Below are 574364 nucleotides of genomic sequence, written 5' to 3' on the forward strand. Positions count from 1 at the left end.
CTCCCCACTGCTAAATTCTGCGCCATTGCAATTAAAATACACAAAAATAGGGTGGGGAAAAAAACCGTTAAACTCTTTCACACTTTTATATTTTTAGTAATCTTAAATTGGCAAGCTACTTTTGTGTCATGCACTAATTTTGTAAAAAAAAAAAAAAAAAGTAAAGGTCCCCTGTGCAAGCACCGGGTCATTCCTGACCCATGGGGTGACGTCACATCCCGACGTTTCCTAGGCAGACTTTGTTTACAGGGTGGTTTGCCAGTGCCTTACCCAGTCATCTTCCCTTTACCCCCAGCAAGCCGGGTACTCATTTTACCGACCTTGGAAGATTGGAAGGCTGAGTTCACCTTGAGCCGGCTACCTGAAACCAACTTCCGTCAGGATTTGGAAATTCACAACTACCTCCCCCCCACACCCCCAATGACCCCTACTCCATGCCCAGAAGATGGCCAAGATGCCTTCCCTCTCATGATCTGCCTAAGGTCAGAGAATCAGCATTGCTGACAGATGGCCATCTAGCCTTTGCTCCCATTATTACAACTGATCTCCTGATGAGACAGATCAGTTCACCTGGAGAAAATTGCCACTTTGGTAGGTGGACTCTATGGCATTATACCCCGCTGAGGTCCCTCCCCAAAGCCTGCCCTCCTCAGGCTCCACCCACAAAATCTCCAGATATTTCCCAACCCGGAGTTGGCAACCCTAGTGGTGGTAAAGCAAGCCTTCGCACTTACAGGAAACTAAATCTGGGAGTCTGGGTACATATTTGGAAGTTGGTCTTCTAGACTTCCTAGACATCCGGAATCCTTGACTGCCCACCCTCCACACAAATCTACTTTATACCGAGTCAGATCATTGATCTATCAAAGTCAGTCCTGACTGCTCGGACTGGCAGTGATTCTGCAGGCTCCAGGTCTTTCCCATCATCTATTAGCTGATCATTTAACTACAGACGCCAGGAATTGAACCTAGGGCCTCCGCTCTACTACTGAGCGACGGCTCCCACTTGTTTATAGCAGCCCTAACCCACATTTCGCCCTTGCCACCAAAGGACAAGTCAGTCATAATAAAGGGAGGGGGGAAGCGCTCCCTTTCTTCTTCCATCCTCCTTCACCAAGGGCTCTTTCCCCAGAGAGCCAGCGTGGTGTAGTGGTTAAGAACAGTGGTTTGGAGCGGTGGAGTCTGATCTAGAGAACCGGGTTTGATTCCCCACTCCTCCACATGAGCGGCGGAGGCGAATCTGGTGAACTGGATTTGTTTCCCCACTCCTACACACAAAGCCAGCTGGGTGACCTTGGGCTAATCACAGCTCTTTCAGCCTCACCTACCTCACAGGATGTCTGTTGTGGGGAAGGGAAGGTGATTGTAAGCCGGTTTGATTCTCCCTTAAGTGGCAGAGAAAGTCGGCTTATAAAAATCAACCTCCTCCTTCTTCTAACCCATATGCAATGCACTAATTTTCCATTTCCCAGTTCAATAGTTTGGGCAGAGTTCTTGCATTCAAAATGAGACGTTGGCTTCTCTTAAGGCCTAATAGCGGAATTGGGGGAGGGAGGCAAAGACCAGAGGTTTTTGGATTTGCCGGGCAACATATAAGCCAGAGGTAGCCAGCATATTCTGTCCCGTGTATCTTTTCTAGAAGCAGAGGATTTAAAACAGGGCAACTCTGCTGCCTCGTGGCCCACGAACGCACTCCGCTTTTCTTCCCGATGTGCACCCTCCCCGCTCCAACTGACAAAAGCCACAAATGTTTTTTTTTCATAAGATCTCCCACCCGGTGGTTTTATTCACATCAGTAATTGCAGCAAACCAAAACAGAGGTGGGGGGGAACCCCAACCTTTTAGCAAGCCGATTCTCCCTCCCCCCACAAAGGCATTCTATACTCTACAAAACGCTTCAGTAGGCTTAAGATGGCTTTTCACCGCAAGACACTATTGGGGGTGGGGGTCGTGTTGCTCCAGAAACAGAAAGGGACAGGCGATAAGGAATAATGTTCCCCGCCCTCCCTCCAAACATCCATCTGCCAGGCTTCAGACATTCAGTGGCAGCCACCTGGACAGGATCCTTCAAAAGGGAAGTGCGGACAAGGAGACGCAGCCCAGCTGCTGGAGACTCAGGTTGGCTGGGTGTGAAAAGAAGAATTTCTTGGGTGCGGAGGACCCTCCGTCAAAACACGCTGGAAACCCAGGAGAAGGCAGGTTCCCAAATGCCAAACTCTTTTGTGTTATAATCCAAGCCCATTTTCACGTGCCCCGGGGAAGGAGGGGTGGAAATCTGGTTTTAGGCTCCACCCGTCGAACCTCAGCAACCCTAAAAACACGGAGGTGCACTGGAGGATCATTTGCCCAAGGGTCTTGGGTATCCAGATAGGGTCCAACTCCTCCTTCCCCCGAAAGGAAGAGTAGCAGACTATCCTGTCCCACTTCTGTGCTTGCAGCAAACCTCAGGCCTGCCCCCTGTATGTTCCTCCCCTCCCCTGCAGACGTCCCTGCAGATCAGAGACTAGACAAAGGCGCTCAAGGTGCGTCTCGATTGCCAGCTGAGCATCCTGCCGGCATTTATTCAGTCACTTGCCGCTGCCGCCGGGGGAGCTTTTGTCCAGTTGGAACAAGGCCAAGATGTCGAGCATTGCTTGCTGAATGTGGGATCCCAACCGGTGTGCATCCTGTAGAAGAAAGGAGAGGAAACAAGGAGGGCTAGAAACTTGCACCGCATGAGGTGGAATATTCTTGGGTTTGATGCCCCACTCCTCCACATGAGCAGCGGACTCTAATCTGGTGAACCAGGTTGGTTTCCCCACTCCTCCACATGAAGCCAGGTGGGTGACCTTGGGCTAGTCACAGTTCTCTGAGCCCCACCTGCCTCACAAGGTGTCTAATGTGGGGAGAGGAAGGGAAGGAGATTGTAAGCCAGTTTGATTCGCTTTAAAAGGTAGAATCATAGAATCATAGAGTTGGAAGGGACCACCAGGGTCATCTAGTCCAACCCCCTGCACAATGCAGGAAATTCACACTACCTCCCCCACACACACCCAGTGCCCAGAAGATGGCCAAGATGCCCTCCATCTCAGGAACTGCCTAAGGTAATAGAATCAGCATTGCTGACAGATGGCCATCTAGCCTCTGCTTAAAAACCTCCAGGGAAAGAGAGCTTACCACCTCCCGAGGAAGCCTGTTCCACTGAGGAACCGCTCTAACTGTTAGAAAACTGTTAGGTAGAAAAAGTTGGCATATAAAAACGAACTCTTCTTCAAAAGAAGACTCCCTCCAGACACTAGCCCATTTGGCCTGAAGGAGAAATCTTTCCTGACCCTCAGCACTTACTGCAACCTGCGATAATGGCTTGTGGAAGCTTGGATACGTATTAGACCCTGATTCCTGCCTAGGCCTCAAGAACTCCTTATCCACACTCCTCCCCCTTCCCACAGAATCCAGGATTCGTGGCCCTCACTCACCGTCTCTCGACTGGAGATTTTGCAGGACACGTGGAAGTTAATGAGATCTTCGCCGACAATGATGTATGACACTCCGTATCCATTATCATCCACCTGTCCAGGGGTGGAAAGAAGGGAAAGAACAACCTGAGAGGGAACCCCAGATTCCAAAGTTCCGCCCTCCACCATAGATAAGCACTCCTAAGATAAAGGTAAAGGTCCCCTGTGCAAGCACCGGGTCATTCCTGACCCATGGGGTGACATCACATCATGACGTTTCCTAGGCAGACTTTGTTTGCGGGGTGGTTTGCCAGTGCCTTCCCCAGTCATCTTCCCTTTACCCCCAGCAAGCTGGGTCCTCATTTGACCAACCTCGGAAGGATGGAAGGCTGAGTCGACCTTGAGCCGGCTACCTGAAACCAACTTCCGTTGGGATCGAACTCAGGTGAGCAGAGCTTGGACTGCAGTGCTGCAGCTGACCACTCTGCTCCACGGGGCTCCTAAGCACTCCTAGAGAACCCAAAGGAATCCTGGCTCTCAGGCCACTCCATCACTAGGCCTCCCTCCTCCAGAGAACCGAGCAACCCCGGCTCTGCTCACCGGCCCAAATCCACCTCCACACGAAACGTAGTCTGGATGGTTCTTGAGATCAAACAGCTCCAGTTGCTGGATGGGGGTTTGGCTTGTGGAGAGGCGCCACGGCTCAGACAGCACCTGGCCGAGAGGAGAAAGGCATCAGGAACCTCTGCCAGTGCTCCTCCCCTGCTCCCTCCGTATGGCTACTGTCCACAGAAACGTTTGTCCTATCGTAATATTTCAAGGGTTATGTAACTTCAGCCAAATATCCCTCAGGATAAATAAATTGCGATTCTAGTCCATATTAAGGGGTGTGGTTACAAAACAAGCAGATAATATCTGTAGGAGCACAACAGATATCATGTCAGTGCAGAGTCTAAGCATACAGGAGCCTGAGGAGGTGACATATGGTGTGTGGGGGAGGATAAAGGTAATATTGCTAGAAGTTACTTCTATATATGCCATGTGTGCATATGCCATCCTTTTCTTAAAAAGGTAAAGGTCCCCGGTGCAAGCACCGGGTCATTCCTGACCCATGGGGTGACGTCACATCCCGACGTTTCCAAGGCAGACTTTGTTTGCGGGGTGGTTTGCCAGTGCCTTCCCCGGTCCTCTTCCCTTTACCCCCAGCGAGCTGGGTGCTCATTTGACCGACCTCGGAAGTATGGAAGGCTGAGTCAACCTTGAGCGGGCTACCTGAAACCGACTTCCGTCGGGATCGAACTCAGGTCGTGAGCAGAGCTTTTGACTGCAGTACTGCAGCTTAACACTCTGCGCCTGGGGCTCCTTGCGCCACGGGGCTCCTTTCTAGCAGGACATTTTCTTAGCAGGACGGTGCCAGCCGCATATTTTAATAGTATAATATTTTAATGTTAATATTTTATATTTGTTATTTGTTTTATTGTTGTTTTTTAACTCATTTATGCTGCCTCCTGGAGCATGCTCAGTCCTCATCAGGCCAGTTAATCTGGTTAATTGGCAAAGTCACATTCTCCTGCTCACCTGAGGGGGACCCTGGGGTATCCAAAACCCTCTTTGTGGACGGCCTGGGTTTGCTTCTTTCATGATTAGCAAAGGGGCCACCCCAGTGTGAGTTATGGAGATGCCTAGACAAAGATCCCTGGGAAATGGAGCCTATGCAGGAAAAAGGCCCACTAAAAGATTGTTTAACAAGAGAAAAGGAGAGAGGAGATGCACAACAACTTGGCGAACACAGCTTCATGCTTGGCTTTGATGGGGGAAGTATATATGAGATGGTGGATGGGTGCAGAGACTGGTATTCTCTCTTTCCTGGCTGGCTCAAAATACAACATGGGAATAGAGGAGTCAGTGCATACGCATACCCTCGCCACACCGGCACCAAACAAAACCTCAACCCAACAAGACATACCTCACGCAGGAAGGGAGAGTCCAGGCAAAGATATCTGGAGACGACATAGAGGCAGAAGAGATGGCGATCGATGCCCTCGCCCGTCATGGCCTGCCTGTAAAGGTTCTGGTGTTTTTCAGCTGCCACACGGAACAGGTGGAGTCTTGTGCCAATCTGGGATCAGAGACAGGTGAGGATTTTGTGGATGATTTGGACATTCTTGGTTTCATTCAGGCAGTTATACTGGGGAATCCAAAGCGCCTTGCAACATTTGCCCCTCCTCCATTTTATCCTCGCAGGAAACAATCTGTGAGGTATGTTAAGCTGAGGGACTCATCCTAGGTCACCCAGCAAGCCTCCGGGGCAGGGTGGGGATTCAAACCTGGGTCTCCCAGATCACAGTTCAACTCTCTAACCATGGCACATCACTCTCTTCATTTATCTATTTCACAAATTGCAATTAACCTCTTCCCGCTCCCTTATCAATCTCAGTGGCCAGACAAAGCCAGCCCAGAACCTCAGACCTGAGTCATCATAGGAAAACAAATCTATTATTTGCTTATGCTTGATCAGTCTAATAATCAGTTTTCTCTACATGCACCATACATTTCCCCCCAATTACATCCCAGCATTTATAACTCCTACTAACGGCCTCGGGATGTGGAATATATTAGAATATATAGTATAACCTGATCTCATCAGATTTTGGAAGCTAAGCTGGGCCATACTTGGAAGGGAGACCTCCAAGGAAGCCTCTGCATAGGAAGGCAATGGACAAACCACCTCGACTTAATCGCTTGCATTGAAAACTCCACCAGGGATCGCTATAAGTTGGCTGAGACTTGACACCACTTTACACACACGCTAAAGGCCGCAGCACGGTATACATCTCCCCTCCCCATTTTAAGCATGCAAAAACCTTAGGTGGTGACACAAGGGTGCTGAATTTATAAAGATAAAAGTAAAGGTCCCCTGTGCAAGCACCAGGTCATTCTTGACCCATGGGGTGACGTCACATCCCGACATTTTCTAGGCAGACTTTGTTTACGGGGTGGTTTGCCAGTGCCTTCCCCAGTCATCTTCCCTTTGCCCAAACTGGGTACTCATTTTCCCGACCTCGGAAGGATGGAAGGCTGAGTCAACCTTGAGCCGGCTACTTGAAACCAACTTCTGTTGGGATCGAACTCAGGTCGAGAGCAGAGCTTGGACTGCAGTACTGTAGCTTACCACTCTGCACCACGGGGCTCCTTTCCAAAAACCTTAGGTGGTGCCAAAAGGGTGCTGAATTTATAGCTTAACAGAGCTATTCCACCAGGCCTATGGCTGAGGCCTGCTACCGTTTTCCAACAGTCTTGGCCTCCCTATTGCCCCTGCCCACATACACACTTCCAACTGGATTTATTACATTCCATGTGGGGAGATTTGACTGCCCAGAAGCCCTGCTGTGGATTTCATGCTATCGGGAGCGCCATCCTAAACATTTTGCGGATGTTTTACTGATTATGTTTGGGGCAGGTTTTTATTTGTGTGTGTGTGTAAAGTGCCGTCAAGTCGAAGCCGACTTATGGCGACCCCCTTTTTTGGGATTTTCATGGCAAGAGACTAACAGAGGTGGTTTGCCAGTGCCTTCCTCTGCACAGGTTTTTATTTACAGCCTTTTTAACATGAGTTGATTGTAATTTTAGTGTATGTGTTGGTATTGAATTAATGCTGCGTAAGCCGCCCTGAGCCCAGGGGGATATAAGATCAACAAATAATAATAGTAAGTGACCCCTTGCCTGGCTGCATAGTCCCCCAGGATGATCAGCGCCCCTAGGTTTTTGTCCCCTTAGGACCTCTCATCTTTGCAGCTTTGGGAAACCAGCTAGGAATCCATGCCACTGTAGCCCTCTACGCACAAGTCCGAACATGCAGAGAAGAGTAGGCATGAGCATGCTAGCCCTACTCCGTGCCTCTGCATGGCCACTGGCTCGTGAGCACAGATGCCTAGGCGCAGAGGCAGTATCCATGCCATTACCCCCTTCCCATGATGCTTTCTGAACATTGCTGATCATAGAAGGGAGCATATGCGTAGACATTGCGCCTCCACATGTATGCACCATGTTCACAAGCTAGTGATGGCATAGAGGCAGGGGGTGGGGCCAGTATTAGGGTTGCCAGGGGTTTGGGGAGGGGAGGGACTTCAATGCCTTAGAGTTCAATTGCCCAAGCGGCCATTTTTCTCCAGGTGATCTGATCTCTATCGGCTGGAGATCAGTTGAATTAGCAGGAGATCTCCTGCTACTAGCTGGCAGTTGGCAACCCTAGCCAGTATGCTCTTGTCGGCGCTCCCTTTCTGCATGTTCAGTGATTGTGCAGAGGGATCGTGTGCAGAGGGCTTCCACGATAAAGAGCAGAGTATGAAAACTAATCAGTGCAATCGTGAAAATCTAGCCAAGTCTCTAGTCCTCAAGGACATGGTCCAAATTAAGAATTTCGGATTGTTGTAAATCAAACTTTAGTCTTGATTCCAGGGCTTTTGTTTTTGTTTTTTTGTAACTTCACTCTGATTCTGGGACTCACGCTCTGGGTAGGATCCACCATGGCCCTGACAAAGTTGCAAGACTCGATTGTGCAGGAACGGACGGTCTCCGTGCGGCCCTCCCGAAAGAGACGTGTCATGGACGCTTCGTAAGTGAGGCAGAACTTTTTCTTGTCCTGGAAGAGCAGGAGGAAGGAATGCCAGTTAGGGAGAGAGGAGCCACAGCTGAAAACTGAATCAAGGTTGCCCCCTGACCAGGGACGGGGCAAGTTTTTATAGTCTTTCCATCCCTATCTCAATAGCAAGGCATGTAGGGCAGGAGTAAACGTAATAATTCCCCCACCCCTTGCAGGTTGGAACCCAGAACTGGTCATTATAGACTCCTAAAAGCAAACCCACTCATTCATTCACCCATTCTTAGAACTGTGGGGCCAAACCCATCCATTCATAAAACGGTGGGACTAAACGCACCCTAAGTCATTGATGACCTGGGACCTTGACCAAGCATCATAGGACTGTGTTCACTTGCCTGCCTGCCTAGCAACAATTTTCTCATTCACACCTAGTGTCATACCCGAAAATGAGCCAGTTGCAGGACAAGTTGGATGAAGCTGTCCGGACTGCAGCGGCATTTCTTGATCAGGCCTTTGCCAAACTCTTTGAAGGGGAAGATGTAGAAATCGATGTCGTTGGCCAGAGCCTGGGCCACAGAGAAGGATTGCAGGATCACCTTTTGGCACTGCGGACAAAGGCGGGCGGAAGGCATTAAGAAGGCACACAGCAGAAAACAGGAAACCTCCCAATAAACTCCCCATTCAGCCATGACCCTCCCTGGCTGGTCAGGAGCCAGTCACTACTGCTGAAGCGGAGTGTCCGTCATGATTCTGCAAGAATGCAGGAATGTAGGGGAAAGCACAGCAGAGGATATATATTGGGCACTGTGACGGCCAGGAGATTGTCCTACCCTGAAGTTGACCCGAATGGCACAAGAAAGGGAAGAGAGAGAGGCCCAAAGGCAACATAAAGTCAAATTAAATAAATTAAAAATGGGAGAATTAAGATTAAGGGCTGAGTTGGGAAATACTAGGCTAGGTGATGAAGCCTGCTACGCTGACCAAAAGAAAGTTCCAAAATTTCTAAAAGGAGATAATATTGAAGCCTTAATTCCAATCTCACCTCTGGTGGGATCTCCCACTGCAGTTTTTGGGGTGCAGGAATGCCAGGTTCGATGTCACCTTTGCAGTTCCCATTGGCATCATAGCCCAGCTGGAATGAATCTGTGGCAAGGGTATACTAGGAAGAAAGCAAATTAAGAAGAAACAGTGTAGCTGAGCTTTTGCCATCTCTTGCCCTGAGGGCTCAGCTACACATTATGGATGATTTCTTCCATTTTAACACTATTTTTTTTTCTCTTTTTTTTCTCTTTTGCAAATTTAGCTGCCAGGATTGCTTTACCAAAAAGAGACAAAGGGAAACTTCAGCCCTTTCCTTCTCTGTTGTTTTCTCAATGGAAAAGACCACCAGCCTTGAATTGCTTTTTCCTCGCTGGGGGAAACTTGGTACCTATACTTTTTCTCCAGCAGGTGGAAGAAGCAGTTTGAGAGTGGCTTTCTCCAGCAAGAAAACAGCAGCAGAGAAAAGAGTTAAAGGCCTTTTATGTAGGGACGTTTCCCCGCGGTCACCCCCGCCGACTGCTTCGGGGCTTCCTTTTGATTATGCAGGCCTTTTCCGCCCGTCAGAGGTCGCCTCGCTCTCCCCACACGTTTTGCCGGTGTTTTCCAGATGCTGTTTTAAGCCAGAATCTGGAAAATGCAGGCAAAACGCGGCCCCCGACAGGTGGAAAAGGCATGCATAATCAAAAGGAAACCCTGAAGCAGTCTGCGGGGGTGACCATGGAGAAACGTCCCTGAATAAAAGGCCTCAACGTTTCCCTCTCTCCTCCTCCTTGATAAAAGCAATCCTGGAAGCTAAAAGCCCTACTTGGGAACTCATCCACAGGGTCCCTTTCCCTGATACAAACCACACTCCATTCCCCTGGACCTCACCGCAACCCTACCCCAAATGGAGCACTGTATTTATTACATTTATATCCTGCCTTAACAAAATTTAAGGTGGCATCCAAAGGAATCCCAGGTGCCTTCCCATCCGGGAAACTGATCAGATCCAGACCCGCTCGATATCAGAAAGACTATACCTCCCAGGAGCCAGCATGGTGTAGTGGTTAAAGTGTCAGACTAGGATCTGGGAAACCCAGGTTCGAATTCCCACTCTGCCACAGAAACTTGCTGGGTGACCTTGGGCCAGTCACACACTCTCAGCCTCGACCCTGGCAAGTATTTGGATGGGAGACCTCCAAGGAATACCAGGGGCATTACTGCAGAGGGAAGCAATGGCAAACCACCTCTGAACGTCTCTTGCCTTGAAAACCCTACAGGGCCACCATGTCTGCTTGACTTAAAGGCATTTTACATCACACATACCTCCCATAGGTGACCAATGACAGGCGCATCAGCCCAGGAGTGTTCGGCATTCAAGCCAGACTTCCCGTTGCGGTAAACTATCAGCGTAAAAGATTTGTCAAACCACCTGTTGGGAAAGAGCCTGGAATTGTGATCCTTCCCGTGGTTATGACATTCCTAATGAGAATCCCAAGCATCGCCAGGGCTTGCAAGAAAGGAGGCGGGGGAACTAGGCTGTGGAAACAGTAGTATGTGGCGGGGGGAGCTTCCTCCCCTCACGGCAGAGTCCCAACCCAAACTGAGGTCCTTCTCACTTGATTTATAAAGGGGGGGAAACAACTCTTGCGAACAGAACTCCCAGAGACACATCTGGTTTGTGATGCCTTGAGGGTGGGGATGGGGTTGCCAGGTCCCTCTTCACGACCGGCGGGAGGTTTTTGGGGCGAAGCCTAAGGAGGGCGGGGTTTGGGGAGGGGAGGGACTTCAATGCCGAAGAGTCCAATTGCCAAAGTGGCCATTTTCTCCAGGTGAACTGATCTCGATCGGCTGGAGATCAGTTGCAATAGCAGGAGATCTCCTGCCACCATCTGGAGGTTGGCAACCCTAGGTGGAGAAGGACAATAAAAACAGAGGAGAAAGCAAGATGGGGAGGGGAATGGGATGGGGCGGGACAGCTGAAAAGGGCTTCTTTCCAAAGTGGGGTGGAGCTGGAAGGAAACAGCCCCCCCTTTCCCATAACATGCTGCCCAGAAAGGCTTTTGGCAAGTGGGTGGGAGGCACATTTCATCTGTCTGGCATGTGATAAGAGAGCTCCATAGTTCCAACTTGGGGGGGGGGGGAAGGGGAGAAGATTTTTTTGAAACCAATGCAGAACTCTCCACATGTGGCACACCAGCTGTGCTGGGGAAAGTTTAATACTGTCACTCATTCAGATTGCAGAAGTACACCCCCACCGGGGAAAAGCAGCACAGTTTGGAGAGGTTGGCAGATTACATGCAGCGGAGCAAGCCTGTAAAGGGGTTACCACATTATGTATTCCCAGCGATGTATTAAGAGTTGGAAAATGTTATAAAAAACATCACTTTAAAAGGGTTTTTGGATGCCGTGGCTAAAAAATGGTTGGAAGACGTCTTCACAGCTAAAGGGGCCAAACGAAGTGCGAACAGTATTTTTTTATAACAGTTTCAAACTCTTAATACATCGATGGGAAAGCTGCGTACCCAAGGTTGGGTGAAAGAAAAAAAATATATAAGTCTACGTATAAATACTGAAAGTATAATTTATTAGAAGCGCTATATAAAAGTTAAAATTATTTAAAAGCATTAAAATAGCACAATGGCATTTCCTGAGGTTGATAACCATAACCACATACCAAACGCGTTTCGGTCTATGGGGCCTTCATCAGTGGTTAATTAAAACTTGCACACATTTACAGAAATACAGTAATAAATACAAATACAAATACAAACAATTCAAACCCAACCAGGCATGTGTATATGCTGTAAATTCTATTCTCAATTACTCAAACATCTGGTATAATAGGTTCTTGTTGTAATACTGGTTAGTATAAGTCTCTCAAATACTATGTGTGCAGGTATCAACCTAGTAAAGCTTATATATATTTTTTTCTTTCACCCAACCTTGGGTACCCAGCTTTTGTTTTTAGGTTGGGTTTTATTCCCTTCCTTTTTTCTTCCACTACATTGATGGGAATACATAGAAAGTGCAAACAGTATTTTTTATAACATTTTCAAACTCTTAATACATCGCTGGGAATACATAATGCGGTAACCCCCTAAGTTTCGTGCACTAAAACATTCCAGTGGGGAGTCACAGGGGCCACACTGAAGCTGGGGCTTATGGCCTCGCCGTGGGAAAACCAGCAGAAAGACCTGCGAAAGGGAAAGGGTTAAGAATCTCCTTTCCCAGTGCCATTGCTCTGATCAGATTTGGAGCCTTCTGCATGGACCTATTTGTTTTTAAAACCAGGTAAAAAGGGGGCAAGTTGCTGGATAATGCACTTCCAATCCACTTTCAATGCACTTTAATGACAGTTTGCAAGTTGATTTTGCCGTTCCGCACAGTAAAATCCAGCTTCAAAGTGCATTGAAACCGGATTGAAAGTGCATTATTCGGCATATGCGGAAGTGCCCATTGTAAAGTCCATGTGGAAGATGCACAGGTTGTTGATCAGATACACTGTGGGATATCTGTTCTCAGAACTTAATTTCCAGGCACGTGGGGGCCTGATTTGGATCAAGACCACAGCCCGTGGACTACAAAGGTGTATGAACATGATTGGCACTCTGCTTCCCGTAGTACCCCCAATCAGGAAATGGGATAGTGCCCCCTGCAACATCGCTAGGACCATGTTCCCAAAGGGAAGACTCAGCAGAGCGCTATCCCCATGGGATCTGCTTCTCCCACTGTTGCCCAGAGCTTCTCCTATTGGGAAATGGGCGACCAGCCCAGCTTCGCCAGTCAGGCATGGGTTCTTGTCAGGCTGTGGGCCACGGCAGGTGAACAGACATGCCCACCTAATGCCATCCCAAATGGGAAAGTTTGACAGCTTTTTCTCATGAAAAACACGCAATGCCATCTGGATGGCCCAAGCAGCGGCACCCACCTGTCACAGCATTGCCCATGTAGCAGGGACTTGGCGTAGGCGTCCAGCGCCTGAGCTGGCTTGGGGCCCTGCAGCCCTTGTTCGCTGGTGTCCAGGGTGACAAAGAAGGCGGCTTTCTCCACTATGCTCAGAGACTGTTGGTTCTTCCCCGACTGGAAGTAGGCTTGCCGGGCCCGGGCCCAGGGGTCTCTGCAAAGAAGACGACGACAATTAATTAGTTTTTATATGCCGTCTTTGAGGCTTATTGCACCAACAATTTACAGCATATTATCATTGGGCTTGGTGTGTGTGTTTTGGATGCGTATTCTTCATTTCTGATCGCACCGTGCCTGTTAAGACTGCTCCCAAGACGGTTTATCGTCATATCGACATATCGCGTGGGGGAGCACTGCGTCATGTCTACGTCGCTGATGCTTCCCCGCCTCCCCTCCCCTTTGTGCCAGCAGGAGAGCCCTGACTTGTGTGTGTGTGTGTGTGAGTGTGTGCGGGCGCTCTCTTTATCCCTCAGTCTCTCCCTCTCCCCCATCTGCTGCTCGCAGCAATTTTGCTACTTTTCCAGCCCTTGCCCTCCTCTGCATTCCTTCCCCCTCAAGCCCATGAACCGTTTACAAAATCCACTTCAAGGACATTCCATACGAGGGAAATGTTTGATTGGGACCCTGCATAAATAAAAATGGTTTCAATGTTCCAACGTTCCCGTGTTCCTTTGTAAGACCACAAGCACTGGGGGGGGGGGGGATTAAGCAACAATAATGATTGGTGGATGCAAACGGGAGGGGAGGGGGAAGGTGGGATGGGAGGAGAAAGGCTTTTCATTGGGTGTTGCAAAAAGAGAGGAGGAGAACTGAATGGCGTATATAACTGAACGCACCCCTTGGATTGCCGGTTTTGAAACGACATAACGAAATACATCATGGTATAGACCCAACAAGAGATGGATTGACTCAATAAAGGAAGCCACAGCCTTCAATTTGCAAGATCTGAGCAAGGCTGTCAAAGATAGGACGTTTTGGAGGACTTTTATTCATAGGGTCGCCATGAGTCGGAAGCGAATTGACGGCACTTAACACGCACACATAGGCGTTTTGGGGAAAAACAGATGTCTGACGCTTCCAAAGCATTTCCAAGCCGAAATGGGAGGTCTGAGGTGCAATCTAACCTGGATAACACTTTTTTAAAACGTAGTATATACTGAGTGCATTAGGTCCCTTTCTCTACCTTTTAAGGAGAATCAAACCGGCTTACAATCTCCTGCCCTTCCTCTCCCCACAACAGACACCTTGTGATGTAGGTGAGGCTGAGAAAGTTCGGAGAAAGCTGTGACTAGCCCAAGGTCACCCAGCAGGCTTCACGTGGAAGAGTGGGGGAACCAACACAGTTCTCCAGATTAGTCCGCCGCTCATGTGGAGGAGTGGGGAATCAAACCTGGTTCTTCAGACTAGAGTCCACTGCTCTTAACCACTACACCAGGGGTGGGGAACCTTTTTCCTGCCAAGGGCCATTTGCACATTTATAACATCATTTGGGGGCCATACCAGGTGTAGATCTCTGAGTGGGGGGGAGAGGCTAGGGTTGCCAGGTCTCCGGCCACCACCTGGAGGTTGGCAACCCCAGGGGAGGCCATGCAGAAAAGGCCTGGAGGGCGCCCCCACTCCCCTGGTCCTCCCCCCTCCCAGGCAGGAGGGCAGCCAGCAGTGGGCCCGAGCAAACGAGGCGCCAGGGGGGCACAGCCCGCGGTCGATCAGCAAGGGAGGAAGGGAGGAAAGGGAAGAAGGAAGGAAAACAGAGAAAGAGGAAAAGGGAGAGAGGGAGAAAAAAATGGAAAGGGGGGGAGAAAGAAAAGGACGGAGGGAGACAGACAAAGAAAGAGACAGAAAGAGAGGGAGAGATAAAAGCCTTCCCTCCCCACACACACACACCTGCCGGCCCCATGCAACTGGACCCCAGGCCCTCCCCCCAAGAGTCCACAAAAGGCCCCCTGAAGACCAATCGGCTTTTGCGCGCATGCTCTGCCGCCGGGAGCCGCAGGCCTCTTCCCCCCCTCTCGCTGCTCAACAGCCGACAGGCAGCTAGAGGGGCTTACAGTGTGACCCGGCGTTCCTGCATGCTGCAGCAATAGGGGGCAGCCTTGGGGGAAGCGTCCCTCCCCCTCCTCTCGCCGACCAACACCAGTCAGCGAGAGGAGGTCCAAAGGGCGCTGCAGCGCCCCTGCAAGCCGTGGCCCGTGGAACACCCTCGGGGAGGGCCGCCCTGTGCTGTGCCTCAGCGGCAGGGCCCTGGAGCTCCCGAGGGCCACAAAAAATGTCCTCAGGGGCCGCATATGGCCCTCGGGCCTGAGGTTCCCCATCCCTGCACTACACTATACTGGCTAACAAGAGCTGTTGGGGTTAGTGGTTAGAATACTGGATGGCCTTGGGAGACCTGGGGGACCTTAGGAGGCTTGGGAGACCAGATCCATGCTCAGCCACTTTGGGTGCCATTTATCTCACAGAATTGTTCGAATAAAAGAGCATGGATACAATCAACGTACCCTGCTGGGTATGCTGGCCATCTGTGGAAAGGCCTAGTTGTTCTGGGTTTGAAAATTAGGGTCTTTCTTCCTTCGATTATGGGAGGAGCCAGCCAACCCCTTTGACCCTGCTAGGGGGGCTCTGGTAAAACAGAGCGATTCAAGGGGGAGAAGTATCGAGGGCCAAGCCGAGCCGCATAGTGGGCCTGGTACATGTGTCCTGTGGAGCTATGGGGATGCAGTCATCCCACGAAACCTCCACAAAAGGTGCAACGCTTTGTTCACTCCACAACACCTCCTATTTTACTGGTTTTTCAACAAGACCACCTGTGCTTTCAATCCCCGCATTTGGGGTTTCAAAGAACTGAAGCAGTGCTAAGAAAGATACAAACAGCAGGCTCTGCTCCTCGCATCAGGAGAAGGGAGTGAAAGAAAGGATAAGAGAGAGTAAAGTCACCAACTTTTGAACTGGTTCCTCCAGCTGTCCTTTTGATATCGGTTTACTCTGCGAGCCAAAATCAAGTGATAGTATGCCATGAAAAGCTTAATTTGCCCACTCATTAAACTCTCTACTAAGAACATTTTTAACCTGTCCACTGGCAACCTTATAAAAACAGTCCCGCCAGATCCCTCTTGCTCACACCACCCAAGCAAGGGCATCCCGTCTTCTTTAGAAGAAAGGAAGTGTTTTCTGAACACACACACACACACACACACACACACACTTCTCCATTAGGGGGACCATCTGTGAATTGGCCCTAGGATGGAGTTACAGGAATATACATTTGAGAGCCGTTCTTATCATAGAATTACAAAAAAGGTTCTTTCTGATTCTGTCTCAACAATTCTTTAAAGGATATTATAAAGAGAAAAACTGATCAATTATATATGCATTGTCATTCATCTGTAACTTAACATTAAACACACACCTCTAGAGGGGGATAAAAGGACTGACTGTATTTAAACCTGTTCTTTCCAAGTTTATATATTGGCTTTGAGCTGCAGAGCCTGAACTATTCCCTGATTCCACTGGAAGAAAATCAAGCACATTTCTCCTTCCTTGAAGAGTTGATAGGAAAGAGGGGATATAGAAGGGTCAGGTAAGGATGTGGGGAAGGGCTTTAGCTCAGTGGTAGAGCATCTGCCTGGCATGCAGAAGGTCCCAGGTTCAATCCCCGGCATCTCCAGTTAAAGGGACAAGGCAAGTAGGTGATGTGAAAGACCTCTGCCTGAGACCCTGGAGAGCCGCTGCCCGTCTGAATAGACAATACTGACTTTGATGGACCAAGGGTCTGATTTAGTATAAGGCAGCTTCATGTGTTCAGTGTTCAGGACCACGGGAACATAGGGAGTTGCTGTTGCCGGAGCATTAGAGAGGTGGGTCAAGGCAAGGGTGGTCTACCTCTCTCCAGCAGTCATGACCGGCAGCTTCTCTTCGCCAGGCAGAGGTGGCGTCGAGTCGTCCAGAATCGACTGAAACTGCGCCTGAAGCTCCCGAGGTTGCAGCAGCCTCCCGTTGTGGTACAACCAGACCCGAAAGAAGCGCCCGGCGTGGTATACTGCGATGTGCTTGCTGTCTCTCAAATGCTGTATTCGGTCTGGGGGTGGGGGGTGGGGAGGAAAGGCAGTGGGTGTGAAGGCTAGCGATTTGCGGTAAAGCACTAGCTTCGCAGGCGGTTTCAAGTTCAATCCCCTGGCATTTGTGGTTAAACAGGATCCTGAGCGGGTTTACATATGCAGGAGAATGAGGAGGCGGTGTCAAGAGTCATGCCAAGAGTCATGCTTATTCATGCTTATTTCTGTTCAAGTGTATCTATTGGTTTTACTGTTCAAGTGTATCGAGTGGTTTTGTTTCTCTGAGATGTTCAAGCTGTCAGGAGTCATGCTGTCCATGGCTCTTGACATGAGTTAGGCCCATTGCTGTTCAAGTGTTAACCTTTGGTTTCGCTTCTCTGAACCGTTCAAGCTGTCTCCGCTCCTTTCCTCCCTCCCTGCTCTGCCCCCCTGCTCTGACTTTGAGTCTCTAGCAGGCAACTTCAGTATTATGGCTTGCTCACTCCCTACGTCCTACCAGGCACCGTTATCTCCTAATTCCCAGGCCGCTTGGTTTTGTACCTGGGATGACTCTGTGCTTAAAGTTATGCTTTGTAGTTTGGTTTGTCATCAGCAGCTTTGAACCTGTGGATTGCTTAATGCTGTATCTGCGGCTCCTGAATAAACGTTTACCTGCTTTAGACCTGCCTGTCTGAGCGAGTGACTTTTTGGGATTGCCGAGGTTGGCTGGAGAACCTCACAGGCGGTGCGGAAGCAGAACGCTGAGGTGGCAAAAGGCACCCCCTTCAGATCGCAGGAAGTAGATTCCAGCGTTGGACGTTCCTTCGCATTGAAAAATGAAACTCGCACGTAGAAAAGTAGCACATGGAGTTGCTAGCTCCGGTTGGGAAATTACTGGAGATTTGAGGGGGGAAACTGGGGTGGGGGCTCAGCAGGGATGTGCTGCCGTATGGCGCACCCTGCTGCTAGGTTCCAGGTGGAGGCTGAAATTCTGGAATTACAATTGATCTCCAGGCTACAGATTAGCTGCTTCTTTGCCAGGGACCTTCTTGTGGGAATCAGCGAGTTCTCACAGTGAAGGACCCATTGGAGATTTCAGCATCGTCATTCCTCCCCTGATATCCTCACTGGCAACTCATTCCACATAGTTTTTCGAGCCCCCGCTATTTTCCGAGCCTCATTTATCAACCGATCCTAACCTCCCCGTCCACGGGCACGCCATCTGCCTCAATCTCCTGCCTACTTACATCTCCCCCACACTTTCACTTCTGCCCTGGCTAATGTTCTCCCCGATTCCCCACTCTTTGCCAGTCCCCTTTCGCCCTTTAGCCAAACCCGTTCCCTCACATCCTCGTCATTATCACAGAATGGAAATTTGAGGGAAAGAACGTCATTTTCCCCCCTTCCTGTGAAACCACCTCTGCTGTTTTGGGAGAAGGTGACAATAAAAGGAACTGCCCCACTCCAAGGGGCCCAACTCCAAGTAGGGAGGGGCTGTGGCTCAACGGTAAAACATCTGCTTTGCATGCAGAAGGTCCCGGGTTCAAGCCCCACCATCTCCAGTTGAAAATGAATGGGAAGGACCCCTGCCAGAGACCTTGGAGAGCCACTGCCTGCCAGAGTAAACAATACTGACCTGGACAGACCAATAGTCTTACTCAGTATAAGGCAGCCTCATGTGTTCAGTTTCGGTTCCCCCATTCCTGAAGGGCCCTCCCCCCATTCTTGAGGGAGAGAACTGAGTTCCCCAAAACAGCAAAGGGAAGGGTTCAAAAAAGAAGGGGAGAATGTTTCAAGCACTCCCCAGCAGGTTCTTGAGGGGGGAATAAAGTGCGCTGGAGCATCATACCTCCCTCCATGGCTGGGATGCGGGTTGTATTAAACATGCGTTCAAATTGAGCCGAGCACATGGGCAGGCAGCCCTGGATCATCATCTGGGGGAAGCAGAGGCAGAAGGGGGGAAAGAGAGAAATGGAGAGAGAAGCAGTCAAGATGTTATGCCTGCAAAGCTGCCTTGGGGGGGGGGGATACTCTCAGCCCCCAGACAACATCAAGAACCCTCCAACACAAGTGCCCAGATCCCTTCTCCCAAAAAGTTAGAAAGGTCAAGCCAAAGCATGCAGGGCAAAGCTCAAAATGTAATATCCAAGACTGCAAAATGTAATATCCAAGACGGGGGCATCTGAGCCTTGCATGCGCGTGTCCTCATGACGCACAGCAGGGGCAGCAAGAGATCCAGAAAGGCTGCGGGTGGCGACAGATTTGTAGAATTCAACCTTTATCTAGGACAGTGGGGTTCTCAAGAGTAAAATTCTGGCATCTCAGAATTCGGAACCGGATCAGAAAGCCCGTCAAGAGACACCACAAAGCAGAGGCACCCTGCAAAAGGCCCCTGGCCGGGGGGTAGGGTGGGGGGTTTGTTTCACAGTGCCTCCTGAGTCACTTACCCAGCCCCACCCCAGGTATCCGGGTGGTGTTGAAGAGACGTTCCCACTGAACTGCACAGAGGGGGATGCAGGAAGAAGGGATTGTGTTCTGTTTTGAGATGGGAGGGGACCCCAGGATTAGATTGGGAGAAAACATACAAAAACGGGGGGCGAGGAATCAATGATGGTTACCGCACTTGTATTCCCAGCGATGTATTAAGAGTTTGAAAATGTTATAAAAAATACTGTTCACACTTTCTATGTATTCCCACCGATGTATAAAGAGTTTGACAACGTTATACTGTTTGCACTTTGTTTGGCCCCTTTAGCTGTGAAGACTTCTTCCAACCATTTATAAGCCGTGGTATCCAAAACCCCTTTTAAAGCAATGTTTTTTATAACATTTTCAAACTCTTAATACATCGCTGGGAATACAAAGTGCGGTAACCCCCAATGAACAACACACAGTTAAGGACCGTTTAAAGTCAACTGAGAAAGGATTTGTTAAATAAGTAAGGAACAAGAAGAGTTGGTTTTTATATGCCGACTTTCTCTACACTTAAGGGAGACTCATACTGGCTTACAATCACCTTCCCTTCCCCTCCCCGTAGCAGACACCCTGTGAGGTGGGTGAGGCTGAGAGAGTGTGACTTGCCCAAGGTCACCCAGCTGGCTTTGTGTGTAGGAGTGGGGAAACCAATCCAGTTCATCAGATTAGCGTCCACCGCTCATGTGGAGGAGTGGGGAATCAAACCTGGTTCTCCAGATCAGACTCCACCACTCCAAACCACTGCTCTTAACCACAACACCACGCTGGCTCTCTCTCTCTCAAGAGAACCAAAACCTGAAAATTTTAGGCCACGCACACCCCTCCAATTAACACAAGGCATGCTGGCTAGAAAAGGAACTTCTGAAAACTACTGTCATGGTGTCCTTGATGTAGCTTTGACTGCACACAGAGTGACTTAAAGTTCAGATCCTGCACACAGGGCAAAATTTGCTGTATTCCCTTTATAAGAGCTGAGTAAAAATATTGTGATGGCAGTTTAGGTTCATGCTTGAACATGACTGAGTCCAGAACTTTAGCAGAGAGACCTCTGGGAAAAGTGACCCAAGGGAAAAATATCTAGGTAGGAACATAAGAAAAGCCCCGCTGGATCAGACCAGGGTCCATCAAGTCCAGCAGTCTGTTCACACGGCGGCCAACCAGGTGCCTCTAGGAAGCCACAAACAAGGCGACTGCAGCAGCACCATCCTGCCTGTGTTTTACAGCACCTAATATATTTTGCATGTTCCTCTGATCCTGGAGAGAATAGGTATGCATCATGAATAGTATTCATTTGGACTAGTAGCCATGGATAGCCCTCTCCTCCATGAACATGTCCACTCCCCTCTCAAAGCCTTCCAAGTTGGCAGCCATCAACACATCCAGGGGCAGGGAGTTTCGCAATTTAACTATGTGTCGTGTGAAGAAATACTTCCTTTTATCTGTTTTGAATCTCTCACCCTCCAGCTTAAGCGGATGACACCGCGTTCTAGTATGATGAGAGAGGGAGAAAAGGTAGGTTGGGTCTACGCTGAATTCCAACACGGCCCAATCTCTACCTCAACATTTTGGGAGCAAAAAGCTTCCAGCTGCTCCACCCCCCACCCCCAATCCACCACAGTTACCCAGATTTTGTTCTCACTTACAGGCTTGATCTCCTCTCGGGTGAGCTTCCGTCGGTACAACAACATGGCATAGACAAGGTTCCCAGCGCGAGCGGCCTGGACTGGAGTTGGGGTAACAAATAGGAAATCCTACAAAACGAGTGCACAGGAAGGGGTCAAAGAAGCTGGAAGTATCCCCCCACACCAACGTACACACTGAAGCCAATCTGCTATGGTGCTTAGTGGTTAGGATTATAGAATTTATCTCTCCCTAAGGAGAAATGTTATCTTACTTAACGTAACCACCTCAGGCACAGATACAACTTCTGCTTGGCATGCAGAAGGTCCCAGGTTCAGTCCTCAGCATCTCCAGTTAAAGGGAGTAGGCAAGTAGGTGATGTGAAAGACCCCTGCCTGAGACCCTGGAAAGCTGCTACCAGTCTGAGTAGACAATACTTACTTTGATGGACCGAGGGTCTGATTCAGTATAAGGCAGCTTCATGTGTTCATGTGTTCAACTTATTTGAACTGTTAAAGTTCTTTTTATTTTGACAAAGCTTCAGAATAATAAATGTAAGATAAAAGCAATGAAATATATGAAAAGACGAAAAAAATTCAACAGATCTGAATAAAAGGCCTTTTACATAATAATGTAAAATATTAATTTAAAATGTTATATTAAAATAGATTATATAAATGAAAAATATGTTTATGAAAGGTATGTTTTGAGCCTTTTATAGGGCTGAACCCTGGTTAGTATTTGGATGGGAGACCACCAAGGAAGACCAGGGTTGCTGTGCAGGGGAAGGCACTGGCAAACCACCTCTGTTCGTCTCTTGCCATGAAAACCCCAAAAGGGGTTGCCATAAGTCGGCTGCGACTTGACGGCACTTTACACACACACATAGGGCTGAATCCTATGACAACACAAAATCTTTTCCCGGTTTCTGAACACTCACCATCGCATAATAGTTGCTATTGACCATCAGAGGGCCTCGTGAGCTGAGGTAAATGTACTGTTCCCACCAGTCACTCACCTGGGGAGGTCAGAAAGGAGAATTGAAACAGACAGACACACACACACACTCGCGTTCTGTTTGTATACTCAGAGGAGCATCCTCTCCTCCCCCTTTTTTAATATATATTTTATTTATTTTATATTAGGGGTACAGAAGGGGGAAAAAGGGATGGGTCGTAACGGGATGTCCGTCTAAAGATAAAAAGAAGAACCGCATAAACACTTCGGCTTGAAAGATTAATCTAGCAGACTATGTTGTAACTTTCATAACTTTTGTTGTTAGCGATTATCCGGGCAAGAATATAAATGCATTCAAAGGATAACCATCTTATGTGTTTTATAACCATCCAAACAATTTTTCTGTCTTATGGTTTTATAGTGTTTGATTTTTAACGTTGTTTCGATTAACTTTCATCCTCAAAGTATCTGTAAAACAGTTTCCATTTATCAGTATATCGATCGTAAGTCACATCGTCAGTTTTGTTCATCATATGGGCCATTTTGGCCATAACTGCATACTACATTAGTTTATCCTTCCATTCCTCCACATCTGGGAGGGATGGTTGTTTCCATCTTTTTGCAAGAATAACTCTAGCCGCAGTAGCAGCATACTTAAACAAGTCTTTCAGCTGTGGAGACAATTCCATTGGCATTACACCTAGCAACAAATTCTTAGGATCCAGGGTAAATTTTTGTTGGAACATCTTCTGTAGTTCTTTATGAATCGCTTTCCAATAAGACTGCAACTTCAGACAAGTCCACCATCCATGGTAATAAGAACCTTCCGAGGTTTTACATCCCTCTCCCCCTTTTGAGGACCACTCACATAGTTGGACGCCCACCAAGACTTAAGCTTGAGGTACCACTGCAAACGAGGTCCCAGGGACCGTTCGAAGTCGCGGACGAGACACGTCATACGCTGGAACTCGTCATCCGTCATAAGAGGCCGTACGGACTCAAGGTACTGGGGGAAGGGGGAGAAAGGCATGGGATCAAGAGACTGTGGCAGCAAAGAACCATTGATTTGCTTCAGTCCAACCAGCAACCTGTTCTTGCACATCTGCTCTGTGAAAACCAGTTTGGACAAGAAGGTCCTATAGAAGAGGAGGTGGGGCAAGCTGGCTTGTTATCCTGTTTGGAGAGTTCCCTATCGGAACCTGCCTTGGAAGGCTGTGAAAGCAAGGCTAGACAAGCCTTAGTGGTGCTGTTCGGACCCAACCAGTAGCAGCCGCACAGGCGGAGGCAATAGGGAAGCCAAGTGACCACCATCGTCACCAGGGCCTGGGCTCCACTGAAGCAACTCTCCAAGGCTATAGCACTGCAGTCTGCAGTGAGAGGGGCTATGGCTCAGTGGTAGAGCACCTGCTTGGCATGCAGAAGGTCCCAGGTTCTGTACCCGGCATCTCCAGTTAAAGGGACCATGCAAGTAGGTGACGTGAAAGACCTCTGCCTGAGACCCTGGAGAGCCACTGCCGGTCTGAGTAGACAGTGCTGACTTAACTGGCAATACCAGGGAGGGGCTGTGGCTCAGTGGTAGAGCATCTGCTTGGCATGCAGAAGGTCCCAGGTCCAATCCCCGGCATCTTCAGTTAAAGGAACCAGGCAAGTAGGTGATGTGAAAGACCTCCGCCTGAGACCCTGGAGAGCTGCTGCCGGTCTGAGTAGACAATACTGACTTGGATGGACCGAGGGTCTGATTCAGTATAAGGCAGCTTCATGTGTGTATTCATGTGTGTTCACAGGTGGGGAATAATATGTCTGAATGCTACCCCTCTAAAAGGAAATTTTAAAAGCCTCCCCACATTTAGAAATCTAGCATCACAGAGTTTTATCCCAGCCATCTCCATGGCATGTTGCTTTTCTATGTGAAGGCATTGAGGGTTTTTGTTGTTTTTGTTTTTTTTAAATAATTCAGGCATGAGCCTTGCTTCAGCCTAAAGTATTAAACCTGAAAAGGGCTCTCCATGCAGTTAGCCCTCTGATGGCTTCTTCAAAGAGGGAAGGGTGCAGAACACAATCAGACTAGGATTGCCAGCCCTGGGTTGGAAAAAACCTGGAGATTTTGGGGGTGGAGCCTGAGAGGGCTAGGTATGGTGAGGGGAGGGACCTCAGCGTGATATAGTATCATAGAGTCCACCCACCCGAGCAGCCATTTTCTCCCGGGGAAAATGATCTCTGTAGTCTGGAGATCAGTTGTAAAAGCAGCTCTCCAGGTCACACCTGGAGGGTGGCAACCCTAAATCAGACTCACCCAGCAGATAGTATCTTTGATAGCCAGGACAGGCAGACAATACTTAAAAGGATTTGTAGTTTCTTCCGATACGGAGTTAGTCTCAGTTTTGCTGACAGCTGCTAAGATGGTTATTGTCAAATAATGAAAAAACAAACCTATGCTGAACAAAACTAATTAAAAAACACACACAGCACGATGGCCCCAGCGATTCTACTAGGTAAACATATTTGTAAAAATATTTGTGAACGTTGCTTACCTAGTAGAATCATATGCTGTGGTTTTTTTTTAAGATGGTTATTGTGGCATATTGGAAGCTCTCTATAAAAGACTGGCTTACTTGCATTTGGAATGTAGTTTTATTAGCTCAATTAACATATTACCCAAGGGTGCAAAGAAATAATTTGCAGTGTACAGATAAGTTTTGTGAAAGTCAGGCATTTGGGAAAAAAAAGATACTATAATGGGGGGGAAAAGAGATTAAACATGCGCTTTTGCTTTTTGAATTAATCGTTATAAAAACCCTTCTTTTCTCTTTATGTATTAAGGATTATGTAATATAATTAGGCTTACCAATTCCAGGTTGGAAATATTTTGGAGATTTGGGGGCTAAGCTTGGGCAAGGTGGGGTTTGGGGAACGGAGGGTCCTTGGCGGGGTTATAACGCCATAGAGTCCACCTTCCAAAGCAGCCATTTTCTTCAGGGGAACTGATCTCTGTAGTCTGGAGATCAGCTGTAATTCTGGGAGATCTCCAGGCCTCACCTGGGGGATGGCTTTCTCTAAATATAATATATGGTATTTTAAAAAGAGAGGGCAGGGTGCAGAACGCAAATGGACTCACTCGTCTCACAGTATCCTTGATAGCCGGCACAGGCAGACGAGGCAGCGAGGCTTGATAGCTATACAGCATGGGCTTCCGACCAGCAAAGATTTTCACCAGAGCCTGCAAGGAGGGAAAAACATAAATGAGTTTTCAGTTGGAACAAAACTCTGTTTTCCCTTCCATCCCCCTACTTAATTCTTTCCATCAGGTCCTCTCCCCGCCTCTTTCCCAAGTGGTAAACCCAGGATTGCCCTGACCTGGATGGCCCAGGCTAGCCTGATCTCACCAGATCTCAGAAGCTAAGCAGGGTCAGCCCTGGTTAGTACTTGGATGGGAGACCACCAAGGAAGACCAGGGTTGCTGTGCAGAGGAAGGCACTGGCAAACCACCTCTGGTCGTCTCTTGCCATGAAAACCCCCAAAAGGGGTTGCCATAAGTTGGCTGCGACTTGACAGCACTTTACTCACACACAAACCCAGGGTAAGAACTGAATGTTCCTCCACACAAAAAGAAGAAGAAGAAGAGTTGGTTTTTATATGCCGACGTGCTCTACCACTTAAGGCCGACTCAAACCGGCTTACAATAACCTTCCCTTCCCCTCTCACAACAGACACCCTGTGAGGTAGGTGGGGCTGAAAGAGTTCTCAATAGAACTGTGAGTAGCCCGAGGTCACCAAGAAGGCTTCATGCGGAGGAGTGGGGAAACCAACCCGGTTCACCAGATTAGCGCCTGCCGCTCATGTAGAGGGGTGGGGAATCGAACCTGGTTCTCCTGATCAGAGTCCACCACTCCAAACCACCACTCTTAACCACTACACCATGTCTACAGAAGTCAGAGGGAGGGTTCTAAGCACAGTCTTCTCCCTAACATGCTATGTTTTCTAAGTACAGGAATTATGTGTGTGTGAGAGAGAGAGAGACAGACAGACAGACAGACAGAGAGAAAGAGAGAACAGAGAGAGGGTATTCCACCCTGTGAGACCACACCTTCCATCGGAAGTGGTACCACTCAGCTGTAGGCTTACCAGCTCCTTGAGAACCAACCTACTACTAATGCGATAATTCTCTATCGGCAGGTGGCTTCCCCAAAGCATCTCACCTGGCTTTGTTCCTCTGTATATATCTCTCTTCCCTATGCGGTTTGTTCTCCTTACCCCTCTACCTTTGCACCATGGTGATAGTGTAGCATCCACAGGTGGGTTCATACTCCATTTATTCACTCGCTTCCCAAAAGTGAATTCATGAAGCTGCCCTATACTTGAATCAGACCCTTGGTCCATCACAGTCAGTATTGTCAACTCAGACAGGCCCAGCTCTGCATAGATCTTTCACATTACCTGCTGCCGTATCCTTTTAACTGCAGAGCTGGCAATTGAACCTGGGACCTTCTGCATGCTACAGCCCCTCCCTGAAAAGGGAGGAGGCCACGGCTGTCTTGCAATACATCCCACCCCTTCAACGGAGGGCATTTATGCTTGCCAGGCTTAATGCGCTTCCTTCGGTGATATTAAATGGTAGGTTTAAAAATATTCCCTTTGAGGAAAGATTATGTGTAGGCGGCTTGAGTCAACACGATACACTACAGCATATAATCTTAAATTGTCATCTGCACGATGGCCCTCATAAGAAAACAATTCTACCCTTGATTGATAAAATGAAATCTAGCCAAGAATCCTCAGTATGCCAGTTTTTAATGAATAATTCTATTCCTGAAGTCACTTCAAAGGTGGTGGAAATTCTGATGGAAGTCATCAACATTAGGACCAAAGGTTAAGCTATATTTAAACTGAAAATGTATCGACAGAGAATTTTGTACACTGCTTATGCTACGTCTCTGAGTATATGCCAATAAAGCAGGGATGAGTACGTCAGGCCCGGGGGCCGTTTAAGGCCTGCGAAATCATTTGATATGGATCTTTGTGGGTCCTGGCAGATCTCTAGCTCGTAAGGATCTAAGACTGGTGATCCACACCCTTCCACGGACAGGAATAGCCTCTATTCAAGGCAGATATGTGTTTATTTTGCCAAGAAAAGGAACCTTTCCCCCCCCTTGCAGAAGAGTCGTGAGCTATGGAGCTGCTAGGACCGCCCAAGAAACTGTGTTAATCCTTTCCCACCCGGGCCGTGGAGAAACTTATTGGCCAGCTAATTTTTAAGTTGATGATTTTGTATGGCCCGCGAATGATGTTATAAATATCCAAATGGCCCTTGGCGGAAAAAAGGTTCCCCACCCCTGCAATAAAGGTTGATTGATTAACTGATTGATTGACATACCAGCCAGATCTTGGTGACGTTGGACATCTTGCCATATTCCTCGTACATCCATCCATGGTAGCACAAGAGCAGCCTGAGAATGCTGCGCATAGTCACAATGAGGGCCAGCCATAGCCCCGTGGAAAAGGCCAAGGCACTGAGTATGTTCTGACCCTGATCTGACAGGTAGTCACTGGGGGTCAGTGTGATGGAGAAGAGAAACGAGAGAGAGGTAGAATTTTTTTAAAAACCAGACCATATAGCAAATGGACCCATCTTACAAAAACATAATCCCCAACTCTAGATTTCAGCCCCTCTGTTCTAGACTACACAAACACACACCCCTATTGCAGTCATTCTATTTCAAACCATCTACTCCAGCACTTCCTCAACAGTGGCCAAAAAATGACCCTGGGAAGCTCACAACAAGAATAGCATGGATAAAGATTAGTAAATAAGTAAATAAATATTTATTTGTGGCTGGTATGCCAGATAAAACAGGTAAAACAGAAACTGGCCATACAGAGTAGATGTTTACAACCAAGGCCAACAAAAGTAGAAATCACCCAATTTTACAATTCCACAGATTAAGGAAGTACGGTACATTAAGGCGACGTAGCTTCATTCCCACGGCACAATATTTTGCAACCTGGGGGGTGACTGGTGAGCTGTCTCCCAGCAGAAACCTTTTGGTCCATTCACCCTCCTCACCAGAGCCCATTTCCCTAGTCAAAGTGTCAATAATATTGAAGTGGGCTGACTTGTAGAGGGGATAAAGATTAGTATTTGGGAATCAGATAAACTATCCATGAAAAGGGAAGGTCTGTAAGAGCTATTGCATCTAATGGCCATTGATAAGATCTTATTTGATTACTTCATTGATTTCACACTTTCCTGAATGTTCTCATGACTACCACTTTATCTATCTGATATCTAATAATGATAAGGCTGTTACTCTATCAGTAGTTTACTACTTAACAGCCGCTTTGAAGATACGCCGAAAGTTATAATCAAGTTACGCCTCAATGTTCGTTTGCATACAGACCCTCTTTTTGCATTGGAACTGGGTAAGATTTATCCTCTGTGAATTTCCCCCTAGTCCTTTTCTAAAGTAAGCCAGTAGAATCCTCTGGCTATGAAGTACATCAGTTAATTCACAATCCCTTGTTGCTTATGATGGTTGATCATCATAATGTAATTTCAACATAGCATATGGATAGACAAATTCATTATGGAAGCACACAAAAAAAGTACAAAGCTGAAAAAGTCCCTCCAGGGGAGCAGAAAGCATTATTTCTAAATCAACTGATTACTTGTATAGTTTACAGCAATGATCATGTCTCTCTGGTGCTACAGAAAACAATGGGTTGGATCCAAAGGAGGGTTTCTACAGACAGAAGGATCTCTGTCCATGCAGCACAGTTTTCTGGCCTCCTCCCTCCCACTGCAGCCCAAAATGAGCCCCAAAATGCTGTCCCTGAGAGTCCCCTGGACAGAAAATCTCCTTATCCTTCTGTGTTTGACACATCTCTGGAGTGTGTTTGTGTGTGATTTTAATTAATCTTCTCCAAAGAGCATCTTACAGCCTAACAACATGGTATATTGTTTCCAGGTCTGTCCCCAGGTCCCCGTTCAGTCCTGTCAAGCAGAGGCATGCTGACAGTTCTCAGGTGAAGCTTGATTCCCAGGCGCATGGGGCCTGATTCAGATTGGGACTGTATAGCATGCAGAGAGAGTGAGCTTAAGCCATCCCCATGTGGTTTTTCCGATCTGAAACAGCCGCAGGGAACCACTATTTGCCCTGTTGGGGGCTACATATGTACCTATGGGGTGAACAGCAGCTGCCTGGGGCTATTTCAGATTGGGAAAGCCCCCTCTCCCCACGCATTACAGTCCTGATCTGAATTGGGCCCACACACACCTGAGAATCAAGTTTCACCCTGGACAGCCAAGCGGATGTCTGCTTGACAGAACGGGGGATGGACTTGAGGAGGGAACAATGTATTACAAGTTAGGCCTTTAGTGTAACTTCCCGCGGGTCACTCAGCAACTACCCCCCTGTTCTTTCTCAGCACCATACCTGACCGGCAGGTGTTCCTTGATCTTTCCAATCATGCCCATGGAGGGGTCAAGCCGAGAGTATTGGGTCACCAAGATAGCAGTAACCATGAACAGCCAACTGGAAGGGCTGGCAGGGTATACTCCTGTCACAAAACTGTTCTGTAGGAAGAGGGTCACAAAAAGAGAGACATGAGGGGTCGGGAAACTAAGAGCAGGTTACAACAATTCACAGCATGGCCATCTTCCTGCTCCCTGTCAAACCCCTACCAAACCTCTACCAAGCTCTACCCTCCTTCAATGTGCTTTATGGGTGGAAGGTTTCAATCTGTGATTCTGAAGAACACTCTGTATTTATGGTACATATCAGCTTTAGGTGCCCAAAGTACATAATATAAATCATTCATAGCATGTCTTTCACTTCACTTAAAATAATAACCCTGTAGGTACTTTTGTATGATTACCATGTTATAAATACAGTTTTGGGGGAGGGCTGCCTAAGGCCATCTAATGGGTTCATGGCATAAGCAGGATTGAAGCCAGGGACCAGATTTGTAGCTCCTAGCTATTATTCCATCACACATTTTCTCAGATGTTATCTTCACAACAACCCTCTCCGTTAGATCAGTCTTATCACCACCATCATCCCGCTGGAGAGAGCGGCTTTCCCAGAGTCACTTCCTGGGTAGCAGCAGTTATTGAATTTTAATTATTGCAGAACAAAACAAACAAAACCAAAAACACGTGGTCCTCTTTATGCCCCTCGGCCAGCTTCATCCTCTCAGTAACCCTTGGCTGACTTCCAAGAGGCCTAGTAATAAAATGTCACAGAGTCTTGCAAGGCTCCCAAACCCCTCTGCCCTGACTTGTCAAAACTCTTCCACTCTGCAAGAATCTTGAATCCTCATCTTCCAGACTCTTGCTTTATGAGACTCTTTCTCTTTCTGAGAGCTCAGAATTCCTTATTCTCAAGGCTCAAGCACAACTCTCTTTCAGCCTCCTAGCTTCCCTGAGATTACAAATCAATTCTTAATACAGCGGCAAAATGGTAGACTTGGGGCGAAAACGCATGGTCGCTTTATCCTCCTTCAATCCCTGTTTCAGCCAGGATTCAGCCAGGATTCAACGCATGCGTTTCACCTAATGTGCGTTCGATCTTGGCTAAAACAGGGATTAAAGGAGGATAAAGCGACCATGCGTTTTCGCCCATAGGTAACTTCCACACGGAGTGGGACAGTACCCCGTTTGTGTCTGGTTTCAATCCTTGCATTTACAGCAGTGATGGAACCTCCACATGATGGAGCCACTGATTTTTTAAAGCTGGATTTTGGATGTCATCCTTTCCCCAAACCCACTTGGAGTATTATTTTTATTTTTTTGGGAAAGATTGTATCAAAGCTGCTTTTGTTCAACTGGGATAAAAACAAACAAAAGGGAAACGACCAGCTATCAATTGCATATGGAATGCCCCAGAAGAACTGCAGCAGTTTGTGGCGTGGAACACAGAGGAACATCCCTGGGTGAAAGCAACCTTGGAGTCCCTGGAGTAAACCAAGATCCCCCAGCCACCCCTGTCTTACCCGCAACTTGTTGATTTTCTTCTTCCAGGACCGCAGGCCCGACAGATAGACCTGCTTGAGGGCTTCATGGCTCAGCTGAAGGTCAAAGCCCTCTGGAGAGATAGTGAACTGGAATGCCACGGCCTGGTGAGCCTCCGCCATCTCGGGACGGTTCTAGCTTCTTGGCTAAGGGAAGACATAGCAAACCATCACATAAGCCCAGATTGAATGTCCCTACAGAAACTCCTTGGGAGTAGAATCAGAGCTAAGGAGCTAGCAAAGGTGGAAGGTGGGGGAGAGGAACAGCAGGGGCATCTGAAATTTTGAAAAAGATAGCCCATGTTTCAGCCCTTGATGTATGGATCAAAACCCTACGTGTACAACACCCTCTCCTAGAGCCCTCTTCTCATGTGACAATCTCATGAGTTCTTGTAGGTTATCTGGGCTGTGTGACCGTGGTCTTGGTATTTTCTTTCCTGACGTTTCGCCAGCAGCTGTGGCAGGCATCTTCAGAGGAGTAACACTGAGGCCATTTATTCATGGAAGGTTTTGCATTGGATTTGTCACTCTATAGATGCACATTTTCCCCATCTGAAGTCTCAAAACTCTGCATGGCGGCTTATTGTTGAGTTTTGAGAATATGGATGGGGGGAAAGTGCATCTAAAGGGTGGCAAATTCAATGCAAAACCTTCCATGAATAAATGGCCTGAAGGACAGTGTCTCTGTCCTTCAGTGTTACTCCTCTGAAGATGCCTGCCACAGCTGCTGGCGAAACGTCAGGAAAGAAAATACCAAGACCACGGTTACACAGCCCGGATAACCTACAAGAACCAATGAACTCTGACCGTGAAAGCCTTCGACAATCTCTCATGAATTCACACTCCCAACTGCAGAACATTTAGACAGCAGGACAGCCATTTTCTGAATCAGACAATTACAGCAGCTATTATCATTCTCCTGTTTCTGGTTTAGGATGAAATCTTTTCCTTCGCAATGGGTCCAAAGAATATTCGACGCTGAGCTCCAGCAAATTTCCAGGGAAACAAACTTCCCCAGCTGTATGCGAATGCTTCTCTGCATGTCTTTGGCTGTACAAAGCTAGCTCATGGTGGGAATCTTCAAATAAAGCTATTCTCAGTTGATTTTTCCAATAGTTATGGGACAGACACCTTGCAGTCTGCTTTTTCTGGGAAAGAAAATACCCTGGTCAGGCCTGTAATATCATGTGTCACAATTATATACACAGGAGCTACTGTAAAAAGAACAGCCACTGCTAGAGGGTGCATTAACAACATGCGACCACACGTCATTTCCAAAACCATTATCTCTCTCACCTACTTTTATTAAACATTGCAACAAAAAAAGGGATCTACTAGAAACAGAACAAGGTGGAATTCACAAACGCAACATTAAAAAATTGCCTGCACGTCGTTGTATCAACCTTTGCGGGTACTCTAGTGTCAGCTGTAAAAACAGGAGAGCCGAGTCAGATCTATTGTGCTGAGACTGACAGAAAACCAGGACCAAAACACTAGCTTGTGTACAACATTACAATAGGTCGGGGCCAAGTTGACACTGTGACTTAACCAATAAATCCGAATTTTCTCAGGTGCCCCCAAACTCCTTGTTTTTTTTCATGATGATGAGGAGGAGGAGGAGGAGGAAGAACAGAAAGAAGAAGAATGGCAGACTGAAAAAGGAACTCCACAGAAGTGAAAAGGACACTAAATCCCCAGCATTCCACCATTAATACGATCAAATAAAGTATTGGGCGCGCAGATTAGACAGAGAGCAGGTTGTAGAGATGCAAAACCCCTGATACAAAACCATAAACATTAAATCCGGCTCAGAATCAGCTGCATCTCAGCATTGGGAAAGATATAACTATCAGCAAGTCAGCTTCACTTTCATATACAGCACTGGTTCCCAACCGGGGTCCATGGACCCCCAGGGGTCCGCAAGAACTGAATTAAGGTCCGCGAAACAAAGTTATAAACCCATAATAAATTAATATTTTCAATTAAAAGTTTTCTATTATAAAATATATATATTCAAATATTATTCTAAGTTTAACGTTTAATGAACAGTTATGATTAAAGTTTATTTTCAAATTCTCGGAATTTTTATTTTGGACCTTGAGGTCCCTGCACCGAACAAAAAAGTCCTAGTGGTCCCTGGTCAAAAAAAGGTTGGGAACCACTGATATACAGTGACTTTTTTGCATCAGGCCAGGGGCCCAAAAACATCTGGTATCCCATGTGTGGTTTTTTTCCTGCAAAGGATACACATGAGAGAATCAACTCCATGTGAGAGATGCTGGCTTTGTGCACAAAATTTGCCACACGCCTCTGACATGTTACCAAGGTGAGACTTGTAAGGTTGGCTGCTATGGCAACAGAAGATTATTGCCAGGCAATTAAGGGGGTTTGAAGAAAGAGCAGACCTCACTCTCCCTCAAAAGTGGAAGGTTTGAACACCTTGAGCAGCTTTGAGTCACACCACACCTGCAACCCCAGGAATTCTGGCACTGATACTGATTCCATCTCTTACCAAGAACTCAGAAATCTCTGTTTGCAGACACAACTTCCACCCACTGGAGTCTATCATTCCCTATGAGAAAATCAGGGATACTGGTTCCCCAAATCCACCCTGCTATCTGTACCATCCTCTAAAATACTCCAAAGCCATGGTGTCTTACAGTTGTTCCTGGGCTCCCTTCCCCAGCTCTAAGCAAACTCACCGCCCCACACACACACACACAACTGTGCTGACTTCATTGCCAATGCTAGTGTGAGGTCACAATATTAGGTGTGGGTAAAGAGGACCAAAAGGGGCTAAAGTTTCATAGTCATACTGTCTATGACAGTGGTTCCCACAGTGGGCAGTACCACCCCGTGGGGGGCAGTGGGATTGCCTAGGGAAGAAGAAGAGTTGGTTTTTATATGCCGACTTTCTCTACCACTTAAGGGAGAATCAAAGCGGCTTACAATCACCTTCCCTTCCCCTCCCCACAACAGACACCCTGTGAGGTAGGTGGGGTTGAGTGAGCTCTAAGAGAACTGTGACTAGCTCAAGGTCACCCAGCTGGCCTCGTGTGTAGCAGTGGGGAAACCAACTTAGTTCACCAGATTAGCCTCCGCCGCTCATGTGGAGGAGTGGGGGAATCAAACCCGGTTCTCCAGATTAGAGTCCACCGCTCCAAACCACCGCTCTTAACCATTATACCAACTGGCTCTTAGGGGGGCACTAAGAGGCAAGAAGGCAGTGGGCGGGTGCTAGAGGTGGGCCCCTTCAACTGTGTTGTTCGCTAATTTACAATAGATCAAGCTATGGCACCATGCTGGCAAATCTAGTGGAAATGATCAGAATTTTTTCCCCCCAGACTTTGAAGAGCTGGTACTACTGGATCAAGTTCATCAGTTTTGTTGAATACATTTCAACTAAAAAGTTTTAATTTGATTTTGAATAGATGTGCAATTAATTGTTACTGTTTTGAAATTTTATTGTTATTATCTTTAGTGAGTCATGCAAACCCCTATTTTGAATAATGCTTTTTATAGGATAGGGTAGGGGGCGCTGGGGTTGAGTTTGTGGAACTGAGGGGGCAGTGGCCCGAAAAGTTTGGGAACCACTGGTCTATGGTATAGGGAGGAGAGATTGAGTTGGTGCTCAAGCTGTCTCTGGGGCACACCTGGGTATATGATACAGACTCCTTTCTCCAGAGAATACCAGTCCCGACGGGGACCATAGTTAACACCAGTGGCATCTTGCTGCCCATACCATAGCTATGTGGATACAAACTGGTGTAGTGGTTAAGAGCAGCGGACTCTAATCTGGAGAACTGGGTTCGATTCCCCCCTCCTCCACGTGAAGCCTGCTGGGTGACCTTGGGCCAGTCACGGTTCTCTCGGAACTCTCTCAGCCCATGTGGAGGCAGCCGGCAGGCAATGGCAAACCACCTTCGAAGGTCTCTTGTCTTGAAAACCCTACAGGGTCGCCATAAGTCAGCTGTGACTAGACAGTAATCAGAAGGAGATTGAGACTGGGAAGGGCAGCCATGAAGGAGCTAGAAAAGATTCTAAAGTGTAAGTATGAGTCATTCGCGACCAAGATCAAGTCATGCCATCATATTCCCCATTACTATGTATGGGTGTGAACGCTGGAAAATGAAGGAAGTAGACAGGAAGAAAGTTGATTCCTTTGAAATGTGGTTTCAGAGGAAAGTTTTATGGATACCATGGACCGCTAAAAAGACAACTAAGTGGGTTCTAGATCAAATCAAGCCTGAACTTTCCCTAGAAGCTACAATGACTAAACTGAGGTCCACGTACTTTGGTCACATTGTAAGAAGATAAGACTCACAGGTAAAAGCAATAATGCTAAGAAAAGTTGAAGGCAGCAGGAAAAGAGGAGCATGGAGTAGGGGTCACTGGGGGTGTGTGGGGGAGGTATTGTGAGATTCCTGCATTGCGCAGGGGGTTGGACTAGATGACCCTGGTGGTCCCTTCCAAATCTGATTCTATGAAGACCCAACATGAGATAGACTGACTTTATAAAGGAAGCCACGGCCCTCAGTCTGCAAGACCTGAACAAGGCTGTTCATGATAGGACATTTTGGAGGACACTAATCAATAGGGTTGCCATAAATCAGAAGCGACTTGATTGCACTTAACACATACACACACACACACACACAAGATTTCTGGATTCTGTCTTCTTCCTGTTTACAGGCCCACCTCCTGACCGCTTCCCACCACTCTGTGCTGTACAGCTCTCCGCCTGCACAGAATTATCAGAAGGAATGCTGAGATTCGGAGCGTTTATTGCACGGTGTTGCTGGGGTGAGCTCCAAGAGATCCCCAAACTAGATTGCAACGCTTCACAGCAAATGCCAGTACAGAAGACAACATCTCTGGGAGGCCTCCCACACAACTGGAGCGATTGAGATGCTGGGAAAGAAAGCTTGGCACAGTTACCTGTGATGGAGCACCGCCAATTAGGAAAGGCAGGAGCTTCCGTGCCTAGTTCTTCTGGCCATTTGAAACCTTCCCAGAGAACTCTAATACAGCCATTGACTCAAACAGACCTCTAAGGTAGCCAGTGCGATGTAACAGTTGAAAGAGTGCAGATCAGGGAGACACTAGGTTAAAATCCCCACTCGCTCTTGAAAGTGACTGGATGACATTGGACAATCAAATGGGCCTTTAGACAAACGGTATGCAAGCGAATGACTTCCAGAGGTGTTTAGGCTGCCGCTGAAAAATTAAATAGGAGTCCGGCAGCACCCTAAAGACTAGTAGAAGAAGTTGGTTTTTATATGCTGACTTTATCTTTTAAGGAGAATCAAACCGGATAACTCCAACTCAGATAAAACCCATCCACAGAGAAGTTTTCCAATGCGCGACAACGGTGGCCAGAATTTTATTTGCGAAGTACTGGAAAGCTAAGAACATCCCAGAATTATCAGAATGGATTACAAAAGTACATGAGTGTGCAACTATGTCGAGACTAACAAATCTGCTCCGAAGAAAGTTGATTGACGACCACAAGCAGCGATGTCAATCATTTTTTGATAGATACGCACGATAAAACCATGTTTAAAAGTTATTTTAAATAGATATGATTATTGCATGTATAATAACGGGGCTAGTTTTATAAAATGGAAATACAGATACAGCTATTAGTAGAGGTTCATTCTATAATACTTTTATAGAATAGAAACGAAGTATTATTGAGTTGTGAATATCAGTCCAATGTTGTATTCCTATAAGAGATCTTATATTGGGGGGAAGAATGAGTTGACGGACGGGTTATCTTGGGCACGGACAAAATGAAATGCCAAAATTTCCCCATCTGTCTTTTCCCCTTTTCTTTTTCTGTACCCTTTTAAAAATAAATAAAAATTATTTTTTTAAAAAAAGAAGAATCAAACCATCATACAATCTCCTTCCCTTCCTCTCCCCACAACAGACCCCTCGTCAGGTAGCCAGGGCTGAGAGAATTCAGAGAGAACTGTGACTAGCCCAAGGTCACCCAGCTGGCTTCATGTGGAGGAGTGGGGAAACCAACCCGGCTCACCAGATTAGAGTCCGCCGCTCATGTGGAGGAGTGGGGAATCAAACCCGGTTCTCCAGATTAGCGTCCACCGCTCTTAACCACTACACCCCGCTGGCTCTTGACGAACAAAATGTATTCCAGCATGAGGCTTTCATGAGTCAGAGACATTCTTCCTCTGTGAAGAACGCACCTGTGGAAATGAGCTCTGTCTCAGGAGAGATTATGCAGGAATAAATTGTGCTTGTCTTTAAAGTGCCACGGGACTTCTCTTTTAAGGAAGAGGCTATTTTGATCCAACACAAGTTTGGGGCCACATTTCCCCCCTTTTGGTTAATTTTCAAAGTCATGTCTTTCTGCATACCTGAGGAGTTGCTGGCGTAGGTGCGGACCTTTCTCTGTTATGGGACTGGTTTTGCTGCTTTCATCCTTCACACAAGGGCCAGTCACTTTGCCATTAGATATGGTGATTCATGTTGTCTTTGCAGTTCGTTTGCTGCTTTGAGCACCAGTATTGCTCGGGATGTAGGAGATACATTTTTTAAAAATGCTTTGCGGCTCCTTCCTCTGCTCCATTCGTGTCCAGACAGTGCGCAACAAGTCAATTAATTAATTGGCAGCTCTTATAAGGCAAGCATACTGATATCCACGATTGATTCACTGCTCTGGTATCTTTATTATCTCACCGTTCTCTCAAGGAGTTCAGGGTGGCGTCCATGGCTTCCCACACCCCAGCTGACTCTCATAACAACTTTGTAAGGTGGGGTTGATGTTAGGCTGAGCAATAGCAAAATTGGCCCACAGTCACCAATGCCGGAAAGGGGGAATTCGAACCCAGGCTCCCAACCTTCTGTCCCAATAACGGCCACGTCGGCCTGGCTCGAGTAGCAGGTAATTTCGTTGTGTTGCTGCCTCAGCTGTGACCGGCTCAATGAAGCTAGGGACCGATTCAAGCGCAGCAGCACAGAAGGTTAGCTGCCTACTCAGAGGAGGCTCAGAGGAGGCTGCGTATTATGTCTCTGCATGAATTACCACTCTAGGATCGCCTTCTTCTTCCAGGGAACCAAATGGGGCTCCAAGATTATGGAAAGAATGCTTAGAAGCATCCACGTCAACTACCCATGTTTTAGAGCTGTGGTTACACTTTTTAATGTATACCTATTGTTATAGTTTTTATATATTATTAATTTATTTTATTCTGTGTTGTGAACCGCCCTGCCTTGATATTTATCATGATTATCATTATTATTACTCATCTCTGATTAGCCAAGGCTGTGACAGGAGCTTCAGCGATGTCAGTAGGAAACTCCCTAAAGGCTTGAAAGAATCCATCTGGCTCCATTAGCCTACAGCAGAGGTTCCCAAACTTTTTGAGTCACGGAGCACTTTTCAGGAGAGAAATTCGTCACGGAGCACCAATTTTCACCTTGCACCTATACACTAAACCGAATGACAGTAGTATTTTTTCTTTCCAGTCTCTTCATGGAGCACCAGGAGATGTTTCGCGGAGCGCCAAGTGCTCCACCGAGCACAGTTTGGGAACCTCTGGCCTACGGGGCCAGACCATTTTAATAGATTCATCGTTCCTAGCCAAGATTACAAGACAGCAGCAGTCTGAACATCACCCAGTCATGGCTAGTCCAAGATAAACCATGGGTGGTCAAAGAAACTTTCCTCACTGAACCATACAATTCCAAGTCAGTACAAAAAACACAAGATGGCGTGAATGACAGGCTGACTTCATAAGGACCATGATATATGAGGACAGCCCGTGGCTATCATGGCAGCCATGAAATCTTGGGCCACAAATGGGCCTTGGCACGGAAGATGAATTTCCCAGGGACCAAAAGCTTGAAGGACCTCTACATGGAGTCCAAGACCAGCTCGATCTTCCCGGCTACCACTGCATGTGATTTAACAGGCTGATAGCTGGGCCCCCAAAGGAGCAGCCAGCCAACCCAGAAGCTGGTCTCAATTGCCTTGGCACAGCAACGAGAGAAATTCACTCCTGAGACAGTCATGGCGAGCGTGTCCCATTCTCCCTGTTATTTGTGTTGATTGTCATTATATGGATTTCCATGCATGAAGTTGATCCCGTTTTAAGCCATTAAACTGCCCCTGAGTCAGGGACAAAGGGGTTATCTTTTCCCATTTAGCAGAACATACTGGGGTGGAAAATGCAGGCATCAAAAAGAGGTTTACCTGTCTGCTTGGAGTATGTCCTGTTGTAGGATCCTGGGCCCAGCTCTCTCTTGACTTTGCCTTTGTATGAACCTTTTATCAGAATTCTTACTACAGCAGCAGCACATACTTGTGCTGAAAATCTTACACCTCATTTAGTCTGGAGAAGAGCATGGTTGAGGGGGGACATGATTGCTCTCTTTAAGTATTTGAAGGGCTATCATTTAGAGGAGGGCAGGGAGCTTTTCCTGTTGGCAGCAGAGGATAGGACGTGCAATAATGGATTTAAATTGCAGGCGGAAAGGTACCTGCAATTTATTAGGGATATTAGGGAAATTATTTTTACATGTTCGACAGTAGAATCAGCTCCCTAGGGAGGTGGTGAGCTCCCCCTCACTGACAGATTTTAAGCAGCAGCTGGACAAGCACTTGTCAGGGATGCTCTAGGCTGATCCCGCTTTAAGCAGGGGGTTGGACTAGATAGCCTGTATGGCCCCTTCCAACTCTATGATTCTATGGTCAGCTTGGGCTGAGTGGCATCCTACCCTTGAGAAGGGAAAGTACCTGTAGAGAATGCTGTAGACCCTGAAGAAGGCACAGCAGGGGCTTGCCACCGGAGTGGCAATGATAAGGAACAAAAGCAACCTCTAAACCCAGCAAAACATGAAGACCGGTGATCAGCCCAGTATGAGATAAAATGCACTTTCACCTTCAAGTCAGGGTGTGAACACATCTGTCCTGGACAGATCCCAACTGGGTAAAAGTTGGCACTCTTTGACCTGGATCCCTCCCCTACAAAGGTATGATGCAACCTTGTTGTTATTCTCACACACATTCAGCTGTTCAATCAACAGGTTCAGAGATGCTCATCTCAGTACTGCCACGGAAGCGTCACTGGACGACTTTGGGCCTGCCACAATCTCTCAGCTCAACCTACCCCACGGGGTAATTATTGTGATGAAGGATGGAAGAATGATGTGATAAGTAGGGTTGCCAACCTCCAGGTAATAGCTGGTAATCTCCTGCTATTACAACTGATCTCCAGCCGATAGAGATCAGTTCACCTGGAGAAAATGGCAGCTTTGGGAATTGGACTCTATGGCATTGAAGTCCCTCCCCTCCCCAAACCCTGCCCTCCTCAGGCTCCGCCCCAAAAAACATCCCGTCGGTTGCCAAGAGGGACCTGGCAACCCTAATGATAAGCTGTGTGGGTTGCCACGAAAATGAAAAGAGGGAGAGAAGTTTAAAAAAATAAGCAGAAATAAATAAGAATCTGCATTACAGTGTTATCGTAAGCAGAGAGTGCTATGCAAAGAATTAACCACATTCCTTTCTTAGTCCTCATTCTTGTATGCTCGGTTGCTCTGCACCCCAGAAGCAGTCGCATCTCAACATGTGCTGTAAAAACCACAAGAGCATAAAAGCGTGATGTTAATTGGTTAACATCTGCCATGCACTGCCTGCCAAGGACCGGATGCAGCTGGGCTAGAACATAAAGGAAGAAACTGATGTGTTGTAGGTTTTTCCCCCCTCTGACATAAGCAAATATTGTTGCCTTGAACTCAGCCTGCACCACCGGAAGGTTTAAAAATAGTTAAGATTTGCTGCATGGCTGTAGGGTTAAGGTGAGTGAAAATGGTGAGACAGGACTCCTGGGTTTTCTGGGAGGGGAAATGGAGCATAAGAGTGCTAGAGAGACCCAAACACCTTTGCTTGGGATGGCAGCCCTCTTGGTTCCCCACCACAGAAAATGCCTTTGGGCCTCATATTGTTCCAAACTTTGACAAGATCTTCTTATCACCTGGATTAACTCTTGCCCACTGACAAAGGGCAGAAAGAGATCCTAACTGGTTTAGGTTTTAGACAGGGAAATCTGGGTGGCTCAGATCCCCACCCTGCCATGGAAGCTCACTGGGCCAGCCATGCATTCTCAGCCTAACCTACCTCGTGGGGTTGTTGTGAGGATAAAATGGAGAAGGGGAGAACGATGTTGTAAGCTGCTTTGGGACCCTGTTGGGGAGAAAAGTATAAATACCTAAATAAAATAAGGCAAGTCTCCACGATGTAAGAGTTCTTTTGGATACCATTCTGATCAACGAGAGTAGCTGATCAGGAAGCACAACACAAAAAAACATGATATTGCAGTAGGGTTTAGAGACACTATCACCATGTTGGCTTGCAGACAGGACTGTTCCATCTATATGGATGCAACACTAGGCCCATTGGCACACAGTGTTTTCCTGTCGTATTTGGACATACTCTGAGAAGACAAGAGTCACTGGAAAAGACAGTCATGCTAGGAAAAGCTGAGGGCAGCAGGAAAGGAGGAAGACCCAACAAGAGATGGACTGACTCAATAAAGGAAGCCACAGCCCTCAATTTGCAGGATCTGAGCAAGGCTGTTAGGGTTAGGACACTTTGGAGGACATTGATTCATAGGGTCGCCATGAGTTGGAAACAATTTGACGGCACTTAACACACACACACACACACACACACACACACACACACACACAAACTCACGGGCTGGAAAGCCAAAGCACACAAATTGCCAGCTTAGCAATTGGCATACTTGTCCTGCAAGGAAATACTCCTGTGGGCAGCAGCCTACTGAAGGAGCAGTCAAGAGGGGGAGTTTGACGTCTTAAGGTCTATGGTAGTGATTATTTTTTAATAGCATGTGCTCTTCCTCCGCTTAAAACAGTAATAAAATGCTTAAAAACCAAAGGGAACTGAGCATGGTTTTCCAGAGTCACCTATAACCTTTAAAGGGATGGTCCAGTTCTTATATCCTTGAGGGCTGCTGCCTTCTCTAGACCAAAGCTTCTTAAACTGTGGTAACTGAATCTGGGGGTCATGAAAAATTTGGCAATAGTATGCAGATTAGTATGCAGATTTGCTTTCGTCTTTAATAAATTGTAAAATTATATGTATACCAAAGAAGTGTTTTAATTTTTTCTTTATGATTATCAGTAAAAGTTTGCTTTGTATACCTATATTATATACTTATATACCCGGGGTCGCGTAAAAATTTCTCGGGCGAAAAGGGGTCACGAATGGAAAACGTTTAAGAAGCCCTGGTCTTGATCACAGTCTTTAATTCACTACATAAGACAATCCTCTACTAAGTCAGACCCCTTAATAAAGTTGCTGCTATCTAAGACAGCAGAGAACGCCCGCTCAAATAATGACATATCTAGAAACCATAAGAAGTGCCCTGCCCTGTTTGGTCAGGCCAGTGGTCCATCTAGATCATCACCCTGTTTCACACAGTGAATAACAGGCTACTCTAAAAGGCCAACAAACAGGGCAGAGATGCCAAGACGCCTCCCAGAAGTGGCATTCAGAGGTTTGTTGTCACTGGATATGAAGCCTCCCTGTAGCCACCATGGCTGGTAGCCCTTGACAGACCTCTCCTCCATGAGATACAGAAGTTGAATCTATTCTAAAAGTTGCCAATAGCTTATGCCTTAAGGCAAGGATAGTCAAAGGCATTTGGCATACATAGGTAATTAATTTCCATATATTTTAGAGGCCGGACATCAGGATTCTTTGAAAGGGACTAGCAGCTGGTTAGAATTGGCCGTTCACAGATAGGCTGATACCATGCTGTTTGCTTTCATTTATACAAAGTGATAATGATATAAAACTATGTAAGGTACCGTACATTGTCATGATTTCAAGCAGGATCCCTCTAAATTGATTAAAATTTTTGCTCTTTCCCTTTGTTTTCTAGGCCAGCGTGGTGTAGTGGTTAAGAGTGGCGGATTCTAATCTGGAGGACCGGGTTCGATTCCCCCCTCCTCCACATGAAACCTGCTGGGTGACCTTGGGCCAGTCACAGTTCTCTCGGAACTTTCTCAGCCCCACCTACCTCACAAGGTGTCTGTTGTGGGGAGGGGAAGGGAAGGCGATAGTAAGCCACTTTGAGTCTCCTTAAAGGTAGAGAAAAGTGGGGTATATAAAAACCAACTCTTCTTCCTCCTCTGGCCTCTTCAGCTGGTATAGGATTAGAGTTGTTCCCCACCCTGATGGGCAGCTCCAGGGCATTGACTGACAGAGCCTGGGAGAAGTGCAGGGAGGGGGAGAATTTTTTTCAATCCTCCCCCATAATATATTTCTATTTTTTTAAGTGTAAGAAGATCCTTTCATAGCTGTGCTGGGTGCATTAAGCTTGGCACTTCTCTGGCCTGTTGACGGGCAACGAAATTGACATCTTCTACAGGAGATGCTGTCCATGGACAGCAGGTGCTGATCCACCCAGACAGCAGGGGCTGATTTCAGTTGGGGCCGAGATGTAGGACTTCCTTGATCTACGGCCTTTGTAAAGATTTTACATTTTCGTTGCGGTATCTTGCAAATTGTCTCAAGCACAATTGGACAAGTGGAGAAGACCCCATAAATCATCCCCCTGTTTAATAAGATTCCAGTTTCGTTTAGCATTTTCAGAGTGAGAAGAGACGCTGAAGGCGGGTGCTCTCGGGGGACAAAACCTGAGGTACCCCCTGGTCACCTGGGGCCAAGGGAGTTGGGAGGGTCATGTGATTTGCTTTCAAATGGTTTGGATTCAATCTGGGTTGGGAGAGGGAAAGGGAAATTTACCAGGGGCCATCAGTTTATTGTCCCTAAGGGGGAATCTTCCAGAATCACACACATTCCTTATCCACCCCGCCCCCCCATCCCCAGCCACACAATGGATGGCCTTACATTGCTCCAAATGCATTTGAAACCCTTACCACTAGGGGATGCCAGGTTTATTACATAGCCTGATTGATGAAGGGATCAGAATGTTCTTACCCCCAGGCCCGATATCTGGAAAAAATAAGTCGGTCCTTGAGAGGCTTTGTGATTGCAAACCTGGAAAAATAGACATGATTTGGCATTTCTTTATTGACTGCAACAAATATGCTACTGCTCGAGATAAGTGGATCACAATGTACATTCAAAAAGGGACCCCCAGCTCCAGAGGTGGAGATTGTAGCTAAATGGTTTATGCATGGTATGGAGAGAGTGGACAGGGAGAAACTTTTCTCCCGCTCTCATAATACCAGAACGCAGGGTCATCTGCTGAAGCTGGAGGGTGAGAGATTCAAAACAGATAGAAGGAAGTATTTCTTCACACATAGTTGAATTGTGAAACTCCCTGCCCCAGGATGTGGTGATGGCTGCCAACTTGGAAGGCATTAAGAGGGGATTGGACATGTTCATAGAGGAGAGGGATATCCATGGCTACTAGTTAAAATGGATACTAGTCATGATGCATACCTATTTTCTCTGGTATCAGAGGAGCATGGCTGTTATATTAGGTGCTGTGGAACACAGGCAGGATGGTGCTGCTGCAGTCGTCTTGTTTGGGGGCTTCCGAGAAGCACCTGTTGGCCACTGTGTGAACAGACTGCTGGACTTGATGGGCCTTGGTCTGATCCAGCATGATCTTTGTTATGTTCTTATGGTTAGCTGATGTCGATCCTCATGTGACTCTTGAAGTGGCAAAATTCCTGTCTATGGCATTCAACAATAACAATGATGTCTCATAATGTAACTGTATCATTTATAATTATGCACCTTGTTTTTCCCCCTAAATTTGCTTATGACCAATTGTTCTGCAAGCATAAATAAAGAAATGAAGCATACTGGCCCTCCATTGGTGGACCATCTTTGTTGAAAACTTGACAGGATGCCTCAAGTCACATGTCATAATAGGAAGCTGCTAAACCCCAGATGCAACGAGGTGAATAGCTCACACACACGCATGCACACACCCTGTCTTTGCTGACACCCTCAGGCCTTCCATAATTACCAGGGAAGGGAGAAGCACAGGAATATAGGTGAAACGTCAAGCAACTGTAGCTAGATTGCACAAGCTCTTGTTCCCCCACCCCAGGACTTTCCACTGGCAAGAGAAAGACAGTTTGCAAACTGAGCATCAACTCAGATGAAAAAGATGAAGAAGAGGATGATAAAGATGAAGAAGAAGAAAATGAAGAGTTGGTTTTTATATCCCAATTTTCTCTACCTTTAAAGGAGAATCAAACTGGCTTACAATCTCTTTCCCTTCCCCTCCCCACAACAGGCACCTTGTGAGGCAGCTGGGGCTGAGACAGTTCAATGAGAATTGTGACTAGCCCCAGGTCACCAAGCAGGTTTCATGTGGAGGAGTGGGGAAACCAACCTGGTTCACCAGATTAGAGTCTGCTGCTCATGTGGAGGAGTGGGGAATCAAACCTGGTTCTTCAGATCAGAGTCCACCACTCCAAACCACTACACCACGCTGGTTCACGGCAAGCTCAGTACAAAGAGAGCTTGGAGGAGGCTGGCTTACAGCACCATCTCCTCAGGCCCCAAAAGTGGCATTTCCCGCTCAAAATGAATCCAAAATCCTTGGACTCCGCTCTTGTAGTTCCCGATCCCTCTAAACAACCAAAGCTCCGCTTCCTTTTCCAAGAATCCCGGCGTGACAGACTCTCCCAATTCCATCTTCTAGTCCACTGAATGTTACCACTCTTCCCACAAAGGCTTCATCATCTATAACTTGCAGCGGTTAGCGCAGCGTTAAAAGTGTCGATGCAGCAAAGAAACGGCTGATTTACTAACCCAAACCCTGCAGCTGGCACCGACCAAACAGCTCAAATTCACAGCACAGGATAAAGGCTGCAAATCTCCATCCCCACCCCAAATATCCCTCCCCTTGTTTTGTTCCAATGAAATTGCCCTGCCCCACACCCAGTCCTTGCAGAATTTAAGACTATTTTGTGCCAAGATGGGAAGGAGCACTAAAGAAAGACAAGGGCTTTAGACAGGTATGGAGTAACTGGGATATAGCTCCTCTCCTTAGTCGCTAGGAACTCAGTCTTTGCTTTCAGCCCGACATCAGCCAACATTTTTCCTTCACATTTTTTTGTGTAGCCTGAAACTCTTTCAGTAACTTATGTTCGGCGTTTCATTCGTTTCATTCATTCAAGGAAAGAAAAGTATCAGCTGTTATCCTCATAAACCTCTCTCTCATTCAAGAATGAGGAAGCAAGCATATTTCAAGAGCGCTTAGGGATCAGAAAAAGGAGGGAGATATTATTTTGGCTCCAGAAGGAGTGATCCTCCCACTAGCACCAAGATCTTTAGACCATAACTATGACGCTATGTCCTTTCTGCCTCTCAGCAGTAAAACCTACGTCACATAAACCCACAGTGGTGAAAGCAGCGAAATAAGAATAAAAAATGCAGGTCAGGTTTTTTAAAAAAGAAAAACCTGAACATAATAGGTCCAAAAAAGAAAAGGGGATGAACCAAAAGTCTGGGGAGGGGGGCAGTAATGTTTGCACTTGGATTTAAACTTGCCACTGGGAAAGCACCTATGGGGAGAAAGTTCCAAAGTCAAGGGGCAACAACAGAAAAGGCCCTGTCTCGAGCAGCCACCCCCCTTACCTTTGAAAGTGGGTGCATGTAGAATCAGACCTCTGTAGATTATCTTTGCTGATCGGCAGGTTCATATAGAAGCAAGGGATCCTTTATCATGGGTTCACATACTCCACCGGTATCAGGTCTTTGGGACCCAGCCAGTGAAAACGACACTCTAGTAAACAAAGTTGATGGACTGCAAACCCTCCCCCATTAATTTAATTTTGAAATCACTGAGACTTCTTCCCTTGAGACACCTTCCCATCAGCCTTTAACTGGAGATGCTGGGGATTGAACCTGGGACCTTCTGCATGCCAACCAGATGCTCTACCACTGAGCCACAGCCCCTCCCCTGGCAGAAAGTTACATCTTCCCCCACAACTCTCCCTAGCTAACCCCATTTCCGAAGATACAGATCAGTTGAATGCCAGAAAAATCTCCTAAAACCTAAGGGTTTTTAATCCCATCCACAGACTATTTTTGTTTAGAGAAGCTACTCCAAAATCTTGCTTCATGGTCCCTTCCCAATTCTGGCTAAGACCACCCATGCCTCTTCCACAGAGCTCCAAAACCTGAATTGCAGCCCAATGATATGTGGTCCTTAAATCCTTTTTAATTTCCTCCAACAGACAATTCTCAGGAAACTCCCAAGTAATTCCACTCGCAGCCTCTAAGATCCCACTATATATGACCATCACCACAATCACCAGCAACAGGGTACCGCGCTGCAGATCCTTCAGCTCCACATCCGTTCCTACCTGGGCAAGGGTTTAGATCTTCTCCACATCAACAGTAACCCTCACCTGCTCCCTAAAGCCTCTGCCAGGGACTGTACTCTCAGAACTCTTCTTCCTCAAATACCTTCTCATCTCAAAACAAGCTGAACTTGTTTTCCTTGGTAGGGTTGAGGCTGCGGCTGGTAAAGTACCCACTCAACACACACCCTGCACAAGGCAGGAGGATAAAAGAGAGGGTGGGGGAACACTCTGGGATGGGTGAGAGAGATGTGCGGCAGGCTAAGGCAAGGGGGCTTTGCCCCACTTAATATACAATGACAGGATGGAGCTCAGCATCCTTGTTCCCCACCATCTCAAAGTCATGCTCGCTTTATCCCAGAACCGAGAGCATCCAGTTATAATATTTTACTTCAGGGGTCCCCAACGTGGTCCCCATGGGTGCCATGGCACCTGCCAACACCTTTTCTGGCATCCGCCATGGGTTTTCAGGAAGTGGGTGGGGCCAGGTATGGCTTTTGCTCGGCAAGGCTTCTAATTGATGACTGGAGATTTTAAAAGAAGAGTTGGTTTTGATATGCCGATTTTCTCTACTATTTTAAGGAGCCTCAAACCGGCTGACAATCTCCTTCCCTTCCTCTCCCCACAACAGACACCTTATGAGGTAGGCGGGGCTGAGAGAGTTCGGACAGAGCTGTAACTAGCCCAAGGTCACCCAGCAGGCTTCATGTGGAGGAGTGGGGAGTCAAACCCAGTTCTCTAGATTAGAGTCCATCGCTCCTAACCGCTACACCATGCTGGCTGCGCAGATTAAAAAAAATATATATTTCTTTGGTAGCAGTTGCCAACACAACACAAGGATCTGCACTGTGTTACTGAAGTTAAGCTGTGGCAACCGTTTTGTGGCTGGCTCCGCCTCCTGCGGCAGCCATGCTGTTGCTGCGCCCATCATGCCGTGTCGCTGGCTCAAGAAGGTTGGGGACCCCTGCTTTACTGCACCCTCATAAGGTTGGGTTTTTTTAAAAAAAAATGCTGAATAATCAGTCTGGGATACTCACCATCTACAGATCCATGCTCAAAATGGACCACCCCTCACTCTACACCCATTCATTATAACACCTGAGTTACAACACCGCTGCTGAGCCTGTTAAAGCACCGTCTGCTGTACAACTACTGGCTTGTTCTGAACTTGCACAACTGCCAACAGGACCTGCCTTACCTAAGACTCTACAAGTGACATTTACTCTTCAGATTACAAAATGCTGAAGATTCTGGGAATACTATGGGAAGCATTAAAAAGGTACATGCGTTATGTCAGCCGGATGTGAAAAGACCCTTTCCGAGAGATCATGAAATGCACACTTCTAATTTGATATTTCAAAAGTTCTTTGCTGCAGCTCTAAAGAAATGTCACACTCAGTTAAGGTTTTGCACCACCAAGCTGCGGATCCCTTATTTGCTTGATACAGGCTTGCCTGGAGCAAATAAGAGTCAAAGCTGACATTACATGGCAGATGTCTGTAACCGTCTCTCGATTTCTTTTCAGTGAGTCAGTGTGGTATAGTGGTTAGAATGTCAGACTAGGATCTGGGAGACCCAGGTTTGAATCCCCACTCTGCAGTGGAAACTTGCTGGGTCACCTTGGGTCAGTCATACCCTTTCTACCAAGTGGGGAGACCCACACAGCGTGTGGTGTAGTGGTTAAGAGCGGTGGTTTGGAGCGGTGAAGTCTGATCTGGAGAACCGGGTTCTATTCCCCACTCCTCCACATTAGTGGCGGAGGCTAATCTGGTGAACTGGATTTGTTTCCCCACTCCTCCACACGAAGCCAGCTGGGTGACCTTGGGCTAGTCACAGCTCTCTCAGCCCCACCTACCTCACAGGGGGTCTGTTGTGGGGAGGGGAAGGTGCTTGTAAGCCGGTTTGATTCTGCCTTAAGTGGTAGAGAAAGTTGGCATATAAAAACTAACTCTTTCCTTCTTCCTTTCTTCTTATGATTTTGGGGTACAGGGAGAGTATCCCTTATCCGGAAATCCCATCTCCAGACTCATCCAAAAACTGGACCCTTCGAGCCAGCATGCAGGCAGATGTGTGCCACCTGCTTCCAGTGTTTCACCCATAGAAATAAAATACAGTGTACACTGCATTGTAGATGGAGACGGAAATCAACCTCCAAGGCCAAAGGTTATGAATTATAAAGGTTATGTCAATACAAAATATGTGTATATATTTATTAGAAGCTAAAATCAATAACATATATAAGGCCCTGCCACAGCCTACCAAACCAACATGCTCATGTAAACACGCAATGTAAATAAACATAAAATCACAAAATGAAACTTTGACCACACCAAACGCGTTTCGGCCAAACGGCCTTCTTCATTGGTCAAAGCAATCACAGTGGAGACTGAAAGCCTGCCGTTGTCAGTCTGTTTGCTGTTGCTCTTGTTTAGCTGCTGATACAGGTATTCAGGTGAGATGGTTACACCTTTGCTGTCTGATGGTTCAATGTACACAACATTATTAAAATATTGTTTAAAATTACATTCAGCCTATGCGTATAAAGTGCGTTTAAAACATAAATGAATTTGAATCCCATCCCCAAGATATCTCATTACGTATATGCAAAAATTCCAAAATATTCCAGTATACGGAAAGATCCGAAATACGGACCCACTTCTGGTCCCAAGCAGTCCGGATAAGAGATACTCAACTTGTACCAGGTTTGTTTTGAACTGTAAACCTTCCCCTCAGTTACAAGCTGTTCTTAGGGTAGCAAATGTAAGGCTTTGGATTTGCTTGCCGCGAGGCAAGTTTTGAAGTGAGCAAGAACACGGAAATCACTGGGGCAGAAACAAATAAGATGCCTTATTTGTGTACAGGTTGTTCTTTAGAGAACAGATTAGCAGCACAGGTCTCCGGATCGTCAAATGAGAAACCTGGCTGAAGCACATAAAGGTTACGCTAGTTATGGCTTGAGAGTGTTTTGAATTCTCTTTAACGCTTGCAGGTACAAACAGGATCCCACCCACACCACCCTACCCTTTCCCAAGAGTCCGACTAAATGGTATCAGGGCTGCTCATCACCGCAGACAGGCCTCACAACCGGGGTACTCTGTACTCTCCCAGAGGTAGAGTTAAACCAACCCTGCAGGCAGAGCTACCCTCCAACCTGTTCTCTTGCGGAGGTAGACCCAAACGATCACTGCCTTCTCGCGGAGGCGGATCTGAACTAAGACAGTGCCTTTATGCTTTCCTACAACATCCCCCCAACCCCCGAAAGGGGACTGGATGCTGGACCAGGCTCCCAAAGGTTCAGGGATGAAATAGCGGAGTGGCTGTTTTGCCTTTCAGGGGCAGGGCAACCTCCTGTCAAGTACACATATACTCTCGGCCTAACCTGCCTCACAGGGTTGTTGTGAGGATAGAAGGGAGGAGATGAGAACGATGCAAGACGCTTTGGGTCCACCTTGGGGAGAAAGAGGGGGTATAAATGAAAATAAATCAATAAAATACTCCTCCCTTTGTTGTCCACAGCAGGAAGGGGATTTTATTCAGAAAAACAGCCCCCTGTGAAAGAGTTAAATGAGCTTTCCTCCAGTTGGCGCTTTTCATTTTCAAAGGCTAGGAGAGTCAAATGTGGTCCTTAAATCGCCTCCAAACAATCACACAAGGAAACATTTGTAAAATAGAAAAGAGCCCTCCCCTTTGAGGCCATCAGGATGCTAAAAATGACAAGACACGACAGCAATCCTAAGCAGGTCTACTCAAAATCTTATTCAGGTCTAGTCAGTGGTTTTTAGGATTGCATTGTAACTAAGGGATGTATGAGCAAATGAACTTGCAACTTTTATGGACTTACTTCCAAACCTGATTTTTTTAATGCAGAATTGTTTATTTAGTTCATTTATACTCTGTCTCTCTCCCCCCACCCATGGAGACTCAAAGCAACTTACATAATTCCTCCATTTTATCCTCATAACAACCCTTTGAAGTAGATTAGGCTGACAGTGTATGACCAGCCAAGCAAGCTTCGATGCCAGAGTGGGGATTCGAACCTGGGTCTCCCAGATCCTTGTCTGGCATTCTAACTTCCACCACACTGCCTCCAATGTGGTGCAGTCCTGTAAATGAACTCCAATATTCTTATGGGATTTTTTAAAGAGGGGAGGAGAAAGGGGGAATGTTTTTCCACAGTAAGGGCCTAAAGAGGTAGATACCCAAGCCATAGCACAGATTCCCCAGCCGACTTGTAATTAGGGGATGAACAAACACATAAATGCAGATTCCCATTTTGGAGATCATCTTTGGGGGTATTCCAGGCAAATACATTTGATGCCCCAAACCTCTCTTATTACCGTATGAAGACAAGCAAAAATGGAATACCTCTGAAAACCAATGTTCACTGAGCAAAACCACTGGTTCAGTGTACCCCCCCCCAGTCTCCCCACCCCCAAAACACCAATCTCCCTCCTGCCAATGAAACATCGATCACTCCCTGCCTCAGCAGAAGCACCACAGACCAGTTTATAAATAGTATCCATCCAGTGCAGTGATGCCCTTAGGGTCCCCAAGACAAACTGTACAGAGACCAATTCCTCTCTCCCCCTCCCAAACAGTTGGCACCCCCCAACACAGTCTCCATCCCTGCCTTGGTAATTTACCTACCTGTCCCACCAGCAAAGCCAGGAAGAGAGTTCATTGGAACCCCCTTGAGGGACGTCAGGCAGTCAGCTCTGGGAAAATAAAATACACAGTGGCAGAGGGTGGAAAGTGCTGTCAGGTTGCAGCTGATTTATGGTGACCCCATAGGGTTTTCAAGGCAAAAGATAAACAAAGGAGGTTTGCCATTGCCATCTACATGGCAGCCCTGGACTTCCTTGGGGGTTTCCCACCCAAGTACTAACTAGGGCCTGCTTTAAGCCCATCCCGGTCACACCAGAATCCTCTTGCTCCTTCTAAACTAACCCCTTTCTTAGCAACCCAACATTCGTGGCACCCACTAGACTACAAACATTTCCCCCTCATACGGTATACGGTTAGTGTGAGTTGACTAGGATCTGGGTTCAAATCTGCCCACTGCTATGGAAGCTTGCTGGGTGACCCTGGCCCAGTTACACTCTCTCAGGCTAACTTACTTCACAAGGTTGTTGTAAGGAAAAAATGGGGGGGGGGAGACCGGAGCATGCCTGAGATCGCTGGGGGAAGGGTGGGATTAAAATGAGATAGACAGATATCTCTTCTGACTGACAGCAGCTTTCTAGGGCAGAGGAAGGCCTTTCGTAACACCTCCTACCTCAACTGGAGACTATCCAGGGAAGCATCCTATCTGCTAAACCGGTAGCTAGCTTTCTAAAGAGCCTACCAGTCCTGGCTTCCAGCCTCCTTCCACCTCCCCTTTCCCTGCGCTGCCCTCCAGCTTCCTCAAACCCAGCAGGGCCCATGTCAGCCCCGACCCTACTGGGTTCGAGGAAGCTGGAGGGCAGCGCAGGGGAAAGGGTGCCAATTCCCTTTCGAGCCCACCCAGACAACCAGGATTCCCGACTCCCCTCCCCTTGCAGAAAGGTACTCAACTTTGCAGCTGGTTCGGGGGGCATCCCCCAGTCAAACGCATCCTGACCCACAGCTAGGGAGAAGTGCTTCCCCCAGGCTCAGCAGGCCTCCCTCCCTGCCAGCCCGATTTCTTGGGGCGGGGTTGGTGGGGGATCAGCAGCACCCTTCCTCCTTTTTAGCCCTCCTCCTCCTCCTGTCCTCCATCACCCCCGTTCCTCCTGCCTCCCTCGACTCCCCTCGCCCTTGCCTGGCTGTCCCGGACAAGCTGCTCCACCTCCACCGGCCCCTCTCTTTACTCGCCCTCCCGCCCTCTGGCTCGCCGGCCTCGAGCATCGCGCATCCTCCAGCGGTCCATGCCGGCTCCGTCCCTACAAAGATTTTCCCACAATCCCTCGCGCCGCTTTATGCTTCCTTACCTTTGCTGATGGTCGCCGCTTCCGGGGCGCCTGGAAACGTGCAGCTGATCCCAGGACCGGCCTCCCGCCAGCTAGGCGATCCCTTCCAGCCCCCGTTGATCTACTTCTGAATCTGGAGGCGTCGCTTGCCTAGGAAGCCGGAGATCCCCCCCCTGCCGGACTCCCTCCCTCCCTCCCTTCTCTGGACCCAGGGGCGATTAGTAGTGGATTTCCAAAAACAGATGCGCAAAGAGTCACACTTTGGCCATTTATGCATGGGCGGTTTTGCCTTGGATTTGCCGCTCAGTAGATGCACATTTTTCCCATCCAAAATTCTCAGAACTCAAAAATAAGCCCCCATGCAGAGTTTTGAGAATTCGGATGGGGAAAATGTTCATCTAGAGCACTGGTTCCCAACCGGGGGGCCGTGGACCCCCAGGGGTCCACGAGAACTAAATGAAGGTCCGCGAAACAAAGTTATAAACCCACAATAAATTAATGTTTTCAATTAAAAGTTCTCTATTATAAAAATAGATATTCAAATATTATTCTAAGTGTAATGTTCAACTAACAGTTATGATTAAAGTTTATTTTCAAATTCTCGGAATTTTTATTTTGAACCTTGGGGTCCCTGCACCGAACAAAAAAAGTCCTAGTGGTCCCTGGTCAAAAAAAGGTTGGGAACCACTGATCTAGAGAGTGGCAAATCCAAGGCAAAACCTCCCATGCATCTTCTAACCTGGAAGGCACTCCCTTCCACTCCCCAACTGACTGAGATCAAGTTTGTTGTGGTTGTAGGAAAGGCACTCTGCATATGTTCAGAAACCTTTCAGGGGAAGTATGTTACTACGTAGTTTCCCTGTTCAGTCCCGAAAGAAATATTATACTTTAAAAAAAATGTAGCACCTTAGAACAGGGCTTCTTAAGCTTTTTCCACTCGCGACCCCTTTTTGCCCAAGAAATTTTTACGCGACCCAGGGTGTACAGGTACATAAATTAGGTATACAAATCAAACATTTACCAATACAAATCATAAAGAAATTTATTTTAAAACAATTCTTTGGTATACGTATAATTTCACTATTTATTGAAGACAAAAGCAAATGTGCATACTAATTTGCACAGTTGCCAAATTTTTCACGACCCCCCACCCACATTCAGTTACACGACCCCATAGGGGGTTGCGACCCATAGTTTAAGAAACTCTGCCTTAGAACATGGATGTAAAACATAAGGCCCAGGGGCCGGATGTGGGCTCTTATCAGGCATGCGAGCCAGCCAAGCCAGCCCCCCATCAGTCTGGGCTTGTGAGCTCACCAGCTGAGGCAGCCACCTCCCCCAGACCCAAGGTGTCAATTATCAAAGACCTTAAAACAGAAGAAAATACTGTAAGTATTATTGTTTTAAGCACATTTGTATTTTAAGTAAAAAATATATCATTAATTGGCTTTGCCTGTGTCTTCTATAAAGTTTGTATGGCCTGTCCCTGGCATTCAATTTTATGGTACATATGGCCTGACCAAGTGACATTTATGTCATATCCGGCCCTCGTAACAAACGAGTTCGACACTGCTGTCTTAGAAGTCTAAAAAATATATATTTGTGTGTGTGCTGTCAAGTCACAGCTGACTTACGGTGACCCTGTAGGGTTTTCAAGGCAAGAAATTTTCAGAGGTGGTTTGCCATTGCCTGCCTCCACGTGGGCTGAGAGAGTTCTGAAAGAATTGTGGCTGGCAGACTAGCTCTTTCTCCACACACACTCAACTGGGAACAAAATGCCCAGTAGAAAAATGTACAGATCCAAAAGAACATCCGTGCAGTTCAAAAATTCACATCTGCATGGGTGCTGTCAAATGTCCAGTACTGCTGAGTTCTCCTGCTCTATGTAGGCTATGAAGGAAGAAGGAAGAAAGTAGATTCCTTTGAAATGTGGTGTTGGAGGAGAGCGTTGCGGATACCGTGGACCGCCAAAAAAACAAAAAAATAAATGGGTTATAGATCAAATCAAGCCTGAACTGACCCTAGAAGCTAAAATGACTAAACTGAGGCTATCGTATTTTGGTCACATTATGAGAAGACGAGAGTCATTGGAGAAGACAATCACGATAGGAAAAGTTGAGGGCAGCAGGAAAAGAGGAAGACCCAACAAGAGATGGATTGACTCTATAAAGGAAGCCACAGCCCTCAATTTGCAAGATCTGAGCCAGGCTGACAAAGATAGGACATTTTGGAGGACGTTAATTCATAGGGTCGCCATGAGTCAGAAGCAACTTGACAGCACTTAGTACACACACATGTAGGCTTTTTACAGTAAACAGTCAATGAACTCTGCTTAGGATGGCACTTTAAACATCAAATAATGTTTCTGTAAACAACAAAGTAGGTACACACACTCAGAAAATACACCAGTGTGTCAGAGCAGGCGGAGCAATGTGTGTGATTCACAATCACATACCAACAAATAATTCCATTTTTAAAAAGCCCAGATTGCATCTGAGTAATCTTGCAACCGATTAAAGATTATATCGCAATAAATCTGTTGGTCTCTATGGTGTCACAAAACTGTGTTGTTGTTGTTGTTGTTTTAGCAACAGGATCATACGTCTAAATGGCTGGAAATCCTATCTTGGAAAGAAGATGCACTTAACTGGATCACCATATCTCAAAAAGGACATCGCAGAGCAGGAAAAAGTACAGAAGAGGGCAACCAAAATGATTTTCTAACCATCAGAGGTTGCCTCGCTCTCCCCCTGCCTTTCCCCAGATTTTGCCCGCCTTTTCAAATTTGAAATAAACAGGTCCCTGAAAATGTGGGCAAAATGCAGGGAAACGCAGGGGGAGAGCGAGGCGACCTCTGACATTCAGAAACGGCATGCATAATCAAAATAAAGACCTGAAGTCGTCAGAGGGGTGACTGTGAGGAAAACAGCCATGCGTAAAAGGCCATGGTGACTAAAGGAAAACTCCATGTTCAGAGGCAACATGTTCTGAATACCAGTGCTAAGAGGCAACATCAGTTGAAGGACTTCAGCCTCTATGCACTGTTGTCCCTCCAAGGCAACTGGTTGGCCATTGTGTGAGACAGGATGCTGGACTAGATGGACCACTGGTCTGATCCTGCGGGACTCTTCTTATTTTCTTAAATTTTTTATGGAGCATATACTTATGATGAACCTGAATAAATTTGGGGTGTACTCTGGTGCTCTGGATTTCACTTCCCAAGAATCCAGGAGTTAGAATCATAGAATCATAGAATCACAGAGTTGGAAGGGACCACCAGGGTCATCTAGTCCAACCCCCCTGCACAATGCAGGAAATTCACAACTACCTCCCCCACACATCCCCAGTGACCCCTATTCCATGCCCAGGAGATGGCCAAGATGCCCTCCTTCTCGTGAACTGCCTAAGTTAATAGAATCAGCATTGCAACTGACTCCCCAGGTGCTGCCACCTGACTCCCCAATACACTTCCCTGTAGTCATTCCCCTAAGACGTTGTCCTACAAGCCCTAAACCATCAAATTCCTGGTGTATTAAACCACATTCACCTGCTCAGGAATCTCAGCTCACAGATCTCTAGCGCTCTAACCCGTCGCTTCATTTCTGCCTCCCTCATTAGAGGAGGTGGCATCTTAGACTTCTCTGACCCATTCCATCCCCTGAATTTTCAAGCCGGGAATAATTCGGTTCCTGTAGGTTATCCAGGCTGTGTGACCGTGGTCTTGGTATTTTCTTTCCTGACGTTTTGTCAGCAGCTGTGGCAGGCATCTTCAGAAGAGTAACGCTGAAGGACAGTGTCTCTGTCGAAAAGCCTTCGACAATACCAGGAATAATTGATTGACTTGCCTGGGTGGGAAGCGAGACTGGAGAGAGGCTGTGCAAGGAAATGGGGAAGAGAAACAGATAGGGCTTCAGTGATCACAGGGTGGGCAGATTGCCCAAGCTGGTTTAAACTTCTTGTGCCCTGCCTCTTGCAAGATGTCCTCCAGATTTCATGATGGATACAATCCTCCGGTCTCCCTGCAATCCCTGTTCCCCTCCCCTCCCGAGGGGATCACGTATTTTCTCCCTTTGATGTAGATTATGCTTGGACTTGAAATCAAAAGAAATCAGATTTTTTGATCACTTCCAATTATTTAGAAGTGTATTGGAAAGAAGCAGGCAAGCAATGGGTAGGATCCAGCCAGCATTTGGCTCAACCTTGCCCAGTCTTCCTCCTCACTACAGTCTCCCTGCTGCCACACGGCTTTTGGCCATACAGGTACAGTTCTGGTCACCGCACCTAAAAAAGAATATTGCCAAGCTTGAGAAGGTACAGAAAAGAGCAACCAAAATGATCAGGGGGCTAGAGCAACTGCCCTATGAGCAGCAGTGGAATGCTTAGGACTGTTCAGACATGATAGAGGTCTATAAAATTATGCATGGTATGGAGAGAGTGGGCAGGGAGAAACTTTTCTCCCTCTCTCATAATACCAGTACACGGGGTCGTCTGCTGAAGCTGGAGGATGAGACATTCAAAACCGATAAAAGGAATTATTTCTTCACACAACACATAGTTAAATTGGGAACTCTCTGCCCCAGGATGCGGTGATGCCTGCCAACTTGGAAGGCTTTATGAGGGGAGTGGACATGTTCATGGAGGAGAGGGGTATTCATGGCTACTAGTCAAAATGGATACTAGTCATGATGCATACCTATTCTCTCCAGGATCAGAGGAGCATGCCTATTACATTAGGTGCCGTGGAACACAGGCAGGATGGTGCTGCTGCAGTCGTCTTGTTTGTGGCTTCCTAGAGGCACCTGGTTGGCCACTGTGTGAACAGACTGCTGGACTTGATGGGCCTTGGTCTGATCCAGCAGGGCCTTTCTTATGTTCTATATATTCTTCCCTTCAAAGCATCCTTTTTTTCCAGGGGAAGTGATCTCTGTAGTCTGGAGATGAGCTGTAATTCTGGGGCATCCCTATTGCCCAGAATTGCTTATGTTTTTATGTTCTTGTGCAGGTCCCAGGATCCTAAGCTGAGCCTTTTTGAGTGCTCAAAGGAGATCTGACAAGATTGGGCTATACCATGCTGCCTTCACTCTCTTCCCTCTTTTACCAACTGAAAAGTTGGTTGGATCCCACCTATTCATTTGCTGTGTTGGAAAGGGGGGAAATACAGCATAAAAACACAATTAAAAGAAACAAAATACCCTGAATTAAAACCAATCAACCTCTAGATGAAAAACAGATGGCACTCATTTACCAGGACACTTCCATTAACCTTTTTTGTTCTTCTTGTTTACAGCAAACCTTCAGCAAGGTACCAAGAAGAGGAAATCCATAGAAGAAGGGGATATGGCCGTTTCGGATTCTTCTTCAGTCCCACTTCCAATCAATATGATGCTCTAAGATCTCAGTACTAGGTCCATATTCTGAGGTACAAATAACGTTAATTTATTTTTCCAAATCTCTGCTTAGGGATAGTGAGCTGACTTCCCCCCCTTGGGGGAAGTGGAATGTCTTAATGGAATGTCTTACCTGTCTGGATGTTAACTATTGCTCGTTGGACTTAACCAAAGTTGAATGCAATGTTTTGCACAATGGACTGAGATGTATGCAATATAAGTCTGGGATAGGTGTATATATTGTAGAGTATCAGTAATTTGCATTGTATGATTGTTGTAGCGCCTTAATAGAATTTTTGCACTTTGTAATAATTACTCGCTCCTGTGCTGATTTCCTAATCACTGGGATATATGCACAGAGGTGTCTGTTTTCAGTACCTGGAGGTTGGCAACCCTAAGTCTAGGTTCCTGGGAGAGGTGTGGCTTGGACATAAAATTGAGGAGTGCCAGGGAAGAGAAACAAACACCTATCCCCTCTCCCTCCTTTCTCCTGCACACAGAACAACCTCTCTCGAGACGGAGTAACACAAATACACCACTAGGATTCCAGGTCTATAAATCTCTTTAATCGTCTCTCAAACAAAATCCATGTGCACAAATGAAGTAAACAGAGGAACAAGTCGAGGGATGCCTCTAGGTGCTTTTGTTTCTGCTCCTCCGCTCCTCCACTCTGCCTACAACGTCTTTTGTGGGTAATATCAGCTTCCACTTTCCAGAGGAGTTGCCCACAATGCGGCGATGTTCTGTTAATCCACAGAAGAAAAGAGAGACCTTCTGCTTTCCAGGAATCCTGCCATCCTGTCTTTTCCTGCTTTCTTGACTTCTGAGTCTTGACCTCTGCCCCAGCAAAGGGCAGGCTTGGCCACAACAAGCACAACTCCATGGCATAGGAACGGATTGAGAAGGTGTGTGGGAGGAGCGCAGAGTCACAGATGATTCCTACTGGGCATCCACACCTGAGTCTGCATGCTGCCGAAGTTTGGAGTGGACGTCATCTGTGGATTTTGGAGTGGATGCCAGAACCACCCCCATTCTCAGGTCAAGCACCTAGCTACCCGCTTCGCCAAGAAAGCTTCTGTAGATTCTCATTGCTCTTTCTGGAGCAGAACCTCCAAGCGCTGATGGCCATCCAACCAGTTCTGCAGGCCCTTGCGGAAGCCCGGGGCCCAATTTTGTTAATGCCGATATTTCCTTCAGACAGGGGCTGTTAAGTGGGCACGCCGGTCGCCTGACGTTTCCTGCGGCCGTAGCCCATGGGATCAGTCGCTCCCTTGTTGTTCTTACTGGATTCGTCTTTCTGGTTGTTGCCCCCATAACGGTAGAGTAGGTTGGCAAGGTTCTGGATCTGGCAAGTGCCAAGGTGGCACCCCCGCATGGGAGGTGAAGCGAGTAGGTGGCGGGGGAAACGGTGTCCTGGAATGGAGCTGTGGGCGAAAAACAGACTTTAAGGAACTCTGGAGTCTCAGGGAGGACTGAGAAATAGTCTCCTAGATGTCTCTGGGAGAAAATAGGAGATGAATAGTCTGAGTGCCTTAGTCCATAGCTTTGGACTGGGGTAGTCACTGGTTTTAGCACTCTGAATGTATAACTCAATGGGTTCAGTTCTGGGGTGACTTTAAATCAGTGGTTCCCAAACGTTTCGGGCCACCGCTCCCTTGGTTCCACAAACTCAACCCCAGCACCCCCTACCCTATCCAACAACACATTTGAAGGGTCCCACCTCTAGCGTCCCTCAGCTGCCCCTTTGCCTCTTAGTGCCCCCCTAGGTAATCCCACTGCCCCCAAGGGAGTGGTACTGCCCACTTTGGTAACCACTGCGTTAAATAAACAAGAAGATTGGTAACCTAGCTCATGTTTTGATTTTCACCTAAACTTGGGGCCAGCAGCAACCACATCATTTAGGTATAGGGTTGCCAACCACCAGATGGTGGCTGGAGATCTCCTGCTATTACAGCTGATCTCCAGCCGATAGAGATCAGATCACCTGGAGAAAATGGCCACTTTGGCAATTGGACTCTATGGCATTGAAGTCCCTCCCCTCTCCAAATCCTGCTGTCCTCAGGCTCTGCCCCCAAAATCTCCCACCGGTGGCAAAGAGGGACCTGGCAACCCTACCAGCTGTCCTCAACCAGGGCCAGGGTGATTTCAGCCCTGGCTCTGGCCTGGTGGAACTCTCTAATGAGACCAGGGTCCAAAATCTCCAGATATTTCCCAACCCAGAGCTGGCAACCCTATCCGGGTAGGATAGTTAGTAACCACAAACATAGGAATCACTAGTATCACCAAGAAGTGTACACACTATCATACTTGGAAGAATGCATTAAATAGAGCTTACTTAAAGTAAGCATTCATAGGACTACAGCTAGGGTTGCCAGGTCCCTCTTTTCTACTGGCGGGAGGTTTTTGGGGTGGTGCCTAAGGAGGGCAGGGTTTGGGGAGGGGAGGGACTTCAATGCCATAGAGTCCAATTGCCAAGGCAGCCATTTGCTCCAGGCAAACTGATTTATATCGGCTGGAGATCAGTTGTAATAGCAGGAGATCGCCAGTTAGTTCCTGGAGGTTGGCAACCCTAACTACAGCTTGCACATAGATGGTGGCCTTAAACAAAGGGTAGGATCCCACCAGATTTTCTGCTGACCCAGAAGGGAGAAAGAGCGATCTCAGCCAATTCTCCTCCTCACTGAAGCCACTGTCTACATTGGCCCATCAATCCCCAGCATTATTGGGGGGGGGGGCTTCTCGCTCTTGCACCATTGGAAAAGCTGGTAGGCTCTAACCCAACATCTGTTTCATTTATCATTTAAGTCAGGCCCAGGGCCAAAGACAGAAGGAAAATACTTAGGAAGAGTTCACTAACAATTTTGTTAGGAAGACTCCCAACAAATCCCTTCATGCCAGGAAAACCTTTGACAGCGAACTTTCTCCCTCTCTGGTAGTGATTAAAAGCACAACAGCCTTACCAGAGGGTGGGGGTGAGGAACGGCAGGAAGTATTTGTAGGGGGGGGGGGCAAAAATAAGTGCTGGGTGACTTGAATATACAACTGCCAGTCTGGTATTTCACAACCTCTTGCTCTGAAGCAAAGAGCGATTGACATTCCAAGAATAGTTGCAAGAGGTGTCAATCAAGCAAAAATCTTGATTTCAATATATTTTATATCCCAGATCTGGGTCACAGAGATCCTATGGGGATAAAGCCGTGAAATCAGGAATGAGTCTGGACTCTTGGATTCACTGGGAAGGACTGAGTTCTTTTGGACTCGACAGCTGTCTAGAGCCATACAAAATCTAGCAGGTTACAGAAAAGCAGAGAGGGTTCTCTGGAAAGAGGAGAGAGCTCTAGAGATTTAAAGGGCCAAACTATACATGACGCTGGGAACAGAGGAGCAGATCCCCAGACATGTAATTTAACAATAGTTGTGAAGGGGAGTCAATAGGGTCAGGGACACATTGCTGGGGAAACCGAGGTTATTTTAACTCACGCTTAGCCACTAGTTTAATCATAAATGTCCCCTTAGTGCTTTGAGCAATGGCAGGGAGAAAAGACAAATACTCTATGTTGTGCCTGTTGGTTCCCCCTTTGGTGCTTAAAGCAGTGGGGAGGGACAGATTTTTAGAGGAAAAACCATGCAGGGGCAACCCCCCCACACACACACACTCCAGATCTGAACCACATCACTCCCTTCCCACAGCTGTTTTTCTACAGTTGGGTCTGATCACGGCTTGCGTGTTGTTTGGCCTTTGGCACAGCTGGGCTTGCCTGAGGGAAAGACCCCCATTCCTCACATACCCACCCGCTCTCCCATACCGCCCCAGAGTGTCACTTACCTCCTAACCAGGTTGAGTTGGCTCCTTGCTTCCTCCGACGGTGCCCACCATGGGGGTCTTTCCCCTGCCTCCAATCCAGGCTCCTGAGGTACCCGGACATCTGCTTCTCCGTGGATTTTCTGGAGGTGTTCCAAGAAGGAGACGACAGGTGGAGGCTGCCTCCTGGAAGGGAGAATGAGCAGGAAGGGAGAATGAGCAGTTAGAACTATGAGAAAGCCATATATCGTCACTGGGGAAGGATCACTCACTTGCCTTTTTCTACCTGACCCTTCTCCTCTATCATATCATTAATGAACACATGAAGCTGCCTTATACTGAATCAGACCCTTTGTCCATCAAAGTCAGTATTGTCTACTCAGACCGGCAGCGGCTCTCCAGGGTTTCAGGCAGAGGTCTTTCACATCACCTACTTGCCTAGTCCCTTTAACTGGAGAGGCCAGGGAATGAACCTGGGACCTTCTGCATGCCAAGCAGAGGCTCTACCACTGAGCCACAGCCCTTCCCTTCATCCCATATCTCCTTCTGCCCACCACATTTACCTGTCTGGCATCAACCAGGTCCTCCAAGGTTGACAGAAGGATGTTGTCAGCAAACAGAGCAACAGGAGCACACTTCTGGAATCCATGATCCTGAGCTGGAGAAAAAGAGGCACAGATTTACCTGAGATCAATCATATCACAGTTTTCAGTGCCAAGGCATTGAGGACAGCAATGGTTTATCATCAGAGCTGGCCTCCCTACCCCGCCCTCTTTTTATGCTGTTATTACTTTATATTTGGGGGCTCTAACCGCTTCTTCAGTCCATAAGAACATAAGAAAGGCCCTGCTGGATCAGACCAAGGCCCATCAAGTCCAGCCGTCTGCTCACACAGTGGCCAACCTGGTGCCTCTAGGAAGCCACAAACAAGACGACTGCAGCAGCACCATCCTGCCCGTGTTCCACCGCACCCAAAACGTCCACTATGGCCTTATGCTTTTATGATGGGTGCCATCTGTTTTACTTGTTCGATAGTTTAATTGTCTGATGGATTTTTAGCTTAAATTAATTTTAACACATTTTAAAGTATATATGATTTTATTATTGTATATGTTAATCTGCCCTGAGCCTGGCCTCGGCCAGTGATTGAGGGCAGGTTATAAGTCGAACTATAAATAAATAAAATAAATCTGAATGACCGCTGTCTCTGAACATGGGCAGATTGCCTTTCCCGTTCATTTCGAATAACCACAACACTCCAGTCCTGGACATCAGAAGGCTCTGAGAGTCATGGAGTGGTGGGATCTCTTTGTAATTAATTAAAGTGTAACAGCTTCATGGCCCCGTATCTTTTAGGGAGCGTACATCTTTGGCTGTCATTCAGGAAGTGGGCATCTGTTGACCAAATCCAGATTGCGTGATTGGGATATTGCCGTTGCTCCGCGGCAGAGCACCTGCTTTGCATGCAGAAGGCCCCAAGTTCAATCTTCAACATCTCCCATTTTTTTTAAAAAAGAATCTGGAAGTAGTTGACGAGAAAGACCTCTGCACAAGACCCTGGAAACCTTCTTCCAGTCAGAAGAGACATTACTAAACCAAAGGTCTGACTCAGTATAAGCCAATGTCATGGGTAAGCATTCAGCCCTTCGCTCTTGCCTTATTATTTTTATAACCACCCCATCCATGAGCTCGGGGTAGGTGATAGCAGTTTTTACCCTAGGAAACCTGAGGGGCATTGAAAAGCGTTTCAGACCAAGCCCGAGAAGCCAATGTGCCCCACTGCCTTTCCCAGAAAACCCAGGAAGCCTGGAGAGATGTACCCACCTGATATTCCCAGTTGTTCTGTTCCAGTTCAGTTCTCTTCAGCAAATGTCTCTGTCCAGCAGTAGCTGAGCGTTTGTGTCAAGACAGGCAGTGGAGTGAGGTTTATATTCTCTCTGGTGCGGAGGTGGAGCCATTGAGGGAGGTCTTTGCAACCAGAAAGGATGGGTGCGGGGGGGGGGGAGTCCTCCCTCCTTGCTTGGTAGGATGCCTGTGTCTTTTCCCCACCCCACCCCCAGCTGCCTTTCATGTTTTCTGCTATGCACACGGGGTCATGCTGACTCATAATGAACCCAGGCATCCGGTCTGACACCACTTGGGTTTCTTCCCCTTCCCCACCATCGTATTCACCTGCCTCCTTACAGGAATGCTTGTATGTTGAAGTAGGACAGAAGTCGGAATTTAGGAAAGCTGGCGTTTACATGTGTGTCTGTGTGCTTGTGTGTTTGTGTGACACACAGGCACACAAACACGCAAGTGCAGACACACATGTAAACCTCGGCCGTCCTAAATTCCGACTTCTCTCCTGCTTCAAGCATTCCTGTTCTCTCCAATCCATCCTTATCTGCAGATGCACAAAAATCCTATTCCAAAAGTTAACCCAGAACACATCTAGAGTTACCAGTAGGGTTGCCAGGTTCCTCTTTGCCACCGGCGGGAGGTTTTTAGGGCAGAGCCTGAGGAGGGCAGGGTTTGGAGAGGGGAGGGACTTCAATGCCATAGAGTCCGATTGCCAAAGCGGCCATTTTCTCCAGGGGAACTGGAGATCAGTTGTAATAGCAGGAGATCTCCATTTAGTACCTGGAGGATGGCAACCCTAGTTAACAGTCATTCAGAGTGGGAAAGGCTCACTTTTTTATTTGTTAAGATCCTGTTTGTTTACATGCACATTGCCAGCAAAACAAAAGGTGAGGCTAGGATAGTTGGAGTGTTTTGTGGAAAGTAGTGGGTGGACATACAGCTTTAATATTGGGCTCTGCCCTAAACCAGGCAAACAGTGATGGATTCCACCCCCAGATACACTGAGATCCACATAGCTCTACTTGCCACGGCATCTGGGGCCAAATGACATGCAGTGGGGGTGATCTATGTGTTGGGTTGCCAGCCTCCAGGTACTGGATTCAATACAAAGTTAGCCCGTTGTTACAAAGGTTATGAACAAAAAAACAACAGGAAGGCAAAGTCACAAGTAGTATGCAAAAGTGTGAACGTTGTTGTAAGAGTATCAAGAACTATGTCAAATACAAAGTGCAATAATATATTAAAAAGTACAGCAGGTATACAAAATGTAGGAATGTCCAAGAAAGAAAGTCCTTTTAGGTCACAGAATAAACCTTGTAGGAGTTTACTTCAAGGCAGTAAATCAGCTTGCTATATAGCATGCAATCTTGGACAATGATGCTGTTTCTGAGTTCCCTTGACCTGTATCAAGAGTGTTGGCTCCCTTGACCTGTATCAAGGGTGTTGGCAACAGGGATCCGGTAATCTTCCGGTTTCGATGATTAATCTTCCTCAGATAAGGACATGGACCACTCAGTGGCTGGCTCACATGTCATAATGAGAGAAATTCTTTGGCAATTGGACTCCATGGCATTGAAGTCCCTCCCCTCCCTAAACCCCACCCTCCTTAGGCTCCACCCGCTGGTGGCGAAGAAGAACCTGGCAACACTATCTATGTGTATTTATTCACATGTAAAGTGGATGTGGAGTATTCTTCTCCCCCTAGGGTTGCCAGGTGACGGTCCCTCTTCGCCACCAGCAGGAGGTTTTGGGGGCAGAGCCTGAGGAGGGCATTGCGGGGGGGAGGGACTTCAATGCCACAGAGTCCAATTGCCGAAGAGGCCGTTTTCTTCAGGTGAACTGATCTCTTTCGGCTAGAGGTCAGTTGTAATAGCAGGAGATCTCCAGCTATCACCTGGAGGTTGGCAACCCTGTCTCCCCCCCAAAAAAAAACCAGAGCAGAAGGTAACATATACCCTGTCCTTACATTACTGCACTCCACGGCTTTTTAATTTTTCTTTCTTCAGCCCAGGTCACTTCTGGATTGGAACCAGACAGGGGGGGGCGAAAAAATGCTTTAAAGAACATAACTAGTAAGGTGGGGAAGGTCAGAGCAGAGGTTAGCTCCCCTTACCTGCATGCTCCATTTTGTCTGAAAATAATAGACCCTCACCCGCTGTTTTCTACAGAAACAGGCAAATACATATGACTTGCCCTATATCATATCTGAGTTCTGGTTCATTATGCTCCACTCCGCTCAGAAAGACTCCTTATTTATGCAGAAAAATATGACTTAAAAGGGGGGGGATTAAAATATCAGATCGTCTACAAATACACCAGAAAGGGTGGAATGTTGAGTGACAGTAAAAGGGGTAAAGGCAGGAAAGAGAAACAAGCCTTCTCAAGCCCATAAGAGCTTGTGGGGGTCTTTTGATGGGTGGGATTTCCAAATGGTTCTCCCTTCCTGCGATTCCTTGCAGGTCCCCATCCTACAGCTATATCCCATAGTGGCCGGCCCCGATTAAACAATAAGGGAAACAACAAAATCAGTTTGGGGACTTCCAAGCACGCCAGGAAAATAAATAAACCCAAAGAAAAATAAATATATCTTTTAAAGAAAAGCTCAGCCTGATGTGGGCTGAAAACATGCCAGATAGTTAAGGCAGTTAAAGGGGGGGACCAGCCTACTCATAACCCTTGAGAGTTCCCAGAATTCTTGAGGAGGGGATCTGGGGAACTTCCAAATTGCTTCTCCCATCTGCAATTCCTCGCAGGCCCCCATCTCATTTTGAAAAATGCACTGGTACTAGGGATGCCAGCCTCCAGGTGGGACCTGGGGATCCTCCAGAATTGCAGCTCATCTCTAGACTACAGAGACCTGGAGAAAATTGATGCTTTGGAGGTAGGGTTGCCAGGTCCCTCTTGGCCATCGGCAGGAGGTTTTTAGGGCAGAGCCTGTGGAGGGCGGGGTTTGGGGAGGGGAGGGAGTTCAAGAGCCCAATTGCCAAAGCGGCCGTTTTCTCCAGGTGAACTGATCTCTATCGGCTGGAGATCAGTTGTAATAGCAGGAGATCTCCAGCTAGTACCTGGAGGCTGGCAACCCTTCTGGTACCCCAGGTGTCGTCCACAGAGGCATACCCACTGTCCCCCACAACTAAACATGTTTAAAGTGCAGTTCAAGGAAGCCAAGGTGAAGCCTTTTTAGATCAGACTCCTGGGGGTTCTTCTGGAAGAAACTGGATCGGATTTGAAAGCCAGGATGTGTAGGTACACCCTCCCCTCCCCCTTTCCTGTCCAGCTTATTCTTAGCTATGGGACATGTCGAAGATGTGGACTCTTCGGTCATCTGCTCACGTTTCAAGGGCTGACTCACACCTTTGGTTGGTGGGAGATTTAGGAAAGGATGTGCCTGAAAACACGAAAGTCCCAGCTGGGAAGCAGAAAGAGGGACCTCAACTATAGTAATGGGGTGGGGAGGGTGAGAATCAGGAAAATGGAATAACAATCAGGATGTGGGAACCATGTAAGGAGATACTCAAGGTCAAACTGGACGAGAAGGAGATCACGGATCTCTCTTTAAAAGTTCCGTTTACACACACATACCCAAAGTTCAGCTACTGATTTTTAAAAAGAGAGTGGCAGGAATGCAAGAATGTTTGGAAGCTGGTCAATTCGATAGAACACCAATTTTTATCAAGCGCAAAAAAACTGCAGGGAGAAACACTTCATTTAAAGCTGTGTGCTGTTGAATTGACCATGAGAGGGAGGGGGAAAACCAGGGAAACAAGAAGTTAGACACGAGGAAACTGAAAATGCATAAAAGCCTTTGGATGTGTACCCAACCCCACATATTTAGAGATGGGGTATTCAGTAGGGAAGAGAAATATACTCTGCACACACTCAGACATCTCTTTATTAAAGATAATTACTTCATAGGTTTATTCATGACATTAATATCCCACCTTTCTTCCATCACAGAAATTAAGGCAGCATGCAGAGGGTTTCCCGGAGGTCTCCCTCTAGCTTCAGCAAAGTTGTTGGATCATGGAATTCCTAACCACCCTCTGGGGATCATTCTAGGCCCTTTCTCCAGCACCAAGAGTAGGTTCTGAGCTTTCATGAGTCCTGATCATCATTGAGTGATGATGTTAGGCAGATTAACCCCCAGAAACCCCACTCAACTGCCAAGCATTGAGCATGACCTCCCTACTCTTCTGCACATTAGATCCTTTTCCAAGAAAAGACCACAGAAAACGTAGCCGAAGTACTGAATGCATGAAACCGTCTAATACTGAATCAGACCATTTGCCTATCTGGGTCAGTAGTATCTTCTCAGACTGGCAGGGTCTTAGGTAGGAATCCTTGATATCACTTCTGACCTCTTCCTTTTAACTGGAAGTGCCGGGGATTGAACCTGGGACCCTCTGCATGCAAAGCAGATGCTCCAAGACTGAGCAACGGCCCCTCCCTTCTTATACCTAATTTTCCTTCAGTGAATGACAGTGCAACCCTATGTGGAGTGACTTCATTGTAAGCCCATTGTAATCCTTGGGTAAGACCGTAAGAGTACTCATTACACTAGAGTAACTGCACAGGATTGCACCGTCAGAATCTGCTTTCCATGACTTCTGCACAAAACCCATGTGACTGCTTTTTAGGTGTACATCTACAAACACAATGTGTGAATGAGACAAACCCATGTTTGTAAATGTGAGTCCTACAAGTACACTCAGCAGTGATACAGAAATGAGTCCAGTCCCCCGCCGTGTGTGTAGACTTTGCGGCAAACTTGGGTTTCATCATGCCATGTAATGTGTGGAATGGCCCCAAAAGATCCTGGCTGAGTTTGGAGGTGAATAATTAAATTTTTCTAGACTCCTCTGGTGAGATGAAATTTCACCAGAGCATCTCTTCATTCCATTAACTCTGTGGAAAGGAGGGAGCATGAGGGGAGCATGTTTTTCGTCCTGTCCTTGGCTGTTTACGGTTCTCCTCGGCAGCTGGAAAGAGCCGGAAAAAATATGACGTTTATGCTGCAGTGACAATGGGGGGCCTGAAGCGGGTGTCAAGAAGGAAACAGCTGGTCTTCAGCGTTGGGGGGGGGAGCGAAAGACCAAACAGGGGAAGGCTGGTAATGGGGAAGGCCTGAGAAAGCCCTTCAGACAGGGCTGGTGGAGCATCTCTTCATTCCAAGGAAGAGTAGTCAAGGGTTGGAAATGCCGCAAGGGAAATAAAGGCTTAATGGATGAACAGAGGAGGGAAAGGATATGGAGAATGATCCTTTTCTGAGCAGCTGGAGGTGGACCAATGGTCCAGAGTGTTTACAAATAGAGGCATTACCAGAGGTCACAACAACCCTTGTGTCTCATATGTATATTCGGTTTAGTCATGTTTGGCTAAATCCCTTCTGCCCAAGAAGCCCAGAACTGGCCATATGGTCAAGAAGGAAAACAGCTCAAAATTTGTCATGAATAAGTCAGCAAACCCTCAGGAAACGCTTCGTAGCTGTGTGGGGAAGAGGTGACTACCCTCTTTTTCCCTAGAAGTACGCAATGGGGTTCACGACTTGGGAGAAGAACTAGGAGCTTCCTCTCCTATTTGGAATGATCTGTTTTCGCATGAACTGAGTAACAGCTGCTGAATCGTGTCCTTCTGGCCTGGGAAGATATGTAATAGCAAAACACATCAACTAGCCATGCTCAGGCCAAACTAGATGTGATCTCGGGGAAAAGCACAGTTGGGATTTGCCACGAGTTTTGTTTTAGAAAGCTAAAAGCAGAAGTAGGGGGCTCGGTTTGATTTGGATTGTGGTACCAGCGGAGGGGGCATTTAATCCTTTTCCTTGTGCCATTTTTCTGGCGCAAACCTGAGCTCGGAACTGGTATTTGTGCTGTGCCAGACTACATAAAAATAGAAGCTCCATGGTAAAGGAAGATTGAAAGGGAAATGTGGTGGGGTAGGGTAGTTAAATCCTGTGCTCCAAAACAGCAGTTCTGATCCAAATCCCCCTCCATGCAACAACATTTCTTTAAAAATGGTGGAAAATCCTAATCATCAGTCTCCTGAGTCACATCTAGTTTGATCCTTTGAGAAGAAAGCCAGGCAAAATAGATGAGAGAGAAGAGATGTTTCCAGATATAAGACAGGACTTTCCATCACTTTTTCCCAGCTTTTGATCATTCTTGCCAAGAGCAGATGTAAAGCAAGCTGCTAGAGAATGCAGTAGTTCGTGGACTTGATTTGCATAACTGGCCAAAAGTTTGGGTCTAATATGCCAATTAAGATGCCAGGATTTCAGGGAACTGCAACCGGGGAATCTTAAGGTAAAGGTGCAAGCACCAGGCCATTACTGACCCATGGGGTGACCTCACAACATGACGTTTACTAGGCAAATTATGTTTATGGGGTGGTTTGCCATTGCCTTCCCCAGGTCATCTACACTTTACCCCCAGCAAGCTCAGTACTCATTTTACCGACCTCGGAAGGATGGGAGGCTGAGTCAACCTTGAGCCGGCTACCTGGAACCGACTTCTGTTGGGATCGAACTCAGGTCGTGAGCAGAACTTTGGCTGCATTACTGTGGCTTACCTTAGTGTTACCTAAATGGCAGGCCTGGTTTGGGATTAGGCTCCAAAACTCAGAATCACAGAAAAGTCAAAGAAGAAGGAGGAGGAGGAGGAGGAGGAGTTGGTTTTTATATGTTGACTTTCTCTACCACTTAAGGAAGAATCAAACCAACTTACAATCACCTTCCCTTCCCCACAACAGACACCCTGTGAGGTAGGTTGGGCTGAGAGAGCTCTAAGAGCTGCGACTAGCCCAAGGTCACCCAGCTAGCTTCATGTGCAGAAGTGGGGAAACAAATCCAGTTCACCAGATCATCCTCCGCCGCTCATGTGGAGGAGTGGGGAATCAAACCCGGTTCTCCAGATCAGAGTCCACCGCTCCTAACCACTAAACCACACTGGGTACAGAAAAAGGAAATCAGTACAGAAAAAGGAAATCTTTACAGGTGCAGTGCATTGGGGGAGGATGCTCCCGGATGGAAGGAATGAGGGTGCAAAATGGACCTAAAGGCACACTCACAGGCATAGCTTTTAGTCCAGAAGCCGTCTTTCCCTGCGCTTTAGCATCCCGGGCCCCCGCTCACGTTCCACCGCAACACGGTGCACTCCCACCCCCAGAAAGGAAGCTGCGGTTCCCTTGCTGCATCCTCCATTTAGAAACCACCTGCGTGTTTTGCCAGCAATAGTATTGTGGTGGCTATTTCCAGAGCTCGGGACCTTGTCTATATTTGTGTTGAGCCTGAGCGTTCCTTGAACTTTAAAAATGCATGTTTGGATGGACAAAGGAGAGGAAACGGATGAGGAAGCTTACAAGAACACGTCAAGGGAGGGCCAATTGTATTCAAGCAGATTCTCGTAACTGGGGTAGGGGGGAATTTGTCTTGTGAGGCATTCCAGCAATGCAATGTGTGGATTTGTGGGGTTGGAGGGAAGAGGCACCTTGCAGGGCTTGAATAAATGCAACACCTGTTTTCAGCTCTTTGTGTGTGTGCACAAAGATGAGCTTTTCTTCCCTGACTTCTTGACTTAAAAATCCCAACAATTTCAGTCTCGACTAGGTTTTGGACCCTTCAGAGCGCATATTATTTAACAAAAAAGAACACCAATGAATTTATATATGCCCATGAATGGCAGCTTTGTCTTTTTACCTTTGGGGAGGGGCTGTGGTTCAGTGGTAGAGCCTCTGCTTGGCATGCAGAAGGTCCCAGGTTCACTCCCTGGCATCTCCAGTTAAAGGGAGTAGGCAAGGAGGTGATGCAAAAGACCTTTCTCTGCCTGAGACCCTGGAGAGCCGCTGCCGGTCTGAGTAGACAATACTGACCTTGATGGACCAAGGGTGAGAGATTCAAAACTGATAAAAGGAAGTATGTCTTGATGCAATGCATAGTTAAATTGTGGAACTCCCTCCCCCAGGATGTGGTGATGGCTACCAACTTGGAAGGCTTTAAGAGGAATGTGCTGCCTCGGAGGGAGGTGGAGTCCCCGTCTTTGGAAGTCTTTAAGCAGAGGCTAGATGGCCATCTGTCGGGAGTACTTTGATTGTGGGATCCTGCATGGCGGAGGGAGGGTTGGGGTCACTGGGGATGTGGGGGGAGGTAGTTGTTAATTTCCTGCATTGTGCAGGGGGTTGGACTAGATGACCCTGGTGGTCCCTTCCAACTCTATGATTCTAGGGGAGTGGACATGTTCATGGAGGAGAGGGCTATTCATGGCTACTAATAAAAATGGATGCTAGTCATGATGCATACCTATTCTCTCCAGGATCAGAGGAGCATGCCTATTATCTTAGTTGCTGTGGAACACAGGCAGGATGGTGCTGCTGCAGTCATCTTGTTTGTGGGCTTCCTAGAGGCACCTGGTTGGCCACTGTGTGATCAGAGTGCTGGACTTGATAGGCCTTGGTCTGATCCAGCAGGGCTTTTCTTATGTTCTTAAGGGTCTGATTCAGTATAAGGCAGCTTCATGTGTTCATGTGTACCTGGGAGATTTAGCAATCCTGGAGCCTTGGCAGAGAAGTGGATGAGTGCCCCAGGTATGGAAATAGTAGGTTAACTGAAGGGCAGTCCCCGCCATCGTGCAGATGGGATGCCTGTCCAGTTTTGACACTAGTACCAGTCCTGAAGTTGGAGACCATTATGAAGTCCTTGTGTCCCCCACATGACCTGTTGACAGTTGTGTTCTGGGAATTCTGTGCTCAGAACCTGGCATGGATGGGCCAAATTCAGATCAGGACTGTGGCATGTGGGGGAGGGGATTTAGCCCCCACCCAGGTGCCTGTTGCCTAACATGAAACACACTGGGAGCCCTTACAGGCAGAGCATCCCTTATCCGGACATCCCATATCCACTCTGACCTGAAAACCATAGCCATCGACCCAGCATGCAGGCAGAGCCATGCTACCTGCTTTCAATGTTTCCTCTCATCTAAAAAAAAAAAAATACAGTGTACACTGCATCATAGGTGGAGACTGAAATCCTGCCGTTGTCAGTTTGTTCATTGTTGCTGTTGTTTAATAGCTGATACAGGTATTCTGGTGAGATAGTTATACCTTTTCTTTCTGATGGTTCAATGTATACAAAATTATTTTAAAAATATTGTTTAAAATTACATTCAGGCTATGTGTAAAAAGTGTAGGTAAAACAGAAAGGAATTTGGGTCCCATTCCCCAAGATATCTCATTATGTATATGCAAAAATTCCAAAATATTCCAATATATGGAACAATTCAAAATACAGACCACTTCTGGTCCCAAGCAGTCCAGATAAGGGATACTCATAGGGTTGCCAACCTCCAGGTACTACCTGGAGCTCTCCTGCTATTACAACTGATCTCCAGCCAATAGAGATCAGTTCACCTGGAGAAAATGGTCGCTTTGGCCATTGGACTCTATGGCATCGGTCCCTCCCCTCCATAAGCCCCGCCCTCCTCAGGCTCTGCCCCAAAAACCTCCTGCCGGTGGCTAAGAGGGACCTGGCAACCCTAGATACTCAACCTGTATTTACACTGTTGGGGAACTCACACGGAGTCTATCAGAACATGTACATTTCCCCAGCAGGGCAAACAGCAGTTCCCTGGGACCATTGCCGACCAAGAAATAAGAGGGAAGAGGAAATTATTGTTGCAATGCTTCTCTCTTCCACAAGCTATGCAAAGATTCAGGGGCAGCACTACCCACATCTGGTTTCCTTTACGAATTAGAGAGCTCTAAAGATTTATGGGGTCATTGTAATATTTGCTTTGTTAACAAATACATAAGGATAGCATCAGCAGAGCATAAGGACTCTTACACAGCAGTGAATCTTGCTACTCCAAAATCAGATCTCCAAGGAGAGTAATTGTTCCTGAAAATATAGAATAAAATGAAAACACAATAAAACAAAGGAAAATAATGACAGTAGGCGGAAAAGATTTCTGAAAATGGCACTCAAGTGGGTGTACTTAAGATCAGTTCCCCTGGAGAAAATGGCAGCTTTGGAGAATGGAGACAATATACCTTATTGATAGGGTTGCCAACCTCCAGGTACTTGCTGTACATCTCCACCTATTACAACTGATTCCAGCCAAGAGAGATCAGTTCACCTAGAGAAAATGGATGCTTTGACAACTGGGCTCTATGGCATTGAAGTCCCTCTCCAAATCCTACCCTCCTTAGGCTCCGCCCCCAAAACCTACTCATTGAGAGAGAGGGGTTGCTTAAGGCCACCTGGTGAATCCATGGTAAAAGTGAGATTCAAACCTGTAAGGAAAGGTTGAAGGAGATGGGTATGTTTAGCCTGAAGAGAAGACTGAGAAGGGATATGATAACCATCTTCAGGTACTTGAAGGGCTGTCATATAGAGGAGGGTGCCGAGTTGTTTTCTGTTGCCCCAGAAGGTCAGACCAGAACCAACGGGTTGAAATTAAATCAAAAGAGTTTCCATCTAGTCATTAGGCAGAATTTTCTGACAGTTAGAGCAGTTCCTCAGTGGAACAGGCTTCCTCGGGAGGTGGTAAGCGCTCCTTCCCTGGAAGCTTTTAAGCAGAGGCTAGATGGCCATCTGTCAGCAATGCTGATTCTATGACCTTAGGAAGGTGTCACTGGGGGTGTTGGGGTGAGGAGGTAGTTGTGAATTTCCTGCATTGTGCAGGGGGTTGGACTAGATGGCCCTGGTGGACCCTTCCAACTCTATGATTCCATGATTCTATGAAACCAGACAGTTCCTGTTCACCCGAAGCACGACATCAGTTCTTAGTGCTATGCTCCAAGTCACGCTTCCTGTATCCTTTTGGCATTCTGGTTGACAGCACGTTCCCGTGGCACTTCCCAGAACCATGAGGAAACGGGTCACAACATCACACATCATCTGCATCCAGTGGATAAATATTTATTCTTGGTGCAAAACCCAAACTCTTTTGAGTCACAGGATGCTCGTGGACATGCATATATTGTGGAAAACACTCTCCGTTTTGGTCAGTCTGAGATGAGGAAGCGTTTTCCTCCTGAAGGAAGTCTTAATATAAAAACAGAAATGTCAAGAGACCCCCGAGTACTGTGAAGAGTTGAACTGCTATATTCTGGATGTTTACCACAAAGGCCAAAAAGGTTCATTAAAATGTGGCCCGAAGTTGCACTGGTTGTATTCAATAGCCATAATTTAGGGGGGAGCATTGATTTAACGAACTGATCTTGTTAGATTCAGTGCCAAAAACTACATAGCACTTTGTTATATGATCTATGTTATATGTTATAACATAGATCTATATGTTTTATGTTATACCTTTGCAATCTTGTTGTTAGCCAAAATGGAACCTCCTTGTCTAGAAGCCACAGAGATCCAGCGAGCTGTCGCAATTGAAGAGTTGGATTAGCATCTGAGAGACCCAAGTTTGAATCCCTGCTGTGCCATGGAAGCTCGCTGGGTGACCCGGGGCCACTCTCTGTCTCACACAGCCCAGGGTTGTTGTTCTGTGGATAAAATGGAGGCGGAAAGATGAATATTGTAAGGTGAATGGGTTTCTGTTAGGATTGCCAGGTCCCTCTTCACCACCAGCAGGGTTTTTTGGGGATGGGGCCTGAGGAGGGTGGGGTTTGGGGAAGAGAGGGACTTCAATGCCATAGAGTCCAATGGCCAAAGCGGCCATTTTCTCCAGGTGAATTGATCTCTATTGGCTGGAGATCAGTTGTTATAGCAGGAGATCTCCAGCTAGTACCTGGAGATTATGCAACAAAAATAAACCAGCACTAGACTAAACCTCTCAACATGTATTATATATCTTCAATTACTAGGGTTCCAACTGCCAGGTAGTATCAGGAGATCTCCTGCTAATTCAACTGATCTCCAGCCGATAAAGATCAGATCATCTGGAGAAAAATGGCCGCTTTGGCCATTGAACTCTATGGCATTGAAGTCCCTCCCCTCCCCAAACCTCGCCCTCTTCAGGCTCCGCCCCCAAAATCTCCCACCGGTTGAGAAGAGGGACCTGGCAACCCTGTCAATTACGATGTGCAAACACTTACAACATACAACCTGCTATTTTGGACTGCTATTTTGTCAGCAAAAGAATTGATTTGTTACCTTTGCAATCTTGATGAAGTGCTAGTTGTTCAAGTTTATGGAAACACAGGATCTGTATGGACTTATTTCTTCTGTTTTGTACTGTTGTAAGAGTAGGTTTTCTTATGTGTATAGTATGTTTATAGGTTGTATGTTGTGTTTGCACATTGTAATTGAAGATATATAATACATGTTGAGAGTAGGTTTTCTTATGTGTATAGTATGTTTATAGGTTGTATGTTGTGTTTGCACATTGTAATTGAAGATATATAATACATGTTGAGAGTAGGTTTTCTTATGTGTATAGTATGTTTATAGGTTGTATGTTGTGTTTGCACATTGTAATTGAAGATATATAATACATGTTGAGAGGTTTGCTCTAGTGCTGGTTTATTTTTATTGCATAGCCTACATATAGCACTGGCGAATTATTCTTTTGAAAGTACCTGGAGGTTGGCAACCCTAGTTTCTATGGCAATTGGAACATGGCCCCTGACACCCATATAATTTCAGCTATACTCCAGTGTGCAGCGCTAAAAGTCCCTCCTCTTTTGGTACCAACTGAGTGCGACCTGCAGATAGAGGAATTCCTGTGGCCTGGATAAGAAACGAGGCAGAATGTGTAAAAGTAAAAGATACTTGTGTTCTCGCAGAAGGCAAAAATCCCTCTCCTCAAAAACAGACCAGGTGCTCAATAGAAACCAACAATGGAATTGGAAAGGTAAACGCTCTCCTAGTGATTTCAATGGGCTGTGCTTGATAGCATGTCTACTCAAGTGCATTCTTCATGGCTGAAGGCCTTGGATACAAGGGAAAGTCAAGCCTTGATGGTAGTATGATAAAGCGGCTCTTCTAATGGGGGGGAGGGTCATATTAGGGAATAAACACAACTTTTTGGTACTCTCCGATTTTTGCCAGGAGAGGAAGGCCATCCCATCTCCTTCCCCACCCAGCTCTGTCCCACTGCTTGCTTGGCTTGGGAAGTCCCTTCAGAACAGAAATTAACTCCGAAGTAAATGTCCTCTGTTCCCAGAAAAAGATGGTAGGGAAGTGATCATTAAATACATCCTACAAGCACTCACCCTGACCTGGATTGCCCAGGCTAGCCTGATCTCGCCAGATCTCAGAAACTAAGCAGGGTCAGCCCTGGTTAGTATTTGGATGGGAGACCACCAAGGAAGTCCAGGGTTGCTGTGCAGAGGAAGGCACTGGCAAACCACCTCTGGTAGTCTCTTGCCATGAAAACCCCAAAAGGGGTCGCCATAAGTCGGCTGCGACTTGACGGCACTTTACACACACACACAAGCGCTCACAGACACACACTCCTGAATCCTCATTCCTATGGTGTTAGAAAGCATCTTCAAGCACACCTTCTCCTCACCTCACCAGCAATTTCAGCCTTGCTAGAATATAGAAGTGTTTTCCAAACACTATCGCAAGTTCATCTTCAGCTAGGGCTGCCAGCCTCCAGGTACTAGCTGGAGATCTCCTGCTATTACAACTGCTCTCCAGCCAACAGAGTTCACCTGGAGAAAATGGCTTCTTTCGCCATTGGACTCCATGGCATTGAAGTCCCTCCCCAAACCCCACCCTCCTCAGGCTCCGCCCCAAAATCTCCAGGTATTTCCCAAGCCAGAGCTGGCAACCCTCTTTGCAACCCGCCCTGTTCCCGTGGCACCTCCGTGGCACCTCAGATGGGAATGAGGGAGATTTGTCAGGGTCCAAAGTCCTGTTTTTTGATACATTCAAAACACACTACCAGCATTTATTTATGATTCATTTATAATAAATTCTAACTGAAGCAATGTTAGCAAACACATATTGAGAGCCCAACCTCCCTCTTTTTTTCCCTAATCAAAGGATTTTTGCCTTTGGCAGACATACAGAACCAACTGAAACACAGTGTACATTTCTTCAAGGTAATGGATATTTGATCTTTCTGCAATTGACATAGGCTTGCCAGGCCCCTCTTCGCCCTCTTGGGGCGGAGCATGATGAGGGAGGGGGAGGGACTTCAATGCTATAGAGTCCAATTGCCAAAGCGGCCGTTTTCTCCAGATGAACTTATCTCTCTAGGCTGGAGATCAGTTGTAACAGCAGATCTCCAGCTAGTCCCTGGAGGTTGGCAACCCTAAATTGACCCAATCACCTGAGAAGGGGAAGGGGGATTTAATGAGGAAAGAGACGGGAAAGGGTGCTAGAGAAGGTAGGCCAAACCTGTAGATATTATTAACCCCACGAAACACTTTAGGGTCAGTGTCCATATTTCCTCAGAAATTTCCAGGTTGTTCCTTTTAGAGGAAGTGATGCAGGATATTATTAGTTCCTGTAGATGCCAAGTTGCTAATTTTAACAAGATAATAAATAAACTCAGAAATGTGTGCTATAGCTGGGGCCCAAACACGCTTAGGGACAGAGCTGGATTTATGCACAATTTAAGTAAACTGTTGTAACTTTAAATCCTACAATTATGATGCTCCTTTAAAAATACTTTTTAAAAACTAAAATTAGTAAAATACCACTTTGCGGCAATGCTAAGGGGACAAACTTAAGAGTCTCCAAATTTGTCACAGTTGGAGGCCGTCATAACCATGTCATAACCTTAGGGTTGCCAACCCCCAGGTACTAGCTGGAGATCTCCTGCTATTACAATTGATCTCCAGCCAATAGACATCAGTTCACCTGGAGAAAATGGCCACTTTGGCAATTGGACTCTATGGCATTGAAGTCCCTCCCCTCTCCAAACCCCACCCACCTTAGGCTCCGCCCCAAAACCTCCCGCCGGTGGCAAAGAGGGACCCTACATAACCTGGCCTAGTTTTACCTGAAGCATAAAGGTCAAACAGTGTAATGCTAAGCAGAGTTACATCTTTCAAAGTTCACTGACATGCAGTCCTCTTGTTAGTGGCTTCCTAGAGGCACCTGGTTGGCCACTGTGTGAACAGACTGCTGGACTTGATGGGCCTTGGTCTGATCCAGCAGGGCCTTTCTTATGTTCTTATGACTTCCAAAGGTTGAAATTAGGGTTGCCAACCTCCAGGTACTAGCCGGAGATCTTCTGCTATTACAATTGATCTCCAGTTGATACTGATCAGTTCACCTGGAGAAAATGGCTGCTTCTTTTTTCTTTTTTTGCTTGCATTTTCAGATACCTGTTTCATTTCAAATTTGATAACATGGGCAAAACGCTGGAAAATGCAGGGGGAGAGCGATGCGACCTCTGACGTTCGGAAACGGCATGCATAATCAAAAAAAAGACCTGATTTCATCGGAGGGGTGATGGCGAGTGAAACAGCTAGGCGTAAAAGTCCATAGGCAAGAGCAAGCCGGTGAATCAGATGCTTAAAGTAGACAGGGAATGAGGCACAAGATATCAAGGAAAATGGAATCTCGGTTACTTTGAAATGTGATTAGGTCCGGTAGAAACTACTGCCCTTCAGTGGCCATTCTGAAGATTTTTATTACCGTTTGTGCAGAATGTAGAGAACATTCACGGACGTGTTTTGCTACTATTTCAGTCTTTGACAGGCATTCTCATCCCTTTTTTCCAGACTGTTAAGCTTGATTTAGAGAATCTGAAGGGAGCCAGAGTGTGATGCCTTCATAATTCTTTTTTTGCTGCTTTTCAGACAAAAATGGCCTCCGAAAGTAGCTCAGGGCCATTAGAATTCACCACACCAGCCTGGTAGCAGGCTAGAACTGCCAGCTCCAGGTTGGGAAATACCTGGAGATTTTGGGGGCAGAGCCTGAGGAGGGCGGGGTTCAGGGAGGGGAGGGACTTCAATGCCATAAAGTCCAATTGCCAAAGCAGCCATTTTCTTCAGGTGAACTGATCTCTAATGGCTGGAGATCAGTTGTAATTGTGCAAGATCTCCAGCTAGTACCTGGAGGCTGGCAACCCTATAGCAGGCCTAAATGAAAAATAATATATGCCCTGCCCTAGTCTTTACAAACTAAAGGTCTCAAAGCAGAGCCTGAACATGCATATTTGTTTATGGGGGTGGGTGTAAAGTACCTTACCTTCAAGATCCATAATTTACTCTTTTGTTACTGTAATGGGACATGAAGTGCATGTGGTGTAAACAGAGAGAGAACAGAGGCAAGTCAGTTCAGTTGGGGAGAGGGAAGATCCTTTTGAGCCTTCAAAGATAGAGGAAGGTGTGCAGAAAGGGAGGCCAAAGGAACTAAATTGTTTCTGGGCCCACAACATAGCTGCCCATGCCACCTATAGTTAGTGGACAAAGAAGTCTGGACCTATCTGATCTTTCTCCTTTGACATAAAGAAGAAGAGTTGGTTTTTATATCTCACTTTTCTCTATTGAGGAGTCTCAAAGCAGCCTACAATCGTTTTCCCTTCCACTCCTCACAAGAGATACCTTGTGAGGCAGGTGGGGCTGAGAAGGTTCTGAGAGAACTGTGACTAGCTTGAGGTCAGCCAGCAGGCTTCATGTGGAGGAGTGGGGAATCAAACCAGGTTGTCCAGGTTAGAGTCTGCTGCTCTGAACCACTACGCCATGCTGGCTGTCATGAACACATGAAATTGTCTTATACCAAGTCAGACCACTGGCCATCCAGTACCATGTACTCAGACTGGCAGCGGCTCTCCAGGGTCTCAGGCAGAGATCTTTCACATCACTTATTCTTATCCTTTTAACTGGAGATGCCAGCGATTGAACGAAGGGCCTTTTGCTTACCAACAGATGCTGTAACACTGAGCCACAGCCCCTTCCTGACGTTCAAGACAGTTCTTTATAGCATCAAACTGGAAACCTACCTGCTATCTGCTGTCAGCATTCAGAATATTTTTATAATAGATATGTGTTAAACTAGTGGTAACATTAAAATCCATATGTGAATGAGGAGATACTTTAAAGCTAGATAAAGTGGAGTTTACTGTTGTAAGTTTCATAGAAGAATTTTATATGCCAGTAAGAATAAGGGTTTATATTTTATGGAATTATTAACAAATATGACAAACTTGATAAATTTAAACCTTTTTTCACCTCTCCTATTAAAGCTGCATAGAAAGACAAGTAATACTAAAGTTAATTAGTAATGATTTATGTTAAAAAAAATTGATGTTGATGAGGGCCTGGAATGGACACCGACCCAACAATGTTATCTTGTCCCCCCTCCTTTCTTTTTTCCTTTCTGTATCCTTAAAAACTCAATAAAATATTATTTTTTAATACTTAATACATTTATCATAATTGTGTGTGTGTTAAGTGCCGTCAAGTCGCTTCCGACTCATGGCGACCCTATGAATGAAAGTCCTCCAAAATGTCCTATCTTTGACAGCCTTGCTCAGATCTTGCAAACTGAAGGCTGTGGCTTCCTTTATTGAGTCAATCCATCTCTTGTTGGGTCTTCCTCTTTTCCTGCTGCCCTCACCTTTTCCTAGCATGACTGTCTTTCCCAGTGACTCTTGTCGTCTCATGATGTGACCAAAATACGATAGCCTCATTTTAGTCCTTTTAGCTTCTAGGGTCAGTTCAGCCTTGATTTGATCTATAAACCACTGATTTGCTTTTTTGGCAGTCCATGGAATCTGTAACACTCTCCTCCAACATCATTTCAAAGGAATCTATTTTCTTCCTGTCAGTTTTCTTCACTGTCCAGCTTTCACACCCATACATAGTAATAGGGAATATGATGGCATGAATTATTCTAGTCTTTGTGGCCAGTGACACATCCTTACACTTCAAAATATTTTCTAGCTCCTTCATGGCTGCCCTTCCCAGTCTCAATCTCCTTCTGATTTCTTGGCTGCAGTCTCCCTTTTGGTTGATGGTGGAGCCAAGGAATAGAAAGTCTTGAACAATTTCAATTTCCTCATTGTGTAATTGTGTAATTCTCCTGTAGACATTACTTTTGTTTTCTTGATGTTCAGCTAATTACTATTTAATAAATTTATTATTTTGATATTCCATGTACATAAACAATGTTATACTTTCTGTTGACAGTGTTTAGAGGAGAGCACCTAGAAGTCTATATTTCACCCAGGTGCTCCGTCTGAAGGTGCGGGTACAAGGAAGGCACCGCTGGGGTTCATGCGACCATGAGTTCATTTATTTATTTCATTTACACACTGTTTTTCTCTCCAGTGGGAACCCAAAGTAGCTTACATCATTCTCTTCTCTTCTATTTTAGCCTCACAACAACCCTGTGAGGTAGATCACGATGGGTAGCCGTGTTAGTCGGTAGCAGTAGAAAAGAGCAAGAGTCCAGTAGCACCTTAAAGACTAACAAAAATTTCTGGCAGGGTATGAGCTTTCATGAGTCACAGCTCACTTCATCTACCTGTGAGGTAGGTTAGGCTGTGTGTATGACTGGCCCAAGGTCACCTAGCAAGCTTCCATGGCAGAGTGGGGATTCAAACCTGAGTCTCCCAGATCCTAATCCAGCACTGTAGCAGCTCATGAGAAGAGAAGGAGCAGAAGCTTGAAACTGGAACAACAGGACTAAGTGGAACTGGGGTAACAGGCAGCAAAGTCCTCTTGGAAAGAAAGTATCCACCTGTACATAAAAATTAATTGTCCGTGAATAAGTGTTCAAGCCACTCCCTGCTATGGAAAGAAGAAAACTGTGCAAACAGAGGAAAAACTAACACATGCAGATGAAACACAGCCAAAATAATTACCGTAAGAATGGAAGTAGAGGCAGTTACTGTCAGCAGACAGATAAACCTCAAAGGGAAAACCTAACGGGGAAATTGTCAAATTAATACATTCAATCATTAACAAATTCAAGACAATGTTTCCCCCAGGCTTAATAAGGCTCTGGGATTCCTAACACAGTATAGGTGCTAATATCTTGCATATACCATCGCTTACATATGTTAATTACTTCAGCTATACAGCTATAACTTCCTACCTGATCTGGAGAACCGGGTTTGATTCCCCACTCCTACACATGAAACCAGCTGGGTGACCTTGGGCTAGTCACAGCTCTCTTAGAGCTCTCTCAGCCCTACCTACCTCATAGGGTGTCTGTTGTGGGGAGGGGAAGGGAAGGTGATTGTGAACCGGTTTGAGGGGGTTACCGCATTATGTATTCCCAGTGATGTATTAAGAGTTTGAAAATGTTATAAAAAACATCGCTTTAAAAGGGTTTTTGGATGCCATGGCTAAAAAATGGTTGGAAGACGTCTTCACAGCTAAAGGGGCCAAACAAAGTGCGAACAGTATTTTTTATAACAGTTTCAAACTCTTAATACATTGGTGGGAATTCATAGAAAGTGCGAACAGTATTTTTTATAACATTTTCAAACTCTTAATACATCGGTGGGAATACATAGAAAGTGCGAGCAGTATTTTTTATAACATTTTCAAACTCTTAATACATCGCTGGGGATACATAATGCGGTAACCCCCAAAAAGTCTCCCTTAAGTGGTAGAGAAAGTCGGCATATAAAAACCAACTCTTTTCTTCTATCATTACCTGTTTCCCTCATTTCACCCTGCGCTAGATTTGCCACTTTTGACGATCAAGCTACAGTCGGAAGGGTCTCTCATCCACTCTGAGCAAACACTTTAGATCTTGTTTTGAACTGGCCTTTCCCCCCCCCCCTTTGATAGCACCAATATCCTCCCCCACTGGAGTTTATTCTGGAATCAATTGCCTTAGTGTTGACGGTGCTACTGGAATCCTGAATTCTGCTGCAACATACTAACACAGCTACCCATCTGGAATTTCCTCTTCGTTCATTATCCTGACCCAGTTCACAGAAAAGGCCCCTGGGTGGCAGTGCGTAGCAAGAGATTGAAAACAGCCAAGCCCTGAAAGGACTTTCTGCCAAACTAAAATGGTTTGTCAGATGAAAACAGTTTAATTTAGCCTAGATTCGTCAAGACTCGTCCGTAGAATACACGGCACTCTGCCCCAAGACCTTATTTCGAGAGCAGAGCTCGTCTCTATAAAATGCAAGTGCTTCTGTGCACGTGCAGAATGCCTTTCCCTTCACACCATGCACAAATGGGCTCTGAAGGGTGAATTAGAATTCACTGGGTACAGTGTCCTGCTAGAATCATAGAGTTGGAAGGGACCACCAGGGTCATCTAGTCCAACCCTCTGCACAATGCAGGGAATTCACTACTACCTCCCCCCACACACACACACCCAGTGACCCCTGCTCCATGCCCAGAAGATGGCTAAGATGCCCTACCTCTCATCATCTGCTTAAGGTCATAGAATCAGCTTTGCTGACAGATGGCCATCTAACCTCTTCTTAAAGACCTCCAGAGAAGGAGAGCTTACCACCTCCCGAGGAAGCCTGTTCCACCAAGGAACCGGTCTGTTAGAAAATTCTTCCTAACTCTCTTTTGATTTAAACTTTTGATTTAGACTTCAGTCTCAGCACTGAACAGCCTGCTAGTGAGCAAAGAGAAAAGATCCTAGGTCCTTACATTGCCTAGCAGGCCTGTCACAGATCAGTTGTTTTGTCAATTGTCCCTCCTACAGCTGTGCAAATGAGTGGCATTACCTTTTTTTTTTTTTGGACCGCTCTGCTACCTAGCAGGGAGTTGTGGCCAGTGACCATACCAGGTGCTTTAAAATCAAGGTTTCAGCAAGTGGTTCTCCAGGCCAGGGCTGGCATGCTTAGCAGGTCACAGATACTGCAAGAAGCATCTTTTGTGATCCTCTTGTTTTTTGGGGGGGGGGGAGCAGGGGGGTGCATGAGCTCACTCAGGGAGGAGTTGTGGCTCAGTGGTAGAGCCTCTGCTTTGCATGCAGAAGATCGCAACTTCAGACCCAGGCATCTCAAGAGGGATCAGATAGATGACAGATCTCTGATGGAGAGCGACTGTCAGAGAGGTCAAGACTGACCTCGGTAGACAAATGGTCTAACTTAAGAGTGATGGTTGTGGGGAAGAGATGTTTATGTACAATTCTTTTCGCATTGCTTTATCTTCAGACCTTTATCTTCAGAACTCCCTGCCCCAGGAAGTGGTGATGGCTACCAACCTGGAAGGCTTTACGAGGGGAGTGGACATGTTCATGGAGGAGAGGGGTATTCATGGCTGTTAGTTAGAGTGGATACTAGTCATGCAGCATACCTATTCTCTCTAGTATCAGAGGAGCAGGCCTATTATTTTGGGTGCGGTGGAACACAGGCAGGGTGGTGCTGCTGCAGTCGTCTTGTTTGTGGGCTTCCTAGAGGCACCTGGTTGGCCACCTGTGAACAGACTGCTGGACTTGATGGGCCTTGGTCTGATCCTGCATGGCTTCCCTTATGTTCTTAAAAGGGGCAGTGTTTGGTAGTGGGGTTAAGAGTGTCAGGGTAGGCTCTCAGCCTAACTGACTTCACAAGGTTGGGGTAAGAATAAAATGGGAAATCAGAATGATGTAAGCTGTTTTGGGTCCCCACTGAAGAGAAAGGCAGGGCATAAAATGAAAATAAATACACTTGCATCAGCCTATAATTGCCATGTGGATTATTCTCAGGCTGTGGATCCACATTCATTCAGGGCAGACTTACTAGATATAGGGTGACCAGGCACAGGCTTCAATATGGATAGGGTGTGGCTGGCAGGCAGGCACCAGATTGCATCTGCTGGGACCAAGGGGATGGGGGGAAATGGAAGACCTCCCATTGAACTACCAATCTTTTCTGATCCTAAATGCATAGGGGCCATGGCTCAGTGGTAGAGCATCTGCTTGGCGTGCAGAAGGTCCCAGGTTCAATCCCCAGCATCTCCAGTTAAAAGGACTAGGCAAGTAGGTGATGTGAAAGACCCCTGCCTGAGACCCTGGAGAGCCGCTGCCGGTCTGAGTAGACAAGACTGACTTTGATGGACCAAGGGTCTGATTCAGTATAAGGCAGCTTTATGTTCCCATGTGTTCAAATGGAATATGTGAGCCCCTTAAAAGGCTGAGGGCAAAGAAAGAGCGTAGCAGTCCTTAGAGTAACAATAATGGAAATTTAATTTTAGTGTATGCATTAAGTCAAACGTTTGCTGATCAGATTGGGGCAATATTGCCTAGTGAAAACTCCCAGGTTCTTATTCTTCTTCCGCACCCCTCCTCGCAAATAGCCTATAATACATAGGACACACACACATTCTCTCTCCCCACCCCCTGCCAATGCCACAGGGTTGCCAGCTCTGTGTGGGGAAATACCTGGAGATTTGGGGGGAGAAGCCTGGAAAGGGTGGGGTTTGGGAAAGGGAGGGGCTTCAGCATGGCACAATGCTATGGAGTCCCCCCGCCCCCGTCCAGAGCAGCCATTTTCTCCAGGGGAACTGATCTCTTATTGCCTGGAGATCAACTGTAATAGCAGGAGATTTCCAGGCCCCACCTGGAGGTTGGCAACCCTACAATGCCACCATATTGATTCTGAATGCGCCTAGGAGCTGCCCTGAATGTTAAAGCATTCCCGCAGCAAACTGAGCCAAGGGGCCCTTGCGCGCAGGCAGTGATCCAGCGGCTGCTCGGCCTGGACTCAGGCTGTGGTTACTATGGCGACGGGTCTCAGCTCACCCAAGCAGACATCCCTTCCCACCATCACCATGATCCAGTTCAAGTGGGCAGCGCCTGCATCACAGGGGGCATGGGGATTGCCTTGTTCCTGGCTGCCAGTAGCCTTCCACTGGGCAGGGGCCCACTGGGAACTTTCGTACTAAAGGAAAAGGGGTCAGCCTTCCCTGGCCGTACCCTGTGCCCTGCTGGTCCTCCCAACCACAACCCGCATCCCCAGCCAGAGTTATCCGCGTGCTTCCAACAAGCAGAATTCCACTAATCGCTTTGTGTCTGACATAAGACATTTTTAGACAGATAAAAGGAAGTATTTTTTCACACAACGCATAGTTAAATTGTGGAACTCCCTGCCCCAGGATGTAGTGATGGCTGCCAGCTTGGAGGGCTTTAAGAGGGGAGTGGACATGTTCATGGAGGAAAGGTGTATTCATGGCTATTAGTCAAAATGGATACTAGTCATGATGCATACCTATTCTCTCTAGTATGAGGAACATGCCTATTATCTTAGGTGCTGTGGAACACAGGTAGGACGGTGCTGCTGCAGTCGTCTTGTTTGTGGTCTTCCTAGAGGCACCTGGTTGGCCACTGTGTGAACAGACTGCTGGACTTGATGGGCCTTGGTCTGATCCAGCAGGGCCTTTCTGATGTTCTTATGATGCATACCTATTCTCTCCAAGATCACAGGAGCATGTGTAATATATTAGGTGCTGTGGAGCACAGGCAGGACGGGGCTGCTGCAGTCGTCTTGCTTGTGGGCTTCCTAGAGGCCCCTGGTTGGCTACTGTGTGAACAAACTGCTGGACTTGATGGGCCTTGGTCTGATCCAGCAGGGCCTTTCTGATGTTCTTATTGCGCTCACAGGTACAACTGGAAGAGTGTGTGATGGCAGGAACAGAAAGAAGGTAGTCTTTGTTGGATTTAACGCTGGGCCTAGTTTGATTGGCAGGGGGCTCTGTGCTCTTGTGGAGTCGGCCCCTCCCTCCAAGTGGCAGTTACTTCTAATGGACGCTTCCAACTGTCATTCACTCAGCTCTCAGGATCCTGTCAGAAGTGTAACTCTGAGTTAGCTCTCTGCCTCACACTCAAGAAGAAGTAACAATGGCTGTTACCGCACTTGTATTCCCCCCGATGTATCAAGAGTTTGAAAACGTTATAAAAAATACTGTTCGCACTTTGTTTGGCCCCTTTAGCTGTGAAGACGTCTTCCAACCATTTATAAGCCGGGGTATCCAAACACCCTTTTAAAGCGATGTTTTTTTATAACGTTTTCAAACTTAATACATCGCTGGGAATACAAAGTGCGGTAACCCCCATAGAGGGGGTTACCGCACTTGTATTCCCAGCAATGTATTAAGAGTTTGAAAATGTTATAAAAAATACTGTTTGCACTTTCTATGTATTCCCACCGATGTATTAAGAGTTTGAAAACGTTATAAAAAATACTGTTTGCACTTTGTTTGGCCCCTTTAGCTGTGAAGACGTCTTCCAACCATTTATAAGCCGGGGTATCCAAAAACCCTTTTAAAGCGATGTTTTTTATAACATTTTCAAACTCTTAATACATCGCTGGGAATACAAAGTGCGGTAACCCCCAATGTTTCAGTAAAGAAAAGTAGGACAAACCTCTTAAGGAAAAAATGTTGTTTATTTACAGAACCGTATAATATTTTATTAAATTCAGTTTTCTTTATCTTAAATACGTGTGCTGTTAATATTCCTCCACTTCGCTTCTGGCTGTTTTTAACTCTGCTGATCTACAAAGGTGGTATATCCTGCGACAAGTGAGTGCTGGGATATTGCCCCACATAAGGGACTGGATTAACTTCCGTTTTCTCCCCTACAGTCTTCGAACAAGCAGGAAGAGAACCGAGATTGGGTGAGTGGCACAGCCTACAGGTCCCTTGCAAAGAAGAAGTGTACAACCGGCTTGCAACACCGGTTGAAGGAAAAGGGGTCCTGCAGATGGATCTGCGCCCTGGTTCAGACTTCATCTAAGCAGAAATGAGGCACAGAGCCGCCCTGTCTCTGCACCACCCTACCCTCCATCCTCTGTACCAGTGGGGTCCAATTAGCACTGGTACAAGGGTTGGGAGAGAGGGGGGAGAGAGGTGTGTGCTCGAATCCTGACACAGCAGGTGGGAAGAGATGTCATTCTTCGTGGCTCTAGAAGACAAAAGGACAGAGAACATTTGTAGTAGACAAAAAAAAATCTTCTTTGAGCCCGTATTTTTTTAACAGCACAACAAATTTGCCATTTGTACAATCAGGCACACGAAACGGCACACGCCAACTTGTGCTTGAGGAACCCGGGCTTCATATCAGCCAGTGGTTAGATGCCACGCCTGATACACCTGAGGGTGGTGCCTAATCTCATAGCCACCGCATATTCAGAAAATGAGCACAGGTGCTCTCCGTGGCAGAGTTCTAGCCTAACACAGCAGAGTCTAAGGAAGTTTAAAGAACCATGAACTTGAGTGCAGATCTAGTGTGGTCATACCACAAAGGAACTTCAGGGCTTTGCTAACAACAATCACGATTAACTCTTGCAAGGAACAGAAACTGCAAGCCCGTTTGCCATCGCGTGGTCATAACCACAAAGGAACCTCAGGGCTTCGCTAACAACAAACACGCTTAACTCTTGCAAGGAACAGAAACTGCAAGCCCATTTGCCATTGCCGGTTAGTTTCTCCTCAGCTTGCCTCTGTTTAATAGACATGCTTTAAGCGTTTTGGCTTGATCGAGAGTTTGATGTACCACTCTTGCCCAAGGTCTCCTGTGGCTTTACAGCCCAATCCTATGCAGAGTCACTCCAGTCTAAACCCACTGAAATGAATGGGCTTAGACGGGAGTAACTCTCTTTAGGATTGTACTGTTAATGAGGGACTCTTCCCCCCCACCCCCCGACTGTAACTGGTTCTTCAAATGTGATTTTATGGATGGTAGCATTGATATTGTTTTATGTTTTTGAAATTGAACAAGCTGATTACTTTGGTATTAAAACAACTGCTCTTAACCCAGTACACTACACTGGATCCAAAAGGAACTGTAGCATAATCCATCTATCTTCCTCTTTTCCTGCTGCCCTCAACTTTTCCTAGCATGACTGTCTTTTCCAGTGTCGTCTCATGATGTGACCAAAATACGATAGCCTCAGTTTAGTCATTTTAGCTTCTAGGGTCAGTTCAGGCTTGATTTGATCTATAACCCACTGATTTGTTGTTGTTTTTTGGCAACCCACGGTATCCGTAACACTCTCTTCCAACACCACATTTCAAAGGAATCTATTTTCTTCCTATCGACTTTCTTCACTGTCCACCTTTACTGTTACCTTTTTTAAAGTTAAGATGCTCACTTTTCTGTGAGCTCTACAAAACACCTTGAATAACCCTTAGCCTCATCACTTTACCAAAGCTGTATGCGCCTGTGTACCGGGGAAACCTTGAGTCTGCAGTGATACGGTTGAAGACCTACTCTTCCGTTATGCAAAATGGGCACCTATCTTGCTGAGATTTTTTGTATAAACTGACACTTGATTAAGCACCAGGTGTTTCCGGGACTTAACACATTTATAAGCCAGTCTTCCAGTCAGGCAAGGTGATAACAGATTTACAAACCAAATCCATTGCAGAAACTTTGAAACATCAAACTAGTCGTTATAATAATAATAATAATAAATTTATTACAAACACCAAAGGTTGCGTTAAATGGGCTCTTAAGTAATGCGAAGCAGGTATGTGCCGGCTGGGGGCAATTCAGCCTGGAACGCGCTGCTAATTAATATGCATAAATGGCCAGAGGCAGAAAGGACAGGTTGCTCAATCTGAATTTGACTCAAGACAAAGCAACTCTTCTGTGCTCTTCTCTTTAGATACCCAAGGTGCTCCTATTAACTTGCTTACTACCTTGTCAACCAGTATGTGCGGGCATCCAGTATGTGTGCGCGCACCAACAGATATTACAAAGGCACCCTTTTCAGTCTCCTGTATTCTCTTCACAAAGAAATCTGAACGTACAGATGATGAAGAAGAGTTGGTTTTTACATGCCGACTTTCTCTACCACTTAAGGAAGAATCAAACCAGTTTACAATCTCCTTCCTTTCCCCTCCCCACAACAGACACCTTGCTAGGTTGGTGGGGCAGAGAGAGTTCAGAGTGAACTGTGACTAGCCCAGGGTCACCCAGCTGGCTTCATGTGTAGGAGTGGGGAAACCAACCCGGTTCACCAGATTAGAGTCCACCACTCATGTGGAGGAGTGGGGAATCAAACCCGGTTCTCCAGATTAGAGTCCACCGCCCTTAACCACTACCCCACACTGGCTCACTCTTTTAAAAAATTCCCACCACTCAGGGCGACATGAAATCATGAACTGATGCTCCCCATTAACTAATATTCCTTTCTCCATCCACCTTTCTTTGGACATCTGACACAAAATGGAACTTTTCCTCTCATAATACCTTTCACGGACTCCCAAGGAGTTAGCGTTCCTCTCCATAACCTCGCACTTTCCCCCTTAATCTCCTCTGGCACTTTTCAGAGCAGGTCTATCCTCGGCCTTCCATCTTAAAACCATCCTTCCCTGTGTCAGCCGTTATTTTGACACAGCTTGCGATGCTGTAAAGGGGAGGATACATGTACACGCATTCGAGCACCCCATTTTGGAATCAACACCTTCCTTTTAGCGTCTGTCTTGTACATTTTTCATCCCACATTCCTCCAAGGAGTTCAGGGAAGCATACATAGCTCTCTACACCCACCCCGTTTTGTCCTCACAACAACCCTGTGAGGTGGGGGCAGAGGAGAGGGAAAGACTGGTCCAAAGTCGCAAAGTGATCATTCTGGGATACACAGCTGAGCCATACCTAGAAAAAACATTGACTCTTCTGAGGGAGAAAATGGATTCCGGCGCTACTGGGAGTGTGCCAAGTTGTATTTGAATCAGGATACTAGAACTCAAACATCCTTTAGAAAAACCCTACTTAAAACGATTCTATGCCATCTTTTGACCCAACTCAGGAAATTCAGGCTCCTACAAAGCACCCTTCCTGAAACCTGTTGAATTTCCTGTAAAAAATCATGCTGTGGTCCAAGAAAGTCACCTCTGGGCACTCCTCAATAGTCGTGGATAATACCCCACCAGTTTCTACCATGTACTTTTATCACACACATAATTCAAAAAATAAAGTACAATTATTACACTTACCTCTTAAGATCAGAGCACTGATGACTATTTTCCTACAGGTTATCTTTTAATCTACCACCCTGCCCCAAGGCAAGGTAGCCTTTAATTAAATCATGCCCCACAGGGCAGCTTTTTCAAGGAGGCAATGCGCTGAACACCTTATCGGGGTTCAAAAATCTTTCCTGAGTGGTCTGCCTACAGGCAGTTTCACATTTAAGGCCGAAATCAAGTCTCGCCATCTACTGCATTTGTCTTGCAAATATAAAAACCTACATTGGCTAGGATCTGCACTCGGGGGCGTTTGTTTTTTTGTTTTTTAATCTCTCTGCTTTCTAGCCCACATTAACACATATGCCCAAATAAGCATCCGAGAAAGAGACAGCGGCCCCCTTAGTTTGCTTGTGGCTGAGGTGAGGTTTGTAGAGGAACTTCTCAGCTCAGCCTCTTTGCTATGCTAGCTGTGAGCATGGCAATACTTCATGTGTGCAAATATCAACGATAGAGTTTTGCTCTGGACCTCTGAATTCAGCACACAGCCCAGGCTCACCTACAGTACAACTGGACTCGAACCGAGCTGTCATTAATTATATTTATTACTGTAGTGGGGCAGGCAGAAAGCGGCACTATCTGGATTTTTTTTTTACTCAGATGCCAGTTTTAGGCAGATCTTTCAAAATATATATAGATACAGGTCAGTTATTTCTTTAAAATATGGCATCGAGGAGAAGAGAAAGGAAGGCAGGGATCATGGCTCCATGGTAAAGCATGTGCTTGCCATGAAGAAGATTCCAAGTTCAATTCCCACCATCTTCAGTTAAAAGTATCAGGTAGATAGTTAGATAGAATTTACGGCCCTTGGCCAGATAAAACAAAATACATGGACTAAAATAGTATCAGGTAGTAGGTGATGGGAAGGATCTCCACCTGAGACCCTGGAGAGCTCCTGTCAGCCTGAGTCGACAATTTACTACCCTGAAGGACCAATGGCATGAATGGTCTGACTCAGAATAAGGCAGGTGTGTGTGTGTGTGTGTGTGTGTGTGTGTGTGTGTGTGTGTGTTCAAGGTCAGTCCCTCTCAAGTGGGTGAAAAATGGAGACTTCACCTGCCTTCCTCTCTAGTCTTTCTCTCCAGAAGCAGCTGGTACCATGAGGACTTATAATAGGGAAGACAGAATACACACTGCTGCTCTTCCTCTATGCTTTGTGGCTCCCCGCAGCTTATTTTTAGGCATGCACACAAGAGAGAAACAAGCTGTATATGTGCTTCAAATGCACAACAGGAGGCAAGATGAGTCTCAGAGTTTGGTTGGAGAGTTCATCAGCTCCAGCACCTTTTGCTGAAGCCAAGCAGCTCTGGGTCTGAAGTGATGGTATCTCTTTACTCTGCTCTGGTTAGACCTCACCTTGAGTATTGTGCTCAGTTTTGGGAACCCCAATTTAAGAAAGATGTAAATAAGCTGGAACATGTCCAGAGGAGGGCAACAAAGATGGTGAAGGATCTGGAGACCAAGTCCTATGAGGAAAGGTTGAAGGAGCTGGGTGTGTTTAGCCTGAAGAGGAGAGGGGATATGATTACCATCTTCAAGTACCTGAAGGGCTGTCATATGGAGGATGGTGCCGAGTTGTTTTCTGTTGCCTCAGAAGGTCGGACCAGAACCAACAGGTTAAAATTAAACCAGAAGAGTTTCCATCTAGACATTAGGAAGAACTTTCTAACTGTTAGAGCGGTTCCTCAGTGGAACAGGCTTCCTGGGGAGATGGTGAGCTCTCCTTCCCTGGAGGTTTTTAAACAGAGGCTAGATGGCCATCTGTCAGCAATGCTGATTCTATGACCTTAGGCAGTTCATGGGAGGGAAGGCATCTTGGCCATCTTCTGGGCATGAAGTAGGGGTCACTGGGTGTGTGTGGGGGAGGTAGTTGTGAAATTCCTGCATTGTGCAGGAGGTTGGACTAGATGACCCTGGTGGTTCCTTCCAACTCTATGATTCTATGGGTCAGGTCGATGCTTGGAAGGGAGGACTCCCGGAAACCTTACCTAAGCCATTTTGAGCTGCACAGTGGAATAAAAGCAAGGTATTCATGTGAATAAATGAACACTCCCTACCTCCCAAACTATTACTTGCTCCCTGCTACAGAGAACCACTTCCCTAACCACTCATTCACCCTCTAACAGGAAACTACTTTGCCCTGGTACTAAATGGGTACCAACAGGCCCACAATATGAGCTTGTACTAGACCCAGAAAAATCATTAACACATGAAGTGGTCCTCTGGTTCACAGGACATACTGTGATGCAATCCTATGGCAAGAGTACACTCAACCTATTTTCAACCCATTCAACAGCAGGGGAAGACAGACGATTTAACTGTCAGGGAAAGGTCCTGGTGGGTTGCTGCCCCAGAGGACCATCGGCAGCCAGAAACAAGGAGGGCCAAGGCTTGGCAAGTCTGCCAGCACTTGAGGGCCCACCTTGCTAAGACCCTTCAGTGGCAATGACATGTTGGCACCAGCTCACCAGCTGCCCCCATAAGACTACTTCCACTTTGAGGGAGGAGGCCCTGGGCAGGGCAATTGCCCACTGCTAGCATCGCTGATCAGGTCTGAGCGGAGTGCCCTTTGCAGAAGTGGCTTCTAATGTTCCAGGGACTACTCAGCTTGGCTGGCTCCTGGGCCATTCTGGCTTTCCATATCCCACCTGCTCGAACGCGAGTTTTGTGTTGAGAACACGGCCCACATTTTGTTCTTGCCAGGACACTTAAACAGCCCCATTCCGGAATGATGTCCCATCCCGATGTAAGAAGAAGAGTTGGTTGTTATATGCTGACTTCCTGTACCACTTATGGAAGAATCAAACCGGCTTACAATCACTTTCCCCTCCCCACAACAAACAACCTGTGAGGTAGGTGAGGCTGAGAGAGTGTGACTAGCCCAAAGTCACCCAGCTGGCTTCATGTGTAGGAGTGGGGAAACAAATCCAGTTCACCAGATTAGCCTCCGCCGCTCATGTGGAGGAGTGGGGAATCAAACCCGGTTCTCCAGATCAGAGTCCACTGCTCTTAACCACTACACCACGCTGGCTCTCTGGATAGGTGCGGTTGGTTTTAGGGAATGGTTGTTCCTTCCTGTAAACAAAATAAAAGGGGGGAGGTAATGTGCAATTGCACTGACACAAACAGCGCTACAGCCCTGAAATGCCAACATTTAAAAAGGAGAAGAAATAAGGATGAGGTGGGACATGCCAGAGATCATCCATAGCAGAGTGGGGATCCAATGCACAAACTAATAATGTTCTTTTAACATGCCAAGCAGAGAGATAATTTACCAAGTTCCTGAATAGCCTGCTACTTGAAGAAGAGTTGGTTTTTATATGCCGACTTTCTCTACCACTTAAGGGAAACTCAAACCGGCTTGCAATCACCTTCCCTTCCCCTCCCCACAACAGACACCCTGTGAGGTAGGTGGGGCTGAGAGAGCTCTAACAGAGCTATAACTTGCCCAAGGTCACCCAGCTGGCTTCGTGTGTAGGAGTGGGGAAACAAATCCAGTTCACCAGATTAGCCTCCGCCACTCACGTGGAGGAGTGGGGAATCAAACCTGGTTCTCCAGATCAGACTCCACCGCTCCAAACCACCGCTCTTAACCACTGCACCACGTTGACTCCCTTGAAGGTGAACACAAGGTGTTTCACAAATGGTCAGTTCTGGTCTATCATGTTAACTTTTTATTTAAAAACCAGGAGTCAGTGTGGAATAGCAGTTAGAGTATCAGAACCTGGAAGACCCAGGTTTGAATCTCCACTCTGCCATAGGAGCTTGTGGGTAACCTTGGGCACTTCACGGTCTTTCAGTCTAACCTACATCACAGGATTGTTGCGAGGACGAAACAGAAGAGGGAAGAACGATGCTGTCAGCCGCACAGGGCCCTCAACGGGATGTGCTTTACATCATACCTGTCTATGCAGCAGGGACTGAAAGAAAATATTTTAGCAGGTGAACAAGACTCAATGCCATTATTGGAAACTGACAGTACTTTGACATTGTAATTGACGCAGGAAACCACTTTAGACATTGGGGAGAGATAATGCTAGGGTTATCAGTTAAAAATTCAGAGGGGTCTAAATTCTTTCTAAAAACAAAAATCAGGAACAAAATGTATTAACAGGAGTGAGAATGGCCACAAGATTCAGTACTGCTTCTATTAAGATTAAAAATGTTGTATAGTATTTGCAACATTAACCACCACAAAAAAGATGGAAATCAGCTACCAGGAAAAGAGGTTTACATCTGTGGTTAGAATTTCCAAAGCATAAATATTGTGTGTGTTTTAAGTGCCATCAAGTTGCTTCCGACTCATGGCGACCTTCTGAATCAATGTCCTCCAAAATGCTCAGATCTTGCAAATTGAGGGCTGTGGCTTCCTTTCATTGAGTCAATCCATCTCTTGTTGGGGCTTCCTCTTTTCCTGCTGCCCTCAACCTTTCCTAGCATGATTGTCTTTTCCATAAATATTGAGGAGGGGGGATTTACATAAGAATAACAGAGGATCTATTATTATACTCCAAGTTGATGCTTCAGGGTTTTTTTTTTAATGACTGTGTATTAAGTTTTCTTTATTCTATGATATTGGATCCATTGACAGTAGCAAAGTTGACTACTGCAAAGAATGGGAGCAGCTCAGAAACTATTTATTAAAGACTGGATCAAGTATTGCAAGTCACAAAATTATCAAATAAAGTGAAATGGTAAAATTAAAAAGACAGTAGCACAGATAAGGTTCACAAATCTGAAAACAACCTATAATTTCTGTAAAAGGATATTTAAAAGTGACTAATATTAATGCTCTCCCCCCCCACACCCAAATTAAGCAATTTCCTGCTCACTGTATTCTCAGATCTCTTCACCTGTTACTTGGTTACTTTTTCTTTCTACAGGTAAAGGATAAACCGTGTATATATTGGTTCTTGTAGGTTATCTGGGCTGTGTGACCGTGGTCTTGGTATTTTCTTTCCTGACGTTTCGCCAGCAGCTGTGGCAGGCATCTTCAGAGGAGTCCTGTGTTACTCCTCTGAAGATGCCTGCCACAGCTGCTGGCGAAACGTCAGGAAAGAAAATACCAAGACCACGGTCACACAGCCCGGATAAATGAACTCTGACCGTGAAAGCCTTCAACAATATTTTGTATATTGTTTTTAATTGTAAATTGTATTTAAATGCTATGCTTTCAGAAGATTCCTATTTACAAGATTTATGTTTTGATTAGTAACTTGAATAAACGGACTTATTTTCCTAAAACCTGTACATGATAAGGACTTATTTTCCTAAAACCTACATGATAAGGACTGAAAGGAAGTGCTTGAGCAGTTCAATTTGTGCAGAAAAAGTTTGAGACTTTGCAGCTAGATGGCAAAAGGCATCTTCAGTGGGTTCCTGGAGGTGTGCTGCTGCTGCTTCAGATTATCACCTTAGGCCTGCTTGCTTCTCACCTGTTCTACCAGTATATTGCAAAAAGAAAAAAAAGAAAAAAAAACTACAAGCTTTCAACACTGTCCCCTTATAAAGAAACTGACCCTGGACTTCCTATACTGGGGTAGTCAGGTGTAAATGAAATCCTTACTCGATGCTATGCAATTTTTTAAAGAGTAGAATATAAAGAAATTATACTAAGGCCATTTATGCATGGGAGGTTTGGCCTTGGATTTGCTGCTCTCCAGATGCATATTTACCCCATCCAAATTCTGAAAACTTAAAAATAAGACCCTATGTAGTTTTAGGGATTCGGATGGGGAAAATGTGCATCTCGAGAGCAGCAAATCCAAGGCAAAATCTCTCATGCATAAATGGCCTAAAATACAACTGTTACATCTGGGATACATGCAAGGGAATTAGAAGTTCTAACTGGGAAATAAAACACAGTTCAGTAGTGTATTAGCTATAAATTCATACGTTTAATGAGAAAATAGGGATCATGGCTCTAAAGTGACATAACTAGGTTCAATACTGGGGCTGCCAACTGGCCAAGGGGGAAAATATTAATATTACTATTATTAATAATAATCCATGATTGTTCAACCAAAATCCAATATGCAGAAACCAGCAGATGAAGCAATGTCTGGCATGGTACTATTAACAGATGATCAGCACTGCATACCAAATCTCCCTGCAAAGGGCAGAAGTGGGCAACCTAGTCAAAATGTCTTTTTTTAAGGGATCCTGCTCTCATGTTTTAACAGAAGAACAAAACCATCTACATTTTCCCTAACATGGACAGAAGAAATGGGAGAGACGTTAGCAACTAAATTCGGGACAGAAGCAATGAAAGAGACTTTAGCCATAGTACTAAATTTTGGGCACCAGGCTTCTTTCAGTTCCAAGGCAGAGAAGCATAGCCAAAAAAACCGGTGGCAACCCTACATGCAGTTCATCTCAGCAGCTCTGCAGGAGACACAAACTTGGGAGTAAGAACATAAGAAAGGCCCCGCTGGGTCAGACCAAGGCCCATCAAGTCCAGCAGTCTGTTCACACAAACAAGACAACTGCAACAGCATCAGCCTGCCTGTGTTCCACAGCACCTAACATATTCGGCATGCTCCTCTGATCCTGGAGAAAATAGGTATGCATCATGACTAGTAGCCATGAATAGCCCTTTCCTCCAAGAACATGTCCACTCCCCTCTTCAAGCCATCCAAGTTGGCAGCCATCACCACATCCTGAGGCAGGGAGCTCCACAATTTAACTATGCTTCGTCGTGTGAAGAAATACTTCCTTTTATCTCTTTTGAATCTCTCACCCTCCAGCTTCAGCAGATGACCCCGCATTCTAGTATTATGAGAGTGGGAGTCTAACACTAATGCTTGAAGGAAAGGCCTTTCCTTGAACAAATGCCAAGGCAGGAACTCCCCTATCTCTGGGCATCTCCGTGCTTCCCTCTAAGGAATCGCCCTACTCAGCTGGCTCAGCCCATTATCTGGAGGAGGAGAACTGGAAGTCGGGCCGAGCCCTGGAAAGCAGCGATTCTTGGATACTCTTAACATGGGAGTGGAGGTTTAGTAAGAAATACATGATTTACGCAATTCTAGCAAACTTGGGAGAGGCGAGATCTGGGAGCTTTTCAAAAGGACGAGGCGGTTAGCGGGGAAGAGAAGCAGAGTGGAATGCAAAGAGTGGAATGCAAAGGCCATTTATTCGTGGAAGGTTTTGCCTTGGATTTGCCACTCTCTAGATGCACATTTCCCCCATCCGAAGTCTCAAAACTCTGCATGGGGGCTTATGGTTGAGTTTTGAGAATATGGATGGGGGGGGGGGAGGGAAGTGCATCTAAAGAGTGGCAAATCCAAGGCAAAACCTCCCCTGTATTAGTAGAAAAGGGCAAGAGTCCAGGAGCACCTTAAAGACTAACAAGAATATTTTCTGGTAGGGTATGAGCTTCCGTGAGCCACAACTCACTTCTTCAGATCTGAAGAAGTGGGTAGCCGTGTCAGTCTGTCTGCAGTAGCAGAAAAGGGCAAGAGTCCAGGAGCACCTTGAAGACTAACAAGAATATTTTCTGGTAGGGTATGAGCTTCTGTGAGCCACAGCTCATTTCTTCAGATCTGAAGAAGTGGGTAGCCGTGTCAGTAGTAGACAAGGGCAAGAGTCCAGGAGCACCTTAAAGACTAACAAGAATATTTTCTGGTAGGGTATGAGCTTCAGATCTGAAGAAGTGAGCTGTGGCTCATGAAAGCTCATACCTTACCAGAAAATATTCTTGTTAGTCTTTAAGGTGCTCCTGGACTCTTTCCCTTTTCTACTACTGCAGACAGACTGACACGGCTACCCACTTCTTCAGATCTGAAGAAGTGAGCTGTGGCTCATGGAAACTCATACCCTACCAGAAAATATTCGTGTTAGTCTTTAAGGTGCTCCTGGACTCTTGCCCTTTTCTACCACTGCAGACAGACTAACACGGCCACCCACTGCGAACTACCTCCCATGTATAAATGGCAAAAAAGAGTTGCATGCAAAGCAACCAAGGGACCCCAGCGTCCGCGACCAAGGAGCGGGATCCAGTAGATTCCAGCAAAGACCCCCCCCCCCCAACACCAATTAGGAGAACGGTACAAGATCCCTCCCCCGCCGCCCCTCATCTTACCCTTTCCGGCTCCTGCCTTTTTGCAGCGCTTCGCCACCCCGCAGCACAGCCCGAGCGCCCTGGGGCCGAGCCCTTTAAAGCCCAACCCGCGGCTCCCCCCGACCCCACCCCGGCCGATGGGGTGTGGCGGGAAGCTGGAGCCCTGCAAAGCTTCCTGTTGGGGGGGAAGTGAGCTCAGAACCCACCCATTGAGCGCTCCGGCTTAGTCAACAGGAAACAGCAGCTGCGGGGTCTTGGGAGGACAGGCGAGGGTGGGGCGGCATCCTGGCCAGAGATGTTGGGGGGGGGGGATAGAGGTACAGAGAAGCACAGCATTGGAAGGGAGCACCAGGGTCATCTAGTCAACCCCCCCTGCACAATGCAGGAAATTCACAACTACCCCCCCATGCACACACCCCACCAGTGACCCCTACTCCATGCCCAGAAGATGGCCAAGATGCCCTCCCTCTCGTGATCATAGATTCATGGTTGGAAGGGACCACCAGGGTCATCTAGTCCAACCCCCTGCCCAATGCAGGAAATTCGCAACTACCTCCCCCCCCACGCACACACACCCCACCAGTGACCCCTACTCCATGCCCAGAAGATGGCCAAGGTGCTCTCCCTCTCATGATCATAGATTCATGGTTGGAATGGAACAAAAGGGTCATCTAGTCCACCCCCCTGCCCAATGCAGGAAATTCACAGCTACCTCCCTCACACACACACACACACCACCAGTGACCCCTACTCCATGCCCAGAAGATGGCCAAGGTGCCCTCCCTCTCATTTTTTAAATAATTTTTTTATTATTTTTCCAAAATTAATAATCACAAAGTTTAACAATAACATAAAAAATAAAAACTAATAGGTAACATTATTAAAAAAAAACTATATATAATAAAAAATTGTGAACTTCCCCTACACCTCCCTTCATCTTGTGATGAATTAGTAATCTCCTTTGCACAAAATTCTATACCCTCCCTCTCGTGATCATAGATTCATGGTTGGAAGGGACCACCAGGGTCATCTAGTCCAACCCCCTGCCCAATGCAGGAAATTCGCAACTACCTCCCCCCCCACACACACACACCACCAGTGACCCCTACTCCATGCCCAGAAGATGGCCAAGATGCCCTCCCTCTCGTGATCATAGATTCATGGTTGGAATGGAACAAAAGGGTCATCTAGTCCACCCCCCTGCCCAATGCAGGAAATTCACAACTACCTCCCCCCCACACACACACCACCAGTGACCCCTACTCAATGCTCAGAAGATGGCCAAGATGCCCTCCCTCTCATGATCATAGAATCATGGTTGGAATGGAACAAAAGGGTCATCTAGTCCACCCCCCTGCCCAATGCAGGAAATTCACAACTACCTCCCCACCCATTGCACACACACCCCACCAGTGACCCCCTACTCCATGCCCAGAAGATGGCCAAGATGCCCTCCCTCTCATGATCATAGAATCATGGTTGGAAGGGACCACCAGGCCGGGTCATCTAGTCCAACCCCCTGCCCAATGCAAGAAATTCACAACTCCCCTCCAGCAGTCCTGCCTTTCAAAACCGTTCAAGATTTCTGATGGCAGAGAGGCCCTGCCTCTCAAACTTCTGGAGGGGCCCGGGGCTCAGTGGCAGAGCCTCTGCTTGGCACACAGGAGGCCCCAGGTTCAATCCCCGGCATCTCCAGTTAAAGGGACTAGGCAAGTAGGTGATAGAATCTTAGAGTTGGAAGGGACCACCAGGGTCATCTAGTCCAACCCCCTGCACAATGCAGGAATTTCATAACTACCTCCCCCCCTCCACACACACAAACCCCTACTCCATGCCCAGAAGATGGCCAAGATGCCCTCCCTCTCATGAACTGCCTACCTGATGTGAAAGGTCTCTGCCTTTTTGCATCATCATGAACTGATGTGAAACACCTCTGCCTGAGACCCTGGAGAGCTGCTGCCAGTCTGAGTAGACAATACTGACTTTGATGGACCGAGGGCCTGATTCAGTATGAGGCAGCTTCATGTGTTCATGTGGGCTACCTGTTCCCTCCTTCCAGTGAAAATAAAGCCTGCTTAATACAGATTGGTAATTCGTTGTGGGACTCATCCTGAACATGTGTACTTGGAAACAAATGCCATTTTATTCAACGGGGCACACTCCTAGGAAAGTGTTTTTTAGGATTGCAGCATTATGTGTGGTAATTTATTGCAAACTGCTAATTAATCTCGATGGGGAGCCGTGTTAGTCTGTCACTAGCAGTAGAAAAGAGCAAGAGTCCAGTAGCACCTGAAAATTTCGTTAGTCTTTAAGGAGCTACTGGACTCTAACTCATTTCTACTGCTAATGAATCTGCACGTGAAGTTATTGGAATTTGTGTGGGCTAACGTAGATGCACATATAGTACCAGTCACAAGCAAAAAGAGAGAAAGCTGTATTAAATTGTTTTTTTTTAATGTTTCTGTGCATTTTAAAAGAGCCCTGATTGGTTTAAACTATGAATGGTCACAGACATAGCCCCTAAAGCAGGGGTGGGGAACCTTTTTTCTGCCAAGGGCCATTTGGATACTTATAACATCATTTGTGGGCCATACAAAATTATCAACTTAAAAATTAGCCAACCAATACGTTTCTCCACGGCCCAGGTGGGAAAGGGTTAACACAGTTTCTTGGGTGATCCTAGCAGCTCCACAGCTAATGACTCTTCTGCAAGGGGGAAAAGGGGTTCCTTTTCTTGGCAAAACAAACTCACATCTGCCTTGAATACAGGCTATTCCTGTCCGTGGGAGGGGGTGGATCGCGCCTTAGATCCTTCTGAGCTAGAGATCTGCCAGGACCCACGAAGGGCCAGACCAAATGACTCCGCGGGCCTTAAAAGGCCCCCGGGCCTGACGTTCCCCACCCCTGCCCTAAAGGCATATGGTAAATTGCATCTGATTATTATGCACCCATTCTCTGTCCCAAGGAACAATATGGGGGTGGGGGACACTCGATCCTCTCCCCTCCCAACCCAATGTGGTTTTAGGGTTTATGCAGTTAGTAAGAGAGCCTGTGTGGCATAGTAATTATGGTGTCAGAGTAGGACTGGGGACAGCCAGTTTCAGTTCCTGACTTTGCTGCGTCGGTGACTGTGGGCACACCACATTCTCTCAGTCTAAGCTACCTTGTAGGGCTGTTGTTGGAAAGATAGGGTGGAGGAGGGGAGAATGATGTGATAAGCCATTTTGAGTCCCCACTAGGAGAAAAGGGGGATATAAATAATTTTTAAAAGATGTTTCCTCACACAAAATGCTCCAGCCCCTTCTCTGTCATGCCTATGCCCACAACCCTGTGGTAGAAATGCCACGGTGAACTGGGCTATACATAGATACAACATGGAAATGTGCTTTCCAGTAGCCATGTCCATGTAATTCCTACAAAACGTTGTGGGAATGGTTGTGACTGTATCTTTGTACAGTTCAATTTGTGCACTTGTGCATCGGTTGATCGCTATGTGCTTGATGGGCTATTTTAAACATATTAGTGCTTTTACCCATTTAATAGGATACCTATATTCTTGTAAGCCCGGGAGAGCAGGGTAGTAAGTGGAAATAATAAATAAATAGATATGCCTGGCAACTGAATGTGTGAAGCGATTCCATTGGAAAGCATGGAGTTTTAGGTGAGGAGGTGAACATTCGGATAGGCAACCTTTCTGACCTGTCAAAGACATCTCCCTGTGAAGATGTTGGTGTGCCATCAAATGGGGGTGTAGTGGTTTGGAGCGGTGGACTCTGAGCTGGAGAACCGGGTTTGATTCCCCATTCCTCCACATGAGCGGCGGCTAATCTGGTGAACTGGATTTGTTTCCCCGCTCGTACACATGAAGCCAGCTGGGTGACCTTGGGCTAGTCACAGCTCTCTCTGCCCCACCTACCTCACAGGGTGTCTGTTGTGGGGAGGGGAAGGTGATTGTAAGCCAGTTTGAGTCTCCCTTAAGTGGTAGAGAAAATCGGCATAAGAAAACCAACTCTTCTTCTACTACTACTTGGCCACCCACACTAGGTGGCTATACAGGTCTGGGAGGCAATAATGAACATAAACTGGTTGGCCGGTGTGTGAACAGACTGCTGGACTTGATGGGCCTTGGTCTGATCCAGCATGGCTTTTCTTATGTTCTTATTATGTCTCTGACTTTTTTGAGCCTGTGGGCACACACGTTGGCAAGGCACATGTGTGGGCAAGAAGGGGCTGAAACGGTTTGTATGTAGAGGCCTATGTTCAATTTCTTCATGTAATGGAAATGAACAATGGGGCAACGCAAGATGGGTGGTTAGGATTGCCAGCTCTTGGTGGGGAAATACCTGGAGCCTGGGGAGGGCGGGGTTTGGGGTGGGGAGGGGCTTCAGCAGTGTATAATGCCATTGAGTCTACCCTCCAAAGCAGCCCTTTTCTCCTGGGGAACTGATCTCTGTGGTCTGGAGGCCAGTTGTAATAGCAGGAGATCTCCAGGCCCTACCTGGGGATTGGCAACCCTGGTTACAGTGCACTTACAAGCTTACCCGTAATTTCTATCACAGGCACGGCATGTGAGCACGCTCTGGGGATGGAGAATTATGACATTGGAAGCATTCCTGGCTGCAGAATGTGGGAGAGAAGATCAGGTGTCCTCTAAAAATGGTACTCTGCAATAGGTCCCCAGAGGGTTGGCACGTGTTTTCCCACCGTCCCTTGCTCCATTTCCCAGGGAGGCTGGCATACATTCCTTCTATAATTATTATTTTTTTAATCCATCTCAGATCTTAAAGGACATTTCATACAGAACGCTGCACCAGCTCTCAGGTAAAGAAAGTGCCCTCTTCCCACAAGAAAAAATAATGATAGGGTCATTTGTCAATATAGTTTTGCGGCTGCAAGAATTGTAATAGCTAAAGTTTGGAAGCAAGTGAATAAGCCTTCAATTCGTGACTGGAGAGGGAAACTATGGATGTATATGAGGATGGCCAAATTAACAGAATTCCTACATGGAAAAGATATGGAAGAATTCAAAAAAACGTGGGCAAAGGCCATCACATATTGGGACAAACTGGGACTATTTTAGTTAGTGAGTTTTAGAAACAAGTTTATTTACTTTTCTATTATTATTATTAACAACTTTCAAAACTGTTTAGACGCTTCTGCGGAAGTCAGGTGATGGGTCCCTTTTTAAGGCGGGTGGAGGGTCAAAAGGGTATTTTTGCTTTGTTGAACTTTATAACTTTGTATAATTGTAATTGATACTCTTTTGTATTTTCTTTTCATTTTTTTGTTATTATTGTATTTGTGTGTTTGGCTTTATATTATAAAAATAAAAAAAATTAAAATTAAAAAAAAGAAAGAAAGAAAGTTCCCTCTGCCTTAAAATCAGTGTCTAAAAGGAAGGGCAGGTTTTCTCCCACAATCCTTTGGTCTGAACGAAGTTGGTACTCTTTGAGAATGTGCATCAATTCATTCCCCGGTCAATCTTGGCACACGAAAGATGTATAAAAAGTGGTCCCACACCCTTGGCCAACCGCCTCCAACCGCTTCCTTCGGGCAGGTGCTCCAATCTCAGGAGGGTGTGGTGTTTTGTGGTTCTCACAAGTTGCTGTTGGGAGGGGGGGTTGTGAATAAACAGGAACTAAGAACAGATCCAGCCATGAGAAGAAAAGCTTAGCAAACTCATACAAATTACCTTTGGCAGAAAACCGTCCAACAACGTTCGTTACGGGTGGGTGGGGGGACTCTGGGCTCGGATTAAGGGCCTGAAATTGGGAAGGAATATTCCCCCTCCCTGGCAGTCCTCGTTCCTATTAATTTTAGGGACAACGCCTTTTCCAGACCGAGCCCCCATACCTTTAGCAAGCTTGAGTCAGGCAGAAATTTCGCCGGTGCAGCTTTCCCTTCAAAATGGAGGTGCAGTAATGGCAACAGCTTTGCCTGTTGAATTTCTGCCCTACTGTGGGGCCGTTAGAAGCACAGCAGGGGATGCCCTTGCAAAACCACATGGATGAAGGATTGACAGGGGAGAACAACACTCCATCATCTTAACTCCCACCCCCCTGCCATCTTGTCCAGATTTTCGTCTTTCATTGTGATGCAAATTCTTCTACCTACCTGTGATGTGGGAGGTGAGTACAAATAAGCAATTTCTGTTCCCTCTGTGTTAGTTAATGGGATATTTTAAACTGGCTATCATGGAATAAGGTGATGTGCGTGTGTGTTAAGTGCCGTCAAGTCGCTTCCGACTCATGGCCACCCTATGAATGAAAGTCCTCCAAAATGTCCTGTCTTTGACAGCCTTGCTCAGATTTGCAAATTGAAGGCTGTGGCTTCCTTTGAGTCAACCCATCTCTTGTTGGGTCTTCCTCTTTTCCTGCTGCCCTCAACTTTTCCTAGCTTGACTGTCTTTTCCAGTGGCCAAAATACGATAGTCATTTTAGCTTCTAGGGTCAGTTCAGGCTTGATTTGATCTATAACCCACTGATTTGTTTTTTTGGCAGTCCACGGCATCCATAACACGGAATAAGGTGATAAGCCTGTGATAAGGTGATAAGATATAACCATGTGATCTCCCCCCCACACACACTTCCTTGCCATAGTGTTAAGGCCAAACTAGACGTGATGGCATTCTCATGGCAACCATGAGGGTTAAGTCACCATTTAAAAGTGATTTTTAAATACTGTGAGGGCCTGATCTGGATTGGGCCCACAGTGGGGTGCTCTTATGTCCCCCCTCATGCCTTTTCAAGTGCCAAAGCAGCCGCAGGGGTACAGTTGCCAACCTCCAAGTGGGTACTGGCTATCTTCCAGAATTAGAACTGGTCTCCAGGTGATACAGATCCGTTCCCCTGGACAAAAATGACTGCTTCGGAGGGTAGGGCATTATACCCCACTGAAGTCCCTCCCCTCCTCAGGCCCCACCCCACAAAATCTCCAGGTGTTTCCCAACCCAGGGTTGGCAACCCTACGTGGGGGTGCGTGCAGCCATTTCAGCATCTGATAAAGGGCGGGGGGGGGGGGAACGCCTCAGCCCGCCATGCTGCAGACCTGATCCATTGCAGCATTTTGAAATTACTTTAAAATGGCGTTGCCATCATCACGACAGCCATGAGGATGCCAGCATGGATAGTGTGACCCTTAGCCAGAAGGGAAAGCTCTGAAGACTTGAAAGCAATGGGCCTGTTTGGAATTAAAAGCCCAGCCAGCCCCGAGGCAGCGATGGATGGTTCATCAAATCCAGCATCCTTTTTCCTACAGTAGCCAACAAGATGTCCCCGGAAGGCGTATCACACACGTCACAACGGTGAAAGCCACCTCCTCTTGTTCTGCTCCAGCATTAGCAGAGGGACACGAGCTCTAAAGATGGAAGTTACATTTAGCAATCTTGGCTGACAGCCACTGATGGACCAAACCTCCATGAATCTGTCTAATCCACTTTTAAAACTGCATGGTGTAGTGGTTAAGACGTTGGTTTGGAGCGGTGGACTCTGGAGAACCGGGTTAGATTCTCCTCCACACGAGCAACGGAGGCTAATCTGGTGAACTGGATTTGTTTCCCCACTCCTACACATGAAGCCAGCTGGGTGACCTTAGGCTAGTCACTCTCTCCGCGGCACCTACCTCACAGGGTGTTTGTTGTGGGGAGGGGAAGGGAAGGAGATTGTAAGCTGGTTTGATTCTTCCTTAAGAGGTAGAGGAAGTCGGCATGTAAAAACCAGCTCTTCTTCTTCGAAGGCCTTTTATGCAGGGACGTTTCCCCACGGTCACCCCTGCCGACTGCTTCGGGGCTTCCTTCCTGGTTATGTATGGCTTTTCCGCCCATCACAGATCACCTTGCTCTCTCCACGCGTTTTGCCCATGTTTCTCAGATGCTGTTTTAGCCAGAATCTGGAAAACGCGGGCATAACATGCAGGGACAGCGAGGCGACCTCTGATGAGCAGAAGAGGCATGCTTAATCAAAAGGAAGCTTTGAAGCAGTCGGTGACCGCAGGGAAACGTCCCAGCATAAAAGGCCTAAGCTAGCAGCTACCGTATAAGGTCATTATGCAGGATGTGGAGTACTTCTTTTTGCCTGTTTGAATTTGCTGCCCATGGAAGGCGTAGATGTCTAATTGTTTTGCTCTCCATCTAGGATGTCGTCAGTTAACCAGGTAGTTGTGTTGCCACAGAGCTGAGCTGGTTGCAGCTCTGAATAAAACAGGTGTCCAGTGGCACCTTAAAGACTAACAACATTTATTCTATCATGAGCTTTCATGGGTCAGAGCTCACTTCTTCAGATGCTGCGAAGAGAAAATCATATTCCACATATTTATAGAGAAAATTATCAGAGAGGAGGGAGAAAAAGGAAGTAGCTCTGCTGCAGCTCTGAAAATTAAGAGCGGCATCCCACTAACAATTTATGCCAGTGTAAATTTATGCTGGAATAAATTATGTTAGCCTTTAAGAGGCCAACACACTCTTATTTTATGCTGTGCCTTTCCAAGTGAGTCCAAATTCTGAATCCAGGATCCAAATGAAGAGTATTTCCTTAAATCAATATTTTCTCTCCCCCCCCCTTTTTTGGCCCAATTTATTCGGGGCAGATTTCACCCGCGATCTTGAGCACAACACATAGCTAAGAACCACAGCACCCTTTCTGCCGCTCAACACCCTTAACCACTGACTCGGCTGTTTTTCCTTCTCATGAGCATAAGGAAAAAAACCACAAAAGCGGGGGGGGGGTTGGAGGGCAGGAGGAGTATCACTAAGCAAGGTATAACACATAAATAAACGTATTGATGTACAACGAGTTATGGGTGGGGGACAGGAAGATCTGTAAAAAGACAAACACCTCACAGAGCAGTAAAAGTTCATGCAACACAAATAACCTTCTGTAGGCAAAACCAAGGGAAAGAGCACCTGCTTTGCATGCAGAAGATCCCAGGTTCAATCCTCAGCATCTCCAATTAAAAAGTTCGGATAGTAAACGATATAAAAGACCTCCATCTAAGACTCTGTAGAGCCCCTGCCAGTCAGAGTAGATGATACTGACCTCAATAGACAAATGCTCTGAAGGCCACTTCATGTATAACAGTGCATAACCATGCTGCATGAAGTTTCATGTTATTTGGTTTTGAACCTTTCCCATTATGTCTTTTAAAGGTTGCTATTGCAAATCTCTCTTTTGTGTGTTTTATGATGTACATAAATTGTGTGAAATGCATAAAGAAAGAGAGAGCTGTTGGCCACACGTGCTGAGGGCTATGCGTAAGTTTGCACAACGGGACAATCTGTGGTTCCATAGAGCCATTTCAGGTAGGGAAATAGGCATGGGGGAAGGCTTAAGCCCCCTGTTCCCCTGTGCTACAGTCCCAGTCTGATTTGGGCCCATGCATGCCTGGGAATTAAGTTCTCAGCACAGATCTCCTAGACCACAGGGGGTTACCGCATTATGTATTCCCAGCGATGTATTAAGAGTTTGAAAATGTTATTAAAAATACTGTTCGCACTTTGTTTGGCCCCTTTAGCTGTGAAGACGTCTTCTAACCATTTATAAGCCGTGGTATCCAAAAACCCTTTTAAAGCGATGTTTTTTATAACATTTTCAAACTCTTAATACATCGCTGGGAATATGAAGTGCGGTAACCCCCAATGTTATAAAAAACATCAGTTTTAAAAGGGTTTTTGGATGCCACGCCTAAAAAATGGTTGGAAGATGTCTTCACAGCTAAAGGGGCCAAACAAAATGCGAACAGTATTTTTTATAACATTTTCAAACTCTTAATACATCGCTGGGAATACATAATGCGGTAATCTGTCGACAGTCCACAGTTCCAACACATGGACTTTGTAATGTGTGAATTGGCCCTGAGAGGGACTAATTGGTTGATGGCCAATAGATTCAGGAGGGGCTGAAGGAAGTGCTTCTGTATTCAACGAATAATTAAATGGTGGAATTCAATACCATTGGATGTAGCAATGGCCACACAATGTAGTAATAGCTTTCAAAGGGGATTAGACAGATTCATAGAGGATAGGCCCATAAATGGCTATTAGCCATGGAGACTAAAGAAAATCTACATAGTAAAAGGCAGTACTCCTCAGAATACCAGTGCTAGGAGGCAACTTCAGGGGGTCGGTCTTGGCCTCTATGTAGGGTTGCCAACCTCCAGGTACTAGCTGGAGATCTCCTGCTATTTCAACTGATCTCCAGCCAACAGAGATCAGTTCCCCTGGAGAAAATGGCCACTTTGGCAATTGGACTCTATGGCTCAGAAGTCCCTCCCCTCCCCAAACCCTGCCCTCCCCAGGCTCAACCCCAAAAAACTCCCGCCAGTGGCGAAGAGGGACCTGGCAACCCTACCTCTATGCCCTTTTTCTTGACTCTCCAGGGCAACTGGTCGACCACTGTGACAAGCAGGATGCTGGACTCGATGGGCCAACGATCTAATCCAGAAGGGCCCTTTTAATGTTCCGTTTGCATTGCACACACAAGATGAAGAGGTACACTTGTTATTTACACAGGTCCTTTATTAACACACTTGAAAACACAGTTTGAAACAACAAGTGGTGTGTGTGTGTGTGTGTGTGTGTGTGTGTGTGCTGAGGGGGGCATTTTGTATAGATCAGAGGTCACTAGCCCTCTGGGATCCATGTGAAACCCAGCTAAGTGAATTCCATGCAGGGAAGGAAAGAGGTGGGTTAAAGTGAGCGGGAGTGGCCAAGGTGGTAGGTGGATCGGATAAAGGGCAACCTTGCCGGGAGAAACTCCCAATGGACACCACACACCCAAGAAGTGAGGCTAGCGCCCTCCCCAAACTGCAGGTGAAGCCATACACAAACACCGTCTATCCCACGATGCTCTAGGAAGGTGAAAGACAGGAAAGGTGAGTGCTTTCTTCCCCACAATCCTTTGCAGCAAGGGGTAGAGGTGGGTTTTTTGGGGGGTGGGGGTTAGACTTCCTTGCAACACCATGAAAGGGGATTAGTGTTTCAGGTTTCTTCATGGACTCTTTTGCTGATCTCTTTTCTCCTCCTCTCTACCAATCCGTTTCCGAAGAATTTCAATGTATTGCTGGTTCCCCCCCTCCCAAGATGTGCTCTAGCTTCCACTTTTCCATTCGTTTTTTTGTCTTTTAGGCTCCTATTATTATGTGTATCAGTTCCCCAAGGGGAGGATTGATTCTTTTTTCCCTCCACCCCACAATTATTTTGTGCTGGCTCCCTAACGAAGTTGGCTTTCTTCCTCTTCCCATCTTGCTTGCGGAAACTTTTTCCCAGTCCTCGCTGCCTTTTTTAAGGATGGGAAAGGAAGGGCGGGCAGGGAAGGGAAGAAGAAAGTCATGGGACAGAATGGAAGAACGGGGAAGGGACAGACGACCGAGGGACTGTCCTCTTTCCTCTATGGCACGCGTGTGCACCCATCGAGGGGAAGGGGACGGCTCGGCCCCAACAAAGACATGGTTGCTTAACACAGATACATGAAGCTGAGGAAGGCTCCCCTTCTCTACTGTCCCCTACCCCCAGATATTGTGACCCACAGCTGTTTTAACCCTGTGGATAAAAAGCCCCTTCCTCTTCACTCATCTCCGGCTTTCATTCTGCCTTCCACTTTCCACCTTCATGTCTTCCCTCACTGCAGCCTTGGCCAATACTGGGAAAGATCGGGGTCCCCGCCTGGGACTTGTACAGGAACTGACACTCCTGGAGAGATTAACCCTAGAAAGAGAGAAAGGAAGACGTCGTCAGGAATCCCAAAGTGATCTGTTATTGTGCGTTGTTGTGGTTCCGCAGGTGAAAAATAAATAGGGTTGCCAACTTCCAGGTACTAGCTGGAGATCTCCTGCTATTACCACTCTACAGCTGATATCAGTTCCCCTGGAGAAAATGGCCGCTTTGGCAATTGGACTCTATGGCATTGAAGTCCCTCCCCTCCCCAAACCCCGCCCTCCTCAGGCTCTGCCCAAAAAACCTCCTGCTGGTGGCAAAGAGGGACCTGGCAACCCTAAAAATGGAGAAGAGAGATCCTGTTTGGCCACCCAAAAAGGCTACGCTGGGGATCATGGGTAGGGTTGCCAGGTTCCCCTTTGCCACCAGTGGGAGGTTTTTGGGGCAGAGCCTGAGGTGGGTGGGGTTTGGGGAGGGGAGGGACTTCAATGCCATAGAGTCCAATTGTCAAAGCGGCCATTTTCTCCAGGGGAACTGATCTCTATCGGCTGGAGATCTCCAGCTAGTACCTGGAGGTTGGCAGCCCTAATCTAGTACCAAAGGAGGTCAAGACTCACCGTCTTGTTTGGGGGCTTCCTAGAGGCACCTGGCTGGCCACTGTGTGAACAGACTGCTGGACTTGATGGGCCTTGGTCTGACAGCAGGGCTTTTCTTATGTTCTTACGTTCTGCTTATTTTTCTTACTCTGGGCAAGTTATTGCTGAGGGGAAAGCTCTTTCCTACAAACCCTCTGTACTCCAGGATTTTGGGCTCACTCAGAGCTCTAGAAGTCCATATTAATGACAGGGTACCAAACTAAAGATGGGGGCTGGAGTTGTCCCAGAATTAAAACTGATCTCCAGACTACAGAGATCGCTTCCCTTGGAGAAAATGCCTGCTTTGGAGGGTGGATTCTATGGAAGTGCTCCCCAACATGGTGCCATGTTTCCTGGTGCCCACGTGCTTCTTCCTAAAGTAAAGAGCCCATTGTGGCTTTCCTCCACTTCACTGGAGTAGGACTCGCTGACCCACATCCCCATTCGATCCACTCCCCATCCCCATTCCCAGTGACCTTCCACCCTTCCATTACCAGTCGAGGCCCCGTTGCTGGCGCTCAGGTTATGAGACGGGAGCTGGGAGGGCGCGTAAGAATCGTAGCTCCGCACCGACGAACTTCCAGGCAGCATGCAGGAATAAGACGACGTCTGGCTAGCCACAGGGGGCACGGCCTGCTGTCGTCGAGGGCAAGAGGAGATGCAACACAGGGGGGGGGGGGGAATGAAGATTAACAAAAGCAGGACGGTCAATAGCAGCCCTCCCCACTCTTTCCCCCACCCCTGGTCTGTTTTAGCCTTGGCTCATCCTTTTAATTTAGGAGCCCCGTGGCGCAGAGCGGGAAGCTGCAGTCCTGCAGTCCAAGCTCTGCTCACAACCTGAGTTCAATCCCGACGGAAGTCGGTTTCAGGTAGCCGGCTCCAGGTGGACTCAGCCTTCCATCCTCCTGAGGTCAGTCAAATGAGTACCCGGCTTGCGGGGGTAAAGGGAAGATGACTGGGGAAGGCAACGGCAAACCACCCCATAAAACAAAGTCTGCCTAGGAAACGTCGGGATGTGACGTCACTCCATGGGTCAGGAATCACCCGGTGCTTGCACAGGGGACCTTCACCTTTTTTTTAACCATCTTTTTAAAGCTTACCTGGATAGGGAGGCTGTTGGCCATGGAGAAAGTGGGTAAGGGTGGAAGGGCACCGTAGTTATTGCTGAGGGCACTTTCTGTACGGCTCAACATAGTGCCTGGAAAGAAGGACGAGACGGGACATGTGACACAGGGTGGGAACCTGCTGAGTCCCCAGGGAAAGGGAGGAAGGACGTGGATCTCCCAACAAGTAAAAGTCCTGGGGATGCAGTCTCAGGTAAATTTACATACAAGCTAAGTAAACTACAGGAGCCCCGTGGCGCAGAGTGGTAAGCTGCTGTACTGCAGTCCAAGCTCTGCTCATGACCTGAGTTTGATCTCTAGGGAAGATGGTTTCAGGTAGCCGGCTCAAGGTTGACTCAGCCTTCCATCCTTCCGAGGTCGGTGAAATGAGGACCCAGCTTGCTGGGGGTAAAGGGAAGATGACTGGGGAAGGCACTAGCAAACCACCCCGCAAACAAAGTCTGCCTAGTAAACATCAGGATGTGATGTCACCCCATGGGTCAGGAATGACCCGGTGCTTACCTTTACTTAAGCAAACTACAGCGCAGGGTTAAGAGGGGCTTCTAAACACATACAAAATACTAAAAATCACTAAATTACCATTTTTGGGGTAATGCTATATGTACCAGTGAATTGCAGCTGATTTATGGCGACCTCAGCAAGGGGCTTTCAAGGCAAGGGAGAAGCAGAGGTGGTTCGCTATCGCCTTCACATGAACACATGAAGCTGCTTTATACTGAATCAGACACTTGGTCCATCAAAGTCAGTATTGTCCACTCAGACCGGCAGCGGCTCTCCAGGGTCTCAGGCGGAGGTCTTTCACATCACCTACTTGCCTGGTCCCTTTAAGTGGAGATGCCAGGGATTGAACCTGGGACCTTCTGCATGCCAAGCAGATGCTCTACCACTGAGCCATGGTCCCTTCCCCCTTCAGAGTCTTTCTTGTTGGTCTCCCATCCAAGTGCCGACCCTACTTAGCTTCTGAGGCCTGACGAGATGGGGCTATACCATGCCGCCTTCCTTCCAGGTAATGCTATGGGGCTTCTTAAACTTAACATGGTTTAGGGCCTCACCATGCCTTAATCTAGCACTGGATACCATGCCCTGCTGAATATAATCTCTGAAATAGACATGGGGTAGTCAATGGGGACTAACTGCACTAACTGAGTCCATGGCCCCTACCTGATCCAGTAGGTTGTGGGAGGGACTGGTAGACGCTGCTACCCCCAGTGCCAAAGCTGCTGTTTATGGCCAGGTGACCCCCAGCGCCCCCCGCCTGGCGCCTTTGGTTCCGCAGTTTCTCCTCCCGACGCCACTTGGCACGGCGGTTGGAGAACCAGACCTGGAGGGACAATGGAAAGTAACCAATTGCCACAGGGAGAGAAGAGGGGAGGGGCAGTTTTTACAGTTTCCCTCTGCCCCAACCCAGCCATAAGACCCCCTTCCCACTACCTGAATCCGGGCTTCTGGGAGATCGATTTTTGCTGCCAGGCGTTCACGGGCAAAGACGTCAGGGTAATGAGTGCGTTCGAACTCTGAAGAACATTGGGGGGGGGAGTCAAGTTCAGGAGACAAATTCCCTTTTCTCTCCCCCCCCCCTGCCCCATCTTTCACATCCTTTGCATGCAAGGCATCCATTTCCAGTCTCCCACAACGGGACCAATATCTTGGGACAACCTAGCAGCTATCTTCAGGATGCTGTCTTTCTTATATTACTTTTGCTAATCCTTGTATTCCTTATCATGTCAACAAAATATATTTTAAATGATAATTGCATCATACCTCCCTTTCCCTGTATACCCCTCTGTTGGACACTAATTGGGCACAGCAGACATGCATCCTCTGGGTTCTTCACTGCCATTCACTGGGCTCTGAAATTATTGGGATCCCTTATGCTGACATCTGGGATTCAGCAGTACCTGCTGACATTCTGTCCAATACTGTGTCATAGAATCATAGAGTTGGAAGTGACCACCAGGGTCATCTAGTCCAACCCCCTGCACAATGCAGGAAACTCACAAGTACCTCCCCCACACACACCCAGTGACCCCTACTCCATGCCCAGAAGATGGCCAAGATGCCCTCCCTCTCATGATCCGCCTAAGTTCATAGAATCAGCATTGCTGACAGATGGCCATCTAGCCTGTGCTTAAAAACCTCCAGGGGAAGGAGAGCTCACCACCTCCCGAGGAAGCCTGTTCCACTGAGGAACTGCTCTAACTAATATCAAGATGGAAACTCTTCTGATTTAATTTTAACCCGTTGGTTCTGGTCCGACCTTCTGGGGCAACAGAAAACAACGCGGCACCATCCTCTATATGACAGCCCTTCAAGTACTTGAAGATGGTTATCATATCCCCTCTCAGTCTTCTCCTCTGCAGGCTAAACATACCCAGCTCCTTCAGCCTTTCCTTATAGGACTTGGTCTCCAGACCCCTCACCATCTTTGTTGCCCTCCTCTGGACACGTGCCCAAATTCACCCTCCTCTCTGGTGGACCTAACAAATCTCTGCACGGATTCTTCCTTTTTACCACCTGGCTTGCAGGAGGCATGGCATATGGAAACACTAGAACTCTTTACTGGGCGCTACGGATGCTGTGCCTCTGATAAAAAACAGGACTGAGAAGCAGCACAGCTGAAAAGCTTGTAAGAAAAAGCAGTTAAAGGTGTGTCAAAGCTGCAATGTTGCTAAAGTCCACTAGATGGCCATGCATACCTTTGGCCTCCTAACAGACCAAACCCACAACATCATTGGAATTATTCTGTGGAAGGCACTCTTTTCACTGGGACATTCCAAAAATTCTAGCTTCATCTGCAGAGTGCCTCTGAGTATGTACAGAGTGATTTTCTGCTTCTTTGGAGTATGTACAGAGTGATTTTCTGCTTCTTTGGAAAAAATTAGATCAAAGGACTGGCTAAATTGTCTCAAAATACCATCCTAATAAACAAAAATGTCCTAAGTAAGGAACGCCATCTGATGGGTTAGATCCAACCGGCTTTTCTGCTGGTGAAAAGAGGGGAGGGATCCCCTCTGACCTCACAAATGAAAAAAGGCAACGCTGGGGATCTGCTTGCATGGGTGGAATCCATATGGGACAGGAGCTATAGTATAGAGGGGAACTGGGCAAGATTGAGTGAAAAAGCTGGCTAGATCCATCCTCATGCCTACAAGAACCAACATCCTCATGCCGTTTATTACTCAGAATATCTCTGTTCTTCCTACTGAATATAACCACAGTCCCAAAAAAGCTACCTCAAAAGGAGAATTCCCCACAAATCTTGCTTCTCCCACCATGCCCCCTGCCACCCTTTCAAAAGGGGCATTCTTTAGATGCAATTTCAGTTGGACAGCACATCTGCATCTTTAAGATTTGCAAAGAGAGGAAAACCCTGCCCTGTGGGTTTTGGGTTTATTTTTATTTTTATTTTTTATTTTTTTGAGGCAGGGTTGAAGCTTTATCTCCATACGCTTCGATAGATGGTGTGAGATAACAAGGCGTTGTGTGTGTAACAGGAGGGAACAGACCACAGGAGCCAATGGATAGATGGCTTCTCTGCTGGTATGAGTTTTACAGGAAACAAATTTACATTTGGAGGGAGCTGCATTTTGTAGAGAGTGAGATCTGGTAGAGCTCCAAGATGGTGGAAGTAGGGTTGCCAGGTCCCTCTTCACCACCGGGAGGAGGTTTTGGGGGCAGAGCCTGAGGAGGGCAGGGTTTGGGGAGGGGAGGGACTTCAGTGCCATAGAGCCCAATTGTCAAAGCGGCCATTTTCTCCAGGTGAACTGATCTCTATTGGCTGGAGATCAGTTGTAATAGCAGGAGATCTCCAGCTAGTACCTGGAGGTAGGCAACCCTAGGCACGGCTGGGGCGATGACGTCCCTTCCGGGTTGACTTACGGAAGTGCTACATCGCTGGGCCACTTTAGCACTCAAACCCCAAAATTTTGAGTGCTAAAGCAGCCAGGGCGATGCAGCGCTTCTGGGGAGTAAACCGGAAGTGATGTCATCGCGTGTGAACACACACCCGATCGCCACTCCGGAGCACCTGGGTGGATTGGTGGGCAATTGCCCGCCGAAACCACCCACCTGGCAACCCTAATTGGACCTCTTAATGAAGTTTTAGATCCGCAGCACACCAATCAGTTCCCTTTCTCATTACCGGCTGCCTCTCTAGTTTATGTTTACGCACTTGCATGACCGTCCGTGGGAAAACGAACAGTCATCTGCCAGCGATCCTCAGAAGCTTTGCAGCGGCTCACTGAAAAAGCCAGTCAGGCTGAAGGCAAACAGGCTTGATTTCCAAAGCTGCTGAGCTGACTGGATTAGCTGTGTAACCGCAGCATAACCAGCACACGGCAGCCCATAGAGGCAGCCCATAGAGACAGCGCATCGACTCGCCTCTTTCGTTGGTGTAGCGCATATTCGTTGGTGTAGCACATGTTCACACTCCACATTAGAGCTTCCACTCATCTCAAAGGCACATTATTGCACATGCATGATGGAGCTCATTGTGCATATGAGAACAACGACACCCACCATTTCTTACTGGTCTTCTACTTTCCTTCCATACCCACAGGAGGAAAATTGGCCTAGCTGACAACCCCAACCCAACAGCCCAGAATCTCCCCATTGATGCCTTCGTCCTTTTGCTCCTCACCTTTCTCCAGCGCCTCTATCTGCTCCTGCGTAAAAGATGTCCTGTTCCTTTGCAGTTTGCGCTTCAGTTGCAACCGGATTTGGGACTCATCTAGGTCTTGGCTGCTTGCACCTTGGGGGTGTTCAGGGTCCAGCCCACTGTCCAGTTGCTGGCAGCTGTCTGGGGTTGGGGGGTGGGAAACACACACGAACACATGAAGCTGCCTTATACTGAATCAGACCCTTGGTCCATCAAAGTCAGTATTGTCTACTCAGAATGGGAAGCGGCTCTCCAGGGTCTTGGGCAGAGGTCTTTCACATCACCTCCTTGCCTGGTTCCTTTAACTGGAGATGCCGGGGATTGAACCTGGGACCTTCAGCATGCCAAGCAGATGCTCTACCACTGAGCCACAGCCTCTTCCAAACATGAAACAAAGAAGAACCCTGTACTACCTTTGTAATCTGTTTTCCATCCTATCTGGCCGCTAGCTCCATTGATAGGAACCTAATAATTCCAAGGTTACGGGTCTGAGACCCACACTAGGAATATCAAGCCTCGGGGGGCATGGCTGTAGCTCAGTAGCAAAGCATAGACAGAAGTCCCAGATCTCATTCCTGGGCTCTCAGGAGACATCTGACCTTTCTCTGCCTGATGCCAGTTAGAGTAGATAATACTGACCAAGATGCGATCCAGAGGACGGACTCCCACAACGGCGTCCTCAGATCAAATTACATGTCTGTAATCCCAGTGATGGAACTCCAGCATCATGCGCAGTTCTGCCCCCGGCCCTATTCCTCACACACCACAGATGCTCCTTTTCCGGGCCAACCCCTGACCCCCCCCCTCCTGTTCTCTCAGGCCTTCTGTTCCTCCTGGCTGTCCATGTGGAATTTGTTCACAGCGACAGACATTTATTAATAGTTTATAAAAAGAGTTAATGAATGATTAATTAGCAAGTGTTAAGACATTGTTAATCCATCGCTGCACACCCAATATGTAGGGGGTCTCGCCTCGTGATGCACTTGGTGGGGGGACAGAAGGGCCTGAGGCCTACAAGGGTCTGTGATCCTGAAGCCTGTGGGGGTAAAGCAAAGGGGAGGGCACAAAAACGGAAAGCCAGGACGCCTGGGTTCTCTGAACTGAGCTGATTAGACTTGAGAGCCAGCGTGGTGTAGTGGTTAAGAGCAGTGGTTTGGAGAGGTGGACTCTGGTCTGGAGAACCGGGTTTGGTTCCCCGCTCCTCCACATGAGCAGTGGATGCTAATCTGGTGAACTGGATTTTTTCCCCCACTCCTACACACGAAGCCAGCTGGGTGACCTTGAGCTAGTCACAGCTCTCTCAGCCCCACCTACCTCACAGGGTGTCTGTTGTGGGGAGGGGAAGGGAAGGTGATTGTAAGCCCGTTTGATTCTTCCATAAAGTGTTAGAGAAAGTCGGCATATAAAAGCCAACTCTTCTTTTTCTTCTTAGACTTAAGATACCAGGAAGGCATCTGAAATATCTGGAAAATACAAGTTCTGAGGTTTTCTGAGACGGGAGGGAGTCCAAGAGGTTGGCACAGAACTGAAGAAGGAGGGAAGCTGGATACCCCGGGTCTAGGATTCTCTAGGAGAAGAACAACGGGCTGGGGAAAACGGGGGATTTTGGGGGAGCCCACGAGGGCTTAACCTTTTATCCCGGGGAGCTGTGGTCTGAACAGTGACCTTTCTTTGCTTCTGCAAAGCCAGGCACTCGGATCTCCGCGGGCGACGCGAAGCCACGGCGTCAGCCACAGTGCCCTAATGCGAGGCGACACTGCCAACCCCCTCCCCCCCGCCTCGCCGAATCCTTTGCAGCCCCTGAAGCGATGAGATCCAAAAGGCCCCCTCGGTGAAGAGTGTCTCTGCTTGGCCCCGGCCCAGACGGTAGGGTTGTCACGATGCCTCCCCCCCCACCCTGCGCCTGCCATGGCCAAATCCAGCTCGCCTGCCCAACCCCCAACCCTGCTCTCTCGCTCTCCCCCCACATCCCCATCAGCGCTGTTTTGCTGAGAGATCTTTGCAGAATGCAAAGGGAGGAAACACACTTGCATAAGCCTAGAGGGGAAATGGGGTGGGGAAGAGGTTGATGAGAGAAGAGAAGGGAAGTGTGGGGAGGGGGAGGCCCTGCACAGTATCTAAAAACAGCACAGATGGAGAGAGAGAGAGAGAGAGAGAGAGAGAGACGCAGAAACAGCCAGCTCGATTCCTGGATCACAGCGCCAGTTAGGTCCAACTTCTTGGATGGATGGCAAAAGTCAGAACCCAGAATTCCTTTCCTTGACCTTTATCCCTTAGAACAGGGGTGGGGAACCTTTTTTCTGCCAAGCCTACAAACTATACTATGCCAATAAAGGTATTTGAATTTGAATTCTGCCAAGGGCCATTTGGATATTCATAACATCGTTCGCGGACCATACAAAATTATCAACTTAAAAATTTGCCTGCTATGTTTGGTCAAACATTTAGCCAAGAGGCACAACCGGAGACGGCTCCGAGTGTCTGCCACATAGAGCGACTCGCTTTTGAGCTCTGCTGTCCCCAGTTGGGCCCAAGAGATTCAGGCAGGGCAGCATCCTTCTGAGCTAGAGATCTGTCAGGACCCATGAAGGGCCAGACCGAATGATTTCACGGGCCTTATACGGCCCCCGGGCCTGACGTTCCCCACCCTTGCCTTAGAAGCGCCTTGATCCATTGATCCTGAGCAGCGTAAATCTAATGTTTGAGGGATATAAGGACTGAAACGAATCTTGCCACTGACAATGTAGCTTTGGGATCCCTGTCACTTAATAAAAAAGGCATTGTGTCAGAGACAGAGGCATTAGATTTGTATGTTAAAAGGGGAGAGATATAACGAGGAGTTCCTCGTAAAAGCGGCATTCCAAGAGGGCAGGAGCTAATGAATCGATAAAGCCAGAAGAGCAAGGACAGGTCCTTTCTGGGTATGGTATGTTCAAAGTCCTGCCCTGCATAACCATAGAGGGGTTAGCATTCAGTCTAGCTAAACAGAAGGCTCTAGAAAGACGAGGGACTGTCAAATAATAAATATAAGCGGGCAAACTGTGTGGTGGAACCCAGAATTCCAGCAGGGGAATGGATGTTTAGCGGATAGTAGCAGAACCAGGACAGGTCAACAAGGGTGTAAGCCCCTGGAACTATTTGGGTGGGGACATAAAATGGGTCTTAAATCTGGATCTTTGGGATAATCAAGCAAACATTTCCGAAATAGCAAATGAAAAGCCAGAAACTGGCCGCCTTTCCGGGAGGCTTAGTGAGGGCAGCAGGCTAGATGCTACAGCATCGGCAGCATTACAGCTTATTGTTCTGCATCTGCAGTTTGACGCAGTGCCAAGTATATTCCTCTAGCGTGAAAACGTGCCCCTGCCGTAGCAGCACCAAATGGCGTGGGAATGGGTGGGAAAGACATCCACATATCCCCGTTCCCACGCTGCTTGCAGGATGGGAATATTTGTCTGTCTCATGATAAAAGAAGGCAGGAAAAGCTGATCCGCCCATTAGACAGTTTGTTTCTAATTGAATTCAATGAACTACTATTTACAGAGTAATAATTTAAAGGCTGCAATTAAATGTGCTTAAAATATATGAAATCCTATTATCACCTTGAAAAAATTAATAGTTAGCGGAAAACATTCTAAAATAACAGATTAGGTTCTAGAGAAACACCAAAGGGCCATGTTATAGCACCCCACACACACACACAGCAGGGTTGTAACTATACATATACACAGTCTCAACAGTCTTGTTTTTAAAAAAAATATTAGCTGTGTGACTGCACATAGAAAATAATAATATGAACTTACGAAGCTGTCTTAGGCTGAGTCAGACCACTGAGCCACCCAGCCTAGAATCACAGAATCAAAGAGTTGGAAGTGGCCATAAAGGCCATCTAGTCCAACCCCCTGCTCAATGCAGGGCCAGCCCAGAGCATCCCTGACAAGTGTTCGTCCAGCCAATGCTTGAAGACTGCCAGAGAAGAGGCGCTCACCACCTCCCTAGACAGCCGATTCCACTACTGAAGTACTCTTACTTTAAAAAAATTCTTCCTAATGTCCAGCTGGTACCTTTCTGCCCATAATTTAAATCCATTATTGCAAGTCCTATCCGCTGCCACCAACAAGAACAGCTCCCTGCCCTCCTCTAAGTGACAGCCTTTCAAATACGTAGTCCCGATCTCTATGATTGGCAGCAGTTCTCCAGGGTTTAGGAAGGGAGGAGGTCTTTACCAGGTAGGGTTGCCAGGTCCCTCTTCGCCAACGGCAGAAGGTTTTGGGGGCGGAGCCTGAGGAGGGCAGGGTTGGGAAGGGGAGGGACTTCAATGCCATAGAGCTCAATTGCCAAAGCATCCATTTTCTCCAGGGTAACTGATTTCTATTGGCCGGAGATCAGATGTAATAGCGGGAGAGATCTCCAGCTAGTACCTGGAGGTTGGCAACCCTATTCCCAGCCCCCCCCCCCAGCTACCAGCAGGGGATGGAGGGGTAGGGTTACCAGATCCAGGTTGGGAAACCCCTGGAGATTTAGGGATGGAGCCTGGGGAGGACAGGGACCTCAGTGGGGTACAATTCCATAGAGTTCACCCTCCAAAGCACCCATTTTCTCTAGGGGAACTGATCTCTGTAGTTTGGAGATGAGCTGTAATTCTGGGGGATCCCCAGGTCACACCTGGAGGCTGGCATCTCTATTACCAACCCAGCATCCCCCAGCTAGAGATGCCAGGGAGTGAACGTGGGGCATTCTGCGTTCACCCAAATACTTTGCTGGGCAACTGAGCCCCTCCCTAATCCTATAATGGTCACGAAACAATAGGTCTTTCCGTTGCAAACAAGAGGGTTATTTTTTCTGGCCTGCTAAAGAAATTTCCTTCCATTGTTCATGGTGTAAAGTTGAACAGGGTGGGGAGACAGCTAGGTGGCAGCACTCCGAAGCTGGCTTCTTATGTCTCTTGTCCGCCATGGAGCTCCCCAAACTGATGTATGCAGAAAGGTGTGTCTAGTTCTGCTCCCATCTGAAAAACCCATTAACTTGTGAGGCATACCATGGAGAAACAGTGGCTTAGATCTGCTGGAGCACTTTTGTGGATGAAAGGCTTTTCACCCATGGAGAGTGACTTTCTCCCGTGGGTTGCCAACCTCCAGGTAGGGACTGGAGATCTTCCAGAATTACAACTGATCTCTATGCTACAGAGATAAGTCTCCCACACCGTAGAAAATGGCTGCTTTGGAAGGTGGACTGAATGGTTGCCAGCTCTGGGTTGGGAAACACCTGGAGCTTTTGGGGGTGAAGCCAGAGGGGAGAGGGATTGGAGGGTGGGAGGGACTTCAGTGGGATATAATGCCATAGAGTTCACTTTTCAAAGCAGCCATTTTCTCCAGGTGAACTGATCTCTGTCACTTGGAGATCTGTTGTAATAGTGGGAGATCTCCAGCTATAGGGCTGCCAGCTCCGGGTTGGGAAATACCTGGAGATTTTGGGGGTGGAGTCTGAGGAGGGTGGGGTTTGGAGAGGGGAGGGACTTCAATGCCATAGAGTCCAATTGCCAAAGTGGCCCTTTCCTCCAGGGGAACTGATTTCTACCACCTGGAGATCAGTTGTATTAGCGGAAGATCTCTAGCCACCACTTGAAGGTTGGGCAACCCTATACTATGCTTGGCGTTTAGAGGGTCCCCGGTTCCCAGCATCTCCAGTTGAAGGGGCCGGGCAAGTAGGTGATGTGAAAGACCTCTACCTAAGACCCTGGAGAGCCGCTGCCGGTCTGAGTAGACAGTACTGACTTGGATGGACCAAGGGTCTGATTCAGTAGAAGGCAGCTTCATGTGTATACTCTGCCAAGGTTGTTCCCCTTTCCAAGTCCTCTCCAGGCTCCACCCGCAAATCTCCAGGAATTTCCCAACCTGGAGTTGGCACACCTATGTCCTGCTGCAGTTCCAAATGCCCCCTCACATTTCGGGGGAGGAATTTTTGGCTACAAGAAGAAATACTTCAGTCCATGGAAAGATTCCAATGGATCCAAGGCTGTATGGGGTGGGACAATCAATCCAAGCCTTCCTCCACACATTGGACATTATGCATAAGTGGTGCTTATGTATGGCTCTCAACCTCCTGGTGGGGCCTGGAGATCTCCCAGAATTACAACAGACCTCCTGCTTTGGAGGGTGGACTCTATGTTATTGTACCCTGAGGAGGCCCTTCCTCTTCCCAAACCCCACCTTCCCCAAGCTCCAACTCCACATCTCCAGGAATTTCCCAACCAAGAGTTGGCAACCCTAGGTAAGCCTTCTTAGGGTCTAGCTATCTGGCATGTAAAATAAGCATAACAGAGCCCTGAAAATAAAAGGCTGGCAACCAAAGGCCTTCCTAGGGTTGCCAGGTCTGCCACTGGTGGGAGGTTTTTGGGGCGGAGAGTCCAATGGCCAAAGTGGCCATTTTCTCCAGGTGAACTAGGGTTTCCAGGTTCTTCTTTGCCACTAGTGGGAGGTTTTTGGGGCAGAGCCTGAGGAGGGCAGGGTTTGGGGAGGGGAGAGACTTCAATGCTATAGAGTCAAATTGTCAAAGCGGCCATTTTCTCCAGGTGAACTGATCTCTATCGGCTGGAGATCAGTTGTAATGGCAGTTCTCCTGCTAGTGCCTGGAGGTTGGCAACCCCAGGCCTACCTAACATTCAGCATTCCACAAAGGATTTTGCAATGGGGTAGACTGTATGTGGGAAATAGTATGTTTTTGTTTGCGTGTTTCATACCTGGGTTGGGGGGCCCTGTCACCAAGCTGTCTTGGTACCACTCCTGGCGACTGCCCCATGCGCTATTCTGGATGTTCAGCATTCTGCTCTTCTCATACATGCCATCCACCCCCATGGAATGGAGCCGAAGACCAGAGGGGTAGGGAAAAGGGAAGTGGGGCTGGTGGGTGGGTGACCCCCAGCCGGAAGACGGTGAGCTGCAGGGCACACGCCCTGCCCCAGATAAACCTGAAAGAAACAGCAAGAAAGAAACAATAAATCAACAGAAGCTGAATGTTGTTCAGAGGCGTGCACAACTCAGAGGTAGAATGTTAAAAGCAAAGCCCCCCAACTAGGGTTGCCAACCTCCAGGTGGTGGCTGGAGAGCTCCTGCTATTACAACTTATTTCCAGCCAATAGAGATCAGTTCACCTGGAGAAAATGGCTGCTTTGGCAACTGGACTCTATGGCATTGAAGTCCCCCCTCCCCAGACCCCCCCTCCTCAGGCTCCGCCCCCAAAATCTCCAGGTATTTTCCAATCTTGAGCTAGCAATCCTGCCCCCAACCCAGTGATCTATCAGGGTGGCCATCTCAGGGCTGGGAAATAGCTTGAGATTTTGGGGGTGGAGCCTGAGGAGGGTGGGGTTTGGGAGGGGAGGGACTTCGATGGGGTATAATGCCATAGAGTCTACCTTTCAAAGCAGCCACTTTCTCCAGGCTTTCTCTGTCGCCTGGAGATCAGTTGTAATAGCGGGAGATCGCCAGCCTCCACCTGGAGGTTGGCAACCCTTAGTATGGTGTAGTGGTTAGAATGTCAGACTCGGTTCTGAGAGACCCAGCTCTGAATCTCCACGCTACCTTGGGCAGGTCAGTCTCTTTCAGCCTAACCTACCTCACCAGATTGTGAAAATAAAGAGGAGGTAACAATTATGTTGTAAGATGCACAGGGTCCCTATTAGGGAGAAAGAGAGAAAAATGTGTTGGCGAGATGCAACCAGCTCATGGCAACCTCATCCACTGGGCATTCCAGGAAACTCAGGTGAACTCAGAGAAACTGAGGTGGTTTGTCATTGCCTTCCATCGAATAGCAACCCAGTCTTCCCTTGCGGCCTCCCACCCAACTACTGACCAAGACCAACCCTGCTTAGCTTTCAAGCCCTGACAAACTCTGGCTAAACTGGGCCATGGGGACAGGGAATCACACTTGAAAGATTTATGACAGGATTTACACCGGGCATCTCTCTCCTCCAGTGTCTCTTCTTTCTCTCCCCCTCTTCTGTGAATTTCTTTCTTTTCTTTTCTTTTAAATCCGCAAAATAATTTTCTTCTTTCACATCTCACACAAGCTCGTGCTGGAATAAATGTTGTTAGTCTTTAAGGTGCCACTGGACTTCAGTTTTGTTCTCCCAAACTCTAGTGTGGCATGCTAACTGCTACATGTGGACATGTTCATTGAAGAGAGGGGTATGCATGGCTACTAGTTAAAATGGATACTGGTCATGATGCATACCTATTCTCTCCAGGATCAGAGGAGCCTGCCTGTTATATTAGGTGCATTGGAACATAGGCAGGAGAATGCTGCTGCAGTTGTCTTGTTTGTGGACTTCCTAGAGGCACCCGGTTGGCCACTGTGTGAACAGACTGCTGGACTTGATGGGCCTTGGTCTGATCCAGCATGGCTTATCTTATGTTCTTACATCACACTCCTTAGGTTTTATCCTTTCCATGAACACAGGAACCCATGAAGCTGCCTTATACTGAACCAGACCCTTGGTCCATCAAAGTCAGTATTGTCTACTCAGACCGGCAGCGGCTCTCCAGGGTCTCAGGCAGAGGTCTTTCACATCACCTACTTGCCTGGTTCCTTTAACTAGAGATGCCGGGGATTGAACCTGGGGCCTTTTGCATGCCAAGCAGATGCTCTACCACTGAGACACTCAGACAAATCATGCTGGGTCTGCTTCCTAATCGTGTGGAGGACAGTTCATCTAAGCAGACTCAATCACCTCCAGGTAAATCGAAATAAGCCTTTAAACCTACTTTGCAGTGTTTACAGAATACACAGCTGTGTTCCGTAACAGAAGCAGAGATGTTTTATTTTAATCCAGTTCCTAGGGAAAAGGTTTGAGGTGATCTTTGGCTTCCTGTCCACTGAGTTAGCTGAAGGGAAATAATATCCCATTAAAAGGACATGACATTTTTGTCCAGGCCTGTTAGCAACCTTAAATTTGTATATGCCATCAGCAATCATCTGGACTGAATCGAGATCTTCAGCTATTTGAATTATGAATTGAGAAGAGTCTCTGTCTCACTTGTTCTCATTCCTTTCCCTATCCCTTGAGTAATGCTACTGTACATTGGGGAGGGGGTTCAGGGATGTCCAGACCCCTACTTTCTACATGTCTATGCTCATACCACAGTAGTGTTTCCTCCAGGTACTAGCTGGAGATCTCCTGCTATTACAACTGATCTCCAGGTGACAGAGATCAGTTCCCCTGGAGAAAATGGCCGCTTTGGCAATTGGACTCTATTGAATTGAAGTCCCACCCCTCCCCAAACCCCATCCTCCTCAGGCTCCGCCTCAAAAACCTCCCGCTGGTGGCGAAGAATGACCTGGCAACCCTATACTGCAGCCAAAGGAAAACTCCATCGTAGGGACCTGTTTTTCTCCCAACATGTCAAGGACCTCTTTATTTGTCCTTGAAAGCTGCAGATGGGGTGTGTGTCCTTGTGTGTGTGAACAAGGGGGAAGCCTAGGCTTTGTCCCATTGCTCCCACCCACCCTCTATACCCCCAACATTTGACATGAAAAGCCTAAGAAACACAAAGTTCTCGCTTTGCCAATCTCCATTCCCAGTTACAGTGTCTAGATTTGTCTAGATCTCATGTCCTTCCTTCATAGGGTTGCCAGCTCCAGGTTGGGAAATACCGGGATGTTTTGGGGGGCAGAGCCTGGGGAGGGGAGGGATTTCAATACTATAGAGTCCAATTGCCAAAGCGGCCATTTTCTCCAGGTGAACGGATCTCTATCAGCTGGAGATCAGTTGTAACAGCAGGAGATCTCCAGCTACTACCTGGCGGTTGGCAACTCTATTCCTTCAGGCCCTTCTAGATTTTTCTAGTTAGTGTCTGGATTTTTCTAGATCTCCTGTCCTTTCCCCAGGTCCCTCTGGGCAGCTGTCACTGTCACCTTCCCCACGCAACCTGTCCCGTCCCCCAGCTAAAGCCTGATTGAAATGTGATGCCAGCGAGGCAGAAGATCCCAACCGTGCAACGTTATTTTATTTACTTCATTTCTACCCACCTTTCTCCATAATGGGAACCCAAAGCAGCTTGTCTAGTTGTTCTGTCCTCCATTTTATCCTCACAACAACCCTGTAAGGTAGGTTAGGCCGAGAGCATGTGACTGGCCCAAGGCCACCCGGCGAGCTTCCGTAGCAGAGTGTGGATTTGAACCTGGGGTCTCGCAGATCCTAGTCGGACACTCTAACCACTGTACCGCATTTTGCACTTGGGCCGCATATTGCTTGAACTGGGATATCTGCTTCTCACAGGGGGCTGCCCCAGTTTAAATGAGAAGCCCTGTGAGGGCAAAGTTGCGGGGGTGAGATCTTCCATCTCACCAACATCACATAACTAAATATTTATGGCTGGCGGGGGGGGGGATATTTGGGGTGGAAATAAGGAGGAACTGAAGGAAGGAGCCACAAGAAGATTGGCAGAAGGATAGATACCCTGTGCGCAGGTGGATAAATAAGGACGAGCAGACCAACAGATATAAGCTGCAAGGGAACCGCTAGATGAAATATTCGCTGACAGTGAATACAAGAGATGGGCAGACATTGCACAGAAGTGTTGACAGGGTACTTTCCTGCCTCAGGCTTTTCCTTGCCAACTATCAGCGCCCATCTAGATAGGCCCTAACAACCAACACCTTGAAATCCAGCCTCTAAAACACTTAGCTTTCTCCACTGTGTAGAGTTGCCAGGTCCCTCTTTGCAACTTGTGGGAGATTTTTGGGGCGAAGCCTGAGGGGGGTGGGGTTTGGGGAGGGACTTCAATGCCATAGAGTCCAGTTGTCAAAGCAGCCATTTTCTCCAGGTGAACAGATCTCAGTTGTAATAGCAGGAGATCTCCAGCTAGTACCTGTTGGTTGGCAACCCTACCACTGTGAGATGTTTAAACTTGGGCGTGCGTATTTCTTCTATTTACTGTTTGGCTATTTGGATTTTGAAGTGTGCATAGCCAAGCTATGTCTCAGGGACTTTAAACAGCCCCTGAGCAATCCCACCATCACTGAAATTCGGAAGGCGGGCCTTTCTTCTTTCCAGCCAGAGGACCAAATGACAGAAGATGCTCCTGACCCCAAAAAAGTAGCCTGGGTTTTTTTTTTACTAATATGGATTGAGGTGCAGCACAGAGGAAGGGGGGGGGGTTAGCAGTTTTCTCCATGCCTTACCCTGTATCCAACATGCCTCCCACCAGCTTACTTTAAGCCCCAGCAAGGAAAAATCGAGGTATTCATATTATGCCAGTCTGTAACATAGTCCAGGGGAGAGGCAATTATCAATTGGGAAAATTGAGGCTGGGGGACAAAGAGCTACATCTTTCTCCCGCAGTACCACAAGCCCAGTCCAACTTTTTTTTCCCCTTCTTCTCCCCACACACACCTTGGTGGTTTACTCAAAGCCAAATTACATCCGGGTTTCTGTTCACGGAATCACACGTAGTTTGCCCTTGAAGACTGGGTTTATGTGTGCTGGAGAATGAAGTGGTGGAACGTTGAGGCGGATGGATACTAGTCATGATGCATACCTATTCTCTCTAGTCTCAGAGGAGCATGCCTATTGTATTAGGTGCTATGGAACACAGGTAGGAGAATGCTGCTGCAGTTGTCTTGTTTGTGGGCTTCCTAGAGGCACCTGGTTGGCCACTGTGTGAACAGGCTGCTGGACTTGATGGGCCTCGGTCTGATCCAGCATGACTTTTCTTACGTTCTTATGTATGTGCAGGAGAATTAGGTGGTGGGATGCTAGGGTTGCCAGGTCCCCGGATGGGGGAGTAGGGTTGCCAGATCCAGGAGGGGAAATTCTTAGAGATTTGGGGATGGAGCCTGGGGAAGAAAGGGACCTCTACAAGGGCAGAGAGTCCACCCTCCAAAGCATCCTTTTTCTCCAGGGGAACTGATCTCTGTAGTCTAGATATGAGCTGTAATTCTGGGGAATCCCCAGGTCCCACCTGGAGGCTGGCATCCCTATGGAATGCTGAGGTGGGCGAATGTGCAAGAGAATAGTGGAATGCTGAGGGGGACACACGTGCAGGAGAATTAGATGGTGTGCAGCTGATCGTATCACTTTGGACTACAGGAGGACACCTCTTTTTGAATGCTCCCCTGTGTAAACAAATGTTTGAGAGAGACATTCCAAATCTACCCAAACCTTTGCTTGTTGTTCTCTCCCCCCACCCCTCTATTTTCAGGGAGTATTTATCTTTAAATCCTCAGGATGCTACCACCTTTGTTCTGCTCATGGTTGCTGACTTCCAGGTAGTGGCTGGAGATCTCCCGGAATTACAGCTACAGAGATCAATTCCCCTGGAGAAAATGCCTGCTTTGGAAGGTAGACTCTATATGGCATTATACCTTGCTGAGGTTCCTCCCTTCCCCCAAACCCCACCCTTTCCAGGATCTACTCCACAAATCTCCAGGAATTTCCCAACCCAGAGATGGCAACCCTAGTTCTGCAGTACATGCAGTCCTGGCTAAGGCTGGGAACAGGGGTTGAAAACAAGGCAGTCCTGGGCTGGAGGAAAGGTGAGGAGGGCCAGCAGCCACCAGGGAACACACTGGCATGGTTATGGGCCAAAGGGGCAGGATGGAGAGACAGATTGACTGGGAGCTGCTGCAAGAAATGGGGAAGCCAAGAGAGGCTGAAGGAATACACATAGAGGAGCATACTTTGGAGTACAGCGCCAGGTTGAGGTGTGTAGGGGGGAATGTTAAAGAGGAAGACAGGGTTGCCAACCTCCAGGTAGTAGCTGGAGATTGCCTGCTATTACAACTCATCTCCAGCCGATAGAGATCAGTTCCCCTGGAGAAAACGGCCACTTTGGCAATTGGACTTTATGGCATTGAAGTCCCTCCCCTCCCCAAACCTGCCCTCCTCAGGCTCCGCCCCAAAAACTTTCTGCAGGTGGCGCAGAGGGACCTGGCAACCCTAGAAGAAGAAGAAGAAGAAGAAGAAGAAGAAGAAGAAGAAGAAGAAGAAGAAGAAGAAGAAGAAGAAGAAGAAGAAGAAGAAGAAGAAGTTGCAAGAGAGGAGTTGGTAGAAGGGGACTTGGTTATGCGAAAGCGGCATCCACCAGGGATTGACCAGATGTGTGATACTTTGCCACTCATTCACTCCTCACAGTTCTATTCCTCCAAGAAGCTCAGGATCGGGTACATCAACAGGATTATCCTCTACCCCACAAACAGTGACCACCTTGGAAAGGCAGTTAGACCTGAAGGCAAGTGACTGGCCCAAAGGGAGCTTCATAAGCTCTAGTAAAGATTCAAACCCAGGTCTCCCCAATCAGTCTGGTACACCGCTAGGGTAGCCAGGTCCCTCTTCGCCACCGGGGGGAGATTTATGGGGCAGAGCCTGAGGAGGGCAGAGTTTGGGGAGGGGAGGGGCTTCAATACCATGGAGTTCAATTGCCAAAGTGGCCATTTTTCTCCAGGTGATCTGATCTTTATCGGCTGGAGATCAGTTGAATTAGCAGAAGATCTCCTGCTACTACCTGGCAGTTGGCAACCCTATTCACCACACTGTCTTTCCCTTTGCCCTCCGTGCGATTTTACCCCCTATTGCTGGAGGCAGCATTCTGGGCCAGCTGCTCCATTGCTCACAGCGATTTTTCATGCTCGTACTTTCGGCTTCCTGTTTTGAAGGGTGTACAATCCCCATCTCTTTCTGCAAGGTCAGGCCGGCGACAGGAAATTAAGGCCAAGAGGGGATCGTTTTGACTTGACATTTGATTTGTTTGATATTTTTTATTGTTGTATGACATGCGCCTCAGGATTTTGGGATACCAATTTAAATATAACCAAGTTCCGTTGATTTATTTATCAAAACATTTCTATCCCTCCTTCCCTTGTGTTTCAAGGTGGCTTACAGTAATAGTTGAAATAGGGTTGCCAGGTCCCCCCTTTTTTGGGCAGAGCCTGAGAAGGGTGGGGTTGAGGGAGGGGAGGGACTTCAATGCCATAGAGACCAATTGCCAAAGCGGCTATTTTCTCCAGGTGAGCGGATCTCTATCGGTTGGAGATCAGTTATAATAGCAGGAGATTTTCTGCTATTACCTGGAGGTTGGCAACCCTAAGTTGAAAGCAAAAATAAAATACCAAACCCTGAATCTGCCCCTACCCTAGTCTTGCCCAGTCTGATGCTATTTTCTGGATTATGTTTTCATTGCCCCCTGCCTTCAAGGAGCTCTTAGAGATTTTCCCTTTCCAAAACTGCTCTATGAGTTAAATTAGTCTGAGGGAGAATAATATATCCTCCCACTGTGAGTAGGGTTGCCAGGTCCCTCTTTGCCATCGGTGGGAGGTTTATGGGGCGGAGCCTGAGGGGGGTGGGATTTGGGGAGGGACTTCAATGTCATAGAGTCCAATTGCCAAAGCGGCCATTCTCTCCAGGGGAACTGATCTCTGTCGGCTGGAGATCAGTTGTAATAGCAGGAGATCTCCAGCTAGTACCTGGAGGTTGGCAACCCTAACTGTGAGAGATGTGAACCTGATTTTTCCGCAACTAACTATATGCATTCTAGTCACTACGATAGATAACTAAATATTTTGAACTCTTTTACGAAAGGTTTTGCTGCTCTTTCCCCATTCAAGAGATATAAAGAAAAGAAGAAGGGGAGAGGATTTTAAACGAGAATTCTAGAGAAGGAAATTAGAAAAGGATGGCTAGATTGTAAACAGATAGAGAGACTGCAAAGTGATCCACCTAAGCTATTATTTCATTCTTTTTTGCCACAGAAAGTAATAAAACAAAGCAGCTGAACCAGACACAGAAAATAAAACAAAGCGATCTCTACAAGGCCACCTTTTGTGAAAAGCTGTCGCCTGTATGGAATCGCTATAACGTTATTCAGGCAATCTCACATTATCCTAATGGCTCTGCGTCTCATCACTCTGTCTTCTAGCTATGGCTGAATTCAGATTATCCTGATTCAAAAATGCTCTCTAAACCATGGTTTGATCAAACTCACTTTAGCAGTTATGTCTGACTGCAGATGGTTCTACAAACTGGGTAGGCAGCAAATTAGGATTTAAAATTAGAGTTTGTAGTGGTATTAACCACTGTTTGTAGCAGTTGTTTCCTGTAATGTCTTAGTACAAAAACCACAGTTTTTTGAACACAGATATTGCAGTGGAGAGAGGATGTTCACCCAAATACAAGGGAAGAGAAAGGCAAGAAACAGTCAAACCAGAAGCTGCTAGCTTGGAAGACTTGAAGAGGGGAGTGGACATGTTATGGAGGATAGGGCTATCCATAGTTACTGGTCAAAATGGATACTAGTCGTCATTAGGGTTGCCAACCTCCAGGTACTAGCTGGAGCTCTCCCGCTGTTACGACTGAACTCCAACCGATAGAGATCTGTTCACCTGGAGAAAATGGCTGCTTTGGCCATTGGACTGTATGGCATTGAAGCCCCTCCCCTCCCCAAACCCTGCCCTCCTCAGGCTCCACCCAAAAAACCTCCAGCCAGTGGCAAAGAGGGACCTGGCAACCCTATGGGGCCACTGAGCTGCACTAATCTGGAAATGCCAAGTCTTCAGACATTTATCTATCCTGGCCAATGACATTTAAAAAATCCAATTTTTTTCTCTATTTAGAGAGCACGAGATTTCATAGTACCTCTTTATGAAAATGCATGCTGTCGATTTAAAAAAAAGTTTGTCTTAAAAGTGCATCTGGATTGTCTTAATATTATTTTCTATAAAGACGTAGACTGGCCGCACTGGAAAAATTATTCTAGGCAATGCTAACCCCAGCATTCCCGTGCCACAGAATATACATCTCCAGTTCCATAAAGTTCCATGAAGCAGGCATTCTGATTTCCCAAAAGTGTCACAGGCAACCTCCATCTTTTGCGGGGGCTCCAAGGCTGGGTACCTTGTCATCTGAAACTACTGTAGGGTTGCCAGGTCCCTCTTCCCCACTGGCGGGAGATTTGGGGGTCTGCTTCAGTACATGTTACGTTTAATATTGGTCCTATGTCTTTAAGTTTGTTACAGCTGTTTGTTCTGTTATTGTAAATGCCAATAAAGGTTCTGTTTATTGTACTGTTGTTACAGCTGCTTTCAAACCTGCAGCCCATTTGTCTGGCAACATTTCTTTAACATACGGTCCGTTTAGCTGCATTCATTACTTTCCCTAGTTTGGAGACCGTGGCAAACATTAAGGACTGAGCTACTCTTAGCCTTATGAAATTTGCGTGTTCCATTGTGACTGCTAAAGAGACTTAATGCTGATAATGTATTATCCACATCCTGTGGGCTTCATCGTTATTGTTATTTTTATGGGTTACAATGACTTTTTGTAACTTACAATGTGTGAACATATCTGTGCACACTTTTTCAGTGGCTATAAGACCATGTTTGGTTCAGATGTTAATTTTAAATGCCTAACCTTCTGTATGGACAAGTTGTAAACTAATTTTTGACACTATGAGACTATTGTACATTCTATATTTTGCATTATAGGCTGAAGAAGCCAATGTATATTGGTAAAAACGCTACACATCCAGAAGGCGTTCCCTGAGCACCACCAGGCACTTCGTGCTGCGCTCTTGTATATTTCACATGCCTTATACTTTGACACGCAATTTGCGAGCAAATCGAGACAGTTCATTGTTTGAGCCTTATGAGCCCTTTACTCGTGGGTTTCTTCGTCCTCTTGTTTGGATGGTTAATGTATTGTGTGGTCTTTGTTGATGTTGTTGTATACTTTCAGTTTGCACATTTACACTGTTGTCATTGTGTTTGCACTGTTGTGTATCTTTGGAGAAATATACAAAATTTGTTTATTGATTTTCAATTCAGTATACATTGGCTTAGTACTGGTTCTTCTTAGGAACCCCATGGCACAGAGTGGTAAGCTGCAGTACTGCAGTCCAAAGCTTTGCTCATGACCTGAGTTCGATCCCAACGGAAGTTGATTTCAGGTAGCCGGCTCAGGGTTGACTCAGCCTTCCATCCTTCCGAGGTCGGTCAAATGAGTACCCAGCTTGCTGGGGGTAAAGGGAAGATGACTGGGGAAGGCACTGGCAAACCACCCCGTAAAACAGTCTGCCTAGAAAACGTCAGGATGTGACGTTACCCCATGGATCAGGAATGACCCGGTGCTTGCACAGGGGACCTTTACTTTTTTACTGGTTCTTCTTAGCAACTAACTTAGCAGTATTGGTGATATTTTGTAACCATTACCTGGAGGTTGGCAACCCTAGTTGCCAGGCCCCTCTTCACCATTGGCGGGAGGTTTTGGGGGCAAAGCCTGGGGAGGGTGGGGTTTGGGGAGGGGAGGCACTTCAATGCCATAGAGTCCAACTGCCAAAGCAGCCATTTTTTCCGGGTGAACTGATCTCTGTCGCCTGGAGACCAGTTGTAATAGCGGGAGATCTCCAGCTAGTACTTGGAGGTTGGCAACCCTAAACTACAGTCTAGCCTATGCCTTTGCACTATTATGTGATGAGGCTTTCGAGCACTGGTTGGGCACAGCAGGAAACCAAGTGTGCAGTTTAAGCCCCTCTGATTGGCAGGCAGTGTGGAGCCTCTCAATTGCCCGGGTCAGGCATAAACAATAGGAGCGTGACACCAGGGTCACAGAACAATACTTTCCCCTTATCACTACTGTCCTCAGCTCAAGCCAATGGCCATTTATGGCTGGCTGTTTCCTCTCGGTCACCTCGCAGGGGTTTTGCTTTGTTTGTGCTTGAATTTTTCTGACAGTCAGAGGTTGCCTTGCTCTCCCCGTGTGTTTTGCCCGTGTTTTCTGGATTTGTGTTTATCCGGCATCCAGAAAATGCTGGGGAAACAGCCAGGGAGAGCGAGGTGACCTCTGATGGTCGGGAAATGCATGCATAATCAAAGCAAAGCCCAGAAGTAGTCGGCGGGGTGACCACGAGGAAACAGCCATGCATAAATGGCCCTAGAGTTTGGAGACATGGATCTGAAAAGACCTACATTGGGGGTATGGCCAACCATAGCCTTGCCCTGGTAATCATTTAACAAGACTGTTCCCCTTCAGTGTTCATTTTTAAATTTAAGTTTATGGCCTCCAGATTTAGAGGAAACTCCTCCCATTCCCATTTGCCCAGAAAAGGCCCCCAGCAGAGTTCTTTGTATCCAGAATATCTAGGGATGGCTGCAATTTTGATGGGCCTTGTGGATACAGTGTGTCCAATTGAAGCAACTGGGGTCTTCCCCAGTTGCTAGGGTTGCCAACCTCCAGGTACTAGCTGGAGATCTCCTGCTATCACAACTGATCTCCAGCTTGCTTTGACAATTGGACTCTATGGCATTGAAGTCCCTCCTTTCCCCAAACCCCGCCCTCCTCAGGCTCTGCCCCAAAAACTTCCCGCCAGTGGCGAAGAGGGATCCTGGCAACAGTACCAGTTGCGGCCCCTTTATTCCCTCCAGTTGCAGCTTGATTTTCTGGCCCCTTCACTTGCAAATACTGGAGAGAGTGGAGTAGGGCTGGAGTAGGGATTTCACCCTCTTGGTGGGACCTTCACAACAGAAAGCTCACAGCCACATTCATACCATGGTGATCATGGGTAGGGTTGCCAACCTCCAGGTGGAAAAGGAAGAAATTTGTGCTGAAATAAGCATGACCAGCAAAAAAATAAAATAAATAAACAGCACGGTGGCCAAGAAATAGAAGTGCAGTAACAGAGTGGTCAGCTGCAGTATTGCAGTCTAAGCTCTGCTCAAGACCTGATTTCAATCCCAACGGAAGTTGGTTTCAGGTAGCCGGCTCAAGGTTGACTCAGCCTTTCATCCTTCCAAGGTTGGTCAAACGAGTACCCAGCTTGCTGGGGGTAAAGGGGAGATGACTGAGGAAGGCACTGGCAAACCACCCAGTAAACACAGTCTGCCTAGTAAACGTCGGGATGTGACATCACCCCATGGGTCAGGAATGACCCGGTGCTTGCACAGGGGACCTTTACCTTTACCTTTTTAACAATGTACTGTAAAGTCATAAACATACATACATACAATTTGTAACAAGCATGCACAAACCTACAATATCCAGCTACACCAATATGCAAGTCCTAAGCAATAGCAAATGTCATAAATAAACATGCTGTCTAGCACACTGAAAGGACAATTGCAAATGATAGTAATGCACAAGCCTTCGAACGGCAATAGTATGATGAGACGGCGTCAGTGTCCGAATATGGACGCAAAAGGGCAAGGCCGGCTTCTTGGTCCCTTTCGAGCCATGAAGCTTCCTTCATCAGTCACTTTGAGAGATGAAATTGACATGTGCCGCGTCTGCGTGCTCTTGTGCATGAAGCGAATTCTCATGAAGATGATTTTAGCACTTAATGCTAAATGTATGTATGTTTATGACTTTACAGTACATTGTTACTACACTTCTATTTCTTGGCCACCGTGCTGTTTTCCTTTTTGCTAACCCCCAGGTGGTGGCAGGAGATCTCCTGCTATTACAACTGATCTCCAGCCGACAGAGATCAGTTCACCTGGAGAAAATGGCCGCTTTGGCAATTGGACTCTATGGCATTGAAGTCCCTCCCATCCCCAAACCCCATCCTCCTTAGCTCTGCCCCAAAAACCTCCTGCCAATGGCGGGACCTGGCAACTCTAATCATGAGCCAACTTCCATCACGACCACGTGGCATGCAGAATAAGACACAGTGCTTTCTAAGCTGTGATCACAAAAGAATACTGAGCACCCATAAAAACATTACTAAACCCAGCACAATAATATGCATTACACAAGTATCGCAATGTGCAGATACCAATATCCATTGCATGGCCTGAAGGATACAAAGGCTCATCAGCTCCACTGGAATTCGCAAGCAACGTATATGGTTTTTTAAAAAAGCACTACTAAAGATAGAGATTCTAGATCGCTTCTCCGCAACTAGAGTTTGGCCGAGCAGTTTATTTTAAAATAGCACTTTCTTTCTTTGCAGAGGTTTGTTTCCTTGATGGCTTCACACTTGTGGCCAAGTTCAACATGTGTTCTTTTTTCTTCTTTTTTTTGCCTCTGGGCAAAGATTTCAATCTGTAATGCTACAGCGGAGCAATGCATAATACATACTGTAGCAATACCACAAGAAGTGCACGTTGGCCTCTTTTAACTCTTCTCACCAAGGCTCTTAGGGAAACCAGGCATTCCTCCCCCATTTTTCTAAACCAGTCTCAGTGCTACTTTACATTTGATTGTAAATTAACATACATGGGAAAGAATGAATGGGTCTCACCAGGGTTGCCATTTCCAAAAGATTGGCACTATATAATCCGTCGGCCAAGAAAATTAGGGAAAAGCAAACTATGAAGGGTAGCAAAGTTGGTTAGAGTCGACTGGGCGTATTTTAATTTTTAAATTTTTGTATTCTTTAAAGATTCTGTTCTGCCTATTTTAACCTGTTACTATACTGTTTTAGATTGTAATGGCCTATGGCCTTATATAATAAACTTGACTTGACTTGACTAGGGTTGCCAGGTCCCTCTTTGTCACCGGTGGGAGGTTTTTGGGGCAGAGCCTGAGGAGGACAGGGTCTGGGGAGGGGAGGGACTTCAATGCCATAGAGTCCAATGGCCAAAGCGGCCATTTTCTCCAGGGGAGCTGATCTCTATCAGCTGGAGATCAGTTGTAATAGCAGGAGGTCTCCAGCTATTACCTGGAGGTTGGCAACCCTAGATCTGACCCACAGACTTTTGCTGCTTGTGGAGAAAATCCAAATGGAATCTGCTCAGCTGTGATAATGGGGGGAAAGAGGAAGCCCCCTTAGTAAAAGCACATGCACGCACACACACACACACACACAGAGAAAAAAATACTGTGACAAATTTTTCTCCACAACAATGTGGGCGAAACAAAAATTCAAGAGATGCACACCAAAACACAGGTCATGGCATGCACACCCAGACATTACAGGTTCACATCATGTTTGTGAACATCATGGTGCAGTCACACCGAAGGATGCACTGCAGCAACTCGCAATCCTACAAATGCCAGAGGCATACAATCACACAAAGGAAAGAGTGATCCATTACAATGTTGTTCAGAGCCTAGCTGTGCAGAAGGGAATAATATGGGTCAGAGAAAGCTTCTTACTCCATCGCTTCATCCTTGCAGGAGAGAGAGAGAGAACTTGTCGGAATTCTCTCTTCTACATAATAAATGTGCCCTCTGTTTAAAACAGCTATCGTAGCCTTAGGAATCCCCAATTCAAACTAGCCTTGAGGTTCCCAAGGAGACTTTGGGCAAGTTTATCAGAACAAGACCTCTCCGCAAACCCCAAACACGATAATCCATAAAACAAACATTTTGGTGTTTTAAAGGTCCGTGAGTTGTGAGCCTGAATTTGAAATCGGCTGAAGCTTATTTACAGGGCAAACCTAAACAGAGCTACACCCTTTTAAGTCCATTGAAGAGAGACGTAACTCATTCAGGGTTGCCCTGCTAACTTCACACAAGCTGGTTTCTTACATACTAGAAATCCAGGGTATTTGTTTTACGGGAGTCACAGAAACTGGGATTATTATTTTTTGACCAGTTTATTGCCCTTTATTTCACTTACGAACTGTGGAATTGTGAAACATTAAATGACAGTAAAATAGTCATCAAATCAGTATCTGTGATCGATGTACAATTAATTTAAACACAATTAATTTAAACACATCCTTTATCAAGGATGATGACAGATGGGAAAAAATCTCAATTCAGTGTAAGAGATAACAAATTATCTCTGCTTTCATCTGAGTTCAATTGATACAAGCAAATTTGCACTCAGTCCTACCAGAAGCTTTTTTTAAAAAGTAAATAGTAGAGTTGTGGGGTCAAATAAAAACACTTCAACAGCTTCAAATGCGGGGTGGGGACGGGGATCCCATTTGAATGAGAATCTTGAATTTGGAACCCATGATTTGTCCTGACAACATCAGCAATACATAAAGCAGTGTGTGGGAGACTGTCCAGTTATGCTCTATATAGGCAGAAAGCCTACAAAGCACAATTTGCTAAAACCAGCACCACAAATGCAGAGAGGCACAGCTATGCTCCCACAATAGCAGGCCAACAAGCATACTACAGTTCAAAAAATGTGCACGATCCGCACAAAACAAACAGAAGACAAGCAGAGCACAATCGACAACATGCACAAGCAAGGAAAGATCAACACGGTACATCAGAACCAGGCTCTCTTTGTAACACCCCCACCTACAAACGCATATTTCTGTTGTGTATATAAATTGGGCTGATGGATGTACACTGCCAGCATCTGACGAAGTGAGTTCTGGCTCACGAAAGCTTACGCTGGAGTAAATTTTGTTAGTCTTTAAAGTGCCGTTAGATGCCTGTTTTATTCTGCTGCTACAGATTAACATGGCTACCCGTCTGGAATAATACATCAAATTGTAACTCAACAGGAAGAAGACAGGGAGATATACATGCACCTAGTGTAAATTATACCTAGACACACACTTCCCTGCAGTAGAAATATATTTCCCACATTTTCCTCTTCCCAATTTCTTAGCCTGATTTTTTTCCCTTAGATGAATAGAATTCTTCTAATTCTGCGTGTGCCATATTTAAGGAAGGTTAAAATCTCATTAGATTGAAGACTTACATAAATGTATTATTTTTTAAATTAAGAAAACAGTTTTTTTCAAAATTCTTTGGAACAAGATGTTTTCTTCTCCCATCCCCAGCATGAACAACAGCCTTGAAAACACACACAGAGTATGCTTCTTCCTTCATCTGTGAAGCAACGCAAGCACCACATGCACAATCAACACCGCCAGTTTGAGACAGAAGAAGCCAACCAAAGGACAATGAGGTTGGAATAAGTGTGGGTCCGATTCATTTCTCTGGGGTGCTTGCAGCATGACTGAATGAGCTGATTCAGTCCTTCTGTACCCCTGATACTTGGAGAAGTATGCTCACCCTTGCCTAGCACAATCCCCCTTTTGAGTATCTGTCCATCCATCCCACGATCCAAGACCCTCCCTTCCACATGATACCTCTCCTTTTTCTCTGCGTTCGTTTAACCACAATATTTCTTCCCCTGAATCTTCTATACGCATACCTTTTCATAATTTAATTCCAATTCTCAGGATTACATTTCCTCAACAGAACTGAAATACTGATTTTAGAGTTGTCACGTAGTTCCACACTAGGACCTTTTTGTACAGCTGAACTTTGGCCCCTTTGCACTTGGCAAATGCCAGGGCCCTTATTTCTGGGGCACCCAGTGTTGGGGGTATCCCAGGATGTATTGGCCACACCTATCCTGGCACAGGCCACACCCCCATACACCATTATAACTTTACTGATGATACACAAAGCAATACAAAAGCAGTGTCTTATGTAGAAACCACAGTGTCTTATATAGAAAACACAGACCTCCCACCAATACACCCAGCAACACAAACAATAAGTTAGCTACAGCTCTGAATTCTAGTTCTGAATACAATCTCTGTCATGATCCTCCACAAACATTAAAAAGAACTGCACCAATCTCTCATGCTCACCTAGATCTATGAGCTCATGGAGCACATCACACACAAATATGGGTGCCAACCAAGTATGACATACCCTGACAAAGCCACATTATTGAAAACAAACCGTGTCCGTGGAGTGCATGGTCACATCATTTTTATTGTATGCATACAGAAACATACATGAAAATACCCTCATGACATTTCTCTCCCATGTATTTCATTAATAACTGGCATTTTCTTTATGGCTGTTAAGATTTCTTTCTTTTGTCCTCTCCCCACAGGCTCAGTAGTTCCGCCACACAGCGGCACCACAAAGCCCCACATGTTTCTTTTCCTCAGCATTAACTAATGCCACCTTTCCCCCCTCAACCTGGAGGTCAATCACCCCAAACTGCAACCGATAGTAGAAAGGGAGCATTTGTTCCCAGCCCCTTAAATACACACCCCAAAATGGCTGCCCTGCCTAGCCCACTGCATAGTAAGATGGGCGCAATAAGCTTTTCTGACCTAAGATGACAACATTGAGGAGGGAAAGAGCAAATCTGGATTCTGAAGAAAGACGAGAAGGATAAACGGACCAAAAGTAAAGGTTGGGGGAATCACACAAACGCACAATTTTGAATGGAAATGGAATGTGGGACTTGAGGTTATATAATACCCCCACAAACATATATTTCCCCCCAATCGCTTCCATATGGAGCAGTGTCTTCCCCAAAATCCAACAGCTAGCCCAGACTCTTGGCTCTTGGCTCTTAGGACTGCGGTTCATTCTTGCCTTCTCGCCAGAAGGATCCGCAGAATCTACTCCCCATCCCTCTGTGATCCATTCCCAAAAGCTGGGGTCTGCAACAACTCTAAGTGAATTTGTGTTTTAGCATCAACAGAAAAACTCCAATCCAAACCATCTGCCTTCTTCCAAGAATTCTTTAGTAGGGAGTTTATCAATATCCTGCTCCCTTTGATGGAGATCTTGATTATTTTCTACATGGTACATCCTAGCATAAATAATACAATCATTAATACCTGGAATCCTCTGGTTCTGAAAACTGCGAACGAGCGAAACTGGAGCGGGCACGGGGGTAGAACCTGGTTGTAAACAGTCAGCGATGGGCAATATTTGGGTCTGTACCAGTTAGTTATTTACAAACGGAGGTTCGATCCACCTGCGGTAAAAGAGCACATTTGTTAGTTGGGGGTCAACTGCATTTTCAAAGGCTGCAGTCCTGCCCACAGATTGTTCGCTTAAATAAACCAGTGGGGTTTAGGGAAGTGAACTGCGCTCAGGATATGCAACACTCATGCCTAACCTGGGGGTACATATTTGGGGGTGGGTGGAAGGAGGACGCAAGAAGAGAAGGAGCCTGAAGAATAAACATCGATGGGCACTGTGTTGCCTGGGCTCAGAGACAAGAAAAGTGGCCCCGGTGCCTTTTTTGCCCACAATCAGCCACCCCCTTCCACACTTTGATCTCCAGCACCCATTCCCAGTGCCTACCTGTTTGTCAGAAGCCAAGCAGTCTTGTGGGCATAAGTTCTCCAATCCCTCCTTTGTTTCCCTGCCACCCAGTTGTAATCCCCCCTGCCTTAGTCTTACTTCCTGGGGTGTCCCTGGCCTTTACGATTCTTTTCTCAGCATCTGATTAGCAGGAGTCCCACCAAACTGCTTCTGATAACTAATACCTATGCTGTCTTTGTCTAAGCAATACCTACCAGACTGTGCCTTGATAGCTGCCTGTTGTCGCTGCCAGCTTTCACCTTGTGCCCAGTCTGTATGCCACCCTCGAACCCCTTGAATACTTCCACCACTTTTCTCTCCTCTCACTCCCTAGCTTTGCTGTGTACTCCACTCAAATGCCCGTCCTTTCTGCCCTTAATTGGGGTTTCGCTTTTGGGAGATCCTGCCCGCTACCCTTTTCCCACCGCCTCTTGATGCCCACTCTACTTGGTCTCCCAACAATGGATTCTATGCCCCTTGCAGTGCCTGCTGCCCATACCCACACTCTCTTGTTTGGCGCTGTGAGTGGTTCTTGGGCGGGCGTAGTACAGGAATAAATATCATTCCTGGGCACTGTGATTGGGGGGGGGGAGGCTGGGATGCGCTGGGGGGGGAACGCAATGCTGCTGTGACATTTGTGCTAAGTTGTCGTGTCAGATTTGAACTTAATTCCCTCCAATGGATCTGGGGGGGGGGAGCAGAGAGAGAGAAGTCCCCAGCTATACACCCATGCGCCGTTGCTTGCAGAAATCATAGAGAAGGAGCCTGTCATAGCCAGTCAGGGCTACAGGGTATGGCGGGGATGGGGGGGGGGGAAACGGGACAGACGGCACAGAGAGAGAGGCGTGGAGCTGCTGCACCTTGTAGTCAAAGGCTGCAGGGATGGAAAAACGAAAAGCTGGGATTTGGGGCTCCAAGCCCCCATCTGCTGCCGCCTCCGAGGACCTTAGGGTGCAGGTCCGTGGGTCCCGCTCACTCTAGTCATACAGGCCCTAGAGACTCCATTCTCACCAAAACCTAGGAACCCTAGTTCCCCATGCCTCAAACCTATCTGTGCACAATGCTCAAAGGATCCTGACTCTTAAGCCCCTGGCCCCCACAATGTTCCAGCAGGCTACCCAGTACATCCAAACCCTAAATGATGTTCCATCCTACGGTTGCCAACTCTGGGATGGGAATTCCTGGAGATTTAGGAATACAGCCTGGGGAGGGGAGGGTTTGGAGAGGGGAGGGACTTCAATGCCATAGAGCCCAATGGCCAAAGCGGCCATTATCTCCAGGGGAACCTTTCTCTGTCACCTGGAGATCAGTTTTAATAGCAGGAAATCTCCAGCCACCACCTGGAGGTTGACAACCCTATGGTCATCTGGGACCAGCTCAAGGAAAGCAGAAAAGCAGGTTGAGTTGGAGCACTGGACCAGGGCCTATTGAGAAGGAAACAGAAGGCAAGAGGCCCTAACTTACCTACTTGTAGGGTTGCCAGGTTCCTCTTCGCCACCGGCGGAAGGTTTTGGGGGCAGACCCTGAGGAGGGCGGGGTTTGGGGAGGGGAGGGACTTCAATGCCATAGAGTCCAATTGCCAAAGCAGCCATTTTCTCCAGGTGAACTGATCTCTATCGGCTGGAGATCAGTTGTAATAGCAGGAGATCTCCAGCTAGTACCTGGAGGTTGGCAACCCTACCTGCTTGAAATCGTAGACAGGATGAGAGGGGAAGGAAGAGGGTCAAGTCTGAACAGCTTGGAAGGCAAAACACTAGAACTGGTTCAGGAGGACCAAGCCATGGTGACTAAAGGGAACCTCCACATTCACAGGCAATAAACCTCTCAGTGCCAGGAGGCAACACCAGGGAAAGGCCTCGGACTCTATGCCCGGTTGTTGGCCTTCTGGAGTGACTGTCCGGGCACTGTGTGAGACAGGATGCTGGACTAGGTGGACCACTAGTCTTATCCAGCTGGGCTGTTCTTATGATCTGCCATTCCAAGAAAAAGGGGGAAAGTAGACAAGATTGGCACCCTCGGTCAAAACCATTCTATCTGAGACAGGAGAAAAGTAGTTAGGGCGAGAGCACGGTGTTGGAATCTGCCAGCCTATGACAGCAGGGTTCCAGAATCAAGTCAGAGCCAAGAGCCCATGGGCAGTGCTATCTGCAGGACTGTGTCGGTGTGGGATGCGAGCAAGAAATGAAGCTGGTTTAGGTCCAGTTGGACAAAGACCGTGGGGGGGGGGTTACCGCACTTGTATTCCCAGCGATGTATTAAGAGTTTGAAAACGTTATTAAAAAAAATACTGTTCGCACTTTCTATGTATTCCCACCGATGTATTAAGTGTTTGAAAACATTACAAAAAATACTGTTCGCACTTTGTTTGGCCCCTTTAGCTGTGAAAACGTCTTCCAACCATTTATAAGCCGTGGTATCCAAAAACCCTTTTAAAGTGATGTTTTTTATAACGTTTTCACACTGGGAATACAAAGTGCAGTAACCCCCCCCCCCAGAGAAACAGCCAGGAAAGAAGCATCCGCTTAGGATAATACTCCTTCCCAGACACTGTGATTGCATGTTAGTGGATTCTGTCAACCACATGTAGCAGGAGTGCTCGCTACCAACAATGCGCCTGATGCCATGCGGCGTGAAAGGGTCAATGTGAAGATTCTGCATGCACGTACAAACTGCACGCTACACAAAACCCTGATTTTTCAGGGTTCTGGTTCACATATACCAGTGCTGAAAATCCACACAGGCATTGCCTCTTTCTGACAACATGGGGACTGCACAAATGCAGGAGAATGTACACAAGGCTGCCAACTAGGGTTGCCAACCTCCAGGTACTAGCTGGAGATCTCCTGCTATTACAACTGATCTCCAGTCGATACAGATCAGTTCACCTGGAGAAAATGGCCGCATTGGCCATTGGACTCTATGGCATTGAAGACCCCCCTCCCCAAACCCTGCCCTCCTCAGGCTCCACCCCAAAAACCTCTCGCCGGAGGGAAGAGGGACCTGGCAACCCTACATTTTCTCCAGGGGTATGGCTCTCTGTAGGCTGGAGATCAATTCTTATTCTGGGAGATCTGCAGGCCCCACTTGGAGGTTGGCAAGCAACCCCAGCATATCAGAGCAGAGACGCATGTAGGACACTGAGTCAGAATTCAGGGTTTTGCACAAAAGCAGAAGAATCAGGTGGGACCAGTTTCATAAGATCAGGGTCAAACAGCACACGGTCGGGAAGAGAGAGAGAGGAAAAAACCAGGACGGTGTCACCCTTGGTCAGGACCGAATGGCCCAGAATAGAAAAAGGCTCCTGGGTGATCTGGTCATCTTATGGCTGGAACGGAGAGGCAAAATATCTCCTTCAGGTTCCCAAGGGGCCTGGTAGTTGGCAGCAGCATTATGAAAAGTATGTTGTGTGTGGGGTAGGTGGGGGGGAATTGTCCATGTGGTCTGGGAGGGGGGAGCTAAGTACAAATTTCTGTTGCTGCGACATGCCGTCAATTAAAAATGCAAAGCAGATTGACTCATGTGTGAAGGGGGCCTGGGGGGAGTCAGGGACTGTCAGGCCCGATCTATCCGCCCGGCGACACACGATTGGGGAGGGGGGGGGTTGGCTGGCGAAGGGGTGGGCGATGCCCGGAGGGGATGGATTGCTGAGGAGGTTTACGGCACATAATCCCTCGGTGCTGTCCCCCACCAACGCTGGATGGGGAGGGAGAGCAAAACGAAACCACCTCCAAACCCATCAGTGCCCGGCTCCCAAATATTCCCCTTTCTATTATAGTGATGGGTAAGAAAGTCACTTCCTGGACGTCCCCCCACGGACTTCGATCCAGAATAGCCGCCTCCCCGAGAAGCCCAAAACCTGCCCGCACATGGAAATGGGGGATCCCTGTATCCCCTGTCTCGGTCCATGTCCTTCCCTGCCCTCCCCTGTGCAGCCCCCCCAGCCCCATCGCTTTGGATTATCTCCCGCCACTGACAGGGCCCTGATTTTGTTAATTGTGACTTTAAGGTGGTTCCATTCCAAGCTCTGACTTTACCCCCCCCCCTCCACCCCGGCAAATGCTCCTCTCTCAAGGCTGCCCCAGAAATATCAGTCCAGGGGGGGCGGAGGAGATTCAGATCCTCAGCCGCATCCCTTGAGGCCAGGCAGATAAGGAAGTTCAGCAGCAACCAGCGATTTCATAGGTCCAGATGCAGCCCAGCACGAAAGGGGAGCTGTGGCTAGACATGTTGTGTGTGCGTGCGCGCATCTTTGGCACACTGTGGGGGAAGGAAGGGTGCTTGCACACTTGAGGAGGGCCACAGGACTGAAAGGTATCGAAGAGGCCATATCGGAGAGTTTGGTGGCCTCGGCAGCCGCCACCCACCCCCATCTCTACCCATGTCAAGAAAGCTCCAAGCAGAGGACTTGGCGCTCATTGCTTTCCGTCACACGGCTCAAGCCCTTCCCCCCACAACCAGATCCCCGGCACGTGTCACTTCGATGTGAGTCACAGACTGGGCCGGGGCGATCCAGCGCGGCGGAGCGGACTGCCTTTTCCCTTCTCCAGCCGTCTCTCGGGGTCCTGGGGGGTGCCCAACACATCATGTCAAAGGGATTGGAAAACGCTCTTCTCTCTCCCCGCTCCTCCCCGTTCTGTGAGCTGCCCTCTAATCTCCAGCTGCAACTGTCCCACATCCCAGACCTGGCCTGCCGCTAGGGTTGCCAACCTCCAGGTATTAGCTGGAGATCTCCTGCTGTTACAACTGATCTCCAGCCGACAGAGGTCAGTTCACCTGGAGGAAAAGGCCGCTTTGGCAATTGGACTCTATGGGTTGAAGTCCCCTCCCCTCCTCAAACCCCGCCCTCCTTGGGCTCTGCCCCCAACATCTCCCACCGGTGGCGAAGAGGGACCAGGCTATCCTACCTTCCACCTTCTTACCCCAATTGTCCTCCCACCCCCCATCTCCAGCAATAAGCAGCCACAACCTGTTTCCCAGCATAAGGTTCCCTGTACTGGTTTAGCCGCTACATCCCTCAGTCCCAAATCCCTCAATCTCAAATTGTGTCCCCTGCCTCAGCTCTGCCACTGTAATTCAGACTTTACTCAAAACCTTCCCATATCCGGGCCTCACCTGGCAACGCTGTCAAGGCTAGGGTTGTCAACCTCCAGGTACTAGCTGGAGACCTCCTGCTATTACAACTGATCTCCAGCCGATAGAGATCAATTCACCTGGAGAAAACGGCCACTTTGGCAATTGGACTCTATGGCATTGAAGTCCCTCCCCAAACTCGACCCTCCTCGGGCTCCGCCCCAAAAACCTCCCACTGGTGGCGAAGAGGGACCTGACAACCTTAGTCAAGGGCCTTAATCATGATCCACAGCCTCCTACTATTCTGGCCTGCCCACCAGGCCTGCCAAATTCCTGGACCCACATTTTTCTGATATCTGCCTCACACACCACCTCAACTGAGGCCTCCTCAGAGAGTCAGCATGGTGTAGTGGTTCAGAGCGGTGGTTAGGAGCGGTGGACTCTAATCTGGAGAACCTCCTCCGAATGAGTGGCAGACACTAATCTGGTGAACTGGGTTGGTTTCCCCACACCTACACATGAAGCCAGCTGGGTGACCTTGGGCCAGTCACAGCTCTCTTAGATCTCCCTCAGCCCCACCTACCTCACAGGGAGTCTGTTGTGGGGAGGGGAAGAGAAGGTGATTGTAAGCCGGTTTGAGTCTCCCTTAAGTGGTAGAGAAAGTCGGCATATAAAAACCAACTCTTCTTCTTCTTCTAAGTCTGACTCTGTAGATCCCTACATCTCCCTACTGGTGCTTTTAAGACTTGGTCCCGCTTGTGCTCCAGGCAACCCATTTTCTACTCCCCCAACATACACGGAGCGATGCCCCAAGGCATCTCGGTGGCCTAAAAATCCCAAGTCTGCCCTATGGGCTTGTCCCGCCTGGGGCCGACCCAGAAAATGCAGCTGGAGGCAGGGAATGTGGGGAGGAGGGAGAAAAAGAGGTATATCTTTCCAGCCGGGAGTGGATGCCATCAGCTGGTGTCGAGGACCCCTTGGGAAGACACGGCAGGAGCGTGCCAGATGGAGCCCCTCCATGTCCTCGCTCTCCACAGGGATGGAACAGGACGAAAGAACCAGATGGGCAGCATGGACCAGCAGTGGGAGAGGAGCAGGGAAGAGATTTAAGATGTGAAATACTGAGAATCAGGAGATAAGTTGGGATGATCAGGGGAGTTACCAAAAGGAACTGAGGGATATTCAGCCAGACAGAGGAAGAGGGATGTCACAGCGGGCACCGTCGCAGCTGCCTTTTCTTCTTCACCTTTGTTCTGAATGGGGAGGGAACCCAGCTCAGTGGCAGGAAGAACCAGGTTTAATTCCTGGTATCTCCAAGAGATCTTGGTCAGGGTAGACAACATTGGGCCATTTGTGTCCTGAAACAGGGTTATCTGGTAGGGTTGCCAGGTCCCTCTTCACCACCGGCGGGAGGTTTTTGGGGCAAAGCCTGAGGAGGGTGGGGTTTGGGGAGGAGAGGGACTTCAGTGCCATAGAGTCCAATTGCCAAAGTGGTCATTTTCTCCAGGGGAGCTGATCTCTATCGGCTGGAGATCGGTTGTAATCGCAGGATATCTCCAGCGAGTACCTGGAGGTTGGCAACCCTAGTTATCTGGGGAAAGCGACATGTTCCTTAAGATACACATGGCATCCCCCAACAGGCCAAATAGCACTTCCTGGGATTGTTTCAAGTTGGGAAACTGGCGCAAGGGGGAAAGGTGAAGCTCCTTCTTCACAAATGCTCCAGTCCTGATAAGAATCGGGGACCATGCACACGGGAATTGAGGAGAATTTGCAACTCACATCTGACTGAGTTTGTCTGACACAGCATGTAGACTCCAGACCCAAACTGCATACTCTGTAATGTACGAATCTGGCCTCAGTATAAGGCAGCTTTGTATACTGTCCATAGCTGCTGATAACTATTCCTTTGGTTAGACTGTTTTAGATTGTAATGGCCTATGGCTGCAGCAGAAAAGAGGAAGTCCTAACAAGAGATGGATTGACTCAATAAAGGAAGCCACAGCCCTCAGTTTGCAAGATCTGAGCAAGGCTGTCAAAGATACGACATTTTGGAGGACTTTCATTCATAGGGTCACCATGACTCGGGAGTGACTTGACGGCACTTAACACACACACACACACGGCCTTATACAATAAGCTTGACTTGACTATTCCTTTGGTTAACAGCCCTTTAACTCAGCTTGAAAAGGAGGCAGGGTTGGTTCAAAGTATTCTGCCACCCATGCCATTCTGGGGCCATGCTGGGACACTTCTGTGGCAGCCCCTAAGGAGATGTCTAGGGTTGCCATTTGCCTACTCCCTTGCTGGTTCTTCCTCGTACTCCACTGGTACTCAGTGTGGCGGTATAGGCAAAATGTGGTGGGGGGACAACCCACAATGCCACTCCTGGCTATTGAATCAGAAGTGATGTCACCATGTTGTACAAGGATTCACCTGAAACTCTATGGTTTTTACCACTGAGTTTCGGGTCAGTCCTAGAGCATCCCACAAGTGACCTGGAGAGGTCACTTCCAGTTATGCAGCCAGAAGTGAGGTCGCAGTTGCACTGTTGTGGGATGCAATTGGGGTAAGTCCTACCCTGCCAGTCTCCCAGGGTTGCCAGCCAAGAGATTTAGCCACCAGTGGTTCAGGCCCAGGAAAGGAAGCCAATTACCTCGGAACTGATGGCTGGAAGTGAGCAGAGCCCCCATAGTGCATCAGTACCCTACTCAATGTGTCATCCCAAATAGTTGCTTACATTGTTTGACTGGAGAATCAGCCCTAAAACAAGGAAACAAATAGCAGAGCATATGGTTACCAGGTCCCTCTTCTCCATCAGTGGGAGGTTTTTGGGGCGGAGCCTGAGGAGGGCAGGGTTTGGGGAGGGACTTCGATGCCATAGAGTCCAATTGCCAAAGCAGCCATTTTCTCCAGGTGAACGGATCTCTATCGGCTGGAGATCAGTTGTAATAGCAGGAGATCTTCTGCTATTACCTGGAGGTTTGCAAACAACTCACTATACTGTTAACCAACGATTGTAGCAAAGAAACAGTACAGACTCAATCTCCAAAGGAAGGTAAAGACGACCTGTTGGTTTCAGCAGCCCATTCTTAATGGGAGCTAAAAAAGCTAAAACTAAAAATCAAAAATCAAAAACCATAACTTTGAAGACAACTACATTAACTTTTAAAGACTATGAACCTCCCAGACATGTATGATATTGTTTCAAATGGGCTTTATCCTCTAACCTTGAACTCCCTTCCCCAGGATGTGGTGATGGCTACCAGCTTGGAGGGCTTTAAGAGGGGAGTGGACATATTCATGGAGGAGAGGGGTATTCATTGCTATTAGTTAGAATGGATACTGGTCATGCTGCATACCTATCTAGTATCAGAGGAGCATGCCTATTATTTTGGGTGCGGTGGAACACAGGCAGGATGGTGCTGCTGCAGTCGTCTTGTTTGTGGGCTTCCTAGAGGCACCCGGTTGGCCACTGTGTGAACAGACTGCTGGACTTGATGGGCCTTGGTCTGATCCAGCAGGGCCGTTCTTATGTTCTTAACCTTTGAGGCTGATGAAGCTATGCTGTGGTGAAAGCGCTACGAATATCCGGAATAGCGTTTCCTCTTCTGTTCTTTGCTTTTCCATAGAACATTTTGGAGCAACTTTATGCCATCATAGACGCTAGGTGATTTACCATCGTCTATTAATTGGACTTTTTTGCCTTTATCTTCCTTTGGAGATAGCTATTACTGCTTAAAGCGCCGTTGCCTCATTTTGGTATATATTTTTGTAATTTAATGTTTCTTGTATGTAATCACTTGTATTGTCTTTGCTGCACTTAGTTAAATTGAATACAGTGTTTGTTATATATTGAGTCTGTACTGTTTCTTTGCTACAATTACCTGGAGGTTGGCAACCCTAGCAGAGCGGGGTAGGTAGGTTACCTCTGGTGCCGCAGAGCTGTCTGTAAACAGGAGTGGCCTGTGACCGACGCAAGAAAGTTAAATATTTTGGGAGCTTCCAGTTAGTTCACACGGAAGCTGTTGTTTTAGGTCCCCAGCCTTGAGTCAATAGCCTCTGAAAACAATTCCCTGTCACAATACACTCCCCTGCTCAGTTCCTGGTCCGTAGACCCTACTGTAAGTCTAAATCCTGACATATATGGACTGAGGCCTGAAATACCGTCGTTATCAAATCCAGTTTGCCCTTCAGCATGCTGCATCAAAAAGGACAAAGGCTACCCAAAACCAGAGTAATCCAAATCCAGGTCAGTGGGCCAGAGTAAGGGATTCAGAACTTGCACCTGTAATACAACTTTAGATTCTCTACACTCTTGTGAGCCAAATACGGTAATTACCAGATATTAAGGACGGGAGATGGCTACTGTTAAGAATGGTGCTCTGGAAGTGATGGAAGAGAAAAAAGAGAAAAGCAGAGAGAATGGGGGGGGGAGAAGGTGGTGCTAGGCTGACACCGTGTGGATGCAATTGTTACTACTGGGGCACAGTCCAGATCCACGAACACATAAAGCAGTTTTCAGTCAGACCATTGGCCTACTCTGACTGGCAGCAGAGAGCCAGCGTGGTGTAGTGTTTAAGAGCGGTTGTTTGGAGCGACAGACTCTAATCTGGAGAACCGGGTTTGATTCCCCACTCCTCCACATGAGCGGCGGAGGCTAATCTGGTGAACCGGTTGGTTTCCCCACTCCTCCACATGAAGCCAGCTGGGTGACCTTGGGCCAGTCACAGCTCTCTTAGAGCCTTCTCAGCCCCACCTACCTCACAGGGTGCCTGTTGTGGGGAGGGGAAGGGAAGGGGATTGTAAGCCGGTTTGATTCTCCTTAAAAGGTAGAGAAAAATAGCATATAAAAATCAACGTCTTCTTCTTCTCCTTCTCCAGGGTCTCAGAGGTCTTTCCTATCTCCTACTACCTAATCCTTTTAACTGGAAAGGCTCTGGATTGAACCTGGGATCTTCTACAAGCCAAGCAGATGGGCAGCCGCTGAACCCCAACCTTTCCCCGTGCCACTAACCAGTGATATGATTGCTGGAAAGAAGGCATTTTATGCTTCCTTTGGGCTTCCTTTTGATTATGCATGCCTTTTCCGACCATCAGAGGCCGCCTCACTCTCCCCGTGCATTTTGCCTGCATTTTTCAGATTCTGGCTAAAACAGCATCTGGGAAACACGGGCAAAGCGCGGGGAGAGCAAGGTGACCTCTGACAGGCGGAAAAGGCATGCATAATCGCACATACTACTCCACGCCCTTAACCACTACACCACACTAGCAGGAGATCTCCAGCCACCACCTGGAGGTTGGCAACCCTAATAATGGATCTGAAGCAAAACTGAGCACATACAATCCTCAGTATGTATACTCAGAAATAGGTCCCACTGAATTCAACAGGCCTTACTCTCTAGTAAGTGTCCTTAGGATTGCATCCTAAATCTGTTTCTGACACCCAACATGACCTTCCTTCTCTGACCCAGTTTCATAAGAATATATCCTAAAGGGCTTACTTCTCACAGGAAGAAAGGAAAACTTTGTGGTTTCCTCTGCCCTATCATTCTCCACACGTCTAGAATTGTGTGTCCTGAAGTGTGGACAGATGTTTCCAAGCAGTAGGAGAGACAAGATGGTTCATATTGAAGCAGAAAGTGTCCTTAGGATGTGTGTTTAGGAAAGTACAGGCAAAATGGCTGTATAGATGGCAGAACTGGGGAGAGGAGGATGGATGGATGGATGGATGGATGGATGGATGGATGGATGGATGGATGGAAGGAAGGAAGGAAGGAAGGAAGGAAGGAAGGAAGGAAGGAAGGAAGGAAGGAAGGAAGGAAGGAAGGAAGGAAGGAAGGAAGGAAGGAAGGAAGATAATTTTGTTGGAAGGTAATATTTATGAAAACTAGATGGAAGAGAAAAAAGAAACAGTGGAAATTGCTAGATGCAAAGCATGGCAACACGGTGTAGTAATCAGAGTGTTGGACGAGGATCTGGGAAGCCCAGGTTTGTATCCCTGCCCTGCCATGGAAACTTTCTGGGCAAACTTGGGCCAGTCTCACACTCTTAGACTAACATACCTCACAAGGTTGCTGTGAGGATAAAATGGAGGACAGGGGAACAATGAAGCTGCTTTGGGTCCCCAATGGGGAGAAAGCTGGGGTCCAAAGGAAGTAAGTAAAAATACCTTTGGCATATTGGGGTCCCAGAAAAAAATTGTTTCCCAGTCTTCCACACAATAGACCTCCTGGATCCAGCAGCTCCTCCACAACTCATCTCCTCCCTCCACCCTTCAACTGCCCCGTTTGCAGTGCTCACAGCTCTCCCTGCTGTCCCCAACTTGGCTTGCTCCCTCCCCTTCAAGTCTCTGGGTGGATCATAATGGTGCTTCCCCCACTAGTCTGCTGTGGCTCAGTGGTAGAGCATCTGCTCGGCATGCAGGTCCCAGGTTCAATCCCCGGCATCTCCAGTTAAAGGGACTAGGCAAGTAGGTGATGTGAAAGAGCTCTGCCTGAGACCCTGGAGAGTCACTGCTGGTCTGAGTAGACAATACTGACTTTGATGGATCAAGGTTCCGATTCAGTATAAGGCAGCTTCGTGTGTTCATGTGACCCTCTTCAGGACAATCTGCTGCGATCCCCTGGCCTGTGAGCATTACGGCTGCCTCCCGCCTTTGGTGAGCTCCCGCAGAGGAGTGCATGCGACATGGTGGTGCTATTGGGAAAGGAAAAGCCTTCCCACCCACAGAATGCTTTCTGCCAAGGGTCACTCTGGCTCAGGTCACCCAGCAACTGGACAGAGGCCCAGTCAGGTTCTTCTCCTGGCCCAGGGTGCTGAGAGTGTTTTGGAGCCACTCCAAGCTATTTGGACATTCAGTCTGTGGACTCCTCCCGTGCCCCAGAGAAGGAAGAAAAAATCCTTCTGCATTCACATAGCCTTGGATTTACAGCTTCCGCCTCCTGTTACCAGCGTGGTGTAGTGGTTAAAAGTGGTGGACTCTAATCTGGAGAAGAGGGTTTGATACCCCACCCCTCCACATCAGCGGCGGAGGTTAATCTGGTGAACTGGATTTGTTTCCCCACTCCTACACATGAAGCCAGCTGGGTGACCTTGGGCTAGTCACAGTTCTATTAAGAGCTCTCTCAGCCTCACCTACCTCACAGGGTATCTGTTGTGGGGAGGGGAAGGGAAGGTGATTGTAAATCGGTTTGATTCTCCCTTAAGTGGTAGAGAACGTTGGCATACAAAAATCAACTCTTCTTCTCCAGGGTCTCAGAGGTCTTTCCAATCACCTACTACCTGATCCTTTTAACTGGAAAGGCTCTGGATTGAACCTGGGATCTTCTACAAGCCAAGCAGATGGGCAGCCACCTTTCCCCGTGCCGCTAACCAGTGATATGATTGCTGGAAAGAAGGCAATTTTATGTTTCATTGGGGCTTCCCCACTCCTCCACATGAAGCCTGCTGGGTGACCTTGGGCTAGTCACAGTTCTCTCAGAACTCTCTCAGCCCCACCTACCTCACAAGGTGTCTGTTGTTGGGAGAGGAAGGGAAGGAGATTGTAAACCGGTTTGATTCTCCTTAAAAGGTAGAGAAAGTTGGCATATAAAAAACCAACTCTTCTTCTTCTTACTCCCAGTTGACCTGGGTAAACCATTAGGACAAGCAGACCTTTCTACCGGAAACTAAATGATACTTCCCCTGGCCTAACATGCAGCGGAGTGAGGTGGCAGAACCTTGGGGTAGTTGTAGGGTGTTGTCTGCGGGTTGGGAGATTTCTGTAGATTTGGGGACAGAGCCTGGGGAGGGTCGAATTTGGGAAGGAGAGGGAGTTCAACAGGGATGCTGCAGAATCCAACCTGTGAAGCTATCGTTTCACGACATCCTGTGAGGTAGGTGGGGCTGAGAGAGCTCTAAGAGAGCTGAGACTAGCCCAAGGTCACCCAGCTGGATTCATGTGGAGGAGTGAGGAAACCAACCTGGTTCACCAGATTAGCCTTCGCTGCTCATGTGGAGGAGTGGGGAATCAAACCCGGTTCTCCAGATCAGAGCCCACTGCTCCTAACTACTGCTCTTAACCACTACACCACGCTGGCTCTCCACGCTGGAATTTTCTTAACAGTTCCTCAGTGGAGCAGGCCTCCTCAGGAGGTGGTAAGCTCTCCTTCCCTGGAGGTTTTTAAGCAGAGCCTAGATGGCCATCTGTCAGCAATGCTGATTCTATGACCTTAGGCAGATGATGAAAGGGAGGGCATCTTGGCCATCTTCTGGGCATGGGGAGGCAGTTGTGAATTTCCGGCATTGTGCAGGGGGTTGGAATAGATGACTCTGGTGGTCCCTTCCAACTCTATGGGCGAAAATGCATGGGAGGTTTTGCCTTGGATTTGCAGCTCTCTAAAGGTACATTTCCCCCAGCCAAATTCTCAAAACTCAAAAAGAAGCCCCCATGCAGATTTCTGAGAATTCAGATGAGGAAAAGATGCCTTTAGAAAGCGGCAAATCCAAGGTAAAACCTCCCCTGCGTTTTTACCCATATGATTCTATGAGGTTGAGCAGACCTGGGGATTGCAACCTGAGGCCTACTGAGGGCAAGCTGGTGTGAAATACTGAGGGCAAGCTGGTGTGGAAGGCTTTAAGAGGGGAGTGGGCATGTTCATGGAGGAAAGGGGTATTCATAGCTACTAGTTAAAATGGATATTGGTCATGATGCATACCTATTCTCTCCAGGATCAGAGGAGCATGCCGATTATATTAGGTGCTGTGGAACACAGGCAGGCTGCTGCTGATGCAGTTGTCTTGTTTGTGTGAACAGACTGCTGGACTTAACAGGCCTTGATCTGATCCAGCAGGGCCCTTCTTATGTTCTTACTCCCAAGTTTGTGTCTCCTGCAGAGATGAACTGCATGTAGGGCTGCCACCGCTTTTACTGGCTATGCTTCTCTGCCTTGGAACCGAAAGCAGCCTGGTGCCCAAAATTTAGTACTACGGCTAAAGTCTCTTTCATTGCTTCTGTCCCGAATTTAGTTGCTAACGTCTCTCCCATTTCTTCTGTCCATGTTAGGGAAAATGTAGATGGGTTTGTTCTCCTGTTAAAACATGAGAGCAGGATCCCTTAAAAAAAAAAAAAGACATTTTGACTAGGTTGCCCACTTCTGCCCCTTGCAGGGAGATTTGCTATTATCTTGGGAGCTGTGGAACACAGGCAGGATGGTGCTGCCGCAGTCGTCTTGTTTGGGGGCTTCCTAGAGTCATCTGGTTGGCCACTGTGTGAACAGACTGCTGGACTTGACGGGCCTGGGTCTGATCCAGCAGGGCCTTTCTTATGTTCTTACTCCCAAGTCTCCTGCAGAGCTGCTGAGATGAACTGCATGTAGGATTGCCACCGCTTTTACTGGCTATGCTTCTCTGCCTTGGAACCGAAAGCAGCCTGGTGCCCAAAATGTAGCGTGTGTGTGTTAAGTGCCGTCAAGTCGCTTCCGACTCATGGCGACCCTATGAATGAAAGTCCTCCAAAACGTCCTATCTTTGACAGCCTTGCTCCGATCTTGCAAATTGAAGGCCGTGGTTTCCTTTATTGAGTCAGCCCATCTCTTGTTGGGTCTTCCTCTTTTCCTGCTGCCCTCAACTTTTCCTAGCATGGGAAACTTTTCCTAGCCTGGGTCTGATCCAGCGTGGCTTTCCTTATGTTCTTCTCCCCCACCCCTCCCCGATGGGGGCACCCCTGACCACCAAAGGGGCGGACCCTCCCCTCCAGGATGCGCAGGGGAGGGGTCGCCTGAGCGCCCTGCCAAGTAAGGCGCCGCAGGAGCAAAGTTTGGGAAGCGTCAAACTTTTGTGTCAACGTGGCGCGCCTCGGCCAGTCCGAGCGCTCGGCGGCCACGCCTCTCGCCCGGCGGCGCCCTCCCATTGGCCTCCGCCGGGAGGAGGGGCGTGGCCAGGAGACACCAGGTGGGGCCGGGGATGAGCCCGGGCTGCATTTGGAGGGAGGGGCGCCACGCTGGTCGGGTTAAAGGTAAGACAAGGGACGGGGAGACTCGGGGATCGGGGCTGGCTGGGAGGCATATTGGGGAGGGGGGGTGATCTGGGGTGTTTTTTGGGGGCGCGAGGAAGAGCTGCCCTGGTTGCAATAGGGCGTGGGTTCTCAACAAGGGGAATTTCCCCCCCGGGGGGGATTTTAGGGTTCCGGGGGGTGGGATTGGGGCCACTATTCAGCAAAGCGTCCTGTCGATTATGTGCAATCTGCACAATTGTAGTTTGTTTTTAATGTCATCTGCGACATTCAATAAAGTTTACGGCCATTTATGCGCTGGAGGTTTTGCCTTGGATTTGCTGCTCTCTAGATGCTCGTTTCCCCCCCCCCCCGAATTCTCAAAAATAAGCCCCCATGTAGAGTTTTGAGAATTTGGATAGGACAGATGTGCATCTACAGAGTGGCAAATCCAAGGCAAACCCGCCCGTGCATAAATAGTCTAGGACTATCTTGGGAAGGGGAGGGAATTATATTCCGAACAATGGTGGAAGGGGGGAATGAGAACCACTTTAATAGAGAATTGGTGGGAAGGCACCCCGCCCGGGGCGCAGACTGGAGTGGGATGGTGTCCCACCGTGGGAGCTTTGCAATAACTGACCTTAGGCAGATGATGAGAGGGAGGGCATCTTGGCCATCTTCTGGGCATGGAGTAGGGGTCGCTGGGGGTGTGTGGGGGGGGAGGTCGTTGTGAATTTCCTGCATTGTGCAGGGGGCTGGACTAGATGACCCTGCTGGTCCCTTCCAACTCCATGATTCTAACTGGGATGCTTTGTTTTGAGAGTAGGAAACCGGGGCTGCGGGAATTGGGTATGGCCGGGCTTGGGGAGGGCCGAGCTGGCGTGTAGACGCGGTAGGTGCTGCCGTTTGCTACTTGGAAAAGGTGGATCTTTACGGTTCAGGAAAGGACGATGTGGACAATCGGTGGGTGAGTTGCCTTCCAAAATAACAAATTCGGCAAAGAAGGGATAGCGGTGAAATGCGCAGATCTTTGCTCCGGAATGGAATTCTAGATCTCCACCGCAGCTCAGTTGCTGAAGCAGGATGCCAGTTCCGTTGTTCCTCTCCTTTGTTTTTGGATTAGTTATGCCTTCCTAACCATCTCTGTCTTGGGTGTGACCAATGAACACATGGAGCTGCCTTATACTGAATCAGACCTTTGGTCCATCAAAGTCAGTATTGTCTGACTGGCAGCGGCTCTCCAGGGTCTCAGGCAGGGGTCTTTCACATCACCTACTTGCCTAGTCACTTTAACTGGAGATGCCGGGGATTGAAGCTGGGACCTTCTGCATGCCAAGCAGATTCTCTACCACTGAGCCATAGCCCCCTATCTTAAGGTGCCTTCTAGTTTAAGGACTTTTTGGGTCAAGTGTCTGGGATGCTGGAGGGGAAACCCCCCTGTCCTGGTTGTCTTTCTGGGGCTTTGGTGCCTAAAGATGAGGCTTCCATTGGTGGGGGGGGGGGTACTCGCTCTCCATTTGGTGGGAGCCTGTCTTCGTTTTGGGCATTTCACTGTAGCGGAGCAACCTGCAAGTTGTGTCTTTTGTGCAGGGGCAGGAGAAACTCTGGTTTTGTTCTCAGCCCACTCGGCTAGTGGTCCAAGCGATTTGGCACCCGCTGGGTTCTCTCTGTACCACAAGACCAGGAAGTCATGGGGAGTTCTCGGCCGTTGCTTTCAACCTCTCTGGCTTTGTTCTGAACTGAGTGGGGACAGTTTTAATTGAGATGCCTTCAGGAATTGAACGTTCTGTATCTTGAGTAGCACAATTGGGAACTGGCCTACTTCTGTGCTACTGGGATTCGAATCGCGACATTCTTATGTTTGCACAGTTTGCCTTTAGAACAGCAGGTACAGTCCTGTTTTTCTCCTACTGTTGGTGCCCCCCTTGCTGCCCCCACCATCTTTCCCTAAAGCTCCTTACAGATCAAGATTGAGGTCTGGTTGGCGTGGATTAGAGTTGTGAGCAGGTAGGATTCCTCGATTTTATTAGGAAGGGCAGTCAGAACTCTGGTTCTCCGGAGCCATGTCTTAATGTATGTTTGTGGGTGCTTGTTTGAGGCTGGTAGGAGAGGATTGAAAGAAATGATGCAATGTGGCAGAAAAGGTGATCGGGGGCGACATGGGTTGAATTTGGCAGGAGCCTGTCTTCGTTTGGGGCATTTCACTGTAGGGAAGCGATCAGCGTTTACTTTTGTGCCGTGGCAGGAGAAAGTCCAGTTTGGTGTGGTATGTATTAAGCAGAGGCTAGTTGGCCATCTGTCAGCAATGCTGATTCTGTGACCTTAGGCAGATTATGAGAGGGAGGGCAGGAAGGTTTGCACCAGTGTTTGGCTCTCGTGGCCCTTTCTTGCATGGCCAGGGTAGTGCCGATCACCACTTTGGGGTCAGGAAGCAATTTTCCTCCAGGCCAGATTGGCCAGGGATCCTGGAGGAATTTATTTTATTGTTGTTTCCATCTTCTGGGCGTGGAGTAGGGAGTCACGGGGGGGGGGGGAGGTAGTTGTGAATTTTCTGCATTGTGTAGGGGGTTGGACTAGACAGTTCTGGTGATCCCTTCCAACTCTGATTCTATGGGAGAAGAAGGCCTTGTGGGGTGAAACAGGTGATGTGCTTGGCAGATACCTTACAGGGAAGAGATGTGGCCTAATGATAGTGCTTTGCATAGAGCAAATCCTGTGGATCCCAGGAATCTCCAAGATCTTGCTTTGCAAAGGTTGTCTAGTTTCTCTTCTTGAGACCCTGGAGAGTGGCTGCTGGTCAGTGTAATACTAATGAGTTAGATGTATCAATGGCTTACATTTTTAAAAAGGGAGAAGTGGGATGAAGCCCATTGGGAGAAGGAACCATCGGGACTGGCCATTTCCTGAGCAGTGGGGAATAAATTTCAAATTAAAGGTAGGAGTCAGAAGGTGGACTCCCAACCACCTTTTTCATTAAGTCTCACGCAGGTCTTCTCCTTACTTCATCTCCTGTCCCATATGGCTTTTCTCCAAGCAGGTCCCGTGATCCCCAGCCAAGCCTTTTTTGGGGTAGACATAAGAACATAAGAAAGGCCATGCTGGATCAGACCAAAGTCCAGCAGTCTGTTCACATAGTGGCCAACCAGGTGCTTCTAGGCAGCCCACAAATAAGACAACTGCAGCAGCACCATCATGCCTGTGTTCCACAGCACCTAATAGAATAGGCCTGCTCTTCTGGTCCTGGAGAGAATAGGTATGCATCATGACTAGTATCCATGGATAGCCCTCTCCTCCATGTCCACTCCCTTCTTAAAGCCTTCCAAGTTGGCAGCCATCACCACATCCTGGGGCAGGGAGTTCCACAATTTAACTTTTTAACAATTTAACTAGTCAAAAGAGATCCTTCCTTTATTCACCAGCAGAAAAGCTGGGTGGATCCAACCCAGAATCTGGAAACCAGGACGGGCTGGGGAGTCTTGCACTGATGCTGGAGGTGGTGGGGACATAAGGGTGAACAGGGTCAATCCTCTTTGATTTTAAGCCTCAGGTTTGGAAGGAGACATCCATCTGAGTGCCCCGGCTTCTGGCGTTGTGAGAAGGAGTGTCTCTTTCCTCGCTAATGTGTTCCTTTTTTTCCTCCCAAGATCGTGTGAGCTATGGCTTGGCAAAAGATGCTCTATTCCTGCTGCCTCTTGACTGCGTGCCTCATTTATGTCCTGGCCAAGCCACAGCCGGACAAGAAGGACCGTGTCCACCTCGGCCAGGACCTCAGTGACCATCTCCACGACGACAAGCAGGATTTCCAGTATGATCACGAAGCCTTCTTGGGCAAAGAGGATGCCAAGACGTTTGATCAGCTGACTCCCGAAGAGAGCAAAGAGCGGCTGGGGTAAGGGGAGAGCCGAGTGTGTTCTGCCATCGTGTTGCATGAGCGAGGAACTGAGCAGCTGGCTGCAGAATTCTGCGTTCTGACATGCAGAGGGGAAAGCAAGGTTCTAGTCCCTGATGTAGGTGTCACATGCTGACAGGGGGAGCTTGAGTTGGATTTCCGCAACAAAATGAGTATAGGCGAACATACCATCAAATGACAGTAACAATCTGATAATTCAGTTTACAGTCATATAAGAAACACATATGGCTGTGAAATGTACATGCATTTAGCAGGGTTTGAGCGTGATATGGTTTTCTTGTTGTGTTAAAAATTGTACAATTGTGGGACACATTGTTGAGGTGTAAGGAACTATAGCTAAGTGGTGTATACGTGTTTCTTATATGATTGTAAACTGAATTATCAGATTGTTACTGTAATTTGATGGTGTGTTAGCCTATACTCATTTTGTTGCTGTAATTTTTGGTATAGAGGTGTTTCTTTATAGCTTGAGTTGGATTTCCAACAGGGCTGGAAATACCTGGGTCCAAATCCTCTTTTGGCCCTATGAAGCTCTCTGGGTGGTCCTGGGCAAATCGTTTTGTCAGCCTCAGCTACCTGCAGGGTTGTTGTGAAGGCAAAAGGGTTACTTCCATCTCTGCCACCCTGGAGACAATTTTGCTTATATCCCTGAGGATTATATAAGATGGGCCTTCTGTATCCCTACCTTGAGCCTGCAAGGGCACCCTCTGTCTTGCCCTTTCTCAGATTGCCCTATATTTATTCATTTATTCATTTATTTATTTGCAACCATGTTCTGCCTTGCAGGAAGATTGTCGATCGGATTGACCGGGACGGGGATGGCTTTGTGACTCAGCCTGAGCTGAAGGACTGGATCAAGCACACTCAGAACCGCTACATTTATGAGAATGTAGACAAGAACTGGAAAGATTATGACAAAAATAATGACGGACACATCGCCTGGGAGGAGTTCAAGAATGCCACTTATGGTTACTATGAAGGTGGGAACAGAGGAAGGGAAGTTGTGTGTGATGGAGGAGCAATATGATGCCTGGGAAAAACCACTTGGAGTTCTAGAGCAGCAAGGGGGGGTTCTGAAGAGGGAAATGGCTCCTATTTACAAGGTCTAGTAGAGTGCTGTGTAGTTGTTAGAGTATCAGGTTAGGACCTGGAAGACCCAGGATCAAATCCCTGCATGCCATCAGAGTCTCAGGGTGACTGGGCAGTCTCTCTCTCAGCCTTACCCACCTTGCAGGGTTGTTTTTCAGAGCAAAACGGGAGAATCATGTAAGCTAGGGAGAGTGGGATAGAAAATGTGATACTTGGCACAGGGGCGGAGAGCAAGGACTTCTTCAAGCAGGGCAGTGAGACATTAGATCCCTTTGGAAGTTGGAGGGTTTGTAGACACTCAGGAGCAGTCCTGGGATTGGAAATCAGGACAGTCTTGGAAGTGAAGCAAGTCTCATAGACTGAGCTTCAGGCCTGTTTACATGCACAGTTAGCTGGAGCCTCCGAACTCGCAACCAATTCTGAGGCGTTTGCCCCCTTAGGTCCTGTGTCTGATGGACACAGAAATGAGGGTCCGATTTTTCCTTCCCATCTCTCACTCGTTGCTAGTAGCAGCATTGTTGTAGCTGGCTGGGGTTGAAAGCACCAGGCTGGCATGCTGCCTGACCTGGGAAGGGAAAGAGGCCTTGGTCTTTGTGCTTCTGGCATTTTCGCCTCCTTCTGGAGCCAGCTTTGGGGAGGTTGGCTGAGAAGCCAGTTGTCAGCTACTGGGACAGAACAGGGGAGATATGTGCCGATTGTTCGTTGCCAGAAGCCAGTGAACCCAGCAGTTCCTGATTCCCGGGGAGGAGGTGCAGTTGCTCCATCCTTACATAAGCGGAAAGCAGCAGCACTGTCATAATGTTTCTGTTGATCGGCAGAAGCACAGAGTGACCTGTACAAAGGAACCCGGCAGGATTTCTTCTAGGATCTGTCTAATCTAGTATCCTGCTTCTGTCAGTGGCAAGCTAGATGCCCTCAGAAATCTCACGAGCAGGGCATAAAGGCAAGAGTTTGTCTCCAGAATCTGGCATTGCAGAGGTATATTGCCTCTGAATGTGGAGGCTCTGCTTATCTACCCTTGCTAATAGCCAGGTGCTGTATATACGCAAATGAAAGGCTAGATTTCCCCCCCCCAGTATACCATAAAAAAGAGGGTGCCATCTTATATTTGCATACAAGTTACTGTTATGTTCAATAACTTTTTTTGTGTAGAAAAGAGCAAGAGTCCAGCAGCACCTTAAAGACTAACCAAATTTCTGGCAGGGTGTGAGCTTTCCTGAGCCACAGCTCACTTCTTCAGATACAGCTAGAATGTGAGTCCATCTATCCTTAAGTAGGGAACAGCGAATTAGACACACAATGGCAATGTAAATGTCAAAAGCAAGTAAATTACATTAGCATGCATGATTGGATTAGGTGTGATATGCGTGTAACACTTTCATTGGGATTGTCATTTTCCTTTTGAGTAAATACAGTATACCCTCCAGGGATTTCTCTTATCCCCTTTTGAAACCATCTGGGGATCATTGCCACACTTTACGGTAGCGAGCTCTGTAAGATGCATTCTGCAAAATTATTATGCTTGTTCGGAATCTCCTGATTCTCCTTAAAAGGTAGAGAAAATCAGTATATAAAAACCAACTTCTAGCACCGGTCCTGGTACAGATCCTTGGGGAACCCTGCTGTTGACATCCTTCTATTGTTTCTACTTACCGAATCACTCACTTCAAGAAATCTACTGCACCCCTAAAAGTGTATTTTTGGTACAGGAAGTAGAAATTCATTGCTTAAGAAATGGGTCCACTTTAAGGGCTTGTTTCCTTCTCCCTTGGACTGATGCCCTTCCATCCCATTAGTGACACAAGATAGAAAACAAGGGAGTGTGTTTTTCTTGTAGAAGACTCTCCGGCTCTTGAGTGTGTGAGGAAGCCCCCCGTGGACCTCCGTGTTGTCCTTTTGCTTTTAGGTGAGGCGTTTGGCGATGTTGAAAACAAAGAGACGTACAGGAAGATGCTGGAGCGGGATGAGCGGCGATTCAAGGCAGCCGACAAAGACGGGGACTTGATCGCTACGAGGGAAGAGTTTACAGCCTTCCTTCACCCTGAGGAATTTGACTACATGAAAGATTTGGTAGTGTCGGTAAGAATGGGGGTGCTTGACTCTTGGAAAAGAAGGAGGCTGCAATAGCATCAATTAGGGGTGATTTCTATTCTCTTCCAAGCTGTGTACTGAGTACTACAGTTGGGGTAATGTACACAGCGGAAACCAAATCCTTTTTGTCCCAGCGGAAACCAAATCATTTCAGGATAACCGAGCCGCCGCCATCCACGAACCACGCAACCCTTTGTGCCCAATTATTTCATTTAATTACTTCAACTACACCACACTTTTCTCCCCCATGGGGATCCAAGGTGGCTTAGAACATGCTCCCTATCTCTGTTTTATCCTCCCAACAACCTTGTGAGGTAGGTTAGGTAGAGTGTGTGTGACTGGCCTGAGGTCATCCAGTGAACTTCCATTGCAGAGTGGGGATTTGAACCGGGGTCTCCCCGATCCTGCTTGGACCCAAGGCATATGGGATGGGGCTGTATTTGGGAGGGGAATTGGGTGTGGCAGAGTGGGGAAAAGCTAGCAGAATCCAACCCCAAAACCTCACTTCTGCCTGTACTTGCAGACCTGTTTTGGGGATCCCTTCTAATCTCCTTCAGTCTAGACTCTGAAGCCAGGAGGAAAGTTCCTTGCTTGCATTGCTAAGACTCGAGGGGCACCCCGCACACACACACAAGAAAAAGAAGAGTTGGTTTTTATATGCTGACTTTCTCTTCTAAGGAAGAATCAAACCGGCTTACAATCACCTTCTCTTCCCCTCCCTACAACAGACACCTTGTGAGGTAGGTGGGGCTGAGAGTGCTGTGACTAGCCCAAGGTCACCCAGCAGGCTTCATGAGTAGGAGTGGGGAAACAAATCCATTTCACCAGATTAGCCTCCGCCGCTCATGTGAAGGAGTGGGAAATCAAACCCGGTTCTCCAGATCAGAGTCCACCACTCCAAACCACCTCTCCTAACCACTACGCCATGCTGGCTCTTAGCCACTATGTACACACTGTTCAACCATGACGCAGCTTGTCTGATGTATCCCAGAGCCAGCGTGGTGCAGTGGTTAACTGCGGTGGTTTGGAGTGGTGGACTCTAATCTGGAGAACTGGGTTTGATTCCCCACTCCTACACATGAGCGGCGGACACTAATCTGATGAACTGGATTTGTTTCCCCACTCCTCCGCATGAAGCCCAGCTGGGTGACCTTGGGCTTGTCACAGTTCTCTCTGAACTCTCTCAGCCCCACCTACCTCCCAGGGTGTCTGTTGTGGGGAGGGGAAGGGAAGGTGATTGTTAGCTGGTTTGATTCTTCCTTAAGTGGTAGAGAAAGTCGGCATATAAAAACCAACTCTTCTTCCCTTTGCTAGAAAACAGGTGAAAACAAAGGTCAAATCTTGTTAACAAGCACTGTTTTCGCCCATTTGGCAAGGCTCTGATGCCTGTTGTGCACAGGCTGTCAAAGGAGGATAGGCCTATTCCCCCTTTCTCAAGACTGATCGCACTATCGCCGGGCCTTTCCTGTTTTCCAGGAAACCATCGAAGACATCGACAAGAACAAGGATGGCTTTGTAGGAGTGGACGAATATCTTGGTAAGAAAAAGAAGGTTTATAAGTGCATGAGGTCGGCTTCCTGAGTTGACTGTGTCCATACTGGGAAGAGGACTATTCTTAAGATGTGGTAGTCCCTGCCATTTTGATATCGGCCCCCCGCACCATTTTTTAAGGTCCTGATACTGTTGTGTGAGGGCAACACCAGGAAAAAAAGGTTTTCAGGCTTTGTGGAGTCCTTAATTTTTGCCCCACCTGACGCACCCAGTCTTGCTTTTCTCTTTTTGTTTAAAGCAGTTGTTACCAAACTTTTCGGCCCGCTGCTCCCTTGGTTCCACAAACTCATCTCCACCGCCCCCTGCCCTATCCAACAACACAGTTGAAGGGCCCCACCTCTAGCACCCCCCTGCTGCCCCCTTGCCTCTTAGTGCCTCCCTAGGTAATCCCACCGCCCCCCAGTGGGTGGGTACTGGCCACTTTGGGAACCACTGGTTTAAAGGCTCTTCTTTTAAAATTTGAAGCCTTGAGGAGGGAGGTCTGGAATCACCTTATGACATCATGGCCTGTTATTAGGACAAGGTTGTAGCCTTTTTCAGGGTGATGGTCAAAAGGGGCTAAGAATGTCCCAGACTCCCCAGCAGCCACCAAGCACGCCTAGAAGTAACTATGGGTGTCTTAGCTGGGGCAAGCTCTCTGCAGTCCTCAACTGATGGGAGACTATCAGGATCTTCAATGTCCCTTTTGATAATGGCATCCTACAGGGCTTTCTCTCTCCTTCCCAGGCGACATGTATTCTCCTGAATCGGGAGAGCCAGAACCCGACTGGGTGAAGACCGAGCGCCAACAGTTCTTGGATTTCCGGGACCTCAACAAAGATGGGAAAATGGATCGCGAGGAGATAGGGCATTGGATCCTGCCGCCGGACTATGACCATGCCGAGGTGGAGTCAAAGCACCTCCTCTTTGAGTCGGACAAGGATAAGGTGAGGACCAATCTAGTCAAGAGGAGGAAGCTGCAGGCAGTGCCTTGGGAAGGAAACTGTGGAGGAAGAGGTGTTTCCCTCCCCCAGTAGGAGTGCAAAATAGGAGAGAGAGAGGTGGGCTGCAAGCATTTGCAGTGAGGAATGGGAATGTGGAAGGACAGGACAGGCACTCAAGGGGCAAAAACGCATGGTCGCTTTAGCCTCCTTTATTCCCTGTTTCATCCAGGATTCAGCCAGGATCGAACGCATGCGTTTCGCCGAACGTGCAATCAATCCTGGCTGATTGTTGGCTAAAACAGAGAATAAAGGAGGCTAAAGCGACCATGTGTTTTCGCCCACTATGTATCCTTAGGTGCCTTTAAACTTCCAACGTGGTGCAGAGAGCCAGTGTTGGTTTCCCCACTCATACACATGAAGCCAGCTGGGTGACCTTTGGCTAGTCACAGTTCTCTTAGAGCTCTCTCAACCCCACCTACCTCACTGGGTGTCTGTTGTGGGGAAGGGAAGGGAAGGTGATTGTAAGCCGGTCTGATTCTTCCTTAAGTGGTAGAGAAAGTCAGCATATGAAAACTAACTCTTCTTCTTCCTCCTCCAATAAGAACATTAAAAAGCCCTGCTGGATCAGACTAGTGGTTCATTTAGACCGGCATCCTGTCTCACGCAGTGGCCAGCCGGTTCTTCTCGAGGTCCAGCAATGGGCCATAGAGGCAAAAGCTTTCCCCTGATGTCGTCTCCTGGCACTGGGATTCAGAGGTTTACGACACCAGGGCTAGTAGCCACTAACAGTGCATTCCTAAAGAAAGTTACTCCAGTCTAAGCCCATTGAAATGAATGAGCTTAGACTGGAGTAACTCTCCTTAGGAATGCACTGTAAGAGACCTGTCCTCCATGAACCTGTCTAATCCCCTGTTAAAGCTGACGGAGCCTCTGGCCATCACCCCATCCTCTGGCAGCAAATTCCACATTTTAATCATTTGCTGCATAAAGAAATATTTTCTTTCGTCCGTCCCGGATCTGTGTGTGTGTTAAGTGCCGTCAAGTCGCCTCCGACTCATGACGACCCTATGAATGAAAGTCCTCCAAAATGTCCCATCTTGACAGCCTTGCTCAGATCTTGCAAATTGAAGGCTGTGGCTTCCTTTATTGAGTCAATTCATCTCTTGCTGGGTCTTCCTCTTTTCCTGCTGCCCTCAACTTTTCCTAGCATTACTGTCTTTTCCAGCCACTCTTGTCATCTCATGACGTGACGAAAATACGACAGCCTCAGTTTAGTCATTTTAGCTTCTAGGGTCAGTTCAGGCTTGATTTGATCTATAACCCACTGATTTGTTTTTTTGTTTTTTGGTGGTCCACGATATCTGTAACACTCTCCTCCAACACCACATTTCAAAGGAATCTATTTTCTTCCTATCAGCTTTCTTCACTATCCAGCTTTCACACCCATACATAGTAATAGGGAATACGATGGCATGAATTAATCTAGTCTTGGTGGCCAGTGACACATCCTTACATTTCAGAATCTTTTCTAGCTCCTTCATGGCTGCCCTTCCCAGTCTCAATCTCCTTCTGATTTCTTGGCTGCAGTCTCCCTTTTGGTTGATGGATCTACTGTCTACCAATCTCGTGTTGGTAGGATAGCACTAATTCACAGATCTCGAAGTGAAACCTGATTTGACAGACTTTAATCTTCTCTACCACGGTGCTGGGTGTTATTTCTCCATTCCAAATTATGCTCCCCCCCCTTTGGGCATTCCCCCTACAGTGTTCTATTTTTATGTGTATGTTTTGAACCTTGTGATAGAGGTAGGGTTGCCAACCTCAAGGTAATTCAATCAAGTAGCAGAAAGCCAAAAAAGCAGAACTTGTCTGACAAATATAACAACACTCTGTCAGTATGCTAAAGTTGTATTGTGTCAAACCTGACAAAATACTAGTTACAATCACAATGAGCTTATAACACCATAGTGTCAAAGAGTTACAAACAGATGCAAAGAAGCTTAACATATAACACCGTAGTGTCAGAAAAGAGAAACCAAAATGATTAGGGGACTAGAGCAACTGTCCTATGGGGAGCGGTTAAGACGCTTAGGGCTGTTTAGCTTGGAAAGAAGGCGGCTGAGGGGAGACATGATAGAGGTCTATAAAATTATGCATGGTTTGGAGAGAGTGGACAGGGAGAAGTTTTTCTCCCTCTCCCATAATACTAGAACACGGGGTCATCTGCTAAAGCTGGAGGGTGAGAGATTCAAAACAGATGAAGTATTTTTTCACACAACGCATAGTTAAATTGTGGAACTCCCTGCCCCAGGACATGGTGATGGCTGCCGGCTTGGAGGGCTTTAAGAGGGTAGTGGACATATTCATGGAGGAGAGGGGTATTCATGGCTGTTGGTTGGAATGGATACTAGTCATGCTGCATACCTATTCTCTCTAGTATCAGAGGAGCATGCCTATTATTTTGGGTGCGGTGGAACACAGGCAGGAGAATGCTGCTGCAGTCGTCTTGTTTGTGGGCTTCCTGGAGGCACCTGGTTGGCCACTGTGTGAACAGAATGCTGGACTTGATGGGCTTTGGTCTGACCCAGCAGGGCCTTTCTTATGTTCTTATGTCAGTAATGTGCAAAGCGATCCAAAAGAAAACAGCAATAGGTTTCTGGTAAATATTCCTATTTCGCTTCAGCTTCATCAAACTTTGAAATCCTCAAATTGCTTGGAATTTATTCATTTCCAAGATAAAGGAGTGTGCCTTCAATATGCAAACGGACGGTAATAGCAGAAGAACTCCTGCTATTACAACTGTTCTCCAGCCGACAGATCAGTTCACCTGGAGAAAATGGCCGCTTTGGCCATTGGACTGTATGGCATTTAAGTCCCTCCCCTCCCAAACCCTTCCCTCCTCAACCCCCCCCCCAAAACAGACCAAAAACCTCTCCCCACAGCATCACGGCCCCCAGTTCAGTAAGCTGAGCTGTCTTCTTCACACAAATTATTTCTTCTTACAACGCATAGTTCAATTGTGGAACTCCCTTCCCCAGGATGTGGTGATGGCTGCCGACTTGGAAGGCTTTAAGAGGGGAGTGGACATGTTCATGGAGGAGAGGGGCTTTTCGTGACTATCTAGTCATGAATACTAGTCATGATGCATGCCTATTCTCTCCAGGGTCAGAGGAGTATGCCTATTATATTAGGTGCTATGGAACACAGGCAAGACAATGCTGCCGTCTTGTTTGGGGGCTTCCTAGAGGCCCCTGGTTGGCCACTGTGTGAACAGACAGCTGGACTTGATGGGCCTTGGTCTGATCCGGCATGGCCTTTCTTACGTTCTTCACTGAATGGAGGAGAACCAAGGCAGCCATTTTGAGGCAAGGTGTTGTCTGTGTGAAAAAGCCTCCTCGGTGCTTACTGGGAGGGAGAAAGCCAGCCCTGCTGGTGCTTGCCGATGCCCTCCTGCCTCAGTCATCCAGAGGCTGTTTTGTGAGTCCTCGAAAGATGGAGGCTGTTCTGTCATTGCTAAGCAACCAGCGGACATGTCTTTGGGAAACCAATGCTAACAGGCCGCACAGAGAGTCGGGCTCCATCAACGGATGCAGGCCCAGCTCTATTTTCAACTCCTTTCGGACAGCCTACCTGTTCGGCTGGAAGCCAAAAGTTTTCTGGGGCAAGAAATCTAGATCAGTGATGCCTGATGTTCAATGTCAGATAAGACGCAGATTTCATCTGTAGGGAGGAAAATTTCAATTTGCCGTCGATTGAGCTCATTAAAGTTAGGACGGAACCTGCTTCAGGAAAGCCTTTTAATTCCCCATGTGCTGATAACCTTCCGCTTTACCTTGCCAGGGGAAGAGCCAAAAAGTTGATTTCCTCGGCAGGCTGCTTTTGGAGATTACCGTGCACCTCTTTATAGATCTTTAAATGGAATATCAGGAACTCGGTTCCGGCTGTTGACTATAATGGGTGTTCGGTCCAGGCTGTGCCCCAGCATCTCTCTCCATAATGGCCAAGCTTTTTTGTTTCAGCTACCAGTTTTTGGGGATGAAATAGTAGGAAGGAAGAGGAAATAGTTGGCAATTGGCAGCCGCTGGTTCTCCCCCACTTGTCTCCTTCTAAAACAAAATAGCTGCCCGTGGCATGCAAAAAATGAATTGCAAGTACAATCTTAGCCTACTGAGAAGTCCAGTATTTAGGGGAGGGGCTGTGTCTCAGTAGTGGAGCACCTGCTTGGCATGCAGAAGGTCCCAAGTTCAATCCCTGGCATCTCCAGTTAAAGGGACTAAGCAAGTAGGTGATGTGAAAGACCTCTCTGCCTGAGACCCTGGAGAGCCGCTGCCGGTCTGAGTAGACAACACTGACTTGGATGGACCAAGGATCTGATTCAGTATAAGGCAACTTCATTTGTTCATGTGTTCATTATTCAACGGAACTCACTCCCAGGAAAGTTGCTAGGGATAGGGAAAGCAGAGTGGCAGATACTTAGCTCAGGAGCTTTTTTGGGGGGGTCATTCCTAGTCTCCCTACTCCCCGCTCTCTCCACCTCTGAAATTATTCCAATCAATAAATATGTTAATTAATACGTAATCAACTAACGGTACAGGAACAATGTTGAGGTGGGTGGGGGAGTTACAAAGCAATCATTTGGGGGTGTAATTGAGTTGTAATTTTGTACTTCTCTCCTTTTTCTGTCTCCCCCCCCTTTTTTTTCATTTCTTCTTTTCCCTCCCCCAAATCCGTCTCAGGATAACAAAATAACCAAGCAGGAGATTTTGGACAATTGGAACATGTTTGTGGGCAGCCAGGCCACCAATTACGGCGAAGATTTGACAAAGGAACATGACGAGTTGTGATCTGAGCGGGTTGGAAAGGAGGGTGTTCATTAGGATACCCTCCCTTAATTGAGGGGGGAGAGAACACTCCAAAAGGGAATGATTGTCTTATTTATTGGTGGGAGGGCCTGCTTAAATTATCCAAGAAGCTACGGTGGCTGGCATACCTGGGCAGCCGAAGGGGAAGCGGCTGGTAGAATTCTCTCTCAACAGCTGTCTTTCGGATCCATCCAGTTCAGCCGTACACTCCCATCTCCCCAAAGCACTGTGAAGCTTTCTGCACTACCACATGCCAAGAGAGCTGGAGGAGAGGCGTCCGCTTTCAATACACCCTGTTCGCTCCTCAAAAGTATTTGACCTAGGCTTCGTATCATTACTTCCGTGAATTGCAAGACAGCCACTTACACCCAGGTTTTACACCAGTTTGGCATCCAAACTGGAGCTTGCTTGGTGTTTTTTAGTTTTTTGGAAAGATGGCAACCTTTGCGCACCACGTAGATGGGAAAGTGTCTTTTTGAGGGTCCAAACTACATCGGCACTTCAACCTTTCCCCCCCCCCCCCACCGCATCTCTAGAGTGCTTTAAAAAATCAGCAATTGCTAGATCATTATATCATTATAAAATAACATTCTATTGCCACAATCTATTGCTTATAGCCCTTTTCATTTCGGAGCCATAAGTGGAAAAGTGCATATCTCTGCAATGAAAAGGTCTAGAGCCTTTTTTTAAAAAAGGAAAGCAAATTGAGAATACAGTGGAATTTGTGGCAATAGGTCACTACATTGCAATGATGTTGTAACGATCTACCAATTGCAATTTTTTTAAAAAATCCCTCTGTTGGTATCAGGAGAAATGGTGGCGATGAAGGGGTGAGATTAAAAAAAAAAGTAGGGGGGAACCGCCATATGGATACTGACTAGCCATTGCAAATACTGTGTAGAAGCAGCCTGAGTGAACCCCAAAGTGCTTCTTCTGTAAGGGGAAACATACATCTTCACCCCATTTTCTTCCTTTTTGGAGTTAAGATGCATGCTTCCGCTTACAAATTCCCATCAGGAACCTTGGCAGAATGGAGGCATCTGGGAGGTAATAAACAAATCCAGTCACTGGATTCATGATCACCCTTCCCCCAAGCTGCCTGTAAAGACCGAACAGACTTCACGACATACATTTGCAAGGGCCACGTCATCGCTAACCCTGACCCCTCGCACAGCTGTTGCTCCTACGGGCTTGTCCTTCTTCTGTCCCCCTTCCTCTCTCCAGGACGGCAAGTTGTCGCTGGAGGAGATGATGGACAGTTACCAGCGTGAGCTTGACGATGCCAAAAGTTACAATGAAATGGTGAAGCAGCTGAACCCTCACCAAGAGCTGTGACCTCACACCTGTAACACTCTGCGTTAGTAATAAAACTATTCTTCTCCCCCCCAACCCTCTCCTGGATATTTTGCGGCCTGGATTGTAAAAGGGCAAACGGCAAATCAGAGGACAGGTGGCTCTAATCCCAACAAGAGGCAGGCTCTCTCCAACTAGAGGTGTTGTCTAGAGAGCCAGCGTGGTGTAGTGGTTTGGAGCGGTGGACTCTAATCCGGAGAACCAGGTTTGGTTCTCCACTCATCCACATGAGCGGCAGGCGCTAATCTGGTGAACCGGCTTGGTTTCCCTGCTCCTACACACGAAGCCAGCTGGGTGACCTTGGGCTAGTCACAGCTCTCTTAGGCTGCATTTTGAATCAGCTGAGCTGGGGACTACAGGCAGGGGTAAGACCTAACTTTGCCTAATTAAGCTGAGAAATAACTGTGGTTTGCTGGGAGAGCACTGTGTTTGTTGTGGCAGAGGATGAGTGGGTGCTTAAAGCTTGATTGCTGCTTCTAAAGATGGTTTTTTGTGATTGGTGCTGGGTGGAGCTTGTGTGTGAGAGGTGGGGGCTGTGAGCAAATAAATTGCAAAGGCTCCTGCTTGCCAGAGGCTGCATTTTGAATCAGCTGAGCTGGGGACTGCAGGCAGGGGTAAGTCCTAACTTTGCCTAATTAAACTGATAAATAACTAAGTGTGGTTTGCTGGGAGAGCACTGTGTTTGTTGTGCCAGAGGATGGATGTGTGTGTGTGTTAAGTGCCGTCAAGTCACTTCCGACTCATGGCGACCCTATGAATGAAAGTCCTCCAAAACTTCCTATCTTTAACAGCCTTGCTCAGATCTTGCAAACTAAGGGCTGTGGCTTTCTTAATTGAGTCAGTCCATCTCTTGTTGGGTCTTCCTCTTTTCCTGCTGCCCTCAACTTTTCCTAGCATTACTGTCTTTTCCAGTGACTCTTGTGTTCTCATGATGTGACCAAAATACGATAGCCTCAGTTTAGTCATTTTAGCTTCTAGGGTCAGTTCAGGCTTGATTTGATCTATAACCCACTGATTGGTTTTTTTGTGTGTGTGTTTTTTGTGGTGGTCCATGGTATCTGTAACACTGTCCTCCAACACCACATTTCAAAGGAATCTATTTTCTTCCTATCAGCTTTCTTCACTGTCCAGCTTTCACACCCATACATAGTAATAAGAAATACGATAGCATGAATTAATCTAGTCTTGGTGGCCAGTGACACATCCTTACACTTCAGAATCTTTTCTAGCTCCTTCATGGCTGCCTTTCCTAGTCTCAATCTCCTTCTGATTTCTTGGCTGCAATCTCCCTCTTGGTTGATGGTGGAGCTAAGGAACAGAAAGTCTTGAACAATTTCAATTTCCTCATTGTCAACCTTAAAGTTGTGTAATTCTCCTGTAGTCATTACTTTTGTTTTCTTGATGTTCAGCTGTAGTCCTGCTTTGGCACTTTCTCTTTTGACTTTCAGCAGTAGTCGTTTCAAATCTTGACTATTTTCTGCCAATACTGTAGTGTCATCTGCATATCTCAAATTATTAATGTTCCTCCCTCCAATTTTCACTCCACCTTCAGCCAGAGGGTGAGTGGGTGCTTAAAGCTTGATTGCTGTCTTAAAGCTTGATTGCTGCTTCTAAAGAGTGTGAGATGTGGATGTAGTTGAGCCAGTTGGCAATAGTGACCACAATGGCATCAAATTTAAGTTATATGTAAGTGGGAAAGTGACTGGGAAATCTCACACAATTATTTTTGACTTTAAAAGAGGGAACTTCACTAAAATGAGAAACCTGGTAAAGAGGAAGTTGAAAGGAACAGTTAGGAGGGTTAAATCTCTGGAAAAGGCTTGGGGGTTATTCAAGTCCACATTACTAGAGGCTCAGCTAGCTTGTATACCGCAGGTCAGGAAAGGTAGTAATAAGTCCAAGAGGTCACCACCATGGCTAATGGGTAAGGTGAAGGAAGCAATTAGAGAGAGAGAGAGAGGCTTTTTTCAGAGACTGGAAGGATTGCCCAAACGAGGCAAACAAAAGCAAACGCAAACTTGCACAAAGGAAATGCAAGCAGATAATTAGAGATGCAAAAAAAGTTTTTGAGGGGCATATTGCTAAACACATCAAAACAAACAATAAAAAATTCTTTAAGTATATTAGGAGTAGGAAACCAGCTAGGGAAGTGGTTTGACCATTGGATGACAATGGGAGTAAAGGAACACTAAGGGAGGATAAAGCGATTGCTGAGAAACTAAATAAATTCTTCTCATCTGTCTTCACTGTTGAAGATATAGGGCAGATTCCTTCTCCTGAACAGAGATTTTGGAGAGGGGAGAATGAGAAACGGGGGCAAATAGTGGTAACAAGGCATGAAGTCCTAGACCGTCTAGACAAACTGCAAACTAACAAGTCACAGGGACCAGATAGTATTCATCCTAGAGTTCTTCAAGAACTCAAATGGGAAATTGCTGAACTCCCGACAAAGATATGTAATATGTCCCTTCGATCAGCCTCTGTACCAGAGGACTGGAGAATGGCCAATGTAACACCCATTTATAAAAAAGGTTCCAGAGGGGACCCAGGAAATTACAGGCCAGTTAGCTTAACGTCTGTTCCAGGTAAATTGATGGAAAGCTTTATTAAAGATAGAATTGTCAAGCATATAGAAGGGCAAGGCCTCCTGAGCAAAACCCAACATGGCTTCTGTAAAGGTAGGTCCTGTCTCACTAACCTCTTAAGAGTTTTTTTTAAAGTGTGAGTAAGCATGTAGACAGGAATGAGCCTGTGGACATTGTCAGAAGCCTTTTGGAAATCCAAATACACAAAGTCCCCCACTAAAGACTGCTAAGCAAACTTCATAGTCATGGGGTAAGAGGACAAGTCCTCTTATGGGTTGAGAGCTGGCTGAAAAATAGGAAGCAGAGAGTAGGAATCAATGGTCAGTTCTCACAATGGCGGGATCAGGATGTGAGCAGTGGGGTCCCTCGGGGATCTGTGTTGGGACTGGTACTTTTCAACCTGTTCATCAATGACCTGGAGTTGGGGTTGAACAGCGAAGTAGCCAAGTTGGCAGATGACACCCAATTATTTAGGGAGGTTAAAAGAAAATCAGACTGTGAAGAGCTCCAAAAAGATCTCTACAAACTGGAAGACAGGGCATTAAAATGGCAAATGAGATTCAATGCGAGCAAGTGTAAAGTGATGCATATTGGGGCAAAAAATCCCAACTTCACATATACACTGATGGGATCTGTGCTGGCAGCGACAGACCAAGAAAGGTATCTTGGGGTGGTAGTGGATAGCTCGATGAAGATGTCAACCCAGTGTGCAGCTGCTGTAAAAAAGGTAACTTCCATGCTGGCCATAATTAGACGAGGAATTGAGAATAAAACTGCTGATATCATACTGCCCTTGTACAAATCTATGATGAGAACACACTTGGTCACCACACCTAAAAAAGGATATTACAGAGCTTGAGAAGGTGCAGAAAAGAGCAACCAAAATGATTAGGGGACTAGAGCAACTGTCCTATGGGGAGTGGTTAAGACGCTTAGGGCTTGGAAAAAAGGCGGCTGAGGGGAGACATGATAGAGGTCTATAAGATTATGCATGGCTTGAAGAGAGTGGACAGGGAGAAGTTTTTCTCCCTCTCCCAAAATACTAGAACGCGGGGTCATCTGCTGAAGCTGGAGGGTGAGAGTTTCAAAACAGATTAAAAGGAAGTATTTTTTCACACCACGCAGAGTTCAATGGTGGAACTCTCTGCCCCAAACTGTGGTGATGGCTGCCAACTTGGAAGGCTTTAAGAGGGGAGTGGACATGTTCATGGAGGAAAGGGGTGTTCATGGCTACTAGTTAAAATGGCTACTAGTCATGATGCATACCCTCTCCAGGATCAGAGGATTATATTATGCCTATTATCTTAGGTGCTGTGGAATAGAGGCAGGATGGTGCTGCTGCAGTCATCTTGTTTGTGGGCTTCCTAGAGGCACCTGGTTGGCCACTGTGTGAACAGACTGCTGGACTTCATGGGCCTTGGTCTGATCCAGCAGGGCTTTTCTTATGTTCTAGCGCTCTCAGGACCACCTACCTCACAGGGTGTCTGTTGTGGGGAAGGGAAGGGGATTGGAAGCCGGTTTGATTCTTCCTGAAGAGGTAGAGAAAGTTGGCATATAAAAACCAGCTCTTCTTTTTCTGATCAAGCCATATGCATGTTCCTTCTGCTATGAATTCTGAGCCAGAACATGTTCCAGGCCTGTAAGACTTAGGAGGTGGTTGTGGTACTAGCCCGATACCAGCCTGCGTAGCTTAGTTTTTACCAGAAGTCACACATGAGGCCCATGTCAAAACTTAAGACCAAAACACAGCACAGTGGAGGACAAAGGAAGCAATTGAATGGCTGGGAGGGGTGGGAACTGGGCAGCCACTGTGTTCAATTTTGAACATGTTTACTAAGAAGTAAGTCTCATTGAGGTCCATGTAGCCTAAACTGCTGCTTAAACCACTCGCCCATGTGGTGAGGCCCTGTTCTCTGGCTTGAACGCACATGCATGACACTGCGTTATTCAGAATCAGACCCCTGGCCTACCAGAGTGTATCTTGTCTACTCAGACTGACAGTGGCTCTCCAGGGTCTTGAGCATCACCCGTGTGTGCACGTGGCTAAGTCACAACTGACTTATGGCGACCCTGTACAGTTTCCAAGGCCAGAGACGTTCGGAGGTGGTTTGCCGTCGACTGCCTCCGCGTAGGCTGAGAGAGTACTGAGAGAACTGTGACTGGCCCAAGGTCACCCACCAGGCTTCATGTGGAGAAGTGCAGAATCAAACCCGGTTCTCCAGATCAGAGTCCGCCGCTCTTAACCGCTACGCCAGCTCTTGAACATCACCTTCTATCCTTTATTTGAAGATGCTGGGGATTGAACCTGGGGCCATCTGCACGCCAAGCAGGTGCTACATCCCTGAGCCATGGCTGCTTTTGCTGGCTTCACAACCACTCTTTGCCCTCAATATCTGCTTCTCAAAATGCAGTTTCCCCTGCTTTTTGCCCTCCCCTCATTCATTCTGGACACGTTTCATTTTGGCAAGTTTTAAGCTGAAGTGTGCTCCAGCTATTTAAAATGTGAGATGTACCACATTATAGCCCTATCGTGCTTACACAGAAACAACACTGCGGTTTAGTGCAAATTAAGTGAACCTGTAAAGGCTGCCTTAAAAGTGACTACTAGTGTCCAAAGTGATACAAGATCACAGCAAAACCTGATGTACCAGAAACCTTCCTTGGTAACTGGGAGGTAGGAGGGGAAGCTATTCATACAACTACAAACATGGATGAAATGCTGCTACAAGTAAGTGTTCCACCAGGTAAAAGTAGTCCCTGTGCAAGCACCGGGTCATTCTTGACCCATGGGGTGATGTCACATCCCAACATTTTCTAGGCAGACTTTGTTTACGGGGTGGTTTGCCAGTGCCTTCCCCAGTCATCTTCCCTTTACCCCCAGCAAGCTGGGTACTCATTTTGCCGACCTCAGAAGGATGGAAGGCTGAGTCAACCTTGAGCCGGCTACCTGAAACCGACTTCCGTAGAGATCGAACTCAGGTCATGAGCAGAGCTTGAACTGCAGTACTGCAGCTTACCATTCTGTGCCACAGGGCTCTGTTCCACCAGCTTACAAACACCTTATTACCAAGAGGGCTTCTCAACTCTCTTTTCATTTGCTCAAGAAGGCTTAAGAGCAAAATATGGCAAAATGGAGGGAGACTCCGTCACCAGGGAACCCACTGAAGGAAAGCTATTGACCTGCCACTTCCAACTTGACAACACACACACACACAAATCACCCTTTCACCCACAGATACACAAAAAACCCACTTTATTCACAAAAGGACACAAAGCTGTCGCAGCCACTTCACCGCATGCGACATTCTCCATTTGGCAGGAAGCCCAGAGCGGCGGAGCAGCTGTGCCATGCCTCTGGGCACGTTAAGCTTGCATAACAGGGCGGGACTTCTTGGCCTCCAGCCCCATGCCAGACCCTGAAAAGCCGGTGCCACCCTAGAAGAGGAGAGAAGGCTCGTAAGGAAGGCTGGGTAGCCATGGCCTCAGACCCAGAATCTGCTGGTCTAGAATGCTTGGAGCGTTCTTGGCCAACATCTGCTCAGATGGCCAACAAAAGGGCTGGAACCCAAGCCCCTCGGCAGCCACAAATCCAGCCTCGTTCCCTAAACCCAGACTGGGAGGCAAGGATGGTTACTGGGGGAAGGCAGGGAGGGCAAGTGCAAAGGAAAAGAATCCGTGCGAGCTCAGAAGGATTTCCTGTTTTTAGCCAGCTTGCAAGGGCAAAGAAAAGCAGTTCCAGCTAGTCCGTGTTCTGGAGCATGTCCCTGCTTCTAAGACCCATCAGCTGAACTCAAGCATAACTCTCAATATTCTAGCTGTGTAGAGGAAAAACGACATTTTAAAGAGCCAAACGCAGGGATCGCAACAATGGGCTTGCCTTGCTAATGTGGTGGGGGGAGGTGTATTTGCAGGGGAGAGCTGGCAAGTGTCAGGGATGCGCAACCCTTCTCTGTTCTACTCTGCAAAGACCTCTTCAGGCTGCCCACCCACCCACCCTTGAGCCATTTTATCCCAAGTGGCTGAAAAACCATCACATCGGAAGTAACTCCAGAATTCCTACTTTTGCTGCAGATTTGATTCTGGAATGTGGAAGAAAGGGAAACTATTGACAACCCTCTATAAATTTAACTTTTTTTTTTAATGGGAACGAAAGAAAATTCTGACAAAGAAAATCTGTTTTATTATTTTACAATAAACTTCTGTCAAACTTCTTTCCTGTGTCTTGTCTATCAAAATCTCCCTTCCCCTGGTTACAGCTGTGGTTTTCTCTATTCTGGGTCCATCCGTCCCCTCATTTCCCTCTGCAATATTTTGTATATAATGCACTGTTTTGAGGCCTGGATTGGCACCTCTAAAGAAAAAAAATGAAAAAAAATCCCCTTCCTCTTCCTCTGTGAAACTCTTTTTCATAGAGCTTTCCCCACACCATTGTATCCTTTCACGTTTGGTATGCAATTTTAAAGTTAAATTTTAGAGTTAATGTACTCAGGAAACCTGGATGCAAGAGAGAGATATTGACATGTATTGTTATGTAAGGTGTAATAAAGAACATTTTTAAAAAGGAAGTAACTCCAGAAGGAACCCTGTTTAATATGGCTTCAAGTCTTGTGAGTGGTGTGATGCAGGCATTATTTTTTTAATCACCCTGTTTTTGACACAGGCGGGGGACCTAGGGAGTTTTTGTCATTCCCAGTGGCTTCTCATCTCTAATTGAGTGTAGGAAACAGGGGCTGCGGGAATTGGGTACGGCCCGGCTTGGGAAGGGCCGAGCTGGCGTGCAGACGCGGTAGGTGGTGCGGTTTGGTACTTGGAAAAGGTGGGTCTTATGGTTCTGGAAAGGGCGATATGGACAAGCGGCGGGTGGGTCGCCTTCCAAAATAACGAATACGGCAAAGAAGGGATTGCGGCGGAATGTGCAGATCTTTGCTCCGGAATGGAATTCTAATGTGCATTTGTGTGTGTGTGTGTGTGTGTGAAGTGCCGTCAAGTCACAACCGACTTATGGCGACCCCTTTTAGGGTTTTCATGGCAAGAGACTATCAGAGGTGGTTTGCCAGTGCCTTCCTCTGCACAGCCACCCTGGTCTTCCTTGGTGGTCTCCCATCCAAATACTAACCAGGGCTGACCCTGTTTAGCTTCTGAGATCTGACGAGATCAGGCTAGCCTGGGCCATCCAGGTCAGGGTAATGTGCATTTAGAGAGTGGCAAAGCCAAGGCAAAACCTCCCATGCATAAATGGGATCTCCATCGCGGCTCAGTTGCTGAAGCAGGATGCCGGTTCCGTTGTTCCTTTCCTTTGTTTTAGGATTAGTTATGCCTTCCTGGCCATCTCTGTCTTGGGTGTGACCAATCTTCGGGTGTCTTCCAGTTTAAGGACTCTTTTTTTTTTTTTTGTAAAGTGTCTGGGACGTTGGAGGAGAAACCCTCCTGACCCAGTTGTCTTTCTGGGACTTTGGCACCTAAAGATGATGCTTCCATGGTGCAGGGGGGAGGGGGGGCTCGCCTTTAGAACAGCAGGTACAGTCCTGATTTCAAAAGTTTTTCTCCTACTGTGGGCACCCCCCTTGCTGCCCCCACCATCTTTCCCTAAAGATCCTTAAAGATCAAGACTGAGGTCTGGTTGGCGTGGATTAGAGTTGTGAGCAGGTAGGATTCCTCTGTTTTGTTAGGAGGGGCAATCAGAACTCCGGTTCTCCGGAACCGTGTCTTAATGTGTGTTTGTGGGTGCTTGTTTGAGGCTGGTGGGAGAGGATCGAAGGAAATGATGCAACGTGGCAGAAAAGGTGATCGGGGCAACATGGGTTGAATTTGGCAGGAGCCTGTCTTCATTTGGGGCATTTCACTGTAGGGAAGCGATCAGCTTTTACTTTTGTGCCGTGGCAGGAGAAAGTCCAGTTTTGGGTATAGTATGTATTAAGCAGAGGCTAGATGGCCATCTGTCAGCAATGCTGATTCTGTGTCCTTAGGCAGATCATGAGGGGTGGGGGCAAGAAGGTTTGCATCAGGTTTGGCTCTCGGGCCCTTTCTTGCATGGCCAGGGTAGTGCTGATAGCCACTTTTGGGTCAGGAAGCAATTTTCCTCCAGGCCAGTTTGGCCAGGGATCCTGGAGGAGGTTTTTTTGTTGCCATCTTCTGGGCGTGGAGTAGGGGTCACTGGGTGTGTGGGGGGGAGGTAGTTGAGAATTTCCTGCATTGTGCAGAGGGTTGGACTAGATGACCCTGGTGGTCCCTTCCAACTCTATGACTCTATGAGAGAAGAAGGCCTTGTGGGGTGAAACAGGTGATGTGTTTGCCTCTAGGACATGGGTTCTCAATAAGGGGGAAATTTTCCCAGGGGGAGGGGATTTCAGGGTTCCAGGGGTGGAATTGGGACCACTATTCAGCAAAGTGTGATGAACTGTAGGTTATGTACAATCTATAAAATGGTGTGTGTGCTAAGTGCCGTCAAGTCGCCTCCGACTCATGGCGACCCTATGAATCAAAGTCCTCCAAAATGTCCTATCCTTGACAGCCTTGCTCAGAAATAAAATTGTAGTTTGTTTTTAATTTAATCTGCGACATTCAATAAAGGTTATGACCACCTTGGGAGGGGGGAATTATATTCTGAACAATGGTGAAAGGGGGAAATGGAGCAAAAAAGGTTGAGAACCACTGCTCTAGGAGGTCCACAAACAAGACGACTGCGGCAGTATTGTCCTGCTTGTGTTCCACAGCACCTAATAGAACAGGCATGCTCCTCTGATCCTGGAGATAATAAGTATGCATCATGACTAGTATCCATTTTGACTGGTAGCCATGAATAGCCCTCTCCTCCATGAACATGTCCACTCCCCTCTTAAAGCCTTCCAGGTTGGCAGCCGTCACCACATCCTGGGGCAGGGAGTTCCACAAATTAACTATTTAACAATTTAACTAGTCAAAAGGGACCCTTCCTTTATTCACCTGCAGAAAAGCTAGTTGGATCCAGTCCAGAATCTGGAACCCAGGAGGGGCTAGGCCAGGAGTCTTGCACTGATGCTGCTGGTGGTGGGGACATAAGGGTGAACAGGGTCAATCCTTGGTTCTTGTAGGTTATCCGGGCTGTGTAACCGTGGTCTTGGAATTTTCTTTCCTGACGTTTCGCCAGCAACTGTGGCAGGCATCTTCAGAGTAGTAACACTGAAGGACAGTGTCTCTCAGTGTCAAGGGTGTAGGAAGAGTAATATATAGTCAGAAAGGGGTTGGGTTTGAGCTGAGTATTGTCCTGCAAAAGTATTGTCCTGTAAGTATCAAGATAATGTGCTAATGAGGGTATGGTATGTTAATATGGAACCATTGTATCCTGAAGTGATCTGTTAATGTGTATAATCCAAAGCTAATCTGTATGGCTATTGTTGAATGTTGTCTTTGTCTGGAGGTTTTTCAGGGCAGGAAGCCAAGCCTTATTCATTCTTAAACTCTCCTCTTTTCTGTTAAAGTTGTGCTGATGTTTATGAATTTCAATGGCTTCTCTGTACAATCTGACAAAATAGTTGGTAGAATTGTCCAGTCTTTCAGTGTCTTGGAATAAGACCCTGTGTCCTGTTTGTGTCAGTCCATGTTCAGCCACTGCTGATTTCTCAGGTTGGCCAAGTCTGCAGTATCTTTCATGTTCTTTTATCCTTGTTTGTATGCTGCGTTTTGTGGTCCCGATGTAAACTTCTCCACAGCTGCAAGGTATACGATATACTCCTGCAGAGGTGAGGGGGTCTCTTTTGTCTTTTGCTGATCGTAGCATTTGGTGTATTTTCTTGGTGGGTTTAAACACTGTTTGTAGGTTATGTTTTTTCAAAAGTTTCTCCATCCTATCAGTGACTCCTTTAATAAATGGCAAGAATACCTTTCCTATGGGAGACTGTTTTTCTTGAGTTTTCTGATTTTTGTTTGGTTTAATGGCCCTTCTGATTTCATTCTTGGAGTAGCCGTTTGCTAGCAGTGCGTGATTTAGATGATTAGTTTCTTCCTTGAGAAACTGTGGTTCACAGATCCGTCTTGCACGGTCCATTAATGTTTTGATTATTCCTCTTTTCTGTCGGGGGTGGTGGTTGGAGTTTTTGTGTAAGTAGCGATCTGTGTGAGCTGGTTTCCGGTAGACCTTGTGACCTAACTGAAGGTTTGATTTACGGATGACAAGGGTATCAAGAAATGGGAGTTTACCCTCAATTTCCTTTTCCATGGTAAACTGAATGTTTGGATGGATATTATTAAGATGGTTTAGAAAGTCCATTAATTTTTCTTCACCATGGCTCCAAATGGTAAATGTATCATCTACGAACCTGAACCAGACTGTAGGTTTGTAAGGTGCTGATTCTAATGCTGTCTTTTCAAAATATTCCATGTAAAAGTTTGCTATTACTGGACTGAGTGGACTTCCCATAGCTACTCCATCAATCTGTTCATAAAATTCTTGATCCCATAGGAAATAACTTGTTGTCAAACAATGGTGAAATAAGGCTGTTATATCTTCTGGAAAAATCTGGTTAATCAATGAGATTGTGTCTTTAACTGGAACCTTGGTAAAGAGGGATACAACATCAAAACTGATTAATATATCCTTTGGCTTGAGTCTTAACGGACTGATTTTGTTGATGAAGTGAGTTGAATCTTTGATGTAAGAAGTGGTTTTTCCAATGTGGTCCTGTAGGAGGGTGGTCAAATATTTAGCTAATTCATATGTTGGGGAACCAATGGCACTCACGATGGGTCGGAGTGGAACGGAATCCTTATGAATTTTAGGTAGTCCATATAATCGTGGTGGTTGTGCTTCAGTCTTGCATAGTTTTCTGTGTGTGTCGGGATGAAGAGTGGAATTCTTGATCAGAATGCTAGTTTTCCTGGTAATTTTGCAAGTTGGATCTCGTTTTAGTTTTTTGTATGTGGCAGGGTCCAGAAGTTTCTCAATCTTCTTTTTGTATTCTTCTGTTTTCATGATCACTGTGGCATTGCCTTTGTCAGCTGGTAGAATAATGATTTCTGGATCTGCATTGAGGGTCTTGATGGCGTTTCTCTCCTTGCGTGTTATATTGCTAGCAGGGGGCTTTGCTTTTCGTAGAATTCTTGCTGTCTCTCCTCTTATTTCCTCAGCATCTTCTTCAGGTAGATTACGAAGGGCAGATTCTACATTTGCAATGATGTCTTCCACTGGAATTTGGGTGGGAGTGACTGCAAAGTTTCCTCCCTTAGCTAAGATGGAAGTTTCTTCAGGTGAGAGTTGTCGGTCTGTCAGATTGAAGATAATCCGTTTGTTGTCAAGTTTTGGACTGTTCTGTCTTCTTTCCTGTAATTTGTTAAACTTTTGCTTCTGTCTGGAAGTACGGCTGGTTAACCCCTGTTCCATTTTTCTGTAGGTGAGATTATCAATCTTGTCCCAATCATGGCTTCTCATTTTGTGGCTAGTATTGATATGTAAGGAAAACAACTCCTTGTCTGTGGCAGCAAGTTCTCTGCGGGTAGTGTGAATTCTCTCTCGTAAGAGAGCCCGTTCTAGATGGTCATAAATGCGGTTAGCTCGGGAAGTTTTAAAGATTCTTTTACTTGTGAGAAAAGATGGAATGGTTCCAGTGTCTCTGCATCGCAGTAGAAAAGTTAAAGAACAAAGTAGATGTGCTTTCTTGTTCCGAAGTGTTTCCAATCTCCGGGTCTGTTGAAATATTTCCTCCCCGTAGAGGCGTTCAAAATATTGTCGAAGGCTTTCACGGTCAGAGTTCATTGGTTCTTGTAGGTTATCCGGGCTGTGTAACCGTGGTCTTGGAATTTTCTTTCCTGACGTTTCGCCAGCAACTGTGGCAGGCATCTTCAGAGTAGTAACACTGCAGGACAATACTCAGCTCAAACCCAACTATATATTACTCTTCCTACACCCTTGACACTGAGAGACACTGTCCTTCAGTGTTACTACTCTGAAGATGCCTGCCACAGTTGCTGGCGAAACGTCAGGAAAGAAAATTCCAAGACCACGGTTACACAGCCCGGATAACCTACAAGAACCAATGAACTCTGACCGTGAAAGCCTTCGACAAGGGTCAATCCTGTTTGGATTTTAAGCCTCTGATTTGGAAGGAGACTTCCAGCTGAGTGCCCTGGCTTCTGGCGTTGTGTGTAGGAGTGTCTCTTTCCTCGCTAACATGTTCCTTTTTTTCCTCCCAAGGTCGTGTGAGCTATGGCAAAAGCTTGGCAAAAGATGCTCTATTCCTGCTGCCTCTTGACTGCGTGCCTGACTTATGTCCTGGCCAAGTCGCAACCGGACAAGCAGGACCGCGTCCACCACGGCCAGGACCTCAGTGACCACCCCCATGACGACAAGCAGGATTTCCAGTATGATCATGATGCCTTCTTGGGCAAAGAGGAGGACAATACGTTTGAGGAGCTGTTTCATTTAGAGAGCAAAGAGCGACTAGGGTAAGGGGAGAGCTGAGTGTGTTCTGCCATCGTGTTGCGTGAGCGAGGAACTGAGTTCTGACACGCAGAGGGAAAAGCAAGGTTCTAGTCCATGATGTAGGTGTCACATGCTGACAGGGGGTGCTTGAGTTGGATTTCCAACAGGGCTGGAAATACCTGGGTTCCAATCCTCTTTTGGCTCTACGAAGCTCTCTGGGTGGTCCTGGGCAAATCATTGTATCAGCATCTGCTACCTGCAGGGTTGTTGTGAAGGCAAAAGGGGGTCACTTCCATCTCTGCCACCCTGGAGACAATTTCGCTTATATCCCTGAGAATTATATAATATGGGCTTTCTGTATCCCTACCTTGAGCCTGCAAGGGCATCCTCTAGGCCAGTGGTTCCCAAAGTGGGCAGTATCACCCCCATTGGGAGGTCACTAAGAGGCAAGAGGGCAGCAGGGGGCGCTAGAGGCAAGCCCCTTCAACTATGTTGTTTACTAATAGATCAAGCTATGGCACCAGGCTGGCAAATGTGGTGGAAACTATCAGCTGGATCAAGTTCATCATTAAAAAAAAAATACATTTCAACTAAAAAAGTTTTAATTTGATTTTGAATAGATGTGCAATTAATTGTTACTGTTTTATTGTTATTATCTTTAGTGAGTCATGCAAACCCCTAGTTTGTATAATTCTCTTTATAGGCTAGGGGGCACTGGGTGGGTGGCTGCCCGAAAAGTTTGGGAACCACTGCTCTAGCCCTTTCTCAGATTGCCCTATATTTATTAATTTGTTTATTTGCAACCATTTTTCTGCCTTGCAGGAAGCTTGTCGATCAGATTGACCGGGACGGGGATGGCTTTGTGACTCAGCCTGAGCTGAAGGACTGGATCAAGCATGCTGAGGACCGCCACAATTCTGAGACTATGGACAAGACCTGGAAAATGTATGACAAAAATAATGACGGACACATCGCCTGGGAGGAGTTCAAGAATGTCACTTACAATTACTTTGAAGGTGGGAACAGAGGAAGGGAAGTTGTGTGTGATGGAGGAGCAATATGATGCCTGGGAAAACCCACTTGGAGTTCTAGAGCAGCAAGGGGGGGAGTTCTGAAGAGGGGAATGGCTCCTATTTACAAGGTTTAATAAAGCGCTGTGTAGTGGTTAGAGCAGTGGTTCCCAACCTTTTTTTGGCCATGCCCCATCTTAGCATCTCTAAAATCCTGATGCCCCCCCGTGACATTGTCACCAGCTGACTGCCGTGTACATTCTGATTTTAATTTAAAAAATGTATATGTATATGAGGCCCCTAGAACCATAAGAAATGCAAAACATTCACTGTTAATAACTCATTCTCTAATTGCCCCCCTTAAAAATCAAATTGTCCCCGTGGGGTGTGTGCCCCACGTTGGGAACCGCTGGGTTAGAATATTAGGTTAGGACCTGGGAGACCCAGGATCAAATCCCTGCACACCATCCAAGTCTCAGGGTGACTGGGCAGTCTCTCTCTCAGCCTTACCCACCTTGCAAGGTTGTTGTGAGGGCAAAACCGAGGAGAATCATGTAAACTAGGGAGAGTGGGATAGAAAATGTGATACTTGGCATAGAGGCGGAGAGCAAGGGCTTCTTCAAGCAGGGCAGTGAGAGATTAGATCCCTTTGGAAGTTTGATGATTTGTAGACCCTCTGGAGCACAGTCCTGGGATTGGAAATCAGGACAGTCTTGGAAGTGAAGCAAGTCTCATAGACTGAGCTTCAGGCCTGTTTACATGCGCAGTTATCTGGAGCCTCCGAACTCGCAACCAATTCTAAGGCGTTTGCCCCCTTAGGTCCTGTGTCTGATGGGCACAGAGACGAGGGTCCGATTTTTCCTTCCCATCTCTCACTCGTTGCTAGTAGCAGCATTGTTGTAGCTGGCTGGGGTTGAAAGCACCAGGCTGGCATGCTGCCTGACCTGGGAAGGGAAAGAGGCCTTGGCCTTTGGGCTTCTGGCATTTTCGCCTCCTTCTGGAGCCAGCTTTGGGGAGGTTGGCTGAGAAGCCAGTTGTCAGCTGCTGGGACAGAACAGGGGAGATATGTGCCGATTGTTCGTTGCCAGAAGCCAGTGAACCCAGCAGTTCTTGATTCCCGGGGAGGAGGTGCAGTTGCTCCATCCTTACATAAGCGGAAAGCAGCAGCACTGTCATAATGTTTCTGTTGAACAGCAGAAGCACAGAGTGACCTGTACTAAGGAACCCGGCAGGATCTCTTCTAGGATCTGTCTAATCTAGTATCCTGCTTCTGTCAGTGGCAAGCTAGATGCCTTCAGAAATCTCACGAGCAGGGCGTACAGGCAAGAGTTTGTCCCCAGAATCTGGCACTGCAGAGGTACATTACCTCTGAATGTGGAGGCTCCACTAATCTGCCCTTGCTAACAGCCAGGTGCGGTATTTAAATGCAAGGCTAAAAAAGAGGGGGCCGTCTTACATTTGCATACAAGGCTATTACCGCACTAGGTATTCCCAGCGATGTATTAAGAGTTTGAAAATGTTATAAAAAATACTGTTCGCACTTCCTATGGGGGTTACCGCACTTTGTATTCCCAGCGATGTATTAAGAGTTTGAAAACGTTATAAAAAACATTGCTTTAAAAGGGTTTTTGGATACCATGGCTTATAAATGGCTGGAAGACATCTTCACAGCTAAAGGGGCCAAACAAAGTGCGAACAGTGTTTTTTATAATGTTTTCAAACTCTTAATACATCGCTGGGAATACAAGTGCGGTATCCCCCAAAGTATTCCCACCGATGTATTAAGAGTTTGAAACTGTTATAAAAAATACTTTTCGCACTTTGTTTGGCCCCTTTAGCTATGAAGACATCTTCCAACCATTTTTTAGCCATGGCATCCAAAAACCCTTTTAAAGCGCTGTTTTTTATAACATTTCCAAACTCTTGGTACATCACTAGGAATGCCTAGTGCGGAAACAGCCCATGTCACTGTAATGATCAATAACTTTTTTTGTGTAGAAAAGATCAAGAGCCCAGTAGCACCTTAAAGACTAACAAAATTTCTGGCAGGATATGAGCTTTCGTGAGCCACAGCTCACTTCTTCAGATTCAGCTAGAATGTGAATCCCTCTATCCTTAAGTAAGGAACAGTGAATTAGACACAGGATGGCAATGTAATTGTCAAAAGCAAGTCAATTACATTAGCAGGCATGATTGGATTAGGTGTGATATGCAGATAACACTTTTAGTGGGATTGTCTTACATTCACGGTCACTTTCCTTTCGAGTAAATACAGTATACCCTCCAGGGATTTCTCTCATCCCCTTTTGAAACCATCTTGGGATCATTGCCACATTTTGTGGTAGCGAGCTTTGAAAGATGCATTCTGCAAAATTATTATGCTTGTTCGGAATCTCCTGCCATAGGTGTCATTGGGAGATGCCGAGTTCTAGCATTTCTGTGAACGAGTGGGGAAAAAAATCTGTTTCTCTCCACACTCTTCATACCGTTCATGATTTCATAAACCTCAGTTGTATCATTCTTGATTGTATTTTTTTATTGCATATTTATAATAAATCAAAACAAACAAAAAAGAAAAAGAAAAAAAGTATACATATAAAAAGAGAAAAAAATACATATACATATATAGAGCGTAAGATTCTGTTATACATTGTTATTCATATAAAACTATATTTTACGCCCTAAATCAAAAACCCTCCCCCCACCACTGTGCCCATCACCAATGGACTTCCGATGAGGTGTCATGACAAAGATTAATAAATCACATTGTTATAGATTAGTTAAAATCACTTTATACTATAATTCGTTAACTAAATTTTTAAGATCCGTTTTTGCCGATTTATCCCAATATGCAGTGGCCTTTGACCATGTAATTTTAAATTCCTCCATATCTTTACCATGTAAAGATGCTGTAATTTTGGCCATCCGCATATACATCCATAGTTTCTCTCTCCATTCTTTAATTGAAGGTTTATTTGTTTGCTTCCATTTTTTAGCAGTATTTTTTTTTCTAAACCAACCAACCCCTGAACTGCATCAATCATTTTGGTTACCCTTTTTCAGCCCTTTGTGAGATAGTACAACCAGACCTATACATTTGGTATGCGACTGCATTATAGATTTACGTAAAGGGGAGTGTCTCTTTCTTTATCCAAATGTGCATCACATTAGACTTGGCCACCTCACTTCTCACCACTTCTCACCATCATTTATGAATGAATTAAATAGCCAGCATGGTGTAGTGGTTAAGAGCAGTATAAACCAGGTTTGATTCCCCACTCCTCTGCATGAGCAGCAAACTCTAAGCTGGTGAACCAGGTTGGTTAACCCACTCCTCCACATGAAGCCAGCTGGGTGACCTTGGGCTGGTCACAGTTCGCTCAGAACTCTCTCAGCCCCACCTACCTCTGTTGTGGGGAGAGGAAGGGAAGGAAATTGTAAGCCGGTTTGATTCTCCTTAAAAGGTAGAGAAAACTAGCATATAAAAACCAACTTCTTCTAGCACTGGTCCTGCTAGAGGTCCTTGGGGATCCCTGCTGTTGACAACCTTCTATTGTTTCTAGTTACCATATCACCCACTTCAAGAAATCTACTGCACCCCTAAAAGTGTATTTTTGGTACACGAAGTAGCATTGCTTAAGAAATGGGTCTATTCTAAGGGCTTGTTTCCTTCTCCCTTGGTCTGATGCCCTTCTGTCCCATGAATGAGAAGAAGAGTTGACTTTTATATGCCGACTTTCTCTACCACTCAAGGAAGAATCAAACCAGCTTGCAATCACCTTCCCCTCCCCACAACAGTCACCCTGTGAAGTAGGTGGGGCTGAGAGTATGACTAGCCCAAGGTCACCCAGCTGGCTTCATGTGTAGGAGTGGGGAAATAAATCCAGTTCACCAGCTTAGCCTCTGCTGCTCATATGAAGGAGCAGGGAATCAAACCCAGTTCTCCAGATCAGAGTCCATCGCTCCAAACCACCGTTCTTAACTGCTACACCACACTGACTCTAGTAAGCAAGGGAGTGTGTTTTTCTTGTAGAAGATTCTTCGGCTCTTGAGTGTGTGAGGAAGCCCCCCGTGGACCTCCCTGTTGTCTTTTGCTTTTAGGTGAGGCATCTGCCGATGTTGAAAACAAAGAGAGGTACATGAAGATGCTGGAGCGGTCCGAGCTGCGATTCAAGGCTGCTGACAAAGACGGGGACTTGATCGCTACGAGGGAAGAGTTCAGAGCCTTCCTTCACCCTGAGCAATTTGACTACATGAAAGATTTGATAGTGTCGGTAAGAATGGGGGTGCTTGACTCTTGGAAAAGAAGGAGGCTGCAGTAGCATCAATTAGGGGTGATTTCCATTCTCTTCCAAGCTGTGTACTGAGTACTACAGTTGGGGTAATGTACACAGCGGAAACCAAATCCTTTCAGGATAACTGAGCCACCTCCATCCACGAACCACACAACCCTTTGTGCCCAATTATTTAATTTAATTACTTCATTTATACCACACTTTTCTCCCCCATGGGGATCCAAGGTGGCTTAGAACACGCTCCCTATCTCTGTTTTATCCTCCCAACAACCTTGTGAGGTAGGTTAGGTAGAGTGTGTGTGACTGGCCTGAGGTCATCCAGTGAACTTCCATTGCAGAGTGGGGATTTGAACCGGGGTCTCCCCGATCCTGCTTGGACCCAAGGCATATGGGATGGAGCTGTATTTGGGAGGGGAATTGGCCGTGGCAGAGTGTGGAAAAGCTAGCAGAATCCAACCACAAAACCTCACTTCTGCCTGTACTTGCAGAAGCCCTTCTAAGTTCCTTCAGTCTAGACACTGAAGTCAGGGAGAAAGTTCCTTGCTTGCATTGTTAGGACTCCAGGGGCAAACCCCCCCCCCCACATACACAAACACACTGTACAGCCGTGATGCAGCTTGTCTGATGTATCCCAGAGCCAGCATGGTACAGAAGAAGAGGAAGAGTTGGTTTTTATATGCCAACTTTCTCTACCACTTAAGGAAGAATCCAGCCAGCTTACAATCACCTTCCCTTCCCCACAACAGACACCCTGTGAGGTCGGTGGGGCTGAGAAAACTCTGACTAGCCCTAGGTCGCCCAGCAGGCTTCATATGTAGGAGTGCGGAATCAAACCCAGTTCTCCAGATTAGAGTCCACTGCTCCAAACGACCACTCTTAACCACTGCACCACGCTGGCTCTCCTACACCACGCTGGCTCTCAGCAATAGTGATTAAGAGTGGTGGTTTGGAGTGGTGGACTCGAATCTGGAGAACTGGGTTGGTTTCCCCACTCCTACACATGAAGCCCAGCTAGGTGACCTTGGGCTAGTCAGAGTTCTCTCTGAAGTCTCTCAGCCTCAACTACCTCACAGGGTGTCTGTTGTGGGGAGGGGAAAGGGAAGGTGATAGTAAGCCAGTTTGATTCTTTCTTAAGTGGTAGAGAAAGTCCCCGTATAAAAACCCTACTTCTTCTTTTTCACTTTGCTAGAAAACAGGTGAAAACAAGGGTCAAAACTTGTTAACAAGCACCGTTTTCGCCCATTTGGCAAGATGCTGATGCTTGTTGGGCACAGGCTGTCAAAGGAGGATAGTTCTATTCCCCCTTTATTGAGACTGACCGCACTATCACTGGGTCTTTCCTGTTTTCCAGGACACCATGGAGAGCATGGACAAAGACAAGGATGGCTTTGTAGGAGTGGACGAATATATTGGTAAGAAAAAGGTTTATAAGAGCATGTGGTCGGTTTCTGGCGTTGACTTTCTCCATACTGGGAAGAGGACTATTCTTCAGATGTCGTAGTCCCTGCCATTTTTTACACTGGGCCCCCGCATAGGGTTGCCAGGTGCCCGCTGGTGGCGGGCCTTCCCCCGGCCATTTACCCCTCTGCCCGCCGACCATCTGAGGGTCGGCAGGCAAACGTGCACGCGTGCATGCATATGGTGCGTGGCACTTCCTGTTTAGAACCGGAAGTGATACCTCGCAAGGGGCCTTATACTTCATAGTTTGAGTGGTAAAGGGCCACTCAAGCTAAGAGGTAAAGGCCCTTGCAAGGAGGCACTTCCGGTTCGAAAACAAGGGTCAAATCTAAAACAAGGGTCACATTCCGGTTCTAAACCGGAAGTGCCGCTTGTGCGTCGGCACGTGCATGTGCGCATGCGCAATTACAAAGAAAAGCCTCCCGTCGGAGGAGAGGAGGCACCTGGCAACTCTACCCCCGCACCATTTTCTAAGGTCCTGATACTGTTGTGTGAGGGCAACACCAGGAAAAATGGTTTTCAGGTTTTGTGGAGTCCTTAATTTTTGCCCCACCCGACACACCCAGTCTTTTCTCTTTTTGTTTAAAGCAGTTGTTACCAAACGTTTCGGCCTGCTGCTCCCTTGGTTCCACAAACTCATCTCCACCGCTCCCTACCCTACCCAACAACACAGTTGAAGGGCCCCACCTCTAGCACCCCCCTGCTGCCCCCTTGCCTCGTAGTGCCCCCCTAGGTAACCCCACCCATCCCCTGTGGGTGGTACTGCCCACTTTGGGAACCACTGGTTTAAAGGCTCTTCTTTTAAAATTTGAAGCCTTGAGGAGGGAGGTCTGGAATCACCTTATGACATCATGGCCTGTTCTTAGGACAAGGTTGTAGCCTTTTTCAGGGTGATGGTCAAAAGGGGCTAAGAATGTCCCAGACTCCCCAGCAGCCACCAAGCACGCCTAGAAGAAACTACAGGTTTCAGCTGGGGCAAGCTCTCTGCAGTCCTCAACCGATGGGAAACTATCAGGATCTTCAATGTCCCTTTTGAAAATGGCATCCTACAGGGCTTTCTCTCTCTTTCCCAGAAAACATGTATTCTCCTGAATCGGGGGAACCAGAACCCGACTGGGTGAAGGACGCGCGCCAACGGTTCTTCAATGACTGGGACCTCAATAAAGATGGGGAAATGGATCGCGAGGAGATAAGGAGCTGGATCCACCCACCCGACTATGATAATGCCGAGGAGGAGGCGAAGCTCCTCCTCTTTGAGTCGGACAAGGATAAGGTGAGGACCAATCTGGTTAAGAGGAGGAAGCTGCAGGCAGTGCCTTGGGGAGGAAGCTGCGGAGGAAGAGGTGTTCCTTCTCCCAGTAGGAGTGCAAAATAGGAGAGGAGAGAGGGAAGAGTGGGCTGCAAGCATTTGCAGTGAGGAATAGGAGTGTGGAAGGACGGGACAGACTCTCAAGATGTATCCTTAGGTGCCTTTAAACTTCTAGTGTGGCGCAGAGAGCCAGTGTGGTATAGTGGTTAGGACTGGTGGATTCTAATCTGGAGAACCAGGTTGGTTTCCCCACTCCTCCACATGAAGCCTGCTGGGTGACCTTGGGCTAGTCACAGCCTTCTTCGCTCTCTCTCAGCCCCACCTACCTCACTGGGTGTCTGTTGTGGGGAAGGGAAGGTGATTGTAAGCCGGTCTGATTCTTCCTTAAGTGGTAGAGAAAGTCAGCATATGAAAACCAACTCTTCTTCCTCCTCCTCCAATAAGAACATTAAAAAGCCCTGCTGGATCAGACTAGTGGCCAGCCGGTTCCTCTCGAGGTCCAGCAATGGGCCATAGAGGCAAAAGGTCCCTTGATGTCTCCTGGCACTGGAATTCAGAGGTTAGCTGACTCTGAATGTGGAAGTTCCCTGTGTCCGAGGTGCTTTGGAGGCTACTAAAACACTGCATGGAGAAAGGGTTGAAGACCTTTTATGGTCTTGTCTCCTGAAAATGTTTGTCTTCAACCCCCCAAAAAACAGACCAACCCCCCCCCACCACCACCACCACAACCACAGCATCAGGGGCCCCAGTTCAGTAAGCTGAGCTGTCTTCTTCACAAAAGTTATTTCTTCATGCAATGCATAGTTCTCCCTTCCCCAGGATGTGGTGATATGGCTGCCACCTTGGAAGGCTTTAAGAGAGGAGTGGACAAGTTCATGGAGGAGAGGGCTATTCATGGCTACTAGTCAAAATGGATACTAGTCATGATGCATACCTATTCTCTCTGGTATCAGAGGAGCATGCCTATTACACTAGGTGCTGTGGAACACAGGCAGGACAATGCTGCCGCAGTCTTCTTGTTGGTGGACTTCCTAGAGCAGTGGTTCTCAACCATTTTTTGCTCCATTTTACCATGCCAGGGGAAGAGCCAAAAATTGATTTCCTTGGCAGGCTGGTTTTGGAGATTACCGTGCACCTCTTTATACATCTTTAAATAGAATATCAGGAACTCAGTTCCGGCTATTGACTATAATGGGTCCAGGCTGTGCCCCAGCTCTCGCCCCATAATGGCCAAGCTTTTTTTTTTCAGCTGCCAGTTTTTTGGGATGAAATAGTAGGAAGGAAGAGGAAATAGTTGGCAATTGACAGCTGCCGGTTCCCCCAAACCTTCTAGAACAAAATAGCTGCCCATGGCATGCAAAAATGAATCATAGGTGCAATCGAAGTGAGCCTACTGAGAAGAGGGGCCATGGCTCAGAGGTAGAGCATCTGCTTGGCATGCAGAAGGTCCCAGGTTCAATCCACGGCATCTCCAGTTAAAGGGACTAGGCAAGTATGTGATGTGAAAGACCTCTGCTTGAGACCCTGGAGAGCTGCTACCGGTCAGAGTAGACAGTACTGACTTGGATGAACCAAGGGGCTGATTCAGTATAAGGCAGCTTCATGTGTTCATTATTCAACGGAACTCACACCCAGGATAGACTTCTTAAGATTGCAGCCTATATCTCTTTTAAACAGTCCTTCCTAATTTTGGATGTTGCTAGGGGTAGAGAAAGTAGATATGTAGCTCAGGAGCTTTTTGTGTGTGGGGGGGTCATTCCTAGTCTCCCTACTCCCCCCTCCCTCCACCTTTGAAATTACTCCAATCAATAAATATGTTAATAAATATGTAATCAACTAAAAGGGTACAGGAACAATTTTGAGGTGGATGGGGGAGTTAGAAAGCAATCATTTGTGGGTGCAATTGAGTTGTAATTTTGTACTTCTTGTTTTCTGTCCCGTCCCCCCCTCTTTTCCATTTCTTCTTTTCCCTCCCCCAAATCTGTCGCAGGATAACAAAATAACCAAGCAGGAGATTTTGGACAATTTGGAAATGTTTATGGACAGCCAGGCCACCAATTATGGCAAATATTTGACAAAGGAACATGATGAGTTGTGATCTGAGGGGGTTGGGAAGGAGGGTGTTCATTAGAATACCCTCCCTTAATTGAGGGGGAAAGAACACTCCAAAAGGGAATTGTTGTCTTATTTATTGGTGGAAGGGCCTGCTTAAGTTATCCAAGAAGCTACGGTGGCTGGCATACCTGGGCAGTTGAAGGGAAAGCGGCTGGTCGAATTCCCTCTCGACAGCTGTCTTTTGGATCCATCCCGTTCAGCCGTACACTCCCGTCTCCCCAGAGCACTGTGAAGCTTTCTGCACTACCACATGCCAAGAGAGCTGGAGGAGAGGAGTCTGCTTTCAATGCATCCTGTTCGCTCCTCAAAAGAATTTGACCTAGGCTTCATGTCATTATTTCTGTGGATTGCAAGACAGCCACTTACACCCAGGTTTTACACCAGTTTGGCATCCAAACTGGAGCTTGCTTGGTGTTTTTTGGAAAGAGGGCAACCTTTGTGTACCACGTGGATGGGAAAGTGTATTTTTGAGGGTCCAAACTACATCAGCACTTCAACCTCCCCCCCCCCCGGCATCTCTAGAGGGCTTTGAAAAATCAGCAATTGCTAGATCATTAAAGCATTATAAAATAAGTCCATTGCCACAATCTAGTGCTTATAGCCCTTTTCATTTCAGAGCTATAAGGGGAAAAGTGCATCTCTCGGCAATTAAAAGGTCTAGAGCCTTTTTTTAAAAAAAGCAAATTGAGAATGCAGTGGAATTTGTGGCAATAGGTTACTATATTGCAATGATGTTTTAACGATCTACCAATTGCAATTTTAAAAAATCCCTCTGTTGGTATCAGGAGAAATGGTGGCGATCAGGAGCTGAGATAAGAAGGTGTGGTGTGTGTTGGGGGAACTGCCATATGGACACTCAATAGCCATTCCAAATACTGTGTAGAAGCAGCCTGCATGAACCCCAAATTGCTTCTTCTTTAAGGGAAAATGTACATCTTCCTCCTCTTTGGATTTAAGATGCGTGCTTCCTCTTACAAATTCCCATCAGGAAACTTAGGAGGAAGGCATCAGGGAGGCCATAAATAAATCCAGTCACTGGATTCATGATCACCCTTCCCCAAAGATGCTTATAAAGACCAAACGGACTTCACAACATGCATTTGCCAGGGCCACGTCCTCCAGCTCTGACCCTCCCACGGCTATTGCTCCTACGGGCTTGTCCTTCTTCTGTCCCCCTTCCTCTCTCCAGGACAGCAAGTTGTCACCGGAGGAGTTGATAGAGAGTTACCAGCATTACCATGATGATGCCAAAAGTTACAATGAAATGGTGAAGCAGCTGAACCCTCACCAAGAGCTGTGACCTCACACCTGTAACTGCTCTGTGTTAGTAATAAAACTATTCTTCTCCCCCCGACCCTTTCCTGGATTCTTTGCAGCCTGGACCGCAAAAGGGCAAACAGCAAGTCAGAGGACAGGTGGCTCTAATCCCAACAAGAGATGGGCTCTCTCCAACTAGAGGTGTTGTCTAGAGAGCCAGTGTGGTATAGTGGTTAAGAGCGGTGGACTCTAATCCGGAGAACCAGGTTTGATTCCCCTCTCCTCATGAGCGGCAGGCGCTAATCTGGTGAACTGGGTTGGTTTTCCCACTCCTACACACGAAGCCAGCTGGGTGACCTTAGGCTAGTCACAGCTCTCTCAGCACCACCTACCTCACAGGGTGTCTGTTGTGGGGAAGGTGATTGGAAGCCAGTTTGATTCTTCATTAATAGGTAGAGAAAGTCGGCATATAAAAACCAACTTCCTCTTTTTCTAGATCAAGCTATATGCATGTTCCTTCTGCTATGAATTCTGAGCCAGAACATGTTCCAGGCCTGTAAGTCATCTTGTTTGGGGGCTTCCTAGAGGCACCTGGCTGGCCACTGTGTGAACAGACTGCTGGACTTAATGGGCCCTGGTCTGATCCAGCAGGGCTTTTCATATGTTCTTACTTAGGTGGTAGTTGTGGTACTAGCCCGATACCAGCCTGCGTGGCTTTGTTTTTACCAGAAGTCACACATGAGGCCCATGTCAAAACTTAAGACCAAAACACAGCACAGTGGAGGACAAAGGAAGTAATTGAATGGCTGGGAGGGGTGGAAACTGGGCAGCCACCGGGGCTCTGGTGTAATGGTTAGCATTCTGACTAGGGAGACCCAGGTTCAAACCCCTACCTGTTGTCAAGCTTGCACTCTCTGCCTAACCTTCCTCACTGAGTTGTTATGAAAGTAAAAAGGGAAAGCGAAAACCACGTGGGCTGCCCTGAAGTCTTTGGATGACACTGAAAACAGGCGGCTTGTGTCAATTGGAAATAGTAGCCATTCTGTCAACCTTGCATAGTCTTCAAGAAGTATATTAATAGTCAGTGAACATAAGAAAAACCCTGCTGGATCAGACCAAGGCCCATCAAGTCCAGCAGTCTGTTCACACAGTGGCCAACCAGGTGCCTCTAGGAAGCCCACAAACAAGACGACCGCAGCAGCACCATCCTGCCTGTGTTCCACAGCACCTAAGATAATAGGCATGCTCCTCGAGAGAATAGGTATGCTTCATGACTAGCATTCATTTTAACTAGCAGCCATGAATAGCCCTCTCCTCCATGAACGTGTCCACTCCCCTCTTAAAGCCCTCCAAGTTGGCAGCCATCATCACATCCTGGGGCAGGGAGTTCCACAATTTAACTATGCGTTGTGTGAAGAAGTACTTCATCAGTTTTGAATCTCTCCCCCTCCAGCTTCCGCAGATGACCCCGCGTTCTAGTATTGTGAGGGAGAAAAGCTTCTAAGTGTTTTGGTTTCTTTACTATTCTAACTCACCTTGCATGGAAAGGGACACTTGATGTACATAAAAACCAAGTAACAAGCTCCTTAGATAAGGTGGTCATGCACACACCCACATCCTACCGGTGGACTGTATAATAACAGAAAAAGCCAAAGCTCAGGAAGGGTGATAGCAATAACAGGACAGAGGTCATCTCGCTGTCCAGTCACCTCCAGGTGGAACCTGGTGGAGATTCTGAGCACTTCCTGATGAAAGCAGATTCACAGAGCAATCCTAAACATGTTTACTAAGAAGTCTCATTGAGCTCCATGTAGCCTAAACTGCAGCTTAAACCACTCGCCAATATTGAGGTTGTCTGGTGCAGTGGTGGGGACCCTGTTCTCTGGCTTGAACGTATAAGCATGACACTGCGTTATACAGAATCAGACCCCTGGCCTACCAGAGTGTGTCTTCTCAGACTGACAGCGGCTCTCCAGGGACTTGAGCATCACACATGTGTGCGTGCTGCCAAGTCACAACTGACTTATGGCGACCCTGTATGGTTTCCAAGGCAAGAGATGTTCGGCGGTGGTTTGCCATCGCCTGCCTCCGCGTGGGCTGAGAGAGTTTGGAGAGAACTGTGACTGGCCCAAGGTCACCCACCAGGCTTCACGTGGAGGAGCAGGGAATCGAACCTGGTTCTCCAGATTAGAGTCCGCCGCTCTTAACCACTACACCACACTAGCTCTTGAACATCACCTGCTATCCTTTATTTGAAGATTCTGGGGATTGAACCTGGGGCCATCTGCACGCCAAGCAAGTGCTACATCCCTGAGCCATGGCTGCTTTTGCTGGCTTCACTACCACTCTTTGCCTTCAGTATCTGCTTCTCAAAATGCAGTTTCCCCTGCTCTTTGCCCTCCCCTCATTCATTCATTCCGGATATGTTTCATTTTGGCAAGTTTTAAGTTGAAGTGCCCTCCAGCTATTTAAAATGTGGGACGTACCACCTTACAGTCCCATCATGCTTACACAGAAATAACACTCACTCACTGCAATTTAGTGCAAAGTAAGTGCAGCTATAAAGGTTGCCATAAAAGTGACTACTAGTGTCCAAAGCGATACAAGATCACAGCAAAACCTGACCTACCAGAGACCTTCCTTGGTAACTCTGGGAGGTAGGAGGGGAAGCTATTCATGTAACTGCAAACATGGATGAAATGCTGCTACAAGCAAGTGTTTCACCAGTTAGGTAGTCCCTTGTGCAAGCACCGGGTCATTCCTGACCCAGGGGGTGACGTCACATCCCGACGTTTACTAGGCAGACTTCGTTTACAGGGTGGTTTGCCAGTGCCTTCCCCAGTCATCTTCCCTTTACTTCCAGCAAGCTGGGTACTCATTTTACTGACCTCAGAAGGATGGAAGGCTGAGTCAACCTTGAAACCAAATTCCGCCGGGAGCAAACTCGGGTAGAGAGCAGAGCTTGGACTGCAGTACTGCAGCTGACCACTCTGCGCCACGGGGCTCTGTCCCACCAGTTACAAACACCTTGTTACCTCAACAACAACAAAAAGGCAACGAAGAGGGCTTCTCAGCTGCACCCACCCACCCTTTTCATTTGCTTAAGAGCAAAATATGGCAAAACGAGGGAGAAGCCATCACCAGGGAACCTGCTGAAGGAAAGCTATTGACTCCACCACTTCCAACTTGACAACACACACAAAAAAATCACCCTTTCACCACAGATACACAAAAAACCCACTTTATTCACAAAAGGACACAAAGCTGTCGCTGCCGCTTCACAAGCAATATCCTCCATTTGGCAGGAAGCCCGGAGCAGCGGTGCCATGCCTCTGGGCATGTTAAGCTTGCATAACAGGGCGCGACTTCTTGGCCTCCAGCCCCACGCCAGACCCTGAAAAGCCGGTGCCACCCTAGAAGAGGAGAGAAGGCTCATAAGACAGGCTGGGCAGCAATGGCCTGAGATCCAGAATTTGCTGGTCTAGAATGCCTGGAGCATTCTTGTTCTGCTCAGATGGCCAACAGAACGGCCTGGAACCCAAGCCCCTTGGCAGCCACAAAGCCAGCCTTGTTCCCTAAACCCAGATTGGGAGGCAAGTCTGGTTACTGGGCGGGGGGGAAGGCATACCCAAGACAAGGCCGTGCTAATGTGTACACGTGCCCGCCTGCCTAATAAAACAGGAGTCTGAGAACTCCTAGTTATCCAGGACTTAAAAAAACTCATTTTGCCTACTGAAGAAACATATTGAATGAGTAAACAAATACTTGACCAAAGTAAATTGACAGTGCTGTGTAAGATAAAGCTTAAGGGTTCTCTTCACAAGACAGGTAAACAAGCAATAAAAGGATTAGTAATGGTAAGACAACTTGGCTGTCTAGAATACGGTCTCCTAAGTACACTACACAGACCTCCAAATCATAGGAGAAAGGATTCTAAAGGCATATCTGGAGAAATGCATTGAGGGATATCTACCTACAATGCAATTGGTGATAGGTTAAGGTCTAAGTCAGGAGTGTCAAACATAAGGCCCGAGGGCTGGAGCCGGCCCCTTGAGAGCTCTTATCTGGGCTAGAGAGGTCTGGCCCGGCCCAACCGAGTGACATTTATGTCACATCCGGCCCTAATCACAATTGAGTTCGACACCTCTGGTCTAAGTCATTCAGCATTTCTAATAGTAAAAACGGCAATCATGGGACCCACATATACAAAAGCAATGGGGGACAGTGGCTGTAATGAGGAGGAGGACTGGGCAAGATTTAGTGGGAAAGGTAGCTGGATCCAAACTACGGTTGCCGGCACCTAATGGGAGACAGAAGGGGTGGAATTGTGGTAACACCGTGACATCACTTCCGGCTTTGCCCTGGAAGTGTCGTCATCATGTTGGCATGATGCTCTAGGATACATCCCAAACTCAGTGGTTTTACCATGGTTTTGGGTGAATCCCAGAGTGTGGGCGAATCCCAGAGTGTAGAGATACCATTTCTAGGTTTGTCCCGGAAGTGATGTCACAGTGTCCCCGTAATGCCAGTTCCCCCACCCCGATGCCCTTCTGAGCAGTGGTGGGGTTGGGGGGCTGCTGGCGGAAGGTCTCCTGCTATAGCAGGGGAGACCTGGCAGCCCTAATCCAAACCGAAGTCTTAACCATGAATAAGCAATATCCTGACACCTGGGATGCAGCACAGAGTAATGGTAGGACGGTCACTCTCACCCGCTGTAGGACAATGATGTCTTTGTCTGTTAGCTTCTCTCCATTCACTGGATCAACCATGTCCTTCTTGATGAGTTTCTCCACACACTCCAGAGTCACCACAGAGCCCCTTTGAGAAAGGATGCTGGTCAATTGTAGGGCAAGTAACCCAGGACCCTCGTATCTGCGAGGCCGCCTCTCCCAATACCCTCCACCCAGAGAGCATTACGCATTGCAGATACAACCCGCTGAAGGTCCCCGGCCTGAGAAGCTGTCCTCAACTAAGGCCGGGGCTTTTTTGGCCCTGCTCTGGTGAAACTCTCTGAAGATACCAAGGCGGGATCTTACTCAGTTCCCAGTGCCTTCTCATCTCCAATTGCTCTCTGGTCAAAAAATTGCTAGCACCAAATGCTGCCCTGTTCTGCATACCCTGCAAGATTGAGATGTTCTGCCAGGCCTATGGTTGAGGGCAGCCCCATCGGAGCTGGCCTCCCTATCTCCCTCACCCCCGCACACCTTTTTATTATTTAAGTGGGGAAGCCTGGCTGTTCTTTCCGAATTGGTCAAAGACCTTGAGCGCCATCTGTGTTTGATTTTAAACGGCTTTTAACTGAGAATTGTTATTTTTAAGTATACTGCATGGATTTGGATGTTTTGTTGTATTTCTATGGTATGGTATGGAAAGCCAGCGTGGTGTAGTGGTTAGCAGCAGTGGTTTGGAGCGGTGAGTCTGATCTGGAGAACCAGGTTTGATTCCCCACTCCTCCACATGAGTGGCGGACGCTAATTTGGTGAACCGTGTTGGTTTCCCCACTCCTACGCATGAAGCCAGCTGGGTGACCTTGGGCTAGTCACAGCTCTCGCTGAACTCTCTCAGCCCCATCTACCTCACAGGGTGTCTGTTGTGGGGAGGGGAAGGGAAGGGAAGGTGATTGGAAGCTGGTTTGATTCTCCCTTAAGTGGTAGTGAAAGTCAGCATATAAAAACCAACTCTTCTTCCTCCTCCTCCAATATGAACATTAAAAAGCTGGGTCAGACTAGTGGTTCATTTAGTCCGGCATCCTGTCTCACACAGTGGCCAACCATTTATTTATTTAAGTGGGGAAACCTGGCTGTTCTTTCTGAATTGACCCTGCGCACCACAGTTGAGCGCCATCTCTCTTTGATTTTAAACTCCTTTTAACTGACAATTGTTGTTTTTAGCTATATTATATGGGTTTGGATGTTTCATTGTATTTCTAGGATATGTTGTTACTTGCCCTGAGCCTGGCCTTGACCGGGATAGAAGGCGGGATATAAATCCAAAAAACAAATAAATACAAATAATTACAAATCCCCACCCTCTCTTCTCCCCATAGCGTGGATGACACCACCACCCAGCCACCACGTGAAAGGCTCCTCGGTCCTCAATCTGGACGCTCCCCAGCCCGGCACTCACGAAGGTCGGAGCACAGCGCAAGGGACGGAGTTGCCGAGCATGTCCCGCGTGACGGCGCACACGTAGCGGTCCTGCCGGTTGATCAGCCCGACGCGATCCACGCCGGGGTCCACGGGGGTGAAGTGCACCGGGATCAGATCCTTCAGCTTCAGGGGTCTCCCGCTCATGGGACAATAAACACACTTGTCCTGAAACGACAAGAGCGGGGCAAATTGGGAAAGCCAGGCTGCAAACTCCTCTAGAAGAAAATGCGGATTAGTGGATGAGAAACAATGCTGGAAAACCTACCAACCAATTTCTGCCCAAAGCTACTGACATCAGCCAAAATACAACACTGGTTTCCTAAGGTTTGCTATGCAAAAAGGAATGTGCGCAAGCATGCATGCATGCACACAGAGGTTATTCACAATCAGAAAACAAAACAGACAAAAACCAGGAAGGGCATTAAACATCGCAAGCGACGCAAACTTTCTGTAGGGGGAAACATACCAAACATCTGAAATTTTGAAAAGGGGTTAATTCTAGAGAATGGTAAAAGAGAGGCAAAGTCAAGCAGCCAAAACGTCTGCATTCTTTAAATGGAAGTTGAAGGGGATGAGGTCCAAAAGAGCAGGAGTGGGCATAAGAACACCCCTCGGTACCTCTGAGAAGGAAAAGTGTATGGAGGCCAAACCTCTGTATGGGTTAGATTCAGACTAAGTTTTCCCCAAACGGGATAGGGTCATTCCTATCCATTTCCACTTCCTGCTGCAGACCCCTGATTTGCTTCTCAAGTTGTGCCTGAGGGTCCCTTTCTTCCCCAGGGAAACCATTTTGGGGAGATCAGTGTACTGCAGAGGGAGGGAGGGGGGCAGGAAAGAATGTTTGGTTCCACTGCAAAAAAGTGCCTTGTGTGAGCAGAAAGGTTAGTCTGGATCCAACCTGGGCCTCTGCCCAAGCTCACAAGCACACCGACCCATGTCTTCTTTCTTCCCCACATAAATCAACAGAGCACTTGCAGCAGCAGAAGGCACTAGACTTATTTGGGGCACGTTTAAACAAATACGGACGCTACAACTAGGGTTGCCAGCTGTGGGTTGGGAAATACCTGGAGACTTTGGGGGCGGAGCCAAAGGAGGGTGGGGTTGGGAGAGGGGAGGGACTTCAATGTCATAGAGTCCAATTGCCAAAGAGGCCATTTTCTCCAGGTGAGCGGATCTCTGTCAGCTGAAGATCAGTTGTAATAGCAGGAGACCTCCAGCCACCGTCTGGAGGTTGGCAACCCTAGCTACAGCTGAGACAAGCAAGTCCAGCCACAGGCTGCAAGGAAGGTCAACCATCCCTTCCTAGCTCCAAACACGACAACTGCCCACATAGTTTAAAGAGGGAGGGTTTCTCCCCAGAACTCTAGAGCTGCAGTTTTGAGTACATGGTACAAATCCTGCGTTTGAAGCTATAATTCATAGGATTTAAGTTTAGACTGTAGACATGTAGTGGGGCAATCTGTAAATGGGTGTGTGTGTGTTAAGTGCCGCCAAGTCGCTTCCGACTCATGGCGACCCTATGAATGAAAGTCCTCCAAAATGTCCCATCTTTGACAGCCTTGCTCAGATCTTGCAAATTGAGGGCTGTGGCTTCCTTAATTGAGTCAGTCCATCTCTTGTTGGGTCTTCCTCTTTTCCTGCTGCCCTCAACTTTTCCTACCATGACTGTCTTTTCCAGTGACTCTTGTCGTCTCATGACGTGACCAAAATACGATAGCCTCAATTTAGTCATTTTAGCTTCTAGGGTCAGTTCAGGCTTGATTTGATCTATAACCCACTGATTTGTTTTTTTTGGCAGTCCACGGAATCCGTAACACTCCAACACCACATTTCAAAGGAATCTATTTTCTTCCTATCAGCTCTCTTCACTGTCCAGCTTTCACACCCATACATAGTAATAGGGAATACGATGGCATGAATTAAATGGCATGAATTAAATGCGTAAATGGGTAGACGAAAACAAATTAGAGGCTCTTACTCACTGGCTTTTGAATCACTTTGGTCTTGGCTTCCGGGGTCAGCGAAGGGATCCAAAAACTGGGCAACTGCTTGGCTTTGTCTTCATTGCTGGGCCCAGGCTGGGAGTCCCCTGAAATTCAAAGAGCACCGCTCGTGTCAGGTGCACAACTCCCCAAGTTGGGGTTTGGAGGAGAAACAGGGAGCAACCTTAGCAGCACCTATAAAGTCCCTCATGGCCTGCCAGCTCCAGGTTGGAAAATACCTGGAGATTTGGGGGGTGGAGCCGCCCAGAGCCTGGTTCTCTGGGGATGAGCGCGGGTTATAAATTCGAAAAATAAATAAAAAATAAAGAAGGTGGGCCTTGGAGAGGGAGGGAATTCAATGCAGTATAATGCCATAGATTCCACCGTCCAAAGCAGCCATTTTCTCCAGGGGAACTGATCTCTGTCACCTGGAGATCAGCTGTAATAGTGGGAGGTCTCCACCCGCCACCTGGAGGTTTAGCAACAAAAGTAACACCTATGCTGCAATGTATGAATACTAACAAATAATACAGCACAAGGCTCCAAAGTAATAGAATAAATTCAAAATGATTCCTTCAATATAATGACAATCACTCCATTAGTATAAATCATGTAACTATTTTATATTTTTTGAGTGCAATAAATATTCCTATGTATAACATGCAATATTACTTATTCATTCAAAATTACATAAATGCAATAAATATTCCACAGATAGAGACAGTTAGATGTAGTACTTGCATCTGGGCAGCCACCGGGGCTCTGGAGTAATGGTTAGCATTCCGACTAGAGAGGTTGGCAGCCCTAACTGGGACCCATGCACCTACAAAACTGCCTTTCCCATTACATCCTCCTGCCGCGGATCCATTCAGCTGAACATTAAGGACCCCATCCTTCAGGCAGGTTAAAACAGCTGCTGCTTACTCCAGATCCTTTTCTGCTTGGACCCCCACCCGGCAGGTCAGCTTACCAGATGAGGTCAGGAAGGGCCACCGCCCTGCTGACTTTGGCTGCTTACAGTGCAGTCCTAAGGAAGGTTACTTGTCAATGCCCATTCACTTCAATGGACTTAGACTGGAGTAACTCTGCTTAGGATTGAACTGTTAGGCAAGTATAGTTATGATTATCCAAGCTTCTGCCACTGCACTTTGAGTAGCAAGGATTTGTTTCACTCTGTTCTTCATAGTACTTATTGCTGATTATTTTTTATGTTGTTCCTCTGGTTTTTAACTAACAGTGCCATCCACCCCGAGACCAGGGCGATGATCCGTTGCGTACGACATAAGATCACAGTACATTCTCCTCCATATTGTCATCCTTTCCTGGGAGCACAGAAGAAGCTAAAGTTTCCCTTCTCTTAGAAGACTCCTCTCAGGAGATAACCTCTCAAGTACCCAAATTCAGCCTCCGGTCTAGTGGAATTTGTCAACGGCTAACTGAAAACGTTTCCCAGTAGAAGATCTTGCTTCCTCTTCTTCAAATCATCCCTCCCAGAATCAACAACTTTTATTATTTTATTATTTTAACCTAACTTTGATTTTTACCTAGAGCCGATATCGCATCGAAATAAAACTTGACTTTAGTCCATTGTGCTGCGCTCACCTTCCTTGCGGTCAAAGGGGTTGAGGGGCTTGCTCACAATGCTCAGCTCTTTGTCCAGGAAACTCTTCACCTTGGACTCTTTGGCAGCCTTGCTCAGCTCCACCATCTCCGCCTTCTTCTCGTTCTTCTGCTTTTCATAAGCCTACAGTCAGGTTAGCAAAGCACGTTTTTCACCGAGAGATCAAACCCTCCCAGTCTACTTCTGTACGCCAAAAAACAATATGGTACGCCAAAAAAAGCAGCACAAAATATGTGTTTATTGACAGCCCACCTTTCTCACTGAGACTCAGGGAAGGCTTACCCAGTGGAAAAGCAATGCAATCAAATAGCATGGGTCACCCAATGAACCACACAACAAGACTAGGATAAAAAGCAGCAGACCGTTTAAAAAAAAAAAGGAATTGCAAAAATTCTCTAATTTATTTTTATTTATCTAATTACTCCATTCCGTCTTAATGGAGTCTTCCCCCACCCCAATTTTAAAACCAGCAGAGAGGTGTGCGAGCACAGAAATGCCGCTCCCCAGGCTAACCTGCCAACCATGTTTTCCTTTACCTTCATCTGCCGGGCAATCTCCTTTTTCTGGTGCAGGATATACTCCAGGATGGCTTCTTTCTCATATAAGTATCCATCAAGGCTAGGGGCAAGAGAGAGACCACAGGCAAGATGAAAATCGCTCTGGAAACTCATAACAAACCAGCTGAGGTCCCTTGACTACTGTGAGAATTTCAGGGTTCCATGGGAATGGCTGAAGGATGCACCAGGGACTTCATAATGCAAAGCTCTGCAATACAGGCCAAATCACCTGGCATCCAGAGTAAAATGTATTTTCTACATAACAGCCTGGATCTAGGAAGCTACTTCCCAGCAAGGAAGATCTGTTTGTCTACAGTCTTACTTAGGACTGCAGAGACAGAAACCTGGAAAGAGATCCATCCCCCAAGACTCAGAACGCCTATATCCTTTTGAGTACATATGCAAAGGTTGGTTAGGGGAGAGCATCCTTAATACTGCTGTCTGGGCCTAGATGTTGCTAAGTCTCCAGTGTTGCCACTGATACTCCCTTGCCTCTAACCCTCTCTCCTTATTCTTCCTTGCCTCCCAACAGCTCTCATCCCCCCTTCTTCCCTCCCCTCCAATGGTCATTGGGAAAAGATGATCTTGGGTTACAAATTCTTTCAGGAAAAAACCCAGGAAGCTCAGAGCAACAGCGCTGTCCAAACAGGTAATCAACAACGGTGAGGCTCCTTTGAACTGTAATTAGCTCCCCAGATGCAAGACTTCCTTCTGTAGCGAAAGGGAATGCTACAGTCCAGTGAAGGAGTACTAGATCCTGGCCTGGGTCCCAGCTCCTGTTCAGCTGTGAGCAAAGGCCTCTCAAGGTTCATAAGAACATAAGAAAAGCCCTGCTGGATCAGACCAAGGCCCATCAAGTCCAGCAGTCTGTTCACACAGAGGCCAACCAGGTGCCTCTAGGAAGCCCACAAACAAGATGACTGACTGCAGCAGCATCCTGCATGTGTTCCACAGCACCTAAGATAATAAGCAGGCTCCTCTGATCCTGGAGATAATAGGTATGCGTCATGACTAGTATTCATTTTGACAAGTAGCCATGGATATTCCTATCCTCCATGAACATGTCCACTCCCCTCTTAAAGCCTTCCAAGTTGGCAGCCATCACCACATCCTGGGGAAGGGAGTTCAATTCACCACTGGAGAAATGAGAATTAACTATCAGGGTGGGGGGACCAGAGAAGGGAGAGGGTACAAGAGTACTGTGCAAAAAAAGGGCATGAATGGTAATTAGTTCTGCAGGCATAAGTGGCAAGTGAACAAATTTCACTTGATTTGCGAGGCACTGACATGGGCCGCTTTTTCTGCTCTGCGGTGGAGTTAGATGTCCATTTCTTCACTGGTCAAGGATAAGAAGGGGACCCCTGGCTAAGCTGAGCTGCAAATCTTCCATTTAATTCACCGAACCACCATTCGAGGGCTTACGTCACAACGGGATCCTTGCAGGGCTGCAGGGAGAGGCAGCAGCAGTCAAAGTCCTTAATGGCATCCTTGCTGAGACGGACGTTCTGGGTCCCGTAGCCGGAGGCAGCTGGGAAAGGAACGGTCAGGCAGCGAGGCCATGTCAGGGAGTGGAAACCCACCCAAGCAGCTGCCCTAGAGATTTGCTTAAACACTAAAGGAAGGGGTTGGTGGAATACTGGTCAGAAAACCCCACGCTCTCAGTGGACCTGCCCAGGGCAGGACTGCTTGCTCTTCTGAAGAGTTTATGGGCTGGCCACTGCTCTCTCCCAGGGCAAGGAGGAAAAGACCAAATTAGGCTGGCTGGAAGTGGCTTAGGTCAGTCTCCAAATAGAGTTTCAATGAGACAGCAGGGTGGTGTCACTCACATAAGAACAGCCTTGCTGGATCAGACCAAGGCCCATCAAGTCCAGCAGTCTGTTCACACAGCGGCCAACCAGGTGCCTAGCACCTCTACTCAGTTTTGACCCACAGCTCCAAAGGGCGTGGCCTCCTCACCTGTGTCTTTTTTCTTCTCGTGGTAGGTGTAGACAGCCCCCGCGGTGCAGTTCTTGCCATGACGCGTCATGTGGGCTCAGGAAGACAATCCAAGCGAGAGTCTCAGCTTACGCCCTTCAAAGAATGAGATGTTTTAGTTAACCAAGTTCTAGGTGGCCTGACCCAACAGGGCACTAGGTGCAATAATGGCCACTGTCATCATAGCTGCAAGTGAAGAAATTAAGAGAAGCACATGAGATAGGCAGGTAGAAATATAAGAAGGTATTCATTGGGTGACTGGAATATTTATTTCCTTCATTTGTACCCTGCCTTTCCCCCCAAAATGGGGCTTACATTGTTTTCCTCGCCTCATAGAATCATAGAGTTGGAAGGGACCACCAGGGTCATCTAGTCCAACCTCCTGCACAATGCAGGAATTTCACAACTACATCCCCCACACATACCCAGTGACCCCTACTCCATGCCCAGAATATGGCCAAGATGCCCTCCCCCTCATGAACTGTATCTCATGAATTGCCTAAGGTAATAGAATCAGCATTGCTGACAGATGGCCATCTAGCCTCTGCTTAAAAACCTCCAGGGAAGGAGAGCTCACCACCTCCCGAAGAAGTCTGTTCCACTGAGGAACCGCTCTAACTGTTAGAAAATTCTTCCTAATGTCTAGATGGAAACTCTTTTGATTTAATTTCAACCCGCTGGTTCTGGTCCGACCTTCTGGGGCAACAGAAAACAACTCGGCACCATCCTCTATATGACAGCCCTTCAAGTACTCCATTTTATCCTCAAAACAACCCTGTGAGGTAGGCCAGGCTGTTAGTGTGTGATGGACGAAGGTCAGCCAGCAAGCTTCCTTGGCACAGTGGGGTTCTGAACCTGAGTCTCCCAGATAATAATCTGACCCTCAAACCACGCTGGCTTTTTGAACAGTTGTGTAAAACAGGGAATTTCTATTGGTAGGGCTTTACTGCCTCTGCATGACTAGCAGAACCACCTGAAACTCCCTCTTTTGCACAACACTGAAGTAACCGGAAGCCTCTCTTCCTTTTCTTCTGGTCACCCGACAAGATGCTTCGGGGCTCTGTCATTGTCATAGCAACGGGTTATCCATCAAACGTGCCATCAACATTTCTAGTCTATATCAGGTTTTCAGATATACCTCATTTTAAGGGGAACCCTACAAAGTGTTTTGGATGCCAGCTTGGCCCTATCAACAGATTTTGATGCCTCTAGGATATGTCCCATTTCACACCAGGAAAGCGGGGGTCACAGCATGGATGGTTTGTGCTTCTATCTAGGGAGACAGACACCTAAAGACAAGTTTCAGAGGCTTGGACGTCTTTGGGTCACAGCAGAAAAAAACCAGGAGGAGTGCTCTGCCCCATTTCTCTCTTGCAGAGTACGGTAAGCTCCAAGGGAAAAACAGCGATGATTAAGCCTGATTTTTACATCTTTTATTTCAGGTCTCTCCAGACAGGTCCAGACCTATGGCTATATCATCAATATGCCCCCTGGAAGGCTTACCCTGCCTCCTTGCTACTGAGCCATACCTGCAGCCCAATAACTTTACAAAGTCAGAAACACAAATGTACTCTACCAACATACACTTTTTTTTTTTGCTTTCAAATATGGCTCGTAGGGGTAGCAGATGCTCCTCAGAACATTTCCAGATATACCTTTTGCTCCTTCAGCTTTCAGCCGCAATATATGGTCATACAAAACAGATTAAAACTTTACATATATGTCATATGTATTAAATCGATACAGCAAAAAACAACAACAGTTCCCTTAAATAATGGGGATATTCATTTAGTGCTTTAAAAAACCCTCATCCTTCCTCCAAGCTCAAGAAAGTATACATGGCTACCCACTAACTCCTTGTCTCCTCACAATAATTCTATGAGGTAGGTTAGGCTAACAGAGAATAACCGGCGAAAGGGCACCCAGTAAGTTTCATGGCTAGCAGGGATTTGAACCCAGGTCTCTTAAGTCCATCACACTAAAACCACTACCCCACATTGCCTCTTTGTCACTCATTCCCTCAAACTATTTTTTTCTAGACTTGCCCCAGATCCTATCACTTAGCCAGAAATCACATGAACACATGAAGCTGCCTTATACTGAATCAGACCCTCGGTCCATCGAAGTCAGTATTGTCTACTCAGACCGGCAGCGGCTCTCCAGGGTCTTAGGCAGGGTCTTTCACACCACCTACCTGCCTTGTCCCTTTCACTGGAGATGCCAGGGATTGAACCTGGGACCTTCTGCATGCCAAGCAGATGCTCTCCAGGGTCTCAGGCAGAGGTCTTTCACATCACCTACCTGCCTTGTCCCTTTAACTGGAGATGCCGGGGATTGAACCTGGGACCTTCTGCATGCCAAGCAGATGCTCTCCAGGGTCTCAGGCAGAGGTCTTTCACACCACCTACCTGCCTTGTCCCTTTAACTGGAGATGCCGGGGATTGAACCTGGGACCTTCTGCATGCCAAGCAGATGCTCTCCAGGGTCTCAGGCAGAGGTCTTTCACATCACCTACCTGCCAAGTCCTTTTAACTGAAGATGCCGGGGGTTGAACCTGGGATCTTCTGCATGCCAAGCAGAGGCTCTCCAGGGTCTCAGGCAGAGGTCTTTCACACCACCTACCTGCCTTGTCCCTTTAACTGGAGATGCCGGGGGTTGAATCTGGGACCTTCTGCATGCCAAGCAGATGCTCTCCAGGGTCTCAGGCAGGGGTCTTCCACATCACCTACTTGCCTAGTCCCTTTTAACTGGAGATGCCGGGGATTGAACCTGGGACCTTCTGCATGCCGAGCAGAGGCTCTACCACTGAGCCACAACCCTTCCCCAATAATTTCCTCAAGGGCAGATCTGTGCTTTCCCATGTAAGGTTGCCAACTGCCTGGGGCGGGGGGGGGGAGGGGCAGCAAAAAGGTGTGATCCCGTGTCTTTAACAACCACCTGATATGCAGACATAAACAGGAAACGCTTTCCACGGGGTGGAGATTGAGCCTGACCCCCCCTAGTCATTACTGCAAATCAAACAGCAATGAAACGGACAGCTACTGGCCACTTTCCCCACCCGCTCCTAGACTCAGCCCCTTTCCTTCTCCTTGCTTTACAACGCCCCCCTTTTTAGTCTCCTTCCACTACAGCCTCTGGCACGAGAAACAGATGACCCCCCCCCCCATTACCCAACACAAAAGCGGCTTCTTTCCGCGGAACCGGATCCAGGAAGTCCACTCTCCCCGGAAGTGAACCGCGGGTCTGCATTCGGGGTTGTGCACCAATCAAAGCGGTTCCCGTTGCTGGGGAAACAACGAGCCGACAATAGAGGTTCCTGATGGCCAAAAGGAGGCGGCCCGCGTGGTTGCTCGAAATAAAGACGTGCCCAAACCTTTTTGGTTCAAGTCTTTATAATCATTTGTTTTCTTTTTTTATTTATTATTATTTTTCAAACTAGTTCACATTCTATTATATCATTCCATTCATATAGTATATACAATAAACAATTTCTATCTTATCATTAAACAAATATATATAGTTGACTTCCCCTCTCCCCCCGCCTCTGTCCATTTGATATTCTTATTTCTCTCTTTGTATTTAGTGTCTAATTCATTGTAATAAACCACCTTTATCGTTATCTTAAACTCTACTTTTTAACGTTAGTGTCAAAAAAATTGAATTAGATCAAAACATATCCCTTAATGTTTCCCAAATTAAGTTCATTTACACCACTGGTTCCCAACTGGGGGTCCGTGGACCCCCAGGGGTCCGCGAGAACTAAATTAAGGTCTGCGAAACAAAGTTATAAACCCATAATAAATTAATATTTTCAATTAAAAGTTCTCTATTATAAAAATATATATTCAAATATTATTCTAAGTTTAATGTTTAACTAACAGTTATGATTAAAGTTTATTTTCAAATTCTCGGAATTTTTATTTTGAACCTTGGGGTCCCTGCACCGAACAAAAAAGTCCTAGTGGTCCCTGGTCAAAAAAAGGTTGGGAACCACTGATTTACACAGTATGTTGTCCATGCCTCCCATTCTTCCACAAATTCAGCATTTTCTTTAAATAATCATTTGTTTTCATCCCAGGATGGGAGGCGGGCGGGAATGTTGAGGGGAAAATAGAAGCTTGTGTGGGTCTGTTTTCCCCACATAAAAGGTTTTGTATAAATAAATCCAGAGTAAATCTGTTGCGGCAAAAACAAACAGGTGCGGCTGGGTTAAAGGCAAATGAGTTTCCCCCTCCAATTGAACCCACTCAAAACTAGAATAAAAATGTACTGCTGTTTAAAGCATCACAAGACTGAGTTGCCAGCCTCCAGAAGGGTAATATACAATAGAAACTGACAACACCAGGTTAAAGAATCTACACAGTTTATAAAAAGACTAACATCAAAAAATTCTAAAGTTTACAACAATCTATATAAATCACCTAGATGCATATACAAACTGTAACCCAATCCCACAACAAGGTAAGAAATAAGTCCAACAAAATGTGGTGGACTCTAGGGGAGAACTTCCACAAAGAACAACACCAAAATAACCGGGTGAGTGTGAAGATAAACAGCAGTTCAAAGAAGATCAGAAGAATCCAAAGGAGATCAAAGGAGACAGACGTTCCAGATACAATATTGTTCCGTTTTTGCCAATGGCTTAATCAGTTATTTGTAGGGTTGCCAACCACCAGGTAATGTGTGGGGGAAAGGCACCTCTATGCTAGTACCTGAGTTTGGAATTCAGCATAGATACGAAAAGATTAAAGTGCAAAAAACCTTATGGTGCTACACACTTATACAAACCACAAAGGTGATACAATGGATGAAAACATGTTAAACATGAACAACAACAATGTAACTGAACAAAGAAGAACATACAAAACTAGTTCATACACAATCCAAAGGCAAATGACTTTTGAAAAATGGAAGTTTTTTGCACTTTGTTTAACCACCAGGTAATGGCAGGAGATCTCCTGCTATTACAACTGATCTCCAGCTGATAGATATCAGATCACCTGGAGACAATGGCCGCTTTGGCCCTTGGACTCTATGGCATTGAAGTCCCTCCCTCCCCAAACCCCACCCTCCTCAGGCTACACCCCAAAAACCTCCCGCTGGTGGCAAAGAGGGACCTGGCAACCCTAGTTATTTGATCCCTGTAAAGTCTAAATATAACACTCCACAATTAACCAACTATGAAATCCTTACAGCCAACCTAAGTATAACACAGTAAGCAGGAACACTTTCTAAATATGTAATGCCCAGATATAAAGGCTGGTATAAAATACCATGTACTCATATGCACACACATGGAAGCTTTGGGGAAGTTGGCATCCAGAAGCCTCTGAGCCAAGAAATCATACACTGTGCTTGGTACTGCCTCTCACCAGTAGAGAGAAAGCTCTCTTTGAATTACCTTTATCCTCAGGAATGTGGTTTCTAGTTACTAGCTCACAAGATCAAGCACTCACTTAGTGACGCCTTCGGGCAATATCTATAGGCTATGCTAATTAGAGTGGAGTAGACACCTAACGTGTATTGGTGGTTTTCTGTATCAATCTGCTTGTCAGCAGCTATGGGTCTGCCCCATTCGAATACATAAATGATACTGAGTTTCCTTTGTTCTCTGGTGAGTAACCCTGCATCTTATCTGTGGTTATTTCACCCCAGGTCTGTGTTTAGCTAAATAAAGAACTGTTGCTTTTAACTTAACCTCCTCCTTGTTGTCTATCATTGGACTCTATAAGACAACCAGGCACTTCAAATATAATATGCATATAGTCAATATACCTACATGTATTAGCATTTTTTCTTCCCCAGATGGGCCCTGGAGATCTTGCCGAGTTACAACTGATCTCCAGTCTACAGGGATCAGTTGCCCCCCAGAAAAATGGCAGCTTTGGAGAGCAGAATGTATGGTATTATAACCCACTGAGGTCCCTCTCCTCCCCAGGCTCCACCCTAGGGTTTCCAACCTCCAGGTGGGGCCTGGAGATATCATGCTATTATAATTGATCTCCAGGCAATAAAGATCAGCTCCCCTGGCGAAAATGGCTGCTTTGGAGGGTGGACTCTGTGGCATTATACCCCACTGAAGTACCTCCCGTCCCTAAACCCCACCCTTCTGAGGCTCCACCCCCAAAATCTCCAGGTATTTCCCTACCCAGAGCTGGCAACCCCCAAATCTCAAGGAATTTCTCTGCCTGCAGTGGAAACCCTATGGTTCCAATCCTTGGCTTTTCCCCAACTATGGTCTTGTGTTTCCTGTCCCTTGCTCATTTCGCCTGCTGTTCTGGCCTGGACTATTTGTTTATTAAGATTTTTGTAACCAAATGTTTACTGTATGTGTCAGGCCAAGGTCCTCCAGCAAGCTTCCATTGCAGAGCAAGGACACAAACCCAAGTCTCCCAGATCCTAGCCTGAACTCTACTGCACTTAGGGTTGCCAACCTCCAGGTACTAGCTGGAGATCTCCTGCTATTTCAACTGATCTCCAGCCGATAGAGATCAGTTCACCTGGAGAAAATGGCCGCTTTGGCCATTGGACTCTATGGCATTGAAGTCCCTCCCCTCCCCAAAACCCGCCCTCCTCAGGCTCCGCCCCAAAAACCTCCTGCCAGTGGCAAAGAGTGACCTGACAACCCTAACTGCACTGCTAGGAAAAAGACTAGGAAGAGATGGAACATCAAGTGATTACTTGCATGTCTAAATGAACCATCATCGTGTGGTGTAGTGGTCAGAGTGTTGGATTAGGGTCAGGGAGACCCAGGTTCAAATCTCCACTTTGCTATGGAAGCTCGCTGGGTGGTCATGGGCCAGTCACACACTCTCATCCTAGCCTACTTCACAGGTTTGTTGTAGGATAAAATAAAGGAGAGGAGAATGATATAAGCCAGTTTGGGGAGGAAGGCTGGGTTTAAATGAAGTAAATAAATAAACTTCCATATCGCATGTCATTTTAAACACTCTTCACTGCTGTCAATTGACTCAGTCAGCTTCAGATCATTATCAGATTTACAGTAATTAGGCATTTAGAGCAATTACATGATGCACACAAACCCGACCTAATTTCATATCCCACACCTTGACAGGTATGTGCTGCTCAAAACTTAGGCAAAAAAACCCACCATCCACTTCCATCTCAACCTATGCCCCTGCCACTGCAAAACAGAAGAGACTTTTGAACGCTGTGCAAACAGAAGCACAATCCGTTCCTGTGGCTGACCGCTCCTCAAGGCTAAGAAACGGCTGATCAGTTGAGCAATCAAAACTGGAAAGTGTTGATGCTTCTAGACAAACAACAGTTAACACAACACTGCATGCATCACTAATACCGAAAAGGCACAGGCTGGAACCTTGCCAGACAACCGTCTCTCGCCACACTGGCATGGACACGGTTCAGGCCAATGTACATGTTACAGTCAGCATTGGTTGATGGCCAAAAACAGCCACCTCATGGTGAATGTTCTCCCCACCCTGACATTTAGAACTGCTTACGCCACCTTCTCAAGGAGGAGACTCTTTCATCTCCCCACTACTGACTGCCAGGAATGTCTGGTGGGGACATGAGATTCATAGCACTATTATGCAGATTTATAAAGCCAACTGTACACAACTGAGGCTAGGGTATTTGTCACAGAGCTACAGCTTTCAGTTGCATACCAACGGAGAGTACAGTGTGCACACCTGAGAAGGTTCCCACTGAATACAGAACGGACGATCTACTGAAGTGGAACAAGGAAGCTTGTAGCTAGAGCTGAAATCCTGGCCCACGGGACGATAAGGGAGCTCGGTGGTTTTCAGACTTTCTGTCTTCAGGGAACTCTTCCCATGTTGATTCACCTGTCAAGGATCTGTCACAACACCCCCCCCTGCCCATTCTAGAGGATTCTGGGCCATGTTCAAGTGATTCATGTAGGCCAGGGTATGAACTGAAGAAGCACTTGACGCACCCAGCACTTGCCAAGAGGCTATGCGTTTAAGAAAATCAGTAGTGGGAAGCAAGCTGTTTTTCAGGTCTGCCATTATTGATTTTTCCCCCCTGAGGAACCCCAAAAATAGCTTCCCCCAAGGTTTACTGAAATATACTGCACTGTCAGAAAGTGACATTCTGTTCAGCCTCCTTTCTTTCCTGCATTTATTCAAATATATCCTGTTGTCTCTGCTTCCCCCCCCCCCGTCACAGGGGGCTCAAAGCAGCTTACAGAACAAGTTGTGCCACAGATCTCAACCTTAAAATCGCCTTAAGCAGCACAAACTGGCTTCCTTCAAAGGCTTTCCTAAACAGCATGGCTTTACAACGCTTCCTAAGCCTTGAGGAGGGGCAGGGAGTCCTTCTAACATCTTCCACTGGGATAGCAGTGCTGCGGATTGAGTTGAGACGGATCTCATCTCTTTGGCCCAGGAGGAATTCCTGGGAGAACTGAAGTTGGTGCTGTTGGAATATTAGGTTAGCAGAGCGCTTGAGGCCCGTGGCGCAGAGTGGTAAGCTGCAGCACTGCAGTCGAACGCTCTGCTCACGACCTGAGAGTTCGATCAGGACAGAAGTTGGTGTCAGGTAGCCGGCTCAAGGTTTACAACAACAACAGCAGCAGCACATTTATTGGCATATATGCAATTAATACAGGGTACAGAGACCTCCATTCTTGACCAGCCGACCCACAGGGCGTCTCGCTAATCTCTGAAGGCTGGTCTGAAGGTAGGTCCTGTTGATACCCTGTATTAAGCCACATTGACATGCTACCAGATTAATGCACAACTGATGAAGCAAAACTTTTTGCGAAACGAACACAGATCCGGAAGTGTCGTTTTGGACTTTGGAATTGATTTTGTGTACCTGGAATTGGATTTTGGACATCTTTGAATTTGGACTCTTTATTTGAATTCCTTTGGACGTTTTTCATTTGAACTTACCTTGAATTTGGACCCTTGAGTCGGAGGTACTTGGTGAATTAACCGGAGGTCTTGTATTATTATTTGTACTGAAAAGCAAGTATACATATTTTTTTGATTGAGTTTGAATCAATGTGGGTGAAGCGAACTCATTATTGTTATATCATTGTTAATACAGCATTTATTTCATTACTTTGTGTCTAATTGGTTATTCAGGTCTCAATATTCCTTGCATTGTAAAAATATTAATTTAAATTGAGCTTGGGTGCTGCGTTTCTCTATAGTACCTGGAGGTTGGCAACCCTGCCAGTGTGGGATGGGGGAGGTAGGGTTGCCAGATCAAGATTGGGAAACTCCTGGAAATTTGGGGAGGGAGCGTGGGGAGGATAGGGACCTCAGTGGGGTACAATGCCATAGAGTCCAACCCCAAAGCATCTATTTCCTACAGGAGAACTAGACTCCGTAGTCTGGAGATTCGCTGTAATTCTGGGGGATCCCCAGGTCCCACCTGGAGGCTGGCACCTCTGGCGACAGCACTGAAGTCAGATGTGCAAACCAAGCCAAAGCAAACTAAGGATTGGCAGTATGAAAATACGTGGTGGTGATAACAGGGGAGGTCCTGCCTTGGTTTGCAAACAGACTGGGCAAGAAAATAAAGAGTAATTCTTTACTTTCAGTGACACAGATATGAGGAAGTGGGACCGGTTGATATATTTTTAGGTCAGGTTATGACCCTGCAGAGTACGTTACTGAAAAGCGAAAGAAGATTGAAACCATGCAGAAACCTATAAGAAAAGCGTGTGTCATCGTGACAGGAAATGTTCCCCCCCAGCCTTTTTTCATGTCGCTGAGAAATATTTCTGACAAATATATTCCAAACCCTTGACTCAGCATCACAAGTGAATTCAGTAATTCATTAACTGTTTTTGCTGCAGACTATAAAATCAACTCTATTAGTGCTAGTTGCAAGCCATGAGACAATAATGAACTAAAACACCGTTAAACCATTGCATAAAATAATTCTGGCAGTAAACAATGTTTTAATTTACCAACAACAACAACAAAAACTCTGTTCTGGTAGGTCCTGTTGGCAAACTATGCAGTCTTATGGAAATGGCCCAAACGTGGTCCCCCCAGGCCACTGGAGGGGGATGGAGGGTAGGGTTTCCAGGTCTAGGTTGGGTAACAGCCTGTAAGTTCAGACCTCGAGAATATTTGTACAATGACTTTGGCTGTCGCAGATTTTTCACTTTAGATGAGCACCTGTTGTACCCTCTCAGAAAATGAGCAGTATCAGAATGTATCAATGTCTACGTGAGCCACAGGGTTGCCAACCTCCAGGTGGTACAGAAAACAGGCAATGCTATACCAATGTAGCAAAAGTGTAATGAGTCCGAAATTCATACATATAATATACAATCTACAAGTGTATAGATACATATACAGTAACATTCAATCCAAGGTAGTCTTGAAAGAAGAAGGGGTGGAAAAGGGATACGATCGTTTCAAGTCTTCCTCAGTCCCGTTCCTGTATATAAAAAATCATTTTACATATTGACTACTAAGCATGTTATAAGACAAGTTAGACATATATTAGTATACTCACAGTTAAGATATTAATATGCACACTTGTTTTAAAAAGAAGCTTTTAGAGCCATTAATTTCAATTTCCCATAGGGATCAGCAAAAGCAAACCATGTATTATTTTTATGGTTGCATAGACAAATTCAGCTAGTTACAACGTTCCCGAACAGGATACAATCATACAAGATTGTATCCTGTTCGGGAACGTTGTAACTAGCTGAATTTGTCTGTGCAACCATGTATTGGAGAATCATTATCCTAACTTAGGAAACTATAAAAATAATACACGGTTTGCCTTTGCTGATCCCTATGGGAAATTGAAATTAATGGCTCTAGAAGCTTCTTTTAAAACAAGTGTGCATATTAATATCTTAACTGTGAGTATACTTTATATATATATGTCTAACTTGTCTTAAAACTATTAGGCTTAGTAGTCAATATGTAAAATGAATTTTTTATATACAGGAACGGGACTGAGGAAGACTTGAGACTTGAAATGATCGTATTCCTTTTCCACCCCTTCTTCTTTCAAGACTTCTACCTTGGATTGAATGTTACTGTATATGTATCTATACACTTGTATATTGTATATTATATGTATGAATTTCGGACTCATTACACTTTTGCTACATTGGTATAGCATTGCCTGTTTTCTGCACTTTCTTTCTAATCTATGATACTAGTACAGAGGTGTTAAGTTTTGTTTGCTAACCTCCAGGTGGTGGCTGCAGATCTCCTGGGATTGCAACTGATTTCCAGCCAAAAGAGATCAATTCACCTGGAAAAAATGGCCACTTTGGCAATTGGACTCTATGGCATCAAAGTCCCAACCCTGCCCAAACCCTGCCCTCCTCAGGCTCTGCCCCCCAAAACTCCAGGTACTTCCCAACCCGGACCTGGCAACCCTAGTGACCCATGACTAGGCTTCCCTGCTCTGGGTTGGGAAATACCTTGAGATTTTTGGGGGGCGGAGCCTGAGGAGGGTGGGACTTGGGAAGGGGAGGGACTTCAATGCCATAGAGTCCAATTGCCAAAGCAGCCGTTATCTCCAGGTGAATTGATCTCTATCGACTGGAGATCAGTTGTAATAGCAGATCTCCAGCTAGTACCTGGAGGTTGGCAACCCTATCCATGACAGAGATAAAGTGGGTTCATGCTCAGGAAAGCTGAGGCCCCCATAAATTCCTTACATTTTCTCAAGGCTCTGGAATTTGTACATACGTGATCACCTTCACTAAACTGGCATTAGACAAAGGGAACTAGAGAATCTGGAAGATATAGGGGCTGCTTTGAGCCATTTTTCTCTGGGTAGGAGATGAACCTGTTTTTTTTTTAAAGTGGAGCGATAAGAATGTTTCTCGTGGCAGCTCTCTCAATCTGTTTGTGTGTGTGTGTGAGTCTAGAAGAGCTATTGGACATTTGCCAACCCAAGTCTACCTGCCCACTTACAGGCTCCTCCTACCTTCCCTTCGCTTCACCTGTTTCTCCTACCTTTAATTGGAGCTTCGGCAGCTCCTGCTTTCAACCCGGCAGGTGCTTTCTTTCTTTCCAGCCCTCTCCCTGGAACACCAAGGACTGAGGATACAGCCTGTTTCTTTTCAACCTTCAACATGTGGATTCTCTTCTAGGGGCTCACATCTAGCCTTCTAGAGGACTATTGGAAATAGCTTGGTGCTCCTACCCAGCTTACCTGTTTTACACCTACGATTTCCGTACAGGTGAGTTGGCAGCTCGGCACACAGGCAGCTCCCAAACCAAACTGGATTTCCTTTTAACACTTTGCCTCCCAAGATGTTCCCCACTCCCATCTAATTAAGTTAGATCCAACCAGCTTTTCTGCTGGCGAAAAAGGAAGGTGTGGGTCCCCTTTAACCGAAGAGGTTATGCTGGGGATCATGGGACCTGCATGGGCAAATGCCACATGGGGCAGTAGCAAGAAGAGGAATGGGGTGAGATTGAGTGAAAAAGCAGTCTGGATCATATTATCTGGGAATTTGGTGTTGGTTTTCTGATGCTGGGGGACCGAAACAGAAAAGTAAAAAACAGTGGGTTTGTATTAATCTCTGGTCCTAGCTATGGTACTTTAGTTTTCTTTCCATCAGGAAGTAAAATAGTAGGCAATGTTAAATTCAGCATCACTCCACAATAATGTGAATTCCTTTAGAGCACTGGACTGTCTTCTGTAAAGTCACAGCCGGCTTATGGCAACCCAGTACGGTTTTAAAGGCAAGAGACTAGCCGATGGTTTGCCACTTCCTTCCTCTGCTGGACCCTTTTACCATGTCCCAAACCTGCTTGTGTGAAAGCAAGATGTGAGCAAACTTGGCCATGTTCAGATGATCCCAGGAGCACAATCTGAAGTTATTCTTATCCATGTCAGTGCTTGTGAGAACAGAAACCAGAGGGCTTATCTTATTTTGTTTGTGTTATTGTGTTGTGTATTACACTGTTTTAGCTGCATTGTTTTGTTGGAGGTTCTGCACTGCTTTACAGCATGGTGTTCTAATTCTGTAATCCTCCTTGAGCATTGAAAAGAAAGGCAGACTCCAAATGAAGTAAATCAAGTTTAAAAGAAATTAGCCAGCATAAACTTGATTTGTGTAGCAGCGAGGCTGAAATCCTAAGTAGAGTTTCCTGGCAGTAAGCGCCACTGAATAAAATGTGACTGGAACAGTTTAGGATTACTCCTTAAGAGGCTGAAGCCCCCAGGCTGAATTCTTGCTTCTGGAATAAACTCAGTAGGAATCCTTAGGCAAGCTCTCAATCTACACTATAAAGATGATAATACTGGCCTACCTTACAGAGTTGTTGTAAGGCTTACAAGATAATGTATGTGCTTTCAACCCTCGACTGTAAATGCTCATGTCATTATTGTGATCTTTTTGAAAATGCCCCCAATGTTTAGAGTGCTAATGCTGTCGGAATTTTTGCTGATGCTAGAATTGGTTTGAAGTGAACTGCTAGGGCTAAGCTGGGTAAAGATGGGGAAAAATAGTATGTTTACTCTCAGTTTTCACTGTGCTACAAATATTCCTTACAGTGCAATCCTAAACAGAATTGCACCCTGTCTAAGCCGTCTGAAGCCAATGGGTTCATGAGGGTGTAACTCCGTTCAGGATTGCACTGTACGGCTGCAATGTTAAATTGATTTCCGGGCAGGTCTGCCCACATGGGCAATCAGGCAATTTTTAAGGGGCACTATTGATACGATACACTATTTGAGAAGGTCACTGTGCCATTCTCTGTCCTGTTGCCAGCGATTCAGGGAGAGACCCTTCTGGGTTCACACAACACCTTTGGCCAGCCCTGAATAAGCCCCGTTGAACACAATGGGCCAACTTCTGAGAAAACATGCGTAGGATTGCAGCCGGTAATGATTAACTTACTCAATAAGTCTATGGGAGGGAATGCTATTTGGGTGGCTTGTATTCCACGCGATGGATTTCTGGAAACAGCTGGGGAATGTCTTGGCTTCTGACCACTTAAAGAAATAGCTAATCTTGAAGAATGACTGCTTCATGACAATGCTATTATTATTTTTTTGTTACCTGACCTCTTACGGGAATTAATTTTCAGGTTCCTTATAAAGAGCACAAAGTCCAAGTTTCCTGTTTTGTATCCTAGCCCCATATCTACTGAGCAATATAGTGACAATAAGGAAGTAGGATAAGTGCTCTCTGTTTTATACACACCCTGCCTCCACCTGAACATTATGCCCTGAACTTTGGTTTTCAGACCTGTGCTTTAACGCACTACACACAGCTTTCTTTCCAGGTATCGGGACTTTCTGTTGCCTTGCTCTGACACACATACCCCACCCCACAATCCTGGAGCCTTGACTCTGATCTCAAGCTACTTTCTCTGTGTGTAAACAAGATGACTGGTGAAACATCTCCAGGAGGTGGTTGGCTCCCATAAGGATGTAGACGATTGAGTTTTCTGTGGTTTCTGTGTGGGTGTTGGTGCAAGGTTCGTAGAAGGATTGCTTGTGTTTTTGTGGCCTGTGTCCTACAAAATCCAGGGAGTTTGTGAATAAATATCTTCAATTTTACTAAATTTCTGCAGCTACTGCAGAGGGATTCAAATGCTGTTGATTTCACATCGAATACATTCTGGGCCTCTTCTAGGGTTGCCAGGTCCCTCTTCGCCACCGGTGAGAGGTTTTTGGGTGGAGCCTGAAAAGGGCGGGGTTTGGGGAGGGAAGGGACTTCAACGCCAGAGAGTCCAATGGCCAAAGTGGCCATTTTCTCCAGGAGAACTGATCTCTATCGGCTGAAGATCAGTTGTAATAGCAGGAGATCTCCAGCTAGTACCTGAAGGTTGGCAACCCTAGCCTCTTCCCAGATCTACTGTCAAGGGAAGTCTCAATTGGATGGTTGACTCTGGATACAAACACTTGTACTAGGTAGGGTTGCCAGGTTCCTCTTCGCCACCAGCAGGAGGTTTTTGGGGTGGAGCCTAAGGAGGGTGGGGTTTGGAGAGGGGAGGGACTTCAGTGCCATAGAGTCTAATTGCCAAAGCAGCCATTTTCTCCAGGGGAACTGATCTCTATTGGCTGGAGATCAATTGTAAGAGCAGGAGATCTCCTGCCACTACCTGGAGGTTGGCAACCCTAGTACTAGGTGTTAAGTTCGGTCAAATTCATCTTTAAAAGTGAAAGCAGGCAGTGTGCTTTACGGGAAGGGGAAGGGCCTTCCTGGAGTGTGTCTAAGTACACCCTTGAATTCTTCCCTTTGTCAACTACATAGGTTGGCAACCCTAGTACTAGGTGTTAAGTTCGGACAAATTCATCTTTAAAAGTGAAAGCTGGCAGTGTGTCTAAGTACACCCTTGAATTCTGCCCTTTGTCAACTACATAGGTTGGCAACCCTAGTACTAGGTGTTAAGTTCAGACAAATTCATCTTTAAAAGTGAAAGCTGGCAGTGTGCTTTACGGGAAGGGGAAGGGCCTTCCTGGAGCGTGTCTAAGTACACCCTTGAATTCTGCCCTTTGTCAACTACATAGGTTGGCAACCCTAGTACTAGGTGTTAAGTTTGGTCAATTTCATCTTTAAAAGTGAAAGCAGGCAGTGAGCTTTACGGGAAGGGGAAGGGCCTTCCTGGAGTGTGTCTAAGTACACCCTTGAATTCTGCCCTTTGTCAACTATATTTTCTACTTTCAGGGCCTGCTATGTGGTACCGTCCAAGGCTTCTCTTGTGGTTCCAAGCCGTAGCCCTCAGTCTCGCCGGTTCCCTCCGGAGGCAGTCTGTGGACCAGCAGGATCAAGGTAACTTTAGGAAGTGTCGCAAATAAGGGGTAGTTGTCGAAATCCAGAATCTTAAGCTATGGAGGACCCCGCTTTCAGTGGCCAGGGCCGTCCCAAGGGGTTTTGGTGCCCTAGACACATAACTTCGCCCACACCCTTGCCCCATTGGGAAGCCACCTCCACTCAGAATACCTTCACTGGAGCCAGGGCTGTGGCTTGCCATGGCGCTACTGAACCCAGTGGTGGGGGGAGGCTCTGAGTTAGGGTTGCCAATTCCAGGCTTTGAAATTCCTGGAGATTTGGGGGTGGAGTCTGGGGAGGACGAGATTTGGGGAGGGACCTCTGTATAATGCCGTAGAGTCCACCCTCTGCAGCTGCCATTGTCTCCAGGGGAACTGATCTTTATAGTCTGGAGATGCTTTGTAATTCAGGGAGATCTGCAGGCCCCACCTGGAGGTTGGCAACCCTACTCTGAGCGCTGTGGTGCAGCTGCACACTGGGTTGCCACTTGTGCAGTGCCACGCTTTCCGAACCTGGCAAGCCGGGGGGAGGCCCTTCCTGCCACCTGGGTGCCTTGTCATGATGTCTAGGGCTGCCAAGTCCCTCTTTGTTACCGGCGGGAGGTTTTTGGGGTGGAGCCTGAGGAAGATGGGGTTTGGGGAGGGGAGGGACTTCAATGCCATAGCGTCCAATACAAAAGTGGCCATTTTCTGCATGATGTGAAGTACCTTTTGGGCGACTTATAGTAACCTGATTTATACTTACCCTGTGTGGGATATGAAAATGATTGTGTATGGGTGAAAACGCATGGTCACTTTATCCTCCTTTAATCCCTGTTTTAGCCAGGATCGAATGCACATTAGGTGAAATGCATGCGTTCGATCCAGGCTGAATCCTGGTTGAAACAGGGATTAAAGGAGGATAAAGCGACCATGCGTTTTCACCCTATGACTATACACTCTTTAGAAGCAATTCTCTGAAGGACTGAAGAAGGATTCTACATTATTGTGAATTTGAAACGGCCGTATCCTATTGAAGATTGTGGCTTCTCATTCATCTTGAATATTGAACTTGAACTCATTACTTACTTGGTACTCTGCTGAGACCTTTGAAAGACTTTTTGCCCTTTGATTGTATATTTTGTACATACTGTGTGTTGGTTATAGTGTGGTTACTTGTGTTTGTACATTGTATGTATATAGGTATCTCAGTAGCTTATATAAATTGCACCTTGTTTGTAAATGTTCTTCGCTCCTATACTATTTTCCTAACCTTTGGTATTAGTATAGAGGTGCCTGTTTCTCCCCCAGTACCTGGAAGTTGGCAACCCTAATGATGCCCCCCCGGCTGATACTGATCTTGCAATGTTGCAGGAGAGCTGCATGGCATCTAGGGTTGCCAGCCTCCAGGTGGTGGCTGGAGATCTCCCGCTATTACAACTAATCTCCAGTCAATAGAGATCAATTCACCTGGGGAAAATAGCCACTTTGGTAAATGGACTGTGTGGCATTGAAGTCCCTCCCCTCTCCAAACCCTGCCCTTCTCAGGCTCCACCCCCAAAATCTCCAGGGATTTTCCAACCCGGATCTGGCAACCCTAATGGCATCCCTCTAGCTCTGGGAGAAATCGCCACCTTAGGCAATCTATTGCCTAGGTCTGCCCAGTGGACGGTCCAGCTCTGCTAATGCTAAAATCTCCTTGGCTGGTCTGGTCAGGTAGGGGATTGATGTGAGATGCTTGTTGGTTATCCGGTTAACCCGCTTTCTTTTTCCTTTCCGAGTTGTCTGGGATGGACACACGAAGCTGTTTTTTACTGAGTCAGGCTTCTGGTTTATCAAGGTCACTCCTGTCTATTCTGACTCACGGTGGCTCTCCATGATCTCAGAAGAGCCTGACATTTTCCACCCAGGCTGTTTGCGCCTGGGTGCGATGCTGTTGGGAAGCAGGTTTTCCCCCCCTGCTTCCCCTCATCACCATCACACTTTGTGAACCTCATAGGTTTTCCCTGGCTTTTCTGTGATCTTTTCCAAACCTACTATGCTGTGACGTTTTGGGAAAGATCGTTCAAAGCCTGGGTATTTGCCGTGTGGATGTAAAAGTCTGGATTTTTCCAGTCCTGTCCACATGGCAGCCATTTCCCCTGCCCCAGCACATACTGTCCAACTCCTTCCCATGCCACCAGGGGGGCTTTTTTGAAGCCCTGTTAATTAGAGTTGCCAACCTCCAGGTGGCACCTGGAGATCTCCCACTATTACAATTGATCTCCAGGCAACCAAGATCAGTTCCCCTAAAGAAAATGGCTGCTTTGGTGGGTGGACTCTATGGCATTATACCTAGGATTACAAGGTCCTGCCTCTCTTCCAGCGAGAGGTTTTGGGAGCAAGGATCGCACGTGCGCAGCCGCGAGCAACACAATCCCATCACTTCCGGTTTATTTCTGGAAGCACCACAGCACAGCGGGATGATTTACTACTCAAACTCCCATTTGCCCACCATTCCAAGCCACCTGGCAACCCTAATTATACCCCACTGAAGTCCCTCCCATCCCGAAACCCCATCCTCCTCAGGCAACTGATATGATATAAAGTTTATTGTCTGCGTCTGAAGGCCATCGCAATCCACCATACAAAACATTAAAATGACATTAAAATAAAATAACATTGAAATAACTTTAAAACTGTCGGACCCTCAAGAAGCTAGTATTTAAATGTAGTAGAAAAGGGCAAGAGTCCAGTAGCACCTTAAAGACTAACAAAAATATTTTCTGGTAGGGTATGAGCTTTCATGAGCCACAGCTCACTTCTTCAGATTACACCTGGTATCTGAAGAAGTGAGCTGTGGCTCACGAAAGCTCATACCCTACCAGGAAATATTTTTGTTAGTCTAAGGTGCTACTGGACTCTTGCCCTTTTCTACTACTGCAGACAGACTAACACGGCTACCCACTGTGAAGTATTTAAATGTGTTAAGTTCCCTGATTAAAAACAGCTTTCACTCGGATTTTCTTGGCTGCTAAAGCAAAGAGTGACACTGTAGGAAATATCAGGATTGGTGTCTGATAGGAGAAAAGGGCAGGTTCTCTGGATCTGGAAAAAGATTTAGGCTCTTTAGAAACGCTCTGAGAAATTTAAGTCTGGGCTCTGTGTAAAGAGGACAGAATAAGGGGTAATGAATCAGGTCCTCTGGAGCGGCTCCACAAATACATAGGCCCATGGTGTTCGGGAGTAACGTCCAGCTATCCAAGCTGTTGGCATGGTTTGAAACCGGAGGGCGGTAAAAGCTATTCTGAGGTTATGGAAGGGGATACTGCCCAGGTATGAAGCTCTGACATGATCCCTCTCAGGTAATTGACATATTGATATAATGATATAACAATATATATCACTATGTTAATTACCATTAACAAAATATTTTAAAAGCCCCCTAGTGGCACAGGGAGAGAAATAATGGCCACCGAGGGGACTGGGTCAGGGGAAATGTGGGGAAGACTCAACCTCTGGGAGCCCCTTTGGCTCGGCTAGGCATTACCTGGCTCCTCATTTGTTGCCTCCCAGCCGCTAGAGAGAAGAAGATACAGTGGCAAAATACAGATGCCTCTGGCTGTATAGATTTAGAGAATCACAGATTGGAATGATGTACTCCATCCCTTAACCCTGACACATCCAAATGCATCAGATACATCACAATCAGCTTCCACAGGAAAGCATCACTGTGTAGAAATACCCCTGACTACCTCCTACTTGGTACCTTTAACTGGGAGATGCCAGGAATTGAACTTGGAATGTTCTACCACTGAGCCACAATCTTTCCCCAGAGATGCAAAGTTCTGCTTCTTCAGTATTTCTGCCTAAAATCTTTGGGGTTTCTGTGAGGGGAGCGGAGGGAGACTGTTGCAGTGCCATCCTAAGCAGAGTTACTCCCTCCTAAGCCCTGGACTTGGAAGAAAGCATACTCCGGCCCAAAGCATCCCATTCTTTATGAAGTCCAGCTATAAATAGTATGACGTCCCACCTGCTTACAATAGATTGGGGTACCCATGTTCTTCGTTGGATCAGCATGCGCTCCAGTTAGGGTTGCCAGCTTGGGGTGGGTTAATACCTGGAGATTTTGGGCATGGAGCCTGAGGAGGGCGGGGTTTGGAGAGAGAGGGACTTCAGTGCCATAGAGTCCAATTGCCAAAGCAGCCATTTTCTCCAGGGTACTGATCTGTATCAGCTGGAGATCTACGGCTGCCAACCTCCAGGCACTAGCTGGAGAACTCCTGCCATTACAACTGATCTCCAGCTGATAGAGATCAGTTCACCTGGAGAAAATATCCGCTTGGGCAATTGCACTCGATGACATTGAAGTCCCTCCCCTCCCCAAACTCCGCCCTCCTCAGGCTCCACCCCAGTAATCTCCAGGTATTTCCTAACCAGGAGCTGGCGACCCTATGGAGATCAGTTGTAATAGCAGATCTCCAGCTAGCACCAGGAGGTTGGCAACCTTATTTATGCAGGAAGTCCTGCTCAAAACCAAGCAGGGGTTTCTCCGGCTGCCTCTCCCACTAACTGCAACCAGCTGCTCAAACTATCCTTCTTAGCCCCTTTCGTGGCTTGCTCATCGCAAATAGTAGCCAATTAAGACACCCGACACTTGCTGATCTGCATTCCACATGTCATAATTAATGAGCTTAATGGCAGGGGAGAGGGGAGGCATTATATTGCCCAGGAACAAAATACTGAGCTTCTGAGTGCGCAGGAATACTGCCTCGAAGGCAAGACCTTGCCCTGTAAATCAGCAAAGACCATATATTTGTGGTGCTGCCATTTTTTGAAAGATATAACGAACAAGCAGTTAGAGGCAGAGAAAGGAACGGGACCTGACAGCTTCAGCTCTCTGTCCTATCTGAACCAACCAGATGCCTTTGCTTTATCCTCATTAGGCCAGGCAGCCAGTCCCGGGGTCAGGGGTCAGCATGGTGGGTCATCTTTTGAGGCCCTGGCCCAGTGGAGGGTAGGGCTGCCAGCTCCAGATTGGGAAATAACTGGAGATTTTTGGGGTGGAGCCTGAGGAGGGTGAGGTTTGGGAAGGGGAGGGACTTCAATGCCATAGAGTCCAACGGCCAAAGTGGCCATTTTCCCCAGGGGAACTGATCTTTGTCGCCCGGAGATCAATTGTAATAGGGGGAGAACTCCAGCCGTCACCTGGAGGTTAGAACAATACAAGGCAGCACGAAGGCTCAATACTAAACAAAAATATATTATAAACATAAAACAGCATATAAACAATACAGGTGACAGTGGAGTACAGGTGAAAGAACAAATATACAAAATACCATCTGATCATATATGCCGAAATGTCCAGGAAACAGCGTGAAAGCGCTCAAGAGTCCTTATGTAGTTCACAACAGATAAGGTAGGCGTGTCTACCGTCGTATACCAGAGCAGAATCCAACGGAGGTTGGCAGCCCTATTTACAGAGCCTCCAAAATCTGTGCAAGGTTGAGGTCTTCCTCTCGTTCTTGGGGGGTCAATTCCACAGCCTGGGTGCAGCTACTGAGAAAGCCCAAAGCAGTACTCTCCAACCTGAGCGGAGGAACAACTTGCATTTCCCTTGTCTGATATTCGCAGCTGACAATCACCTCTGCATCGTAACCCCCTTTGGTCTCCACTTGTCTTTTTTGGAGGTTTGACCCTAAAATACATTTGTGCGCTCTAAAGCCCTTGATAATATCTGATGGTTTCTTTTCTCAGTGTTCCTGGATGGGTCTGCTGCGCACAAATTCCTGAGCCGTAAACTCCTTTATAACCACTGGGATTTAGAATTGATTACCCCAGATAACCTGGAACGTGAATGCATAGAGGAAGTCTGCAACTACGAGGAGGCCCGTGAGGTCTTTGAGAACGACTTCAAAACAGCTGAGTATGGGGATTGCTGTGGGCCTTGGGCTGGGAGTGTGGTGGGAGCTATTGTCATGATTCTTCAACTGGGGGGCCTGGTTAGGGTGGCCCCCGGCTGGGGCATGGGGGGCAAGGTTGCTAGATCCAGGCTGGGAAATTCCTGGAGATTTGGGGATGGAGCCTGGGGAGGACAGGGACCTCAGTGGGGTACAGTGCCAGAGAGTCCACCCTCCAAAGCATCTGTTTTCTCCAGGGGAACTGATCTCTGTCGTCTGGAGGTGAGCTGTAATTCTGGGGGATCCCTAGGTCCCACCTGGAGGCTGGCAACCATAGTCCTGGTAGTTCCTGGTGCTCTTTTAGGTCATTTCCAAACACAGTTATTCTAGCCTTTCCAGATTCAACAGTAACAAACGGCACATTTAAATTAATCTCCTTCTGCATTCCTGTGCAGCTGTCCAGTGTCTGCAGAGTTAGAGGGGAATCTTTAGTCTCGGGTTATAACGTATTTGTGGTTGAATCTTGCAATGGCATGGGAGTATATGAAAACATTACAATGCTTCCGATATTCAGAATACCTTTCAAACAACTTCCCCTAAGGCATGAACATAAAAAAATTGCCATGCTGAATCAGACCAACGGTCCATTTGATCCAACTTTCTGGGTTGGATCCTGTGGTGGATTTCTATGGCAGAAGAAGGGATGATTTTCACTGATTCCCTCCTTCTCATGCTGTTTCTGGAGAGGGGGGTCTGTTGTCTCCCAAGAGCAGCATTTCAGGGGGCATTTGGGGTTGCGATGGAAGAGGAGGCGACAAGGAAAGTTCATTCCACAGACTGTGCATTCCTTCCATCTGCAGCAGTGTTCTGTGGGGTCCAACTAGGGCTGTGCATATTGAGAAACCCGAACCAACCCCCCCCCCCGAAAAAAAGCAATTTCAGTAAATTTTGGGTTTGGGTTTACCGAATGGCAAAGCCTGGGGAGAAAGCAAAAGCCGAATTTAAAATCCCCCCCAAAACCAGGTAATTATTCGGCTTTTCCAGGTTCGGCTTTCCCCAGGCTTTGCAAAGCTCCTGGGGGACATTTTTTGAGGTAGAGCCCCCATATTTGCAGCGTAGCTACAAGGTACTCTCCTTGCCTGAACCCCCTAGTTTGGTGAAGATTGGATCCGGAGTTATGAGGTCTGGAAGGGGTCACCCCCATCCTCCTCCATAGAGAATGAATAGTGAAGTGGCCGTGGTCAGAATCTCTATTGTGAATTTCGCTATGTATCTCTATGGAGGAGCACTGCCAACTTTCCCACCATTGCTTTCAATAGTGGGAAAGTTTGATGGACTTCTCCATAGAGATACATAGGGCGAAAACGCACGGTCGCTTTATCCTCCTTTAATCCCTGTTTCAGCCTGGTTCGAACGCATGCGTTTTGCCTAATGTGAGTTTGATCCTTGCTTAAACAGGGATTAAAGGAGGATAAAGCGACCGTGCGTTTTTGCCCATAGAGATCCAAATCAAGACCCCAGCTAGGATTGCCAACCTCCAGGTACTAGATGGAGATCTCCTGGTATTACAACTGATCTCCAGTTGATAAGAGATCAGTTACCCTGGAGAAAATTGGCAAACCCCGCCCTCCTCAGGCTCCACCCCCAAAGCCTCCCACAGGTAGTGAAGAGGGACCTGGCAACCCTAACCCCAGCACACTTGGGAATTGAGGTCTCATATGATCACCATCTTCAAGTACTTGAAGGGCTGTCATATAGAGGATGGTGCAGAGTTGTTTTCTGTTGCCCCAGAAGGTCGGACCAGAACCAACGGGTTGAAATTAAATCAAAAGAGTTTCCATCTAGACATTAGGAAGAATTTCCTAACAGTTAGAGCGGTTCCTCAGTGGAACAGGCTTCCTCGAGAGGTGGTAAGTGCTTTTTCCCTGGAGGTTTTTAAGCAGAGGCTAGATGGCCATTTGTCAGCAATGCTGATTCTATGACCTTAGACAGATGATGAGAGGGAGGGCACCTTGGCCATCTTCTGGGCATGGAGTAGGTGTCGCTGTGTGTGTGTGGGGGGGAGGTAGTTGTAAATTTCCTGCATTGTGTAGGGGGTTGGACTAGATGACCCTGGTGGTCTCTTCCAACTCTATGATTCTTTGTGGAACTCACAGCTGAAGTCGGATTGAAAGTCTGAGCGGAGAACTCAAACATAACCTGTAGGAAAGAAAATTACTGTGTCATTAGGCCTGCAGTGCATGCTGGATACATTACCACGCACCTGTTTGGTAAGCCTGTGGATGTGTGGAAGCCTGTTGGGTTGAGAGGAGGCAAAATTCCAAGCTTATCTGAGAAGGCGCATAACGCCGTCATTTCAAAGCTGTTGCCTAAGTAGAATTCTCCATGCCAGGACAAGTCTGGGAACTTGAGAGCAGGTAGATTCCTAGCATAGTCGAAGAGCCACGTGCCAGGCCTCCGGCGCCTTAGCGCAGAACTGTGTCTGGACGCCTCTGGCTCGGGGAGGCGGGGAGCGAAACCAGCAGCACCCTGAGATGGCCTAGTGAGAGGGCCTAGTGGCTAAAGCAAGGTCAGGGCATGTTTGCGCCCCAGTTTTCTGGAAAAGGAGATGTTGAACTGGAGGGGTTGCATGCGAGGACCCAGTTCGCACAACCCGTTTTTAAAATTTCAAATCGGGCAGTTTATGCCTTCATATGCTTAAATGCAGAGCGGTAAGTTTAAAAATACTGGAAACCTGGAGAGGGGGCAGTCTGTGGTTAAAAACCAAGGAAACCACAAATATACGTAACCTCTGAATATCGTAGGCAAGCGGTTAGCTATCACATTTTCCCACAGTTCTCAGAGAGTGGTTATGGCCTTCTTATGTAAGCTCCTTTATAACATGCACCATTTTATGGGGGGGGGGGTGTCTATGGCTCCATTCAGGCAGCCCTACTGTGGTGAGACAGCACACGGGGGGCGGGTAAGTATGTTCATTTGAATATTTGCCTGTAGCCTCCACATATCCAAGGGTACGTGCAAAGACCTCTCCAGACATTCTGGACCCCAACTTTCCCCTAAGGAGAGCCCTATGGTTTACAGCTCCATGGAAAAGCCCCACCCCCCCGTACAGATCCTACATTGTACATGATCATGCTGTGTGCACACATATAGAGATGGAATAAGCATGTGTATGTTCATACCCCCAAATGTTACCCGCATGTAAAAGTCAGTTCAGCGCAGAAGGTACATATGAGTTACATGTACCTGTTGTTGTGTTAACTACCCTGTGTCTGGTGTCTGAACATCTGTGTATGAAGTCCACTGCAATCTTAAGCAGAGTTGCGCCCTTCTAAGCCCCCCTTTTTAAAAATAAATTTTATTATTTTTAAACATAAAACAACAAAAATACCACAAACATACATATAACCCCTACATACCGAAATTCCACACTTCCAAAGTGTGCCTACACCTATCGTATCAATTGTTAACCTCTTGATTATTAATAAAGAAATCCACTTAACTGATACTATATTTAGGAACCGCTAATACTATATTATTACTGATTGTTACTTCTTTTAATTTCTGTTTTTCTACTTAATATTGTTCGTCTTAATACTGATATAAAAACATTCTATCTAAAAATAACATTTTATATTCAAAACTGTTCATTAATATATTAAAATATCTACTCTAGCATTACAGAAAGATACTGTTGAAGCCCTTCTAAGCTCCTTGAAGTCAATGGACTCAGAGGGGTGTAATGCTGCTTTGGACTGTACTTGGGGTCTGCCCAACCATGGCAGTGTAGAGCAGTGTCTTATCAGGATATGTTACTGAGCACTCATATATAGGGTTGCCAGCTCCGGATTGTGAAATACCTGGAGATTTTTTTTGGGGGGTGCATCCTGAGGAGGGCGGGGTTCGAGGAGGGGAGGGACTTCAGTGGGGTATAATGCCATAGAGCCCAACTTCCAAAGCGGCCAGTTTCTCCAGGGGAACTGATCTCTGTCGCCTGGTAATCCCAGGATATCTCCATCCACCACCTGGAGGTTGGCAGCCCTACTTATATATCATATCCTCCATAGCTATTTCCTCCTCATCCCTGCTGTGATACCAGGTGGGGCAACCACCTAGGAATTTCCTTTCGTCAGCATGCCTAATTAGGTGAACTGAATATGTATGCTGAACGCAGATTGTATTTCCATGTTGCATAATGTCTGAACAGGGCAGGCACTCGACAAAAGATGAGCGAGTCGTATCGTATAATTTATTTACGGCCATGGACCATCAAATAAAAGATGTTACATAATATATAGTAAAATCACAAATATTCAAGATAAGACACAAGTTCAAATATTTAAAACCATGTGTGTGTGTGTAAAGTGCCATCAAGTCGCAGCCGATTTATGGCAACCCCTTATGGGTTTTCAAGGCAAGAGATGAACAGAGGTGGTTTGCTGGTGCCTTCCTCTGCACAGCAACCCTGGTATTCCTTGGTGGTCTCCCATCCAAATACTAACCAGGGCTGACCCTGCTTAGCTTCTGAGATCTGACGAGATCAGGCTAGCCTGGGCCATCCAGGTCAGGGCATTTAAAACCATAGACATTACTAAAATAATCAATACAGAAAAATTGATAGGGTTAATACAAAATAATAATCTGTAAGATTCAAACCAATATTCATCCCATACTTCCATAGCTATTGTTTAGATTTGGTCCTGCTCTGTCTTATTTTTATTGCTAACCAGGTAAATCTAGCAATTCTTACCCTACATAACACTGTTGCATTAAAGATTCACACACACAAAGTTGCCTTATACCTAGCAGTATATCAAGATCAATTTTGTCTGACTGGCAATAGCTTTCCAGGGTTTCAGGCAGAGATTTTTCCCACACTACCTTATATTTTTAACTGGAGATACCAAGGATTGAACCTGGAACCTTCGGCATCCAAGGCAGGTGCTCTAACACGGAGCCACAGTGGCACAACCTCTGCTGTCATTAGCAAGAGATGCAAGATGAATCGGATGCATGTGACTAAGTAGGTTCTTTTTGTGTGTGTGTGTCCAGTGAATAAACTACTTTAGGAGGCATTTGCTTCTGCAGAAGGTTTCTTTCCCGTGGGCTGTTGCCCTCTCGTGTCCATAGCTTCAACTGCAAGTGAGGAAAACAAGTCAGGATTCCTAAGGAAGCGGCCATGCCTAGTCACATGGGATGAGGGATTCCTCGGTTCAGTGGAAGGGGACTGGTTTGCGAGCTTGCTTGCCGTAAAGCTGCGGGTAGAAACAGCTTTCTAGGAAACTGCAAGGGGTGGGGGAAGCCCACGGCGGGCCCAGTGAAAGGCGATGTTGATTTCCTGATGAAAGCACATCTGATCCATAAGCTATGGTATCTTTACAGCCCATGCTTACAGGGGGCTCAGTCCTGAAGTTGCCAAATCCTAGATTCTGCTTCTGAAATGAGTAGCAGGTGTCGAATCCCCTATATTACAGCTTCTTTACCTCTGGTATGTTTAGGCTGGCTGGAGGGAAGGGTGTTTCTGAACACCTGATACAGCGGTCAGAGACCTTTTATAATTAAAGCGCCAAGATTTAGAGCAAGCAGCAGTGTAAGAAAGCCTATTTGCATAACTGCAGTAACATTACTGACATGTTGATTAATAATCCATAAAGTTTCCCCAGCCCAAACACTGGTTGTTGCGGGTTTTGGATCGCACGTAACAAAGCAGGGAAATACACATGTTGCCTTGCTTCCACAACATGGTGACCGCGCATATCCAGAGGATGGCGCTATATACGATCTCTCTTTACATGTGGTTGATGATGAGGACTGAAAAGAGCTTTCCTTAGCTTGCACTGTTACATACACTTTTTTGGGAACAAGCCCCCTTGCACAATGGGGAAATTACTTCTGAGTAATTCTGTCTGTCGTGGGTTCTCCTGGGGGTTGTCAGGACCAGAAGCCATGATTCCTAGATTTTATTGTAGGATAATTAGGAGGGTTGCCAACCTCCAAGTGGTGGCTGGAGATCTCCTGGAATTACAAGTGATCTCCAGGCGATAGAGACCAGTTCCCCTGGTAGGGTTGCCAACCTACAGGTTGTAGCTGGAGAGCTCCTACTATTACAACTGATCTCCAGATGATAGAAATCAGTTCACCTGGAGAAAATGGCCGCTTTGGCAATTGGACTCTATGACATTGAAGTCCCTCCCCTCCCCAAACTCTGCCCTCCCCAGGCTCCACCCCCTAAATCTCCAGGTACTTCCCAACAAGGAGCGGGCAACAATAATAATTAGATTTACTAAGTTAGAATGGGATGGGGTTCTGAGAACAAGACTCTGTTCCTCTTGTCTAGGGCTGCCATCTTTTAAACTACCCCCATTAGCTGTCCCTTTGAACGCCATGGGAGCAGCAGCCGTGGTTAACCACGATTGGAAATGTGACTCCTTCTCAGGCTGCATATCACATCCCTGTTGAAGGCATAGGAGCAGACCAGGCTGGGCTTTTGGCAACCCCAGTGCAGTGGGGACAAACATTCAATGGATGCCCCTAGAGCTGAAGACCTAAATATCAAAATGGAGCTGGAGCTGTTCCTTCCCATCTTGCCATATTAACATTACTCTCTCTCTCTCTTTCTCTCTCTCACCTTTTCTTCTGCAGAAAGAATTCTGGGAGACTTACCAACACAATGGAAGAGGAGGAGCAAGTGAGTGTCAGAGTACAAAATGATCGCTGAGTTTCACATCTATTTTCCTAATACCCCCCTTGTACACCGATTATTTTATTCTGCATGTGGGGGAATGAAGGTTGGAGGGGGAAACCAAAGGAATCAGATCCACTTTTAGTAGTTTCTTTTAAAATCTTCTACAGAAGTACAAGAAGCCCACTTAACTATCCCCATTTTTTACCAGCGAATTCTCCGCACGTTGCAATACGATTGTTTTCTCTTCCAGAGAATACAGGAGTTAGAGAACGAAAGGAGTGCTGATCATTTGTGTATATTCCTTTAAATATGTCCAAACTTAATATTACCTTATATGAAATCTGAGATGAACACTAGCTGGGATACCTTTTTTTTTTTTTAAAGGTAGCCCTATTTCATTTTCACTAGCCATTCCTTGATCAAAATTAGTGCCTTTTCTGCCAACCAATTTCAGCCCGCAGTTCTTGCCCTTTGGCAAAGAGTCCTGTTTGTTATTAAACAATTTGTCAAGCCGGGAGCAAATAACCCGTTGTTATCTCCCCCTTCAGTTTTTATAATACAGGTTGAGTATCCCTTATCGGGACTGCCTGAGACCAGAAGTGGTCCATATTTCGGATCTTTCTGTATGTTGGAATATTTTGCAATTTTAACATATACCTAATGAGATCTCTTGGGGATAGAACACTTTATACACATAGCTTGAATGTAATTTTAAACACCATTTTAAATAAGTTTGTGTACATTGAACCATCGGAAAGCAAAGGTGTAACTATCTCACCAGAATACCTGTACCAGTTGTTAAACAAGAGCAACAACAAACAAACAAACAATGGCCGGCTTTCATTCTCCACCTATGATACAATGGACACTGCATGCCAGCCTGAAGGGTCTGGTTTTTGGATCAGTCCGGATATGGGTTGTCTGGACAAGGGATACTCTACCTCTAATTAAGAAGGCAGACATGCTGGGGTTTCGCTTGAGCCATGGCCCATCAGTGTTTAGATCCAGAACCTAATTTCAGTACCAACTTTTGGCTCTGGATCACAGGAAGTAATAATGCAGGTGAGGGGGCTTTTAAGCTTGCACAGAGTGTATCCCCTTCATCCCTGGAGGACCGCAGCTGGCCTCTGTACATTTGAAATATGAGGAAGGGGATCCACATAGCAGGCTTGTGCCCCTTCTTGCAACCCCAGACTTGCCTTCAGGTCCATATTTGTTTCATTTCAAGAGTTGGCTACCCTAATCTCTTCTGTTGGGTCCCTCTGAATCATGGAAGCAATATCCCCTGTAAGGCATACACCCCACTGGTCTATCAAGTTCAGTATCATCTACTCTGACTGCAGTGGTTCTCCAGGGTCTTAGGGGGAAGAAGAAGAGTTGGTTTTTATATGCCAACTTTCTCTACCACTTAAGGAAGAATCAAACTGGCTTGCAATCACCTTCCCTTCCCCTCCCCACAACAGACACCCTGTGAGGTAGGTGGGGCTGAGAGAGCTCTAAGAGAACTGTGACTAGCCCAAGGTCACCCAGCTGGCTTCGTGTGTAGGAGTGGGGAAACCAACCCAGTTCCCCAGATTAGCGTCCGTCACTCATGTGAAGGAGCGGGGAATCAAACCCGGTTCTCCAGATCAGAGTCCACCGCTCCAAACCACCACTCTAAACCACTACACCACACTGGCTCTTTTACATCACCTATTACCTTGATCCTTTCAACTGGAGATGCTGTGGACCGAACCTGGAACCTTCTGCACGCAAAGCAGATGTTCTGCCACTGGACTACATCTCTTCCAGGGCACCTAAGTAGAAGTTCCTGTTGGGACATTTTGCAGAGGCGGGCAGATGCTACTGTTTTCTCTCTCTCAATCTCTCCGCAGGACAGCCGGGCGTGGATGTGGCTGGCTTGGTGGCAGGCCTCATAGCAGCAGTGGTAGCCACAGTCATGTTTGTGATTGTGGCTATGTATTGTCTCAAATACCGAGTTAAGCAGAGGACCCTATCCAGGTATGGATGAAGATCTACCAGAAGCTACTCTCTTGAACAGTGGTCCCCAACGTGGTGGCCGTGGGTGCCAAGGCGCCTGCCAATGCCTTTTCTGGCACCCGCCAGGTGCTTTTAGGAAGTGGGTGGGGCCAGGTAATGCTTTTGCTGAGTAAGGCTTCTGATGGACTATTGGAGATTTGATCGGCTGTCCAGATTTTTTTAAAATGTTGCTTTGGCAACAGCTGCCCCCACAGCACAAGGATCTGCACTGTGTTACTGAAGTTAAGCCGCGGGGATCGTTTTGTGGCTGGCTCCGCCTCCTATGGCAGCCATTTTGTGGCAGCCATATTTGCGCTGCGCTTATCATGTCATGTCAGAATTCCCAATGTGCCCACAGGCTCAAAAAGGTTGGGGACCTCTGGTCTGGAATGTGTTTAAGAAAGAGGGGGAAGGTGAAACTGTGCTTCAGGCAGCTTTATAAGTGTGTTGTGGAGGAGAATTGGTCAAGATTCAGCACAAAACAATCCATCAAAAACAGGTTGGATCCAGCTCATTGTTACCTGCCTACTCTCTGAGCAGCTAACCGAATAACAACATAAATTGTGCTGTTAAATTGATATTCACTGATCTTTTGGTTGTAATAAATGTTGATTGATTGAGAATGATAACAGCGCTACATTGGTTTTAGCAGTGGACTCCGTCCAGTCATCTTCTTCCCTTCTCTCATTCATCCAAGAGGCAATGGGTTCTACTCTTTAGATTAGGTCAGTTATGTTTTAGCTGATGCACCTCTCCGTTTCTTCTTTCTCTTTCGTATTTTAAGGAAGTACCTTGTCCCCTTGTAGCTTTTTCATCCAAAATGCAAAACGCTATTAAATTCAAGGGATTTCTTATACAAAATCATCCAGAGGCTAAATGAAGTCTCCACGCAATCTTCAACACTTAACACAAATCCACCAATATCTTTTTTATGGTGTGGTATGGTATCATGCTATCTTATCTATAAAACAATAATTCCTTTCTATCATAAAATAGTTTCATAGAATCATAGAGTTGGAAGGGGCCACACAGGCCATCTAGTCCAACCTCCTGCTCAATGCAGGATCAGCCTAGAGAGCATCCCTGACAAGTGCTTGTCCAGCCTCTGCTTAAAGACTGCCAGTGAGGGGGAGCTCACCACCTCCCTAGGCAGCCAATTCTACTGCTGACGAATTCTTACTATAAGAAAAAAATTTCCCTTAATTCCTTTGCAAAATTTCATTCACCCCGAAACATCTTAATTTGTCTCCTATCTAATCTTGTTATGTCAAAGATCATATATTGATATAATGTGAGACTATAATGCTTACTCCATCTTACAGCGTATAATGCTGTTTATTTATTTAGTTATTCATTTATAGCCTGCCTTTCTCGTTGAGACTCAATGCAGGTTACAAAGTATAGAGAAGAGTTCAGTCGGATAGCACAAGATATCCAGTAACAGTACGATAGGACTAGGATTACAGAAATTAGGAAACAATTCAAACAGAAAACTCTCTGGCATAATGTACCATAAACAGTGCTGAGAGTAGATTAGAATGGTACAAGTCATTGCAGCAAAAACAAGATGATAAACAGCTTTCGTTTTAGCAAAAAAATAATGGGAACAGTCCTCTAATCTCAATCTAAAGGAGCAGTAACTTGGTAAAATTATGATTGTGTCCATAGGTGAAGTTGGATTGTGTCCAGCAACGGTGTGTAGTTGGGGCAGGGGGGTTATTTCCAGATCAGAGGTGGCAGACTGTGTGGCTGGAAAATGCTACCTCTCAATCTTCTCAGGAAATAGTTTGTGAAACGAATAATATGAAAACTCCAACTGAGGCTTGGTTCAGATGCCGTGCCAAGCCGTGGTTTGTTTGCACGATGGGGAGTTTGTAAAACGAGGATTCGTTTTGCAGAAGAGCATTCAGATCCCGGTTTGCCTCGAATGCTGGTTTCGTGGTCCTCGCTGTTTCCTTTGTGAAGACCTGGCTGGTATCCCAGCCTGCATTGCGGAGAGAGCGGTGCGAGGGAACAAATTAGGGAGTCTGCATTTGTACACGAAAGACCATCTATTTAAGACGGTGGTTAATAAACCAGCTTCAAACTATGGTTTCAGACCCTCGTCTGACATACCCTAATTAGCTATAGTTAGTGGAGCAGCCCATGTTTGGACAATTACTCTAACCACAGTTTAATTAAACGCTGATGTTTGAACCAAGCCTGTATCTACTTAACAGGTTCAGAAACTGTTTCCTCCCTGTGTGTACCAGCTGTTGCCAAGTACTACTAACCACATACTTCGTAAATATACCGTCCTATAATGATGAGTCTGTTAGAATATTACATTTCTTGCTTTGGCTGTATGAGTGTTGTGAATACAGATATCCTGTACCCTGGAGGAAAAAAATTATTTCTTTTGTTTGTATCCTGCCCTATCTCGTTTGTCCCAACTAACAACTGTGTGGGATAGGTTAACCCGAATGATAAGTGTTTTTCCACATGGAAACAGGCTCTGTGGTTTCCCTGTTGCTGCTGATATAGCACATTGGCAATGGGGCTTCCATGTGGCAGGTTTCCCTGCACTTCCTAAGCCCCAGTTCCTGGTGGCAGCCATTCCCCCTGCCACCAGGAAGCGCTTGAAAACTGGCAACTGGCACATTGCAGCGATAATAACGTTATTGGTCAGGTTCTTCACGTTCCCAGCTTTCATTTTTAAAAAAGCAGGTCTCTCGCCAGTAAGCTGCCAAGATTTCTAAGATGTGCCTTTCCCCTTATATCTTTGCAATGAAAGGGGCTAGAAACTTAGTTTTGAAAAACGAAAGGTGGGAATACAGAGAACCTGACGGGTCAGATTGTTGTAACAATATGACAGCGGTCAATCTTTTGAAAGCCCTCCAGTGCTGGTGTGATGACTGCTATGGTAGACTGGGCAAGGGAAATAGCACTGATGTAGATGGATCTGGCCAGATCCAGATTTTCCATCCACACGGGGCTACCCCCATTTTGCTTTGACCTTTCTTTATAAATAAATATATATATATATATATATATTATTGTTTTTATAAGGAGACACAGAAAATAAGAAGGGAAATAGGGGAAAGGGAACAAAAGAAATCAAATCTGTTTCTACTTCCGAGCATTGCACAGTCTAAACTATCATCAAATCAAAATAACATAAATTGTCTTAAGCATATAGTCATTGTTATAAACACTCGCTAAACAATTAATAAAGTAATTCTCTAAACTTTTTATTTTTAGTAAATATTCATTTCATGGCCCATGAGTAATGGATCTTATAAAGGTTGCCATTTTATCATAAATTCATCAATTGAGTTCGTTTTTAGAAAGTGAGTTAGTCTAGCTATTCATGCAAGATCAAAAAGTTTACTACTCCATTCTGTAGTGGCTGGTACTGTGTTAGATGTCTGAAAACATCACAGCTAATCAGATTTGGGGAAAATGGTGAAAAATGATGAGGTGCACAGAAGCACCGTGAGGCTCTGGGGAAGCATGAAATAAACTCCGGTTCCCCATAGCCTCCAATCTATGCTTAAGTTACCATAATGGCTGCCGGTCTTCTTCCTTAGTTGAGTCTCAGGGAAAAGGGCTTCCCAGGTCAAGGTGCACAAATAATGAGCAGTGAAGTCATGGCTTGAAGGTCTCTGGCACTGAGGAGTGTTGTCTCAAAAAAATCTGGCTCCCCTGCGCTGAAATCATTAGCTGTTCCTACTATATATGATTCCTATGTGTCAAAGGTTGTTTATGCATGGGAGTTTTATCTGAGGTTCGCTGCTCGCTGGACCCACACTTTCCTGTTGGGAATCTCTGCACCAGCAGTCTCCAAGCTCAAATCAAGTCCCTGCCCCTTTAAACGCTGCTTTGTAATTGGCTTGCTTTGTAGAGCTTACTGTGAGAGAAAATCCCCCCAAAAAACCCAATTGCTGCATTAAAAAGCAGTTTAAGAACAAACAAAAAAACAAAAAAAAGGAGCAATCTGAAAGGGGGAGGGGAGAAATCCTCGGTTTTTAAAAGCCTTTCTTCTGCTCAGAAAGAGCTCCGAGAAAGCATGGAGCACGAATCCCCACCTCTTTTCACGCTGCTTTGTAATTGCTGTGAGAGAAACCAAGCTTGCGTTTCCCACGCTTTGCCTTATGCATGGGGATTTCACCCAGGCTGAGCTCAGGGGAGAGGGAAGAATTGGGTTAACAGAGAAACGGGAAGTCTTGGGATTTATGAGGGCTGGCAGCGAGGTCATCTCTAATGGATGGAAAACTCATGCATAACTCCAAGGAACAACTAAGACAGGGGGCAAACGTGAGTGAAAGTACCCATGCATAAATAACCTAAATGTGCTTTCCAAGCAATAGGTCAGCACCCATTCAGAAGCCGACATTTCCAAAGTCCTTTAGCAGGACTTGCAAGCTACTAAAGTCTGGTGGGAGTAAGTTTCTTGATCCTTCTCCGTTTTCCCCAGCAGGACTCGGGAGAACCTCTACCCTGAGGTACCCCTAGCCTGTTTTAGTGAGGAGCCAGAGACTGCACCCAGACTTCCATCTTACGAGCAAGCAATGGCATCTGCAGGTGTGCACGACGCACCTCCCCCACCTTACAACAGGTATGATGACCGTCGGGGTCCTAGCCCTGAGATTTCTTGTTCCAGAAGCACCCAGAGATCCCTTGTCAGATAGTGATTAGCAGGTGGGATCGAGGGATCAGATAGCAGAGGAATAAAACAAGGAGGAACAGAGGGAAGGTGGAGCAGAGAAGGAACCAGAAGAGCAAAAGATCCCTCATCTCTCCATCTGCTGTTTTACCTCAGCATAGCCATCCTCCCAGGATGGATATGAGAATACAGGTGGGGTAATTCCAGGTATCCCACCCAGAGGTCTGCGGAAGAATAGAAGGCAAACGTCATCTGTTCAGTGTTATTCATATGTTCAGGGATTTCCATGGCCATATGAGGCGCTTCCCTCTGTTGCCTCACCCTGCTCCCTGTCCCACCAGGAAAGAGGTGACTGGGCCAGAACCCTCTGTGTCATAGAACCTGTAAAGCAATCTCCCGTTTTCTGGCTGGAGAGACACTGGAGGACTGGAGCAGTGGATCTTTGGTTAGCTTTAGCCCTGCTTCACCCGCTGCAGAGAAACAGGTGTTGTAGTTAGAGTGTATGTGTGCGTATGCACATCAGGGGATGAAGAGGTTGAAGAAGAAGAGGAGGAGGACGACGACAACAAGGTGTTGGTTTTTATACCTCGCTTTTTCTCTACCTTTAGGGAGTCCCAAGGAGAGAAGGCAACCTGATAGAGTAGATTGTCAGATCTCGAAAGCTAAGCAGGGTCAGCCCTGGTTAGTATTTGGATGGGTGACCACCAAGGAATACCAGGGTTGCTATGCAGAAGAAGGCACTGGCAAACCACCTCTGTTAGTCTCTTGCCTTGAAAACCCCATAAGGCACTTTACACACACACAAGGAGTCTCAAAGTGGCTTACAATCACCTTCCCTTCCCCAGAACAGGCATCTTGTGAGGTATGTGAGGCTGAGAGAGTTCAGAGAGAATTGTGACTAGCCCAAGGTCGCCCAAGGTGTAGGAGTGGGGAAACAAACCCGATTCATCAGATTAGTGTCTGCCATTCATGTGGAAGAGTGGGGAATCAAACCCTGTTCTCCAGATTAGGGTCCATCGCTCTTAACCACTACATCATGCTGGCTCTCATGGTAGCATGCTTAGTGTGTGTGGGGGGGGAGGGAGGGGACGACACTGGAAGTCAATCCTGCACGAAAACTTTTAACCTTGTTTAATCCTTTGCTTCTCATCTCCATCCAATGACTTCAGTTTGAGGCTTCTTTCTCATGGATGCTATTTTTCTTTCTTTCTCCAGGAGTAGCACCAACACAGCCCCACCAACTTGAGTTGTCCAAAGCAGGATCAACAGTCCTGGAAGAGATACAGCACCCCCCCCCCAATTATTTGCACAGAAGACATTACATTTGCATATGGAACACAGCTGGGGGGGCATGTGACATTGATGTGAGTGACTGCGCATGTATGTTGGGAATGTATGGAAATTATGAAGAAAATTATCTGATAAGAGTTCTCACAATGGGGAAACACTGTGTGTGCCTGAGGGAAGAGATCGTGTGCAAGAGAGAAAATGATGTCCGACAAAGCGCCGCACATGCAATATTAAGCAAGATATTAGAGATAAGAAGATCTGAGATTGCAAAGGTGATTGATACATTTAATAGACGTGAACCCTGCAAGAAAACGAATCATCAGATTTACAGCTACAAAATCTGAAATGTGTATGGATTTCGAACCAAAAACATCCTTTCCTGCTGCTTTCCTTGTGAATAAGGTTGTTTACATCTGAGTTTTCTATAATGTCTTGAGTGTGCAAGAATTGGACCATGTGTGGGTGGGAAGTGTACAGGATAGACAACCTTGTTCATGGCTAATAAAATAACGGTCCAGGATTTCAGGGTTTGAACCAGGAATCTCATGACCTGCGACTGGGATCTAATCAAGTGAACTATTACGGACTATCCGACGATCTGTGCTCCAGGAATCTTCAGGCACAGAAGGAACTGGGACATGTAACTTTACTGCCATCCGCAAGGCCTGAAAAAGAAGAGGTCAGCAACCAGGCCCCCTTTTTCGTCATGCATGGTTCCAGTTCCAGCGGCGAGTACCCTCCTTCCAGCTACAAATTGCTAGGTGTGAGGCCAGAGGAAGAAGAGACGGCAGCCAGGCATTCCTTTATCACGCCTGGACCAAGACCATCGCTAAAATTGACATTGGAATTGATATCCAAAAGTGGTTTACAGCAATTAAATTGTTGGAACACTTAATTTCTGGTAAGCATTTGGGGGGCCTGAAAAGTGGAGTGAAAATACAGTACAGTAATAAATGTCGGCTCCTGGAGTTGGCAGACAATATGAAGCCGCCTGGATTGTTCGGGCTGAGTATAAATACGGGTAGTTTGACATTGGGCTCCTTCCTGCCTGTTCGACTCAGTACAGTCTACTGCCTGTGTCACTCTAGCTACAAACAAATGATCTCTGGTTCTGCAGCAGATATGTCATATAGATCCACATGGCATGGAGTGAACATGGAACGGCGCGTGTGTTAAAGTTCTACCTCTCCTGCCTTAGTACTCACCTGATGTGAAGAATTTCTCTTTGGCTCTGAGCACAGTAGAGTCTTTAATTGGGACTCCATTCTAAGTGGAGCGGCTTCCCACACAACCCCTGAACTCATTCCCTTGAAGGAGCAGAGTCGTGTGCAGCAGCTGCTGAGGTTGACGGGTCATTAGCACTCGCTGAGCACTGCGATGCAGTACAGGCGAGCGTGGTCTGGATGGCCCCTGCCAGGGGGGAGGTTGCGGCAGAGCCGCATCCCGTGGGCCATGGAGTGGAGGCCCTTGACGGACACCTCCACACTCCTGGCCCCTTGTTATCGCTGCACATGTTCTGCAGGTGGAAATCCAACAGGGTGGACACTGGCTCCGGGCATTTCCCCCGCCCCACCCCCCACTCTGCTCAGGCCGCTGTCCAAGCCTGTCTTCAGAAGTCGACAGTCGCCTTCAGGCTGCTGCTCCATCTGTGGTTCCACCCGATTTGGGTTCCCACTGCCCCAGGAGTGGATCAGACATTTTCCCTGCAGCTCCTTGGAGGTGGTCCCTGGATCCCTCAGCCGCTTCCCCCATTAGCTGTTCAATAAAGTGTTGTTTTCCACCACAACTGTGTCTCTGTCTGTGTGAGGGTTGCCCGCGGAGCTGCTGGTGTCTATCCTGTAAGTAACAGCCCAATCTCAGTTTGCTTGGACTGTGGAGTCCAATTCTCTGGGCTCCCAAACAGGGTCCCCTATAGCCACTAATAAACATCATCCATGAAGTTAGGGTTGCCAATCTCCAGCTGGTAGCTGAAGAACTCCTGCTATTACAACTGATCTCCAGCCATTAGAGATCAGTTGTCCTGGAGAAAATGGCCGCTTTGGCAATTGGGCTCTATGGCATTGAAGTCTTTCCCCTCTCCAAATCCCACCCTCCTCAGGCTCCGCCCCCAAAATATCCAGGTATTTCCCAACCCGGAGCTGGCAACCCTACTTGAAGGGCATGCTGGGTCTGGAGAGTGGCCATTAAACAATGAGCAGGGTTATTGACATCAGGGCTGCAGTGGAGAGTAACTGGCCAGCTCAAGATGCATTTGCGGCAACACATCAAATGGGAGGGGCTTTGGAAACTACAATTAGATCTCTGTAATGTTACCTAACCCTGACTACTGTGGATCGTTTGCCTGGGGGTTGAGCGGTTGGCGAGGCCTGTGAGAAATGAGTTGTTGCCCGTTTTTTCAAAGGATGGCTGTCTTGCTGCTGTTGCATAATGCAAGGTTGGTCAGTTTCGGGGGGTTGGCCCTACGGAGGTTATATGCATATTCAATTTCCGCTTTGGGGGCGGCTGGGAAGTACCTTAACTGTTTTATGGTGTCCTTGGGATCCCCCTATTTAACAAGAGATGTAAAAGCGTCTAGTTTCTAGATTAATCTAGTGATTGCATTTCTTGGGCTACATGTGTGACAAATTTCAGGGTCCCAGCCAGGGTGTCCAATACCAGCCTGGGAAATTCCTGGGAGGAGTTTCACCTAGAATCTATGGTATACCATAGAGATTCTCCTCTGAAATGGCCGTTTTCTCCAGGGAAACCATAGCCTGGAGATCAGTTGTGATTCTAGAACTACTGGTCCAACCTAAAAGTTGGCAATCCAAGTCCCAGCCTACCAGGAAGTAACCTAGCAATGAAAAATGTAAAAACTGAGCAAGTGAGGTTGCTGTGTCTTTATTTACATAATTTAGTAAATTTAGAATTACACAACTTTAAGGTTGACAATGAGGAAACTGAAACTGTTGAAGACTTTCTATTCCTTGGCTCCATCATCAACCAAAGGAGACTGCAGCCAAGAAATCAGAAGGAGATTGAGACTGGGAAGGGCAGCCATGAAGGAGCTAGAAAAGATTCTGAAGTGTAAGGATGTGTCACTGGCCACCAAGATTAGGTTAATTCATGCCATTGTATTCCCTTTTACTATGTATGGGTGTAAAAGCTGGACAATGAAGAAAGCTGACAGGAAGAAAGTAGACTCCTTTGAAATGTGGTGTTGGAGGAGAGTGTTAACGGATTCTGTGGACTGCCAAAAAAACAAACCAGTTGGTACTAGATCAAATCAAGCCTGAACTGACCCTAGAAGTTAAAATGACTAAACTGAGGCTATCGTATTTTGCTCACATTATGAGAAGGCAAGAGTCACTAGAAAAGACAGTCATGCTAGGAAAAGTGGAGGGCAGCAGGAAAAGAGGAAGACCCAACAAGAGATGGGCTGACTCAATAAAGGAAGCCACAGCCCTCAGTTTGCAAGACCTGAGCAAGGCTGTCAAAGATAGGAAATTTTGGAGGACATTGATTCATAGGGTCGCCATGAGTCGGAAGCGACTTGACGGCACTTAACACACACACACACACACACACACAGTAAATATAGAGGTATGTTCCTGGCTGCCACTGGAAATCCTGTTTCTCTCCGCTCAAGGATTGGGAAAAAGACTGGCCTATTGCCAAATGTATGTCCCTTGCTTCCACTAGAAACCTGTCTTCCTCCGTCTTAGGTTGGGGTGTATGTTTGTGCACACATGTGCATGAAAGGATGGTAGCTCCACTAAAAGTTCATCTGTAGTTTCTTCCATGCCGGAGTGCTGGTTGCTGTTGAAGCAAATTTCATATTCCATATTTTGTAGTAGTCAGGGTGCAATGAACTACCCATGTTTCAAATCTCATCTTCCCATCTGCTATGGAAATAACCTCAAATATTTTGATAGCCCTGTCAATATGTGAGTTAGCAAGATCAAAGTGTTCTTACATTACTAGATGAAGCTTGTATTCTCAAAGTGTGGAAACACAATTGGAAATCCCCCGTCTCTGGAGATGAATTCAAATATGGGGAAAGGAATTAAACGCCCTTCCTAGCATTTCATCTAAGATTCGGCTTGTTTTCGTGCTAGAATTTAGCCATCCATTATGAGGTAAACTTCACATCCTGAGTTTTGATGATTGTTAAAACCTTAATTTTTTAGGCTGAGCAGTCAATTGGTTGAGGGCAAATAAGGGGATGGAGCACCTTTCCTGTGAGGAAAGACTGAAGAGTCTGGGGCTTTTCAGTCTAAAAAAAAAGAGCATGTTCTCCCTCTTCCATAATACTGGGACTTCTGGGGACCCTATGAAGCTGATGTACAGTAGGTTCAGGATAGACAAAAGGACATATGTCTTTACCCAATGAGATAGTTCACGGTGAGCAGCCGTGTTAGTCTGCCAATAGCAGTAGAAAAGAGCAAGAGCCCAGTAGCACCTTAAAGACTAACAACATTTCTGGCAGGGTAAGCTCATACCCTGCCGGAAATTTTGTTAGCCATTAAGGTGCTACTGGACTCCTGCTCTTTTCTACCGAGTGTAGATGGCAAGACAAGGGAGGTAAGAGAAGGGAGGGGCTGTGGCTCAGTGGTACAGCATCTGCTTGGCATGCAGATGGTCCCAGGTTCAATCCCCGGCATCTCCAGTTAAAGGGACTAGGCAGGTAGGTGATATGAAAGACCTCTGCCTGAGACCCTGGAGAGCCGCTGCTGGTCTGAGTAGACAATACTGACTTTGATGGACCAAGGGTCTGATTCAGTATAAGGCAGCTTCATGTGTGCAAACGGATGGAGGAGACGTCTATCAACAGCTACTAGCCATGGTGAGCTAATGGAATCTCCCTCCACAGAGAAAGCAAATGTTTCAATACCAGAAGGGGGAAGCACCATCAGCGGAAGGCCTCGGCCTCTATGCCCTGTTTGCCGGACCTCCAGGGAAACTGCTTGGCTAGTGTGAAACAGATTCTGGACTAGATGGACCACTGGTTTCATCCACCAGGGCTCTTACAGTCTTTGGGTTATGGTTGTCCCAAATACGAAGTTTCTGGGAGGCCTGAATCATTGTACAAACATGTTATCAGTAACCAGGATATCTTGAGCTAGTTTGTACCAAATATTAGTTTTCCAGCATGTTCAGCAATATTTACTAAGAGAAACATAATTTGTATTCAATGTTTCCCACCCAACCCTGCCAATTCATTGGCTACTCCATGCAGGGGGACAGGGAGACAAGGGATGTGAGGGGATTCATTTATCAACGTGTCATATTTACATTCTGCTCTATACCCTGGACTCAGAACAGCTTACAACAGTTATTTTTGCCACTGCAATATGTTTGTACCCCAGGGGCTCTCAATTTAAGAAATTAAATAGTTTGGGGGATTAAAAAAAAGGCGAACTGAAGAAAAATTACATTTTAGAGACCTGTGGTTGCTAGGTCCTCCTTGGCTGCCAGCTGGGGATGGGTAGAGTTGTCGGATCCAGGTTGGGGAACTCCTGGAGATTTGGGGATGGAGCCTGGGGAGGGCAGGGACCCCAGTGGAGCATAATGCCATAGAGTCCACCCTCCGAAGCATCAATTTTCTCCAGGGGAACTGATCTCTGTAGTCTGGGGATGAGGTGTAATTCTGGGGGATCTCCAGGTTCCACCTGGAGGCTGGCATCCCTATAGAGGCCAGAAACATAACTTACAGTAAAAGCGACCCCCCCCAATACATCCCAGCAAACATACATGCCACTGATAGTTATAAATAGCCATGTTGGTCCATGCAAAATCAAAAATCAAGAATAAAATCCCTGTAAAAATCCTTAAAAAAATCTGAATAAAAGGCATTACACAGATTTTGTTCTTGTTCACGCCATAAATAACCACCCAACAGCCATCCAAAGGGCAGGATAATTTACTGCCTGTTAAATGAGAATTTGTTGCAGAAGGGTAGTGGAGTGGGAGATGGGATGGGCGGGGGGGGGGGGAAGCAGAGCGGAGTCCGAGGTATAATGGTGTCTCTGGAGCGCTGCCCATGAGGAAGTTGGATCTTCACTCCCATATCCTGGAATGCTCCTCCTCTCCAGCCACAGCATTGACTATCTATTCAGGCTTGGATTTCGGGACACTCCCATTAGCAGCCCGGAACATGTATCTTGTATTTGCAGCTTACAAACTTTCGCTTCCTAGAACAATGATATAGATAATCCCCCCTGTCCTACAAGTCTGTTCTCACTCAGAGGAATGTCTGTTGGCTGCATGCGCGGAGGTGAATTTTCATGACCAGATCGCTAGATAAGCCAGATTCAATTATTCTTTTTAGTCCTCCGGATTGACTGGAAGAGACAGTGCTTATTGAGCATATGCAGGGAGATTTTTCTTCTGCTGCTGGTTTACCTCCGCTAAGTTCATATGCTTGTGAGGTTAAAGGACAGGACCCCAGGATGGGTGTGAATGCAGCTTATTTACACAGACTATCTCCAAAGACATAAGCTGCTTCCGCACTGTGACTATTCTCCACAAACACTAGTTCATTCCCCAATGTATTGCAGATATTCACTATTGAGCATTATTTTATTCATTTAAAATTCTGAACAGTGTTTTTTTTGTTTTTTGTTTGCTGCTTAACAGGTCATTTATACAATCTCAACCAGTTAAAAATAAGCACATAAAAACGCCAGAGCACTGATTGTTTAAAGATCATTACCCAAGCCTTCAATTTGCGGGATCTGAGCAGGGCTGTCAAAGATAGGACATTTTGGAGGACTTTCATTCATAGGGTCGCCATGAGTCGGAAGCGACTTGATGGCGCTTAACACACCCCCCCCCCCAAGCATATGTGTTAGGGTTAAATCGGGGCTAAAACCAGGAAAGGGATATTTGCCAACTTGGGACCCCTGACATCAGCAACTGGGAATGCAGAAAAACAACAACTGAGCAACAAATGGTTAAACACTCAATATTTATACCAGGGTTGGCCAATCCAGAGATTTCATACTGCCCGCCAGTCCCAGGTAGCTCACCAGGTTGGCTTCAAACTTCAAACCTAAGAGTCCTGGCTCAAGTCCAGGCAATAAATTAAATCCGGTTGGCACATGAATCTGTACCCATCACCTTCCCAATCACAATACAAGCAACCTACAGGATTGGGATGTATCATTCTTGCAACCAGTAAATTTAAATTCTTATCCCATGACAACGAAGGCATTCATAAGCTGGTTTCTCCGGCTTCCAATTAGAAGGCAGGGTTTGGGGCCTTTTCATATCTCCAGCCAAGTTGGGCTTTTTGGATTCAAACGGCCTGAGACCTGCTTTTATTTATCTGGGGCTGAAGCCCCTGAAACGACCCGTAGTCTAGCTCGGGCTGAGGCAGTAAGTTGCCCCTGGCCTGTTAACCTCCGGGACTTCAAAATCAATTCGCCCTCAGAGAGAAGTTACTGTGCATTCATGGAATTTGCTCTCTCTCTCTCTAACAAGGTTTCATTGTCAGATTTTGTGGCTGCTCTGCCAATTCAGCAGAGACATAAACCATGGGTGATCTGGAAGGGATGCACCAAGTGGACAGGAGACTTCACACATGGCATGTTTCCTAGACTGGCAAAACTGACCGAAAAAGGTGCACGTGTATATTCTTCCGGTGTGGGTCCCCGATGCTAGAAGCGTAGCAGACAGAGCTCTGTCGCGCAAAGGAGACCCTTGCAGCTTGCGGGTTCGTGACTGGTGATTTCATATTTTCAGTCTGCGGCCTGACCCCTCGATGCAGCGTGACCCTTTCTCGCACGTCCTTAATTACGGCGCCAAAAAGGAAAGCGAGCCATGCAGCGTGTGGTAAAGTGGCGGAAAAGGGGACGAGCAGAAATAAGATGCTAGTTAGGACTTTATTGGTATTACTGTACAGTCTTCAGATTTTTTTTTTTTTTTTTACTCCTACCATGACAACATCATTGTTACATTTTGTGGGAAATGTGGTTGTTTTTCTACAGGGAGGTAGCACACACACCCCTGCCAATAGATTTAGCCATTCGAGGTGATCCTGGGAATAGATCCCACATAAATGGCAAGGGTCCACTGTATTTCAGCTTTCTAGATACTTACAGGCCATTTATGCATGGGAGCTTTTGCCTTGGATTTGCCGCCCTCTAGATGCACATTTTCCCCATCCAAATTCTCAAGCCCCCATGCAGTTTTGAGAATTCGGAGGGGGAAAATGTGCATCTAGAGGGCGGCAAATCCAAGGCAAACCCTCCCAAGCATAGAATCATAGAGTTGGAAGGGATCACCAGGGTCATCTAGTCCAACCCCCTGCACAATGCAGGAAATTAACAACTACCTCCCCCCCCACATCCCCAGTGACCCCAACCCTCCCCCCACCATGCAGGATCCCACAATCAAAGCAAATGGCCATCGTTGCTGTATGCTCCTATTATTCTTGGTGCCATCGGGGTGGGGTTGTATTTATTGAATTCTACATTGTATTGTATTTTATTGTAATTAAATTATGTTGTATTTTATGTGATGTTAGCCGCCTGGAGCCTAGTTCGCCAGGGGAGGGCGGGATATAAATAAAATTATTATTATTACACGGTTGAAGTTTTACACGCACACACTGTGAAGTGTGAGATAGATGCGCACACATCCCAACACACACAAGCAGTTGGGTGCAGTTACAAGCTGCAAAGCATGTAAATGCTCAGACTGTAGCGTCTGAAGTCATTCACTGCGCCTTCCAGTAAGACAGGAACTCCTGCCACGTGCACGTGGCAAAACAAACACCTCATTTCCCAACATCATTGTGCACACACTTAAGGGGAGAAAAAAGCCGCAGTTACATCCAAACAAGCCCCCAATGCTGCATCTCCCCACTCTTAACATCTGAAAACACAGGATCCCTCAAAGGTCGCGCTTCGACCCCATGTCGTCCTCATCCCCGCGAATGCCCTTCAGACGTTACACGGGCAATGTAACAATGATGTTGTCATGGTGGGAATAAAAAAAGAAAAAAAGGTCTGAAGACCGTACAGTAATAGCCAAACAAGCCTGGGTCCCACTTTCAAAATACAATTTTTTTTTATTCCAGCCGAAGCCCCTTTTCTCCTTGCATATTCTCAACCTCCCTCTCTCGGCCTCTCCACACAACCCTCTTTTCCCGATTCTTCTGCACAAGCCCCTCCATATCCCTCAGTCCCGTCCCCCCATATCCTCCTAGCCAGACCTGGAGGAGGGGGAAAGAGAAGCCCTCTCCACCCTTTCTCCCTTTGTCCCCTTTCCCCTTCTCAGTCCATCCCCTCGCCATTCCCTCCATTTCCCACCCCCCAGCAGCAGCAGCAGCCCATCTTCCTCCTCCTGGCTTGCCCCAGCCAGGCTCCATTTCTTGCAAACTCCCCACCCCGTGTATATAGAGATATATGTGCATGTATGCATGCACGCACGCGTGTGCAAGAGAGAGGAGAGACTCTGCCCCTCTCTTTCTGCACCCCTGTCCCTTCCTCCGTCCACCACAACCATCCCTCTCCCTCCTCCTGGCTTGCCCTAGCCTGGCTCCATTTCCTGCACACTCACCCCCGTGTATATATCTATATGTATGAATGCATGCATGCGTGTGCAAGAGAGAGGGAAGAGAGAGTCTGCCCCTCTCTTTCTGCGCCCATGTCCCTAATTCCGTCCACCACCACCACCATCCCTCTCCCTCCTCCTCCTGCTGGCTGGCCCTAGCCTGGCTCCATTTCCTGCACACACCCCATGTATATGTCTATATGTATGAATGCATGCCTGCGAGTGCAAAAGAGAGGGAAGAGAGACTCTGCCCCTCTCTTTCTGCGCCCGTCCCTAATTCCGTCCACCATTATCCCTCTCCCTCCTGTTGGCTGACCCTACCGTGGCTCCATTTCCTGCAAAAAAAACACAAACCTGTATATATCTATATGTATGAATGCATGCACGCGTGACTCTGCCCCTCTCTTTTTGCGCCCCGTCCCTAATTCCATCCACCACTATCCCTCTCCCTCATCCTGGCTGGCCCTAGCCTGGCACCATTTCCTGCACCCCCCCCCCCCGTGTATATATCTATATGTATGAATGCATGTATGCACATAACACCCCGTGTATACATCTCTATGTATGCATGCATGCACACAACACCCCGTGCATACATCTCTATGTAGGAATGCACGCACACAACACCCCGTGTATACATCTCTATGTATGAATGCATGCACACAACACCCCGTGTATACATCTCTATGTAGGAATGCATGCACACAACATCCCGTGTATACATCTCTATGTAGGAATGCACGCACACAACACCCCGTGTCTACATCTCTATGTAGGAATGCATGCACACAACACCCCGTGTCTACATCTCTATGTAGGAATGCATGCACACAACACCCCGTGTCTACATCTCTATGTAGCAATGCATGCACACAACATCCCGTGCATACATCTCTATGTAGGAATGCCTGCACACAACACCCCGTGTATACATCTCTATGTAGGAATGCATACAACACCCCGTGTATAAATCTATATGTATGCATGCATGCACAGAACACCCCGTGTCTACATCTCTATGTAGGAATGCACACAACACCCCGTGTATACAATTATATGTAGGAATGCATACACACAACACCCCGTGTCTACATCTCTATGTATGAATGCACGCACACAACACCCCGTGTATACAATTATATGTAGGAATGCATACACACAACACCCCGTGTCTACATCTCTATGTATGCATGCATGCACACAACACCCCGTGTATACAACACCCCGTGTCTACATCTCTATGTAGGAATGCCTGCACGCATGCACGCGTGTGCAGGAGAGGAGAGCCCGTGCCCGTCTCCTCCTGCGCCCCTGCCCCTTCCTCCGGCCGCCATCCCTCTCTCCCTCCCTCCCTCCGTCTCCCTCCCTCCTCCTCCTCCCCCCCCCCCAGCACGGGATTGTGGGAGGAAGCGGAGCGGAGCGCAGACAGACGCCCAGCGAACATGGCTGCACCATGAGCCGCCTCCCAGAGCCTCTCCGCCGCCGCCGCCGCCGCCTCCTCCCGCCGCCCCAGCGCTACCGCCAGCCCGCGGCTTGAGGCCCGGCCGAGCGGCGGCCCGGGGGGGAAGGAGGAGGAGGAGGCGGAGAGGAGGAGGAGGAGGAGGAGGAAGAGGAGGAGGAGGGGGGACCCCCCCACACACGCCGACCCACGCCGGGCCCCCTCCCCGGCCCTCCCCCCTCGACCGACGCCGCGGGGGGGAGGCGCAGGGGGGCCCCCCGGCCGCCCCCTCCCCATGGATAGGAACTACCCCAGCGCCGGCTTCGGGGATCCGCTGGGCGCCGGCCCGGGATGGAGCTACGAGCGCTCGGCCAAGGCCAGGTCAGGCCCAGGGGGGTGGGGAGGGGGTGGGGAGGGGGTGGGGGGCGCGCGGAGCCCCCTCCCCAGGCCGGGCGGCGCTGCAAAGGCCCGTGGCGGGGAAGCCCGGCTTGCAGCCTGGGAGCCAGGCCGCCCTCTGGCCCGGGGAAAGGGGGGAGGTGCAAAAGCAGGGGCGGCCCCCCTTGCACATAATGCCCCCCCTTGCACATAATGCCCCCCTTGCACATAATGCATTTTGGGAGGGGGGACCCACGTCGCCTCTCCTCGCCTTGTGCAATGGGAGGAGGCCTTAGCCGGGGCCTCTAGGCCATGCAAGGGGGTGGGGGTGGAGGGGAGCAGACAGGGGCACGCTGATCCCCTGGGCATAGGGGCCTGGGTGGGGGTGGGGGTTTGAAAAGGAGGGAAAGGGAAATGTGTGTACAAAAGGCATGGGGTGGGAGGAAAGTGGCCGGTGCAGAGTGGGTTTTTTTGGGGGTTTTTGTTTTTTGCAGGGGTGCCCCAGCCACCCTCCCAGGAGGGTGAGCCCAGGCTGCTCCAGCAGGGGTACAACAGCAGTGATCCTCGCTATGCAATGGGGAGAGGTTTTTGTTGTTGTTGTTGTTTTTCCCCCCTTACAGGTGAGGAGGGAGTGTGGAGGCGTTGGGATTTCTCATCTTTCCGCACGCGCGTCCCCCCCTCTTCTGGGGGGGAGACCTGCCCAGAGAGGCGAGCAGTGGAAGGCACCCCTTATCCCTTACGTCCTCTTCCTTCCATCCTATAGGCTCTGAAGCGGGAGGCCTGGGCTCTGTGCTTTGGAGCAGGGAAGCTCTTCGCCGTGCAGGGATAAATCAGCGCTCCTCGGGGTCTTGTTCTGCAAGGGAGGGGGGATCAGGGCTGGGGCTGGTGTTTTCGGAGGCTGTGCCTCTGGGAGACCCCCATTGTTTTTGCGTTTCGGCGCTCACAGGGCATGGCAGACCCCATACCACCGTAAGAGGCAGTCTTGGCGGGACAGTGGCTCCCCTCGTCCTATTTCACAAGGTGTGGAAGAAGTTAGGGGCTTCCCGTTTGGGGCAATTATGCAGGTATGCATCCCCCTGTACTGGATCATGGGGATGCTGGTTAGAGGTCCTGTCCTCTCGAATGTGATCTCGGCGTTGTAAAATTTAGGATGACCTCCTTCTGTAGGGGTGTAGCGATGAACAGGTTGGGGTTTGCAAAAGTCTGGGCCGAGGTGCTTTCTAAACGACGGGGGAATTGCAGAGCCTTGGGAACCCCCTTTATTCCCATAGTTTTCTCTGGGAAAATAAGGTGCAATGGGGACTGCGAGCCCTGTGATTCCCTTTTATGTTGTATTATAAACAGGGAGGGAAACCCACTGTTGTGTTTGGCAGTTTACGTTGGAAAAGTTTTCATTCCTCACTTCAGTGTGTCACGGCGGATCACAAAAGGCAAGAGGAGTTGACGCTGAGCATCCTGTGGACAGTGGCCGTGGAGGGTGGCACCTCTTGGTTTCCAAAATTAAACCCTTTAAGCTGACAGTCCCTGAGGCTGCTGCTTTCTACTAATGGGAAGGAAGAGGACTTTCGAGGGCTCCCTCAGGTACACCTAGAAAGGTGGGAGAGGACTGGCTGGTCTTACAACCGAAAGCTGTCTTGCTATTTGGCTGGCAGCATTGTTGACCATCCTCCCCTCAGGCCTGGAGGCCTTGTTTATCTTCCAGGATCACATTGGGGTCTCCTCTCTTGCTGTCCATCCCGGGGACCAGAGAACCCTCTCAATGCCCCTGCTCCCCTCCTGAGGAACTCTGAAATCCTGGTTGCCCAAAGGCTGTCGTACAGTCAGACTAGTTCTGCTTTGCTTCCCTTCTAGAAAACTCAGGAATCATGGATCCATTTAACTGACTGGGTCCTATTTCCTTCTTACAGCAGCCAGGGATTTTGCATCTCGAATCCCACCTTTCCCCCTCCCACCAGCGGAACAGAGTGTCCCCTGCTCTTATTTGCAAGACTCTACTCCCTTCCTTCAACATCTAGAAGTCTCATATTTTGGCATCAGTGGCCAAGATAGGCTTTTTATCCTCTTCTCCGCTCTTGTGGTTTTATACAGGTGAGGGGGCAGAAAGGTGGCATCTTTGACCAAATTACTTCCCCTTGTCCCGCACCTTGTGTGTAGCTGTTAAACATCGTATTCCACTCTCTAGACGTAATTGCATCGATGTAAAAAAAAACAACAACATCGCATCTCTTTCCCCATGATGTTTCTTAGCAGTGAGCAAGGAAATCTTGCAAACGCTGCTTTAGCTACCTCTCCGCTTGTTATCCTTTGAGGAAAGGGCATTAATTGGAAGCTTGATTTAAAGGTGACACTGGCCATAGGCAAAAACGCTTACCCACATAAGTGTTCCACTTTGATACACTTACCGCGTGTACTGGCCTATCTGTGCGTAGCGGCGCTTAACATACTAGCAGTCTCTGGTATGGAAGGGTGTGTGGCTGAAGCTCTGGCACAGCCAGCATGATAGTGCTGCATAGTCAGGGTCAGCGCATGCACGTTTAAACAGGATGGCTGCATGGAGTACTGACATGGGGAAATGGTTTGCCTATGGCCAGTGTTGTTCTAGAGCATGCGTAGTAGGTTTCCCCTTGAAGAACCACGGGAGTGTTGCAGCTGCGATGGAGGGCTGGTTGATACTCTGGGAGCTATATGGGATCTAGTAGGTTAGAGCTGAAAATTCTTGAAGGTAGGGCTCCTCACATGAAGCTGCCTTCTACTGAATCAAACCCTTGGTCCATCAAAATCAGTATTGTCTATTCAGATTGGCGGCGGCTCTCCAGGGTCTCAGGCCGAGGTCTTTCACACCACCTACCTACCTAGTCCCTTTAACTGGAGATTCCGGGGATTGAACCTGGGACCCTCTGCATGCCAAGCAGATGCTCTACGGCCCCATCTCTGTTCTCTGGGAGGAAGAACTGAGGGGAAAGGGGATTCAAGTGAATTTGGAGAAATTGGGAATCAGATTCCTGGTGGGCCTGGGCAAAGATTCGTAGGGTTGGCCCACTCCTCAGTGGATTGTCACAGGAGATGTGAATTTAGCCATACATACTCACAAATATATGCATCTTAAATGGGACAGGAAGCAGAGTGAAACCATATAAATATGTTTATTTATTTATTTTTATTTTTTGCCGCCAAGCCGCAGCCGGCTTATGGTGACCCTGTAGGGTTTTCAAGGCAAGAGGCGTCCAGAGGTGTCTTGCCATTGCCTTCCTCTGCGTAGCAACACTGGGGTTCCTTGGTGGTTTCCCATCCAAATACTGACCAGGACTGACCCTGCTTAGCTTCCGAGATCTGACAAGATTGGGCTAGCCTGGCCTATCCAAGTCAGGGTGTGTTTTTTATACTCGTATGCATACAAATAAAAAAATAGGAATCTGTGTTCCCTGCCTCTCGTGTTGATTTTGTACATCTCCCCCAAAGGAGTAATCCTTCAGGGGTTATAAGCATTCGCTTTTCTTAGGCTTGTATCCCTAAAGCATCCTCTTCCTCAGTTTTTCTGCCCCTGAGACTAGGACAGCCAAGGAATTATCCACCTTTTGACTGTGATTTTAATTACAGTTATAGAGCTTCAAACTGTTACGTTTGTGGCCTCGGGAAGCTCATCACCGGTATGACAAAGTATGGGAACTCCGGGCCTGGTGAATAAAATCAGTGCCGTTCCATTGTGTAGCATTTTCCTCATTCTGCCCTTTTTTTTACCTGCTACCTTCAGAAGGAAGAGACTTTGACATATCTGTGTCTCCAGAGGACTGGGAATCCGCCCCCCCCCGGATCTCTTTGAAAAGCTGGACATGGTGTGTGGTGCTGTGTGTTGTCTGGACACCATTTCCAGTTTTGGGGGAGCAACAGTGAACCACGGATCTGAATGTGTGCAGAGTATGTTTCTGTCACAGTGCCTTCTCTGGCACAGAGGAACAGAGTAAAGTGTTAGCGATCGGGTCTTCTACTTGGGGCGCAGGGTTTCCAGACAGGCACTTCTCTCTTTACCTCTGGGGTGTAATGTAGATTATATCCTCTGGCTTGTCAGCATGTAGATTTGACCTCACTTTGGAAATAAGTCTGCACAAGTTAATAGTCCAGAAAAAAAAATCTGTTATTAGCCCACCTACGTGTGCCCTGACCTGGATGGCCCAGGCTAGCCTAATCTCGTCAGATCTCGAAAGCTAAGCAGGGTCGGCCCTGAGGAGTACTTGGTTGGGAGACCTCCAAGGAAGTACAGGGTTGCTGTGCTGAGGGAGGCACTGGCAAACCACCTCTGACCCTCTCTTGCCTTGAAAACCCTATGGCAGGAATATGACATAAATGTCACTTGGTTGGGCCGGGCCATGCCTCGCCAGCCCAGATTAAGAGCAGGGGGCTGGCTGGCTTGCGGGCGGGTGGGATAAGAGCTCTAAAAGGGCTGGATCTGGTCCTCGGGCCTTATGTTTGACACCCTGCCCTATGGGGCTTCACTTCCCACCACCACCTACCTGTATGTTAATTGTCTAAAGCACATCAACAGCCTGAAAGAAGAACCAGCTTTCTCCAAGTTGTTCCTGCCTGGTTATCTTCCCCCTGCTCCCCAGCCTCTCTGCCTATAGCCTACCTGCCTTTGCTGGTTTTGTGCGCTGGGGCAGTGATACCATGTGCGTGCTTTGGCGTTCCTCTTCTGTAGATACATCGTATATTGAGGCTTCCTTTCTCCATAGGTTGTGCATTTGCCACAGTGCATGCACTTGACCACAGGATCACAGTGTGGTTCCACCTGCTACCTCAATGTGCATGTGAGTGTTTTTGGTTGCAGTTGCATGCAGCGGGCATTCTAAGGTTGCTCCTGAAATCGTGTGAAAGGATAGCCTGTTATCAGGGATGTGTGTAATCTGTAAAGCTAATCCAAACTTTGGGTCATGTAACACTGAGCTCTGCAACCTGAATACCGGGGAGCAGGGGGCAGAATACAGATTTGCAGATTTTTGCATAATTTGCATAATTTTAGGTAATTTGGAGAAATAACAGGGATCTGAACAGGCCACTGAAGCCCTTTCAGACCCCGGATTCCCAACTCAGCCTCACTAGAGGAATTTACCAGGCATTGAAATCCACCAGTACTCAGAGCTACTTGGTATACTGTGTTTGCATCTCAGTATGAAACTCTCTGCTTTCACAACGTTGCCAACTACACAGAGTAGAGAAAACAATATGCAGCGCAGAGCCAGTGTGCTCTAGTGGTTAAGAGCTACGGACTCTAATCTGGAGAACTGGGTTTGATTCCCCACTTCTCCGCATGAAGCCTGCTGGGTGACCTTGGGCCTGTCACAGTTTTCTCCTACCTCACAAGGTGTCTTGTGGGGAGAGGAAGGGAAGGTGATTGTAAGCCACTTTGAGACTCCTTAAAGGTAGAGAAAAAAGCTGGGTATTAAAAACCAACGCTTCTTTTTCTTTAGCAGGCTCATCATAGCTTTGCACTTGCTGGAAGTCTCTGGGCTGTGTTTACAATATCGGTGATTGACACACTGTTAGGTTGTGGCTGTGGCTTTTACATTTGCTGCACTTGCGTGTTCCCTTTTTGCGCCTGTCCTCTGTGAGGTTCACCCTGAAGAAGTGAGCTAAGACTCACAAAAGCTCATGCTGGAAGAAACGTTAGTCTTTAAGGTGCCACGGGACTTTTGTTTTATTTCATTCTACCATACCACCCTGTTCTTGTTGCATCTGTGGCCTGGTTATTTCTGTGCATCGTTTTGCATGGATCTTGCGCCTTGAGCTGCAGCTGTTAGTTGCACTGCATGCATGCTGTTCTGTATGTAGGTTCGTGCACAAGGCTTGCATTCAGGGATAGCGCTTGCACATTGTATAAGTGGCTGGACTGTGCATCTTGGACAGATGCGCCTGTGGGCTATTTGCTCTTGTACTCAAGTTGTGAGCGCGGTACCTTTTCAAGTGCAAGTAGTTGGTTTTGCGTATCATGTGGCTTTGGTGCAGGAATTAGTTGTAAACAATTGTGGCAATTCGATCCATTCATTTATGGGCACTTTTACGTCTAGGATGTGTAGGAAACAGCATGGTTATCTTTGCACAGAAGAATTCTCTAGCATGTATTCCAGTAGCTTGCACAGAAAACTGAATGTATTCAGGGTTTTTTTGTTTTTTGTTTTGCTTCAAGAATAGCATGTTTCTAACCCTCATGGGCTTCATATTTTTGGGTGGGACTCTCAAACAGACACATTCTCTTAGTGAAGTTCCTGGAATCTGTCCCTGGCATCCTTCTTCCTGTCTTTTTTTTTTTTTTTAATCTCCAGTCTAATTTATGATTTTCATCATCCTCTCCTGATCCCAGCACACAAAATTGAAACAACAGCAACTAGAAGAAGAGAAAGCATGCAAACAATGCAAACTTTCCCAATTTGAATATGTTAGCAGTCATCTACATCTTGGCAGAGAGTACCCTGAATCTTATTTGACCTTTCTTTTCCCCAGGTAATTTTATATCTAAGCCCTGGTTCATGCATGAATGAAGTGGCAGATCCTTGAGTTGGTAGAATGGACTGCAGCACTTCGAACTGCAATTGCTGGATTCCAGCTTTGGGTGTTCTTTCACATAACGAAAACTCCATGTGCATAGAAAGCTAGCACAGCAGGGAGAAAGATGCTTCCCTTTCCCTATGCTTGCTGCACTGGTTGCCTATGGGGAACTTTTCAAAATGGGGTCTTCCACTTGCAGTGGCTGCTATACCATTCTCCCTGATGTGTGAACTAGGCCTTAGACTCTCACACACCGTGCTTTCCCATGTGATGGCTTTGCAAACCTTCAGTAGGTATGCTTCATCAATACAGTGCCACACATAGGTTAAACAGGAAGGAATCTGACCAACCTTGCATTTCGCAGCAGCAAGACAGCTATCCTTTGAAAAAATCTGGTGACAACTCATTTTTCACAGGCCTCGCCAGCCGCTCAACCCTCAGGCAAACGAGCGACAGTAGTCAGGGTTAGGCAACATTACAGAATCTGTTGTGGACAAGGGTAGGGGCCTGGCTCCGTGGCAGAGCATCAGCTTTGCATGCAGAAGGTCCCAGCTTCAATCTCTAGGATGTCCAGTTAAAAGAATCAGGTAGTAGGTGATGGGAAAGACCTCAACCTGAGACCCTGCAGAGCCACTGCCAATCAGAGTAGACGGTATTGACCTTCATGGACCAATTGTCTGATTCATTATAAGAAGAAGAGATAGTTTTTATATGCTGACTTTCTATACCACTTAAGGAAGAATCATACCAGCTTCCAATCACCTTCCCCTCCCCACAGCAGACACCCTGTGAGGTAGGTGGGGCTGAGAGAGCTGTGACTAGCCCAAGGTCACCCAGCTGGCTTCATGTGTCGGAGTGGGGAAACAACTCCAGTTCACCAGAGTAGCCTCCGCCGCTCCGTTCTCCAGATCTGATTCCACCGCTCCAAACCACCTCTCTTAACCACTATACCACGCTGGCTCTTTACACCATGCCGGCAGAAGGTCCTAGGTTCAATCTCTAGGATATCCAGTTAAAAGAATCAGGTAGTAGGTGATGGGAAAGACCTCAACCTGAGACCCTGGAGAGCCACTGCCAATCAGAGTAGACAGTACTGACCTTTATGGACCAATCGTCTGATTCATTATAAGGCAGCTTTTTGTGTGTGTGTGTTTGTATCGTGAAAAGAAGTCACAAGGCTCCTGTTCGGCTAACTTTCCTGACTACATACTTCGATTTAAATCATAGCCTGTATTGTGTCCTTCCTCCCTTGAGTTCCTGTCTCAGTGAGAAAGCAGAGAAGCTAAAACGCAGTGACAGTTTCTCAAACTGGAATAATGCTGTCTGTGTGAAATGATGCTTAGAGCCATCTCTGCCTGCCCTATTACAACTCGATTTCGCCCTTCCTCCTGGGTGCACCATCCAGGTTTCTCTTCTTGCATGATGTGTTTCTGCCTGTAGACTATTTCAGATTTATAAATCTCCTCTCCCAAAAGATTTTTTTGCTTTGGCTAGAAGATGTCTTCTTGGGACAGTAGGGCCTGTGGACAAATGCCGTTGATCCAGCAGGTAAGAACAATGAGGGTGAGAGCAAGGGCCTTTTGGGGAGCCACTCTTCTTTGGAGTCCTCTTCATGAGTTGCTGGGGAAAGCCATGTCCCTCTCAGCATTTTCTGGAGGCTGTAGAGAGGGTTTTTTATGCCATTTGGTGAATATGTGCTTGGCTACTCTGTAATTTTGATAGTCTTAGCTGCTGCTGTTGTTGTTTTTACTTTGTTCACTGATTTTTTAAAATTTCCAAGTTCCGTTTTTATGTACTCGATAAATTTAATTGTAAAACTGCTCTGAGCATTATAAAACGGCATGCATTTTTCTTACATTAATCTAGCATGCCTATGTCACCCAGGGAGATAAGTTACTCTGTGGGGGGGGGGCAGTAACTGAGGCTTAGAGTCAATGACTTGTTCAATATCCTGTTGTAATTCCGAAGTCAAGTAGACTTTTACTTGTTGCTTACGTGCCCTGTGGCCCTCTGAGGATCCTGTGCACTTTCTTGTGCACTGTTTTGTTTTTGTATATGCACACGCACACAAGCAAAACAGCATGCAAGAAGTACACAGGATCCTCGGGGGCCCTGCCTTTCCTCTAGGCTCAAGGCAGCTCTATGTAGTGGGATGTATGTTACAGGGCCTATAGGCAGCTGACTTGCCACCCGGGGAAGAGGGCAGGAGATGTGGCTTGGGGAAGGGCTGTGTCTCAGTGGTAGAGCATCTGCTTAGCATGCAGAAGGTCCCAGGTTCAATCCTCAGCCTCTCCAGTGACAGGCCCAGACAGGAGGTGATGTGAAAGATCCCTGGAGAGCCACGGGGAAGGGCTGTGGCTCAGTGGTAGAGCATCTGCTTGGCATGCAGAAGGCCCCAGATTCAATCCCCGGCATTTCCAGTTAAAGGGACTAGGCAGGTAGGTGATGTGGAAGACCCCTGCCTGAGACCTTGGAGAGCCGCTGCTGATCTGAGTAGACAATACTGACTTCGATGGACCAGGGGGTCTGATTCAGTATAAGGCAGCTTCATGTGGCACTTGGGACCGGTGCCCAAGCACTGTCAGTTGAGGTGGTGATGGCCACGAACGAGCGTAGATGGCTTTAAAAGGGGATTACACAGATTCAGTCTGTCAGTGGCTACCAGCCATTGTGATTAAAGGAAACCTCCATGTTTAGAGGCAATAAATCACTGAATACCAGTGCCAAGAGGCAACATCAGGGGAAGGCTTTGTTCTCTGTGCCCTGTCTGTTGGCCCTCCAGGGTAGTTCATTGGCTGCTGTGTGAAACTGGATGCCGGACAAGATGGACCACTGGTGTTGCCCATCGGGGCTCTTTATGTTCTTTATATACTTTCCTTGAAATGGGTTTATTGCGTGGCCTTGGAGTCGCTGTTGGCTGACCGTCTCAACTTCCATTTATACAGTTGTAATACTAGAGTTGTACTATGCAGGATCTTTGCAAGGGTGAACATAACAAAAGGCTTTTGCAAATTGGAAGTACCGGACAATGAAAATAGTGTGTGAAATACCTCTCTCTGCAAACATTTCAACTTGGGCGGTGTGTCATTTAAAGGTTCGGTCAAGGATCTAGTCCAAGGGTGGTCATCTGAATCATATTTTTGGTGTTAGCGGTCACAAAGTTCATTTGCGCATTGTGCGGGGGTGTGTGTGTGTTTTCTGTTAGGTTTTCCCATCAGAGCAGCCAGGGCACGGGGTAGATTGGGGGAACGTGTGTATGCCTGTCTTTCTGCGTTAGGATGGTTTCCACTCAGCTGTTGACACAGTATGCTATAGCAAGGGAGGGTGAATGAAAGAGTCTCTTTATTTCCGGTTTCCTGTAACCTTTCACATAATGGCCCTCCTGTGGTTGCAGTTCTGTAGGCCACGCTGTACCACTGTTGCATGGGGGGGGGGTCGTCTGCATCTGTTTTGTGCTCCCCCCTCCTTTTAGATAACCCGGATATACGAATCTTCGATAGCTTGCGCGAGTCTTCAGCAGGTAGCGACGTTCCTCGAGGCAAGCGCCCTTGCTTCCAGTGTGCAAGTCAGGCACCCTGGGATCCTCCTCTGTACCCTCCACCGCTTCTCCTGTCCCTGGGCTGTGCTTGCATTTCCTGCGTGGCACGTGCATAATTGTGGCACATGCCTCAACACACGGAGAATAAATAACGGTGTCGGGGTTGGTGTGGCGCTCGAAGGACGGGAGTGGCGGCGTTGCATAATTATGTGCCTTGCCTGGTTCCCAAAGGGAGTCTGGGAGAAGAGAGTACAGCCCCAGCATGCAGGAGCGAGGAATCCGGGGTGTTCGTAAAGAAAGATTTTGGGCGAAGAGGTGGGGTGTGTTAGCTCAGCTCAGTGGAGGAATAGAGCCATTTCTACTAATCTTCACTGATCTGAGCGGCCTAGATTGGCACATGCCAGGTACTTTCCCTGTTGGAATCTTTCTTTTTTTTGGCGAAACCTGAGAGGAATGACTGGCTACAAGGTCAGTTTCGTGTGTTGAATGGGGAGGGGGCTGCAGCCAGAATTCCCCCCCCTTTTAAAAGAGTGACACAAGCACCGACTTAATATATATTTGGGGCAGGGAGGGGAAACGTTGTAGGCAGGTGTTCCAAACCTGGGTTTGTGGGTTCCCTTTTCAAAAGGCTGGCTCGGGTGGTTGGGGAGGGGCCGTGGCTCGGTGGTAGAACCTCTGCTCGGCATGCAGAAGGTCCCAGGTTCAATCCCCAGCATCTCCAGTTAAAGGGACTAGGCAAGCAGCTGATGCGAAAGACCTCTGCCTGAGACCCTGGAGAGCCGCTGCCGGTCTGAGTAGACAATGCTGACTTGGCTGGACCAAGGGTCTGATTCAGTAGAAGGCAGCTTCATGTGAAGCCAGGCCCCCCAGAGATGGCTGCACGGGGTGGGGGGTTCATAGCACACAGTTAGGACAATAGGCTGGGTAACTGATTTAGGGACTGAGGCTGCTTTAGGGAGGAAGAATTGGCGATATTTGTCTATACAAATAAATCATCGCCCCCTTTTGGGGGGAGGGAGGTAGAGGGGGAGGACGGGTCAGCAGCGCTCGGGAGGAGAGGCTGACCAAAGCGGGCTGCAAATAAGGACAGAAGGATCTCAGCAGCGCCCACGGCTGAGGAAGCAGGTCAGGGCTGAGGGGCGGTCTTTTGCAAGAGCTGTGTTTTGGCCTCCGGGCTAGACAGCTGCGTCTTCCTGTGCGGGGTGGGGGGGGGTGGAAGGGGGAGGAGAGGATGCAGGTCAGGCGCAGAGGCTGTGGGAAAGCAGGGCCTGGAGACTACATTTCCCATCATGTACCGCTGGTTCCACATTCCAATCTCCTTTTCCTGCCTAGGCGGGTTACTGACGGAAGAGGATGTGGGTAGAAGAGGGAAAGTATGTCCAGAGGGTCTTACTCTTCTTGCCAGAGGGTGTTGAACGAGGGGAGAGGAGGCTCTTTTTTTGTTGTCCTGTTTCTTTCCTCCATCACTTTTTAGGGCACAGTAGAAATTATCTTGCTCATGCAAAAGGAGGGCATTGCTATCCCCATTTTACAGAAGAGGAGTTGATACTGAGGATTGCCCAGGGCTGCCCAGGGAGTGTGGATGAGCGGGATTTTCCATCCCTGGGCACGTATGCGAGATCCACCGCTCACTTTCACATTACAGTTCATTAATCCAAAATAACTGCCCCCACCAGCACAAATTAGCATGTGTGTGTGTGTGTGAAGGGCCGTCAAGTCGCTTCCGACTTATGGCAACCCTATGAATCAATGTCCAGCAGGGTGTGGCGGTTAAGAGCGGTGGTTTGGAGTGGTGGACTCTGATCTGGAGAACCGGGTTTGATTCCCCACTCCTCCTCATGAGCGGCGGAGGCTAATCTGGTGAACTGGATTTGTTTCCCCACTCTTACACACGAAGCCGGCTGGGGGACCTTGGGCAAGTCACTCTCTCTCAGCCCCACCTGCCTCACAGGGTGTCTGTTGTGGGGAGGGGAAGGGGAGGGGATTGTAAGCCGGTTTGAGTCTCCCTTAAGTGGTAGAGAAAGTCAGCATATAAAAACCAACTCTTCTTCGTCCTCTAAAATGTCCTGTCCTTAACAGCCTTGCTCAGATCTTGCAAATTGAGTGCCCTGGCTTCCTTTATAGAGTGAATCCATCTCTTGTTGGGTCTTCCTCTTTTCCTGCTGCCTTCAGCTTTTCCTAGCAACAAATTAGCATAGTACTGGTAAACTCTGAAAGGATTCTTTAAACCGCCCTTTTGTGCACACATTTTGGGATGCTTAAAGCGCATGTGATCTCGACTTGCCTTCCCTGGTGAGTCTCCGAAGCTGATTGTCGGTTGTCTGTCTGTCTGTCTGTCTTAGCTTGGTGTACGGCGGATCCCGGAGCTCGCACCCAGACACGGATATTTTGCATCGCCAAGCATACGCCACTCCCCATCCTCTCCAGGGCTATGCCACAAACCATCATCCAGCAGGTAATGTGCTTCCCCCCCTTAATTCTCTATGCATATATGATTTAACCAAGCCCACACCATCGCTCCACGTCACTTTTTTATATGCCCTTCCTCTGCACATGTGAGTGCTGTCCTGCCTGTACTCTGGTCCAGTTTTGCTTCATTCGCTTTGCGTAGTTTCTCCAAACCCCAGTGGGCCTTCCCTTGCCTCCAGTTTCTCATCTGTCCTTCATTTCCTGCTTTTTCTGACTTTCCGTGTCTCTCCTTTGCCAACCATCTGTCCAGCCGCTGACTTATCATTCCACCCTCCTCCTTTGTGTGTGTGTATGTGCCTGTCCCTTTGCTGATTCCTCGACTTGGCAGATTCCTCCCTTCTCCTGGTTTGGCTGGTTTGTGCGGGGGCGGAGTTGTGGCTCCACGGTAGAGCATCTGCTTCACATGCAGCAAGTCGCAGTTTCAGTCCCTGGCATCTCCAGTTAAAAAGATCAGGTAGAAGGTGATATGTCAGCCCCCTGCCCCAAGCCCCGAAGAGCCAATGCCAGGAAGAGCAGATAATACTGACTGGGGTAAGACCAGTGATCTGACTTACTGTAAGGCAGCATCATGTGTTCACATGACTGCCTAGTCCCTCATCGATGCTCCCACTCACACACACATTCTGGCCTCCCCATTTTAAAAAGGTAAAGGTAGTCCCCTGTGCAAGCACCAGGTCATTTCTGACCCATGGGGTGATGTCACATCCCAACATTTACTAGGCAGACTTTGTTTACGGGGTGGTTTGCCATTGCCTTCCCCAGTCATCTACACTTTACCCCCAGCAAGCTGGGTACTCATTTTACCGACATTGGAAGGATGGAAGGCTGAGTCAACCTTGAGCCGGATACCTTAACCCGACTTCTGTCAAGACTGAACTCAGGCGTGAGTGGTGCTTTTGACTGCAGTACTGCAGCTTACCACTCTGCACCATGGGGCTCTCTGTTTTAGGACTCCCCTCATCTAAGCCCTAATGTAGTCCTTCTCTCATCCCTTCTGATGAGTCCTTCTGTCTTAGAACATAAGCAAGGCCATGATGGATCAGACCAAGGTCCATCAAGTCCAACAGTCTGCTCCCACAGTGGCCAATTGTGCCCCTCTAGGAAGCCCACAAACAAGATGACTGTAGCAGCATTATCCTGCCTGTGTTCCACAGCAACTAATATAATAGGCATGCTCATCTGATCTTCTTTCCCCTTACTGGCTTTCAGCATCTCTGTCTTCCCCTCCCAGGTCTCTCCGGCCTGTTCGAGACAGGGCTCCATCATGCCAGCAGTGCCACCCCGGACGCCTCTGTCATGAACCTCATCTCGGCGTTGGAGTCGCGGGCACCCCAGCCGGGCCCTTCTGCCTCCTCCCTCCTCTCCCAGTTCCGTACCCCATCCTGGCAAACAGGTAACCGCTCTGTAGCACCGGGAAAGAAGGCGGAGAACTTTCACTTGCCGAGTATTTGGGGGGAGCTTTTGTGGGAGAGATTTTGTCAACCCAAGAACACAGTATTTATTTATGTATGTATTTATTTTAAATTCTAGCTGGCCTTCCCAGCAGAGGACAGGCTCAGGCAGGGTAACAACAATAAAATCACCTGTTACACACACACACACACAGAGCCAGCGTGGTGTAGTGGTTAAAAGCAGTGGTTTGGAGCGGTGGAGTCTGATCTGGAGAACCGGGTTTGATTCCCCACTCCTCCACATGAGTGGCAGAGGCTAATCTGGTGAACTGGATTTGTCTCCCCACTCCTACACACGAAGCCAGCTGGGTGACCTTGAGCTAGTTTCAGCTCTATTAGTGTTCTCTCAGTCCCACCTACCTCACAGGGTGTCTGTTGTGGGAAAGGGAAGGTGATTGTAAGCCGGTCTGATTCTTCCTTATGTGGTAGAGAAAGTCATCATATAAAAAACAACACTTCTTCTTCAAATATATATACCAATAAAACGTTTAAAACAATAAAATACACAGTCTTACAAATCATTAAAACCACAGATGGTGCACAATTCATGCAGTACCCGCTGCTTCAAGCAGGCAAACCCTTTTTAGTGCAAGTACACCAATTACCAAGAAAGGGCGGGGGGAGTAGGAACCTCATGCTAGCATCTCTGCACTGGGAGGGGAATAGATGTGGCTGTTGGCCATGACCACAGGCAGGACCCACAGCCTGCAGCGCTTTTATGCGCTTGTCGTTGCTACCACCCTTGGAGTGGGGTTTTTAGTACCTGCTGAACACAGCTGATATCTCCTTACTAGTGCTAGAAGGAAGATAACTCTAACCTTATTCAGATAGACTTTGTCCATGTGACCTGAAGAGAGTCGACACACTATCATAGAATCATAGAGCTGGAAGGGACCACCAGGGTCAGCTAGTCCAACCCCCAAACATCATCTCATATGATGTTGGAATGTCCCCTATACAATACTTACCGCAATCAATGGATTATCACTATTCTAATTAAATTATCTGCCACCGTACCAAAAGACAAAGCAGTCCCCTTTCTGCTGGTGGATAGAGATCCAAAAATAACACTTGCTGAAGCCAAGTATCTCTCCGCTATATTTTCCTTAAAGAAATAAAGGCTTCCCATTTACTGCACAAGACCTTTGGGTCATGGGAGTTTGAAAGGAAAGTGAAGCAAAGTACCAGCTGAACACAGCAGATATTTCCTTAGAAGAAGAATAATTGGTTTTTATATGCCAACTTTCTCTACCCCTTAAGGAAGACTCAAACCTGCTTACAATCACCTTCCCCTCCCCACAACAGACACCGTGTGAGGTAGGTGGAGCTGAGAGAGCTCTGACTAGCCCAAGGTCACCCAGCTGGCTTCTTTAGGAGTGGGGAAACAAGTCCAGTTCACCAGATTAGCCTCCGTGGCTCATGTGGAGGAGCGGGGAATCAAACCTGGTTCTCCAGATCAGACTCCAGCGCTCCAAAGCCTCGCTCTTAACCACTACACCATGCTGGCTCTCTAGTGCCCTCTTCGAATAAGTGAAAAGTTGCATCTCCTTGTGCATGTGATCTGCTGTTTCTGTGGCTTTGTTCAGAAGACCCTAACCTACCCGTTTCTCTCTCTCCCTTGCAGCCATGCACACTCCAGCCCCGGCCGAGCTCTTCATCTCAGGAGCCCTCCCAGGCTCTGGCACCTTCCCCTCCTCGTCGGCGCTCTCCGCATACCAGCACCCGGCCTCCTTCAGCGGGCGCAGCTTCCCGGTCACCTCCTCGCTCACCCTGCAGGATGCCACCTTCAGCCCCACCTCCAATGGCCTCCTGTCCCCCCATGACCCCCTGCTCCACATCAAGTCCTCTCAGTCCAGCGTCCCATCGTCCCTCAGCTTCGATCGGCTGGGCAGTGCGGTGCTGGGCACGGGGCTGCCCTCCCAGAGCTCGGCTTACCGCAGTGCCCAGGAGTCGGCGTCCCGCCACCTCCCCTCCCAGTTCAACCTGCTGTCGTCGTCGCTGGGGCCCTCCGACCAGACGTCCCAGCTCTACAACACCTCCGTCTTCTCCAGCTCGCCTGCCTCCTCCATCGAGCGGGCCATCCCCCGGCAGGACAGCGTGATCAAGCATTACCAGCGGCCCTCAAGCGCCCAGCCCCAGCTGCCGTCCGCCCATTCCCTCCAGCATTACCTGAGCTGCGGGGGCAGCTACCAGCAGATGCCCCACCGCTCCAGCCTTTCCTGCAGCCCCTTGGGTGAGCAGTCCCCCGCCAGCAGTGAAGGCTCCCAGCAGCAGAAGACCTCCCAGGCCACCCGGCAAGAGCCCTCCCAGAGCTACCGCCCCATCATCCAGTCCCCGGGCTACTCCAGCACGACCTCCTCCTCGAAGTCCAAGAGCTACTCGGCCTCCCGCCAGCCGCCCCGCTCCACGGCCACGCCCAAGTGCCAAAGCAACTACAGCTCGTCCACGCCCAAGCCCAGCTCTGTCATCTCGAGCCAGTCGCAAGCCTATTCGCCCGGGCAGCCCCAGAGCCTGCTTTCCATGAGCCAACCGCAGAGCTACTCGGTCAGCCAGCCGCAGAACCTGTCTTCGGTCAGCCAGGCCTCGCAGGGCTTCAGCAGCAGCCAGGCCCAGGACCTGACCAGCGTCAGCAAGGCCCAGAGCTACTCGACGGCGGGCCAGGCCCAACAGGGCCAGGCTGTGCAAGGCGGGCAAGGCCTGCAGACGTGTCAGAACCAGACTTACTCCCCCGAGCAGCTGCAGGGCCTGTCGTACAGCGTCCAGGCAGAGCCCCACGTGTCCGTGAGCCAGACACCGAGTTACGTGCCGGCCCATTCGCAGGGGATGCCCACGGCCAGCCCGTCGCTCAGCTACAGCACTGGCCACTCGCCTGCGATGCCGGGGCACAGCCAGTCCATCGGCTACTCGCACAGCCAAAACCTTCCGGACTCGAGCCCTTCCCAGATCATCCGGCCGCTCCAGTCGCCCACGACAAACCGGCCCCAGAGCGTGGCGTCGCCCGGGCAGTCCCAGAAGTATCTCACGTCTGTGCTGTCTCCTTCCTTCATGCAGTCGGCTCACACCCAAAGCTACCAGAGTTCCCAAGGAGGGCTGGAGAGGGCGTCCTCGTATGGCAAAGCCAAGGCTGACTCGGACCTGCTGTCGTCCGAGCGGACGGAAGACGAGGAGTTCCTGATCCAGCACCTGCTGCAGTCGCAGAGCCCGCCGCGGGTGCCCACCGAGGGCATGGTGGAGTGCGAGGAGCGGGCCGGCAAAGGGATGGGGTACGAGCTGAGCAAGACCGAGGAGCGCTACCACCTGCAGAGCGTCATACGGACCAACTCCAACTTGGACAACCAAGGCCTCGAGATGTCCCTTCAGAGCCTGAAGGACAAGAAGAAAGGGGAGAGGCCCAAGGAGTATCAGCACACGCGCTCCACGCCCGAGTCCCTGGCCACCTCCGTCGTCCACTACAGTCACCAGGCCGGCTCCATGGACTCCTACGGGCAAGACATCAAGAAGTCGGTGGAGCAGCATCTCCAGGGGGGCCACATGGACGCGGGCAGCAAGGAGATATCCCAGGCTCACTCGTACTTGCAGAAGACTCCCGAGCACGCCCCCCAGCCACACCCCATGGAGTCCCACGGGTTGATGTCCGGGCAGCAAGGGGCCACGCTGATGCTGGACTCTCCTCCCGACCTTCCCCCTCTCGCCCTTTCCCAGCAGCAGCAACAGCAGCAGCAGTCCCAGCTGCTCCAGTCGGTGCTGACCCACACCCAGAGTCAGCTGCACCCCCGGGGGAAGGTGCGCACCCCGCTGGACGTCCACCTGATGGAGCCGCAGCGCATGCACCAGGCAGAGGCACCCTCGCCACAGCTTCAGATGCAGGCCCTGGAAGCACACCTGCACCAAGCCCACGTGCGCTCCCAGAGCATGGAGGCGCAGCTGCTCGAGCCGCAGCAGTCGCCGCAACTGCAGGGCCAGCTGCAGCAGGAGAGAATGCAGTCCGAGGGCATGGAGGTGATGCCCCAAGGTAACCTCTCCCAGTCGCAAGAGATCCAGGACTTCTTGGAACCGGAGCTGAGCCTGGAGTCCCACCTGGGACAAGGCGGGTCGGTCCAGACACAGCAGCATCTCCTTCCCGATGCCAGCTTGGACCCGGACTCCTCTCAGCAGGTCCCTCAAGGCCAACTGGAGGGCAAGGACCAGTTCGAAAGCCCCAGCCCGCAAGGGGCCAAGCAACGCTTCGTCCCCCTGACCTCCATCTGCTTCCCGGACTCTTTGTTACAGGACGAAGACCGTAGCTTCTTCCCGGGCATGGAGGACATGTTTGGGCCGCCTCCTTGTGCCGGGGATGAGTTCCCAAAGCCGGACGATGGCACGCAGGGCATGGAGAGGGGAGAGGGGATGAAAGGGGGAGGTTACGACATGATGCCCGGAGGCCAGGGGTACCAGAGTTACTGCCCCTCGGAAAGTGGGGACGGACAGCACTTGGGGTTGGATTCTGTGTCGGTGAAGCATGAGTTGCCCTCGACTGTCAACACGGAACAGCTGGGACTAATTCAGTCTGGACAGCACGGGACGGTGCCCGTTTCCGAATCCAAGTCAGGTCTAACGTCGCCCATTTTTTGCTCGTCCAAACCCAAGAAGCTGCTAAAGACCTCGTCCTTCCACTTGTTGAAAAAGCGGGAGCCGCCGTTCCAGCCCCCCAAAAAGAACTACGCCCAGGAGTATGAGTTTGAGGATGACGAGGATAAGGAGGACGTCCCGGCCGACATCCGCCTTAACAGTCGGCGTCTGCCCGACCTGCTTCCCGACCTCATTTCCAGCTGCCGCACCAACCGGACCACTCTCAGCCCCATGGGGGACATAGACTTCTGCCCCCCTAACAGCGGCCTCATGGACGGGCCCAAACGCCGGGGGCGCAAGCCCACCAAGCCCAAGCGGGAAGGCCCGCCCCGCCCCCGTGGGAGACCCCGCATCAGGCCTCTGACGGAACCGCCTCACGGCGTGGCTCAAGACGGAACCAAGAAGCCCCGCGGCAGGGGGAGAGGGAGGGGAAAGAAGGCTGGGGAGGAGGGGGTTGAACCCGGAGCCGGCTTGGAGTCCCTCAAACCTCTCAAGGTAAGCTGGGATGGAGAGGTGGTGGATTTGTTGTCAAGGTCTCAGGGCATTTGAAAGGGGGGCGTGTCACAGTGAATGGGTAAGGGGCAAATTGTTGAAAATATGACTTGTGGCTTTATTAGGCTGATTGTGCGGTAGAGTGAGTAAGACTTCTAGTGTGTTTTTTTAGGTTCAGGTTTATTGTATGGCCATTAACCCTGACCTGGATGGCCCAGGCTAGCCTGATCTCGGCAGGGTCAGCCCTGGTTAGTATTTGGATGGGAGACCACCAAGGAAGTCCAGGGTTGCTGTGCAGAGGAAGGCACTGGCAAACCAGCTCTCTCGCCCTGAAAACCCCAAAAAGGGGTCACCATAAGTCGGCTGCGACTTGACGGCACTTTACACACACAAAGGCCATTACAAAAATTTGACTCAGATCGCTGTAAAACCATGTCGCAATCTTTGATTACTTTTATGTTTACATTTTAGTACCACGTTAAAACACAGAAAGGGGGGGATTCTCTAAACCTCTGAAACTTACCAGAGTACTGAGCATAAAATATTGTTTACAAAAAAAAGAGAGAAGAAAAAGAAAAAAATATTCTTTACAATTAAAATTATCTAACTTTTAACCACTGAAAACCACAGCCGCCTGTAACTTAGAGTCATGGGTGAGACTTCTGAAATGGTCAATTCTGAGAAGGTGGAGGCTGGTGTATGATGTGAACTAATGGGTGCTTGGGTGAGCGACCACCAAGGGCTGCTGTGCAGAGGAAGGCAATGGCAAGCTACCTTTGCTCATCTCTTGCCTTGAAAACCCCGTGAAGTGGAACTTCATGGAGTCGCCATGAGTGGGTTGTGACACAGTGGGACACTTTACCCTTACTTAATCCTAGGCTTTGTAGGGCCAATTCTTATGCACCCTGAGGGATGTGAATATTGCCCCAAATGGCTGATACTTGAACAGTGATCTACATGACTGCAGGAATGTTCGGGTCTGTCTCCCACATGGGTCAGCTTGACCACATGGTCATTAGTGCAGCAGTGCCAGTGCCCCCCCCCCCCAGACATTTGCAGTAAGTTTGGTATTCTCAGCTGGAGGTGAAGAAAAGTTGTTTTTTATGTGCCGACTTTCTCTGCCACTTAAGGGAGACTCAAACCGGCTTACAATCACCTTCCATTCCCCCCCCCCACAACAGACACCCGGTGAGGTAGGTGGGGCTGAGAGAATGTGACTTGCCCAAGATCATGTGGAGGAGTGGGGAAACAAATCCAGTTCACCAGATTAGCCTCCGCCGCTCATGTGGTGGAGTGGGGAATCAAACCCGGTTCTCCAGATTGGAGTCCACCACTCCAAATCACCGCTCTTAACCACTACACCACGCTGGCTCTCAGATGTAAACTTTCTGGAAATTTTGAAGCCATTAGAAAACACTGGGGCAGCATTGGGGGATGGGGATTTTGTGCTGCTGCGGGAGGTGGAAATCAGTGAAAATTGCCCCTGTAGAAATCTAAACAGGATCGACCCAGGGGTGTCAAACATAAGGCCAGGGGGCCGGATGTGGCCCTTTGAGAGCTGTTATCTGGCCCGTGAGCCAGCCGAGGCAGCCGCCCCCATGCTCCCAATCTGGGCTGGAGAACTCGCCAGTGAAGGCAGCCATCCCCCCGCCCAGGTATCAATTATCCAATATTGTTAAATAAAAGAAAATACTGCAAGAGAGTTATTGTTTTTTAAGTAAAAAAATAATATAATTAATTGGCTTTGCCTGTGTCTTCTATACAATTTGTATCTCCGGTACCTGGCATTAAATTTTGTGGTGCACATTGGCCAGCCCAACCAAGTGGCATTTATGTCATATCCAGCCCTTGTAACAAATGAGTTCGACACCCCTGATATAACCTATTATAGTTTAGGTTTTTTTTTTACTGACAAGTTGCTGGCGACTCATGGCGATCCCATAGGATTTTCAAGGCAAGAGACATTCAGAGATGGTTTGCCTCTGCCTGCCTCTGCCTAGCAACGCTGGCCTTCCTTGGTCTCCCATCAAAAGTTAATTGGGGCCAACCCTGCTTAGCTTACAAGTTCTGACGTGATCGGGCTAGCCTGGGCTATCCAGGTCAGTGTATTCTCTGTCACCAGAATTGTTCACATTTAAGCAAGAAATGTATTGAAATATGCTGAATGTGTGTACAGTATACATAGGGATTATCATTCTGATCTGGAGAACCGGGTTTGAGTCTCTTCTCCTTCACATGAGCGGCGGAGGCTAATCTGGTGAACTGGATTTGCTTCCTTACCCCTACGCATGAAGCCAGCTGGGTGACCTTGGGCTAGTCACACACTCTCAGCCCCACCTACCTCATAGGGTGTCTGTTGTGGGGAGAGGAAGGGAAGGAGATTGTAAGCCGGTCTGATTCTTCCTTAAGTGGTAGAGAAAGTCATCATATAAAAAACAACTCTTCTTGTTCTCTGTTGCTTTAGATTGCTGTACAGACACATTTTTCATGCTATACATTTTGAGGGAGTAAAAACCTGGTCTAGAAGCATTTCACTCATCCCACAAGAAAAATATTTCATAGGAGGTTTTTTCAGTACTCCTGAAATTTCTAAAGATAGTCCTTGGGGGGATATGTACTATCTCCCCCCCGCCCCAGTTTTTTTCTGGGTATTCACATTTTTTTTAATTTCCAACACTACTTTTGGCTGCAGCTAAGAGCCTGAGAGACAGGAGGGTGTGTGAGAGCGAGATGCTGCCCCCATCCCCCTTGGCAACTATCACTTGAAGTGCCCTGGTCACCAGGCTCTGTCTTAAGTCTGACCCTTTACAGCTGTTTGAACCCAAAGCGGCTGTCTCTGTTGGGGAAGTTCTGGTTAGATTCGGGACCAAGTTCTTCTGTGGCTGTGGGATTTTGCAAGAAAAATTGTCGCAGAGATAATGTAGAAAAGAAGAAGACAAGTTGGTTTTTATATGCCGACTTTCTCTACCTTTTAAGGAGAATAAAACCGGCTTACCTTCCCTTCCCCTCCCCACAACAGACACCTTGTGAGATAGGTGGGGCTGAGAGTTTGGAGAGAACTGTGACTGGCCCAAGGTCACCCAGCTGGCTTCATGTGTAGGAGTGGGGAAAGCAACCCGGTTCAACAGATTAGAGTACACCTCTCATGCGGAGGAGTGGAGAATCGAACCCAGTTCTCCAGATTAGAGTCCACAGCTCTTAACCACTACACCATGATGTATGCACGCAGCGTTTGAACGGGTCCGGCATTTACAGATGGGGCTTGCAGCGGGTAAGAGCGCCACAAGGCCACACCTATGGTCCATCTGTTTTGGCATCCGTTGGCCCACAAATACCAACTGCATGCCCCTGTTAGGTCTACAATCAGGGCACAAGGCCAAAGCCTCCCTCTATGATTCATTTTTAAATTTTATTTAAAACATTTAATGCCACCTTTCCACCCGATCAGGGTCCCCAAGGTAGTGAATATGAAAACATTGAAACGTTTGAACATTTACCCACGGCCTTCTGGTTTTCAGAGGTAGACTTCACTGAACATGGAGGTTCCATCTGGCCACCATAGCGAATATCTATTGATGGACCTGCCCTCCAAGAATTTGTCTAATGCTGCCACCTTTATTATTAACATTTCTTGCAAGAGCCAATGAAACGTTCTTTTAAAAAGGCAGCATGCAAATTTGGAGGTATGCAAAAGAAGCCAGCAGGCGTGCCTTGAACTGCATATTTTGTCCGAAGCATAAAATCTGGGTTTCCTTTCTGCAGAATTTTCTCTGCTTCAATGCAGAAAGGAAGTGTTCCTATCCAAGTACAATGTTTTGACCACAAATTTTCTTGACTAGACAGTTTTTAAAAAAAGAACTAAAACAGGGTTTGAGAAGTTCACAATTAAAAGTAACTCCTAAGACTCGCAATCTTTTCAGCTTTAAAATATGGTTTTAGCATTGTTTTTCTTGGCAGCATTTGGGTTTCTTAGGTGCAGATAATGAACATGTATGAGTGGCAGGATTTGTGGACAGCAGGAGTCCCAAATGATCTCTGGGGAGAGCAAGTGTAATATAAAGAAAGTAACAAATGGCCATTTGGGAGCACTGAATGAGGAGAAATCGTGCGTGATTAATCTATGTATGTATGTGTGGTACTTTCCCACAAAATCTTTATACCTGATAGGCATCCTGAGAATTCAGGTTTTCAAAAGGGGAAATTTCTAGTCCTCCTCATGACAATAATGGGGCTACATGAGGTTGAAAACAAGAGCAGAGCTATGCCAAGGGTTGGTCGCTTTCTGGGCCAGAATCCCTAAAAACCTGCAATATCTCACTGTGAACAAAAGGTATATATGGGGTGGGGTGACATAGGCAGGTGCCATATGAGACCAGAGAACAGAGGCCCTCCTGGCAGAGCTCCAGATCAGCAGGGCTTATGGGAAGAAGAGGGGAGTCTCAGTAGTAATATCTTGCTGTGCACATGGGTGGTTAGCCTCGAGCATCTAGAGATGCCAGATGAAAGGCCGTAGCTTAGTGGTAGAGCATTTGCATGGCATGCAGAAGGTCCCAGGTTCAATCCCCGGCATCTCCAGTTAAAGGGACTAGGTGAGTAGGTGGTGTGAAAGGCACACATGAGCACATGAAGCTGCCCTTATACTGAATCAGACCCTTGGCCCATCACAGTCAGTATTGTCTACTCCAGGGATGGGGAACCTCAGGCCCGGGGGCCGTATGCGGCCCCCGAGGACATTTTCTGCGGCCCTCGGGAGCTCCGGGGCTGGGGGTGTGGGGGGAAAGGCGTGGAGGTTGGGGCCTGGTCGCGTGGGGCCGGCGTGCACAGGTGTGTGTGTGTGGGGGAAGGCTTTTCTTTATTTTCTTCTTCTTTTTCTGTCATTCTCCTTTCTCTCCCTCTCTCCCTCTTTTTGTCTCTTTGTCTGTCTCCCTCCGTCCTTTTCTTTCTTTCTCCCCCTCCCTCCATTTCTTTCTCCCTTTCTCTTTTCCCCTCCCTCGCTTTTCCTCTTTCTCTGTTTTCTTTCCTTCCTCCCTTCCTTCCCTGTGGATTAGCTGCCTTCTGGCACCTCGTTTGCTCAGGCCTACTGCTGGCTGCCCTCCCACCTGGGAGGCGGGGAGGACAAGGGAGCGGAGGCACCCTCCAGGCCTTCTCTGCATGGTCTCCCCTGGGATTGCCAACCTCCAGGTGGTGGCTGGAGACCTGGAAACCGTATTCTCCCCCCCCCCCCCCGGGAGATCTACACCTGGTTATGGCCCCCGAATAATGTTATAAATGCGCAAATGGCCCTTGGCAGGAAAAAGGTTCCCCACCCCTGGTCTACTCAGACCAGCAGTGGCTCTCCAGGGTTTCAGGCAGAGGTCTTTCACGTCACCTACTTGTGGTGAAGCCCTAAAAAAGGAGGTTCCTAAAAGTAAAAACTGGAAGATGGATTTTGGGGGATGGTGTCAGGGAGCTTCTCAAAGCCTCCCTCCCATTCCCCTCCCTTCTCTTTGTTTCAGATCAAGTTGCCAGTTCCCAAAGGTCTGGAGGGGACTCGGTTGGAGGCTCCCGCTCCGTCTCATCAGCCTCCGCAAGAGAGCAGTTTGGACAACTCCCAGACCCGGGAGAAGATCAAGCAGAAGATCAAGGAGGTGGAAGAGAAGCAGCCGGAGATGAAGTCGGGGTTCATGGCGTCCTTCTTGGACTTCCTCAAGTCGGGCAAGCGTCAGACGTTGCCTTCCTCTTCCACGTCAGCCACAGTGGGGGGCCCTGGGGCGGCAGCCGCAGTGGCCTCCTCCTCAGGCAGCCCCTCCAAGACACCACGCCCCCCGTCCGCTACGTCTTCGTCGTCATCTTCCCAGCCCCCGCCTCCCTTCAGCATGGGACCTCCGATGCTGACGGGGGGCCTGGATGGGCCCGAAGGGGATCCGGCCGGGCTCGTCATGAGCTGCACCAGCCCCTGCAAGCGGCTGGATGAGGAGCTAAAACGTAACCTGGAGACGCTGCCCTCCTTCTCGTCTGACGAGGAGGACTCGGTGAGCAAGAACCAGGACCTCCAGAAGAGCATCTCCTCGGCTATCTCGGCGCTGTATGACCCCACGGACCGCAAGGAGGGAGAACCCAACGGTGAGTGGCGAGGATCCCTGTCCACACTAAAGCTATGAGCGGACCCTTCCTCCTGGTGTTTTCTTTCCTATATAACTATTAATGAAGAAAAGAGGGGGCTGCACCAAGGCAAAACGAAGGCAACAAATGGTGCCGAGGGAATCAGTTATTTAATAAGTTAACTATTTAATAAGTTAACTATTAAACATCTTGCTTTTTAACTGTAAACAAAATCCATGTAAAGCTTTTTATTAAGACAGTGTTCTTCAGACTAACGCGGTTACCCACTTTTTTTGTTTTTAGTTTCTGAGAATTTTCTGCCTGGTATTTAGCATTAACTTCCTTCTGCATTCTCTTAGCCCCTATATGTAAACAATTCTTAATGATCAAATTCTTTTTCATTGCATTAAAACAATTTTTTTGGCCAGTTACCCTAAGTTAGGACTAGAGCTCTTTCATAGAATCATAGAGTTGGAAGGGACCACCAGGGTCATCTAGTCCAACCCCTTGCACAATGCAGGAAATTCACAACTACTTCCCCCCACACCCCCAGTGACCCCTACTCCATGCCCAGAAGATGGCAAAAAAAACCTTCCAGGATCCCTGGCCAATCTGGCCTGGAGGAAAATTGCTTCCTGACCCCAAAGTGGCAATCGGCACTACCCTGGGCATGCAAGAAGGGCCACGAGAGCCAAACACTGATGCAAACCTTCCTGCCATCCCTCTCATGATCTGCCTAAAGTCACAGAATCAGCATTGCTGACAGATGGCCATCTAGCCTCTGCTTAAAAACCTCCAGGAAAGGAGAGCTTACCACCTCCCAAGGAAGCCTGTTCCACTGAGGAACCGCTCTGTTAGAAAGTTCTTCCTAATGTCTAGGCGGTCACACACCCCGGATAACCTACAAGAATCTTTTGATTTAATTTCAACCCATTGGTTCTGGTCCGACCTTCTGGGGCAACAGAAAACAACTCAGTACCATCCTCTATATGACAGCCCTTCAAATACTTGAACATGGTTATCATATCTCCTCTCAGTCATCTCCTCTCCAGGCTAAACATGCCCAGCTCCTTCAATCTTTCCTCATAGGACTGGGTCTCCAGACTGCTCACCATCTTAGTTGTCCTCCTCTGGACACATTCCAGCTTATCTACATCCTTCTTAAATTGTGGTGCCCAAAACGGAACACAATACCCTAGGTGAGGTCTAACCAGAGCAGAGTAAAGCAATACCATTACTTCGTGTGATCTGGACGCTACTGTTGATACAGCCCAAGATCACATTTGCCTTTTTAGCTACCGCATCACACTGCTGACTCATGTTCCATGTTTGGTCTACTAAGACCCCTAGATCCGAAGACCCCTAGATCCGAAGAACTCCAAATACTAGTAGTTGAAAGGCAACAATAGAGGAGGCTTTGGCTACCGTGCTCCACTTGTAAGCCACTTGTAAGCCAGGGCCATCTTGGTAGGCCACTGGGAAACATCTTGTTGGATTGCATGGACCATTGGTGTGATCCACTGGGGCTGTATGTTCTGTTTTCTCAGTTCTACACCCAAATTATTCCTTCTCTTCCCCCCCCCCCATTTTCTGGACCTCCCCACCTCTGACTGCTAACCCATGGATGCTCACCCCTCCTCCCACTTCTTTTCCGTCCCAGATGTGCCACCAGTGGAGGAGAAGCCCCCCAGCCCAGCTCCATCAGTGGAGGCAGAGACGCAACCAGAGCTGCCGCCACCCCCCATCTCCCCAGCCCCCTCACCCAAGGAGGCCCCCCCGGTGCCCGAAGAGCTGCCAGCTCAAGCATCCCCCGAGCCCGAGGATCCAGAGGACACGCGGCCCCTTCACCTCGCCAAAAAGCAGGAGACGGCGGCCATTTGCGGGGAGACGGACGAAGAGGATGCGGAGAGCGGCGGGGAGGGGATCTTCCGAGAGCGCGATGAGTTTGTCATACGAGTTGAAGACGTTCAGGCCCTCAAGGTGTGTAAGGAGACCAGTGTGCTGGCCCGGATGTATCATTGGAAGGCTGTGGTGAAGTGGGATTGTATTTAGAAACATAAAGTTTTGAAAGGCGTTTTCAAAGGCGTGTTGCACGTTTCAGTGTTTGAATCTTGGCTAAGATTTTGTACCACGCAGATCTCTGAAAAAGTTAAAATAAAACCCCATTCTTACAACTGAGCAGTCTCCTAACCAAGGAATCATTGATTTCATGTCTGCCCACCTTCACTGAGGCCGGAATCTCAGAGGCTTCCAGATAATTCTCTTTTTTGAGATTTGTGCATCCTGTCTTTATCAATATTGAAACGCTTAATTTTACCAAACCCCAAATTGTTACACCTTGACAAAAATGAGTTTTGGGGGGAAATGAGTGTTAGAATTTCATAAACAACAATCTAAGCTTGAGAGCAAATTAACACTTCCGTTTTGCAGAATTTTATGGAGCTCGTGTGAGACAGCGTACACCGAATAAGAACCAAAAGAAAAGAGGAGTAACCGTGAAACTAAGGAGAAATTAACGTAATGAAAAAGAAATACACACATACCAAAATGATAGACTGTTGTTACTGAAACCAGGGAGTCCAATAACACCCTCCATATGCTTTACACCTTCACAGTTATTTTTTTATCTTCATTAAACTATATCAGGCTGTTAATTATTTGCTGTAGCGTGAAACTGTGCCTCTGACTTACCTGGGCTTTTATTCTCCCCTTCCTCTGAGGACATCAGGACTGATATATTTCCCCACCTCCTATCAGGGGAGGTAAGTTAGGCCGAGAGTGTGGGACTGCCTTGAAGCTCATAAGGAGAACTTGTTCCAGAGTGAGAATTCGAATCTGGGTTTCCCTGGTCCTAGTTCAGTGCTCTCACTGCACTGCATGGACTCACGTTAGAGCATTCTTAACAAGGTGGATTCCCTTAAGGAAGTGTATCATGCACTTGTCACTGAGCTAGACCACGGCTAGGTGCCTTTTTTTAACCATTTGGGCATCTGCCTTACTTGGAAAAAACCAGGATGTTCCTCCTAGCAAGAGCAAAAAGATACCATTTGCAGAACAGAATTTACACAAGGAAAGGGCTAGTTTCTAGATGAGAATATGTACTGATCTCATCAGTATAAATTCTCATCAGTATAAATTCTCATCAATAAACAAGTCCTTTGCTGCTGTAGACTCTGTTCTGTAAGTAACTGGGGGAAGTCCAGCCTAATCATTTCATGAGAACAAACTAGCCATGGGGGAGTAGAGTACATTTTGGGTCTCTTTCAGTGTAACCCTACGCAGAGTTACGCCTTCCTTCTTTTTTTTTAATGAGGGGATACAGAAGAGAAAAAAGGGAAGGAGGGAAAGGAGATCATCCAATATGGAAAAAGCATTTTTCCAAATATATAAATATATAAACTGAATTGGATTTGTAGAATTATTTAACAAGCAAATGTAACAGTCCAATATGTTTATGTTTAACTAAATAAATGTTTATACTTCTTAAGATATATATGTTGATCATTTTATCCTATATATATATATATATATATATATATATATATATATATATATATATATATATATATATATATATATATATAGTGATTAGCATTTCTTAAAAAAACAATTCACCGTAGAAATCAACCAAATAAATCATTCTGACTAGACTTTATGCAAGTCACATACGTTCGTCTAAATATTTTTTTATGCTTTTTGTGTTATAATAATAATAATCTTGACATATAAGTGTAAAATGGTTCCCATTTCTCAATGAACTGTTCTATGGTTTCATTGTAAATAGGATTTGCCATAAAGGTCATTCTGGCCATATTAGCATATTCAAGCATTTTATCTTTCCATATCAGGAAGCTTGTTACAGCGTCACAGTTGGGTTAGTTGATAACAGGGTTGTATCGACGTCACTGTGACCAGCACTTCTTTCTTTGTCTTCCTGCAGCTTGCCCTTCAGACTGGGCGGGAGCCACCCCCAATCTGGCGGGTACAGAAAGCTCTGCTTCAGAAGTTCACCCCTGAAATCAAGGACGGGCAGCGTCAGTTTTGTGCTACCAGCAACGTAAGTGTTCCTGCTGCCTGGCCTATTCCAATTTTCTTGATACCCATATGGTACATAATTAAATTGTGGAACTCCCTTCCCCAAGATGTGGTGATAGCTGCCAACTTGGAAGGCTTTAAGAGGGGAGTGGACATGTTCATGGAGGAGGGGGCTATCCATGGCTACTAGTCAAAATGGAATTTAATCATAATGCATACCTATTCTCTACAGTCTCCGAGGAGCATGCCTATTACAATTAGGTGCTTTGGAACACAGGCAGGATAATGCTGCTGCGATTGTCTTGTTTGTGGGCTTCCTAGAGGCACCTGGTTGGCCACCGTGTGAGCAGACTGCTGGACTTGATGGGTCTTGGTCTGATCCAGCAGGGCTTTTCTTATGTTCTTACTCTTCTGCTGATTGTGCAAATGCACTTGCTCAGTGAACACGGGCAGAGAAGCTCAGGCCCTGGATGTGGGAGGCCTCAGGGGCTTGTTTGACTGTGGATTTGAAGTTGGGGTTTTTACCTTCTGTGTCTCTTACCTTCCCACTGCTGAGAAACTGGCCCTCCCCCCACACACACACACACACACCTTTGTGCCATGGTTATGATGCAGGGTCAAGCCAAAGGCAGAGGGACTGGGTTCTTGTGGGAGGAACACGTGAAGTAATGTGTGCTTCACCCTCCCCTTGGCTACTTTGGGTCACGTTTTGCTCTTTGTAATTGTTGGGCTTGGTCCAATTGATAGCTAGTGTGGTGTAGTGGTTAAGAGCAGTGGTTAAGAGTGGTGGGCTCTAATCTGGAGAACCGGGTTTGATTTCCCACTGACTTTGATCTGGAGAACCGGTTCTCCCCCCCTCCACTCCTCCACATGAAGCCAGCTGGGTGACCTTGGGCTGTTCTCTCAGATCTCTCTCGGCCCCACCTACCTCACAAGGTGTCTGTTGTGGGGAGAGGAAGGGAAGGAGACTGTAAGCCGTTTTGATTCTCCTTAAAGGGTAGAGAAAATCGTGTTATAAAACCCAACTCTTTTTCTTCTTTATGGAAAGGATTGGTTTTTTTTAGTTCCTTATCCTGTTTGATTCTGGGAAAGTCCTCTTCAACACTTCTGCTGTTCAGCTCCTTCCTACCTTGCTTTTACCCCTGCAGTATTTGGGTTATTTCGGCGACGCCAAGAACCGGTACCAACGGCTGTATGTCAAGTTCTTGGAGAACATCAACAAGAAGGATTATGTCCGGGTCTGCTCCAAGAAGCCTTGGCATCGGCCCTTGCAGGCTGTCAGGTAATGGGAGAAAGATGGGAGGCTTAATGGGTTGGATCCAACCACCTTTTCTTCTGGTGACACCTTAAGGAAGGAGGGGGTCCTTCTTTGGCCATCAGAAAAGGCTATGCTGGGGATCACAGGACCTGCATGGCCAAAACCCATGTGAGACAGGTGTTGTAGTAAGAGGGAAATGGGGGGGTTAAGATGGAGTGGAAAAGCTGGCTGGATCCAACCCAGTGTGTTGAGAAGCCACTTGCAGTTCACATAAGTGCTAAAACAAAGCCACTTGTTGGTCACGCAACTTTTCTAAAGGAAACCTCCCTTTCTTTGGCCACTGTCTGGTCCCTTTTTCTTCTAGCTTCTGTTGCTTCATCTCACCCATGAGCTGGTCTTTTGACTGTTTCCTCTCCCCCCCATCCCCCAGTCAACAACAACAAAAAAGTATAGAACTCAGATTATTTGCCTTCCACCTGCCTAGCCATTTAGCCCATCCCACACACCTTTCAGGGGGGCTTGGTTGTGCAAGGAACTAATCATCTTTGTCCTTTTCCTGCTTGGGCTTTTTCTCTACATCCTACGCCTTGATTTCAGCTTGTGCTGGGACTCAAAGGGCCACCTCTCTAAGCTTGTCTTATTCTCCCAAACCAACAGCAATTAATCTCATTCTCTTATCTTTGCTGTTCAAGCATCCCTTAGCAAGACTGCCATGTGGCCCATTTGTCTCTGTTGTGCCCAGGTTATGGACGTGTTCTTTCAGCCCATTGGCTGGCTCAGATTCTCAGTTTTCATCTTTTTAAAAAGTCTCTAGCCCTCGTGGATCTGGAAGACACAAGGCAAAATGTGTGGGCAGTTCCCCCCCCCCCAACAAAAAAGTATAGAACTTGGACTCTTTGACTTCTACCTGCCTAGCCATTTAGCAGATCCCTTTCAGGAGGGCTTGATTGTGCCAGGAACTAACCATCTTTGCCCTTTCCCTGCCTCAGGGGCAGCTCAGGTCTGGCTCAGGCAAAAGATGTGACGGACAGGAAGCTCTTGGATCCTTTCCCCTGTACTTTTGGTGGTGGTTGCCAGGAGCTGGACTCAAAAGCGACCAGGAGACAGGGGTGACAATTTAATGTGCTTGATTTGCATAATCACCAAACCATGCATAATATGCAAATCACACTGCCCAGATTTGAGGAACTGGAATACGGCAAGGCAACCCTCAACCCGCCTTGCATTAAAACCCTCCCCTCACGGCTAATTTTCTGCACTGCTGGTGGACATGCCCGAAAATTAGTTTATTTTGAGACAAGATGTTGCAAGAGAGAGAATTAATCACTCAATACACAGTCCCTCCATGATGCCTTAATTGTTTTACAAGACAAATTTGATATACAACAACTCTCTACTCAAAAAAGGGAATTGAGTTTGATACTTCTACTGGCAGCAAAATTTCTGATCGCCTCTTACTGGGAAAAAAGCTAAGATGCCTGCTACTGGGCAGTGGTATGAGAAGGTATGGAACCTTTTAATTTTAGATAAGATATCTTCACAACTCAAAAGTAGCAAATAACTTCTACTCTATGAAATTTTTAAATAGATGGCTGCCTTTTCTAGAATATGTGGAGAAGGGGGCATCATGAATTAAACGATGCCATTGAAACTATCATATGATTTGCATTTATTGTTCTGCTAAGTGAATGCAACAAATGGTATGATTTCTGTAAAAAGCACTGGTGTATAATATTGGAACATATCTCGACTGTATGAGGATGTTTAACCTACTGCTGTTGTATTTTTATTTTTGTTGTTAGATCACGATGGATAGCCGTGTTAGTCTGTCACTAACAGCAGAAAAGAGCATGAGTCCAGTAGCACCTTAAAGACTAATAATAAGACTGCTGAATTACTGCTAATAATGAAGCTCAAGACTATGCATTCTCCTGGACTGAATAGAGATCTGGGATTCCTGTCTCATTACCAGTGCTGATTTCTCCACGCCTACTACCCCTCTGCAAATAACACCTAATCCAATCATGCCTGCTAATGACATTTACTTGCTTTTTACATTTACATTGCCATTGGGTGTCTAATTCAGTCGTCTCTACTTAAGGATAGATGGAATCATATTCTAGCTATATCTGAAGAAGTGAGCTGTGGTTCACAAAAGCTGCCAGAAATTTTGTTAGTCTTTAAGGTGCTACTGGACTCTTTCTCTTTTCTGCTATTTTTGTCGTTGTTCTTATTATAAACTAAACTGAAAATAAAGAGTTATTTTAAACACACACACAACCCTCCCCCCATCTTAGCAGACTTTGTCTCTAAGCCCAGTCCCCCCTCTTCATACCAGACCTTGTCTCTAAGGATGGAGAACAGCCAGTTCTTGGGTCTTGGTAGTCTAACAGTTATGTCTTTCCTGTTGCAGGAGACAGAGCCAACCCAAGGCCTCTGGCCCCAAGGCTCCTGTGACGCCCAAAGTGGAGAAACCCGAGAAGCTGGAAGTCCCGGAGAAGGTCGAAAAACCAGACAAGCCCGCCAAGGCCGAGAAGACCCCCAAGGCTGAAAAAGCGGACAAACCCGAGAAGCCCCCCAAGGCTGATAAAGGGCCTAAGCTGGAAAAGCCTCCCAAGTCCGAGAAGCCCGAAAAGCCCCCCAAAGCGGAAAAAGCAGCCAAGGCAGAGAAGCCCCCCAAAGTGGAGAAAACTGACCCCCCTGTGCCTGCCCCCCCCAAAGCTGCCCCAGCCAGCGGGACGTCTAAACCCAAACCCAAGCCAGCCAAGGTCAAGGCTGAACCACCCCCCAAGAAGAGGAAAAAGTGGCTGAAGGAAGCGGCGTCCTCCTCTGACTCGGATTCCAGCCCTGACCAGCAGAGCGAGGAAGGTGAGTAGAGTGAGGTGGGGCCTCCAGCTCCAAGAAAATGCACGGTGATGGTGTGTGAGGCAACTCGGCTAGGCATCCTAGAAAATGAACAGGAGAGACCCGGAACATAATGGGATTGGACCCACACGAATTTGGCTATTTCCATAGATTTCCCCCTTCCCGCTGCATACCCCCAATGTTGTTCCTTAGGGTCCCCTGTCTACCAGGAGCAACATTTCCTGTAGGTAAGTGGGCTATGATGGAGGGCAGAGGTAGTGAAGCCCGTGGGAGAGGCAGAGAGCCAGTGTGGTGTACTAGTTAGAGCAGTGTTTTTCAACCTTTTTACCCTTGCGGAACCCTTGAAATAATACTCATGTCTCAGGGAACCCCTACATGTGATTTACATGTGATTAGCCTATTTATCACTATTTCTCGCAGAACCCCAAGCGATTTCTCGCAGAACCCTAGGGTTCCAGGGAACCCCGGTTGAGAAACGCTGAGTTAGTGTGTCAGATTAAGATCTGGGAGATCCAGATTCAAATCCCCGCTCTGCCATTCAAGCATTGCTGGGTGCGTGACCTTGGGCCGGTCACACCCTTTCAGCCTCACCCACCTCACAGGGTTGTTGCGAGGATAGAATGGAAGAGTGGGGAGTGCTCTGGGTCCCCATTGGGGAGAAAGGTGGAGTGTAAGCGAGGTAAATAAAGTTCTAGGAATTTAGTCTGGATTCAGCCCATGTGGAGGAAATGGTCCGTGCTAGCAGTTGAAAGGGAGTGTTTTTTCATAGCTTCAGAGGAGCCACTGATTCAAGGTGAGGTTACGATCCTGGAGCAGGATGTAGGTGAGGTGGGTTTTTCAAGAACCACAGAGCCAGATTTAGGGTGAGAAGTCAATTTCAGGGGGGTGTTGGTAAGGGAAGGAGCTTGCCTTGTTCATGAGGGGCTTCTATTTTTAGTGCCAGGGTGGGGAAATATCAGTGGTACGTATTAGCATTTATATCACACTTTGTCAGCTTTCAAAGCAATTCCCTATATTATTACTGCAGTAATCCTAACAGTGGCCCTGTAAAATACGCTGGTGGTATTACTTCTGGGTTGTAGGTGGGAGAACTGGACCATCTAATAATTTTCCAGCTGTGATTTGAACTAGCACTGAACACATGAAGCTGCCTTATACTGAATCAGACCCTTGGTCCATCAAAGTCAGTCTTGTCTACTCAGACTGGCAGCGACTCTCCAGGGACTCAGGCAGGGGCCTTTCCCATCACCTTCCTGCCTAGTCCCTTTCACTGGAGATGCTGGGGATTGAACCCGGGACCTTCTGCTTGCCAAGCAGAGGATCTACCACTGAGCCATGGCCCTCCCTCTCTAAGATCACAGCTCATTCTCTTAACCACAGTTTGTCCAGGATGGGAAACATTTGCAGTTCAGTCAGAGACTGGAAGGAAAGAAATCTGTGTGGTCGTGGTGTTATTTTTTTTCCGTCCTTCTCTCTCAACTTCCCTTTCCCCACCCAGAGCGTGTGCCAACAGGCCGTATTCTGAATACGCGAGCCATGAAGGAGATGTATCGCAGCTACGTGGAAATGCTGGTCAGCACTGCCCTTGACCCGGACATGATCCAAGCTCTCGAGGATACAAACGGTGCATATTCTTTTGTGTTGGTGATAGTGTGGTGGTGGGGGGGCAGTAGAGGACGTCTTATAATTCGGAGGCTTTTTTGCTCCTATAAGGTCATCCCTTGCAAGCCCTCTGTGTTCTTATTCAATTCTTCTAGTCTTTTCCTCCTGTCCCCATTTTTTGTTTTGTCTTTGTTGGCCTTGGTGGGAAAGGTTTAAAGGCTTTTTTTTTTTTTACCCTGAGAGATAAGAACAGCTAGGACAGCATCCTGTTTCCCACAGTGGGCAGCCAGATACTTCCAGGTAATCAACCAGTTGGGAATGAAGTCAACAGCACTTCCCTTTTGTTCAAAGATAGATTCCTTCCAAACCAGGAGGTTCTGTTTATTTACTTATTCGTTTAGTTCCCTTGTTTATAATCTGCCTTTCTTTCTGAGGCTCAAGGTGGATTATGGGATATAAACCAGTGCAGATTGGCAGTGCAAAGCGTCAGGCACAGAAAAACTGGATTTCTTTAGTGTAGTATGCCAGTTCTCTAGAGTATTAATCTCAGGTCCTGTCCCCACCCCACCCCTAGCGACCTACTTCCTTAATCCATTTTGACACTCTTCCACAGATGAACTTTATCTCCCACCCATGAGGAAGATTGATGGGATATTGAATGATCACAAAAAAAAGGTGCTGAAGAGAGTGTCTCTTAATCCCTCGCTACAGGTACGGGAGCTGAGCAGGAGGAAAAGCGTGTTATCCTCCCAGAGATTGTATTCTCGGGTGTTTGTTTTACTCGTATAGTTTATTTGGTCACAGAGGCTGTGAGTAGATATTTCCTCCAGGTTCACCTTCATGACAGCCCTGTCAAGGAGAGGGGTGGAGTTGGGGAGGAAGGGAGAATCCGTGCTGAAGACTGAAGAATGGATGTGTTGGGACTCAGCTGGAACCCTGGCGTGTCTGGCTCATATTAGGGCACAGACCTCCTCCTAGATGGTTTTATTTGTTTAATTTATACCCTGCACCCTTTCCCCGCAGGGGACTCAGGGCGGTTTACAACATTTTTTTTTCCTGCCGTCAAGTCACAGCTGACTTACGGCAACCCCATAGGGGTTTCAAGGCAAGAGACTTTTGGAAGTGGATTGCCATTGCCTGCCTCTGCATCATGCCCCTGGTATTCCATGGAGGTCTCCCATCCAAATACTAGCCAGGGTGAGAGTGTGTAACCCACCCAAGGTCACCCAGCAAGCTTCCACGGCACGAATGAGGATTTGAACCTGGGTTTCCCAGGTCCTAGTCCGATGCCTTAACCACTGTACCACACTGCCTCTCTTTACATTTAAAATGGAGTGGTGGAGTCTGATCTGGAGAACCGGGTTCTATTCCCCACTCCTCCACATGAGCGGCGGAGGCTAATCTGGTGAACTGGATTTGTTTCCCCACTCCTCCACACAAAGCCAGTTGGGAGACCTTGAGCAAGGTACAGCTCTCTCAGAGTTCTCCTCTTCAGGCTTGTCGCTAAATGACTCAGCTCATTCGGCAGGGGCATCCAGAGTAGGGCCTCAGAAAAACTGCCTTTGTGAATAGACTGGACTATATGGGACTAGACAAGCCCTTCAGCTGTTTTATGAGCTGCCTGTAGTTTGATCCTCTCAGAGGGTAGGGGATCTGTATTTGACTTTCAGAGATCTTCGTTGAAGCCCTGTAGCCCCTCTACCCGTTCCCGAACCTGGTAGGTCTGGCAGTGATGCTGTCATTGGCATGCTTCCCTTGAAGAGCAAAGTCATCTTCCCCAAGTTGGACACCATCTAACTATGACCCCCCATCTCTGGGCTTTGCCTGACTTGCTGCGCGGCTGCACCTCACCCTACTCTTTAATCGGCCCCCCTAACGCTCAGGTCCTTTTCATTGATTTGAGTGCCTGTCCTTGACAGAACCAGTGTGATCAAGGTGTACGGAAGCGTGCGGGTCATAGATTTGGTCCACTAGTGTGAAAACTGCTGTCTCACGGTGACCCCTTTTTCCCTCTTCCCCCAGGAGGCACTCCACACGTTCCCTCAGCTCCACGCCGAAACGTGCGACACCATGGTCAAGTTGCGCCCAGGTGGTGAACCTTACAACCGCAAGACACTCAACAAACTCAAGAAGAATGTATCCAAACCGCAGGTGCCTAGGTTCAGGTTCAAATTTATTGCGTGTGGCCAAATTCCATTAACAAAAATTAATCTAAAAACAGTAGGTCCAGGTAACACGCATTAATAAAATGTGCCGTTTTGTGGATATTGTCGACATTTTGTGGCCCATCATTTGACTTGGGAAGGAAGAACAACCAATGCCAGATAGGTCCTACTAGAACCGAATGCACATGGAAATTTACAGACGTTTGCTTTTTTTGGCGGGGGGGAGTTCCTAGAGAAAAGCCATGAAATGAATTAAAACCCATTTAAAATCAATTTGTAGCATAGGCGTGTAGCCTTAATTGAATATGTTTCAAACCAATTTGTTTGACTGCAGATTAAAAACATTCTAATTTAAATTCTCCGAGGTTCTGAGCACCCCTTCAGAATTGCAGTTTCCAGAGGGTTTGGGGGAGATGGGATGGGGGTGGGGAGGGATTCCCTCACGTAAGTAAACAAGGCTCCGTTTCTCTTCCTAAAAAGACAGCATCTGGGAATTGGAGCATCATCTACAACCTGGTTTTTCAAAAGGTTCGAATGTTTGAGAGGTTGGGGGAAAGAACTGCTTGAATGCTTAGATATGGGATCCCAGAACAAACAAACAAAAATCCAAACTATTAAAAATCTATAACATTTTGATTTTGCAAATGAGAGTTGTTAACCAAAAATTAGACACACAGGTTGTTAAGGAACTTAGCATTCAGCAAATATCTATTGTTTGCAGTTGGAAGAAATGACAATTACTTTAAAATATGCTCAGTGCAAACGGATTATCTCTTCAATCTAAAATGTTCTGATTTTGACAGTTCCTCTCGAAATAATTAGAGGATTAGAAATGTGAACATGACTCTTTTCCAGCATCCCATCCCTTAGTTTTGGCCCATGAAAATGATTGTTGGGATTCCTTGTGGTTATGGTTCCTAATAACTACTTAGAACTTCCTTGGTGTCTGCAAAAGTAGCAACCTTTGCTCAGAAGGCAAATAAAGTCTTAAGATGCACAAGAGCAGGGAAAGAGGCAGAACTCGTTGAAGAAATAGACAAGGTTAAAGAAAAGAACGTGTTAACTAGTTCAGGCTTAAATAAGCATGGGTGTCTTAGAAAGAGGGTGACTTGTCATCCCCTGTGCAAGCACCGGGTCATTTCTGACCCATGGGGTGACGTTTACTAGGCAGGCCGTGTTTACGGGGTGGTTTGCCAGTACCTTCCCCAGTCATCTCCCCTTTACCCCCAGCAGGCTGGGCACTCATTTTACCGACCTCGGAAGGATGGAAGGCTGATTTGGCCTTGAGCCGGCTACCTGAAACCGACTTCTGTCGGGATCAAACTCAGGTCGTGAGCAGAGCTTGGACTGCAGTACTGCAGCTGACCACTCTGCACCACGTGGCTTGTCCTGGAGACATAAAAATTGTTTCCGGAGTAGAGAGGAAGGAGCAAGGGGGCCTTGTAGCAGGAGACCTTGCAGAGGATGCAGGAGGGCTTACAAGGCCTCGCCCTACACATGCAGCAGAACGAGGTGGTAGAATCCTGCCATGGTAGAGAGGACTACAGGTAGAAGATGGGTTTTTTAAAATTAAGTGCCATCCCCGATGATAAAAACATAGCGCTCTCTCCTGAGCCTGGGGGCCGAATGGGCTTAGGAAGTGACCAGCCCCCTACGCCGGCATCCGTGCCACTTAACGCCACGCAAAGTGCCCCTTGCAGTGGCGCCCCAGGACTAGCGTGGCCCATGGACGCCAAGTTGGCCTGCTGGTATCTTGCTGGTGCAAACGCGCTGGCGTCCTGGGAGGTGTTCCAGGGGTGTTCCAGGGGCAGGGCTGCTGGTAGTCTGCCTCCTAACCCCTTCCTGCCTGGGAACGCCCCCCTCCTGAACAGTGTTGCTATGTCAGGTGCTTCCTGGCGCAGCTTCGCTGTTCTCTATGAGGAAAAGTTCCCCATTTTTGAATTTTTACGTTTAAAAAGGCTTTTTTTTTTTTTTAGCCTTTTGGCAGCCAGGGAACTTCTTTGGAGGTGCCGCGGCAGCTCCCCGGCTACGCTGTCCCTGGCCGCCGCAAAGCTCAGGAACGAGCTGTTAGTATATCATGGAAGTAGCAGGAGCTTTCTTCCTGCTGTATTAGAGCTCTAGCCGCACAGGGTTTTTTAAAAAATCACATGGGAGAAGATTGATAGATGCGATCATCCTCCTGGAGGGGCTGGACCGTTTCAGAACTTCATCACTGCGTTTCACTGGAAATACAGACCAGCCCCAGGTCAGATCAGGAGGGCTGGAGAGTGTAAAATGTTTCCGCAGAGTGACTGAATGAAAGTTCCGCAAAGTAGTGTCCACAGTGACAAGCACAAGAGACTAATTTGGCAGAAGCGTTATAAACTGAAGGGGAGCAGTGGGAAAATGGGGGAAGGGAAACAAATAAGAGTTTGCATTGGGCAGAGGTGGAAAGGGTTTTAGCAAATCTTCAGTTTAAAAAAATCATTAGTTTTGGTTCAAGATGACAACTATGTAGGATGAGGAATAGTGAAATTCTGGGATATGTCAGGAACATAGAAATGAGAGGGGTTATGGCTTAGTGGTAGAGCATCCGCTTGGTTATGGGAGGGGCTGTGGCTCAGTGATAGAGCGTCTGCTTGGCATGCAGAAGGTCCCAGGTTCAATCCCCAGCATCTCCAATTACAGGGACTAGGCAAGTAGGTGGTGTGAAAGGCCTCTGCCTGAGACCCCAAAGAGCCGCTGCCGGTCTGAGTAGACAATACTGACTTTGATGGATCAAGGTTCTGATTCAGTATAAGGCAGCTTCATGTGTAATCATGTGTTGTAAGGATCGGGGAAAAGAAGTCGCCTGTGACTTCCTTGTGTGATTTTTTTTTCTCCTCCTCCCTCTTTGGTCTGGCTGCTGGCAGGAATTCAGCGTGGAAGTGGATAAGTCCTTTTTCTACACTCTGTACCATTCCCTTCACCACTACAAGTACCACACCTTTCTGCGTTGTAAGGATGAGGTGAGTGAAACCCTGAACCAAGTCTTCTGCTTCTCCTCTCGGGGATCTCCTTTTGTGTGGCTTTCTCAGCCATTTTGTCCTCACAGACAGATTTGTGAGGGGCTGTCCATCAGTGGCTACCAGCCAAGATGACTGAAGAAAATCTCTGCATCCAATAAAATTATTGAATATCAGAGCGATGGGGACAACCAGTGGTTGACGTTCAGGACAGGTGGTTGGCCGTTGGTTGATACAGGATGCTGGTGGACTAGATGGACCACTGGTTTGATCCTGTAGGGCTCTTCTTATGTTCTCTCATTTGCATACTGAGGCATAAAGATGTGGAGTGGGCAAGTCTGAGGTTGAATCCAGGCTTTTAGGGACCAACCTGTCTCGTTAGCACTAGAAGGTCCTATAACTATTGAGCATCCTGGAAACCTGATTTCTGTGCTCCAGTTAATATCGAGGGCACAGCTATCCTCTGGAACATTTGGAAAACAACTGGTAACCAAGATGACTAGAAGCTTGTTTTATTTTTAATGATGTTGTGAAAGCTGGGCTTTGGGGGAGTTCCTGGTGCCAAATTCCTTGGCATATCCTGCGTGGGGAGGAGGAAGAGATCAAATTGCAGGGATCAAGCAAACTGATGGAGCCACATAGTGTCCTTTTTTATATATATAATTTTTTATTAGTTTTTATAACAAAACATAAAAAACAAACAAATACAATGAGCCACATAGTTTCCCAGCCGTGGATGTCTCGGTGCTTGCTGAAGAGGGCCGTTCAGCAATGGAAAGGATTGTCCAGCATGCTTGAAAAGAGTGCAGCCATGTTCACTACACGAATTAAGAGTAGAACAGCTAGATACCACCACGTGGTTTGCCTGCTTATACTTATTATTTGACAGCTCCTCTTTCTAGAGCCTTCTGTTTAGCTAGACTGAATGCTAACCCCTCTATAGTTATGCAGGGCAGAATTCTGAATATACCATACCCAGACAGGACCTGCCCTTCCTCTTCTGGCTCTATGGATTCATTAGCTCCTGCCCTCTTGGAATGCAGCTTTTACAAGGAACTTCGATCACGTTACATCTCTCCCCTTTTAACATATAAATCTAATGCCTCTGTGTCTGACATAATGCCTTTTTTACTAAGTGACAGGGATCCTGAGGCTACATGGTCAGTGGCAAGATTTGTTTCAGTCCTTGTATCCCTCAAACATTAGATATATGCTGTTCAAGATCAATGGATCAAGAAGCTTCTAAGGGATAAAGGAAAGAACAGCTAGATTTGAGTCCAGTAGCACCTTAGAGACATAAGCTTTTGAGAGTCAAAGCTCACTTCGACAGATGCTTTGATTCTCGACAGCTTATACCCCCAAAATCTTGTTGGTTTCTAAGGTGCTACTGGACTCGAATCTAGCTCTTCCGCTGCAGACCAACATTAACAATGATTTAACAGTAAGAAGAAGAAGAGCTGGTTTTTATACCCTGATTTTCTCTACCTTTAAGGAGTCCCAAACCGGCTTACAATCCCCTTCCCCTTTTCTCCCCACAACAGACACCTTGTGAGGTAGGTGGGGATGAGAGCGCTTGAAGAGATCTGTGACTAGCCCAGGGTCACCAGGCGGGCTTCCTGTGTAGGAGTGGGGAAACCAACCCGGTTCACCAGATTAGAGTCCACCGCTCATGTGGAGGAGTGGGGGAATCAAACCCGGTTCTCCAGATTAGCGTCCACCGCTGTTAATCACTACATGACACTAAGATCTCTGCCTTACAGGGAATTTGTCTCTCCAACCTAACTGATATAGTTTCCACCACTCGTTTCCAATAATCTGTTGCCCATTCCTGTACCCGCCTCACGTGGCCTTGCCGCTCTCTTGAAGCCCAGGCTCCTGACGCTTCTCCTTTTGGTCCCTTTCCAGACGACAGCGATCGAGGGTGAGGACGAGGATCTGGGCCAGGAGGAGGTGGTACAGCAGTGCATGCGGAACCAGCCGTGGCTCGAGAAACTGTTTGACTCCTTCAGCGAGTTGCTGACTCAGGCGCAAAGCAAATGCGCGTGACGTGCGTGCAGGCCGCCCAGAGCCACGCCCCGGGAGGGGCCGCCTAAAGCCCGCCCCTCTGCAGAGCCAGAGCAGGAAGTGGGGAGAGGAAGGTCGAGAGGGGTACCATTGCAGGCAACGAGTTCAGACTCCGCTCAATACCGCTACCACCCCTGCCCTTTTGTTTTTGTTTTTGTTTTCCTTTTTAAAAAGAAAAAAAAAGCAGGGGACCCGGGACGGGTCTTCTGTTTCGGCGGTGGGGTGGTTTGCGATGGCAGAGAAGGACGCGTGGAGGGGAAGGTTCTCATCAAACGTCAGGATGCTTGGATGCCCCGCCCCCCCTTTCCCATTTGCCCTGGCTGTACAGAGAAATATTATTTATATATAAATGTATAAATGTCTAATTTGAGCAGCCTTGCGCCCCCCCGCCCCGCTCTGGTGGGGTGAGATTAGGTGGAGAACCCATAGGAAGGTCAGAGAGGAGTGGTGGTGTGTGAGTCTTAGAGCGGGGAGGTTGGGTCCCGGGTCTCCCGGGTCCGACGGGTGGAGAAAATAAGAAAAGGGGTGGGGTGGGGGAGGATCCGGGTTCCCCTGGGGTTCTATCCTGCATCTCTTCCATCAAGGCCCTTTAAATTCTCCCGGAGGTTGAGTTGAGCATGGGGGGGGGACAGTGCAATGCCCCCCCTTATATGGTGTCAGCTCTCTGCTACCTGCAGTCTGATCAGGTGATATAACCCTACTTCCCTCCCCCGCCCCAAACTACTCCGATCCCATCTCTGCCAAATCATTGCTGTTCTGTGTAAGGGTTGGGGGGGGGGGGGGAAAGGCACTTTGGCCCACGCGCCGACAGCGGTCATTTTTTCTACTCCTGCTTCCGACAGAAAATATTTATTGCCAAGTTCTTCCCCCCCGCTTTCCCCAACCGCTTTCCCATCTGCAACTCTTTTCAGAGAGCCCCTCCCTCTGGGGTATCCATTTTATCTTCTTTGTGGGAGGGCAGTCACTGCTGATGGGCCCTGGCATTAGCCACTGTTGTTTGTTTCCATCTCTGTCCCCTCGGGATCCTAGCTCCGAGGGGCACATGGAGGATCTCCCCGCATCCCCCCCTCCCCGGTATCTCTTCTGACCATTAAATTAGGGGAGGAAGCACAGCAATTTGATAACCTGTAGCAAACCTGCCTGTACCAAGACTTCCTAGGTGTGCTCTTCTCCCCCCACCCTCGATTGTCTACATGTCCTTTTCCAAATGACCCTACATGGGTCAAGGGAGAGTTGAAAAAGCAGGTCACAGATACACGTCCCCTTTGTACCTGTTTGATCTGATCTTCTTTGAGGGAGGGAAGGTCCCCCCCTTTCCCTATTACGGTCTTTAACAAGGCAGGATTCGACTCTTCCCCCCCTTTCCCCTCAGCTGTATATACTGTATAGGTTAAAAAGTCTATGTATCATATTGTATTTGACTAACTTGAACTTAACGATGCGCAGGACTTTTATCTCTCTTTCTTCTCTCTCTTTCCTCTCTCTCACCCGTAGCTGTGACGTTCTTTGGTTTGGACTGAAACTTTTTAATTAGGAGGTTGTTATTTTTTTAATCGTTGTTGTCGTCAAGGGGGAAAAGGAGATTCTGTGTTGCCTCCTTACCCCTTAGCCCTCCTTAAGCCAAGCGCCCCCCTTCTCTTTCTCGCCCTGAAATGAAAATAACTAAAACTAAATCTTTTTAGATTAGAGGAATAGGTCCGAGCCCGGAATTCCCCTCTCTTTCAGCTCTCCGCCCCCCCCCCAACGTCATTCAACTTTACTCCGACAAACTACACACCCACACAACACTTAGCAGCTCATTCCCACCTCAGCTCGTTCTTCCTGGGATGGGCCCATCAACGTCCCAAGTCAATCCCATACTGAACATACATATCTCCCATCACCCCCCAAACATGCCAGATTTTCCCTTCCCAGCCAACGTCTACCTCATTTCTGTTCCTGGCTTTTTCTCTTTGCCGTAAAGTTCCCGGTAGGATTTCCCCCACGCTAGTTTAGTTTCATTCCTCTCCCATTTTTGTGTTCATTCTCTCTCTTTCTATCCCAGCGCACTCTAGTTTTGGTCCGCACCCTCTCCGTTCTTCTTCTGGCTTCCCCATCACAGCTGCCCCTGTTTCCTAAAATCGTCTCGTTCCTCTTCACCAGGCCAAAATGAACAGGAGTGTGTGGAAACTTCCCCAACCCCATTTTTTCCCCATTTTTAATTTAGGGGAGGGCATGAAAAGGTACTTGCGGTGGCGGGGGGAGGAGTATCTCACCTCAGAAGGAGTGGTCTTTAAAATAAATAAATATTGGAATTACTTTCAACAGGTCTCTGAAGAGCAGCAGAACGGTGTTTGGTGAGCCTCGCTTCCCTCCTCTTCATTTAGGGGGAGAGGGTCTTTTTATATATGCATACAACTCCCCATATTCCTCTAGATCCCATTTTCCTCCCCTAATTATTTATTGTGGGTGAATAGAGGTTGGCAAGTGTGTATGTGAGAGTATGTGCAGAAAGGGGTGTGCGTTGTGTGTTGGAATTTGGCGTACACCAAGCCCCACTCGAAATGGAGTGTTTTAAGGGGGAGGGAGGGCTGACCAGTTTCCTTCTGGACTTTTTAGAGCTTGCCAATCAGTTTTTAATCGCTTTCCCTACAAAGCCGGCGACTGATCGCTGTCGGGCCTTATAGAGGTGAAGGGCTGTAGCTTGAGTCTGTATGTCAAGGTGGGGTTAGCTTGAACACAAGGGGTTTGGAAAATGAGGGTACTGGGGGCGGGGAAGAGTGTGTTTTACAGTACAGGGTTAATTTTCGAGGGACGCAAGAGCCATTTACACCTTATGGGACAACAGGTCTGCCCTGTCAATCCTATAGGAAACTTTACAAAAGCATTTGCCCCTGGGCGGAGTAGCCACCACCCCACCCCACCCCCGGTGCACCCAGAATCGGATGGGACAAGCTTCACATTCATCAAAAACATATGCGCGCGCACACACACACCTGCTTCCTGTGACAGGGAAAATAAAGACTTTTCTTTCCTTCTCTCTCTCCCCCCCCCCAAATTTGGATCTCGGAAGGCCCCCTTTTTTACGACGTGTATTTCTGTGTATCTTGTTCGCGCCTCAAGGGTATTGTTCTGAGATATGGGATTTGTGTTCTGTATTATTGGATGTTCCTATATATTTTTATTGTTTATTATTAGTGTCTGAGACGTTTTTTTCTCTCAATATGTAAAACTCACATTGTATACTGTGTACACAACAAAATGACAAAAAACACTTTTCTTTGCAAAAATGAAATGCCTGATGCCCTGTTTTGTTCATTTTGTTGGGATTGGGGAGGGGGGCGGCCATGGCATAAAAGGAGGAGGCAAAGATTATCTAGTCATCTTTTTGGTGGGGAGTGCTCTGGACAAACGATAGAGGGGTGGTGGTGTATAAAATAAAAATGGTTTATACGATTAAGCATGGGTTAGAAAATGTGGATAGAAAACTTCTCCCTCTCCCATAATATTACAACTTGGGGTGCAGCCAATATTGAAGAAGAGGAGTTGGTTTTTATATGCCGACTTTCTCTACCACTTAAGGAAGAATCAAACCGGCTTCCAATCACCTTCCCTTCCCCTCCCCACAACAGACACCCTGTGAGGTAGGTGGGGCTGAGAGTGTGACTAGCCCAAGGTCACCCAGCTGGCTTCGTGTGGAAGAGTGGGGAAACAAATCCAGTTCACCAGATTAGCGTCCACCGCTCATGTGGAGAAGTGGGGAATCAAACCCGGCTCTCCAGATCAGACTCCACCGCTCCAAACCATCACTTTTAACCACTACACCATGCTGCTACATCAATGCTGCTTCATCAGCGTTGTTGATGAACTCTAGATTCAGGGCAGTCCAAATGAAGGGCTTCTTTACTATGTCCTCTGGCTTTGAATTCCACAGTTTATTGAGTAATGAATGTGGATGGTTTCAAACTGGGGATTAAACAGATTAATGGGGGATTGGTCCCTCACTGGCCTTCGTGGCTAAAGAGAACTTCCATGTGCAGAAGCAGTCAACCTTTGAATACCAGAGGTAGGAGGCAGCGTCAACGGAAGGCCTTGGCCCCTATGCCCTATTTGCTGGCTCTCCAATGGCAAATTAGTTGGTACTGGACTAGATGGACCTGTAGTCTGATCCAGCAGGGCTCTTATGTTCTTATGATGCAGGAAACCCAGGCGTCCTGGCTACCAACAGGCTCTCTTTCCCTTCAGACAGCCCTGAAGTCCTGGCTCTTAGCCCCAAGGCCTTACTACTCTGACCCATCTTTTCACCGCTGGATGAAACCAGGATTCCTGGCTCAGATTCTCCTATGCAACTCTCCAGGACCCAGAAGCCCGGTTGCACTTCAACCACCCAACCAAGGAACATAGTCTCTAGTTCAGTAGCTTCCATTCACCCCAAATGTATTGTTCTTCCGTATCCCCAGTGTTTGATGATCTTTCTCACCGGATGGAAGGAATATAGATCATTGTGAAGAAGAACAGAGGCAGCCCCTTATGTTCCATGTGGAATTTTTTGCCAGGAGTTAAGACTATTTGAGAGGAAGAGTCAGAATTTCAGGTCATTGGTTGGATATGTGGGAGTCAACCTTCCACGATGGTTGTTTTTTTAAATCGCCATTAAGTGTCTCAGCCGACTTGATTTTAAAACTGTATTTTGTGTTTGCCCTCACCTGGATGGGCCGGGCTAGCTCAATCTCATCAGATCTCAGAAGCTAAGTAGGGTCAGCTCTACTTGGTACTTGGATGGGAGACCTCGAAGTCCAAGGTGGCTATGCAGAGACAGGTAACGGCAAACCACCCCTCTTCATCTCTTGCCTTGAAAGCCCCATGAAGTATCTCAGCCAACTTGATTTTAAAGTCGTGTGTTTTGAGTTTTGTACATCTGAGTAATGAAAACATCCCAGGAATTTACCAAGATTTGTTCCGTCCGAGCAACAAAGCACAGAGAACCAGAGATGAAGCTGGTAAACAGCAGGGAGTAAAAAATCCCAAGAAATAAAAACTTTTCTTGAAAAACAGCGTAGATCAGAATTTCTCCTGGGTCTTTAGGGGCTATGCAAGGTACACTGTAGTAACTGATGATCTACAAATAGTTTACAAGCTATTTGTTGGGGGGCCCTTGCCCTACATTAAGTGAGTATTCTACTTTGGTGGAATTGCAGTGTCAAACAGCAGAACCCATCTAGCTCTCATTACAAAGGGAAATATTGTGCCAGGGGCATTTTTTAAAAAGCACCACATAAAAAAGTGGGAGGAATGTGTTGAAGCAAGGCCCCAGGCCTCTGAGCTAATTTGTGTTCTTAACTAGTGTGATTTATGCAGTGTGAAGCCAGTGTGGTGTAGTGGTTAAGAGCAGTAGACTCTAATCTGGAGATCCAGATTTGATTCCCCACTCCTCCACTTGAGCGGCGGACTCTAATTTGGAGAACTGGGTTGGTTTCCCTAGTCCTGCACAGGAAGCCAGCTGGGTGACCCTGGGCTAGTCACTGTTCTCTCTGAACTCTCAGCCCCACCTACCGCACAAAGTGTCTGTTGTGGGGAGAGGAAGGAGATTGTAAGGCTCTTGTTTGATTCTCCTTAAAAGGGAGAGAAAGGCAGCATGTAAAAACCAGCTCTCCTTCAGTGCTAAATAAGGTCCAGGTGTCCTGATTGAGCAGATGCTGGAGGCTGTATGAACCTATCTTGAGCAGCTATGAGGGCCCAACGCTTACAGCATCACTGCCAAGTAGGGTTGCCTAATACGGCTTGGGAAATTCCTAGAGATTTGTGGGCCGAGCCTGGGGAGGGTGGAGTTGGGGGAGGGAATTTAGCAGGGATGTGAGACCAGAGGCTGCTCACCGAAGCTGCCATTTCCTGTAGGAGATGTGGGCACTTTGACACAGCCCAAATAATGCACTTTCAACCCACTTTCAATGCACTTTGAAGGTGGATTTTACTGTGTGAACTGGCAAAATCCGCTTGCAAACGATCTTTAAGGTGCCGTGAAAGTGGATTGAAAGTGCATTATTTGGGCTATGTGAAAGTGGTATCTGTAGTCTAGGGATCAGTTGTCGTTCTGCAAAAACTGTAGGCTCCTCCATGTGGTTGGTAATTTTATTGCTGAGCTGCCTTATTTCAATTCATGTTGTAGAAGAGTTGGTTTTTAAATGACAACTTTCTTTACCACTTAACGGAAGAATCAAACCGGCTTACAGTCACCTTCCCCTTAACAGGCACCCTGTGAGGTAGGTGGGGCTGGGAGAGCTCTAAGAGAGCTGTGACTAGCCCAATGTCACCCAGCTGGCTTCATGTGTAGGAGCGAGGCAACAAATCCAATTCACCAGATTAGCCTCCGCCGTTCATGTGGAGGAGTGGGGAATCAAACCCGGTTCTCCAGGTCAGAGTCCTCCACCCCAAACCACTGCTCTTAACCACTACACCATGCCACTCTTAACCACTATACCACGCTGTAGATTTTTCATTACTTATTACTGTTGAATGGATGTGAAAGTTGGACAGTGAAGAAAGCAGACAGGAAGAAAATGGATTCGAGATGTGGTGTTGGAGGAGAGTTTTACGGATATCGTGGAACGCCAAAAAAACCCAAAAAAACAAGTGGGTCAAAATCAAATCAAGCCTGAACTCTCCCTAGAAGCTAAAATGACTAAACGGAGACTATTGTACTTTGGTCACATTATGAGAAGACAAGAATCAATGGAAAGATAATACTATGAAAAGTGGAAGGCAGCAGGAAAAGAGGAAGACCCAACATGAGATGGATTGACTCTATAAAGGAAACCACGGCCCTCAGCTTGCCAGACCTGAGCAAGGCTGTCGATGGTAGGACATTTTGGAGGTAGTTAATTCATAGCGTCGCCATAAATCACAAATGACTTGAGGGCACATAACACACATCCTTTCCCAGATAGGATAACACCTACAGCTCATCTCCCAGCTACCCTCCTAATGCTACCAAACCCAGCGAACACCCCCACACACACACACACACACAAGGATACCCACCCCATTTTGTGCCACAACCCCAAAGATCACACAGCAAACAAGTTCTCTGGGAATATTTTTTTTATTGTTTAAATAGTTTTTGGCTAAGTGACAAATCCACAGACCTATGACTACCTTTGCATTTCATGGCCTTTTAGCCAGTTTATAAAAGTTATCTGTACCTCTGTGTGAATGTGCATGGGTGTGTATACATATATTTATATTCATATAACATATCTGCTGTCTGCAAAGAATACTTTATGCCACTGATGAAGTGGGCTTTAGTCCTTGAAAGCTAAATCGGTTAAGTCTTTATAAAGTGCTGCAGAACTCTGCTTTTTTGGACAAGTGGTAACTCTTTGGCATTTTCAAGTTGGAATGCTCTGTGGGTTTAATCGGCATAGCTGGGGGGGAGAGACTAAGAGGAGAGAATTTTGAGTTCATGCACACCGCTTGTCGCAACTGCTGAAAACTACGTTTTGCATCTGACCAGGCTGTGGCTCAGTGGTAGAGCATCTGCTTGGCATGCAGAAGGTCCCAGGTTCAATCCCTGGCATCTCCAGTTAAAGGGACCAGGCAAGTGGGTGATGTGAAAGACCTCCACCTGAGACCCTGGAGAGCCGCTGCCGGTCTGAGTAGACAATACTGACTTTGATGGACCAAGGGTGATTCAGTATAAGGCAGCTTCATGTGTTCAATACATCCTTTTGCTTCATGGCGAGATAAGTACAGAATCTGCACGTTCCTGGGCGAGTAAACAGGCAAAGGGGGACTTCCTCCACATCTGGTGGGACTGTCGAGTGTTAAGGAGGTTTTGGGGAACAATGGTCAAGACCCCTGACAAGGTTTGCTTTATCAGAATGCTTGCAAGTCCCCTTGGTCCTGAAACGTCATTGTATCTGACGTATCTGGGAGGGCCATTGCCAGAAATCTCAAGTGATAAAATTCAGCTGCCAAGGAAGGGTGTCTAAGAAAACTGGCAGATTATAAACGGGCTGGGTAGCCATGGCAGTTTTTTGCAGAAGGAAAGCGGAAAAGGATGAATTGAGAAGTGTTTTAAATGACACAAAGGCAAAGCTTTCTTTTCTTGGGAAGGGCAGAGCAAGTCGTATCGTTAGTCTACCGTACCTGGCAACACAATTTATTTCTAACGATTAAAACTGTGTTAAAAAGTTTACTGCGTTGGATCAGGGCTGTTTCTCAGTGGCTGGAAGGGCTGTTTTTAGCTTAATCTGTCCCTAATACAGGGGTGGGGGAGAAGATGATCCTTTGATTTTAACTATTCCTTTTCTTGTTACATCCTCTGTCCAAGAAGTCTTTTAGTCCATCGATATGCTAGGATACAGCCACACTTGAGTGGTCTGCAGGGGAGAGGGAAGAACGGTGATGCTAGCTCCACCCTCTCCACAAAAAGGGGTGGTGCTGGAAGGGGTGTGTGTAATTCCAGCTCCACCCCTTTTCCAGAAAACGGGAGCAACACCAAACGTGTGTGGGAGAAACGAGTTGTAACTTTGTCCCAGCTACCATTCCCCCTTTTGTGCATCGTGGAAAAACGGTTGAGCATAGATGTTCTAGTCAAATGTGTTTTGATTACAACTCTCCCTCCACATTTTTCAAAGCATGTGTGTGCATATCTGTGCACAGAAGATCGCTGGATCTAGCTGTCTGAACACAGGCTAACCAATTGTCCTACGCTTGCCCCTCTCTGCCAAATTTACAGCCAGCTGCCCACATTTCTGAAAAAACAAAACGATCCTGCTTTCTATCCCTCAGCAGGGAAAGAAGAAGCTTCTGCCAAAGGAACGTGGCAGTGTTTAGCAGTTGAAGGTTACGAGGTAGGATGTGCTAGGTTGCGTTCCCCCTTCCCTCATCTTCCTTTAAACACGTGGAAGCTGTCTCCTCCGTAGGTTAAGGGGTCCATGCAAGTTAACGACTGATCTGCCTCCTGCCCCATTCCAGTTTGTAGAGTTCGCTGCAACACTAGAGAAAGGGAGTATGTTGAAAAGAGCTGCAGACCACACACGGACAACCCTTGTTGCCATGGGTGGAAAGGCTGATCCGAGCAAGGGAGAAATGCTGGTTCGAGATGACCATGACAGCTATTCTTCCTCTTCCAGAATGTGTGGCTTGGGATGGGAGGGTTGTCTACAGAACAGAACAAGGACAGCCTCTGGTTTCTTTCTTCTTTGTGCTGACAGCTGGGGTGGGGGGAGACTCGAGTTCATGAAACTTCCTGGAAGGGGGGGGGAGAGAGAGAAACAGAGGAAGAGGAGAAGAATATAACAGATTTCTGTCATCTGCTCCCTTTTTTCAAAAAAGAGGCAAGTAACGTTATCAAAAGGCAGGCAGATCCCCCATCCCCCCCCCCACCAATGAATGGACAAAATCATGAATGCTAGGTTGCATGGTGACTCTTTTGCCACGAACCTCCATGTTCAGATGCAGTCTACCACCAATTAACACACACCAGGGGGACGACATCAGGGGAAGGCCATTCAGCCTTCAGGTCGTGCTTGTGAGCTCATGGCGGCATTTGGACCAGCTGCTGTTCAAAATTAAACGCTTGATGGTGTGGAAGTGACCTAACTGAGGAAGGGGATTCTCTCCTCTATGTGGACCACCTACCTTGGAGGAAAGAATGCCAAATCCTCAGGATGAGACCTAGGAAACCACGGGGGGACGGGGGACGGACAGAAACGAACACTGACGTCTCATGCAGATTGCACGTGTCCAGTTTTCATCTCCACTTAAAAGGATCAGGTGGTGTGAAAGACACCAGCCTGAGACCCTGGAGAGCCGCTGCCAGTCTGAGTAGACAAGACTGACTTTGATGGACCAAGTGTCTGATTCAGTATAAGGCAGCTTCATGTGAGTGTTCATGATTAAAGAAAGAAAGCCATGGCTCAGTGGTACAGCACCTGGTTTGGACGCAGAAGGTCCCTGGCTTGATCCCCAGCATCTCCAGTTAAAGGAACTCTGGTAACAGGTACTGCAAAACACCTTTATGTACCTGCGACCCTGGAGAACTTGTGACAGTCAACACAGACAAGGCCGAACAACATGGGCCGATGTTCTGACTCTATTATATGGCAGGTTCGTATGTACTTCTGACCTGCACCATACTGGCCCTCTCTTGTGGCCTGCAAAATGCACCTACCCTGGATTTGATAGTCCAAGGCAGGCAGGGAAATCGGAAGGTTTATCAAGCATCTGACTGGCTATCGAGAGTGGCTGGTGAGCCACAAGTGACTGAGAGAAGGGCCATGACACAGGAGGCGAATGCCAAAAACAGAAGTGGTTATTTATTCCCAGTATGTAATGGGGAAGAAATACCTAGTTGGAAAGAAGAGAGAAAGAAGAGTTGGTTTTTATATGCCGATTTTCTCTCCCTTTTAAAGAAACTCAAACTGGCTTACAATCTCCTTCCCTTCCTCTCCCCACAACAGACACCTTGTGAGGTAGGTGGGGCTGAGAGTTCAGAGAGAACTGTGACTAGCCCATGGTCACCCAGCTGGCTTCATGTGTAGGAGTGGGGAAACCAACCAAGTCCACCAAATTAGAGTCTGCCACTCATGTGGAAGAGTGGGGAATCAAACCCGGTTCTCCTTAGAGTCCGCCGCTCATGTGGAGGAGTTGGGGAATCAAACCCGGTTCTCCAGATTAGAGTCCACCGTTCTTAACCACTACACCACACTGGCTCTCTATATTGAAAGGGGTTGCCAAAGGAAGTAGTTTTCTTCAACCTTTGTGTGTGTGTGTGCGAAGGGGGTGACCAGGCCAGCAGCAATTCGTGCCTTCTCACCTGATGGCCCGAACCAGCTCGTAGAAAGATTCGTCCACGTTGAGGCGTATTTTGGCAGAGGCTTCCATGTACGGGATTCGATTCTCTCGGGCAAAGCTGAGGGCCTCCTCCTTGGGCACCTGCCAGCATATTTATCAATTATTGGGAGCATTTAAATTTGATGTACTCGTGACACACTCAGGCCCCACATGGGAAAGAAAAAGTAGTTTGCAAACAAACAATGCCCACCAAAAGTAAAGACAGTGACACGATTGCATTGTATTCGCAGCAGACACTGCCAAATATGTGAGAATCCTCTGTTAGAAGAGACAGGTCATTTTTCTCCAGGCCTACTGGAAACCTTAGCTGACACTGACTCACTCAACAAGCTTCTATGGCAGAGAGGGGGTTCGAACCTGCGTCTCCCAAAGCCATAGGCAGCTCTTGCTAATCGCTTGGACATGAGGAAAGGATCTGGGTGAAGGAGACCTCTGCAAAGAAGCTACCCAAGTTAACTCTGTCCTAATGTAATTCCCATTAACAGCATGTCATGTACACACAATCAGCCCCTCGCAATTGCCTTACCTGCCGATAGGGATCCAAGTCAGCCTTATTGCCCACGAGGATCATGGGAAACTCATCACGGTCTTTCACCCGAAGTATCTGCGTATGGAACTTGCTGATTTCGTTAAAACTAGGATTGAGAGAGGAGCTGGATGAAGGAGACCCTTCCCACAACCAGACACACCCTCGGACAACACTATTATGGACCTGGTTAAGGACTGGACAACAACAGAGAATAATGTATCCGTTTCAGGGTCATCCTTTGTCCAATTGTAAATGCACTGGCCTAAGGAAAAAAATAACCCTGAGCCTCAGTTTTCCCAATGTGTAAAATGGGAAGAAGAAGAAGAGTTGGTTTTCCTATGCTGACTTTCTCTACCACTTAAGGGCGACTCAAACCAGCTTACAATCACCATCTCTTCCCCTCCCCATAACAGACACCCAGTAAGATAGGTGGGGCTGAGAGAATTTGACTTGCCCAAGGTCACCCAGCTGGCTTCATGTGGAGGAGTGGGGAAACAAATCCAGTTCACCAGATTAGCCTCCGCCACCCATGTGGAGGAATGGGGAATCAAACCCGGTTCTCCAGATCAGACTCCACGGCTCCAAACCACCGCTCTTAACCACAGCACCACACTAGCGCTCTACACCATGCTGAATGATCTAAGTCACTGCTGTAAAAATTAACTGTATGTGAGCTGTACCAGCCATCCATAAAATCAGAGTTACTTGCTTTCAAAGTTCGTTCGAGTCTATTAAGGGCAATTAAAGTACAATAACTTGCTTAGCCAGTAGGACTCCTGTTGAGCATCCTTTCAAAATAAGCATTTAAAAAATCCCATTCAAATCACAATAACCAATGTAGTTGTTATTAAACATGATGTGGTGCTGTGCCAGATACTAAACCATAATCAGAACTTGCTATCCTAATAAGGTGTCAAATAATGTTATAGAACTAATTTCAAATTAAACAATCACTGTTCACTTTGAGAAATTGTCTCAGGACATTTTCAAGTATTCTCAAAGTGTCTGATTTTGGTACACCATAGAAAAAGAACTAGGAGCAAAAACAGAAGCTATTGAAAGTTATTTCTAGGTCTTCAAATCCTCTGTTTAAGATTTCTTTCCTGGCTAGTTGAGAAGGGCTTCTCAGATGTGAATGCCATGGCTTGCATCTTACCTGCCGCGATCATTGATTGCATATATGAGAAGAAATCCTTCCCCTGTGCGCATATACTGTTCTCGCATGGCCCCAAATTCTTCCTGTCCTGCAGTATCCAAAACTGACAAGAGAAACAGAAAATTTGATGGGAAGGAAAGTACTTAAGAACTCAACACAACAGCTATAGGGGAAGCGATATACCACGTCACGACCCAGGTATTCCTTGGAGGTCTCCCATCCAAATACTAACCAGGGCTGATCCTGCTTACCGTTCGGGATCTGACGAGATCAGGCTAGCCTGAGCTATCCAGGTCAGGGCGCCATATATTTAGAAGAAGAGTTGGTTTTTATATGCTGACTTTCTCTACCGCTTAAGGAAGAATCAAACCAGCTTACAGTCACCTTCCCTTCCCCTCCCCACAACAGACACCCTGTGAGGTAGGTGGAGCCGAGAGAGTGTGACTTGCCCAAGGTCACCCAGCTGGCTTCATGTGGAGTGGGGAAACCAACCCGGTTCACCAGATTAGCCTCTGCCACTCATGTGGAGGAGTGGGGAATCAAACCCGGTTCTCCAGATTAGAGTCCATATTTAGGAGTATGAAAAATAAAAAAATAAATAAACTGGTTCTTGTAGGTTATCCGGGCTGTGTAACCGTGGTCTTGGAATTTTCTTTCCTGACGTTTCGCCAGCAACTGTGGCAGGCATCTTCAGAGTAGTAACTACTACTCTGAAGATGCCTGCCACAGTTGCTGGCGAAACGTCAGGAAAGAAAATTCCAAGACCACGGTTACACAGCCCGGATAACCTACAGGAACCAATGAACTCTGACCGTGAAAGCCTTCGACAATAAATAAACTGGTCCAGTGTTAAAGAGATTTATAAAGTGATGCATGGATGGGAGAAAGTGGGTAGGGAGCTTTTTCTTCCTCTTCCATACTATTAGAACTCGGTGGCGCCCTATGAAGTTGATGGGCAATAGACTCAGGGGGGCCAAAAGGAAGCCCTTCTTTATTCAATGAGTAATTGTGGAATCCGCTGCCAGCTGATGTTACAATGGCCAAGTGTATAGATGGTTTTTAGGGGGTATTAGACAAATCCATGAAGGTCCATCAATGGCCATTGTGACAAAAGGGAACCTCTATAGTCAAGAGGCAACAAACCTCTGAAACCCAGTGCTAGGAGACAACACATCATGGAAAGGCCTTGGCCCCTGTGCCTTCTCTATTGGTCCTTCCGAGGCAACTGTTTGGCCATTGTGTGAAGCAGGATGCTGGGATAGATCGCTGGTCTGATCCAGTAGGGCTCTTCTTAAGTTCTTATGCAAGCCGGGCCCCAAAAAGCACAGGCAGTTTCGAAACGGTTCTCACTTCAAAAAGTTTGAGAACACTACCTCAGGCAAACCTCATTCTCTTGAAACCTGCTCCTTCCCTGCAGTAATACTGAACTACCTTAGGGATTGTCGTAAGGAAGACCAAGCTAATTTGTGAACATTTATCTCTATTATTCCCAGCAATTATAGTCAACCTTTCTCAAAACAGGCTTAAGGCCTACAGCACACTGAACATTCAAACCCTATTACACCAGTATGCCTGTTTCCCAATAGTAGGTTAGATTTTGGTCTTCTTTCATTAAATAATGAGTTGGTGTAGCCATTCTTGCACCTAACTCTCCTGTTTTGTAACTGTCAATGTATTATCTTCTCTCCAACATCTGGCATATTATATTTTAGCTGAAGTCACTGTATAATTTATTAATTCTCTGAAGCTCTTGTTTATTTTCCAGGCCTGTGTTCATAAAAACAAGACTGTACTTGCAATGATTTTCAGACCTTCTGCCTCTAGGAATTGCTGCCCACATTGCCCTGTCTGTTGATGAATTCCTGAACGTCAGCCAAAGAACCCAGAATGATGCTGCAAGCTAGTGTGACACATTCTAGGTGCTCAGTTCTCACAGAAGATCAAAAGGCCTCTTAGGGCTAATTGTTGTGCCATTTGAACACATGGTATGACCGAGCACACCCAACAATCTCGTGCCGCTATTACAGGAGAAGAGCGAGTATGTGTGTTAAATGCCGTCAAGTCATTTCTGACTCATGGCGATCCTATGAATCAATGTCCTCCAAAGTGTCCTCTCCTTAACAGTCTTGCTCTGATCTTGCAAATCGAGGGCCGTGGCTTCCTTTATAGAGTCAATCCATCTCTTGTTGGGTCTTCCTCTTTTCCTGCTGCCTTCAACTTTTCCTAGCATGATTGTCATAAATACTATTATATCTACCTCTAACTTTGCGAACACAGGTAATAGGGCTGTATTAATTTGTGAACATTACTTCTAATATTCCCAACGATTATAGTCAACCATTCTCAAAACAGGCTTAAGGCCTACAGCACACTGAACATTCAAATAGTCTATAAATACTATTATATCTACCTCTAACTTTGCGAACACAAGTAATAGGGCTGTACTGTAACAAAATGGTCCCCAAAAATACCTGAGTCAAGAGTTAGGGCCTGTGGTCTGTATCACTGCCTATAGCTCATAATGTCTGTTGCTGTAAGTAGGATCCTCGTATGAATTTTTTTGCATTGTTTAACGTGTCATGTTCATGCCTATGCTTTTGTTTCAGTTCTGATTTCTGATTTCCGGTCGGATCCAGATTTCTGCAATCCAAATCCTACTGCATTGTTTATTGGCTGTCCCATCCTGTTGATTGTACTGACGTACACTGCATAATCTGCCGTGTGTTCCAGTGAGAAAGAAGAAGAGTTGGTTTTTATATGCCGATTTTCTCTCCCTTTTAAGGAGAATCAAACCGGCTTACAATCTCCTTCCCTTCCTCTCCCCTGAACCGACACCTTGTGAGGTAGGTGGGGCTGAGTTTGGAGAGAACTGTGACTAGCCCAAGGTCACCCAGCTGGCAGACTATAAATAGTAGTAGAACATAAGAAAGGCCCTACTGGATCAGACCAAGGCCCATCAAGTCCAGCCATCTGCTCACACAGTGGCCAACCAGGTGCCTCTAGGAAGCCACAAACAAGATGACTGCAGCAGCAACGTCCTGCCTGTGTTCCACAGCACCCAAGATAATAGGCATGCTCCTCTGATACTAGAGAGAATAGGCATGCAGCATGACTAGTATCCATTTTAACTAATAGCCATGAATACCCCTTTCCTCCATGAATATGTCCACTCCCCTCTTAAAGCCTTCCAAGTTGGCATCCATCACCACATCCTGGGGCAGGGAGTTCCACAATTTAACTATGCGCCGTGTGAAAAAATACTTCCTTTTATCTGTTTGTAGAATTTATTTATATGTGGCCATAGGCCTTCACAAAACATCATCCAGACTATAAACAGCATAACATAAAATAAATAAACCAGCATCCTGGCACTTCCCTTTACTATTTACACCCCAATTCCCACTTCTTTTTTTTTGCCGTCCAGTCACAGATTACTTATGGCGACTCCTGGTGCGGTTTTCAAGGCAGGAGACTTTCAGAGGTGGTTTGCCATTGCCTGTCTCCACGTCACGACCCAGGTATTCTTTGGAGGCCTCCCATCGAAATACTAGCGAGGGTCAGGGCTGAGAGTGTGTGACTGGCCTAAGGTCACCCAGCCGGTACGAGTGGAAACCGCTACACCACTGGCTCTCACCAATTCCCACTAATTGCCTTTTTTTTTTAAAGGATTCCTCAGAACCAAGAAGAAGAAGAAGTAGTGTTGGTTCTTATAGGCCAACTTTCTCTGCCACTTAAGGAAGAATCAAACCAACTTACAATCACCTTCCCTTCCCCTCCCTACAACAGACACCCTGTGAGGTAGGTGGGGCTGAGAGAGGGTGACTAGCCCAAGGTCACCCAGCTGGCTTCGTGTGGAGGAGTGGGGAAACAAATCCAGTTCACCAGACTAGCCTCCGCCGCTCATGTGGAGGAGTGGGGAATCAAACCTGGTTCTCCAGATCACAGTCCACCGCTCCAAACCACCGCTATTAACCACCACACCATGCTGGCTCTCCAACAGATTCAGATGGCAAACTGAATCTGCTGCTTGGTTCTTGTAGGTTATCCGGGCTGTGTAACCGTGGTCTTGGAATTTTCTTTCCTGACGTTTCGCCAGCAGCTGTGGCAGGCATCTTCAGAGTAGTAACACTGAAGGACAGTGTCTCTCTGTTACTCCTCTGAAGATGCCTGCCACAGCTGCTGGCGAAACGTCAGGAAAGAAAATTCCAAGACCATGGTTACACAGCCCGGATAACCTACAAGAACCAATGAACTCTGACCGTGAAAGCCTTCAACAATATTTTGAATCTGCTGCTCATCCTGAATCTGTTGCCCAATAAGCTTCCCTAAATGTCCACCCTCCGTTTTACATTCCGTCCTTTCAGATCACCGTATTTCCTATAGACACTTCTCCCCTGAGATCCCTTTTTTTGGTCCATCCCCACAAGCAGTCTGCTTCCCCTCTGGGACCAATCGTTTTTGCTCTCTCCAAGCTGGCTCCGGATCCGCTCGTCCCGCAAACAGCACAGCCTTCACTTCCAAAAGGAGGGCCGTGCAGAAGAGGAACAGAGAGCCTCGGCAGACTTAGAAGGGCGTAACTTGGCTTATGATGGTACTTAGTGGATCGAGCAATCATTTTTGATCAGTTATAAAGGATCCACTGATTAGACAGCAGCTTTAAACAAACACACACACACACACACACACACACACACACACACACACATATATAAGTATTTTGAATACAAGCACATATAAAAATTGCAGTAGCGAAAGCCATCTTAGAAGAGGCCTTCCCTCCTGGGTCAGCCAAGTACGGCCAAGGTCTCTTCTATGATGTCGCCTAACATTTCCAAAATCCAAGAAGAAGAATTGGTTTTTATCCAGTTCCAGTGTAAAAAGAGCGCCTGTATTCAAAGGAGCATTTAGGCGCAACTTGGTTATAACTTTTGGCGTATTTTCAAGGCAGCTGTTAAATTGTTTTTTTATATGCCGACTTTCTCTACCTTTTAAGGAGAATCAAACCGGTTCACAATCTCCTTCCCTTCCTCTCCCCTCAACAGGCCCCTTGTGAGATAGGTGGGGCCGAGTTTGGAGAGAACTGTGACTAGCCCAAGGTCACCCAGCTGGTTTCATGTGGAGGAGTGGGGAAACCAACCCGGTTCACCAGATTAGAGTCCGCCGCTCACGAGTTGGGCCTTCTTCTTTCGAATGTTTTTTCCGTCTTACAGGCAAATGGATGCAGATGTAATCAACCGATCGATTAAAAAGATTAGAACTCATACGATTAGCCAGCGGATTCCTCACTTGGCTGATAATCTTTGTAACGCTACTCCCTCCCACCACATTGGGGATCATGACACAATATCCATCCCCGGAGGGTGGATCGTCATGCGCTGCGATCCCGTTCGCCGAGCTCTGCCCCGCCCCAACACATCTGTGCGCCACTTCCGCAACATCTGGACACATGTTCTGTAAAAACAGGCACACAGTTCGCTAACCCCTAACCCCCCCTTCCAATACTCACTGTCTAGTCGGGTTTGGGTGCCATCGATGCTGCAAATTTTGGTGTAGGAATCCTCAATTGTGGGGTCGTAGTCAGAGACAAAGTACGACTGGGAAGAGGAGAGTGGGGGAGAGGACGTTGAGGAAAGAAACAAGCCCTCCTCTATGAGAGGCCAGATCCCGCTGCTGCATGTAGCCAGAAGCCATTTATGCCTGGGAGGTTTTGCCTTGGATTTTCCACTCTCTAGATCAGTGGTTCCCAACCTTTTTTTGACCAGGGACCACTAGGACTTTTTTGTTCGGTGCAGGGACCCCAAGGTTCAAAATAAAAATTCTGAGAATTTGAAAATAAACTTTAATCATAACTGTTAAACATTAAACTTAGAATAATATTTGAATATATATTTTATAATAGATAACTTTTAATTGAAAATATTAATTTATTATGGGTTTATAACTTTGTTTTGCGGACCTTAATTTAGTTCTCGCGGACCCCTGGGGGCCCACGGACCCCTGGTTGGGAACCAGTGCTCTAGATGCACATTTTCCCCTTCCGAATTCTCCAAACTCAACAGTAAGCCCCAGTGCAGAGTTCGGAGAATTCGGATGGGGGGTAATGTGCATCTAGAGAGCAGCAACTCCAAAGCGAAACCTCCCATGCCTAAATGGCCAGAGCAAGGATCACAGCCACCGGTCTTTCACCTCCTAAGAAGAACGTGTCCGGCCAAATCAGACCAAAGGTCTATCGAGCCTAGTATACTGTCTCCAAGATGGGACGGCCAGATGCCCTCACCATGGGAGGTGATGGACGTGACGATCCTCCACACCAGGGTCCCTCCTCCTCTGCTCCACTCCACCCCCACCCTTCTGTATTTGGGATCCCACCGTGTCCCAGCAGGGCCCCGCACCGACTCTGGGGACCTGATTCTGGGCTTGGCGGAATCGCATGGGAACGGCAAGACCCAACCACCTTTTTTAATAGGGGGGGGAGCCCCGATTCGAAGGCAACGTGACCCCACCCTTTTCTTTCCAACTGCGCCCCATTTACGCATAGGAGGTTTAAGACTTAAAACTTTAATTCAAGTTTATTAAGTTAATAAACAGCGCACCTACCTATATAGTTTAAGTTTAAGAAAGTTGGCTCTCAAAAGAAATCTCAATCGTCGTACTGTTGACATTTGGCTCTTTTGACTCATGAGTTTGGCCAACCCCTGCCCTATAGTATCGGTAGTCAAAAAGGGCCAGAGTCCAGGAGCACCTTAAAGACTAACACAAATATTTTCTGGTAGGGTATGGATTTGCTGCTGTGTCGATGCACATTCCCCCCCCCCCACCTGAATTCTCAAAACTCTGCATGGGGTGGGGGGTATTTTCGAGGTGTGAGAATTGGGGTGGGGGACACGTGCCTCCAGATCGCAGCAAACCCAAGGCGAAACCTGCCAGGCACAAACGGCCCCGAGCAAACACGTTCCCCGTTCGGAAAACCTCTCCGCCCCAACCGGGATCGCGCCGGCCGAGTTTCGCTCTCCCACCCGCCGCCGCCCTGTAGGGGACCCCCGCCCCCAGGCCCCTTCCCCTCCCCCTCCCGGCGGCACCTGGATGAACTGGATGGTCAGGGCGCTCTTCCCCACGCCGCCGCCCCCGACCACCACCAGCTTGAACTTCTCCGCCGGCGCCGCGCCTTCGCTGGGGTTCATCATGGCTGGGGAGGGGGCGGCCGGGCCCGGAGGCGGGAGGGAAGTCGGGAGCCCCCCCGGGGCCGCCTCCCCGCTTCGCCCCACCCCGACACCCGGCCCCGATCCGGCGCGGTGCCTCCCGAGGCGCCTGGGCGCAGAGAGAGCCGCGGAAAGGCGAGCGCGGCGATCCCCGGCCGCTCTCCGCTTCCCTATTTGGCCAGCGGGGAGCCGCGGCGGGGAGGCTCCCTCGTCCGGGACGGGCGCGCTCCGCCTTCTCCCCCCAGGCCCGGGCGGAGGGAGGCGGCGGCGGGTCGGGGCTGGGCCCGGGGCGTCCCCAAAGGCGCGGGTCGGGGCGGCCGTCGTGGGGACGCCGTCGCTAGCGTTGCCGAGCCCCGCTTCGCCCCCAGCGGGAGGTTTTGGGGAGCGGGGGGGGGGGGGCTTCAGTGGCATAGAGTCCAATTGCCAAAGCAGCCCTTTTCTCCAGGGGAGCTGATCTCGATCGGCTGTAGATCTCCGGCTGGTCCCTGCAGGTTACCTAGAGAAGGTCAACGCCAGGACTACATCTGAAGAAGCGAGCGGTGGCTCACGAAAGCTCATACCCTACCAGAAAATCTTTGTGTTAGTCTTTAAGGTGCTCCTGGACTCTTGCCCTTTTCTACTAGAAAATCTTTGTGTTAGTCTTTAAGGTGCTCCTGGACTCTTGTCCTTTTCTACTAGAAAATATTCGTGTTAGTCTTTAAGGTGCTCCTGGACTCTTGCCCTTTTCTACTAGAAAATATTCGTGTTAGTCTTTAAGGTGCTCCTGGACTCTTGCCCTTTTCTACTAGAAAATATTTGTGTTAGTCTTTAAGGTGCTCCTGGACTCTTGCCCTTTTCTACTGGAAAATCTTTGTGTTAGTCTTTAAGGTGCTCCTGGACTCTTGCCCTTTTCTACTAGAAAATATTCGTGTTAGTCTTTAAGGTGCTACTGGACTCTTGCCCTTTTCTGCTAGAAAATCTTTGTGTTAGTCTTTAAGGTGCTCCTGGACTCTTGCCCTTTTCTACTAGAAAATATTTGTGTTAGTCTTTAAGGTGCTACTGGACTCTTGCCCTTTTCTACTAGAAAATCTTTGTGTTAGTCTTTAAGGTGCTACTGGACTCTTGCCCTTTTCTACTAGAAAATATTTTTGTTAGTCTTTAAGGTGCTACTGGACTCTTGCCCTTTTCTACTAGAAAATATTCGTGTTAGTCTTTAAGGTGCTACTGGACTCTTGCCCTTTTCTACTAGAAAATATTCGTGTTAGTCTTTAAGGTGCTACTGGACTCTTGCCCTTTTTGACTACCAATACTATAGGGCAGGGGTCGGCCAAACTCATGAGTCAAAAGAGCCAAATGTCAACAGTACAACGATCGAGATTTCTTTTGAGAGCCAAATTTCTTAAACTATATAGGTAGGTACGCTGTTTATTAACTTAATAAACTTGAATTAAAGTTTTAAGTCTTAATTAAACTATAGGTACACGGAGCCCCGTGGCGCAGAGTGGTAAAGCTGCAGTACTGCAGTCCAAGCTCTGCTCACGACCTGAGTTCGATCCCGACGGAAGTGGGTTCCAGGTAGCCGGCTCGAGGTCGACTCAGCCTTCCATCCTTCCGAGGTCGGTAAAATGAGTACCCGGCTTGCTGGGGGTAAAGGGAAGATGACTGGGGAAGGCACTGGCAAACCACCCCGTAAAAACAGTCTGCCTAGAAAACGTCGGGATGTGACATCACCCCATGGGTCAGGAATGACCCGGTGCTTGCACAGGGGAACATTACCTTTACACTGAATAAAACTTGATATCATATTTAATAGTTATCTTATTTATTGATAAAAATTAAATTGTAAGTCCCCACCATTTCCCCCTCCTCGTCTGGAGGCCTGGTCTACCACCATAAAAGCCGATTGGTAGACCTGGCCTCCGGCTGAGTCCCATTGGGAGGCCAGGTCTACCCATTGGCTTTCTTGGCAGTAGACCTGGCCTCCGGAGGCCCATAGAAGCCAATTGGTAGCCCTGGCCTCTGAAGGGGGACTTTTTCCCCTCCTCAGAATCCAGGTCTACCGCCAAGAAAGCCATTGGGGAGACATGGCCTCCCAATGGGACTCAGCCGGAGGCCAGGTCTACCAAAGGAAGCCCGCCCTGCTCAACAGCTGATAGGCGGGCGAGGGGGCCCGCCCAGCAATCGCGCGGCTAGAGGGGAGGGCTGCTGGTGCGAGTGGGCGCGAGAGCAGGGGCTCCGAACCAAGTTCAGAGAGCCGCACTCAATGGGCCAAAGAGCCGCATGCGGCTCGGGAGCCGCAGTTTGCAGACCCCTGGGCTAGGCTGTATAAAGTAATAGTATGAGGCTCTCAATGCTTATCAAAATGCTATATTATACTTGTTACAAACATGTGGGAAATACGTACAGTGTGTCCAAAATTATTCAATTCTATACAGTGTAACAACTAAGACAATACAAAACATAAAGTCAGAGAAACAAAGTAGCTATATCTCTTTGCTACAATGGTACCAAAATGAATTATATTTCAGTTCAGTTAATAACTTTTTCTTTTCTTTTATAAATTTTGTTTCAATCATCAACTTCTTCAAGGGAACATGGAAGGAACCATATTGAAAAAAATGGAAACGCTGTCCGGATGAACAATTGTGCTTTCACTACCAAAGGCAGCTTCTTCAGCCAATAGCTTCACGTATATTGTTGTTCCTATAAACTAGGGTTGGCAACCCTAGCCGTCGCATTGGGAAGGAGGAAACAGAGCCCGGGGGTAGAGGTCTATAAAACGATGCACGGTTTGGAGAGAGGGGACAGGGAGAAGCTTTTCTCCCTCTCTCATAATACCAAAATGCGGGGTTGTCTGCTGAAGCTGGAGGGGGAGAGATTCAAAACTGATAAAAGGAAGCATTTCTTCACACCACGCAGAGTTCAGTGGTGGAACTCCCTGCCCCAGGATGTGGTGATGGCTGCCAACTTGGAAGGCTTGAAGAGGGGAGTGTACATGTTCGTGGAGGGAGAGGGCTGTTCATGGCTACTAGTCATGATGGATACCTATTCTCTCCAGGATCACAGGAGCATGCCTATTATATGAGGTGCTGTGAAACGCAGGCAGGATGATGCTGCTGCAGTCATCTTGTTGGTGGGCTTCCTAGAGGCACCTGGTTGGCCACTGTATGAACAGACTGCTGGACTTGATGGGCCTTGGTCAGATCCAGCAGGGCCTTTCTTATGTTCTTATGGGGATCAGGAAAGCACGAGGGAGGGCCCCTGTTGGAAAACCTGCCAGTGGCAACTAGATGGGATGCCCAGGAAGAGGCTAGCCAGAAGTTGCATTTGAGGGGTATGGAGTAGGGTGCCAAGATTCCCGTCTTCTGGAATGAGATGGGGAGGCCCAGGGTAGACGTTGGGAAGTTGGATAAGCAGCTTGATTTTACACGTGCCTACTTGAAGTTCGACGGTACATTCTGGGCATAGAGCAGGGGTCACTGGGGGAGAGGGGGGAGGCAGGTGTGAATGTCCTGCCTTGAGCAGGGGGTGGGCTAGATGACCACCGAGGTCCCCTCCAGCTCTGTATTTCTATTCTACAACAGCATTCCAGATGGCAGCCTTATTAGTTTGAAAGAGATGTATTTCCAGAGAGGGTAGCATCTGGTTAGACTGGGGCAGCAGAAGGAAAGCAGGTTCTTGCGACACCTTCCAGACTTAACAAGACTTGAGGCAGGGGGATGCTTTCTAGGGCAATTTCACACATGCTGAATAATGCGCTTTCATTCCACTTTCAATGCACTTTAATGATCGTTTGCAAGAGGGGTTTTTGCCACTGCACACAGTAAAATGCAGCTGCAAAGTGCCTTGAAAGTGGATCAAAAGTGCATTATTTGGCATGCGTGAAAGTGTCCCTAGACCAGAGGACACTTTGGGGAACGCTGCTCTGCGTTGCATTCCTCCTACATAAAACATCTGTAGAAAATAGCCAGAGTCCAGTAGCACTGTAAAGACTAACAAAATTTCTGGCAGGGTAGGAGCTTTCGGGAGCCACAGCTCACTTCAGATACCCTGCTCATAACCTGCCAGAAATGTTGTTAGTTTTTAAGGTGCTGCTGGACTCTGGCTCTTTTCTGCTGCTACTGACAAACACGGTTATTTGTTGTGATCTATAAAACATCTAAGAGCCCCGTGGTGCAGAGTGGTAAGCTGCAGTACTGCTCTGCTCACAACCTGAGTTCGATCCCGACGGAAGTCAGGTTCAGGTAGCCGGCTCAAGGTTGACTCAGCCTTCCATCCTTCCGAGGTCGGTAAAATGAGTACCCAGCTTGCTTGGGGTAAAGGGGAGACGATTGGGGAAGGCACTGGTAAACCACCCTGTAAACAAAGTCTGCCTAGTAAACGTCACCCCATGGGTCAGGAATGACCCGGTGCTTGCACAGGGGACCTTTATCTTTATAAAACATCTGTGCGGTTAGGATCTGCTCATTGCATCTGAAGAAGTGGGCTCCGGTGGGCCAAGGACGTTTGAGCAGGAAGAAAAACGTAGTGGGCCTCAAGTGCCGCCACACTCCTCATTAAGGCTTTAAGAGGGGAGTGGACATGTTCATGGAGGAGAGGGCTATTTTTGGCTACTAGTAAAAATGGATACTAGTCATGATGCATACCTATTCTCTCAAGTCTCAGAGGAGCATGCCTATTACATTAGGTGCCGTGGAACACAGGCAGGATAATGCTGCTGCAGTTGTCTTGCTTGTGGGCTTCCTAGAGGTACCCGGTTGACCACTGTGTGAACAGACTGCTGGACTTGATGGACCTTGGTCTGATCCAGCATGGCTTTTCTTATGTTCTTATGTTTAAATGTGCGTTTGAGTGCATGGATGGCATCGGGGCTCCTGGGCGCTTCTTTGGAAGAACAAGAATTGGGTTTTTTTTTTGATGACTTTTTCTACCACTTAAGGAAGAATCAAACCGGCTTACAATCACTTTCCCATCCCATCCCCACGACAGACACCCTGTGAGGTAGGTGGGGCTGAGAGAGTAGTGACTAGCCCAAGGTCACCCAGCTGGCTTCATATGTACGGATGGGGGAACAAATCTGGTTCACCGGATTAGCCTCCGCTGCTCATGTGGAGGAGTGGGGAATCAAACCCGGTTCTCCAGATCAGAGTCCACTGCTCCAAACCACCGCTCTTAACCACTACACCACGCTGGCTCTTTGGAGAGACGGAGGGCCCCCCCAGCAGCCTTCTCTCCTGGCTTGGAATAGGCGCGCTAGGACCCAGCGCCTCCCCTGGCATGGGTGGAGGGGGCCATGAGCTCACCGGCAGCACATTCCTTTCATGTGTTGTGTGAAGGAAGTTGGGGCGGCCGCTGCTCCTCTGCCCTGGGACCCTCCCTCCCCTGCCCATCCCCATCTGCTGGCTCCGGGCTCCCTTGCAACGCGAAGGGGGAGAGTGAGGGGGAGCCGATGGAATGCACCCTCCGCCTGGCTGGCCTGGGTGCTCTTCTTGCACCCTGCTGGAGCGCGAGGATTGCCCAGTTGGACAGTCTGCAGATGGGGCTCATTGCCCCAAACAAGCAACCGTGTAAGGAGGAGGAATCTACAGGAGACTGTGAGGAGTCTACAGGAGCCAGCATGGTGTAGTGGTTAAGAGCAGTGGTTTGGAGCGGTGGAGTCTGATCTGGAGAACCGGGTTTGATTCCCCACTCCTCCACATGAGCGGCGGAGGCTAATCTCGTGAACTGGATTTGTTTCCCCACTCCTCCACACGAAACCAACTGGGTGACCTTGGGCAAGTCACAGCTCTCTCAGCCCCACCTACCTCACAGGGTGTCTGTTGTGGGGAGGGGAAGAGAAGGTGATTGTAAGCCGGTTTGATTCTGCCTTAAGTGGTAGAGAAAGTCGGCATATAAAAACCAACTCTTCTTCTTCTTCAACTTTTAGCTTGACAATGGGGAAATTGGAATTGTTCAAGACTTTCCATTCCTTGGCCCCCTCATCAACCAAAAGGGAGACTGCAGCCAAGAAAGCAGAAGGAAATTGAGACTAGGAAGGGCATCCATGAAGGAGCTAGAAAAGATTCTGAAGTGTAAGGATGTGTGGCAACCAAGATAGTTAATTCATGCCATCGTATTCCCTGTTACTATGTATAGGTTTGAAAGCTGGACAATGAAGAAAGCTGATAGGAAGAAAGTAGATTCCTTGGAAATGTGGTGTTGGAGGAGAGTGTTACGGGTTCCGTGGACCACCAAAGAAACCAATCAGTGGGTTATAGATCAAATCAAGCCGGAACTGACCCTAGAACCTAAAACGACTAAACTGAGGCTATCGTACTTTGGTCACATGATGAGTAGACAAGAGTCACTGGAAAAGACAATCATGCTAGGAAAAGTTGAGGGCAGCAGGAAAAGAGGAAGACCCAACAAGAGATGGATTGACTCTATAAAAGAAGCTACAGCCCTCAATTTGCAAGACCTGAGCAAGGCTGTTAAAGATAGAACGTTTTGGAGGACATGGATTCATAGGGTCTCCTGAGTCGGAAGTGACTTGAGGCACAACACACATACACACACACTCCCTAATCCTAGTATGACATGCCAACCACTACATCACACTGGCTTTACACAAAGGGTGTCGGCTCAACCAGCCCTTCCTCCCACGCTGCTGCTATCTGGGAGCACATCAGCAACTCCTTGAGCTGAACTCAGCTAGGAGTGCCGCTGGCAGAGCCCACGGGTGAGCCGATGCTAGTCACCGTCGCTGGCCGGGTCCAAGCTGGGCATTCCTGATGGTGCTGATAGTGCAGTTCGGGCTCTGTTTGGCTTGCTCCTGGCCGCCGGCTGCCTGCTGGGACTGGGAAGTCCAAAGGCCAGGCCATCACTGAAAAATCCACACATTTAGGGGAGGGGCTGTAGCTCAGTGGTGGAGCATCTGCAGACGGTCCCAGGTTCAATCCCCCGGCATCTCCAGTTAAAGGGACTAGGCAGGTAGGTGATGTGAAAGACCCCTGCCTGAGACCCTGGAGAGCTGCTGCCGGTCTGAGTAGACAATACTGACTTTGTTGGACCAAGGGCCTGATTCAGTATAAGGCAGCTTCATGTGTTTTATTGGGTCACTTCTGTGACTTACAGCTGTGTTCTAAGGCTGGAGCCAGCACAGTGATCCTCAACCATAGTGCCCACCGACGTGTTTCCTGGTGCGTGCTTACTCCTTCCCCAAAGAAAGCCAGTCCTGCTTTTTGCAACCTCAATGGATCAGGGGTGTGCTTCAGAAGAGCTCATAAGACCTTTGGGTCTGCAGGGAGCACCCAGTTCACGGGAGCAGTAAGGCTCCATTTCATATGTTTTGGCAGCAGCGGTGTCTTGTTGAACCAGAATGTAGGGCAATGGCAATTATGTTTTCCTAATTTAAACCAAAAGAGCCACCGTTCTCACAGCTCTTATTTCCGAGTTGCTGTAGTACCCGAGTAAATAATGTCATATTGAGCAGGGAGGGGGGATTAGGGTTGCCAGCTTCCAGGTGGGGCCTGGAGTCCTCCTGAAATTACAACTGATCTCCGAATGACAGCGATCATTTCCCTGGAGGAAATGGCAGCTTCAGAAGGTAGACTCTAGGGCAGTGGTTCCCAGACATCGGGCCACCGCCCCCTTGGTTCCACAAACACAACCCCAGCGCCCCCTACCCTATCTGTTAAAAAACATTATTCAAAATAGCATGACTCACTAAAGATAATAACAATAAAATTTCAAAACAGTAACAATTAATTGCACGTCTATTCAAAATCAGATGAAAACTTTTTAGTTGAAATTTATTCAACAAAACTGATGAACTTGATCCAGTGGTACCAGCTCTTCAAAGTCTGGGGAAAAAATGCTGATAGTTTCCACCAAATTTGCCAGCATGGTGCCGCAGCTTGATCTATTGTAAATTAGTGAACAACACAGTTGAAGAGGCCCACCGCTAGTGCCTCCCTGCTGCCCCCTTGCCTCTTAGTGCCCCCCCTAGGTTATACCACCGCCCCCCAGGGAATGGTACTGCCCACTTTGGGAACCACTGCTCTAAGGCATCGCACCCCTGCTGAAATCCTTCCCCACACTCTGCCATTCCCAGGCATTTCCCAACCTGGAGTTGACATTAGCCTGGGATTTATAAAGTGATTCTAGGTATGAAAATTGGGGGTCTAAATGAGTATGTGCCAACATGGTGAGTGGTTAAGACCAGTGGTTTGGAGCGGTGGAGTCTGATCTGGAGAACCGGGTTTGATTCCCCACTTCTCCACATGAGCGGTGGAGGCTAACCTGGTGAACTGGATTTGTTTCCCCACTTGTACACATGAAGCCAGCTGGGTGACCTTGGGCTAGTCACAGCTCTCTCAGAGCTCTCTCAACCTCACCTACCTCACAGGGTGTCTGTTGTGGGGAGGGGAAGGGAAGGTGATTGTAAGCCAGTTTGATTCTTCCTTAAGTGGTAGAGAAAGTCAGCATATAAAAACCAGCTTCTCAGAAATGGTGGACATAAAGGCTGCACCTGACTTAGGGTTGCCAGGTCCCCCCAGCCCCCGCCAGGGGATGGGGGCAGCGGGTAGGGTGGCCAGATCCAGGTTGGGAAAGTCCTGGAGATTTGGGGATGGAGCCTGGGAAGGACAGGGACCTCAGTGAGGTACGATGCCAGACAGTCCACCCTCCAAAGCATCCATTTTCTCCAGGGGAACTGATCTCTGTCATCTGGAGATCAGCTGTAATTCCAGGGGATCCCCATGTACCACCTGGAGACTGGCATCCTGGTGACCCCACTCTAGTGAAGTCCTGTCGTCACAGAAGTTCATAGCATCAGCAAAGGCTGCGGTTGGAAACGACAACGGTTGGCTCAGGAAAGCCATTGTGGATTCCTTCCTTGAGGGCAGTGTCTTTAGATCTGTTGCTTACGGCTGTGGCACTGCATGAGTGCGACAGGAATAAGGAGAGGCATCGCCATCGTTTGAAATCCAGCGTTTGCCGAGAAGCCCCGTTGCAAGATTTCCCTGCTTATCTGGGGCAGTAGAAAACAACAAGAGTCCAGTAGCACCTTAAAGTCTAACGAAATTTCTGGCAGGATGTGAGCTTTCGTGAGCCACAGCTCGCTTCTTCAGATTCAGCTAGAACGTAACAGCATTAGGACTTAGTCTCCAGGCTTGAAACTGGGGACCAAGTCCTAGTGCTGTTTCCCATAACCTGCACACAGAGGTTCATGTGTATATTCTGGCGCCTAAAACCTGTCCCTAAAAAGTTGGTGGCAGAATTCTTCCTAAGGGTCTTCACAAGGATAGGATTTCCACAGGAGTTGATCACAAGTATTCTAGCTGTATCTGAAGAAGTGAGCTGAGGCTTATGAAAGCTCATACCTTGCCAGAAATTTTGTTAGTCTTTAATAGGGTTGCCAACCTCCAAGTAATAGCTGGAGATCTCCCGCTATTACAACTGATCTCCAGCTAACAGCGATCAGTTCCCCCGGAGAAAGTGGCTGCTTTGGCAATTGGACTCTATGGCATTGAAGTCCCTCACCACCTCAAATCCCGTCCTCTGTGGGCTCCACCCCAAAAACCTCCAGGTATTTCCAAACCCCGAGCTGGCAACCCTAGTCTTTAAAGCGCTACTGGACTCTTGCTCTTTTCTACCACTAGTGAAATGCCAGTAATCATTATTATTATCTGAATGTATGCTTTTGTGTTCAGATTGCATAATTGCTCTTATGGAAAGGCTAGACCTGAAGTATAAGAGCAGGTTTGAAATACTATGCATTCATGTGCACACACACATGAGGGCTTTGGGGAGGTGGCAACCAGGAGTCAGGAGTCAGTAAATCAGGCTGTCGGTGTCTGATACAACCTTCCACCAAGACACGGCCCAGAATTACCTACGGCCTAAGGAATGTTCCCTGCCCCAGATCATGTAACCAGCTAAGGTACCGCCTCAATCCCCACTGATCGGCCTATGCTAATCCAAAGGTGTCCATTATTGGGTCTTTGTATGTCTATGCTCAATATTACGTGTATTGTACCACCCCTGACCAGAGGTTATAAAGGTTCTGACAACCCTTTGTTCTGGTGTGTGAGTTGCCCAGATTCTTTTGGGGCAAGCACACCCGACTGTATTTATTTTGGCCACAATAAACAGATCGTTAATCTCCTAACCTCTGACTGTATTATTTATGATTGGCTATTGAGTAATACAGGAGCACTTCACTAGTGACAGACTAACATGGCCAGTGGCTGACTGCCCAGGGTGTCTGTCTGCCCAATGGCAAGTGGGCTCCCTTAAGCATTAGACAATATTGGTTCTTGTAGGTTATCCGGGCTGTGTAACCGTGGTCTTGGAATTTTCTTTCCTGACGTTTCGCCAGCAACTGTGGCAGGCATCTTCAGAGGAGTAACACTGAAGGACAGTGTCTCTCAGTGTCAAGGGTGTAGGAAGAGTAATATATAGTCGGAAAGGGGTTGGGTTTGAGCTGAGTATTGTCCTGCAAAAGTAATGTGCTAATGATTAGCACATTACTTTTGCAGGACAATACTCAGCTCAAACCCAACCCCTTTCCGACTATATATTACTCTTCCTACACCCTTGACACTGAGAGACACTGTCCTTCAGTGTTATTACTCTGAAGATGCCTGCCACAGTTGCTGGCGAAACGTCAGGAAAGAAAATTCCAAGACCACGGTTACACAGCCCGGATAACCTACAAGAACCAATGTACTCTGACCGTGAAAGCCTTCGACAATATTAGACAATATGTTTAAAAGATATGGAAGATTTTAAAAGATCTTGGTCAAAAGCCGTCGTAAATTGGGACAAACTGGCAAAAATGAATTTTACTAAAATAGTTAATGAGTTATAGAGATATTGTTGTTTCTTTTTATATATATATATTATTAATAATCAATAATTTTAATACTGTTCAAACACTTCTCCAGAAGTCAAATACTGGTGGTGGGATACATGTATTAGGGTGGGTGGTGGGTATTAAGAGTACTTTAAATTACTGTAATTTTACTGTAACAAATATTCAAAATATTTAAAATAATTGTATGTACTCTTGCATTTTGTATTTTTGTTATTTTTATTTTTGTATTTTTATATTGTTTTTTTGTATTTTTTTATATTGTTTTATATTATAAAAATTAATAAAATTAAAAAAATGTTAATCACCTTTTAGTAGCTTGAAAATATAATAGAAGTGCCAATACTACTACTGTATGCAACTAAATTTTTAATTGTACCTTTTATTCCACTTATGGGTTTTTTTTGGAAAATTTTATTTTTTTCTTATAAAAATTAAACGATAGCCTTATAGTTATGGGTGGCGCCCCTTTGTCTCCTGGCAACCAATATTTTTAGACCCAGTCCGCCGCTGTTTAGGGCTACCCATCGTGATCTATCTGGGGCAGGACTTTTTAAAGTGGCAAAAAATGTCTGGCTCTGCAGAGTTTCTCTATCACACTCCCCTACCCCGCTGGAAAGCTTAAAAAAAAAAAACTGATTTGCAATGATAAAACTCCAGAGCCCCTTGCATGATGGTGACGCATTCAAAATAATGACTTATAAGGATTAGAAAATATTAATACAAAGGAGACACCAGTTATTTGTAGGGAGGGAGGAAGTCGGTGGGGAAGTCAATTATTATAAATTATATTTAATATTGAAGACATGCACCTAAATTCTTTTTTAATTTTTTATTGAGTCAAAGATTGGTATATAGGATGTATTGTAAATTAGATGTATAGCAATTATTGAAAAATAATATATATATATTATATATATATATATATATATATAATATATAAATAAAATAAATAAAAATAAATTAAAAAAACATGATGGTGACGCCATCAAAGAGTGACAGTTTCCTCCGATGACGATTGCACGGCGGGATGACCTTTTCCTGGTCTCTATGGAGACGACATTGCTGCTGGGGAGGGGCGGGAGAATTCAGATTTGCTCCGCTCTGGAAGGCGCCTCGCACGTACAAAAACTACATTTCCCATGAAGCTCAAGAGAAGAGCCCGCTGCAAGGCACTATGGGATAGGGCAGGGGCTTGGTGGGAGTTCAACGAAGCTTGCTTCTTGGCAATCCGGTCTGGGTCTTGGAATGCCGCTTTTAGGGGCGTGCATTGCATTAGGCTCATTGGCAGCACATTGTCGAATGCGACAGTTTCCCTCGCCCTTTTTTTGTTTGTCTTTTATCTTTTTTTAATATATTGTTTGAAAATTTATTTAAAATATTTAATTAAAAAAAAAGTTTCTATGCTTGTATCTTCCATATGCGGGGCAAGCAGGGTTGCCGGGTCCCTCTTTGCCACCTGCGGGAGGTTTTGGGGGTGGAGCCTGAGGAGGGCGGGGTTTGGGGAGGGGAGGGACTTCGATGCCATAGAGTCCAATTGGCAAAGCGGCCATTCTCTCCAGGGGAACTGATCTCTACCAGCTGGAGATCAGTTGTATTAGCAGGAGATCGCCAGCTAATACCTGGAGGTTGGCTACCCTAGGGGCAAAAGTAGAAAGAAAGTTATTAAAATTTCGTGTTTGCTTGTAACACAAAAGTAAACGAGTCTTGTGGCACTTTAAAAACTAATACTTTTTATTCTAACATAAATGTTCATGCTGAGCAGGAGTCGTGCTTTCAGTCAACTTTTAACCCTGCCTGGAGGAGCTATGATCCGAGCGAATACTTCTCTTCCTCCATTGCATCCTCACAACAATCCTGCAATTTTTAATTTTTTTTTACTTCATTTATATTTTGCTTTTATCCCCAAATGGGACCCCAAGCCTACATCATTCCCCTCTCTTCTGTTTTCTTCTCACAACAACCGTGTTAGGTAGGTTAAGCTGAGAGTATTTAATTGGCCTAAAAGTCACCCTGCAAACTGCCCTGGTAGAATGGGAAATTAAACTTGGATATCCTACATTCTGGTCTAATGCTCTAACCACTACACTATGCTGGCTTTATTGGTACGGTGAGAGAGTGGGGTTGCCAAGTCCGGGATGGGAAATACCTGGAGATTTTGGGGGTGGAGCCTAAGGAGGGTGGGGGTTTAGGGAGGGGAGGGACTTCAGTGGGGTATAATGCCATAGAGTCAACCTTCCAAATTGGTAATTTTTTTCCAGGTGAACGGATCTTTATTCCCTGGAGATAATCTCAGGAGATTTACAACCACCACCTGGCAACCCTATGAGAGACACTAGCTCAAGATTTGTCTTGGGATTTAACCCCGCCCATTCGTCAGTCATATGCAACACTATAATCACTAGGGGTTTCTCCATTCTCATAGCAACCCTGTGAGGTACCGGTAGGTTAGGCTAAGAGAGAGCATCTGGCCTAAGGACATCCAGTTGACTGAGGATCTGAACCCATGGATCCCTCCTCAGTTAACATGTCTTGAAGAAAAATCCTTTTTGATCCTTGGATGGACCCGGTCCCTCATTGGCTGTTTGGAACTACAGTTCCCAACCTCCAGGTGGGACCTGGAGATCTCCTGGAATTACAACTGATCTCCAGACTACAGAGATCAAGATGTCATAGGAAAAAAGGCAGCTTTGGAGGATGAGCTATATGGCATCATATCTCTGCTGAGCTCCTTATATATATATATATGCAGCCAATTTATGGAGACCCCATAGGGTTTTTAATGTAAGAGACGTTCAGAGGTGATTGGCCAATGCATGCCTTTGCATAGCAACCCTGGACTTCCTTCATGGTCTCCCATTAGGGTTGCCACCTCTGGATTGGGAAATACCTGGACATTTGGGGGGCGGAGCCTGAGAAGGGTGAGGTTTGGGGAGGGACTTCAATGCCATAGAGTCCAATTGCCAAAGTGGCCATTTTCTCCAGGTGAACTGATCTCTTTCGGCTGGAGATCAGTTGTAATAGCAGGAGATCTCTAGCTAGTACCTGTGAAGTGCCCAAAATAAAGGTATTTTACCTGTGGCACTATTCCCATGTGTACATAAACAGGTGCAGGAATCTTCCTTTTACACATGACACCCGTGTAGATAAATGTGTGTCAGCAACCACCACCCCTTCCTCTCTTTTCCTCTTGCTTTCTATTCAGTTGCATAAAGCACACATTCGTCTAACTGCAACATTCCAAACTCTGCCGGTTTTTCTCTGCTTTGCTAGCTCGTTATCTCATTACAAGGACCTTTGTGTCTCAAGCAAAAGAATTGATTTGCAGAAAACTGTTTATTAAGAATGATGCCATGGGAAAATTAGAAAATGTATCCTTATTGGTAGAAGTCTATAAAAGGTCGATCAATGCTAAATGACAATGTGATTCTTTCTGCAGTCTGACTCTTTGGGTCTCGGCTGGAGAGATTTGAGCCCAGCTTGTATATTTAAACTGGTACCTTTAAATAGTAAAAGCTGTAAAACTAACTCCTGATCTCCAGTGCGTTATCCTTGATCAGATCTACATGGGGTAATGTTTTTCTAGTGTAATGCCCAGATATAAGGGCTGGTATAAAATACCATGTACTCATATGCACACACATGGAAGCTTTGGGAAGTTGGCATCCGGGAGCCATGAACCAACAAATCATGCTCTCTGTGCTTGGTACGGCCTTTCACCAGTAGAGAGCTCTGAATTACCTTCATCCTTAGGAATGTCTTTTCTAGTGACTAAGATCACAAGACCTAGAACTTGCTTGGAGACAGCCTTATCTATAGGTTATGCCAATATCTACAGGTTATGCTAATTAGAGTTGAGTAGACACTTAATGTGCATTGGTGCTTTTGTGTATCAATCTGCTTGTCAGCAGCCATGGGCCTGCCCCATGTGAATGCATAAATGATACTGACTTTCCTTTGTTTCTCGGGTGAGTAACTCCGCACATCTTATTTGTGGGTTATTTCACCCCCAGGTCTGTTTTTAGCTAAATAAAGAACTGTTGCTCTTTTTAACCTCCTCCTGGTTGTCTTCATTGGACTCTATAAGACAACCAGGGCACTTCACTAGGCACAACAGCAGGAGGTTGGCAACCCTATCTCCCATCCAGATACCTAGGCCTATGTATGTTGTGCGGGGTAAGACATGATGTTTGGAAAGCACTGTAACAAATGGATGTTCTGCTGCTATTAGACAGAAATGCAGCTGGTGAAGTTTTTTCACTAAGCCTCCCTAACCCTAACATTTTCCCTTCCTGGAAGAAAAAAAAAATGTGAACCATGATTGCGGGGGGGGGGAGAGACACACTCTCTTTTGCACTTTGATTTGTGATAGAAGGCATGATTATTTTAAATCCCTCCCACGAAACCAGCCGAACCCCCCCCCCCCCCACTTTGAGCGCGCACGGATTTCCCCGCACATGGACGACCCTAAACAACTGTCACCGGCAACTCGAGGTACTGCAGGACCGGAAGTGAAACCCCCTAGTGCACCAATTAAAAGGTTTTCTACTAAAAACTACAGAAAGGGGACGACAGAAGGTCCGCGGTTCCATCGTTTCCGGCCGACTTTCTACTTCCTGTATGCTTGCCGACCTAGAGCGTCCTGAAAACTCGATGGTACTTCAAAATTTTAAAAAGTGTTTTTTAAGCTGTTAGCTGATTTGGAGGATTTGCGTTTAAACATCTAAGCGATTTGGTTCAGCGTAAGATTTTAAACCACCCACACTTTGGAAAAATCTAAAGACTCTCGCAAGAAGTAAAAATGGAAAAGAAAATCCAGGCTATGTTTGCCAAACAAACCGAGACCACTGCAAAACAACATGAACAGCTGTCAAAACAACAAGAGCGGATCTCAAAACAGTTGGAGCAAATGATTGCCATGCTGAGCACCTTTACTCAGTCAATTATTCAAAAAATGAATGTGGCAACAGAAAATCCTAAGGATCTCCCTTTAGCCGACAAGAGAGATGAAGAACAGAAGAATTTTGCAGAGGGGAAAAAAAAACAAAAAAACCCTGGCAACTCGAAATCAACTCCCAGAACCAGCAACACCGCAGCCCTTTGGTCTCGCACAGCACCGCGGGAGTCGCCGCCCCCCTTCCCAACCGCCGGCGGCGCGACGCGCTCGCGACTACATCTCCCGTCACCCCGCGCGCGCCCTTTCCCCCGCCCCCCCCCACCAACGCGATTCCCGAGGCGTCGCGGGAGTCACAGTCCAAGCCGGCCGCTCCGCGCGCGGGAAACGGCGCCCTCCGGACTACGAATCCCAGAATGCCGAGCGGCGCCGCCGTCGCCCCGCCTCTCTCGGCCGCCCTTCCCTCAGCAGGGCCGAGCCGAGTAAAATGGCTGCCGCAGAGGCCGGGCCCTGGCAGTGTCGGCGGCAGTGGCCGAGCCTTCTCTTCTTCTCCTACTAAAGGGTGGGGGGGAAGAAGGGCCTAGCTTTTGCGGTGGAGCCGGGTAATTATTGCAACCTCTTTGTGAGGGGGGTGGGGAAGCATTGCTGGAGAAGCCGGTGTTGTGGCCTGGAGTGGGGGAGGTGTTAATATGGGGGGGGGGGTTGATATTAGGTGTGCGCAATGCAGAGGCGAGGGCTCGAAAACAACAGAGGGGGCCGCGTTGGGGTGACGTGTGGGAAAAAGGGATGTGTCTCTAAGTCATGGGGGGTGATGGGGAGAGGGTTGGGGGGGTTGAGAGGATTCCCCCCCAGTCGTGGCGGGGGGCTTTTGGAGCTGCTGCATCTGAAGGTGAGGAATTATGGAGGGAGGGGGAAAAAACAACAATGGTCTACGGAGAATGCGGTGCGTGTTTGTCTTGGGAGGGAGAGGAAGGTCTTGAAGGGGTGGGTGGGTCAGCTTGTGTCTTGAGGGGGCCTGCCCTGATTGGAAATCACGAACTTTGGGGGGGGGTGGAGGAAGTATTTGGCGGCCTCCTCATCTATGCAAGCTGGGAGTGGATAAATACATAATAAATAAATGTGTTTTTTATTCGCGGCTGATATGCCAGATAAAACAGGTAAAGGGGTTAGTGGGGGGCGCGTTTTGATGGGGCTCGGAGATGCGGCCGTGGGGCTTTTGTTGGCCTCGGCCCAGATGTTCAGGGCCCCTTTCTCTGTATTTGCTTAAGGTAAGAAGGTGATTGCTGAGAGATCAGGGCAGCTTTGAGTCTGGGGCCTGTGAATCTGTGGTGGTGGGGAGCTCGTTTTAGCATTCTGGGGCTTGAATTGTTGAAGGAAACGCGTTTTTAATGGAACTCTGTACGCCGAAGGAGTCGTGGGGCTGAGATACAGGTTATGGGAGGAAAGAACAGCTTTGGCTGAACGTAGTGTAGTGTATGTGGGTGAGAGCCGGAAAAATGATCAGAAGTAGGAAGTGCACGCCTTGATCTGGATAGCCCCAAGCTAACCTGATCTCGTCGGATCTCAGAAGCTAAACAGGGTCGGCCCTGGTTAGTATTTCAATAGGCAACCTCCAAGAAATGCCAGGGTTGTGACGTGGAGGCAGGCAATGGCAAACGGCCTCTGAACGTCTCTTGCCTTGCAAACCCTACGCAAGTGAGCTGTGACTTGACACTACAAAAAGATAAAAAGGAAGTGCACAGTGAAATGATCGTTACAGTTGCTAACAGGCTATTCAAAATATGGGATTTTGGAGGGGTCATGTTTGGCAAGCTGGCAGGGTGACCAGCCAGATGACAGCCAGGTGATGTAGTTCTGTTGTAGTTCAATATGAGAAATTGATGGGATGCTGGGTTTGTTAGTGTTGAGTTATGCGTGTGTGTGGGGAGATGCAGTCCTAAGTGGGATGATGTGGGTGGTTTTAAATGAAAGGTTGGGTAAAGAACTGTCATGGAAGGCTTAGATGTGGGCTGCCCTTGGAGTTGGGCAGATGGTCTGCTGGGTGGTTTTGAACCCTCTGTGCTTTTTGCAGTGTATATCAATGATGCATATCTTGAGGTTCTGCTGATGTGTAGCATCTGCAATCAAAAGCAAAATATACAGTGTTGTAAATAATGATGTACAATAAAAACTGACAACACTAGGCTAAAGAATCAAAACAGTTTATAAGGAGACTAACATCAAAATTTCTGAAGCATGCAGCAATCTAACTAGTTAATGCTGTGAGAGTTGTCATGAAATTGACACAGAGGGCTTTAAATCTATATCCATACGTTGGGAAAGAAAAAATGCTGAATACATGTAGACTTTACTGGGATCAAGTGACTGATGAAGCCATTGGCAAAAACGGAACTCGTTATTTGTATCCGGAACATCCGTCTCCTTTGATCTCATTTGGATTCTTCTGATCTTCTTTGGACTGCTGTTTATCTTCCACACTCACCTGATTAATTTGATCTTCTTCTTTGCTGAAGCTCTCCCACGGAGTTCACCACATTTTGTTGGACTTATTTTTTTACCTTGATGTGGGGTTGGGTTGTAGTTTTTGTATGTATTTAAGTGATTTATATAGATTGCTGTATGCTTCAGAATTTTTTTATGTTAGTCTCTTTATAAAATGTTTAGATTCTTTAACCTAGTGTTGTCAGTTTTTATTGTGATGTGTAGCATCTAACATGCATTGGTATAGAGCAAACAAATGATTTAATAAATGGAGAACTTTGGAAGACTAGGTGAAGATTTGAGCCTCATTGGTCCTTATCTCCTTAAAGCTTAGGAAACATTGCAGTGAATGTCTTCATCTTTCTAGCATATCCCAAGTGGGATTTTGCCATTCTAATTTGCTTTGTCATTCCAGTGCTAAAGATTCCACCTCTTGGACACCTTCAGCGTGTCGTTTGAGTTCACTCCTGTTCACGTCTGATGTGCTTGTTGCTTTTAATTCTCAGGTTGTTTTGTCAGGCTTTTGTAGAGGGAACGGGCTGAGGCTTCAAATGGAGAAAAGCCACATACATTGGGAAAGGCAGAAAGACACTGGATTCTGGGCAAAGCGGGGGGACCCAGCAAGGAGCCTGTGAGCATTAAAAGGGCTGAGTCTTGTGTGGAAGTCAAGCAGCTGTGGAAGAGAATTCATGTGTGGGTAGTTTTTGATGATGGAAACCTGATTTAGCAGGTTTAGATATGAGGGCTAGGCAGAAGGGAATGAGAAGTGGAAGAGGATAGGGAACAGGGAAGTCTAAATAAGCCTTGTAGCAGGCTTCAGCTTTTAAATTTTAACCTATATAGGCAAGGAAGCATTTTCTTATGTAATGTTTCCCCACCAAGAGAGGGGCTCATGCACATCTCTGGAGCTCATCCTTGGAACACACCTCTGTTTGGAGAGGTGCTGGCTCTAGGCACTTGCTGTATTTACAAAGAAAATGGTTTTGTTTAAAAAAATGTTAGGTGTGCTGGTGTTCTTCTTGCAGTTATTACATGTATTAAAAGAACAAGTCACATGAACACATGAAGCTGCCTTATACTGAATCAGACCTCTGGTCCATCAAAGTTAGTAATGTCTACTGAGACCGGCAGCGACTCTCCAGGGTCTCAGGCAGGGGTCTTTCACATCACCTACCTGCCTATTCCCTTTAACTGGAGATGCCGGGGATTTAACCTGGGACCTTCTGCATGCCAAGCAGATGCTCTACAAACTGAGCCACAGCCCCTCCCCTGCTAAAGAAAACAGCTTCGGGGGCTAAATCACGATGCCCCCCCTCCTGCTTCTGGCTTGCAAAGGGGCCTGGAACATTTCTCAGAGGGAACAGGGATGATTGTATGAGTATGGAATAAGAAGCCTTTCCCCTTAGTCTGCAATAACTGTCTGATTTAAATATGCAGGCTTCAAACGAGGCAAGTGTTTAATATTCTGTCGTGGCATTTTCTCTTCGCATGTGGGTAATAATTAGAAATGCATAATTGGCGCGTTGAAATATCTCTTCAAGAGAGCCAGATGTTAGCTGTTCATGCCCGGCCCTCCCCTCCTCCCCAAAAATGCTTACCCCTGAATATAGGTGATACAAACCTGAGCTCTATTCGAGCAGGGAAAAGGGGGAGGGTGTTTTCCTGAGAAAGTACAAGGGTCTGGTGACTAGAAATTCAGGCTGGGAGCCAGGTCTGTGGGTGGCACATGAGGTTATCTGTGCATGTTCCAAGCTTGGGTGCCAGGATTCTTGATTTCTGTGCAAGTGGAATGCGTCGCGCAAGAAGTTAGACTGAAGTGGTCCGGGGCGGGGGGGTCAAATCACTGACGCCTCCCTCCCTCCCCATCCAGGATTTGCAGTTCCTGCAGACATGGAAGAGGAAGAGAATCGACACCCCCCAGTAAGGGAGGATCCTGCACGAGGTGGGGAGAAGCCAGCCGCCGAACCAGCTCTTGATGCGGATTGGGACCAGTCAGGTGCCTTCTGTGCTGGCCAAGTTATCATTTTGGTAATGGCTGCCTCTCTTTCTCGGGGAATGTGTGTGATGGGCGCCCCTTCTGAACGTTTGTTTTCTGATTGTGGTTGGCAGACTCAGTGCATTCTGGGAATCTCTGTCATTGTGGGGAGTGGGGTTGCTGGTGCTGGGAGCATTAATTTGTCTTGTCTGCTTTGGAGATGCAGATGAGTGTCTAAAACGAGGTTTCTTATTTACATATGTAAAACGGACAACAGATAATTTTGAAGATCTCTTCCTGCCCTTTTCTTACATGGGTTAGCCTGGCATGTTTGCCAGTCCTTCCTTTCTCTCTCTCCCCCCTCCCCCGTCAATCTGTCACACGTTTCTCACTTTTGTAAACATTTATCTTGTACTCTAGTGGGGCACTGGACAACCTACAATGTACTATCTTTATGATGACTTTATGAGAGTTCTTGCAAGAATCTGGAAGAGGCTTCTATAACCCTACATGGCATCCTGCCAGTGGATCGGAATGGGATGATGAATCCCCCTCCATACAATACAAGGGGCTGGGTGTCCTTTCCCCCTTTTCTGTCTACAACTGAACCAGAGGTGGTGGTGGTCTACAATTCTCTGCTCAGAATCTCAACTCTGCATCTTTGTTGCACTACCCCCCCAACACATGGAAGTTGCATGTATGTGCACACGCAGCATGTCCTCTGGCTTTGTGGGAGGGCAGGGAAAGGGCCTGGCTTTGCAGGAGAATTATGTTCTTGTAAGGGTGGTGGTGCACCCCCTGCAGTCCACAGGAAGGGGCTCAGCTAGTTGTGAAGAGTGGATGCGCCATCCTTGATTCTTTCATTAGTTATAAACCCTGGAGCTATCAACATCCCTTCATCGTGTTTATTTTGCAAATCTTGAGAACTTCTTGCGAGCATCTGGAGGAGGTCACAAGGTTCACATCAGACAACATGGCCTCCTGCCACTGGCTATGGAAACAGATATTTTGCTCCCTCTCCTCCTGCAGTTTTGCAGGATTCTTCAGATGCAACTGGATTTCTCCACTGGAGGCCATACTCTGTGATGCTTGGTGTGACCGTGGCCCTAAGGATTCCCAGGGCTACTGTTTCTGTCTAGAGAAACTGAAAACAAGAGCCAAACGGTACAGCGGATGACCAAAATATCTGCCTTATGTGTATATATATTAAAAAAACTCCTATGTGTCTCAGCTTTCAAGAAGAAGAATCTTGGGTCTTCTTGTGACTTAAAGATTAAGAAGTAACAGTTTTTTGTTCCGGCACATGCTTTTTAATGCTCTGGCAAAGAGGACTGCGGTCTGTGAAAGCTTTTGCTAGAATAAAAGCTTGTTCGCTTTTATGATTCCGCAGAAGACTCCTGTTTATTTTTGCTGTGACAGATGAACACAGCTCCTCCTTTGGAATTATTCTGGGGAACTGAAATAATCGCTTATTAAAAATGCCAAGTTAAGTTTATGTTGAGCAGTTTTGTGACAAGTTACATCCCATGTTATAGTCTATGTTGTAAGTCGAGTAAATTGTAAGTACATAAAATTGCAAGTAATTAAAAACTGCCACCCACACCCAAAACCCTACTAGAGAATTGGAGAATCCAGAAGCAACAGCTCAATGAAATGTAGGACTGCCCAACTAATTCACATCTGAAGAAGTGAGCTGTGGCTCCCGAAAGCTCACACCCTGCCAGAAATTTTGTTAGTCTTTAAGGTGCTACTGGACTCTTGCTCTTTTCTACTGCACAGGGGACTGACTCGGCCATCCATTGTGATCCAACTAATTCACATGTACTTTATTGATGGATCAGCCTGTCAGCCATCTCACCCCCCTCCCAACCACAGTGGGCAATCAAGTGTTAGAATTCTAGCATTCTAGATAGCCAAAGGAGTAACGAAATGTTATGGATGCTAAAAGACTCTCATTGGGTTAAACGAGGACTTCAAGCTGAGTGCCTTGTAGCGAAAACTGCATTGCACGAGTGAGATCTCACCACTAATTGGACTCCAGTGGAAATAAATTTCAGGTAACCTACACAACCATAGATAATGGTAAAGAGTGTGTAAATCAGAAATTAGGCAACCTTGCAGCTATAACATGAAAAGGCCCAGGAGAAAGCTTTGTCTTGACTGTGGCTTTCCTGGGTATCAAAAGGATTTGACAGGCTCTCTTCTGTGCATTTGATAGGTAGATATTTTTAGGCTTCTCTGAATTTCAGAATTGTTTTATATCAGTGCTTCAATCAATTCGATTTATTATGGTCATTTGATCAGCATTATAAAAATACAAGAATGAATATCGTCAACCTTACTAAGAAGGTCAAGACAAATTTAAAAACAAACCTTAAGAACATTATCAAAAAGGAGTATGGCCATTATTGAAATAAATAAATTAGAATTAAAAAGTTACAGCTGTAATTTCCGAACCCTACATATCAACATGCAGTATCTAGCGACCTTGATCGAGACCTGGGGATTATTGCCTGCTGACAAGTGATCCACTTTAGTTTTGTCCATTTCTCCAGAGAGTTTTTCTAGCAAAGGGTTAATCATTTTATTATATCAGTGCTTAATTCATTGCCTAGACTCAGATCCAAGCTGCGTCTGAGCACATCAGGGATTTTTATCTGGCTTCCCTTTTTCTTGTCGCTCTTAGTGTTCCCCAATAAGCCACCCCCTAAGGATATGGGGGGCCCATTCTGGAGCAGCATGCTGTGGAGCATGAGGAGATCCCACCCATGCTTAGCATTCTTTGCATCTTAGGGCTCTGCTTCGTTTGGTCAGAAGCTAATTCTTAGTGTTTACCTTTTATTTACATGTTTCTATTACATGTAATGTCTATTTAAACCTCATTGGCCTTATTTTAAGTAAACTTCTTTGTGTCATGTCAGATTGGTATTAATTAAAGCGCAATTTTTAAATTTACTCTCCGTTCCCTCACTCCCCCCCCCCCTTGGTATGTGGTAAGTGTTTTGTTGGGGGAGTTGTTTATTTATTCAAGCTGTATGGATTTTAAATCCATAAAATTGTGTTTTCAGCAGCCTTTCAAATCCATCAGAATTGCCAACTCATCTGCCCCCCGCCATATGCATAGATTAAAAAAAATTACCCTTTAATCTTATACTCTTGAAAGCAGCGGTATAGGAACAGCTTATATGGGTTTGGAGGGTTAATCAATAACCAAATAGTGTTTCTGTCGTGAGTTTTTGACTGTAACCAAATTGGCCAACAGTGGTGTGTGTGTGGGGGGGAGAATCCCTTTAGCGGGGTTAATGTCTGCCCCACTGCTCCCAGGTAAGTGCTTTTACCTGGGGGTAACTCCCACTAATGCAGCAGGACTCGCTTTCAGGCAAGCATAGGATTGTGGTGTCAGGCTGAGATATGTTCCCTTGCTTAGGAGTGGCATTCACGTCCAATTCAGCATGCATAGGAGATGGGAGACAGGGGAAGAGGCATCCTGAAAGCATGTGTGTGGTGTAAAGTGCCGTCAAGTCGCAGCCGACTTATGGTGACCCCTTTTGGGGTTTTCATGGCAAGAGACGTAACAGAGGTGGTTTGCCAGTGCCTTCCTCTGCACAGCAACCCAGGTATTCCTTGGTGGTCTATTGCCAGCTTTTCCTCCTGAGAGAGACAACAAACGTTCCTAAAACCGGTTGGCTTCAGGGCATGCAAAGACAGAAAACAGAAGGGTGTAAATAAGCAGTATAAGAGCCCTGTGGCGCAGAGTGGTAAGCTGCGGTACTGCAGTCAAAAGCTCTCACGACCTGAGTTCGATCCCAACGGAAGTCGGTTCCAGGTAGCCAACTCAAGGTTGACTCAGCCTTCCATCCTTCCGAGGTCGGTAAAATGAGCACCTAGCTTGCTGGGGGTAAAGGGAAGATGACTGGGGAAGGCAATGGCAAACCACCCCGTAGACATAGTCTGCCTAGTAAATGTAGGGATGTGACGTCACCCCATGGGTCAGTAATGACCCGGTGCTTGCACAGGGAACTACCTTTACCTAAATAAGCAGTACAAAGTCAGTATGGAGAATTGAGCAGGCATAGACAATAGGAGGGTTTTAGTGAAGCACACCATGTAATATACATATATAAAGGTGGCTGGTGGCAGCAAAAGCCAGGGACTTCAGGTCTAAAAATACCAAAAGCTCTGGATGTGTGAATCAGCAGGACAGAGCAGACTCTTCCTTGGCTGCGAGTCCTACATGCCTTCCCAAATGCAGAGCAATTTGAGAGTCGAACCTGAATGCAGAAAGCTTTTAAGGAACGCTTTGTATTTGTGAGTGATTCCTTTTGATGACCTGCTATAGTTACAGTCAGTCTTGTCTTTGAATGACAGTGATGAACTTAATGTATATGGTATGGGTCTGCGTCGATAAGCTGTAAGGATTCTTCTTCTATGATTGCTGTTCTGTCGTGCCCCTGAAGAGGAGCTGAGGCTTGAAACGAAATCCCAGATGTTCACGTGATTGCCTCGTGAGATGCTCTTTCACTTGTGTTGGTGCTGGACTCGTTCCACTCGTTCTCCCTGGGCAGATGAATCCAAAGCTCATCGGGGGGGGACGGGACTGGCTGCTTGTAGTCGGGCTTCCAGCTGTTGCGGTTCTTGATCTTCCTTGCCCCTCGTGCTAACTCCATTCCGTGTTTCCTTTTTCACCTTCACAGAAAGCTTTGCAGCAAGCCGTGGGCAGTGGCTTGGCAGTTGAACTGCAAGACGCAGCCAGTGAGAAAGGTATCTCGAAATTGAGGGGCTAGCTTGAGAACTTGAGAGGCGCTGGATGAAGAGGACTGGGAACGGTGCTGTGCTTTCAGCAATGAGCTCCACAGGCCCTGCAACAATTCTGTCTTGGCAATAGGGATGCCCATTGCTTGGAGGGTGGGAAATGTCCCTTTTACAGAGGCTTAACACAGAATGTGCCCTGACCTGGATGGCCCAGGCTAGCCCAGTCTCATCAGATCTTGAAAGCTAAGCGGGGTCGGCCCTGCTTTGTGCTTGGATGGGAGACCACCGAGCAAGTCCAGGGTTGCTACACAGAGGCAGGCAACGGCAAACCTCTTCTGTTTGTCTCTGGCCTTGAAAGCCCTTTGGGGTCACCCTAAGTTGCCTGCAGTTTGATGGCAACCCCCCCCCCCAACACGGTGCACACACCTGCCTTTGCCTCTGTCCGATATCCAATCTTTTGTAAGAAGGTAATTGTAAGCCAGTTTGAGTCTTCCTTAAATGATTAGGAGCCCCGTGGCGCAGAGTGGTAAGCTGCAGTACTGCAGTCCAAGCTCTGCTCACAACCTGAGTTCGATCCTGATGGAAGTCGGCTCCAGGTAGCCAACTCAAGGTTGACTCAGCCTTCCATATTTCCGAGGTTGGTAAAATGAGTACCCAGCTTGCTGGGGGTAAAGGGAAGATGACTGGGGAAGGCACTGGCAAACCGCCCCGTAAACAGTCTGCCTAGTAAACGGCAGGATGTGACGTCACCCCATGAGTCAGTAATGACCCGGTGCTTGCACAGGGGACTACCATTACCTTTTACAAAATTCTTCCTTAAATGGTAGGGAAAGTTGGCATATAAAAATCAACTCTTCTTTTTCTTCGATCTGAGACCTTGTTTTCGTTTTCAGATGCTGAACGCAAGCACACGAGCCGAAGGAAATGGTGCCGGAGCTCCAGATCTGAAGGACTTGGAGGAGGTTGGCTGGGAACGGGGGATCCTGTGTTGGTCTGTGATAGGAACCCCCCCATGGGTGAGGTATGTCTGGATGTCCGCGGGCTTGTGTGGCTTGTATTAATGAGCTCGTAGATCTTGGTAAGTGGCAATTAAGGGGATGCCGCTGATTCTTGGCGCTCTATGATCTTCCAAATAAATTCTGGTGAATTCTCCATTCACCACCTACGCTGGGACTATTTTTTTGCACGTGCAGGCATCATAACGGTACACTGGGATGAACCGTCCCAGGTCTTGAGTTTGTATTCTGCCATTCAACAAAATGCAGAGCCTCGTTCTCTGGCCAAGGGCTCTACCCTCAGCTGAGCAGAGCGGTTGGATGCAATCTGCGGTACTGTGAGTGTGGGAATATCGAGGTGTTGTGTGTCTTTCGTACCTTTCACTCATCTAGTGGAGGAGAAATTGCAGATCTCAGCCTGCACCTTACTTACGCAAACTTCCTTTTTCCTCCAGGTTTTTGAGGCTCCTTGTTCTGCTGTGGTACCTGCCTTGGCTGGGGTTCTGGATTACCTAGAATGGACTTGCCGTTTGCCCCAGGAAGTAGAAAGCTCCTTGGGGGCCCAGGCAGTTTAGTAAGTGGGATTCTTTTAACGGAGTGCCAATTGCAAGAGGGAAAAGAGTCTTGAGGCTTTCTGCTTGCAGGTGTGAATTCTACAAGCTTTCTCTCACAAATCTATGACAATCTGATTTGGCTCTAAGAATTAGGATTCTGTGACCATGGTGTAGAAATGTTCTTTGTCCCCCGCCCCGCTCCCTCTGTATGAATTGCTTCATTTTAAAGCTTTATGGACTAGAATGTTGGGTGCGGCGGGAGTTCTGGGAGGTGTGAGGTTCCCTTGCTGATTCAATTTCTCTCCCTTCTTCCCCCCCTTGCCCAAACAGCGGGGAAGAAAGTATGGAAGAGGTAGAGCTGGTGGCTGAAGTCCGGCTGGGGGAAGTTGGTGCCTTGTCGGGCATTTATAGAAGAGATCGGTCCCGAAGGATGCAGAAGTCCGGTATGTGTCTTGTGTGCGTACCCTAGAGCTGTGCTTCTCAGCTGGGTTTTTTTTTTTTTGCCATCAAGTCACAGCTAATTTATGGTGACGCCATAGGGTTTTCAAGGCAAGAGACGTTTGGAGGTTTGCCATTGCCTGCCTCCTGTCAGGTCCCTGGTATTCCTTGGAATACATCCAAATACTTGCTAGGGTCAAGGCTGAGAGTGTGTGGCGGGCCCAAGGTCACCCAGCAAGTTTCCATGGCAGAGTGGGGATTCGAACCCGGGTTTCCCAGATCCTAGTCCTACAGCTTTACCACTGGTGGTACACGTAATCTAGATGGGGACTCAGGATTTTCATAACAATTGCTCTCCGTCGCCCTGGCCATCTGCATATGTGTTGTGCAATCTTCTGCCAACCATACCTGCCATGGATTACCTATCTGTGACCTTATGGCATGCTAGCAGAGTTACCTTGGACGCTTGGAGTTCTCTCCTAATTTCCCCCTCCCCTCCCGTTCCTCTTGCCCTCCAGCCACTTCCTGCTGGGCCTCCCTGCCACTGATTGGCCACTGTGCTTCCCCCCCCCCCCCCCCGCCCCAGGTATGTTTCACAGTTACAGCAGCAAAAATTATACTCCGGTACGAATGGAAGTTTGAGTTTTAAAGCCATAGCAATAAAATCTCGACTCTCAACAACGCTACTGCAGTTGTTTTTGTCTGTTTAAAAGTTAACCATGAATGATCGATAGAATAACAGAATGCTTGCAAACGTATAAAAGTTGTTCTCAGAAAAAAAGAGCTGTGTGTTGTTATTTCAAACGGTAGATGAAAGTTAGTTTTGCTGATGGGCCACAGTGAGAGGTCTCTTCGGGAATGTTTCACAGCATCCGGGTGTTGGGGCCCCCTGTTTAGGAGGCCCCTGATCACCCTTCCCCACCCAGGATACTTATGTTTGAAAGAGGTGGAGGTTTGTTGGCAGTCGCAGGCATCTGCAGCTCTCTTCACCACAAGTTTCCTAGTTCCTGGCTGGCGCTTAGGGTCATCAGCCAAGGAGTAGACCTGTGGTTGAAGGGTGAAATAGCAACTTTCCTAAGGCAAGGTTTTAGCTGAGGATTTCCAGTGACACACCATGCGGAGGACTTGTTCTCCGCTTGCCCTGGGCCTGTTATCTAAGGGTAATCTTCCTTCCTATCTGGATCCTCTGGTTAGTCCAAAGTTATGTAGAATCTTTATGCATTCACGATTTAATTGCCCTTTTTCAATGGTTTTGCTGGGTCGTGTGCTAAGGATCCCTTTTTCAGATCGGCTGCCCTCTTCAGTCAGTGGACTCCTTGGCAAAAGATTCAGTTCCTCTTAGAAAATTCTGACCGAAAGAGTCCTTTTTTTGTTTCTCGTTTTTTGGAGGCTGCAGAGAAGAGTCGAAGGGAGGTGTTTTTAGAGATGGGTCTTATTTAAGTTTTATTGTTCAAGACCTCGGTCTAAGAATAGGGGGAAAGAGAGAGAGAGAGTGACAGACCACAGCATCAGGACTAGACGGTTCTGTCCCTTCGTGGCTAATGGACAAGGAAGGACTTGGGGGAGGCTGAGAACCTGACCTCTAAGAAGTGCCAGATCTGATCTAGGGCTTGGTAGCTTAAAGTGGAGGAAACAGCACTGAGGAATGGTCTCCTCCTTTCTAAAAGGATAGGAAGTCATCAAATTTATAGCTCCTGTAAACCTCCTAACTGCTACTTTTGTTTTAATTGCTCCCAACAGTCTGCCTTGGATCATCAGCACCTTGCTGGAGAGGAAGGAGGGACTGCCCTGTCGGCCGGTCTCCCCTGCTAGAACATCCCTGCCCTCTGGACTCACACCGGACTCTGCCAGTAATGGACAAGGGCCCTTGGACTTCTGCTTCAGTCAGGAGTGAGGTTTCACAGTCCCCCAAAGCAGACAGGACTTCTCCTTCACCTTGTCTGGGCATGACTCTGGGCACTGGCATGGGGATTTCCAACGGGGGGCAGCAGCGCCCACAGAGTGCTGGTGGCCGTGAGTCCGAGTCCCAGCAGCGTTCCCAGCCGCCGCCCACCAACTCCTTGGATAAGGCAGATTCCAGCACTTCCTCCTCTTCCTCATCCTGCTCTTCGTCAACCTCCTCGGTGTCCCGCCATCAGGGCCTCCCTGGAGAAGGGGGTGGCGGCAGTTCGGTCAACCCCTGCCCTGCGATGCGTTCCCCAGACTTAGATATTTATGATCCCTTCCACCCTACCGACGAAGATAACCTGAACGGGGATTTTGGCTTTGGCGAGTCGCCCCACAAAGAGGCCGAGGGTGGCCGGCACGACCAGAAATACGACCCCTTCGACCCCACAGGCTCCAACCCCAGTTCTTCTGTGAGCACCCCTTCCCCCGAGGAGGATGACGATGACGACGAGGAAGAGGAGGAAGATGACCATGACCAGCATCCTCCGGACATGTCCCACAGCATCAGCCGCATCTCGGAAACATTGGCTGGGATCTACGATGAGAACAGCCTGAGCCAAGACTTCCCCAGCTCAGACAAAGGGCAGGAAGAGTCAGAGCCCGAAACAGAACCTGTCAGGGATTATGGAAGCGAGTCGGTCTGTCCCACTGAGTCCCCCGAGGGCAAGGAGCCCCCTGGTGCCGATTCCACGCTGCCTGAGGACCTTCCCCCAGAACAGTTGGAATCTAAAGCTCCTGAGCCACGCCGGAGGGTCTTTGTGGTAGATATAGCACCTAAAGGTCGCTTGGATGCTGAAGTAAAGCCTCAGCTAGAGGGGAAAGTGTCCCTTGAGGTGGTGACAGTTGGGAATGCCAAGATAAGGACTGGGGAGAAGGCATCCAAGGGAAGTGGGCACCATCGGGGAGGGCGCCGGTCGTCGATGGAATGGGATGGGAGTGGAGGCGGTGACTCGGAAATTGAGGAAGGGGAGATTGTCCAGCCAGAGGATGAGCGGTATAGCCCCATTCGACTGTTCCGGAGCAGGTGTCGCCCTGCCGAGCAGCGTACCCTGCGGGTGGTGGAAGGAGACGACTTCCTGTCGTTACACGCTGACTCAGACGACGAGGGAGCCTTGCAAATTGACTTCAGTGAGAGCCAGCCCGACCCGCGTTGGAAGGGGGTGGATTTGAGGCGGAAGATCCTGACTCAGCGCCGAGAACGCTACCACCGTGCCCCGTCCCCCTTGCCGCCGCCGCCTCCTCCTCCTCCTCCTCCGGCCCCCAAACGCCCTGCTTCCAAGTCCCACTCTGGTTCCAGCTCTGGCTCGTGTAAGAAATCAAAAAGGGAGCGCAAAAGGTCACGAGAACACAAGGCCTCGAAGTGCAAGGAATCGTACGCCTCTTCGTGGAACCCGAAGAAAAAATCTAAGTCCCGCTCCAAATCCAAGGAGCGCCGACGCTCGCACCACAGGGCCTCGCGTTCTCGCTCGCACCACCGAACCTCCCGCTCCTGGTCACCCTCGATCAGCACCAGCTTGTCCGCAGTCGGTTCCTCACATACCTCTGCCGAGCGCCGCAAGAGCAGGCGTTCTAAGTCGAAGGAGAAGCGGCGGGGGCGTCATTCCCGATCGCACAGCAGTAGCCGTGCCCATCGGAGTCGGCACAAAGAGAAACACCGGGGGGACAGCAGCAGGAAGAAGAAGAAACGCTCCCGGTCTCGCTCGCGTGAGAAACATCCCTCCCGCCACCTATCCAAGGACAAGGAACGGGAGCGGGAGGTCCACCTCTTGGATGAACCCAAGTCAGAAAAGGTCTTGATGGAAAGACGGAGAGATGCACGGACTGTGGTGCCGCCGTCAATCCAAGACCTCAATGACAATGACCTCTTCACCATCAAGAGGACCATCACGGTTAACCAGCAAGAGAAAATGGAGGGGCTGCTGGAGACGCCAGAAAGAGCAAAGCGAGAGGTGCTCTACGACTCCGAGGGGATGAGTTTCGACGCTTGTTTCTCGGACCGGGAGCCTGCCGAGGAGTCCAAATCTGGTGGGGCTCGTTCCTTGGCCAAGGAGGACCTAGTCCCCTCCCGCAAGGACAAGCGGCCTGAGGAGGACTCCAAACAGAAGATGCCCAAAGAGAAAGAGCGCAAGAGGGCCTACCCTGAGGACCGTCCCCCTGCCCGCGACAAGTACAAAAAGAAGCTCAAAGAGGCGCCTCCCTGTTCCGAACAGCAGGAGTTGCCCAAGGCAGAGAAGAAAGCCCGACCCGACAGGGACAAGGCCGGGAAGAAAATTAAAGCTGGAAGCCACAAGGAGAGCGGCAAGCTCGGCTCGGGCCGGAAGGTGAAGCTCCAGTCTAAGGTGGCCGTCCTGATCCGGGAAGGGGTCAGCAGCACCACATCGGTAAAGGAGGTGGGATCCATTGGGGTGAAGTTCAGCCGCGACAAGGAGAGCCGGTCGCCTTTCCTCAAGTCCGAGGAGAAGGTGCTGATGGTCGGGGCTTCGGCGGCCGGCCAGGGCGAGATGGCAGACGTCAAGGAGGCGGGCTTCAAGCCCAAGAAAGTCAAAGGCCTGAAGGCCAAGATGGGTGTGAAGAAGCTGAAGGGGCTCAAGGCGAAAGGTGCCTCGGAGCCCAAGAAGAAGAAGAAGCTCAAGGTGAAGACAGGGTTGAAGAAGTCCAAAGCGGACAGCTGCAGCCAGGGGGCGAGCAGCCCTCTGAGGGTCAAGGAGGAGCCCTCGTGGTCTGGCTCAGAGAAGTCGGAGGGCACCGCCAAGCCGCCGAGCCCTCAGCCGCCAGCTCCCGGCCAGGAGCTCACGCCCGACTCCCAGACCGTGGACAGCAGCTGCAAGACGCCCGACGTCTCCTTCCTTCCCGAAGAGCCCCCGGCCGAGCAGCCCCGAGCGCTGGCGGATGAGCCGGAAGCGGACAGCTTGTCCGAGACCAAAGAGGAGCCGCCCCCGCAGCAGCCACCCCACACGCCGCGCACCTTGCCTCCGCCGTCTGCTCCCATGTCTTGGAACCTGCAGGGTGGAGTAGACTGCACCAGCGGAGTGTTGGCATGTATGTATCACGATCAGGGGATGGAATGGGACGGGAGCGAGGGAAGGTAGACTTCTGCGCAGCCCTGCTTGATGCTGGCTGTTGCAGCTTTTGGCAATGGTTTTGCAGCCCTGCAGACTCATCCTAAGTAAAGTGTTCTGAGACACCAGAACTGGAATTTTTGGGGGGGGAACCAAATTGTGTCATAGGACTGTCTTGATTTCTTCTCAGAAGCCATATCTTCCGTCCTGTGGAAGAATAAATCCAGTTTAGATTCAGATCTCCCAAAGGGTTTCACTGCCAAGGCCACCGACGTTTATTCTGGCCTGTTTTTTTTTTTTTTGCTCTATCTCACCCAGTTCCCCTTCTTGTTGCAGCCCCCATCCCACTTGGTTTTTGTCCATGCGAGGCCCATGATCCCCAGCGTGGCTTTTTTGGGTGATCAAAGGGGACCCCCTCTCTCCCCGCCCCACCAGCAGAAAAGTTGTTTGGTTCCAACCCAGTTCTTGGAACTCTGGACATTCCAGCTTCCCCTTCCAAAAAGGGAGACAAGTTTATTTTTCCATGGTTTTGGGTAAAAGCCTCAATATCTGTATTGAAGCACAGGCTAAGAAATCAAAGGACTGGCTGGAGGGGAGGGTTGGCTGTGAGTACTTCTTGTCGTCCCCCCCCCCCCAATCCTGCAGTCAATCTCTCTGACCCCAGAAATCCCAAAGTCATTGACTAGTTGAAGGAAAGGCACCAGTGCACATGTGCGTCTTTTTTGCATACGTTTGTGGCAGAGTTGAGATAATACTGTTGTGATAACAGCCAGAGCCAAAGGCTGTGATATGGACATTCCTATACCTGCTTATTTTACATATTTCAACTTGCTGTGGATTTCCCTTTTGGGGGAAAAACTGCCTTGGTGAAGGGAGATGAATGGAAGTAGGTAATGTGGATATGAAATTTTATGGACTTTAGAGGCCAGGGAACGGGACACCAGCCAGGAGCCTCTCGCAGTAGATCCAGGGCATTAAAGTATCTGACTGAGGGGGGGCTTTCCTTCATAGGCGTCATTAGGTGGGGCGGTGAAATCTCCCTCCCTCCCTCCCTGCATAGATGAAACCTATCAGAAGAAGAGTTGGTTTTAACATGCCGACTTCCTCTCCCACTTAAGGAAGAATCAAACCGGCTTACAATCACCTTCCCTTCCCCTCCCCACAACAGACACCCTGTGAGGTAGGTGGGGCTGAGAGAGCTGTGACTAGCCCAGGGTCACCCAGCTGGCTTCGTGTGGAGGAGTGGGGAAACCAACCCGGTTCACCAGAGTAGCCTCCGCCGCTCATGTGGAGGAGTGGAGAATCAAAGCCAGTTCTCCAGATCAGAGTCCTCCGCTCCAAACTACCACTCTTAACCACTGCACCACGTTGGCGCCCCCATTTTTTATATTGGCATTTTTGAGCCAGTTGTAAGGGGCAATGTGCTCTTCAAGTAGGTTTTCCATCAACCTAGAGGCAGCATACCGCACCCATGTGTGGCAGGCTGTATACCCACCCACTGGCGAGCCAGCTTGTGTAGTCGTTAAGAGTGGTGGAACCTAATCAAGAGAACCTGGTTTGATTTCCTCACTCCTCCACATGAGCGGCGGGCTCTAATCTGGGGAACCAGGTTGGTTTCCCCTCTCCTATACATGAAGCCTGCTGGGTGACCTTGGGCTAGTCACAGTTCTTTCCGAATTCTCTCAGCCCCACCTTCCTCACAAAGTGTCTGTTGTGGGGAGATGACAGGAGGGAGATTTTAAACCGGTTTGATTCTCCTTAAAAGGTGGAGAAAATTGGCATGTAAAAACCCAACTCTTCTTCCACCAAAAACTGGTGGGGGTGAGAGGCTAGGCTCTGGGCATCTGTCCCGTTGTGGCTCCAGGGCAGATGATCTAGAGCAGTGGTTCCCAAACTTTTCAGGCCACCGCCCCCTTGGTTCCAAAGCTTAACCTCATTGCCCCTCCCCCATCCTATAAAAAGCATTATTCAAAATAGGGGTTTGCATGGCACACTAAAGAACATAAGAACAATAAAACTTCAAAACAGTAACGGCTAATTGCACATCTGTTCAAAACCAAATTAAATCTTTTTTAGTTGAAATGTATTCAACAAAACTGATTAACTTGATCCAGCGGTCCCAGCTCTTCAAAGTCTGGAAAAAAAATTCTGATAGTTTCCACCAAATTTGCCAGTGTGGTGCCGTAGCTTGATCTGTTGTAAATTAGTGAACCACACAGTCGAAGGGGCCCACCTCTAGCGCCCCCCTGCTGTCCCCTTGCCTCTTAGTCCCTCCCCCCGAGGTAATTCCACCCCCCCCCAGGGGGTGGTACTGCCCACTTTGGGAACCACTTACCTAGAGTGTGCCCTGGGGCTTATTGACTTGAAAGACATGGCCCTTCCTTCTTATTGAAGATTTGAGCTATCCAGAAAAGGAAGTGAGATGGAGATTTCTGACCTATCTTAAGGCTGGACTCGCTGTTTGCTTGAAGTAGCTACACGAGGAAAACACCACACAAAACTGCTTTATCCTGAGCCAAGCCCTTGATCTGTGAAGCTCAGTCTTCTCCTGCTAGTCTGACTGGCAGTGGTTCTCCAAGGTCTCAGGTCTTTCTCAATGCTTGATCTTTTTAACTGGAGATGTCAGGGATTGAACCTGGGATCTTCTGCTTGCAAAGCCATGCCTCTTATCTCCTTAGAGGAGGAAGAGGATGCTGAAGGCCTCTGATGAGGACTGACCTGAGAAGCAGGTGGATTCTATGTCTGCAGAATAGGCTGAGGCAAGGGCCAGCTGGGGCCGGAAATGCATTAATATCCCCCTTTGGACATTTTTGGCCTGAGTCCAGGATTAGTTGGAAGGTGGGCTTCGCAATTTTGCCTGGTCGCTCCTGCTGTTTGGGGGGCTATTTCTATTCCTAAGACTCTTGTTTTCCCCACCCAGTGACCGCCTTGCTCTTCAAGATGGAAGAGGCCAACCTTGCAAGCCGGGCAAAAGCCCAGGAGCTTATTCAAGCAACCAACCAGGTATGAAGGCCTCCTTTGTAAAACTGCTGGAATTTAATTCGTGGTGTCAGATAGAACAATGGGACAAATGCGCCGAGGGTGTGCGTGTCGTCCCTGCTCTTGGCGAAAGGGTGACAATGATAACGCCGATTTCAGCAGCGGCTTGTGTTTTAAACACCATTTCAAATTCAGCCGAGAGAACTTGTTTTGACAGCTCTGCTTTGCTTTTCTGATTTATTTTGGATATATTTTTTAAAAGATGTAGAAACGTTCATTCTAGCTCTGATATGTTGATGGTGGGAGGTTCTGGGGCTCAGCGGGGGTCACTTTACAGAGAACAGTGGTGCACAGTGGCTGTGAAATGCCTGCAGAAAGCTTGCTCCTGCGGTGCATAAACAAGATGCCCTTATAGCACACGCCTATGCTTACACGAAGGGGATTGCTTCAAAGCTCAGAATGCCGCATACTTTTGAGTTTACTGGGGAAAGCAGGACCTGCATCCTGGCGTCTCCTTGCTTTCTGCCGGCACCCTCAGAATTGTAGTGCTTGTTAAAATTACCATTTTAATTAGTTGTGTCAAACGTAAGGCCCAAGGGCCGGATCCGGCCCTTTGAAAGCTTGTATCCGGCCCGCAAGCCAGCTGAGGCAGCCACCCCCCCATTCTTGGCCCGACCAAGTGGCACATGAAGCTGCTTTATACTGAATCAGACCCTCGGTCCGTCAAAGTCAGTGTTGTCTACTCAGACTGGCAGCAGCTCTCCAGGGTCTCAGGCTGAGGTCTTTCACATCCCTTATTTGCCTAGTCCCTTTAACAGAAGATGCCAGGAATTGAACCTGGGACCTTCTGCATGCCAAGCAAATGCTCCATGGCTCCATTTATATCACATTGCCAGGGTTAATGCTCATCTTTCTAGAGCTGATGATCATGCCCAGCACGAGGGAAGCTACGGTTGGAAGTCTAGGATGCTGTACTGTTCCGGCCAGTTAGCTTCGATCCCGTGAACCGACTCCACGCTTGCTTAGATAGCCTCTGCGGTGGAGCTCGCCTCCACTCGCACTTCCATTTGCTCAAGGGCTCGTTGAAAACCATTGGTTTTGCGCAAACGCAAATGCAAGCACGAGAAGAAGCACGTTCCGTGGCAGAGGCTTATCTAGTGCGGACGGGTCTCATTTGTAAGATCCGAGCCTTCTAGTGACAAGCGGGTGATGTGGCGGTTGGAGCCACCTGGGTGGTGTACACATGGCGTGAGCTGCACAGATAAATGGCATATTATGGACATCAGGTCATCTAGTAACGGAGCCCTGCTGTAAACGCTGCTTGCACCTGGTACTCTCAGGTGTTCCTGCACTCCTATTTAATTTTGCTGCAGCAGGCTAACACGGAGGCTACTCCAAGCTTGGAAGACCCTTTCTTGACACTTGAAATAGCCACGTGTGGTAGAAGCCTTGCTAAAGGAGACTTGCTTTTGGTTGATTTACCCTTCCCTCTGCAGCTTCTGGTTCTACCTCCTCCTAATCAATTATTTTTCTTGATTGCTTTTGTTAAAAAATAACAAAAGAACAAATTGGAAGCTTGGTTGTACTTGCGCTAACCAGCTCCAGCTTGGAAGGCTTTAAGAGGGGAGTGGACATGTTCATGGAGGAGAGGGCTATCCGTGGCTACTAGTCAAAATACTAGTCAAAATGCATACCTATTCTCTCCAGGATCAGAGGAGCATGCCTATTATGTTAGGTCCTGTGGAACACAGGCAGGATAATGCTGCTGCAGTCATCTTGCTTGTGGGCTTCCTAGAGGCACCCAGTTGGCCACTGTGTGAACAGACTCTTGGACTTGATGGGCTGAATATGATCCAGCAGGGCTTTTCTTATGTTCTTATGAGAGTGTGTTCAGGCAGTAACTGAAGGGTAAACTGTTCTCATCTTTGAGATTTCTGATCAATCCCGTTTCGGCAGCTTGCCTGCAAACCCCCAGGTTAGGTTGAAGGAACAAATTGGGCAGCAGCCAGTGGAGGGAATTCTAGCAGCGATGGGCCCTTCCCAAAGAGAGAGTGGGTCATCCACTGACCAGCACCAAACTGTGTTGTGTAATTATTTCTTCAACTGCCACCTGCGATTGCTGTTAGTTTCTGCTTGCTGCTATACCAGGCCGGGGTTGCTTTTCTCCCCTGGGGGGAGAAGAGTGCATGACTTACCTAGCCCTTCCACTATACAGCAAATTACAGGTATCCATGTCCCCCCCCCCCCCCACTAAGGGCTAGGCATTCCCAGATTGAGCTCCCGTGTGGAATGTAAAGATAATACAACAGGCCACAAGGGCTGGCCTCTAAGTAACGGCTTGAAGGTCTCTCTTGCTGCTTCTGTTTTAGTTCTGTTCTTTTTCCTCCTAGATCCTGACCCACACCAAGCCTTCGACCTCCTTGGGGCCTCCCCAACCGCCGGCACCGCCCACCCATCCACCTGTGTCGCACCTGGCTGTGCCACCCGTCTCGTACCTGCTTCAGAGCTCCCTGCCCATGGGAGGTTGTGACTCGACGCCCCCCACTCCCACGGGGGTGTTGCCGGGGCCTTTGAGCCAGGCTCCGGCAGGCCCTCCCTCGGCTGGCATCTTTGCTTCCTCGTCGGGCACCGATCTGGGCAGCACCAGCTCCGATGGGCGCGGGGACAGCGATAAGGTGAAAAAGATGGAATTGTTTTGGGGGTAAGAGAACTGGTGCAACAGGGTGGGGGGTGCGGATGCCCTTTAACGTCTCTCGGAACCTTTTTGGTTAAGGACCAGCTTCCCTCCAGATAAGGGAAAATATCTGCCAGGGATGCTGCTTGAGAGCCAGTGTGCGGTAGTGGTTAGGAGCGGCGGACTCTAATCTGGAGAACCGGGTTGGTTTCCCTACTCCTACACATGAAGCCAGCTGGGTGACCTTGGGCTAGTCTCTCAGCCACACCTACCTCAGAAGGAGTCTGTTGTGGGGAAGGGGAAGAAGAGTTCGTTTTTATATGCCGACTTTCTCTATCACTTAAGGGAGAATCAAACTGGCTTACCATCACCTTCCTCTCCCCACAACAAACACCTTGTGAGGTAGGTGAGACAGAGAGAGCTGTGACTAGCCCAAGGTCTCCCAGCTGGCTTCATGTGTAGGAGTGGGGAAACAAACCCAGTTCACCAGATTAGCCTCCGCCGCTCATGTGAAGGAGAGGGGAATCAAACCCAGTTCTCCAGATCAGAGTCCACTGCTCCAAACCACTGCTCTTAACCACTACACCACACTGGCAGGGGAAGGAGATTGTAAGCCGGTTTGGTTCTCCTTAAAAGGTAGAGAAAATCGGCATATAAAAAGCAACTCTTTTTGTCCTCCTTCTCCTTCCGTGTCAGTCCATATAGCTGATCAGTCTTCAATGTGGGGTGGATGGGGGTGAATTCTACCCCAGGGGGGCTGCATCACAGTCAAAGGTTGGGTGCAGGAGTGGCCATTTCCTCCCTTTATTTAGTCTAACAAAGTGATGGAGGGAGAGTGACCAGAGGCAAAGGAGGTCATTGTGTACAGGGGCAGTTTTAGTGATTCTGGGGCTCTGGACAAAACTCAAGGATGGGGGGGGGGCACAGAAATACTCAGGCAGCTGGGGGGGGTTTCTGAGATCAATTGTAGGGTAATGATGGGGCCCTGACTACCCTATAGTTAATTTCCCCCAAAAAAACTGTCTGAGGAAGCACAGGGTCAGCTATGAGGTGTTCCCCCCCCCCAATTGTACATCTGATTGCCTCCTCTGTCTATTAAAAATGTAGGAACCCTGTCCTTTTAGTTTGGCTACCCCAGGGAGAAACAGGAAGAGTTACAGTTTTTTAAAAGGATCTATTATTTTTAAAAAATATATATGAAAGGTTGGTTCCATGTTGCAAGTCATAAAGGTGGGTCCTAAGTTAGGAAAGGCGATTTCCTTAAGCCACTAAAGAATAATACCCCAGGTTTTGGGCAGGTATCATCGCGGTTGTTCATATGTACGAGTGACTTTGCTTGTGAATCCTTGTCAGTTACTGCAGTAAGGGGATGCTGAAATCTGTGGATTATCAGTATTAAGTCATTATTATCTGCTCAGACTGATAGTAGCTCTGCAGGGGCTCAGGCAGAGGCCTTACACATCGCTTGCTGCCAGAGCATTTAACTAGAGATGCTGGGGATTGAAGCTGGGACCTTCTGCATGCCAAGCAGGTGCTCTGCCACTGAGCCACGGCCCCTCCTGAGTAGCGGATGAATGTCAAGCTATGAGCAGAGCTTATTTTCCGTCAGGGCCAATCAGATGAAGGTTCCAGCCTGGCGTAAATCTCTCTGGGGGATTTTGGGCCAGTCGCTCTTAAACCACCTTACAGGATGGTGGTGAGGATAAAATGGAGGAAGGTGTATAATTATGCACACTGCCTTGAGGTCCTTGGAGGAAGGGCGGGATAAAAATCCACTGGATAGACAGAAGTCCTGAACGGGCTAAGGAAAACAGGACTTGGCTAGGCCAGAGTTGCTCCCTGTCACCACTGATCTGAGATCCAGTTTGTAATGTCCCTGTTTCCCACTAATTTCTTTGCTCTGCTCCACTTCAGTACCTGAAGAAGCTTCACACCCAGGAGCGGGCGGTGGAGGAAGTGAAACTGGCCATTAAGCCCTACTACCAGAAAAAGGAGATCACCAAGGACGAGTATAAGGACATCCTGCGCAAAGCCGTCCACAAGGTTAGAAGGGGCGTGTTTGTGTGTGTGGGGAGATATCTGGGGGCAGAGGACACTAGGGCAAGGTGTTAACCCCCCCTTTTTCTATTCCTGACTAGATCTGCCACAGCAAGAGTGGAGAAATCAATCCAGTCAAGGTGAACAACTTAGTGAAAGCCTACGTCCAGCGATACAAGTACTTTCGAAAACACGGGCGCAAGATGGATGAGGAGCCAGGCCTCCCCAAGGAAATGGGGGGGTTGGACAAGTCTGGCTTGCCCATGCCCCCCCGCTCTGATCTGCTCTGACGTGGAAAAGCAATGGGGCCCTTCTTTTATGCAAATAGGCTTGGCTGAGCTCCCTGACCCCCCTATTACCGTGGGGTGTGGACGGAAGGGTTGGGATGACTCGTTTTTTTGTTTGGGAGGGGTGGCGTTTGGAGAGTGCGGTTCTTGTTCATCTGCTACCTGCCCCAACCCCCCCTCTCCTCTTCCTTCCCCCCTCCCACACTTTCAGCTTTTAGCCACAAAATCGACGTGTGTTTTACCCTGTAAATAGAAGATGGAAGAGGACGGGACTAATTTTTAGTTCCACCGCTCCGGATCCCCACGATGAATCGGTGGATGTCGTTCCTTTTCCCCACCTAGTTTTTACTCATTTAGCATGTTTTTAATTTGACGGTTTTATTCTCCCTCCCCCCCGCCACCGTCAGTTGAGAAAGCAAGCAGGACCACGGCCGAGAGATGGCAACTTCTTGCCGAGGTTGGGCAACACCCCCTTCCTGCAGTTGTAGGTTTGTCTGTCACACTTCTCCCCCCACCTCCCCCTTTATTTCCCTTTTCTCTTCATAAAACTGCATTTAGCCATCTAAAACCGGGCTCCTCTCTGTGGTCCTTTTAGGCTGGCGTGTTGTGTGGCCTCAGGGGGAGGACTTCTTAGCCCTCGTGGGCAGGAATCTCCCCCTCTCCTCTTCCTCCGGCGGAACTTGTTACAGAAAGATTTTTGTGTGTTTGCTGCTTTAATTCCCCTCCCCCTAAAGTTTCCTCCTGGCTATCAGGTGTTTTGTAAGTAGCAGCACACACACACCCCATCCTAGAGGTTGTCCTTTTACAGGAGCAGAAAAAGGAGAGTTGGTTTTTATATGCCAATTTTCTCTACCACTTAAGGGAGAATCAAACTGGCTTACAATCACCTTCCCTTCCCCACAACAGACAACTCTGTGAGGTAGGTGGGGCTGAGAGAGTGTGACTAGCCCAAGGCCACCCAGCTGGGTTCATGTGGAGGAGCAGGGAAACCAACCCGGTTCACCAGATTAGCCTCCGCCACTCACGTGGAGGAGTGGGGAATCAAACCCGGTTCTCCAGATCAGACTCCACCGCTCCAAACCACTGCTCTTAGCCACTACACCATGGGAGGAAATCTTTGTGCCCTGGAACCCATGACTGCCTTACACAGTTTGTGCACGCTGCTTTCTTCTGCAATCTTGCACCAGCTACAGAACACTGCCTGGTTGATCGGTTCTTTTCACATACATACACAGCAGGAGGCCCTTGCCATTCGGGGGGGGGAGTATTTCCTTTGCTTGGTTCTCTTTATGGCATGAGGCAGGATGTAGGTACAAGGAATCTATCTGCACAGCTCTCCCCCCCCCCCATCTGCGCTGAACCGCTGGGAACCAATCCCAGGCCTTTTCGTTCTTGGCCTCCGAGGCGATCGGGACCTGGTTCTCTGGCTAAGCCGCTGGCCAGGGCAGCATCGATGCACTGGTGGGGCTCAGTGCATGCCCGGGCCATCAGCTGCTTTGGAGGCGACAACCCACCTGCCAGAAGCCGTCGCCCAGAGGTAATGGGTGTGTCTTGCTAGAGATGACAAAAATGCACCACCCCAAAGGCGTGAATGCTTGGCATGCAGAAGGTCCCAGGCTCAACCCCCGGCATCTCCAGTTAAAGGGACTAGGCAAGTAGGTGATGTGAAAGCCCTCTCTGCCTTGAGACCCTGGAGAGCTGCTGCTGGTCTGGGTAGACAATACTGACTTGGATGGACCAAGGGTCTGATTCAGTATAAGGGCAGCTTCATGTGTCACCCAGCCAGTTTCTATGGTGTGAGTGGGGACCTGAACCTGGGTTTTCCCAGATCCTAATCCATCACCCTCCCCACCACACCGGCTCTCAGTGTGCTATAGGGAGGTAAAAAGCTGGACTTCAGGGCAGCTGCATTATTGTTGTGGTTCCAGGTAAAATGAAGTTAAATAGGATGCCGAAGAGGGGCGGCAGCAGCTTAAATGCTTGTTTTCATGTCCTGTTGCTGCTGGGGCTCTTAATGCTATCCAAACCCTTTTCATATGGAACTCCCTGCCCCAAGATGTGATGGCTGCCAACTTGGAAAGCTTTAAGAGGGCAGTGGACATGTTCATGGAGGAGAGGGCTATCCATGGCTACTAATCAAAATGAATGCTAGTCATGATGCATACCTACTATTCTCTACAGTATCAGAGGAACATTCCTATTATATTAGGTGCTGTGGAACACAGGCAGGATGGTGCTGCTGCAGTCATCTTGTTTGTGGGCTTCCTAGAGGCACCTGGTTGGCCCCTAGGTGAATGGACAGCTGGACTTGATGGGCCTTGGTCTGATCCAGCGTGGCCTTTCTTATGTTCTTATCTGCTTGTTTGTTCTTGCCTCCCAATCATGGGTTGAAACTGAATCCGTACGGTTGCCTCTACCAGGCCCCCCGTACAACAAATTCAGAGCTGCCTGCCTACAGGCTCACAGTCTAAAACTGACCAACCTAAGTTTGAAGAGTAAGGGAACTGATGGGGAAAGGAGGGGAGGGGGGAGGAGAACCAAAAGAAAAAAACCAATCCGAAGCCCAAAATCTAACAGCTTAAAGAGTTTGCTGAAGAAAATGCAGCACAGAACAAGTCGATTTTCTTAAAACACTTTTTCAGAAGAACTTGAACAGCAGACAGTGGAAAGGAAACAGGAAGCGGAGCCAAAATGGTGAAGTGAGCAGGGAAAAAAGGAAAAATGGAAGTATCAAAATAATGAACCTTAAAAGCAAGCAAGAAAGATTTTTGTTTGAGGGGGGGAAACCAGCGGTATTAGTGGTCAGCTGCAGCACTGCAGTCCAAGCTCTGCCCACAACAGAAGTTGTTTTCAGGCAGCCGGCTCAAGGTTGACAAAACGAGTACCCAGCTTGCTGGGGGTAAAGTGTAGACAGCTGGGGATGGCACTGGCAAACCACCCTGTAAACATAGTCTGCCTAGTAAGCATTGGGCTGTGATGTCACCCCATGGGTCAGGAATGACCTGGTCCTTGCACTGGGGGACTACCTTTACCTTTATGTTGAGGACTGAAATAAAGAAGAGCTGAGATTTGGAAGATTGATTTTTTTTTTATCGCCTAATCAAGAACAACTGAGCAATATTGACCCAACTCTTCTATACCTTCCCTTGAACACACCGTGAGTGCAAACAAATAGCGGCTTAAAAAAAATCGCAGCATAACTGGCGTAGCAGGAAGTGACTGTCTGTGCTAGGCTTCAGATGAGATTGAAGCAAGCACGATTAAGGAGTGCGAAATCCGGAGGTGGAACAAGTAAATTTAGAGCGACTTGCCAACACCTTGAGGCCCTTGCTAAAGGCACGGGTGGTGTCACTCTGCCACAGAAAGAAGGAACTGTACCAAGCGAGGGCGCGGAGTGTGACTGAAAAGAGGCCCGGCCTGTGGGGCTAGCTGCTGAACTGCACGTCCATCCTCTCCGCCCAGTTTCTCAGCCGCTCCAAGAAGGAAGAGTCCTGCAGCGAGTCCGATATCCTCAGGTCTGGTTCGGCTCCGTTTAACGAGGATGCCCCGTTGGCCTTGCTCAGTTCATGGAGCAGTTCGAAAACCTTGGGGATGACCTGGACGGGGGGAACACGACAGGGAGAACAGACCACAAACTGTGTTAACTCCTGATGCTGCAGAGCCTTTTTCTCCCATAGGCACGGGTTCAAAGTGCTTCTACTTTTATGCTCTGCCTATGGCATGTTTCTGTTTGAGAAGACATGGCTGTGTATCAACTCGGGGGGCGCTGTGTTCTTCCACAGCTTTGGCCCTTGGAGAAGGTCGGTTAAACACCTTTTGCCTTCTCTTTTACTGTTTCCACCTTATTCTCAGAGCTGCAGGGCAGAAAGGTGGTGTGGGAGGGAGGGGGAGCTTTCTCCTTGGGTATCAACGATAGCCTGTTTGCAGCAAACACTAGTGCCGCTGTAAAGAACTGAGTTAGAATCATAGAGTTGGAAGGGACCACCAGGGTCATCTAGTCCAGGGTCATCCTTGCACAATGCAGGAAATTAACTACCTCCCCCTCCACACACACCCAGTGACCCCTACTCCATGCCCAGAAGACGGCCAAGATACCCTCCCTCTCATGATCTGTGTAAGGTCACAGAATCAGCATTGCTGATAGAAGCCCATCTAACCTCTTTAGAAACCTCCAGGGAAGGAGAGCTTACCACCTCCCGAGGAAGCCTGTTCCACTGAGGAACCGCTCTGTTAGAAAATTCTTCCTAATGTCTAGATGGAAACTCTTTTGGTTCTGGTCCGACCTTCTGTGGGAACAGAAAACCACTCAGCACCATCCTCTATGTGACAGCCCTTCAAGTGCTTAAAGATGGGTATCATATCACCTCTTCGTCTTCTCCTCTTCAGGCTTAAGCAGATTAAGGCATCTTGGCCATCTTCTGGGCATGGAGTAGGGGGTAACAGCAGTCACTGGCAGCGGAAAGATATCCATGTTTTGATTCTGCATAGAAGTAACTGGCCTATTGCTCCTCCTTGCATCTCACAGCTGTTCTAGCGCCATATAAAAAATTCTCGGTACCCACGTACCTGCCCACAGTGGATATCCTACATCCGATAAGGTGAACTCAACCTATGAAAACTTCACGCTCCAATACCAACGCTTTGGAGTTTCAAGATCTTTAATGGGAATTAAGTTCATAAGCAAAGCTCACAGTTCCGTGGGCGTGTGGCCTCTGACCTTCGTAAACTGGGAACAGATCCTCTGCTAATAGAAGACTTGTTTCCTGTGGCTATTTGCTCCCAAGTTGCACAGTCTCTGTCTGATTCCAGAAGCCATCAGTCTGGTGCAACAGAACATGCCTTGTGGCATAAGCAAGACTAACAGATTTCTTGTGTGGTTATCCAAACAGCTTAAACTGGTGGAGGGGACGCGAGAGTAAGGGATCGATAGAACAATCATGCTGACGCAGAAATACAAGCAAGGGGTGAAGGGAGAGTTGTCTGAGAAATGCTTGAGGGGACTGTCGAGCAGGCAAGGATGGTTCTGGCTGGAGAACGGCAAGGCAGAAGACTGAATGCAGAACAGCAACAGCTGAGCATGGTGAAAGGAAGATAGGGAGGAGAGCTAGTCTGAGGTGGGGAGTCATGATCCTGGAGGTAAGGACTACTGGCCCCATGGGGCAGTGGAGATGGGGCCTGTGAATTTCCAGCCTAACTCTCCTCAAAACTGTTGAGTGTGTTAAGTGCCGTCAAGTCGCTTCCGACTCATGGCGACCCTATGATTCAATGTCCTCCAAAATGTCCTTTCTTTGACAGCCTTGCTCAGGTCTTGTAACTTGAGGGCTGTGGCTTCCTTTATTGAGTCAATCCATCTCTTGTTGGGTCTTCCTCTTTTCCTGCTGCCCTCAACTTTTCCTAGCATGACTGTGCTTTCCAGTGAAGCTTGTCTTCTCATAATGTGGCCAAAATACGGTAGCTTCAGTTTTAGTCATTTAGTTCAGGCTTGATTTGATCTGTAACCCATTGATTTGTTTCTTTGGCGGTCCACGGTATCCGTAACACTCCTGCAACACCACATTTCCAAGGCATCTACAATTTCCCTGGAGCTATTAATCCATGTTAAATTGGCTGGAGTCCGCACCCCTGGGTGCGTCCTCTCAAGTCACAAAGGGGGAGAACCATGGGGGAGAGGGCATGGTGGCGAAGGGACAAACCTGAAGACACATACCTCTACCATGATCAGTTTTTTCTTCCAAATGCGTTCCGGGTCAGGCCAGTCCTCCCCGAAGCATAACCAGAGGGTATAGGCGGGGGAGCCATTGCGTCCCTCCATGAATCCAACCAGTTCTGGAGTGGGGGAGGAAAAACAATTTTTCCCCCTCAGCTACCTGTTGCTCCATCAGAGGAAGATGCCATGCTTTACTTGGCAGCTGGACAAAGAAAGCTCTGTTGTTGCAATGGAAGCGGCTTCTCCTTAATAACGTTACGTTCAAAACTCGCCCCAACCCCTGAGCATAATGCAAGAACATTATGGAGAAATCCCTGTTGGTTATAAGCTGCACCCGACCTTGAACTGATAACCTTTACATGAGCAACGGCAGCCATCAAAGTAGTATTCCTCCTACCAGGGGTGCCACCAGACCATGGTGTACTTTGCTTGCTTAGAGGTGTGGCAAATGCTTATGTATCTTAGTCCTTGTATGCACGTTTTCCCATAGTGTAGAAGAAGAAGAGTTGGTTTTTAGATGCCAACTTTCTCTAGCACTTAAGGGAGACTCAAACCGGCTTACAATCGCCTTCCCCTCCCCACAACAGACACCCTGTGAGGTAGGTGGGGCTGAGAGAGTGTGACTCGCCCAAGGTCACCCAGCTCATGGCTTTGTGTGTAGGAGTGGGGAAACCAACCCTGTTCACCAGATTAGCCTCCACCGCTCGTGGAGAAGTGGGGAATCAAACCCGGTTCTCCAGATCAGAGTCCGCCATGCTGGCAGCTCCTACATGTGCCTTCCGCTTGATTTCTATAGGTGCCGCGAGGGAGTAAAGCTCGAGACAAAAAAAAAAGACCACGAACAACAAGAGCAAGGGAAAGATTACCGCAGCCCCTGGAGGGTTAAGAGCCATAACCTCCTACCTTGCACAAACTGTGGCACACTGTAAAGGCAACTAAAATGTTCCTTTGGGAACCCTCCAAAACGCGTCACAGCCATAGGGGTCTCCGACTGGCTCCAGAAGACGCGGCAAGTGCCCAGCCGGCTGCCGCACAGTGATGGGCCCTCGAAACGGAGCAGCACCCCGGGGGCCACACCTCGCAGGAGGCGACGTGTCAAGGCCGCTTGCTTCTGGTCGTTCAAGGTGGCAGTGTCTGGCAACACCACAGCGGCCAAATCCGGATAAGGGGGGGAGGATCCGGGGGGCACGAAGCACAAGCCTTGGACGTTGCTGAACGTTTCGTGAAAGACTAGCCGACCTCGATAGTAGGCCCGCACTTCAAAATCTGTTTCTGAAGAACAGAATGGATAGGGTTTTTTTTGGGGGGAAGGGATAGGTGAAGACCCCTTCAGTGTCTCACATCATTATCTGCAGAAGTACCCTTCATTATTCCTCAACGAGATAAAGCTATTCATACCTCGACTCAGTCAACCACTGGAAAAAATTACCGCTGTGAAAACACAAGGCCAGGAACGGGCATTTCGCCACTGTGCCATTCTATTTCCCCACCTTCAGTTTAATAAGAGTGAAATAATTCAATGTCACCTTCCTCTAATGGTCCCACAAGGTTGCCCTGGGGGCTTTCTGCAAGGAAAATTTGGAACTGCGCAGTGGGATGCAATTATAATGCATGCATGTAATACTATTTCCTTGCATGCGTGTGCATGCTTTGTTGCTTAGAGTCACATTTCTAAACAGTAGGAGAAAATCTTCAAAACTGGAATCTGACAGTCTTAATGCAGGAGATGTAGAAAAGAGCAAGAGTCCAGTAGCACCTTAAAGACTAACAAAATTTCTGGCAGGGTATGAGATCTGAAGAAGTGAGCTATGACTCACGAAAGCTCATACCCTACCAGAAATGTTGTTAGTATTTAAGGTGCTACTGGATTTTTACTCTTTTCTACTGCTACAGACAGACTGACACGGCTACCCATCGTGATCTCTCAGATGTGAATATTTGAAGGGCATAACTGTTCTTTTAGAACCACACTCCCTTCCCCCCGCAACTGCACATTTTTTTGGTCTGGTTGCACCTTAGAAATCTGCCTTGAAGATATCAATTGCCTTTAACCTAACCTTCCCTCTTGCCTTGCCAGTACAACCTCACCTCCCCACTTGCTTAGGGCTGCCATATTTTTTTAAATTGCCACAAACTGAACAATTTGCAAGGGAAGTTAATGAAACGCTAGCCATAAAGAAGAACAGTTGGTTTTTATATGCGGACTTTCTCTACCACTTAAGGAAGAATCAAACCGGCTTACAATCACCTTCCCTTCCCCACAACAGACACCCTATGAGGTACGTGGGCCCAAGAGAGTGTGACTAGCCCAAGGTCACCCAGCTGGCATTGTGTGTAGGAGCGGGGAGACAAACCCAGTTCTCTTAACCGCTACACCATGCTGATGTAGCACCAATCTTACTAAATCGGTTCTGTGTTTCTCATACCCAAGGCAAAGAAGAATTCCTTCTAAGCCAGTCGCTGGCCGGGCTCAGCTTTCCAAGCCACCCTTTGATGTATGTGTGGGTAAAAATCGGTGGGACAGGTCTTTGTGTATCTACTTGCTGGGTTGCAGAATGGATAGTCATGTCTCTATTGCCCACCTTCCTCAATCATCCCTCCTAAGCCACCCACAACTTTTGGGGCAACCCTGTCAACTGCACACAGCAACTGAGTCCTCCAACTTGAAAGTAAAAAAAAAGAACTTTAAATACAGGAAAGTGGACCTCTAAGTATACTTCAGAACCTTTTCCACCTGTAGGAATGTAAGACGACCTCTATTGACCGGAGGCAGGTTTTATGGCGGAGTGAAAAACCAAAGCTTGCTCTCTCTAATATGACGCTGAAGCTGGAGAATGAGATTCAAAACAGATAAAAGGAAGTATTTCTTCACACAACGCATAGTTGAATTGTGGAACTCCCTGCCCCAGGATGTGGTGATGGCTGCCAACCTGGAAGGCTTTAAGAGGGGAGTGGACATGTTTATGGAGGAGAGGGCTATTCATGGCTGCTAGTAAAAATGGACACTAGTCATGATGCATACCTATTCTCTCCAGGATCACCTAGTATATTAGGTGCGTTCGAACACAGGCAGGACAATGCTGCTGCAGTCGTCTTGTTGGTGGGCTTCCTAGAGGCACCTGGTTGGCCACTGTGTGAACAGACTGCTGGACTTGATGGACCTTGGTCTGATCCAGCAAGGCCTTTCTTATGTTCTTATGACACTTTGCTACATTACATAGCTTCCTTTTTTGCAAAAAGATGACAGGAAGAAATTAAACAGGTGATGTTCGGTCCATCCTTTCTGTATCTGTCATTGCGGAAGTCAAAACATGCACAAAATGCAGATAATTCAGAGTTCTGGCCTTCAACCAATAGGTAGCAACCAACACGAGGGTTACCTGGTGACCAAAAGCAGGTCGCAACAGTGGTGCTGCAACATTTAACGCCCCCCGATTGTCTATGATTATGGGGAGGGGGTAAAAAACCACGGCTGCTGCTCAATTCATGATGATATCCTAGCTAGGGGGAACTAGGCTGTCTATTTATCCCACTCTTCAAGGAGCTCAGCACGACATGTGTGCTTTTCTCATCCTCTTATCCTCACAACAGCCCTGTGAGGTAGATCAGGATGAGAGTGTGACTGACCAAGTTCACCCAGCGAGCTTCCATGGCAGAGCAGTGATTTGAACTCACCTCTCCCAGATCCTAGTCTGACACCCTAACCTCTGAAAACCACCACCCTGGAGTACAAGAAGGAAATGGCGGCAGGGACGTAAGGCGCAATCTCAGTTTTGGCCACTAGAGGGCCTGCATCCAAAAAACTTACCTAGCTGTGCGGATTGCATGATCTGCTCCAAAGGTATCACTAGGGGTGTAGGTGGGGCCTGATCCAAGCCGGATGGAGGCAGGCCTACACAGGAAGCCGCACTGTCCGCCGCTGGCCCTGAACACAGATCGAAACAAAGACAACAGAATGCTTGAGAACTACACTGATCCACAAGGCTGGAGAAAAGTGTCCAGTCCACTTAACAGAAGCATAACGGGACGTTCTTTGACCTCTGTGCTGTGAAAAGCTTCCGCTGTCTATTTCCATGCAATAAGTCTCTTCAAGGGACAGGCCTGCTGGAAACCCTAATCTGGAGAGGGTGGCAAACTGATCAAAATAGAAGAGGAGGAGTTGGTTTTTATATGCTGACTTTCTCTACCACTTAAGGGAGAATCAAACCAGCTTACAGTCACCTGCCCTTCCCCTGCCCACAACAGACCCTGTGAGGTAGCTGGGGCTGAGAGAGCTCTAAGAGAACTGTGACTAGCCCAAGGTCACCCAGCTGGCTTTATGTGTAGGAGTAGGGAAAACGATCCGGTTCACCAGATTAGTCCGCCACTCACGTGGAGTGGGGAATCAAACCCAGTTCTCCAGATCAGAGTCCACCGCTCCAAATCCCAGCTCTTAACCACTACACCATGCTGGCTCTCTGGGGGCTACCACCATGGTCTTTTGCTCTAATTTTTCTTCTTCGCTAGTAATTACCAGGGGAAAAAGCAGTGGCACAGAGTGGTAAACTGAGGTCAAAAGCTCTGCTCACGACCTGAATTCGATCCCGACGGAAGTCGGTTTCAGGTAGCCAGCTCAAGGTTGACTCAGCCTTCCATCCTTCCGAGGTCAGTAAAATAAGTACCCAGCTTGCTGGGGGTAAACTGTAGACGACAAAGGAAGGCAATGGCAAACCACCCAGTAAACATAGTCTGCCTAGTAAATATCAGGATGTGACGTCACCCCATGGGTCAGGAATGACCTGGTGCTTGCAAAGGGGACTACCTTTACCTTTTTAAATATATCCTCTGGATTAAAAAAGCCTACCGAAATTATTGGCACCCAAAACTGGTTCAAGCGGTATCATTGGTAGTGTTGGTGCAGCCAGATCCATACAAGATGGGGACAGGCCTACATAGTATACTGGGTTTTCTGCTCCTGGATCTGAATATGGAACAATATGGAAGGAAGAAAGACAACAGAACACTTGAGAACTGATAAACACAGAGCTCTGGAATGAAAGAGAGAGCGACCCTAGTACACGAGGCACAGACGGGGCTAAAGAGCAGGATTTCTGGATCCCTTTGGAAGACATGGAATACAGGGAAGAAGAAGAGTTTTTATACGCCGACTTTCTCTACCACTTAAGGCAGAATCAAACCAGCTTACAATTGTCTTCCCTTCCCCTCCCCACAACAGACACCCTGTGAGGAGGGTGAGGCTGAGAGAGCTGTGACTAGCCCAAGGTCACCCAGCTGGCTTCGTGTGGAGGAGTGGGGAAACAAATCTAGTTCACCAGATTAGCCTCCACTGCTCAAGTAGAAAAGTGGGGAATCAAAACCGGTTCTCCAGATCAGACTCCACAGCACCAAACCACCGCTCTTAACCACTATACCACGCTGGCTCTCAGCCGGGGGGATCGGGGATACAGGGCTCATCTTGCCTGTCCTCTGGAAAGGAAGTAGATTCTATGAGTTGGACAGAAATCGTGGGCTTGGACCCTATGAATGGGTACCCCGTGCACTAGACAGCCTCTGTCAGAAAGCACGCTCCCTCTTCCGCTAGCACTTCCATTTATGTGAGATAAATGGAGACAGATCACGATGGGTATCAGTGTTAGTCTGTCAATGGCAGTAGAAAAGAGCCAGAGTCCAGTAGCGCCTTAAAGTTTAACAAAATTTCAGGCAGGGTATGAGCTTTCGTGAGCCCCTGCTCACTTCTTCAGTGGTATTTGAAGAAGTGAGCTGTGGCTCCCGAAAGCTCACACCCTGCCAGAAATTTTGTTAGTCTTTAAGGTGCCACTGGCTCTTTTCTACTGTGAGATCCATGGTTTTCAGTGAGCCCATAAACAAACAAGCTAGTAGAAGAGGAAGCACAGGATTGCATTTAATAATCCTCCCACCTGTTCGAAACAATCACTAAAAATGTGTTCTCTCAAATCCCTGTCCACTGGCAAGAGTGATATCTCAACTCCTGCTGACGCTACCTCAAATGGATTATTCAGGCGACCTTTTAGCATGCTAGTGGTAACCTTGGATGGTATTTCACCTAATCCCCTTTTCTCTTCCCGCCAGCAACAGTCTTTGATGCACCACTTCCTGCTGTCCCTACCTTATCCATTTTGCTTCTGAAGTTTTTAATGTCTGTCAACATATTAAACGACTCTCTTGGGAAAAGTGGGCCTTTTTGGTTTCTGTCATGGTGAGGCCCAGGTTCTTTGGGAGAGTCATTGATGGGATGGAAGATCCCATTGATGGGATGTTATGGAAACTTTGTATCCCATCTAGAATCGTTCTGCATCCTACCAGTGGTATGCATACTACTGTTTCAGAACCACTGGCCTAAAGCACTGGAAACCAGCAGAGGACGAGAGAAGGGAGGGAAGACAAAGAGCACTAAAAAAAAACCCTGAAAATAGGTCCCACGAAGTTTAAGGTTAAAGGTAGTTCCTGAGCTTGAAATGCTTAAAACCACTTATTCTAACGGGGGAACAGGCGGCAGGATTATTAAATGCAATCCCAGTTTTGGCCACAAGCAGGACTGGGTAACAGTCTCTAGATCAGGGCTGTCGAACTGACATAAATGTCACTTGGTTGGGCCGGCCAATGTGTGCAATAAAATTTAATGCCAGATACCAGAGATACAGACTTTAAAGAAGACACAGGCAAAGCCAAATAATGATTTTTTTTCCTTAAAATACAAACACGCTTAAAACAATAACACTCTTGCAGTACTTTCTTTTATTTAACAATCACTGGCCAGCTCTCCAGCCCAGATTGGGAACACAGGGGTGGTTGCCCTGGCTGGCGAACTTGCAGTGGGCGCGCCAGCCCAGATCAGGATGGGTGGGTGGCTGGCTCGCGGGCTGCATAACAAGAGGCCAGATCTGGCCCCCGGGCCTTATGTTTGATACCCCTGCTCTAGATCCAAAAAAGCATGCCAAAATCACTGCCCCCCCCCCCAAGATCGGCTCCATAGGGACTGTGGACACACCAGATCTAAACCAGATGGGGACAACACAGTACATCTATATGCTTTATTTGTACACTGCTTTTCTCCCCATCAGGGACCCAAAGTGGCTTACATCACACTCCTCCATTTTATCCTCACAACAACCCTGTGAAGTAGGTTCAGCTAAGAGAGTGTGAATGGCCTGAGGTCACCCAGCGAACTTCCTCAGCAGAGTGGGGATTTGAACCCGGGTCTCCCAGATCCTAATCTGACACTCTAGCTATTACGCCATACTATTCAGAGCACAGATCCTGGGGTCGGTAATACAAAACCCTTTTCGTTGACTTCCTTTGGTCCCTAATTTCCCCAGCGTCTTACACAATCTTGCACCAGATCCTCTATCACTCACCGGGTTCGGAGCCAGAGAGGTTGAGGGAGCTCAGCACGTCCTCCAGCGAATCATCCTGGAAAAAAGGATAGAGAAAGCTCAGTCCTTCTTGGCTTAGCCTTCATTCTCTCTCTTGCCCCACCATTCATTCCTCCCTTTTGAGCGGCTCTTGTTTCATTGTTTCACTTGTTTGTATTTCTCCATTCTCTGGTTGGTGGGTGGGTACGTGGGAGGGAGGGAGAGAGACAGAAAGACAGAGACTGACCTGGCAAGAAGGTGGACGATCTTCACATCTTCCCAGATTTTCACGCACATCACCTGCCGCTGCCTGCCCATGGTCATTTGGACCTTCAAGAGAAAATAATACATAAACAATTATGCTTTGAGTCTCACCTACAGCTAGGGTTGCCAACCTCCAGGTACCCAATATAAATATGAGGGGGAGGGGGTAACGATAACAGTCAAATGTAGAAAAGAAAAAATACCCCAAATATTGAAATGATCAAATATTATATGACACGCATTCACGTCTGTATGTAAAGTAATGAAAATCACATATATTGTTCAGGCATCACAATTTTAAACAGTGGTTACAAAAGTTGTTTTAAATACAAAATAATATAACTGGCGTCGGAATGTCAAAACAGCTGTGACCTTGCTCCAATTAGCTGACTCTGACAACAACCTCATTTCTCTCTTCTTAACAAGTACCTAGGTTCAAGACTTGTCAAAAAGCTTCAACCGATCTCCAGCTGATAGAGATCAGTTCACCTGGAGAAAATGGCGGCTTTGGCCATTGGACTCTGTGGCATTGAAGTCCCTCCCCTCCCCAAACCCCGCCTTCTTCAGGCTCCGCCTTCAAAACCTCCATGTATTTCCCAACCCGGAACAGGCAACCCTACCTCCGCCTCCAGGTATTTCCCAACCCGGAGCAGGCAACCCTACCTCCGCCTGAATTCTCATCAGAAACCCTTCCCCAGACATCTAGTCAGTCTGTTCTTACCAACAGGATGCTGGATTGCAAACACTTTGTGAGGGTTTTCCGAATCTGTGCTGTTATCAGCTATCACATGGATCTCTGGCTTTCGGTTTAGGGCAGAGCGGAAGTTTCTTTTCCATTCCGAAGGCGTCCTTGGATCGGTCCTTGGATTGTAGCGGCCGCTTGCAGTGGCCCAAGCCTCAAGAGAGAAGAGGGACTTTTGTCAAGTCCATAGGCAAATTCAGGGTGGATACATCCATCGACGACTACTAGCCATGATGCTAAATGGAGCCTCCACGTTCAAAGGCAGTAACCTGATGAACGCTCATTCTGGGAGGAGCAATAAGGAAAACTTTACATTTCCTGCTCTACTTGCAGCTTTTTCTGGGGGCATCTGGTTGGCCACTGTGTGAAACAGGATGCTAGATCCAATGGATCGTTGGTCTGATCCAACATGGCTGCTCTTAAACCCCACCCATCCGTTTTCAGCAGCAGCCAACCAGAAGCCTTTGGAATCTCAAAAGCAGAGTATGAAATCGATAGCCTAGTGCCATCGATGAATTCCTCTCTTATCTGTAATTGTAAGAGAAATTGGAAAATGTGTTAAATACTAAGCCCTCTGTCAATCATCTGACTCAACGTTGTGTATTTTTCTTTTTTAAATTATTACATTGTTTCTATGTTTGTTTTTTAAAAGGTTTGCTAGTGTTGTTTGGTTGAGTGGTGGTTTTCTGCTTGGAAAATTAATAAAAATTATTGTTTCAAAAAAGAAAACAATAGCCTTGTCCAATCATTTGTTCCCAGATACTGAGATGTTATGCCTCTGAGAAGGGAGGTTGTTTGACTATGATAACTGTCAAATGAACTGTCCTCATCACTTTGTCTATTTCAGCTTTCTTTTGAAAAAGACATCTAAACCAGCAGTCCTCATTGCATGTTGCTGCAGGACATCCCGTAAGTTCATAGCAACTGGTTTGAGACGCCTTCAGCTAAACTTATTTACTGTGACAACCACATCCAGGAGTTTGTTTCCGTCCCATAAACCAGGATTCTCGAAATCAACATTCGACTGCAATATGGGGATGATAACACTTACCCTGTAAGGCACCCATGGGTGCCTGCCAAGTGTTTTGAGAAAGTGGGTGGGGCCAGGTGGGCTCTTGCCCAGCAGGGCTTCTGATTGGCTGTGCAGATTAAAATATTGACATTTCAGTAGCAGTATCCACCACACTGTGGATTTTATCCTCTTTCTCTCCTCTTTCCCAGTATATTTATAGTTAAATCTCCCCTCTTCTGCCCTGTGCTTTGGCTTCCTCTGTGTGCGCGCTTACATGGCTCTATCTCCTGTGGAGGTCATTTTGTGGCCGCACCCACCATCCTGTGACAGAATTCCAAAGGCGCCCACTGGTTCAAAATAATTGGGGACCCCTGCTGTAAGATATTACTGTGGCTGATGGGCAGAGCAACGGATTAACTATATTTTTAAAGAAAGCTTGCTTTACAGGGTACAACAAACTACGCGCACTGCTTTGAACACTTGCTGGGCATTATTTTTAAGAGCTGTTTTAACAGTGAAAGATCACCAGAGGTAAACGGATTATTTTGTATGTGGCTCCTAAAAAAGTAGGGTCTCATCCATCCGCCGCCACGGGGCACAGTTTTACCTCAAAGAGCTGGAAATCCTCGGGGATGGTGCTGTGCCGAGACCCATGCTTCCACGGTATCCTGAACCGGGTCCGTTCTGGGTCCAGCCACGACACCCCTGGAAACTGCTGGGCATCCAGCTGTTGCAGCAGCCAGGGCACAATGAGCGGCCTCTGAGCCCCCATGCAAGATGGTGGACGTGGCGCTCAGCGGGGAGGGCAAAGAGCAAGCTGTCACGGTGTGATTTTCTAGGGAAAGAGAAGGGAGAAAATAATCTGGGTGTTAATGCATTTACCGATAGGTACATACCAGAGTACATAAATCGGGCTTGGCAGCAACCACACACACCCTTTTCTGGTCCTTTTAGAGGGCTTCCCCCCTCCCCTTCGCAAAATGTATTCACATCTTCCAACCTGTCGACTTCGCAACAGCACTGGGAGGGGATATGATAACCATCTTCAAGTACTTGAAAGGTTGTCATAGAGAGGATGGTGCCGAGTTGTTTTCTGTTGCCCCAGGAGGTCGGCCCAGAACCAATGGGTTGAAATTAAAGCAAAACAGTTTCCGTCTTGACATTAGGAAGAATTTTCTAACTGTTAGAGCAGTTCCTCAGTGGAACAGGCTTCCTCGGGAGGTGCTAAGCTCTCCTTCCCTGGAGGTTTTTAAGAAGGTTAGATGGCCATTTTTCAGCAATGCTGATTCTGTGACCTTAGGCAGATGATGAGAGGGAAGGCATCTTGGCCATCTTCTGGTCACTGGGGGTGTGGGGGGGGGAGGTAGTTGTGAATTTCCTGCACTGTGCAGGGGGTTGGACTAGATGACCCTGGTGGTCCCTTCCAACTCTATGAGTCTACTATATCTGCCCATTTTACAGGTGGCTAGGGTTGCCAGGTCCCTCTTCGCCACCGGTGGGAGGTTTTGGGGGCGGAGCCTGAGGAGGGCGGGGTTTGGGGAGGAACTTCAATGCCATAGAGACCACCCTCCAAAGCAGCCCTTTTCTCCAGGTGGACTGATCTCTATCGGCTGGAGATCAGTTGTAATAGCCAGAGATCTCCAGCTAGTACCTGGAGGTTGGCAACCCAACAGGTGGCCAAGGCTAAAAACTGAGGCCAGGGAGGGAAAACACTCGTCCCAGGGGCTTCCCCCCACCCCGGGAGGGGGATCCAGAATCGGCTGGGCGTCCAAAGGCGGCCAGCCGAAGGCCATTTACGCATGGGAGGTTTTGCTTTGGATTTGCCTCTCTCTAGATCAGTGGTTCCCAAACTTTTCAGGCCACCCCTTGGTTCCACAAACTCAACCCCAGCGCCCCCTACCCTATCCAACACAGTTGAGGGGGCCCACCTCTAGCGCCCCCCTGCTGCCCCCTTGCCTCTTAGTGGCCCCCTAGGTAATGCCACCGCCCCCGGGGGGTGGTAATGCCCACTTTGGGAACCACTGCTCTAGATGCACATTTTCCCCATCTGAGTTCTCAAAACTCTGCATGGGGGGGCTTATTGTTGAGTTTCGGGGATCTGGATGGGAAAGGTGTGCATCTTGTCTGCAAACCCAAGCCCAAACCTCCCGCGGGTAAAGGGCTTTGGAGAATTCAGATTCCGAGGAAACGGTTTCGAAATCGGTTTCGGATCCTCCTCTCCCTGGCCTCCTCGGCTGGGACGGTCCAAATTTTGGCAGCGCTGCGTCTGCCTTCTTCCCTCCCCCCCCCCCTATGACTGGCTCGGTTCTTGGAAAGGGAGGGGGGTTTGGTAAGATCCCGAGGCGCTACCCACCTGGCAAGGGCACCTTTTCCTCCTCTCCGCGGGGCAGCAAAACAAGGGGACTTTTCCAGCCTCCTAAGGATCACATGATCCGGACAAGTTCGTTTCGATTTCCTGACACGTGGATCACTCGGTTCTGCAATGTGAACCGCCCGCCCCCTCCCGCGGTCCACTTGGCAGAGGGGAGAGGGCGGTTCCTTTAGCAAGCTGGAAGAGGGCAGCTTCTTTAGTAAGAGCCAACGTTAAGACAGAGAAAGACGATGCTTTCGATCAGGAGAAATCCCAATGTTACAAAATAGTGCGTAAGCTTTGGAGTTATGCAGAACTCTATGGGGAGGGCAAGAGTCCAGTAGCACCTTAAAGACTGACAAAAATATTTCCTGGTAGGGTATGAGCTTTCGTGAGCCACAGCTCACTTCTTCAGATACCACGTCTTCGTATCTGAAGAAGTGAGCTGTGGCTCACGAAAGCTCATACCCTACCAGGAAATATTTTTGTTAGTCTTTAAGGTGCTACTGGACTCTTGCCCTTTTCTACTACTGCAGACAGACTAACACGGCTACCCACTGTGAATTATCTATGGGGAGGGGCTGTGGCTCAGTGGTAGAGCCTCTGCTTGGCATGCAGAAGGGCCCAGGTTCAATCCCCGGCATCTCCAGTTAAAGGGACTAGGCAGGTAAGTGATGTGAAAGACCCCTGCCTGAGACCCTGGAGAGCCGCTGCCAGTCAGAGTAGACAATACTGACTTTGATGGTGTGTGTGTAAGTGCCATCAAGTTGCTTCCGACTCATGGCGACCCTATGAATCAAAGTCCTCCAAAATGTCCTATCTTTGACAGCCTTGCTCAGGTCTTGCAAATTGAGGGCTGTGGCTTCCTTTATTGAGTCAGTCCATCTCTTGTTGGGTCTTCCTCTTTTCCTGCTGCCCTCAACTTTTCCTAGCATGACTGTCTTTTCCAGTGACTCTTGTCGTCTCGTGACGTGACCAAAATATGACTGCCTCAGTTTAGTCATTTTACCTTCTAGGATCAGTTCAGGCTTGATTTGATCTATAACCCACTGATTTGCTTTTTGGCAGTCCACGGAATCCGTAACACTCTCCTCCAACACCACATTTCAAAGGAATCTATTTTCTTCCTATCAGCTTTCTTCACTGTCCAGCTTTCACATACATAGTAATAGGGAATACGATGGCATGAATTAATCTAGTCTTGATGGCCAGTGACACATCCTTACACTTCAAAATCTTTCTAGCTCCTTGATGGCTGCCCTTCCCAGTCTCAATCTTCTGATTTCTTGGCTGCAGTCTCCCTTTTGGTTGATGGTGGAGCCAAGGAATGATACCGGTAAGTCTTGAACAATTTCAATTTCCTCATTGCCAATCTTAAAGTTGTGTAATTCTCCTGTAGTCATTACTTTTGTTTTCTTGATGTTCAGCTGTAGTCCTGCTTCGGCATTTTCTCTTTGATGGACCGAGCGTCTGATTCAGTATAAGGCAGTTTCATGTGTTCATGTGATGAAAAACAGAACGAAAGGGGTAGGGGAAACACATGTTCAGCCTCAGCGGGAAAGCTCTCTTATCCTCTTCTTTTGGACTAGGATCTGGGAGACCCACGTTCGAATCCCCCCAGCGCCACGGAAGCTCACTGGGAGACCTTGATCCAGTCACTCTTTTTTCAGCCTACCCTACCTCACAGGGTTGTTTGTTGTGAGGACAATGGCCACTTTTGCATGGGAGGTTTGGCCTTAGATTTGCTGCTCTCTAGATGCACATTTCCCCCCATCTGAATTCGCAAAACTCTGCATGGGGGTCTTATTTTTGAGTTCTGAGAATTCGGATGGGGAAAAATGTGCATCTGGACTAGCATGGCAAATCCAAGGCAAAACCTCCCATCCATACACGGCCATCGTTGCACACTGCTTTGGGTCTCCCTTGGAGAGAAAAAGTGGGGTATAAAAGTCTATGTTGAACAAAGGCATTAAAAAAGAGGGAGCAGAGGAAGCGTCATGCAGAATTAATTAACCTGAGGTGTTCTTTTCCCCAAGAATAGGCAGCTTAATGTAATTAAGTCTGTCTGACACTTCCTGTACTCTCTCCAAAGGCCGGTACCCAGTGGCAGATAGAACAACTGCTCTACTGCATCTATAATGTATTTTTTCCCTCCACTACCCCCCCACCTTTGACATGTAGCTGGGGGAACTCCCAACACTTGCTCCCTCTAAAGTGTGATGTTTTTGAAAGACGCTGATCAAAGTATTACTTGTGCTTTGGGATTTAGAAAGAAAAAAGGGGGGATTTCTCAGGAAACTGGTAGTCCTGGGTTCAAATCCCAGTGGTGCCTTATTTAGGGGAGGGGGTGTGGCTCAGTGGTAGAGAATCTGCTCGACATGCAGAAGGTCCCAGGTTCAATCCCCGGCATCTTTAGTTAAAGGGACTAGGCGATGTGATGTGAAAAACCCCTGCCTGAGACCCTGGAGAGCCGCTGCCGGTCTGAGTAGACAATACTGACTTTGATGGACCAAGGGTCTGATTCAGTATAAGGCAGCTTCATGTGTGTGTTCATTGCCTGTCTCTGCATAGACGCTGGACTTCCTTGGTGGTCTCCTATCCAAATAGTAACCAGGGCTGACCCTGCTTAGCTTCTGACATCTGACCAGGTCAGGCTAGCCTGGGCCATCCAGGTCACGGCTGGACTAGAGTAGGTCCGCTTTTTCAGATGCTCTGATCCATAAAAATTCTAGTCCACAAACAGTTATGCTGGAATAAAATCTTGAAGGTGCCGTGAAAGTCCTATCTATCTGCATACCAGGAGCCCAGCAACTGCTGAGAGGTCCTCCCAATACACGTTGTTCTCCTCCAAGAAGTCATTTTAGTATTCATTTTCTGAATTTGTAAGTAAGTTGCGCCAAGTATCGAATGCATGACAGGATAAAGGAACTTCATTTCCTGTTTCTAGGAGATAACAGCAGAGGGTGCTAATGTCCAACATTTGCTGGTTCCTTTTATCATTTGTTGGATTCAAATAAATAAATAACAGAACTTGGATCCAAGGCCTCACCGACTAGCTGGAGAATTTTGAAAGAGATTATGCTCAACAGTCTTTTTCTCTCTCCCCCCCACCCCGCTCTTTTTCAAACAGACGTAACTCCAAGCACCTGTTTTTTCCCTTAAAGAAATACACAGACAAGGATTTCAAACTGCGTTTTCTAAAGCGCCACTGGATCTCAGAGATTCCCCCGTGTTGCAGTCATGGGGGGAGGGGGCACATGGATCTCATTGCAAGTAAGATCTCTGCTGCACTTCCCTTGTTCAAGCCGGAAACAGAGGCACAAGACACCCTTTGTCATGTTATGAAGTGGCTCATGTCTAGACTCGGATTCTTTGCTTTCTTTCCCTGACGAGCAGTATTGATATGGAAGGGCAGGGCTGAATTAATCACCAACCGAGCATTCTCCGGAGCAAAGCCCAAGCCAGGCTTGTGAGACATTGTATGGGACATGTTTTTCTGTCCCCGTTGTTGCCAGGATAGAGAGATCAGTTGTCAAACGAGGGAAGGGTGCCTTTGTGTGCGATTTTGCCAGTGTAAACGTGGGGAAAGAATGCTGGTTACGGTTGAGACGGAGGGGCTATTCAAAACAGCATTAGGCTCCCAGCCACAATCCTTAATTCAGTATTGTGGGTTTGGGGCCCAAATAATCTCAGGCCGTCCAGTAATCAGAGTGGATTCTGCAATGCAGGTATCATAATGATTGTCAGTTTAGGTTCCTCTTCCTTCCAGTTGGAAAGGCCTCCAGTCCAAATGTGGTGTAGTAGCTATAGTGTCAACTTGTTGTTTCCTTTGCCTGTTCTCTCATCAATTGATGGAATAGAATTTAGCAGGTTTTTTTTTTAATAAGATAGTCATCGATCCGTTGGCGAGTGTGGTTAGGAAGAAGACAGCGAAAAAGTAACAAAAATGGGCATTGGATGTGTGAGACTGTAATCTATTTATTAAGCATTTTGGAAACTCAGGCCATTTATGCAGGGTCAATGTTGATGCTCGCTCAAAGTTCTTTTTATAAATGCGACCTTTAAAATGCCTATTCACGTTCCCGACGCAAAAGGAGAAATTACACACACACACATACACTCGCCTGCTCCTTCGTTCCTTCCATTAGCAACCACCATTTGCATAGCTAACAGCACAGCTGTGATTTTGCATGCTTCCTTGGGGGGATTCTTCGATGCAGGGGCGGAGCAAACACAAAAGGTCGCATTAAAGGGCCTCTTAAGAAATGTGAAGCAGATACGCGTCGGCTTCACAGTCACTTCCTGAATGACGGTTCAGAGTGGAAAACTAAAAAAAAATCTGCGGGGCACTTCAGCCTGGAACGCGCTGCTAATTACCAAGCATAAATGGCCTTAGTGTTCTGGCCTCTTCCCAATCCAATGAATGATTGTTATCTAACTGGTAGAATTTGAAACAACACTTTATGTCTGTCCCTGTTCAGATGACATGATTTGCCAGGGAGAGGAGGAAAGAGCAGAATGTGGGCAGTTAGAATTGGGGGGGGGGAGTGGTTAGAGAAGTAGGTGCTTGTGGCCGACGAAAGTAAGGTGACATTTTCCCCCCAGCATCTTTGAAAAACAGGAGCTTAACTCATTTGGGAGTAAGCCAAGTTGCACACTGTGGGATGTGCTTCCAAGTATCATCGTCATTCCTTTAATGGCATAAAATCACAATACAAAGGGTTACAAAAACGAATGGAAATATTAAAATGTAGCCTTTTCAAAACGGTTAAAAGACAATTATATCGAGTAGGGCTGTTAATTGTTGCTTCCAAGTAAACAGTCCCATGATTGGGTTGCAGCCCTATGTAGACTTACTGAAGCCCCACTAGTTAACACATTAGGGCTTGCTCCTGGTAAATACAAGTTAAGCTCTGTACAGGTTGGATTCCCAAAGGAACACATGTTTGGCAGTCAACAGGAAGAAGTTTTGCATTCACAGGATCCGGAAGGGCCCTTTGGCATTACAATCACAGCTTTGGGCTCTGGTTAGACGCCTCCCGGCTCTTTCAAATGGCTGCTTACATGCAGAATTTTAAGAGCTCTCCTCCATGGGCAGTTTCTCTGCAGGTGGGCAGATTCCTGTGTCTGTTGAACTCCTGGTTTTCACACAACCTTCCAAGCACATAGGAGACATAGGCTGGCCCCCATTTTCCCATCCGCAGCTCGATTTGTGCTTTTCTGAGTAGAGGACACGATGCTGTTAAAGATGGTGCCCACAACTCCTGTGCCTATATTGACATATTTATATTATGCTTTCCTTCCCAGTGGGCACCCAAAATGGCTTACATCATTCCCCTCTCCTCCATTTTATCCTCACGACAACCCTGTGAGTAGGGTTGCCAGCTCCGGATTGGGAAATACCTGGAGATTTTGAGGGCACAGCCTGTGGGTGGGCTTTGGTGAGGGGAGGGACTTCAATGTCTTAGAGCAGGGGTGTCAAATATAAAGCTGGAGGGCCGGATCCTGCCCCTTGAAGAAGAAGAGTTGGTTTTTGATGTGCCGACTTTCTCTACCACTTAAGGGATACTCAAACAGGCTTACAATCACCTTCCCTTCCCCTCCCCACAACAGACACCCTGTGAGGTAGGTGGGGCTGAGAGAGCTCTAACAGAGCTGTAACTTGCCCGAGGACACCCAGCAGGCTTCGTGTGTAGGAGTGGGGAAACAAATCTAGTTCACTAGATTAGCTTCTGCCACTCATGTGGAGGAGTGGGGAATGAAACCAGGTTCTCCAGATCAGAGTCCACCGCTCTTAACCACTACACCACGATGGCTCTCTTATCCCGCTCTTATCCAGCCAGCAAGCCAGCCATGCCCCCACTCCTGATCTGGCCTAGAGAGGCATGGCCTGGCCTGACCAAGTGACATTTATGTCATATCAGGCCCTCGTAACAAGTTAGTTTGATACCCCTGCCATAGGGGGTTACCGCACTTGTATTCCCAGCGATGTATTAAGAGTTCGAAAATGTTATAAAAAATACTGTTCGCACTTTCTATGTATACCCACTAATGTATTAAGAGTTTGAAATTGTTATAAAAAATACTGTTCGCACTTTGTTTGGCCCCTTTAGCTGTGAAGACGTCTTCCAACCATTTATAAGCCGTGGTATCCAAAAACCCTTTTAAGGCAATGTTTTTTATAGCATTTTCAAACTCTTAATACATCACTGGGAATACAAAGTGCGGTAACCCCCAGAGTCCAATTGCCAAAGCGGCCATTTGCTCCAGGTGAACTGATCTCTATTCATGGCTACTAGCCAAAATGGATACTAGTCATGATGCATACCTATTCTCTCTGGTATCGGAGGAGCATGCCTATCATATTAGGTGCTTTGGAACACAGGCAGGATGGTGCTGCTGCAGTCGTCTTGTTTGTGGACTTCCTAGAGTCACCTGGTTGGCCACTGTGTGAACAGACTGCTGGACTTGATGGGCCTTGGTCTGATCCAGCATGGCCTTCCTTATGTTCCAGCCACCACCTGGAGGTTGGCAACCCTACCTGTGACATAGGTTAGACTGAGCGTGACTGGCTCACGGTTACCCAGAGAGCTTCCATGGTTGAGTCAGGGGGATTCTAACAGGGTCTCCAGGAGGTATTCCGACACTCTAACCAATAGACCACTGGCTCCCCACAAGGAGTCTGTTGTTCAAGCCCCCCCTCGCACTTTGTTTACTTCATTTGTATCCTGCCTTTCTCCTCAATGGGGACCCATTGATTGGGAAATACCTGGAGTTTATATCATTCCCCCTTGCCACCATTTTATCACGCAGCTTCCTTGGCAGATCTCACAGGTAGGGTTGCCAGGTCTCTCTTCCCCACCGGCGGGAGGTTTTTTGGGCGGAGCCTGAGGAGGGCAGGGTTTGGGGAGGGACTTCAATGCCATAGAGTCCAATTGCCAAAGCGGCCTTTTTCTCCAGGGGAACTGATCTCTGTCGGATGGAGATGTTGTAATAGTGGGAGGTCGCCGGGTAGTACCTGGAGGCTGGCAACCCAACTCACAGGGTTGTTGTGAAGACAAACGAGGCTCAGGAGAACTATGCAAGTCACCCTGAGCTCCCTGTAGGGAGGAAGGGATTAAACTGTGCTCAGAGAATTAAGAGCCTCATAATTCAACAAGCGAAGCAGGTTCCCCCCCTTCCACACACACAAACACCATTTCCGTCCATGGAACTCCCTCCACCTATGCTTTAAAAGGCAACCCTGCAAGCAGAAGGGGGGGGGGGGAAGAGACATCTTCTAGCTTCTTTCAACTTTTATTGGAGGGGCTGTGGCTCAGTGGTAGAGCATCTGCTTGGCACGCAGAAGGTCCCAGGTTCAATCCCCGAGCATCTCCAGTTAAAGGAACCAGGCAAGTAGGTGACGTGAATAGACCTCAGCCTGTGGTTCTGAGTAGACAATAGTAACTTCAACAGACCAAGGGTCTCATTCAGTATAAGGCAGCTTCACGTGTTCATGCGCAGAAAGCACGATGGTTTTTGACAGAAGGGAGAATTTTTTTAAAAAAAAATATTTAAAAAATATTTATATTTATATATTTATATATATATATATATATATTTTAATCTTTCTTTTATTTTATATTTATTCTTTATCTAATACTATTCATATTTATTTTTATATTTATTGTAATCTTTATTTTTATCTTTTATTTTACATTTATTCTTAATTTATTTATCTAATACTATTCATATTTATTTTTATATTTATTGTAATCTTTATTTTTACCTTTATATTTGATATTTATTCTTAATTTATTTTTAAAAAAATATTTTTAAAAATAATTATTTTAAAAATAATATATATTAAAAATTTATATATATATATATATATACACACACACACACACATTTTAAAGTTTTTTTTTAAAAAAAAAATCGGTGTTTTCCAACCGTCCCTCCTTCCCGCTCCGCACATGGAGGATTCCTAACCGCCCGAGACTGTGACCCCTGAGAGAGCGAGAGAGAGAGAGCGAGAGAGACCCGCCCACTTCTCGGGCGTTTACACACACACGCAGCCACACCCGCCTTCTTCCCCTCCTGCGCGCGCACACGCCCCTCTCGGCCGTTGCTCCGGGGCACGCACGCGACCGGGCCCCGCCCCTCGCTCCTTCCTCCTCCTCCCCGCCCGCGAGCCCCCCCCTCCTCCGCGCGTGCTGACGAGGAAGAGGGCGGAGGCGGACGAGGAGCCCAGCCGCCGCCGCCGCCCGCCTCGCCCCTCCCTCCCTCCCCTCAGTCGCTGCCAGACGTTGCCGGGGCGGCTTCTCCCCCCCCTTTCTTCTTCGCCTCACCCCCGCAGGCGCGCACATTTCTCCGCGGGCACCCGAGAGTCGTCCCTCGCCGCCGCCGCCTCTTCCTCTCCCTTCCCTTCGCCGCCGCCAGCGCCCCTCAGCTCCGGCCGCCATGAACCCCAGCTGCGCCCGCTGCGGCAAGATCGTGTACCCGACCGAGAAGGTGAACTGCCTCGACAAGGTGGGTGCTGCGATGGGGGGGGGGGGGAGAGGAGACAGGCCGCAGGTGGGGGAGCGGCAACCGACCTGTGGGACGGAGTGGGGGGGCAGGAAAGGGGCGTTGTGGAATTGAGGGAGGGGAAGGGGGTCGGGTAAGGAAGAGCGGGGGGGGAGGGTCATTTAAGGGTTACTGAAGGAGGGGAAAGGTGGACGGGGGTTGGAGAAGGGAGGGGAAAGGGTTTAACTTGGGTGGGTTGGGGAAGGGGGAAGTTTGGGTGGGTTGGGGTGGAGAAGGCAGGGTAAGGGGTAATTTGGGGGTGGTGGAGAAGGCAAGGGAAGGGGTGGGTTGGGAGTGGAGGAGGCAGGGGAAGGGGGTAACTTGGGGTGGGTTGGGGGTGGAGAAGGAAGAAAAACGGTTTAACTTGGGTGGGTTGGGGTTGGGTAAGGAAGGAGAAGAGGTAACTTGGAGTGGTTTGGAGGTTGGAGAATGGAGGGAAAGGGGGTAATGGGGTCGGAGAAGGGAGGGGAAAGGGTTTAACTTGGGTGGGTTGGGAAAGGGGAAAGTTTGGGTAAGTTGGGGTGGAGAATGCAGGGGAAGGGGTAATTTGGGGGTGGAGAAGGCAAGGGAAGGTGTGGATTGGGAGTGGAGGAGGCAGGGGAAGGGGGTAACTTGGGGTGGATTGGGGGTGGAGAAGGCAAGGGAAGGGGTGACTTGGGGTGGATTGGGTGTTGGAGAAGGGAGAAAATCAGTTTAACTTGGGTGGATTGGGGTTGGGTAAGGAAGGAGAAGAGGTAACTTGGAGTGGATTGGAGGTTGGAGAATGGGAGGGTAATGGGGTCGGAGAAGGGAGGGAAAGGGTTTAACTTGGGTGGGTTGGGGGTTGGGTGAGGAAGGAGAAGGGGGCAACTTGCGGGTAGGGAAAGGGTAACTTAGAGATGGATAAGGAAGAAGAAGGGGGCAACTTGTGGGTGGGCTGGATAAGGGAGGGGAAGGGGGTGCTGGAGGAAACTGGCAGGGAAGCAATGCAGGCCCCAAAGTGAGGAATGCGGGAAGGAGAGTTGGAGGCGGTGAGAATAAGGAAGTGTGTGAAAGGCGCAATGGGAGGGGAAGGGGGGCCTTTGGGGGTGAAGGAGGGCGAGGTGCCTGGGAGAAGGGAGGGGGTAGGCTGGGGGGGCTAACAGGTTGCTGTATGAAGACAACAAGTGCAGAGTTCTGGTGGGACCATAGAGGGGCTGAATAAACAGGGTGTGTGTGTTGTTAAGGTGCATTTAGTGGTGTAAGTGACAAGGAAATCACTTTTGAGGCACACCAGAGGAATGGGGTGTGGAGGCTGTGTTTTGTGGTTTTGTTTTTGTTTTGCCTGGGGAGGATAACTGGTTTGCTTTAGGTAGGTGAAAGATAATGGTTTATATCTGGCCTGCGTCAGTCAGGAATGCAATTTAGTGGTTGACTTTTGGGGGGGATTATAGAAAGAGGCAGAATAGGAAGGGTTTGATAAGACTGATGATGCGTGGTAACAGCTGGTTCCTCTGGGGATGAAGTGACTTGGTAGGTTGCAGATGTTTGGTCCCACATATGTCATTGAGCTGTGATAAGCTGTGGGTGGGGGTGGGGGTAATTTCCCTTCTGGTCAAAAGGCTAGGCAGCTAAGATTTTCGATGGAATGGGAGTCAGGGGCTAGAATAACTGGGAATTAACACATTGTAACCACACCAATGTCTTCCTTTTGGGAAATACCTGGTTTTAGGGGACAGAAACAGAAGACTGTTCTGCAGTCCTTAAGCATGCAGTATCAACAGGACAAATGACAGCAAGTGTGTATATAAATCTTATACCTGCACCCTTTTAGATTTCTATTTTCCCTGTGAAGGATGGCTACCAATGCAGACCTTCCATATTAGAGTATTCTCCTTTAGAAGGAAGTTGTGTGAGTTGAGCTCACCTAAATAAACATAGCACGCCCCAAACCTGACTTTTTCCTGCCTCTTTTCTTTGTTAAGCTGCTGGTAAGTTCAGTACATGTATGTTTGCTTACATTTCTAATAGTGTTTCTTCTCTATTTTCTAAGAGTGGCGTAAAAAAGACTGCTGGAGAACAGCACCTTCTCGATTCCTCTATTTTATGTTGCAAAGGAAAAAAAACATGGAACAACTGAATTGGTGTTGGGAATGTTCCAGATTTGATTGCCAAGGTCAAAAAAGTTTTTGAACTGCCTTGATGGCTGTTGGTATGAAAAAAAATACGTGTCATTGCCACATTTTCTGAATTTTTTCTTCAGTGTTTTAAAATTTGCTCCTGATGAACCATTAACAGATTTTTTCTAGTGCTTATTTTATTCTACAGTTACAAACACAGTTGGGTGTCTCAGCAGACAAAATGAAAAGAAAGATTCTTAGGGAATAACTAGCTCTCATCTTCTTTACATTATAGTCTGGTCTCCTGCCTCCACCTTTCAAATTGATTGTTAGTGTTTTTAACTTTCAGAACTTCAAATTGGTTTTATAAATCTCTTGTAAGAATTGATTCCTTGTTGTGCAGTTATGGTAGCTTCCAAATATATTAAATTTCAGTCTCTTACCTGTAGTACCCCATAGTTTAGGAGAAATCAGTTGTGTGTGTTTGTCAGTATCAAAATAACATAATTACACTGTGCTGCCACCCCAGTGAAAATGTCAGTTCTGGTTTGTGTCTTGGTTGCTGATACCTGCATTTGAGGGTTGTTACCTCCAGGCAGATCTCTGTGTGGCTTGTCTTTTATATGAAAAGGGAGATGTCTCAACACAAGATTCCAAAATAAAGAGGTTCTGCGTCTTGCCTTCCTGCCATATTCTGGGTGAGCTGATGGTCATGCTAGATGTGATCATGGCAAAACAAGTTGTTAAACCCCAGTTTCCTCAAGGGTACATAGAGAGGGCTGTACCCTGCCTATGGCTACCACTTAACTCCCTGTAATGGTGTTTGAGCTTGGCTGAGGGGAAAAAACGCACCTAGGGGATCAGACTGTGGAGAAGTAAGCTACAGATGAGAGAGAGCTTAGCCTTGCCCAGCTTCTTGTCCCTTTTTTGCTGTAAGAATAAGTCTTGGGTTTAAAAGAATCAGGTTTGCCATCATTATCTAACTGGAGCTTGAGTTCCTTATCTGTTGAAAGCTTCCTGTGGATAGACAGTTGTCAAGTATGGATGTGGTTCCTTATCCCTCTGAAAAAGAGGATGCTCTGTGTAGAGGTCTCTGGATTTAAAGGAAAAGCAGGAACCAAAGTACTGAGTAGCGGCTGCCCTTTTCTGTGGGTAGCTTGCATCTTATAGTTGTGTGCATTTAGTAATTACCCTTGTATTTCCTCCCCCCTCCCCTCACTGAAAGGTCAAAATTCTTAGGTACTTAGTTAATATAGTATCAGGATCTGGGATTTTTCCAGTGCTGCTTATGCTGTACACCACTTTTCTTGACAGTGGCAAGGTGTACAGAACTATTGCCATGTTAGGGTTGTTAATATATATGTGCCTAGGAGCCCCGTGGAGCAGAGTGTTAAACTGCAGTAATGCAGTCAAAAGCTCTGCTCATGACCTGATTTTGATCCCGACGGAAGTTGGTTTCAGGTAGCTGGCTCAAGGTTGACTCAGCCTTCCATCCTTCCGAGGTCGGTCAAATGAGTACCCAACTTGCTGGGGGTAAAGGGAAGATGACTGGGGAAAGCACTGGCAAACCACCCCGCAAACAAAGTCTGCCTAGGAAATGTCAGGATGTGATGTCACCCCATGGGTCAGGAATGACCCGGTGCTTGCACAGGGGACCTTTACCTTAGGAGGTAGAGGAGTCTCACTCCAGTATTGATTGTTGCTGAGATTTCTTGTGTAAACTGTAGACAGTGAGAACCCTTTCCTTTAACACAGTAGTGGGATATAATTTAACAGTGCAAGATAGCCAGTAGCCACCTTGACCTAGTTCTATTCAGAGCAAGCTGTTCTGGTTTTCATTTTTAGTCAGAATTGAACTTACTTTTTGGAAGTACTTCCAAAGGGGAGTAGAAGAAGGAAAGGATCTATCTCAAGTTTACACCTCTGACAGGTGCCCCCCCCCCGCCCCACTGCAGATGAGTTCAACTCAAGTAGAGATTCCTATGGAACTCAGTCATATGTTTGGAGTTCCATGTGTTCTGAATTATTTTGGGACTTCGCCTGGGTACCAGGTTGAGCATTGCTGCTTCAGGTGATCTTTCTGCTGGTACTAAATTGTGCCGTGTAGACTCCCTTGATCAGCTCACATCGTGACTATATCCAGTTGCTTAGATCATAAGCCATGTAAATTGAAAACTGCATTAGACAGATGTTACAGGGGGAAATGTTAATACATTATGATTCACTTCCTTATAGGGAGCTAACTGACACACGTTATATACAAAACTTCACTTTAGTTTGATTTTCTGTAGTGAGCAAACCCCTATCCTATCAGCTTTATAGATAACACATTTCATGTAACTCCCACTTCCTGGTATTGTACATAGTTGGTATTGTGATTTTGGTGGCTTTATTATAACTGCAATTGGTAGGTTATTTTAAAAAGTGTTTGGGGAAACTTCTGGCTGTAGTATTTTAAACATTCACTTCCACTGTGAGGTGTTTTTAAGGACTAATCTTATTCAAATCAGAACTGAGTTTTTTGAATGGTCTGGAATGTGGGATATAAAGTGGTGCTTGATAATTTTGTAGAAACTACTTTTTGAAACCACAGCTAATTCAGTGGCACATTATTGGTGTACCTTGTATTCGGCCATAAAATCCTGATTGAATTAGAAGTGATGATAAGCTGTATTTTACATACCAACTGTTTTATAATTTTTTTCCTCCTCTTTTTTCTAATGAACATTTGAGGTGGATTAGAATTACCAGAGAGCCAGTGTGGTGTAGTGGTTAAGGTGTCGGACTAGGACCTGGTAAATCCAGGTTCAAATCTCTACTTGCACCAGTCCTCACCCTGACTCTGGCTAGTATTTGGATGGGGGACCTCCAAGGAGTATCAGGCAATGGCAGGCAATGCGGAGGCAGGCAATGGCAAACCACTTCCAAACGCCTCTTGCCTTGAAAACCCTACGAGATCGCTATAAGTCAGCTGTGACTTGACAGCCATGTTTATAGCAGTATTTACACAAACACACGCTGTGTTGGGGATATCTGTGTTAGCTACGTCAAGAAATGGTGTTTGATTTCTGTATTAATCTTGCATGGTGTGAAGTACTGTCCTTTCATCTTTTTTCTTTTGGACTGTATTGGGTGGAGTTGTATGAAGATTCTTTTTTGTGCCTGTGCTTTCTACAATTTAGATGTACCCACATTCTCTGGTGAGCAAAGGGGCTTCCAGTATGGGAAGAGTGAAGTCCATTCTAATTTTCACACAGATAAGCAGTGGAGGCATATGTTTTTAGTTCCTCCTAACTTTAACTGATCTCAAATAGTTCAGAGATTTAAAAAAAATACAGACTAACCAGTTAACAAATGTTCTTTAACATCTAGAGCACTGTACACAGTGTAGACCAGGGGTCCCCAACATGATGCCTGTGGGTGCCACGGCACCCGCCAACACCTTCTTTTGGCGCCTGCCAAGTGTTTTTAGGAAGTGAGTGGGGACGGGTAGGACTTGTGCCCAGCAAGGCTTCTGATTCACTACTGGAGATTTGATTGGCTGTGCAGATTTTTTAAAATGTTGCTTTGGCAGCAGCTGCCTGCACAGCACAAGGATCTACTGCAGTTAAACTGTGGCAGTCATTTTGTGGCTGGCTCCTCCTCTTGCGGCAGCCATTTTGCTGTTGTACCCACCATGTTGTGTCAGAATTCCAAATGTCCCTACAGGCTCCATAAGGTTGGAGACCTCTGGTGTAGACCAGGGGTTCTCAATATACTGCTGTAGGAAAAGGGCCTCAAAGGAAATAGCTATGTGGTTACAAGCTCTCAAGTGGTACATACTTGGTGGCATACTGTTTTGCTGCTATTAATGACTTGAATGAGCAGTTTCTTCTTGGCTGTGTATTTTTGAAATGCAGTTTGCAAACTGCCTGAAGTCCGCATACATGCAGGAGGTGGGAAGGCTATTTGTGTCTCTTGGTGTCTCTTGGTGGTTTTGAAGAGCTATTTGTGTCTCTTGGTGTAGAAAAATTTGTTATTGCCTGAACGTCTGGATATTTTGCAATGAACAAAACAAATCTGCACAGGGAATCAATTGTACAATTTTGCCTACAAAAAAAGTCAGCAATATGAGGCCAGTTCTGCAAAGGCCAAAATTTTAGGTATACTTCACATGTCACTGTGTCAAGTCTTGGGTTTGGGGAGGAATTATCTTTACCTTTGAGTACTGCGGACCACAAAAAAGAAAAAAAACACAATACAGATCTTAAATGAAATAAAATGTCATGATAAGAGCGTGAAATTAGTTACATCACAGGGAAATGGAGAGAACAGGTTTTTCCTGCTGGGAACTTGAGCGGTCTGCTGAACTGAAGAATGTAGAAAATTTCTGCAAAAAGGAGTTGGTCGACAGGTGAAGGCGTAAATCCGTTGCCCTAGGCAGTCAAAGTGAGGAAGACATCCTTTGCTCCAATACTGAGTCATTACCTGCTTCTGTCATGTTGGGTTGTGGTGATATTTAAATATTGGGTGTGGCTCTTTAATTCACACCAGAATCTCCATAGTTGCTTCAGTGGTGGCTGCTAAGTATTCTGAACATGAGTGGTTTAAGAGTACTAAACCCAGCCATGCATTTGGACATTAAGCATAAGAGTGGTGTTTGCTGCCTGGTAATGATTGTTTTGCAAATCTGTAACCTTTGTACTTGATAAAGGAAATACTCCTGACTGGTTTTGAACAGAAAGAGGTCTAAAATCCAAAAAGGTGTGCTCATATGACCATTGATTCTACCTCACATGACATCCATTAATCTCGCCAGAATTGAGGCTTGTTCACTTCTGTTTAAAGCAAGTTTCTAATCCTCACGCCTATAGAGAAGTTGTGTTAGAGTGATTTATGAACCAGTCAAGGCTCTGTGGTTGTGGGATTTCTGGGCTTGTAACAGTGAATTAACCCGCACCTCCTGTGTTCTTGCCCATAGCCCTGTATGGCTTTTTGCTCGTTGCTGGAAGGGCGGGGAGGTTGTAGAACAACATGCGTGTCTATATTTTTATGTGGTTTTTCCTTGCCAAAATAAAATTGCTCCAATTTTTCTTTCTTAAAGCAATCTGCTTTTCGCATGTTATTTCTGAAATGTTGACTTTTTCTGAGTAAATCGTAAATGCTGTTAAATATTTTCCTTGAGAATGCCACATTTACAACACATTTTAAACCCCTGGATGTAGATAGCCCTGGAACCTCTGCCCCTCTCTGCACAGCTGCCAGTGAGCCTTCCTGAACATGTATATTGTAGTTCATGATGCCCAACATATACCCTGTGCTGTTAATCCTGAAATCTCTCAAACTCATCTTTAGAATTTGCTGTGTGTTTAAGGAAAAAGAAGAGACTGGTTAAATTTGCCTAGCTTGCATGAACAGGTTACATGAACCGGTGTTCAGGCTGTGGAAGTTGAAAGAAGTTAGGATGGACTTTCAGAAGGAGGAAGCATTTAGTGGAGATGCATGACTGTCTTCTGTTGTGAGCCACAAAACTTGGAATCTCTTGATGGCAACAGAGTTTGCCAGTTCATATTGTGATGCCCTTTTCAGGTGACGTATGTGATGGGCATTTTCCATTTGCTGTCAGTGCAGTTCTTGGTTGATGACAATGCTGCCTGTTACCCGTCTGCTTCCTCCTTAGTGCAGTGTGAAGCCAGAGGGCTCCTCTCAGCTAACTCATTTTAGTCTGGGGTTCCAGGGCATCAAAGAATCTCCTTCATCCTCACATCAGCAAAACAAAAACATTATTCCCTTTAAGTATGCATCTGGAAATTGAGGCTGCTCCTTCATCAATCTTTCATGAGGAGGCGCCATCTTCTGAGACCAGATGGGAAGCCTTAGTTGGCTTCAAAGTTACTGTAAAGGGAGACCTTCCTTGGCGTATCAAGATTGTTTCTTGTGCTAAGGCTGCATAAGGCAACTTCCTGTCTGATGAGAGGCCTCTTGCTGCAGCTGTGTAACAGGTTGCAAATATTTCCTTTTAAGGTTCAAACTTGTGTCAGTATAACAGTTTTCTTAGGGCTGACCAAATTGTGTAAGCTGGTAATGCTTGTTTCTTAAAAACAAACAAGTTGCGAGTAGCTGAACACTCATGAATATTGTCCCTAGTCTTTCATTAAACACAGTATTTTGGGTTGAGTAACCACAATAGAAAGAACCGTGAGTGTATTTCTTATCAGGCATTGTATGGTGTGGGGCACACTAAAAATAATCCTGCCTAGAATGCTAACCTTGCTCAAAATACCATTTCTAGACCAAATAACATCCTTCAGGTAGGAAGCAGTAGTCAAATTAGAAGGTGTTTTTTTTTTTTTTTTTTTGCATTTGTCAACTCTTGTTTCTCATTTCCCCCCCAGTTCTGGCATAAAGCATGTTTCCACTGCGAGGTCTGCAAGATGACCCTCAACATGAAAAACTACAAGGGCTATGAGAAGAAGCCATACTGCAATGCGTAAGTTGCTTATAATGCTACTGCCTCTTCCATTCTTGGTTGTGCTAAATGTGAAAAATATAATACAAGGGGTTGTGTGGATCAGTAAGCCTAAATGTTCGCGTGCTGGGCTTCCTTAGCAAAGGAAAGATGAGCAGGGCAACTGAGCTAATACCTGTACTTTAGAGCATCCTTAATCTTACTTGGTCTTCTGTCACCCTTCCAAAGCCTTGTCTGCCATGTGGATAGTATTTCTGTAGGAGTCCTTATATAATTAGCAGTACTAGGGTTCGGTGAGAATAGAGAGCACAGAATATCATGCTCTTTGATGGAATGTTCACAGTCTACGCATAGATGGTTAGGTAGAGAAGCAGAAAAGATTGTTTCCATTTTGGTGGGAGAAAATCCTCCATATTTCTTTTCTGAAATGAATGAAATGCTATTTTTTAAGGTGAGGGTTTACTCACTCAGAGTATAGACTATGATGATTTTTATGTAAACACCAGATTAGAGAATAATTGCTGTTTATACTGTAGACATAGGCTGTGTATTTTTTAGTATATATTTACTTAAATGGAACTAATTTCTTCCGCAATTAATGTGGTGGTAATACACTATTTAAGTGTTAATTGTTTTAGTTATAAAGTTTAAAAATGTATCTAAATAGGCTGCTAATCCTGGCATGAAGAAAACAGTAGCTATGTGTGCAAGACAGGAAACCATGCAAAACACAGTTGGTGCTTAAATATTGGTGTCCTCTGGAAACATCTACCATTTTCATAATGTATCTGCCATCAGAGTTGTATACTTGGAGATTTTTAAAAATCCAATATTGCTTATAATTCACATTGTACTGCATAAGGCCCTGGGTAAGAGCGTTTCACTTGGAAACAGAGTTCTAAAAATGTCAAAAGGGTACTGATGTTTTCTCCTAGCAGTGAAAACCTTGGTAATCGAATTTAGGTATTAATCCTCGAAAGCTTGTTGTTTATATCATCTGCTACATGAGTGAAAACACTTTAAACTGTTAAACGTCAGTAAACTCACATTGGTCTGCTCTGAAGACAGAAATAAGTGGCGGTATATAAACGTAAGAAATAGTAACACAAGAGACCAGAAACGCTGGGATTAATTGTGGTCTGCTGATATAAAACAACCTTGTGAGAATCCTGTGAAAGGAGTGACTGCTGCTACAGTCCTTAATCCATGCCTGCTGTTTGGCAACCTCAGAGATGGAAAAATTAATATTGCTCCACTGGGAGCATCTATGAGATTAACTTAGTGGTAACAAAAAGAATGAAACTATTTTCCGCTAACAAGGCGCATCCAGTTATCTCTGAATGCTGATAGAGGCCTTGTTTCGACATTTCCAGTTATGCCACCTACCATTACCTACTTAAGCTGTCCGGACATATGCGATGCTTCAGTTTATACTGATCTCTCTGACCTACATAGCTAAGAGGGACCAGCACCAACTGTGCATTGCCATGGGTTTTCCCCAGTGCGCTCTCTGTGTGTCTAGCGGTGTACCTGAATAAATGTAGCGTCTCCCAGTGGGAGAGGGGCTTCAATCTAGGAAAGTAAAGCCAGCCGCCCCCTCCCGACTCTCTAGTGGCCAAGATGGGTGTCCCCTCACCATAATGCAACTCCTTCAGGCTACTAGCACCTCGCCAAGCTTGGGTTTTCTGTTTCGCCTGCCTTCTCTATGAGAATGGGCTGTACTGTGAGCTACGTTCATATCCTGTTACTCATAAGGCAAAGAATGTAGACGCTGTTTGATGGGAAGATAAGGAATAATGGGACAGAGCCACAGGCTAGGGACTGCCTTTGAATAGGAATTTGGGAAGTGCACATACACAGGAGCAGTGTGATAGTTTTTGAGGACACCAAAGGTCCAAGTCCAGAGCAAGAAGGGAACAGGTCTGCCAGGCCCTCCCACCCCTAGACCCTATGCCCAGTTTTGCAGTGCAGAATTTGTCTTGCAACCCAAGGAGTGTAGCATGAAACTTTATTCTCAAGAGCCTTGGTTTTTGTTTGGTTTACTATTTATTGGTTTATTATTTAACATGGTTTATCTCTGAGTAATACAAAATGTTTAGCATGGAAAAAATCCTAAGTTAGTCATTAGTTGACTTTTAAGGAGTGTTTCCATTAATCAGGCAAGAATGTTTAAATTTTTTATTTTCAGTTAAAAATAAAACCACAAGTAGTGGGGGCACCATGTTTGAAGAACCAGTAGTCCCCTTTTCTTTTTCAGAAGGGAATTCCATTTTTAATATAATACTTGCTGACATATGTGCTTTTCTTAGATCTATTACCTTCTTATGCAAATATATTCAATTTAATATATTAAAACCTGCCTGATTGACTAAGAGTTCTTTAATTGGGTGGGGCAACCCGTAATTTTAACCCTAACAGCAGGAAAGACATACTTTGAAACACATAAGCAGTGCCCGAAAAGCTCTGTATGTGTGTAAAGTGCCGTCAAGTTGCAGCCGACCCTGTGGGGTTTTCAGGGCAAGAAACATTCGGAGGTAGTTTGCCATTGCCTGCCTCCGCAGGGGTTAAGAGAGTTTTGAGAGAACGGTGTCTGGCCCAAGGTCACCCAGCAGGTTTCTCTTAACCACTGTGCCACGCTGACTGAGGTATTGTTCCTTGTCCCATTCCTGTGCTTTTATTTATTTTATTCAATTTGTACCCCGCCCTTTCCCAACCCAAGTTGGGCTCAGGGCAGCTTCCAACACTATGTATCAGACATGAGTTAAAACACAAAATTAAAACAACATACAGATTAAAAGAAGGCCGATAATTTATACCTTCTGTAATAAATACTTTTCTAAAAGTGAGGGAGCCCATAGCAGTATTTCCCCTTCAGCCAGTGAGAAGCTTCAAGCAGAAGATTTGCTGGAAAGAGCCTAAAAGGAATATTCTAAGGCAGGGAGCCCCCTACATATTTACCCTCCGCCATAATATTTTGGCTAGGAGGGAGCGGGGTTCAGCTACGATAAATGCTGTCAAAGTCTCGTCTTAGGGGTTCCCAGTATTGCTCACAAGGCCCTCCTTTCTAAACAGTCTCCATAAAAACTGGAACTGCACAATGAAGTCCTATCATTCTCTGCGGAGCGTGGAGGAAAAAAAGGCCACGTTTATGCTGGCAGAAGTGAGCTTGTTTTTCCAAACATGCTTAACACAGGCTTTCTTCTATCCATGCTCTGGCTTCCTGCCAAGCTGGAAGCTTATTTCTCAGTGAGAGCAGTAGGAAGAAGGCTGGGCTTCCTCTCTGCTTTCTTGATGCCATACGGTAATCTGAACATAGCCTTCCAATGGGAGCCCTTGCTGTCTGATTGGGTCATCTGAGACTTTCCTGTTCTGATGAAGGGGAACGGGGCGTGTTTGCTCTGTTCTCAAGGGCTTCTTCTGTCAGTGGTCTCTAAAACTGAACCAGACTGATCAATGAAAACTTTCCTGGTTGAAAACTTGCCGCTGTCATGAACTTGCAAAGATGTCTTGAGGCAAGTTGCTAACTCTCAGCCTTGCTATTCCTTCTTCCCATCTGCAGTATGGGGATAAGGCTGATCTACCTTACAGGCTAGTTGTGAGGATTGCGATAAGGTAAGGTGTGGGTATGTGAGCCTCTGATGTAGGGAGCTTCAGGTAAGCAATTGTGGAAGTGCCTTAATAATTTGGGGAACCCTTCACACCTCAGATTGAGCAAGTTGTGTACAAATATCACATTTGAAACTTTCTTATAACCAAATTGTCTTGGTTTGTATCTACAAATTTCAGCCTGTAGTCAGCTTGGAAGCACTTTCACCATTTTAGGATACATTTCATTTACGGTACCTTTTGGAAAGGGAGAGATGTTTGTTTCTAGTAACTGAAAGGCTGTGACAACACAGCAGAACAAAATTAGCCTCAATAAATGTAATGCTCTTAATTCCACTGGTTAAAAGTTATTTTTGCTGCTTTAATTCATCTACCATTCATAGCTCCAGCCTTATTTGTGTCATAATCTGTACCATAGTTAAAAGGTTTCTGATTGCAGGGATTGAGTTTATTTAGATGCAGCATTAGGAGAATGACAGCTAAGTGATGGGTGAGTAAAATTTCCATTGGGTTTTAAATAATCCCCCCCACCCCACTGAAAATAAATGAGCAAACCTTTTCTTGGAAGGCGAGACTGCAGTAGGATTCGTCTTGAGAGAAGGAAAATTGTGAGCAAAACCTCTGTGAGGATGGTAGATTTAATAGTTGGCTTGGGGTTATAAAAGGCTTATGCAGCCATATTGGGCTAATTTTAGTTTTGAAGTGTGTTCTCTAAACGAGCGAGCATGTTATGGGTCAAGAGGGGCAGCTGAAAATGTAAACGGGCTCCTTAGAATGGATTCTGCTAAATACAGTTTAGATGTAGATCTTATTTTTGACCAAGAACTGTGAACATGAAATGCATTCATTTTTATAGTACCACCTGCCCCTCCCAAGCTGTCTGCCAGCAAAACCACAATCTTTTGGTTCTCCCACCTGTCTCTTCCACGAGCTTTCATACCAGCCAGGTTGCTACAGTGTTTTCAGTCAATGCCTCCTACCTTGTATCTATTGCTTCTTTGGAAATGAATACATATCCTGCCACTGCTGTACAGTACAACCATTGTACAGGATTGCATGAAAACATATCTTATTCTCCATTTGCAGTTTGTTGGGAAAGGGAGGAAAGGTTGACCATAAACCAAGGTGGACCAGATCTTGTTAAATCATAGAGGTATAAGCAAGCTTGTCCAAAGTGCATTGGAACAAGGAATTTTTCCTTCAATTCAAAAGGAAGGAAGTACTAGCATTGATTGGGACTGCTTGAATGTTGTGGTTAATGGGAGAGGCTGTCTTTCTTGCCTACACCCCACTGAACAGACCTTTTTTTCTTGAAATGCTGCAGAGTAGCTGTCAGGAAGCAAATGGCCTACTTGCACAGCCATTTCCTCTTCCTACCCCCCCCCCCCGGTGCCTAGGAGGAAGATGCAGCACTTCTTTCTGCACAACAGCTGTCTTAAAAATCAGTAATATATTTGTGGAGGGGGGGAGGGAATTTGCATCGGAGAGATGGTCTTGGCTGGCTGCCGTTCTTTTTTTCGTCTCTTACCAAGCTTTCTAGAAAGAATGCTATGGTGGAAATCCTAGTTTACCATGGGTGTGAGGGTTGCATCTGTGTTCTGTTTTGGCTCCAGTCACTTCTGTGGTGGCAGATGAGTCCTGTGAAAATGCTAGATGCTTCTAAATCAACAATTTAAGGGTATTGTTGGTGTAAACTGCAGAAGCTCAACCTCAGATCCACTGTTCACAATGGCTTAATGTAGACTTCGTAGGTTTTCATTGCCCAGTCAGGGTATGTTTGTATGGGAGCTATTCAACAGTACATGAAATGGGGCTCTAAATTCTAGTGCTGGAAGATTCGTATGTTCCTTATTCTGTGAGTGCTGAAATAGTTCTGGAGCTTGGATGTTCAGTGTCTGCTGACAGCTTGTCATTTTCGGTTCCTTTGGAAGCTGATGTGGCTGATCACTGAATTAGGAATAGTTTTATTTCTGTCACTGAGGACCAAAATACATAGTGAGAGCGCCCATTTTGTTTCCTGCACTGCAATTTGGGTGAGTTTCGCGCTGCTCCCTCACTGTGGTGCTCACCTGATTTTTTAGCTCTTACGCAAATATCCACTTGACCCTCTCAGGTGGCCCTGTATTCCTTGCAAGAAGCTTGAGGGTACAAATAGTGGTAGTTTGTAGAAACTAAGATCAACACACTTTGAGCCTGTGTTCTATGGAGTTTTCAAAGTTATCTTGAAACTGTGTGGTGTACCTATCTGAGCGTCAGCTTTGCTCTTAATTATTTTATGTTTTAATTTTATTTAAAATACTTATATTTTACAGTCTTACTGCTGTAGGGCCAAAAGAGAAGGAGCTTTGTGGAATTACAAGCATGACTATCTTTTTGCTTATGTACTTATGTACTTATTCCACAGTTTGAAAAATAGTAAATGCTTGATTGGCCATGCTCAGTGGCAGCTTGAGAAGACCATTCTGGAAGTGAATTCGGCTCTTCTTTAGTAACTTTGGAGTATCCTCCTATCTCTAGCCTTGGGGAAAAGGTGAGGGATGAGTAGTTGCACATTACCACCAGCTTTTCTGCCACTGGCTCTGAGCCTGGATATGTCACTGAAACTGCACATTATAGCTTTGGTTATTCTGCGCTAGATGAACGGGGAAATTATTCTCTAGCTTCTGGAAGTTGAAGGACACCCCCCGCCCCAAATCTCTGGATCGAGGAACATAGCAACCATGTTTTTCAAACAGAGGATCAGGCTTGCTTTTTAATTGCAGAGCGCTTCAGTGATGGTTTGGCAGACTGTTAAAGGCTGGCCCCTGTGCTGCCGTGTATGGGTACTAGAGGAGAGCTCTTACCAGTTATTCTAATAAATGAAATGAATGCCGGTAGCTTAGAGAAGAACTTGTTAAACTTTGTCTGTGTCTGATGTGTCCCCATTCACAGATTTTCACTCCCAAGTTATCCTCATATTGCTTACGTCCCACATTTTGTATTCTTAAAAGCTTGATGGGGGGAGGAACTGTTATTGCCTAGTAGCAGACTTCACACAAATGTCACCTCTTGCAGTGTGTTGGACTGAAGATTTCAGTAGAGCTGGAAAACTGCATTTTAAATAGCCTCACTTGTTGCAGTGGCTGCTTGAATATAGTTTTCAAAGAACTGAGCTTGTATGTTAATATTATTCTGTCCTTTATGTCTCCTCTTTAATGCTGAAACTTTCCCGTAGCCATCTGCTTACTAAGTGCCACATCTGTACCCTCAAAGTATGGTCACATGTTTGGTCTCTAGAGCCTTTGGTCAGCTAGAAGTATGATTTTCATGTGTTTTGTTTCTCAACTTTAGAGCTTCCTTTATCTCAAGGGCTTAGGACAGGTAAGGGCACAGCAGAACCAGAGAGGTCTGATCACAAGTGCTTGTAGCAGAGATAAAGGAAGAGGAAAATGAAAGAACTTGTGCATAATTGTATCACTTCTGAAGTTTTTTCGGGGGAAATTCAAAATGTATGATCATCTTGGTAGCTTTGAGACCGAACTTACCAGATTTGGGGGAAATACTGTTATTCAAATTTTGTGTGTAGAGTTGTTGACCTCACCACCAATAAAAACGTTTTATTGCAACTCCAGATGTTCTACTAGATTGTATTTCTACTTTGATTCCTTCCACCTCAGTGTTCTGAGAGGTAGGCATCTTTTCACCCCATGTAGTATTTTTGCCACATCTTTCTTGCTTGATAGAAAAAGAGTTACAGGTTCACCACCCTTCCCACTGTTGTGTAATGGGGGAGAGTTGAAGGTGCGTGGGTACATGGCTGACAGCAATTTGCAAACAAAGGAGGAGATAGGAATGTGTTTTGAGGAAGAACATAGATGATATTAAGACAGGAGTGTGATGGAACTGAGTCATGAACATGGCTTATGTGAAGAGGCAGCAGCCTGTTGGTTAAAACCCTCAATAGCTACTCTGATTACTATGTCTGCATCTCAGGAGGGCAGAAAAGATCTCACAACCACAAGTGCCAGTATTTCTGTTGACTGCATTGTCAACCCCATGAGTGTTGGGCCACATTCCAGTCATAAAACAAAATCCAGGCTTTTTTCTTTGCATTGGACTATTCCTTTTCTGTCTTCCTTAGTGATTGGTATATAACTTTTCCATAGAAAAGATTTGGTAGCTGGCTCTGCAAAAATATCTTGTCAATGTTTGCCTGGGCTTTTTATGAAAATCGCATGCATGTTTAAAAGTCTGCCCATTTCCAAAGATTCTTCACTGCTAAAGACTTTCTTACTGGGGAGAAAGGAGGGGGGGTATAAATGAAGGAAATAAATGCATAAACTATCTGAGTGTTCTCTTGAAGCAACCAATATCTTGTAGTGGAAATGCTGCACTAGCAACTGATAGTATTCACACTAGATGCTGGATTCTTCCCAGCCAGTCGCCTGCCACTGTAGGGGATTCAGTTCCGCAGTGGCAGTTCACTGTGAAATCCAGTTTATCTGTTTGATTCAAGCCTTAATTCCAGGGACCCCTGGTGATGTAGACAGTCTGACTATTCAGCTTCTGACTGACTGGGCGTGTGGTTCATGTTTCTTCTGTAACGCTCTGTCCTTCCTTCTATGCTGTGGTGTATGAGATAGCATCGGCACTTGAGTATGAAGTGTACAGGGAGTAATTAAATCTGTGTGCAATCGGGTATGTTGGGTGCAGAAGTATTTAACACAGAAGATAGCTATCAGAGTCTAAAGTGGAATTCAAATGTGGATGCAGTCTTAACTTCTAATTCTACTCAGCCTCATGTATTTCAGATTTTCCCCCTATTGTGTTGGAATTCCTGTTAAAACGAGTGCCTGCTTTGGCAAGCTGATCGCATCGCGGTTCATTTGCTTATCAGGATCTTTCACACAGTCTTTCAGAGCTGCATTCGGTGTCCCTTTGGAGTTGGAGCAGTTACCTTTGGGGGGTTTCTACACTTTAAAATTCCTTTCTTGTCTTTCCTCCGCACCAAAACCCAGAGGCCACTGCTGGGAACCCCCTTCTTGAACACGAGTGCTGGATATGGTTGCCATGGCAAACGAAGGAGCCAGCTCTCCGCAGTAGCAGCATAAAGCTCATGAACCGTGACTGAACCATAAATGTACCAGTATGTCTACCCATAGTGTTATGTATATTTGGGAGCGTATACAAGACATGAAGGGAAAACAGCCGCCTCCTTCCACAAAAATCCATTTCCATTGGCAGGCAAATTACTGTGTGTATGTGTGTCCCTAGGCAATTATATGTTCTGATTAAATTCATGCTGCTGCCACTCCCCTGATTCCCCCACCCCCCAATAGATGGCTGTGAAGATGACAGAAACCGATGCCCCGGGATCTGTGCTCTTATCCCTCTTCTAGAGCTGCATTTAAAATAATAAGAACCAAAAGAACCTTAATTGCCCCACCCCTGTCTGTTTGTGCACCCCCAGCTGCTCCATTTATCTCAGTTGCTGCTAGCCTGTTCTTCTTCCTGCTAAACTACAAAGCTCTTGGTGACTAGATTCAAGCTGCAGCCCTCCCCATGTACATTGTATCTCTCCCCCCCCCACACAAACACTTAGTATGTGTGCTTCAGTCCCATCTGTTGGTTCTACCCAACTAAATAGATCGTTACAGTTGCGAGTAACATTACCATGGATAATAGCTCACTTGTGGTATGAATAGCCTGAATATGTGAGATAAACTCTTCTGCGTACAGAAGTTGTTCCTTTTCTGGGCACCTGGAAATAGTTTTTATCATAGGTAACTGTGACTGTTCATTAGCACATGCTTAAGTATTGATCATTGGTGAGCCTGGGTGCTGTCCCAAAAGCCTTTTCCCTCTTTCTACCAGGCCCTGTAGATTCTGAGGCCACTGCTGGATTAGCTGGACAGCTTTCTTGTCCACTTCCTGCCTCCCTTACCTGCTCTGTAGAGCCCACTTGTGTGCTAGGAAGGTGTGTGAGGATATTGCTAATCAGCCTCTTGTGCAAATAGGTTGTCCAAACTATACCTGAGAATGTTAATTGAGTTGGATCCTTCTAAGTCAGTTGAAGACTGGCTGGCCTTATGAGTATAGGGTGGGAAAAGGAAGCAGTTGTAGAGTCGCCCAGAGAACCACTGTGTAGGAAAAAGAGTGCTGCAAAGATAGTGGCTACATCTGTACTTGTCTACCAAAATATATAGGAAAAGATGCCGCAGAGAAATATAAAATACGCTGTATGTATCCAGAGTGTAGTCTTGTGATCTGTAAGTACAATTCACACAGGGTGAACTCTGAAGTCCTCCTGCTTTTGATAGGACTTTGCAGGGGGAGTAGGAGTGGGAAACTGTGACTTTATTCTTCTTTGTAGCAGGTATATTGCTTCTGTGGCAGCATGAAAAGAGGAAGACCCAACAAGAGATGGATTGACTCCATCAAGGAAGCCACAGCCCTCAGTATGCAAGATCTGAGCAAGGCTGTCAAAGATAGGACATTTTGGAGGACATTGATTCATAGGGTTGCCGTGAGTTGGAAGCGACTTGACAGCACTTAACACACACACATTGCTTCTGGTGGAATGGAGATGGAAAAGTCTTATTGGCATGGGTTGCTGTGACATGTGTGAATAAAGGAAAACTTTGGACTAACTTGAAGTGGCCTCCTGATGTGAGTAGGATGTTTTCTCTGAGTGTTGCTCTACTTTTTCTGATTTCGAGCTTATGTATTACCTCTTTGAATTGCTCATATTTCTGTTTATGAGGGGCAACAAATGCCACTGTGGGGCAGAAGTGAGGAGCTACTGAGCTTTCAGGGAAATTTAAAGCTAACTTGTTGCAACTGGTGATGGCTTTCCCTTCATTTTCTCTGAATTTCCTATTGTCTATCTGTCCATCATTTTTGAACAGATGACCTTAACTTTGCTCCTGTAGCTGTTCAGAGTCAGTGGGTCAGCATCATACCCACTGCCCAGTGAATACACTCTCCTAAAATTGGGAAAGTATTGAGGGTCATTCCATATGCCTAAACACGTAATTCTAAGGGCCTACATGTTTCACTAAATGTGCAGTTAATGCCACAATAGCATCGACATATTCAGATTCACCCTACTTATCTATTAGGATTTACCTGTGTCTTGATATAAAAACATTCTACATTTTCTTACCAGAAGCAGCCCGTGATATGTAGTGGAGGCAGGGAAATTAATTTGGAGGACATAGACAGGTTTTAATAGAAATTATGGAGGCAAGTGGAGTTAGTTGCATGTTCAGCATAACATTTGGGTCGAAGGTAATGGGAACGCAGAGAGGTGACATAAATTCAAAATGGCAGTTTTCTGTCCTTGTCGTGCTGCTGCTGTCCAGTGATTTCAGAGTTGGTGCCGACAGCGTCTTCATATTAAGAGGCCACTTTGAAAGACCTTCAGAATTTGTAAAATTGTGAGCATTTTTATGCTTCCATAGCTAGGGTGATTGACTTCTATCTACTATATATACTGTTTTGGCATATTGAGGGGTTTCTTTAGAGTGCAATAGTCTCTTCCCCCCCCCCCCCGGTTTTTAGAATATAGGGCACCCACCAGTCCTGCTGTCCCTTTAGTTTTCATGTTTTTGCACGGTATACTCCATGTCCTGTGCGGGATCTTAGGGAATTCCGCAGGGCCTGTAAAACGGAAATATTCCGCCAGGCCTATAGTTGAGGGCAGCTACGGTTTTGTCATCGGGGCTGGCCTCCCAACCCCCCCCCCTACTTTTTCCTTATGCTGTTCCATCTAAAATGGGGAGAACCCAAACTGTTCTTTTACTCTGCGGGGGTCTCTGTGCCTTAATATTGAGCACCATCTGTTCAAATCTGTTTCTATGTTCCCTATTTAATTTTAATGCATACCTGATGAAATGGGGTTGTTAAGTGGTTTTATTGATAAATGTCATTGTGGTCTTATTGTTTTGTTGTATTAGTATGGACGATGTTAACTGCCCTGAGCCTGGCCTTGGTTGGGGATCGAGGGCGGTATAAAAATTAAATAAAATATGACAATAGACCAGCAAACATTTTGGGGGAGAGAGAGGTTGATTCTTCTGACTTCTTAGAAGTTATAGGAAAAGTGTCCCTGGCCATCGCATCGTACAAGTTGTTACTGGTGGGGAGTTCTGAAAGCACACTCATTTGCTGCTTGCTTTTTTCTTTTCAACTTCCTAGTAAGCACATCCAGTCACATCCTTTTTGGGGTTAGAAATATTTTTAATCTTGCACTTCCTGCGTTTCTACTCAATTGTGCTTGCAGGTATTTTCCCTCTTCCTGCAGTGGCTTGCGGCTCACCTTTAAGGCATTCTTCAGCAACTTTATGAAATATGGGTCAGCAAGGATTAGCTGCTGTAAGCAGGAACTGTATAATTTTATCCTAGGATGTATATTTTTATATTTTATGCTGACCTTTGGCTGTAATAAAGATGATGATCTTAAAAAAATGCAAATATGGGTCTTAGCAAAGAGATTAGAATCCTGGGTACTGTATACTGTTTGTGGGCTTTTGGGGTGTGCGTTATGTGTTGACAATAATACATGGTTGTCATGCTGTGAAGATAGTAGTTGTGCAAACTACCATCAGTATTAAGGCTGAGTACGTGGCCACCCATCTCTTTACAGTATGCCTTCTTTTCTAAGTGGCAAAAAACCTCAAAATACTGCTTCTGACATACCTAGAACAAACACTGTGGGAGCAAGGACTGATAGCTCTTTAAATTTACAAAATCCTTCATAAACTGCCCTCACAACTGTTTTGAGACAGATCATTATAATTCCGTTTTATAGTTGATGCTATAAAAGGTAGAGAAAAGTTGGCTAGAGCAGCACAGTGAAGGATGGGTCAATCACAGCTCTCACACCCAAGTTGAACTTGTTTGTTTAATGCCCTGCCTTTCTCCCCAGTGGGGAGCCAAAGTGGCTTGCATTATCCTCCTCCTCCTCCTCCACTTTATCCTCACAATGACCCTATGAATTAGGTTAAGCTTGAATGTATGCACCTAGGCCAAGGTCCCCTAGCAAGCTTCCACGACAGAACGGGATCTGAACTTGGGTCTACTAGATCCTATTCCAACACTCTAATATAGGGGTGTCGAGCTCAATTGCTATGAGGGCTGGTTATGACACAAATGTGACTTGGTCGGGCTGGGCCATGCCTAGCCAGCCTTGATTGAGTGTGTGTGTGGCTGCCTCAGCTGGCTCGCGGGCCAGATAACAGCTCTCAAGGGGCCGGATCCAGCCCCCCGGGCCTTGTGTTTGACACCTCTGCTCTAATACAATGCTGCAAAGGCAAGACTAGCTTGAGAGCCAGGGTGGTAGAGCATTAGATTAAGGTGAGATGAGAGACTTGGGCTCACCCCCCCCCCCGGTTTTGTATGTAGCTCACTGAGTGTCTCTGAGCCAGTTACATGCTTCACCTTACCTACTTCACAGGGCAATTAATCGTAAGGATGAAATGGAGGAGGGGAAGGGTGAGGAAAAAAATACATTTGCCTGTCTTTCTTATGCTGGGTCCCTACCTGCTGTGTGGGCAGCGGTCGTATACTATTGTCACATCTGCCTGTGCTATGGCTCCCTGGTGTGCTAAAGCCACCTGTCCAGCAAGGTTGTTTAGCTGAAATGATCTGTGTCGGCAGCACTGTATGCCTAAGTTGTTTGCCTGTCTAGTACTCCATTTTAAATTGGGCCTTGGAGGTGTAATATTCTAAAACTCTCTCCTTGGAACAAACTGATCTCCTTTAATGACAGTTGAATCGACTTGAAGCATCTCAGTGTTTTATTTTAGCTGTTATTTAGTGGGAACCGGAAAATATTTGTGCACCCTTTATATTGTTTGAAAGGGGAGGGATTTGCTGTGGCTTGGTTTTGTGGTAGCCCAGCATAAGCAGGAAAGGCAAATGTATTTTTTCTCACTCTTCCTGGTAGGGGCTTAGTGAAACAAAGATGATTCTGTCCTCCACCATTTTATCCTTAAAACCACATTGTGAAGTAGGTGCAAGCTAAGAGGTTGACTGGCCCATAGTCACTCAGCAAGCTATATGGCAGAGAGGGGATATGAACCAAGGTCTACTTGGTCCCGAATAGATTTCTGGCTTCATTTCTTCTGTGTAGGATAGTACTGAGTTGAAAGGCCTCAGGTTCCAGGGGGAAGCTCACAGAGTGGGGGTGGGACCATCTCCCACCCTGTTCCTCCTGAATCTTCTCTGCTCCCTAGTTCATTCAGCATGACATACTTGAGCAGAGGCACTCATTCGAGAAGGCAGTGAATTCTTCCCATGCCAAGGAAGCAACACTGACAATATTTAGGAGGGGGAGGAAGAGACAAGTGCTCGACTGTTTTACTGATGTAGCCCAAGGACAGCTGAGATTCCCAAGCTCTGAAGTTGAAGAGCTATTCTGTTAGATCCAGTCAAGGCTCTGCGTGCACTGTGCTGGAAAACTCTGAATTTTGCTTCGAGGTAACACAGATTCAGTGACACGAAAGAATTATACAAATGTGTAGAGGTGTGCTTGCTCTTAATTCTGCTAGCTATGCGGAGAGATGAATACCTATACAGAGCAATGAAGACTCTTCTCCCCCAGGCCTTAATATGCTTTGAGTTCAGCAAGCAGTGGCTTCATTTGCAACATCCCTGTGCAGTCATGAGGACTAGAAACTTTATGGAGTGGTTGGGGATTAAGAGAAAGCTGAAATGCCTGGGAATCTGCACCAGATAGACTTTGCAATTGTGCTGTGTGTGCCTCGCAACTGCACCAAAGTCTCCTTTGACCTTAGTTTTTGCAAGGTTAAATTATTTGCAAGAAAGAAACTCTCATCATGCGCTAGAGCAAAGAGTGGCCCTTTAGGAAGGAAATTACATGGGAAAATGTCTCCAAGTTAAGATCAGGGAAGCTGCCTTCTCTTAAACTTGGTCACCGCTTCTCAAAAACTCCGATTTACATGGCTTATCTGTTCATTCTTTTTCTATAGTAGCTAATCCAGTCATTTTAACTCAAAAATCCTCATGCAAGCATGACAAAATATTTATTTTTTAACTATTTCTATGCCTTGGATCCCATGTTGAGAGAGAGGTGGAGGCATACAAATCACTAGTAAAACAAAGTGGTAAAACTAATTAAAAACTTTAATATAATTGTAAGAACAGCTTAAAAGCAGGTCAGGGACAGCACAATGACGGGGGTTACCATGGAATGGACTACAACAGAAAAGGAAGAAACTAAGGAAGGGGCGGGGGAACTTGCATCAGGCAGAGGAGACAGATTTTGCCTGGTGTCCAAAAGATAACATTGAATGTGCCAAGCAGATCTCATTTGGGAGTGCCGAAAAGGCAGGAGGTTTTTCCCCCAGTATTGGGAACAGAGGACTGTGCCATCTTGTGTCAGGGAGCAAAGGGCGTGTAGAGAGGGGCATCCTTTCTGCAATAACTTTTTCAACCCAATTATGCTACTGTGATTTGTTATAGGTTGCTTTGGAGTGTGTATGTATGTGGTGGGGGGGAGAGGATATTTCCCTTGCAGTAGACATTGCCTCTACCTCTTCTGTGCTGCCAGGCACTCTTGAAGTAGTAAAAAAAAGTTATTTTCCAGAACTTGATTCTACCCAATGAACAGCTAGCTGGATTTCTTGGGAGGACCTGGTTGAAGTGCCTTCTCTGCCATAGATGACCACCACCTCTCAAAATAAATTTTTCGCACACTAAGATTTTTTTTGTATGTTAATGGTTTCGGTTGGCTGACCTGCCCTCTCCCTTCTCTCTGCCCCTCTCCCCCATTATAGAATCAAATTTCCCAATCAAGCATTCTGGATAAATTTGTGTTAAATGTGTGTAAATTATTGTAGCTAGATGGTATCTGTTCATAGTTTAGTTTTCTGTTGTGGCATAGAGGAGTTGTTGGAGGAGGGGGCTGGGAGAATGTGTAGAAACCTAACCACTGTATGTCCTTAGGTAAGATCCTTCTGGTTCCTTTGCTTGTCTTCTCCACTCTTGACCAATTCCTTACAGCAGGTTAATGGTTTAAATGCTAGCCTTTCTGAAAGATACATTTCTACTGCAAAATGTGCTAAGGAATGCGTTCCATGCCTTTGACTCTGTGTGTCTGAAGGGTAAACATGTTTACCTTTTTTCTAGATTAGTGCTTGTAATGAATCCTTTATCAGCCAGATAAGCCCCGATAAATTTGTGCCAGTTCTCCATTAAGCCTGTCTGATTTTTTTAAGCTCTTCTGAAAGAAGGGATTCCTTCCACTTTTGGTGCTCTTGGAAGCAAAGCCAGTGACCCCATAAAACTTGCAGTGGATTTGCAACAGAACCCCAAGATGCAAGATGGAAATCTCATGAAACTAATCTCTGAATTTGTCCAATTTAGAATGAGAAAGTAACAGTTTCTTGTTTTGTAAACTTGAGTTCTTGGGCCAGGGCTGCATTTAGCGAAGGGAACACACTAAAGTTTTTGACTGGCTTGACATAAAACGTCAGAAGATGAAAATAGAAGTTGCCCACATTGTACTAAACAAACGGAAAGTTTTATAATGTGAGCTTAAACAGTTATTTGTCTGTTACTCTCTGGAAACAGAAGAAATTTTTGAGAGCTTAAAATACACATTCCAGTGATGAAAGGGTGGCAGTAATTTGGCTATTCAGTTCATTATAGTATTTCAATATCACAAGCGTGACCGAATCCAGTGGGGTTTCTTCTGAATAAACTTAATAGGAGCAGCCTACAAGTGTCATAGCAAATATAGAGAAAACGCTATTCTGAACTAATATTAATTTTAATATATCCCATCTCAGTAAATAATGTATCCTTCAAAAATCTGACCTCTTATTTCTCTAATCAGTTTCTGAAAGAGCCATTGTTTCTGATTGTGAACTTTTTGAACTTTGTGGAATTAAAAAAAATACAAATAATGAAAGTTTTGCATGAACTAAGAGAAGCTTCTTGACTTTCACATAGCACACTTCATGAAATACAAGTGAAACTATCCTTCTGATGCCCTCAGAGAGATAAGTTGTGAACAGTGGGTTAAATGACAGTTTGTTCCTTACATTGTGCATTTTCTACCACTTGTCAATTTTTCACTTGATGCAGCAGATGGAAGAATCTGTGCTATGGCAAGTGAGAAGCTAGAGGCTCTTTTACTATGTTATAAGGGCTGTATGCTTGGGAAGGCTCCAAGTTTGTGCCCAAAACCTGTTGCTTTATATTCTGTAACTTTGGAAGTATTTTTTCCCCAGCTTGATGTCTAAAGAGTTGCTTGTTTGGCAATCCAGCAAATGCAGCAGTAATGGTACCTTTGGGCTTAATGGATCTAGCAGCTTTGCAGCTGTTTAATTGTATATAGCCATATTAGTTTAAACACTACATTTAACAGACGAACAAAACACTTTTCAAGAGAGAATGCTGCATACGTTTCCTCATTCCCCTCTCCCAATTTTAATTTTTTAGCAGAATGAGGGAGAAATTCTTACACTCTCCTCTAGGCAATTGCATAACTGGCTGCTGCCCGGTTTCTTTGCTTATCTTAGGAGCCAGTGTGGTGCAGTGGTTAAGAGAAGTGGTTTGGAGCGGTGGAGTCTGATCTGGAGAACTGGGTTTGATTTCCCACTCCTCCACATGAGCGGCGGAGGCTAATCTGGTGAACTGGATTTGTTTCCCCACTCCTACACATGAAACCAGCTGGGTGACCTCAGGCAAGTTACAGCTCTGTTAGAGCTCTGTCAGCCCCACCTACCTCACAGGGGAAGGGAAGGTGGGTGGGGAAGGGAAGGTGATTGTAAGCCGGTTTGAGTCTGCCTTAAGTGGTAGAGAAAGTCGGCATATAAAAACCAACTCTTCTTCTTCATGTGTACATATGACTGCTAAATTTGAATTCTTCTCAGTGAGCTAACCCATAATGGATTTGTTCATGTATGTATTTATATCCCACTTTTCTCTAGGACAAGTGGGGCCTTAAAACATATGGGGTTCTTGGGTGGGGTGTTTACACACTAGGATCATATTCTCCATGAGTTTTATTCTTTCATTTCTAGCTCGCACTTATTGCTGAGACTCAAGGCGGATTACCCAATTAATACAATGTAATAGGAGCAGTGTAAAAGAATAAACAGTGCAATAAAACTGGAGAGAATGCACTATAAAACTCTGTCGTAGACATTCAAGCAGGATTACGAAATTGGAGGATAATGCACTAAAACAGTAGAATATATACAGTGGACTTAAGTAACAGGTGCTTAAGATTTCAGGCCTTAACTGCAATCTTGTTCCCTTTAGAAAAATCCAGACAGTTCCATTGTACACATTCTCCAGTATGGGCGCCTACCTGACTTTGGTAGGTAGGGCATTCCTCCCATTGGGGAGCCAGAGCCACAACCGAGAATGCATGGGTACAGGCAGCTGTTGGTCTTACCCATTTGCGGGGGAGGGGGGCAGCCTGAACCAATCCATTGGGGTTGCATGGGAAAGTCAGAACTTTCCTTTGTATTTTCCAATAATTCCTTGTATCCCTCCATTTACTGGAAGGAACTGCCACCAAGACACTTCACAGAAAGCAAACATCTGTGTTTTCAAACAGATGAAAACATCTAGAGAGCAGCTGGATGGAGCCCATGAACAACTTGGAAGCATGTTCATGGTGACAACAAGTAGACAATTGGAATGGCCAGAAGTGGTGTTAATTGTGTGTGTGTGTGTTTTGCTGACTGAACCAGATTAAGGACGGCCACTTAACTCTGCCTCTTTTCTTCCCTTTGCAGACACTACCCGAAGCAGTCCTTCACCATGGTCGCAGACACTCCAGAGAACCTGCGCCTGAAGCAGCAGAGCGAGCTTCAGAGTCAAGTAAGGCTCTTTATGTTCTTTTTCATGTTGGCTATATTTTGTCAATTATAACTGGTTTCATATGGTGGGCTCCTTCAAATGACCAGCCCCAAAGAGGATATTAGTAAAAATGCAAGCTCTTTTAATATAAACTTGCTGCTTCCATGTGGAGAAGGAAGGCTGCTAAACAATTGCCAGAGGAAACGAAATTAACAAAGCTAAAATGACATTAACAAGCTATGACAGGCATCCACCCTACAAGCAGAAGATGTTTATGATACAATAATTGAGGGCCATCAACTCAACAGAGCACATAAAAACAGTTGAGAAATGTGCAGAGGTGGAAGGAGTTACACATTAAACAAACCAGATACCACCTGCTTAAGAGAAGGAGCACACGTTGTGAAGTATGCAGTAAGTAGGTGAGCAAACAATTTGTGATGAAGAATGCCAAGCAGAATCTGGAATACTGTAGAAAAGATGGAGATGAGAGATGAATCTTTCAATGCAGGCAGGGATAAGGTGTCAAGGGAGCGGGGCAACTGGAGCAAGAAACTCCATTCCTTGAACAAGGAGCTGCTTCCAGTAGCTTGCAGTTCCTTCTTTCTCCAGCTTAAGGGCCTCCCCTTGTCTCTCAAAATCCTGCTTCCCCATATCCTTGTGTGATGTGGCGGCAACTTTGATACACCATTTTAATCTTTTTTTATCTGTAAATGGAAAGAATGTCCTACTTCATAGGGTTGTTGAAAGGGTGGATGAAATGACTATGTAGTTCTCTTGGTGCTAAATAAGGTTACCTGTCCACCCCACTCACCTCGCAACCCTCAGAGGTAAGTCCCACTTGTAAAAGACCTGAGACCCTGGAGAGCTACTGCCAGTCTGAGCAGACAATACTGACTTTGATGGACCGAGGGTCTGACTCAGTATAAGGCAGCTCCATGTGGAAGGTGACATAACAGTGTTGATGGGATTGCAGCCTTAATTATTGAGCCTTCAAACTTATGCTGCCTAGATCCCTTCGCAGAGGAAAAATGTGGAAGCTAAAATGAAGCATGAACATATGTTGCCAGCTGCATGTCCCTACTTTTTGGAGGGCTTCTGCATGATGATGTGCTCATTTTAGGCACAATTCATAGTTCTCCCAGGGCTTTCTGTTTCGCAGCAGAGAGCAAAAAAGCAAAAAAAAACCCTCCTAAAAAAACCCTTTGATGCAGGAAAAGTGCAGGATAGCGGTAGGCCAAGTATCTGTGTGAATCCTATGGCTTTCTGCAGCCAATTGGGGGGGGGGGAGACAGTTAAGCTCCATCTTCAAAACGGCGGTGATAGTCTCCATGTTCTACTTCTTAAGTCCTTTAACAGGCTCTTAGCTGTGTGGAGGTACTGCTTTGTGCTCTGGCTCAGCTGTAAAAACAGAAAGGGGGTGTTGCAACCATTCACACCAGAGAGTTATCGCAGATGCATCCGTTAACTGCTGATTGGCTTTATGGAACAGTGCTTTTTTACAAATGGAAATGTGTTCCTCGAACAAAAACAAGAGTAGCAGAAAATGTTTGAGAACTTCTAGTTATCCTGTTTAAGATATCAATAAATACTTGGACTTGGTGAGGCAAGTGGTTCATCATGGCCACTGCCCTCTAGCTTGACTAGCTCCCACAGTGGTCTTTTCCATTTTCCAGCCTTGCTGTTTTGCTTCGTCACAGGAGATGCCAAGAAGGAAGGCTTGGACCTTGCTTATGCAAAGCAGCTTACACTTAAAGATTAATGGTCTTTGAGCAAGGAGAGCTACAGTGGGAGGAGACAGAAGAGGGAAGATTTATTCTCCCTGGATAGGTGGGGAAAGTGCAGACATGAAGACCCATGTGAACACAAATAGGTTTCATAATGGAAGGTTCAGGCAGAGAGAATTGTACAGGGTCGTCTTCTTTTCCTCTGAAGGATATCATAAACTTTTTTCTTACTTGCCTGGGAATCATCACAAGCCAGAATGGTTCTGTTGGAGAAAGGGCAAGAAGCTATGTAATGTGTACAAATTTGAGATCTCTCTTTGACCACGGAATTTGCTGCTTTGGAAGAGAGATGGTGTGAAGTTCTAGATGCACACCCTGCATTCATTTCTGGCTACACTTTTGAAATGCTGCCTTTTGTCAGGCTGCCTTGCTCAGTGGCTCCCTGACTTGCACAAATGTATCCTGGCCTTTTTTTTTTTTTTGTAGCTCTTTCTACTTCTGCTGCTTTTTTTTTTTTTTGTGGTGTAAGGAAATGCAGTTGTTTGGGCCCCTAAGCCTTTGTGTGCTGCTCTAGCCCCCAAGCCGGGTTAATCATTAGGCAGGTAAGTAAGCAGGGTTCCACTGTGGTTTCGCTGTATGACATTATTCATCAGCCACTACTTCTCTTCCCTCAAGATTTGCTGCTTTACCAAAGCCTAACCACACCTTGCCTGTACCTCTGGCGTTTGTTGCTTTCTGTCTCACTAATTTTCAGCTGAGACCTCTCCCTCTCCCAGGCAAGCAACCCTTTCTTGCCCATCTGTAGGTGGGAAACAGGCTAGTTGGGCCTGACTTAGGTTTTCCTGGGGTGTCAGTTGCTTTTATAGCTTGAGATTCGAAAACTAGATTTGGGAAAGTCAGGTAGGTGCTACGCTATTCACCCTACAGGGCCCTACAGTATGGTGAATAAAACCAGGAACAAATACTAGTATTCTGAATAAACAAGGAGCATTTACTTAAGAGGTATTCATTAACAAAGTAGTATTACTATTAGGCTTCAAATACATAGACTAATAGTTACAAATGTGAGTTTGGTACTGCATTCAGGTGGAGAAGGTTGGAATATTCCCTGCGATTATTATGAATGTAGCTTCTGAATAGCCAAAACTCTTCCAGCAAGCACAGATTCTGGCACTGGAAGCTGTTAGGCTAGTTTACTGGATTTGTTCAACAACCTTTACAAAATCAAGATCCCAGGACCATGTTCTTGCATCAAGGTAGTAAGTCTTTACAAGGGATACCTAAACTTTACTTAGGAAAGAATATATTTCTGAGGAGACTCAGTCACACGCCTATTCCTGATACCCCAGAAAAAGGGAGGAGGCCCTGATGCCGCATCTGGTTGCTGGAGGGCTCTGTGGAAAACGCTTCACATTGAATCTGGTTCCTTGACAGAACTTGGTGAAATGGTCCAACCTCATCTTGAGAGCAGACGTTTTATCCTCCTTGAGGCTGGGGAGGGGGCTTTCTCCCATTCCTCACTGGCTTGAGTCCAGTTACTTGCTTTTTTTCAAAGTCCAGTAGGTGGTGCTGATACATCAGACAGCTGTTGTCAGAGGAGGGAAAAAACCAGTCAGGTGACAAAAATATTTCACCGTTATCATCTTGGGAGTCCACCACTCTTAAGCGACTGCACACAGTCTTGGAATATTTGTGTGTGTGGCTATGTGGGGAAATATAAATACTACAAGAGAAAATCCAGACTTGAATTTAGCCTCAAGTTAGGGAAAACTGTTTCCCATGAACTATAGGCAGAAGCTTCATTTTCCAGAAAATAGATTTATGGTAGAGATTGTATCATTAATAACATTGTTCTGACTGCTGGAGTTCCCATGTATTAAGACCAACACTCTACTTGAGTATAGGTGGATTTAAGAGGTTGCAATGATGTAGATAACAGATGTTTCTGGTATATTGTTAAGGAATTGGTTCTGTACTTAAGTGAAGGCATGGTTTAGTCAAGAAGAAGGATAAAAGACAGCTTAACATTCACATTCCTAAGTAACTTATAAGAGGCGCATTTATTTCACGCTAAGGTTATCATGCCTGATTCACTATGTCTGGTGGTAGCATGTTTTCAAGCGTTTCTTCACTCTGAAGGGCACACTTGCTATGTTCTTTTAAAGATGTGATTCTACCTTTTCCCCTTCTCCTTGTTCCTTCTTCCTGTCCCTATTCCTTGGAGGACCTGGGACTTTCTCGGTCGATGTTCATCTCCCGAGTATCACCTTAGACCATCCTCACCATCAAGGATATTCTTGTCATTTCTAAGAAGCGGTTATGGAGTTAGAACGCCACCTTGTTAATCTAAACTGGACAATTGGTTTAAAATTGTATGTTTTAATCTTTCATTTATATTGTAATACGTTGTGAGTTGTTATTGTTGGAAGCTGTCCTGAGCCTGTCCTTGCTGGGAAAGGGCAGGGTATAAGTTAAAAAAATTTTTTAAAAAAATTGTGCTTCTAGATGTGCTGTATTTTGGGCAGCTTTGCTTTCAAGATCGAAACCTTACCATTGGTTCCTCTTTGCTCAGTCAGAGGGCTAGCTGCCTTTTTTGCCTTCCAAGTGCAGGAATGTCTCAGTGGACACCAGTACATTCAGTGTTGCAGATCCCTTGGCATTGCACTGGAGAAAGGAGGTAACCCAGGAGCCAGTCGTCCTCCAGTTCTATTGTTGCATAGCTGTGTAGGTGATTTGAGAGACAAGCAGGCGGCCAGCTTGACTGGAGAGCTGCCTGATTAGAGGCCCTCTGTATAGGAGCTCTGTTCTTCCGAAGAAGGCTGTGCCACTCTTCTCCCATTCTAGGAGATCTGGGTTTTGAGTTCCACATTTGTGTCCCAGTTGTGGTGGTTTCACGAGATGGAGCGTTAAAAGAAAACACCAGGATATTTTAGGGAGGCCCTTGTCTAGGAAGCCTAACAATGATCCAGAAGCACCTCCTGCCCTGGATGTCCAAAGTCAACTCCTAGTGGGAACAGGGTTGGTATTAAAATGCTGTGAATGAAGCCTCTTCTTAGTGTGTCTGTTACCTACAGATGTCAAACACTGTAAATTCATGGGGAGCTTAACATTTTTTGTCTGTGAGAATAGTGTAAAGTCTGCTGACCCATTTAAGATGGGCACGTAGCTTTGGATTGGGTAGCATCAAACATACTCCCCCATCCTTCCTAACTAGGATGATAGAATTAAGCTATTAGATAAACACAACGCAAGATACTGCTGTTCCTCAGCTGCCAGCTCATAGCCCCATCTGCCTCTCTGAGCCCTTTTCTTCCTCTTCCATTACATGTGGTCCTCATATCTTTCCCTAATGTCCTTGGTAGACATGAAAGCCCCTTTTCCTATTTCCATAGTTTGTTGTGAAGCATGAATGTGTGTGTTGGGAAGCAGGCAGCTTCCACGAGCAGGGGTGTGTAGGATGAACAGCCCCTGAAGGGCTTGGGAGGGCTGGCTTCGCTTGCAGTTGGAATAACACTTAAGGCATTGTGGTGATTGGGGGCAAATGGCTCCAGATTTGCTTTTTGCATGAGGAAAGAACACTTGGCCATTGGGGCAAGGCATGCCAAAAACTGCTCTGGACAGCTCGTGCCGGGGAGGTAAGAATAGAAACTTTGCCTTGCACATTGTACTATCTGGTAGCTCTTGGAGCTGATAGTTAGACCATCCCCAAGAGCATCTGGGATTGAGGCCACCACGCTAAAGGCCTCCCACGTGCCTCAGAGGTCTGGCTTTTTATTTTGAGATGCTGAGAAGGCGTAGCTAGTTCCGATTGCTTGCTGGAAGTACACAATTAACTTCTGTGTGAGTAAACAAGCCCTCTAGGTGGGCTAATTTTAATGCCTGCAGCCCACAACTTACCATGGAATAAGAGGGCTTACTTCCTGTCATTTTGCTTCCTTGAATGACTAAAATAACATCTTGGAGGAGGCAGCAGGAAAAACTTTGAAGTGGGGCAGCACCTTGGACTTGGAAGCTTGCGGTTGCTTTGCTCCAAAGTAAGATGTCCTGTTACTAAAGTAACCCTTAAAAATGTAGGTTCTGGATTTTTTGGAAGGCGTGAGGCAGCTATGCAGCATAGCTTGACAGCGCTTTTCCACACAATCAACACGCACTGGTTTCTTATCAAAATGCCTTTTATGCTTCCAAAGGTCAGGTTTTAAACCTGGACAGTCACTTCTTGTGAATTTCTCTAGATAAGACCAACTCTTTCATGTAGTATATCTGTCCAGCATTCCATGCTGGCTCCCTTCTCGAAAAACAGGAGAGCCCTGGGATAGACTTGCATGGCTTTGTGGGGAAAGTATTAATGAAATACGTGAAAGTATTCCTGTAATACGAACACTGCAAAAAGTCAGGAATGACTTCTACAGGCCTATTCAGTCACTGTTTCTCTTCATGTGAACGTAGCCGTTAATGTGTTGACTGTCATAATTTTTAGTTCGGGCTTCTGACTGAAAAGGTTTGCCTCACTTTAGAAAAAGCAGAGTGACTTACCACCTAGCACAAAACATTATTTGCACAGTTGGCTCAGTGATGGAATATAGTTCTGCTTATAGGCGGATCTGCGTACCAGGCTGCTAAACAACCCTGAACTAGAGAAAGATGAAACCTGAAACTTAGATATGTTCGTTTGTATTCTGCTTCTGCTGCTTACAAGGAAACTATGAACTGGTAAATCTGCTTCAAACCATCACCCGGTTTCTGAGATCTCACCAGCCCGTGCTCAGACACTTTCAAGCCTGTGCCTGTCATTGTATCCTTGAGGGCTAGCAGCTTGTTGGAAGAAGAAAAAAGAATAAAGTCCAGGAATCCAATTCTTCACTTGTGCACAATGCACACAGCTAAGGGTAAACCACAAATCACATTCCAGAATAATCCCATTATTTGTGTGAGTATTCTTGGGTAAAGGGGCAGTAGTCAAAAACTTGACTACAGGCTGCTTAATGACTAGGGAATAATGCTTCTGTAACTTTTTGTTCAAGTCTGATGAAAGGAATTGCTTCCTCAGTGAGGGGCAGCTAGTGTCCCCCCTCCCCCAACTTCCCCATTTAGTGCATTTAGCCTTCCGCCCCCGCCATCCTCTTTCTACCAGTTCATAATAGCCCAGGGTTGAGTAGGACATGGGAAAGAGGGAGCCGGCTTGCCTGACTCACTCTCGTCTGGCCTTCTGTGAGGCTCAGAGCTGAGCTGATTCCAGCTGAGTGCCCATAAAAGGACAGAGAAAACTGAAAGCCAGCCTTGTCTGAGAAGCACTTCCTCTGCCTGCAGCTCTCTGTTGCCTCACCCTCTGGGGTGCAGGAGGAATAAGAACATCAGAGAAGCCATGCTGGAACAGGCCAGGGCCCATCAAGTCCAGCAGTCTGTTCACACAGTGGCCCGCTAGGTGCCTCTAGGAAGCCCCCAAACAAGACGACTGCAGCAGCACCATCCTGCCTCTGTTCCACACCACCAAATAGAATAGGCCTGCTCCTCTAATCCTGGAGAGAATAGGTATGCATCATGACTAGTATCCGTTTTGACTAGTAGCCGTGAACATGTCCACTCCCATGAGCTCTCTTCCATGAACATGTTGACTCCCCTTTTAAAGCCTTCCAAGTTGGCAGCCACTTCACTGCCTTAAAGCCTTCCAAGTTGGCAGCCCCTTCGCGCACACGCTACAAAACTATAGCTGGGACCTTGCTTCCTTGTTGAGCCCCCCCCCCCAATTGTAATTTGGTTAACAGTTCTATGTCCATGAAATACATTTTCCTCGGGGGAGGGGGGAATCAGTCATTTGAATTCCCATTTTACAGATAGAGCAACTGGGTTTTTCTGTGTGACTGGCCCAAGGCCAGTGGTCATTCCTAAGACACAAGAGAAGCAGTATCCCACATACACATGTAAAAAGGGCAGGGCAGGCAGGGGCTGTTTCTTCCTCAGAGTTCCATTTTTTGGGGTGGGGGGAAATCAAAGTTTGGGATAAAATAAAAAAACTCCTAATGAATCCCCCCCCCAGAATTACCTATCTAGTCTCAAAAGGAGTATTAATTTCTGAGCGTTTTAGAAGCACAAGTTCCTTTTTCTGTTGATACTAAGGGCCAGCGACTATAGCCTTCTTTTGTCTTTTTATACTCAATTTTTTATTTTGTCAGCTTGCAGTAAGATACGATCAGCTACTTTAGGATACAGCACCATCTTTCAGGGAGCTGGTGTGGTATAGTAGCTAAGATTGATCTGTGATCCTGGAGGTACCAATTCAAATCTCTTCTGCCAGAAATTCATTAGGTGGCCCCAGGCAAGCCCCCCTCCGCACCTGCAGTATGAAATTAATACTGTCATACCTTAGTGGGCTGTTGTAAGGTTTATAACGTTTCAAACACTGAAAGTGCTCTATAAATGCTAAATATTTCATGTGACACCATGCATATTTGTGGGGCAGTTTTATTCCAGTAGTGGACTGCTGGGACCAACAGAGGATCTGAATTTGAGAATCTCCACAAGCTTTACAAAGGGAACATTTACAAACATGCCAGCAGTTACTGACAAACGTTCTATTCTTCTGTGATTGGCTTATTAATAAAACTATTTTAAATATTTGTGCTTCCTTTCCACCCAATTCAGCGTCTCCTAGGCAGCAAAGTCAAAAACATTTTAAAAAGGTTTAAGTGTGTGCGTGTGTGTATAAAACAATAAAAATCTAACAAAACACAAACTTGTAAGATGCATACACATAAACAGGAAGGAAGTACCCTGGGAGAATGCCAAACAAAAATAGAAAAGTCTTTACCCATGGGCAAAAGACACTGAGGGGGACAAACAAATCTTCCTGGGGGTGGAATTCCATAATTTCAGTGCCATAATTAATGTGCTCGTGTTACCACCTGTCTAACCACATATAGCAGATGCACCCAAAGTACAGCCTCCAAAGATTATCAAAATGGTTGGATAGGTTCATAAGGGGGAACGGTGGTTGGCCTTTGGTATTTGAATGCATCAGCTGAATTTGTACCTTGTGAAGGATGTTATGCCAGATATGGCCAATTTAATGGGTTGGTGGTTTGGATATCTTTGGGTCAACTCCACTGCTTACTTCCTCCCATGGAGTTCCCCAGGGAGGGACTGCGTGTCCTGCCCAATCCCTGCTGAAGAATTCAATGGAGAAGGCATGCAGCTGCTGTTCAGCAAGTTCCAAGTGCAAAATGACAGAATTCCCTGTCCCAGAGGCTTCTGCAGTAACACACAGGCCTCTGGGAATTTCCTTTTGAGGCTGATGGGAGTGATGGGTACTCCTATCTGGAAAAGCATTTGGGAACATGGCCTGAGAGGCCTCCAAAACCTGGCATGAGATTCGGATGTGGACTGGAGGCTGACAGTTTCTGTATTATACCATAGTAGGATGAAGACAGAAAAGGTGGGATAGTTATAGCTGGGCCTAGAGAACTGTCTTCTGTTTAGCTTTTGTGAAGTTCCTGCGGGGGGACGGGAGGGTTTACTCATGTTTGGAAATATGCAAAGTAGGTAAAATATTCACCTTTGGATTGCCATGGTTTAGAGTACGGGTAAAATGGCTTGATAGCATTAACTGTCCATATGCATATGTGCTATTGGACTATACAAAGCTTAAGATTTGCATTGTGCAGATGTTTGTGACCTGAAACACAGCACGGTTTGTATGCACCTGACCTTTGGCTCCCTTCTATAAAACTGTAAAGCTTTGCATACTCATACACCAAAACATGTCAGTCCACATGCTTGCCTACTCTTCATAGCCCCCCTTTGGTCTGTCGTGGCAGTCACTATCTACAGAACTCCTCGAGTCCATTTCGGAATGCAGGAGAACATCTTGCTTTTTGCTGCTCTCTTGGTACTAGCAGGATAAGTGCACTTTGGCACATTCCCAAGAATGATCCCTCTGTCCACTAAAATCAGAATTGTGTAGGTTCCAGTGCCTATTAACCCCACACTACTGCTCTGTGTCGGCATACTCTGCTTACTAAAGGCTCTCAACCATTTGAAATCCAGGAAGCTGCTTGCAGCTGTGGCTGTCTCTCTCCTGTCTCGGAGAACAAGGCCCCCTCTCTTCTCCTCTGCTGGGCCTCAGTGGCAATGCCAATAAGGCTGTTTACAGCCAGTAGGCAGCATTTGTCCCTTGCTTGAAGGGACTGGGCAGCTGAGTAAAGAATTATCTCTTTGCTGGAGCAACAAGTTGTCGTAGAGGCTCGTAAATTTAATGTTGCACAGAACCTTCAAGAAACTTACATGCCATTATAGCTCTCACTTGCCCCACCATGGCATTGATTGCCCTCATCTGCATATCTAATGTCCTGTAAAATTAATTTGGGGAGGGGGCTTGGCTTGTGGGGTCAAGTCAGTATGTTTAAAATGAATGTACTGTCCTGGGTCTGCTGTCTTTTAGATATTCTCAGGATGAGCTAGTCTTGGTGCAGTGATTAGACGCACGGTGGTCCTGACTCCATGGACTGCAGAGAGCCACATTCTCAATTCCCATCAACCAGAAGAGCCACGTGACCACTGTATGCCCTGCACATGGCTCTAAACATGCACAGATAATATATAACTCACAGCAAAAACTCCTTAATTACCGGAGAACCTCTGATCATGTCGAGCTGTCTTGCCACACTACTTGGAGTTTTGCTTTATGAGTTAGCAGGTGACATGCCCTATTCTGAACAAAAAAAGGGGGGAAGAAACCCAACCTAAAAAACTAAAAGCTGGGTACCCAAGGTTGGGTGGAATATATAATGGAAATATTTTTTATTTTAAGGCGCTTATATCTTGATTTAAAACATTAAAAATTGTAAAACAAGCCTCAGTGGCAACTCATAAGGTTGATAAACCTGAACCACACAGACCATATGCGTTTCGGCCTACAGGCCTTGCTCAGTGATCAAATAAAAACTCATATAATGCACACACAAGTAATAAACAAATGTATGACCATATATAGATAACTTTATACCAGCCCAGGCATGTGTATAGGTTGTATAATCAGTTTCGAATTAGAGATCCCTCTAGGTAGAATACCTGTAAGTTGTTCTACCCTGGGCTGTATTGGGGTCTCATACAAAGTGTGCATGCAAGAATCAACCTCGTAAAAATCGCCTGCGGTTTACCAGAAAGAGCGTCAGTACTTCTCTCATAGGTCTCCTGTCCTGGCAGGCCAGCTGACTCTGTTCTCCATACCTGTTGCCCTCTTTCCTCAAAGCATATGCCAAGCCAAAACACATGCCAATTCCAGGAAGTTAATTTTAATGTGATTTCCCAAAGCTTGACCCAGCCTCATCTGAGACTTTGTTATTAAGCGAGCCCTGAAAATGGCAACAGCTCAGCTTCATCCTTATGAAATGGATGAAGATAGGTGTGTTATGGTCAGTAGTAGGGCTGTTTAAAAAAACACCTGTCTGGCTAGATGATTGGCCCCAAAAAACAAACGCTAGGTATTTGCCGTGTAACTCATTCACTTACTCCAACTCAGCGGTTTTGAATTTTAGGTAAACTGGCTTTGAAACTTGACTGCAGCCATATTTTGAGTGCTTCTGCCCCACCACAGTTGCAGATTCTCTTGCTGCGGGGAATGGTGACCCACAATCCCCCCCCAACCATCACCCCATGCCACTTAAGGCTGGTACTTGCTAAAAAGGTGCTGAAGCTGAGAATTATGGGTTTCTCCCTATTAATAATACCCTTTGCATTCTGCAGGTTCGCTACAAGGAGGAGTTTGAAAAGAACAAAGGGAAGGGCTTCAGTGTGGTGGCTGATACCCCTGAATTGCAGCGAATCAAGAAGACGCAGGATCAGATCAGCAACGTAAGCTGTCCTGCATACGACTTTCTGTGCATTACATGCAAAACGATTTAAACTTTTCTTTTTTTTCCCTTGGCTGCTGCAGCTACGACAACACTGTTCAGGTGAAGTAGTTCTAAGAATCTGATCTGAAAACTCATGAACTCTGTAACTGAAGTTAGACAGGGTTTGCAACTTTGCTGGTTTGAAGATGAGGATCAGCCTTTCACAGTCCACACAACAGCTGAAACCTAGGTTTAGCTGAAATATCAAATGCTGAATGCGTGTGTGTGTCTGTATAGAATACATGTTATGGCGTTCAAAGCAAACATGGAATGTCAAAACTGACGATCGCTTAGGAGTTTGACTTTTCCCCTGGAACGAAGGAGCAGGAAAGGCCTAGACAGAAATGGTATACTCCCATTAAAGTGTCCAGCCTTGCCAAAGGAATATGCTTGCATAACTCAGCTCCCCACTGCCGCCGCCTGCCAATAGAAGTGTAGGGAGTTTTACAAAGTGTAGGGAGGATATAATATCTGCCAGGAAACATGAACTAATTTTTGCACCACAGTTTCTTTGGTTCAAGATTACATTAATTGCATGTTTGTTGTCACAGACTGAGGAGGATTGTGAGTTGCAGACCGTGGGGCAATAGACATGTTAGAGGCACGAGGAGGAGCTGTACTGTGTTCCACTTTGTGACTGCTTACAACTATTTGGAGGAAAGTGCCTCAGTGTTTTATCATGAGGGCTGGAAGCTTGTTCTTCCTTCCCCTTGCTGACATGAATAATTTGCAGGGCGGGTAAGCTTTAAAACCTGAACTTTCTCAGATCAGCACAAGTCTTGAGTGCTTGAGCAGAATACCTTGTGATTGATGCCAGACTAGCGCATGGTAAATGAGCCAGTCTAGTCTGTCTGTGTAAAGATCCAGGAGGCCTGCTTCTCCTCCCATGAGCTGGCTGAGCAACTCTGGCTGAACGCTGCTGTGCGTCTCATGCCTAGAAACTGCGGCCAAATGCGCACACATGCCCTCCCACTTTAAAACGGCCTGCTGTGGCTGCCTTCAGTTGATTTCCCCTTGATCTCTGTTCTACCAGCAATTGTACGCAGAGGTTCTGGCAGCTGGGCACTGAGGAATTTGAAGCTGCTGTTAGCCTTCTCCCTGTGGTGTTTGTGTATTGGGGGGGGGGCGCTTCCCAGTCTTTTTTTGCTGGAAGTTGTAATGGAGTGGGACAAATGGGGTGTTGCCAGCTTGTTAAGGACCCAGTGATAGGAGACAGAATTTGACTACTTTAAGATGTGGGAAAATGACAAAACCAGGCCAGAGTGTGTACTCACCTTTTCCATTGATAGTTTCTGTAGTGTGTTTCATCATGCTTTGCAGCTCCTTCATCATGAGAGCTCTACAGCTAGTGAGGTTAGGAGAGGATTGTGTGTGTGCGCGCTCGCACACTCGCTTGTTTTCCCCAAGAGTGCCCAGTAACGCAATGGAGTTGGCATGTATGGGAAGTTGTTGATTTTTCCCATTTGCAGATTGGCACCTACAGGAGACCTGCTCCGATGATCAAAGTGTAGGGGGATAGGCGGTCTCGCAAATATGAGGGTCCAAGGCCATGAAGGTCTTTTTATGTGATAGCTACCACCTTAAATTGAGCCCGGTAACTGATGGGCAGCCAATTAAGTGCCTGCAGGATGGGAATAATATGGGATACTAATAATAATAGCCGAGCTGCAGCATTCTGCAGGAATTTCCAAATTACTGTGGCGTTTCTGAGTTGATGCTGAGGGGAGACCAATGTACACTACATTATAATAGTCTAGTCTTGATGTTAATGTGGTGTGCATCCAGGTGAGCAGATCAGCTGTATCAAGGTAAGGGGCCGTCTTTTGGGCTAGGCTGAATTGGAAGAAAGCCTTTTTTTGCAGCAGAATTCACTTGCTTCTCCAGTAATAACATTGGGTCCAGTATAACCCCAGGGCTCTTAACTGAGTCAGCAAGGGTCAGCTGAACTCCATCAAAAGTGGGGAGTATAGCGTCCTTAAAGATCCCTGCCTTCCCAAACAGCATCACCTCTGTCTTTTCAGCATTTAGTTCTAATTTGTTCATTCTTAGCCAATTTACCACAGCAGCCAGGCAGTGATTCAGACCCACTACCACATACATCATCGGGGGATTCGGATAAGGATACAGAGAGCTGGATATCATCCGCATATTGATGACACCCAGCCTCAAAGCTACAAATGATTTGTCCTAAGAGCTTTAGTAAGAGCCCCGTGGCGCAGAGTGGTAAGCTGCAGTACTGCAGTCAAAAGCTCTGCTCACGACCTGAGTTCGATCCCGACAGGAGTCAGTTCCAGGTAACCAGCTCAAGGTTCACTCAGCCTTCCGTCCTTCTGAGGTCGGTAAAATGAGTACCCAGCTTGCTGGGGGTAAAGTGTAGAAGACTGGAGAAGGCCGCGGCAAACCACCCCGTAAACATAGCCTGCCTAGTAAACGTCGGGATCTGTGTCGTCACCCCATGGGTCAGGAATGACCCGGTGCTTGCACAGGGGACTGCCTTTACCTTTAGGAGATTGAAAAGCATAGGAGATAGGATTGCGCCCTGTGGAACTCCACAGGATAAGTTCCAAACTGATGACAACTAGTCTCCAATAGCAGCTCTTTGAGTCCAGTCTGTGCAGAATGATTTGGACCAGTTCAGCGAGCATCCCCGATACCTACTTCTGCCTCCATGCGCCTCAACAAGATGGTGTGCTCTACTGTGTCAGAGGTTGCAGGTAAGTCCAACGAGAGCGACAGAGGCAATGACCTTTGTCTACACTCAGATAGAGGTCATCAACTAAAGCCAGCAGAGCTACCTCTGTCCCATAGCTTGACCTGAAGCCAGACTGAAAAGGGTCGAGAGCAGACGAGTTATCCAGGAAGACGGGGTGGAGTTGATCTGCTACTGTTCTCAATCACTTTGCCAAGAAGGAGCTTAAGAGCGTTTAATTCCCATTTTATAGGTGATAACCAAGGGGCCAAAAATGGTAGCTGTCTTAATTGGTTGCTGCAAAAGCAACTATTGTGACACCTTATAGATCAACAAATGAATTGTGCTATTTGTGGGCCAGAGTCCATTTCCTCAGAGGGATGAAGTGGTCATGCATCATACAACATGTCCTAGAAAATTGTGTTTGTTTCCAACGTAACTGTCACAAGGGCTGCTCAGTATGCACTTGGCTAAGCAGGGATTTGAACCCATGATCTCCAAGGTCAAGCAAGACACTCTTTCTGTTGGATCGCACTGACTTGGATTGTGATCCTACCAGCTGGTTAAACTGTGGGAGAAGGGGTTCCAGAACTGAGAGGTGAGCAGGTATGAAAAATAAAAACGTACAAAAGGGACAGAATTGTAATCATAGTGCAAGCTAGCAAAAAGAATTGTATCGAAGACTCCAGTGAGTGAAAATATGTGATGGCTTCTTCACATTCACTCAGTATAAGCCTAGCTGTTTTTAAAAAAATCTCCTTGAGGCCTGTTGATTTGTCCTTAAAAACTGGCTGTAGCCATCTTGTGTTTGCTGGCACTCTGAGAGTTAATTCTGGGAGAGCCCTGCAGAGGGAATTCAGTCTCACAGGGAGTCCCTTCCCAGGCCCTCTGGTCCATAGCCTTTCGCTCACCGCGCTTGAGCTCTTAAATGGAGCAATTGCCCTTTTGCCTTGGCTGTTTTCCTCTTCAATTACGAATTCCATTCAGTCCCCTCTCGACTCTGAGCTCTTCCCCAGGCCGAAACGGAATGTTTGCCTTGGGAAAAGGGCTCTCTGACGATGGCTTGATATAACTCAGCTCGTCCCAGTTTCCTGGCGAAATCTCCAGAGCAGCACAGGGAACACAGGTGGTTGGTTGGTTGGGGAGATCCGTCTTCTGACTAGTTCCACCTTCATGTTGGTGACATTCAGTGACCTGGAACCTTAGGAAGGGGCTTCTCCATCACCGGTTTTGTGAAAGAGGAGAGAGCGTGCCAGTAAATAAAGGGACACCTAAGCAGAACTATGTGTGTTCCTTTGTGGGTGCGAAGATGAAAGATGGGAGTAGTGCCTTGTTGGTGCTTCAGGAGCCAGAGGGCAGAAGTGGATGAGGGTGGAGACCTGGCAGGATTTGTAATAGTCTGGGAGAGGATCACCGGGCTTGACTCAGCACTTCCCAAGGCTGGCAGAAGCAGAATAAATTATGCACCACAAAGACTTGCAAATTACTTGAGTTCAGCTCTCAGATTGCAAGGTGTAGATCGTTTCCTACCGGCCTTGCCTCAGGGTGGTTGTGAGGACTGGTCACTATTCTCATTGAGGTGTTGGGAAAACAGTGTAAACCAGGGGTGTCAAACTCATTTGTTACGAGGGCCGGATATGACATAAACGTCACTTGGCTGGGCCATGCCTCGCCAGCCCAGATCTGGACTGCAGGGGTGGCTGCCTCGGCTGGCAAGCCCACAATGGGATCACCAGCCCATATCGAGACAGGGTGGGGGGAATGGCTGCCTTGTCTGGCCCACAGGCTGGATAAGAGCTCTCAAGAGGCCAGATCCGGACCCTGGGCTGAATGTTTGACACCCCTGGTATAAAGTATGATGACAAGGACATGATTTGCCCCAGGGTAAGGGGGATATGCTGAGGTCTTGAGCCCACGTTCCCGTTACAGTGTCTTCCCTTACCTGCATTCCCACAGACCTCCCTCAAGTTCTGTTTCAGGTACCTTGTCACTACAGGTGCTGCACTGCCTCATCCTCCCCCTGTTGCAAGGTTCAGGGCGTAGTGATGGAAGCTTATCTGGGCTGTTGAGAAGGGCTGCAGAGGTTGACACTTTTCTTTGATAACACAAGGCAAACTTTTCCCTGGCGGAGCATGATGGTAGATAGAGGTGGGGGGGGGGGTTACCACTAGCAACCTGGCTTTGTCTGTACGGGGATTCTGTCCCCTCCTCCAAAAGCTGGAGTGCCGCATGGCTGTGAACATGCTGTATTCTATGAAGTGTGGCTTTCAGCACTGAGCATATCCCTCGGAGCCCAACTAGATGTTACTTTTTATGCAAGTCCACCACAGGGACTTGGCAACCATACTGCAGCTGCAAGTTCCAGCGGCAACTCCTGCGTAAAAAAGTGCAGATGGGTCTGCTTCCGACTGGTGCCACAGCGTGGGGGGCAGCTCCTGCCTCTCCCACATTGAATGATTTTATTATTACTGCAATAGCCAGATAGGCTGCAAACCCTCTCCCACATTGATTTTGGCTACCAAATGACCCAGGGGGCGGCCAGGGCAGGTATTTGCCCCGCCTGTCAGGTGGCTGCAAGTTTCCGACAGAGTGAATCAGATCTGTCCTGTCTGTCCCCCCCAGGCCTCCTGGATCATTTCAGCCCCTGGAAATGGTGTTGGTTTTTGACACACAGTGAGCAGACTTCTGTCTAAAAGCGCCTTTCCAAAGATTTTGTCAGAAGCAATTCTTGTTCTTGGCTACAGGCTCGAAAAGGGCGGCCTAGACGTCTGAAGGGAGGGATTGGCTGGCACAGAATTTTGCAGTATGTGCCAAGCTATTCTTCTCTTTCTCTTCCCCCCCCCCTTCCCCACCACAGAACATGGGGAGATGGCGTCCTCCTAACAACGTGGCACTGCTATGGTTCTCTGCTGCCACCTGCTGGTTTGCACACTGTTACCTTCTCAGATTTGGAGGGAGGGTTAGAGTGAGTGAGCCGGTGTTCAGATTAATAGGGTACAGCCTCCAACCCTATCTGTTCACCCGTCTGCACTTATAACGGCTGTCAGCGCAATGTTCTCAACCAATGAGTTTCATCCTGAGCAGGGTGAGGGCAGAAAATGATGTAGCCGATTCTCGCCCGGTTTCTAATTTGCCCTTCCTGGACGAAGTGATTGAGAGAGCCCATCTCGAGGTCTTCTTGGAGAACTCATCTGCTCTAGGCCCTTTTCAGTCTGGTTTCAGACGAGGCTATGGGATGGTGACTGCTGTGCTGGCTTTAGCTGAAGACCTCCGTCTGAATGTAGACAAAGGCGAGGCCTCTCAGTCGCTCTACTGGGTTTATCTGCTGCCATTGATACAGCAGATGATGCCATCTTGTTGAGGCTCTTGGAGGCAGCAGTAGGCATCAGGGGTTGTGTGCTGGACTGGTTCAAAGCATTCCTCACTGACTGAACTCAAATGACTGCCATTGGGGACCAGTTATCGTTGTGGGACCTATCCTGTGGGCTTCCGTGGGATGCAGTTCCTATCCCCTATGCTCTTCAGTCTCTATGTAAAACCCTTAGGCCAAATTATTTGTAGTTTTGAAGAAGAAGAGTTGGTTTTTATATGCCGACTTTCTCTACCACTTAAGGAAGAATCAAACCAGCTTACAATCACCTTCCCTTCCCCACAACAGACACGCTGTGAGGTAGGTGGGTCTGAGAAAGCTCCAAGAGAGCTGTGACTAGCCCAAGGTTTTGAGGTTGGCTGTCATCAGTATGCAGACAATCCTCAGCTATGTGTATCCTTTTCCAAATCTGGTGATGTGGTAGAGGTCCTAAATCACTGCCTGGCTGCTGTGATTTGTTTATGCTGTTGTTCAAGTTGATCCACTAGGAGTGAATTAATTGAAACTGAACTCTGGAAAGACAAGGTTAATGCTGGTTGGGAAGGCAGAGGTCTTGAAGGACCTTATGCCCCCCCCCACACACACACACACACACACATTCAGTGGGATTCGGCTGAACCTTGCTGAGCCAGTTAAGAGCCTCTGGGTTATACCAGATCCAACATTATTGCTGGAGAAACAAATGAATGTAGCTGCAAAAAAATCGCCTTCTTCCAACTCAGCCTAGCTTGGAAGATGGCCTTCTACCTTTATATGGACCATCTGGCCACCGGGATCCACGCCACGGTAACCTCGAGACTAGACTAGACTACTGTAATCCACTCTACATAGGTCTCAGGCAGAGGTCTTTCACAACACCTACTTACCTAGTCCCTTTAACTGGAGATTGAACCTGGGACCTTCTGCATGCAAAGCAGATGCTCTACCACTGAGCCACGGCCCCTCCAGGAAAGGTGTCGGCGGGTACCATGGCACCCATGGGCACCATATTGGGAACCCCTGGCTTAACATGTCATGTTAGTAGTTACTCTGTGCTTCAATTCTGGTTGGTTTCCAGAAGTCACATCCTATTGCTTTGTCTATTGGATGTCCCACTCTGTTGATTGTATTGACTTATTTTGTGTAATCCACCTTGAGTCCCAGGGAGAATGGCGGACTATCAATAACATAAACAAACAGTGAGCCAAGATGAAGAGGCTCCCGCTAAAGACGTGGGGAGAATTACCGCCAAAGGGTTTCCGGTTTGTCTCAAGACAGCCGTCTGGCTTTGTAGTCAGGATCCTTGTAATGTTCTGTCCTTCCTCTGCAGATCAAGTATCATGAAGAATTTGAAAAGAGCCGGATGGGCACACCTGGTGGGGAGGGCGGAGAACTGGAACGCCGCAACTCTCAGGAGGGCGCCAACTACAGGAGGCCAGTGGAACAGCAGCAGCAGCCACCCCCGCACCAGCAACCTCACCACATCCAGCCAAGTACCCCTGGTAAATGAGCTGTGGTTGTGCTTGAGTTGGGGGAAGGGTTGTTGTGGCCTCCGTTAACTCCTGAAGAGCTAGCTCTCCATTGCCCCTGTCAGTTCTTCTTGGAACGGTTGTAAGAATTCTGTGACCGGGACAATTCAGAGCGGAAGTCCAACAGAATTTCTGGCTCAAGCAGAATCTGGACTTCTGTATTGCCTCCCCAGGGTTCCCGGGCACGCTTTCCAATCTCATCAACAACCTAGAGTTGGCTGACTGTTTTTTTTTTTGTCTTCCCCAGTGTACCACCACCAGCCGCCACCACAGGCAGCGTCTCAGTCCTATGGCTACAAGGAGCCAGCAGCACCTGTCTCCATACAGCGTAATGCCCCATCTGGAGGAGGGGTGAGTGCAGCCTCGGGGAAGAAGGGAACTGATGGCTCATGAGCCTTTTTCGTGGCAGGGAGAGGGGGTTGTTTTCAGAACATCTCGCCCGTTGCAAGTTCCCCCTTGCCTGCAAGGAGATGAGAGCCAGCATACTGTAGTGGTTAAGAGCTGTGGTTTGGAGCTGTGGACTCTGATCTGGTGAACGGGGTTGGTTTCCCCACTCCTCCGCATGAAGCCAGCTGGGTGACCTTGGGCTAGTCACAGTTCTCTGTGAGCGCTCTCAGCCCCACAGGGAGCTCTCTCACAGGGTGCCTATTGTGGGGAGGGGAAGGGAAGGCAATTGTAAGCCGGTTTGGTTCTTCCTTAAGTAGTAGAGAAAGTTGGCATATAAAAACCAGGTCATCTTCTTAATGACTTTTCACGTGAGCATGTGAAAGGTTCAGATTTTTCACTCCGAACTGAGGTATTTTCTAAGCTTGTGGAGGAAAGGAAGTGCTCTTCAGAGTAAATCACCTGACTGCCAAGAACACACCGTGCAGCTGTGCAGACAATGCAAACACGTGTGCCAAGCAAATCAACGTCATTAAGTGTGCCTGGTGCTTTGCATTTAAAATCCAGGCCCCGGGGGGGACAATACCTCATGAAAACTGGATGAAACATGGCAACATCCTGCTTTCAGCTCCCCACAGAGTCCATGATTGCGCCAATATTTGGGTCATGATCTAAGGCCATCCTTGCCTTCAGTGCCAGCTGTGATAGTAACGTCCTCTCAAGTCCAGTCCTGTTCCTTGGCCAAAGTTTGCCCCCACATAAACCCTTAGGAGTCAGGTCACAGCATGCCATAATGGTAGCACAGCGCCAAAATGTCTGTGGGTTTAATGGCTTTCCTCCAGTCTCGGTCACCTGCAGGTAATGTGACTCAGTGGAACAGGCTTCCTCGGGAGGTGGTAAGCTCTCCTTCCCTGGAGGTTTTTAAGCAGAGGCTAGATGGCCATCTGTCAGCAATGCTGATTCTGTGACCTTAGGCAGATGATGAGAGAGAGGGCATCTTGGCCATCTTCTGGGAAGGAGTAGGGGTCACTGGGTGTGTGTGTGGGGAGGTAGTTGTGAATTTCCTGCATTGTGCAGGGGGCTGGACCAGATGACCCTGGTGGTCCCTTTCAGCTCTATGATTCTGTGGAGCACTGCATGTCTAGGGAAGTCACTCAAGTGGTGGGGAGCATCACCAGCCCCATTCATTATTGCTTTTGGTGGCTGCCAGTGCCGAGATAGTTCTGAGATACTCTTACTTGTTTCTGAAGCAGCTGCTGATGTACAGTAGAAATAAATCTCTTTTTTGGATGAAATTCAGATACCCCTTCTGTGACTCAGTACCCCCATCTTGTGGAGATCCAGAATCTAAAGATATTGCACTGTCAGGGGTTGGGGCAGGCGGCTACCTCCCATGTCCCCTGGATACCTTGGTCACTGGCAGGTCAAGGCCCTTTCCCGCAATTCTTAACTGCCTCAGTGCAAAGCTTATTTCTCCCTTGCTGGGTAAATTCGCTGAAGAGTCAGTTGAGCTTTTGGCAAAGAAGCTCCTATTAAGAGAAGATCCTCAGCTCATGCTCCAAACTGCCAAGTTCTGCGCTGTTGCTATTAAAATATGCAGATCTTTATTAGAGAATGATCGTTAGAATGTTTTACAATTTTATCAATGTTAAGGTGATAAGTTTAATTGGGGGTTGTTTTTATTGATCTTACACCTTTATTTGTACAGGCAGTCTGATTCTGCGGTGCAAAACTATTGAGTCTGGAAATGTTGATGTGTTGGCATGTTATTGGTCAGTTGACCGTATTAATAAATTTGAATTTGAAACTGCCTCAGTGTACAAACTGCACTTCCGTAGGCAGCTGCTGCTAGCAGAACCGGGTGACCAGCATCAGTCCCCGTTTCTTTGTGCGCAAACCCCACAGAAACCCCTGAGTGCTGATCTGTCTCTTCCTTCTCCCCACGCCCTCCACCCTAAAACCCTCAGAAGCGGTTCCGCGCGGTTTATGATTACAACGCGGCGGACGAGGACGAGGTCTCCTTCCAGGACGGCGACATGATCATCAACGTGCAGCAGATCGACGATGGCTGGATGTATGGCACCGTCGAGCGGACCGGCGACACGGGCATGCTTCCGGCCAACTACGTGGAGGCTATATGAGCCCTGCCTGGGTGCTGCCCTGGATGCAAGCGGGGGAAGGGCTCTCATCGTGTGCTTCTCGTTCCATTGTCCCTTCACTGCTGTCTCTTGTCACGCATCGGTTACTTTCTTCTGAGCCTCTGGGCTTGGTCCTTTTTTTTTATTCTTCTGCCAACATAGCCTTGTTTTTGGAGGCATTTGACATTGGGGTGTCTCTCACTCTCTCTCTTTTTTAAACTATCCTTGTAAGACTTTTTTGAAAAGACCAGCTGTCCTTCCATCCTCTCCCTCTGCTTTCATGGAACTTGGCACTGTGCTCTCCTCCCTCTACAGGGACCTGCCATTTTTGGGAAGTGATTCGAATTCTGAATTAAGTGAGACTGATCTAACCAAACCGCTACGTGGGAACGGGAACTCGGGAGCCCTAAGGGAATGAACCTGGTGCCATACTTGCTTTTAGGGCTCTAGGGCCTTCAGTAACTTGGGGAGAGCCTCTGACCAATTTTCCTCTAGAAAAAAAATTGCCCCGGGGCCTTTGTTGGCATGTTAACCCTGGCTCACCTATCTTCCTTTCTGTAATGTTTAAATATCAGCTTGACAGAAGCCCTTGGTGGAATCATCCTCCATTGCTTGCTTGTACAAAACAGCATATCTGTAACATCTACGGGGAAGATGAAGGACGGTTTAAGTGCTGAATGCGAAGGATGGAGGCAGAGGGTTTAGGAGAAGGAAAGGAGGTGACTTGTAGCAATTACACCCGAGCATTGGCTCCTGGATTCCAGGGCTAAGTTAAGAGCTGGGGTCTCCTTCTCCGAGGCTGGGAAGAGAGGGCGCGCGCACTGGCATCCCTGCAGTTAAACAGTCTGGTGCGGAAAGGGCCCTGGGCTTTCAGTGGAGCCTAAGCTCTCTGGCCCCTGAGGAGGCTCGGTCTGCACAACTCCACTTTGGTGCTCTACCTCTGGGCTGGGGGAAGCGTGAGGGAGGGACAGCAAAATTCAAATGCTTCTGGCCATTCCTGCTGCCCCCCCTCTCGCCAAGCAGCTTTAGAATGACTTTTGAGCCAGCCTATGCAAGAATTGGCCAGCTGAAGATGCATACAGCCACCGCTCTTAAAGCCTCCGGTGCTTGTGTGTATCTCGTAACATGCTCTCCCCCGCCCCCCGTAGCCTGAATTCTGTTGGCGCCTATTAGGTGGAAACAGGCAGGCGCTTCCCTGAATAGCCATTTTACCTGTAGCAGTCCCTTTCTTTCATAGGCAGGAAGAGCCACGCTTGACAACGCTATCTTTGGGACCAATTCTCCCTCTTCCATCGGCGGTGTCTGGGGGGGGGTGTCCCCCAAGGGCCAACGGAGCGCTTTCACCACGGACCCGAGAGGCAGGCCAGTAGACGGCCGCATCTCCCCATCCTGTACCTTTTTCTGAGCCAAACGATGTTTACAGCCCTCTCTGTTCTCTCTGCTGCCCACAAGCCAGCCTGGCAATTGGACGAAAGGGTCAGGGGACACACATACCTTGCACTAGAAATATACCTCTCACCCTCTCTTTAGTATCTAGCTGGCAGGTGCTCTTGCTGGCTTTGGATAGCATCATAGACCAAAAGCAACTCGTGTTCACGTTAGAATGGCAGGGAACTACTCTTAACTGGAACCGTACAAGGCCAGGCTGGTGTGTGCCCAATGGGAAGACGCAGGCAGAAAAGGGGAACAAGTTAGGATGCTTCCGTTCCCAAAGTTACTGGAGCCTCGTAAGTCTCCATTCTCTGCTCATAGTCACTTTTTTTTTTTGCATTACGTTTTACAGTTCAGCAGTGACTTCTCAAAGGCACCCCAGAGTCAGCAAAGAAGGGCAAATTCTGCGTGAGAAAGAAACTCGCAACCTGTTCCTCTACGGAACCACAGTCCTCTGGAAGCATCTCTGGCAGTTCCTGGATCTGAGAGCCGATCTTGCTTCCATAGGGTCATGGCGCTAGTGCTGCTTCCGTGTTTGTAGGCGATGCTTGCCAGTCGCTGCACATATGGAAGCAGCCTGTAGGGAAATCCCCGTGTCTTTATATACAGCCTGCAAAGTAACTCTAAGCCAGTTAGAGTTAGCGGCTGCCTCTTGTGACCGTGCTGGTCTCCGGAGGTGGGCTTCTTAACTCTGCTTTTAAAGGCTGCCTTTCAAAGGTATGTTCAAGGAAAGGTGCTCGGATCCACTGAATTTCCTCCGGTTTTTAGTTGTTCAGTCTAATACCTCTCCAGAACCTGGAACACACGAGGACCAAACTCTGAAACTTGCGTTGACTGCACAGATTCTCTGCCATTTCACTGCTTCTTGCGTCTTACGTGCTCATGGTCCACTTTTCCCTCCCCCTTTCTGTGCCCAGAGTCACATCAAGGGTTAACATCCCCATTTAACCCCTCCTTTTTCTGTGGATTCTAGTGCAAAGAAAATAGATGTTGGTAATATTAGAAAGTATCCTCTTTGTCTCTTTGCAAGAGGAGTACAAAAATCAAAGGAGAACCTTCTCCCTTGGTTTTTAGGTCCCTCACTTGAGTTAAAAGCAAGGAGGTGCTGTTCGTTTTGTTCCTCCTGAAGCTGTCCTGCATTTCTTTGTACTTGGTGGGAAGGAATACCGGAGTGTCACCTTTTAACTTCACCTGACAGTTTTAACCCTTTGTCCGGTTCCCCACTGCTACTGAAGAATGAAGCCCCCTCCCCTGCATAACTTGCAGATCTCAGCCGTCAGGAACAGTGACCAAATAATACTGTTGTGGAAGCACAAAGGTTTTTGAATAGTTCCCCCCCCCCATTCCCCCTCCTTGGGCACTTTGCACTAGTGATAAATGTGTTAAGGGGGGGTTCAGTCTCCTCTCCAGCAAATCTGTACCCCCAAAGGGAAATCTGTGTTTCGAACCTGGTGCCAAGGGAGTGGTCGCCATTGCTTTTTCTCTGACCTTTTAGAGATCTGCAGGTGTCCGGGGGGCCTTCTAGCCATGGGGGTGACCTTTCTCATGGTGCCAACAAGAGTGGCTCAATTGGTAAGGGGACTGGGGGAGTCGCATCCTTGGTGCTAAGAAGAAGCACAAGCTTAGCGGTGGCTGTTTCCTTTGTAGCTTATTAGGATGAGGCAAAATCATGTATAGACAATCCTTGAGGACAGCTTTTGTGTGTGTGTGTGAGGAAGATGCAAAATGTCATAATGTGAATAAATATTTTTAGAGGACCAAATAAAATTACGATAATTCACGTTTTTGACTCTCACCTAGCTTTTTCACTCCTGCCGTGGAAGAAAGTTTCTCACTGCTTGACTTATTTTTTTCTGCCTTCTTTGACTTATGCACTTTTGCGTTTTTATTTTTTTCCAATAGCTGAAAAGCACCTAAACCTGTATTTAAAGAAATAAAATGTTTTTAAAAACCAATAAAAACAGCTAAGTTGCATCAGTGTATCCATTTTTATTCATGTAAAGTCTGTACATCTTAGCTTTCCAAGCTAGATTTCAGTGTCTATTAGAATGATTTTTTTAAAAAAAGGTTTATTTTGGGGTTTTCATCTTGTCTGTATGTTTTCTTCTTTATGGGCTTGCACGCCCTCTCCAGAAGTCATCTGGGCCTTTTTCAGGGGCACCATAGAATCAATTGGAATTCCAGCTCTCTTCTGGTTTACGCCAATTTGAAAATAAAAGTATAATTTTTACCTGCTGACTGATTTTGATCTTCATTGACTGTTTTACTTATTTTCCTTTATTGACTTAACTCTAATAGAGCCCCTTAACAACCTGAGCTGGGCAGAGAGTTTTGCTCACCTTTGGTAGTCCTAGGAGTCCTTTATTGTTGCATCAGAAACTGTTTTTGTACACCAAAGGAATTTTCCCGGGTTTTTGATAATTTAATTTTAACTCCCTTGATAACGAAGCCACAAAACCTTCACCCTCTGATGGATGTTGATAGATCCCATGAAAGCAAGTTGATAGATTCATCTCAGCAGGATCTGATACAGTGGTCAGACTCATTCACCCAACCCAGCGCAGATATGGAATCGCCCCCCCCCCAAAAAAAACCTCAATTGAAGATAATTTACTCAATTCCTTTTCAGCTCTTCCATCCATAGAACAAGCAGTGATTACCTCCAGATTAGAACATCTAGGGCTATTTTTCTTTTTCCCCTGCTAGAAGTTAATGTATACGTTAAGTTCATGATGTTCTAAGAGAAGGCCTGCATCTCAATGCAATCTGGAATAGCAACTTTGATCTTTTAAGCAACTGATTTGTTTGCATATCCAAGGGTTGATCATTGGGGAGCCTCTATGAACTGAAAGGGAGATATCTTGGATGATTTGGGAGCTTGAGTCTACTCCTGCATCCGCAGACAAGTGGTCCTGCCAATAATGGTTATGATATTCCAAGTTCGGTAGAGTGTGGTCCCTTTGAAAAGAGACTCCATTAACAGCCCTGGATCTTGGGTTAGATCCAATCCTTTCTGATAAGTGAGGAATTCATCACCAAAGGGAAGCCACCTTGCATAGTGAGAAGAGCCTTCATTTAGCAGAAAGCAGCCAACCCTTTGCACCCAGATCTTTTTTTCTCAGTGCCTTGGATTATCTTATTGAGGAGTATATTCTGCTCTATCCCGTAAACTCAGTGGGAAAAAGGCCTGTGCTGGGGCTGAAAGATGGAGGATTGTACTTGCCAAGGCACCTGCTTGTGGAACAGAGGGAGCTTTTTCTAGGTGGGATTGAGAATGGAACCTTCTCTAAAGGACGAGTCTCTTCTACTGTCGTAGATGCAATCCAAGACTTGGGAGGGCCAGAGTCCTTTGGTGATGGCCAGAGTTGAAGGGCTGAAGTTTCCTAGCATGGCAGAACCTCCACATAGTGAAGACAGCCTGAACCCACGCTGTCATATTTCTCATCTCTTTTGCTCCTGACCCTTTCCACTGGAACCCAGTTTTGGTTGAAAGCAGTGTTTCCCTGGGAGCATCTAGACTCTCGAGTCAATTTGATTTGGAACCTGTTAGGAGCAGTGTGGATCAAGTTTAACCCTGCTATTCTCTGCTGATCATTGCCTTTTCCCCATCCCCAGAAGTCCTATAAAACTAAGTAAATTCTGGATTTAACTCTCTGTTCTGAGAATTATTGGACTCTTATGTTGAATCTCCTTTGCAAACTTGTTGGAGGGCCCTTTAAATACAAGCCACATATAACATTGAATTTTTTCATTTGTAAAGTATTTTATGGTATATTTAACATCCTAAGCACCCTCTGCAATAGGTCCAGAGTATTCTTCGCTGCAGAGCAGAATGGAGGCTAACTGTCTGATTTGCCTAAGGCTAACTCCACTGTGCTGCCAAGTAACAGTACCCCAAAAGAGAAAGTTAAAATGCATCCATTGAACCAAAGCTGCCTTAATCAATTCTTCAATTAACCCTAGCACTAGAAACTAGTAGATAGAGGGAGACCTGGACATTTTCCTGGAACGTGCATAGGTTTGGAGACAGACATTTCTCCAGAATCGGGCCATTCTGTTAACTAGATAGATTGGAGGGGGTCAAGTTACAGTTGACTTATGGCAACCCTGGGGGGGGGGGCTTTCAAGGCAAGAGACATTCAGAGGTGGTTTGCCATGGCCTGCTTCTGCATAGCAATCTTGGACTTCCTTGTTGGTCTCCCATCCAAAGGCTGACCAAGGCTGACCCTGCTTTGCTTCCGAGATCTGACAAGATCGGGCTAGCCTGGCCTATCCAGGGTAGGGCATAGCTTGATTACTGATCTTAAAGGTTGTCTAGTGAGGCTGTCCCAACACCCAAAGAGGTAGAGGAGCTAGTCTTTCCTTAGGCCAGGTAGATCTGGTTTCAAATCCCTGTTCAGCCATCACACTCGTGTGAGACAGCTCTCCCCAACCTACTTCACAGGGCTATTGTGAGGGTAAATTGGATGAGGGGAGAACCACATACACTGCTTAGGATCCTGCATTTCTTCCATATGTGATGTTTAAGGGAACATCTGACCACTGTACAGCAATGGTTTAATGATTAAAACAAATTTTAAAATATTTTATCTGAAAATAAAGGTAGTACTCAGTAGTACAATTAGTGCAGGATATGTTTTTATAAGGAATAGTTCCAGTTGGTTGAAATTAATATATTGGGTGAATATCTTTGTCAGACAATGGTCAATTCATCAACAAAATCAGTCCGTTGAGACTCAATCCACAGGATATATTAGTCAGTTTTGATGTTGTATCCCTCTCTACCAAGGTTCCAGTAAAAGACACAATCTCATTGATTAACCAGATTTTTCCAGAAGATATAACAGCCTTATTTCACCATTGTCTGACAACAAGTTATTTCCTATGGGATAAAGAATTTTACGAACAGATTGATGGAGTAGCTATTGGAAGTCTACTCAGTCCAGTAATAGCAAACTTTTACATGGAATATTTTGAAAAGACAGCATTAGAATCAGCACCTTACAAACCTACAGTCTGGTTCAGGTTCGTAGATGACACATTTACTATTTGGAGCCATGGTGAAGAAAAATTAATGGACTTTCTAAACCATCTTAATAATATCCATTCAAACATTCAGTTTACCATGGAAAAGGAAATTGAGGGTAAACTCCCATTTCTTGATACCCTTGTCATCCGTAAAACAAACTTTCAGGTAGGTCACAAGGTCTACCGGAAACCAACTCACACAGATCGCTACTTACACTCCAACCACCACCCCCGACAGAAAAGAGGAATAATCAAAACATTAATGGACCGTGCAAGACGGATCTGTGAACCACAGTTTCTCAAGGAAGTAACTAATCATCTAAATCACGCACTGCTAGCAAACGGCTATTCCAAGAATAAAATCAGAAGGGCCATTAAACCAAACAAAAATCAGAAAACTCAGGAAAAACAGTCTCCCATAGGAAAGGTATTCTTGCCATTTATTAAAGGAGTCACTGATAGGATGGAGAAACTTTTGAAAAAACATAACCTACAAACAGTGTTTAAACCCACCAAGAAAATACAACAAATGCTACGATCAGCAAAAGACAAAAGAGACCCCCTCACCTCTGCAGGAGTATATCGTATACCTTGCAGCTGTGGACAAGTTTACATCGGGACAACAAAACGCAGCATACAAACAAGGATAAAAGAACATGAAAGATACTGCAGACTTGGCCAACCTGAGAAATCAGCAGTGGCTGAACATGGACTGACCCAAACAGGACACAGGATCTTATTCCAAGACACTGAAAGACTGGACAATTCTACCAACTATTTTGTCAGATTGCACAGAGAAGCCATTGAAATTCATAAACATCAGCACAACTTTAACAGAAAAGAAGAGAGTTTAAGAATGAATAAGGCTTGGCTTCCTGTCTTGAAAACCTCCAGACTAACAAAGACTACAGTCAACAATAGCCATGCAGATTAACTTTGGATTTCACACATTAACAGATCACTTCAGGATACAATGGTTCCATATTAACATACCACACCCTCATTAGCACATTATCTTGATACTTACAGGACAATGGTTAGCACATTACCTTTGTTACTTTTTGCAGGACAATGATTCAGCTCAAACCCAACCCCTTTCTGACTATATATTACTCTTCCTACACACTTGACACTGAGAGACACTGTCCTTCAGTGTTACTCCTCTGAAGATGCCGGCCACAGCTGCTGGCGAAACGTCAGGAAAGAAAATACCAAGACCAGCCCGGACAACCTACAAGAACCAATGAACTCTGATCGTGAAAGCCTTCGACAACACCTCTGTTAGTCTCTCGCCATGAAAACCCCAAAAAGGGGTCGCCATAAGTCAGCTGTGACTTGATGGCACTTTACAGACACAAAATAAGGGCAACCTAGAATATGCTTAAATTGCATTGAAATTGTAGAGCTGGAAGGGACCAAAAGCCATCTGCCACCACCCCTTGCCAATCTCTATGCAATCCAAACCACTCTCTGCCACAGAGATGGTGGTAAAGGAAGTGCTGTCAAGTCACAGCTGACTTAGGGCAACCCCCTGTGAGGTTTTCAAGACAAGAAATGTTCAGTGGTAGTTTGCCATTGCCTGCCTCTGAATAGTGGCCCTGGACTCCCTTGGTGGTCTTGCTTCCAACATCTGATGAGATTGGGCTGGCCTGGGCCAGGTCAGGGCAAGAGCTCTAGGAAAGATAAAAAATGCCTCCAAGTGAACCAAGCGACATCTTGAAAGGCGGCAGGATGGGGAAGCTCTCCTGGGGCAGAGCTAGTCTGACCTAGGACAGAATTCCTGCTTGCCTCCAAACACACTAACCCCATGCCACCGCATCTGGCTGAAAATCACTTGCTCGGGGAGATGGTTGTCCTGTTCTTGGTTATAGTAGTCTGTAAGGCATCAGAATTAAAAATAAGAATAACTGGGGGGAAAGGGGAAAGCCTTCCTGGCTTGGGGTGCGTCTAGTATCTTTGTCTATTAAATTCCAGCTTCCCCAATAAACCCACCCCACTACAATCTGAACCCACCCCCACCCCCCTCTGCTCAGGTCGTCTTGCTGCCTCTCCCCTGGAAGAAAAAGACAGCTCCGTTTCACCCCTCATATCGGTCTTTCGAGGGGATGCTGCTGTTGCTGTGGGCACGCATCACTCTCCCCACCTTGCCTGCAAATCCCTCCCTCCTCTCCTTCACTGCACCATCCATCCGTCTCCCACCTCGCCTCTCTCACCAGGGCTTTGCCGCTGTCCTCGTTTCCCCCCTCCCTTCCATCACCATGTTGGACATTTTCATTCTCATGTTTTTTGCCATTATAGGCCTGGTGATCTTATCCTACATCATATATATGCTGTAGAACCAGCAGCCCTGCGGCCAGCGACCGATGGATGCCAGCCAGCGGTGGGGGGGCAGCCTATGTGTCTCCCCACCATCACCACCATTTAAGGCAGCTATCCGCAGGGTTTCAGAAGGGAAATCCGGCTTCTGGATTGCAGTAAAACCTGGTATTTAAAACCCACGTCTTTTTTTTGAGGGGGGGGGGAAGAGTCTGTGATAGGGTGGGTGGGAGGCAGAGGCAGATTATGCTTTTAAAAAGCTGTCGTCGGTATTATCCTTCAGTCTTTCTGAAAGAGGGAGCTGTTTCCATTGCTTTGTTTGAAATGCATGTTTTTAAAATGTTTTGGGTATTCATCGCAATGCTTCTTTTCCTGTTTAAGAATTATTCTTTCTTTTTCATCCCAGGAGTGTGCCTGTTTGAATCTGATGCTGCTTTGGACTTAGAAAACATCTGTATCTATTTATTTATTTTTTTAGGCATTTTATTCTGCCCTTAAGAAGTAGTTGTTGGGAGACTGTGTTAGAATCTGGGTTTTTTAAGCAATGGGTAATGCCAGTTTGATGCTTTTTTCTTAAACGTTTGAACAGTATGGATGTATATATATCTATTTTGCAGGTATGAGGCTCCACCCTGGCTCAAAACCGTGTTTATTTTGTGGGCAGCCAGCATAGCTTCTCTGAGCGATTCCAGAACTTTCCTGGAGAAAGGTTAACCCTTGGCAAATATGAACTGGGAAAAAGAACAGTGATTCAGCCCAAGGTCTGAAGATGTATCTCAAGTTTCCAAAATGCCGACTTGGAAATACTGCACAAGGATGACTGAAACTGAATGGACAAAATCTGGCAGCAAGAGAATATTACGGAATGACTTTAAGGAAAAGGGATAAGAAAAATCTTCTTTGCCCACAAGTGTAAAAGTTGCAGGGGTATGGAACCGTTGAGTAACAGAAATAGTATTTTGTGTCATTTTAATTTTTAGCATATATATTTTAAGTAAAAACGGAAACTGGGGAGGGGATGGTTTTCAAAGAACGTTGAAGGATCAAACAAAATGGCAAAAAAGGACTGATTAGCCAGTTGCATTCCACGTAATATTTAGTATACTGAAGTCCCAGTACAGAAACCACAAGCTGAATGTAGAAATTAATTTCTGTACATTGGTGGATCAACTATAACATGCAAAAGATTGCTGGGGTGGGGTTCAGGTAGGCTCGCATCCAGCAACCTGTTGATAGATAGGAAATTCCATACCTTAACCAGGGTTACCAATCTCCTGGTGGGGCCTGGAGTTCTCCTGGCAATTATCACAACTGATCTCCAGCCTGCAGAAATCTGTTTACCTGGGGAAATAGCAGCTTCGGAGGGTGGACTCTATGATTCTATGAGGATGGGGTTTGGGGAGCTACCTCAGTGGGATATAATTCCATAGAGTTGGAAGGGACCACCAGGGTCATCTAGTCCAACCTCCGGCACAATGCAGGAAATTCACAACTACCTCCCCACATACACACCCAGTGACCCCTACTCCTTCCCAGAAGATGGCCAAGATGCCCTCTCTCTCATCATCTGCCTAAGGTCATAGAATCAGCATTGCTGACAGATGGCCATCTAGCCTCTGCTTAAAAACCTCCAGGGAAGGAGAGCTTACCACCTCCCGAGGAAGCCTGTTCCACTGTGGAACCGCTCTAACTGTTAGAAAGTTCTTCCTAATGTCTACATGGAAACTCTTTTGATTTAATTTCAACCCGTTGGTTCCGGTCCGACCTTCGGGGCAACAGAAAACAACTCAGCAACCCCCTCTATATGACAGCCCTTCAGGTATTTGAAGATGGTTATTATATCACCTCTCTGTCTTCTCCTCTTCAGGCTAAACATACCCAGCCCCCTCAACCTTTCCTCTTAGGACTTGGTCTCCAGACCCTCACCGTCTTTGTTGCCCTCCTCTGGACATGTTCCAGCTTGTCTACATCCTCCTTAAATTGCAGTACCCAAAACTGAACACAATACTCTAGGTGAGGTCTAACCAGAGCAGAATAAAGCGATACCATTACTTTGCGTGATCTGGACACTATACTTCTGTTGATACAAGTGTTCCTTCCCCAGATGTTCAGGAATTTCCCAAGCCAGAATTGGCACCCTGAACTGATACATATTTGCATCTTAGGAGGAAGGCCGTGGGCTAGAATGTCAGCTGTTGCTCTCTGGACTGGGACAAGCCAATAACTTTCATTTGGCTAGATTTTTTTTTTAAATAAGCCTTTTCAGAAAGCACTATTTTTTTTTATACATTTGCTTCCCCCACCCATATGTTGTAAGCTGCACCAAATGATTACAGCAGCCAAGAGCTGCCTGCAGGGGAGAAAAAGGAATGTTCTTTTTGGCCGACATGAAAAATAGTATTACATTTTCTCCAGACTGCCAAAAGTGTATGATTTCTACCAATGCTAATAGAATGCCCCCCTCCCCCGCAAAAGCATGGTTGCACACCTGTGGAGAGGAGTGTTTGTGAGAGCTCACAATTGCTCGGATATATTTTTGTAAAAAAAACATAAAAAGAGCTCTGCCAGACCAGGGGTCCATCTAGTCCTGCATCCTGTTTCATACAGTAGTTAAACAGTTTGGTTTAGTGCAATTGCTAACACAAATAAAGAGATTTGACACACTGCAGTTCCCTGTTTTTGAGAAATGGCTGTACAGTAGGCCCATTTTTCAGGGTGGGACCCCACACATGAAGGGAATGACCCTTCTGGCCCCACACATGAAAGGAATGATGCTGACAAACCACAATAACCTTGTTCAGTCATTACAATCTTGACGCTCCAAACTTGCATAATGGAACAGCGCACCACCCACAATCCTCCTAATATGGGTTGCCATTTTGTGAGACAGGGTTGCCAACTCTGGGAAATTCCTAGAGATTTATGGGTGGCGTCTGGGGAGGACAGAACTTGGGAGGGGGAGGACCTTCACATGGTGTAATGCCACAGATTCCACCCGCCGATGCAGCCATTTCCTCCAGGGGAACTGATCTCCAGGCCCCACCTGGAGGCTGGCAACCCTAATAGAGCAAAACATTTTTCCCCCAGCTTCAGTGCAGAAAATCACATACCCACAAAAATCTGGGTTCTCCAAAACACGCGCCGAAGCTACAAAATAAGCACATCGCCCTGTTCACAAAAATGGTGACTGTGCTTATATAGAGGATTGGACATAGTGCAATCTCCCCTTACATATAGTTGGATCAACAAAATCAGAAGAAGAAGAGGAAGAGGAGTTGGTTTTTATATGCCGACTTTCTCTACCACTTAAGGGAAAATCAAACTGGCATACAATCACCTTCCCTCCCCCTCCCCACAACAGACACCCTGTGAGGTAGGTGAGGCTGACAGAGTTCAGTGAGAACTGTGATTAGCCCAAGGTCACCTAGTTGGCTTCAGGTGTAGGAGTGGGGAAACAAATCCAGTTCACCAGATTAGCTTCTGCAGCTCATGTGTAGGAGTGGGGAATCAAACCCAGTTCTCCAGATCAGAGTCCACTGCTCTTAACCACTACACCACGCTGGCTCTCTGGATAACAACTGGATAATTCTGTTTCAATTATTGAAATGATCAGCTCCTTTTCTTTCCAAGGCTATAACACTGGTCAGTGAAAAATGTAACCATGGGACGGCTTAATTTCAGTATTTTGGCTATGCCCTGCATTCTGTTGAGCAGACTTCAGGGGAGGGATCTGCTCTTCTCGCTTTCTTTGAAAGGCAATTTAATTTAATGTAGTCCTTTAACTTTTCCCCTCCTTCTCTGCCCCCTACTCCCCCTACCAATGGCGTGGCTGATAACCTGACGGGGTGGTGGTGGTGGTGGGAATAGTACTAGAGGTATCACCCCAAGCTAATGGTAGCAAAGAATATTTTACAGGCTTGGGGAGGGGCTGCGGTTCAGTTTGTAGAGCATCTGCTCAGCATTCAGAAGGTCCCAGGTTCAATCCCCGGCATCTCCAGTTAAAGGGACTAGGCAAGTAGGTGATGTGAAAGACCTCTGTCTGCGACCCTGGAGAGCCACTGCCAGTCTGAGTAAATAATACAGACTTCGATGGACCAAGGGTCTGATTCAGTATAAGGCAGCTTCATGTGCTCATGTGTGTGTTCAGGTTCCTGATAGGAGGTACTGCCAGCTTTAGAAACCTGTTAACTTGAATGATCCAAAACCCACTAAACAAGAAGGGTGGGGTAGATCCCATTTATAGGAGTGCTATCCCTTGCAAGGAAATCCAGTACTATTTCCACTCAAACCACCTTTCGGTTTTCGAGACACATGAAAATCCAGTGTCAAATACAGATGGTTTTAAAGGCTGTATAGTTAAACCTGAAAAACAAAATGAATTAACATTCAGATCCCTGGCCTATCAGTCTTTTGAAAAGTGCCTGCTCTGGAGAGAAGGGCTGAAGTGTAAAGAAAACTAGTGGGATTGAGTCAACTTTTCCACTGGTGAGAAAAGGAGGAGGGGGTCCACTTTATCAAAAACACTCTGCTGGGGAACATGGGCCTAAATGGATAAAAGCCTGGTGGGACAGGGCTATAGTAAGGAGGAGCACTGGGTGAGATTGAGGGGGGAAAGCCACTTGAGGGGATTGAGGGGGGAAACCAAGCACCTAAATGTGGAAGGATCAGTATAGATGAGGCAGTGTAGTATAGTGGTCAATGCCCCTCGATGTGTTGCTGGCATTACCCTTGACTCCGAGTTTGGCCAATTGTCACTTGAAGCTAGGGCATGGTTGGCCACCTTTAAGCTACAACTTAAGCTGCGCTTTAGCACTGAGGGGCTCCTAGCTTCTCTGAAGCACGACCCTTTTAAATCCTCATGGCAAAAAATCTTAGATGAGAAATTGTCATTGTTGGGCTTCTCGCAGGATATGTTATTAGATTTTGGGAAAACTGAAGCTTTCACCAAAATTAAAAAGCTCATTAAAGAGCTTGATTATAACCGTACTACTTTTTGTGCTCGCCGCGTCTGTTCATGCTAACCCCTCTACGGTTATGCAGGGCAGAATTTTCAATATACCATACCCAGACAGGACCTGTCCTTGCTCTTCTGGCTCTTGATTCATTAGCTCCTGCCCTCTTGGAATGCCACTTTTACGAGGAACTTCAATCACTTTATATCTCTCCCCTTTTAACATATAAATCTAATGCCTCTGTGTCTGACATAATGCCTTTTTTACTAAGTGACAGGGATCCCAAGGCTACATTGTCAGTGGCAAGATTTGTTTCAGTCCTTATATCCCTCAAACGTTAGATATATGCTGCTCAAGATAAATGGATCAAGGAGCTTCTAAGGGATAAAAAGGTAAGGAAAGTAGTATAGTGGGTTAAAGTGTCAGACTAGGATCTGGGAGTGAAAGGTAAAAGCACCAGGTCATTACTGACCCATAGGGAGATGTCACATCACGACGTCTACCCCACCTTACAGGGTAGTTGTGAGGATAAAATGAATGAGAAGAGAATGATGTAAGTAAGCCTCTTTGGATCCTCTTCCTTTGGGGAGAAAGGAGGGGCATAAATGAAGCAAGTAAGTAAATATGTCTCCAAGGCAAGTAAGTAAATATGTCTCTCATTTTTTTAATGAGAGAGAACAAAGCCAAACATATCCTTTGACTCCATCAGAGGTCACCTTGCTCTCCCCCTGCGTTTCCCCCCATTCCCCCTGCATTTTCAAATTCAAGATAAAACAGGTCCCTCAAAACATGGGCAAAATGTGGGGAAAGGCAGGGGGAGAGCGAGGCAACCTCTGACGGTTGGAAACAGCATGCATAATCAACACAAAGACCCAAAGTCATAGGGGTGACGGCGAGTGAGACAGCCATGCATAAAAGACCTCTCTCTCTCTCTCTCTCTCTCTCTCTCTCTCTCTCACACACACACACACACACACACACACACACACAGAAACTATGTGGCTGCTTTTGAATGAGTAGATTTAAAATAATTTCCTTTAGCGTTTCTAATTTCACTGGAGATTAGTAAGGCGAAGAAAGAAGAGTTATGTGTTTTAAGTATTCAATAGGCAGAAAATCCTCCCAATTCAATGACTCCTCCCATCCACGTATGACTTCCAGTGTCTACACACAGAGAAGCCCTACTTGGTGCACAAACCTTTGGTGTCCAGGTGACAAACGAGCATATCCTGGAATGTGCTAACAGATGCCTTATCACAGGGATCCCTGTGTGGCAATCTGCGCATCTATGGGTGTAGAAACATGCATTACTGTCTTCTGCTGCACCCGTGAATTGGGGCAAGCAGCTATGTTAATGGTGAAAACATCATGTACAGCCACCAACTTCAAATAATGTGTTCTGTGCTAATGGCAGAAACCCTGGCCCAGTAGATATAAAACTGATCAGGCCTCTTTAATTAAGCTTGTTTCTTCCTTAATGAGATCCCAGTGTGAGACCAGAGTAAAATGTTCAAAGTATTCGCTCTCTTCCTAGGGAAAGGCGAACATATTGACTCAGTCTGGAAAATTGTGCAAATGAAACAAGAGGAATCCCACGGAGGAAAGAGTTGCTTGTTGCTGAAGAGAAATTTCTGTGGTAGAAGGGATTGCACTGGAAAGAACTGTACTGCAAGGTACAGTATGTTATAGTCTCCTCCCCAGAATGCTTTTGCACACCTGGGGCAACTTATACATCTGAGGAAAACCAGTTTCTGCAAGCAGACTGCATCCCCTTAATTGGAGCCACTTTATATATAGAGAGAGAGGACATGTGTGAATAAATTGATCTTGTTTGCATATGTCTTGAGTATTCTTGCCCTTTAAATATTATATGCAGTCATACATGCATATATGCAAATATATGTATGTATGGGCCAATTCACTCTGCAGAATTAGTTTAGAAGGTTATGAGTGGAATGAATCCTTGCAGTATTTAACACGCCTGCAAACTTATACGTCAGCCCACAGTTATTGTGCAACCTCAAAAACCAATGAACAAAGATGGAGTAGTTGGTGCCATCAACATGGACAGACTTACAAGTGGGATGTGAAGACGCTGCATGATTGCTACACTGATTTGTTCAGTCAGTGCCACCAAAGTGTCGGTATGGTTGCATGCCCTTTAAGCCTTGAGGACTCAGGGTCTCCTCCTGCTAAGTGTTAAGAAGTTTCTCTCAAGGCACAAGCCAGATTATTTCAGCTTGGGCCAGATTCATATCTAGCAGGGGTGTGTGAATTTACGGGGAGCTTGAGTAGGCAGGAGGGCAAGAAGGGAAGATGCACACACCATGGCCATCTTGCTTCTTCCCCGCCAGCCTTTGGGGGTTACCTACTGTCTTGGAGAACAGCTGGGGCAAAGGTAGTTCCAGAAGAACAAGAATGGCCAGGATAGAGTTCAGTTCTTCTGCCCACTCATGCTGTGCTTTAGATTTTCCCCTTCCCTTCATTCTAATTTTGTAGCCATCCAACTCTTACAAACAGATCTGCGGCCAGAATGTCTACTTTGCTCCCAGGTCTCAAATTATGTCGGAGGGGTTTATAATGATATTTTTGACTAAATCCCCCAAAGAGCTGAACATACTAAAAATGTGGGATAGGTTCAGCAGCATTTTAGCATCATCCAAGAAACAGGGATGTCTTTACAACCTTCTCAACTGCATTTTGGGGTGAGTTATTCAGGGGAGTGACTTACTTTAAAAGGTAACATGGGAAATAGAGGCATCTATTTGAAAAAAAGGTATTTATTTACACAGCTCTTTTTATAGTTCACATTTCTGTAGTTTCTACACACAATTAACTACTGCTTTCCACAAAGTTATCTCTGTACCCCACCCACCACTGAAATTACAACAGGTTTTCCAACATATAAATATACATATATATATAATCAATATGTGTAATAAATAGATCAGTCATTTCAAACAAACCTTCACTAGCTGCAAACAGGATTATCTTGCAACTATAATGCCATTTGGTCTTACGTACTAAAATATGAATGAATTTGGAAGACGGGTGAGGATATCGGCAGCTACATGTGTGAAGGGAAATAATATTAATAGAAAAAAGTTGCTTGTTTTATTGCTCTTGGTAAGGCCTTCTCCAAAATCTTCTGATCTGAAGAATTTTTACGTGTTTTTACTCATGGTCAAATAAAGGATTTCCTTATGAAAATTTGCTTGTGCGTTCACCAGATGAAACAGGTTCAGAAAGCTGCTATCTTCCTCCTCATGCTCCCCTAAGCAAAATAAACAAGAACGTTTGTTGTTGTTTTCTTAAGAAAAGGAAGAGCTGTTTGAAAACTGTGCACAATTTGTGCTTAAAACAGTTCTGAGGGAGAGGCTGAGCCCATATTTTGCATACCAATTAATTCCCAGGTTTAATCCTTGCCATGGGGGGGGTGTGGCACCTGGAGATGGGGCTTCAGCCTTTGCCCTCCTAGACTGTTTGGCAAACCCGAACAGAGCTGCTGTTTACTCTGTTTCGAGATTTACATGTAGCCCGTTGTTTCATGTACGTTTCCCAGTAAAGCAAACAGCCGCTCCCTGGTGCCATTTCAGTTTGGCTAAGAACACCACATATACAATTTTTGCAATGGGCAACCGGGGCAGCTGCTCCCGACCCTGAGCTGGGGGGGGAGGGTGACCACTAGTGTTGCCAACCTCCAGGTAATCGCAGAAGATCCTCCTATTACAACTGATCTCCAGCCGATAGAGATCAGTTCACCTGGAGAAAATGGCCGCTTTGGCAATTGGACTCTATGGCATTGAAGTCTCTCCTTTCCCCAAACCCCGCCCTCCTTAGGCTCCACTCCAAAAATCTCCCGCCGATAGTGAAGAGGGACCTGGTAACCCTAGTGACCACCCACAGCTCTGCCCCAAGACAGAGGGCAGAATAGGGTTGCCAGGTCCCTCTTCGCTACCGGTGTAATGCACAGATATAAGGGCTGGTATAAAATACTATGTACTCATATGCACACACATGGAAGCTTTGGGAAAGTTGGCATCTGGGAGCCATGAACCAACAAATCATGCTCTCTGTGCCTGGTACGGCCTTTCACCAGTAGAGAGCTCTGAATTACCTTCATCCTTAGGAATGTGTTTTCTACTTCCAAGATCACAAGACCTAGCACTTCGGGCAATATCTATAGGCTGTGCTAATTAGAGTGGAGTAGACACCTAATGTGCATTGGTGCTTTTGTGTATCAATCTGCTTGTCAGCAGCCATGGGCCTGCCCCATGTGAATGCATAAATGATACTAAGCTTCCTTTGTTTCTCTGGTGAGTAACTCTGCATCTTATTTGTGGGTTATTTCATCCCAGGTCTGTGTTTAGCTAAATAAAGAACTGTTGCTTTTAACCTCCGCCTAGTTGTCTTTATTGGTCTCTATAAGACAACCAGGCACTTCACCGGCGGGAGGTTTTTGGGGTGGAGCCTAAGGAGGGTGGGGTTTGGGGAGGGGAGGGACTTCAATGCCATAGAATCCAATTGCCAAAGCGGCCATTTTCTCCAGGTGAACTGATCTCTATTGGCTGGAGATCAGTTGTAATAGCAGGAGATCTCCAGCTAGTGCCTCTAGGTTGGCAACCCTAGGGCATAAGGAAGAAGAAAGCTCCCATAACTGCTTGCACCCATCCTGTCTAGTGCTCGGGCTGCCCCTGAAGAATAGTCTGACATTCTGTCAAAACATGTTGGGATCTGCATTATGTAGCAGTAAACCATTTCCTGGCCCTGGCAGCAGAGGGCAGTGATTCTGGGGGCCCCTCCTGGACATTTGCCCAGGGCCCCCAGAATTACTGAGACTGCGAGTGGCTGAAGCCCTTTCTCCATGCATGTTCATGTGATACAGGTTGAGTATCCTTTAGCTACACTGCTTGGGACCAGAAATGGTCCGTATTTTGGATCTTTCTATATTTTGGAATATTTGCATATACATAATGAGTTTGCATATACATGATGAGATATCTTGGGGATGGGACCCATGTCTAAACACATAATTCATTTATGTATTATATATGATTTATATACACTTTATACACATAGCCTGAATGTAATTTTAAACAATATTTTTAATAATTTTGTGCACGTTGCACCATCAGAAAGCAAGCTGCCATGCTGCTGAGGGCCTGTGAGTAATGCCTGCATGCCGACTTAAAAAGTCTGGTTTTCGGGTCAGTCCGGATATCAGATGTCTGGATAAGGGATGCTCAACCTGTATAAACTTTTGTGGGCTGGAGCCCACTCTGTCAGATGTACAAAGTGCTACCCTGAGTTGGCTACACAGAAGAAAGACAGGGTTTGGGGGTGGGGGGATGAGATAGAAGTTCTTATAAAGTTGGCAGGTCAAGCAGTCAAGAGATAGGTAGATGATATCAGTATGCACAGCACAAGATTCAGTCAAAAGATTAAACAGCCCATCAAACAGAGTCATATGGGATGGGCAACTCATAGCGATTTGAGAGCACACATTAATTTTTTATTTCTTTTTGCTCTCTGCAGTGTGAAGCATGACATTTAGACAGCTTATAAGGAACCTTGTCTATAATATTCCAGACATTCACCGGAGTGAATTCAAATCAGGACTTTTTAAAAAAGGAAGCACATTGAGATTCCCAGGAATTGAAATTCAGAACTACATTCTTACTGGAATTTAGGAAGAAATGCAATATTCAGTTGGCTGGATCCAGCAAGCTTCTTCACTCAATCTCAACCAATCATCCCCTTTACTACAGCTCCTGCCTCACTGAGATTTTGTCCATGCTGTCTTTTTTTTATCCCCCAGAATAGCCTTTACGGATGGTTAAAGAGGACCCCTTTTTCACCAGTGGAAAAGCTGGTTGGATTCTACCCAATGTGTGATTTTAATGATGAATTTGTTATAAAGGTCACACAGAAGAGGTTAGCACCACAATCTCAGGGAGAAAAGAGATATTCCAACTTTCAATAGGTCCACGAAATGTAGTTTGACTGAAACATACAGGTCTAGAATGAAGCCAGTACAGGAATGAGGATGCTGTTAGTAGCTCCTTTCCTAGCAAGCTAAAAGAGGAATTCTACAACAATGCCCCTGAGAAATAGCCTGACATTCTGTCAAAACATGCTGGGACCTGCATTATGTAGAAGCAAACCATTTCCTGCTTCTACTGGAATATCACTTTTCTTAAATGAAAAAAAAGCCATACTGTTTACAAGCAGAAGTTCACTAGACAGACAATGAAATGAAAATGTCACACATGCCCTTTGGCACGAGTTAATGTCGAAAAGGAGGGAGAGAGATGTTTAAGGCCAAATGACATTTTATACATAGTTGGATGTTTGAACCCGGTGGTTTATTTATTTATTTTTTAGCGGAAAGCAGTGTTGTGGAAGCTGCAGCTGAGAGCAGAAGAGCCTGGTTTTGGCCAGGGAGGGCAGCCTACAAATCGAATAAATAAATAAATAAAGATCATCAGAAGCAGGGCCCTGATTAACCTTTCATTGATTTTCCCACTCAAAATTGCAATCCCATACTACCTTTCCCCCTAGGGGCGGGGAGGTTCTGCTATGTAACCTGATGGGAGAAAAATATTGAGAGTGGGGAAAAAACAGCCTGAGTTGGGTTGCCAGCAGCTTGGAGAAAAATGTCTTGTACCTAGGATTGCCAGGTGCCCGGTGGTGGCGGGCAAACCCGTGGCAATTCACCCCTCTGCCCACTGACCAGCTTTGGGTTGGTGGGCAAACGTGCACGCACACATACATACCACGGCACATCACTTCGGGTTTACAACTGGAAGTGCCGCCTCGCGAGCGGCCTTATACCACTCAAACTGGTATAAGGCCTCTCGCGAGGCGGCACTATCTACTCAGCTTTGCCCCAAAAGCCTCCTGCAGGAGGAGAGGGGGGACCTGGCAGCCCTACCTGCACTTTTAATAGATAGGGTTGCTATCTCCAACTTGGGAAATTACTGGAGATTTCAGGGCAGTACCTGGAGGAGTTCAGTAGGAATGTGATGTCATAGAGTCCACCCTTCACAGCTGCTATTTCCTCCAGGGCAAGCAATCTTTGTAATCTGGAGATTTCCATAATTCTAGGAGAACTCCAGGCCCCACATGGAGATTAGCAACACTATTAACAGATGCTTAATGTGTGGAAATGGGCATCTGAAACTTTTCATGGGATGGAGGTAAATAACATCACCTGCTAAATAACATCCCCTGTCCCTTTAATGGGATGTTATTTACCAGGTTATGTTATTTACCTCCATCCTGTGAAAAGTTTCAGCAGCCCATTTCCACACATTAAGCATCAGTTAATAGGGTGGCATCCCATTAAAGAAACATTAAAGAAAGATCTGGATAGCTCCAGCTAGCCTGATCTCATTAGATCTTGGGAGCTAAGCAGGGTCTGCCCCGGTCAGTGTTTGGATGGGAGACCACCAAGGAATACCAGGGTCGCTATGCAGAAGCAGGCAATGGCAAACCCACCTCTGAACATCTCATGCTTCAAAAACCCTATGGGGCCGATATAAGTTGGGTGGGACTTGATGGGGGTGGGGGGTGGGGACAGGGCATTTTTTCTCCAGGCAGCTGGCAACCCTAATCTAGTACCTAACCCACCTTGCTCAAGATTCCAGCTTCCTGCGGCAGTAATTCACAATTTTTTAAAAAAATGAAATTATACACGTGCTGTTTAGCCCTGCAGAACACAACTGCCTGGTAGTCACATCTTCTGAGCTGGAAAACCTGCTTTATATTTCCAGATGTGTGTTTAGTGGTAGGAAGACTGACTACTTAGCGGTACAGAAAATGCTCTCTGTGCATGCTCAAATGCATAACTATTGTGCCTGACCTGTGCTACTCACTGAAAATAGATTGTAGTGCAGAGTTCATTGGGGAGGGGCCGTGGCTCAGTGGTAGAGCATCTGCGTGGCATGCAGAAGGTCCCAAGTTCAATCCCCAGCATCGCCAGTTAAAGGGACTAGGCGAGTAGGTGATGTGAAAGACCTCTCTGCCTGAGACCCTGGAGAGCCATTGCCGGTCTGAGTAGACAATACTGACTTTGATGGACCGAGGGTCTGATTCAGTAGAAGGCAGCTTCATGTGTTCATGTGTTCATTCTCTGGTTAAGCCCTTCCCCTTTCCTTTGCAGGACGATTGGCTACAAACCTCTGGATAATGAGATGTTTACAGAGAGCTGTCTGTCAATGGACCTGCTGGCATTCGTTACTTTTAAGGGAGAAGGGACCATTTAAAGTTTTGGCATCTTCAGACAATCAAGATCAAGGCAACCGATGGGGCGAGGGATTCTGCTTTCTCACCAGATATCACTGACTGCAGCGCATCCATGACGATGTGGGCAAACGCATTCTCCACACTTTGTAGGAAGTTGTTCCTTTCGCCTGACGTATTGAAAACCTTGCAGACTTTCTGCATCATTTTTACAGACCAGTCCATGCAATACAGGTCCTTCTCACACACCTGGCACAAAAGCAGGAAACATCTGTAAAGCAAAGTTTCCCTGCAGGTGGGAAGAGCAGTTACATATCTTTTGCTCCCCACACCTTCCCCCTCGCCCAACCTATAAAACATAAGTGAACAATTGGGTAAAAAATACAAAATAGAGGGTTGGATCCAGCCAGCTTTCTTACTAATTCTTGCCCAAGGGAAGAAGATGCTACTAAATAAGAATGGAAATTTACTATTACTACGGTACTCACCAAAGCCAGGAAAACCACCATCCTTGCCAAATCAATGGCTCTGCCATTCACAGCTTTGCTAGCCATAAAAGTGAAGCAGATGTTGTTTCCACACAGGATAAGGAACCTGGCACTGTTTTCCATAATCCATTCCTGGGGAACTACTGTAACAAAATATGGAAAGATTTTTGGGTAATGCAATAGGTGTTAATTATGTATTTTGAAACTGGTTTGCTACCTTTGCAAATGCAACTCCGATAAGAGATCAATTAAACAAATAGTAAAATATATAGACAATAAAATGCCAGCCAACTATCAGCGAAGCAATAAAATATCTCATAATCCAAATGCTAGCTTAATTTTTAAAAATCTGTTGCTTAAAATCTTGTTTTCAGTGGGGGCTAGGGTTGCCAGCTCTGGGATGGAAAATACCTGAAGATTTTGGGGGTGGAGCCTGGGGAAGGGTGGAGTTTGGGGAGAGGAGGGACCTCAGCAGGGTATAATGCCTTAGAGGCCACCCTGCAAAGCAGCGATTTTCTCCAGGGGAACGTCCAGAGATAAATTGTAATAGTGGAGATCTCCAGGCGCCACCTGGAGGCTGGCAACTCTCATTGTCAACTCTGGGTTTCGAAATTTCTAAAAATTTGGATGTGGAGACGGAGGGAGGGAGGGGTGGGTTGGGGAGGGAGCTTAGTAGGGTTTAATGTAGGTTTTTCAGCTCTGGGTTGGGAATTACCTGGAGATTTTGGGGTGGAGACTGAGGAGGCCAGGGTTTGGAGAGGGGAGAGACTTCAATGCCATAGAGTCTAATGGCCAAAGTGGCCATTTTCTTCAGAGGAACTGACCCCTATCACCTGGAGATCAGTTGTAATAGCAGGAGATCTCCAGCCACCACCTGGAGGTTGTCAACCCTAGTTTAATGCCATAAAGTCCACCATCCAAAACAGCCATTTCCTCCAGGGAAACTGGTCCCTACTCTGGAAATCAGTTATAATTCTAGGAGATCTCAAGCTCCACCTGGAAGTTAGCAACCCTAGTGGGCCCCCCACACTGTGAAACAGTACTGCAGAAAATGTCTGTAAGATGTAGGGTTGCAGCTCTGGGTTGGAAAACACCTAGAGGTTTGGGGAGTGGAGCCGGAGGAGGATGGGGTTTGGGGAAGGGAGGGTCCTCAGCAGGATATAATGCTATTTAATGTTGCAAAAGGATCTCGGTGCCATTTGGTGTAATGGAGCTTGAATTCTACTGGTAGGAATTATTTGCATTAATACAAACATTAAACTAATGGTCTGTGCATTGGTGAAGACAGCAGACTGCTTATTCCTTACGCTTAAGTTTCCAGAATGTCTCAATGATATACAAAAGTGTAGGACTGTAATATGCAATAGATCTTTGAAATAAATGCAACATGCAATAGACCTTTGAAATTAAATTACCTTTGGCGGCATGCCGGTTAGGTATAAATGTCACAAGGACTTTATATGTTTGCTTGTAGAGAATGTTTGGCGGCTCCCCATCCCCCGTGAGTGTCCGGGGGAACTGGGGACCCTAGGACTCTGGCCAGTCCACACGGCACAGGCTTATTCTGAATTGCGAGTGGCTTGTAGCCCGCCCAGATCATGTAACTGGTTTCTCAGTCTTGATAATGTTGTTTTTAATTAATAACTTTTCACTTTTTATTTTTTTATTTTGTAAGCTGCCTCAGACAAGCTTCCTGGAGAGGCAGCATAAAAATGTCCAAAATCAATAAAGGCTAAAGTAGTTGCAATGCAATCGCATGCAGAGTTATGCCAATCTAAGCTCACTGGTTTCCGTGGGTTTAGGCTGGAGTAACCTTGCCCTAGGGTTGCCAGCTCCAGGTTGGGAAATAACTGGAGATTTTGGGGGCAGTGCCCGAGGAGGGCGGGGTTTGGGGAGAGAAGGGGCTTCAATGCCATAGAGTCCAATTGCCAAAGCGGCCATTTTCTCCAGGTGAACTGATCTCTATCGGCTGGAGATCAGTTATAATAGCAGATCTCCAGCCACCTGGAGGTTGGCAACCATACTGATAGGGTTGGATCCAACCAGATTGTCTGCTGGAGCAAGGGGTCCCAAAAGGCTACTCTGGGGATCCTGGGACCTGCATATACAAAAGCTGTAGTAAGGAGGATAATTGAATGAGATTGAGTGGGGAAAGCTGGCTGGATCCAGTCCTTAACCTCCAGGTACCGGTATTTGTTTTTAGAGAATCCTATCCTAGCTTTATTTTCCCAGAAAACCATATAAGATCTAAGACAGACATTGAGTTTATGTCAGAGTCTGCTTCTAGATTTTTACCGTCCATAGAGAGTAGCAAGTAAGCCGTGCAAGTCTGAGTTTTATGTGCTCTGTAGTGAAATGTGGAAACCTGCAGGGTAGCACTGATACTGGAGAATGCAAGGGGTAGCCATGTCCATCTGTTGTAGCAAAATAAAACAAAAGTCCAGTGGTATCTTAAAGACCAACAACATTTGTTTCAATATGAGCTTTTGCGAGTCATGCTCACTTCTTCAGACATGGAAAGGGGAATCATGCTGGGAAATCTTATGGGGAAGGGGACGGGAGTCAAGCCTTAGTGCAAATTACACCATGAGTCTTTCAAGTGTAAATCTCAATGTAAGGAGAAAGGGAGGAGTTGATGTAGAAAGGTCAGGTGTAAGTCCCACCATAAATCAACAGAATTAGCAGTTACAAATACTGGATAGCGAGGGAGGTCAGAGGTTCAAACAGATAAACAAATGGTTAAAGTGAAAATTAACTGATATTGGTATAAGGTTATAGTCTCATAAAACATGATAAAATTAGCATTGCTAAATTTACGAAGGAGAGGCAGTGCCGTACCTGCAAGTTCATCCACTAGACTGATGACATCATCGGCCGTCCACTCTTTTGCTTCCGGGTCATAAAGCAATTTAATAGCGTCTGCCAGCCCCTTTAAACTGGTCTCATCGGTAGGACCTTCAGTCATTTTCTGCCAGAGTACATGCCCTGAATCATATGAGAAACAAGAACCACTGACTAGAGGAGACAAAATTTAGCATTACCTCCTGCCCACTCCTCAAAACCTGTGTGAGAAAATTGTGTTTAAAATCTTCCACAGGTTTAAGGGACAAGACCTCACTCACTGCTTGGATGGGTTGCTTTTGTTGGCTTCCCTACAAAACTGACAGAAGGGAGTCAGTTGTTTGTGAGGATTTGTGGGCCTGAGTCCTTCGTACCTTATGCTGAAATGAAAATTTGATAGTGCCACAAGACTCCTCTGTACAATTGTGAGGAGGAGCACTGCTGTAAACTACCCAGAATTATTGCAAATGGAATAAAAGAAGTCATGGATATGAAATAATGAGAGTGAGAAGTGAAATTATTGTGGGGGGGGGGGAGGAATCAAGCCTTTCTCACTGTGAGCTGTTGGAAAACTGTTAAGCAACTTCTTCATTTCCTGAGGAAGAAACGGTTTGTGTAATCTGATTTCTCCCTAGGATAGCAGGAGTCATTAATCACATTGTATGTTTTATGTCCCAAGAGTGCAGACGTAAACCAATTCTAAACACTGTTTATTGCAGCGTGGAAAGAAAAACTGGGACTGGAGACCTCTATGTATTGTCTTGTAGAAATCCGACAATTTATTGTGTAGGGTTGCCAACTCTGACTTGGGAAATTCTGTTAAAACACAAATAAAAGAGCAGCTGGATAAAGCTGTTTATCCGTCGCCATCTTGCCCCCTTCTTGGGAAATTCCTGACAATTTGGGGACAGTGCCTGAGGTGAGTGGAATCTGATTGTGAGGGAGCTCAACAGAGACATGATGTCCTTTTAGGACTGCTGTTTTCCCTAGCTTCTGTGGTAAACCATAGAGTTCAACCTTGTAAACTGTTACAGCCTGCATGGGAGCTGATCTCTGTAGGCTGTAGATCAGTTGTAATTCCAGAGGAACGCCTGTAACTTCACCTGCAACCTTATTACAAAGGCAATTTCTTTCAACAAGAATCATGTAATTCTGCACATTTTCTTTGAACTTTTGATGACAAGATTTCTTGTAACATTTGGCATATACTTAGTCCACACTTGAAAAAAGCAGTTTACCATCCAGATTAGAGGCAGGCCCAAAAATTATATATAGTAGCCGGGCTTGATAGACCATTGGCCACGGTTTTAAAATACGTGTCAGCCAAAACGCTGAATCACTCGGATGGACCCAGGGATTAAACAGGACACTGCGGCAAAATATCCTAATCCTCAGCTCCAGCTTTCGTGCACTTCCTAGGACAAATCATAACAACATAAGAAAATCAGAAAGGAGAAAATTGGGACCGTTGCATAAAAGGAAACATAAAATTAACACTCAGCTATAAGTCTAAGGGGGGACATGACAGAGGTTTACAAAATTATGCATGGGGTGGAGAAGGTGGATAGAGGTAACTTTTTCTCCCTCCCACATAATGTTAGAACTTGGGGATATCCAATGAAGTTGTTTGGCAATAAATTCAGGACAGACGAAAAGAAGTCCTCCGTGAGTGATTAAATTGTAGAATTCCCTGCCAGTGGATGAAATGAAGACCATAAGCATAGACAGTTTTAAAAGGGGGTTAGACCAAGGCATGGAAGAGAGATCCATCAATGGCTACTAGCTAGGGTTGCCAGGTCACTCTTTTTGGGGCGGAGCCTGAGGTGGGTGGGCTTTGGGGCGGGGAGGGACTTCAATGCCATAGAGTCCAATTGCCAAAGCGGCCATTTTCTCTAGGTGAACTGATCTCTATCGGCTGGAGATCAGTTGTAATAGCAGGAGATCTCCAGCTACTACCTGGCAGTTGGCAACCCTACTACTAGCCAAGATGACTAACAGTGCATTCCTAAGGAGAGTTACTCCAGTCGAAACCCATTGAAATGAATGGGCTTAGACTGGAGTAACTCTCCTTAGGAATGCACTGTAAAGAGAACCTCCATATTCAGATTCAGTAAACCTCTGAATGCCAGTGCTGAAAGGCAACATTTGGGAAAGGCCTTTATCTCTATGCTCTGTTCGTTGGCCCTTCAGGACAACTGGTTGATTACTAAATGAAACAGAATGTTGGACTAGGTGGTCCACTGGGTCTATTCTAGCAGGGCTCTTCTTACGTTCTTATCTCTCTATAGAATCTATAAAGTTGCAGTGGTAGTTAGGTGTTAGAGAGCCAGCGTGGTGTAGTGGTTTGGAGTGGTGGACTCTAAGCTGGAGAACCGGCTTTGATTCCCCACTCCTCCACACGAGTGGCGGACTCTAATCTGGTGAACCAGGTTGGTTTCCCCACTCCTACACAAGAAGCCACCTGGGTGACTTTGGTCTAGTCACAGTTCTCTGAACTCTCTCAGCCCCACCTGCCTCACAATATGTCTGTTGTGGGGAGAGGAAGGGAAGGTGATTGTAAGCTGGTTTGATTCTCCTTTAAAAAGGTAGTGAAAGTCGGTATATAAAAAACAATTCTTCTTCTTCCTACTGGAGCCACAGCTGAGAGGGCAGGAAGTTGTTAGGCACCCAGCTCCATCTGAAGAGTCCTCCCCAAGGAATAATTTGTAGATAACTTTAACTGTTGTATAAATGCAAGTTGTTTGGAAGGTCAATGCTACAAATTCAATTTCAAGGCTCTCACCTATGTCTCCATGCCTCCTTAGTTCAGAAGAAGAGGTTTGCAGGACATAAAAGTCAGAACTTATCATCGACTATGGGAGTATTTACCAGGTTTGCTGCTGACAGCTGTCTGCATTCGCCGGGGTAAGTTGCTTAGCTCACAGAGGAAGTTGTAAACCCGATGACATTCTAGTTCATCCCAACCTGCAGTTAAGGTCTAAAAAAACAATACAGAAAAAGCAAGCTAATGTAGATACGGAAATCGCCATGTTAGATTACAAAGTTTGCAGTATTTCTGCACATTTCTCAAAGATCAGGGAGGCAGACAAAAATGACCCAGAAAGACAGTAAGGCTTCATCAACTCAGGAAAGGGATGACAAAATGTGTATATGCCACCTGCCCAGACCTGCTTGAGGTCGCTCGTAACAACAAGAATCTACACAGATGCTTAGGGTTACCAACCTCCAGGTGGTGGCTGGAGATCTCCCACTATTACAACTGATCTCCAAGTGACAGAGAAGTGGAGAAAATGGCTGCTTTGGAAGGTGGACTCTAGGGCATTATACCCCATTGAAGTCCCTCTCCTCCCCAAACCCCACCCTCCTCAGACTCCACTCCCCAAATCTCCAGGTATTTCACAACCCAGAGCTGGCAACCCTACAGATGCTCCATTGACCTGGATAGAAGGAGGATTCCCTTTCATCGGACTCAAACGAGAAACCTAGAGAAGCCCACAAGACATTGCGCAGACACTCCAGAAAACAGCTGGGGCGTGCTGAATTCCATAAGGAGGAAAAATCACTGTGTGAAAATAGCCTTCCTCCAATAGAACTTTCCTCCATAAAGGAAGGAAGGCACTGGACCCCATCCATTATCCATCAAACGTGTGCAGACCTCCAGGATAGGGGCATTTCCAAGAGAAATTAAGGGGGTGATTTCTGATTCTCCCCTGCAAATGCATCCTTCTTTGTTGTTTTCAGCTGCAGCTTGGTTTGAGCCTGATTTGAGAGGGGGGAAATAGTAATAATAAAGAAGTGGGGGGGCATTTGCAAAAGAGAATAAGCACATAGGGGAAGGTTCAAGCATCACTTTCTATCAGTTCTTCCCTGCAAGTAGCTCCAATTCCCACAATAGTGTTATGAGAGAAACCTGAGTTCTGAACCCCAAGAACTAGGGGCACTTTCACACATGCCGAATAATGCACTTTCAATCCACTTTCAATGCACTTTGAAGCTGGATTTTACTGTGGGGGTTACCGCATTATGTATTCCAGCGATGTATTAAGAGTTTGAAAATGTTATAAAAAATACTGTTCTCACTTTGTTTGGCCCCTTTAGCTGTGAAGACGTCTTCCAACCATTTATTAGCCGTTGCATCCAAAAACCCTTTTAAAGCGATGTTTTTTATAACATTTTCAAACTCTTAATACATCACTGGGAATACATAATGCTGTAACCTTGTGTGTGTGAAGTGGCAAAATCCACTTGCAAACCATCGTTAAAGTGTACTGAAAGTGGATTGAAAGTGCATTATTTGGCATATGTGAAAGTGCCTCTAGGTCTAAGAGCTAAGAGCCCTAGGATCTAAACCTAAGAGCTCAAATAAACCTACGAGCTCTTGTTGGTGGGCTTCCTAGAGGCAGCTGGTTGGCCACTGTGTGAACAGACTGCTGGACTTGATGGGCCTTGGTCTGATCCAGCACAGCTTTTCTCATGTTCTTATGATAACTACTTGAAGATCTCTGCTGATCTGTGATGACAAAGAAAAAGTCACCGCAGATGGAAAACAAGCCCTGAAAGTGTTATATAGACTGGCCCTGCTTCAGAAGCGCCAGACTTAGGAGAAGAGAAACTGTATTTTCGTTTATAACAATAATGATGCTGGACCCATGTCCTCCTGAAAAGCATAATACTATACCTGTAAAAACACTCCGTAACACTGTAGCCCTGAGCAGTGCAAAGGATCTGAGCAGCCGCTCAGTTTAAAGCAGGAAATCTATAAAGATGAAATCAAAGTTTACTTTACAAATACATTTTAGGTTGCACAACGTAATTAGCATGCTCATATATTCAATTATGATTGTTTGCTTGTTTGTTTAATATATCTTTAGGCTGCGCTCTTAATTTTAAAACATGATGAGCCAGATTCTAAAATATAAAAGTCACTATAAAATCAAATTCCTTAACAAAGCAATAACGTAGTAGAAGAGTGGTCTTTATATGCCGACTTTCTCTACCACGTAAGGAAGAATCAAACTGGCTTACAATCACCTTTCCCTCCCCACAACAGACATCCTGTGAGGTAGGTGGGGCTGAGAGAGTTCAGAGAGAACGGTGACTATCCCCATGTCACCCAGCTGGCTTCATGTGTAGGAGTGGGGAAACAAATCCAGTTCACCAGATTAGCGTCTGCCACTCATGTGGAGGAGTGGGGAATCAAACCAGGTTCTCCAGATCAGAGTCCACCGCTCCAAACCACCACTCTTAACCACTGCACCACACTGGCTCTCTTTAAAACCAGCGGCAGACAAAGTCTTGAATCCAATGCGAATCATAAGCAGAGCAGAGCTCATGGAATATAATTTTCCCAGCTCCATCTCCCACTGTAGCCCCCCTCAAACTCTGTATCGGGGTTAAGGTTGCCAACTCCAGAGTTGGAAAATTCCAGATTTGGGGTGCTGAGGAGGGGGCATTTGGGCGGGGAGAGACCTCAGCAGGGTATAATGCCAGTCCACCCTCTGAAGCTGCCATTTCCTCCAGGGGAACTGATCTTTGTAGTCTGGAGATCAGTTGTAATTCTAGGAGAGCTCCAGGTCTAACCTGAGGCTGGCAGACCTATGGGGTTCAAGAATGAACAGCAGTGGACATAATGTGGGAGTCTGTACTGGTTGGGGTAATGAGTGGAACTTGTCCCCCCCTTCTCTGATGGAGGAATGGTCCTTCTGATGGCAGAAAAAAGTTATTGGATACAAGTGTTATTATTATGCTTACTTCCGAAAGTATCTTGTGTATGTACTTCAGCCTCTCCTTTGTGGGCAGTAGTAAGGTACACCTTTTTAGTAACAGGCCTGCAAAAAAATGGGGGGGGGGAGGAAGGATACAGAAATCTTTGAAAGATAATATTCTGAATATGATTGCCTAAGGCTAAATCTTGAGTAGATTAAGAAGCAAGAAGCCAATTAATTTTAATGGGCTGGAGCTGGACTTCATATTGCTTATAAGCAGCAAATTCGAACTGCCGAATAATGTGTTATTGGGGGGGTGGGTGTTCAGTAGAATTCAGGCCTTGAAAAATCTACCTTTTTTATTGTTTTTGTTTCCCAGAGTTCTGCAGTTTATCAACTGGGGCTAGATGTAAAATGGCTCCTGCAGAGGACACAATTACCTGCTGTACACATAAACCATCCATTGGAAGACTAGGCTTGTCCTATATTTAAAACAAGGAGTATTGGACAGTGAGGACCCACACATTACAGAGTGCACAGGTTGAGTCTGGGGTCCTCATAGGGTTGCCGGGTCCTTCTTCGCCACCAGCGGGAGGTTTTTGGGGCGGAGCCTGGGGAGGGCGGGGTTTGGGGAGGGGAGGGACTTCAACACCATAGAGTCCAATTGCCAAAGCGGTTATTTTCTCCAGGTGAATGGATCTCTATTGGCTGGAGATCAGTTGTAATAGCAGGAGATCTCCAGCTAGTTCCTGGAGGTTGGCAGCGTTAGTTCCCCACCCTGTGTATCTAATAGGCTTAAGTGACTTGCAGGTGCTGCTCAACTCCCTTGCATAGAGGGCTTGATTTGGATCACAACTGTAGGCCAAACGAGACAAGAAGGGATCCTCGTGGCCGCCATGAGGATGCCATCACATTGACTTAGTCCCTGAGGGTCAGATAGAGAAGGGGCTTCAGCCATCCACGCTGAACTATTCTTCCAGTCAACAATAGTCCTGGACGTGCCCTATTTTGCCTCTTGGGGAAACCCATGTGTATACTTGTGGGTCCCCCCCCCCCCACATATTTCTAGTCAGGAAAATGGTCTATTTGTTTTGGAAGGGCATCATCATACTTATGGGAACTGAGGGAACTTGCAAAGTCAAGTGTGACTATTATAGTGTCTGAATACAGGGTGGAGACCCTAGAATGGCCTATTCATTCTGTAATGTGTGAAGCTGATCTATCATAACCCATCTCAGAATTTAGTGGTAGATCATCATCTGACTTTTGCCCATCCCAATATGTAAGCCCTGACCTAGATAGCCCAGGCTATTTAGGCCATTGCCATTTCTATGTTCTGTGCAGCACCTGGCACCTTACAGGTAAAAAGGTAAAGGTCCTCTGTGCAAGCACCGGGTCATTCCTGACCCATGGGGTGATGTCACATCCTGACATTTCCAAGGCAGACTTTGTTTGCGGGGTGGTTTGCCAGTGCCTTCCCCAGTCGTCTTCCCTTTACCCCCAGCAAGCTGGGTCCTCATTTTACCGCCGTCGGGATCGAACTCAGGTCGTGAGCAGAGCTTTTGACTGCAGTACTTCAGCTTAACACTCTGCGCCACGGGGCTCCTACCTTACAGATACAAAACAATAAGTCCTAAACCGATTTGTCCCAAGTTACTTCAAATGAAAGCTTGGGTTTAAGCCAAGTAAATTGGACAAAATCAGTTTAAAGCACACCAGATTAATTGGTTTATGGATCAGTCTGTAAAGCTTAAATCATTTGACACTTCTGGCAAAGCTGGCTCTCTGTACTGAGACATGAGCATCAAAGCATATTAGAAATGGTTATTGTCTTAAAAGGTCACGTAAATAACATCTGGAGCCTTGGAAGAAAGATTATGTCAATCTCTGAATGACAGTCTCCAAAAATACTCATATTAAAAAGAAACACAATAGATTTTGAAAATGCACTAGGGAAAACTGCTGTTACCCTTGTCCATCATGGAAAAAAAGAGCTTCTGACATTTCTCCAAGCCATGTCAGAAGAAATATTGTTCCCAACTCCTGTAAAAGAGCACATAGGGAGGGAGAAACAGAATTGGTTTCTGCTGTTGTAGAATTTGGAACAGCTTGTTTGTGTTAGGAAGCAAATATCTCTTAGCCTGTGGAAACTTAACAGGCTAAAGGTTCTTTTCCCCTCAAAGATCTGGGTCATCAAGGAAGAACGGAGGTGATTTTTCACTAGGGATACAAAAGATATTTGGGACAGGGATAAAGAAGGAGAAAAATGCTGAAGATTGTTCAGCCTCTGATATTCAAAGGCTAGAGGGTTGAATGCTGGACTCTGACAGGGGAGACCTGAGTTTACAGCTCAGCTGTAAAACTCACGGTGACCTTGAGCTGGCGCTCAGTGGCAGAGCATCTACTTTGCATACAGAAGGCCCCGGGTTCAATCCCTGATATCTCCATTTAAAAGGCTCATATGCTGAGACCCTGGAGAGCTGCTGCCAGAAAATATTGACACTGATGGACCGATGGACTGGTTCAGTATAAGGCATGATCGTGAGTGTTCACTCTTTATCCACGTAGCCTATCTCACAGGGCTGTTATGAGAATAAAATAGGAACAGTTACTTGAAGGAAATGCAGCATACTGATGTGATCAGTAGATAAATAAATTTCATCTGAGGTCTGAAAGTACAGAAAGATAACAACACATGGACCAGAAACATGATTGATAAATAAATAATACAAAGGAGCACAAAGAATTCCTGTAAATTACCCTCAGCATTTGAAACTGCCTTTCATAAAACATTGGGTCAACAGAATACAAGTATGAGGTAAAGACAGAAGTAATGCCATGCCCTGGCTACAAGGAATACATCATGTAAGTAATGTGAAGGACAAATGGTTTGGAGATGGTGAATGGAGGAGACAGCATAGGAAAGATGGAGCTATGGTGGCCCAGAAAAGATATTATGGATTTAAGTGGGGTTTGAAAGGCATTTAAAGAAGAACTGGAACAAGATTGTGGGGCAGGCTGTCTGCGGGATATATACTTACTTGGACATGTATCCTGTCATATTCAGAGAATCGCAACAGGTTGGACATATTTAGCAGTTTATGAGAGACAGCAAGAAAGAGTTTCAATATGACTGGTCAGCTAGAGATTCCGTTTCGTCACCGTGCCTAGCAGCTGCTGATACACCTGTCCTCCATGAATCTGTCTAATCCCTTTTTAAAACCATCTATCCCTGTGGCCATCACTGCATCCTCTGACAGTGAATTCTACATTTTAATTACTCGGTGATTCAAGACTTTGATCTTTCCTAAATCTAGTGCCCATCAACTTCACTGGTTGTCCCTGACTTCTGTTATTTTGGGAGGGGAGAAAAAGTTCTCGCTGTCCACTCTCTCTACCCAGCACATAGTAAATGAAGGGGAAGCATGGGCCTTTTATGCAGGGACGTTTCCCCACAGTCACCCCCGTCAACTGCATCAGGGCTTCCTTTCGATTATGCATGCCTTTTCCGCCCATCAGAGGTCACCTCGCTCTCCTCACACATTTTGCCCATGTTTTCCAGATGTTGTTTTAGCCAGAATCTGGAAAATGCAGGAAAAACATGAGGACATGAGGGGAGAGCAAGGCGACCTCTGATGGTCGGAAAAGGCATGCAAAAGGAAGCCCCGACGCAATTAGCAGGGGTGACCGTGGGGAAACGTCCCTGCATAAAAGGCCATGGAGAACCTACCTTGCATAAAAGCAACAGAAAGAGGAGGAAAATATAAAGCACTTAACAGCACTTTGTCAGTTCAGATATGGATAAATGCCAGTACAAATGTGTTTCAAATTATTTTTCTTTCTTCTGCCACAATCCAGGTCCAAAAAGACAGACTTTTGTTCATCCCCAAACACAGGTTTTATTCATGGGTCCAAAAACATAGAAAAGCACAAGAAAGCAATAGACTGACCACTGCATCATCTAGATTTGTGTGTGTGTAAAAAAATGACTGAATAAATGGTGTCTGTTCCAGACTAAACAGCTGGTGGGGAAGGAAAGTCAGTTGCCATAAGGAAGCACTCTGCCCGTCCTGCGCTATTATCTTTTTCCTGTTTATTTAAACAGGATGTAATTTGTAGCTGCGTTCTCTGTCTCCAGTTAATTGAAATTTTTGTTATCTTGACTTCTTTTTTACTTTGTTGAGGTCTGAGTTCTTTTGGTGGGTTTTTACACCTCAAAATGGAAGAAGAAGTCGAAAACGACTTACCTAACGATCTGTAGTGCTCTTGCATAGAGAGTCCTTTCCTATTGCCGGACTGCTCAGAATTGTGAAAGTCCTGCAGCAAAAGCCTTTTGTTTCCTGTTGGAGTTGAGATGTAATTAATAAGGCGGCTGCTGATAGTCTTTGACACCATGCTTAGCATGCTGATATCCTTAACTGAATAAAAGGGGAGAACAAAAAAAAACATACCTGTTAGTTTTTATTTTAAATGATGTCTAATACTAGCTTCTGTTGCAAACTGACAGGCCCATTCCCACTGAAAGAAGAGTATACATCTGACCAAAACATTGCGACCAAAACATCCCACAGCATCCCTACTCTTATTTTTAGATACCTCTGTAAACATCCAAAAGTGGCTTGATATTTCACAGGTGAGCTAGAACTGTTTTAGCAGATATGCCCCACATTCTCAGCTTCTTACCTGGAATATATTCCAAAACCATCTGAAAGATCTCTAAGGGAAGTGCTTTGAAATTCCCAAGTGTTGACAGAGATAGAGAATCCGTGTCCAGAATGTTACCGAATTTGTTGCAATGGCGGCAGCTACGTCGATATTTCTGGTGGGGAATCAAGGTGTAGCTGGTTCTTATAGGAGATGTCATCTTTCTTCCTCGGCCCATAAATCTAGCCTGAAAGGAAGAAAAAACAAAAATCAAATCCAGCCTCAGTAAAAATACACAGAAGGCATAGAGATTTGGAAAATTAAACCCACAGGAAAGATAAAATAAACCATAACTCCAAGAGCAACATAATGCTGTAATTAATATCTTTCTACATAAATGGAGCATATGGATTTTATTAATACAATGTACAATATATCATATACTCATCCAAACCTGTACTTTAATTTCCTGAATTGTATTGCAATGCATAATTACGACCCTTTTGAAGTATGGCAGTCCAGCAGGTCAGTAGGTTAGACCCTATCTGTTTTTCTCCTGGCTTAAGAGGGAGGAGAGTTGATCTTATTCAATTCTCTGTTTCACTGGAGCCACATCTCTTATGGATCTTGTTTACACATGTCCCACAATCCCTGACATAGCTCCTTTTTTTTTTTTGCACCAGCAGATAAACTGGTAGGAAACAACCAGCAGGTTTTATACGTGGGAGCTTATGCCAAGATTCATGTTCCGTTTAGACATATTAGTTCAGAGCCAGAAAAGTTCAAAGTAGCAAAAGTCAACAATCAGACTGTTGCTCTCACAGATAAGCAGTGTTTAACATTTAAACTTGGAGCATGTAATGATACCTGGGAAGTTTATGCATGCATAGGCATGGGGTGTTCATTCCCCCAGCGCAGCAGGATTTTGTTCACCCGCATAGCAAATCTGTCTGCAGAAATCTACTTCTAAGCAAGGACTGATTGGCAGGCTCTGGAAGTTACCACTGGAAAGGACCAAAGGTTTCCATTGCAGTGTTTTTATCCTAATTTAAATTAAATTCAACAAAGATTGTACTTGGTATTTAACTATACAAGATTTTATTACCAGTCATATGTGCATTGTACATTTGTCAGAGTCAGAACCCTATTACACCAGTATGCTTGTTTCCCAATAGTAGGTTAGATTTTGGTCTTCTTTCATTAAATAATGAGTTGGTGTAGCCATTCTTGCACCTAACTCTCCTGTTTTGTAACTGTCAATGTATTATCTTCTCTCCAATATCTGGCATATTATATTTTAGCTGAAGTCACTGTATAATTTATTAATTCTCTGAAGCTCTTGTTTATTTTCCAGGCCTGTGTTCATAAAAACAAGACTGTATTTGCAATGATTTTCAGACCTTCTGCCTCTAGGAATTGTTGCCCACATTGCCCTGTCTGTTGATGAATTCCTGAACGTCAGCCAAAGAACCCAGAATGATGCTGAAAGCTAGTGTGACACATTCTAGGTACTCAGTTCTCACAGAAGATCAAAAGGCCTCTTAGGGCTAATTGTTGTGCCATTTGAACACATGGTATGATTGAACACACCCAACAATCTCGTGCCGCTATTACAGGAGAAGAGCAAGTATGTGTGTGTGTTAAGTGCCGTCAAGTCGCTTCCGACTCATGGAGACCCTATGAATCAATGTCCTCCAAAATGTCCCATCTTTGACAGCCTTGCTCAGATCTTGCAAACTGAGGGCTTTGGCTTCCTTTCTTGAGTCAATCCATCTCTTGTTGGGTCTTCCTCTTTTCCTGTTGCCCTCAGCTTTTCCTAGCATGACTGTCTTTTCTAGTGACTCTTGTCTTCTCATAATGTGACCAAAATACAATAACCTCAGTTTAGTCATTTTAGCTTCTAAGGTCAGTTCAGGCCTGATTTGATCTATAACCCACTGATTTGTTTTTTTGGCAGTCCGCGGTATCCATAGCACTCTCCTCTAACACCACATTTCAAAGGAATCAACTGTCTTCCTATCAGCTTTCTTTCAATGTCCAGCTTTCACACCCATACATAGTAATAGGGAATATGATAGCATGAATTAACTTAATCTTGGTGGGCCGTGACCATCCTTATGCTTCAGAATCTCTTCTAGCTCCTTCATGGCTGCCCTTCCCAGTCTATAGTATCAATTAATTCGTTTTACTGCATTAGCTCAAAGCCATAGCAAAACAACAAACAAAACAAGACAATCACAATATCACAATATCAAGTAAAATCCATAATATATCCATTAGAATATTAGAATACATGACAAGAAGTGACTGTAGTTAGCAAGCTATCATTCAAGGAAGCTGGTCCACAAAATGCTTTATTTATTTAAGACACTATCCCATCTTTCGACAGAATTCTCAAGATGGCGTTCAACATTTCCATAACAGTATAATAAAATTAACAATAATAAATAGATTATCTATACTGAGATTGCCTTAAAAAATCCCAACCAGACAGTGACAGCAGAACCATATAGTAACAGTCCTATTAGCCAACAAAAATTTAGAATCAGAATCAAAGATACAGAATAAAAGACAACAAGAATTTACCTATTGCCTAAAGCCTGTGAAAATAAAAACCAAGTACTTAAAGCTCACCCTGACCTGGAAGGCCCAGGGCTAGCCTGGACTCGTTAGACCTCAGACGCTAAGAAAGGTCAGCCATGGTTAGTACTTGGATGGGAGACCACCAAGGAAGTCCAGGGTTGCTACACAGAGGCAAGGAATGGCAAACCACCACTAAATGACTCTTGCCTTGAAAACCCAGTCTGAAAATGGAGGAAATTTCTTTCCAAATCTTGAACATTAGTAAGATCTATCAACCAAGTCCTTCCAAGGAAAATGTTACTGGGGTTCAACTCCATTGCATTCCTGTTTCCAATTTTGCCAGTCACCTATGCTTTACTTCTCTCAAACGTATACAGTTTTCATGCAGGGTATCTTCCGCTTTGTATAGACAGACCACATGAAAATTAAAAATATGGCTTTAATATAGTGATTCTCAAGGTGCCTAGCAACTTTTGTCATTCTGCATGTATCTTTCTTGTGTGAAAAACTGCGTAGTCAGCATGGGGAAAGACTTGAACAAACGTTTTACCTATAAAAACAACAAATCATGGGGAAAGACTCGAACAAACATTTTACCCATACAAACAACAAATCAATCATAACAACAAACAATGGGTGTTTGTGCATATATATTGTGATTTATTCATAGAAAATGAGCCATAGAGATTCAAGGCTTCCATCCTGGCTCCAAACACTGTAAATTCTTACAGCCTGTGAATGCATGTTTGTTCCACTAAAACAGCTAATGTCTGGGCTTTGCATTTATCATTTTGCAAAATATGCATAATCTCTGACACCCACTTCAAGATTTTGGCAGGTCTTTATTTTCTGGATGCATTACATAGATTATTTAAAAACAAGACTGAAGATACCTTACATTGAAATGATCTAGCTACTTTATCATACTTCTCTTCCTATATGGTTCTGGAAATGGTGATGGGGGCACACTGAAAATTCAAGAAGTATAATAAAACAATTAAACAGGGACTGCAAAGGCCACACAATATTTGCCAACATGTTTTGGAAAAGGGTTCTGGTATCTTTGTCCTGCACTGGCCAGCAAACTGGTAACACATTGAGAGATCTTTGAAATGATCTTTCACGGGTTATTATTTTTTATTTTATTTGTTTTGATAAATTTGTACTTTGCTTCTTTCAGTAGTAAAAAGCAGCTGCAGGGCCCCTAGATTTGGTTCAGGAGGTGGAAATTTAATCATTTCCTCCCTCCTCATTTTCCTGACTTTAAGTCCCCCTCCAGCTGATACTTGCTCTTCAAGGGAAGAGGAAATATACATGTGAGAACACTCTTGTTAAATTTTATTTTAAAGCTCTGCCACTCGATTTAAAAAGGGCCACTTTCGACACATGCCCTCATTCTGTGTTTAATGCTACAACACTCGGTCTTTATTAAAATACTACCAGGGTTTGTGCTCAGTTCATCACAACGCCAAAATCATATCGGCCTTTTCTGAAATGAAACACAGGAACCTCAACCCCGTATACAATAACACTGGCCACTTATGCATGGGAGGTTTTGGTTTGGGTTTGCTGCTCTCTAGATGCACATTTCCCCCATCTGAATTCTCAAAACTCTGCATGGGGGCTTATTTTGGGGTTTTGAGAATTCGGAAGGGAAAAAATGTGCATCTAGAGAGTGGCAAATCCAAGGCAAAACCTCCCATGCATAAGTGGCCCGTGAGGCACTTTAGGTTTGCTCCGGAAACTGGTGGCTCACAAAGACTGGTGACAATATCTAAAAATAAAATTGACAATTCCATTTTTTAGCCCAGTCCATAGTATTGCATTTGAATTGGGGAGATGCCCTAACACCTGGTGAGCCACAAAACGCACAGGACGACCACAGGCAAGTATTTTTCTTTTCTTTGTAGCCCTCACAGATGAGATCGGGAAGTGTCAAAACAAGAGGAACAGATTATAAGGAAATATAAATCGATTTTAATTTCCGCTCAGACCCTATTTTGGCCGCCCCTCACTGAAGATGTGAACCTTTCGTTGAGTTTGTTTGTGTCGAATATTTCTTCGCTGCCTCAAGGCAACTTACAAAACCAAACGTGTGTGTGTGTGTGTGTGTATTAGGGGGGGAAATCATAAAACAGCATAAAAGCCATTCAAAATTAACAAACTATTAAGAACCCAGAGCATAAAAACAACCCCAAAGGCTTGTCATTCTTAAATTATTCTCATAAGGCAGCGCTCAGGCTAGAAAGCAGGCTGCAAAAGCAATTTAAAAAGAGCAACCCCTTAACTAAAAGCCATGTTTTGCGTGAGGGGAAAAGATGGCGGCAGGTTCCAGGGCCGGGGGAGGGGAAGTCCAAGCCTGTTGTCGCCATTAAAAAAAAAAGTGCCAATATTGGATTCATTTAGTAACTAAATAATGTATTGACATTAATTGCATTCGTTTATTAATGCATATGATTGAATTTTAACCATCAGCATTTGTTCCCAGGTTTGTACTCCTTAGAGGTTGGAAGCGTGACTGTTTTAGAGTTTTGAATTTTATCTGGAACTGGTCAATTGACCGTAATAAATATATTGCATTGTATTGCCTTGATTCATTTAGTGCAACTGGATTAATGGCAATTTTTTTTTAAAAAAAGGATTTTAGTCAGGAATATTAACAGATGAGGCTTGAGCGATCGCTTCGATTTTCCCGTTTGCAACCCTCATCTGAGGAAAACGACGAAAGGCGCTCTGTCAAAATGGGGTGTCTATCTAGGTCTCATAGCCACAAATCTGAATAACAAATATGGACAAAACTGCCTCATTTGAATTCAGAATTAATGAATCGGAACAAAGCTGCATCTCAGTAGCTTTACTGGTTAGACCATTTTAGTCCATGTATCTTGTTTTATCTGGCCGAGGGCCGCAAATAAACTATCTAGCTAGCTAGCTTTATTGGTCCCCCAAAAACAGAGAACAAGTAGAGATGACATTTATTATAATTTGTAAAATGAATTTTTTAAATTTAATAATAATAAAAAAAGGTTCTCCTCAGAAAAATAAAAAATGAATACTCAAAAGAGTGCACATCTGTATTATATATATTTCCTGGTCCATATGCGTACACGCATACAGGGATACTTCCCCCCTAAGTGTGTTGTTGTGCTGTTAAAGACACTGTTAAAGTTTGGAAGCAAGTGAATAAACCTTCAATTCGTGACTGGAGAGGGAAACTATGGATGTATATGAGGATGGCCAAATTAACAGAATTCCTACATGGAAAAGATATGGAAGAATTCAAAAAAACTTGGGCAAAGGCCATCACATATTGGGATAAACTGGCAAAAATGGATTTTACTATTTTAGTTAGTGAGTTATAGAAACAAGTTTATTTACTTTTCTATTATTATTATTATTATTATTAACAACTTTCAAAACTGTTTAGACACTTCTGCGGAAGTCAGGTGATGGGTCACTTTTTAAGGTGGGTGGAGGGTCAAAAGGGTATTTTTTGCTTTGTTGAACTTTATAACTTTGTATAATTATAATTGATACTCTTTTGTATTTTCTTTTTATTTTTTTGTTATTATTGTATTTGTGTTGTTATATAATAAAAAAAATACAAAAAAAAAGACCCTTCACACGCACGTACGTATATACACAAACAAACCCTGTAAAGCATCCAGGCATATTTGAAAGGAACTGAGTGTTTGACTGTGGTTAATAAAGCTTTACTTTGTGGTTGCTGCTGCTGTTCAGGTACTGTGCACCCACAGAACCTCTATTTCTGTGTATCACATTTTTTCTATTTCTGGGTACCACAAGTTCACAGTTCAGACAGAAAGGCGCTGTTTGCAATGAATTACCACAGCAACGTTCCTCTCCCTCAGAAAGAATCACTAGCTACATGTCTGGAGAGCTCTGTCACACATCTTTTGTATTTCCCGCCTTCCGGCCGCCCCGCCCCCTCCTACTGGAGGCACCTAATTGGTTTTTTTTGGTTGTTCTCCAATTTCCCGCCTTCCTGCGCGGCCACGCCCCTGCTCATGCATAATTAATTTTCTCTTCGAGAGGAGCGTTCTTCCGCGACGCTGGCTCAACGCCTGTTTTATCCGCCGCCTGGGACCGGCGCGCCACGCCCCCTCATGAATAATGAATGAGGAGGCGGCGCAGGAACGCTGCTGGGAGGCGCCAAATAGCTTCCGTTGCCTACTTATATCACCGTAGTTGGGTTTAGGGGCAGGGCTGGGGAGGGGTAAGTTGGTATTTGTTGCTCATGCCAAAGTTCATATCCTATCCTGGAATACGTGAAGGAAGCAGAGATGCTCCTGAGCAAATGCAGAGGGCATTTTCCTAGGGTTGCCAACCTCCAGGTACTAGCTGGAGATGACATGAACACATGAAGCTGCCTTCTACTGAATCAAACCCTTGGTCCAGCAAAGTCAGTACTGTCTACTCTGACCGGCAGCAGCTCTCCAGGGTCTCAGGCTAGAGGTCTTCCACATCACCTACTTGCCTAGTCTCTTTAACTGGAGATGCTGGGGATTGAACCGGGGACCTTCTGCATGCCAAGCAGATGCTCTACCACTGAGCCACAGCCCCTCCCTCTCCTGCTATTACAACTGATCTCCAGCCGATAGAGATCAGTTCACCTGTGTATATATATGTGTGTGTGTGTATACGCACACATACACACAACCCAGATCTTGCTAACAAATCATTGTTTATATTATACAAACATACATATGCATATCTACCACAAAACAATCGGCTACAAGAATCACTACAATACCAACTAAGTACTCAAAGGCCAGTTTAAATAAGGTGGCTTCCGCCTGCCTCTGAAAGCTAAGCAAAGAGCAGATTTGTATATGATGCTGGTGAGGTAAAGGAAGTTACCTGTGTGACTTTGCACTCACCTTTGCACTCTTCTTTCAGCTGGGCTGCCATTCGTGCAAAGCAGCTGCATGTGTTTGGCCAGCCAGCACAACACTCACCTGGCTACCGGGCTCTGGAGCTGCATTTAGGGTTGCCAGGTCCCTCTTTGCCACCGCCGGGAGGTTTTTGGGGTGGAGCCTGAGGAGGGCGGGGTTTGGGGAGGGGCTTCAATGCCATAGTGTTCAATTGCCAAAGCGGCCTTTTTCTCCAGGTGCACTGATCTCAATCAACTGGAGATCAGTTGTGATAGCAGGAGATCGCCAGCTGCTATCTGGAGGTTGGCAACCCTAGCTGCATTCACTCAGCAGCAACAAGCTTAGTGAGAACCAGTGTGGTGTAGTGGCTGGGGTGTTGGACTAGGATCTGGGAGACCCAGGTTTGAATCCCTGCTTTGCTGTGGAACCTCACTGGATAACCTTGGGCCAGTTCCACACTCTCTGCCTAACCTGCTTCATAGGGTTGTTGTGAAGAGAGGGGCCGTTTACAGATATAGTGTGAGGGGTCTCTGTCTATGTGTCTCTGCTTCCCATCACCTGCTTTGTTATCAGTGAACTCGTAAAAGCAGTTCACACCTTCTGGTCTCAGGCGCCAGGCCTGATTGCCCCTAGTATCTTCCCCCCCCCGCTGTTCTTCCTGTCAGTACTCCCTCAGGCCGATGCGGCCTTGGAAGTGTGATAGCTTCACCAGACTTCCTGGGACTCGTCTGATGTTTTGTATTATGCCAAGCTTGTAACTTCCCATAACAATAAGTGTGAACCCCAGTGCCCCAGTGCCCTGGAGTCAATATATTCTGTAAACCCGAATAGCCCCTCACTTGCAACTTTCTACCTGTGCCTGTCTCATCTCCTGATGTCTTCAATAAATCCTTTGTTTCTTTATCAACGTCTGAACATTTGATTTGGAGAAGTAAACTCAGAGAGAGGGGATCTCTCACATTAAGTTGCAAGTCCTTGCCTCTCGGACTGCTGCTGTACCTTTTGGGACAGAATGCAAGGCGACGAGGAAAACACCCCTACTACCCCTGACGCACCGAATGAACCAGTGGTGCCGGAGAAACCGGACCCCAAGGAGGAGGGTGCCAAGCCAAAGAAGCCTAGGGATCCCATCCCCGACCAAGGCCGGGACGGACGTCCCCGAGGACTTTTTAACAATTGGCTGGACTCCCCCAAGGGTTGGTCTCTCTCCCGAACCGCGGCGAAGGATCGCCGATTGGCCTTCCCCAGCACGGGACTCGAAGGGGACCCGGCACGCAAGGAGGCCCTGATGGAGGAAGAACGCAAGCAGTGGCAGGAGGATCGCCAAGCTATGCAGGAGCAGATGGAGACCATGCAGCGTGTGATGGGTGAGATGGCAGCGGCCCTGGACGCGCTGAAAGTGCAACCGCCCGCCGGCAATCTCCCGGACGGAGCACCGGCAGCCCCTCCCGCGCCTCCTAGCCTCCCGTCCCGTCGGGACCTGAAAGTCACGTATGACGGTTCAGGGGACCAGTTGACCTTTTTCATGGTCCAAGTGGACATTTTTATGCGAGAACAAGGCCGAACCTTCACTTCCGAGGAGTCCCGGGTGCAGTACGTGGCTTCTTTACTGCAAGGGGAGGCGGCCGCCTGGATGGTGTTGCAGTATGAACTCCGCTCGCCGGTGCTGCGAACCCTGGACGAGTTTATGGTAGCACTCCGAAACCGCTTTGAGGACCCGACTCTGGGAGAGCGGGCTAAAGCCTCCCTGATGCAACTGCGCCAAGGGACCAAGTCGGTGGCGCAGTATGCAAGTGAGTTCCAGTCACTGGCCAGCCGAATCCTGGACTGGAGTGAGGCCACTTTGGTACAGTGTTTCAGGGAGGGCCTCAACCCGGACCTCCAACATTGGGCCTTTATGCAAGGGAACCCCCCGGATGTGGAAGGTTGGGTTCGCCACGCTGCCGACATCGAGAATCGCAAACAACTTTTGACCTTGTCCAAACAACGCATTGGACGAGACCCGAGACCCCGGAGCGACCGGGGCCGAGACTTCCGACTGGGGGGCAGCGGGGGTCCCTCGGCCGCTGAACGCCGCAAGCGTTTTGAGACCGGTGTCTGCCTGACCTGCGGAGGTAAGGGACACTTTGCGTCGCAATGCCCCTCTCGTTCGGGCCGTCCCAACCCCCCACGCCAAGCCCCGACTGAACCACAGAAGGCGGCTGCCGAGGACCAGCCCCGCCGCAGGAGCGGACCACCGGGCCGACGTTCCGGCGCACCCTCCGCTCTCCATGCGCGCCCCCAGGATGGGGTCTCCACTTCTACTGGCCCAACGGGGTCCCGGATTACAAGTACTACTTTTGATTCGGACGGGTCCCCGACCGCCACCACTCCTTCCCCCTCTTCCAGCGAGGAGGAGGAGTGGGAACAGCCGGCAAAAAACGCCGTCGGTCTGCTGTAGAGGGGGCTCCGCAGCAGACCGCCCCTGTTGTTGTGCAAGGAGCTCCACCGATGGTAAGCGCCCAAGAGGACAATGTATATGTGCGTGTTCACCTTTCCCTACCAAAAGGGGGTCCCAGTTTAGAATTCCCCGCTTTGGTTGACTCGGGGTGTGCCCGCACCATGATTAGTGAGGACACTGCCAAGAAACTGGGAGTCCGGCGCAAGCGGCTTCCCGGACCCCTCCGCTTTTCCCAAATGGACGGGAGTGATTTTAAACGGGGCCCGGTGACCCACAGAACTGCAGCCGTGATTATGTCCGTGGGGGAACATTGGGAACGCCTGTATTTTACCATCGCCCCTATAGTAACCCCTGTGGTGTTAGGGATGAACTGGCTACGGGGACACAACCCGTCCATCGACTGGGTTGAACGGGTGCTCTCGTTTCCCGAAAACCCCTGTAGATTACATGACAAGGAACGGGTTGTCCGGCCTCCGGCCGCCGCTGTGGTAGGGTCCCCCCCCCCAGCCACCGTTCCTCCTCAACTGCCCACTGAATACTCGCAGTTTGCGGACGTCTTTGATGTTAGGGAATGTGACGAACTACCCCCCCACAGAGAGACGGACTGCGCCATCGAAATTGTGGGGGAAGGCAAACTGTCTAAAGGGAAGGTCTACCCCATGAGCCCTAGTGAAAAGGCGGTGTTACGGGACTATCTGGATGCCAACTTGGCGAGGGGTTTCATACGCCCTTCCAAGGCTCCTTATTCGGCCCCAGCCTTCTTTGTGAAGAAAAAGACGGGAGATTTAAGACTGTGCATTGACTTTCGTAGGCTAAACGCCGTCACCCAGTCTAACGCTTACCCTCTCCCTCTTATTCCCGACCTTCTAGCACAATTAAAGGAGGGCCGAATCTTCACCAAACTGGACTTAGTGGAAGCATACCACCGCATTCGCATTAAAGAAGGAGACGAACCCAAAACAGCCTTTTCCAGCTGTTTTGGAATGTTTGAATACCTAGTCATGCCTTTCGGACTTTCGGGGGCTCCCAGTGTGTTTATGCAATTAATTAATGAGGTTTTACATGATTTGCTGTTTCGGGGGGTGGTGGTATTTCTCGATGACATCCTTATTTACTCTGAAACCATGGAAGAACATGTGCGCCTAGTGCGAGAAGTGCTCCAGCGGCTGCGGGAGCACAAACTATATGCTAAGGTGTCCAAATGTGAGTTCCACCAACCTTCCATTACATTTCTTGGATACGTGATTTCCCACCAAGGGTTAGAAATGGACCCCGCAAAGGTCCAGGCGGTGTGGGATTGGGAACCCCCCACTACCCGCCGCCAGCTTCAGCAGTTTTTGGGATTCGCTAACTTTTACCGCAACTTCATTCCCAACTTTGCCCAAGTTGCGCTTCCCCTCACTGCCCTGTTGCGTACCAAGGACAAGGGGGCTAGCGCCGCGCTTCCCTCAGCCCATTTGCAATGGTCCCCCCAGTGCCAGCAAGCTTTTGAACGTTTAAAGCTGCTTTTTTCATCCGAACCCGTTTTGGCTCACCCGGACTGCACCAAACCTTTTGTGGTGCAGGTGGATGCCTCGGATGTGGCCATGGGCGGGGCCTTATTGCAGAGGGATGAAGGGGGGCGGTTGAGACCATGCGCCTACTTCTCCAAGAAGTTTTCCCAGTCCGAAATCAACTGGGCTATTTGGGAGAAGGAGGCGGCGGCGGTCAAACATGCCCTCACCATATGGAGGCACTTTTTAGAAGGTGCCGAGCTGCCGTTTGAAGTGTGTACCGATCACAAGAATCTCGAGGCTCTCAAGGGAGCTAGAAAGCTCAACGCCAAACAAATTCGGTGGGCCCAATTCTTCGCAAAATTCCGGTTCACCCTCAAGCATGTCCCTGGCAAAGAGAATGCCCTAGCCGACGCTTTGTCACGACTTCCCCAGTATCGCAACGATTCCGATCGCCCAGTCGACTCCCTGTTCACTCCCGAGCAGCGAGGGGAGGTTCCTAGCTTAGCCGTCACTACCCGGTCCCAAGCCCAACAACCTGACACCCCCCCTACGCTCAAAGGTATCCCGGAAGCCTTTCAACAGCGGCTCCGGAACGCCTCCTTACAGGAGGAGGAGCACCATCTCCTCCCCACGGGCTTGGAACGAACCAACACCTGGTGGGTGCAAGGGGGAAAACTATATGTCCCATCCTCCCTTCGTAAAGAGGTATTGGGACTTGTACATGGTGCCAGGTTGGCGGGTCATTTTGGTTTCATAAAAACTCTTCACCTGGTACGGAGGCAGTTTTGGTGGCCCGGTATGAGATCCGATGTAGAGCTGTACGTGCGCAGCTGCCCCACTTGCGCCACAGCTAAAAGACGGATGGGAAAACCCCCAGGGCTTCTCAAACCGCTTGAGAACCCCTCCCGTCCCTGGGAAGTCATCGCCATGAATTTTATCACCGACCTACCTCCAAGTCGGGGAAAGACGGTTCTCTGGGTAATCACGGACCTCTTTTCCAAACAGGTCCATTTCGTTCCATGTGCAGGTCTTCCTTCAGCCCAGGGCTTGGCTAAACTGTTCGTCACACACGTCCTCAGGCTACACTCGATCCCGAGGAAGGTCCTCTCCGACCGGGGGGTCCAGTTTGTTGCCAAATTTTGGCGAGCCTTCCTAAAGCTAATGGGGGTGGAGGAACAGGGCCTTTCTTCCGCCTATCACCCCCAGACGGATGGTCAAACTGAACGAGTAAACGCGGTGGTAGAATGTTATTTGCGTTGCTATGTAAATTTCCACCAGGATACTTCCGGATCCGGGCTGAGTCCCGCGGCAGCAGATTGCGCCCTCGGCTCGAGCGCAGCCCCGGGGGGGAGGGAAAATCCCCCCTTTGACATCGGGCTCGCGGCGCCCCCCGGGTGAGGGGGGGATGCTGACTGGCGCGCCGGCAGGCTCTTTGCCCTGGGAGCGGCCGTTGCCTCCACAGCGGCGACGGAACGCTCGGGCGAGTGAGCGGAGGAGCCGGCGCCATTTTTAAAGAGCCGGCGCGGTGCGGAGGCTTGGATCTTTCAAAAGGTTTTCTTTCTTTTTAAAAAAATAAAATTAAAACAAAATACACATAGAGGTGCCTGACAGTAAGGAAACAGTCTGAAAGCAAGCTGGATTGTATTCTGGACTCGCTAACGGACTGAAATTGAAACTTGGATTTTTGCCAGCTGTTACGCACTTGAAATTGCTTGTGCCAGGCAATCTAACACGATTGTGCCAAGGGAAATTCAGAAGGTTGCAATACTGGCAGGAAATAGCTGAATAAACAATAATGTGCTAATGTGCTACTCTATCTGACTATTGTCTAAGGCAAATGATCGCTAAGCTGATGATATAAACTACAGCTCCCCCCCCCACTCCTGTTTTTGTGGATTACCAGCAGCCAAGGTAAATCTGTCGCAAAGGATTACTAAGTGGATGATATAAATTACACCTTCTCTTCCCACCCTCTTGCTTTGTGGATTACAAGTTGTTAATAAGCTGGAATCTATTTGATTATTGTAGACTGTTTGTGGTAAAGGACTACTAAGCTAACGATATAAACTACAATCTCTTTTTCACATCTTCTGCTTTGTGGATTATAAATAGTTTCTGCAAGGGGGAATGGGAGATAAAGACAAAGAGAAAGAAAAAAAAGACTTAGAAAAGCATCCCAAAGGACTTATTAAAGAATCTAAACAGTTGCAGCTTCAACAGTCACTGTTGCCTTACAGAAGAGCCTCCATTCCTAGCCCTGCAGCTTCACCAGCTTCTTCACCAACAGCATTGGTCCCATTATCAGCAAAGATGTCAAAAAAACCGGATGCTACGTTGAACTCTATACAAGATATGCTGGCAAAAACTCTTCAGGAGGTGACAGCTATGAAGCAGGAAATGACTTCAGTAAAGCAAGAGATGACATCAGTGAAGCAGGAGGTAGAATCAGTTAAACAAGGCTTGCTCCAAAATACAGCAGTGATTGGGCAAAACACTGCTGCTATTTCAGCACTGCAAGACTCCATATCAACTCTGACAGTAAGACAGAACAACCTGGAAGAGAAAGTTCAGAAACATTCAAAAGATAATAAAGAAACCAGAAAAAGGGTTGACGGTTTAGAGATGGCAATGGAGGCGCGTGCTGAGAGAGAAGAAAGACAAGACGACCACACTGCAATGTTGGAACTAAAGATAAAGGAGAGCTGGATACGTATACGCGGTCTCAGAGAAAAAGTGGAGGGAAAAGATCTTAAAAATTATTTGAAAGGACTGTTGGCTGATTTTCTTCAGGAGGACGAAATGATTGTTGAAGGAATGATTATAACAGCTTACAGAGTTAACTCTGCATACGCAAAGAAAAACAAAGTTCCAAGGGACTGTTTGGTGCAATTTTTTTCCAGAAGTCATCGGGACCTAATTCTGAACAAGCATTATCAAACTCCACTTACTATAGAAGGTACACCGATGAGACTGATGAAGGAGATCCCGGGAAGATTGTTGAGAAAAAGAAAAGAATTTGCAGAGATTGTGGAAAGACTTAGATTTAATGGAATCCAACACAGATGGGAATTTCCGCTGGGAATCTCGTTTTTCTACAAAGCTAAAAGATTCAAGCTCACAGATACTGTAAAAGCGGATCAATTTTTGAGAAGATATGGAGGGGACTTACGTAAACCACCACAACAAACACCGAAAGAACTTGTGGAAAAAAAGGTTCCAGAAGAAGAGAAGGCCACAGAAGCAAGCGGGGGGGCCAAACAGTCATCGTCGGAAGAGGAAGATGATGGCTGAACCATGTTATAGGGAAAATATTGGAAGGGGGGGAGGGAAGGAAGGGGAATGAAAAAAAAATTATGTATAATAGACAGAAATTTTTTGAACATGCTAATAAAGCGGGTAAATTATTAGCATGGCAAATTAAATCTAAGGAGAAGAAATTACCAATATTAAAAATTAAGAGGGATGGGAAAATAATAACTGATAAACAAAAAATTATGGACATATTTAGAGATTATTATTCGAATTTATATAAACAAAATGTAGAGCTAGAGAGGGAAATAGATAGTTATTTAAATAAATTTAACTGGGATCGGATATCGCAAGAACATAAAGATTTATTGGATTCTGATATAACTATGGAGGAATTAAAAATGGCTATTGGAAAAAGTAAACTAAATAAATCACCAGGAGAAGATGGTTTCACAGCAATTTATTACAAAACTTTTATAGAACAATTAGCTCCACATTTGTTAAAAGTGATGAATCAATGTTTGCAGACGGGGTCCATGCCACAAACCTGGAAACAAGCAAATATAGTGTTAATCCCAAAACCAAATTCAGATTTACTGGATGTTAAAAATTATAGACCAATTTCCTTATTAAATAATGATTATAAATTATTTGTAGCTATTTTAGCAAACAGACTTAAAACTGTATTGAATCAGGTTATACATGAAGATCAGGCTGGCTTTCTTCCAGGAAGACAAATTAATCAAAATGTTAGAATAGTGTTAGATATTTTGGAATATGCAGAATCTACTACTGAACCTATTGCAATTATTTTTTTAGACGCAGAAAAAGCATTTGATAATGTTAATTGGAAATTTATGAAAAAAGTAATAGAATACATGGGTTTCGGAAAAAACTTTCGAACAGCTATTGATAAAATTTATACTCATCAAACAGCTAGATTGTTAATTAATGGGAGTATGACGTCGCAATTTGAAATCCAAAAGGGTACAAGACAAGGATGTCCGTTATCCCCATTATTGTTTATACTAATATTAGAAGTATTATTGTGTAAGATTAGAAACGATATAGAATTAACTGGTTGTAAAGTTGGGAAAAATTACTTTAAGGTTAAAGCATATGCTGATGATTTAGTTTGTTTTTTATCTAATCCTAATGATCAAATTGGAAAATGGAATAAAACTTTGGAGGTTTATGGAAAACTGGCAGGTTTTAAAATAAATAAAAGTAAAACGAAAATATTGGTGAAGAAATTGACGATATTGCAGCAGCAAGAACTATCACAACATTCAGGATTTTCAATTGAATCGAAAATAAAGTATTTGGGTATATGGTTAACCCCTAACAATCTTAATTTATTCAAAAATAATTATGTCAAAATATGGCAAGAAATTAATAAAGACTTAGAAAATTGGAGCAAAATACCATTAACATTATGGGGAAGAATTGCCGTGGTAAAAATGATGGTTTTGCCTAAAATGCTTTTTCTGTTTCAAAATTTACCAATTATAAAAGGGGTTAAAATATTTAAAATTTGGAGAAGAGACATTTTAAATTTTTTATGGGGAAAGGAAAAGCATAGGATTGCATACAATAATTTAATTGAATTAAAAGAAACAGGAGGGTTAGGGTTACCGGATTTAAGAATGTATTATGAAGCAGCTTGTTTTACGTGGTTAAAGACTTGGATATTATTAGAAAATATTAAACTTTTAGAATTAGAAGGCTTTAATCTACGTTTTGGATGGCATGCATATTTATGGTATGAAAAGGAAAAGGTAAACAAAGATTTTAATAATCATATTATTAGAAAAGGATTATTCCAAATCTGGAAAAAATATTAAAAGACTTTGGAATTTAGGACTCCAGGATGGATTAATCCAATTGAAGCATTTATGAAAAGAGGAACCCATCTAAACTTAGACATAGAAAGATATAGTGAAATTATAAAATTTACTGAAGGAGGATGGGAGTTAAAAAGTAAGGAAGAACTTAATATTAAAGATTGGTTTATGTATTATAAACTAAAAGAGATATTTAATAAAGATAATCAATTGGGTTTTAATAAATCTAAATCTAATTTAGAAAAAATATTAATGAAAGGAAATAAAGGCTTGATTGGTAGAATATACAAAATATTAAGTGAAATCAATTTAGAACAGGAAAGAATTAAACCAGTAATGGTGAAATGGATGAGAGAATTAGGATATAATATAGAATTAGATATCTGGGAAAATTTATGGAAAAGAGAGTTTAAATTCACAATTACGAATGAAATTAGGGAAAATTTATATAAAATGTTTTATAGATGGTATATAACACCGGTGATGATAGCTAAAATAAAAAAAGGGGAGACGGATTTATGTTGGAAATGTGGAAAGGAAAGAGGTACCTTTATGCATGCATGGTGGACTTGTAAAAAAATTAAAAATTTTTGGAAAAAAGTTGTTAGGGAAACTAACAACTTGATTAATACTACAGTGAAAAGAAAACCGGCATTTTGTTTAATGGGAATCCCACAAGGAAATTTGAATAATAATGATAGAATTATATGTCAATATAGTTTTGCTGCTGCAAGAATTGTAATTGCAAAAATTTGGAAGCAAGTGAATAAACCTCTAATAATTGATTGGAGAGAGAAATTATGGACATATATGAGGATGGCCAAATTAACGGAATTCCTTCATGGAAAGGATATGGAAGAATTTAAAAATATGTGGAAAAAGGCCGCCTCATATTGGGATAAAATGGCAAAAACGGATTTTATTAAATTATTTAGTGAGTTATAGAAATTAGCAATTTTAAAACATTTTTATATTTTATAGTAATAAATAAGTTTGAAACTGTCATAGCACTTCTTCGGAAGTCAGGTGAAGGGTCACAAAGGGTGGTGGGTGGTGGGAAAAGGGGTATCTTAATAGAGTTAATAGTGATATTTTTAATTGTATTATTGAATATATATGGATACTCCTGGTTTCTTCTTATTGTTACTTTGGTTATTATTATAATTATTGTTTTTTGTTGTTGTTATTTTTCTTTTTCTTATTTTTGTTGTTATAAAAAAAAAACTAATAAAAATTTATAAAAATAAAAAAAAAATTTCCACCAGGACGACTGGGTCGACCTGCTGCCATTTGCCGAATATGCGTACAACAATGCGCCTCATTCCTCTACCGGCTTTAGTCCCTTCCAAGTAATATACGGGACGGAATTCGGTCCTTTCGGTTCCGCTCCCGTCACGCCAGAGCTCCAGTCCACCCCTGATCTTCAGGAGTGGATTCAGGTAGTCAAATCTACCTGGCCATGGCTGCTCAAGAATCTTGAGAGGGCAAAAGGCAAGTACAAGGAACAGGCAGACAAACACCGGTCTCCGGGATGGGAACTTAAGGTGGGAGAGCAAGTCTATCTGTCCACAAAAAACCTCCGCTCTCTGCGTCCCTGCAAAAAATTGAGCGACCGTTATGTGGGACCTTTCCCCATTACCAGAGTAATCAACGAGGTTACCGTGGAACTGGAACTCCCAAAGACCCTCAAGGGGGTCCATCCAGTCTTTCATATAAGCCTCCTCAAACCTTATGTGCCAGCTCCCCAGTTCCACCCCCCTCCCGCACACGAGATTCCTACCGTGGTAGGGGGAGATACCCATTTGGAAATATCCAAGGTTTTAGATTCCAAATGGAAGAAAGGGAAACTGTTTTACTTTGTTCGTTGGAAAAACCTTGGGTCCGCTCACGACGAGTGGGTGGCCGCACCCCACATGGCGGCCCCTCGCTTGATCCGAGAATTCCACCTCGCTTATCCCGATAAGCCTCGCCCTCTCAAGGACCCTGGAGGGGGGCCTTAAGGGGGGCAGAATGTGAGGGGTCTCTGTCTATGTGTCTCTGCTTCCCATCACCTGCTTTGTTATCAGTGAACTCGTAAAAGCAGTTCACACCTTCTGGTCTCAGGCGCCAGGCCTGATTGCCCCTAGTATCTTCCCCCCCCCCCGCTGTTCTTCCTGTCAGTACTCCCTCAGGCCGATGCGGCCTTGGAAGTGTGATAGCTTCACCAGACTTCCTGGGACTCGTCTGATGTTTTGTATTATGCCAAGCTTGTAACTTCCCATAACAATAAGTGTGAACCCCAGTGCCCCAGTGCCCTGGAGTCAATATATTCTGTAAACCCGAATAGCCCCTCACTTGCAACTTTCTACCTGTGCCTGTCTCATCTCCTGATGTCTTCAATAAATCCTTTGTTTCTTTATCAACGTCTGAACATTTGATTTGGAGAAGTAAACTCAGAGAGAGGGGATCTCTCACATATAGATATCTGTAAACCCATAGTTAAATATAGATATCTGTAAACCTATAGTTCAATTGTGGAACTCCCTGCCCCAGGATGTGGTGATGGCTGCCAACTTGGAAGGCTTTAAGAAGGGAGTGGACATGTTCATGGAGGAGAGGGCTATTCATGGCTACTAGTAAAAATGGATACCAGTCATGATGCATCCCTATTCTCTCCAGGTTCAGAGGAGCATGCCTATTACACTAGGTGCTGTGGAGCACAGGCAGGATGGTGCTGCTGCAGTTGTCTTGTTTGTGGGCTTCCTAGAGGCACCTGGTTGGTCACTGTGTGAACTGCTGGACTTGATGGACCTTGGTCTGAACCACCATGGCCTATCTTATGTTCTTATGTTCATATCGAGTTTCAGTTCCTAGGATAAATTGAAGGAAAATTAGATCCAAAGGTCGTTTTCCATCAACGGAAAGATACATGATTTTCCACTTTGCTCCTCCTTACATTCCTGAGGGTCTCCTTAGCAGCAACATTTCGGATGCAGTGTCAGCAAAAACCCTTTCTCTCTTCCACTGATATAAGTGACTGATGCCACTGGAAAACAATCTTTGGATCCAGCCTGAGTTAATTAAAACAATTATGTAGTGTTCATGTGAACCATTTTCTACGGCATCCAACAATTTGTGTTGCAAATGGATGACTAGGAAAACCACTAGAGGTCCCTTCTAACCCAAAATTATTCTATGAGTGAGTGGCTTTAATGGGCTGGGCATCTGGCTGAATGTAGGCGTCCCTTTTGCAAATGATGGCATTTGGTTTTGCAAGGTCAGGGTGTCCAAATGCAATATAAATTCAACCTACAAGGGCTTAAGATTTCCCAGTGACCTAGTCCCATAGCTGATCCTCTGAAATACTTGACTCTTTGTATGCTTAAAGTCTGGCTGCTGGGAAAAAGGCAAATTCCATGCTGGCTATAATTAGACAAGGAATAGAGAATAAAACTGCTGCTATCATACTGCCCTTGTACAAATCTATGGTGAGACCACACTTGGAATATTGTGTACAGTTCTGGTCACCACACCTAAAAAAAAGGATATTCCAGAGCTTGAGAAGGTGCAGAAAAAAGCAACCAAAATGATCAAGAGGCTAGAGCAACTGCCCTATGAGGAGCAGTTAAAATGCTTAGGGCTGTTTAGCTTGGAAAGAAGGCGGCTGAGGGGAGACATGATAGAGGTCTATAAAATTATGCATGGTATGGAGAGAATGGACAGGGAGAAGTTTTTCTGCCTCTCCCATAATACTCTCATCTGCTGAAGCTGGAGGATGAGAGATTCAAAACAGAAAAAAGGAAATATTTCTTCACACAACGCATAGTTCTATTGTGGAACTCCCTGCCCCAGGATGTGGTGATGGCTGCCAACTTGGAAGGCTTTAAGAGGGGAGTGGACTAGGGTTGCCAACCTCCAGGTACTAACTGGAGATCTCCTGCTATTACAACTGATCTCCAGCCGATAGAGATCAGTTCACCTGGAGAAAATAGCCGCTTTGGCAATTGGACTCTATGGCATTGACGTCTCTCCCCTCCCCAAACCCCGCCCTCCAAAAACCTCCTGCCGGTGGCAAAGAGGGACCTGGCAACCCTAGAGTGGACATGTTCATAGAGGATAGGGCTATCCATGGCTACTAGTCAAAATGGATACTAGTCATGATGCATACCTATTCTCTCCAGTCTCAGAGGAGCATGCCTATTATCTTAGGTGCTGTGGAACACAGGCAGGATAATGCTGCTGCAGTGGTCTTGTTTGTGGGCTTCCTTGAGGCATCTGGATGGCCACTGTGTGAACAGACTGCTGGACTTGAATGGGCCTTGGTCTGATCCAGCATGGCTTTTCTAATGTTCTTATGTTTGTTTCTTCAGGTGCCTTTATTTTTATGTACAAATACCCTCGCTGCCAAAAGTACTTCTGGCCTTCTGGGGGAGTTACAGGGCATAAGAACTAGTCTAAACCTGAGACGGAGCCTGAAATAAGGAGGGGAAAGGTTTGCTGCGGTATGCTACAATAAAAACAACAACACACAAGCTTGTTAGCCTTTAAGATGCCCCTGGACCCCTGTTTATTTTTGCTGCAACAGATTAACAGGGCTACCTCTCTGAAATAGTTGCAAGAGACAATTATTTGCCCCCCCCGCAAGGCTTTAACCCCCCCTCCGGGGGTTATTACTTTCAGCCACCATCATGTAAGAAAAAAAGCGAGGGTTTTATGTTTTCTTTAATTTTGTAAACAAGTTCCGCAGATGTTTTCAACTTTCCTGTTATGATGAACATTCATAGGATGTGGCTTGACCTTTGAAACATGTATTAAAAATATTTCAGCCTTATGAACATGCTTTTTATCGTTATGTTGTGTTCTGAAAGCTAGGTCAGGTGTGGTTTCCAGCTTCATTGGTGGCTTACATTAGGCATGAACATAAGAACAACCACGCTGGATTAGACCAGTGGACCGTCTAATCCAGCCTCCTTTATTTATTTACTTCAACAAGCCTTCTCTCTTCCGATTCAGGATGCTCACAAAGCAGCAATAAGCTGCAAGGACATGAAAACGATAGATCGGTGGCCAACCAATTGCCCCAGGGCGCTAACAAACACAGAGGCCAAGGCTTTCCCCTGATGTTGTCTCCTTAGGGCTGCCAGGAGGATTTTGGGGCGGAGCCTGAGGAGGGCGGGGTTTTGGGAGGGGAGGGACTTCAATGCCATAAGGGTCCAATTGCCAAAGCGGCCACTTTCTCCAGGTGAACTGATCTCTATCGGCTGGAGATCAGTTGTAATAGCAGGAGATCTCCAGCTAGTACCTGGAGGTTGGCAACCCTATGTCTCCTAGCACTGGTGTTCAGAGGCTTACTAAGAAGCTCCCAGTGTGCACAGCTCTAACATCTGAAAAGGCCTGTCGTCATCTTGGCAATGGATCTGATGATTCCTGCTAAATGAGAAAACCTTCTTCCGATGGAGAAAAGCTTCCTTTGATGGGAGGGACACCTCCTCCCATACTGTCCAGCCTGCCAGTTAATATCTGCCTCTCAAGCCCTGCTTTCTATGCCCTCACTTTCAGAGGTGAGGCAGGTGGCAACTAGACACAGGGCATTTTCTGTGGTGGCACCTCGCCTCTAAAAGGCCCTGCCACTTGAGACTGGCTTGCTGCCTACTTTACTTTCTTTTAGATGTCTGGACAAAACACATCTTTTTACCCAGGCTTTTAATTAGCGGTTTCATCTGACCGATCATTAATGGTCTGCTTCTGTTTTATGGATACTTTTTTTATGCTGTTTATGTCCCATGGCTTGTTTTAATGGCTTCTTATTTTTATATTTTGTACTAGTATAATTGTATTAGTTTAATTTAAGCTTCCTTGAACGGGACTCTGATGAGGCAGTGTAGAAATCTCCTAAAGAAATGAACGAACAAATAATGTAGGAATGCCGGTAGCGCACCAGTTTTCATGCAGTCTGTGCGTCCATGTCCTTGGGAAAAGGTGTCTGATCTCAGGTACCATTCCAACTTAACACAAGAAAATGCTAGACAACCTAATGGGAACTGGGGCTCACTCAAGGATTGCCATTGCCCCCACCCCCCGGCCACTGTTGGAGGATGGGGGAAAGGGTGGCCATCTCCAGGTTGGGAAACTCCTGGAGATTTGGGGGTGGAGCCTGGGGAGGACAGGGAACTCAGTGGGGTACAACACCGTAGAGTCCACCCTCCAAAGCATCCATTTTCTCCAGGGAAACTGATCTCTGTCTGGAGAGCAAATGTTATGGTGAGAGACCTCCAGGTAGGGTTATCAACCTCCAGGTGGTGGCTGGAGATCTCCCGCCATTACAACTGATCTCCAGGCAACAGAGATCAGTTCACCTGGAGAAAACAGCCGCTTTGGAAGGTGAATTCTATGGCATTGTACCCCATTGAAGTCCCTCCCCTCCCCAAACCCCTCCCTTCTCTGGCTCCATCCCTAAAATCTCCAGGTATTTCCCATCCTGGAGCTGGCAGCCCTATCTCCAGGTCCCACCTGCAGGTTGGCAATCCTAGCACACTCTTACTTTCCACGGCAGGAGCAGCAGCCTATTCTTCATATCTGTGTGGACTGTTTTCTAAACCCACATCTCTTCATCTCTTTGAGCTAAAGGAGAGTAAAACCATGCCAGGGTTAGCAGCGATGATCACCTTCACCCCTGAGTTTTCTTATCACTGCACTAAGCTACAAGCTAGCAAAAGTGACACTCTCCTTTGACAGCAAGGCAAGAATCACTGAATTATCTGGTACCTAGAAATAGAGGCACATTAACATTCATAGAATCATAGAGTTGGAAGGGACCACCAGGGTCATCTAGTCCAACTCCCTGCACAATGCAAGAAATTAACAACTACCTCCTCCACACACACCCAGTGGCCCCTACTCCATGCCCAGAAGGTCGCCAAGGTGCCCTCCCTCTCATGACCTGCCTAAGGTCATAGAATCAGCATTGCTGACAGATGGCTATCTAGCCTCTGCTAAAAAACCTCCAGGGAAGGAGCACTTACCACCTCCCAAGGAAGCCTGTTCCACTGAGGAACCGCTCTGTTCGAAAATTTGTCGTAATGTCTAGACGGAAACTCTTTTGATTTAATTTCAACCTGTTGGTTCTGGCCCGACCTTCTGGGGCAACAGAAAACAACTCGGCACCATCCTCTATATGACAGCCCTTCAAGTACTTGAAGATAGTGATCATACCCCTCTCAGTCTTCTCTTCTTCAGGCTAAACATAACCAGCTCCTTCAACCTTTGCTCATAGGACTTGGTCTCCAGATCCTTCACCATCTTTGTTGCTCTCCTTTGGACACATTCCAGCTTGTCTACATCCTTCTTAAACTGTGGCACCCAAAACTGAACACAGTACTCTAGGTGAGGTCTAACCAGAGAAGAATGAAGCGATACCATCACTTGGCGTGATCTGTCCAAAATTATGATGCCCACTAGTATTCTGAAAATAACAGCTGCGTTAGTTTGCTTTAAAGAGATAGAGGATTTCCCCCTTCTCAGTCACACTTCCCCTTACCTAAACAACCCTCAGACAGATTTTGTGTATGCACACCCAGGTGGGAGGACAGAAAGAAAAATGATCTTAGCAACAATGGGTCGTTGCACCTGTCTTGTCAGGAATAGTAATCGCAAATGGTGCGGCTGCATGACTTTGTGCTCTGGTTTTGGGGACAACATGAAGCTGCGTCTCCCTTCCCACCACAAGATTGCTTTCCCCCGGCTGCCTGTCATTTAGCTGAGCTGTGGGATCAGAAATCAACCTGTCTAGCAGATAAACAACCTGTGCAGAAGGGTTGCAGGGGAAGCAGGAAGGGAATGGAAGAACGGTCCAGCATCCTTGTCCTTCTGACTGTTTCCGTGTTTGAAACCGCCACCCCCCACACTTTACAGCTGTTCGATGATGACTAATTTTTGCAAGCACAAGTCTGCTCATATAGTTCTCTCCGCAAGCTGCTCTCTGTTCCCAAGCACAGGACAACAGAACCCTTTGCTGTTTAAAAATGTGACCCCAAATCATCAGGAGCTGAAATGTCAATGACATGCAAAAACAAAATTAGAAAGTATATCTCGGTATTTGAACGCCAGACAGACCTCGGAAAATCACCATTTTTCCTAGTAGCTGATAAATCTAGATACTTAGTCTCACCTGCGGCTTATTTTTCTTATCTTGAGACTATTAATTAGAAGGCCTTTATCCTTGCCAGATGCCAGGCCCTACCATTGGCTGTTTTAGAAGGGAAATATAAGAAGATCCCTAGATCAGAGAGGTTTTGTCCCTGTGGGACACGGGACATTGAAACCATCGAACATGCACTGATATGGTGCCCATTCTACCACGAAGTTAGATCAAAGCTTATTTCCCCCTTGCTTGGTAAATTCCCTGAAGAGTCAGTTGAGCTTTTGGCAAAGAAACTCCTATTAGGAGAAGATCCTCAGCTTATGCTCCAAACTGCCAAGTTCTGTGCTGTTGCTATTAAAATACACAGATCTTTATTAGAGAATGATCATTAGAATATTTTACAATTTTATCAATTTTAAGGTGATAATTTTAATCAGGGGTTGCTTTTACTGACCTTACACCTTTATTTGTACAGGCAGTCTATGATTCTGCGGTGCAAAACTATTGAGTCTGCAAATTTTGATGTGTTGCTATGTGATTGGTCAATTGACCGTATTAATAAATTTGATTTGATTTGATTTATCTCAGTATTTATAAAATCCATTTCCTCCATCCCAAATTCTATATTTTGTAATGGGGGAAAGTTGCTCCTTGTACACCCTTGCAAGAGATTCCCACACTAGGGTTACCAGCCCTGGGTTGGGAAATACCAGGAGATTTGGTGGGGGGAGACTGAGGAAGGTGGGGTTTGGACAGAGGAGATAGCTCAGCAGGGTATAATGCCATACAGTCCACCCTCCAAAGCAGCCGTTTTCTCCAGGGGAACTGATCTTGGTCATCTGGAGATCCATTATAATAGCGAGAGATCTCCAGGTGCCAACTGGAGATTGGCAATGCTACCCTGCCCTTAAAGCAGTGATTGAACACTAAACAAGGAATGCAGGAATGGAGCAGAGCATATTCACTGAAAAAGCATGCACCTATTTGGGTGCCTTCAATGTGTAGACTTCATGGCCTGAGGTGCTTCCAAAGTTGCCATCAGAAATCGGGGCAAGTAGGGTTCCCAGGTCCCTCTTCACCATCGGCGGGAGATTTTTGAGGCGGAGCCTGAGGAGGGCGGGGTTTGGGGAGGGGAGGGACTTTAATGCCATAGAGCCCAATTACCAAAGCAGCCATTTTCTCCAGGTGAACTGATCTTTATCTGCTGGAGATCAGTTGTAATAGTGGGAGATCTCCAGCTAGTGCCTGGAGGTTAGTAACCCTAGGGACAAGGAGGGATAGAGAAAGGATTGACAGTGAAGTCATGGGCTATAATGGACTGCAGCTAGTGTATGCAATAAATTCGTGTTCTTCCAACATCAGAACCACCCCGTTTTTCTTAAGTATGAAATGTCATTTAATACAAATCGGTCTTTGCCTTTTTTTTTTATTCTGAAAACCAAAGCAGTCCTCAAAACAGCAAGTAATTAGTATTTTATCGTATATATTAGTGTCAACGTTGTATTACATGCAGACATTCCACACTAAATGCATCGCTTCAAGCTTTCCCACCCCACCCCAAAATTGAATTATATTGCAATTTCAAGTACGTTGAAACAAATTCAGTCTTGAATAGTTACAAGAGGTCATTAATTTGGAACTCAAATCCTGCTTCCTATGGAGATTGAGTAAATGGGTAGGGTTGCCAGCTCCGGGCTGGGAAACACCTGGAGATTTTTGGGGTGGAGCCTGAGGAGGGCGGAGTTTGGAGAGGGGAAGAGTCCAGTTGCCAAAGTGGCCATTTTCTCCAGGTGAACTGATCTCTGTAGCCTGGAGATCAGTTGGAATAGCAGAAGAGCTCCAGCCACCACCTGGAGGTTGGCAACCCTATAAATGGGTCATTGATTTAGGGAGTTCCTCGACAGGCTCTTTTACAAGATCAGATATGGTCAACACATCTAATTCCTATTGTTTTTATGCATTAACTCTTTAACCAGCCACCTTCAATAATTGCATTACAGGAGGGGCTGGAGATAGGGTTACCAGCTCTAGGTTGGGAAATACCTGGAAATTCTGGGGGTGGAGCCTGAGGAGGGCGGGGTTTGGAGAAGGGAGGTACTTCAATGCCATAGAGTCCAATTGCCAAAGTGACCATTTTCTCCAGATGAACTAATCTCTGTTGCCTGGAGAACAGTTGTAATAGCGGGAGATATCCAGCTACCACCTGGAGGTCGGCAAGCCTAGCTAGAGACCATTATGATTCATGTAGTCAGCAAAGAGCACCTTTAGAGTATCCACAAAGTGCCTGAACAAGAGCTTGTATTAATAGATTGTTACAGAGTGGAAGAACTGAGCTCTCATGTTTTGCTTCACTTTATTATATTTCTGTCTGTTGACCACTCTTGCATAGATTGGGCTGGCAAACAAATACGTTACCCTCCATGATTATGCTTTCGGGAACTCTTTTAAAAAGCTCCAACAATAAATCTTATATTTTACATTTGTCCCATCCTCCAAGGAACTCAGGTCAGCATACGTTGGTCTTCCCTCTTATTCTCACAACAACCCTATGAGGAAGGTTAGGCTGAGAGAGAGAGAATGCCTAGCCCAAGGGTACCCAGCAAGCTTTACGGATGGCAGGCAGGATTTGCACCTAAGTCTTTGTGATCCTAGCCTGACCCGGCTACTGGACTCAAATCTAGTTAGCCTGACATTGTAACTACTACATCTTACTGGCTCTCTAACAGGGCAGTACTAAGTAGAGTGATAGCCTTCCAAGCCAATCGACTTCAACTAATTTAGAAGGGTGTTAACTATACTTAGGGTTGTATCGTAAATGTACACTGCCCTTAGGAAAATCTGCTGGGGTGGGAATTTGTGTCGTCTTCCCTGCCCCCCTTTTCTAAAAGAAATCAGCTCAGCAACACAGGTCTGAATCCTTGATAAAAAAAAGTTCTGTATCTACATCTCTTATATAGCTATATAATTATGCAAAATCAATTATATACTGTACACAATATAATTCGCTCCTGAAGAAAACTTTGGAGCAGACAGGCTCAGCCTGAATTGAGAATGAGACATATATGTGTAGAAGCAGCCATATAAATCATTAAAAGTTAACTCCTTTTCTGGTTTCCCCCCGCAACCAAGACAGCACTGCTGTAGTGGTATGCCTTGTGTATGCTTGTATTTATTTTCTTCAGCTTTTCAATCCATCCTGGGATAATATAAAGATGGCAATGATTTTTTATGTAACTTTCAATGTGCAGCTACTACAGACTCACATCTTCTCCCCCTCGTTTCATGACACGCGCCAGGACAGCAATGTACTCAGCGGCCTTTGACGCAGGGACGTCTTCCCGCGGTCACCCCCGCCAACTGCTTCCGGGCTTCCTTTTGATTATGCATGCCTTCCCCGACCATCAGAGGTCGCCTCACTCTTCCCGCGTGTTTTGCCCACATTTTCCAGATTCTGGTTAAAACAGCATCCGGAATATGCGGGCATAAAGCACAGGAACGCACGGGGAGTGCGAGGCGACCTCTGACAGTCGGGGAAAGCATGCATAATCGAAAGAAAGCCCCCAAAGTAGTTGGCGGGGGTTTCCATGAGGAAATGTCCCTGCATAAAAAGGCCAGTGTATTCCTGTCCCCTGCAAATGGCAGCTACGATATGCAGCATGGGAAGGAAATTAAATGTTTTTACTAAATATTGAACTTAACATTATCTGGAGGTAGGAATTTCTGACATGTGGACTGGCTTTCAGGAAATGTGCACTATTGACCCAGGAACATGCTTTCTTCAGTGGCTCTGGTATGAAGGTTAACAATGGCTTGTGTCCGGCCAATCTGCTCCACAAGGTTTGAAGAGTTATACCAGCCTCAGAAGCCTTCCTCCGATGGAAAGAGGGACTGTCAATTAAGTCCTGTGTCACATAAAGTGCTACTATATTATGGGAATCCCGATCAGAACAAAAAATAGAAGAAGAGTTGGTTTTTACATGCTGACTTTCTCTACCACTTAGGGAAGAATCAAACTGGCTTACAATCACCTTCCCTTCCCCTCCCCACAACAGACATCCTGAGAGGTAGGTGGGGATGAGAGAGTGTGACTAGCCCAAGGTCACCCAGCAGGCTACATGTGGAGGAGTGGGGACTCAAACCCGGTTCTCCAGATTAGAGTCCACCGCTCCAAACCACCGCTCTTAACCACTACACCATGCTGGCTCTCATATTTAGCTCTATGTAAGGGGTTCCCCCTGGTTAGTACTTGAACGAAAGACTACCAATGAAGTTCAGGGTCACTACAGACCGTGGTTAACCAGTTGTTCCTCTCCCATAATAGTAATAGAAGAAGAGGTGGTTTTTACATGCTTTCTCTACCACTTAGGGAAGAATCAAACTGGCTTACAATCACCTTCCCTTCCCCTCCCCGCAACAGACACCCTGTGAGGTAGGTGGGGCTGCGAGGGTTCAGAGAGAACTGTGACTGGCCCAAGGTCACCCAGCCTGGCTTCATGTGCAGGAGTGGGGAAACCAACCTGGTTCACCAGATGAGAGTCCGCTGCTCACGTGGAGGAGTGGGGAACCAAACTCGGTTCTCCAGATTAGAGTCCACCCCACCATAGGATGTCGATGAATATTTTGCAGGTACATTTTGCCACATTGTCAGATTGGGGAAGATCAAAGCAGCTCATCATGAATGTGAGGGAGAATGGATGAGAGACAGAAGCCCTTTTCTGTTGTGTTCCACCATGTATGTGGGGAGAGAATGTGACGTTGCAACCCTTCTGATTCGTGCAATCGCTGGTATGCTTGTACTGACGCTGAAAATATGACTGCCATCAGACAAAATTGCAGTTGTGTTTATCAGGAGGATCATGTGTACAGCGTTCTCTCCGTACATGTGGTAAAATGAAACAACTGAAAAGGGCTAGAGAGAGAATGGAAACCCAGAGAACCATAGGATTTTCAAGGCTATAAATAAAATGTAACATTTAGATCTTCCACAAGAATTCCTTGATTCTAGATTGTGTTCTGATTCTGATTCTAGATTGTGTTCTGATTCTGATGTTAACAGCATCAGAATGGACAGTGGTGGTTAATCCACCTCCCTGATTAATTTATCGACACAAAGATAATCTTCCTTCCATTAAAAAAATAAAGTAATCCTTTCTGCTTCCCAGCAATAAGGTCTTCCATTTTGTTTTGCCACTGAAACCAGTGACCAGAATTGGCTCTTCGTAATGTTAAAAAAAGAAAGCAAAATAAGCCAAAACCCCAGAATCTATTGTGAGATGTAGTAAAGTCAAAGCAGAAATAGGGTGAGCCATTGCGTTGAGTTTTTTTTAGGGGTTTGAAGTTATGTTTGGCACATATTTTATCCCTTGGCTGGTTTAGCTGTCAACGTTGGGCGATTCCTGTCAACGGCAAGGACTCCTTAATTAATGTTTTCCTTCTCCTGGCTTGAATTTATACCACCATTACAGATAAATATGAAGGTGGCATTTCAGACCTAGCTTGAGCTCCCCTCAATCCACAGACGGCAGGCGCTGCATCTGATAAGTCTGTGAGGACGTTGAGATAGTTGAACGGCACAAGCCAGACTAGCTACCCCATGATACTTCAGTCCATAAGCCCCAACATTATCTCTCAAGGGGTATTTAGAAAGTAAACTTCCGTCTCCCAGCTAGAAGTCTGAATTTTTCCCCTCACCCAGCTTTTTCTTTGGACGGCATAACATACTGGTCTTCCCACCATTTGGGAGCTTTTGAGTATGTGTGGCGTTACCGAGGTAAATGTGCAAACACGCCTTTCTGGTCACCCGTAACTTCCAGTTACAGTGCCTACAAAAAGCAGACTGGGCAGACGCTGCTTTTCGCTGGCACTGTAACCAGCTGAGGATGGCGACACATCATGGCCATTTATGCAGGGCAAATTTTGATGCTCGCTCAAAGCTCTTTTTAAAAATGCGACCTTTAAAATGCCTGTTCATGGACCCGACGCAAAAGGAGAAATTCCACACACACACCCCACTCGCCTGCTCCTTGGTTCCTTCCATTAGCCAACCGCCGTTTGCATAGCTAACGCGCGGCTGTCATTTTGCATGGTTCCTTCGGGGGATTCTTCGGTGTGGGGGCAGAGCAGGTCAAGTTAAAGGGGCTCTTAAGAAATGCGAAGTAGATATGGGCTGGCTTCTCAGTCACTTCCTGAATGACGGTTCAGCGTGAAAAACCCAAAAAAATATGCGGGGCACTTCAGCCTGGAACGCGCTGCTAATTACCAAGCATAAATGGCCAATGTGGCACCCGATGGGTCCCGCAGTATAAATAAAGTCCCGATTCTGTTGTAGTTCCCCCCCCTTGCTTCTGTGATCATCGTGTATCCATTTCAGTTCTTGGAGCGGGGTGTGCGTTTACGCGCTTTCTTTTTCAATCATATTTTCCTTTTCTTTTTTTCATTCCCCTTTTTTACTGTTCCCGCAGTTCCAGTTCTTAATGAAATAAACAGGAGACGTTGTTACTCGGGGGGCCCCTTGAAGTTTTAAAGGTGCGGGAGAAATGAAACGGCAGTATCGCTCTCAGCACTGATCGGCTTCGACAAAACCTTCCTTCTCTTGACCAGCTGCCTCCACTTCAGTGTACGTTGTGTGCTTTCTGAACTTCATGGCGGGCCACTGATGCGGCCTTCGCTGCAGCGGGAGAAAAACAGAGCAGCACATTAGCATGTACAAAGAGTTCTGCACACTTTCCAAGCTATCCAGTAATTCCTTACAGATGAACGATCGGGGAATGTTGTCATGAGGATGTTCCTTTCCAGCTCGAGGCCCCAAATACCCCTGTGGAAGCGACTGGAAATTTACTTTCTGTCTTATATCCCCATAAATTTGTTCATTAAAAATGCTTCCTTTCTTTTGGAGAGATCTGCAAAAATATCTTTCTGGTGTGGGGATTTGGGGTTCGCTTCAGGGCTCTCTGAGCTGCCGCTGTTGGGGCCCAAATGTTGGGCTGAAAATGCAAGGTGAATAATCGGCGTGCTGCACAGAGCAGGTACTGAACCAGATGTTCGGAATTTAATTTCCAGAACTATATCCGCATGGGCTCAAATTGGCAATGATGCCACTGCAGGGGAATGAGGTAAAAACCAGGGGACAAACAGAGACCGGATCTTCCCGGTGATTTTTAATGAGTGCTGGCAGCTGCGCAGGCCTCAATCCAGATTTTAAAAGAAAAACAATAGCGCTTGCACTTTCTTCCCCCAGTGTGTAAACTGGCGTTGCCAAATCTGGTATGGGAAATTCCTGGAGAACTGAGGTAGGGTGGGATTTGGGGAGGGCAGGGACCTCATCTATGGTTTCCAAGCAGTGCCTGGCAACTGGCAAGAGGGTTGCGGGCAGGGGCATGGGGGTTGCAACACCAGCTGCGGTGCTATATCACTTCTGGTAAAACCCCGGAAATGACATAGGGTAAGCTCTAAGAATCACTGGAAACTCCACCACAGTTTCCAGTCATTTCTAGAGCTACCCTGTGACACCTCTGGGTTTTTACAGCCATTGACATAGCACTACACACAATGCTGCCATTAAAAAAGATTCTCCTGCCCGTGGCTTGACAGATGTCAGACAATGAGAGGGGGCTTGGCAGACCTATCCTCAACAGGGTACAATGCTATAGAGTCCACCCTCCAAAGCAGCCATCCTCTCCTGGTGAATTGATCTCTGTAGTCTGGAGATCAGCAGTACTTCTAGGAGTTCTCCAGGCTCCATCTGGAGGCTGGCAGTCCTGGGTTAAATCCTTCTTTGGGTTTACTAAACAAATTTTATTTCAATACAATATCAGCTATGAATAAAAATCAAAGTTATGTTAAAATAATAAAAAGTTGATGTTTCTGGGAGAGATGATTTGAAGAAGAGGAGGAAAGATCTTCTATGGGGAAAGGTTTTCAATCAGCCATTTACGAATCCCACAAGACTGGAGGCAAAATTTGGCTACTTGAGTGGTTATCTCCTGAGAGGAGTCTGCCAAGAGAAGGGAAACTTTAGCTTCTTCAGATCTTCCAGGAAAAGATGACAATATGGGGCGTTTACTATTTCAAAGCTTCGGTTGGGCTTCAGCAGATGAATTTTGGTCACTGCGTTTTCAGACAGGCTTGTAGTTGCAAGGGTCGAACTGATTCGCAAAGCTGACCTCAAGGAAGAACCAAGCAGCACTGGAGGTAGGATTGAAACTGAGGCTGACGTAGATGCCGGCCAGGATGATGACGGCAATGAGCAGGACCGCCAGCACAATCCCCACAATTGTTCCTGTGTGGATCTGGGAGCCCACTTTCTCCGTAGGGAGGTCATCGTTTCTCAAATCTGAAGGAATTCCCGCGGGGGAGAGGGAACAAGAGAGAGAACAGCATAGTTAGTGTTTCCTTCAGAGACAACAACACTACCAAGTAGGGTTTCCAACCTCCAGGTCATTGTGGGTACCTGCTTTGCTGCAGGGACTTAAATATATGAACTTGTATGGTTGCCCCAACCTTCCAAGTATGGTCGCCCCAACCTTCCAAGTTTATGAATTAATTAAAAAAATGTTAATTTCTCTGGACCAGTGATATCTTTGTGAGATATTACTTATATAGAATCATAGAGTTGGAAGGGACCACCAGGGTAATCTAGTCCAACCCCCTGCACAATGCAGGAAATTAACAACTACCTCCCCCCACATCCCCAGTGACCCCAACCCTCCCCCCGCCATGCTGGATCCCACAATCAAAGCACTCTCAACAGATGGCCATCTAACCTCTGCTTAAAGACCTCCAAAGACAAGGACTCCACCACCACCATTTGTTCTAGTCCTGTTGGTTGGGATGGGATTGGATTGGAACAGCTTGGCATTTATAGTTTAAAATATCTGCTCAGGGGGTTTGCAGAATTAAGAAAGTCTGTTTTATGGATAGGGTTGCCAGCTCCGGGTTGGACAATACCTGGAGATTTTTGGGGCGGAGCCTGAGGAGGGTGTGGTTTGGGGAGGGGAGGGACTTCAGTGCTATAGAGACCAATTGCCAAAGCAGCCATTTTCTCCAGGTGAACAGATCTCTGTTGGTTGGAGATCAGTTGTAATAGCGGGAGATCTTTAGCTAGTACCTGGAGGTTGACAACCCTAATGATGACTAGTATCCATTTTGACGAGGAGCTATGGATAGCCCTATCCTCCATGAACATGTCCACTCCCCTCTTAAAGCCTTCCAAGTTGGCAACTTCTGGTTTGACTGTTTCTTGCCTGTATTGCCTTTGTCTTGCCTTGCATTTGGGTGAACATCCTCTCTCCAGTGCAATCTCTGTGTCCAAAAAACTGTTTTTGCAGGAAGTGACATTGTGCTCTAGCACGATACCAATGAGTCTTTCTCTGCCCCCCAAATTCTCCCAGTAGGTTGTCATCTTTTGCTGGCAACCCAGTCAAGGAGAGAGTTTTTCAAATTAGCCACCAACCTGGCATTTGTCAATAAGAATTGCAAGGAAGGAGAGCACTGAGACAACAAACTCCAGGATAGACATGTTCCCTAGCATATACATCTCCCAAAAGCTGGACAATGAGAATATCAGACTCTTACCTTCTCCTTCTGCATTCTGGTTTAACTTTGTGTCATCTATCAGAAAGAAAGAAAAGCAAAAAGAAGCAACGGGGTTGCTTAGCAAACTGTCTTGTTCAGGGCTAAACTACATGTTACTGTTTTTAAACAGTTGCGTCCAGGTTCCCCACAACCGCACAGCAGCTGCTGGAAACGGCTTCAAAAACAAAATGAAAAAGGAGAGCCCAAACGGACTCAGAGCAGTGCTGCGGGGGAAGAAAGGGCTCCTGCCTCCCCGCAAGCCATTTTCCTGAGTGAAACCTGTGCGGGGAGGTTACCGTATTTCACTCAATTTGCTTCTCCATGTGGAGGTTATGGAAGCAAGCTTAGGCAGGTCTGCTCTAAACTCCCATGTTATTCAGTAGGGCTAACTCCACGTAAAGTTGCCTTAGGACACATGAACACTTGAAGCTGCCTTCTACTTGGTCCATCAAAGTCAGTATTGTCTACTCAGACCGGCAGTGACTCTCCAGGGTCTCAGGCAGGGGTCTTTCACATCACCTACTTGCCTAATCCCTATAACTGGAGATGCCGGGGATTAAACCTGGGACCTTCTGCATGCCAAGTAGATGCTCTACCACTGAGCCTTTCTCCAAAAGACTCACATGAACACATGAAGCTGCCTTCTACTGAATCAGACCCTTGGTCCATCAAAGTCACTATTGTCTACTCAGACCAGCAGCAGCTCTCCAGGGTCTCAGGCTAGAGGTCTTTCACATCACCTACTAGCCTAGTCCCTTTAACTGGAGATGCCGAGGATTGAACCTGGGGACCTTCTGCATGCCAAGCAGAGGCTCTCCCACTGAGCCACAGCCTCTCCCCTGTGTCTTTTTGTGGTCTTTGTCACATAACCCATAAAAATCTGCTTCTTCTGTGTGAGTATACATAGCAATTATTAATTGCCCGCTTGCTAGAAAGGTACAGATATAATTCATCTTCCAGTAATAATGGGGTGTGTGTTTTTGGACTCTGACAGCCCAGCTATTGTCATGGAAGTATCATAGAACAATATAGGTGGATATTTCAAATAAACTTTCACATCCTACATTTTCATCATATGCCAGTGCAATCTTAAGCAGAGCTACACTCTTCTAAGCCCACTGAATGGATTTAGAAGGGCAAAACTCTGTTTGGGATTGGACTGTAAGGCCATTTATGCACTGTCTGTTTCCGCTGGATCTCCTGCTCTCTAACTACACAGTATTTGCAGTCGAATTCTCAAAACACTATGCACAAGGGCTTTCCCTCCTGAAGAAATTCCAGGAGTACCTTGTGATCAATTGTGCATCCCCAGCAAGAATGCAGAGCTTCTGAGTCCCTTTCCCCTGAAAATGCTGCTTTGTTAATTGGCTGTAGTGTATTTTTAAAAATACGACACCAGCCCCCGCCAGACCCGCAGCGGGATACTTTCATTTTAACTGAACCAAGTGGCCATTTTGCATCCAAAGCAGAGAAAGGTCCAGACAAACCTCCCCACCCCAACACAACTAATTTTTTTCTGGCTATCTCAATGCAGGGGTCATAAGAACATAAAAACAGTTGCACAGACATTTCCATTTCATCGTTCAATTGGTAATCTTGCACTCGCAAAAAAAAAAAAAAAAATTCAGGCCTATAAGAGGTTACATATAAGGGGATGGCTGGAAATCAGCCCGGTTCAGTTTGATCCCCAAGGTCTGAAAACCCTTGCTGTGAAACTGACCAAGAGGACATGGAGGGGGAATGGGCCCAGCTCTGTTCGCTCCCTGAGGCCTGAAAACACTCACTGTAAAACTGACAAAGAGGGGGGGGGATCAGCGCAGCTGTGTTCAATCCTTGAGGTCTGAAAACACTCACTGTGAAACTGACCAAGAGGAAGGGGGATCAGCGCAGCTCTGTTCAATTCCTGAGGTCTGAAAATACTCGCTGTGAAACTGACCAAGAGGACAGGGAGGGGGAATGGGCCCAGCTCTGTTTGATGCTTGAGGTCTGAAAACACTCGCTGTGAAAGTGACCAAGAGAAAGGGGAGAATCAGCCCAGCTCTGTTCGCTCCCTGAGGTCTGAAAACACTCACTGTGAAACTGACCAAGAGAAAGGGGAGAATCAGCCCAGCTCTGTTCAATCCCTGAGGTCTGAAAACACTCACTGTGAAACTGACCAAGAGGAGGGGGGATCAGCGCAGCTCTGTTCAATTCCTGAGGTCTGAAAACACTCACTGTGAAACTGACAAAGAGGAGGGGGAGAATCAACACAGCTCTGTTCAATCCCTGAGGTCTGAAAACACTCACTGTGAAACTGACCAAGAGGAGGGGGGGATCAGCACAGGTCTGTTCAATCCCTGAGGTCTGAAAACACTAACTGTGAAACTGACCAAGAGGAGGGGGGATCAGCGCATCTCTGTTCGCTCCCTGAGGTCTGAAAACACTCGCTGTGAAAGTAACCAGAGGAGGCGTATGAGGGGAGGGCGGGAAATCGGAGAATGGGTGTGGGGAGACAAACCCAAAGCAAAACGCTGCACAGGACTGGCTGTTGATTTGGGCTCAAGGCAGACTTTAAATTCATGGCGAAACAGCATCCTGAAAACATGGGGGAAATGCAGGGGGAGAGCGAAGTGACTACTGAAGGTCCAAAAAATCATGCGTAATTCCAACAAATTATCGCGACATGAACTACCCATGCATAAAAGGCCTAAATCACACTTAAAGAGTAATGGAGCTTTCTGGTACCCCTATTTGGTGAGGGGTCTGGAGACCAAGGAAAGTTGAAGGAGCTGGGTATGTTTAGCCTGAAGAGGAGAAGACTGAGAGGGGATATGATAACCATGTTCAAGTACTTGAAGGGCTGTCATATAGAGGAGGGTGCCGAGTCGTTTTCTGTTGCCCAAGAAGGTCGGACCAGAACCAACGGGTTGAAATTAAATCAAAAGAGTTTCCATCTAGACATTAGGAAGAATTTTCTAACAGAGCGGTTCCACAGTGGAACAGGCTTCCTCGGGAGGTTCTCCTTCCCTGGAGGGTTTTAAAAAGAGGTTAGATGGCCATCTGTCAGCAATGCTGATTCTGTGACCTTAGGTGGATGATGAGAGGGAGGGCATCTTGGCCATCTTCTGGTCACTGGAGGTGGGGGGGAGATAGTTGTGAATTTCCTGCATTGTGCAGGGGATTGGACTTGATGACTCTGGTGGTCCCTTCCAACTCTATGATTCTATTTACATGATACAATAACTGAAGGGAGATTGGCAACGTTCCACAAATTTTTAATGTTCATTAGTACTGCAGGGTGCTTTTCTGTTTTGTTTTTACATAGAGCTTCCTTCCAAAGATAGAAATGGAGATTAATATTACTCTCTCTCTCTCTCTCCTATACATGTGCACATAAATATATAGGCCACATGTCTCTGAAGACTTGATTTCAATCTGGGTCATCCGTTCCTCTGCTGATCTGCTTACACTGTTAGTTCAGATTGAAAAAGGCATGGCGTGTTCATTTGCAGAAGTCATTCCAGGGGGTAGACGATAAATCCACTCCTGTTTTACCGCCGCTTCCTCCATTGGAAGGAATTAGTCAGAGAGAAGGAAGAATTCTGTCTCCTTTAACACTTAACCACTTCTGGCAGAAATCGGTTGGGCTCTTTCATTCCAGTGGAAGACACAAATTAGATCCAAATAACGGGAATATCAGTAGCATCTGTAAATGTCTCCATGGCCTAGTCTAAGGAACTGCACTTGTACAACTCCCAGGATATCTTCACAGCTGGTGCACAAATAAATATATTTTTTTTCAGTTTCACCATCACAGCCCCCCACTCCCACTCATTATGCTCATTCACATTGCAACATTCAGTTACTTCTAATTAATCTGTTCCACTCAACTACCCACTCTTTAACAATAGGGTTTCCAACCTCCAAGTGGCACCTGGAGATCTCCAGTTCCCCTGGAGAAAATGACTGCTTTGGAGAATGGACTCTATGGAATTGTACCCTGCTGAAGCCTCTCCCCTCCCAAATTCTGCACTCTACAGGTACTGCCCTCCAAATCTCCAAGTATTTCCCAAACCAGAGCTGGCAACCCTATCTATCAACAAAAGGCCATATCACCGATAGTAGACCTGGCCTCCTCTTTGCCAGCTTGGGGTTGGGAATTACACATCTCTGCCCCCCAGTTTCCTGCTCCTGAGGAACTAAGGAGCGGAATAAAAATGGCCTGCATGTAGTGTCGCTCTAGGAATTTACCCTAGTCTCTGTGTTAAAGACCTTGGGGCAGAGCCTGAGAAGGGCGGGGTTTGGAGAGGGGAGGGACTTCAATGCCATAGAGTCCAATTGCCAAACCGGCCATTTTCTACAGGTGGACTGATCTCTATTGGCTAGACATAGTTCTAATAGCAGATCTCCAGCTAGTACCTGGAGGTTGGCAACCCTAGAAATGAGTGAGGGTCACAATGGGTTGAGTTTAAAAAGCCTTCACTGCTTCTGCAGGCTTGGCCTTTCCCTCCCTCTCTGCTGACTTTGCATAAAGAACATGGCAGGCAAGAAAGAACATGGTAGGGGGGACCCAGGACAGGTCCCGCCCCCTGCCATATATGTGACTTTCAACAGTTGGTAACCCTATCAACCTCAGGTTATTAGCCTTGTAAGGGGGGGGGGGAATCCTGACCTGGAAAGCCCAGGCCAGACTGATCTCATCAGATCTCAGAAGCTAAGCAGGGTTGACCCTGGCAAGTATTTCAATGGGAGACCTCCAAGGAATACCAGTGGCGTGATGCTGAGTAGGGTTCTCAGGTCCCTCCTTGCCACTGGTGGGAGATTTTTGGGGTGGAGCCTGAGGGGGGTAGAGTTTGGGGAGGGGAGGGACTTCAATGCCATAGAGTGCAATTGCCAAAGTGGCCATTTTCTCCAGGTGAACTGATCTCTATCGGCTGGAGATCAGTTGTAATAGCAGGAGATTTCCAGCTAGTACCTGGAAGTGGGCAACCCTAACACAGAGGCAGGTAATGGCAAACCACCTCTGAACATCTCTTGCCTTGAAAACCCTACGGAGTTGCCATAACTCCACTGTGACTTGATGGCAAAAAAAGGGGGGGAGTACTTTTTATTTACTTGTTCTTCCTGTGAAGGCTAATAAAAGCATTGAGAGAGATACACACTCCCTTATATTACTTTTCAAATGGCTACTTTTATGTTTTTGTCTATTAGGAAGCAGTTTATATCCTCTACTTAATAAGGATTTTTATCAAAACTGCTTTAGATGCGTTGAGTACTGGGTTTATTTTAAATATTGATTGGATGGGACTTATCGTTTATACGTGTATTTTGGTATGTTCTGATGTTATTTACTCATGGTACATTCTTGTGTGTGCTTATATTTGATGCTTATGTTATCTTATGTTATGACCTATGGTCATAACGTTAAATTTGATTCAATGTGAATAGTGAAACCAATTAGGGTTGCCAGCTCTGGCCGGGGAATTCCTGGAAATTTGGGGATGGCGCTTAGATTCAGATTTACTGATACAGCATAAGCCAGTAAAAACCTATTGGCTCCGCACAAGTTGTCCTTGGATATAACCACCTGGAGGTTGGCAACCCTAGAAACCATGCAGGGTAAAGGTAAATATCTCCTCTCCACACAGCCTTCATTTGAATTGGGGCCCCTACGGCTGCCAGTTACCTTTAAAAATCACTAGGAAGATCTATTCCGGGTCTAGTTTGTAACCATAATTCATGTCCACACAGACTGGATGTAGCTTGAGCCCCATTTTCTCTGTCTTTCTCTGCCTTTCACTGCTTCTACAAATAAATTTTCCTGCTCTGGCACAGCTGGCTGTTGTGGTCTTCTTCCAAGAAAAAAAAAAAATTAACTTCATGACTGAATATGTTGTCAACAAGAAAAGTGGGGAGGAAAAAAAAGCCTTTTTTCCCTGTCCAAATTTTAAAATGAATTGGAAATGATCGCAGTTGCAGGGGAGCTGCTTCCCTCCTCTTTTAATAGCTCTTTTCAAAGTCAAATCTTTCACAAAAGAATCCTTTCCTCTCCCTCCTTCATTGCTGAAGGGCAATTACTAATGTTCTTTTCTATTTATTTTAATTAGCAGCTCACGATAGGGACTATTAAGCAGCAGAATAGAACTGGTACCTGTCACTATCCTCAGAGAGGATACTGCTTTGGTGGTAACAGAGTCATATTATGCATAAAATCCTGGGGAATAAGGCAGAATTTCTTATGCTGGAGAAAATTAGGTTAGGTTGGAATAATGTCCTATTTATTGGCCAAAGCGGTCAGGGTTGCATCTTGATTTCTACCAGCTAATTTCTAAAATGAGAGGGGATAGGGCGCAGGGATCTGCCTGAAAGCAATGCCCATTTCCCCCAGAGAGGAAGGGGAGGGGCTGTGGCTCAGTGGTAGCGCCTCCGCTTGGCATGCAGAAGGTCCCAGGTTCAATCCCCGGCATCTCCAGTTCAAGGGACTAGGCAAGTAGGTGATGTGAAAGACCTCAGCCTGAGACCCTGGAGAGCCGCTGTAGGTCTGAGTAGACAATACTGACTTTGATGGACCAAAGGTCTGAGTCAGTATAAGGCAGCTTCATGTGTTCACATGAATGCAGCATGGAGTTACTTTGCAAGTGGATCCCCGAAAGTACAGTACCGTATCTTCAGAAATGGATTCCACCTCAAAAGGTTTGAGAACTGTTGGTTTACATATTACAGGTTTTCGTTCGGGAACCCTAAGAAATTAAGTTTTGTGAGGTGGCTGAAAATTCTCAGATTGAGACGCCGACACCATTCATGAAACCGCAATTCTTGGGTTCCTTGGGCATAAGAGGCGGACATACCATCATGCCTCTCCTTCTGCCTCCAATCGTAACCTTTGATGCTAGCAATTACCTTCAGTGGTTAGGCTGTCAACAAAACGGGAAGTAGTAGAAGTGACATCTTCTCTGAAAGGTGTGAAGGGACTGCTGTCAGGGGGTGATGAGTAGTAATGTTCATCCTCTTCGAAATCGGCACAGGTCCTCTCTTCTGACTGAAACAACAAGCCAAATCAAACCATTACTTGGCTGCTACTATTGTTAGGGATGCTAGCTCTAGGTTGGGAAATACCTGGAGATTTCGGGGGTGGAACCTGGGGCGGGTGGGGTTTGGGAGGGGGAAAGACCTCAGCAGGATATAATGCCATTTTCTCCAGGGGAACTGCTCTTAGTCTAGGGTTGCCAACTTCCAGGGGCTAGCTGGAGATCTCCTGCTATTACAACTGATCTCCAGCCGATAGAGATCAGTTCCCCTGGAGAAAACGGCAGCTTTGGCAATCGGACTCTAGGGCATTGAAGTCCCTCCCCTCCCCAAACCCCGCCCTCCTCAGGCTCCGCCCCAAAAAACCTCCCACCAGCGGCAAAGAGGGACTTGTCAACCCTATGCATCTTGTAAGCAGGCTGGTGGGAAAACTCTGCCTTGAAATTGGAGGTTACACCATATTTAAAACGGCTCCTAAAATTTATTTCTTGTCGCTACTCTCTTAACTCGGCAGTCTTATCCATAGTTTCCTAACTGCCACTGTTTCATTTGCTTCCCTTACTTTATTTCTTAGATGTAAAATGCCGCTATATTTTTTCCTTTTATAGTTTTGCATTCTCTGTCTTTCTCTAATTGTCTTATTTCCCTTCTTCTCTGTGGCCTCTTGCCTATCATATATCATTCTGTTGTTTTTATTTCCCCCTCAGACTCAGGAATTTGAATCAGATCCATTCCTCTCCTTTCACTCACAAACTACTCACAGGTTGTGAATAGTTAGCTGTATTTTTTTGCGGGGTGTGTGTGTGTGTTATATGCTGGCCTGACTAACTGTCACTGTCCCAATGTTTTAATTTAAAATTTGAAAACCTGGAGGTTTTTAAGCAGAGGCTAGATGGCCATCTGTCAGCAATGCTGATTCTATGGCCTTAGGCAGATGATGAGAGGGAGGGCATCTTGGCCTTCTTCTGGGCATGGAGTAGGGGTCACTGGGGGTGTCGGGGGGGAGGTAGTTGTGAATTTCCTGCATTGTGCAGGGGGATGGACTATCTGACCCTGGTGGTCCCTTCCAACTCTATTATTCTAATTGTAGACCAAACATTCCACTCATCATTTTTTTCCTGTGCATGTATTCATAATTCCATCTTCTATTGTATTTATCCCTTCTGTGTACATTAAAAATGCAAGCATGTGCACTATGCATTTTCTGTTCGAAACAGAATTATCCAGGAGGGCTTTTTTACACAAGTAATAAGGCTGTACTGTAATGAAATGGTTCAGAAAGATACTTGGGTAAAGGGTTAGGGACTGTGGACTGTACTACTGTGTATAGTTTATACTGCCTGTTACTATAAGTAGGTTCCAACTATGCATTGTTTAACATGTCGTGATAATACTTATGCTTGTGCTCTGTGCAGATTTCTGCTTGGTTCCAGATTTCTGCGATCCAAATCCTATTGCATTGTTTATTGGATGCCCCGTCCTGTTGATTGTATTAACTTCTGCATCATCCACCCTGAGTCCCGCTGAAAAAGGCAGACTATAAATAAATAAAATGTTAATAGTCTGTATCTGGTGGTAGTGGAAAGCCGTCAAGTCGCAGGCGCCTCACGGCATGAGACGAACAGGGGTAGTTTGCCATTGCCTGTCTCTGCCCTGGACTTCCTTGGTCGTTTATCCAAACATGAGCCAGACCCAATCCTGGTTAGCTTCTGAGATCTGGCTATCCTGGGCTGTCTTGGTCAGGGCTAGTCTATACCTACCTTCTGCTTTTAAAAAGTGCAGTGATTTGCTCTTTTGTAACAATATATCACAAAATAGGCAGAGGAGAAAAACATGATTATGTACCGAGCCAGGGCTGCCTAATAATTTTTCCTACTTTCTCTTTCCTTAATTATAATCTTACCTCTCGGGCACAGTCATATGTCAACCATTCTTCACGGTGTCGGTCAAATCCATTGGAACACCTATGGAGAAAGGGTAGTACGCATTGACATTGCAAAAACTAACTTGTTTGTTGACAATTTCAATTCAATTTCAATTTATTACGGGCATTGACCAGCAAAGCAAACATTCAAGAAATTAACATTGATTAAAAAAGTAAAATCGAACAATATATCTGTTTGTAAGATATTCAAAAGAGTTAAGATTTGATTAAAAGGTATAAAAAATATAACAATATCTGTACATAAAAACATCAGAATAAAATGTTAACAATAAAATTAAATATTTACATTAATAGTACCCATTCAGTTACACATTCCTTTTCCCTTATCAGAGTTAGACCAAGTACTTCTGAGCTTAATACCTAGCCTTGCAAACTTGGCAGCTTTATGGGTTGTCTCACTATTCCTGTCTGAAAGTATTATCTTTATTTGTGTGGATCTTTGGCTAGTTGGAAGGCCAGCCAAAATGGGTAGTATCAGTTCTTGCCGAATTTGATTGTAAATCCGGCAATCAAATATCACATGTTCTATTGTTTCTACACTACCACCCTGGCAAATGCACATACGTTCCTGAAAAGGAATCTTTTTATATTTGTCTTCTCTCAGTGCTGACGGGAGAGTGTTTGTTGACAATTCCACCGCCCCACCATCTCTCAATGAACCCAGGGATTAATAATTTTGGGATGGTGATGAAATTGCCTCGGGTCCCATTGGCTGCACAAAAGCTTTCTTGAATGTGTGTTGCTGCACTTTAGCAGGGAAAATAGAAGGATGCATAGTGCAGGAGGAAGATACATAGGAACAATACTCCTTCCCTATGTGTGACAGCTTCACCCATAGACAGACTACAATTCTGAACATCTGTCATTTAGACAGACGGGGGAAATCCGTGCAGGATTTGAATGTATAAGTGCTGCTTAGCTTGAAGAAATCTGAATACTCTGTGCCCAAGATCAATAAAAATATCCGAAGCAGGCGTGTCTAGAGATCTTTAGCTGCTTCATACAAACAGAAACCTAAATATCTTTCAACTGTTGAGGTTTTTTTGGAGAACCCACAAACTATAGCTTTCTGAAAGTCATTTGATAACAGATGCCTTAGCAAACCAAACTGCAGTTTCCCAGTCTTCTTTGGGAAGCCACAACCAAGTTCTAACTTACTTGAGCTCTTATTCCGAGACGGGGACATTTGCTTCAAAATGCTTGCATACCGACCTAGCTCTGGATCATCTGGCCTCGTGCTATGTGGGAGGGCTGGGTTATTTTTAAGTGTATGATTTTATAATCAAAATTCCCAGATGGGCGTTGTGCACCAGATAGGCGGATGGATAAATGTAACAAATGAGAGACTGAAAAAGACTTCCCCTAAGGAACTGGGAATGTCTTCCAACACAGCTGGGCCGGAAGAATCTAAATGCTCTTTCTATCTGGTTGCGGATGTGTGAGTCTGTTGGAAAGGAGCTGATTATAAATTTCTAGAAAAGACAGACGGCTTGGAAGACAGCATCCATCTATCTATCTATCTACTTATAGGCTGATTCTCTGAACTCTTTGGGGAACGAGTGGGATTTAAAAACATATATTAAATAAATAATAATAATTTTAATCCTTTGGGTGCTGCGGGAAGAGAACTGTACAAACTTCCCAGCATTTTACCGTTTGCATTTAAGAGACCTGGAATGTGGGCTAGCCAGACATCTTGGCAATTAAAAACTTGGAATATAAAGACAAATCATGTATTTGATTCCTGGCCACATGAGCAAACAAAGTTGAATTTTGGGCACAGTGAGCTGTATGCAGATGGTGGGACTGCTTTTTTTCCAAGTCAGTGGTGGGGAACAAATGATGAAGTTATGGTAGCATGATGCTTTACTATCTGAGCACTTATGGGGGACCCTCCATCTGCTTGTTTAAAAAGAACAGCATTGTAGCACCTTTGGCTGATTTGCAACGGCATGACTCATAAGGAATTCACCAAGCACACACACACACACACACACACACACACCAAGCCAAGCATTTTATTTTATTAACAGCTTAGTCCTAAGCGGAGTTATAGCCTTCTAAGCCTATTGACTGAAATTGATTTGTAAGGGGGTAACTGTTCCAGATTACACTGTAAATCAAGTAAAGCCATCCTCTATGCCAATAAAGGTTTTCTTTGATTTGATTTGAAGTAAAACCATCCTTCTAGTCGAGGTGGAATTCCTTCTGGTTGCAACAGTGGTTTTTGAAATTTCCCCATGTTTTAAAGTTGCCGACCTGGTTCACCAGATTAGAGTCCACCGCTCATGTGGAGGAGTGGGGACTCAAACCCGGTTCTCCAGATTAAAGTCCACCACTCTTAACCACTACACCACGCTGGATAGACGCTGTTTACTTTTGCTGCAATAGGCTAACACGGTTACCCCCCTGGAACTACGAAATACACATGTTCACACATCTTTCCAGGCCTGCACTCACCCTGAAAAATGCAGATAGGAAAATGGTGCCTTAACGGGTCCAAAAATCTTTGCAACAGTCTTATGCTCTATCTCTAATGTGGGTAAATGCTACAGCTGTGCTCAGTGAATGAACATGTCAGAGAAGGCTAATATGGTTCATTCGAGGGTTGAACATATATTCTGTCCCCACACGGAAGTGCACTACCTTTGCAGACCAAAAACACAATACGTCATTAAAAAAAAACCCTCACATAAACAATTGTTGGCACAAGAAAAACACATTGTGGCCAAATAGTGAAAATATGTACAGACATATAACATAATGTTTACAGTACTGTAGACATTACATTATGTTTCTGTACACATTTTCACTATTCAGCCACAATTTGTTTTTCTCGTGCCAATAATTGTTTATGTGAGGGGTTTTTTCATGGTGCATCGTGTTTTTGGTCTGTTTTGTACACTGTGATCCCTTGTTTTTCCCCCGTTATTACCTTTGCAGAACATGACACCAACTGCAATTAAAGGTTAGATCCGAAGTCTCGCAGATTTCACAGTTCTGATGCTGGAGGCAGGCTACAAGGGAAAACATAAAAGTGAGGGCCAGTAATTAATTGCTAAAATGAGGGTTGCCGAAGGCTGACACCTAGCCTGAAAGTTGCATTATTTTATTATAGAAACAAAACAAAAAAAAATCAAAAAATCACACACGGTTGGAAGAGACCACAAAGGCCATCCAGTCCAATCCCCTGCCATGCAGGATCCCACAATCAAAGAGCTCCCAACAGATGGCCATCCAACCTCTGCTTGAAGACCTCCAAAGTCAGGGACTCCCCCCCCCTGCCCCGAGGGAGCGAATTCCACCGTCGAACTGCCCTCACCGTCAGAAAGTTCTTCCTAATGTTTTGGGGGAATTGTTTTTCTCTTAGTTTAAATCCATTACTCCATGTCCTAGTCTCTGAAGCAACAGAGAACAAGCTAGTTCCCTCATTAACATGGCATCCCTTCAAATATTTAAACATGGCTATCATGTCACCCCTTAACCTTCTCTTCTCCAGACTAAACAAACCCAGCTCCTAAAGTCTATCCTCATAGGGCATGGATTCCAGACCTTTGACCATTCTGGTTGCCCTCCTCTGGACACGCTCCAACTTGTAAACATCCTTCTTAAATTGTGGAGCCCAAAACGACACAGTATTCCAAGTGAGGTCTGACCAATGCAGAATACAGTGGTAGTATTACTTCTCTTGATCTAGGCACAATACTCCTTTTGATGCAGCCCAGAATTGCAGTGGTCTTCTTAGCCACCGAGAGTTGCCATCCTCCAGGTGGTTCTGGAGTTCTCCTGGAATTATAACTGATGTCCAGATTACAGAGATCAGTTCTTTGGAGGAAATGGCCAATTTGGAGGACAGCTTTTATGGAATCATGTCCTCACAGAGATCCCTCCCCTCCCCAAACCCTGCCCTTCCCAGGTTCTGCTGCTAACTTTCCAGGAATTTTCCAAGCCAGATTTGGCAGGTGTATGTAAAAATGGTGTCTGTGTACCCAGAAGTGTGGGATCAGGAAGAAAATGCTTGGTCACTTCTTACATTCCAGGACTAAGCTTTGGCTCTGGGCAACAGGATCTGGGATTGAACTCTGGTAAATCTCAATCTCAAATTAAATAAGGTTGCCAACCTTCAGGTACTAGCTGGAGATCTCCTGCTATTACAACTGATCTCCAGAGGATAGACATCAGTTCACCCAGAGAAAATGGCTGTTTTGACAATTTATGGCATTGAAGTCCCTCCCCTTCCCAAACCCCGCCCTCCTCAGGCTCTGCCCCCAAAACCTCCTGCCGGTAGCAAAGAGGGACCTGGCAACCCTAAAATTAAAGCCAGGTACTAGGGTTGCCAACCTCCAGGTATTAGCTGGAGACCTGCTATTACAACTGATCTCCAGCAGATAGAGATCAGTTCACCTGGAGAAAATGGCTGCTTTGGCAATTTAACTCTTTGGCATTGAAGTCCCTCCCCTCCCCAAACCCCACCCTCCTTATTCTCTGCCCCAAAAACCTCTTGCCGGTGGCGAAGAGGTACCTGGCAACCCTACCAGGTACACTCCCATCTTTTTTTTCATGATAAGAACATACCCATTCCTGTATTAGGAACATCACAGAATGAGTCCTGAGACTGCGTAATCTGTTCCTATTTTATTGCTGACACATTTTGACAGAGAATGTTTTGAATAGGAGAGTTATTTGGGAAAGGAAGGAGGAAAGAGATGGTTTCCACATATCCCCCACTCCACTTTGAGGGAAATTCCAGTGCGCCGGAAAGATACGGAAGGCTGCAACATTTCCTAAAGTAAAGCCCTTTTTCTTAGAATAAACTGGTACAAAGTGATCTCTTCATTGCAAAAAAATGGTAATGCCTATATTTGACATCCAAAATCATTACGGGTTTTTTTTTCAAGACAAGAAAAATGTATCCCATCCTCTTTCCATTCATTGTCTTTGGAAACAATTTTAACAAGATTTCCCCCCATTCCCCCGGGAGAAACGTTCACCATATCTTTGCAGAAAATAGTTTCATGCTGATTTCATACTATCAATCAATCACCACTCTGCTTATGCTTGAATCCTGGATTTTCCTTCCACTCTATCAAAATAATTGCTAATTCCTCCCAGCAATTACAGCCAACTTGATGATATGTGGAGATGCACAAACAGCCTTATGACATTTTTTTGGGTTCAAACGGAAAAGCAGTTACAAGCAGGGCAAAAACATTGTTTCTCTAGGCCTAATAGCAACTTCCAGCATGCATCCTTCCCCCAACCTCATCGGATCCAGGCAATCTAATGAGCCATGAAACAGACATTTCTATTTTCTTTCTCAAGTGTCATAAATAAATAAAGGAGAAGAAGAGTTGGTTTTTATATGCCAACTTTCTCTACCACTTAAGGGAGAATCAAACCGGCTTACAAATTACAATCCCCTTCCCTTCCCCTCTCCACAACAGACACCCTGTGAGGTAGGTGGGGTTGAGAGAGCTCTAAGAGAGCTGTGACTTGCCCAAGGTCACCCAGCTGGCTTCATGTGGAGGAGCGAGGAAACAAATCCAGTTCACCAGATTAGCCTCCGCCACTCATGTGGAGGAGTGGGGGATCAAACCCGGTTCTCCAGATCAGACTCCACCGCTCTTAACCACTTCACCATGCTGGCTCTATAAATAAAGTGTATATAATGGGCTTCAAGCCTAGATCTCCCCCTCCCTGGTAAAGTGTACCAATGTTCTGCTCCACCCATGCTATAAGAGGCTGCCATATTCACCACCCATTGGTGGTGAAGGGGGACCTGGCAACCCTATTTGGGACTTAAGCCATGTGGGTGGAGTTGTGCTGTGTGTGTAAAGTGCCGCCAAGTCGCAGCCGACTTGTGGCGACCCCTTTTGGGGGTTTTCAAGGCAAGAGACTAACAGAGGTGGTAGAGGGAGAAAATTTGGCCACCTTCCCCTCTTTTGGGGCCTGATTCAGATTGGGATGACAGTGCTGAGGGAGAAGGGGCTTCAGCCTAGTGTTGCCAACCTCCAGGTACTAGCTGGAGATCTCCCGTAGGGTTGCTAGGTCCCTGTTTGCCATCAGTGGGAGATTTTTGGGGCAGAGCCTGAGGAAGGCGGGGTTTGGGGAGGGGACTTCAATGCCATAGAGTTCAATTGCCAAAGCGGCCATTTTTCTCCAGGTGATCTGATCTCTATCAGCTGGAGATCAGTTGAATTAGCAGGAGATCTCCTGCTACTACCTGGCAGGTGGCAACCCTAATCTCCCGCTATCACAGCTGATCTCCATCTGATAGAGATCAGTTCCCCCGGAGAAAATGGCCGCTTTGGCAATTGGACTCTATGGCATTGAAGTCCCTTCCCTCTCCAAACCCCGCCCTCCTCAGGCTCTGCCCAAAAATCTCCAGGTATTCCCAGCCTGAAGCTGGCAACCCTACTTCAGCCCCCTCCCCATTTTTCTAACCTCATATGGCCTTGGGGTGGAGCTATTTGCCCTGCTGGAGAAACCTGTGTGTGGTTGTCATGGCAGGCTGCTGCCTCAGTTTCCCCCCATGCAGCACACCCTGGTAGCAGTTGCCGAGCAGTTTCAGTTATGGCGGGCTTGTGAGCGGTTAGTAAGGCTAAATATAAAAATAACCATGCTGGACATCATGCTGCCTTTACAGATGGAATATGGGGACGGTGGGAGGGTAGCACAGGTATCTGAGATGATTTCTACTCCTTTCCCCACTCCCTTCTCCTTGAGCGGTTCACACAGCGCCTTCTTTCAATAACACAGGAATAAATGAATTGTGTTTTTTTCCTTCGAAGAGCTGATGAAGAGTGGTTGGGTAAGCGAAGGGCTGCTCCAACGTAGTAACTGTTTACAGCTAAAGGGAGCCAATGCTCTGCTTTGAAGGGTTACATGATCACACACTCAAGGTTATATAAATGACAGACTGTTTCTGTTGGAGAGAGAGAGAGAGATGGATAGATTTTACTTGGAGTGGCTCACTAAACCCAGAAATCTCAGACTCCTGAAACTGTTATCTTGTTTCTCAGGATTTCCCCCCACAGTCCCTTCACAAGTCACCAATAGAATATTTCTCTGAGATACCATAACCTGCCTCTCACAGGATACCTAACTTAGTCCTGCCTCTCTATAGGTGTTTGAAACCTATCATTTTTCATTTCATTAACCTTTATTGGCATACCTTTTGAAACCTATCCACTTAGCTCTTTTGACGTCTGAGCCCTATCTAAGGATTTCCCCCCCATTTTGGTCCATTTCCCCACTTATTTCCTCCTCCCTTTTTAGGTTCCCAGTCTCCAAGTGGGACTAGGGTTGCCAGGTCCCTCTTCGCCACCAGCGGGAGGTCTTTGGGGCGGAGCCTGAAGAGGGATTTGGGAAGGAGAGGGATTTGGGGAGGAGAGGGACTTCAATGCCATAGAGTCCAATTACCAAAGCGGCCATTTTCTCCAGGTGAGCTGATTTCTATAGGCTGGAGGTCAGTTGTAATAGCAGATCTCCAGCTAGTACCTGGGGGTTGGCAACCCTAAGTGGGACCTAGAGCTCTCCTGGAATTATGACTGATCCAGACACCTGCATACATTTCGGTTTCCCTGGAGAAAATGGCCGCTTCGGAGGGCGGACTCTATGACATCACATCCCCACTGAGCTCCTTCCCCTCCCGAAACTCTGCCCTCCTCAGGCTCCACCCCCCAAACCCAGAAATTTCCCAGGCTGGACAAACCTACTTCTCTCTGACAAATCCACAGTATGCCATCGGTTGGAAACTTTAGAGATTTGCATACATAGCAGAATATCAGAAAATCACATGGAGGGCAGAACTAGAAGCTGTCCATCATAATAGGACATGTATGATACCCCAGTTGAGTAAACAGAAGTTCCCCAAGGTCAGGAAAATGGCACTGGAGAGAAGGTTGTAGTCTCTTCTTCCTGAGCTCCATGGTCCTGAACTGCACAGGCCTCCACACACTTGGGACATACATTCCCAGAAGGGAATTCCCATAACATGGCTGTCACCGCTTTATAGGGTTGCCAGCCTCCAGGTACTAGCTGGAGATCTCCTGCTATTACAACTAATCTCCAGCCAATAGAGATCAGCTCACCTGGAGAAAATGGCCATTTTGGCAATTGGACTCTATAGCTGTTTCCCTCGAGGTCACCCCTTTGACGTCTTTGTTTTGATTATGCATGCCGCTTCTGATCATCAGAGGTCACCTCGCTCTCCCCCCTGCCTTGCCACGCATTTTGCCCGCGTTTTCAAATTCGAGATAAAACAGATCTCTGAAAACAGACCCAAAGTCATCAAAGGGGTGACCTCGAGGGAAACAGCCATGCATTTTGTTTTGTTTTGTTTTAAGATGCTTACTTGGACTCTAGTGGGATGCTTGATTTTTCTTTTTAAAAGCTTTCTCACTCTGCACCTTTAGGGTTGAGCAGGCAATCGAGTCAAACATTGTTTGATGCCGTCGGCCAGACAGGTGAGTCAAGTACATTCCAAGAGCTTCTTTTCATTTGCTTCTTTGACCTCGTTTCCACAGTGGCCACAGATAAGGAAGTTAACAAAAAATCAAAGGTGAGATTTCTTTCTTTTTCTATTTTACCTTTGCAGAGCACTGATTTACAGCATGTGTTAAAGCTGCCAGTGCTTGCTATTTGGGGTCGTCATAAAACACACCCAATGGAGATAGTTTAAAATGCATAACTTTGCCATCTTCTGGACAGGTTTATTCTCTGCTGGGTATTTATGAACCCAAGAGGTCTCCCCCCCCCCCCCCAGGCGTTGTTCCTGAGCATGAAACATTATCTTTTTTGACTGTCCCTTTTACGACTCAACTCACAAAGGCATGTTCAGGAAGATGGGCAGGCTTTTATTCAGAGCGTGTTTCTCATCTTGTTTGCAAATGAGTTTGGAGGAACTAGTTCTATGAACAGCCAGGGAGATGTTGGAAATGAACTTAAAAAAACCTGTTGTGTGAATACAGGAATGTGTGTGTGTGTTAAGTGCTGTTAAGTCGCTTCCAACTCTTGGCGACCCTATGAATCAATGTCCTCCAAAATGACCTATCTTTGACAGCCTTGCTCAGGTCTTGCAAACTGAGGGCTGTGGCTTCCTTCATTGAGTCAATCCATCTCATGTTGGGTCTTCCTCTTTTCCTGCAGCCTTCCACTTTTCCTAGCATGATGGTCTTTTCCAGTGATTCTTGTCTTCTTATAATGTGACCAAAATACGGTAGCCTCAGTTTAGTCAGTTTAGCTTCTAGGGTCAGTTCAGGTTTGATTTGATCTATAACCCATTAATTTGGTTTTTTGGCTGTCCACGGTATCTGTAACACTCTCCTCCAACACCACATTTCAAAGGAATCTACTTTCTTCCTATCAGCTTTCTTCAATGTCCAGCTTTCACACCCATATATAGTAATAGGGAATATGATGGCATGATTTAACTTGATCTTGGTGGCCAGTGACACATCCTTACACTTAAGTATCTTTTCTAGCTCCTTCATGGCTGCCCTTCCCAGTCTCAATCTCCTTCGGATTTCAGAACACAGGAATCCCCCCCTTTAATAATGAATAGCTCATGTATCCTAACTGGTCTTTGGTTTCTATGATGGTGTGGTGGCCAACAGGCCGCTGGAAGCTTGCAAGCCAAAAATCCACACTGATCCTAACCTACCTCACAGGGTTGTTATGATGATGTAAGTCGCTTTAGGTCCCCCTATTGGATAGCACAGGCTAGCCTGATCTTGTCAAATCTCAGAAGCTAAGCAGGGTCAACCCCGGCAAGTATTTGTATGGGACACCTCCAAGGAATACCAGGGTCATGACACAGAAGCAGGCAATGGCAAACCACCTCCGAACATCTCTTGCCTTGGAAAACCCTACAGGATCCCCCTAAGTCATCTGTGACTTGACGGGGGAGGGGGAATTGGGGGAAAAGGCAGGGTATCAATGAAGTAAAACAAATATTTTAAAATGGTCTGCCCCAGACCGGGGGAGGGGGGAAGGTATGGGGGTTTGCTTTTGATTTGCCTCTCTTCAGGTGCACATTTTCCCCATCTAAATTCTCAAAACTCAACAATAAGCCCCCATGCAGAGTTTTGAGAATGCGGATGGAAACAATGTGCCTCTATAGAGTGGGAATTCCAAGGCAAAACCTCCCATGCGTAAATGGCCTTAGTGGATTTTCAGAACTACCCCTGGGGAGGTTCAAGCAGGTCTGTATCATCTTAAGTCAAGGAGGCTTATGACAACAGTGCCAATCAATCCCTGCAAGTAAACGGATGCGTCATCATGCGCCTTTGCATTGTGACTCACTGGGCAAAGGCACGAACTCCACTGCTGATGCACTGGTGATCTTGCCGGTGTCGAGCTCCACACGGTGGTATTCATAGATGGTCCGACGGTGGGGTCCTAAAACAGATTAGGAAGGGCATTAAATCCATGGAGGGCTTCCCCCCATGCTGCGTGGGCTGCAATCAAGTTAGAATGCCTACTAGCCTTTTGCAGACCAAAGGCATGCAGTTGCAGAGTCATTTTACGCTCAGGCAGGCTTTCTCGCATCTTCCCCTGTGCTTATCGTAAGCGGGGAAGGGCAGTGTGGTTGAAGACTCTGCCGCAGTAGTTGTCAGGCAGCCGCAAATTATTTTTGTTCCTTTGCTGATCTAAAATAAAGGGTGGCTCAAACAACTGACTGATAACCCTGTCCAGGGATCCAGGTTTGCTAGTCTCTGGACATCACATGACCATTTCAGGACCAAACACCTCTTCCAGGAAGATTGTTTCAGGTGGATAGCCATGTAGGTCTGCAGTACCAGAGGAAGACTAGAGTCCAGTAGCTCTGTGGAGCCCAAAGAGTAGGGTTGCCAGCTCTGGGTTGGGAAATACCTGGAGATTTTGGGGGCAGAGCCTGAGAAGGATGGGGTTTGGAGAGGGGAGGGACTTCAGTGCCATAGAGTCCAATTGCCAAAGCAGCTATTTTCTCCAGGAGGCTGAATTCAAAACCAACCTCGTGCTGTAATTCCAAAGGTACTGCAAACACAATCAGCACTGATAGCTAAATACTGTAATATAGTAATGCAATTTTATCTTATGTTCCAATAAACTATTTCACCATATACAAGGTCTCAAATGATGTTCATTTACATAGCAATGCATAATTTATCAATTTCACACATAGGATTTCATACATGAAATGGATACTATGAAACAATACGCCACCCATTAACAATGCAACACCCATTCAAAGTTCTCTGGTGTGTAATGAAATGTCCATTTCTTGTTTGAGCTATAGTTACAAAATTATGCAAACAAGATTCCACAGGATTCCATGAGATGGGTTTCCGGTACTATACCAGAATTATATATAATTATGCAAAGAAGATTCCACGGGATGGGTTTCCGGTACTATACCCATTTCACCATTGAAGGTTTCATCAATTGGGGAAAAAATCCTTATGTGGCCAGTAGGCAAGACGCCTGTCAATTAGCTGGCCACATAAGGATTTCCCCCCCGATTGATGAAACCTTCAACGGTGAAATGGGTATAGTACCGGAAACCCATCTCGTGGAATCCCGCGGAATCTTCTTTGCATAATTTTGTAACTACAGCTCAAACAAGAAATAGATATTTCATAACACACCAGAGAACTTTGAATGGGTGTTGCATTGTTAACAGGTGGCATATTGTTTCATGGTATCTATTTCATGTATGAAATCCCATGTATGAAATCGATAAATTTTGCATTGCTATGTAAACGAACCATTTGAGACCTTGTATATGGTGAAATAGTTTATTGTAACATAAGATAAAACTGCATTAATATATTACAATATGTAGCCATCAGTGCTGATTGTGTTTGCAGTACCACCTGGAGTCTGGCAACCCTACCAACAAAATTTCCAGGGGACAAGCTTTGGAAAGTCAAAGCTCCCTTCATTAGGTACTGGTATCTGACAAAGGGAGCTCTGACTCTCAAAAATTTATATTCTTGAGGTCTTCTAGGTCTCTAAGGTGCTATTGGACTCGAATCTACCAGGAAAAGTTATCTTGTTGTTGATAAGAAATCATATAAACCTCCCTTAATTCTCTGGAGAAGTCAACTGGCTGACAATGGGCCCTAGGGTTGCCAGGTCCCTCTTCGCCACTGGTGGGAGGTTTTGGGGCGGAGCCTGAGGAGGGTGGGGTTTGGGGAGGGGAGGGACTTCAATGCTATAGTCCAATTGCCAAAGCAGCCATTTTCTCCAGGTGAACTGATCTGTATCAGCTAGAGATCATTTGTAATAGCAGATCTCCAGCTAGTACCTAGAGGTTGGCAACCCTAGTTGTAATCCCGGGAGATTGCCAGCCACCACCTGGAAGTTGCTACACATTGCATTTTTTACCCTTCGTGGGAAGCATAATGCAACCTACATCTTGTGAATTGGTTAATATGTGAAACTGCAAGAAGAGTATTCATTGAAGGACTGATGAAGAATTAATAATTAAGAATTTGAAACGGCCGTACCCTCATGGTGAACTTGGCTTCTTCTATACAAGACTACATGGAAAAATTGCCTGATGATGATGGATGTACTCTATTAGAGACATTTTAAAATCTTTTTTGAATTTCCTCTATATGCAAATCTGTTATCTGTATGGTACACCTTGTTGTCACATTGTAGGTGATCTCGCATGTGTCACAGGTATCGTGTAGTTACACACTTTAAAAAACCCTCTTCCTGTATCTCTGTCAATAAGTTGTATTTGTATTTAATATATTTTTGCAGGAGTTCTAATGATCATAGAGTTCTACTTTTTGCCTCTCTTCGCTATTCCCCCCCCCCCGCTCTGCCAATCAGCCCGGACTCACCAGGTGCATCAGGGGAGGAGCTGCCGATCATGAAAGCATCCGAGAGGCCAGCTTTGACGGGGTGTTGTGTGGAGCTAATTTCCAAGACTGATATGGGGATCTGGAGCCAGGAAAGGTGAAAAGGTTTTTGAATACACCAGCAGTAGAGTTAAAAAAAGGTCAAGAAATCTTCTGCTTTCTCTCACTCTGAGGATCTCTCCTCCTCTATGGTTGTATTTGAAGGGCAGAAGATGGGAATGTTCTGGGGACCCTTCCTTGTCTTTCATTCTGTACCTCAGATTTGGAGAGGGTTGCCAGCTCCGGGTTGGGAAATACCTGGAGATTTGGGGGCGGAGCCTGAAAAGGGTGAGTTTTGGGGAGGGGTGGGACTTCAATGCCAGAGTCCAATTGTCAAAGCGGTCATTTTCTCCAGGGGAACTGATGTCTTCTCGCCTGGAGATCAGTTGTAATAGCGGGAGATCTCCAGCCACCACCTGGAGGTTGGCAACCCTAGATTTGGACCTCTTACCTCCTTGTAGCCAAAGACAATTCTGCCGTCGGTGTGCAAAGCTGCTTGGAAGATGAAGTGGCCTCTGTCTTCCTTCCCTTCCAGATATACTTGGTCCCACTGAACAACAAAGACTGTCCCTGTGGGGAGAAAAGAGGGGACATGGAAACGAAAACTTCTCCTTTCACACACAGAATCATGGAAACAACTAGGAGACCATCTATTATAAACCCCTCACAGTCACAACCGCAAGGCAGGACTGTGCAATCCTTCACAGGACAACATATTAATGTAGAAAGGCAGCTGTCCTGAATTCCAGCAGACCTGAGGACCAGAAGCAGGTAGCGTAGTCAGATAGTCTGAGGGTCAATACCGGGCTGTTCTAGGTCTGGATCCAAAGTGGATCAAAAGCAAAGTCCAAATGCCAAGTCAAAGTCCATTCCAAGGTCAAGGCCACAAGACAGAGTCTCATGAATGATCCAGCCGTGATCCAGCACATTGGTCTTTGTAAAAGCTGCCACAGATGTCCCAGCTTGAGCTATGGTGAACCATTAGGGTTGCCATCCTCCAGGTGGTAGCTGGAGATCTCCTGGCATTATATCTGATCTCCAGGTGACAGAGATCAGTTCACTTGGAGAAAATGACCACTTTGGAAGGTGGACTCTATGGCATTATACCCCACTGAAGTCACTCCCCTCCCCAAACCCCACCCTCCTCAGGCCTCACCCTTAAAATCGCCAGGTAATTCCCAACCCGAAGCAGGCAACCCTATGCACAATGCACTCTTGGTTCAGTGGTGCTTGTGATATTGTGCAAGCATCCACTTGTATCTTTGTACATAAATATGTCAGTGGTGTAAAATAGTCTGTTCTTTTGCAGCAAGGACATTAAAAAAAAAGATTTTTTGGGGGGGGGGCTTGCATAGACTCTACAAAAAAGAATCAGGCCAGAGAGATAGTAACCCTGGTAACAACCATTCTTATCACTGCTACAACCATCTCATAAGCACACATGCTTCCATGCCACACAATAGCTGTGGTACCCAGTCCTTATCCATCTGCCTGCGCTAACAACCAAGTCACGGTCATACACTCTGCAATTGTCTTGCAACACTCTAACATGCAGGCTACAAATCACCCACCACCCACACAATGGCAAGAGATTATCACTATGACATTTATGTCTTTCTATGTCATCTTAAAAGAAACCTGACACGTTGGCTGCCTTCCAGTACTGAACCCCCATCAAACAGATCTCGAGCAGGGACAGCAAAGGCAATACATGTTTGCTCCTGTTCTTGGCTGAGTTTGCTACTAGTAGCCATGGAGGAACTTTGTGGAGAATTCATTTGAATCTTGCTTTGGATCCAGACTGCTTTTTTCATTCAGTCTCAACCAATTCTCTTCCTTCGTTCAGCAGCTGAACCAGAATGGTTTTTGTCCGTTCAGGTCCTATGATTAGGGTTGCCAACCTCCAGGTAATAGCAGAAGATCTCCTGCTATTACAACTGATCTCCAGCCGATAGAGATCAGTTCACCTGAATAAAATGGCCGCTTTGGCTATTGGACTCTATGCATTGAAGCCCCTCCCCTCCCCAAACCCCACCCTCCTCAGACTCCGCCCCAAAAACCTCCCACCAATGGCGAAAAGGGACCTGGCAACCCTACCTATGATGCGGTCATAGTGTGGTCAAAGGGAACACCTTTTTTCACCAGCAGAAAAGCTGGTTGGATCCATCCTCTTGTTTTGGAAACAGTGTAAATCAGGGGTCCCCAACCTGGTACCCGTGGGAACCATGGTCCCCTCTGACATCTTTTCTGGTGCCTGCCAAGTGTTTTTAGGAAGTGGCTGGGGCCAGGTAGGGCTAGTGCCCAGGAAGGCTTTTGATTGACTATTGGAGATTTGATTGGCTGTGCAGATTTTTAAAAATGTTGTTTTGGCAGCAGCTGCCACCACAGCCCAAGGATCTGCAGCACTGTCACTGAAGTTAAGCTGTGGCAATCGTTTTATGGCTGGCTCCGCCTCCTGCGGCAGCCATTTCGTTGCTGCGCCCACCATGCCACGTCAGAATTCCAAATGCACCTGCAGGCTCAAAAAGGCTGGAGACACCTGGTGTAAATGATAAGGGAAATATGACTAAGGATTTGTCCCAAACTGCTTATGTTTGTGGTGAAGGCAGGTGCATGCATGGAAAGGAAGCCCTGCAGGATCTCTCACCATTGTCGAAGTATTTGACAGTGGAATTGCGGGAGTAGCTGGGGTTGAAGTTCGCCATAAGAGGGGCAACATATTGGGTGGCGGTCAGCATCTGGTGAATGACATCCCCCATGAAGATGAACCCTGGCAGGAAACCGAAGAAGAGGGAGCAAGTTATGTCTATATCACATTACATGCGTACATAAGTGCCGTCAACTCGCAAACCATTTGTGATGACCCCAACAAGACTCTTTCAAGGCAAGTGAGAAGCACAGGTGGTTCGCCGTTGCCTTCCTCTGCAGTGTCTTCCTTGGCGGTCTCCCATCCAAGTAGGGACCCTGTTAAGCTTCTGAGACCTGATGAGATTGAGCTATACCATATAGCAGCGGTTCCCAACTTCGGGTAAACATACCCTTAGGGGTATGAGCCAGAACATTTAGGAGTATGCGGAAAAAAAATTGAATAATGGTGGGAAAAGGCATTTGAAATCACAGCAACTATATTAATTACAAGCATTTTGGTAATATGAGGGGTACAATTTATGGAAATGGGCTGCCAAGGGGTACACAAGTGAAAAAAGGTTGGCAACCACTGCCATATACAGTGTCAGGTTCCCCCTAGCCCTGGTGGGGGATGGGGGGTAGGGTTGCCAGATCTAGGTTGGGAAACTACTGCAGATTTGGGGATAAAGCCTGAGGAAGACAGGGACCTCAACAGGGTACAATGCCATAGAGTCACCCTCCAAGCATTCATGTTTCCTAGGGGAATTGATCTCTGTATTCTGGAGATAAGCTGTAATCCTGGGGGATCCCCTGGTCCCACCTGGAGGCTGGCATCTCTAATACCATACCACCTTCCCTCCCTGTTCCACACATTACCGTTGTCCTTTATAGGCATGTGGTCAGCCCAGTCTGCTAATTCCGTTGCCTTCTTCCCCGGGAATGCCTAGACCAGAGTTTCCCAAACGTTTTGAGTCAAGGAGCACTTTTCAGGAGAGAAATTAGTCACGGAACACTAATTTTCACCTAGCACCTATATGCTACTACTAGCCAGTGTGTCTATGGCATCACTTGTAAATGCGCAAAACTACGTTGGTAGCACACTTCGACCCGTTAAAGTGCGCATAGGTGAACATAAATCTAGAATGAGGGCAAAAGTACTTGACGCTCCATTAACTCTTCATTTTATTAACAACAAACATAATGAAAATGATTTACGTTTCTTTGTCATTTGGGTCTACAGGGGCAATCCTTTTGATCTTGATAATGTACAAAAAATCTTGTTAAGACAAGAAATGCGCTTTATTCACCTTTTTAAATCTTATTTTCCATTTGGTTTAAATAATGAAATTGATCTATCTTGTTTTTTTATAAATCATTGTCTACTCTAAAGAATCACAGCTGTTTAGTACTGGGCTTAACCTTCCAACAGTAGTGAATAAATTACCTACACCTGTAGCTTAGATCCAAGCATTTGAAGGCAGGACAGCTCTACAGACGCAGAGAAAGACGATCTATTTGAAATTTGAAATATGAATAAGATTTCCTTCTTTCTTAGGTATAGTATTGTTGTCTTAATTTTTGCATAACATTATAAAATATTTTTTAAAAATAATATGAATGAGATACACGTTTTGGAGATTGGTTTTTATTATATTCTAGGAGCTTTGACATTTGAACGAATGAACCGCTGATGAAGCTGCCCTTGTAGGCAGTGAAAACGTTCGGGACATCCGGGCCGCGTTTCGACCCGACCTTGTTCTTTGATCCTACACGTTCAATTGACTCCGAAAAGAGAAAAAAAGATTTTGATACTAACATAATTGGTATTTATATTTACCTTGCTACTTTGTGACATTGTTGTCTTGTAAAATGTTGTAGCGTTTGTATACAGCTACGTTGTGTAAACCCGTTCCTTTGTATGTTGTTTATAGTAGTAAGTTTCCTTTGATTTTTGTTTCACATGATGTTGTATAGCACCTTTTCACTTATACACTGTTAGAATATAAGTTTCAATTTGAATAATTTTGAGCTTGGTATTATCCTTTCTACAGTTTGTCTATTTAATACCAGAGCATATTTGGGTTTAACCGCCAGGTAGTAGCTGGAGATCTGCTATTACAACGGATCTCCAGCCGATAGAGAAAATGGCCGCTTTGGCAATTGGACTCTATGGCATTGAATTCCCTCCCCTCCCCAATCCCAGCCTTCCTCAGGCTCTGCCCCAAAAACCTACCACCGGTGGCGAAGAGGGACCTGGCAACCCTAGTGATGGGGTATTAGCTCCTCCTTTTAAACATATGAACCCAGGAGGAGTTGGCAGGCCACAAGCTGGCTAGGACTCTCCCATCGAATGTCCTGTCTGCCAGCCAGGACCTAAGCCTGGGAAATGGGTACACTTTACTGGGTCCAAGGGAACCTGCCTGGGCTACAAGCCCATCTTCATGATATGGTCAGTTTATGGCACTTTAGAACTAGGAGAGAAATTTTGAGGAAGGTATGGGATACCGGGCAAGTATTTTTGGGTTACCTGGTACCCTTGGGGAAGGGCTGTGGCTCAGTTTGTAGAGCATCTGCTTGGCATGCAGAAGGGCCCCAGGTTCAATCCCCGGCATCTCCAGTTCCAGGGACTAGGCAAGTAGGTGATGTGAAAGACTTCTGCCTGAGACCCTGGAGAGCCGCTGCCAGTCTGAGTAGACAATACTGACTTCGATGGACCAAGGGGCTGACTCAGTATAAGGCAGCTTCATGTGTGTACCCTGTCTCTGCAATGCTCACTCCATGGAGGTTCACCCGTCACTTACTCAGTTAGGCACCTGGTTAAGACCATTTCTATCATCCCAGTGTCTTCATTGTTCAGATGCTTTGGTAATTTTATTATTTATCCATTTTTGCCCATATACTGTTCTGCTGGTTTAATTTAGCTGGACCCTTCTTATTTTTATTATGTATTTTATACTGATTTTGGTCATGTTTTGGAGGTCTTTATGCTGCTGAGTTGTTATTTTCATTACTTTTATGCTGGTTTGGGTGCTTGTCGTGATTTATGATAGCAGTCTCACATCTATGTGTCTCCCTTATTGCTCTTTTCACTCTGATTTCAAGAAGGGGGGAAGGAGCATCTGACCTGGGTGGCAGGCAGCAGTTTGGTTGGGTGAAGATTTATTCATAGAATCATAGAATCATAGAGTTGGAAGGGATCACCAGGGTCATCTAGTCCAACCCTCTGCACAATGCAGGAAACTCACAACTACCTCCCCCACACACACCCAGTGGCCCCTACTCCATGCCCAGAAGATGGCCAAGATGCCCTCCCTCTCATGAACTGTCTAAGTTCATAGAATCAGCATTGCTGACAGATGGCCATCTAGCCTCTTCTTAAAAACCTCCAGGGAAGGAGAGCTTACCACCTCCCGAGGAAGGCTGTACCACTGAGGAACCACTCTGTTAGAAAATTCTTCCTAATGTCTAGATGGAAACTCTTCTGATTTAATTTTAACCCGTTGGTTCTGGTCCAACCTTCTGGGGCAACAGAAAACAACTCGCCACCCTCCTCTATATGACAGCCCTTCAAGTACCTGAAGATGGTTATCATATCCCCTCTCAGTCTTCTTCCCTACCCTCTTTCAAAGTAGCCCCTTACTAATAATACTTAAAGACCACAAGTTTAGATGAAAAGGATGGAGATGACCTACAGCAATGCATCTACGACATCAATTCCATGTTGCTTCTGAAGCCTTTGCTCCCATCTGTAGAACGTCCCACCTGTTTTCTCTAAACCTTTGCAAAACAGCATCCCTTATACCCAATGTGGTACCATGAGGCTCACCTCCTGTTGCTATGGTAACGTGCCGCAGGTGATGCCCATAAAAGGGGAAGTCAAATGATAGGGTGACTCTCTGTAGGAAGATAGATGGGAATAACAGCATGAAGGCAGGAAGTGTGCTGGGTGATATATCAGCTATGTTCATATTCACGTATTCCCAAGAGGATTAAGAACTGTTCTTGAAAAATAAATCCAAATCCTGTACAAAGGCAGGTCTTGGCCGAGGAGTGAGGGTGGGGTATAAAAACCAAAATAAATAAATAAATAAATAACGGCCAATCCGCCCCTGATGGAAAGGTTAAAAATGTAACCAAACTCTTTTACCTTCTGGAAAGTACAGAGTTAATCTAAGATTACCTTGTAGGAGCAAGGATCGCTGTTACTGCATAGTTAAATTATGCAACTTCCTGCCCCAGGATGTGGCGATGGCTGCTAACTTGGAAGGCTTTAAGAGGGGAGTGGACATGTTCATGGAGGAGAAGGCTATCCTTGGCTACTAGTCAAAATGAATAGTAGTCATGATGCATACCTATTCTCTCCAGGATCAGAGGAGCATGCCTATTATCTTAGGTGTTGTGGAACACAGGCAGGATGGTGCTGCTGCAGTCGTCTTGTTTGTGGGCTTCCTAGAGGCCCCTGGTTGGCCACTGTGTGAACAGACTGCTGGACTTGATGGGCCTTGGTCTGATCCAGCGTGGCCTTTCTTATGTTCTTAAGGGAAGAGGAAAATTGCTTCTCCCCACCCCCAAAAATGATAGGCAAAACATTTCAAAGTTGCTGACACTGAAGGATGCAGGAGGGCCGCTGAGCCTCTGGCCACGAAATGGACAGTAGTAGGTGAAGAGATGGACTCACCGCAGCCTGCCTGTGCGTATTGGACAATATCCCATGGACCCTGACTTGGGTCCTGTTGGCTTCTGCGATGTTCACCCAGAGGTCCTTGGCTCGTGCTTCACCGGAACTGTAGATCCGGGATATATAGTAGTTATGGTTGTCTTCCTGTGAGAAGGAAAAAGACTGCATGTGAAGGACCACTTGCACCCCGGTGTAGCTCCCTGTGACCTTAGACCGTATGCCATGGCCCTGCCTTGGATTAGTACAGGGAGGGATGGAAGGAGGAGAATAGCATTCCCTAGCAATTGCACCAGGCTATAGAATGCATACAGTCATGTAGCTCTCTCTGAGCCATGCGGTGTCAGACTCCAGGACCTCATTGCATCTCAGGAATAATAAACTTCGCTCCAGACGTTGCAGAGAGTTTAAACATTTTATTGAGAAAGCAAACGAGTTCAGTGGTCTATACAACTTAAGGTTAGAATAACGACGGGAATTTTACAGATCAGCTTTATAGGATGCACACACGAGAACTGTTTACACGTAATGGCTTTGAAATGCAAAACATCAGAGTTCTCTCAAACTTCAAGAGAGAGAGGGTTCCGGCAAAATCACACCTTGAGATCAGAGCAGATTTACAATAGGAAGGCTACTTTGAAATGGAGACGTCAGAGCCTCTGGCCATAGCACCTTTCTCCCAAACTGAAGAGACTTTCCCACGGGACCAGAAGGTGGGGTGGGGTGAGGACACGGAGCTTGCTATCCGGGGGCTCGATTGCGTGCCCTCGCTGACATGCGGTGAGTACCACTAGTTTAGCATCTTTACCTTCAGATGCTGGGTGAAGGCATTGTCCTGGAAGGAGATTATGGATTTCTCCCCCCTGCATGGAGACCAGGAAGGCCCCGTGTTTAAAGGGGATGTCCGCTCAACGTTGTGCTCATTCAGAGCACCCCTTATGGGTATGGTTGCCAACCTCCAGGTGGCGGCAGAAGATCTCCTGCTATTACAACTGATCTCCAGCCTACAGTGATCAGATCACCTGGAGAAAGTGGCCGCTTTGGCAATTGGACTCTATGGCATTGAAAGCCCTCCCCTCCCCAAACCCCCGTCCTCCTCATGTTCTGCCCCAAAAACCTCCCATTGGTGGCGAAGAGGGACCTGGAAATCCTACTTATGGGCTCCCTTGTTTAAATTGGATCAAAATTTTGACCCAGTTCAAAGCGGGAAGCTGCAGGGTGGCCTGTGCCCATATCTGCGGATTCTGTTCCTTAAAAACTTTTTCCGTGTGTGTGTGTGTGTGTGTGTGTTATTGCTGCCCTGATAATTTTTCACTGATGGTTCAACATTATTTTCTTTATCATTTTAAACTGTATGCATTGTTTTCCTGATCATGCGATTGCTATGGAGACAAGGAGAGGCATACTTTGCCAAGGTCATAAAAATGGCCACCTTCTAAGGATGTATGTGTTTGTGTCCTCATCTAACCGCCTTTCATATTCCTTAGGAAGTGTCTCTGGTGGAAGGGAAGCAGGTCAGACAGGCAATTGTCTACATGCACGAGAGAGAGAGAAATCATAGGAACGCATAGCAAGAGAATCAAATTAATTGCAGCTGCAAGAAACCGATAATGGCTACTATTGATCAACAGTTTACCAAATCCTCAGTGGAAATTGCAGACAGGATTCTATAGACCTTGATGGTCCCTGTTGGATAATCCTGTGGCTGATATATACTCTGTTTCTGTGGTTGTGTTGTACCACAATATCCCGACCCCATCTTAAAACACAGTGAACATTTCTTTTGAAAAGAATATATATATATATATATATATATATATATATATATATATATATATATATATATATATATATATATATATAATTTTAAAAAAAACTCAGTGAGCATAACCCAACAGAAATCACAGCTGGTTTGTAAGTGAATTGAGCAATACCACAAGCATACTGCACCCACACATGCGTACCACGTGATCACCGTGACCGCCAGCTGAATACTTGAACTGACAGTCGTTGCATCCGAGGTAATAAAAAAAGTTTATTTGATGTTGCGTTCATCGATGGATGAACATATATGCAAGACAGCTAGATTCAAGTCCATAGCTCCTTAGAGACCAACAGGAATTTGCGGGGGTATAAGCTTTGGAGAGTCACAAAATCACACAAAGTTGGAAGAGACCACAAGGGCCATCCAGTCCAATCCCCTGCCATGCAGGATCCCACAATCAAAGCGCTCCCGACAGATGGCCATTCAACCTCTGCTTGAAGATCTCCAAAGTCAGGGACTCCACCCCCCACCCCCCGAGGCAGGGCATTCCACCGTCGAACTGCCCTCATCGTCAGAAAGTACTTCCTAATGTTTAGGTGGAATCACTTTTCCCTTAGTTTAAATGCATTACTCCGTGTCCTAGCTCTGAAGCAACCGAGAAAATCTAGTTCCCTCATTAACATGGCATCCCTTCAAATATTTAAACATGGCTATCATGTCACCCCTTAACCTTCTCTTCTCCAGACTAAACAAACCCAGCTCCTTAAGTCTCTCCTCATAGGGCATGGATTCCAGACCTTTGACCATTCTGGTCGCCCTCCTCTGGACACGCTCCAACTTGTCAACATCCCTCTTAAATTGTGGAGCCCAAAACTGGACACAGTATTCCAAGTGAGGTCTGACCAATGCAGAATACAGTGGTAGTATTACTTCTCTTGACTAGACACAATACTCCTTTTGATGCAGCCCAGAATTGCATTGGCCTTCTTAGCCACCATATCACACTGTTAACTCATATTCAGTTTGTGGTTCACTAAGAGGCCCAGATCTCTTTCACATGTACTGTTGTCCAGATCCCTTTGTCAGATTTGACTCTCAAAAGCTTATATCTCAAAATTCTTGTTGGTCTCTAACAGGACTCAAATCTAGCTGTTCTACCGCAGACCAAAATGGCTGCCCTCTGAAACTATATATGCATGAATGACTAACTGATGTTTTGAGATGGTGGAGAGGCAAGTGTATGTTGCTTCCATTGATTGGAGCAGTGACAGCTTAACAAAGGGATGCTGGTATATCTCTACACGGAGGCTCTCTAAAGTAAATTAAACTCTGAAGGAAGTTGCTTTGACTAAAAGAGTTTTATGGTAGAACTGTTGGCTGAACTCAGATTTGGGGAGGGGGAGGAATTAAGTCAAAAAGGCAATATTTGATATATTGAAGACTCAAATATCTCTAGCTCCAGAAGTATTTTCCTTAAATTGTGTTGTATCAGCCCTGACCTGGATAGCCCCAGGCTAGCCTGATCTGTCAGATTTCAGAAGCTGAGCAATGTTGGACCCAATTAGTATTTGGATAGGAGACCTCCAAGGTCACTACTAGGGTTGCCAACCTCCAGGTACTAGCTGGAGATCTCCTGCTATTACAACTGACCTCCAGCTGATAGAGATCAGTTCACCTGGAGAAATTGGCTGCTTTGGCAACTGGACTCTATGGCATGGAAGTCCCTCCCCTCCCCAAACCCCGCCCTCTTCAAGCTCCGCCTCAAAGACCTCCCGTTGGTGGCGAAGAGGGACCTGGCAACCCTAGTCCCACTTGGAGACTGGAAACCTAAAAGGGAGGAGGAAATAAGTGGGGAAATGGACCAAAATGGGGGGGGGAATTCCTTAGATAGGGCTCAGACATCAAAAGAGCTAAGTGGATAGGTTTCGAACACCTATAGAGAGGCAGGACTAAGTTAGGTATCCTGTGATAGGAAAGTTATGTTACCTCAGAGAAATACTTCACAAGTATTGGTGACTTGTGAAGAGGACCTGGCAACCCTAGTCACTACGCAGAGGCAGGCATATATGTATGTGTGTGTGTGTGTATCTATCTATCTATCTATCTAACACACACACACACACACACACACACACATACATTGGATCCAGCCCTATGGGTCCTATTGTGAGATAGGGCTGAATCTTACAACTGACAGACGATCACTGGAAACGACAACCTTTACCTCATCAGAAAGAAGGGCTGACAAAAGTGTAGGAAGGAAACAATGACAGGTGACAGAGCTCTACAATGCTTGAAATGAGTACAATATTCAGATATAAGCTGGTGGCCTGTAACAAATTAGTTAGAAATGGAGGTGCCTCAATGATTAATTCTTGATGTACTGTGCAATCTGATCTGTAGCAAAGGAGCTGACAGGATTTCCCCCCCTCTGTTGTATGTGACATTCATTATTTGTTGGTTATTAATCAGTTTTTTTAAAAAAAAAAGAAACCCAGAGGGGTGATGATGGCCATCATTTCTCACCGCCTGAACCCTTTACCTAAAAAAATGGGGCAGCTATCTGTCTTTACTGCGGCCATTTTCTCCAGGTGAACTGATTTGTATCAGCTGGAGATCAGTTGTAATAGCTGGAGATCTCCAGCTACTACCTGGAGGTTGTCAACCCTACCAACAGGCACGGCATAGAGGCCAAGGCCTTCTCCTGTAGTTGCCTCCTCAGCACTGGTATTCAGAAGTTTACTGCCTCTGGATGTGGAGGTTCCCTGTTGTCACCATAGATAAGGAGCATTAGCTGCTTGAGGGAGGGGATGGCCGTAAGGATTGCCAGCTCCGGGTTGCCAGCTGCCAGCTGCTTGGCAATAGTCTTGTAGCCCAGTCCAGCCTTGTGCAGGCCTACAATCTTGTCCCCTGACATCCTTGGACAGCTCTTTGGTCTTGGTCATGGTGGCTAGTTTGGAATCTGATGGATTGATTGCTTCTGTCGACAGCAGAACCCTAACCCTAATCTGGCTGGTTGATAGGGGATCAAATACTTATTTCACTCATTATAATGCACATCAATCTCTGACTTTTGTCTTCTGGGTTTCTGGGGGTTTTCCGGTTGTTATTCTGTCTCTCACAGCTAGCTACCTACCATTAAAATTATGGACTGGTCATTTCTTCGTCAGAGGGCAAACGGGCAAATTCAGCAGGGGATCAAATACTTTTTCCCCTCACTGTACCTGGAGATTTTTGGGGTGGAGCCTGAGAAGAGTGGGGTTTGGGAAGAGGAGGGACTTCAATGCCATAGAGTCCAATTGCCAAAGCGACCATTTTCTCCTGGTGAACTGATCTATATCAGCTGGAGATCAGTTGTAATAGTGGGAGATCTCCAGCTACTGCCTGGACGTTGGCAACCCAAGGTGGTGGAGCAGTAGAGGAACAATGGGAGGCAATAGTGATGGCAGAGGTTGCTGCCCCCCTCCCCAAATCTATTGCCTGAGGCTACCGCTGACCTGAAAAACCAAAGCCATGAGCTAACACTGCAGTTGCTGTTCTGACAGTTTCCAGTACCTCTTAGTTGGCTGGGCGATAGAAAGAGAAAATTGCCTCGACTCAATTGAACTAGTTATACATCCCAAAGAGGGCATGTTTTAGGCCTGCATGGTGAATAGGGAATTGTGCTGGGGAATAGTAGGGCGGAAATTCTATTAATGAAAAATCATTTTCAGTGTAATACGACAGGAGTTTTTTTCCTTCCTCGCTACAGCAAATCTGTTTCGCTGCCTGAAATAAGATGGGTGTGTGTGTGTTTCTAATTAAAACGTTCTAATTATTATTTAGGGGGAAAGGAGCAGGGAGAAGCTATCCTGGGTCCTTTCCTTATGCACTGGACTTTTAATGTTTCCCAGTCACATACCACGTCTGATTGCCCTGCTGGAATACCCAACTCATCACACATTGAAGAGTACACAGGTTGGGTCTGAGGTCCCTACCCTGTGTTACAATCAGCTGTCACCGTGGGTTCACCTAAGTTCTTGAAATGATGGTGCCTGAACTCAATCATGACTGCAACATATGTGCTGAAGGGGATTAACCACCCCTGCATCTTTCCCCAACTCAAAATGGTCCTGGGGTGTGTGCTGTGGGGCACTAGGAAAACCCAAATTTCCTGGAATACACCGGGGTTTCGCTGATGGGCCAAATAGCAACCCCGAGGACAATTTCAGGGGGGAAGGAAGAAGCCCCTTCTCCATGTGATCCATGTGTCCTCATCCAAACTGGGCACCATGCGCACAGGAATTAGAAGAACCCGTAACTCACATCTGACTGTTACACAGAGTGCGGATGCCAGGCCCAGGCTGTGTACTCTGTAACGTGTGAAATTAGCCCTTTTAAACTGCATTCATATTTTACCTATCTGTAAAGGTATGAGGAAGGTAGAATTAATAGTTGTCCCAGACTGACAGCTCCCCATTCTCACTTCACGTCTCCACTCCCTGGTAGAAAGAAAAATGTGCAAGCGCAAAAAGCAAAAGTGTTGCTAATATAACTCAAAAACACAACAGTGACAGGTTTGATGGCTAGTATCCCATTTTGATATCCTTCTTCGGACTGTAACCTGGAAATTCAACAACAAACAGAGGTATCACTAGTATAGCTGTCACTGTTGTGGTTTTGTGTTATATTATCAACACTTTTGCTTTTTGCGTTTGCTCATTATTTGTACACTGTAATACATGTTTTGTAATTTATTTGAACCTTTGTTGTTGCGACTGTTTTGTAAAACTTTGGAGTAGCTACAAGTTAGTAGATAAATGCCTTTGCACATTTTTTTCTGTCTTCTGTCAGAGGTTTCTCCCCCTTCTTTTTTCCACTCCCTGGTAGACTCCATCCACCACACAGGAGCTGTCATACAACAACCGATTTCAGGACATGGTTGGAAGGCATGCGATAACAGCACCCTTGCTGCTCGTCTGGATCTGATTAGTGTCTGGGGATGGGGGAGACTTCCTGGGATCTTCTGTACATGGTCTTAAATCCCATGAGTGATGGGAAGTGGGCTATCAATAAATAAATGGTTTATGCCTCAGTCCCCAGCGGAACATTGCCATGCTGGGCCATACCTAGGGGTGCCAGCCTCCAGGTGGGACCGGGTGATCCCCCAGAATTACAGCTCATCTCCAGACTATATAGATCAGTTTCCCTGGAGAAAATGGATGCTTTGGAGGATGTGTTCTAGGTAGGGTTGCCAGAGAGCCAGCGTGGTGTAGTGGTTAAGAGGGGGGTTTGGAGCAGTGGAGTCTGATCTGGAGAACTGGGTTTGATTCCCCACTCCTCCAAATGAGCAGCAGAGGCTAATCTGGTGAACTGGATTTGTTTCCCCACTCCTACACACGAAGTCAGCTGGGTGACATTGGGCTAGTCACTCTCTCTCAGCCTCACCTACCTCACAGGGTGTCTGTTGTGGGGAAGGGAAGGTGATTGTAAGCCGGTTTGATTCTCCCTTAAGTGGCAGCGAAAGTTCGCATATAAAAACTAATTCTTCTTCTTCTTCAATTGCCCATGCAATCCAGCCACCTGCTTGGAGTGGTGGCCACGCATGCCATATTTACGTCTGGGTTTAGTCCTGGAAGCGCCGCATCACGAAGGGACCCTTTTCCACTCAAACCCCCCCCCCCCGGACTAAACCCAGAAGTGACATAAGCATGTCACATGTGGCCAGCTGCCCCCGAAAGCTTCCTGCTGGTGAAGAGTGAGGACCCAGCACCCAGAGCTCTATGGCACTGTACCCCAGTGAAATCCTTGTCCCTCCCCCCCAGCTCCATCCCCAAATCTTCAGGAGTTCCCCCAGCTCCATCCCCAAATCTCCAGGAGTTTCCCAACCTGGATGTGGCAACCCTAACCCCCCATCTAGGGTTGCCAGGTCCCTCTTCTCCTCCGGCGGGAGGCTTTCCCATGTAAGCGCATGTGCGTTCTGGTTTAGAACCGGAAGTGCAGCCTCGCAAGGGGCCTTATACCTCTTCGTTTGAGTGGTAAAGTGGTGCGAACGGTATACATATGCGTGTGCATGTTTGCCCCCCAACCCCGGGCAGAGGGGTCAACTGCCGGGGGTTTGCCCGCCACCAGCAGGCACCTGGCAACCCTAACCCCCCATCCCCCCGCAACCCTAGTCAGATCAGCAGCCCAGTAGCTCAGCATTCAGTCTTCTGACCCCGGCTGTTCAAATGCCCTGGGGATAGTGAACGAGAACTTGTCTGTCAGTTCTCCAGCATCTGGTAAACAGAGATATCTCATCCCCAGACTCACGCTTCTGGCTGTCGTAGCTATTAGTCGTTGGCAAACCTCTCCTCCAAGCATTTATTTAATCCTTGTTAAACCTGCCGATGCTTACAGCCACCTTAGCTTTCTGTGGAATTGAATTTCACGGGTTAATCGCACTTAAACTTTTTAGAACGTCTCTGTTTCGTTTATAGCTCACGAGCCGCTTATAAATTTCAACAGCTGTATCCGAGAGGTGGTTTTTGTTTTTGTTTTACTTTGTAGGAAAATAATTTCCCTCGGTTTATCCCCTCCAATAATAACAAAGAGCCCAGCAGCACCATGGAGAACGCGGCACACAAATATCCAAAACAAAGGAAATAGAATACATTTATTATTGTATAAAGGATCGCAAAGCCAGAGTCTGCTTTGTCAGATGTTCTGGCTCACATCTCCCACAATAAATCTGTTCATCTTTAAAGCTGTCACTTATGTTGTTGCTTTGTTGTGCTTGCTACAACAAAATTTGCTGCCCTCTTGGGAGTTCTCTCTCGGATCTTCTAAACCTCTGTTGTGTTTCCCCGTCAGTCATTTCCCCCCCCCCCCTGCGGCAGGCTTTTGTGTCTTTACTCACACCTTTGGTCACCAATAGGCAATCCTAGGCCAAATTACACCTTCTGTTGAAGTCAACGGGGTTAGAAGGGTGTAACTCTGTTTCAGAATACACAACGGAGACTTTTTAAAAAAAAAACTTTGAAAGCAGACCAAAGGACCTGGCACAATTCACACTCTGTCCTAGCCAACTTTTAATTCTTGAAACACCGTCAAAACAGGACGGATTTCGCAGCAATATCGAAGGCAAGGTCTGCACACCCCCTCCCCCCCCCCCCGGTATAGGGCTTCAGGGGTCGGCCACTGTTTTTTTACCACCGCGGTCAGCCAAGGTTCCAATTTCGGTCAAGAGGGTGTTAGTTCAGGATTTGCCCCACTGGTGTTTTAGGACAAAAGCGCTAAGCTGGAGGTGCTGACCCAATGATCTTCTTCACAAAGGATCTGTCAACAAGGCTGGAAGATGAATTCATTGAAAACAACAACAACAATCCCTCTTCTATTGTTAGCCAAAACAATTGTCTCCATGGAGCCTGGGGTTCGACAGGGCTTAATTCATAAATGAAAAGAGACTAGAGTTCATGAACAACTTGGAAGGCCTGCCCCTGCTAGGGCTGCCAACCTCCAGGTGGTATATTAATGTGCATAAATAGCAACCATAGAATAAACAAAAATGATATTGACATTCATATCATGTTGTTGGGAACATACATCATTGTCACTGAACAGCTAGCGTTGGTTCCTGAAGAAGGCCTAAATAGGCCGAAACAGGGTGACAACCGGACCGCACCCCAATATATATACAGGGGAAGAACGGAACCTCAGAGTTACGGACAGTAAGAGCCACTTATGCAAGACGTCAACGTGCGCTATTCTACATTGTACTCTATTGTTCAATTCACCGTCAATGTTAATGGTCCAAAATATCTGTAACTCTGTGACTTATTTTGAGACAACAATGTATGTTCCCAACAACATGATATGAATGTCAATATCATTTTTGTTTATTCTATCGTTGCTATTTATGCACATTAATATACTATAGGCTTTACAAAACTTTTGGTCTATTTCTGCTAATTCCATACAGCAGGCTAACATTTTGTTTACTAACCTTCAGGTGGTGGCTGGAGACCTCTCGCTATTACAACTGATATCCAAGTGACAGAGATCAGTTCGCCTGGAGAAAACGGCCACTTTGAAAGGCGGACTCTGTGGCGTTATACCCCATTTATAGGGTTGCCAAGTCCCTTTGCTCCACCGGCGGGAGCATGGTGCATGGGGCGGTCAACGTTCTTTCCGAGTTTACCTGGAAACGACTTGGACGCTCTAGCAATCTCCTCTGAAACTCTATGGTTTTCATAGAGTATTGACAGAGATTGCTAGAGCATCCATGTTCACTTCTGGGCAAACCTGGAAGTGACGTTGGCGTGGTGCATGGGTTGTGTGCATGCATCGCACGCCTCCCCCTCTATCTGGCTCTCTTCTGCCCGCCAACCCTCAGCTGGTTTGTGGGCAGCCCGGTGGATTGGTGGGCTTTTACCCACCCCATCAGGCAATTGGCAAGCCTTCCCATTGAAGTCCCTTCCCTCCCCAAATAGGGTTGCCAGGTCCTTCTTCACAACTGGCAGGAGGTTTTTGGGGAGGTGCCTAAGGAGGGCGGGGTTTAGGGAGGTGAGGGACTTCAATGCCATAGAGTACAATTGCCAAAGCGACCATTTTCTCCAGATGGACTGATCTCTATCGGCTGGAGATCAGTTGTAATAGCAGGAGATCTCCAGCTAGTACCTGGAGGTTGGCAACCCTAACCCCCACATTTGCACACAAGGCCCAGGGGTAAGTCTGGCTACATGTTCAGGAGGGAGATTTGCTGCAGGAAGCCAGAGGCGACAGCAAGATGCGAAAAGGCCAGCTGCAGAGCTGTCACTCCAGCTGTCCCATTTTCTCATTTGCAAAGACACAGGCTTGCAGCTTCCAATGTGTTCTCAATAAAATGGGGGGGGGGAGAGAGAGAGAGAGAGAAATAAATGAACACAGCAAATGCCAGAGATGGGTGGACTTGGCGGCTCTCTCTCCCTCCAGCATTACCTCATCCCTGGATCGCGATTATGTCCCAATCTGCCACCTTGATTTGGTTACAGCAGAAATTAAGAGGAGAGAAAGAAAACAAGCGGAGGAGAAGGGGGAAGGAAAAAGCAATCCCGAAACAAGCTTACTATACGAGAAGAAAGTAAAGCTTTATAGTCTCCATTTGGTACTTGCTGAAATTTGTTTTTCGGTATGTTTTTTCCCCTTACCCTCTGAGGTCTTATTTAATCTGAATCCTCCAGCAAGTTCCAGAGACAGGGGTTGCTGTATTGGTAGGTCCCTCTTCAGCACCAGTGGGAGGTTTTGGGGGTGGAGCCTGAGGAGGGCGGGGTTTGGGGAGGGGAGGGTCTTCAATGCCAAAGAGTCCAATTGCCAACGCGGTCATTTTCTCCAGGTGAACTGCTCTCTATTGGCTGGAGATCAGTTGTAATAGCAGGAGATCTCCAGCTGGTACCTGGAGGTTGGCAACACTATGTATTGATCAAAAGACAGGAGCTATAAAGTAGGCTACAAGAACCTCATTTGTTTTAGAAGTGCAAGAATATGGACGTTTTCAGTTTCGACATAAATCTTCTTCAGGACCAGCCAAGAGTGCTGTGAGACACCAAAGCCTGTATAAACCACCAAGCCAAGCAGATCAACTAAGGGCATCCTTTTACCTATGGGGCGAGGTAAACACACATTATTAGCTATTTGATTAATGCAATCCCTACACTAGAAGTGATGCTAGCAATGGGAGGGGGAGGTAAACGAACAGGGAAAGGATTAAATTCTTGTTTATCACTGGCTGTCCCAAAAAAGGCATCCCCCAAATGCAAGCCTTTATCTCCCAAATCCAGGCCTGTGAGATAAAGGTTCGATGTGGTTTTCTCCATAGGATGATTGATTACAGACAACGCTGGAGGCAAAACAGCTGTCTGTCCAAAAGGTAACCGTTGATCAGTTCAGATGGGAAAAGAAACCGTGGTTTTGTTAAACTAACTGTAGGCAATTGATCATCTGAACCTAAGTTAAGAACATAAGAAAAGGCACATTGGATCAGACCAAGGCCCATTAAGTCCAGCAGTCTGTTCACACAGTGGCCAACCAGGAACCTCTAGGAAGCCCACAAAGAAGATGACCGCAGCAGCATTATTCTGCCTGTGTTTCACAGCACCTAATATAATAGGCATGTTCCTCTGGTCCTGGAGAAAATACGTATGCATCATGACAAGTTGCCATTTTAACTAGTAGCCATGAATAGCCCTATCCTCCATGAACGTGTCCACTACCCTCTTAAAGTCTTCCAAGTTGGCAGCAATCACCACTTCCTGGGGCAGGGAGTTCTACAATTTAACTATGTGTTGTGTGAAGAAAGTTGCCACCAACCTAAGTTACCAACATCAAGGTGGGGGCCTGGCATTCTCCTGGCATTACAACTGATCTCTAGACTACAGAGTTCTGATCCCTGGAGGAAAAGGTCATTTTGAGGGGCTGACTCTATGGCATCACATCTTTGCTGAGCTCCCTCCGAGGACTCTGCCCTCCCCAGGCCCTGCCCCCAAATCTCCACAAATTTCCCAAGCTGGAGTTGGAAACCCTAACACTAACTATGGTTAGTTAGGGTAACTCAAACCAGTGCGGGAAGTGCACACTGGAATCAGCAGCAGGAGATTATTGTCCTGGCCTTTGGGTAAGAAGAGGGTTAATGCAAAAGTCAGGCAGAAGATTTGGCTAGCAGGGATGTGGTTGGCTCACCACATAGGGTTGCCAACTCCGGCTTGGAAAATTCTTGGATAATTTGAGGGCAGTGCCAGGGGAGGGGGGAGTAGGGGAGGAAAGGGATCTCAGCTGGTATGTGGTTCCATAGATTCCACCATTCAATGCTATTTTTGCCAGGCGAACTAATCTCTGTAGTCTGGAGATCAGTTGTATATCTGGGAGAACTTCAGGTCCTGCCTGGAAGCTGGCAACCCTACTCTGCAGCCAAGAGTGCTCAAAACTTCCCTGCTGTTGTGTTGTTGCTGGACAATCACAGAATCATAGAGTCGGAAGGGGCCATACAGGCCATCTAGTCCAACCCCCTGCTCGATGCAGGATCAGCCCTAGAGCATCCCTGACAAGTGTTCGTCTAACTGCTGCTTGAAGGCTACCTCCCTAGGCAGCCACCTCCCTAGGCAGCCAATTCCACTACTGAAGAACTCCTACTGTAAACATTTTTCCCCCTAATATCCAGCCGGGACCTTTCCATCCATATTTTAAATCCAAAAGCCAGTTGGTGATGTAATGGGGCTTGGTTGGGTGCCAGCTGAGATATGGGTTTCTGGTAGAGGGAGGCAAGGAAAAGATCAGCAACGCTGTATCTATGGTTTGCCAAGCTAGGAATCGCTGATCTTCTGCAGGCTGAATCCCAGTTTCACAAATGAACGACAGTTAAAATAAACAGCGGTTTTGTGTTGTCTGAACTGACGGCATGAAGCAGGAATCTGAGAAGGCCAGAATGCATCAAGCCTGTGAGTCCAGAACAAGAGTCAAATGTGGTAATGAAATAAGAGGCCCCGCTTTCCCCCTGAAGCAGCTAAAATCAGCGCCTCGCTGATGCTACTCCCATAAGCTGACAAATGACTCCTCTTTGCATTTGTCTTCTTTCTCCTTTCCTTGCGCTGGGACGGTAACCACTGCCTCCTCAAAACCACCCACTGCTGAATTTTGAAAGGCAGCCTTGTTTTCAATCAGTCGTGCCCCTTTTGACATTCTGCCTCTCCTGATGTCTCAAGATGCAAATACAAAAACGAATAGCACTGTCTATATGACTAGTCAATTCCAAAAGAACAGCAGAAGCTCAATAATTAGCAAAAGACAAATGCTATATTCAAAGGCAACGAGTGTAACACAACACACTACCATAAACACAAAATAAAAACTACACCAAAGGCATACAGGCAAAAACAATACCTAATGACAGCTGAATAGAAGAAATTCAGCAAGGTAAGTAAGCTGTAAAGTTCATTCCCAAAGCTGGTAAGCGCGATGATTGATCCTGCTGAAAAAAATCAAAAACGGAAGCTGATAGACTTGCGCGGAACGGTGGTTGCCAAGGTACAGTTGGTCATGCGCAGTAGCACAATTGAAGGCAAAGGAAAGCTGGAACGAATGGACATGCGCAGTGGACAAGCTAACCGAAAATTGGAGTAGCGGAGCTTTTAAATTGATAATGATAACTTGATAGCTGTCTGGAAATTCAAACTGATGCCTCGGTGTAAAGAGCAAGATGAACGGAACGTGTTCTGTAGATTGTAATCACGTTTCGCTGGAAGCCTTCGTCAGCCAATAGTAGAATATGTTGAACAGACAATGCATTATTTAGGAGACCCACAGGTTCGTTTTTCAATGATAGAATCTCTCACTTCGAGTCAGTTTAAACCTGGGGTGTCAAACATAAGGCCCGCGGGCCGGATCCGGCCCCATTGAGAGCTCTTATTCGGCCCGCGAGCCAGCCGAGGCAGCCACCCCCTCCCACTCTCAAGATGCGCTGGCGTGGCACGGCAAAGCCCGACCACGTGACATTTCATAAGAAGCCACAATCTTCCATAGGAGTTTCTGTGTACAAAATTTCATAAGAAGATTGTGGCTTCTTATGAAATTTTGTACACAGAAACTCCTATGGAATATTGTGGCTTCTTATGAAATTTTGTACACAGAAACTGGATTGCTACTGTTACTCTGTTGAGACTCCTGAAAATTATTGCGGCTCCTTGCTGTATATATTGTACATATTGATTGTTAGTTTGTTGTGTGGTTACCTTGTTGAGTACAATATTGTTCATGTTTTCACTTCAGTAGCTTATATAAATTGCACCTTTTGTACATGTCTGTTGCCCCTGTACTATCCTCCAGGTAGTGGCTGGAGATCTCCTGCTATTACAACTGGCCGCTTTGGCAATTGGACTCTATGGCCTTGAAGTCCCTCCCCTCTCCAAACCCCTCCCTCCTCAGGCTCCGTCCCAAAAACCTCCCGCCGGTTGAGAAGATTGACCTAGCAACCCTAGCAATGGTGGTCCCCCTGCCAATCCACCAATGCATGTTGAGTCTATGAATGATATTTCCCAGATGCATGTGCATCTCTAGGGCCTCAGATCTTTCCCAATCAACCGGCAATGCCATGCAATGAACTGACCGAGCCCCAAGCAGGCCTCTAAAATCCTGCAACTCCAGCCCACAGCTGGAGCATGGAAACTTTCCAGCTACAGCTGCTGCCAACCCACCATTAAAGTATGCAACACATTTTCCCCTGTATTGATTTCGATTCATTAAAATTCGCTCCCCTTTCATCTTAGACGCGACTCATGCTCTGATTCCAAAGGGCATAAACAATGGGCCATTGATCTGCTCCAGTCAGTAGAATTCTTCCCTCTAATCAAGCACACTCCTTAAGCCTTCTGTTTCCCAACTTAGTGGCATGTTAAAGAGGGGCAAACTTTCTGGGAACAAGTCTGGCCAAAAGTCTTGCTGATTTTCACCTGTGCACCCATTCACCATCGACAAATAGTAGACTTTACAATTGCCCAAAGTCACTGGGGACATTAAAAACCCAAATTGCAGTCCTGAGAGGAGGATGTCTGTATGTACTAGAAAATAAGAAAGATCAGTACCAAGCTAGCCCCGGTCACAACAAGATGGTACAAGATAAAAAAGAAAAAGAACAGGGGTTTGGACACAAATGAAAGGACCAAACTACATATTTTACTTATGTCCCATCTGGGTCTTGAATAAAGCTGCCAGGTTTGTGCCTGGCGATCTTGGGAACTTTTGGGGTGGGGTATGGAGAGGGGGAGTGAGGCATGACATGAGGCGTGACATGGAGATATCACTTCCAGGTGAAGACCTTGATGTGATGTCACCACATTGAACTCATTGATGTCACATTGGAATTCTCCTAATCTCTATGGTAAAGACCATGTCACCACCTTGATGTGATGTCACCACATTGAACACATTGATGTCACCACATTGGAATTCTCCTAATCTCTATGGTAAAGACCATGGAGACTGGGGGAATTGCTAGACTGTTGCTTGAAGCCGTGATGTAATTTCCCCCATTTTTCTATCATTCTCCACTGACGGCACACGGGGGATGGAGTGGGAGTTTGCCTGCTGAGGCGAACAATCGAATATGTGTTCTGGGCTCTACATTTGGAACTCAGTTCCCAGTAGGGTTGCCAGGTCCCTCTTCGCCACCGGCGGGAGGTTTCTGGGGCGAAGCCTGAGGAGGGCGGGGTTTCAGGAGGGGACTTCAATGCCACTGAGTCCAATTGCCAAAGTGGCCATTTTGTCCAGGTGAACTGATCTCTATCGACTGGAGATCAGTTGTAATAGCAGGAGATCTCCAGCTAGTACCTGGAGCTGGCAACCCTGGTTCCCAGGTGTGTGTGGGCCTGATTGGGATCAGGACTGGAGATCAGTTGTAATAGCAGGAGATCTCCAGCTAGTACCTCCAGCTGGCAACCCTGGTTCCCAGGTGTGTGTGGGCCTGATTGGGATCAGGACTGTGGCCCAGGGGGAGAGGGGATTAAGCTTTCCTCTGCACCACTTTGAAATGGCTTCACTGTTTGTCCCACTGCGGAAGCCTACTTGTTTACGCTCACAGCTCTCAGTTCGTTACATCCGATCTCCAGGTGACAGAGATCAGTTCCCCTGGAGAAAAGGGCTGCTTTGGAAGGCGGACTCTATGGCATTATATCTAGGGTTGCCAGGTGAGTGGTTTTGGCAGGCAATTGCCTGCCAATCTACCCAGCAGCTCTGGAGTGGCAGCTGCGTACGGGTGTGGGTGCGCGCATGCAATGAGGTCATTTCCTGTTTTACGGCTGCTTTAGCACTCAAACCACCCCAGCCTTGCCCCCTAAAACCTCACACCAATTGGAAGAGGGGACCTGGCAACCCTAATTATAACCCATTGAAGTCCCTCCCTGCGCCAAACCCCATACTTTTCAGGCTCCACCCCCAAAATCTCCAGATATTTCCCAACTCGCAGCTGACAACCCTGTCCACACATGACTTTAGAACGTGTCTGCTTGAGCCAGAAGACGTTCCGTCCTTGCTAAACACCTTAGATTGTGTACCGTCTCCTGCACAACACTCACCACAATCTGAGTTTCGTTCTCTGCCAGAGTGTCAATGGCCAGACTTCCCCCGACAAAGTCATGAATGATTTGTGGCTTCTTGTCTTTCGTGAAGGTCTCACGCGTCGTTCGCGTCCAGGAATGAGGTTTTGCCCCTGTCACTGATACACGGTCTTGGGTCCAACCTGTTGGGTGAGAAATAAAAATGATAAACATTTCCCTTGTCCAGAAGGAAGCCCCTTAAGACGATATTTAGCTAACTATTGGATCTTTTTCTCACCCTTTCTGCAAGGAACTCAGGGCAGAGTACATAGAATCATCGAATCATAGAGTTGGAAGGGACCACCAGGGTCATCTAGTCCAACTGCCTACACAATGCAGGAAATTCACAACTACCTCCCCCACACACACCCAGTGACCCCTACTCCATGCCCAGATGGCCAAGATGCCCTCCCTCTCATCGTCTGCCTAAGGTCACAGAATCAGCATTGCTGACAGATGGCCATCTAACCTCTTCTTTAAACCCTCCAGGGAAGGAGAGGTTACCACCTCCCGAGGAAGCTTGTTCTACTGAGGAACCGCTCTAACTGTTAGAAAATTCTTCCTAATGTCTAGATGGAAACTCTTTTGATTTAATTTTAACCTGTTGGTTTTGGTCCGACCTTCTGGGGCAACAGAAAACAAACCGGAACCATCCTCTATATGACAGCCCTTCATGTACTGTGAAGATGGTTATCATATCCCTTCTCAGTCTTCTCTTCAGGCTAAACATCCCCAGCTCCTTCAACCTTTCCTCATAGGACTTGGCCTCCAGACCCCTCACCAACTTTGTTGCCCTCCTCTGGACACGTTCCAGCTTGTCTACATCTTTCTTAAATTGTGGTGCCCAAAACTGAACACAATAATCTAGGTGAGGTCTAACCAGAGCTCTCCATAAGGTCCCATGCTCTCCATTTAGCCTCATAACAACCCTGTGAGGTAGGCTGAGACAGCAACTGGCCCTAGCTCATACAGTGGATTTTATGAAGGAGTGGGGATTTTAATCAATGTTTTTCCAGTCCTGGCCCAATATTCTACCCACTGTACTTTGGCTGTATATACTTCACTGGCTGTATAGGGGGTTAAGTGATTATATCTAAGGTCTTTTATGTTTGGCTGTTTCCCTCGCCATCACCCCTCTGATGACTTTGGGTCTTTGTGTTGATCACGCATGCCTACCGTCAGAGGTCGCCTCGCTCTCCCCCTGCCTTTCCCTGCATTTTGCCCGCATTTTCAAATGTGAGATAAAACAGGTCCCTGAGAACGCGGGCAAAATGCAAGGAAACGCAGGGGGAGAGCGATGCGACCTCTGACGGTAGCAAACGGCATGTATAATCAAAGCAAAGACCCAAAACTGTCAGAGGGGTGACCGCAAAGGAAACAACCATGCATGAAAGACTTAAGAAGGTGGAATGGAGCTGTATCCTTTGCTAGAGAGGCGTTTGGGATGTCTGTTCATTGCAGTGAGTGAGCACCGAAAACCTGATTTTCTTCAGAACTACTAACGAAGAAGATTCTGCACCCTTATTGTGCAGTTTGTTCCAAGCGCTCAATTGCTTTTGCAGCAGGTAGGAAGTTCTTAGTAATGTTTAGACTAAGGGCCAAATATACATGACTCTGAAGTTCTATAGCTGGAACGCCCTCGCAGTCAAAAACAAACAGCTGCTGGTGGGGGATAACTGGATCAGGGCTGTAGGTCTAGGGAAGAGAGGGTTAAGCTTCCCTCTGGGCTAGAACGGTCTCCCAGTCTTGCTGTTCAGGGCCCCGCTGGGGAAAAAGACAGGCATAATAAAGGCACCTGTCTTTTTCCTCTACTGGGGCTTTAAGACCCATTGGTAGGGCTGCCAGGTCCCTCTTCGCCACCGGCGGGAGGTTTTGGGGACGGAGCTTAAGGAGGGACTTCAATGCCATAGGGTTCAATTGCCAAAGCGGCCATTTTTCTCCTGGTGATCTGATCTCTATCGGCTGGAGATTAGTTGAATTACTACCTGGCAGTTGGCAACCCTAAGGGCAGGGTTTGGGGAGGGGAGGGACTTCGATGCCATAGAGTCCAGTTACCAAAGCGGCCATTTTCTCCAGGTGAACTGATCTCTATCAGTTAGAGATCAACTGTAATAGCAGGAGATCTCCAGCAAGTACCTGGAGGTTGGCAACCCTACCCATTGGGGGGGAAGACAGGCATAATAATGACACCTGTCTTTGTTCTCTACTGGAGGTTTAAGCAACCATGGAAACCATGAATGGGAAGAGTTAAATCTTCCCTTCCCTATGGCCTTGATCCAAATTGTGCCCCTCCACCAACTGCTTATTTGTAGGGTTGCCAGCTCTGCGTTTGGAAATACCTGGAGATTTGGGGCTCGAGCCTGAGGAGGGTAGTTTGGGAGGGAAGGGACTTCAACGGGTTATAATTCCATAGTGGCCATTTTCTCTAGGGGAACATCTCTGTCGTCTGGAGATCAGTTGTAATAGCAGGAGATCTCCAGCCACCACCTGGAGGCTGGCAATACTTATTCGGGCCAAATAAGATGTTTGGATTTCTAATCGTGGGACCCCAACATCATGCGTAGCTTGGCCCTCTGTTACCTCCTGGGAGTTTGAACCTAATTGCTTCTTTTCTTGATCTTGGAAAAAAACAGAAGCTTGAAGGAGATGACAAATACCAGAAGAGGATTTTGCATTTCACTTCATAAGTGGATGATACAAATTTAGGTTACCATAATGAGGCTGAAACTAACTTGCAGCACAGTTCTCAAAAGAATCTTCTCAGAAGATTCAAGTTGCTTGCAGGTAAGTCCTACTGAGTTTAACAAGGAAAGTACATTCTACCAGGCTGGATTCAGCCAACTTTTTTGCACGCTCCCACCCGGTTCCCCTCCTTATTACAGTCCCCAACCTACTTGGCTTTTGTCCATGCAGATCCTAATATCACTAGAACTGCCTTTTTGGGGTGGTCAAAAAGGACCCTTCCTCCTTTTCTCACGAGCAGAAATGCCAGTCGGATCCACTGAGATCAATCAGATTATCTCCCAAGTATATATGTTTAGGATTGCAGCCTAAACATACACAACTTGAAAGGAAGGGGGAAGAAAAGTAAAGGGGGAAAAAACAACAGTGGTGAGGAAAAACCCAGGAAGTTCTATTAAATACTGTGGAAATCAAAACTTTGACTCCCCCCTTATTTAATCTGTTTTCCATACACAACTCCTGCGATTTTGTGTTCATTATATGGCATGTGTTACACTGTTCAAGGGGGAAAGCATTATGAACTAATGATCTTTTAAAACCTATAATTGTGAGTGAATGAACTTTTAAAAGGAGCATGTGATTGTAACCCTGTGAAAAGCCGAGGGTCGCTTCACACTTAAATGGCAGCGCATGTGCGTTCACATGGAAAGAAACCATAGACTTGGATCCAGGGATATGCAAGCAGAAATCTAAATAGACTTAGTGCAGTTCCACTTGCACAAGATCTTATACAACACCTACCGGTAGCGCTTTCTTCCTTACATCTTATAGTGCCCAGAAATTGCTTGCACTGTGTCTTGTGCAAGTAGGGTTGCCAGCTCCAGGTTGGGAAATACCTGGAGATTTTGGGAGTGGCGTCTGAGGAGGGAGGGATTTGAAGAGGGGAGGGACTTCAATGCCATAGAGTCCAATGGACAAAGCAGCTATTTTCTCCAGGGGGACTGTTTTCTATTGCCTGGAGATCGGTTGTAATGACGGGAGATCTCCAGCCACCACCTGGAGGTTGGCGGCCCTATGTGCAAGTGGGAAAATTACTCGGGATACACTACATTTAACAGTGCAAAGGGCTACATGAGGGCTTTTGTTTGTTTGTTTTGCACAAGGAGTCTAGGGCGTGCAGAAATCTTCTGGTGATGCCAAGCCATATTATAGTGGTTCTCAACCCTATAGGTAGTCCACTTGCCTTGGAGATGCAAAGGTCCTGAGTGGAATGAAATCCTGAAGCTGGTAGTGTGTACCTTCTTGCTAGTCTAGACCTGGGTGGATTGAATTCCTCCTGGCTAAGGACCTCCACACTGGATATGTGAAGGAACTGCATCCTCAATGCCCAATCATTCCAGAAAGAACATTGTTTCACTGTGCATAGCTTTAAGCAAGTTATAGAGATTCTGGTCTTCTTCTTACATTAGCATCATACCCCAACCCACAGATCCTCAAATGCATCAGCAGACTGTATGTACACAAGAATCTGCAAGGATTTCTTCATGCTCATGTGTGGAGCAGAAGGTTTTGGCACTGGAACTATGGCCCTACCACTGGTTCCCAACGGGGGGTCCATGGACCCCCAGGGGTCCGCGAGAACTAAATTAAGGTCCGCGAAACAAAGTTATAAACCCATAATAAATTAATATTTTCAATTAAAAGTTCTCTATTATAAAAATATATATTCAAATATTATTCTAAGTTTAATGTTTAACTAACAGTTATGATTAAAGTTTATTTTCAAATTCTCAGAATTTTTATTTTGAACCTTGGGGTCCCTGCACCGAACAAAAAAGTCCTAGTGGTCCCTGGTCAAAAAAAGGTTGGGAACCACTGCCCTATACATTAGATTAAATTTAGAAAAGGAACCCAAGCTCAAAACTAATGTAGGTTGCCAAGGCACCTTGATTGACTTCAGCAGTTTTCCTCCAGGTTCTCTCTTGGCTCACAAACGGAAGTTTTACATGCACTTGTAAAATCATTTATATACGTCTGAGTCAGCTGGAGACACAGCTAAAATTCCATCTCTGCCTGATTGTGGTGCTTTGGACAATTTTATCTTACTTTCAGTTGCCCATCGGTAACATGGAAATAATAGCGGCCTACTTCAGAAGATGATTGTGCTTTGCAATCAAGAAGGGGTTCGGTCCTCTTGTATGGTGAGGGGCTGTGGTTCAGTGATAGAGCAACTGCTTTTCATGCCGAAGGTCGCAAGTTCAATCCCCAGCATCTCCAGTTAAAAGGATAAGGTTATAGGAAAGACCTCTAACAAAGCCCTGGAGAACCACTACCATTGATAGGGTCGCCAGGTCCCTCTTCGCTACCAGCGGGAGGTTTTTGGGGCGGAGCCTGAGGAGGGCGGGGTTTGGGGAGGGGCTTCAATGCCATAGAGCCCAATGGCCAAAGCAGCCGTTTTCTCTAGGGGAGCTTATCTCTATCAGCTGGAGAGCAGTTGTAATAGCGGGAGATCTCCAGCTAGTACCTGGAGGTTGGCAACCCTAACCATTGAGTAGACAAGACCAACCATGGTAGACCATGTGCTCCAGAAGATTCAAGTTAAACTTATTTAGCTGGATCCAGCTAACTTTTCTACTCTAAATCCCTCTCTTTACTACATTGCATAGTTGGTCCTTGCAGGCCTTATGATCTCCAGCTAATCCTTTTTGGTGGTCAAAGGCACCCTTTCTCCCGTTTTCACCAGTGGAAAAGCCTGTTGGATCCAACCCATTATATAAATGATAATTAGTAGTTGTAAAGTGCCCTCTATACTAAAATGCACCATGCTGATGATTCATAACAAAATAATAATTTACCAGATGTGAATTCTTGGCACAGAATTTTTAATAGTTCTTTATTGACTTGAAATATAGATCAACAGAACTAACTATGAGCTTGTTTTCAGTGCCAGGGCTCTTTTCCTTGGCATAAAACAATAATAGAGGCAATAGTGCCAAAAAGCAAGTGCAGATGGATCTTCACACATGAACATGTGAAATTGCTTTATACTGAATCAGACCATTGGTCCATCAGGGCCAGCGTAGTGCAGCGGTTAGGAGCGGTGGACTCTAATCTGGAAGAAATGGGTTTGATTCCCCACTTGTCCACGTGAGCGGCGGACTCTAACCTGGTGAACCAGGTTGGTTTCCCCACATGAAGCCTGCTGGGTGGCCTTGGGCTAGACACAGTTCTCTTGGAGCTCTCTCAGCCCCCACCTACCTCACAAGGTGTCTGTTGTGGGGAGAGGAAGGGGATTGTAAGCCAGTTTGAGTCTCCTTAAAGGTATAGAAAATCAGGTATTAAAACCAACTCCTCCTCTATGTCCTATCTATAGGATTGCCAGATCCCTTTTTGCCACCAGCAGGAGGTTTTTGGGGTGGAGCCTGAGGAGAGTGAAATTTGGAGAGGGACTTCAATGCCATACAATTCAATTGCCAAAGTGGCCATTTTCTCCAGGGGTACTGCCCCGTGGCGCAGAGTGGTAAGCTGCAGTACTGCAGTCTAAGCTCTGCTCATGACCTGAGTTTGATCCCAACAGAAGTTGGTTTCAGGTAGCCGGCTCAAGGTTGACTCAGCCTTCCATCCTTCCGAGGTCGGTAAAATGAGTACCCAGCTTGTTGGGGGTAAAGGGAAGATACTGGCAAACCACCCCGTAGACAAAGTCTGCCTGGTAAACGTCAGGATGTGACTTCACCCCATGGGTCAGGAATGACCCGGTGCTTACACAGGGGACCTTTACCTTTTACTGATCTCTATCGGCTGGTGATCAGTTATAACAACAGGAGATCTCCAGCTAGGACCTGGAGGTGGGCAACCCTACCTGTCTACCATACGTGTTATTCTGGGCTCCCTTTCTCAAACCAGAGCTACTTATAAAGGTTACTATGGCATCATGGCATGTATTCATTCTAGCCCAGCTTCCTCCACAAGACTGCATTTAGCCTGCGGCATGTGGGAGGGGCCTGGGAACCCAGATGTTTTGAGCAGATGGAAAGGAGAAAGGACTTGTGTGGTGATGGTGATAGAAACGGGCCTCGGGCACTTGCTTTTTTGTGGGAGAAAGAATAGGTCGTGGTGGTGGAAGGAAAATCAGCAGCTGCAGATCCAAAATTTAGCAACATTGCTGGCTGTACAAAAACAGGCCCAATGAGTCAATTGGGCTTTACTAGGTCAATCTTTGTTCAGAACACTAGAAGTGAAACCAACAAAACAAAGGAAGCAATACCCAACCCTAAAACAGGCTAGGAACCTAGAAGGTTGAGCCACAATAATTAAAAATTATATTACAAATGTGTGTTTATTATTAAGTGCAATCGCATTTTAAAAGAATTAAAAACACGAACCCCAAAAGGTAAATGTCATACATATGTAGGGTTGCCAACCTCCAGGTACTAGCTGGAGATCTGCTATTACAACTGACCTCCAGCAGATAGAAATCAGTTCACCTGGAGAAAATGGCCGCTTTGGCAATTGGACTCTATGGCATTGACGCAATTTGGCAACTGGACTCTATGGCCCTTCCCAAACCCCGCCCTCCTCAGGCTCCGCCCCAAAGCCTCCCACCGGTGGTGAAGAGGGACCTGGCAACCCTAATTATCGGGGCTCCAGATATAGACAAAAGTAAAATCAGGCCGAAACTCGTCCTGGAGCTCCCATCAATCACATATATAAACGTGATGCAGCCATGCTGTTATTGGCTGCACAACTTCCTGCGGGTTTTCTTTAACATGGTGTTTTCTCACAGTGCCAAAACACAAGTTTTTTCCCCTCTAGGCTTCCTCAGTCCGCTTGCTGCCATTCTGTGGTTTCCTTGTTATTCCTCTGCTTTCTCAAACCGCCTTTCATCCCCATTTTGAGAAAGCCTGGAGGAATGAGCAAGAAACCATGGAGTGTGCAGAAGCTTAGAGAAAACCCTCTGTAGTTTGGCACCCACACCAAAATAAAACCTAGGTGGGAAAACCCCGCATTTGTCTCTGTGCTTTTTGCCAACATTGGTTAATTCCAATGAGGTAACTGCAGATATTGATTCAGTTTGGAGAAGGGCAGGATTAATCATTATGTCAAACTAGGGTTGCCAGGTGCCCGCTGGTGGCGGGCAAACCCCCGGCAATTGACCCCTCTGCCCGCCGACCGGAAGTGACACGCGTGCATTGGCGCGGGCACACGCACACACCCCAAAGCCTCCCGCCGGAGGAGAAGAGGGACCTGGCAACCCTATGTCAAACACCCGACAGAATAGGACTCCCATAGTATGACCTATAGGCCATTTATGCATGGCTGTTTCTTCATGGTCACTCCACCGACTACTTTGGGGCTTGCCTTGATTATGCGTGCATTTCCCATCCATCAGAGGTCGCCTCACTCTCCCCGCACATTTTGCCTGGGTTTTCTGGATGCTGGCTAAACACAAATCCAGAAAACGCCGGCAAAATGCACAGACACACAAGGGGAGAGCAAGGCAACCTCTGACCGTTGGGAAATGCATGCATAATCAAGGCAAAGGCCCAACGCAGTTGGTGGGGTTATTGCGAGGAAACAGCCATGCATAAATGGTCCCATCCCGTGGGATTCTCTTAGTCTGAAATGTGTATGCAGCACCAAATCATTTTTAGCTGAGGCCACTAATGATTAGCACTGGAACCTGCTCATATACACCCAGGTATACCCAGCACCAACACAGTGTTGAGTCTGTGTATGAAACTGCCTTATACTGAATCAGACCATCAAAGTCAGTATTGTCTACTCAGACCAGCAGCGGCTCTCCAGGGTCTCAGGCAGGGGTCTTTCACATCATCTCCTTGCCTAGTCCCTTTAACTGGAGATGCCGGGGATTGAACCTGGGACCTTCTGCATGCCAAACAGATGCTCTACCACTGAGCCTGATGGGGTTTTCTGAGCAAGTGATTAAGCAAAGGTGGTTTGCCATTGCCTTCCTCTGCGGAGTCTTCCTTGGAGGTCTCCCTTCCAAGTACTGACCCAGCTTATCTTGCGAGATCTGATGAGATTGGGCTATGCTATACCATACCACATCCCAAGACACAATGTTAACAGCATACAAATATGGTTATTAATAGTATGTCAATGCTAAGTCTGCCTGGGTATCAGTTATTCAGTCATCAGTTATTCTGTTTCTGGGATCTGGGATAGTCGGACCATTTTTGTAACAAAGTAAGACTGGTAGAGGAGGATGGAGGGATATGAATGGCACAGAAATGCTTCCAAGATGTTTTCTGGAACCGTGAGGGCTAGAAACTGGCCTTGAGAGCCAGCGTGGTGTAGTGGTTAAGAGTGGTGGTTTGGGGGTGGTGGACTCTAATCTGGTGAACCGGGTTGTTACTCACTCCTCTACCCGAAGCCAGCTCTTAGAGCTCTCTCAGCCCCGCCTACCTCACAGGGTTGTCTGTTGTGGGGAGAGGAAGGGAAGGTAGTTGTAAGCTGGTTTGATTCTTAGGGCTGCCAGGTCCCTCTTTGCCACCAGCGGGAGGTTTTGGGGGTGGAGCCTGAGGAGGGCGGGGTTTAGGGAGGGGAGGGACTTCAATGCCATAGAGTCCATTTGCCAAAGCAGCCATTTTCTCTAGGTGAACTCTTATCGGCTGGAGATCAGTTGTAATAGCAGGAGATCTCCTGCTAGTACCTGGAGGTTGGCAACCCTATTGATTTTCCCTTAAGTGGTAGAGAAAGTCGGCATAAAAAACCAACTCTTCTTCTTCTTCCCCCCTTCTTGAAGCCAAGAGGGCTGTTAAGCTTAATCAACCTCTACGGTTTGGCTGCTTTCCCTGCCATTTTCCTAGTGTGAAAATATTAAATTGCAATTAAAAGAAAGAAGCCGAGCCCTGAAAGGGCCGTGAGACTCCCTGCTGGCCACGCGCTGCTGACTTTTCCTGTTTACACAGTTTTCCAGCTGAGATTGGATTGAAGACAGAAGAGCTGGACGAGCCCGGGATGCTTTAAAATGGCTTTGGAGCTTCCAGAGTTATACTTGCTCCAGAGATCCTGTGTTCTGTGTATATAAAAACGTTTGATCCTTGTGAATCACTGACTGAGAGGGAGTACTGAAACGGTTCAGGTACTTCCTAAGGTACTGGAGCCCAGAAATTTGATACGCATGTAGTTCAAGACCCTGTGATTACCAGAAGCATGTCAACATGGGGCCTAAGTATAACACTCTCTCAAAAGAGGAGGAGGAGGAAGAAGAGTTGGTTTTTAAATGCTGACTTTTTCTACCACTTAAAGAAGAATCAAACCGGCTTACAATCACCTTCCCCTCCCCACAACAGACGCCCTGTGAGGTAGGTGGGGCTGAGAGTGGGTGACTAGCCCAAGATCACCCAGCTGGCTTCATGCGTAGGAGTGGGGAAACCAAACTGGTTCACCAGATTAGCCTCCGCCGCTCATGTTGGCAGAGTGGGGAATCAAACCCGGTTCTCCAGATCAGAGTCCACCGCTCCAAACCACCGCTTTTAACCACTACACCACGCTGGCTCCAGTAGGACCCAAAGCACACTACAAAATGGATAAACTGCTCCCATATTTGCTGTAATTTGGGACCCACCTACTGATTATAAGAAAAGCGCAAACGAAAGACTTGAAGTATACACTATCACATTTTAATCCCGCTCTTCTTCTAAACATTTCCGTTGACAAAAACAGCATGGTGGGGAAGTTGGAAGCCCCTCCTCCCTACTCACAGTGCTCCGGAGTCCAGTAGAGCACCTTTAGGTGAGTAAACCCACTTTATACAAGATCCTTGTGCTGTGGTGGCAGCTGCTTCCAAACAAAAGTTTCCAAAATTTTGCACAGCAAGTCAGAAACTCTGCCGAGCAAAAGGCCACACCTGGTCCTGCCCACTTCCCAAAAACGCTTGGTTGGCACCAGGAAAGGTGTCAGCAGGCACTATGGCACCCATCGGCACTATGTGAGCCAATGTGGCGTAGTGGTTAAGAGCGGTGGACTCTAATCTGGAGAACCGAGTTTGATTCCCCACTCCTCCACATGAGTGGTGGACGCTGATCTGGTGAACTGGATTTGTTTCCCCACACCTACACATGAAGCCAGCTGGGTGACCTTGGGACAGTCACAGTTCTCTCTGAACTCTCTGAGCCCCACCTACCTCACAGGGTGTGTGTTGTGGGGAGGGGAAGGGAAGGAGGCTGGAAACCAGTTTGATTCTCCCTTAAAAGGTAGAGAAAGTCAGCATATCAAAACCAACTTCTTCCTCCTCCTCCACCACCCCTGGCTTACATGAACTGACAGCTACAAGCAAGTTCCCCCACTGGAGAAAATAGTGGTCCTCTGGGGTAATTTCAGATCAGGAAAATAATGTTGCCTGGACAGATCTTTGCCTGGTTTAAAGCTTTGTTTTATAGCTGATATTTTAAAGTTCCATTTGCAATGAGCTTTGAGTTCTTGATGGGACAAAGGTGGACTAAAATGACTTAAATAAAGGTTTCTTTATATGGGAGAAAATTTTACATAATTATGTTGAAGACATGCCACTGGGTAACCACGCAAAATGTAGGTTAGCAATGGTATTCCAAAAGTCACCTTTGGCACAGGCTGACGCAGCCAGAAGGAAGCGTGGGCTCCGCTTTTCTTGAGACTTCCCTGACTGAAATATTCGCATAAATGCAACCATTACGCATCCGAAAAGAACTTATGAAAAAATAACCTTCATCGACCTATCCAACTCTGTCTTGAACCCACTAAGGTTAATTTCTCCCACAAACGTCTCTGAGTCTGAAGCCGAATTTTACACTGCTAATGAATAAAACCTTAAAATGTGTGAAAATCCATGATCGGATGGATGATGATTCATTGTGTGCGACTCTTTCAGAGCCGAGAGGCAAGTATGAAATTATTATCCATAAGTTACTTCAAAGTTTCCTTAAGCTATATCCTCTACCTGCAATATATCAATGGTATCTTCATCATCTGGACCCTGTAGGGTTGCCAGGTCCCTCTTTGCCACTGGCAGGAAGTTTTTGGGGTGGAGTCTGAGGAAGGTGGGGTTTGGGGAGGGGAGGGACTTCAATGCCATAGAGTCCAATTGCCAAAATGGCCACTTTCTCCAGGTGAACTGATCTCTTTCAGCTGGAGATCAGTTGTAATAGCGGGAGATCTCCAGCCACCACCTGGAGGTTGGCAGCTCGAGGACCCAGAGAATGGAGGCCCTATAGAAATTCCACTTCCATCCCACTCTAAACATGAGTCTTGACTAGATTATGAGGTAAATTCCCTTGATGTTGCAGTGGATACTTTTGGAAGTGAAGGGCTTTGTTCTGTCTCTTACCCTCAGGCTTCAGAGGGGGACTATAGAGAGACAGAGAAATAAAACGGTCAGGACTCAGAAAATTCTTCCTTTCTTCCGTGCTGATGCTATCCCTTTGATGCCCACATTGCTACTCTTGGGCCATTTATGCAGGGCTGTCTCCCTGCGGTCACCCCACCAACTAGGGTTGCCGACCTCCAGGTGCTAGCTGGAGATCTCCTGCTATTACAGCTGACCTCCAGCCGATAGAGATCAGTTCACCTGGAGAAAATGGCCGCTTTGGCCATTGGACTCTATGGCACTGAAGCCCCTCCCAAAACCCTGCCCTCCTCAGGCTCCACCCCCAAAACCTCCCGCCGGTAGCGAAGAAGGACCTGGCAACCCTACCACCAACAGCTCCAGTGCTTCGTTTTGATGACGCATGCCTTTCCCGACTGTCAGAGTCCGCCTCGCTCTCCCTGCACATTTCCCTGCGTTTGTTGTGACTCAATCATGGTGTCCTTTTCTCGGTGGTCCCCAGTGTGCTGCCCACGTCACCATGGTGCCAACCAAGGTGCTTGCTGGCGCCCACTTGCTTCTTTTTCAAAGCATCTCTCCCAAAAACAAAGAGCCAGTGCTGGCTTGCTTCCACCTCAGTAGAGCAAGAGGTGTTTCCAAAGAGCCTGGGAGGCATCCCTTTTGAGCCTGCAGGGAGCACTGGGGTTGCCAACTCCAGGTTGGGAAATACCTGGAGATGCTGGGGGCTGAGCCCGAGGAGGGCGGGGTTTGAGGAGGAGAGGGACTTCAATGCCATAGAGTCCAATTGCCAAAGCGGCCATTTCCTGCAGGTGAACTAATCTCCATGGGCTGGAGACCAGTTGTAACAGGGGGAGATCTCTAGACACCACCTGGAGGTTGGCAACCCTAGGGAGCACCCATTGGGAGACACCTGCCCCCATCATAGAAGGATGCTCAGTGTGGCCCTTCCCAAAATTTTGTGAGTAGGCCCATGTCCCACGGCAGCCGTTCTGTTGTGGTTAGGGTTGCCATCCTCCAGGAACTAGCTGGAGATCTCCTGCTATTACAACTGATCTGCAGCTGATAGTGATCAGTTCCCCTGGCGAAAATGGCTGCTTTGGTAATTGGACTCTATGGCACTGAAGTCCCTCCCCTCCCCAAACCCTGCCCTCCTCAGGCTCTGCCACAAAACCCTCCCGCCGAAGGCAAAGAGGGACCTGGCCACCCTACTTGTGGTCCCCGCTATCTGTTCTCAGAATTCCCTATCTTGCACACACACGTGGATTCTCCTCAATTTACAACAAATTCTTATAGGTACTACTTGCAAATTTATCTGATGTTATATTTGTTGGGTATTTTTTTTTAATACTACATTTTAAAAGGAGTTGGAAAAATGCTACTAGGGAGTTGGGAAAGTGGATTGTGATGTCACAAGCTCCCTACCCAGCCAGCCAATCAGTGCAACGCACACCCGGCTTATGTTCAGCATCTAAGGAACCCTTTTTCACTGTGTGCCTTCCTTCCTGAGGAGACCGTGGCATACAACAGCAAATGGGATGAGCATGTTTCCAACAGCTGCTTCCATCCCTCAAAGCACGCCTGCTGGGAAACAGTCTCACGGCCATATGCATGTTCAAAAGTATGATTTACACGGTCAAGTCAATCCACATGGACTACTGCCGAGGATTAAAGCCTATTCAAAAGCAAACACCTCTATGTTAACAAGCTAATGCACTAATAGAAATTCCACATAGATTGGCTAGCATATATGTAATGCAAGTACCAAAGATGTATATATTATCAACTCAATAAGTTATAACACATCCATTATTACATGTAGCTAATACGACACACCTATCAGCGTTGAATTAGCTACATGTAATAATGGATGTTTTATAACTTATTGAGTTGATAATATATACATCTTTGGTACTTGCATTTCGTATGTGCTAGCCAATCTATGTGGAATTTCTATTAGAAGGTTAAAGCATGTCACATCTGTCTTGAGAATACATGTTCACATTACAACTTGGCACACCCTGGACAATAAAAAAAAAACTCTACAATTTTGATTGACCTCCACAAGTCACAAAACTATCATAAACAAGTCCGGTACTGCCTCAAGCACATCGACACTTGGGTATTTACACTAATGCATGGACATAAGCAAAGCAGTGCGCACAAGTATCTGGCCACTTAATGTGCATTCAGCACTTGTATGCACAGGAATGTCGTAAGTATCCATAACCACATGCACACATCCAAAGACACCAGGCACCCAGCTATCCTGACAGTGACACACACACACACACACACACACACACACACCACTAAAAGAACCAAACTTTGAACATGCTTCCCTGTGCGTTTGTAATGCAAATGTTAATATATTGATATTAACGCATGTGAGAACTATTGGCTGCCTTTCTGACATAAACTTTCCTGTTTTTTTTTTTGACAGACCCAGCAAATCTGTGCGTCCAGTCTAAATTTTAAATTTGCAATGATGCATTCACACCAAATCATGCTCCTTAATCTGAGCCCATTTGCAGATGCATTACCCCAAAGAACTGGGAGTCATCCTTATTTCCAATGGCTTTGTCACATTTGATCCCCATCGGCACTCCAAGGCACATCTGCCAGTGACCCCTTGCACACTTTCCCCCATCACAATCCCCCCCTTTCCTGCTTGCACTTCCTATCTCCCCTTTCATGCTGTCCGAGCATGCCTGCTCCCACCTGCAGCTACACTTATCGATACATGCGCTCTGTCCAACAGATCCAGACATTCACCCGTGCATGCACACATGTTTCATGAAAAGGTAGCGCCCCCAAAGCCGTGAACAATACCTGTTTCTGGTCTCTCCCTTGCCGATCCTACAGCCTCCTCCTGTAGCAAGCAGAACAAGACAACAGCTCCCCACGAAATCTTCAGCGATTCAGGGTGCATCCCTAATTTCTCTTTTTTCTTGGCACTAACTTTCTCTGCTTGTGCCTCCTTGGCAGTTTTGGCGACGCAGCTCCCCAGCCCCCTTTCTCAGGAGTTGTCCCCTCCGGTCCAATGGTGAGGAACCAGCCAGCTCCGCAAGATTCTTGGTCTGTAGCAGAAATTTGACTGGCAGAAATGCCAGCATTTGCAGGCTGCAACAAGGAACTGTCAAAAGCTCAGCTGAGCAAGATTTGGAAAGGGGGAGAGAAGCAGGGAAGGAGGGAGAGAAACAGGGAGACCTGCCTGCCCTCTGGTGGCTGCTTGGGGACACAGCCATGTGGACCACAAATGCAACCTGTTTCTCTTCCACGCTCCCTCGCATGAATTGCATTCGCGCATGGCACAATTAGCCAGAGGTCCACTTTGTTTTAAGGCTCATATGTGAAAAGGGAGTTCAGGCTAGAACAACAGGTCACTATATCTCAAAAGGGACATTGCAGAGCGGGAAAAGAAGAAGAGTTGGTTTTTATATGCCGACTTTCTCTACCACTTAAGGGAGACTCAAACTGGCTTACAATCACCTTCCCTTCCCCACAACAGACACCCTGTGAGGTAGGTGGGCCTGAGAGAGCTCTAAGAGAGCTGTAACTTGCCCAAGGTCACCCAGCTGGCTTCGTGTGGAGGAGTGGGGAAACAAATCCAGTTCACCAGATTAGCCTCCGCCGCTCATGTGGAGGAGTGGGGAATCAAACCCGGTTCTCCAGATCAGACTTCGCCACTCCAAACCACCACTCTTAACCACTACAGACAAGGGCAACCAAGAGGGGTTGGAGCACCTTCCTTATGAGGAAAGGCTGAAGAGTCTGGGACTTTTCACTTTAGAAAAGAGATGACTAAGGGGGACATTATGTGTGTGTTGTGTGAAGTGCCATCAAGTCACTTCCGACTCATGGTGACCCTATGAATCAATGTCCCCCAAAATGTCCTATCCTTAACAGCCTTGCTCAGATCTTGCAAATTAAGGGCTGGGGCTTCCTTTATAGCCATTTAATTTTCTCAATGGAGGGATTTTTTTTATGGAGGATCATTCAGTCATCCCACTGTCAAAGTCATACAGTCCATACATTGCCTGATACCTCAGTCAGAACTTACTCTGTGTAACTGCCATCCCCAGTCGTGCTATGTTTTGGGAATGCATTCATTCTAATGTTTAGAAAGTTATGAAGGATTTTATTATAAATGCAGCAAACTCTGTGTATCCCTTCCTTCCTGCACCCTCTTCCACGACATAGCCCATCAGCAACAGAAAAAGGGGAGAGAGAGAGAGAGAGAGAGAGAAGCATCATGAGGTCTTATGATGTAGAAAGGTTGCCCAGAATAAAGAGGCACTACTTAAAATGGCGGAAAACATGCTCATCTGAGGCCGTTCTGCAGTTTTCAGAGTGACACACCGCCTACTTCTTGATCAAAGCCCACATGGTCTCAAGGCTGCTCTTCGGGTTGTAAGGATATTGCATTGCCTAAACGAAGAGCTGTAACTTGAGCTAGGCTACGTGATGCCCCCCCCTCCAATGCAGCCAGCGTAGTGATTAGGTTGTTGAACAAGCATCTGGGAGACTTGGGACGAAGCCACGAAGTTCACTGGGTAACCTTGGACTGTCACTCTCTGAGCCAAGCCTGCCTCTCAGGGCTGTTGTGAGGATCAAATGGAGGAGGAAGGACCAAGAGTGTCGATCGGAACTCCTTAGCGGAAGAGTAAGATGGAACAAAGATAACAGGGTATCTACTGCTAATGAAACTGTCATGTGGGTGGGCAGGAGTAGGAGGTTCACCTATTTATATTCTCTCTGATGGCTATGAGTCAGTTTGATTGCATTTTGGGTGAATTACCTTACCTGTAACCTGAATGAATTGTAGAAATCTCTATGCAACACTCTGATTCTCAAAAGGAAGTGCTAGTACACCTACCTAGATGCTATTACCATGGGCCAGTTACATTTTGCCATTCTAGAGCAAAAAAAGGTAAAAGTCCCCTGTGCAAGCACCGGGTCATTCCTGACCCATGGGGTGACGTCAAAACCCGACGTTGACTAGGCAGACTTTGTTTACCGGGTGGTTTGCCAGTGCCTTCCCCAGTCATCTTCCCTTAAGAACATAAGAACATAAGGCCCTGCTGGATCAGACCAAGGCCCATCAAGTCCAGCAGTCTGTTCACACAGTGGCCAACCAGGTGCCTCTAGGAAGCCACTAACAAGATGACTGCAGCAGCACCATCCTGCCTGTGTTCCACCGCACCAAAATAATAGGCATGCTCCTCTGATACTAGAGAGAATAGGTATGCAGCATGACTAATATCCATTCTAACTAACAGCCATGAATACCCCTCTCCTCCATGAATATGTCCATTCCCCTCTTAAAGCCCTCCAAGCTGGCAGCCATCACCACATCCTGGGGCAGGGAGTTCCACAATTTAACTATGCGTTGTGTGAAAAAACACTTCCTTTTATCCGTTTTGAATCTCTCACCCTCCAGCTTTAGCAGATGACCCCATGTTCTAGTATTATAGGAGAGGGAGAAAAACATCTCCCTGTCCACTCTCTCCAAACCATGCATAATTTTATAGACCTCTATCATGTCTCCCCTCAGCCGCCTTCTTTCCAAGCTAAACAGCCCTAAGCGTCTTAACCGCTCCCCATAGGACAGTTGCTCTAGTCCCCTAATCATTTTGGTTGCTCTTTTCTGCACCTTCTCAAGCTCTGTAATATCCTTTTTTAGGTGTGGTAACCAGAACTGTACACAGTATTCCAAGTGTGGTTTCACCATAGATTTGTACAAGGGCAGTATGATATCAGCAGTTTTATTCTCTATTCCTCGTCTAATTATAGCCAGCACAGAATTTGCCTTTTTTATAGCAGCCGCACACTGGGTTGACATCTTCATTGAGCTATCCACTACCACCCCAAGATCCCTTTCTTGGTCTGTCGCTGCCAGCACAGATCCCATCAGTGTATATGTGAAGCTGGGATTTTTTGTCCCAATATGCATCACTTTACACTTACTCACATTGAATCTCATTTGCCATTTTAATGCACATTCTTCCAGTATGCAGAGATCCTTCTCAGTCCGTTTTTGTTTTAACCACCCTAAATAATTTGGTGTCATCTGCAAACTTGGCTACTTCACTGTTTAACCCCAACTCCAGGTCTTTGATAAACACGTTGAAAAGCACCGGTCCCAACACAGATCCCTGAAGCACCCCACTGCTCACATCCCGCCATTGTGAGAACTGACCATTGATTCCTACTCTCTGCTTCCTATTTTTCAGCCAGCTCTCAATCCATAAGAGGACTTGTCCTCTTATCCCGTGACTATGAAGTTTGCTTAGCAGTCTTTGGTGGGGGACTTTGTCAAAAGCTTTTTGGAAATACAAATACACAATATCCACAATTCCTGTCCACATGCTTATTGACACTTTCAAAAAACTCTAATAGGTTAGTGAGACAGGACCTACCCTTACAGAAGCCATGTTGGGTTTTGCCCAGCAGACCTTGCTCTTCTATATGCTTGACAATTCTATCTTTAATAATGCTTTCCACTAATTTACCCGGAACAGACGTTAAGCTAACTGGCCTGTAATTTCCTGGGTCCCCCTGGAACCTTTTTTATAAATGGGTGTTACATTGGCCATTCTCCAGTCCTCTGGTACAGAGGCTGATCAAAGGGACATATTACATATCTTTGTTAGAAGTTCAGCAATTTCCCATTTGAGTTCTTGAAGAACTCTAGGATGAATACCATCTGGTCCCTGTGACTTGTTAGTTTGCAGTTTGTCTAGACGTTCTAGGACTTCCTGCCTTTTTACCACTATTTGCCTCAGTTCCTCATTTTCCCTTCTTGTTTGTTTTGATGTGTTTAGCAATATGCCCCTCAAAAAATTTTTTGCATCTCTAATTATCTGCTTGCATTTCCTTTGTGCAAGTTTGTGTTTGCTTCTGTTCGCCTCGTTTGGGCAAACCTTCTGGCTCTGAAGGAAGACTTTTTTTTCTCTAATTGCTTCCTTCACCTTACCCGTTAGACATGGTGGTGACCTCTTGGACTCATTACCTTTCCTGACCTGCGATATACAAGCTAGCTGAGCCTCTAGTAATGTGGACTTGAGTAACCCCCAAGCCTTTTCAAGAGATTTAACCCTCCTAACTGTTCCTTTCAACTTCCTCTTTACCAGTTTTCTCATTTTAGAGAAGTTTCCACTTTTAAAGTCAAAGGTAATTGTGTGAGATTTCCCAGTCACTTTCCCACTTACATATAAATTAAATTTGATGCCATTGTGATCACTATTGCCAACTGGCTCAACTACATCCACATCCCGCACTAAATCACTGGCAGCACCACAGAGTATTAAATCCAGGATCGCCTCCCCTCTGGTTGAGTCTATGACCAACTGTTCGAGGGCACAGTCATTTAGGATGTCTAAAATTTTGATCTCTTTGGCTTGACTGGAGCATGCATTTATCCAATCAATATTAGGGAAGTTGAAGTCTCCCATTATTACTACTTCATTACCTTTACATGCTTCCCTGATTTCATTCTCTATCTCAAGATCACCCTGAGCCATTTGGTCAGGGGGCCGATAGAATGTCCCCAGTACTAAATCTCCTTTGGGGCCCGGAATCATCCCCCATAAGGATTCTGTGGATGAGTCTGCCCTTTTTATGGTCTCTAGCTTATTAGACACTATGCCTTCCTTGATATACATAGCAACACCCCCTCCAATACACCCTTCCCTGTCATTTCTATACAGTTTGTAACCAGGGATGACTGTATCCCACTGGTTCTCTCCCCTCCACCAGGTTTCTGTAATGCTCACTATATCTCTGTTTTCCCTTAAAACCATGCATTCTAATTCCCCCATTTTTGCTTGGAGGCTTCTAGCATTAGCATAGAAACACCTCCACACTGTTTCTCTCTTTCAACTTGCCTGGCATGTGCCTTTGGGCATCTTTAAGTGGCTATCCATAATTTTTCCCCATTTCCTTTCATGTCCAAGTAATTCCCATGTGGGCAATCTGAAGCAATTTTCCCTTTGTCCATGTGCACTGAGTTTGCCCTGACTGGATGCTTCTCAGCTCCTGTCGGCTTTCCCCCAAGGTTTAGTTTTAAAGCTGCTCTGCCACCTTTTTTATATTACGTGCCAGCAGTCTGGTTCCATCCTGGTTCAAGTGGAGCCCATCCCTTTTGTATAGGCCTGGCTTGTCCCAAAATGTTGCCCAGTTCCTTACAAATCTAAAGCCCTCTTCCCTGCGCCACCGTCTCATCCACGCATTGAGACTCACCAACTGTGCCTGCCTAGCTGGTCCTGCACATGGAACAGGTAGCATTTCTGAGAAAGCTACCTTGGAGGTCCTGGCTTTTAGTCTCCTGCCTAGCAACCTAAATTTGGATTCCAAGATCTCCGGACTACATTTCCCCACGTTGTTGGTGCCAACATGCACCACAACCACTGGCTCCTCCCCAGCACTACCTACCAGACTACCTATATGACGGGTAATGTCCGCAACCTTCGCACCAGGCAGGCAAGTCACCATGCGGTCAATGCACCCACCAGAAACCCAGCTATCTACATTCCTAAGGATTGAATCCCCCACTACAAGAAGCCCCCCTCCCCTCTGAGACATATCCTCGGTACAAAGGATATCTGTTCATCCACCAAGGAAGAGGTCCCTTCTAAGGTACCACATTCCCCTACCTCAGTGAGATGGCCTCCTTTCCCAAGGGCTCCATCATTCGTGACTGGCAGGTTGCCGTCACCTTGGGACTGGGATGTGACTATTTCATCCCGAGTCCTTAGTCACCTCTCTCTCTGCCTGCCTCAGCTCCTCCAGTTGAGCTACCTTGGCCTCGAGGAAGTGAACTCTCTTCCTGAGAGCCAGGAGCTCCCTGCACGGAGCACACACCCACGACTTCTGTCCAGCAGGCAGTTAATCATACATGTGACATTCCATGCAGCACACTAGATAGCCCCCAGGCCCCTGCTGGCTTTCTACCTTCATAACTGGTATTTTATTAATTTATTATTATATTATTCACCCCCAGCAAGCTGGATACTCATTTTACCGACCTGGGAAGGATGGAAGGCTGAGTCAACCTTGAGCCGGCTACCTGAAACCGACTTCCGTCAGGATTGAACTCAGGTCATGAGCAGAGCTTGGACTGCAGTACTGCACTTCCCACTCTGCGCCACTTCCCACTCTCCTTCTACAGCCAAACTCGGTAAAAATTCAGAGCAAGAGATCAATGAAGAGCTCATTTGCGTAACTGAAAATATACAGTTTGAGGGTGAAGGGCCATAGCTCAGTATAGAGCATCTGCTCAGCATGCAGAAGGTCCCAGGTTCAATCCCTGGCATCTCCAGTTAAAGGGACTAGGCAAGTAGGTGATGGGAAAGGACCTCAGCCTGAGACCCTGGAGAGCCGCTGCCAATCTGAGTAGACAATTCTGACTTTGATGGACCAGGGGTCTGATTCAGTAGAAGGCAGCTTCATGTGAGGGTGGATGGAGAGGCTCATTTGTACCACAAATACTGCAATCTGCCCTATGCTCTCGGCCCCTGAACTGTTTGCTCCCAGCCAGTACCACACACCATGCATGGAGGACCTGCAGGGTGCGGAGAGTACTCTTTGCAAAAATTGCTGGGGCCACATCACAGAGGGACGGTTCAGCTCAGAACTGATAATTCCAGAAAACGCCAGGAAATGCTGATAATTCCAGAAAATGGGGAGGACACTTGGAACGGGCTCCATGGGTTCACAGAAAATAGTCGGATCCTGTCTTGTTCCACTCATGGCATCGTCCACTAGAACCGCCTCTCCACCACAGTTTCCACCCGACAGCCGTCGTTTGGTGCTGAAAAGCAATGCTATTTAATTTCTCGGAGTCTGGCACTACGGAGGCCTGGGAGGGCCAGGTGGATTCCAGAAACCTTGGCCCTATTTGGGTATGCTAATGAAGGGAAAGGGCAAGAGAAAGCCATGGAGTTCGGGCTTTGTAGAGGGCCATAGTGGCACCACAGTTATGCCAAGGCCAGCCACCGCAGGGCAGGAAGCCCTCAGGATTGCTCTGTACCTGTGCTGAGTTTACAAGGCAGCAAAGCATGCCTTGTAGGTGGGCATGATTCCTTCAGTGGGCATGGTTTACACCCAGGTGCTTCCTGCAAACTCAGAAGGTACTTCTAACTCGCAGCACGGCCATTAAGCTCTGAAAAAGAACAGGGTCATGAGAATGTTTGCTTTTCATGTTTGCTTTTTCACAAGGTTACCCATGGTGAGGCTTTTGATATGAACTCAAAATATCCTGGCAGATAAAACATCTGGGCAGGCCTGATCAGCAAGGTTTTCAACAATTCATAAAAACATGAAGGTGGGGAGATGGTGGCTCAGTGGTAGAGCATCTGTTCGGCATGCAGAAGGTCCCAGGTTCAATCCCTGGCATCTCCAGTTCAAGGGACTAGGCAAGTAGGTGATGTGAAAGATCCCTGCCTGAGACCCTGGAGAGCCGCTGCCAGTCTGAGCAGACAATACTGACTTTGATGGACCAAGGGTCCGATTCAGTATAAGGCAGCTTCATGTGTGTTCATGCACTTCTGTAAGACTGAAAAGGGGATGAAATGAAGGTTGACAGACGTACGTCAAAGAAGTTACAGGACTTCTGGGAATTATTTGCCAGACCTGAGATTTTCTTTGCCATTCCAAATGTGCATGTGTAGGATAGAACTTCCTGGCCATTGCAAGTATACCTCAAAAACTAGGATATCAGGCAGAAATATCAGGAAGATTAATTATCTTATTTATGTACTCCATTTATACCCCACCTTTCTCCCCAGCAGGGATCTAAAATGGCTTACATTGTTCTCCTGGCCTCCATTTAATCCTCACAACAACTTTATGAGGTAGGTAAGGGTGAAAGTACGTGACTGGCCCAAGGTCACCCAACAAGCTTCTGTGGCAGAGTGGGGATTCAAAACCGTCTCCCAGATCCTAGTCTCACACACTAGTCACAAACTACACTGGCTCTCTATGGTTACTGGAGATACACAGATATAAACATGGAGGGGTTGTGGCTCAGTTTGTAGAGCATCTGTTTGGCATGCAAAAGGTCCCAGGTTCAATCACCAGCATCTCCAGTTAAAGGGACTAGGCAAGGAGGTGATGTGAAAGACCTCTGTCTGAGACCCTGGAGAACCACTGCCTGTCAGAGTAGACAATACTGACTTTTATGGACCAAGGGTCTGATTCAGTATAAGGCAGCTTCATGTGTTCAATATGGGTCAGACCCAACCAGCTTTTCTGGCAATGAAAGAGGAAGGTGGGAACTTCCTTTGGCAACCTCCTAAGAAGGCTCTCCTGGGGATTATAGAACCGGCATGTACAAAAGCAATGTGGGGCAGCAACCGTAGTAAGAAAAAGAACTGAGCAAGATTGAGCAAGCAAAGTTGGCTGGATCCAACTCCAATAATTCCTGTTAAGGGAAGACATTTTTGTTAGCAGGATGGAACTTCTCTGCCTCTCCCTCTTTAGGCCACTAATGTCCCTGAAATGCTGTTCCTGTTGGACAGAGCACCCACCCCAGAACACATGTGGGACAAATCAAGGTGTGCAGCAGGAGGAGGGAACCAGAACCCCCCTTCTGTTAGCAGATATTAGAAGAATTGGTTTTTATATGCCGACTTTCTCTAGCACTTAAGGGAGACTCAAACCGGCTTACAATCACCTTCACTTCCCCTCCCCACAACAGATACCCTGGGAGGTAGGT

At 46.8% G+C, this 574364-nt stretch overlaps 13 protein-coding genes across 14 annotated transcripts; 6 read left to right on the forward strand and 7 right to left on the reverse strand.

Annotated features, from left to right (window-relative positions):
- Positions 1-2558: 2558 nt before the first annotated feature.
- On the reverse strand, positions 2559-46810 carry CPT1C (carnitine palmitoyltransferase 1C). Its single transcript, XM_056863912.1, has 19 exons — positions 46726-46810; positions 31089-31253; positions 29531-29670; positions 27472-27643; positions 25216-25317; positions 22969-23106; positions 22084-22161; positions 21167-21274; positions 19496-19583; positions 16897-17092; positions 12986-13174; positions 10381-10486; positions 9077-9193; positions 8475-8639; positions 7942-8076; positions 5401-5553; positions 4035-4148; positions 3456-3548; positions 2559-2666 (listed from the first exon to the last, which is right to left on the reverse strand). Exons 2-19 carry the CDS (start codon positions 31227-31229, stop codon positions 2568-2570), a joined length of 2334 nt encoding a protein of 777 aa, XP_056719890.1. The 5' UTR covers positions 31230-31253; positions 46726-46810; the 3' UTR covers positions 2559-2567.
- Positions 46811-111845: 65035 nt separating this feature from the next.
- Positions 111846-142871, reverse strand: LOC130489511 (paired box protein Pax-6-like). 2 transcript variants are annotated; one of them, XM_056863254.1, is made up of 8 exons: positions 142803-142871; positions 125053-125280; positions 118299-118457; positions 115091-115173; positions 114821-114980; positions 113636-113733; positions 113030-113168; positions 111846-111951 (listed from the first exon to the last, which is right to left on the reverse strand). In XM_056863254.1, exons 2-8 carry the CDS (start codon positions 125165-125167, stop codon positions 111866-111868), a joined length of 840 nt encoding a protein of 279 aa, XP_056719232.1. In that variant the 5' UTR covers positions 125168-125280; positions 142803-142871; the 3' UTR covers positions 111846-111865. The 2 variants fall into 2 exon arrangements, with proteins under 2 accessions (XP_056719232.1, XP_056719231.1); XM_056863253.1 differs by having other exon boundaries at positions 113030-113171.
- Positions 142872-155589: 12718 nt separating this feature from the next.
- Positions 155590-435120, forward strand: LASP1 (LIM and SH3 protein 1). The gene is made up of 8 exons (XM_056863255.1): positions 155590-155598; positions 386022-386111; positions 394600-394694; positions 413036-413120; positions 424565-424672; positions 432082-432253; positions 432528-432631; positions 434632-435120. The coding sequence occupies exons 2-8, from the start codon at positions 386043-386045 to the stop codon at positions 434803-434805; spliced, it is 807 nt and encodes a 268-aa protein (XP_056719233.1). The 5' UTR covers positions 155590-155598; positions 386022-386042; the 3' UTR covers positions 434806-435120.
- Positions 161974-172739, forward strand: LOC130489509 (reticulocalbin-1-like). Its single transcript, XM_056863251.1, has 6 exons — positions 161974-162206; positions 163014-163207; positions 165223-165395; positions 166884-166944; positions 167685-167884; positions 172618-172739. The coding sequence occupies exons 1-6, from the start codon at positions 161974-161976 to the stop codon at positions 172723-172725; spliced, it is 969 nt and encodes a 322-aa protein (XP_056719229.1). The 3' UTR covers positions 172726-172739.
- On the forward strand, positions 186859-197411 carry LOC130490802 (calumenin-like). The gene is made up of 6 exons (XM_056864611.1): positions 186859-187097; positions 187897-188090; positions 192186-192358; positions 193731-193791; positions 194911-195110; positions 197137-197411. Exons 1-6 carry the CDS (start codon positions 186859-186861, stop codon positions 197242-197244), a joined length of 975 nt encoding a protein of 324 aa, XP_056720589.1. The 3' UTR covers positions 197245-197411.
- On the reverse strand, positions 201854-210869 carry NOSIP (nitric oxide synthase interacting protein). Its single transcript, XM_056863252.1, has 8 exons — positions 210784-210869; positions 210250-210355; positions 208807-208888; positions 208252-208393; positions 206650-206756; positions 204645-204832; positions 203228-203336; positions 201854-201931 (listed from the first exon to the last, which is right to left on the reverse strand). Exons 1-8 carry the CDS (start codon positions 210851-210853, stop codon positions 201860-201862), a joined length of 876 nt encoding a protein of 291 aa, XP_056719230.1. The 5' UTR covers positions 210854-210869; the 3' UTR covers positions 201854-201859.
- Positions 226432-246980, forward strand: PRRG2 (proline rich and Gla domain 2). The gene is made up of 6 exons (XM_056863257.1): positions 226432-226528; positions 232243-232406; positions 239028-239073; positions 240945-241071; positions 245549-245686; positions 246950-246980. The coding sequence occupies exons 1-6, from the start codon at positions 226432-226434 to the stop codon at positions 246978-246980; spliced, it is 603 nt and encodes a 200-aa protein (XP_056719235.1).
- On the forward strand, positions 258285-300659 carry PRR12 (proline rich 12). The gene is made up of 14 exons (XM_056863247.1): positions 258285-258383; positions 270795-270907; positions 272153-272314; positions 273997-277475; positions 282968-283574; positions 285214-285533; positions 287494-287610; positions 288737-288870; positions 291260-291714; positions 293210-293335; positions 293927-294024; positions 295336-295464; positions 298370-298465; positions 300368-300659. The coding sequence occupies exons 1-14, from the start codon at positions 258298-258300 to the stop codon at positions 300506-300508; spliced, it is 6063 nt and encodes a 2020-aa protein (XP_056719225.1). The 5' UTR covers positions 258285-258297; the 3' UTR covers positions 300509-300659.
- RRAS (RAS related) lies at positions 309668-320231 on the reverse strand. The gene is made up of 6 exons (XM_056863256.1): positions 320127-320231; positions 318554-318641; positions 313048-313150; positions 311889-311997; positions 311325-311443; positions 309668-309755 (listed from the first exon to the last, which is right to left on the reverse strand). Exons 1-6 carry the CDS (start codon positions 320229-320231, stop codon positions 309668-309670), a joined length of 612 nt encoding a protein of 203 aa, XP_056719234.1.
- Positions 340328-360164, forward strand: SCAF1 (SR-related CTD associated factor 1). Its single transcript, XM_056863248.1, has 10 exons — positions 340328-340483; positions 345125-345191; positions 346076-346203; positions 346633-346751; positions 347062-347174; positions 348910-352155; positions 355096-355178; positions 357545-357829; positions 359743-359871; positions 359967-360164. The coding sequence occupies exons 1-10, from the start codon at positions 340346-340348 to the stop codon at positions 360153-360155; spliced, it is 4497 nt and encodes a 1498-aa protein (XP_056719226.1). The 5' UTR covers positions 340328-340345; the 3' UTR covers positions 360156-360164.
- On the reverse strand, positions 363578-376022 carry IRF3 (interferon regulatory factor 3). The gene is made up of 9 exons (XM_056863249.1): positions 375858-376022; positions 374218-374392; positions 373480-373562; positions 373236-373290; positions 370703-370813; positions 369668-369784; positions 366763-367131; positions 365860-365978; positions 363578-363748 (listed from the first exon to the last, which is right to left on the reverse strand). The coding sequence occupies exons 1-9, from the start codon at positions 376020-376022 to the stop codon at positions 363578-363580; spliced, it is 1365 nt and encodes a 454-aa protein (XP_056719227.1).
- Positions 435121-451693: 16573 nt separating the features above from the next.
- On the reverse strand, positions 451694-470671 carry FBXO47 (F-box protein 47). Its single transcript, XM_056864612.1, has 10 exons — positions 470491-470671; positions 470055-470225; positions 465854-465930; positions 464781-464858; positions 462971-463079; positions 461341-461517; positions 460100-460246; positions 457262-457404; positions 456863-457022; positions 451694-451803 (listed from the first exon to the last, which is right to left on the reverse strand). The coding sequence occupies exons 1-10, from the start codon at positions 470669-470671 to the stop codon at positions 451694-451696; spliced, it is 1353 nt and encodes a 450-aa protein (XP_056720590.1).
- A 30962-nt stretch (positions 470672-501633) lies between these two features.
- Positions 501634-565947, reverse strand: PLXDC1 (plexin domain containing 1). Its single transcript, XM_056864613.1, has 14 exons — positions 565860-565947; positions 550621-550784; positions 533803-533946; positions 532951-533020; positions 529144-529266; positions 526948-527066; positions 526440-526539; positions 523906-524001; positions 516536-516617; positions 513559-513619; positions 511530-511668; positions 504651-504686; positions 503240-503409; positions 501634-501744 (listed from the first exon to the last, which is right to left on the reverse strand). Exons 1-14 carry the CDS (start codon positions 565945-565947, stop codon positions 501634-501636), a joined length of 1503 nt encoding a protein of 500 aa, XP_056720591.1.
- Between the last annotated feature and the right edge of the window lie 8417 nt (positions 565948-574364).

Source organism: Euleptes europaea, chromosome 18, assembly GCF_029931775.1.
Source record: "Euleptes europaea isolate rEulEur1 chromosome 18, rEulEur1.hap1, whole genome shotgun sequence".
In the NCBI taxonomy this organism is placed as follows: domain Eukaryota; kingdom Metazoa; phylum Chordata; class Lepidosauria; order Squamata; family Sphaerodactylidae; genus Euleptes; species Euleptes europaea.

Excerpts from the sequence above, each read along its gene's own strand:
- RRAS (XM_056863256.1), bottom strand. The coding sequence starts at position 320,231 with ATGATGAACCCCAGCGAAGGCGCGGCGCCGGCGGAGAAGTTCAAGCTG. Across the intron at positions 311,998-313,047 it reads GCAATCAATGATCGCGGCAG|TTTTAACGAAATCAGCAAGT; the intron begins GTAAGATGCAAG and ends TCTCAATCCTAG. Across the intron at positions 309,756-311,324 it reads GAGCTGGTTCGGGCCATCAG|GAAGTTTCATGAACTCGAGT; the intron begins GTGAGAAGGCAC and ends CCCCCCTTCCAG.
- SCAF1 (XM_056863248.1), top strand. The coding sequence starts at position 340,346 with ATGGAAGAGGAAGAGAATCGACACCCCCCAGTAAGGGAGGATCCTGCA. Across the intron at positions 340,484-345,124 it reads CTGGCCAAGTTATCATTTTG|AAAGCTTTGCAGCAAGCCGT; the intron begins GTAATGGCTGCC and ends TCACCTTCACAG. Across the intron at positions 345,192-346,075 it reads AGACGCAGCCAGTGAGAAAG|ATGCTGAACGCAAGCACACG; the intron begins GTATCTCGAAAT and ends TTTCGTTTTCAG.
- LOC130489509 (XM_056863251.1), top strand. The coding sequence starts at position 161,974 with ATGGCTTGGCAAAAGATGCTCTATTCCTGCTGCCTCTTGACTGCGTGC. Across the intron at positions 162,207-163,013 it reads GAGAGCAAAGAGCGGCTGGG|GAAGATTGTCGATCGGATTG; the intron begins GTAAGGGGAGAG and ends TCTGCCTTGCAG. Across the intron at positions 165,396-166,883 it reads TGAAAGATTTGGTAGTGTCG|GAAACCATCGAAGACATCGA; the intron begins GTAAGAATGGGG and ends CCTGTTTTCCAG.
- PRRG2 (XM_056863257.1), top strand. The coding sequence starts at position 226,432 with ATGTGGTACCGTCCAAGGCTTCTCTTGTGGTTCCAAGCCGTAGCCCTC. Across the intron at positions 226,529-232,242 it reads TGTGGACCAGCAGGATCAAG|TGTTCCTGGATGGGTCTGCT; the intron begins GTAACTTTAGGA and ends TTCTTTTCTCAG. Across the intron at positions 245,687-246,949 it reads CCTCCCCCACCTTACAACAG|GAGTAGCACCAACACAGCCC; the intron begins GTATGATGACCG and ends TTCTTTCTCCAG.
- PRR12 (XM_056863247.1), top strand. The coding sequence starts at position 258,298 with ATGGATAGGAACTACCCCAGCGCCGGCTTCGGGGATCCGCTGGGCGCC. Across the intron at positions 272,315-273,996 it reads TACCCCATCCTGGCAAACAG|CCATGCACACTCCAGCCCCG; the intron begins GTAACCGCTCTG and ends TCTCCCTTGCAG. Across the intron at positions 295,465-298,369 it reads AGAATGTATCCAAACCGCAG|GAATTCAGCGTGGAAGTGGA; the intron begins GTGCCTAGGTTC and ends GGCTGCTGGCAG.
- NOSIP (XM_056863252.1), bottom strand. The coding sequence starts at position 210,853 with ATGACGCGTCATGGCAAGAACTGCACCGCGGGGGCTGTCTACACCTAC. Across the intron at positions 210,356-210,783 it reads CGAGAAGAAAAAAGACACAG|CTGCCTCCGGCTACGGGACC; the intron begins GTGAGGAGGCCA and ends TTCCTTTCCCAG. Across the intron at positions 206,757-208,251 it reads CCCCTTTGACCGCAAGGAAG|GGGACTCCCAGCCTGGGCCC; the intron begins GTGAGCGCAGCA and ends TTTGAATTTCAG.
- PLXDC1 (XM_056864613.1), bottom strand. The coding sequence starts at position 565,947 with ATGCAATTCATGCGAGGGAGCGTGGAAGAGAAACAGGTTGCATTTGTG. Across the intron at positions 550,785-565,859 it reads AAGCAGCCACCAGAGGGCAG|GTTGGACCCAAGACCGTGTA; the intron begins GCAGGTCTCCCT and ends CTCACCCAACAG. Across the intron at positions 533,947-550,620 it reads AGAACGAAACTCAGATTGTG|GAAGACAACCATAACTACTA; the intron begins GTGAGTGTTGTG and ends TCCTTCTCACAG.
- LOC130489511 (XM_056863253.1), bottom strand. The coding sequence starts at position 125,167 with ATGGGGGTGGATGGCATGTATGAGAAGAGCAGAATGCTGAACATCCAG. Across the intron at positions 118,458-125,052 it reads GACAGGGCCCCCCAACCCAG|ACAGCTGCCAGCAACTGGAC; the intron begins GTATGAAACACG and ends CCCCAACCCCAG. Across the intron at positions 113,734-114,820 it reads CCCACAACCTACTGGATCAG|GCACTATGTTGAGCCGTACA; the intron begins GTAGGGGCCATG and ends CCTTCTTTCCAG.
- CPT1C (XM_056863912.1), bottom strand. The coding sequence starts at position 31,229 with ATGGCGGAGGCTCACCAGGCCGTGGCATTCCAGTTCACTATCTCTCCA. Across the intron at positions 13,175-16,896 it reads GTCATGACTGCTGGAGAGAG|AGACCCCTGGGCCCGGGCCC; the intron begins GTAGACCACCCT and ends TCTTCTTTGCAG. Across the intron at positions 8,640-9,076 it reads AGTGGGAGATCCCACCAGAG|TGCCAAAAGGTGATCCTGCA; the intron begins GTGAGATTGGAA and ends CTTTGTCCGCAG.
- LOC130490802 (XM_056864611.1), top strand. The coding sequence starts at position 186,859 with ATGGCAAAAGCTTGGCAAAAGATGCTCTATTCCTGCTGCCTCTTGACT. Across the intron at positions 187,098-187,896 it reads GAGAGCAAAGAGCGACTAGG|GAAGCTTGTCGATCAGATTG; the intron begins GTAAGGGGAGAG and ends TCTGCCTTGCAG. Across the intron at positions 193,792-194,910 it reads AGGAGTGGACGAATATATTG|AAAACATGTATTCTCCTGAA; the intron begins GTAAGAAAAAGG and ends TCTCTTTCCCAG.
- LASP1 (XM_056863255.1), top strand. The coding sequence starts at position 386,043 with ATGAACCCCAGCTGCGCCCGCTGCGGCAAGATCGTGTACCCGACCGAG. Across the intron at positions 386,112-394,599 it reads AGGTGAACTGCCTCGACAAG|TTCTGGCATAAAGCATGTTT; the intron begins GTGGGTGCTGCG and ends TTTCCCCCCCAG. Across the intron at positions 424,673-432,081 it reads CGCAGGATCAGATCAGCAAC|ATCAAGTATCATGAAGAATT; the intron begins GTAAGCTGTCCT and ends CTTCCTCTGCAG.
- IRF3 (XM_056863249.1), bottom strand. The coding sequence starts at position 376,022 with ATGGGGGCTCAGAGGCCGCTCATTGTGCCCTGGCTGCTGCAACAGCTG. Across the intron at positions 373,291-373,479 it reads ATCGTCCACCTTCTTGCCAG|GATGATTCGCTGGAGGACGT; the intron begins GTCAGTCTCTGT and ends CCTTTTTTCCAG. Across the intron at positions 365,979-366,762 it reads TGTGCCACAGTTTGTGCAAG|AACTGGTTGGATTCATGGAG; the intron begins GTAGGAGGTTAT and ends CCCCCACTCCAG.
- FBXO47 (XM_056864612.1), bottom strand. The coding sequence starts at position 470,671 with ATGACATCTCCTATAAGAACCAGCTACACCTTGATTCCCCACCAGAAA. Across the intron at positions 470,226-470,490 it reads GGTTTTGGAATATATTCCAG|TTAAGGATATCAGCATGCTA; the intron begins GTAAGAAGCTGA and ends CCTTTTATTCAG. Across the intron at positions 451,804-456,862 it reads GCTGCAGTCAGTGATATCTG|GGGAGCATGAGGAGGAAGAT; the intron begins GTGAGAAAGCAG and ends TATTTTGCTTAG.